The sequence below is a fragment of the Bubalus bubalis genome, chromosome 4 (genome assembly GCF_019923935.1).
Source record: "Bubalus bubalis isolate 160015118507 breed Murrah chromosome 4, NDDB_SH_1, whole genome shotgun sequence".
NCBI classification, from domain to species: domain Eukaryota; kingdom Metazoa; phylum Chordata; class Mammalia; order Artiodactyla; family Bovidae; genus Bubalus; species Bubalus bubalis.
Genome location: NC_059160.1, coordinates 51,579,883 through 52,140,997, shown reverse-complemented (window position 1 = coordinate 52,140,997; position 561,115 = coordinate 51,579,883). Strand labels below are relative to the sequence as shown.

At 43.6% G+C, this 561,115-nt stretch overlaps 2 protein-coding genes and 2 long non-coding RNA genes across 25 annotated transcripts; 2 read left to right on the top strand and 2 right to left on the bottom strand.

Moving 5' to 3' along the window:
- The first annotated feature begins 77,986 nt into the window (after positions 1–77,986).
- On the top strand, positions 77,987–340,797 carry CHST11 (carbohydrate sulfotransferase 11). Of its 6 annotated transcripts, none has more exons than XM_006077215.4 (4): positions 77,987–78,508; positions 204,024–204,109; positions 285,788–285,817; positions 339,390–340,797. In XM_006077215.4, the coding sequence occupies exons 1-4, from the start codon at positions 78,406–78,408 to the stop codon at positions 340,242–340,244; spliced, it is 1,074 nt and encodes a 357-aa protein (XP_006077277.1). In that variant the 5' UTR covers positions 77,987–78,405; the 3' UTR covers positions 340,245–340,797. The 6 variants fall into 6 exon arrangements, with proteins under 6 accessions (XP_006077277.1, XP_006077276.1, XP_006077279.1 ...); XM_006077214.4 differs by having other exon boundaries at positions 77,987–78,523; XM_025283607.3 differs by lacking the exon at positions 77,987–78,508 and adding an exon at positions 124,687–124,850.
- LOC123333236 lies at positions 132,166–134,708 on the top strand. The gene is made up of 2 exons (XR_006550456.2): positions 132,166–132,227; positions 134,170–134,708. It is a non-coding gene; the product is annotated as an uncharacterized LOC123333236 (long non-coding RNA).
- Positions 322,131–381,369, bottom strand: LOC123333235. Of its 4 annotated transcripts, none has more exons than XR_006550454.1 (3): positions 380,337–381,368; positions 332,074–332,159; positions 322,131–322,314 (listed from the first exon to the last, which is right to left on the bottom strand). It is a non-coding gene; the product is annotated as an uncharacterized LOC123333235 (long non-coding RNA). The 4 variants fall into 4 exon arrangements; XR_006550455.1 differs by lacking the exon at positions 322,131–322,314 and adding an exon at positions 325,992–326,098 and having other exon boundaries at positions 380,337–381,369; XR_006550452.1 differs by lacking the exon at positions 322,131–322,314 and adding an exon at positions 326,242–326,362 and having other exon boundaries at positions 380,337–381,367.
- A 9,198-nt stretch (positions 381,370–390,567) lies between these two features.
- SLC41A2 (solute carrier family 41 member 2) lies at positions 390,568–539,767 on the bottom strand. 14 transcript variants are annotated; one of them, XM_044941408.2, is made up of 13 exons: positions 539,557–539,767; positions 520,870–520,937; positions 513,365–513,439; positions 509,264–509,988; positions 479,165–479,272; positions 459,421–459,492; positions 453,647–453,791; positions 450,893–451,039; positions 437,269–437,416; positions 434,703–434,782; positions 421,006–421,137; positions 419,471–419,619; positions 390,568–393,761 (listed from the first exon to the last, which is right to left on the bottom strand). In XM_044941408.2, exons 4-13 carry the CDS (start codon positions 509,816–509,818, stop codon positions 393,576–393,578), a joined length of 1,722 nt encoding a protein of 573 aa, XP_044797343.1. In that variant the 5' UTR covers positions 509,819–509,988; positions 513,365–513,439; positions 520,870–520,937; positions 539,557–539,767; the 3' UTR covers positions 390,568–393,575. The 14 variants fall into 14 exon arrangements, with proteins under 14 accessions (XP_044797343.1, XP_025139386.1, XP_025139382.1 ...); XM_025283601.3 differs by lacking the exon at positions 539,557–539,767 and adding an exon at positions 539,354–539,507; XM_025283597.3 differs by lacking the exon at positions 539,557–539,767 and adding an exon at positions 539,208–539,505.
- Between the last annotated feature and the right edge of the window lie 21,348 nt (positions 539,768–561,115).

Below are 561,115 nucleotides of genomic sequence, written 5' to 3'. Positions count from 1 at the left end.
AGGGATGGACTGGTGGGCCAGGAGGAGGCAGGATGATGAAATAGTATTATGAGATGTACCATGCTATGTGTGGGAAAAAACAATAGGGAAGAGGATGAACCCGACAGCCACTTGTGTACATTGTAAAGATGCTCGAACACCCACCAAGGACCCCTGCACACTTTGAGCAGATCAGAGCAGCTGAGTGTGGAGCATGGAGTAGGAAACCATGGCAGTAAAGGGAAGTTGAAGAAAGAGGACATCGCCCTGATGCTGGTAGGCGGGAGTCCCTGGCAGGTGAGTCTTAGCTTCTCAGTGGCCTTCTTTTCTTCCCCTTTAAACAGAGGTAATAACAGTGCTCATCTCCCAGAGTTGCCAGAGGATTAAGTTGTTTATGCACATGGTCAAACGCTTAGAATAGCAGTGGGCACAAAGAGGGTGCTGGGTGAGTGGCTGCTGTTATTATTATTTGAATACGAGTAATGCAGTTCTCAGCATATGCGATCTGAAAATGTGAACGGGCAGCATTGTCAAGTTCAAGACAATTCCCTGTCTCTACTCCAGTCTGGCTCCCTCCTGCCTACAACAGCCTCCAAATGTCATTCCAGGGCCCCAAGCCAGGGAGTCCTTTGGGAATTGGGGAGCATACTCCACATTTTAAAATACCTCCCAGGGGACCCTGAGCCCAGCTGGTGAGGAGTGTGTCTCAGAGCCTCAGCTGATGCTCAAGGATGTGAGGGTGACCCCGGGGAGAATGCGGGGTCAGCCGGAAGGAGAGGCAGAAGGAAAGGCCCACCTCTGCCTCAGAGCCAAGTGCGGAGAACAGGAAGAAAGGCCCCTCCATGCGCTGGGCCCATCTCACCAGGAACCCTCACAGGCCTCATCTGAGTGTGTGTGGGCTGTGTGTTCAGTCGTGCCGACTCTTTGCAATCCCACAGACTGTAGCCCACCAGGCTCCTCTGTCCATGGAATTCTGCAGGCAAGAATACTGGAGGGGGTTGCCATTTCCTTCTCCACCTCATTTGAGAGTAGTTACAAAATTAAACAAAGGAAAACAGCCTTGCATTGTGTCTTTCCCTTTAGGAGCCCTATAAAGTGACGGGGTGTTGTCAGGAGCTAATACTCCCCACTCTCCCCCAAAACCCTAGTGTGGGAAGGGGATTTTGTGCAGGTGCTCTAGGGTGTGTGTATGTGGCGGGGTGGTTGGTTCTGTCATAGGCACCTCCCTTCCCAGCCCCTTTCCTGCTGTAGTGAATTTGAGCCTAATTGTTGGTGAAATGAATTTCTCATGGTGAAAATGAGGAGACAGGAACATGATTTGGAATGCAATTACCTTGCCTCCTGTGTGGCTCACACAGCTCAACAATTGCCTTCTTCTAAATTTCTTTTTATGATTCTTGTGGCATTCTGCCGGAGTCCACACTGAGGGCCATTAAGCAAAGGAAGGGAAGAAAAGATCAGGGCTGGGCCTGCCTGGGGTCACTTCTGGTATGTGTGGGCTGCCCCCCGCCACCCCATGCGAATTTCAAGAGCCGTGCTTCACAGGGGCTTAGCTCGCTATCACTGTTATAAACTCTGCTCCTTCCCTGAGCCTCTGAAATAAGGATATTCTAATAAAAACACCGCCTCTGCCTCACACGATGAGGTGCTTACATGCACTGTTTCATTTGGCTCCCAGATGGACCAAAGAGCTGGGCATTATTGTCCCATTTTCCAGAAGAACCTCTGGGTGGTAACATATGCACAGAAAGGGGACAATCTGGTTTTAGCCAGATTGAAACAAGAAGGAAGGACCAAGGCAGGGTCCCTGGATGGCCAGCCCCAGAGAGCCCTGCCCACCTCCATCTGCTGAATGAGAGAGAAAGACACGTGTGTCTTATCTGGACCACTCTTTGAAGATACAGCACTTTGGGGCCTCTGATACAGCAGCTTAGCTGTCTGTACTTTAACTAATAGAGATATTCATTTTTTGTTTTCCAGAAAAGATTTAATGATATGAGAAAAAGCTTATAGGTTATAGCTCAGGGGGTAAAAATCAGTACATGAAACGAGGATTCTTAAAGAAGATTCTTAGGGCAGTGAAACTATATGATACTGTTATGGTGGATACATGTTGTTATACGTTTGTCTAACTAAACCCTAGAATGTACAAAACCAAGAGTGAACCCTAAGGGAATCCATGGGCTTTCCGTGATAATGATGTGTCAGTGTGGACTGTAATGCACATGCCATTTTGGTGGAGGTGCTGATGGTGGGTTGGCTGTGTGTGTGTGTGTTTGTGTGTGTGTGTGTAGGGGCAGGGAATATGTGGGGAATTTCTGTAAGTTTTGTTCAGTTTTGCTGTGAACTTAAGACTGCTCTAGGCTTCCCTTGTAGCTCAGCTGGTAAAGAATCTGCCTGCAATGCGGGAGACCTGGGTTCAATCCCTGGGTTGAGAAGATCCCCTGGAGAAGGGAAAGATCCCACTCCAGTATTCTGGTCTGGAGAATCCCATGGACTGTGCACAAAGAGTCGGACATGACTGAGTGACTTTCATGTCACTAAATCTGCTATAAAAAATAAAATCTTTTTTTTTAAAAACCCCAGCTACGTAGGTATACACCAAATGTGGGAGACCCACATGTTTTTCTGGGGTGTTAACTTGGCCTTCTCACAGCTCACTGAGAGACACACATGTTTATTGAAGGCAATGCTGGACTTGGAGCTTTGTGTCCCAGGGAATAACTCTCTATGTAAGATGCTCAGATAGGTTCCCCAAGGTTCAGCTGGCCCTGAGGACCTCAGCATCCTTCCAGCCAATGAGAGAGCAAGAATCCAGGGATCACAAGAAAATCAAGCCTGTTACTATGTAAGCAAGCATCACATGACACATGGTATATCACAGAGTGAGAGTTTTATGACAGCGGTAGGCATTTCTGTGAATGTTTTTGAAATTAAGCTTAGCATCCTGTGCAATGGTAAGCATGCCCCCCCCCCTTTTTTTAATTCAACACGGCTCCTAAAGCTATTTATAAGAAATACATGCTTCGAGTTATAAGGGCTGATTTTTAGGGTCTGTGGATATCTCCTAGAATCTTGAGTTTAGTTATGGATAATGACAGGATGTGACTCTCTTGAAACTTTGTTCATTAGATTCATGAGGTGTTGTGTCTGAGACGAGTAAGAGCGTTAATTGTATTTATAATGAAATTCATTAGAGCATAAATAAAATGCATTAATATTTTATTCATTATGATGAAGGGCTGCAGGGCAGGCCAGTGCCATGCTGGGAACAGGGAGTTTGAGCTATTGCTCCATTTTGACACCTTCCCTGCTCCTTTGTTCAGATACACTGGGGCGCAGGGGCACTCACACAGGCACGCTTGTGCTACACATCTACACCGAGGCCCCTCGTGCAGCAGGAGGAAGAATAGTGTCCACGTGACACATCCTTTCTGGAAGCAAACACATGTCAGGCGTGATCTAATGGAACCTCCATTCCTTGGGTATAACAATAGAAACAGAGAGACCCCAAGTGGTCTGACATTCTGTGGGAAACAGGAGGCCCAGGTCCTACTGAGAGATGCCCTGTGTAGCTGGGAGCCTTCTCGGTAGGTTCTGTGCCCTCTGCCTGGGCTCCCCTTCCTTCAGGAGAGAAGGGGTCCTGGGAAGGGGCTGCTCTTGAAGCTCAACAAAGCACCTTCCAGCCTTCCTCATGGGAGGAGGAGGAGCAGGTGAAGACCCTGCTCCCACCCCCCGTCCTGCAGAGATCCCTGTGGACTTCCTGTGTGTGTCATCCCAACCCCGATGCACCTTTTGGTCACCTCTGTGTATTTGCTTGGGCTCCTCTCGTGGCTCAGTCAGTAAAGAATCTGCCTGCAGTGCAGGAGACCTGGGTTCGATCCCTGGGTTGGGAAGATCCCCTGGAGGAAGGCATGGCAACCCACTCCAGTATTTTTGCCTGGAGAATCCCCATGGACTTTACCCTGCCAGGCTCCTCTGTCCATGGGGTTGCAAAGAGTTGGGCATGACTGAGCGACTAAGCACAGCACAGCGTACCTTAGAGTGGGCTTCCCTGGTGGCTTCCTGGTAAACACATTTATTTGAAAACAAAAACACATATGTCAAAATCATAAACGGGAACCCACCTCATTTGCCATAAATAGAGAGCAAGTTTTTAAATAAATGCTTCACTTGAATATCCGAGCTGCCAGGAGGACAAGTGAAACTACCCATCCTAACACAGTCTCCTTTCCCTCTTTCCCTTGTTGAAAGGCTTGGATACTAGTTAAACCATCATTAGGCAGTCTCAGCATCTGCTTGAAAACCTCTTCTCTTGGGATCCTCCTTGTTATGTTCTTTTTTTTTTTGTTCTCATTGCGTCCGGGACCAGTCAGTTCTGTCTGTGAATAAAACCAGCGAGAAAACTTCTGTGTACATTTCAAAGCATACAGGGCACAGAGAATGCTGGCTGGGCTGAGGTGTGTTAATTCATCAACAGGGAGGAAAAAAACCTCTTGTCAATATTTGCAGAGAAGAGAAGTCTCCACAAAGTAGAAAGGCCACATTATGGAAATGGAATGTTTTGTGCAGAGAGAAGTTTTAGAATCAGAGGTCAGTGCAGAGGCTCAGAGGGCGAAGTACTTGTACATAAGAATACAGCAAAGGCCAGTCTACTGACCGAGAAATAAAATGAGACTTTGTAACCTAGCCCTCCCCATGGCCCCAGAGTCCCATGTGAGGAAACAACAGGCATTTCCCAGGGATGGTTTTGTGGAAAAATCTAGATGTTTATGCCAGAAGGAGCTCGGGGAGAACCACCGCTATGAATCACCACAGTGTCCTGTGTTCTGAAATGGATGGGCTGCTTTGTTCCTCTTCAGTCAAAAAGGATTTAAGGGAGGGTGGCTGAACCAATAGCTTCTATTTTTTAAAATGGAGTTTAAAAATATTTATTTGTTTGCTTGTTTGGCTGTGCTGGGTCTTAGTTGTTACACACGGGATTTTTAGTTGAGGCATGCAAACTCTTAGTGGCAGCTTGTGGAACCTAGTTCCCTGACCAGGGATCAAACCTGGGCCCCCTGCTTTGGGAGTATGGAGTCTGAGCCACTGGAACCACCAGGGAAGTCCCAAAAGCTTCTTAAATTTTGGACAAGCTGTGTTCAAATCCTAGCTTACTGTTTGCTGTGTGACTTTGGGCTTGTCATTTAACCTCTCTGGGCCTCAATCACCTCAGCTGTGAAACGAGGTGGAAACATCAGTACCTCCCTCATGTGGCTGTTTCGAGGACTAGATCAGTTAACCTGTCGGTAGGGTACTGACAGGGCTTCCCTGGTGGCTCAGACAGTAAAGCATCTGTCTGCAGTGTGGGAGACCTGGGTTCAATCCCTGGGTGGGGAAGATCCCCTGGAGAAGGAAATGGCAACCCACTCAGGTATTCTTGCCCGGAAAATCCCATGGACGGAGGAGCCTGGTAGGCTATTGTCCATGGGGTCACAAAGAGTTGGACACGACTGAGCAACTTCAATTTTCTTTCAGGGTACTGACAGGGGCTTCCCAGATGGCTCTAGTGGTAAAGAACCTACCTGCCAATGCAGGAGATACAAGAGATGTGGGTTCAATCCTTGGATCAGGAAGATCCCTTGAAGAAGGAAATGGCACCCCATTCCGGTATCCTTGCCTGGAATAAATTGCATAGACAGAGGAGCCTGGTGGGCTATGGTCCACAGGGTCTCATAGAGTTGCACATGACTGACCGCACACAGAGAGGGTACTGGCATCAGAGCTGGCCTTAGAAAGTACTCCATTGATGATGTTGTTCAGTCTGTCAGTCATGACTGACTCTGCAGCCCCATGAACCCCATGAACTGCAGGACGCCAGGCTTCCCTGTCCTTCACCATCTCTTGGAGTTTGCTCAAACTCATGTCCATTTTCAATGATGCCATCCGACTAGCTCATCCTCTGTCTCCCCCTCCTCCTGTACTCAATCTTTCCCAATGTCAGGGGCTTTTCTGATGAGTCGGGTCTTCACATTAGGTGGCCGTTGGCATTAGTGATCGTTATTGTTCTTGAACCATCAGCAGGCTCAGATCTGGCTGTCAGGAGACACTGGCCTTTTCCCAGCCATGCTCGAGAATGTCTTGTGTAATCAGTCAAATGAAACATTTTCTCTTTGGTAACCGGAGCAGTGATTTTGCAAGCAATTGTGCATCCTCAAGAAGGAGGGCATGAGAGACGTGAGTGACCATGTGCTGATACATGGCATAGCACAGGGGCTAGGAATTCGCACTTTGCCCTCAGACACGTTGTGGTTTGAACTTGGTCACTGCTACTCACCAGGGCGATCCTGGAGAAGTTATCTACACTCAAGTGTAAAGGAAAGTTGGTAAATGCTCCTGGCTCAGAGGGCTGCTCAGAGACTCAACAGGACAATGATGAAGAAAAGTTCTTGGTACACGGTAAAGCTTGAGTTAAGTGAATTTTCTGCTGCTGCTGCTGCTAAGTCGCTTCAGTCGTGTCCGACTCTGTGCGACCCCATAGACTGCAGCCCACCAGACTTTCCCATCCCTGGGATTCTCCAGGCAAGAACACCGGAGTGAATTTAGTGATGATAATTCAGTCAAAAGCAGCCTGTGGCTGAGGGATTTGCCTCCTGATTATTGGCCCTGTAATCCGTCATCCCATCAAACAGCAGACTCAGACCAACTGCAGGGTCAATGTTTTACTCCGATCCTGACTTTGGGTGACATCCTGCCATTTTCCCACCCCAACCACTTCCAGTCACCCCTCAGCCTGCTGACAGGGTCCCAGAGCCCTGGAGAGCCAGTCCCAGTGGCCGGGCTTTGAGAGGAGCTGGGTGTCAGGAGCGGGTCTTGGGTGGAGATGGGGGCTGTAAGCAGGAGACTGGACCACCTGCCCCCTGCCGCTGGAGCCCCGATTCCTGTTTCCATGCCGCGTGGGGGTGGGCAAGGGCCCCAGCTGCAGCTGCAGCCTTCCCTCTGTTAGGAGAGGAGTGAGTTGCCCGACCCGGAGGGCTGGAGAGAGGCGCTGAGCACGCTCAGCATGTCCTTTCCCCTTTGAGAGCAGCCTGTCCCAGGAAGAATACTTCCCGCCCACACTGTAGCCCACTCCCAGCGGTTTAGAGAGGTGGGCCCCTGGTGGGAGTGGTGGCAGGGAGAGGCCTGCAGAGGCCCAGACCCACCCTGTGACGGGCTGCAAGTTCATGCCCCAGTGGCCTCTCAGGCGCCTTGCACGTGGTCCCTGATCTCCTGCCCCATGGCTCCTGTAGGGATGAGCCGCTGTGCGTGGAATATTATTCAGACAGAAAAAGGAACACAAATCAGAAAATTATTACAGAATAGACTGTTTGGCTTTTGGGGCAGAGACTGTATCTGTTTTGTCCACTTACCCCCTGGGCCTAATGTAATAGGTATCCAATAAACCTATATTGAATATAACAGAAAAGTATGTAGTTGGTCTGTGAATATACCACCTGTACAAAGACGTTTGTTGCAGCATTATTTATCAATGTAATAGTGAAAAATGATTTTTTATAGTCTGGTGAGAAGTTTGTGGTATTGAATATGATGCTGCTGCTGCTGCTGCTGCTAAGTCGCTTCAATCGTGTCCGACTCTGTGTGACCCCATAGATGGCAGCCCACCAGCCTCTACCATCCCTGGGATTCTCCAGGCAAGAACACTGGAGTGGGTTGCCATTGCCCTCTCCAATGCATGAAAGTGAAAAATGAAAGTGAAGTCGCTCAGTCGTGTCTGACTCTTAGTGACCCCATGGACTGCAGCCCACCAGGCTCCTCCATCCATGGGATTTTCCAGGCAAGAGTACTGGAGTGGGGTGCCATTGCCTTCTCCGGAATATGATGAAATGGATGCTATTATTAGAATCAAGGTGAGGACTATAAAAAACCATTAGAAACTTATGGAATATATAGAAAAAGGGTATAAATGAAATCTAATAATACTGTGATTAAAACAATATAAACATGGAAATTTGTATGGATTAAGATTGGAAGGCATGCTTAGAAATAAAGCTATTATTGTGTAAACTCAGTGGGCTTATGAGCAATGAAGAAACACATTTGATAAAGTTTTATAGTGGATTCTAGAATATTTTCTAAAAATCTTTTAAAGAAATCCTGGCAGTACTTTCTAAACAGATGAGCCAGTTGTTTGCTGTTTTCCAGGGTCTGTTTGGTGAGCTGTGAAAGGTCCCTTTGGATGGGGGGGCTTCTGAAAATTTCCATCTCTGCACGTCCTGGTGCAGAGCAGTTAGGACGTGACAAAGTTATTCTTGGCAAACGTGATCTGTCTGAGTTCTCAGCACAAAGAGCCTCCAGCAGCTGAGGTGCTAGAATCTGTGCTGGTAAAACCTGGTCCAGAGTGGGGATCTAACAGAGGGCTTTTCAGGCTTTTATTTCCAAGTCTGTTCCTTCTCCTCTTCTTCTCTCTTTTCGATTTTGGTAAACAACCCAGGGGTGTATCCTGCACTCTTCCAGGTCCATGTGGTTGGAACACGGGGAAGGATGGCTTCTCCTGATTCCTCCCCTACCCTGCTCTGTCCCAGCCCAGCCCAGACCTGTGCCCTCCCCCCACCCCAGCCACGGGGCTGCCCTCATCCGCCCCTCCCACCCTGGCACCCGCCTGTGGTCTCCCAGAGGACCCCAGCCCTCTGCGCCTGCTCTCACACCTCCTCCCGGTGGGCCACCCATGTCCTTAATGCCACAGCTCGATTCTGTGGGACCTGCTGGTGTCTTGCCCGAGCACTTGGGGAAACTTACTTCTGTAACTGCAGCTTCGCACTATGCTGGGCTTCGTTTGCAGCAACCACAGCCTGGGACACCGAGATAGGTCTCTGAGGAGGTCCAGGTGGGGCCGGCCTGGGCACTGCCCCACACAGCCAGGGCGCCAGGGCACAGAGGGCCCCAGCGTCACCAGGTCGGGCAGAAGCCAAGCGGGGCCACTGGGAGCAATTCCACCATGGCTCCTGGTGGGCCCTTCCTTCTCCCCTAATTTCTGGGCCTTCCACTTAGGTAAGTTAGAGTAGACTCCTGCAGGTCAGCTTTGGGGGCAGACAGATGAGAAGGAACTTAGTCTTTATCTGACCCCCTTTTATTTCCCAGTGTTGCCGTTTACTTGGGCAAGTTTGTATGTGTGATTTTTTTTTTTTTTTGGCTGCGCGGCATGTGGAACTTTCCCAACCAACCAGGTATCAAACCCACAACCCCTGCATCGGAAGCATGGAGTTTTGAGCACTGGACCACCCGAGAAGTCTACCTAGGCAAGTTTAATAACTGCTCTCACCTATTCAGTGCTAGCTGGGTATATGCTAAGAGTTTTGTATGCTCCATTCTCTGCAGTCTTCTCCACAGCTCTGTACTCTTCAAAGATGAGGCCCAGAAAGGGCAAGCTACTGGCCCAGGGATACCCAGCTTGCAGTTGGTGAAGCCAGGATCCAAACACAGATGGCTTTTCCTCCCAAGCTGCCGACTTCATCCTTACCCTGCCTTCCCTCCTCTTGTCCCACTAAGCCAGTTTCCCTCACAAAGCAGCAAAAAGACTACAGACCATGGTTCTTTCTCCAAAAATCTGAGCTACAAAAATTCTGGCCTCTGAAAGTTGTTTTTTTCTTTTTTTAAACATACTTCTAGCTCCAAAACGTATCTAGTGGCAAAACCTGACCTGAGCTGCCACGAGGCTGTTTGTGGTCTTGAATTGTCTCACTTACTGTCAATCTTCATGTGTTTTACTGAGGAAATCGTAATGAGTTGGATTGTGGGTCTGCCCTGGAATCTTCTGGAGGTACAAGATGGTGCATAGAATATACACTGTGGTGTTTCTCTAGAATCCAGAAAACTCTGAATTCTGAAGTACATCTGGTCCCAAGGGATTCAGATAAGAGCCATGAATCTGTATTAAACTGCCCACTAACCTCACAGGGGCCCGGTGCTCACCCACCCCCTGCAGGAACTCGACAGATGTAGGCAATTTGGTCATAAAGGTCAAAAGTTGATGTGTACGTGCTCTTTGACTCAGCAATTCCTCTTCTAGGAATTTCTTCTAAGGATTTAGGAATAAGGATATTCATCCCAGCAAAAATCTAGGGACAGCCTACACATCCCAAACTAGAGAAACAGTTAAAATAAGAGCTGGTACACTCATACAGGGGAACGTGATGTAACCATTAAAACCACTTCTTGCCTTATAAATTTAGTACTGTGGAAAAATACTCAGTGGCCAGGGCGTGGGGAACCCAAATTACAAAATGGTCCGTACTACATGGTCCCATTTTTGTGAAAGGGGGAGAGAAAACGACAAGAAAGAACAGTGTCAGCGCATTTCCACTCCTGGAAGAACCGTCGCCTGCTTTGCATCTCTCTCCTAGACAAAGGGCAGCCCCGCGCTGTCAGAGCGCTGAGCTGGCTGAACTGGCTTCTGATCTGTGATAATGAAGGACACCGTCTGTCCATCCTTATGTCACTAGGACCCTTCCTGTCCTCATCCCTGCTCTCCCAGAGTGAGGGGCCCGGGCTCAGGTGGCCAAAGCCCCCAAACAGATTTTAGTTGGGCAGTTTCCACAACCTGATGTGGGGTCATTCAGGGATTCTTTTCACCCATTCCTTCAACAAAGGTCTTTTATTTGCGGAGCACCGCCCTTGATGCCAAGGGTGCGGAAATGAACAAGACGAGAGGCTGTGGCTGCATCTATTCATCTCTGTCTGCCATGTTTAGCACGGGACCTGGCACCTCCTAGGTGGGGCTGGCCAGACGAGTGATGGATGAACAGGGTCCCTGTCATGGTCTAAGGAGGGAAAGAGATGAAGAAATAAGCTTGAGAAAGTGTTGTTGGTGGCATGTCCCAGGGCGGGGGGCTCGGGGCACGGGAGGGAAAATTTATTCTGGGGGGAGGGGGAGGGGACGCCTGGTGCTAACTCAGCCTTTATTGGTTTCACAAGCACACTCTCTGGAAGGATGATCTCATCACACCGAACTGTGCGGTTAAGTCCAGCGCAAAGAACAAGCTTATTCAGTGCCTCAGAGCAAATAGGGTGAATGAATGCCTGTGAGGAGCTGGGACAAAGGGCCCCTCCTGTACATCCCTAGTAAAGGCTAGTGACAAAAAAAAGACAATTTAGTCTCTTGCCTACTCAACCCAGCTGGGTCTCTTCTGCTTCGCTCTATCAAGTCAAGAGGACAGTGGGGAGGGGCGGAATCCTGGGGAATTCACAGGTGGAACCAATTTACTTTTCAGAATCCTTTCCCTGCCCTAAAAATTCCTTGCAATCTGTTTATCCCTCCCTCCCCAAAACCCCTGACAACCAGTGATCTTTGTGCCATCTCCATAGTTTTGCCTTTTCCAGAATATCATCCAATTGGAGGGGCATCCCTGGTGGTCCAATGGCTAGGACTCGCCCTCCCAATCCAGGGAGTTCGATTCCTGGTCAGGGAACTAGATCCCACATGTCGCAACTAGGAGTTCAAATACTGCAACTGCAAAAAGATATCCTGCATGCCACAACAAAGACTGAAGATCCCAGTATAGGATCTTTTCACATGGGCTTCCTTCACTTAGTAATATTATGCATTTAATGTCCCTGTGTGTCTTTTCATGGCTTTATGGCTTGTGCCTTTTTACTACTGAATAGTATCCCATTCAAAGAAGGCAATGGCACCCCACTCCAGTGTTCTTGCTTGGAAAATCCCATGGACGGAGGAGCCTGGTGGGCTGCCGTCTATGGGGTCGCACAGAGTCGGACATGACTGAAGTGACTTAGCAGCAGCAGCAGCAGTATTCCATTGTCTGAACGTACCACCATTTATGAGTTCCTCCACCTGCTGAAGGACATCTTGATTGCTTTCAGGTTTTGGCAGTTATGAACAAAGCCTCCATAGACACCAGGGTGCATGTTTTTTGTGGACGTAAGTTTTCAACTCCTTTGGGTAAATCCTGATGGAATAACTTGGTTCATGGCCATTCTGCTTCCTGGTTCATGACCCAGCAGGAAGGACCTGGAGAGGAGACGCGCAGTCAAGGGCAGGACCAGAGGTGATGTGGATCTGGGCACCAACAGACAACTGCGATTTTAAAAGGTTTGTAAATCAAAGATAATATCTTCATTGCCTGCTTCATAGAACTGTGGGGGGTGGGTGTGTCAAGTGAGATAACGGATTCGAGAATGCCCAGTTAAATGTAAAGTGTGAACCTGTGAGGTTTGAGGTTTTATATTTGTGCAGTACCCATTTTGCCACTGTATGGAGGCACTTGATAAATATTATCTGCTTAATTTTATTTTCATTTCAACCAGTTTTTAAACTTTGTTGAATTTTTTAATTTTATTTTTTATTGAAGTGTGGTGAATTTACAGTGTTGTGCCAATCCCTGCTATGTAGCAAAGTGACTCAGTTATACACATATACTTAATTTAAAAAATATTTATGCTTATTAAAATTAGTCTCTTAACAAGTAGTTCCAGAGTGCCTGCTCTGTGCCGGAAACCAGGTTCTGGGGTTTCAGTGATAAACTGAAGGATTCACTCACCTAGATCTGACTTTCCATTGAGAGCCCCTTGCCCACTTCAAATGACAATACACGTGGAGGTGCAGATGTAGGCTAGACGCTCTGAGGACACCAGAGGCACTGGGGTACCTGGCCTTCGTGGCACAATGAGTAGCGGACACATGCAGGGGGACGTGGGCAAGGGAAGCCACATGTCAGCCTGGAGCCTTCCTGCATCGCCCTCCCAAACCTGAAGAGCTTCCTCTTGACCTTTTGGAGGTAGTCAGACAGCTGTCTATCCACCAACCAGAAAATACAGCCACCTGTAGATTCCTGATCACCATGAGGTCACTTCAGTTCTTTAAATGGGGTTTGTGGGTTCCCTTCGCTTAATAACAATTCTAACTATGGCACTGAATGCTCTAGATATTATTCCAGACACCATTCTAAACTGTTTACATGCAGTAACTCGTGTAAAATTCTCACAACTCCATGAGGGTAGGGCCTGTATTATTCTTTTCATATTCAGTTTTTCAGATGAGGATGCTGAGGTAGAGAAAGGTGAAACAGCTTGTCAAAGGTCCCAGCTGATAATCCACAGGGTTAGGATATGAACCCAGGCAGACTGAACTCAGCATTCGTTCTCCTAACCTCTAGGCTTTGGCATCTTTGATGATACCACAGTGTATAGAATACGGGCCACGTACAGGAGGGGTTCAGGCCTAATTGAGGGAGGCAGGCCTATAAACAAGTACCTATATTGTGATGCAGTCAGAACTGCGATCTGGTGTGTGTCTGATGGTGGAGGAATGTTGAGGGGGAGGCTGCCCAGCAAATGTCTGTCTGCCTTCCTCTCTCCCCTTCCTTCCCTCTTTGGCTCTGTTCCTGCCTTTCTGTCTTCCATCTCCAAATACTGATTGAGCATTTATGATATACAAAGATACGGACCAGGCTATAAGATACACAGGGTCCTGCCCCTGTGGATCTCTGTCTAATGGGGAAAGCAGAGAGTAAGCAGTAATTATACGGATCCCATGAGGCTTGTGTAGATTTATCAAATTGTCTTGACGTAGTACATAAAGTCCTCAGTTCTGAGAATGCCCTTAGTCCTGGGCAAATGGGACAATTGGTTATCCTACCTGTGTGAAAGGGGAAGCATGAATTATTAACTTCTGTTTGATTTACTTGTAAATTTGGTCATTTGACTTTTTTTTTGGCTGTGCCACGTGGTACTCGAGATCTCAGCTCCCTGACCAGGGATTGAACCCAGGCCATGGCAGTGAAAGCCCAGAATCCTAACCACTAGGGCCCCAGGGAACTCCTTTAATTACTGTTTTTACGTGGACTTTCTTTTGATCATTTGAGAGGTTAAATGATGCTTTTGATAGTTTTTAGCCAGATGTATCTACTTGTTTGTGAATCAGTGGCTTCTGTCTATTGGCAGAATTTGTCTACTGAGGCAGAAGAGTGGACATTAGAATTACCTGGAGGAAAAAAAAAAAAAGAATTACCTGGAGGGAGGAGGGCTCTTAAATTAGCCTAAAAATCCCAAAGATTTTCTCCTGTCTTTTCCTGAAAGTTTTATGTTTTGCATTTAAGTCCATGACCCATTTTAGAGTTAATTTTTGTATTAAGTGTACAGTTTAGGTTGAGAGGGAGCTTTTTATTTTCAATTTCCTTAACAGTTGTGAAAGTGAAAGTCTCTCAGTTGTGTCTGACTCTTTGTGACTCCATGGACTATACAGTCCATGGAATTCTCTAGGCCAGAATACTGGAGTGGGCGTTCCCTTCTCCAGGGGATCTTCCCAGCCCACGGATCAAACCCCAGTCTCGCACATTGCAGGTGGATTCTTTACCAGCTTAGCCACAAGGGAAGCCCTACCAGTTGTAGGCATATTCAAATTATCTAGTTCATATTGAGTGAGTTGTAGTTATTTGTGTTTTTCAAGGAATTGGCCCATTTTTATCTAAGTTGTCAGGTAATCTGTATTCTCAATAGCTTTTTAAAATTCACTTTCCTTTATTAGTTCCTTTCACACTGAAAAGAGATGCCAATTCCTACCCCAACAGATACCTTCCCCACCCTCTTTCAGGCCATGGAGCTGAGAAATGACAAAAAGCATTATTCTGTATCTCAACCCAGAGCCAGCATCTGGGCTGCCGGGCAGAGCCTGGGATGCGGCAGTCCCAATGTGAGCTGACAGGTTTTCAGGGAAGCAGCTGGCTTTGGGGGCTTCCCAGGTGGCACAGTGGTAAGAATCCCCCTGCTAATGCAGGAGATGCAAGAGACATGGGTTCAACCCCTGGGTCAGGAAGATCCCCTGGAAGAGGGCATGGCAACCCACTCCAGTATTCTTGCCTAGAAAATTCTATGGATAGAGGAGACTGGCAGGCTACAGTCCAGGGGGTCCCAAAGAATCAGACATGACTGAGCACACACACTACAACACACAGCAGGCTTTGAGCTTCTCTAAAGTGTCCTGGAATCTGAGAGGAATGAAGACCCTCTAAGTCTGGGGTCCCCAACCTCTGGGATCTAATGCCTGATGATCTCAGGTGGAGCTGATTTAATAATAATAGAAATAAAGTGCACAGTAAATATAATGCATGTGAATTACTCTGAAACCACCCCGCCCCCATTTCATGGAAAAACTGACTTCCAAATTTTTGGCTCATGCCAAAAAGTTTTTGGGAACCACTACTCTAAGTCACCCAAGCCTCCCTGGAATGACCTCAGAGGAAGAGAGATACTCCAGGCCCCTTCCTCTCGACCAAGTTTGAGAAGAAATGATGGGGACCCTGGACACCACTAGGTGGCGCCCTAAACACACAGTTGCTTGCAGTGGCCAATGGTGGCTCCAGGCAGCTGAGCTCAGTGAGAGGTACTCTAGAGTTCAGAGCCTGCAGAGACCCCCCCACCCACCCCTCCAAGAGCACTGGGCTGATGGAGTTTGCAGCGTTTCTCAGACTTCCCTTGCAGACAATGGTGCTAAAAGCTTGAGAGGGTGGAGCTGGCTTTGAGATGTCAGAATCACCAAAGAGGAGCTGCGGAGACAGGACGTCCACTGGGAACCTCTGTCTGATTAGGAAAAAGTGACGCCCAGCAAGTCCTGGAGCAGAATCTGGAAGAATCTGCCCGTCTTCATCCAGGTCTGGGTCCCCCACACCACCCTCTTGCCCCACTACCATCTGGCCAATCTAGCCCCCTTATTAAGGAAAGAGTCCTCTGGAGTCCATGGGGAGGCTGAGATTGGTTGTTTTTGCATCTGTCTGTAACCGAGCACCTTGGCCAAGTGTTATGCGTGCATCAGCGTTGCTAGATTCTGGACTAAGTCTCAATCCTGACTCCACCGCTCGCAGGCTGTGCAACCTTGTAAAGTTCCTTAACCTCTGTGAGCCTCAGGTTCATGTCTATCGCATGGGGATGACGGCACCCATCTCATAGTGTCGTGACACTCTAGGTTGATGTGCAGGACAAGTTAGTAAGTAAGCAGAGTAAGTAAGCCCTCGATGGATGACGGCACTTTTATTATCACTCTTGTTACTAGTTTCTGTGCCTGTCCGGCTCCAGCCCCAAGAGTACATGTATCTGTTTCCTCCTGCTGCTATAACAAATGTAGTGGCTTAAAACAGTGCAGATCTATTCTCTTAAAAGTTCTAGTGACCAGAAGTCTATGATAAAGGTGTTGGCAGACTGAGTTCTTTCTGGATCCTTCCCAGAAGCATTTGTTTCCCCAGCTTCCACAAGTCACCCACATTCCTCAGCTCAGGACCCTGTTCTCACATCCCTCCAACCTCTTGCTTCTGTTGTCACATCTCCTCCACCTAACTCCCATCCTGTATCCTCTCTTTAAAAATAAAAGTCTTCACTGAATTTGTTACAATATTGCCACTGTTTCATGTTCTGGTTTTTGGCCACATGTGAGATTTTAGCTCCTTGGCAGGGATTGAACTGGCACCTCCTGCATTGGAAGCCGAAGTCTTAGACACCAGACTGCCGGCGAAATCACCTTCCCTCCCTCTTTTAAGGATGTTTTTTTACCTCAGACCCATTCAGATAATCCAGGATAATGTTGCCATCTCAAGCTCTGTACTTTAATGATGTTACCCAGTGAGCAAGGGAGCAGTTTGTGAGAGGCTCCAGGGAAAGTTCTCTCTTCCACAGGGCAGAAATGAAAATGACAATCACTCAAGCAGTAGGTGTGTAGAATATGACACATGCAAAAGATTTTCATCACAACTTTGCCTGTAACAGTGAACAACTTGAAGAAACTGTAGAATTTGGTTAAGTACCTGTTGGCCTATCGATAAAAGATGACCTGCTATTACTTGAAATTATATGGTGTCTATAAGACATGAAGGCAAGTTTACAGAATAATATTGAGAGCAAAAAAGATGCTCAAAACTGTGTGTGTGTGTGTGCGTGTGCTGTGATTATGACTATGTAAACATTATGTGGGTTTATCAGAATTAAATGAGAAGGCCTTTATTAATAAATGGAAATAATTACTTTGTAAGGCTGCTGGGATTTTGAGTAGTTAAAAATACACTTTAAACTATTCTACAGTGGACTCTATATTTTATTTTCCTTAAAGACATTCCCCCCACCACCATTTATTAAAAAATGGAAATAATTACTTTGTAAGGCTGCTGGGATTTTCAGTAGCTAAAAATACACTTTAAACCACTCTACAGTGGACTCTATATTTTCCTTAAAGACATCCCCCCACCATTACTGCAGTAATTTCTGAACAGGCGGACCAATTGGTTGCCATTTTCCAGGCCATGCTTGGTGGTCACAGTATCCTGATTTCCCTGGCAGTCGCACTCCACTCTCGTGGATTCCAGGCTTCAGAGGGACGCTGCGTGTGGCAGAGTGGAGGGGCAGGAAGGGGCCAGGTGTCCCAGGACCTCAGTGAGCTGCTGGCCCGTGCTCCTGCCCTCCTCCCGGGGGGCCTGTGTACTTCCCAGTTGTTCAGCACAGCTGGGATTGGACCTTGGGTGGAGGCAGAAAGCACCTAAAGCTCAACCCTTTCCATGATTTCTCCTCGGCTTTCATCTCATTTTAACAGCACTATAAAGTCAACATATTACCTTTAAAAGGTGTTGAAAAGAGCCACTTTTGGAAACTGTGCTCCGTAGAAACAACTTTTTCTTATGCTCCCCTCCCCTGGCCTTTTCCCCATCTCTTGCCCATTTTTTCCTACCATGATTTTTTCTAGAGGTGTGACCCTCAAATTTAGGCCGTGTTGGATTCATGGGGAGGGACCAGTTTTGTTTTGTTTTTTTTAATGCAGGTTCTTGAGTTTCACTTCCAGAGGCTGCTTTAGTCCAATTCCTGAGTGGGTCTTTGTATCTACATTTTTACCAAGCTCTCCAGGTGACTGTATAGCCACTGGATTTGAGAACCACGGGCTGCATTTTAGGGCTGCTCTGGGCAAACCCAGAGAAGATACAGAGATGAGACCATCTGAAGAGAATCAACACTGCTTGTTTCCTTTTCTTTCAAATGCATAATCAAACACCTGAACAACAAATGAAAACAGTATTTGCAAGTTATGTATCCAATGCAGGGGTAATCTCCAAAATATATAAAGAACCCAAACAACTCAATAACAAAAAAGCAAACACTCTGATTAAAAAACTGGCAGAGGATTTGAATAAACACTTCTCCAAAGAAGACATACAAATGGCCAACAGGTATATGAAGAGATATTCAACATCACTAGTCATCAGGGAAATCAAGTAAAATCCACAATCAGGGACTTTGCTGGTGGTCTGGGGCCTAGGTTCAATCCCTGATCAGGGAGCTGGATCCCACATGCTGCAACTAAGACCCGAAATAGCCAAATAAATAAAAACCATGTATGGAGTATGGAGGTCCTTCAAAAAATTAAAACTAGAACTACCATATGATCTAACAATTCCACTTTTGAGTATTTATCTGAAAGAATTAAAAATACTAATTCAAAAAGATATATGCACCCCACATTCATTATAGCACTGTTTACAAGAGCTAAGACATGGAAGCAGCCTAAGTGATGGATGAATGGATAAAGAATTTTGTTGTATATTTATACAATGGAATATTATTCAGCCATAAAAAAGAATGAAATCTTTCCCATTTGCAATAACATAGATGGATCTTGAGATCATTATGCCAAGTCAAATAAGTTAGACAGAGAAAGACAAATACAAATAAGGATGATATCACTTATATGTGAAATCTAAAAAAAAAAAACAATAACAAAAAGCAGCTCAGAAGCAGAGGAAGTGGAGGAATGAATGGGTGAAGTGGATCAAAAGATTCAAATTCCAGTTACAAACTAAGTAAGTCATGGGGATATTATGTACTGTATATTTGAAAGCTGCTGTGAGAGTAATTTTTAAAGTTCTCATCATAAGAAAAAATTTATATATTAACTAGACTTATTGTGATTATTTCATAATATATACACAGTATTGTGAAATACAATGTATTTAACAAATATTGAATCATTTTGTACACCTGAAACTGATATGTTACATGTCAATTACATCTCAATTTAAACAATGACTTGTGACTTGCCCATCCAGAGGAACTTTGGTAAAGGTTTATATGCATCTGATTTGGGTCAAAATTAAGTAGCCAAGCTGAAAACTGCCCTCGTGGAATGACAAATTGCTTGTGCTCAAAAGATGCTTTTACACAAGTGCTTGAAATCTTGACCAAGGTTCACAGTTCTTTACAATTAGATGAAGGCATAGACTTTGATGATTCAATCATTTTTAGAATGTTTTGGTTTTTTTTATAATGAGAATGTAATACTATTTACATGTTTTCACTGATTCTAAGATGCTGCACCTGCCCCCTCTACACACACTTTAGCAGCTGTGTGATTGGAATGCCTTATGATCAATGTCTTATTGACACAAAGTCAGAACTTGGTTGTCATTGTCATTACCTCTGATCACATTCAGAGAGTGGCACCCTTGAAAGAAACACTCTCTCACTGATGCCATTGATCACCTGCAGGGCAACTTCAGGTTGAAAATATGAACCCTGACAGCACTGAGTTGAAAATCACTAAGATTTGGATTCTGTGAAGAATTTTTGAGGATAACTTAACCAATTTCTTTCCGTTATACTTTCCTCTTTAGGTGCGCCCAAGGGCCACATGTGATATGTCTGAATAAGCACTTTTGATAAGGCTAAAATAAAAATGTTAAGAGCTAAAGCACTGGGTCATATTTTAGTTGGCAGCATTTTTTTTCTTTCTTAGTTGTACGTGAAACAGTGGTGCTTCTTATAACTGATGGCGTCTTAGATACAATGAAATGAAGGAACAGCTCACACACAGCACTCCTTGCTTGCCAGGCATGAGCATTCTGTACGCATGAACTTATTCAAATCCTCATGATTGTTAGCCCATTTCACAGATAAGGAAACTGAGGCACAGAGCTAAGGTCACACATCAGAGACTGGTAGAGCTGGGTGGGGTTCCCATTCAGGCAGTCAACTCCAGGGTTCAGACTTAGAAGTTGCACTGCAGGACCTGACGTAGAAGGGTGTAAATTTACAATGTGTCAGGTAGTAACTAGTGAAGTGTTTTCAATCCAACTGGTATTTTAGCATTTGAGCCAGCATAGAATTAATTAGGGGGAAAGGTGCAAATGTGTTGCAAAGACAAGGTCAAATCTGTGAGGAGCAAAAAAGATAGTAGCCTGCCTCCAGGTTATTTCTCACCCTGAACTCCCCAGCAAGTCCTGCCTCATTCTCTATGAGCATCTCACATTGGAAAGTTTCTCTCGGTTTCTCTTTGCATTCAGTGGAATACTGAAAAGAGCAGAAACAAAAACTGTTTGGCTACTCATCTTTTTCCATCTGACATGGAAATGGGGAGTGGCTTTAATTGACTTTTGCACAGAGGTTTGCTGCCTTTGTCAGGGGAACAGACAGTCCCAGTCTGCAGGGACAGGATTTGGGGTTGACTTATTCTTCTTTGTGAAAGATTAAGTTGACATGAAGGCAAAAGGGTAAAAATGTCTTTTCAGTGTTGGACCCAAGGTAAAGGCTACTGCCCCTCCCAAGTTTCCTTTACTTAGCAGATATTTTTAAAAGCCTGAATTAGTGCAGATTTTATATTATCTTACTGCTCTTACCAGCCATGATAAGATTGATTCCATGACAATGAAATTTGAGATATGGGTGACTGCAGTTGATCAGGAAGACTGAATCTTTGAAGGTGAAGACTGAATCATTTACAGGTGACAAAAGTTATAGTCTCCGTGATAAAACAAGAACAAAAGAATCAGTCTTTGTTCATGGAAAATTTCTTTTGAAAACTGTCTTTCTTCCAAGGTAAAAACGGCCGTCAAAAACAGAGACTGGGATCAGAGACCTTAGAGCTATCGTTTGACCCAAGCTTCCGGCCCTCTCAGCCGGAGGATGTTCACAGACTGCCCTGGGACAGGAGCCCCAGAGAGGTGCAGGAGGCCTCACCCCCTCCCCACCCTGCTACAGAAGCACTGTCCCTGTGACTTCCCTGCCACCATCTGCCGTAACTTCTGCAACCCACATCTTTATGTGCATCTGAACTCTCAAAAGCCATGCAAAGATATTGCCTGGGTTCCGAATCTGCTATGCAGCATATACTCCGTCAATTCAGCCCCAACTTTTCGGAACTTTAGCCTTGGTACTTTAGCACTGACTGAAAAAAAAGGCAGAAATTTTTAGGAAACGAATAATTTAAGGCATTAGTTTTGTATTAAGAATCAGATGCAGCTGTATTACTGAGGAAAATGTGAAATGTAGGTGACTTTTAAAGAGAAAATTAAAATTAGCAGATTGCTTTTTGTCTTCCTGGTAAGCTTCAGATGAGATACCCCCCCAAAAAACACCCCCCTACCATGCCCCTCCCTTCCCGAAGCCCCCAAGATTGAGTATTCATTTTTAGTTGCCCTGAGGGATACTGTTGTGGAAAAGTTTGAGAAGTTCTGCTTTACAAAGACTCCCTTGAGCCTCATAGCCATTGGTCATTAGGCAAGAAAATACAGCCAGTTCCTTCTGTCCTGGGCTGCCTTCCATTGCTGTCCACCCATGACCATGGTCTGTGCGTTGATGGGCAGGGTCTTCGAAGTTGAGGTCTCCCTTGGCAGAACGTCCCCTGTAGTTTTAGCCCAGGAGCCCATGTTGTGTGGTTTTTCATGGCTAAATTAGAGACCACCCTAGAATTTGGGGGCTGAAATGAGGCCTTTTCCTCTCTCTGTCTCATCTGCTTTGGGGGTAGTGGGGAGTCAGAGCTCTGACAGGCTCAGTTTGGGAGCCCAATGAAGCAACCAACAGAATCCACACCTCTGTGCATAGGCAGAATGGAATCTTTGCAAATCTTTGAATAAAATTTTTCTTATTGTACTGGGGTTTTAAAAGGAGAGAACACATTTCCATCGTCCCTCCCCTGTCCTTCACTATCTCCCAGAGTTTGCTCAAACTCATGTCCATTGAGTCTGTGATGCCATCCAACCATCTCATCCTCTGCTGCCCACTTCTCCTCCTGCCCTCAATCTTTCCCAGCATCAGTGTCTTTTCCAATGAGTCAGCTCACTGCATCAGGTAGCCAAAGTATTGGAGCTTCAGCTTCAGCATCAGTCCTTCCAGTGAATATTCAGGGTTGATTTCCTTTAGGATTGACTGGTTTGATCTCCTTACTGTCCAAGGGACTCTCAGGAGTCTTCTCCAGCAAGGGTGTGAGAGAAGGAGAGAAACTGGGGAGAATTCCAAGGGGAGACAGCCAGCTTCTGACATGGCTCCTAAAGACCCCCGTCTCCTGGCTGTCACCTCTCTGTATAACTCCACTCCTCTTGAGTCGAGGCTGGACCAGGTGACTTGCTTCTGATGACTAGGATATGGCAAAGTTGATGGAATGGCACTTCTGTGATTAGGTTACAAAAGACTGTCACTTCCTCTAGTGGGCAGATTCTCACTACTGCCCTCTCAGCTTGCACCCTTCAATGAAGCAAGATGCCTTACTTGTGAGGTCCACATGTCAAGGATCCAAGGGTAGCCCCTGGCCGACAACCAGTGAGGAACTGAAGCCCTCAGTCCAACAGCCCATGAAGAACTAGATCCTGTTAACAACCACATGAGCTCAGGGTGAGTCCTTCCCCAGTTGAGGTTTGACTTAAGATTGGAGTGCCTGCTGATACTGTGATTACAACCTGTGAGAGACCCTGAAGCCGAGGGCCCAGCTAAGCCATGTCCAGATTGCTCACCCACAGAAATGGAGAGATAATACATATATGTTTCAAACTGTTATGTTTGGGGATAATTGGTTATGCCATGATGTATAACTAATACACAAGGGTTTTTGGTAGGGCAAACTGGAAGAAATAGTGATCATTAATCATATCATAATGTCAGTGTAGATAAAGGCACTTTCTGATTGGAAAATAGTCAACTTGGTTTTGGATATGTACAATACACACATATTTCTGTTTCTGTGATCATGTTTCAAATGGTAGTTAGCTAGGATCTAAATGCTCTCCCATGAACCACTTTAAAAAATGTTAATTAATGCATCTTCAGAAATCAGAGTCTATAATGATTTTAGTCACAATTATTTCTAGAAACAGAGAACATCAAATCCAGTACCAACCTATTAATTCTGGTGTCTCATTTTCGGAGGTTTTTTTTTAAACTTATGCAAAAACTGGTATAATTCATCTTTTTTATCTCTTTAAGGAAAAGATTTGCTGGAACAAATTGACAGTACAAACCATTTAACAGAAAGAATCTTTAATTTTTAGCATTTAAGAAGTGTTTATTTATACGTTAACAAAATTATTCACTGTTAGTAGAAATTGCCAGAGGCTCTGAATTATGATAGCCTAGATGGAGACCAGAAGTCAGGCACGGAACCAAGAGAAATGAAGGAGGTAAAATTGGCAGGCTGGTGGTGATCGGCTGGGTGTTGGGGTAAGGAAGAAGGAACTGTGCAGACATTGTATGCTGCTTAGCCACTGCCTCATCTTTCTTGCCCCCAAAGAGCACCATCTTGGTTCTGGTATTAGGTGGCCAGTGTGACGAGAGAGAGGGTCTCTACAGGACCCCAGAAGGTGAGTCATTGTTAATCTCAGCTGTTGTGATGATTCCATTCCCTTTGCCCATGACTGGCTTAGGGATGGATATATGACAAAATCCTGGCCAGTGGGATGTGAAGGAGATCACATCCTTCACAGGTGTGGGGCACCTCTGTGGAGGGTTTCTTTGCTCTTTAGAAGAGAATGGTGAGGGGAAGCTTTGCTTTCCCGCTTCCAGACATTGCTGTCCGCTTGTGTGACTTGGAACCAGGGAACACATCTTGGGAGAATGAGGGGAGTTGGGCTAAGAGACTGAGTCAAGAGACTGAGGGTGGCCCAGTGGAAAGACAGAGGAACCTGGGCCCTCAGCACTGTGTTTGCTCCACCACATTAACCAGTCCTGGAGCTGCTGCATTTGCGGGCCTTGTTTTTATATGAAATGGAACATTTCCTAGTGGTTTAATGTACTTGGAGTTAGGTATTCTGTTACTTGCAGCTGAAAGCATTCTGCGGTGGGAGAATTCTAGGCTAGATGTAGTTTTCTGGCTTGATTGATGGACTCATTTACTGACATGGGGGATTCAGGAAGAGAAGGTGCCAGGGTTGGGGGTGGAAAGGAATGACGGCCTGGGTTCAGAACCCATTTGTTAGAGGTGTCTGTGGGACAGCCAAGTGAGGACATCTGTGGAAGTTCTGCTGTGCAGTCCTGCAGCTCAGGACTGAATTCTGAGCAGAGAGAGCTGTGAGAATCCTCATTCAGCACACAGGAGATGGCTTTATCACAGCCTTGACTTGGGCTGGAGTCCAGGCTTTACCACTTGATACCTATATAAGCTAAGGCAGTTAACTTAGAGTGTAAAGTGGAAATGTGTATCTTAGTGCTTCCCAAGGAGGAATTTTACTGCAGTATAGCAGTGTGTGTGTGTGTGTGTGTGTGCGCGCACGCGCGCGCGTGCATGTGCTGTGCTCAGTTCAATCATGTCTGACTCTTAACAGCTCCAGGGACTGTAACCCACCAGGATCCTCTGTCCATGAAATTCTTCAGACAAGAATACTGGAGTGGGTTGCCATGGTCTTCTCCAGGGGATCTTCCCAACCCAGGGATTGAACCTGTGTCTCTGGCGTCTCCTGTGTTGGCAGGCGGATTCTTTACCACTGTGCCACCTGTGTAGCAGAGACTATGCTAGATCTTCACTATACCTGTTTTCCTTCACCTCCCGGATCCATGGGTAAGCCTCCCATCCCAGCGTCCCATGCTGTTAGGTGGGGTCGTGTGGATGAATTCTGATCAGTGAGATACGATGCTCTCCCTTCCCTTATCTGCCAGCTGGATGCAGAGAATCCAAGGGAGGCCCTGAGGCTCCAGGAAATGATGGAACCTTTCCATGGAAAAAGCCTGGGTCCTGGAATGACTTTGTGGAGAATCCCCACCTGCCCATCACCTACATAAAATTGTGACATGACAATGAATAAGCCTAGACCATGTTGTTTCTGCAGTAATTAGCATTCCCTGCCTTGACTCACCTACCCAGCATTCCCTGCTTTGACTCACCTACCCAGCATTCCATGCTCTGTCTTACCTACCCAGTATTCCATGGCACCCCACTCCAGTACTCTTGCCTGGAAAATCCCATGGATGGAGGAGCCTGGAAGGCTGCAGTCCATGGGGTCGCTAAGAGTCCGGCACAACTGAGCGACTTCCCTTTCAGTTTTCACTTTCATGCATTGGAGAAGCAAATGGCAACCCACTCCAGTGTTCTTGCCTGGAGAGTCCCAGGGATGGGGGAGCTTGGTGGGCTGCCGTCTATGGGGTTGCACAGAGCTGGACATGACTGAAGTGACTTAGCAGCAGCAGCGTTCCTTGCCCTGACCTGCATACCCAATATTTCCCAACGTCTGATAACCAAGATGATTTAGATGGTATCCAATTACAAACTTTAAATTGTAACACACTTATTTTATAGGTATTAGAAAAAATATAGACATACACAGAAAACTAGATCACCAGTCTTATGATTTCAGAGATATCATTACTCGGGACAAGGACTGATTTAATGAATTGAGTCAGTTAAAAACGCTGAGTAAATACAGAACAGGTGTTAAGTGAAAATGGTAACAGTGCACACACATGCTGGCTTACTTTGTGAAGTGGTTGTGAGACTAAAAAGACATGATGCAAGCAAAGTAACTCTCCTAGGCCTGACACATAGGGAGTGAATGATAAATGGTAGCTCTTATCATGTAGCTCACGAACCTGTAACACAGGATTTATCACACTGCATCCTGTGGCTGGCTTATTGTTTACTTGTTCATCACCCCTGCTCACACTGAATGCCTTAGGAGTAGGGGTCTATCTTATCTCTCACAGAATCTCTAGTACTATCTCAGTGACGGCCACCTAATGGGAAGCCAATAGATGGAGATTGAATGTTGATAATCTGGGAGTGTAACATCCTTTCTAGGGCTGCAGATTTGAATACGCTGGACTATGAACCTCACACAGACAAGACCCATGTCTGGCTCAGTGCTGGGTCCAAGCACACAACCCAGTAGTTGATATAGTGTTGGTGCTCAAGAAAGACGTGTTGTGAATAAACATGTTTATTTTCATCATTATCACAGAGTATACCATCCACACAGTCCTGGACCAAGAGAACAATACTTCTCAGCTCTAGATGAGGGAAGTGAAATCTGGAGAAGCAAAGTCAAGAGATCACATAGACACAGGAATATACAGTGGGGCCTTTGAAAGTTCCACAGGATGGGGAATAATTCTTCATTGTAAAAGACTGTTCTGAGCATGGCAGGACATCTAGTATGCTTGCCAATGCCTGCTCCTATCAATGATGTCCCCAGTTATTGCGCTCGTCAAATATGTTCTCACAGATCTTGAAATGCTCCATAGGAAGCAGTACCCTATCTGGGAACTACTGGTCCAACCTACCCTCTGAAATAGTTGAAGAAACTAAGACCTAGACAGGGAGAGAGACTTGCCCAAATGACAGAGCCAGGATTTAGACCCAAGTCTCGATATTACACCAATAATCTTTCTCCAATCATTGATAGTATGAAAGTTTAGATTAAAAAAACTGAGTTTTGGGAGGGAGCAGGGGTTTGGGGTTGGTAATGACTTAGCACCCCAAGATGGTCTCAGGGCTTCTCCCACCAGCTGATGAAGTGTGGAGTCCATGGGATTCCCCTCCCCTTTCCCCTGTCCCTTCTTTTGTCTCCCAGCAGCTCAGTCTGCCTTGGGGGAGGAGGCAGCATGCAGGAAGGGGCAGAGAGTGGCTGATGAATCTCCCTCCCAGGTAAGAGCTGGCTCTGCCTCCTAATAGAACTGAGATGAGTGTGTGTATTTTAAAACAAATAAATGTTTCAGGCCCCGAAAGGGAGATGTTAATGGCTCCATTCGAATCCAGTGGAATTTATTTTCCATCAGGTCCAGACTTTCTGAGAAGCATGGTTCAATCAAGGTTAGACATGAAGGAAGCACTTGTGGACTGAATGGACACAAAGTCAACCCCAAAACATTCATCCACTGCACATTTCTTAATTAAATCTCCGAAGCTGCAGCTGCCTCTGGCTGGTACACAGAGAGACATACTAGCTTTTGCTTGCTCTTTTTGGCTTTTTCCATGGTGGAAAAGGTAATCTTTTCAAACTTGTTTTCACAATCAGCTTTGAGACAACCAGCTAAGTAACTATCCAGGCTAATCCATGTGTCTCCATCCGAGAGGGTGCTTGTCAGCCAGTAATGAGAAGTTTGGCCAGCCCTTTCAAAATGATTATTTTAAACAATGAATGGTGTTTACAGAAGTGAGACTGGGAATAGAGATTCATAATGAATAGCTCGAGCAATAATTACTTATTTTCTATATTTATCGAAAATGACTACATACAGTATTGCTGTTTTCTCCAAAGAGAAAAATGTGGTAATTATCACAACTATTTATCTGCTTTCCTATTTTAATGAATCGCAATTGGTATTTTTTAATTACTAGGGCAAAAAAGGAAAATAGCAACCCTTAGGTGAGATGGCTGTAGTGTCGTTAAGAACGTGTTTGTACATTAATATCAGTGATGGTGTGCAGAGAAAAAAATACATATGTCAGGCTTTGGGGCTTTGCAACATAGCACCCAGCTGTTAGGCCTATGACAGAAAAGCAATTTGGCATTGAAACTGTCCCTTGGATTCCTCAAATGAATTGTTTTCCTTGGAATTGTATGGAAATGACCTCTTTTAACCAAGGAGACATATTCTGATAGCACATGTTCATTTTTGTTTAATGATATACTGGCAAATGTTCAACAACCAGCTTTCCAAGGAGAAAAAGTCCTGATACAGTGTTGGCCAATTTCTGTGGTGTAAATGGTCCCTTCATAGCAGATTTTGAGATACCCTCATGATATCATTGAACATGCATTTGGGTCACGATGTGTGTAGTTGACTCTCACAAGCCATTGTGAGCTGCCTCCAGCACATCACTGGATATAAGTTACATCTGGTACATATTTATTGAGACCCTACTGTGTGTGAGTCACTGTCCTAGGTGCTGAAGTCACCACAGTGAACCAAACAGGCAAAGCTCCTGCCCTAAGAAAGTGTAGAGTAGGAGAGACAGATGATAAACAAACAAGCTGGTCAGTAAACATGTAACATACCTTCAAAGAGCTATGAGTGGAAAATGAGGCAGAGTAAGAGGGTGAGTTGTGACAAGGTGGGGGCAGTAGTGTTTTTCTGTACAGCAGACAGAGAGGCCCACTCTGAGGGGTGTCATGAGAGGACAGGTTCAGTGAAGGAATGAGTCCAAAGGAGAAAACAAGCATAGAGTTGGTGAGGTGGGAGTGAGAAGGTTGCATGGGGGTTTTATTTGGTCTATTTCCAAAGGGCCAAGATGTGGGAAGCCTTGGGTTATCATCTAAGACCCAGACATATTTCTGGTGATTCATGCTCCAATGAAGCATTCTGGCCCTAAATTTAGGCAAGGGTCAAGCCTGGGTGGGTGACCCACAACTCTCTCTCTCATCCAAGTACAAAGGCTCTCTTTTGAGATGTGTGATATCCTAGTTTTTATTCATGTGTGTCTACCATGCCTCCAGCTCCCTGTTTCTTCATGGAGATCAGCTCCTGATTGCCACATCCCTCTTACATTCAGACTTATGCCCCCTGCCTGGGATGGTACTCTATGGGGAAGGATTTGCTCATTGCTGATTTCCCATCTCCCAGGAAACTGCCTGGTCCCCTGCCCCTCTGTCAACATTCAGTAAATATTGAATTAATTAACACAAGAAGATGCAAGCATCTAATTAGTTCATTAAGATTTCCAGTGAGGTCTGGCCTAAGCTGTTAGCTAACACCCTAAACATTTCAATGGAGAAGGAAATGGCAACCCACTCCAGTATTCTTGCCTGGAGAATTCCATGGACAGAGGAGACTGGCAGGCTATAGTCCATGGTGTCACAAAGAGTCTGACACTACTGAGAGACTAACACACTATCTACATTTAAAAACCCTCTTCCTGCCAGTCTTGCTCACTGTTTGGCACCTACAGAATTGCCTGGGAACAGGTTCTCATAAACCATTCAGCCATTTATTGAATGCTTGAAAGCATGGATCTTGTTTTATTCTTATTGACTTTAATTTTTATTCTAAATTACTTTTCTTTTATTCCTCCTTCTTTCATTATAGATAGGGCATTCTATTGATTTTTTTATTCAATTGTGTGTGCAGGGAGGTAAAATTATCTATGAGTTTTATTTCAACACAGCGAAAGAGGCATTACAATCTGTTGTTCTATGAAGGGGTTGCTGGATCTGACAGGTGTGAGAATTCCTGGGCTGGACAGAATGAGTCTTGGCTACTTTCCAGTTACTAACAGGCCTTGAGGGGTCACCTTGAGCATCTCTGAGGCTGTAAGAGAACATGGGCAGCCTGAGGGCAGCTTGCAGGACCTTCGGAAATGCCACTGAGTCTTCAAGGAGACCCACGCCTGGAACAAAGGCAGGCGTTCCTTTCTGGGCGTCCCCAGTGAGCATGAGTTGAAATCAAGAGCAAGAACTGTTTCATTTCTGGTGCTTATAGAACCTGTGCAATGATTCAGAGTGTGGGGGTTTAAAGTGTGTTTCTCACTTGACGCCACATTTGATGTTCAGCACACAAAGAAAGTACAAAGTCAGGGAGGTGATCCGAGAAGTGAGGGTCCCTTCCTGGTGGGAGAAAGTCTTGCTGGGTTTAAACACAAATCAGTGTGCTCTATGCTAATAATGAGATTGGGAAATGTATTGACAGTGGAGGTGTTTTAAGTGTGAAGATAAAACAGACAGTTCTTTTCATCTATTTATTGGTGACAAGTCTCCCAGCTCGAGATTTTGTTGCTCTGTTTTTTTTTTTTTTTCCACGCTGGTTTCTAAGGTAAAGAATTTCACAGCAGGACTTAATCTTCAAAAACAGGTAACTGGCAGCTCAGGTGTGAGAAAAGGACACGAGGACTGTCACCGCAGTAATCACTGGCTCTAGCCCTCGCAGCCTGCCGTCGAGACTGCAGTGGTCATTTCTGTTGAACTAGGAAACCAGGCTCGTGGAGGTCAATGGATTTGCCTGAGACCAGCCTTCTGGTAAGGGCAGCCCAGGGCTCAAACATATGCTTTCTGGCTCTACGATTTTTTGACAGGGATTTAATAATGAAAGGCAAGAACCAAACTGTACAAATCAGAGCTCTACGGAGAAACAAAACCGATATATGTTTATCAAGAGAGAACATATTCTAAGGAATTAGCTCACATGATTATGGAGGTTTGGCAAATCCCAAACCTGTAGCTTAGGCTGACACACTCGAAACTCAAGGAAGGGTTGCAAGTTTGAGTCCAGAGGTTGTGTACTGGCAGAACTTCGTCTCACTCAGGGGAGGTCAGTCTTTGTTCCAGTCAGGCCTTCAGCTGATTGGATGAGGCAAATCCACATTATGGAAAGTAATGTGCTTTAATCGAAGTCCACCGATTTCAGTGTTGACCTCATTCAACCACCTTCACAGAAACATCCATAAAAATGTTTGACCAAATATCTGGGCACTGAGGCCCAGCCAAGTTGACACTCTAAATCAACCATCACAGATACATTCATTTAAAAATATATTTCTTAATGATGGCAAGTGCAGTCCAAATCCAATATATAAATATGAAAATTGCAAAAAATATATAAAAAAGAAAGAAATGTTAATCCTACCAGGGCCTACTGGGATGGATCCTCCTTATTGTCTTCATTCTAGGCATACGAACAGTACAAAAATGTATTTTCATACCCACAAATGATGTCATTTCACAATAATGTTTGGCAGTGTACTGGTTTGTTTTTTTTTTTAATTTAGCAAGACTCTATGAATTTTTCCCCAGGTTAATAAATATTTTTCTCCATCCTGATTTTTAAAGACAGCACAGGAGTTCTGTCTCACGATGGCTGTAGTGAATGGCTTCTCCTTCTGCTCACCATCTTTTCTCCTTTTTGTCTGATGACAGTATTTGGTTCAGGTGGTGCTAAGTCTTACCTCTTGACCCAAAGGATAGACAAGAGTTGTAAATATCAAGAAAGAGCATTTTCTTCTCTTTAGGTTTATAGGCTGGCACAAGATGGGTCCAGGACTGCTGGTGGTCATTTTTATCAATACTTGGACTTGATCCTAAGAGCAAAGCTAGTCTAGAGGAGAGCAGAGAAATGAAGAGAAACAAAGAGTACATTTTTTGAACACCTGGATCCAACCGTGCCTGAAGCTACTCTCCTTTATTTTTCAGCTCTGGGAGCTCATAAATTCCTCCTTTTTTTGCTTAAGTCAGTAGTTAGATTCTATTACTTTCCCAGAAAGAGTTCAGAGGCCTGTCTGATATGGTATCACTCAACTTACGTGCACCAGTAGATGACTGTGTGATGTTTTTTTCTGATAATTTACCCATGATGGGCAAGGTGTTGCAGAGAGGTTTGGAGATTGCAAGATGATTTATATATAATCTCTCATCTCAAGGAGCCTGCGATCCAGCAATTGAGCCCAAGTGCATTTTTGTCATCTACAGGGATATAATCCCAATGGCTTGTGGAAATCAGGACAACTTGCCAAAGGGATAAACATTTGATATTGATCTTGAGAGAGAGGGAGAAAGGGTTTAAGACTCCTTTTCAGGATCTGAAAGGTCCTACATGGCCTAGTTTTGAACCACATATACATGTACATATGGATGGCCTGGGATCTTATTAAAATGCAAATTATAATTCAGTAGGTCTGGACAAGTTCCTGCATTTATAATGAGTTAGAAGGTGAGGTCCTCAGGCTGCCCTCTGAGGAGGGAAGGTATGTCTCTCACCCATTCCTCCAGCTCATCTCACACCAGCCTGTACGTGACCCCTCTGCCCAGCTCCTTTGTGTCCTAGGAGTACACCCAGCTCTGACCAGCCTCAAGGCCTGCCACCCACTGGACCCTTTGCCTGGATTGCTCTTTCCTTCAGTGTAGGGCTCCTTTCCAATCTCTGCTCACATGTCCGATCTCCGCTCACATGGCCACACAGTGCTTCCCCAGCACTCCTTATTTTTGAGCTTGTCTCCCATCATGGTGAAGGCAGAAAATGATACTCACCAGACTAAAGGATGAGGGAAACATCAAGGAGCTCTGTATCTCTCACATCTGTGATCTGTTCTTGGCACATGGCCTGGAAGCTTTCTTAGCAGCTACCAGAATCTGCAATTATCAAGTTGATTTGTTCACTATCTGCCTTTTCCAATAGAAGGTAAGCCCTGGAAGGCAGAACCTCGTTCATCTCGATCACTGCTCCTTCCTTCATGGTGCTGGACATGTGGCAGGTGCTCAGCGAATATTCCCCGAATGAATTGAATGCAAGTGCAGAGTGAAACAGGAAGCAGGAAGGACATTTCTGGCAAAAGGAAGATCATGAGCAAAGATGGGGGATAAAATGAGTAGCTCAGTTTAGCTGGAGCCTGAGCAGAGTCTGTACAAGAGGCAAGAGGTGGTAAGGAAGGCTGGGAAAGGGCCCGGTGAGGAGCCAATAGGTGGTGGGCACCAGAATCAGATCTGATCCCAGTTCTGCTTTAGGAGCATCCCTCTGGCTGGTAGGGAGGAAGAGAGAGAGAAGAGGGGCTGGGAATGGGACATAGAAAATTGCCAGAAAGCTCCTAAGGCAATTCAGGTGAAAGTGGAGGTGGTGGGGGGAAGGGAGGAATGAAATAGACAGATGTGAAGGCAGCTGAGGACTGGGCGTGGGAGGCTGATGAGAGACCCAGCACTTGGTGATCGAGTTGGGGCAAGGGATCAGGGGTGCGCAACTGGCAAGGGTGATCAGAAATGGAGAGGTTAAAGTGAGCAAAATTAGAGTCATTCCTTGGTTCACTGATTCTAGTTTGGAGGACAGATGGAGTTATATAACCTGAAGTTCCACACTTAATGAGGGTGTCAGCCTGCGGTACCGACAGCAATAGCAGGAGATGCGTCACCGCCTTGTTCTGAACGTCAGTGTCTACCATCTAGAATGGGGGTGATGTGCACACCTTCTATAGAAGTTGCGAGGTTTGGAGACAGCACACGTGGGTGAGTGTTCATGGGAGGATGCAGGGGAGTGAGAGTCGTGCTGTGCCGGCCGGAACCCCTCCAGGACAGAAGCATTTATTTCCCCAGTTACTGGGCACCTTGGAGGCTTATGGGTGACAGAGAGCCCTGACTCACCCAAGCTCAGCCACATCCAGGGACGGGTTGATGTCGGGGTACAAAGGCCCAGCTCCCCGCCAAGTGGGGACAAGTCTGAAGCACCAGCCTAGCACCAGAGTGCTCAGTGGGGTGAGCTAAGGCTATGTTGTGATGGCACCGAAGCCCTACCTCTCCCTCCATCTAATCCTGCATCCTTGCATGCACCAACAGGACACGTTTTGTTCCTGAAGACACTTCCCAGTAAATTTCCTGTACGTAAATCTCCATCTCTGAGTCTGCTTCCTGGGGAACCCAGCGCGCAACAGAGGGTATTATCTCGGCACAATGATCTTAAGCCACCTGAGTATCAGGTGTTACTAGCTAGCCAGAATCTTAGGCACTATTCTGTTAAGTTTCAGACACTGAGCGGGAAAGCGATGTTCTGAAGGCCTGACCTGTCAAGCTGCTTCTCAGGCAGGTCAGAACTTCTTTCCTGTGCTGTGGACCTTTTCTTAATGTTTAGAAATGCATAAAACAAATGCATCATATTGCAAAGTAAACCAATTTTATGGAAACACAGTTATCAAACTGTTATCAAAATAGACTATGACTATCGATATATGGCATAGCAGTATAGAAGGCATTGTGATAGAGTAATATAGTTGACAAAAAACCTATCAGTACGTTTAATAATCTAAAAAAACAGGGAGTGTTGATATCTCAAGATGTAGCAGCTGCCATGTGATATGGAAAGATCTGACTTCTGTTGGTGAGACGTTACAGGGCTTGCAAATACCGAGGTCAACAAAAATCAAGACGTCATTCCCCCCACCCACAACCATGGGCCTCCTGAATTCTATTCATGGAAGCCCAGGGTGTTTATGGATCTCAGGTTTAAAAAAAAGCCTTGGTATTCTGTAATCTACTTAAAGATGCTTAGGTCTAGATGGCGCAGGCAGGTAGGGATTCATACTCCTAGGGAGACATAACATTTGATCAGAAGGGTCACACCTCAAGACACTTGCTACCATCTCCTCTGTTTTCAGTATCTCTGGTCAACCTCAGGTGTCTTACTAATTAGCACAGAGAATAGCAAAAGAGGGGTTTTACTAGTGAAATTTGTGGCCAACAACCTAACAGATGTTAGAACTGGGCTTTCGTTAGTAAAATTAGAGGTATTCAAGATGAGGGGATTGGCTGAAGTGACACTCTCCCTGCTTGGGTGATTGAGGTAGAGGAGTCAAACAAGGCTCACCCTACACCTTCAGAGATGGTGCCTGTGCCCAGCCATGGGGTTGCAGGTATGTGGTTGCTAACCATAGGATAGCAGGATCCTGCCTCTGAAACCTTGTCATCTAATTCTTAAGAAAATGTACCCTGTAACATGCGAGCAGATCAGTTAAAAAGTTGGAGAGCTGGAACTTTACCAAGTTTATAATTACATGGTATAAGCCATTTGTTAACTGCATGCCTGTTAAAGGTAAAGTCTGTGAAATATGATAGAATTTGATCTGAAGTTCACTTTCAATGTAACTATAGTAAGGTTGTAAGAGAAGAAGTTAACCCTTGCCCACTTCAAACATTCTGGAAATTCTTACAGCTATCAAAAAGAACCCAAAAGATTGTGCATAATTATATGGGCTTGGGTAGGTTTCCAACAATGACACTTAAATTTTCAGGAGTTCTGTCTGTCTAAAATCAGGGTAGAATACCAACCTGCCAAGGCAGGTAAATGTAAGAGATGTGGGTTTGATCCCTGGATTGGGAAGATCCCTTGGAGGAGGGCACGGCAACTCATTCCAGTATTCTTGCCTGGAGAATCCCACGGACAGAGAAGCCTGGCAGACTACTGTCCATAGAGTCACAAAGAGTTGGACACAACTGAAGCGACTTTGCTTGCATGCAAAATCTACACCACCACCAGTACTTTACAAGAGACAGGTTTAGGACGCAGATGGAAGACCAATCAGAACAAAGTGGGTGGAGCTTTGAGTTAATTACCCAATGGATGTTTAGATAATTAGCCTGGAGGGGATGAGAGTAGGTCAGAGCTTTACCTAATGGCCCCAGAGAGAGGGTCTATTTGACTTGGCTGCTTCCCTATGCAGCTAATGTGAACAATTCTTGCTTTGTTGGGATGATTCCAGTCTTAGCAAACAGCCAGCAGGGCTCCCCTAAATGCCCCTCCAGAGAGAAATGAATCCTGAAAAGGGAGGGTCGGGGAGAGCTGAATGAGAGAGTGCTGTGTCTGCTCTCCTTGCTGTGTCGGGCTTCACTGGGGATGAAGAAAAATCTCTGAGTCTCTTACTTGAAAAGGACTCAAGGTTTTATCAGGAATGGTTTGTAATCCAAACTAACCCTTTCTTTTTACCAATAATACTTTTGTATAAAATCAAGTCGGAGAAGGCAATGGCACCCCACTCCAGTACTCTTGCCTGGAAAATCCCATGGATGGAGGAGCCTGGTAGGCTGCAGTCCATGGGGTCGCTAAGAGTCGGGCACGACTGAGCGACTTCACTTTCACTTTTCACTTTCCTGCATTGGAGAAGGAAATGGCAACCCACTCCAGTGTTCTTGCCTGGAGAATCCCAGGGATGAGGGACCCTGGTGGCTGCCATCTATGGGGTCACACAGAGTCGGACACGACTGAAGTGACTTAGCAGTAGCAGCAGCATAAAATCAAGTAGCAATCACAAGACCGGGTGAAAGACAGCAATATGCTAAAGCACCTGTAAGTTATAAGGAAAGGGAAACAGGAGGGAGATGAGTAGGACTTCAGCCCACATCACCTCAATAAACATTCTGCTGCTGCTGCTAAGTCGCTTCAGTCGTGTCCAACTCTGTGTGACCCCATAGACGGCAGCCCGCCAGGCTCAGCCATCCCTGGGATTCTCCAGGCAAGAACACTAGAGTGGGTTGCCATTTCCTTCTCCAATGCATGAAAGTGAAAGGTGAAAGTGAAGTCGCTCAGTCGTGTCCGACTCTTAGCGACCCCATGGACTGCAGCCTACCAGGCTCCTCTGTCCGTGGGATTTTCCAAGCAAGAGTACTGGAGTGGGGTGCCATTGCCTTCTCCACAATAAACGTTCTGCTCATCTTCAAACATAAACTGTAGACCAACAAACTCACTCATTCAATGCATGATTTTTACCACCTACAGCACCCTGGTTCCTGTGCTAGGTGCTGGGGGCATATAAAGAGCAGGAGAATCAAGGTCTCATAGATCTTAGACTGGGGGGAGAGACGAACAACAGACACATATTAGCAAGCGTGCGTGCATGCGTTTGTGCTCAGTCATGTTTGACTCTTTGCAACCCCATGGACTGTAGCGCTAGAATGCAGTTATACATCATAGGCTAATACAGAAATTAGCCTGTAATTCTAATCATAATAAATGTTAAGGAGGAGAATCAAGGATAACATGAGAATATAAAATAAGAGGAGAGGTGGCATCTAACTAAGCTTAGAAGATCAGGGAAGACCTCCCTGAGGAGGTGACATTTAAGCTGAGGCCTGAAGATTGAATCAAACTCCAGGATTGGCTCCTAGCAGGTGAAGGGTGTCTGTGTGTGTGTGTGTTGAGCATTCTTTGTAGAACTCATGCAAAAGCCTTAAAGCAGGTGGTAGCCTGGCCAAGCTGAAGAAGTAGAGAGTAGGCAGAGTGACTGAAGTGGGACATAAGGCAGAATGGTAGGGGAAGAGGCAGGGAGTGTGCTGCTATATAGATTAGAATTAGATACAGCTGTCCTTGGGGCTCACCATTAAGTGGGAAGGATGTGTGTGATTGGGTGAGTCATAGCAAAGTAGAGATATCTACCAGGGGACTGAAGGACTTCAGAAAATAGTAAGACTGGTACTGCCTAGAGGAGTCAGGGAAGGCTGCCCGGAGGAGGTGATATTTGACTTGGGTCTCAATGGTTGCATAGGATTTGTTAAGCCAAGAGAAAGGCAGAGAGGAAAGCATGTTGAAAGGCCAGGTGAGCAGTCAGAGTGACCAGAGTATAGACTGTGGTACAGGAAATAAAAGGAAATAACCTAAGACTTACAATAAAAGCTGAGGGCCAAGGATATTTACTATTTTTCTTTTAATTTCAGTTCAAATGTGAATTTATTCTGCCTTGTAGACACATTCAGCTACGTTTCTCTAATTTTAAACACTGAACATATTGCCATCATTTTTGTTTTCTGAGCTCATAAGTGGATTCAATTCTTGTTCTTGGTTGGGCAGAATCTTTTCAATGACCCCAAGCTAAGGCCTTTGCAAATATCTTTAAAGTAGTTATATTCTTGCAAATTTATTCTACACTATCCAGCCCTGGAGTTGGTGATATTTACATAACTCAGATGTCTGAGCTGGGGGCCATGACACTTATTAAGCTTTGAGGAATTTACATTTTTCTATTTGGAAACTTACTGAAGCACAGAGATGACTCTTCTGTATTCTTAGAATTCTCTCATTACACATATACACTTCATTGCCTAGATCTATCTGGGGGCTTCTTATTTCTGGAATAGTCACTAATCCTACCCATTTTCCAGTCCATCAACAACATACCTGGTCTACCATTTCTCATCAATATAATCCTGTATTTGTTTTGGTTGACTATTAATAGTGAAACTATACCCATAATTCAATGGACATGAGTTTGAGCAAACTCTGGGAGATAGTGAAGGACAGGGAAGCCTGGCATCCTGCAGTCCATGGGATCTCAAAGAGTTGGACACGACTGAACAACTGAACAAAAACAAACACCCATAATTAACTAGTAGTGTACTAGTTAATGGGGAGGAGGATTTGTAGTGTTCCAAATTCTGTGGTGTTAATACTCCCATCATACTAGTTCCAAGCTACCTATTTTTAATGACTGGCTCACAAAATTCCTGAAAATTTAACGATTGGCACACCACTGGAACTGTGCAACCTTTGTTAGTTTACTTAAGGTCTTCAGATTTGTTTTCTAGTCTACAGAGTGAAATAATATCGATAATAGTAACTATGGCCTTGGGTGGGTATGAATATTAAATAAGTTGATGCATTGAGAGCACTGGCCAAAGTACCCGTATATGTAATAGAATGTGAATTCAACAAATACTTGTTGTGACTATTGTTTTAGTTTACAAGTACTTGATTATTATTTAATGAGTTAAGCCCAAATAAACAAAGTGTGCTCTCCAGAGCTTCTCTTAAGTTGAGGATTTCTACAGATTGCCAGAGAGGTGGGTCATGTATTGCTGTTTTGCTGCATGTGAGTCTTTTGTTAATAGGTCAAGTTTTATTCACTTCTGTTTAGCAAAATATAGTTCTGCAATTGCTTCAACAATGTCTTGCTAGTGTATTGTTGGACTTTCATGACTCTGTCTCTTAAAAAACAAAGCTTTTGGCTCTTCATGATTCAAAAAAATGTCCTTTATGATTTTCTCTTTAATACCCATAAAGGACTGAATTATACCCTATTCCTTCGTGTATTTCAGAGGGAACGGAAATTAACTTGCCTGCTTTGTGCCACTAATAATATAGTACACAGCGCTGTCAAAACAGCTTTATAGATTAGCAACACTACCTGCGAATGCCCTGCCGACTTCCAGAAGTTATATTAATGGGCAGCTGCAGAAAATCTAGCAGAAGCAGCATCTGAGATAATGGTTTTGGTGAGAGCTTCTGGAAAGGCTTTTGTGATCCTTAAAGAAAAACAGATTTAGAGGGTGTAATAATCTTTCATTTTATAATAAAGCGTCAGGATGTGTCTGGCTACACATTACAGAATACCTAACGATGGCTGTAGCAGTAAAGACATTTAATTATCTCGTAACAAGATGTCTAGCAATAGGCAGTTCCAGGTTTGTGCAATAGCTCCGGATGACTTCCTGACTCCCCTCTGTCACCCTCAGTATGCTGTCTTTGTTCTTAGGCTTGGTGCCTCATGGTTGCAAGATGGCTGCTGCAGCTCCAAGCATCTTGTCTTAACACCAGCATGTTCAAGGCAAGAAGAGGGGAGTGGCTGGTGTTAAGGAACTTTCCTCTCAGCCTTTCTCAGAAGCCCCCAAGCTGACTTCTCCTTGAAGCTCATTGGCCAGAACTCAGGTATGTGGCCATGCCTAACAGTACAGGAGGATGGAAAGGCAATATCTGGCAAAGTGCAACGGGTCACCGTATTGGTTTAGCCCAATCGTGGTTAATTGCTTGGGGCTTGGGGAGGAGTCCTCAGTCCCTGAATTCAACAGCTCTTTACCATCTACCAGAGCAAAATTTAAGTTCCGGGTTCTGTTAGCAAGAGATGGGGGTGGGGAGGGAGTAGAGCAGTATATGCCACCCATAATAAATAAATGTCACCTGTGTGACCCTCATACGTTACATGTGACTGTGTGAGGAAGTTGAGGTTGAGCAGTGGGTACCTGATTCTGTCTGCCTGATGTTGCTTCCTCTTTCTTCTGATGACCAAGCCTTGATTTGCCTTTGGCGAACTGCCTCTTTCCAGCTCCTGGAATATTTTTTTCTAATTAAAGTTGATGTACACTATTGTGTTAATTTCTGCTGTGCAGCAAAGTGATTTAGTTATATATATATACACACACACTCTTTTTTAAGACATTCTTTTCTATTATGGTTTGCCATTGGATATTGAATATAGGGGCTTCCCAGGTGGCACTAGTAGTAAAGAACCTGCCTGCCAATGCAGGAAACGTAAGAGACGTGGGTTCAGTCCCTGCGTTGGGAAGATCCCCTGGTGGAGGGCATGGCAACCCACTCCAGTATTCTCGCCTGCAGAATCCTATGGGCAGAGGAGCCTTTCTGGCTACAGTCCATGGGGTCACAAAGAGTCAGACACAACTGAAGTGATTTAGCACACACACACACATTGAATATAGATCTCTGTGCTACACAGTAGGGCTTTGTTGTTTATCCATTCTATATGTATGAAAGCTTATATCTGTTACCCCCCAATTCCACCCCATCCTCCCCCCACTCACCTCCCCCTTGGCAATCACCAGTCTGCTGTCTATGTCCCTGATTCTGTTCCTGTTTCATATATAGGTTCATTTGTGTCATATTTTAGAATCCACATGAAAGTGATACCATATGGTACTTGTCTTTCTCTTTCTGACTTACTTCATTCAGTATGATTGTCTGTAGCTGCATCCATGGTGCTACAAATGGCATTATTACGTTCATAAGACAGCATGGGCATTCCAAGGAGGTCCAGTGGTTAGAATTCTGTGCTTTCCCTGCCCTGGCCTGGGTTCAGTCTCTGGGAACAAAAGATCCTATAAACCCTACACTTCTGTAGGTTAGAAGTCGGACATGAGACCTGCGTCCCACTGAGCAGAATCAAGATGTGAGCAGAGCTGTGTTCCTTATGGAACCTCTAAAGAAGAGTCAGTTCCTTTGCCTTTTCCAGCTGCTAGAGGCAGCCCACATTCCTCGGTTTGTGATTTCCTTCTTCCAAGGGAGCAATGGCAGGTCAAGCTCTTCTCACGTCTCATCACTCTCATCTTGATTCCATCATCAGTCTCCTTCTCTGACACCAACTCTTTGGCCTTCCTCCTCCCAATGTAAAGGGTTCCATTCAGCCTCCCTGAATAATCCCCCTATTTCAAGCTCAGCCAATTAACCTTAATTTCATCGGCAACTTCAACTTTAATGCCCCTTGTCATGTAACATAACGTAGTCACAAGTGATGGAACATATGCACAGGTTCTGGGCACCTTTGGGAATCTATTATTCCATGCCATGTCATCAAGGCTTTTTTTGTTTTAATGTTTAAATGAGATAGTACATGTATATGGTATCCAGTAAGTGCTCAATAAATGTTGGTTATCATTTCTGTTTCTCCAGTGCCTAGCACATAGCAGATTTTTTAAAAATTTTAATTGCTTTACAATGTTGTGTTGGTTTCTGCCACACAACAGTGTGAATCAGCCATACGCAGACATATGTCCCCTCGCTCTTGAACCTCCCTCCCACCCCCCACCTAATCCCACCCCACTAGGTTGTACAGAGCACTGAGTCATGGCAGGTTCTTGTCAGAGCCTGAACTCCTCTTACTGAGACATGGGATCTATGTCCCCTCTCTGGAATCTGGGCTGCAAGATTGTTCAACCAGTAGAATATGGTGGAAGTGACCCTGTGCCAATTTGGAGGCCTAGGTCTTAAGAAACTAGCAGCTTCTGCTTCCTGTCTCTTGGGGCTGTGCTGTGCTTAGTCGCTCAGTCATGTCTGACTCTTTGCAGCCCCATGGATTGTAGCCTGCCAGGTTCCTCTGTCTATGGGATTCTGCAGGCAAGAATACTGGAGTGGGTTGCCATGCCCTCCTCCAGGGGATCTTCCCTACCTGGGATCGAACCTAGGTCTCCCGCATTGCAGGCGGAGACTTTACTGTCTGAGCCACCAGGGAAGCCTGTCTCTCGGGACACTGGTTCTCAAACCCCAGCCACCAGGCCATGAGGACGCACAGGGAGAGGACCTGACAGCCAGCACCAAGCCAAGAACCATGGGAGGCAGCCGGCTTAGAAGTGGACAGTCCAGCCCTAGTGGAGCCACCCCGGTGACCCTGAGTGGATGCTGTGACGTGCTGCCCAACAGAGTCCCGCTCAGATTGCATCTTTGTGAACAAATGAAAGGATCATTGCTGTTTAAGCCACTAAGTTGGGGGTGATTGGTTATGTAGCAACAGAATAAAATATAAGGCTCAAAAATGATTCAGGGAATAACTCAGTAAATAAGCCATCAAGATTCAAGGAGAAGAAGCAATCTGCTCTCTTTAGAATTCTTACACGTTTCACCCACAGATCACTTTAAAGCTTATGAAGCATCTTCACAAAGGGGTGAGGGATGACGTCTTGACAAATGACTAACGCCCTGGCTGCATTTGTACCTTGTAACAATCAATTGAAAAGTAAAAACATTCAAGAAAGGCCACTTCATTCTGAATGGTTGAACCGGATGGAGGTATTGACACAGACTTTGTGAGCTGAAGCTATTCAAAAAGGAATATCTCTGAGTTCGCTCTGCTGTAGTATCTATCCCCACCCCCGCCTCCACCCCAAGGCCAAATCTTGAACTGGGAGCTGGAATTGGGTTCCCAGGATGGGAGGATCATTTCCCACCCAGTTCGGGCATCACACAGGGTGACATTCTCATTCAGGTGCAAGCCAAGGTTCGATTACATCCCTGACAACTCGACTGAGGGGAGAGCACAGAAGCGCTTTCAGAGGAAAAAGGCATTAAGAATGCAACATCAAGATCTTGATTTATAACATTCGCAGCTACCTGTCAGTCTCCTTGGATACGCCTCTCAATTACCGGGTACGGTTTCAGTTAGGAATTCTGCTCACATACTGGGGTTGGTATAGCTGCATAATTAAACGAGAAACAGCCACCCGAGGAAGCTGGAGAAAGATGATTGCCTTCAGATGGATGGCCAGGGAGGAAGCCTAGGACCTCCAAGCACACTGCGGCTCTTTGCCACTTCATTCCACCAGAGTGGAAGCTGTTTTGCTGCCTGCAGAAGGCAGGGGTTTATCAGAGCTTCCTCTGACCTTTATTTATTTTAAACTTTTTCGTTTGTGTTGGGGTATAGCCGATTAATAAACAGTATTGTGGTAGTTTCAGGTGAACAGCGAAGGGACTCAGTCATACACATACATGTATCCATTCTCCCCCAACTCCCCTCCCATCCAGGCTGCCTCATAACATTGAGCAGACTTCCCTGTGCTACACAGTAGGTCCTTGTTGATTATGTGTGTGCCCAGTCGCTTTAGTTGTGTCCAACTCTGTGTGACCCTATGGACTGTAGCCTGCCAGGCTCCTTCTGTCCATGGGATTCTCCAGGCAAGAATGCTGGAGTGGGTTGCTGTGCCCTCCTCCAGGGACTCTTCCCAACCCAGGGACTGAACCTGCGTCTCCTGCATCTCCTGCCTAGCAGGCAGATTCTTTATTACTGAGCCACTGGAGAAGCCGTCCTTGTTGGTTATCCATTTTAAATATAGCAATGTGTACCTGTCCATCCCAAACTCCCTAACTGTTAATAACCTTCCCACTCATCCTTCCCCTCGGCAACTGTAAGTTCGTTCTCTAAGTCTGTGAGTCTCTTTCTGTTTTGTAAGTTCATTGGTATCATTTCTTTTTAGATTCCACATATAAGGGAGGTCATATGACATTTTTCTTTCTCTGTCTTACTTACTGATTGCGTGTCCTAGGTCCCATGCAATAGCTTACTGATCCATACATGCCCACCCTCAGTCTGCATTAGGCTGACTCAACTGCTTACACCTGCCAAATGCACGGCTTGATCACTGTAGTAGGTTGAATAGTGTCCCCCAAAATTCAAGTTCACCCGGGACCTCAAATTGTGTTCTTCTTAGACGTGGGATCTTTGCAGATATAACTGGAGAAGATGAGATCTTATTGGATCAGGGTGGGCTCCAAATCCAATGACTGGCATCCTAATAAGAGGAGAGGATACAGAGAGAAGACCCTGTGAAGACAGAGGCTGCAATTAGAGGGGGGCAGCTGCAAGTCAAGGACACTCAGGACTGCTGGCAGCCACCTGAAGTTAAGAGAGAGGCTGGGAACAGCCTCCCCCCGGAGCCTCTGGAAGGGACCAGCCCTGACCACACCTGGATTTCAGACTTCCAGCCTCGTGAACTGAGAGAGAATGAATTTCTGTTGTTTTTAGCCACCCAATTTGTGGCACTTTACTGCGGCAGCCCTAGCAAATTAACACAACGGTCAAGGACAGTAAGGTACTTGGCAGGATCCAGGGCAAGAGATGCATGAGAGACAGAGCCAGGAATGCCTTGGTCCTTTCCCTACTCGCCAGAAAAACGAGTCACTTTTGGGATTGGAGGAGGAGCCAGAAACACGACCCCAGTGGAGCTCATTTACTCAGAGATAAGCAAGATGAGACAAGTCCCCCCCAACACTACCACCAATAGCCATCACCCCAGTGGAGCGAAGCCTTAATGCAATCTTTCGCTCTGACTCAACTAGAGTCCTTACCTAGTGAACTCTCATTGTTTGCTCTCTCTCTACTCCTCAGAAAAATAAGCAAGCTTATCTCAAGTACTTAATCAAAACATAACCATGGCCTGGGGGCAGGGTGGTGATCATAACCACACACAGGATGCTTTTATTCACAGATTCACATGTACACTGCTGGTCTCAAGAACAGTGACCACAGCTGTTCAAAATGGCATGGGTTCCAGGGGCTCAAATTACTCAGGCAGGAAAAACCACTAATAAATGCTGTATTTTCAACTTCTGGTCTGGGTATGACTTTGCAAATAAGAACATGCAATCAAGCAGAACATATATATATTTGCCTTGAAAATTGTAATTGATCAAATTTCACTTCTGACCAAGCCAGTCTGGGGATGGAACCCAGCCCAGATGACACAAAGCAGAGAGGAGGATCCTGGTAACATTGCCTGAGGCCTGGATCAAGCTATGCCTGAATCTGTCACTGCCTAATGCCATTAAAAAAAAAAAAATTGGACAGGAGTAAAGAAGACTGAGTTAATCACAATCCTCAGATCATGGCACTTGATGCAAAATCTCCTAATATTTCTTTATTTCCAGTAACTTACTGTGTATTCCTTTTCCCCATCCCTTCCCATGGGCAACCATTATGATGTATCTAACATGTAACTTTGTGTTTGTATGCTTTATTGCATGTATTTAAAAAAAAATTTTTTTTTTTTGGCTGTTCTGGGTCTTTGTTGCTGCAAAGGTTTTTCTCCAGTTGTGGCAAGTGGGGACTGCTCTCCAGTTGTGGTGCTTGGGCTTCTCACTGTGGTGGCTGCTCTTGTTGTAGAGCACAGGCCCTAGGGGCTTCAGTACTTGCGGCTCCCAGGCTCTAGAGAAAGGCCCCGTAGTTGTGGTGCACAAACTTAATTGCTCCTTGGCAATGTGGAATTTTCCTGGATCAGGGATCAAACCTGGGTCTCCTCCCCTGGCAGGCAGATTGTCTACCACTGAGCCACCAGGGCATATTACTATATTTTATATATCCGTTCCCCTGCCACAATACACTGCATGAACATGCAGTATGTTTCCCTTGATAGAGCCAAATAAGAATTTCCATGGGTCGTAACACTTGCATTGGGATTGCTGGTTGTGGGAGCACTTCATTTGACTAAGTTGCTGATTTCTCTGGGTAATATCCCAGCCTACACTCCCAACAACAATGCCTAAGGGTTCCTCCAGATGTTTGACTCTTTGTGACACCTGGACTGTACCCCACCAGGCTCCTCTGTCCATGGGATTTCCCAGGCAAGAATACTGGAGTGTTGCCATTTTCTTCTCCAGGGGATCTTCCTGACCCAAGGACTGAATCTGAGTCTCCTACACTGGCAGGCGTGTTCTTTACCACTGAGTTCTGCCAGCACTTGGCATTTTCCAGCGTTCTAGTTTCTGCCAGTCCAGTAATTATAAGATAATGGTAAATGTTATTAAAATCAGCATTTCTCTGATTACTAGTGATTTTGAGCATCTCTTCATATAGCTGTAAGTATTTTGAGTCATCCCTTCTACAAACTACCTTCCATAAACTCGTTCAACTGCCTGTTCGTGTTCTTGCTCAGTTCCTCTTGTTGATTTGCAAGGATTTCTTCTATCTTATAATGAGCAACACTTGGTGATTTTAGAAATTGGAATATTTCCCTCTGCCTTTTGCCCATAGTGTCCTTTGTGGACCAGAAATCCTTCATTTGAAGATCATTGTGGTAGGCAGACATCTAAAGATGTCCCCGGAAGATGTCCAGTCCCTGATTATCCAATCAAGCACTAACTGAGATACTGTAGTGCAGGGAATTTGCAGATGTAATTAAGGTTTTGGGGCTGCCATAGTCTATTCTGGCTGCTCCAACAAAAACCAGAGACTGGATGGCTTATAAAGTTCTGCTTTGTTTAAAACAAAAATGTATTTCTCACAGTTCTGAAGATCAAGGTGTGGGCAGATTCAGTGTCTGATTCAGAGATGGCACCTTCTAGCTGTAACCTCACGCGGAAGAGAAGCAAGGGAGCTCTGTGGGGCCTCTTCCTTAAGGACACTCATCCCATCCATGAGGCCCTGACCTCATGGCTGACTCATCCTGTGATAGCCCTGCCTCCTAACACCTTCACCTTGGGGCTTAGGTTTCCGCATATGAATTTTAAAGGACACAAACATTCAGAACTCAAAATAAGGAGATTATCCTAGATTATATGGATGTGCGCAAGCTAAATACCCAAGTCCTTAAAAGCAGACAATTCTCTGGCTGACATCAGTGAGATGCAGGCGGAGAAATCAAGGAAAAAGGAGGTCAGAAAGATTGGAATTGGAGAAGAACTTGATTGCATCTTACTGGCTTGAGAAACAGAAGGAAGCCAGGAACCCAGGAATGGGTGTGGCCCCAGGAAGCTGAGCAGGCCCCCTGGGCTGATGGCTAGCAGGCAAACAGGGTTGAGGTAGGGGGGAGCTCAGACCCACAGTTACATGGGACTCAGCTCTGCCCACATCCTGAATGAGCCAGCCCGTGGCTTCTCTTCCAGAGCTTCTGGGAAAGAGTCCAGGCCGGCCTGTGGGGCCAAGTTCCCAGCTGAGCCCACTGCACCAGGGACCTAGAGAACCATGAGATAATAAGTGAATGTTGTTTGAAGTAAAAAAAAAAAATTGTAGGAATTCATTATGGTGGCAATAGAAAACTAGTATAGTAATCTTAGGGCTTCCCCTATGATCAGTTGGTAAAGAATCCACCAGCAATGCAGGAGACCCCGGTTCGATTTTTGAGTCGGGAAGATCCCCTGGGAGGGCATGGCAACCCAGTACAGTAGTCTTACCTGGAGAATTCCCATGGACAGAGGAGCCTGGCGGGCTACAGTCCATGGGATCGCAAAGCGTCCGACATAACTGAACGACTAACCCAGCACTGCATAGTAGTCATATATATGTCTTCTGCTTTAAGATATGTGCCTGCTTTTATTTATTTTAAAATGTTAATTTATTTTTACTTATGTATTAGGCTCTGCCAGGTCTTAGTTTTGGCATGTGAACTCTTGGTTACCACATGTGGGATCTATTTCCCCGACTAGAGATAGAATCTGGGCCCCCTGCATTGAGCGTGCAGGGTCTTAGCCACTGGACTGCCATGGACGTCTCCTGTGCCTGTTTTTCAATGCATGAAACAGGGCATGCAAAGCTGGGGTATTGGGACAACCCAGAGGGATGGGATGAGGAGGGAGATGGGAAGGGGATTCGGGATGGGGGACACATGTACACCTGTGGCTGATTCATGTCAATGTATGGCAAAAAATACCACAATATTGTAAAATAATTAGCCTCCATTGAAAATAAATAAATTAATTTAAAAAAAGTTTATTCTAAACTATATGTGTGCAGCATTTTCAGTGGGTGGGGTGAAGTGGAGGTTGATCACCTCCAAAAGGGTGAAAGCTAGTTTTTGGGGTGGGGAAGGATAAAAGGAATTTAAACTCCTTTTATATATAAGGTGACTAAACTACCACCACCATATATATATAGCACAGAGATACGTACAATATATAAACAGAAAATCAGTATAATTTTGGTATTAAAATTTCCCTGGGGTGAGGGTGTGGGGTTCCATTTGGGGGCGGGATTGTCTAAAAAGACTCCTTGAGAGGTGAAAATAGAAAAAGGTTGAAAAACATTGACCCATGTCACAATGATATTCTATAGTTTAAAACATTAACTTTACAGTTCTATCTTATATATCGAAGTCTTTATGTAAAATCTTACTGAGTTCCTCTACGAAAAATCCATATGGGATTTTTATTGCATTGAATTGATAGGTTAATTTGGGCAGAATTGACAATTTTATACTATTAAATCATCTCACCAAGAACATATTAAATACAAAGTCACTTCACTTATTTAGATCATCTTCTGTATTCTTTACCAGAGTTTGAAAGTTTTCTCCAGAGAAGCCTTGTGTATTCCTTGGTAAATTGTTCTGAAGACACTTTAAAATATCTGTGACTATTATGAATAGTGTTATATTTTCACTTCTGTATTTATTCAAATATAAAATGCCATAAATGTAAGATGCATTCCAATTTCAAAGGCATTAAAATGTGGAAAAAATATGTCTTAAATTTACTTTTTCCTACTGATGTATTGCTGGTGTAGAGAACTGCTATTGATTTTTATGAGCTAATCTTGTACCTGGCAATACTGCTTATAAATTCTAATATTTTGTCTGTTGATCCTGTTGGTGTTTCTTGGTAAATGATGACACTTTTAGCTCTTACCTTCCAATTTCTACACCATTTCCTTCTTTCTTTATTGACTTGGCTATGACCTGTAGTACTGTGTAATCATTAGTGGCAATAGTCAACTGAGAATTTTCAGTTTATGGGATGGTCAGTTATTTTTCTTAAGTCAGTACACCTGGGTTTTCTGAAATTTACAATCCAGTAATCCTAACTAATATGAACTAACTTCTTCAAGGATATCGAGTGTGGAACTATATAGCCAGTTCTTCAAGGAATCCACATTTTTTAGTCATCTATCTTCTCTACTGCACCTGGGAGAAATGTAGTGGCTTAATCCCACCTTGGTTTGTGGATAAAGGCAACTTCTCTTAGAAAGGGATGTGTGCAGGAAGAGAATAATTGGTGGGCTTAGTAGAGTGATAATAATAATTAGGATAATTACAAAGATGACTTTCAGTTTTCAAAGTAATCCTTTATCATATTTGATGCTCATAATAGTCCTATGAAGTTGGGTAGGAAAAGTATCATTATCTTCCTTTTCCATGAAGAAAGGAGAGCTTTCTTTTCTGTCTTTTTTTGGCTGCATTGGGTCTTTGTTGCAGCACACAGCAGCTGGTGTGGTGCGCCGGCTTAGTTGCCCTGCGACATATGGGATCTTAGTTCCCCTACCAGGGATCGAACCCATGTCCTCTACATTGGAAGGCAGATTTTTATTTTCTTCTTGGGTCCATGAGTAGCTTCTTGGGAACTGGCTTACAAGAAGTGGGGGAGTGGGGGGTGGAGGGCAATGAGGTAGAAGGGTCCCTAGATCAAGTAGAGCTGGGGTGCTGGAGCTGCTTATCTAAGACAGCCTGCAAAGCATGGCTCAGATAAAGAACTAGAAGAAAATTCACAGTGTCAGAAAGAGTATTGATGTGAATGGAAAAGGCGGTCTAGTGTGGTCATTCAGAACTAAGACTTTGAACCCAGATTGGTGAGAGACCATGACTGGAAAAAAGCCCACATCATATTTAAAATTTTGTGTCTGCATTGTGCTAGCATTTGCAATAAAGGAGTTGGAGGGGGTAACTTTATTTGAAAAATTTTAAAGGTGTTTCAGCCCCTCTGTCAGTGAGGATTCCACCAGAGAAGCTGAATCAGTAAAATTCATTTATATATATATATATATATAAATACACACATATATATTCTATATGATATATTAATATTATACTATGTAATACCTATTATATGTGAATTACATATGACATATCTTTGTATATGTCTAAAATCTTTCCTACTGATTATAAATAAATGGAGAGAGATTGATTGCAAGTAATTGGTCTAGGCAGTTGTCGGAACTGTCTAGGTGAGTCTGAAATCCATGTGGAAGGCCACGATGAAGGGCAGGCAGAATTCTTGGCCATGAGCTGAAGCTGCTGTTCGCAGGCAAAATTTGAGGCTCAAAAAAGCCTCAGTTCTGCTCTGAAAGCTTTTCAACTGATTGAATCTGGCTCATTCAGCTTATCTAGGATAATCTTCCTCTCTTAAAGTAAACAGATTATAGACTCTAATCACATTTATAAAATACTTTCACAGCAACACCAAGATGAGTGTAGGATTGAATAACTGGAAACAGTAACCTAACCAAGTCAGCCTGTGAAGCTCACCACCCGAGCCCCTATGGAAATACACAACAGAGCCATGTTCATCCACTGAGTCCATTCTCACTGGAATCCATTGGTTCCAGATAGGGAAGGTTATAGAAAGCTAAAGAGTTCTGCCTTGCATGAAAGGGAGGTAGTAGCAGCTTGATGGCATCAGTTTCTTCCTCCCAAACGACCTCTCCCAATCTTCCTTACTTGCTGCTGACTGGCTGACAGGAGCAAACAAGCTGTACAGGCAGAAGAGTAATCTGAGAGAAATATTAAAACTAAAAAGAGGAGTATCTGATTCATTTGGCTGTGTTCCAGAAACTAACACAACGTTGTGAAGCAACTATATGCCAATAAGAAATAAATAAAAAATTTCAAATAACAAAATAGATCACCGCCACCAACAACAAAAGAAAAAATATATTTGCTTCAAAATAAAGGAGTGTCCACCCCCTGTCCTCAGCTCCCCACTCTGTCTCTTTGGTGTCCTTGTCAACCCTGGAAAACAGATTGTGTAGATCAGAAGAGAAGTGTATTGTGAAGTTCTTGCACTTGTTCACTCTTCTTGCTTAGGTATTTATGATGCCCTTGTATTTTCTTTTTTAAAAAAATGTATCATTTACTTTTGGCTGTGCTGGGTCTTCGTTGCACTTTTCTCTAGTTGTGCTGAGCAGAGGCTACTCTAGCTGCAATGCACAGGCTTCTCATTGTGGTGACTTCGTTTGTTGTGGAGCACAAGCTCCAGGGCATGTGGGCTTCAGTAGATGCGGCGCTCAGGCTGAGTAGGTGCGGCACTCAGGCTGAGTAGATGCGGCGCTCAGGCTGAGTAGGTGCGGCACTCAGGCTGAGTAGGTGCGGCGCTCAGGCTGAGTAGGTGCGGCCCTCAGGCTGAGTAGACGCAGCGCTCAGGCTGAGTAGTTGTGGCTCCAGGACTCTAGAGCACAGGCTCAGTAGCTGTGGCACAGGCTTAGTTGCTTCATGGCATCTGGGATTTTCCCGAATCAGGGATCAAAGCTGTGTCTCCTGCATCGGCAGGCGTATTCTGTACCACTGAGCCACCAGGGGACCTCTGCCCTTCTGTTTTTTTGTTTGTGTTTTACAAACTCTTCTGAGGGCTATATTGTGAGTTTCAAAAGGTAAGGTATGAAGCAGAAGAGGAGAGTGCTAGGGCCAGGTTGATGGGCAGTCCTGATGCAGTGAATGATGGAGGGTGACAGGTGGGCCCTGACACCGGAAGTCAGTGATGAGAAATTGCAATCTTCTGAGACATCGTGCAGTGCTACTCAATTAAGGGACACAAGTGATGCTATTCTTCACAATGAAAATCAGTCATGAATTGGTTTCCACAAGCTGGTGACTCCCGAGGTCATGTTCCACCATGTCAGTGTGACAGACAACTCGCAAGAGCAGGAATGGCCTGGTCCACTGAAAAGACGCTGAACTACAGGCCACACCGTTGGATAAGGAAAGAACTGGTCATTTTTAATGGCAATTGGAATCTCAAACAGTGTAAAGTTTTGGAGAAAGAGTCACATTCAGGCACAGAAATCAAATTATCTAGCAGCAAAACTTAGTGCCCAGAAGAGGAAAGGCCACACAGTTGGTGAAAACCTAATAATAACAGTAAAGTTTTAGTGAGTAAAATGCCAGGACGAGACACAGGATGAGGAACTAGAATGGTTCTTCTCTCAAAGAGCATGATAAATCAACACACTGATGTCATGTCACAGGATGCTGAAGAAGTTTATGTAATAAACTGAAAAATAATAGCTTCTCTATCCAAAGAAAATGACAATAGATTTCACCAATACATGTCATGGTGTAGCATTGGTAAAATTTATAAATGAGGACATGTAAGAATACTTTTTATGGTGGAAGCTGCTACCGCTAAGTTGCTTCAGTCGTGTCCGACTCTGTGCGACCCCATAGACGGCAGCCCACCAGGCTCCCCCGTCCCTGGGATTCTCCAGGCAAGAACACTGGAGTGGGTTGCCATTTCCTTCTCCAATGCAGGAAAATGAAAAGTGAAAGTGAAGTCGCTCAGTCGTGTCCGACTCTTAGTGACCCCATGGACTGCAGCCTACCAGGCTCCTCGGTCCATGGGATTTTCCAGCCAAAAGTACTGGAGTGGGGTGCCATTGCCTTCTCCGTATGGTGGAAGGAGTTGCTCCAAATAAGTAAAGGCCAACAGGTTTTTTTTTGCATTACTTTAATGTTTCATTATTATTGTGCAATTGTCATACACTAAATTGCATAATTTGATGAGTTTTGACATATTTGTTCATCTGTGAAACCATTAGTGCAATCAAGATAATGAATATACTCATCAACCCCAAAGTTTCCTCATGCCTCTGTGTAATCCATTTCTCTCTACTCCTGTGTCCAGGTAAAATATTGGTCTTCCTGCTACTGTAGTTTGTATTTTCAGAATTTAGTATAACGCGATCAATGCAGTATGTATTTTCGGTGTCTGGCTTCTTTCACTTGACAGAATTATTTTAAGATACCACAGAATCGTCCTGTTGTGTGTATCTGTAATTTGTTTCTTTTTATTGTTGACTTGTGTTTCATGGTGTGGATATGCCATAGTTTATCCGTTCACCTGTTGATAGACATTTGATTTTGTTTCTTTTGACAAAGCTGATAACATGCATGTAATTGTTTATGTAAACATATACTTTCATTTCTTCTGAGTAAACACTTAGAAGTGGAATGACTGGGTCATATGATTGGTATATGTATACTTTTATAAGAAACTACCAAACCGTTTTATAAAGTGGTTGTACCATAGTATATGTATCACCTGTAGACTATAGGAGTTCCAGTTGCTCTGTATCTTCATCAATATTTGATATGGCCATTCTTTTTTTGTTGTTGTTGTTAATTAATTAATTAATTTTAATTAAAAGATAATTCCTTTACAATATTGTGATGGTTTTTTGCCATACATTGACATGAATCAGCCATGGGTGCACATGTGTCCCCCCATCCTGAACCCCATTTTTACATCAATTCCTGGATCCCAGTTCCCAGCAGGTGATATGAAGAGAACCAGATGACACTGGCACACGCAGCAACGTGCTACAAAAGGACTCGGGGCCTAAAGATCTGAGTCTTTTATCCTTTTTTTAATATATAAATTCATTTATTTTAATTGGAGGCTAATTAGTTTACAATATTGTATTGGTTTTGCCATACACTGACATGAATCCGCTGAGTCTTTTATCCTTCCTAGCAAATCTTCCCTTTGCTCATGAGGGAGATACTGTATCTTCCAAGGGTGTTTGCTCTACAACCTTGAAAAGACAGTTCAGAACAATGGACAGTGAATGCTTTGCTCAGAATTTGTGCAGGCACATGATGAAGCCATAGAGGATTACTTCCCAGCAGAGTGCCCCTTGAGAACGATTTATTGCACCAGCCTCAATCAGATGACCAATTAATGATTTCTGACACTGACCCTGGAGAAAGGAGTTGCAGCATTTATGCCACATATTGTGTATTACATAATTAGTTACCAAAAAGATATAAAACTTTAAGAACTATAAAAGAATTTAGTGGAAATATACAAAATAAGTATATATGAAAGCATAATGTAGACCACATCTTATAATCCTAAATTTTATCCTGTTTGAGATTTGAATGGCTTCTTGAATCTGTAGCTTGACATTTTGGAAAGTTTCAGAAAATTGTCAACCATTATTTCTTCAGATATTGCTTTTGCCTCATTCATTCTTTCCTCTCTTCCTGAATTTTAAGTACACATATGTTGCATCTTCTTTCTGTCTTCTCTGTCTCTTAATCACTCTTAATTTTTTCACTCTTTCGTGACTCTGGCATTTTTAAAAATTAATTAATTTTTTAAATTGAAGGATAATTGCTTTACAGAATTTTATTGTTTTCTGTCAAATGTCAGCATGAATCAGCCATAGGTATACATATATCCCTTCCCTTTTGAACCTCTTTCCCATCTCCCTCCCCATCCTACCCCTCTAGGTTAATACAGAGCCCCTGTTTGAGTTTCCTGAGCCATACAGCAAATTCCCAAATTCCCATTGGCTATCTATTTTACATACGGTAATGTAAGTTTCCATGTTACTCTTTCCATACATCTCACCCTTTCCTCCCCTCTCCCCATGTCCATAATTCTTTTCTCTATTGCTGTGATATGGCCAGTCTTTTTAATTTTAGCCACTCTGGTGGGAGATATTGTTATCTCATTGTGCTTTTAATTTTTAGTTCTTTAATTAGCAATATGTTGAGCATCTTTCCATGTGTCTATCTGCCACCTGTATCACTTCTTTGGTGAAGTGTTTATTCAAATGTTTTGTCCATTTTTTTTATTAGGTTGTTTATCTTCTTATTGAATTGTTAGTACTATTTATATTCAAAGGATATGCGTCCTTTGTCAACTATATGTTTTGCAAATATTTTCCTTCCAGCTGGGTTTGCATTTTAATTTTCAAAGCTGTCTTTCTAAGAACAAAAGTTTTAAGTTTGGATGAAGTCCAATTCATTGTTATTTTTTTTCCTTTCACAGTTCATGATTTTTTATGTTCTACTTAATAAATCACTGCTAAACCCAAGGTCATTAAGATTTTTTCTAATGCTTTTGTTTAGAAATGTAATATATTTAACATTTTTTTCACATCTGAAAGCAAATAGCCTGTCTTGAAGGAATTATTTGGCCTCTGTGAGGATGGTACTCCATTCATGGTTGACTCCAGGAAAGGTTTTTTTCTCTCTTATAAAACAGAAAATCTGGATGTTGTCAAAACATTCTGCTTTCTTCCTTGACACATAATGGTATGAAAAACTAGTGTATATTAATTGAAAAAATTCTAGTTGATGCTATAATGGTTAACTTTATTAAGCAAAGACAGGGCTTCCCAATTGGCACTAGTGGTAAAGAAACCTGCATGCCAATACAGGAGAATTAAGAGACACAGGTTTGATCCCTGGATTGGGAAGATCCTCTGAAGGAGGGCACGGCAACCCACTCCAGTATTCTTGCCTGGAGAATCCCCATGCACAGAGAAGCCTGGTGGGCTACAGTTCATAGGGTCACAAAGAGTTAGCCCTGAAGTTAAGTCATGACTGAAGTGACTTAACATAACACGCACAGCACAAGCAAAGACACATTCATTCATGATTGTTTCAAGATGGTGTGAAAACCAGGGGAGAGGAAGGACTTCTTTTCTCCTAGAATGCTCACTCTTGCAATCCAGCTGCCGTGTGAAGAAGCCCAAGCTAGCTATGTGACCATGGGAGAGAAAAGAGAGAGAGGTCCAGCCTTCCACTGCTATGATGCCAGATGTGTGAGCAAAGCCATTTGGAAAGTTCCAGCCCCAGCTGCCATCTTACTGAAGCCACAGAAGAGACCCCAAGGGAGGCCAGCAGACATTGTTATGGTGCAAAGGGCTCAATGCCCAACACACACGGAAGCCAATGTTACAGTACTGGTTTTGGGGAAAAGAAAGAGGTGTATTGTGAGGTGGACAGCAAGGAGACAGGAGGCAAGGCTCAAATCTACCTCCCTAGTCTGGGGTTCAGTCAAACTTCTATGAGTTAGAGGAGGAAGGCTGGAGTGTGGTGGTGCTGGTGGGCAGGCTTGACTGGAGGGCCCTGGGGCTTGGCCTTTTATGGTAAGGTGTGCTAGAGGGGCTTCAGCATCAGGTTTTCCTGGACAACGGACCCTGTGCTTCTAAAAGGGCTCCAGCCTTCAGGTTCTGGTCATGCCCCTGTCCTTGGGTTCCAGGCGTGGTCTGAGGTCAAAATGTCCTCTGTGCATGGCAGCTGCCCGACTTAGAGTTTTGTTCTTTGTCTCTGGAAAACAACTCAGTATCTTGTTCAAAACAAGATAGGGCCAGTTTGGGGGTTGGTTCTGCGGTTACGAAAATGAACCAGCTGGTCAACCCACAGAATTTTTGTGAGATAATAAAATGGTTGTTGTTTTAGCCGTTAAAAGCTAGGATAGTATATTACCTGTCAATTGATAGTCAAGCAACCTAGTATAAAAGTCCCCATCCAAAGCTTCCAGGGTTGAGAAAATAACCCTGCTGTAGAGTGTGACATCTGCTCTCTTCCAGCCTTTGGAATATGCTTCCATTACTGCTGAAGCGCAAAACCCAACCTCTGCCTCCCTCTTGTCCCGCAGCGGGTCCCAGCCTCCTCCGAGTTCAACCAGACCCAGAGCAGCGGGTCTGGGGTCAGAGGTGTGGACTCGCATTGCCCTGTGCACGCCTGTCTCAGAAGTGTTTTCCTTTGTCCCCAAGCATCCCTCTGTCTTTCTAGAAAGATCTCTGGCTCTCAGGTTTGCGGTAAGAAAAAACACACCTGTGTGACTTGTTAAAATGCAACCCCCTGGGCCAGGATGCTGTAGTTTCGCCTTCAGGATGCATGTTTTTACACAGCAGGTGATTGTGTAGAGGGATTTATGGGGACCATGGTTTGAGAAACTGTGCCCAGGGTTCAGGTTCTCCTAGTGGACAAACGGCGTTCTTTGTCCTGAGTGGTTCTTGATGTGAGATGGCGTGAATGCGCATGTGTACGTGTGTGTGAGCGCATGACTGTCAGCACATGAGCCTGTGTGAGTGAGAATGTACGTGTGATACATGTGTGTCAACTCAGCCCCATGAGCATGCACGGGGCGCACTAGACCCAGGGTATCATGCAGGCTTGGGTGGCCGTGGGAGCAAAGTGCAAGGTGGGGAAGAGGTGTAGGTAGCCTTGGAGAAGAGAAGACTTTGGGGTGGTACACAGTTAACTAGGTGGCAGTAGCAGCTGGCCCTGGTGGCCGCCCTTGTCCAGCATCTGCTTTGCTTTTCCTACAAGTACATGCGCCTGTGCTCAGGCTGAGTCCAGAAGCTCACGTTATAAAAAGGTGTCCTGTGCCGGTAATGGAAAAAGGGCAAAGAAAACCATATGGACCCGGGAGGGGATCTGGAGGTTGGCAGACAGCCTGGGCCCTCCCGGGACCCCCACTGTCCCCTGCCAGCCCTCCATGGCCCGTGGCCATGCTTGTAAAGGTCCTAGATGGCGGGGGGATTATACTTTGGTACCACCCCTTGGCCCCCTTTAAGTGAACTCCTGGCAGTCAAGCTGGGAATTAGTTGTGGTGTACTTTTCAAAAGTTCTCCACTGCCGTTTGGAAAGTCAAAGACATAATAAGAGTAATAATAACACTTGCTAGAATTTATATGGTGTAGCTCTCCTTTCCAGACGCTCTGTTGAGTGCTTTTGGGGCCTTTGTGCATTTAATTTCAACTTGGAAGATCACAGACATCTTCTGGAATAGCAATCCTGAAATGAACATTTGAAACAAAATATAAATATCTCTGCTTAAAAGAAAAGTTTTAAGTAAAAATATATAGGAAAATTCACAGTCCTTCAGTGTGATCCTCAATGAGTTAGCACAGGTGAGCACAGCTGTGTGACCACTCTCCAAGTAAAGAGATAAAGAAATAGAGCTTTGCCTCCTTCCCAGACACCCGCCCTGCCCCGCAGGCTTCTCTACCGCTTATCTCTGCCTCCTCCCCAAAGGAATTTCTGTCCTTTCCTCTAACCAATGGGTTCTGAGTTGAACCACACAGTAGGTGGTTTCTCGTGTCCAACTTCTTTCCCTTGACGTGTGCCTGTGAGATGCATCCATGTTGGGACAGGTGACAGCGTCCCCTTCATTTTCTTCTTTGTATTCCATTGTGTGACTCCACTTTGCTGTCGAGTATTCCATTTATCCACTCTGTTGTTGACAGATTTCTTTTTTCTGGATTGGGCTATTACAAATACTGCTTAGATAGCTCCACTTTTCCTCATTTGGTTTAAGGAAGTATTATGATGTATTCATATTCAACTCACAGTCAAAAGTGCTCAGAATTTCCCTGGTGGTCCAGTGGTTAAGACTTCACCTTCCAATTCAGGGGGTGAGGGGTCAATCCTTAACTGGGGAGCTCAGATCAGATGTGTTTTGGGGCCAAAAAAAGCAAAATGTAGAACAGCAGCAATATTGTAACAAATTCAATAAAGACTTAAAAAGTTGTCCACATCAAATTAAAAAATCTTTTTTAAAAATGCTAGATTCACATTCTCAATCCACTACTGACTAGCTCTGTGAGCTTCTGGCAAAATCTTTAACTTCTCTGGGTCTCAATTTTTCCCCTCTAGAATGAATAATAATGCCTGCTGACTTCAGTCTCATCTTTCCAGTTCTTGTTCAGTTGCTCAGTCATGTCCGACTCTTTGTGACCCCATGGACTGTAGAAAACCAGGCTTTCCTATCCTTCACCATCTCCCAGAGCTTGCTCAAACTCATGTCCATAGAGTCAGTGATGCCCTCCAACCATCTCATCCTCTGTCATCCCCTTCTCCTCCTGTCTTCAATCTTACCAGCATCAGGGTCTTTTCTAATGAGGTCTTTTCACTGCATCAGGTGGCCAAAGTATTGGACTTTCAGCTTCAGTATCAGTCCTTCCAATGAATATTCAGGGTTGGTTTCCATTAGGATTGACTGGTTTGATCTCTTCGCAGTCCAGGGAACTCTCAAGAGCCTTCTCCAACACCACAGTTCAAAAGCATCAATTCTTTGGCGCTCAGCCTTCTTTATGGGCCAACTCTCACATCCATACATGACTACTGGAAAAAACCATAGCTTTGACTATACAAACCTTTTGTCAGCAAAGTAATGTCTCTGCTTTTTAATATGCTGTTTAGGTTGGTCATAGCTTTTCTTCCAAGGAGCAAGTGTCTTTTAATTTCATGGCTGCAGTCACCATATGCAGTGATTTTGGAGCCAAAGAAAATAAAGTCTTGTCAGTGTTTCCATTGTTTCCCCATCTATTTGCCATGCAGTGATAGGACTGGATGCCTTGATCTTAGTTTTTTGAATGTTGAGTTTTAAGCCAGTTTTTTCACTCTCCTCTTTCACTTTCATCAAGAGGCTCTTCAGTTCCTCTTTGCTTTCTGCCATAAGGGTGGTGGTATCTGCATATCTGAGGTTATTGATATTGCTACATCTTTCAAGTAGCAATGAATAAAATCTACTTCCAAGGACCTCAGGGAAGGATGGCTAAGATAAGTCTTCCTGGGACTGTTGTGGAATTAAATAAGGTCATTCTGTTGACATGCTTGATGACATCCTCAGAACTGAGTGAACACACATCTCTGTCCTTGTGTTAATACTAGGAAAAGAAAAAAATATTTATTCCTGGAATATATTAAAGAGAAAAGCCACAGACCCCAAATGGTGTCACTTCTGCTAAAGTGATAAAGCCCGTGATACCAAACCTAGATTTAAGACCTAACCTAATTGTAGTTTCAGTATTCACCAGAAATGTAACCTTAATCAACCAGCCTGAAAATTTCTAGTCAGCACAAATGAGGTGATTTTCAAGGGGACTACATCTATTCCTGCCTGTCCCGACCTCCAGAAGAAGAGGAAGCAATGTGTATGTAAAACCTTTGTAGTTCTCTCTGCCACAAAAGATGTCCTGGCCTAAAAATAATCCTTTTGTGTCTTTTGCTAATAGCTCCCTTGACGCATCCTTCGTCTACATAAACCTTCCAGTTTGTTCAACCCCCTCAGAGCACTGTGGATGCTGCCCCATTCGTAAATTTCCTAGTAAAGCCAATTAGACCTTCAAATTTACTTGCTTGAATTTTGTCTTAACAAATATAAGAATGTAAGCCAACTCAAATAGTTTGCTTGTCAAGACTAACAGCTTTGTAATGAAGAATCCCACCCCTTGACTGATACCAGATCAAAAGCTATTTTTATCATTGTCTATGCCCCAAATTGCAACAATCCCCAGCTATGCAAGACACACTTTGAAACCAACTATCTCCAGCCCTAAACCCTTTAACTGTCCTCTGAGACATCCTTCTTCTGAGACATCCTTCAGATGTCATGGTGACATTCTCTCTTAACTGCAATCAGTCCGATGAACTTAGCTTTGCTTGATCTATGGGTTTTTCTCTCTTTTGAGAGGTCGGTGGGCAACACTCCCCTTTCTGCCCTCTTCCTCCTTTCACAGGCATCATCTCATTTGACCTTTCTAAAAGCCCCAGAAAGTGGGTTTTATTTATTCCTATTTTGCAGATGAGAAAACTGAGGGTCAAAAAGAAGTAGCTTGCTCAAGGCTGTACAGCTGGCGGGTAGAGGGTTTGAACTCTGGTTCCCTCTAAGCCTTTGCTTGTCTTTTGCTTTGTCCTAAGCACATGGGAGGCATTGTTTACGTTATTATTACCTAGTCAAACTGAGCCACAGGGAGTGTAGACTTGGCCCATCAGGATTCCTGCAGGCTTGGAGGCCAGGGTGATCTGCCCACTACCTCCTGCAATGAGCCATCTGCTCTAGACTCTATTTGGTAGGAGAGAGGGGACTTCTTCCCTTCTAGGTTCTACTCTCTGAAAAGGCGGAAGTCCTCACTTTAAATACCATCTTCTGAACTTCCCTGGTGGTCCAGTGGTAAAGAATCTGTTGCCAGTGCAGGGGACATGGGTTTGATCCCTGCTGAGCCTGCGCTCCAGAGCCCTCAAGCCACTCCTGATCCTGTGTGCCACAACTGCTGAAGCCCGAGCCCCGGAGCCTGTGCTCCGTAACAAGAGAAGCCACCGCAATGAGAAGCCCGCGCACCACACCTAGAGAGTACCCCTGCTCCCCACAGCTAGAGAAAGCCCACATGCAGCAAGGAAGACCCACCACAGCCATATTTATATAAATAAATAAATACAATAAGTCAATCTTTAAAAAAAGAAGCCTGAATGAAGAAAACAGAAATGTTTTTTAAAAAATAAATACCATCTTCAGCTGAAAACAAAATAAGATGTTTGGGATGGGGAGTCAGTGATGGGAGGTTCACCAGGAAAAGGGGCAGTGGACAGGGGTGAGGTTGTGCTACAGATGTAAGTCCTTGTCATCCACCAGTAAGAGTTTCTAGAAACTGAGCCATCTCCCTCTTCTTGGTACAGCAGGGAGACACCCTTACAAATGGAGATTTCCATATACACGGAAACATCTCTTATGAAGGGTAACTTCTACTGTATTTTCAGAGCCTCTCCCACGTCTGCTGTGTTTTTTTAAAAATAACCATGCTTATGCCGAAAAGACACACTTTGGGATGGGGAATTCGGCTCCCCTACATTTTATATTCTAAACTAAAATAGTCTGCTCATCAACACTAACAGATGAGTAGTGAAGACTCCCACCCTTTGGCTCATCTCAAACCAAAAGCTATTGTATCACATTCTATTCACCCAATCCCATACACATGTTACTATTCTGTACTCGGCTCATAGTGGAAAGTGCTGGATTCAGGTTCTAGATACAGGGCTTCCTAGCTCTGTGAAGCTTGAGAAAAGTGCTCAACCTCTCTGGGCCTCATCATTCTCCTCTAGAAGGAGTAATGCTTAATTTGCCTCAGTTTCCTATTCAATCAACATGTATTTACTGAGCATTTACCGCATGCCAGGCACTGTTCTAGGAGATTGAGGCGCCAATGGCACAAAGATCCCAGTGCTGTTTTGTGCCTTTGTCCTTTCTGTTCCCCATTTTTCCTTCTAGTTCTATTGAGACATAATTGACATGCATTCAGCACTGTATAAGCTTAAGGTATACAACATAATGGTTAGATAGCATCACCGACTCAATGGACATGAACTTGAGCACACTCTGGGAGATAGTGAAGGAACAGGGAAGCCTGGCATGAGGCCGTCCATGGGTCACAAAGACTAGGACGTGACTAAAAGACTGAACAAGAACTTGAAAGAGTCAGGCAGGACTTAGTGACTAAACAGCAACAGCTTGTACGGGAAGATGCAAGAATTTAGGCTCATTCAAATTATTCTTTATTGTGTGCATCTTAGCTGTCTAGGGCCAGTATCCTGTTTTGATCCACCCTGAATTCCCCTCAGGACACACTGCAGGGGCAGCTGCAGGGGCTGTTAGCTTGATGGCAGGCAACATTCATTGTTTACTGATTTGGCAGACAACACTTTTTGGTCCACACTAGCTTGAAAAGTGCTTTATATAATCTTTTCTGGTGGTCCAGAGGCGAAGACTCTTTGCTCCCGATGCGGGGGACCTGGATTTGATCCCTGATCAGGGAACTAGATCCCACATGCTGCAACTGAAAAAAAAAAAAAAAAAAAAAAAATCCCGCATGTCGCATCTAACACCTGGCACAGCCAAATAAATAAATATATATGTATAAAGTACTTTATGTATTTTAACTCATTTAATCATCTCAACACCCTTCAGGGAGGAGCTGTCATTATCGTCAATTCATAGATGTGGAAACCAGGGCACCAAGAATTTGGGGAATTTGCCTAAGGCTACCCGGACCCAGCCCAGAAATAGCAACCTGGAAAGGAGGCTGCGATCTTGACCACCATAGATTACATGCCACCCTTGAGACTCATTCTAGAAACTTCCATAGAGCATGGTCGCACAAGCTCTTCACCTGTTTACTTAGGGCCACTTCCTGGCAAGTCAAAGGGGCCAAACACATCTTCCTTTAAAAGTACAGACTCCCTTTGCCTGTCTTGTTGAGGCCTCAGAAAGGCTGAATTGTTGCCTCTGTGCCTCCATAGCAAAAAAAAAAAAAAAAAACTGCCGTAAGAGAGCAGCGACCTGTATATATGGGAAGCACAGGAAATTCTAACGATAGTGTATAGATAAATTCAACTCCAAATGTATTGATGATAAAATGAATTGATAAATTCATTAATTTAACAAATACTTATTGAGCACCTACTTCAGGCCAGTGTGAAGAACTGATTCTAAACAAGGTAGTTAAGGCCCTGGCCTAGACGGAATTTACGTTTTTGAGATGGGAAGCACACAGAAAAAACAGTTTCCACCCCCCCCCCCCCCCGTCACTTTTCTTTCTTTTACTTGCTTAATTTATCCAAATTTTAGTATTTTGGCTTTCCTTCAAGCATTTCAGTCTTGCATTTTCCCCTAAAATATGAAAGAAGAATTTAAAAGCATTTAAATTTAAAAGCGTATATATATGAAAGTAAAAATGAAAGTGTTAAAGAGGGATTTATACAATCTAAAAAACATGAAATTATAGTGTTGGAAAGGCACTTTCTGATCCAAACACCTGTCTTGAGTGAATTCCATATGAAAAATCACAGCCCATTAGAGCTGGCAAGGACTTCTAAAGTCTACTAGGTCAGTATTCCTCAGGCACTGATTTATGGAATGGCCTTGGATTTTGGGAAATTTTCCCATTTACAAAACTTTAAAATCTGAAGGTGTTTACTTTTGACTCACCTGGACACAGATAGACAAAAACAAACCTGACTCTCGATGGTCAAGCCAAAACAGTGATTTTTTTAATGGATCTATCTGTAATTATAATTTCTCTATAAGGATCTGTGGGGGTTTATTAAGGATAATGAATAAAAAAGGAAAGCTTAGTAAGAAATTCCTACCTCTACTGAGGAATGTAGTAGACGTACTATGGGCTGCATGACTGTGTCTCTTCACCATTCATTGGCTGAAACCCTAATCCCCAATATGACAGTATTTGGAGGCAGGGCCTTGGGAGATAATCAAGTCTTGAGGGTAAAGCCCTCATGATGGGTTCACAGTCCTCTCTCTCCTCTTTGTCAGGACTAGGCAAGAAGGGATCTCTCTATAGCTGCGAGGTGGGCTCTCCTCCCCTCACTGTCAGCCTCCAGAACTACGAAACGCTTGTGGTTTAAGCCACCCAGTGGATGGTAATTTTGTCATAGCAACCTGAACTCAGACAATATGCTCAGACACATACACACACTTATATATAACTATGCAATTTTAATGAGCAATGGTCAAGAATTTAGATATTGTAGCATTCCAAGTCTCACTGAAAGATAAGGAGGGACTTCCCTAGTGGTCCAGTGGCTAAGACTCCGTGCTCCCAATGCAGGGGCCAGGGTTCGATCCCTGGTCAGGGAACTAGATCCCACGTGCCACAACTAAGAGTTTGCATGCCTCAACAAAGATTGAAGATCCTGCATGCTGCAACTAGGATCCAGCACAGCCAAATAAAATAAAAATAAATATTAAAAAAAGAAAGATATAAGAAACTGAGGCCACCAAACAGCTACATTCTCTCAGCGCATCTAGTCTTCTGATCTGGGTGTGTGGAGGAGGACTCAAGCAACACCAAGAGGCATGGGGGAAAGGGCCTGGGTCAGGGGTCCCTAAGACCACCCCAACCTTGAAGACTCACTAGGAGGGCTTACAGGAGTCATCATGTATTATATTCATGGCTGTGACTTATTACAGTGAATGGGTACAAAGCAAAGTCAGCAAAGGGCACAGGCATAAAAGAACAAAGTCAGCAAAGGAGGCTGGAGGAAACCAGGTGCAAGAGTCCAGAGCCTCCTCCCCGTGGAGTCACGCAGGATGCTCTCAATCACTTTAGCAGGGAGGTGACAACACGTGTGAATCAGTGTCTATCAAGGAAGTTCCCTGAGCCTAGGAGTTCTGGGACCTTACTGGGGCCAGTCATGTAGGGATCCTTTGTAGCAAAACTCCAGACTTCCAGAAGCAAGGCAGGGGTTCTGCGTAAACTGCATTGTGAATACAAAGAGTTTCAGAGAACCACTGTTGTCCATTCTGGGGATGTTGAGAGCCCTCTACGGATCCAAGTTCCCAGATGCCAGCCAAGGGCTACCCTTGCAAACAGTCTCAGGTCGGCTACGTTAACTCTTCTGCACAGGGCCTCCGATCCATGTGTCTTCTCTGGATCAGTGACCGCTGCATCATTATAGATTCTAGGTTCTGCTGGAGCTACCTATCTTTCTTTCTTTTTAAATTTTTGGCTGCACCTTAAGGCATGTGGAACCTTAGCTCTTTGACCAGGGATTGAACCTGCACCTCCTGCATTGGAAGGTGGAGTCTTAACTACTGGACCACCTGGGAAGTCTGTGAATTGCTTGCTGAAGCCATGCATATCTCACACAGGCCACCTTGCCAGCCAGACATGTCCTTCCACCAATGCCACGACCCTGTGCTGAATGTGGCTGCAGGGAAACTTCTTGCTGCCTCCCCTCCGAGTTAATTACGGAAAGAATGGCATGACCCCCTCCCTCTGCTCAGAGTCTGATATGCCCCTTGGGTCTGATCATTCTTCTCTGGCTGGGTCCCAAGGTGGAGGTGGGAACGGGTGGCTCCTCTTGTCTTCAAGGTCACAACATCCTATGAGGAGTAAACTCTAGATTCGGGGTGACCAGGCCCGGTGGTTGTTAATGGTTAATGGAAGCTAAAGAAATACAGTCTTTTTCTCCCTTGGAAATCCTGGCTCCCAATAGTGCTTCATGCCTCAGAGCTGACGAGTGATCTTTTTGCTTTAGATGAGACCTTTCCTTCTTTGAGGAGACCCTGTGGCGTTATTGTTGCTATTGTTCAGTCGCTAAGTCATGTCCAATTCATTGTGACCCCATGGGCTATAGTCCGCCAGGCTCCCCTGTCCTTCACTATCTCCCAGAGTTTGCTCAAATTCATGTCCATTGAGTTAGTGATGTTATCTAACTATCTCATCCTCTGCCACCCTTCTCTTGCCCTCAAACTTTCCTAGCATCAGGATCTTTTCCGATGAGTTGGCTCTTCACATTAGGTGGTCAAAGTATTGGGAGCTTCAGCTTCAGCATCAGTCCTTCCAATGAATATTCAGGACTGCTTTCCTTTAGGATGGACTGGTTTGATCTCCTTGCTGTCTCAAGAGTCTTCTCTAGCACCCCAATTAGAAAGCATTAATTCTTCAATGCTCAGCCTTCATTATGGACCAACTCTCACATCCGTACATGACTATAGCTTTGACTATATGGACTTTTGTCGGCAAAATGATGTCTCTGCTTTTCAATGTGCTGTTTAGGTTTGTCACAGCTTTCCTTCCAAGGAGCAAGCGTCTTTTAATTTCATGGCTGCAGCTACTGTCCAAGTTATTTTGGAGCCCAAGAAAATAAGATCTGTCTCTGCTTCCACATTTTCCTCTAAATCCTCACATTTCATTGCTGAAAGGATCATCTGCATACGATGTTCACAATGTAAATATGCTTTTATGAATATTGTGTCATAACTCAGCCACTGAGGTAAGCCTATTCATTACACAGGTAAACTGAGACTGAAAGAAGGCTAGTTCATGGGCAGAGCTTGAATTTGAACTTTTGTCTTTAGACTTGATGTTCAGTAAACTTCCTTTTTAAAAATTTTTTATTATTTATTTGGCTGCACTGGGACTTAGTTATGACATGCAGGATCTTCAGTTGCAACATGCAGACTCTTTGTTATGGCATGTGGGATCTAGTTCCCAGCCAGAAATTGAACCTGGACTCTCTGCATTGGGAGCTTGGAATCTTCTCCATTGGACCACCAGTGAAGTCCCTAGAAAACTTCTGACCTTCCTTGCTGGCCAGAGACAACTTTACTGACGTTTGTACGCTGTGGACAGGTACAGATGTAGTTAAAAAAAAAAAAGTAATCTTTTCTTTCCTGTCCACAATGATAGTCTGAGTAATGGTCCACAAAGATGTCCAATCCTAATCTCTGGAACCCATAAATATGTGACCTTATATAGCAACAGGAACTTTGCAAATGTGACTAAGTTAATGATTTTGAGATGGGAAGATCATTCTGATTATCTGGGTGGACTCAGATAATAAGGCCTTATTAAGAAGGAGACAAAAGCATCAGAGTCAGAGAGAGAGAGATTGGAAGATGTCATGCAGTGGCTTTGAAGGTGGAAGACAAGGCTACAAGCTAAGGAATGCAAGTGGCTTCCAAAAGTTAGAGAAGGCAAAGAAACACATTCTTCCTAGAGCTTCCAGAACCGACACAGCCCTGATGACACTTTGATTTTAGCCCACTGAGACTGACTTCCCACTTCTGACCTCCAGAGCTGTACGATGATAAATCTGTGTTATTTTAAGCCACTAAATTTTTGGAAATTTATTACAGAAGCAGAGGGAAATGAATACATCTGGCATCCTGTCTTATAGCAGAATCCATCTTGGCCTTTTGGGGTGGTGGCCTCTGGGGAGCCCCCTGCCGCCACTCTTGCTTCTTGTGGTGTGGGTGGGACTGATCTCATATCTGGCTCCAGGATGAACATACTGTCCAGGGCTGGCTGAGGAGAACACCATGATCTCTGTCCCAGTGACAGGTGACCATAGCCAGGTCCAGCCAAATGAAGCACTGGACACTTGCTGGAGCTGTTCAGAAGGAGGCAGGCACTTCTCACAGGGGATGCAGTGCTAAAGAAGGTAAGCCTGGAGCTTACCTGGTGGCCACCTGGAAATGAGAACGACACACAGGTGAGCAGGCGGAATGCCGCAAAGAGACACTGTCCTTAAGACGTGCCTTCAAACCTTGAATCCACTCATGCCTAAAGCTGGCTTTGCCCCTGGAAGTTCCCTTTTGGTTCCCTGGTTGGAATTGGATTTCTGACTCCCAGTGTCTCTAATAGTTGCTTGGTCAGGAGTCACTTTAACGGTATCATTGGATGATTGATTTTGGTGAAGATCAACTCTATTCAGCGTAATCTAGTACTACTCAAGAGGAAGCGTGTTCTTATCTAAATGGTATTGACGTTGCCGTTAAAACCAGGGAGAAGAGATGGCTCCTTCCCCACCCCGCCAGAGATTGTTACCAGTGAGAGTTACTACCCAAGTCCTTTTACTGGTGTGTGTGTTAGTCGTTCAGTCATGTTGGACTCTTTTTGCGACCCCACAGACTGTAGCCCACCAGGCTCCTCTGTCCATGAGATTCTCCAGGCGAGAATACTGGAGTGGGTAGCCATTCCCTTCTCTGGGGGCTCTTCCCAACCCAGGGATTGAACCTGGGTCTCCTACACTGGCAGGCAGATTCTTTACCACCTCAGCCACCAGGGAAGCCCTTTTACTCAACATATCCTAACAAACACTTAGGTATCTGGATATTGAATTCCTCTGGCTTTCTCTCAGGTGCCTATTGAGTCCCAGGGAAGGAGAATGACTTAAGCCACACAATCAGTTGGTGGCTGATCTCGGATATCAGAACTCCTGCCTCTGAGACACGGTAGGTACTGCACTCTCTCTGAGGCATAATCCTTCTGCTCCCTTGGCTCTGAAAATCCACACCCTGCTATGCGCAATTAGTCCTTGCTGCTCTCCCTTGCTGATCAGCATTCTTAGTTTCATTTTCAGAGCCCTGGTTTATGATTATTATAATGAGATTATTTAACGTCTTGAATATTAAAAATTTGACTCCACAGAATAAGATTTGTGTTCCAAGATGCTTGTTGTTTGCCAGCGCCCAACATTCAACCTGCTCTTTTTGGAGAAACATCATTTTGAGGGCGATACACCCCGCTCCAACTCCTGGTAGAGGTCATGTATAAAAGGATCTCTGTTTGAGTCCCAATTATTAATGGCACTGACCTGATCCAACTACAGGAATCTGGAAATATCAGGTTTCAATTCAACCCACCCCAGAATCTTAAAGGTTGCTTAGTCCCATCTTTAAATTTAAATTCTTTAAATCATAAATTTTTCCTATAATTTAAAGATGTCTTTTTAGGGAGTTCCCTAGTAGCCTAGTGGTTAGGATTCTGGGCTTTCATGGGTGTGGCCTGAGTTCAATTCCTGGTCAGGGAACTGAGATCCCGCAAGCTGAGGTGTGGCCAAGAAATAAACTAATTAATTAAAAAAAATACTTGAAGATGTCCTTTTAAAATTAAGACAATTTCGTAGAGCAATTCAAGGTTCACAGCAAAAGTGAGGGAAAGTAGAGATTTCTCATATGCCTGCCCCAACTCATGCACAACCTGCCTGATGGAATATTTATCACAGCTGAAGTTGTATTGACACATTATAATCACCCAAAGTCCATAGTTTCCATGAGGGTTTGCTCACCATTATGGTATCATACAGAGTGTTTCACTGCCCTAAAAATCCTCTATGCTCCAACTATTCATTCCCCCTTCCCCCTAATCCCTGGCAACCACTGATCATTTTTTTCTTTCCATAGTTTTGCCTTTTCCAGAATGTCATATAGTTGGACTCATACAGTGATTTGGTTTTTTTTTTTTTCACTTAGAAATACACATAATTCCTTGCATTTTCCCATGGAGAAAGTGAGCTTGGAAAAGTCAAGTGTGTGTCAATCAGAGTTCTTGGTTAAAGGCAACTACTCTGCTAGCTAAGAAGATCATGAATATTTTAAAGACTGTTCAGTAGCTCACAGGGATCAGGGAGGTCAGAGAAGTGGAGAGCTGTCTGACTAGAACCAAGTCCTTAGGGGCCGCTCCAGTAAAGTCATCGCTATCACTGTCTGTAGTGGGTTGTAGCGGGGCTGGTGGCTGTCATACTTCGTGCGTTATACATAACTGCACTTGGTATCTCGCCCCTCTGCTAGGATAAGGGACACCTGTGCTCCCGAGGGGCTTGTTCAAAGGGAAACGTATCATTTCATACAAACCTTTGCTACTCTGATACACGAATATGGCATCTTTTTGTTTTGGTTTGCTTCTCTTATTGAGTTTGTATCTTTCCTAGTTCTATTACCAAGTTATAATTCCTTTCTGTATGTGTGAAGACTCCTGTCCATGGTTTTTGTCCATATGTCTACTGAGACTTGATGGCATTATTAGTTTTTATATGAGCTCATTATATATCATAGTTTCACCCTTCATTTTTCTCTTTTTCTCTCTTTCCCTCTCTCTCCCTTCCTCCTTTATTCAACTTCCTTCCTCTCTCCCTCCCCCTTTCTTCCTCCTTCCTCTCTGTCTCCCTCAATGAATGTTTCCATCATGATTTTGCTTGCTGTTTAACTTTGCTCCTTTTCTTTTGATATACAGGAGTTTAGTATTTTGAAGACAAATATGTAACAAATATTTCTCAGGCTGCCCACATAATGCAAGAGATCGTTTTAGGAAAAAACATCTTTCACCCTAAATCTGTAGATAATTCCTCTTTTTGTGTGTCCTGACACCTCACACTACTTTTGAGTCAGTAGGTTTATAGAGAGTCCTTTCATCTCCAGCGAGGGTCATAAACAACTCTGAGAGGCATGGCTTTTCACTACACCCCAGGGCAAAAAGGAAAAAACAAAGGTGAATATTGATTGAACCAATCTTTTATGCAGACTCAACTTATCCTCCCATCTAAATGACTGTTGTAGGGTGAGAGAAGGGATGTTAAACCATGATTTAAAAGTCACTGAGATTTGACCTGCACTAGGAAAGGCTGTGAAAGTGAGCATGTCTGTGAGTGCAAAGGCCAGAATCTAGAGGACTAGTGGAAAATCTCTCCATTAACTCCTGATTGGCGGACCCCTAATTCCCCTGCATTTATATGACCTCTGCCCCCAAGCTCCTTGGAGGGTTGATCTTGATGAGATTGATCTTGATGAGAAGTCTAGGAGAGGTGCTGTTCTATGTTTGTGGTATGGAGACATGGTTGATTCACTCTGAAGTGTGGGTCTTGGTGCCACGTAATTGTGGTTCAAATCCACGTCCTACAAGCATATGATAGCGGTACCAATGTAAGCAAGTCCCTTAATCTTTCTGAGGCTCAGATTTGTCATCTGCGTAATGGGATGTGGGGATTTCCAGGTGGTTCGGTGGTCAAGAATTCGCCTGCCAATGCAGGAGATGGGCAGATGCAGTTTGATCCCTGGGTTGGAAAGATCCCCTGGAGGAGGGCATGGCAACCCACTCCAGTATTCTTGCCTAGAAAATTCCTTGGACAGAGGAGCCTGGTGGGCTACAGTCCCTGGGGTTGCAAAGGTCTGGACACAACTGAGTGGCTGAGCATGCACACACAACACACGTAACGGGATGCTCATGCTGTCTTTGTGTGATTGAGATGAGGATTAATGGTGGTGTGTGTCACATATTAGCAGTGTCTGGCCCGGGGTAGGTAGCAACAGGAGACCATTGTAACATATCAGGAAATTAACTGGCAAGTCCTCATGGGTCATCTGCTGCGTATTTAGCAGATGTCTGTGGCAACAGGTCCCAGTGTCGCTCTGCCTCAGCTTATGCAGTGTGGCCCAGGAGATGTGGTACAGCTCACCAAATGACTCGCAAATATATGGCAGTGCTGAATTATACTGTACTCGTGAGAGCTCAGTCGTGTCTGACTCTTTGTGACCTTATGGGCTGTAGTCCACCAGGCTTCTCTGTCCATCGAATACTCCAGGCAAGAATACTGGAGTGGGTTGCCCAGAGGATCCGCCCAACCCAAGGATCAAACCCATGTCTCCTGTGTCTCCTGCATTGGCAGGCAGATTCTTGACCACTGAGCCACCTGGGAAGCCTGCTGAATTATAGAGGAGGGGTCTAACACAAGCAGGAAGAGAGCTCCATAGGCTGAAGTAAGTAAAGAAAACATCATGGAGGAAGTAGGGGTTTCATTGGGGTTTGGTGATTGAAGAAACATATTCTCCTTTTATTAGAATAGTTTTCCTTCTGAAAATAGTTGTATAGTTTTCCTTTTAAAAAAATAATATGTACTCTTTAAAAAACACTCAGAGAATACAGTAAATCAATTTAAAACAACTCAATACCCAGGAATACCTACTATTAATACTTTCTTGTATAATATATACCTTTGTTGTTGTTGTTTAGTTGCTAACGTGTGTCCACTCTTTGAGACCCCCATGGACTGCAGGCTGCCAGGCTCCTCTGTCCATGGGCTTTGCAGGCTATAGTCCATGGGATTTCCTAGGCAAGAGTACTGGAGTGGGCTATTTCCTTTTCCAATAATATATACATATGCTGCTGCTGCTGCTGCTAAGTCGCTTCAGTTGTGTCTGACTCTGTGCGACCCCATAGACGGCAGCCCACCAGGCTCCCCCGTCCTTGGGATTCTCCAGGCAAGAACACTGGAGTGGGTTGCCATTTCCTTCTCCAATGCATGAAAGTGAAAAGTGAAAGTGAAGTTGCTCAGTCGTGTCTGACTCCTAGCGACCCCATGGACTGCAGCCTACCAGGCTCCTCCGTCCATGGGATTTGCCAGGCAAGAGTACCGGAGTGGGTTGCCATATGTATATAAATTTATTTATATCTGTTTATCCAAAAACAGGAGCAAATATACACACTGTGTTTTAACATTGTTAACTGATTTAGTCACTTTACTTTTTAGTAACTGTAGAGTATTCCATCATATGGAGGTTTTACAGTTTGTTTAGCCAAACCCTAATTATTAGGCACTTTGGTGGTTTTAGCACAAAGTACATGAATGCTCTGACTCTCTCAACAATTATTTGGTGATATTAGACAAATTATTGCTGGATCACTTTTCAGAAATGTTATAAAATTTGTATCAATTTATAATCACTTCCACCATAAGTATGTATGGCTTCTCTTTTCTCCATACCCTTCCCAGCACTGGGTTTCATCAATATTTTATAATCTTTGCAGGCTGCTAGGTAAAAATCATATCATTCATTTCATATGTATTTCTAGACTGCCTTGTGTCTACACTGTCATATTAGGTGTGATACGGACATGGTCACAGTGGTTCCCAGAGCTCAGAGACCACTGGAAAAAGACACATTAAATAAGCGCCCCATGAGATTTTTCAGTAATGTAACCTCATGTTTATCTGAGGACCAAGGAAGTGGCTATTCTTTTAGCCTCTGTTAACTCATGGAAAGATACAGTGATGGGGTGATTCAGGAAAGATGAACTCAGTCATGCTCTTCCGACCTCATTTCTACAGCATCCTTGGAATCCTGTTATTAATGTCTCGAGGACTGCACCATGCCTATGGGGATTTATATCCTGGTGTGGCATCCTTTGAGTGTACAACATTACTTGGGGACTCGTCCAAGGGTCTGAGGAGCTGACAGGGTTCTTTCCTCAGTCAGGGAGGGAGAGGAGTCTCGGGCCTAAACTTGGAGGAAGCGCAAAGGCAGCATCAGAAAGCAAAACAATAATAGTGCCTCTCTCTTCTCTTCTTCCTCTACTCCCTCCCTTCTGTTTTCCCTCCTTCTCTATTTCCTCTTCTGTCCTTTCTCTCTTCCCCACCTTGTTCTGAAAGGCCAGGGAAGAAGAGCCTCGCTCAGCGCCATGTCATGAGTGACCCACTTGCGTCCTCGCGGTTTACCTACCTGGAGCAGGGCTGCACCCTCAGACCTCCACATGCTGTGGGCGCACGGTTTCTTATTCAACTCCACAAATATTTACTGTGCTCTGGTTAACTGAGCGTGCTTTGTGCTGGAAGTGCCAGAAAGATGCAAAAAGGCAAAGCCCCTCCTGGGAGGGGCTAGTCTGGGGCCCCTGCCTGAGGTTGGCCTAAGACATGCCCCCCTTCCTCAAGGATGCAAAAGAACTCTCTGTCTTCCAGTGCCCTGGGCCCAGGTCTCTCTCCAGAAACTGGCAGCCAGTTCTGCCAGATCTGAACAAGACGGTACATTGAAGGTGTCACCTACAGGAACAGGATAGAATTCAGCTTACAGGTACTGGTGGGCTTGGCAAGTGTCTGTGTTCACTGTGGATGGCACACACAAGTCAGAATTCTGATTTTGTATCCATTCCTTCCTCGCCTCTGAATTTCCCAAGATCATCCACACACAGAGACCTTTCTCCTCAACAGTTTCTAGGGGCCATGCCAGGTTTTGAAATAGACAGACCCCAATTTCATTTGTATGTTGTTTTACCTGGAGAGTGGGCTTCCCTGGTGGCTCAGATGGTAAAGCATCTGCCTGCAATGCAGGGAGACCCAAGTTCGATCCCTGGGTTGGGAAGGTCCCCTGGAGAAGGAAATGGCAACCCACTCTAGTACTTTAGCCTGGAAAATTCCATGGATAGAGGAGCCTGGTAGGCTATAGCCCATGGGGTCACAAAGAGTTGGATACGACTGAACGACTTCTCTTTCCCTTTCACCTGGAGAGTAAGAGTCATGCCTTACAATCAACTGAGGCTTAGCCAGGCCTCACCCTGAGGCGGTGCCGATGGGCAGAAGCTCTTGGGGTGAAAGGGAATTTAGAAAAATGATTAAATGAGGTCTGAAGAGGGATGGGAGGATTGCAGCTAGGAGGACTATTTCACAAATGCTTTGGGCTCTCTGACTTCCTAGTCTGGGTGGGATGGGGTTCTGGCTGATAAATGGTGAGTAGAAGTGACATGTGCCTCTTCTGGGTGGGAATCACTGAATTGTGGGGGCCGGAACTTCAAGAGATCCTCTTTTCTTGGGCATTGCCAGGTTCTAGGTAGGGCTACTTCGGCTTCATCCTGTATGTGGTATTCCATGAGTTCAGCCCCTTTCACCTGATTTCAGGTGAGAAATCAGGAAAGGCTTCTTGGAAGCGGTGGTAGTTTCACTTGTCAGAACCTTATTCTTCACTGTACGTTTGGGCCTGTGTGCCTGTGTGCTCAGCTGTGTCCGACTCTTTGCGATCCCTTTACCTCTGTGCCACCTGGGAAGCCCATGTTTGGGTCTGTGACCCACAGTAGACACGTGGGGAGTTAAGACCTAAGCCCTAGTTGTTCTGAGCCAGTGAAGTTAGGGCTCATTTGTTATTATAGCATAACCTTGCCTGTTCTGAAGGCTATACTGGGAAAACAAAAAGCTTGATTTCAGAGGCAGCCTTCCACTGACCTCTCTGCAAAATTCAAAATATCAGGACTTCCCTGGTGGTATAGTAGATTGGAATCTGCCTGCCAATGCAGGGAACATGGGTTTGACCCCTGGTCTGGGAAGATTCCACATGCCACGGAGCAACTAAGCCTGTGTGCCACAACTCCTGAAGCCCAAGGGCCCTAGAGCCTGTGTTCCTCAACAAGAGAAGCCAAGGCAATGATAAGCCTGTGCACCGCAACTAGAGAGTAGCCCCTGCTTGTCGCAACTAGAGAAAAGTCTGAGCAGCAACAAAGACCCACCACAGACAAAAACAAAATAAGTAATTAAAAGACAAACAGAGTATCAAATCTCCTTTCTCCTCTGTTTTATCAGTCAGCATTTTCCTTTATCTGGTCAATATTTATCATGTAGCATGCATAAAAAATACAACAAAGCTTTGTAAGGAGAGGGATGGAAAGAAAGCAATGACTGTAGTTATGCTTGGGAAGTTTATTGCAGTGTGATGAAGAGACAAGAAATTAGAACTTTTCTCTCACCTCTAACGTGCATAGAACAACAGAATTGCAGACCATTACCACTGACCATGACCACAGACTTTAGAGGGGATCTAATTTAACTTCCTAGTCCAAGAAAGTATCACTTCTCCATCTCAGACTTATTTGTACTTACCAGGTGCCAGTTGCTCTGCTGAGTACTGCAGAGAAACAAAGATGAATAAAACTCAGCTTAGTAGGTACAGCGACCCAAGAGGGGTTTGGACTTACTGCTCAGAACATAGAGGGGGAAAGAGGCTATTCCAGGGAAGAAATCAGGAGAGGCTTCTTGGAAGAGGTGGTAGTTTCACCTGTCAGAACCTTATTTTTCACCGTTATGTTTGGGCCTGTGTGCCTGTATGCTCAGTTGTGTCCGACTCTTTGCAATCCCATGGACTGTAACCCACCAGGCTCCTCTGTCCATGAGATTATCCAGGCAAGAATACTGGAGTGGGTTGCCATTTTCTCCTCTAGGGGATCTTTTCTACCTAGGGATTGAAACTTCGTCTCCTGCATCTCCTCTGTCTTCACAGGCAGATTCTTTACTGCTGTGCCACCTGGGAAGCCAATGTTTGGGTCTGTGAGAATGCAGAAATGGATTCAGGGCATGGTTCCTCATTCTTCCTCACCACATGGGCTAACTCAACCCCCCATGACCCATCAGGGATTCTGCTTCTGACCTCCCTGTGACTTCCCAGACAGTCTTATGCGTGTCCAGGCTTTTGTATTGGTACAGTGTGGTCTCTGCCCTGGGAGATGAGTGACCAATTGGGTAACCTGGAAGCAAAGCCCAGCCTGCTCTGTAAAACTAGGAGTTAAATGAGAGCCTGCTATTCCAGGCCAAGCACTGCAAATGCCCATCTAGTCATGCTAACTGCAGGGATTCCCTGTCCTGATCAAGGATGGGCGGGTGGATGGGTAAGTCAGTTCCCATCCCTGGGCTCCTGGGGTGGAAATCACTGGGGAATGTACTGGATCTTGTTCAGCTCGACTGCCTTTATTATGCAGCTCATTTACAAGTGAGCACAAATTAATACAGTACAAACTGGCTACATAAATATTGTGCTGTAATTGATTGTCTTCTTGTAATCAAAGGCGAGACTGCTGACTTTGTTAGTTTCTCTGCTTTGCAACTGCTGGAGGAAGACTTTGTGGGGAAGGGAACCCAGGTTGTTGAGGTGGTTTTCGCTGCATGTATCTGTTTGCATGTTGTGTCTCTGATGTATTGAGAGAAGGATAAGGCCCATTACATTCAGATTCAATAAGTATCAAATGCTTGCTACATGAGAGGCAGTCAAAGACCCATTATCTTATTATTAATTGTGTTCATAGTAGTAAAGCTTTGATGAAAAAAGTGAAAGCGTTAATTGTGTCCGACTCTTTGCCACCCCATAGACTGTAGCCTGCCAGGCTCCTCTGTCTATGGGATTCTCCAGGCAAGAATATCAGAGTGGGTAGCCATTCCCTTTTCCAGGGGATCTTCCAGAGCCAGAAATCAAAGGCAGATTCTTTACCTACTGAGCCACCAGGGAAGCCTAAAGATTTGATAATGTGTGCAAAACTTAGTCTTTACAGTAACTTTTTTCCTGGTATATGTTATTGTTAGAGTTTAAATAATCCTTTAACTTTTAAAAACATGCTGTAAATTTATAAGGAAAATAAAAGGCTATAACAGTCTTTTCTCTTTGCTTAGGGAATTCCCAAAGGGCAGAACAACAAGATCTTCCATTCTAGGTAGTTAGATGAGCCGACTACAGTAACCGATTTTCTCCAGCTAGTACTAGGTAGGTGACACAGTGATCCCTGCATTGTTACCTGCAGACACCTTGACTGCTAAACAACCTAAACGCAGGGAACTGGAATTTTAAAATCACTTCACACAACACAAGAAAGCAACGCCATCTTTCCATTTACCTGCCAGTGCTAAGGCGGGCTGGTTTTTTTCCAGCAGTCAGTTGTCCTGGGAGGAGTGACTCCGTGGGGGCTTCCGCTCCCATCCACCCTTCTAAGACTCGCACTTTGAGGATGTGGAGGGAGCTCTGTTTTTTGGAAAATCAAACTTCGAAAATCCACAAAACCTCCTTTGCCCTGATTGGGGATATGTGTGTGTATGTGTGTCACACACAGAGAGACAGAGAGAGAGATAGACTGCATAAACCCCCAGGAAAGCTCAGCTGTCGCCTGACCCCTGCGAGTTATGCAGTTTTCCTAACCTTGACCTGAAGCCAGACGTCTTTAACCCCTTTCCAAAACGTCGCTTGCGCTGGGCTGCCATTGGAAAGGGGGAAAAAAGGAAAAACAAAAGCGAAACCTCCCTATTCCGAGACTCTGGTAAAGAGCACTCGCTCCCAGGGGGCTTGGGACAACTTGCCGGCTACCCTGCCCAGGGCTTTGAAATCAGCACAAACCGCCGGACCCCTTCGCGCTTCGCTTGCCCGACCCGCATCCCGCCACTTCCCTCTTCACACGCCGGCAGGAGGGGGTGGCGGCACCGAGGCGATTTTATTCGTGTGTTTTTCCTCCGGGTTTTGTCATGGAAACGCTGACACACAAGCTCCAGACGGCGGCCGGCCGGACTCGGGACTGAGGGCCTTTGGGACCCTGCGGAGCGCGGCGCGCACTCCCCGGGAAACAGCTGGACGCGACCAAATCCCGGGTAGGGGCGGGGGGAGCGAGACGCTCCGCCCCCGCGCTCCGGTCCCGCCCTCCGCCCGGCTCTCCGCAGGCGCCCTCCCCTCGCCGGGGGCTGCGAGTTGCATTTGGTAAAACCCAGCCCCGGAATATATAGATCATTGGAGAGCAATGAAGTAGCCTTTGGAGAGGAGGGAGGGGGCCGGTCCGACAGCCACAGCGGCCAGCGTAGCGGCAGCGGCGGCGGCACCACCACCAGCATCACCGCTCGCACTCCAGTCTCCCGGCCCGCGAGGAGGCAGCGGCGGCCGCCGGCGGGAGCGGAGGCGGCGGCGGCGGAGAGGCGAGGAGGAGCCGCGGGAGGAGCAAGAGCGCGCAGCCGGCGGGTCCACGCATCTCCGCACTTCCAGAGCAACTCCGGCGCCTTCCAACACCCCTGCCCGGGGCTGGGGGCTCCGAGAGCAGCCGCGAAGCCAACCCCTATCCTCCCAGCGATCCTTGCCCAGCCCTGTCCTGCGCCTCCCGGGCTCCGCGCCGCGCCGCGGGGTCCCCGCTCCTGCGCTCCGGGAGCGCCTCCCGGACACCCGGGTTCCCGTAGCCAGGACAAAGCCATGAAGCCGGCGCTATTGGAAGTGATGAGGATGAACAGAATTTGCCGGATGGTGCTGGCCACTTGCTTGGGATCCTTTATCCTGGTCATCTTCTATTTCCAAAGTATGTTGCACCCAGGTAGGGGGCGCGTTAGCGTGGTTTTGTTGGATATTTTCTTCTTTCTCGTGCTCTCGCTCCCTCGCTCACCGTGGCTGGTTTCTGACTCTTCCAACCTTACCTCTTCTCTCTGGGCCACCTCGGGGTTCCTTGCTGCCCGGATCTGCCCGGATCCCCGAGTCGGGCTGGGGAGAAAAGATATACTCCTTTCTCTTCTTCCTGCCAACTCCAGGCTGGAGGATGGGACCAGAGGGGCGGTAGATTTTTTTTTTTCTTTGTGTCTCTTGTCTGTGTGCGAGGTAGCAGAACAAGATAGAGGTTGTGGGAAGCTCCTGGGGGTGGAGGATCAGTTTGAAGAGAACGAAACTCCCTGCCCGCTTCTGCCGAGGTCCGAGGATGAAAGAGGTGCCGGGAGCCAGTCACCCCGCTCCCCAGAGAGCTGCCTCTTCCTGGTGGGGGGCCGGGGACGAAGGGTGAGCGCCGGGCGAGGTTGCCCGTCTGGCCGCTAGCTTGGGAGCCTGAGGCTAGGCTCCCACATGTGCGGGTTTCGGCGCCGCGCCGAGCAGGTGGAGGGAGAGATTGGGGGTGCCCGATACTGCCCCCCGCACCAGCTGGGGTTAGGTCCCGGCACCGGCTGCTTGCCCCCGGGGTTCGGCTCCGCATTGACCTTGCGGCTGGTGGCACGGGGCCTGCTCCCTCCCTCACAGAGCGGCTCGCGACCCTGTGCTCGGGAGTACTCAGAGCCCCGGGATCGCGCCGCTTTAGTTTGGGAGGAAACTTTGGTGGGTTCTGGGCTGACCGTCAGTTGCACCACCCACCCCCCGCCCCCCCCACACACCCCGCCCCCCACTCGCGGGTTCTGAGCATCCGGAATCCCCCGGCGCTCGCCGGGCCGTGTGGGAAGGAAACCCGCCCCCATCCCCACCACGCGCCTCCCCACAGTCCCGAGTGGCTTAGACAAGTTCCACACCTGAAATCTGGACTCGGAGAGGGACGAGGCTGCCCCTTCCGAGGGGCGGGAAGGAAAGTTTGGGAGGGACGGGCGGCCTCGAGCGTGGTGGCCCTGGGATTGCAGCTCCACTCCGAAGCCCAACAGGTAAAACCTTCCTGAGAAGCTTCCGGGGAAACGGGCATCTCCCGGTGGAGTCGTGATCTTCCATGCCCTGGCCCCCAGCAGGCCCCCTCTGGACCAGATAGGCTCCCACATCTACCAATCACGTCTCCCAGTTGCCTTTCTTAGTATAGTCATGGCAATAATTTGCTTTTATAATTGCAAGGAGGGAGCTGGAAGCCCATTTCCTTCCAGGGCTATAGGGTTATGTAGGTTATACACACTGAAAGCAGTGTGTATCTGACCCAGAGGCAACACCGAATTCATCTAGCCTGCTTTGGGTGGTGGCACAGGACCAAACTTTGGGATATCTTGACAGCTCCGACAGAACGGCCCCTCTGGCAGGCTGGGCCTGGAGGAGTTGTTAAGGCGGCCCCTTGGCCAAGAATAAGGTCTCAGTCTGGTGTGGCCTGACACTACCACATGTAACCTCAGGACGTCGGAGCCAGCCTGGTAAAGGGTGGCTTTTGTTTGCAGCTGGGTATTTTTAGTTTCATGTCAGCAAACTGCAGCGGTGTTTGTCTCCTCACCCAAACCAGTGGTTGTGAAACTTGTTAGGGAATTTAAAAATGGACCTGGCTTGCCTGCCGGCAGCCAGGCAGTGGTTACAATGGGCAGGACCAGACAGACTGCTGTGTCCTGGGCCAGGCTCCGCCCGGAGGGCTGGAGGACTGGGTGGTGTGCAAATACACTGGGGGCCCAACGGCGCAAACAAAGAGCTGAAAGATTTGGTCTAGACACTACAGATGTGTTTAGGCCACTTCAGTTTTGCCTGGACCGAACGTGCCGGGTAGTTCTCTGCAGAAATGCCTGGAACAGTGAGGTGTGTTAGTCTCCAGCAGGAATGTGCCATCACTTCTCTGTACCTGTTAGTTGTCCAGGGAGATACTAACTAGTAAGACTATTGCTGCCCATGATTTTCAAGCATCGTATGTTTCTCTTACCCTGTGTGAGATTTAGGAAATAACTTTCCAGCCAGGGATACCAGGAAGAAATTTCCAACTTGTAACTGACAGTTTGTGAAAATTTCCAGCCCTAGTTGGAATATTAAGTTGGCTTGAAAGTGGTGTTACCTGCCTTCAGTCAGGCTTTTCGGTACCAGGGACAGAAGCTTTGCCGAGGCTTTTCCAGATAAGGGTTTGCCATCCTTGACCCTCTGCTCTCAACCTTGGCTTCCCTTCCTGGTCCCACTTCCAACCCCCAAATGGCATTTGTGGATTATTTGCTTATATGAGTATGCTCATCTGTTATTTTCCGCCAGTCTATATAGCAAAGACTACTTTCAATACGTTCTATTGAATGTAGAACTGTATTGGTCTACATTCAACTGAAAGGTCTTCCTTATTTTGAATTATATATAATTGTCTCACTGTTCCATGAAAACTTCATGTCAATAGTTTATTATGATACGGGATATAAAAATATACTTTGAAATTAATATTAAACATTTACACCCCCCCACACACGCATTTTATTAAACTATGCTCTTGATGACAACTGGTGCTATTTCTTTTTCCTACTGCTTGGAATTTCCTTAAAAGTTAGTTGCTCTTTGCTTCTCTGAAGGATTTCGGGTTGTGACAGCTGATCTTTTAGCCTGGCACTGCAGTTTCCATTTCTCCAGATCACCCTGGGAGAGGCAGAAGGGACCACAGCATGGCACAGATTGTGTTGCTAAAAATTAGGAGCCCTCTGGCAGAGAGGCTATTTCTATTCCTATCTGAAATAGAAATGTAGTATTCCAAAAAGAAATGGATCTCTGGCCTCATTGATGGCTAGAGAATACCTGGAGTGTGTGAGGAGGAAGGGAAAGAATAAACAGAGACAGGCTGGCAAGGGGCTGGCTGGCTGTTCCTCTGATTCTAATCTGGGGTTCATTGTCTTTTGTACTTTTCTAATACAGCAACTTGAGTAACTGATCTTTAATTTGGTTGTTGGGTTCAGCAGAAGTGGGCTCCTTGTCAGTACAGGCTGTTTTCTTTAGGTCTTTGACACTCTAAGTTAATAGTCTTAGGGCAGGGTCTGGGTTTTAGGCCCTATTCTAATCCCAGTGTCCGGCACAATGCCCAGCCCGTAGAAGTTTCTCAATAAAGTATTTGCTGGATGAGTGAATGAAGTGACTAGATTCTAGGAGACCTGCTTCTCCCGTTTTTGGGAAGTTGTATCAAACCTTGCCAAGAATACCTCGTCAGTAAGTCTGGCTCTCTTGAGGGGGGTGTGGGACACTGGAGACAAGATCTGGACACTTCTCTATCCTCCTGGTCTCTGAGATCCCTCAAGTCATGGGTCAGGTTTAAGCTCATCACACCCCAGACAGAACACTCCTCTTGGCCTAGAGTTGCTGCCCCAAAGTGTGAGACAGTGAGGCTGGGTGTCTTGGGTAGGGGGAAGCTTGGTCTCTTTTAGCCACTGACCTGTAGAAACCCATCTGCAGGAGAGATACCCTCTGTGGGCGTGAACTGCTCCTGATCTCAGTGAGAATGGAGCTCCGTGCATGTGCTTTCTGCACAGGTTTGCGCCCATCAGCGATCGCCTCCTGAACATTGACTTGTCTCAGGTACCTGCCCCAGACAGGCGGCCTTTGATGGAGCTGTGTCTTGGGGCGGGCTAGGCAGAGCTGAAAGGCCCCCAGGCTACATTTGTGCTGAGTGTGTGAAGGTGGCTCCCCTGAACCTTCCTTTTGTGTTACTCTGTAGGGTTGTGATTTTGTTTGAAAGCTCCTGTTCATAGGAGAGAAGCCTGGGGAGAAAGCCTTTCTTCTCTCTTTCTCTTCCTCTGTTTTTTTTTTTTTTTTTTTAATGTTTACTTTCACTGTCGCCTGGGATTTCTTTGCCTTGGTCAAATGTATTGGAAGATTATACCGTTTATTTAAAGGCTTCCTCGGTTACCCCTTTGTAGTTCACTTGATTAGATTGGATGTAAAACACTTGCATTATAATTTTAACCTAATTATAAAAGTAATATGTGCCCATTTTAGAAAATTTAGGAGGTACAGAAGACAAGCAATCATCCATTAATCTAACCACCAGAGGCAAGGGGTCCTTTGTTCCTATCTATTATAGAATATATATATTAAAAAAATAATTGAGATCCTATCCTGGGTTTTGTACCTTGTTTGATAGATAATATGTATTTTAGACAAATACATCATTATGGTCATTATGGTGACCAGTAATTAAGTTGAAAAACAGAAAACTTAGCCACAAACTTTTAAATTTATAGGGTTGCCTGTACCTCTAACCTCCAGTCCCCACTACTTTGCAGAGTGCCAGTCTGGTATCGTGTTTTGTTTTTTTTTTTTCTTTCTGCACGTATTTAATTTTAAAGAATCTTTTTGCTGATACATGAAATGAATTTGGAGTTAGACTAGGTTGTAGGGCTGTTCTCTTATATATCTGAAACTTCTTTTGAAAAGAAGTCAGGAAGTTCTCAAATATGACAGTGTTATAAATCCTGGAAACTGCATCAAATAGCTGAAAGATAAGATGTTTCCAGCATCTGGTCTCCCCTTGGCATTTTAAATGTTTGCACCTCCATGGGGAGTTTCATAGCTGCTCAAAGATGAGACAGATACACTTAGGCAATTTACTTCGACAGTTAGATCTGCTGTCCAGGAGTCCTCATTTTGTTGCCTCTGAAATAAAAGTGGTGACCGGGCACCAGAGGACGAGTGGTTGGGGGTTTTCTGATGGACGAGGGGTGGGAGAATCAACTCGCCAGCAGAAGGGGCTGCTGTTTATGTTTATCTGGATGAAAAGCCATTTTGCTTATGAACTGTATCGGCCACAACCATTTAAAAACAGTAAATCAAAGGCTTACAAGTGAGCACTGCCCTTTCCCTTCTTAAATCTACCAAGAGGACAAAGCTCTTCTTAATCTGGGGACAGTGAATGGAAAGACTTTCATGAAAGTCACAGCCACTGGGAAGGGGAGATTCTGAAAAAAACCAAAAGTAGTTTTACGTATTCATTTTCTCTTTTTTATTTTTCTTCTCTTGAATTTTGAGACCCCCATCTTTATCACAAATGAAGAGTGAGGCAGTCCCTCCCCTGAGATCATTGAATAGTCTGATCTGTCCATTAAAAATTCCTAGAACTTGTAATTTGATGCATCTTACATCAGATGTGATTCAACACAATTTGAGATCAGAGTTGCTCTTTCTTTCTCTGTCTCTTTCTCTCCTCTACTCTGTGCCTGGTATTGTTCTGGGCACTGGGGATACCATAAAAATTTCTGCCCTCATGGAACTTACCTTCTAGTGAGGTATAGGCAGACTTTAAGGAAGTGCAGAAGTCACATACATAGGTGATGTGTCAGATGGTGTGAAGAGAGAACAAAGCAAGAGATATGAATGAGGGATGTGAGAGGCCAGGGTTGCAGTTTAATACAGAGGTCATTACAGGATGTCGCTGACAAGTTGATATTGGAGAGCAGAGATGGGAAGAAGTGAAGGAGCTGGCCACATGTCAACCCAGTCCCGGATAGGATATTCCAGGTCTGTTCCCTGAGGCACGACCTCGCATGGCAGGCAGCTCTGAGTGTCTGGAGCAGAGGGAGGAAGCAGCTAAGACCAGAAGGTGCAGAGAGATTGTGTGGATCTTGGCCTTGACTGGCGACAGGATGGGAAGCTCTGGAGGAGTGTGGGCTGAGGACTCTTGGGGGAGGGGTTGTGGAATGGGTGGACAAGCCCAAAGCCTCTTCCTTGCACTTCTGTGTTCGTCGTCAAGCAGCACCACAGTGCAGTTGGGTGATGTGTTTACCGTGTAAATCCCACTTCTCTCCATCAACCTCTGCCTCCCCCTCCCCTCCAAACTAGACCACTCCCTTTTTTCAGTTTTTTAAAGCAGTAATGTATAACTCAGAACAAAATAAAACAAAACCAATTTGACAGGAATTTTAACTGAGTTTGTGTTGGGAAATTCTTGAAATGTCTAAGGCGTGATCCACAGCATTCATAGATGGAAACCAACAGCCCCTGCCTTCTGGAGGCACTCAAGAAAAATAGAGAAGGAATGGATCAATGATTTGGGAGTGAAAGACCCAGGTCCTAGTTGGACATACCCCCTCTGCCTGCTCCTGTGAATTACTATATTTTATCAATTGTAAACACTCATTCTTTTCACCTTTCTGACATTTGACTTGTAACTGATGGTATCTTAGTGCTGTGCTGACCTTTAGTGCATAGCCTTTATGTTCTTAGTGGAACATAAAGTAACAGTCATTCTTATAGTTGATGCCCTTGGACCCACCTCTGTAAATTGTGAAAGTACTTTCTGTACACCGTGGCGGACCTCAGAATCTCAGTAAGGTGATCAAAATGGCACTCAGGCTCCAGCTGAGGGCCCGGGGGGTACCTGATTAATCCTGATCGCCTGCTTCATAAAGGCTTTGCTGGTCGGCGGGCCTTTCAGTCTTTTCTGCTGTCCCTGGGAAATTTGCACCTATTTTCAGAGCCACAGGGCTTGTATCTCTTTCTGATTAACTGATGAGGTTGGTAAGAGTCAGAATAGGAATGTGGGGAAGTGAGTTATTTAATATGGGGCTCAACTCTGGAACATCACAGAGAAATAGACTTCGTGACATTGTTTGGGGAAAATGTCACCAGTGTGGGTTTTGCTTTCTTTCAAGGCTGCTGCACTCCCATGGCCTTGGTCATTTCCCTTTTCTGTTGTTGTTGAGTCGCAAAGTCATATCTGACTCTTTGCGATCCCATCAACTGCAGCACACCAGGCTTCCCTGTCCATCACCAACTCCCGGAGTGTACTCAAACTCATGTCCATTGAGTCTGTGATGCCATCCAACCATCTTATCCTCTATCGTCCCCTTCTCCTCCTGCCCTCAGTCTTTCCCAGCATCAGGGTCTTCTTCAACGAGTTGGCTCTTCGCATCAGGTGGCCAAAGTATTGGAGCTTCAGCTTCAACATCAGACCTTCCAGTGGATATTCAGGGTTGATTTCCTTTAGGGTTGACTAGTTTGACTTCCTTGCTGTCCGGGGCACTCTCAAGAATCTTCTTCAGAAATGCGTGGTAATTGTTTGTTTACTTGTATTCAGTACATGTTCCTCTTTTGAGGCACCTCTGCCAAGTTCCTCTTTATAGCCTCTAAGCTTGGCCCAGAGGTACTTGGGAAACATTTAAAGAGTAAATAAGTGACTGGCAAAGATGCCTCTTCCGCCCCTGTGCCCACCTCACCAATATGCATAAGCCCACGGGGAAGAGCAGGGTGGCTTGCTGTGACCAAATAGCTTCTGGTATGGTGTGCTTTGGTTCTCAGACCCTTGCTTCTGGCTTGCTGGGGTTCAGCCAGGCTTCAGGGTGTGAACTGGGAAGGGGTCTAGGTATTTAAGCAGAAAGGTATTTAATGGAGGGAATCTGGTCCTTAAAAAGGTTGGGAATGCTGGTGGTCAAGAATCCACCTGCCAATGCAGGAGATGCAGGACATGCAGGTTTGATCCCTGGGTTGGGAAGATCCCCTGGAGGAGGAAATGGCAACCCACTCCAGTAGTCTTGACTGAAAAATCCCGTGGACAGAGGAGCCTGGTGGGCTACAGTCCATGGGATTGCTCAGTCATGTCTGAGTGTGCACACACATAGACGCATAGGGCTCTCAGCTGGGCCAATTAGCCTCGGGTAATAGCAGTAGCATATGTAACACCAGAGAAGCAGACGCATACAGGCCTGGCTACTCAGAAAAACCGGCCCACTCAGTGTGCTGCTCCCTCTGAGACCATCCTTGAAACTACCAAATCCAAGACAAACAAATGACACTGGGACCCTGGGATCAGAATCCTGGTTCCAGAATCGGGACGCTCCTACAGCCGCCTCTCAACACCCAGCAAGCCAGAGAGTGGTCCCAGAGAGTGTTGCCAAAACCCCAAATCGTTCTCACATCATCAGGAGCCTGAAGAAAACCTGGAAGGCGGGGAGGTGGCCTCTCACCTATGGGCTCTTTCTAAATCTGAAGTCAGTGTCTGTCTAGGGGAGCCAAACTCACATTCAGAACCTTAGCTTCAGAACCAGGATGGCTCGGAAGCATAGCTTTTAAATCAACAGCCCTTACTGTATAGAAAGGCTTTCTAGAAGGGAGTAGAATGGGTGATGAGCAGACATCCAGAGTGCTCACCACTCCCTATTGGTAACACATATGTGAGCAGCCATCTCCCATCTATTTTGCTTATAGTAAGTGTATTCATATTATTCCCATTATCTAAATATGTAGGATAAGGATGTTTCTGTTTCTAACAATAGTCATTGTAATCCCACATGTTCATTACCATCTGGGAAATTCTGTTAGTGAACTCCCAGTCAGCTCTGATTCTCTTACCCTTTTTACCTTGTAATGTGGCATACAAGGGGCTTCCCAGGTGGCACTAGTGATGCCCAGGTTCCCACTTGCTAATGCAGGAGACGTAAGAGACACAGGTTCGATCCCCAGGTCAGGAAGATGCCCTGGAGGAGGGCATGCCACCCCACTCCAGTCCTCCTACTTAGAGGATCCCATGGATAGAGGAGCCTGGAGGGTTGCAGTCCACAGGTCACAAAGTGTCGGACACGACTGAAGTGACTTAGCATGCAGCACGTGACATACAAGACTCAGGGAGAGAGAGGAATTTTCTTCTGTGCATTTTTTTGTGCACATAATATGTGCATGCATTATGAGTATTCTCTCCAAGCTGCAGTGTGTTTTTATTTTTAATTTTTGCAGCTTGCGGGATCTTAGTTCCTCTGTGGGTGTGTGCTTAGTCGCTCACTCATGTCCGACTCTTTGCGACCCTATGGACTGTAGCCTGCCAGACTCCTCTGTCCATGGGGATTCTCCAGGCAAGAATACTGGAGTGGGTTGCCATGCCCTCCTCCAGGGGATCTTCCCAATCCAGGGATAGAACCCAGGTCTCCCACATTGCAGACAGATTTCTTTACTGACTGAACCACCAGGGAAGCCCAACCAAGGCTTCGGCAGTGAAAGGGCTGAGACCTGTCCATTGGACCACCTGGGAATCCCTCCAAGCTGTAGTTTCTTGACTGGAATCTCTTTAAGCCTCTATTCCACTTTGTGAGGACTAGTTTAGGTAAAAGGAGATGATGTAATCTGTAAATCTACCTGTGATTCAGTTGTAAATGGTGATCTGAGAGCAGTGCATTGACTGATTTCCTTGGTCCCTCTCTGTCTCCCTCCTCAGGATGCCTGAATTTCATAAATGCATGTAACTTGGTACAACGGGTTAGATGAGGGTGTTTGTTCCAATTCGTATTTTACATTAATTCATGTTTTTAACATTAAATTTCTTTTTCTAAATTCAATGAAAATGGAAGGCCTGATGTTTCCTTCCCAGGTGCCTTTGTGATAGTTGGAGTGTGTCGGCTAGACTTTGGAACCCGGGGTGGAGACTGGTCTTGAGTGCAGTTGGTGATTCAGCCCCACCACAGTCAAGTCAGCCACCCAGGGGGCGCAGTGGTAAAGAATCTACCTGCCCACGCAGGGGACGCAGGAGACGTGGGTTTGATTCTTGGGTCGGGAAGACCCCCTGGAGTAGGAAATGACAACCTGCTCCGGTATCCTTGCCTGGAGAATCCCATGAACAGAGGAGCCTGGCTGACTACAGCCCATGGGGTCACAAAGACTCAAACATAACTGTGTGACTGAGCACATACACAGTTAGTGCTGCTTAGTTCTAAAGATAGTTCTGGCAGTGGTGAGTCAGAGTGTGGCGTTAGACATGTGGTGTGGCTAGGACTGATATTTCCAGTATCACTGGAGTTCAGGTCTCACTCAGGTATGGCTAGAAAAAAAGAGGGCTTTCCTGGTAGCTCAGATGGTAAAGAATCCACCTGCAGTGCAGGAGACCCAGGTTCAATCCTTGAGTCAGGAAGATCCCTGGAGGAGGAAATGGCAACCCTCTCCAGTATTCTTGCCTGGCCATGAGGTTGCAAAGAGCTGGACATGACTGAGCGAGTTTCAAGCCCAGCAATGTAAATGTTGAAATCCATATCAGTCTTCGGCTTAAGTGGTTATCTTAAAGGCCTTGTGAAAAAGACCCACAAAGGCAACACCAATTCAACAGGCTGGTAGTTGGGTTTCTGTTAGAAACTGCTCATTTCAAAGAATCCCAGAAGAGGGAAAACACAAAGACTCCTCTAAGGTAGTGTTGTAACACTTTACATTTCTTAACGGTTGACATATCTTACCTTCAGGGCCATTGTTCATGGTCATTCACTATGGTGAAAAAAAAGCACACAATTTGCAGCCCAGGATCAGCTTTCAGGCTCTGACTGTCTACTGTGTCCATTCGACATCACTCAGGATGGTTTGGTTGAATGCTGTTGAGAGTTAGACTCTGTGCTGGGTGCTGGAGATACAGCAGGGACCAAAGTGGACAAGACTTGAGCAGGGGAGATATAATATAAACAAATGCATGTTTGAAACATTGAGTCTGTTGGATGGTGACAAGTGCTGCAGAGAAAAAAAAAATAAAGCCAGGAAGGAAGATGTGAAATGGAAGCAGTGAGTGATCACTTCTAAATAGAGTGATCAGGAAAGGTTCCCTGAGAAGAGGGCTTTAGGATCAAAGGACGTGAGGGTTCAAGGGGGTGCATTGACAAATGCACATCTGTGCATACAGCTATTTATTGGGTATTATTTCCTGGAGGCTGACATAGGTCAGGTGTTTAATACGTATTACATATTCCTTATAGGGATCTTACAGGGTTCATCTCTTGTAATCACCATTTTACAAGGAGGGTAGGAGACTAGGGTGGACTTGCCAGGTGGCGTTAGTAGTAAAGAACCCGCCTGCCAGGGGCGGGGGAGCCTGGTGGGCTGACGTCTATGGGGTTGCACAGAGTCGGACACAACTGAAGTGACTTAGCAGCAGCAGCAGCCAATGCGGGAGACACAAGAGATGTGGGTTTGATCCCTGGGTCGATCCCCTGGAGGGGAGGAGGGCGTGGCAATCCAGTCCAGTATTCTTACCTGGAGAATCTCATAGATAGAGGAACCTGGCCGGATACAGTCCATAGGCTTGCAGAGAGTCAGGCATGACTAAAGTGACGTAACACAGCAGCACACAGGAGACTAGGGCACAGAGAATGTGACTTGTCTGAGGTCACACAAGGACTGATGACTCTAGAATTAAACCAGGCTGTCTGACTCTTTCTCTAAATGTCTGGTTGGGGCTCTCAGTTTGGGGACTCTCCCTGGCCTCTGTATTTGGAAATGTGTCATGATGTGCTTGTTTGTCCCAAAGATTGAGGACATCAGTTTATTGGGCAGAGCCAAGGATGCTAGACATCTCGCACGGGGTGGGACTTTCCTCCCATCAGATCATCATCCTAGCCATCGGCCAACGACTCTTCTTTTGGAGCAATCCCTTAAGACTCTCTACGCTTCACTGGTGTCTGGCATAGTACCTGGCCACACTCAATGACTTGGGAAAGTGCCTGGCACATTGTAGGGGCTTAATAATTGATTGATTACAGGTCACCAACTCAGAGATTTGGTCTCCTCATTTGCCAAGGGAAGGTAGTAGTATTACTTCTTTCCCTTGGTAGTGGGGAAGATTAAATGAGAAATGAGATGTGAAAATACGTTGAAGATGGGTGCAAAAACAGTACGCATCTATTTTTAAAATAGGTACACTGTGGTTCCTCGTTCTAAGCTTTTATTCTTCGTGTTGGTGACAGTGCTCTCGTATTGCATCTCTCTGGAATCTTGAGCAAATGTTTATCTGTTTTGTAGGCGTGACCTACCTGTAAGGTTTGCCGAAAGGGCCCTGCTTTTCGGCCCCAGTGACACCATCTTTCTGGATGTCCTGACCCCCCATCTGCTGCGCTGTCACACCTCCCCTGCCAAGGCCAACATGTAGCACGGCCTCCGTGGAGCTTGGAGTGTTTTGCAAAAGCTGAGTTTATCTGGTAAAAAGTCAGCTTTGAGGTTTCACACCAAATGCAGAGACCATAGCTCCCCCCCTCCCCATTATGCACAGTTACCTCTCAGGTTCCCACAAACTTTAAAAAAGAGCACTTGAAAAATACAGCACAGGCCACCCGTCAGTGCCGTTTCTGCAGCTGAACTCTGAGGAGGCTGGAAGTCATTTCAGAAGAGGAGACTCTCGTTGTGGAATGTCAGGGTGCATTACACGGGACAGAACTGATTATCCTTGGTCTCCACATTCGAGCCCGAGGTGTGCACCCGGAGAACTTTCTGGGTTCTTCTCACACAGGGGCCAGTCCTCCCAGCCCTTATCTGCAGGGGTGGAGCCTCCTTGGCAGGCTGGCTCTCAGAGCACGGGCAGAGACCCATTTCTGCCCACCGTCACCAGAGCAGGTACTGAGATGCAGTCGAAAGACTGTGATTCTGAGTTGGGCGAGGCGCTGGGTTCTTTAGGATTCCTGGGTGGCTCAGTGGTAAAGAATTCACCTGCCAGTGTAGGAGACTTGGATTTGATCCCTGGGTCAGGAAGAACCCCTAGAGAAGGAAGTGGCAACCTACTCCAGTATTCTTGCCTGGAAAATCCCATGGACCAGAGGGGCCTGTCAGGGTATGGTCCATGGGGTTGCAAAGAGTCCATGCATGCACACACATGGGGTTCTTCGGCCTGAGACCAAGGACTTATCTGATGCTCTTCTCTCCACCTCTGGCCCCTCAGACAGTCCCTGCTGGGCATGATACTTAACAGAGGATGGAAGAGTCTGTCAGTGCTCGGAGTTCTTTTTCTTCAGGCAGGGCTTTATTGGTGCCCCTGTTGCAGCAGGTGGAAACCAGGAACAAACAAGTCCCCTTGCTTGCTTACTCCCCAAGGTTGGGGCAAGCTTGTTCCTTATATGGGGTGAGGGTTGGGGTCCAAATTGAAAAAGTATCTTTAAGCATGTGGTCCTCTGGATGAACTTTCTGCCTCATCTAATTGATTTAGAGCTGGGGTTCTCAACGGGTGACAGTTTTGCTCCCTTCTCTTCCACATGGCAGGGGACCTGTGTCAAAGTCTGGAGACGATTTGGTTGGCACAGCTGGGCAGGTGGGTCCTACTGGCCTCTAATGAACAGAGGTCAGGGATGCTGGTAAACATGCTACAATACACAGGACAGCCTCCTACAATGAAGAATACTCCAGCCCAGAACATCAGTAGCTAGGAAATCCGTACTTAGATTCCCTGTTTTTCTGGTACTTTACTGAAAATAGCAGTAATGAGATGATCAGTTAGTGATACTATGTATCAGACAGCATGCCAGCTGCTGTACTTAGATAATCACATTGACTCTTTACCACAGCCTGGTGAGGTGGGCATTTACCAATCCCATTGTACAGATGAGGAAACTGAGGCTTTGGGAGGCTGAAGAGCTTGCCTGAGGTCACAGAGCTGAAAAGTTGGAACAGGATTCCTGCTCAGGTCTGACACCAGAGACTGTACTCTTCATCTCACCGGTGTATCCCACCTACATGTGCTTGGTTTTAGCTAATTAGGTCAAGAGGTAATTATTCTATAAGGGCCTTCAGCGCAGCTGTGGGCTTTGTGTGGGACAGGAGTGGCAGTGCCTTCTCTTCCTCCCGTGCAGTCCAGCCTGGGCGAGCGCATCCCCTCTTGGGGCCCGTGCTGCCACCTGTGTTTGGATGACACTCACCGCTCTTCAGTTTGGATTTGTCTTAAGGTAAAAGTCCAGTTAATATGTTACCTCCTGTGCAAAACCAAGATCCATCTCAAAACCAAGATCCGTCTCCTTTCGGTCAGAGGAAGGGGCATGTCCCATGGCACTCGGCACGTGCACCGCTCTGCTATTACGTGTTGGTGCGCTGGCTCGTCAGGAGCAGGCCGGTTCTGGGGATAGTAGTGACTTACCTTGTTCGAGCTCCTGCAACAAAACCCCACTGACTGGGTGGATTATAAAGGACAGATGTTTGACTTCTCATTGTATATCCACAGGGTAGAAAGGCTGAGGGACCTCTCTGGGGCCTCTTTTTGAAGGGCACTCGTCCCATTCATGAGAGCTCTGCCCTCACGCCCTAACTGCCTCCTGATGGCCCTGCCTCCTGATGTTACCACTTTGGGCATTAGGTTTTCAGCATATGAATTTTAGGGGGGACAGAAATGTACAGACCATGGCAGCAGGCAGGAAATATTGAGTGAAAGAATGAGTACATTGGGACTTCCCTGGTGGTCCGGTGGCTAAGACTCTGACCTCCCAATGCAGGGGGCTTGGGTTCGATCCCTGGTCGGGGAACTAGATCCCACATGCCACAGCTAAGAGTTAGTATGCTGCAACTAAGGATCCTGCATGCCGAAACGAAGCTCGAAGATCCCACATGCCACAACTGAGACTTGGTGCAGCCAAATAAATAAAGAATAAATATGTTTTTTTTAAAAGGAAAAAACGAGTATATTCTTCCCTGGGCTTCCTTGGTGCCTCAGATGGTAAAGAATGATTCTGCGGTGAGCTGCACGTAAGACAGCAAAGAGCAATTCATTTAACACCATGGCTAGATGCAGACGCAACAAAAAAAAGTGAGCATCTCTCAAAGATAGCGCTGTATAGCGCTGTAACCGGTGTGTGTCAGGAGGGGGCCTGCAGATTAGCTCTGGGTGCCGTGCTGGGGCAGTGCCACCCAAGAGAAGATGCTGTCAGCAGTGCGTGTGTGCTAAGTCACTTCGTTGTATCTGACTCTTCGTGACCCCATGGACTGTAGCCCACCAGGCTCCTCTGTCCATGGGATTCTCCAGGCGTGAATACTGAAGTGGGTTGCCGTGCCCTCCTCCAGGGGATCTTCCTGGCCCAGGGATCAAACCTTTGTTTCCTGAGACTCCTGCATTGCAGGCGGATTCTTTACCACTGAACCACCAGGGAAGCCCCAGCTGCACATGGCACTCTAAACTTTCTAGTAGCCACATTAAAAAGGTATAAACCAACAGGTGAAATTAATATCTACAGTAGTATCATTTTAAGAGGCAGTACTTTTTTTTTTGGCCGTGTCACAGGGCATGTGGGATCTTAGTTTCCCCTGCTGCTGCTGCTGCTGCTAAGTCACTTCAGTCATGTCCGACTCTGTGCAACCCCAGAGACAGCAGCCCACCAGGCTCCCCCGTCCCTGGGATTCTCCAGGCAAGAACACTGGAGTGGGTTCCCATTTCCTTCTCCAGTGCATGAAAGTGAAAAGTGAAAGTGAAGTCGCTCAGTCATGTCCAACTCTTAGCGACCCTATGGACTGCAGCCTACCAGGCTCCTCCGTCCATGGGATTTTCCAGGCAAGAGTACTGGAGTGGGGTGCCATCGCTTTCTCCATAGTTTTCCCTGCTGCTGCTGCTGCTAAGTTGCTTCAGTCATGTCCGACTCCTAGCGACCCCATGGACTGCAGCCTACCAGGCTCCTCCGTCCATGGGATTTTCCAGGCAGGAGTACTGGAGTGGGGTGCCATTGCCTTCTGTAGTTTCCCCTACCAGGGATCAAACCCTTACCCTCTGCATTGGAAGTGCAGAATCTTAACCATTGGATTACCAGACCCAAGAGGCAATAGATATGAACAATTATTGAGATATTTTGAATTTATTTTTTTATATTAAATCTTCAGAAATTCAATGTATAGTTTACATTTAAGCACATCTTAATTCAGACTTGCCACATTTCAAGTGCCCCATAACTGCATGTGGCTCAGGGCTACCTTGCTGGAGAATACAGCTCAGAAGTGTTGGAGAACTTTCTGTGCAATGGATTATAGTTTTTTTTTGTTTACTTTTCAATCTCTCTCTCTCTCTCTTTTTTCTCCCCTTCTCCTTTTTTCAGTTCAGTTCAGTCACTCAGTCGTGTCCGACTCTTTGCGACCCCATGGACTGCAGCATGCCAGGCTTCCCTGTCCATCACCAACTCTCAGAGCTTGGTCAAATTCATGTCCGTCGAGTCGGTGAAGCCATCCAACCATCTCATCCTTTGTCGTCCCCTTCTCCTTTTTAAGGGGACATTTTCCTTCCGGGCTTTAAGCAATACCCTTTGGAAGGAATGTTGACTCTCTTAGGACTCTAGGTATTAAATAACAGTTCTTGGTAGTGGAGTCACATATGTATAGCTAAAGTAATGTCAGTCCTCTGAGGCATCTTCACAGTCTTCTGGCGAATCAAGGCCATCTGAAACTTAACCCTTTTTGTTGTTGTTCAGTCGCTCAGTCGTGTCTGACTCTTTGCGACCCCATGGACTGCTGCACGCCAGGCTTCCCTATCCTTCACTATCTTCCAGAGTTTGCTCAAACTCGTGTCCACTGAATCAGTGAGATCCAACCATCTCGTCCTCTGTCACCCCTTCTCCCCCTGCCATCAGTCTTTCCCAGCATCAGGTGACCCTCCTAATTCTCATACAGCGTAACAAACTCTGTAATGTAGAGAGAGACTTATCAACTTCATTCTACAGACGAGGCAGTGGAAACTCAAAGAGGCTTGGGGAGAAGCTTAAATTTGGTTTAAAGTGAGGTCTAGGAACTTTCCTGGTGGTTCAGTGGTGGTTCTTACTCTCAGTTTATGGGACCTGGGTGCAACTAAGAGCTGGCATGGCCAAATTAAAAAAAAGGGGGTTCTAAAGTAAACGTTTACATGCAAAGACTGGTCCAAGAAAGATTTGTTCTATCAAGGTGGACAGAAGCACACGTGACTGAACTGTCTGTGGGGCCAAGTGTGATTGGGGTTACAAAGGGAGATAAAGAACTCAGGAAGGGGGCTGATTGATTCAGAGAGGGGTGTTGAGGAAGACTTCACAGGAGAGGTGGTGTTTGCACTGGGCCCTGAAGGGTGAGTAGAGATTTGCTGGGGGGATTTAGAAGGAGAGGGCAGGCACTCCAGGTGAGGGTACCTGCCAGGACCAGGGTGAGGCAGGAAGGAGAGTGACGTCTGCGGGCAGAAGTTCCAGGGTGGAGAGGTGGATCAGCCACCAACTTGGAGAGCTCGGAAGGCTTTGAAGTTTAAATTTTATTCTGGGGGCCCAGGAGCCATAAAAGGTTTAGGGTAGTATCTTCTGTTTTTCAGATGATGAAATGTAAGTTCAGTTGAATGAAACACTCATGTTTCTTTAGAAGGGTAAAGGTTTTCAACTCACTTTCTTCAAAGTGAACTTGGAGTCATTTTGAAATAGTTTCTATTATGATCATTTAATGGTGGGGGAAGAAGGTTATTCACGAATGTCTAAAGTGCAAACTAAGAAACAGCTTGAAAGCACTCTGGGATGGGATTGAAAACTCCGCTGTTTGCATTGCTCCTGCCAACATCTGAGGCCATGGAGGTCGCCTTTCAGGCTCTCAGTTGCTAATGGTGCCCTCCTTTCACCCTGGGAGGGCCCTGGGAGAAGTGGCAGGAGAAAGGGAAAGTATGTAAATAGTTGCCCGGTGGAGAATTTCTTGCTTCGGTGTAAACTCTTGGGTCTGTCTGGGGTCAGGTTGAGGCTGTTGACTGCTCTGGAGATGAGCAGTGCAGGCTGGACGAAAAGTCAGCCTCTTCCTCCTGGGAACTGAGACCCCAGGCCTTCATTCCACTCCCCTCGCCCCCCAACTCACCCCACTCATCCTGTGTACTGTGTGTGGGGTCTGATCTCATTGTCCCCCTGAAAGATGCTGCCCTGTGTAATCTTCATATCAAAAGGCTGCCTCTTTTGAGTCCCCACTCCTGGGCTGTGGGAGAGAGGATGGGTTAATTGTAGAGCTCTTATGCTATAGAGAAAGCCATCTCTGGCTTTCAGAATCACTTCTGGGGGGCACTGGGCTTGATTCAAAACTGAGGGCCCCCTTCCTTTTCTCTGGTGGCCTGTGGTGCTTGACATTCATTGATAAATGAATGTCATCTGGAGCTGGTTTCCTCATGGGATATCTCACCACCCTTGATCTCTGTTTTTTTTTTTTTTTCCTCATTAAAATAACAATACACAAGGAGAACTCTCTCAAAGTCTTAACTTAAAAAAAAAAAAAGAGAGAAAGTAATGTCATCACACTGCAGCATTTTTTCAGGGGACGTGTGGCTGTGCAGGCTACAGTGGTTTTGGGATTTACACTTGCCCACTTGTATGGATCTAGGGATTAGAGATTGGAAGGCCTAATTAAGGCAATGCTTGTTATTGGGAGTCTGTGCCAAAATATCGGAATGGAGATTGTTCTGAAAATGCGAAAGTTAGGTCATGAATCCTTTAGGAGCCAGTTTTTTATGGTACATAGGGCTCTCTGTATAATTTTGCTATTCAAAAATGGAAGTACAGGTTTGAAATCAGAAACTGAAGGGGTAATTTTTTAGTCACTTGTAATAAAACAACTTTTATTGGGAGAGTGCGAGCCATTATGTGAAAGACAATTATGTGCTTAAAAACATTAACAGTAGCTTTGCTCCTTTTAGGATAATCCGTTTAATTCAGGAGGGGAGTGGCTCAGGGCTTTTTCCTGTAGGATTCCACAGAGAATTCTTTTGAGGCTTGTGCAGACTTTGTTTCCTGTGTCTGTAAAAGCAAATTGAGAATTTAAAAATAAATATAGGTCTGATAGCAAGTACCTTCCTGCAAATGGGATTCGAGCGATGTGAACGATGTTGTCATTGGAAAGTCACAGTGACATTCCTCCTTTATTTTCATAGGAAATAAAAGAGCCATGGATTCAGAGTAATGAGTTCTCAGCCTTGTAAACCTTGGCTGCCAGAACTGAGTGTTTGGTTTGTTCTGAAACATGGGTAGCCCCTACCGGAAGAGGAGGTACAGTTAAGTAGAAAGGGCATTGGGTGGGGAGGTCAGGAAATGAGCGTTCTGGTCCTGGTTCTTTTGCTGCCTTTTGGAAACCCTCTCGCATGGCTCAGATGGTAAAGAATCCACCTGCAGTGCAGGAGACCCAGGTTCAATCCCCAAGTCGGGAAGATCCCCCGGAGAAGGGAATGGCAACCCATTCTAGTATTCTTGCCTGGGGAATTCCATGGACAGAGGAGCCTGGTGGACTACAGTCCATGGGGTCCCAAAAAGCTGGACACAACTGAGCGACCAACACTTTCACTTTTCACTTCACCTGTTACTAACGAATGTCAGTGTTTGTTCGCAGTTTTCAAACTGTTCCTCCAATCCCGAAGGGTCCAGAGCAGATGATTTCAAGGAGAGTTCTGGCACCCCACCCTCCTCAGGGTGGCTCTGTGCCTATTTTATATTTTGGGGTTCTGAGTAAAATTTTGTTAGGAGAAAGTGTCTCGGGGCTAAAACCATGAACAACTTTGTAGTTAGTTGACTGCTGAGACTATTTCTAAAACTTTTCCCCAACTCAGGTCTTATTCTGTTAGCAGCTCGCAAAACTGATGCACATTTACAGTTAGAGTGAAATCTCAGTTCAAGTGAATAATTACTACGAATCCAGTGTGAACAGGCTGACATCTCTCCACCTCTCCATCCATCACTCAAACGTTTATTGACCAAACATTCATCTGACTACAGAGACAAATCTAAATAAGACTTAGTTCCTGCATTCAAATAACTTGCAATTTAGCGAGTGGCAGCAGACCCATAATTGTGAGCTGTAAAGCTTTGTAATAACAGCTCTGGGTCTCTAGAAAAAGAAGAGTAATTAGTTTAGGGGAGTTCAAGGAACTTCACAGAGAGGAAGAACGTTTGAGCTGGACTGCAGTCATTTATTCAGTTACTCAACATGCATTTACTGAATACCTTCTGTGTGTGCCAGGACCCTTCCGAGAGCTAAGGAAACAGCAGGGGACAAAACAGACAAGATCTTTGTCTCAATGGAGCTGACATTTCTTAGCATGTGATTTATCAAATGGCAAGGGTGGTGACACCCCTGGCCTTGTTCCACTGTTGCCCCATCACCTGCCCTTCAGTATCAAAGTAAAGCAATGGTTTGTGTATATATGTATATATATTTTTTCTTTTTTTAAGATTATAAACTTAATTCAGGCATGTTACAGAGAATTTTGAAAGAATGAAACCCACTTCCAAAAATGTGACCCCTTATTCTGCCATCCAGGAGGAATCTCTGTTAACCTCTAGTCTGTTTTTCTATGCATCTGTGGGCTTCCCAGGTGGCTTGGTGGTAAAGAATCCACCTGCCAATGCAGGAGACTTGGGTTCGATTCCTGGGTTGAGAAGATCCCTTGGAGAAGGAAATGGCTACCCACTCCAGTATTCTTGTCTGGAAAATCCCATGGACAGAGGAGCCTTGCTGGCTATAGTCCGTGGGGTCACAAAAGAGTTGGACATGACTTAGTGACTAAAAGTAAAAATCCCATATATATATACATAATTTATTTTTTACAAAGGTGAAATTATCATTCATATTATTATATTGTGTCCTGCTTTCTTTGCTTTATACTGAACTATAGGCATTTTTCTCATGTCATCCAATTTTCTTTGAAAACACTGTAATATTCAGTCATATGGATGTCATAATGTTCCATCATATGGATATGTCATCATATGAATGTAATTTAGTCGTGGTCTTTTGTAGAACATCTTTGAAAGTGATTTTCCCTTAAAAAAATGACACAATACACCTTTCTGTACATAAACCATTGCATTTTAATGTCTCTCTGAAACAAATTTTCAGAAGGGGAATGCACAGGTCATAAACTATTGAAGGCTCTTGATAGGTGTGGCCAGAGTGTTTTCTAGAATGTTGCATCTATTTATGCTCCAGCTGTAGCCTATGAGAGTGTTGGTTGTACCGAAAGCAGCCAGTTTGACTTGGCTGCTATCCAGATTCCTAACGGAGCCTTTCTCAGACTCAGTGTGGATGCTCTTGTTTAGTTTCCAGGCCACACTAGATAACAGGCTTCCGGAGAGCACAGAGTAAGTCCCCGGTGCCTGTCCTGTTGCAGACTTGCAGTAACATGCAGGTTTGTTGAATACACGCTTGTGTGTCTGAATACGTGAGCCACAAAGGGTAGGAGGGAAGTCTCCCTTGACAACTGGAAAGAGAGTAGACCTCCTGTCAGTGTCCCAGAGCACCTTATCACTGTACTTTCAGGAAGAGGGAAACCCAACAATACAGAAGTGCTTGTCTGAAAGCCAGCTCCACAGTCTCCATGTGAGCCTGAGAGCTTGTAGATCATCCACAGGGTTGAAATTCACCCTGAATTTCAAAGATAAGTCTTAGCTACTGACTCCCTGGCTACCTTTATCTGTGTCTCAGCAGCCTCTTTAAAAAAATTTTTATTTATTTATTTTTTGGCTGTGCTGGGTCTTCATTGCTGTGCAGGCTTTTTCTCTAGCTGTGGCAAGCAGGGAACTTATCATTGCTGTGACTTTTCTTGTTTCAGAGCATGGACTTAAGGGTTTGCTGGCTTCAGTAATTGGGGCTCCTGGGCTCTGGAGCACAGGCTCAGTAGTTGTGGCACATGGGTTTAGTTGCCCTGAGGCATGTGGGATCTTCCTGGACCAGGGGTTGAACCTGTGACTCCCGCATTGGCAAGTGGGTTCTTTACCACTGAGCCACCAGGGAAGTCCTGTAACTAACCTAAGGTAACAGAGCACTGTGGTCTAAATACTTGTGTCCTCTCAAAATTTGTGTGTTGAAATCCTAACTTCCAAAGATGGTGGTATCAGGAGGAGAGAATTTGGGAGGGGCTTTGGTCTTGAGGATGTAGCCCTCGTGAATGGGATTCGTGCCCTAATAAATGAGAGTCCAGGGAGCTCCCAGCCCCTTCCACCATGTGAGGGCATAGAGTGAAGGTGCCAGCTGTGAGGCAGGGAGGACCATGCTGGCACCCTGATCTTGGATTCTCAGGCTTCAGACCTCGGAGACACCAATTTCTGCCATTTATAAGCCACCGACCCTGTGGGGTTTTGTTGTAGGAGCCTGAAGACACACAGCTGGCTAGTGGTAGAGCTGGGATTCCTACTAAGGACCTAACTTCTGGGTGCAAAGCAGGGGTTAGTGTCTGTATGAAAACCTCCTTTCTGTGACTGAGGAGAAGAAATGGACAGCAGGGTGATTCCTGAACTGGAAGGAAAATGGCCAGCTGCTGAACATTGATAAGACATAACATATAGCCCTGTGAGGCACTGTGCACTCAGGGGTCCTAACCAATGTGAGGAGGGAATTCAGATATGAGGATGTTTGGGTAGTGACCAGGCCTGAGATGCTGTGGCACCGTGGAGTGATTCTCTACACATTCTCTACATATTCCCTGCACCATTCCCAGGAGGGAGATGGTTTGCAGTACCTAGAGAGGGAAGCCTTTTCCTGGGAAGCTGTGCCTTGATCATGCTCTCAGTGTTATGGGAACAGGCCCCCTCCTAAACAGGAAGCAGGAGTGGAGGGGGTGGGGAGAGAAAACCAAAACCAAACCTGACTCATGACTATGTCTTTCCTTTTGCAAAAGTGAAAGACCTTGCTGTTGGACACATACACACACCCACACATACCCCTCACCCCACCCTCTGCCCCCCCAGATGGGGGTTTCCTGTGCGTTCTCTGCATTGCCTCTGCCTTCAAAGGGGAGGCCTGGATGTGTTTAATCCCTCTTTTCTTGGATATTTAATGATGAGGTTTTCCATTTTAAGAAAAACCACGGTAAACATTTTTATACATGTATCTTTGAGCTTTATAGTCTTCCTTTGAAACAAGAATGGAAAGTAACTTACTCTTGATATTAGAGTGAAACTGGGTATAAGCCACTCTACTGGCAGCACTAACAGGTGTCTTGGGGCAAACGTAGCCCCATGATAATTTCCACTAGTCTGCACTGGATCACCCCAAAATACACGTGAAGGAAAAATGCAACATCTGCCATGCAGATGCGGTGCTCAGCACCTCTCTTCTTCCAGAGAGTCTCCTCAAAGCCTTTTCATCTCTGAGCTCTGGAGTTGTCACTGTCCCCCTCCCCATATTTTTGTAACACACACTCTGACTTTCCATCAGCCTAGTGTTGTGGTAGAAGTGGACGAGGGGGAAGTGACATGAATCTAAAATAGCTGGCTATCGGGTTTCCTGTTAAGTAGGATGTGGTCAATTAATTTCGGTTGTCTGTGGGCCTAATTCAGGCCCTCTTGCAACAGTGGGTGTGCAGAGGACCCCAGAGCATGGTGGTCTCTGCCTGGGCTGAAAGCAATTTAAGAAGCACAGGGACCCAGCAGCCACCTTGAGAAAAGCCAGTGTGACTTAGCTCTTTAGGAAATAAAGGTGATGTTCCCTGTAGCCCTCAGTGGTGGCAGGCAATCTCAAGAGCTCCAGGTCCAGGCAGTGGCTGGAATCATCTAGTCTCTGGTTGTTTGTGGCCTAATGCACAGTGGTTTGGTTCCTAATGCACAGTGGGAACAGCTGTGACCCAGTCCCTCCTTTCCAGGATTTTATTAGAGGGGTTCTTTTCAAACCAGAAATGACAACATGGAAGGTGGAGGGTGAGTGCCTGGGGGGTGAGGAAATGTTCAAGGGCCAGTTTCAGAAAAGTTACCTGTCTTTGCAGCATTTCCAGATGTGCCTCGGATGTCTGAGGAAGTCTTAACATATTGGTCAAATTTTTTTTTTTTGGACCATGTTGCATCGCTTGCAGGATCTTAGTTCCCTGATCAGAGATTAAACCTGTCCCCAAGTGAAAACACTGAGTCTTAACCATTGGACTGCCAGGGAATTCTCAGGAGTCTTTTTTTTTTTTTTTAATTATGTTGAAATATAATTAATTTGCAGTGTTGTGTTAGTTTCAAGTATATAGCAAAGTGATTCAGTTATATATGTGCTCAGTTGCTCAGTCATGTTCTACTCTTTGTGCTCCATGGACTGTAGCCCGCCAGGCTCCTCTGTCCATGGAATTTTTCAGCCAAGAATACTGGAGTGGGTTGTCACTTCCTCTTCCAGGGGATCTTCCCCACTCAGGGATTAAACCCATATCTTTTGCATCTCCTGCATTGTCAGGTGGATGCTTTACCACTGTGCCACCTGGGAAGCCCCATATATGTGTGTGTGTATATATATATATTCTTTTTAGATTCTTTTCTTGTTTTAGGTTATTGTGAGATAATTGCAAGGAAGGCTGGGCAAGGTAGTCTTTATTCTGTGTGGTCATGTGCTCAGCTAAAATGTTGACCTTTTAGCTTTAAAGAGTAGAGAGAGAGAGGGAGAGAGAGGGAGGGAGGGAGTGAGGGAGGGAGACAGAGAGAAAGTATATTGAGGGATAACCAGTAGATCCACTGCATTAAGGTTCTATACTTCAGACTGTTAAGTGCTCAACCTTTGTTAAAGGCAAGTATATTTCATAACCTTCTGCCTGGTCAGTGTGCTACGCTGGATGGTGCCCCTCCAAAATTCATGTCCTTCCTTGAACCTCAGATTGTGACCTGATTTGGAAATAGAGTTGTTGCGGATGTTATTAGTTAAGAGGTCATACTGGAATAAGTGCAATGGTGGCGGGGGGGGGGGGTCCCTAATTCAATATGACTGGTGAACTTAGAAGAGATGCAGAGACACAGGAGTACTCACGGGAGGAAGGTCGTGTGACAACAGAGGTAAAGATTGGAGTGATGCTGCCACAGGCCAAGGAATGCCAAGAGCCACCAGAAGCTGGAAGGACAAGGAAGGATCCTCCCTTAGAGGCCTTGGAGGGTGCCTAGCCCTGCCAGCACCCTGATTTTGGACGTCTAACCTCCAAAACTGTGAGGGGATAAATTTCTGTTGTTTTGAACTATGGAGCTTGTGTACTTTGTTACAGTAGCCTGAAGAATTGAATACAGTGAGGAAGAATGCATTTCTGGCCTTGACCCAGTGGGAATTGTTTCCAGCTGGAGTCAGTGGTGGCTTCTCAGCTTTGCGCTGTGTCCAGGTGTGACTCAACTGAGGTCATAGTCCAGGGACATTGTAGGTTGTCAATGACATATAGCTATGATAATTGTCAGTCTGATGGAAGATCAGACATTAAACAGATACATGAAAAGGTGAAGGTGTTAGTCGCTTTGCAACCCCATGGACTGTAGCCCGCCAGGTTCCTCTGTCCACGGAATTCTCCTGGCAAGAATACTGGAGTTGGTAGCCATTTCCTCCTCCAGGGGTTCTTCCTGCCCCAGGGATGGAACCCAGGTCTCCTGCATTGCAGGCAAGATCCTTTACTGTCTGAGCCACCAGGGGTATATTTAATAGCAATTAATTTTCATACAAAAGAAAAGGATATCTCTTTTGTTATACAGAAGGAAAGGGTATCAAGAAAGGCCATAGCAAGGAAACCTAGTCTTGTGTTGGCTGATGGGGTTGGGGGCAGTGGTGGTGGTCACTGAAGGTTTTCTCTCCTAAGAAAGCTGCACTGGAGCTAAGACACGGATGAGTGAGAGTTAGGACAAAGATCGAAGGGAGTGGGGACCACTTTCTTTGGGAAACATGGCTTGGATGTCAGGAGCTCACAAACATGGGTGCCCTTTGGGGAGTTACATTTCCAGGCACTGGCCCAGACCTTCTCTGTCAGGCTTTGGGGAGGGCGCTCTCTGAGACTGTGGGGTCCAAAAGTGGGTGTTTCTTTTAACTTGCCCTTGGGCATTGTGGGGGCAGGGACTGTTGCACTGGGGCAGTCGGTCTCAAACATTCATGTGCTTGTGCATCAGCTGCAGAGCTTGCTCAAAATGCAGACTTGGGGTTGGATTCAGTAGATTTGAGGTGGAATTTAGGAATCTGGGCTTCCCTGGTGGCTTAGAGGGTAAAGAATCTGCTTGCAATGGAGGAGACCCGGGTTCAATCCCTGGGTCAGGAAGATCCCCTGGAGAAGGGAATGGCAACCCACTCCAGAATTCTTGCCTGGAGAATTCAAAGGACAGAGGAGCCTGGCGAGCTACAGTCCTTGGGGTCGCAGAGAGTCGGACATGACTGAGTAACTAACACTTTCACTTTCAGTTAGAAATCTATTTACCAAACAAACCCTACCACCCCGCCTCCCCTCGTGGTTCTGATATAGGAGTTCCCTGACATCATTTTGAGAAACACATCCCTGGAAGGTTGGGTGACTCTGAAAAATCTGCAGTTGATCTTTGCAACAGCAAATGATTCCAGTGGAGAATAAAAGGGGTCACCGCAGGAACACCTGTGTTTGATGTTAGAAAGTTGGGAGGGGGCGGGTCAGACATGCAGCAGCAAGGGGGAGCCTGGGATGGCAGGTCGCAAGAAGGGTCCATGGACACTGGGGACTGTCCCAGGCCTTCACCTTACCCCGGAGGGTGAACGCAGCACCTCTGACATCCAGTCCTGACTCGGGGCCAATTGGTTCCTGTCCAGTTGTGTCAGCAGTAAAATACTATCTGTTGTCAGACTTGGGAGCCGGGTCGTGGGGAGCCTTAAATTCAGATTCAGAGCTTGGTCTTGTTCACAGCGCTTTTCTGATCAGTGGGGCTCATCGTAGCACTTGAGCTGGAAATGGAAGCAGTGGGAAAATGAAAAGGCCTCTGACCATAGACTTCCTGCTGACCCGCCTTCCTGCTGGCCCGCCTTCCTCCTCCACTCGGGGTACACCTCTGGTTGTAATTACCTACATGCCATTTTTAGGTGGCAGGGCGATCTAAGGTGAACTGGGGCTTTGCACAGCTTGGCTTGGTTTGAAGCTGGAGCATAAATCATCACGCAGCTCCATGTGTGTGTGTATCCATGTGTGTGTGTCCCCGTGTGTGTGTGTCCCTGTGTGTGTCCCTGTGTGTCTGTGCCTCCCCCTACCACTCACCTCCTTCTCTTCTCTGCTGGGGATTCAGTGCTTCCTGCCCCGTGAGCCTCACTTTGCTGGATGGCTTCCATCCTGTGAGACTGCAGCTAGTCATTCCTGCTTGACCTTTAGATTTTTCTCTTTAGGGAAAATATGATTGTTAGTCTGTATTCTCGAGCAGATATATTTGACTCACAGGCCACTTTCCTACCTTACTTCACATCCATGGAAGAAAAGGTTTTTAAAATCCATGTACATATCTTCCTAATTTTTATTTTATATTGGAATATTGTTGATGAATAATGTGTTAGTTTCAGGTGTACAGCAAAGGGATTTAGTTGTACAGATACATGTATCTATTCTTTTTCAAATTCTTTTCCCATTTAGGTTATTACAGAATACTGAGCAGAGTTACAGAAATAAGTATTAGGTCAGAGGACCTGCTGTATGGCCATCGGCTGTTCAGGTGGGCGTCCTTGCTTTTGGAAATGATGACTTCAGCTTCTGGGGGTCTGACTTTTTGGCCTGTGGGCCATATGTTGTGGCTGGACAGTGGGGTGGATTAGCCAGAGTCTGATCCTGGGCCTCACAGACGTGTGTGCTGGGGAATTGGAGAGAGCCAGGCCGAGTTCTTGGGCTGCCTGTTCCGCTTCATTCCTCTGGATGGTGAGATTGTCTCGAGGGTGTGTTCCTGGAACTTTGCAGTCAGGCTTCACCGTGATGTGTATTTAATGACCACACATGGAAGGCTTGACTGCCAGGGCCGCTCCCTAGGACAACCCTAATCATGGAATCTCAGAGCTGGAAAGAGCCCCCTGGGCAAATCTGAGGGAGGAGACCTTCCCTGGGATGAGGGAGACCCCCAACTTGGGGTTCCAGTTCCAAAACCAGGACTTCTGATGGAGAAGCCTGTTTAAAAGCACTGGAGGACTTGCCAGCTTTCTACTTCTGTTATACAAATTAATAATGGTCCAGTGTAGCAGTCTGGGAGAGCTAGGTTTTTATAAAGAGACAAACCCAGATAAGAGTTAAGACTAAACAGCCAACCACATTTCCGGTCTGAGCTATTTTAAGTCTCACCTTGTTTTTGGTGCATCCATTGGTGGATGCTGGGTAAATGAAGAACCCAGCCTCGGGTGATTTTCATTTCTCTTTGCCTAAAAATAGCCTTCTTCCCCTCCCATGACTGTCAAAAATTCTTGCGTGTAATGACCCATTGTTCCCAAGAATTGCTATAGACTTCTCTCAGTGGCGCCTCTTCTTGCGCTGCCCAGTGTACTTCAGAAGCAATGCTGTGTTTTATATTAATTCAGCTTTAGAGGGGTTCTCATTGTCCTTATTTTATAGATGAGGATGTTGGGCTTGGAGAGGCAGGGAAATTTCTTTCAGGATCACTAATGGAACTTAATTCACTGGTTCCTTTTGCCTTGAGAAACCTGTTAAAAAGGCACTTGGAATAGTATGTATCTGTTTTAGTTTAAAAAGAAAAAAAGTGAATCTTCCTGGGTGGGAGGTAGAGTTATAGGCCATTTTATTGTTGCTATTTCCTTGTGTGTATTCTTTGCATACTGGCAAACTTTTCAGAGGGGTATTATCTGACAGCTAAACTTTTGATGTGGATGGGGACTTTTTTCTTTGGTTAGATTAGCTGGTGAGGGCCACTTCTGGGAGTCAGGCTATGCACATGGGACTAGTGTTTGAGAGGAGGAGGAAGAAGAGGCTCCTCTGCCCCAAGAGGGAAGTTCAGGTCAAGGCCCCAGGGAGACTGAGGATTTGCTCCATCAGCTAGAGCAGCCTCAGAGTGGGGCAGTGTGTGCTTGTGTGTGTGAGTGTGTGTGTGTGTGTGTGTACACACTTAAGCCTGCTTGGTTTTCACTGTTATATCTGCTTGGGCTTTCACTAAAATAAACAACCTCAGACCAGGTGGCTTTAACAACAGAAGTTTTCTCACCATTCTGGAGGCTGGAAGCCCAAGATCAAGGTGTGGGCAGGTTTGATTTCCTCTGAGGCCTCTCTTCCTTGGCGTGTGTAGGTGGCTGTCTTTCCCTGTATTTTTACATCATCTTTCCTTTTTGTGCATGCATCCCTGGAACCTCTTTTTGTGTCCAGGTTTCCTTTTCTCATAGCTATACCAGTCAGATTGGATTAGTACCTACCCTGAGTATGTGCTTAGTCATTCAGTCATGTCCAACTCTTTGCGACCCCATGGACTGTATGTAGCTCACCAGGCTCCTCTGTCCATGGAATTCTGTAGGCAAGAATATTGGAGTGGGTTGTCATGCCCTCCTTCAGGGGATCTTCCTGACCCAGGGATCGAACTGGGCCTCCTGCGTTGCAGGCGGATTCTTTACCGTCTGAACCACCAGGGAAGCCCAGTACCCACCCTAATGACCTTCCTAAAACTTCAGTTACCTCTTGAAAGACTCAGTCTCTAAATACAGTCACATTCTGAGGTCCTGGGGGTTAGGACTTCTCGGAATTTTGGAGAGATGCAGTTCAGCCCTTCACAACCATCATTGGCATATCTGGGCAGAGACCTGTGCCTCCAGCATTTCAAGGGAGCAAAGGGCCGTTGGGCCTCCCACGTAGTCTATTTCAGGAGTGTGAGGGTGAAAGCAAGTCTTCAACCAGGTTCTGCCTCATGTGCGTTTCCAGAAGGCAGCCACATAAATGTTCCTGTGCGGCTCGTCCTTGGAATCTGGCCAAGTGCAGTTGTCTATACTTTCAGGCCCTCTGACTGCATCATGCGTGGAGGTTTCCCTCCCTGTAGAAGAGAAAGTTCTGGAGTCCATTCAGCTCACTTTTTAACTGAAGCAGGCATCAGCATCCTCTGCAGACATCGGCTTACAGAGCAAGCAATGCTCTGGGTCAGAGTGTGCTCTGAAAGATGAGGGTCTTGGCCTACAGTTTGTTGAGGAAAAGTGGAGAAGTTTAGCCTAGCCATCTTGAACACCACTCACTTCACGAATGCAAGATTATTTCTAACATTCGCTAAGCTGAATTTCCCACCTTCTGGTCCCTGTGGGAGATAAAGATTGTGAATGTGCTATTAGATGGCCAACGGGGATTGGGCTTCTGATGGTCATCTCTCACATACTGACCACCCCCAGCAGTGTGTGTTTCCTGTTTAGGGACCTTCGAGGTTACCTGACTGCCCCTAGCTTGAGACAGACGTACACCATATCACGCAGCTGGTGCCAACGTGTAAATTGCAGACAACGTAAGAGTTTGTCAGAAAACTTCACCATATCAACATTGTGTCCTGAGCCTGTACTGTTCCCAGATCAAGATAGAAGCACACTGATTTATTTCTTTTTTTGAAAAGTTCAACAAAAATCAAGAGGGAGATTGGATTTGAAGCTGCATTTTTATTATATGTTAGGTCTTAAAAATGTTTTTGCTGAACATTGCTTAGGGGAATTGACAAGTAGAAGGGGGCCTTCTTTCAGCCTTTGAAAAGAGAGAATAGATTCATCTCAAGAACTGACATCTCAAAAAAAAAAGCTTTAGTGTGTGTGATGTGTCTGAGGAGATAACAGTTACATCTCAGGAGTGCCTATTTTTGAACTCTTTTTCAAAATTCTAGAACCAGATTTGAGAAATAATAAAATATTGACCATCGTTCAAAGAGAAACATACAGGGTGATCTTTGGCAAAGCTTGTCATTTTGCTTACATTTTACTCAGTTCTCTGACTTGCTGGGAGTCCCTGCTGGGGACCAGGCCCTCTGCTGCATGCCAGGGGTAGTCTCTGACTTTTTTGATCTCCGTCTTTGCATCAGGTTTAGTGGAAACGGTATATTGAATCATTTATCCACCAAGCATTTCTGAGAGCCTGGTGTGTTCAGACATGGTTCCAAGCTTTCACGTATTCTCTCATTGGGTACATAGCAAACGCACATCCTGTTAGCTTGTCTCCGGATGTCTCCTTTCGTGACCATTGGAGAGAACCCTGTCATTGCCAGTCCCATTGACTATACCCACTTCATTTGATCCAAACTTTTCTGAGAGTGATCTGGGGTAAGACAGACAGGAGAGTTTAGCCACAGCATCTAAGTAAAATCCACAAGGATTTCCCTGGCAGTCCAGTGGTTAAGACTTTGCCTTCCAATGCAGGGGTCATGGGTTCGATCCCTGGTTGGGGAGTTAAGATTCCCACCTGCCTTGTGGCCAAAAAAACCAAAACATAAAACAGAAGAAATATTGTTAATGAATTCAATAAAGACTTTAAACATGCTCCACATCAAAAAAATCTTTAAAATAGATAAATACTCAAAAAAAAAAAAAAAAAAAAAACCATACACAAAAAAACCCCAGCTAAAACACTACATCCATGTACCCACCATCCAACTAGAGAAATATAACATTACAGATGTAACTGAAGCCCAGTACATACTACCTTTGTCCCCCAGAAAGATATGCCCAAGTCCAGGTCCCTGGTACCTGTGAATGTGGCCTTATTTGGAAATAGGGTCTTCATCATTGCAGTTACCTTAGGGTCTAATTTAATGGAATCACCCTGGATTTGGGAGGGCCCTAAATGGACTGAGCACTGTCCTTATCAGAGAAAGAGGAGTGAGGTTTGAGACACAGACACAGGGAAGAAGGTCGTGTGAAAACAGAGGCAGAGACTGGAATCGTGCCACAAGCCACGGAGGGCCGAGGACTGGAAGCTGGAGGTAGCAAGGAGAGTTCTCCCATAGAGTGTCTTGCTTTCAGACTTCTGGCCCCTAGACCTGTGACAGAATAACTTTTATGTTATTTTTTCTAAACAACAAGACATAAACAATTTTATGCTGTTTTAAGTCCAAATAAATAAACAGGTGAATAGAATCCACATTATGAAGAGTTGCTGCTCATCCCCATGATCTGTGCTTTATGCAGTAGTTTGAAAGAGATTTTTAAAGACAAAAATCCAGAGATTCCCACTGTGCTTAGGATGGATTTCTGACCATTACTTCCTAGAGTCTATAAGATGCTTCAAGACCAGGCCCTTGCTTACCTTTCTGACTGTTTCCTCCCGCCCTTGGCCTCCCTGGCCGTACTTCAGTCACATGGATCTTCTTTCTGTCTCAAAAATGGCCCCAGGGACTTTGCACTTGCTAGTCTCTCTACGGAAAATGCTGTTGTTCCTAAAGAGTGCCTGATGTCCGTGAATTAGTCTCTGCTTACATGTTACCCCCACTTGGAGACACCATCACTGACCATCTGTTCTAAAGAATTCCCTCTTATTACATCACCCTCTTTTATTTTCTTCAAAGCACATATCACTCTTTGAAATTCATTTTTTCTTTTTCCTTTTTACCTTCCCCCCACCCCCCAATCAACATAGAGGCTGCCTGCGGGCAGAACCTTTGTCTGTTCATCCCTCCCTGGGTATCCCTGGCATGTACCTGACTGCCAGCTCCAAAGAAGGAGCTCAATAAATATTATTGTTGACTCACTGAATGAATAAATTCCTGTTAATGCACTTTGGAAGTCATGAATAAAGAATGAAATTCCTGTTTGAAATTACACTTTTGGCTGTTGAACGGTCCTTCTGGAACAAGATTCAGCTTGGAGATACCACCATGGGGTATGACATCAGTTGTGCTGATGAAGGTTTTATTAATAAGCATCCAGGACGTAGCTGAGGAAAATTGTGGTGTCGAAATCCTGTGCCACACTTCCCCATCACTCTCTTTCCTGCTTTCAGCCGAGTTGGATTTTCTTGAGCCGAAAGAAGAAGCTCAGAAAGTGAAACAAGACAGTAATCGAATGGTGTGTTACAGCTCAGCAGTTTGCTGGCAGCAGGGTAGCCTCACCTGGGGAACCTCATCAGGGGAACCTCTGATCTGTGTGTACTTGGGAACCGGGGTCTGTCGACAGCACAAGGTCTTATTGCGTTCTCATTAAATGATGGATGTGGAAAAGAACATTTTTACCTGGAACCAGGTAGGCTTCCTTAGGACATTTAATTGACTTTATTTTAATAGACACTGATGTTTTCAGAGGGACCCGGGTATTCCCTCAACAGATACTGAGTATCTCCTTTCAGGTGTGAGGGGCTGTGTGTACACTGCTACGTAATCTAGACATGCTGGTTTGTAAAGCTAGTGGATTGGCCCTGTCCTGGGTGTGTGCTAGTCGCTCAGTCGTGTCCAGCTCTTTGCAACCCCAAGGACTGTAGCTGCCAGGCTCCTCTGTCCATGGGATTCTCCAGGCAAGAATACTGGAGTGGGTTGCCATTTCTTTCTCCAGGGGATCTTCCCAACTCAGGGATGGAGCCCAGGTCTCCGTCTCCTGCATTGCAGGCAGCTTCCTTACCTTCTGAGCCACCAGGGAAGCCCCTGACCTGTGTGAGAGAGATGGAAATAATATATGCAAATACGTCAAATGCTTCATAAATAGCAACCTCATTTCTTACGTATGTGGGAGGCGTGCTGTGGAAGTAAACTTAAGGTTGGCAGTGGATGGACCGTTTGAAAGCCTGAGGATGAGAGCAGCAAAGCTTCCCTCCCTCCATCCTTTTCCCTACCCCAACTCTGGCTCAGACTCATGCTGGCAGTGACTCACCCTGAGAGCAAGGGAAGGAGGAGAGGAACTTGTATATATGAACACAGGTTTAAGGTCTGTGGAGGGCAGTCCCTTCTGAAGCATCTTATCACTTGGTGTGATGCTCCCTGGGGTCTGACATGCACAGAAATGTGCTTTTCATTATCTGTGACCCAGTCACTCTATAAGGACTGGAGTCCAGGGGCTGATGGATAGAACTGGGCTCATTCCCCCAACACTCCACAGGATCCTCTCTAAAGGGATGCCCTGGAGGTAGAAGATAGAGCCCGCACCTCTCAGCAGAGCCTGGGACTTGGCAGCTTGCTGGTGGGCCCCTCCGGCCTCACTGGTATCTCTAAGCCCTCACTGCCTTGGAGCCATCACATCACATGTTAAATGTTCCTTATCAAGGCTCTTATTTGAAAAGCTCGGTGATAACATCTCTGAAATGAAAAGTAGGGTCTCCACTTCTGAGGATGCGATGAGTGAGTTGGAGGCAGTTTCCCAGGGGAGGGATTTTGTCTCCAAGCTCTGAAATAGAATCCATTTTCAATCAGAAGGTTTCTTTTAATTTCCTCAAAACCCCTCCTATCCCGATCCTCTCCCTAAGGGGAGGACTTCAGGCAGTGAGCGCCACAACTTCTCGAGCAATCTTTAGGTAAACACAGTGTATGTGTTAGTTGCTTTAGTTGTGTCTGGCTCTTTGCAACCCCATGGTATAGCCCACCAGGCTCCTCTGTCCAAAGAATTCTGCAGGCAAGAATACTAGAGTGAGTGGCTATTTGCTTCTCCAGGGGATAAAAAAAATCCCCAAATTTACCATTTTAAACATTTTCAAGTGTACAGTTCAGTAATGTTAGGTATATTCCCATCATTGTGCAACACATATCCAGGACTCTTTGTTTGCTTGCAAAACTGTATCCATTAAACAATTCCCCATTGCTCCCTACTCCCAACCTCTGGCAAGCACCATTCTACTTCTTGTTTCTTTGAACTTTGACTCTTGGTATGTGTCTTGTGACTGACTTATTTCACTTAGCACAGTGTCCTCAAGGTTCATCCATGCTGCAGCATGTGTCAGGATTTCCTTCCCTTTTAAGGGCTGAATAATATTCCCCTGCATGTGTGTACCACATTGGCTTTATCCATTATCCATCAGTGGGTGTGTGGATTGCTTCCGCCTCATGGCTGTTGTGAACAGCGGTGTTGTGAACATGGGTTTGCAAATATCTGTTTGAGATCCTACTTTCACTTCTTTCAGACATATGTCCAGAAGCGGGATTGCTGTGTCATATAATAATTCTGTTTTTAATTTTTTGAGGAATCTTTGTACTGTTTTCTGTTGCAGCTACACCATTTAATCGTCTTACAGTGTATGAGGGGTTCGATTTCATTACATCCTCGCTGGCACTTGTTATTTTCTGTGTTCTTGATAGTAGCCATCCTTGTGGGTATGAAGCAGTATCTCATTATGGTTAAACAATGCAGTTTTATTACTTTATATTGTAATCAATATATAGATTGGTACTAATCCAAACTAATGGGCTTCCCAGGTGGCTCTGTGGTAAAGGACCTGCCTGTCAATGCAGGAGATACAAGAGATGCAGGTTGGATCCCTGGGTCGGGAGGATCCCCTGCAGCAGGAAATGGCAACCCACTCCAGTATTCTTGCTTGGAGAATCCCCATGGACAGAGGAGCCTCGTGGGCTACAGTCCATGGGGTCGCAAAGAGTCAGACATGACTGAGCGACTGAGCGTGCAGTCCAAACTAATAGCAGCTGTTTATTGAGTGTTCACTAAATCTTCCAAATACCTTGTGTGACTTAACTCTCACTATGACTCTGAGGAAGGTTCCAATTTTTACTCCATTTTACAGATGAGGAAATTGAGGCTCAGAGACTTTGAGTAACTAACCCAAGATCATCCAACTAGCAAAGGGTTATGTCTGGATTTGAACCTGGCTGTCTGGCTTCCAGAGAATTCTCTGCCTCCTTCTTCCTAACTAACTAAGCTGTTTAAAATTCATATCCCGAGCTGACCCATATCACAGAAGGTTTAATGGACAATGAGATCCTTTCCCAAGAACAGACTTCCTTCGTGGGCTCAGGAGTGGAAGATTCCAGAATAAGGCCCATGCCACAGTCGTCATGAAAGCGTCCTGTAGCACGTGGACGTCACAAATAGTGGCCAAGTCGCTTAAGCCCTTGGCTTATAAAAGACTGTTTTTTTTGGCCTGAGTTCCCCTAAGTCTTGAATAAATAATAGAAAAAAGTGAGGAAAGAGACACATAATTTTGAATATTTTTTTCTTGGCACTATTCAGCTCCTGAATTTGGTTTGTATTCTGTATGTGTATGTGTTGGGGGGTGGGGGAGGTTGCATTAATGAGTTATTATTGCATTAGAAGGTTTATTTCTTAGAGTCCCTGGATTTTCTAGAAAGCTGTGGGAGCACTGAAATGCCTGCCAGTTTAAAAATAGCTGTCAAATACAGCTTTCCGTTGATATTCTCAGGGGCTTGATTCTAGAATCTCCTGAAGATACAGAATCCTCGGGTGTTCAAATTCCTTATATAAAATGGTGTAGTCTTTGCATATAATCTATGCCTATCCTCCTCTGCACTTTAAAATCACCTCTAGATTACTTGAGAAACCTAATACAATGTAAATCATGTGTAAATAGTAAATACAATGTGAATGCTGTGCCCGTGCATGTTAAATTCAAGTTTTGGTTATGGAACTTTCTGGACATGTTTTTTTAAGTGGAAGCAAGTTTTTTCTATAGAAAGAATGTTGTCCCTCTCAGAAGGTGAGAGCCTAGAAAATTTAAAAAGTATATTTTTGTTCCTTGTTTGGTTGAATCCACGGATGTGGAACCTGCAGATATGGCTGACTATATTTGGTTTATTTTTTGTTAATCTTTATATTATCTGATTGTGTGTGTGTGTGTGTGTTTCAATAACACTTTAAAATATTGTGTGTGCTTCACTGCACGTCATGTGGAATCTTAGTTCCCAGACCAGGGATTGAACCCGTGCATGCTACAGTGGAAGTGGGGAGTTTTAACCAATGGACCACCAGGGAAGTGCCCTAATTTTTGATTAGGCCTAATATTAGTCAAGTTTCCTTTAGGGTGTTACCGAAGTGACTGCTGGCCGCAATTCCCCGTATCATTTCTAAAGTTTGCATTGGCTTATTGTATTAACAGACTCTTCAAATTACATTAGGAAAAATACATTGCATTATTTCAAGCCAGGGGAGCAATTCCACACTCACGTCTGCTAATCCTATTAGTAAATAATGGCCCAGAGCCCATGAAATCTGCAGGCCCCTCCTCACTCTTGGAAATGCCCTGTTTACAGTTGCCTTGTTTTGACACTGTAAAATCAAATCTCCGTTAAGAACTCAATTCACAGATTAATCCCCTGAAACTTTTTTTTTTTTTAAATGAGATCGGAAAACCCCTATGATGTGTCATTTCCTGTCACAACATCCTGGACAGAGTTTGAAGGATGCGTTTTCTGGTGTTCTGAGGATCATTGAACTGAGGAGTCTGAAAGAATTTGCCATCTAGAAACAGTCTTTCCACTGGAGCTGGGGAAGGGAGGCCTTGCTCTTCCGCATCCTGGGCTCAGACCTGCCTCTGTTCTTAAGCTTGTGGGTTATTTAGCCACCTTCTAACTGGGTGACTTGTAAAGGAGAATATCTGCCTCATGGGAACTCTGCAAAGATTTAACAAACTGAGGTGCATCAAGGACCTGGCATAATCTGATTATCAGATGCCTTAAGTGCAGTGATTCCCAACCTTTTTGGTACCTGGAACTGGTTTTGCAGAAGACAATTTTTCCACAGACCAGGGGGTGGCGGGGATGGTTTCAGGGTGAATCAAGGACATTATATTTGTTGTGCCCTTTGTTTCTATTGTTATTCCGTCAGCTCCACCTCAGATCATCAGGTATTAGATCCCGGAGGTTGCAGAGCCCTGCTTTAAAGGACAGTAACTGTCATTGTCATTTGTTTGGGGCTGAATTGCTTCCCCTCCTACTTTCATACATTGAAGTCTTAACCCCTGTGACCTCAGAATGTGACTGGAGACAGGGTCATTAAAGAGGTGACTGAGTTAAAATGAAGTCACATGGGTGGACCCTAATCCAGTCTGATAAGTGTCTTTGTAAGAGGAAATTTGGACATACAAAGGGTCAGCAGAGATCCACGCTCACAGAGGAAAGACCGCGTGAACATGGGGAGAAGGTGGCCGTCTGCAAGCTGAAGAGGGAGCCCGCAGAAGAAATCAGCCCTTCCCTGCCTCCTTGATCTTGGACTTCTAGCCTCCAGAACAGTGAGACAGTAAATGACTATTTCTTCAGCCCCCCTAGTTGGTGGTATTTTTTATGGCAGCCCTAGCAAACTCATACATGATTTCATTCCTCTGATGCTGTCACAACTTCTTGAGTACCTTGTGAATGAAAAAAAAAAATTAACATTCTGTTTTTTCTAAAAATAGTTTTCTTCTTTAGCTGTTTTCTGGGAGGGGCCGAAATTCTTGGCCCCCACTGACCTCTCTCCCGTATGTTGATTTCTATATGTCTGCTTTGTCCCATCCTTTCTGAGGTCCTGGGCCAGTGACGGGGGTGAGACAGTGGATGGAGAGGAGGAGGGCCATGTGACAGCAAGCCTGCTGAAGGCACCTGTTCCTTGACAAGGCCACTCTGCTCTGCAGGAGCTGCTGGTGGGCATTTCCTAAGTACTTCTTTCTGCCCCCTACTTTGCTCCATCCTGTGATTTCAGGGATGTTGTACATCACGTTTCACCTTAATAATGTCACCATCTTTGAGGGAGCTCTTCTCTCCCTCCTGGGCTGTGTGTGAGTTAGATGTAAGATGCTTCCCTAAGCAGATGGGTCCATTTTATTTCAAAGGCTTTACTGACAGCCATTACTGGGAGTTGGGCAGATAGAATAAGGAGTGACTAGATTTTAGGGGAATCTTCAGCTGCCAGGGTAAGCTTCACTTCAACCCACTAAAAAGCTAGAAGAACAAAGGGATGTGCACACGAAGAAAAGGGATAGTGTTAATGTCTCGTGACCGCAGTAATCCACCATGCAGTTCACAGAAGGGTCAGGCCTTCAAAGATGCTTTTGTTGGAAACTGCCCTTAGAGATTCTTTTCATTGAAGATTTCAGCAAGTTTCACTTCTGGGTTATCTGACTTGTCGGGAAGGGGTCTTGGTTATTTGTGCAGCTCTTAATGATTTCCGAGAGCCCATTCAAGTGGAAGTGGGGAGGATTCAGTTCAAAGAGCTGGGATGCTTGAGTTAGCTATTGATTTTAATAGTCTTTTGCAGCTGATAGCATTGTGCATGCAAGGTTTCTTTGAGAAAACTTCGAATACTTTTTAGGTGGCCGGAGGAAGGAATTATTTCTGTTAGTGTTCTTTTCCAGCAGTAAGAAGGGAGAAAGAAGTGATTTGGTTGTGAATTTCTTTTCATTGTGTCTTTATCTTTTTAACTCTTTTTCAGCAGGGCCACCACCCTATTGCTTCACAACATTCAATGACCCACTATGGCCAGTCCTCATCCTCTTTTTCTCCCCAGGATTAGTTTCATTTAGGTCTCTCTGTCTGGTCCATGGTTCTTGTTTTTCAGTTCACGTGGATTCCGAAAAATAGAGCAGTCACTTAGCAAATATTTATTGGTGAATCTTTTTTTGGGGGAAGGAAGTGTTTGGTTTTTCATCCTTTTCTTTTTTTTTTTCATCCTTTTCTTAAAGCCTGTTAGAGAAGCAAGTTTTTTCCTCATTTTTTTTTTAAATTGAAGTGCAGTTGATTTACTATTTTGTGTTAGTTTCATATGTACAGTGAAGTTCTGTTATATATATTTTTTCAGATTATTTTTCATTATGGGTTATTGCAAGATGTTTAATATAATTCCCTGTGCTGCAGTAAGTCCTTCTTGCTTATCTGTTCTTTGTGTGTGGATGAAACCATAAAGTATTTGCTTATCTATTTCATGTACAGTAGTCTTTACCAATTTTTCCCAAACTTAGAATTTTAATCCTTCCCCCCTCCTTTCCTCTTTTGGTGACCATAAGTTTGTTTCCTATGGAGAAGCAGACAGTTTTGATTTACTTCTCTGTCCCTGGGCTTTCTGTAGAGGCCATTGGGGTGGGAATGAGAGTGATGGGTAGGGTGGGTATCTTTGAGCCTGGATTGAAATTGGGGTGAAGTCTGTAACCAGCCATCGGAGCTGCAACAGCTGAGGTAGAAATGCCTGTGGCCTGCTTCTGGTTTCTCACCTGGATGTGGAGGGGAGGGAGGACTTGGGGGACTCCCGTGTCCAGGTTGGCTAGACTGTCCTTTGACCTTCCCACCCAAGCCTGGAACAGCAATTGGTTACTGGATCATCGATTTTATGCTCTTCTGGGGCCAGACTCTGCATTCTTTAACCTTGGCTTCAGCAAGAAAACATCAAGAGCGAAGACTTGGAGAAAATGTGCCCCGAGCCATGCTAGTGGGTCATGAGAGCTTTGTGAGTATAAAGTAGTCATTATTATATAAATCATATAGATACTTAAGTCTGGACAGCAGGTAGCTCAAGACTGAACAGTTCAGGAACCGCCCCCCATGGGCCGCCCCCCCCCACACCCCGCTCCCTCCCCGCCGCCCCGAAAACAAAAGACAGAAAGAGGAATCATCAAAAATAGGTGTTGGTTCTTTGGGGCCTCAGACTGCCTCCTGCAGTGGTCTAGTTCCTCAGCACCCCCCTCTCATTGTGACCCACCTTTCCCTTGTTGCCCTCCTCTAGGCATCCCAGCTGGCCACGAGACTGCCACAGTAGAGTCTAGGGCATTCTCTGAGCCCCATGTGTCTGGTACAGGCAGCCCGTGCTCCATCAACATTTTTTGGAACTTTTTTTCTTTTAGATTTTTTATTTTGAATGTGGACCATTTTAAAGTCTTTATTGGATATTTTTATGTTTTGGTGTTTTGGCTGCAAGGCATGTGGGAGCTTAGCTCCCTGATCAGGGATTGAACTGCACCCCTGTGTTGGAAGGTGACTTTTTTTTTTTTAATGTAATTTTATTTATTTATATTTGGGATCTTTCTCAGACCAGGGATGGAACCCATGTCTCCTGCATTGGCAGGAAGATTCTTTACCACTGGGCCACCAGGGAAGCCCTGGAAGGTGAAGTCTTAACCATTGGACTGCCAGGGAAGCCTCACCATCAGTCTCTTTGGAGAGAACTAAATAAGATTCGTATGGCATTGTAGGATTTGATTGTGGACTTTTAATCCAGCACCCCTGGTGATCCTTAAGCTCTGTCTGTTTTTCCCTGGAGCTGTCTTCTGAGATACACTTGCCAGGCCTTGTTAATAGTCCGTTTTTTCCGCTTTGATTTATTAGATTAGAAGCTCTGTTCTTGGCCTCCCCTGCCCTTGGGAGAAGTTCTTGCTTTGTCTCCATAAAACGTTGCTATTGGGCCTTTCCCTGGTTTATTACTTTGCATTAATACCTGGCAGTTTATATTTCAGCTCTCCTCTTATTTCCTTCGCATATAATATTGCCTCTCTTTCAGAGGGCCTGGAAGAGTTTGCTAAGAGTTTGTCGGCCTCTCATTTTTTATGTTTGTAGGTAAGGATTTGCCTTGATCAGTCCCAGCTTAGTGATAAGCAGCACAGAGAATTTGAAATGTTGGTTTTAAGCCACATGATTAGCAGAGGCAAAATGAAACGAGGGTCCAGAAATGGATGAAAAAGGGAGAAGGCGAATGACCTTCTGGTGTCTTCTGCCCTTTGGTGTCTTACAGATATAAAACTGATTTATGTTTGACTCAGTGTTTCTCGGATTATGTGAGCTGAGAGAGGAGCATTCAACAGGAAAGGGGTAGAGGAATAAAATGCCATGATGATTATGGTGCTGGATCTATTGAAATTAGAGATACACTTTCTTCCACAAAACATATTTTGGTAGAAGAATTATAGATCCTTTGCATTGCCAGGTTTCAGTTGGGTGACAAAGCTGAATAGTCATTTTTTGGTGCTGGGCTGGTGGGGGACTCATTCATCCAAAGGGTTTTAGCTTTCAGTGCCTCTGATTCCCTGTGATAAGGAAGGAGAGGAACTGAATTGTTGCAGCAGGCTGGCCAGTTAGTCTGGGATGTTAGGAAATGAAATGGGGGGGAGAGCGAGTTCCCTGGTGGTTCAGTGGCTAAGACTCCGAGCTTCCAATGCAGGGAGCCTGGATTTGATCCCTGGTCTAATGGCAACCCACTCCAGTACTCTTGCCTGGAAAATCCCAGGGGTGGAGGAGCCTGATAGGCTGCAGTCCATGGGGTCTCGGAGAGTCGGACACAACTGAGTGACTTCACTCTCAATCTTCATTTTCATACATTGGATAAGGAAATGGCAACCACTCCAGTGTTCTTGCCTGGAGAATCCCAGGGACGGGGGAGCCTGGTGGGCTGCCGTCTATGGGGTCGCACAGAGTCGGACACAACTGAAGCGACTTAGCAGCAGCAGCAGCAGCAGCAGGGAACTAGATCCTATATGCTGCAACTAAGTGTCTGCATGCTGCAACTAAAGATTCTGCATGCTGCAACCTGGCACAGCCAAATAAGTAAATCTAAAAATTAAAAAATGCGGGGAGGTTCCTCAGGTTCTGGTCTCTGGAGGGTCCCAGGGGGGAAGGTAGGTTTGATTGAGGGGTTGAATAGAGTCCTTGGATTCTATCCCTAGCGCAGGACTGACATTCAGTGTAGACAGGGCCTGTTGATCAGGATGCTTCATTCCTCTCTGAGTCCTTGAGGATCAGAAAGGCTCTGAGCTTCTCAGACTTAGGGAGAGAGGGGCAGAAAAGTGGAGCAGCTTTTCAGAGCATTCTGAAAGAAGAGATGAGACCACGGTCTGGAAATGGAGTAGAAAGATGCTCGAGACAGTACTCTCCCTTCTTGCCTTCATAGCTGGACCGTGAGTCCGTCTGTCTTCTGCAGGTTTTCTGGCCTTGATTGTAAAGCCGGCACCTAGGAGTTACCAGGGAAGGACAGGTGTTACCGCACACCTTGGGTGGATACATACTGGGGCCTGGGACCCAGGAAGTAGCAGGAGGGCACTTCCAAGTCCCTGGAGGCAATAACTTTGCTAGGTGGTCTTGTGGAGGCACCGAGCGGAAGGTACTGGACTCAAGTGCTTTTCTCCTTCTTGGGGAATGTGGTCGAGCGTTGGATGGTCACATACTCAGTTCCAGTCTTCGCCTGACCACAACTAGATTCTTGACATTGAGTGAGTCACTTAAGCGTGCAGGTACTCAGCTGACTTGTTAAATGGGCTCAGGTTGGGACAGGAAGTGCCCTCCTGGGTATTTTTGAGAATTCAGATCATCTCAGACGGGAAAAGTGCTTAGTCCCTGGACTGGCCAGTCACGTTGGCCTGGAGGGAGTGAACTTGTAGTTACAGTCTGCACTTGTTGAGGTCCTTCAGGTGTCCCCAGATGCGGGAGGAAGGAGCCAGCCTCCCGCTTGGAACACAGGCTGAGTCTTAAATGCCTTCTACCAAACCCTGGGTCGGGAAGATCCCCTGGAGAAGGAAATGGCAATCCACTCCAGTTTTCTTGCCTGGGAAACCCCATGCATAGAGGAACCTGGTGGGCTACAGTCCATGGAATCACAGAGAGTCAGACATGACTCAGAGACTGAAGAACAGCAACAAGCCACTTCGGTGTCAGTCACTGGGGATGGTGTTACTCAGACCCTCAGCTCCTGCCAAACTCCTGCCCTTCCCCTCTTCCCCTGACGGCACTTCTAGGACCTCAGCTGCTCTTTCCTCTTCCTTCTAAGTGCATGGTTTTTACAATACACTGGAATGACCAGGTGACTCAGTTGATGGAGATACACTTGTCAGAGTACCTGTCAGTTGCTATGGGGCAAAAATACCCCCCAAACAGAACTCACGTCTTCTCCCCAGATTGCTGTGTCATTCAATTGGATGGAGATCATTTGATTAGTGAGTGATAATTTCCATCTGCCCAGCAATCAGTCTTTGGACTTTTGAGCTCCACCCTCTGCATGTGCGAGACAATTAACATAGGAGCTCCCTGGGAGGCAGCATGGTGCTAAGTCAGGCAGCTGGCAGACTGTACAGTTCAGACTCTCACGTGCCTGTGAGATGAGGTGGAGAAAGGAGAGAGCAAGGATGCTCATCACGAAAGAGTTCATGAAGGGAGTACAACAATGGAAATGGAAAAATCTTGTGTTAGACTCCCCAACCTCCTGAGGCCCAGACCCCAGGAAGGGGGAAGTGGGAGGCAACTCCTTATATTGAATCAGGAAAGTAAGGATCTTATTAGCACTTCTCAAACTGGGTGCAAGAGATTGGGGCAGGACTGAGGATTCTGCATTTCTGACAAGCTCCCTGGTGATGCTCCTGGTCTGAGGACCACCTTTGGTGTAGTCAGGTCTTAGATCAGGGGTCCCCAACCTCCAGGATCTGATGCCTGATGATCCGAGGTGGAGCTGATGTAATAATAATAGAAATAGAGTGTACAGTTAATGTAATCATCTCCCCCAGTCCTGGCCCGTGGAAAAACTGTCTTCCACAACCGGTCCCTGGTGCCAAAAAGGTTGGGGACCACTGTCTTAGATGGTAGATTAGGCATTACCTGCAGGTCTGTATCATGTGATTAGAGGTATAGGTACACAAGGGAAAAGGAACCATTGGCACATGAGATCAATACAAATGTTTGCCAAACACACCCCGTGGTGGTGAGTAGCATTGCACGGCCTCTGTTCAGACTCCACCTCTGTCACTTCCTAGGTGTGGAACTTTGGTGTCTTAGTCTGTTCCTGCTGCTCTCACAATACACCGCAAACTGGTTAGCTTATATACAACCAATGGATGTCTCCCAGTTCTGGAGTCTGGAAGTCTGAGATCAGGGTATCAGCATGGTCAGGTGAGGGCCGTCTCCTTGGTTCATAGCTGGTGCCTCCTAGCTGTGTCTTCCTCTGGCAGAAGGGACTGGGGATCTTTCTGGAGCCTCTTTTATGAGGGCACTAATCTTATTACTAAGAATTCCACTGTTATGATCTAAGCATCTCTTCAAGGCCCTGGCTCCTAATGCCATTATCTGTAGGAGTTACAATTTCAACCTTTGAATTTGGAGGGACATAGACCTTCAGACCGTACAACCTGGACAAGTCTTTAACCATCTCAGAACATCATTGTTGTTGTTCAGTCGCTAAGTCGTGTCCGACTCTCTTGCAATCCCACAGACTGTAGCCCGCCAGGCTCCTCTGTCCCTGGGATTCTTCAGGCAAGAATACTGGAATAGGTTGTCATTTCCTTCTCCAGGGGATCTTCTCAACCTAGGGATTGAACCTTCGTCTCCTGCATTGGCAGGCAGATTCTTTACCGCTAAGCCACCAGGAAAGCCCTCAGAGTCTCAGTCATTGCCCACCTGCAAATTGGGGGTATTAATTAATACCCACCTTTAGAAGTGTGTATGGGATTAGGAGTACAAAGACAAATCTGGGTAAATGCTTACAACAGCTCCTGGCCCACATGAAGCAGCCAACTAGGTTCTTCCATCGTCTTGTCTGGGAGCACCTCTGCTTAATCGGACTTGACCAGGGAGACTCTTGTCCTGTGGCCCTCTGTCCCCAGCACGAACTCCAGAACTTCGAAGCTGGTCTCCTCTCACCTGGTTCATGGCAGGGCTACCTTGATCCTCCCCTGGAATTCTGGCACCTGGGACCTACTTAGACCTCTAACCCCTTTCTCTGTTTCAGAAACTGGTAGGAAAAGTCAAAAGGAAGGGCAGTGACTGAATGGATAAGGATTTATGGGAAGAAAAAGAAAATCTTTGTAAAGAAAGAAAACACTGTTGGTTAGATTCATGAATTAAAAGTGGTAAAACACTTTTGGGCTCAACCTACTGTTTTTGAGCTCAGAAAGCCCACGAGTTGCTTTTCTGTAGCACAGAGTCTGCGTCCAGTAACTTGGTGTTTAACTCTAGGAAATTGCAGGTCTGTTTCTGGGACCAGGGGGCATGGCGGTCCTGGCTTCTGTTTACACCTTTGGGGGTGTTGACTGAATATTAAAGTTGGTTCACGAAGGTTTCCTTCAGAGGGCTGTTGTTATTTAGTTGCTAAGTTGTGTCCAATTATTTGCCACCCAGTGGACTGTAGCCCACCAGACTCCTCTGTCCATGGGATTTTCCAGGTAAGAATACTGGAGTGGGTTGACATTTCCTTCTCCAGGGGATCTTCCCGACCCAGGGATTGAACTCAAGTCTCCTTCATTGGCAGGTGGATTCTTTACTGCCAAGACACCTGGGAAGGCTTCCCTTCAGATCCAGGAAATAAAAAAGCAACAAGATGGGGCCTCTAGGTTTTTTAGAAATGAACCCAGTTCCCTTTCCTCTGTAAGTGCTGAGTGTCCAGGGCTCTGAACCCCAGTTCCCTCACCTGTAAGATAGAGGTGCTCAGGCTGCCTTGGAGCCTGGCTGAGCTGGGGTGAAGGAGACAGTGCACGTAAATGCACGTGTGTGCATTTATGGTGTCCTCCATAAATGTCAGCTGTGTCTTTTTGACTCTGCCTAGAATCTTTGACTGAGCCTGCTCTTGCTTAGGATGTGTTTCTGGCTCCCTGGCATCTTCCCTGGGCTGCCCTGTATACCCAGGGGCATCCTCTGCAATCAGCATCTCCCTGCCTGGATAATCTTTGCTGTCCTGTGCAGTGTAAGATGTCAGCACCTAGGAAGAGTTAGTAGAGAGAAGTTACTAGGGAAAGTCAGTAACTAGGCAGGACCCGCTCCCCCGGGCCTGCGTTAGCACCGAGTGCAGCTCTGGGAAACAGTCTCACATGTGTGTCTCCTTTCCCAAGATTGCCCGTGGCTGGAGCAGCCCCGCCTCACCTGACTCCCTCTGACTGTGTTAATGAAATTAGCTGCAGGTTCCACCGCACTCAAGATAGTCCAGCCCCTCAGGCTGCCTTCAGTCCGGCCGAGCACCATGCTGGAGGTGGGAGGCCGCGGAGGTGTGCCCACAGTACCTGCTGGGGCCCGGAGTGTGGTTCCTGCTGCTCGGATCTCAGTTGGGGCAACCTGAGGATTTCCGGACTCCCGGTAGGTAACATGGGTGGGTGGGGAGGAGGCCTGAGTCATTGACCATGAAGGTAAAATCTTAGAATTCAGGGCCTCTTGAAATGTTCTGGTCTAGCGCTTCCTAAAAACCAGTTCAGGGATGGGGTGCCTTAGAGCATCTTGAGGAACTTGTTCGAAAAGCAAATCCCATGGGGTGGGGTGGGGAGGGCACCCCTTAATCTGTATTTTAAAAAATATTTATTTGGCTCTGCCAGGTGTTAGTTGTAGCATGTTGGATCTTTAATTACAGCATGTGAGATCCAGTTCCCTGACCAGGGATTGAACCCAGGCCCCCTCCACTGGAAGCTTGAGGTCTTAGCCACTGGACCACTAGGGATGTCCTGTAATCTGTATTTTTAATAAACAACTCCTGGGTGATTCTGGTATGCAATGAGGTTTGGAGGAACCCTGCCCTAGGAACCCTGCTTTATTGGTGGTGAGGCTGGATTCAGGGGCACAGACCTGATTCTGTCACTCCCAGCTCCACCGGCCAGGCAGTGACAGACCTGGAACCCAGTCCTCAGAACTTAGAAGTTCTTTTTTGGTGAACACATCCTGAGACACAGGCCTCCACTTTGTGCACACAAACCTCTGCTCTATGCCAGAAATTTAGCCCAGCAGAAAAGCACTCTCATCTAGCCAGTGGATCTCAGCTGGGGGCTATTTTACTCTCGGAGGGAACATTGGATACGGCTGTAGATCATTTCAGTCATCATGACTTGGGTGGGGAAAGAGGAGTTACTACTGGCATCTAGTAGGTATACTAGGGTGAGAGGTGCTGCTGAACACCTTATACTGCACAGGACTGCAAAGAATTATCCAGCCCCAAATGTCAGCAGTGCTTGGGCTGAGAAACCCTGGTTTAGATGAATGCTTCTCAGACTTAACTGTGCACTTGGTCCTGATTTCATAGATCTTGGGTGCGGCCTGAGAGTCTGCATTTCTAACACGCTCCTGGTGGATGTTGCTGCTGCCTTTCTGGGACCACTCTGTATAACAAGTGTTTTTACTGCAGTTGATTTCAGGGTGACTCCAATGTGGGTTGGAATCACAGCTCTGCTACTTAATTAGCTGTGTGACCTTGGGCAAGTTAACCTCTCTACATTTAAGTTTTTTTTATCTGTAAATTGCTTCCCAGGTAGCTCAGTGGTAAAGAATCTGCCTGCAAGTGTGGGAGATGCAGGTTCAATCCCTGGGTTGGAAAGATCTTCTGGAGGAGGAAATGACAACCCACTCCAGGGTTCTTACTTGGAGAATCCCTTGGACAGAGGAGCCTGGCAGGCTACAGTCCACGGGGTCACAAAGATCTGGACATGACTTAGTGTCTGAGCACAACACACACAGTCTGTAAATTGGCGATAATATTACTTAGGCTCAAATGAGATAATATCTGTAAAGAGCTTGGCTGTGGCAAGCAGTCAATAAATGTAGCTGTTATTTTCATTCTTACCATTATTATTTGCTTAGCAATTCAGCTCTGTTTCTATAGTGTCTTATTATTTACCTACTTTATGCTTAATGCTTTGCTAAAATAGGATTAGTTGGAAGGAGATACAAAAGATTGTGACAGTGAACTATAAAGACAACTAATGTCAATTTTCCGTGTAAGTCGCCCTACCTCTGGCACTGGTGAGAACTGAGGCTAGAATAGACGTAAAATCAACAGTGTTCTTCACGTCCATGGAACACAGTTATACTACACTTACTCATCAAAAATAAGTATGGTGAGAACTTCTTAAAAATAAGGTGCCTGTTTTCTGAGTTTTCATTCTAACAGTGGCTTTATGGGTAATAGAGAAACATGACAAGTGAACATAGGTGCCCAGTTTTATCAGCTTTTGAAAATACATGAATTCATCCTGCTTATGAGAATTTCAGAGCAGGTTTAGAGCTTGGGGTTGATCTTTGTTCAAAGCCCCACATTGCCAGGTATTGGCCATGTGACCTGGGAATTATTTAAGATCTCAAAGGCTCAGTTTCCTCACCTCTAAAATGGGAGAAAAATTGTACCCACTTGTAGAGTTGAAATGAGACTGATGTGAGATGATGCATACATTGCCTGCTGACTGTGGACCAGGTTGTTCTAGGCCTGCCTTGGAAGGTCATCTCTTGGAAGACTGTTTTCAAGAGTGAGTGCGTTAGAACCATGTGGGAACCTTACTGTGATGAACTTAAAACTAACCTTCTAAGGCTTCCTCGGGTAGTCTGATTCACTAGGGCCAGGCGCAGGAACCTGCCTGGCAAAGCAGCAGCCCAGGGGGCTCTGTACTGTGTGCCACTTTGAGAAACGCAGTCCTAGTGCTGATGTTAGAGTGGTCACATTGAGTACCCTGGTGCCCAGCAGAGATGGAAAACGCACAGGACACCTGGCCAGGCAGAGGGGTAAGAGGACACAGTAACTCCGGAGAGCTGTTCTGACAGACCTTTTGTTTTGGCAGAGGCTTCTGCTTTCTTTGCCAAGCCATCATTCATTACTTGGAAAGAGGAGGGAGAATGGGGAGGGGAGAGGGGACAAATACAGCTGGCTGTCAGAACAGTTGACCTCCAAATGGGATGACCTCGAAGTCAGGCTCGAGCAATCTGGAAGCAAGAAGTGGAGGTGAGGGAGGTGAGAGCAGAGGCACGTGCTGGAGGCATTTCTGCAGATTGCCTGGTAATTGTGGGAAGATGATGGAAAGCTTGGCAGTGGGTGAGCCTGGGGGGTGGGGGTGGGTGGACAGGAAGCAGTTCTCGGCTCCAGCTGCAGTTGTTATCAAATCAAACTCGAGTCTCCTTGCCTAACACACAACAAAGCCAATCTACTGATGCCCGTGGTGGAGAAGGAATGCACCGTGTTTATGGCAGGGCTGGTGCCAAGCAAGGAGAACGGGCAGCTCGTGCTCTGAAGACTTGAATTCCCCGATGGTTTTCAGGGAAGGGTTTTTAAAGGCAACATTTAAGCTGAGGATTGTGGCTCCTGGATTTTCTTTTGATTGATTGGTGGTGTGGTAACAGGATGGTGTTTTTTTGAAATCTCCATCATCAACCTTCTGGTTCCAGCCTATTTGGGGTCTCGTGCTTGTGGTCAGCATGTAGTCATCATCTTCCACTGGGTTGTGGGGGAGGTCTTAGTTTATGCAGAACTCAAAGATACGCATCAGATTATTATCTGTAGCCCTTCAGGTGAAACTAGGACTCCTGGGACTCTCTTAACTGCTTGTCTGCTTTTTGGAACTCAGGCCAAAACAAAGAGGAGGGGACATGGAGGGACTTTTGTACCCAGGAAGGCCCAGCAGGGTCTTGCTTGGTTTCATCTCCATCTTTTTGCTAATCCTCCTTAATCCAGAGGGTAACAGGGACAGAAAGGAAAGGGAATAAAGTTTTGGATAGAGGGGTTAATCATAAACTCAGCAGGGGAATTTGGTTTTAGGGGGACCTGGTTTCACTGGCTCCAAGGAGGCCTCTTTGGAGGACCAGGATGTGAGTTGTGACAGGGCAGTGCAGGGGGAGGCAGGGAGAGCTCAGGTGGAGAGCAGATGGTCCCCATCACGGCCAGCAGTAAAGCATGACTAGAGGAAGGTGAATGGTGGCAGTTAGCAGGATACCCAGGATCCCTTCTCCCAGCCTGGAGGCCCCACCTGGAGCCCAGGCAGAACACTTTGCCTCTTTAGATAAAGAGTCAACTCTTACTGCTTTATAGCAAGAAGTTATGGTGAACGGAATGGATAGGAGCAGAGATTATAGAGTCACTGCCTGCTTTCAAATTCCAGCTTTGCCACGTATAAGCTGTGAAATCTTTTTTTTTTAATTTATTTTTGGCTGCACTGGGTCTTCGTTGCTGTGCATGGAGTTTTAGTTTTGGGCTTCAGTGGTTGTGGCACATACTAAGAGTCGCATTCACAACTGACACAGGACAATGGGCTCCAGGGATGAGCACATTTCAGGAAGCCCCACAGCTAGTAGGGGCTCTTAGAGGCTTACAAATGAATTCTTCATGACTTACTGTATTACATAAGGTAACCCTAGCTTCTGTAACAAATCTCCAGATCATAGTAAATGAAAGCAAGAAGAGCTTCTTACTTACGTACCAGTCTAGAGGAGGAGTTCCTGCTGGGGCAGCCCTCTTTCATTTGGTGTTTCAGGGACCCAGGCTCCTTCCGTCTTGTTGATTGGCCATTTTTCAACACGAGGTACCCAAGGTCACTCTGAAGGTCATCTCCTTTTTTTTTTTTTTTTTTTTTTTAAGACAACCAGCTAGAGATTAAGGACATTGAGTTGACTGAACCAGGCCTGGAATTGGCTCCCATCACTTCTGCTCTTATTCTGCTGGCCAGAGCTTAGTCTCCATGGGGGCAGATAAATGTAGTTAGCTATATGTTCATTGTCTATTTATCAAGACCTCCCATGATGGTTTTTATGCAGCATCTTTTTTTTTTTTTTTTTTTTTTAAATACCTTTATCTGATTTTCTGCTGTGAAGCCAATCTTAACCAAAATCCTACTTCATTTCATGCAACACTGGGTCTTGATCTGCAAGCTCTGTGACAAAATGAGCATCCTGAACCGGGAAGGAGGGGTTGGAGAATGTGAGCTGCAGTTTGTGATTTATGCTTTTCACTCTACTCTTTCCTAGAACACAGTGAATTTTTAGGGTACATGTTTGCATATGTGGTGTTGCTGGCTGGCGGCTACAGGGACCCAGTGCTCATTTTGCTTGGTTTAAAGCCTTTGAGATCAAGGATGGTGAAGTGTGCTTTTGGGAGCAGGTTTTAACGTGCAGGGAGCTGGTGACTACTGAATTGAGTGACTGCAGCAAAACTTTGTTTCTCCTCATCCTGGAAACATTGTACAGTGTGTCTTCCATAATCAATACAAATGAGGCGTTAATAAAGAGACTCTTGTTTGGCGGACAAAACTTTTCTCTTTGTGGGGATTGAGACGCTCAGCCTATTTCCTGGGAGTGTTTATGAGAAGGCAGTTTGTGATTCCTGCAAGTGTGTATGTAAGGTTCCTGAATTGTTTTTTTGTTTTTTTTTTTAATGAAGAAGTCAACAACCCATTGAGTTCGTGGAAAGTATTTTGGAAGCTTGTCATTTGAGGAATGTACCCATGAGAGTCCCTAGTTTTATGGTTTTGGGACATTTGTACATTAAAGTAGGTGGGGTGGAGGCTGGACGTTGAACACAAGCGTCTCACTTTAAAGAAAACCTCTTGTGTGTGTTGCGCTGCTGCCATCAGTCAAAGCATTATGGGATATGGATTTTCCAGGCTTTCTGTGTGGAGTTTCATGGCCAAGAAGTTGGACAGGAACTTCCCTGGTGGTCCAGTGGTTAAGAAAGCTGCCTGCAATGCAGGGGATGTGGGTTCAGTCCTTGGTCAGAGAGCTAAGTTCCCACATGTCACGGAAGAGTTAAACCCAGGTGCCGCAGCTCCTGAGTCCTGGCGCTCTTGAGCATGCGTGCCACAACTAGAGTCTGTGCAAGGAAAGATCTGTGTGCTTCAACTAAGACCTGATGCAGCCAAATAAATACATGAATAAATATTTGAAATTAAAAAAAAAAAGTTGGACCAAGTGCCAGAGAACGCTTGATTCAGTCATTCTCTACTCTCATGGAGTTTGCAGCGTAAATTCCCTCCTCTCCAAAAAACCAATTTCCGCTGGTTCTGTTTAGAAGTGGAATCTCTTTCCCCTCCTCCCACTGTTTCCCTCACCTCCCTTCAGAAAAGCAGGTGCTCACTTCTTTTCATTGATTAAGAAATTCTGTTTGTGAGTTCCATCTGGTCAGGAAAGCTGATTTGGTACTTAGACATCAAGATGCCAGTTTCTGCTTCAGGTTTTTTTTTTTTTTTTTTACCAGTTTTTGCTTTTTCTCAGAGAGGGGCTGTGCTGTATGTTATCACAGAGTTTTGCCAATGTTCTTCTAGGTCTCCTCTATTTCAGTGAGTCTGAATCCACATTATGTTAGAGTAAGTATCAGTATAGTAGACAGTGGTATAGTTGGACCGTGCATTGTCAATTTCATGACTTTGTATAGTTCGCGGAATGTTATGCCACCTTGTCTCAATGGTAACATGTTTTTGAAAAATTAACACCCTGGAACCGAGATATTAAGGTTGGTAAGTTTCCTAGTCAATGGAAGGGAATAAGCTTGGCCAGAGTCTGTGATCTTATGGGCATTATTTATCCTTGCTGAGCTTCTGTTTCTTCACTTAGAGACTTAAGTCTACACATACATTCCTTGTCGGGGTTGTTGGGAGAATGTATCTAAGGTTCTTCAACTGTGATTCGGAGAAGGCACTGGCGACCCACTCCAGTCCTCTTGCCTGGAAAACCCCAAGGACGGAGGAGCCTGGTGGGCTGCAGTCCACGAGGTCGCGAAGAGTTGGACACGACTGAGCGACTTCACTTTCACTTTTCACTTTCATGCATTGGAGAAGGAAATGGCAACTACTCCAGTGTTCTTGCCTGGAGAATCCCAGGGACGGGGGAGCCTGGTGGGCTGCCGTCTGTGGGGTCGCACAGAGTCAGACACGACTGACGCGACTTAGCAGCAGCAGCAGCAACTGTGATTAATGTTCAAGGATTCAGTAAGTGATAACTATTTATTATTATTAATATAAAATCACAATCAGTGAGAGATTAAAAAATAGCCATGGTGGAAATAAGATGAAATAGAATATCAGAAGCAGGGATGTTTCTGGTATGATTGTATTTTATAATGATCTACAGCATCCTTTATGGAGACAGATCTGTAGTAACTGGTACTTGTGGTATCATTTTAAAGTGCCTGTTGTTTCAATTCCACAAATGTTTACTTAGCACCTATGGTGTTTCAGTGCTCTGTGGGACTGTTTGGTTGAAAAGGTGGGATGGAGTTAAGGTAAGACAAGTGCTCTCCCTCTAAGACCTTATCAGAGTGACCTGTGCCCCAGTTTGGGACAGTCCTGGTTTATTGTGGTTGTTGAGGCATAATGTTTTATAGTGCCCCTTTCATTTCAAAAGTGTCCTGTTTGGGGAAACCAATTATATGGTCACTAATGACAAACCAAGACAACATATTAAAAAGCAGATACATTACTTTGTTGACAAAGGTCTGTCTAGTCAAGGCTATGGTTTTTCCAGTAGTCATGTATGGATGTGAGAGTTGGAGCATTAAGAAAGCTGAGCACTGAAGAATTGATGCTTTTGAACCGTGGTGTTGGAGAAGACTCTTGAGAGTCCCTTGGACTGCAAGGAGATCCAGCCAGTCCATCTTAAAGGAAATCAGTCCTGAATATTCATTGGAAGGACTGATGCTGAAGCTGAAGCTCCAATACTTTGGCCACCTAATGCGAAGAACTGACTCATTGGAAAAGACCCTGATGCTGGGAAAGATTGAAGGTAGGAAGAGAAGGGGATGACAGAAGATGAGATGGTAGGATGGCATCACTGATTTGATGGACATGAGTTTGAGCAAGCCCCGTGGTTGGTGATCGACAGGGAGACCTGACGTGCTGCAGTCCATGGGGTTACAAGGAGTTGGACATGACTGAGCAACTGAACTAACTGATAATCTGTTAATGAGACAGAGGGAGTTCATGGAGAGGAGGACTGCTGAAGCACTGACTGAACAGGAAGGAGCAAGATGAAAGCTGTTCTTCAGTGAGTTGAGTCTAGGCTAGGGTTAGGACCACAGGGAGGAGGTAGAGGCGAAGGCATTTTGGAGCCAGAATAAGTGCTTCCATGGGATCAATAGAAACCCAATCGGAAATGCCATGTTGAAGTCCAGAGTATGAAGAACCAGACTCAGATGCCCAGGCTTTTTTTGTTTAGGTTTGATCCATCCGCTGGTACCTGCATTTTTGTGGAGGCCCTAACTATTAGGTTTAGCTTTTGCCTAAAGAATTCCCTAGCAAGATGAGGGAAGGACGCCTGCTGCCTGCATGCCGAGTTATTGCCCTGGTTTTTATGACCATTTCCCTTTTCCTTCCTTTTTCTTTTTTAATTCTGGGTGCTCAGGTCCTCAGGGATGAAGCTCAGGGTTACTTTTCCATTTCCACCAGGGGTTCAAAATGACCTGATTCCTGAGTGGAGGTGGGGCAGGGTAGTTAACTCTTGCTTGACAGAGTGTTTGAAATTGGAGGGCTTTTTTGTGTGTGTGCACGCGCCACGTCGCACATACATCGAGAGAACATTGGTTACAGTAGATTTGAGAAATATTATAAAATGATATGTCCATGTGTCCAGAGGTAATAACCTTAGAAATAATGCAGAATGCAGTTCAGACTTTTTAGATGTGAATTTTTTTCCCCCAAGTATTTACCTTTGGTTTGAATGTCTTAATTACCATTCAGGGAACCTTTAGGAAATTAAGGTGGAAAAAGTCATGCCTGGCTTAGGTATTAAAATATAATACTAAGTGTTTATTGTGGAGGCTTCACCTTTAGAATTCCTATTTGCAGTTCTGGGCAGCACAGCCAATTTTCTGTGTCGTTAACTTTTTCCTGTAACGCCAAAGGGCAGGCAGGAGGCTGCTGGTATCCACATTTTCTTTCTCCAAGGTGAGTTGAACAACCATCTGTGCTGTCAAATGGATGATGTACAGTTGCCCTCTTGATTTGGCATTTGTGTGTGGGGTGTTTTTTTTTTTTTTTTTGGCTGCACTACAGGGCACGTGGGATCTTAGTTTCCTGATCAGGGATTGAACCCGTACCCCCTGCAGTGGAATCACGGAGTCGTAACTGCTGGACAGCCGGGGAAGTCCCTGGTATTTGTGTTTTAATACACAAATCTTTGCTGATGCTCACTTCACCAGAATGTTACCTGCTAATTCTCTGAAACCAAAAATGGCAGCCAGTATGGAAAATAGTATGGAGATTCCTTAAAGACTAAAAATAGAGTGACCATATGAGCCAGCAATCTCCTTACTAGGTATATACCTGGAAAAGATGAAAACTATCATTTGAAAAGATATATGCACACCAATGTTCATAGCAATACAACTTACAAGAGTCAAAACATGGAAGCAACCTAAATGTCCATCTACAGATGAATGGACAAAGATGTGGTATATATATGTACTTTGGAATATTGCTTAGGCATAAAGGAGAATGAAATAATGCCAGAAACAGACTTACAGACATGGAACAAACTTATGGTTACCAAAGGGGAAAGGGTGGGGAGGGAGGGATAAATTAGGAGTTTGGAATTAACAGATACTATATATAAAATAACCAAACAGCAAGGACCTACTGTATAGCACAGGGAACTATATTCAATACCTTTAATAACCTGTAATGGAAAAGAATCTGGAAAAGGATCTCTCTTATCTATCTCTCTATAGTGTATAATGGAATCACTTTGCGTGTACCTGAAACTAACACAACATTGCGAAAAAATGAAGACCAATAATGGATTAATCGAGGTCTTTGTATCCATACTGGTGAAGATTTGTGACAGTCTGTTAGGTGCGGAAAGAATTCTGGCAGTGGAGTGAAAAGGCCAAGCTCAGTGACTTCAGATACGTCCTGCCAGGCCTCAGTGTGCTCAGAGGTAACCTGAGATGGAGAAAGAGTGAAGCGTTGTCCTGAGGATGAATGAGGTGACGATCGAGAAAGGACTCTGGGCCACCCCCACGGTGCAGTGTTTATTTTTTTAATGAATCACCCAAATTCACAAAGACCTAGAGCAAGGAAGAGCAAACCATGGCCCACGTGCCATGTCTAGCCCATCTCCTCTTTTCTCTTGACCTCTCGAGCCAAGAATCACTTCACATTTTAAAAAATAGTTGGGGGAAAAATTATAGAAGAATAATATTTCCTGCCACATGAAAATTCCATGCAATTCCAATTACCAGTGTTCTTAAAGTATCGTTGGAACCTAGCCCTGCGCGTTCGTGTATGGATCTTCTATGGCTGCTTTTGTGTGACTGTGGCGGAGTCGAATCGTTGATCCAGAGACAGCAGGGCTGAAAATGTTAGCCTGACCCTTTACAGGAAGAGGTGCACCAACCCCAGTCTAGAGCAGTGATTGTTGTAGCAAGGTGAAGCAGGTTCTGCACAGAGGTCCTTGGCCTGATGCGGCTACAGCCTGGGGAAAGCTGAAACCCTCAGCTTCCTCAGGAAGAACCCTAAGCTAGTTTATTTGTTCGTTCATTCATTCTTTCACCAAATATTTTGAGTTCCGGCCATGTACCAGACACACTGATAGATGGTGCGGAGAAAACAGCTAAGGGGCACAGAAAAAAGATCCCTGCCCTCAAGGAGCTTCCAATCTGGTGGGAGAAATTAGATCAATACTACACAGGTCAAGGTACTTGTCATGTCAGGGCGGGAGCAGTGCTCTGAGGAGAGGTGGGGGTGGTTAGGAAATGAGGTGATCTGTGAGCCCTGAGCACACGCAATGGGATGGAGGCAATGAGGCAGAACTGCCTAGCTGAGGGAAAAGCAAGTTGCAAGAGCTTGGGAGGGAAGCACTGGAGAAAGTGGAACTATGCAAAATGTGCACAGTGGGGGTTATTTATTTTCAGCACTGATCGCAGAGCTCGGTCATCTGATCTATGGTTATGTTCAAATAGTATCTATTGTCCTCTTCGGGCACATTAGAAAACAAGAAGGGGGCTGATGTAGTGCAATGGATAAAAGAGGAAGTTCTAGAGTGGGACTTTTCAGCGTCTGTGCTATTGACATTGAGGTCTGAACAATTCTTTGCTGTCCTGTGCAGTGTGGGATGGTTGGGTGGTATTCCAGGCCTCTCCCCACTGGATCCCGGTAATCCCCCAGGTGTGGCAACCAAAAGTATCTCAAAACATTACACATCCACTGGGGGCAAAATCACCCCCACTGAGAACCAGTGCTTTGGGGTTAGGTTGCTTGCTGGCTGTGTGACTTTCAACGAGTTACGTACCTTCTCTGGGCCTCCGTTGTGTTATCTGTACAGTGAAAGCATGACCTCCACCTGGCATCCCAGGGCTGTTGAGAAGTTTAAAGGGGGAGTGCACCCGGTGGAGCTTGGTGCTTGGTGTGGCCCAGGCCCTTGCCAGGCGTTAGCTGGGGAGCAGAGACCTCAGCTCTCGTTTTCCCCTCATTTACCTTATTCTGCAGCTGAGAGCACAGTGTCTGTTCTTGTCTTGGTGAGGGAATTGTGTTTATGAGATTGGCTCAGATCCTTTTGTTAAAGTACAAGCCACCAAAATGTCATTTTTTGGTTTTATTTTCCCATTTAATGATCACCATCCTTCATGTGTGGCTGCTGTTTGACAGCTTTCAAATTGACCTGCGTTGTGCAGAGGTGGACATCATTTCTTCCACTTTCAGGGGTGGTGGGAAATGCAGGGCCTCTGAGCTAAGGAACATGCCTGAGGTCTTCCTGAGTTGAAGGGTGGAGGCTCTAGCTCCCGGCGGTTGGCTCTGGGCAGCCCGGCTGATGGGGTGTGAAAGGGGAGGAGGCTGTACTGTTAGGAAGAGGGAGAAGTCTTTGTACCTTTCTCTGTGGCTCTGCTGGTAACACATTTGTTTAAAACTGGCTTCTTTAGTGATACGAGTGAACTTATTTACAAAACAAAAATGGACTCGCTGACTTAGATAATGAATTTGTGGTTGGGTTGGGGAAAGAATGAGGCAAGGGATAGTTAGGGAGTTTGGGATGGACATGTACACACTGCTATATTTAAAATGGGTAACCAGCAAGGTACTACTGTGTAGCACATGCAACTCTGCTCAATGCTGTGTGGCAGCTCGGATGGGAGAGGAGTTTGGGGGAGAATGGATACAGGTATATGTATGGCTGAGTCTCTCTGCTGTCCACCTGAAACTGTCACTACATTGTTAATCAGCTGTACTCCAATATAAAATAAAAGATTTTAAAAAAATAAATAAAAATAAAAGGAGTTCTTTGCCCCAGGGAGCCCCCAGGACACCCTGGCTGACTAATGTCACCCCTGGCCCTGTAGAATGAAAGGGATGCCTGCTGTAAAGAGGAATGGCCACTGGAAGGAATTGCAGACACTTGGCAAACTAGCGTTTTCATCTCCCAGTCCGCTCAGGGCACTTGGAAGGCGCACATGGGGAGAGCCTGGAGGAAGTACCTCTGTGGTTCTGTGTCATGGTGGACTCATCTGGACTCATTTCCTCCCCAGTACCCCCTCACCCGTGCCTGAACTGGTTGCGGGACAGAGTTCCTATTGGCGCTTCTTTCTAGACTGTTGGATGGCCATGTTTCGAGCCCTTAGGGTGTCCTGGAAAGCACTCTCTTGTGTCATCTTCTTTCACCCTCTTCCTTCTCCACGTCAGGGCTGTTATCTCCACTCAAAGACTGAAAAGAGAGTTCCAGAAGGTTAAGTAACTTTCCTAGGCTCAGCAGTTAAGTAATTTGGAGAAAGTGGAATTTCCTTACAGTTTTTTTTCTTTCATAAAATCTTGGATGCAGCAGAAAAGAAGGCTGATGACTCTCCAAAGAAGTTAAAATTGTACCCCAAAGCTCAGTGCCTGGTGGGATTCCTGGGCTCGACCCTCAAGGCCTTTCACCTGTCACTGAATGTGGATGAGTCCCTAGAAGTCTGTCTCAGTAATGGACCACAATGGATTGACATCTTTCTGGGGGATTATTTTTAGTAGTCTTATAGTGTCTTCTTCCTTCTGCCCATCCTCTTCTGAAGCTCATCAGAGTTAGGGTTATTTTGGAGAACCGGGGTGTATGAGGGAGCCCTCCTGACCACCCCCCCGTCCCTGCAGTCATCCTTTATAGAGCATACCCTGTAGTGGGGAACCCCCTGCAATGAGCATGCTTATGCATGCTCAGTTATATCTGGCTCTTTGTGAACCCATGGACTGTAGCCCACCAGGCTCTTCTGTCCATGGGATTTCCTAGGCAAGAATACTGGAGTGGGCTGCCATTTCCTTCTCCAATGCATGAAAGTGAAAAGTGAAAGTGAAGTCGCTCAGTCATGTCCAACTCCCAGCGACCCCATGGACTGCAGCCTTCCAGGCTCCTCCGTCCATGGGATTTTCCAGGCAAGAGTACTGGAGTGCGGTGCCATTGCCTTCTCCTAGAGGATCTTCCTTACCGAAGGATCAAACCAAAGGTTGGCAACCAACCTGCGTTGGCAGGTGGATTCTTTACCACTGAGCCACTGGGAAGCAGCCCCTCCGCCCCCAACCCCACAAGTCCCTAGATCTGGTTAAAAAGCAGATTGTGGTTCCTCTGTAGATCTTGGCCTGGGCCTTGATTCTGCATTTTAGAAAAACTCCAGGGTGATGCTGAGGCTGCTGTCCACTGATCACACTGGGTAGCCAGATATATCAATAGCTGATGATTCTCTTGCCCTCACTTCAGGTTAGGTTAAGTCACTTCAGTCGTGTTCAACTCTGTGCGACCCCACAGACGGCAGCCCATCAGGCTCCCCCGTCCCTGGGATTCTCCAGGCAAGAACACTGCAGTGGGTTGCCATTTCCTTCTCCCTCACTCCCTCACTTCAGAGACTGAACCAAATATTAGGTTCCAGCAAGAATTCTGTCTTTTAGCAGCACATGGAGTCACTCACAGTGAAGTGGTATTACCTAAACTGACTGCTGATGAGCCTGGTGAACTTAAGCCAGATATTTTATGATTGGTTCCTTCTCTTAAGAGTAGCTAGCATTTTCTACATACCTACTGTGTGGATTTACATTTTCCCACTGGGTAGTAGCACACTGGATCACTTTGGATCTAAGGTCACTCTGGCAGTGAGAAATGCAATTCATTTCTAATAAGCTCCAGTTTTGAGTCAAGCCTGACGTCAATTTGCATGCCAGGAGCCCGTGGGTAAGAGGTGAGATTCAGATTTTACACACATTGTCATGCTGTATTTCCTTTATTAGTTAGATGGGTTCTGAGGCAGCTGGCTTTTTGGAGGCCTGGTGAGGGATGTTAGGGAGTTTTGTAGACTGCCTCTGTGCCAGGCTCACTTAGACTCTTGTAAATCCCCTGGAAAGGCCTTCACTCTCAGACCCCGTAACGCCTGTGCCTGGTGACCTGGACGGCACTCAGCAGAGCCTGGGCAGATACACTGTCACAGTTGCCGAGCCCCGGGCTTCCCCCTCGCTCTGCACACAGTGGCTTACGTGAAGGACAGGTTGACGAGAAAAGCACTCGTGTCACTTGCAGGAAAACACCTCCGGTAATGAGACAGGATTTGAGGACTTGAGGATCTGAGTGGGCAGGTGATTATAACCAACCCTTCATTCCTTCTCTCCAAAACAGTCAACATGCCATCTCCTGAGCTGCGTCATGAATGTAACATCCAGCTAGGGATGTTGGGAGGGTTTATAATTTTTTGTAATCCATGACCTGTTATTAATTTGCCTTAACCAAAAGAAGTAATTTACCGCGTACTTCTTAGGCTTATGGTGTTTCTCTGAAGTCCTTTTATCTTGCAAAAGGTGGTGTTATGCATTTTAATAGAAACTATTGTTTTCTTAAAAAGAAAACAATAGCTTTCTTTTAAAAAATGCTTTCTTCTCTCTTCAATCAAATCATAGAGCTAATCCTGTAGAGCAGCAGTCCCCAGCCTTTTTGGCACCAGGGGCTGGTTTCATGGAAGACAGTTTTTCCATGGACTGGGGGAGGAGGGTGATTTCAGGATGATTTAAGCACGTTACATTTGCTGTGCACTTTATTTCTATTACTATTGCATCAGCTCTGCCTCAGAGAATCAGGCATTAGATCCTAGGGGCTGGGGACCCCTACTGTATAGAGAGCTTTGAGACTCAGAACTGCAAATCTGTTCTTCCTAACAGTACCAGCCGTACATAGAAGTATGGTATACTTTTGTGGACAAAAGTGCTGTTTCTCTATCGGGATCTGAGCGTTCAGTTGTACTCTGTGGATTGTCGTGCCTGTGTATGACGTTTCGCCAGTCTGTCAATTACAGACTTCCTTTAAGGAGTTTTCAGGAAACCCTCTTAGCATGAAGTTACAAATTGATGTTTTTCTAGTTTAATTACAGCAGTTTAGAAAGGAAGCACCTTTCTCACAATTATCTAAAGCCAGCTTCCTCTAAAATTAGAGGAGGGCATAGCATAATATAGATGGAAATCTGCCCTGGCATGCTCAAAAGCACGTGTGTCTTGGGGCACTCATGTGATGTATTTTTGACCTTGCAGGAGAGGTTTGTTTTTTGGAGATCTGGCTGGAGATTATCTGTGGAACAGTGAGTGGATTGCCTTACTCTTAAGGCTGTCATCATACTTGTCCAATTCCTACTCTATCTTTAGTGACCATCCCCCTGCCCTCCAAGGAGCAGGTGAGGTGACCCCCAAGGAGCCCGTTATTACAGTCCTGACTTGATGGATAATTGCTGGTTATGAGGTCTGAGTTGACACCAGCGCTTTGTGTGATAGTGTTGGACTTGCCTGGCTCAAGTTGGTATTTCCATTCATGTGAGGCTACAGCGTGGAAGCATGCTTGCAATGGGATTTGCCAAAACGTGAAGATTTTCTGTGTGGTAGCTGGACCAGGAGAGCTGTCCTGAGAACTGTTTCAGCAAAACTTTCCCAGTTGGTTCCGTGAAGGTTCTTCTAAGGGTGTGGGGTTGAACTCTGGAGGATGATAGCCTGGCTTTCCTGGGAGACTGCTGGCAGCATGTGTACACGTGTGTGTATATGCGTGTGTGCATGTACGTGTGTGTGTGTACACATGTGTGTGTCTAGTGTAAGAGGCCCAGCTGTAGAAGAGAAGGAGACTCTGTTGGAGCATAGGAGCCCCTTCTGCTGGCCTTCTCACCTGCTGGCATCAGCACAGGACAAGGGTACAGGGCTGTCATCAGAGTCGCTTGTCTTTCTTCACAGCCGTGCTGCAGGCAGTGAGTGGGATGCAGTAGGTAAAATAACAACCACAAAAACTTACTGCTTTATCAGCTGTAAGCTCTTAAAGGAGTTTCTGAAACTGCTTAGCATCAATTTTTAAAATCTGTTAAATGGGTCTAATGTGCTCTGCATATCTCATATGGTTTCAAATATGCTGTAAGATGGGCTTCGCTGATGGCTTAGCAGGTAAAAAATACGCCTGCAATGCAGGAGGCACAGGAGATGCCGGTTTGATCCCTGAGTTGGGAGGAGCCCCTGGAGAAGGGAGGTGGCAACCCACTCTGGTATTCTTGCCTGAAAAATCTCATAGATGGAGGAGCCTGGCGGGCTACAATCCAAAGAGCTGGACATGACTGAATGACTAAGCACACACACATGCTGTAAGATCCCCACAAGTAAATGCTTTATAAACCAAGAAGGAATAGACGTGGGTCTGTTCAGTGAGAGGCAGTATGGCCTCATAGTTAGTAGTGATACGCCAGCAGAGTGGTTATAGCCGTCGTTAGTAGTAAGAAGATCTAGTTAGATCATGGGTAGTGGTTAGGAGGAGTACAACCACTGCTACTACTGAGCCAGTTGTTGGGGTTGCTTTTTTAATTTGTTTGGCTTTTTCTTTTTCCAAAGCACTTGTTGAAGGGGATTCTTAGGGTGTACTAGTTTTGTTCTGAGATAGGATCTCTTACCCGGGGCATGGCCCTGGCAGTGGAGAGGACAGACTCTGAACTGAACCAGTGAAATGTCTTCTGTGGCTTAAACCGAGTCTGTTCTGAGCATCGGAGGGGGGAGCTTTTGAATTCCCTTGAGAGCCCGTGACCTTGGCATGACTCTGCTCAGGAAGTCAGACAATCTACCGCCCTGATGCCTGCATCTCCCCATGTGTTTTGTGGCCTTGGAGGCCGTGGGCCTTTTGTTCTGAAGTCAACTGTCTGATATTCCTTTGGAATATATGAGTCAGGGGGGAAAGAATTGGACGTGTTCCCAGTCTTACTCATGAACTTTTTTCATCTATTAAAGGAATCTCAGTATCACTTAATTAGATGTCTTTTTTTCCTTCAGTTGATTTGATTAAATATTAGTAATCATAATAATTAATGATAATAATCATAATTGATCTCAGTGTCCCCCCACCCCCAGTGCAGTTGCGTGTATGTGTTAGTCGCTCAGTGGTGTCCGACTCTTTGCGACCCTATGGACTGTAGCCTGCCAGGCTCCTCTGTCCGTAGGATGTCCCGGACAAGAATACTGGAGTGGGTTGTCATTCCTTCTCCAGGAGATCTTCCCAACTCAGGGATCAAACCCAGGTCTCCTACGTTGTAGGTGATTTCTTTACCATCTGAGCCACCAGGGAAGCCCTCCAGTGCAACCAGTTGCTCTTGTATATTGACTCAGTGAGTAGTTGGATTTGGAGGGCTACAGAGGAAGATTTAGAGATTTATTATTAACTTCAAGTCTAGGGACTATTGAGGCAAACGTTTCTTTTTTAATTGAAGTATAGTTGATTTACAATGGTGTGTTAATTTCTGCTGTACAGCAAAGTGATTCAGTTATACATACGGGTACATTCTTTTTTAAAATTCTTTTCCATTATGGTTTATTACAGGATATTGAATATAGTTCCCTGTGCTGTACAGCAGGACTTTGTTGTTTATCCATCCTAAACATAATAGTTTGCATCTGCGAATCTGAAACTCCCAGTCCATCCCTCCTCCACCCTCCTCCCCCTTGGCAACCACAAGTGTGTTCTCTCTATCCGTGAGTCTGTTTCTGTTTTGGAGGATAGGTTCATTTGTGTCATATTTTAGATTTCCCATGAAAGTGAGGACCATATGGTGTTTGTCTCTTTCTGACTCACTTAGTCCGATAATCTCTAGGTCTGTTCACGGTGATGCAAGTGGCATTATGTCCTTCTTTTTTACGGCCAAGTAATAGTCCGCTGTGTATTTTATATATATACACCACATCTTTATTCATTCGTCTGTTGATGGAAGTCTAGATCGTTTCCATGTCTTGGCTGTTGTGAATAGTGCAGCTATGAACACAGAAGTGTATGTATCTTTTTGAATTTTAGCTTTGCTGGATATATGCTTAAGAGTGGGATTACTGGATCATATGGTAGTTCTATTTTTAGTTTTTTGAGGAACCTCCATACTGTTTTCCACAGTGACTGTACCAACTTACATTCCCACCAGCAGCGTAGGAGGGTTCCCTTTCTCCCCATCCTTTGCAGCTGTTATTTGTAGACTTTTTAATGATGGCCATTCTGAGCAGTGTCAGGTGGTACTTGATTGTAGTTTAGATTTCAGTGTTTTTTCACGCTTTGGCCATCTGTAAGACAAATTTGAGGGTAGGAGAAGGGGGCAACAGAGGATGAGATGGTTGGATGGTATCATGGATTCAATGGACATGAGTTTGAGCAAACTCCAGAAGATGGTGAAGGACAGGGAAGCCTGGCATGCTGCAATCCATGGGGTCACAAAGAGTCGGACACGACTGAGCAACTGAATAACCACAACTCGTAGTCTTTTTCTCTGGGTCCCTACCCTTTGCTTATCTTATGTAACCACTTTCTTATCTGCCTACATATGGCCGTGTGTGTGTCCCATAGATGAATCTCCATTACAATTACAGGCAGGGTGGTTTTCTCCCTCCTACAGCTTCTCCCCCACACCCTGCCACTGCATAGACTACCCTGCCAGCCCAGTGGCTACTGTAGTCTGGGTTTCATGTGTTGTCGGAGCTGGTGGGAAATTCAAAGAGGATCTTGTACTACCTTTGCATTCTGGAAATGCAGGCACAAGGGGAACTGACTTGGCCAAGAACACACTGAGTTAGTGAGGTGGCCAGGTATGAACCTTGTGCTCCTGGCTCCTCCTAGCCCTGACCCAATTCCCAGAGAGCAGACCATTCTTCAGCCTGAAGAGTCCAACATAGATGGTATCCTGGAGGAAGGTGTCCTGCATGGGGGTGTTCAGGGTACCCCACTCTGCCCGTGGGTGACTGATTCTTTAGACACTAAGGAGAGATGGGCTTGGGTCTTCTCTACTGTCTGAAGATGAGACTGTGCCTCCCCCAGCCTGAGAAATGGTATCCTCTTTCCCTGCCAGTGGGAGTTTTCTGCCTTTATCCCTTTCCTGGCTGCTGAGTGCAGTGCCCAGGCTGTGGCCGTCAGAACTGCCCTGCAGATGAATGGATTTGGACTTGTTAGGTCCAGTTCTGCTTGCTGGTGAAATCCCAACAGGATCCTCACACCCTACCCACACCCAGGAAATTCTGGAGTCTGCTGGAGCTGATAAAATCGGGATGTCTGTCTCCTCTGGTATTGCTTTCTCAGTTTTATTAATCAATAATAGGAAATGAAGTCAAGACATTCTTGAATCCGTGCCGGCCTTTTCAGTACTTTTATGGTCTCTGTGTCCTAACACTCGCTCTCTTTTTCTTAGAAGGTTTTTCTCAGTATTGTAGGAGCACAGGACTGGCTTTCTTGGGGAAGCCTGGGAATTCATACATGCTGTGCAAATCAGTATATATTGATGGATTCAGGATTGAGTTTGCAAGTGGGTGAATTCGCAGCCCTGTGGATAAATAAGGCTGACTCTAAGGCTGTCGAACACTGGGGACTTTGATATCTACGGGTGTGGGAGAGGTGCTCTGGAACCAATTTCCCATGGAAACTGAGGGATGACTGTATTACACTGAGGCCCAGTTTTCCTCTCTGTTGTTGTTGTTTTAGTTGCTAAGTTGTGTCCGACTCTTTAGCTACCCCATGAACTGCAGCCCACCAGGACCCTCTGCCTATGGGATTTTCCAGGCAAGAATACTGGAATGGGTTCCCATTTCCTACTCCAGGGGATCTTCCCCTAAATGGGTGTAATTGTGCCAGTCTTGAAGATATTGTAAAGATGGCTTGACGTTATACTTTGTGTGGAATAGGTCTCCCTCATTACTTGGTGGATCTGTACATTAAGGTGTGTGCTGTCCAGACAGCCTTCCTCCAGAGTGATCTGTGTAGGTGCATTTTTGCAGGGGTTTTCAAGCCGGCTGGTCATCAAAATTGTCTGGGTGCTTTCCAACACTAGCACCCCCTGCACTAGACGTCTGGGCCCTTCAAGACCACCCACTCATTCAAATCTCCAGAGGTGGACCCAGCATTCCATCACATAAAAAGTCTCCCTAGGGAATTCCCTGGCGGTCCAGTGGTTAGGACTCCCCTTCTGTTGGCCGAGGGCCCCTGTTTGATCCTTGGTCAGGAAACTAAGATCTCACAAGCCTAGTGGTGCTTCCAAAATAATGATGATAGTAATAATAATAAAATGAAGAGGTTTCCTGGTGCTTCTTTTGATCCCCAGCCATGTTTGGGAACCTCTGCAGGGTAGGTTTTATTCTAATCCTCTTTGATCAAGGCAATATGGCCGTGTGGTGTAAATGATTTGAGAGTTTAAATATTCTGGCTATGTACTGGTGTTAGATTTGGGCTCTGTTTTTCATAGCACATTATTTTCATGTATTGGGATGGGTTGGGTGAGAAATAAGAAAATTATAAGAAATTGCCTAGTAAGAGAAGGTGTGATGCTTGACTAATTATAAATGGACAATTTGCTCCTTAAAAGGCCTTTTCATAGCATGAAAGTCCAGTTGGATTGTCTCTATTTGGGTGCCCCTGTGTTCATTTCCTAGACACAGGTTTGTCTGTGAGATGAAAGCTTTGAGATGGAGTCGGTCAGCCTGCAGTTTGCTCTCTGTGTTCAGATGTGTGGGTTGAGTTTCTTCTGTCTCCCCCACCCCGACTCCGTCCCTCACTCCTCCTCTGGCTGGCTTGGTGCGGGGAGAACTCGTATCACCTCATGCAGGACTCGGTGCTTGTGGAGCCAGGGAAGCCAGTTTAAATTTTGGCTCTAACTGTTAGATGTCTGGAAACCTCATAAAGATGGGAACTGTTCCCAGCTTGGAACTTACCTGAGTATGGCCTGGCACTCATCATGAAGCCTTGAAGTGTTTCTGTTGAGCAAATAGAAATATATCAGAGTGGGATGTGAAACGTGCTTCTTTCCCTTTCCTGGTTCTATGACCTGAGACAAGAAATTGATCTCATCAAGTGAGCTGTGTTTCCCTTCCTGGTTAAATGGAGTGTTCACATCCCTCTCCTTAGCTTTCCCAAATGAAATATTAAGATGCTTTGTAATACCAGAGAGCAGTGTCAGGTTCTTATATGAGGAATGTTTCATTGCTTGTTAGAACACTGGCATTTGATCAGAATTCTTTCTGATTTGTTTGCCTGTTATTTCTGCATTATGGGGCTTCCCAGGTGGCACAGTGGTAAAGAATCTGCCTACCAGTGCAGAAGATACAGGAGACACAGGTTCGATCCCTGGGTTGGAAAGATCCCCTGGAGTAGGAAATGGCAACCCACTTCAACATTCTTGCCTGGAAAATTCCATGGACAGAGGAACCTGGTAAGCTACAGTCCATGGGGTTGCAAAGAGTCAGACACGACTGAGCATGCAAGCACAGCACACTACAACAGGGCAAATGATTTGTAAGTTTCTTTTTTGCTTTCTAATGCCTTGGGCGCTGAAGAATTGATGCTTGGAACTGTGGTGTTGGAGAAGACTCTTGAGAGTCCCTTGGACTGCAAGGAGATCCAACCAGTCCATCCTAAAGGAAAATCAGGCCTGAATATTCATCGGAAGGATTGATGCTGAAGCTGAAACTCCAGTACTTTGGCCACCTGATGGGAAGAATTGACTCCTTGGAAAAGACCCTGATGCTGGGAAAGATTGAAGGAGGGAGGAGAAGGGGACAACAGAGGGTGGGATGGTTGGATAGCATCACTGATGCAATTCACATGAGTTTGAGTAGGCTCTGGGAATTGGTGATGGACAGGGAAGCCTGGCATGCTGCAGTCCATGGGGTCTCAAAGAGTCAGACACAACTGAGTAACTGAACTGAATGCCTTGGGAACCCTGCTGCACACAGGCATTTTGAAGAAGGGTGCTCTGGGAATCTCACGTGGGTTTGCCACACCCCACCTCTGAGTTTATCTTGAAAAGTCCATCTCATGCGCTGTGTTGCTGGGGAAGGGAGATAGATGCATGTGAGTTGTGGCTCTGACCGGCGGCCTTGGAGCTGCAGTGCTCACAGAAGCCAGAGAACTGTTTTTTTCTCTTTGCCTCTCATTGGAATCGAGTGGCACTGCAGGACTTGTTTTCTAGAGTGGTTACTAACTCAAAGTGACTGATTATTGCCTCCCACTGTGGTGACGGACAAATGGGAAGGACGCAGGGAGAAGATGACAAACGTGCTTTGGTGCCGACAAATGGGGCTGCCTTTTGGAAGAGTTACTTGCATTCAGTATGTGTTTAGTAAACGGGCAGTTACAGAGTGCAGTTGCTGGTATCCACCTGCCTGTCCTTGGGGGAAGGTCATGGATCAGAAGCAGCTAACATTTGGCCCTACTGTCATTGAGTTAGTGGGCTCTGAAGCTGGGTCATTTGTTTATCTGAGTCCAGGATGGACTGTTGAAAATTACATATCTGGCCAGAAAACAATCTTAAACATAGAAATAGAGCAAGAACAAGTTCCTTAGAGATAACTTTAGTATTTAAGCATTGGTTTAAGCATCCCTTCACCCATCCATCTATGTCGCCATCCATCCACCTTCCATTTTGGGAAACAGTTATTAAGCATCTTTGGTTCAGTCGCTCAGTTGTGTCTGACTCTCTGTGACCCCGTGGACTGCAGCATGCCGGGATTCCTTGTCCTTCACTATCTCCCCTAGTTTGCTCAAACTCATGTCTATTAAGCATCTACTGTGTGCCAGCTGACTCATTGGAAAAGACTCTGATGCTGGGAGGGATTGGGGGCAGGAGGAGAAGGGGACAACAGAGGATGAGATGGCTGGATGGCATTACTGACTCGATGGATGTGAGTCTGAGTGAACTCTGGGAGTTGGTGATGGACAGGGAGGCCTGGCGTGCTGCGATTCATGGGGTCGCAAAGAGTTGGACACGACTGAGTGAGTGAACTGCCTGCCTGACTGATGTGCCAGTTTGTGCTAGGCTCTGGGGATAAAAAAATAACATAAGACATGATTGCTGTCCTCAAGGAAATGGCAGTCTAGGGTGGAAAATGTTTCCCTAAATTTCAAGTCAAATTCTTACTTGACACATACCTATTTTTATTTTGTTTTGGGTCTCATCTCTTTGAACAAAGCACAGCATGTAACCGTTGTGACATTCTCACTTGTTTTTATAAACCCAAGTTGTGGAGTTGGATTTCATGTTTTGTATAACTCTAAGCACAGTGTAAGTGCTTGTATTATTGAACAGAAGAAGAGGGAAGAAATCGTAATCCAGAAAAAAAGACCAAATCTTAGAACAGCAAAAAAGTCTTAAGGTACCCAATGGAATTCTTAAAAGCTTTTTAAAAAGCCTTATCGTGTATAATATTCAAAATTGCTTTTTGAGCCATGGGTAAATTTAAGTGTAAAACGTCTTCTAAATGTATTAAACTAGAAGGCCAGTTGGAAGGCATAGAGTTCCGTCTTAGCACAGGGACATGCCATTAAAATGAGTGATTCAGAGCATAGGTTTGAGACTGGACCAACTGGGATTTGGTCTTCTGTTTTACTGCTCTTTACCTGTGTGACCTTGGGCAAATTTCTTAACCTCTCTGAACTTCAGTTTCCCTTCTTGTAAAATGGGAGTAGCGATGGTATTATTTACCTGAGAGAATTATTATGAGGGTGAAGTGAGGGCAAAGGTTTGCCAAGTGCTTAACAGACCTGGTTTGTAGTACATGCTCTGGAAAATCTAGCTATTTTGATGATTATTAGGAGAAAAGGGATCAGGTTTATTCCAAATATGTGTATATGTAAATCTGGGTGACTAGAGGTTTTTAGTAGTGGAAATGAGACACATGATGCCTTTTGGTTTTACACAACCAACAATACCTTGAGAAATATTCATGCAATGTTTCTCTTCCCTGGTGGCTCAGACAGCAAAGAATCTGCCTGCAATGCAGGAGATGTGGGTTTGATCCCTGAATTGGGAAGATCCCCTGGAGGAGGGCATGGCAACCCATTCCAGTATACTTGCCTGGAATATTCCAATGGACAGAGGGGCCTGGCGAGCTACAGTCCACGGGGTCGCAAAGCATCGGACACGACTGAGCGAGTAAGCACACAGTGTTTCTCCTGTAGCCCTTTTCTGCATCTTTGCTGTGCTGGGCATGAATGATGAACTAGCTCTTTCTGCAACTAAAGGATTGGTGTTTGTGTGTGTGTAGAGAGCGGGGAGAAGAAAAACTGCTGTAAGCCTCTGAGCAGTGTCATGGCCTGTCAGCTAACAGGCCTGAGCTGTTAGGCTATCATTCAGGGGGGTGACCTACTCAGGAGAAAATCCAATTCTGAAATTAATTTCAACAGATCAAAAGGCAATTGGTAATTGTAGCTGAAATTATATATTTTTAAAGGGCCGACTAGCAAGTTGGACTTTTCAGTAACACTTGAAGCAATGGGTTTGGTGCAGTGGAAATTTCACAAAAGGATCGTTTTCTTAAAAAGAGAGAGGGGAGGGGGCTTTCTCTTGATGTTTTTTTTCCATGGAAGGTAGTTCTGTATACTGTTTATAGAAGCCTTGATCCTTTTTAAACTTTAAGGAGCACAGTTGGCCTCTGTGGTAATAAATCGAGAGGCATATGGGGGCTCAGGGACACTTAATTTATGTGTTCGACTCCTTCCCCCAGTTCAGCCGGCTACTTCCTGGGATGGTGTACTTGATTGATGAGTTTCTGGTGTTCTGTGCTGCTGGGATGTCTTTTGAAGTTTCTCCTACAAGGCTTGAGGTTTGCCCCTGTGAGGTGTTAATGGGCTTCCTGCTGGGGCGTTATTTGTAAGGGGCGCTTGTTAGAGGGGCCTCAAAGGGCAGCTGGGGACACCAGAGTTCTTGTTCTCCTGAAGGGTTGACTCTCCGGCCTTGGGTCCCCAGGCTCCCAACTTATGTTTGGAAGACACTGCAGCGTTGTTTTTATTCCTGTTCCCCAGGCTGCTATTTGTTTAGCTTTAGGGGGCCCCTAGACCATGGCAGGTATTGGTGGTAAGGGATCAGACCAGCCTGGGAACAGGCAGAAACAGTGAGTCTGAGAAGAGACTCAAATCCACATGGACGGGAAGACTCCTATCTGAGGACCCTGGGTAACAAGAGATTGTGTCTTGAGCCAAACAATCAAGTTCCAACTAAACCCATGCCCAAGACTGGCCCCTGTATTGTCTTCTCCGTGGCCTGCCTGCCTCTAGGTTCTCCTTTGCCCAATTCCGTTCTCCTCATCACCACCAGAGCGCTCTTCATAAAGTGAAAACCTGTTTATGTCACTCTCCTCTTGCAGCTGTGTTCATGGTGTGTGTGCATGCTCAGTCCCTCGGTCATGTCCGACTCTTTGCTACCCTGTGGGCTGCAGCCTGCCAGGCTCCTCTGCCCATGGAATTCTCCAGATAAGACTATCGGAGTGGGTAGCCATTCCCTTTTCCAGGGGATCTTCCTGACCCAGGGATCAAACCCAGGTTTCCTGCATTGTAGGCAGCTTTTTTACCATCGGAGCCACTGTTTGGATGGCCCCCCGAGGCCCTCCTCGCCCACCCGTCCTTGTCGCCACAGGCTTGGATCTTCTCACGGATACGCCTGCAGCACCAACACTGGCCTCAGCCACAGCTCTATCAGTCCTTCTGTACTTGTGTGTTCTTTTGTCTCTTTCCTACATTAGATTCTGAGAAGGTTGAGGCTAAGGATTTTGTTTATCTTTTCTCCCTAACACGCAGCTCTGAGTCTGATAATTAATCAACATTTACTGAATCAGTGAAAGCACCGTTTACTGTTCTGTTGCCTTAGGATGCCCTTGTTCCCCCATTTTGTACTGTATTAGAAGAGGACAGAATCGACCTCGATTCTCTGGGGTGTTCCTAGCTCCCCACAGGTGTGTCCCCAGGTGACAGTGATACAACCAGTAATTTTAGCTAGTGTTGATTGAGCACATTCTATATGTCGAGTGAGCATATACTCATCTAACCATTACGATACCCTTTCAAGGAAGGTTATCTTTGGATAAGCTTGAGCCAACTTTCCCTAGAGGGTGTGAGCAAGAAGATCTGAATGTTAAGGGCTTCCACATCCTTTCTGGCAGGTCTTGATACCCAAAGCAGAATCTTCTGAAAATACTCATTAGCATAGCAAAATTTCAGCGAAACTGGCGAAATGAAACCTCCTTTAACTCACTCTTCCTTTGAAAACATAGAGGGGAGCTGCTTATGACAGCTGTATTCACTACAACTGCTGGGGATTCCCTGGGCGCCCTGCTGCTAGAGAGCTGGGTCACTAGCGGCTCTTCTTTCCGCTGCTTTGGGAAATTGCTGAGACTTTGTCAGGTCCTAAGATAAGTTAGTGAGTGAACCAGCCTCTATGCTGCTTTTTCTTTGGTGTCCAGACAGAGAGAATTTTAAATTCACTCCTCACTCTTGGTGCTCTTGGGACTTTTTAGTTGTACTTGACTTTGAAAACTTGTGAAAGAAGAATGACGACTTGGCTGTTTTTCGAGTCAATGCACTTGACAGCATTTCCGTCTGCTGCTGTGTCCCCAGGACTGACTTTGCAATTCTTTCTGAATTGTACCATGAAGAGGGGGCTGTACTTTTTGGAAGGGAAGTGAGAAGATTAAAAAAGTGTCGAAATGCAATAAGCCCCTTGTCGGACTTAGAGGATCTCAGTCTCGTGTTGAGAGACCCAACTGATGTCAAGAAAATCTCAGTCTAGTGTTGAGAGACCCAACTGATGTCAAGAAACAGCTGTGTCTGCAGGCTTCAGCAGCATGCCTGTTTCACCACAGTGCTCAGATCTACCCTGCGGAGGACATGAGATTTAGCTGGAGAAGTGACAGAGTCTCTAGCTGAGCTTCCCCAAATCTGAGAGAAAGGAGAGGAAGGGCAAGCTAATCCTCCAGAGACTGCAATGGCCAAGGGCAGCCAAGTGATTCAGCCCACTCACCTTTGGCTAGAGAGGTTGTTAAGCCTAGCCTCAATCTTTGGAAATTGGTCAGATTCCTTCCTTGGTTCAGATTGACTGTGTGGTGGGGAGGTGCTATATACATATATATAAATACATGGTATATATAGTGTATATATAAAATGAGTGTGTGTGTGTGTATATACACACACATGATTTACAATGTTGTGTTAGTTTCAGGTGTATAGCAAAGTGATTCTGTTATATATATATATATATATATATATATTCTTTTTCAAATTCTTTTCCTTTATAGGTTATTTTAGCAATAAGCTATTGAATATAGTTGTATGGACATCTCATAGTCTAACTCCCAGAATCTGGCTCTGGGGCCCTCAACCAGGCCCCAGTTTGCTTAACAAGTGACTTGCCTTGCTGGGCCCCAGTATCCTCCATGGTAAAATGAAGATAACCATGGTACCTACTTTGGATACCATAGGTAGAGGGCCCAGGAAGCTTGGAAGTCCCACAGTGATTAGGGACTCAGCTTCTTTTTCCTTGTATCATTACTACCCTTAATATGTGCCTTCTGTCTCATGGTCCAAGATGGTTTCTTTAGTTCCTGCCATCATTTCTACATTCCAGCCAGGACGGGGAAAAGGGAAATGGAGGGTGTGGCCTGAAAGTTGCCCACTGCCTCATCCCATTGGTGAGAAGTTAGCCATATGACCATGTTATTCAAAAGTAAGTTAGGGAAATTTTAGTCTTTAACTGACACACAACTAAAAAATCTATTATTATGTAAAACAGAGAGATTGGCTATTAGGGAACAAACTGGTGGTTTCTGTTCAAGTGTTAGGTGTTTAATAAATGTTATTACCACCACCACCACCGTCATTACCATAATCAACGATCATCATCATTTCTGATCTTAGCCTATATGATCATCCTCCACGAACTTGCTTCCTAAGTTGCCCCTTATTTTCCATTTTAGAGCATCTTAGCTTGCACTTTGTTCCGTTGCACAATTTGTTCAATATCCATGTACCTCTGACACCTTTTTGTAGCTTTGAGTTGTCAACATAACCATACCCCTTAATGTCCCATGTGACAGAAATGGATATTAAAGCTGGTGGGATATTGACAACTTAGAAATAGGGGAGACTCGAGCCTGAAGTCTTAATAACCCATTTAGCAGCTTAATTAAAATATTGTAGGAAAAGTTGATGAAAAGAAGAAAAAAGCCTAACTACCTTTAAATGTAGGTTAAGACTTTATTTTTAATCCCTTCCACTTGCACGTTTGTGGGCCTGTGTTGAAGACGCCTGAATCTCCACGGAATTCTTCTCAAGGCTTTAGTCTGGCTGTCCAGATTCCTGACAGTCCTTTGAGGTTTTCAAAATCCTTGTCCCTGGAAGGATGTGAAAACCAAGTTTCTTCTAATTCCGAAGCAGTTGAAATAAATGAAGGGATTTGTTCTCTGGATCTTTATTCATGATTTAAATGCTCTGCAGGAGTGTTTTCTGGTAGAGATGGTTCATTGAGAAATCACATGGACTTTGGACTCATTAAAACCTTGAGGAAGACAAATGCCACTTTTCTGCTACAAATCCCACTGAAGCTAATTTAATGGAGTTCTGGCTAGCCTTTATGGTTTCCATCAGCCACATCTCACCTCCATCATTTGTCTCCTTTCTCCTTTGAAAAATACTGTGTCAGAAAGTGACATTTTTCTCCTAGAAGAATTATGACATGTTTATAACCTTTCTTCTTTCTACCAAGTCACTTATCTTTAAGGATGAAGCCATGGAGACAAAGAACTGGGAAATCCCTGGGCAGAAGCATTGAAGTCATCATCATTTCCCCCACCCCTGTTGCATCCTTTTCTCCTCCCTGTTGATGTTCTCTGAGAAATTTCTTGGCAGTTCCTCTTCCTTCTGTTCCTTTTGTTACTGTTCTAGCCAGGCCTTCAGCACTCCTTACTAGGACAGTAGTCTCCTTGTTGTCCTGCCTTTTGTGTCTCCCCCATCCACTGCACGTTCTCTCAGCACAGGTCTGGCCGGGACACATTTTTGGTTACAGATAGTCACGTCTTTCTGTTGCAGTCAGTGGTATGGAGTCAGCTTTCCTTGACATGAGGTCTGAGGCCAGACCATTACTATGGTTGCCTGCTAACACATCAGTAAAAGGTAGAATGGATAGCATGGTGGTAGGTATCATTTACAATCCGCTTTTACGGCTGAAGAAATGGAGGCTGGAAGATTAAGTAACCTACCTCATGACACCTGCTAAAAAGTAGTGAGATCAGAATTGATCTTTGAACTGTCACTCAAGTGTCACATCATATGTTAGGCTCATTTCTTGCCTTTCTCTGGCCACCTTCCCTTGTGCCCTGGCTTCTAGCCCCACTGATTGCCTTTCATGCCTTATTGTCTGGAACGTCAAGACCTGGACACTGCCCATGTCACTGTGTGTGCCTTTGCAGTTCCCTCTGCCAAGAGTGCCCTCCTTTGCCTTTTTGACTGGCAGAGCATTCCTTCGATGTCTAGTTCCCAGCATCCTCTATGAGGATCGCCCCTGTCCCTGTGTTATGTAAATGAGCCAAAGATGGCCACTGTGTCTTGGCTGCAAGGTATGTATTTCTGCACTGCAGCCTGAGTGAGACCCACAAGCTCAAAGACCCGAAGGCACCAAATGCAAATTTTTACACATGCAATTGCTTTAAAAATAGCCCAAACAAGTAGATTTTTAGCCATTTAGGATCTGTCTGCTTTGCATACCCTGTGAAATAGCACCCAGCATCTGCTGGTCATTGATAAGATGGAGCCTTGTGGTTCTAAACCCCAAGCTGCTACTTTCCTTGGAGCTCTGTGACTCAAAGCCCCCACCACCCTCCCCGCCGCTGAGAGACAGCACTTAGACAAGTAAGTCTCCTCTCCGGTTCCCCTCCCCCAGGAGTTCTCTGATCCTTCTTCCCTTCTGAATGGTGAACCTTGAGCCAAGCCTCTGGGTGGTCTCTTGCCCCAAAGGATATCCCTTCCCAATAAAGCTTTCCTTGGGTCTCTCATGCTCATATCTTTTCCCTTGACCAGCCCCCAAGTCACTTGAACCCCTACACGCCCAACGGATTGGATCACTGTTTTATGAGTTTCCATCATGTTTCTTGAACCTGCTTCCTTTACTGTACTCATTGCATCATTGCATTACCCCAGTTGGCCGTGCATCACAGAACACTAATCGAGGAAGCCGAGGAGCCCTGGGTTCAGCACTGGAAGAAGTTTCACCCATGAGCATGATCCTGTTTTCCTATTGTTATGAATTTATTGTTTTGCACTTAATTGCACTTTATCTTGGCATCCAGTATAAAACTGTCAGTATTTTGTGAAATACTCAGGGTTGATCTCCCAAAGTTTAATTTCCCCTGATTTAGGGGAAAAAAAAAAACCATCAGAAATACACTGGGTAGGAAGATGGCTAAAATTTAGAGCACTTTTCCTCAAGTCTTATTTTGATAGTTGTGCCTGTCCCGGCCCCTCCTTTATCTGGTTTGCCAACAAAAACAGAATAAATAGAATAAATAAATGAGGGGAGGCTTATTGGCATTATGAAAGGATTCTGCTCAACATGGTTCTTTCCCAGCTGTGCTCCCCTAAGACAGTGGTGGTTTGTGGATCGGTAAGGCTTGGTGGGGAGAATGGAAATGCAGGAGCTGGCAGCAAATGTCGATCAATACTCTGTGAAAAGGAAGTGCTCTGAAATGGCCTGTGAGTCATGTGCAGCTTTTCTAGAATAAGTCTTTTTAGGGTCTTGCTTGCACCCTGTTTATATAAGCCTCCTAGATTGCCCTAAGGCTAGCAATATGAAGACATTTCTTTTTACTTTCTTTCTTGTTTTTTTTTATTTTTAAAAATTTAATTATGCAGCAGTTTTTCCCTTGGTTTTATTGAGAGATCACTGATATCCATTACTGATGTATGTTTAAAGAGTCCAGCAGGATGGTTTGATTTATAAATATTGTGAGATAATTACCACGACAGGTTTAGTTCATATCCATCATCTCATAGAGATACAGGAAAAGAAAAAAAAAATTTTCCTTGTGATGAGAACTCTGTTCTTCTCTTAACACCTTTCCTATATATCCTACAGCAGTGTTAACTATAGATATCCTATCAGCCCCTGGTACTTAAAACTGCAAGTTTGTAACTGTTGACCACCTTCCTCTAATCTCCCTCCAAGACATTTATTTAGAATGAAACTAAGATGTTAGCTCCCCCCAATTCTTTAAATGAGGTTAAAGTTACCCCATACTAAAATGAATGTCAGGGATTAATAGAGATGCTTTTTAAAAAAACAAAACAAATACACCCCCCCAACTCTAAAATATGGGTTTCTTGGCATTTGGCAGGGTTCAGCTTGAAGTAACTGAGTTCTTTTTTTCCTTCAAAATTATTATCAGAGTGATGTAATATTTTAAGGACAAAAAAACTTATTGAGCCAACCGACTGATTTAAAATGTCTGTGACTTGTTTGGTTTTTTAGTTGAGAATATGAAGGAGGCAGAGCGGCAGAACGCGTGTCAGGGCTGTTCCTTTCGTTCCTATGTTCTTTGGTGGTGTAACAGACACCACACACGGAGACATTGGCCCTGAAACAGTCTGTGGTTTTCCTAGCGAGTCTCAAGATTGAGCTTCTTAACTCTTTTCCCCTCAGAGCCAGCGAAATCGAGCAGGAACACGATTTCCGACAATATTTTTCCAAGCTGCAGTTAGCCACTTGCTGCTCACGGCTCCTCTTCAGCAATTTCCACTTCACTGAACTTTTTGCTGAGTGTGGAGTGACTTTTAAATTTGTTTTGATCCTATTAGAAACACATGTCTGAGGGTTGCCGGGTGGATGGATTTCAGCTGATCGTGTGGAGGACAGGAGAGAAACTTGTCATTTTTGTGTCTCCTTTTGGGAAGGAAGGAAGCTCGGAGGGAGGAGGTAATCCTGTATTGGCTCCGGGTGGTTATGCCGAGCTCATCTCCAATCTGCCAGATTAAAGAACAGAATGGATGTGTCGATTGATTTCATGGGAGCTTTCATTTTGATTATTTGCATACTAGTTTATTAAGCGGCAGCATAGAAGGGCTAAGATTTTTTAAAAATTTTTATTATATCAGGAACTCAATTATTCTTTGTTCGCAGAAGCCAAGTTTGTGATGAAGCTGTACGACCCCATCTTCATTAGGCAATTTAAGATGTGAATTATACATGTTTTAGAAAGTAGCTAATTAGGGTACAACCTGACACATTTGCATTTCCGTGAAACATCTTTCTGCAGCAAAGAGTCTGGCGAGAAGACTACACCATACTGAGCTGTAAAATCTCTCCTGGTGGGAGCTATTTCTTCTTGTAAGGAAACTGGTAAATGTGGAAAGACAGCACGTTATGCCTTCTGAGCCTCTTTTCAGAGGCTTCACCGCCCGTTGGAGTCTGTGGGCTGTTACAGTCCAGGGGCTCTGTCCTTGACATCCCTGTGGAGATGCCCTCATCCTCCTGGGCTTCAGGGTGGTGGGGGTGGGATGACAGAGGAGTCCAGAGATGGCAGAGTCGGACACTGTCTCCTGTTGAGTGTCAGCTTGTCTTTGGGTGTGTCTGTCCTTGGTGCTCCGCAGGGCACCATGCACCAGGTCTGAACTGCACGCTGTCTCAGCACCATGGGGTCTCCGTGTCTGGGTGTTCTGATCTGCCCATCCCAGCGAGGTTTGTGTGTCCTTAAACCTCAGGGCCAGATTTCACACTGCCTCTGACCGTGCTGCATTCCAGAAGCTGTGTGGAATGTTGCTTACCTCGAGGAACATAAACCTTACATTGTGGGGCGAAGGCATTTGAAAATATCTTCTCCTCTCCTATTGCCAAGGTGGCTCAATGTGCACTAAAATTAAATCCATATGTGTGCACTGAGCAGATGGGGAGCTTTGGCGGGGGTTGGAAAGTACACTGCCTTATGTGACTGATGACACTCACCCGGAGGGAGCCTCAGAGTTATAAACCAGGGCAGTATTGCGTAAACAGGATCATGTCCTCATTTATGGTGCTCTAGAAAATTTCATGTATTCCTATGAAAAAGATCCTAGCTCTGGACTCACTGTTAATAATCAGATTCATCCTCGGATTCCACATACAGTTAGATGGTGAAGGACAATTCTTTTTATTACATTAACTTTCCTTTATGACATCTAATAGTTCAGCTGGCAGGTCAATTTCATGGGAGCTCCACCCGGAGCCAATACAGGATTACCTCCTCCCTCCGAGCTTCCTTCCTTCCCAAAAGGAGACACAAAAATTTTCAGTGGCAGGTCAGCAATATTTAGAGGGGATGTGCATTAGAAATGGGAGAGACTATAATTTGATAAAGCATATCAATTCAATTATTTATGTGTGTGTGTGTGCATATGTGTGTATACACACACACATGGGTTTCCCTGGTGGCTCAGGCAGGAAAGAATCTGCCTACAATGAAGGAGATCTGGGTTTGATCCCCAGGTGGGGAAGATACCCTGGAGAAGGAAATGGTTACCCAGTCCAGTATTCTTGCTTGGAGAATCCCATGGACAGAGGAGCCTGGTGGGCTACAGTCCATAGGGTTGCATAGAGTCGGACACGACTTGGCAACTAACACTTTCAGTTCACTTTACAGACACACACACAGTAAAGCTGCACAGTCTTCTGGTCTAGTAAGGGCCAGATGGACTGAGAAGGCATGTTAGGGACATAGGTTCCAAAGGCTGAGAAACGATTCCTTGGGGCTCATGAGAAACGATACTGGGTACTTTCTCAACATCCTTTTGGGCCAGGTAAGACCATTTACTTTAAGTCTGGTGTTGGTGTCCATAAACCCAAGCTGTAAATCTAACGAGGCCAGTCTCTCCTTCATATAGAACGGCCCGTGAGTTCGTGGCCTTTGTTTGGTGAGGGCTTGTACTCGGACGTGTGGTCTGAGGACCCTCAGCACCAGCATCACTCTTGTCAGATGTTAGGACCTCCAGCCTTGCCTGCCTGTGTGTGTCCTTGTATAAACTGCCTGTTATCCATGGTAGCCTGTGACACTGTATATCACCTTCTTCCTTGGATGGCAAGGAGTCCAGATTTTGGATTGTGCCAACAGGTCTTATCTTGGTTTTGCTGCTCAAATGTTGTCTGTGTCTCTGCCTCATTTTCCTCATCTATGAAGTAGCTGCTGCTGCTGCTAAGTCGCTTCAGTTGTGTCTGACTCTCTGTGACCCCATAGACAGCAGCCCACCAGGCTCCCCCATCCCTGGGATTCTCCAGGCAAGAACAGCAATACCCTCATAGGGATTTTTCAAGCATGAAGAAGAGAATATTTGTAAAATACTCATCCAGGAGCCAGATGATAGTACACAGTGGTTATTAGTGCAGTAATGGTGATCCTCATGTCATATTTCCCTTTCTGATAGGACCTGCCTTTGAAAAAGGGTTCCCGCCTGCTTCATCTTTGTTATCCTCCAGGCCCCTTCTCTGTGTCTGGAGCTTGTTTGATGGGTGATGGGGTTGTTGCTTAGCACTAGCATTAGAATCCTTGGTCTTTGGAAAACTTGATTTGAGTCAGAGATAGCAGTCCTGATAACTTTAGCTCCATGGGGAGCATTCTAGGAGCCTGTTACTGGACAGCTTCTTTGCTAGCAGGTTTGGGCAAGTCTACAACTGCTGTTTGGGGTGTACCACATTACACACAGGTGTATGGAACGAGAAGGCATAGTTGCTGAGCAAAGGTCAGCTCACAGTTTCCATCATCATGTCACTTTGGAATGAGATGGAAAATGAAGAGCCTGAAAAAATTTTCAGTTGTCGTACATTGCCCATCAGCTTGGGAAGATGTCATCTTGGATGGGGGGGTGGTTGTGAGAGACAGAAGCTCGAAAACAACAAATCCTAGGGCAGTGGGCTGGGGTTGACCATGGACACAGCCAGTTAGGTGGGACTTGTAATCACAAGCTTCCTGAACGGCCACTATTGAATTAGCATTGGTCTTGCAGTAGTCATAAGGGCTTTCCGTCATATTAGGGGGTAATGAGGTCACGTATTACCTAGGTTAGCCCTGAGGTCTGATGTCCCAGGTTAAAATCTTAGCCCTGTTTTCTAGCAACCAGATCACTTTCTATATCCTGTGCATGCTAAGTCGCTTCAGTCATATCTGACTGTTTGCAAACCTATGGACTGTAGCCCGCCAGGCTCCTCTGTCCATGGAATTCTCCAGGCAAGAATACTGGGGTGGGTTACCATTTCCTTCTCCAGGGGATCTTCTTGACTCAGGGATTGAACCCTCATCTCCTGTGTTGTAGGTGAATTCTTTAAAATCCATCCTGTTTCTTTCCACCACTAGATCGTAATTTCTTTTACGGAAAGAACCATGGCTTATTTGTATAAACATTATACATCATTTGGTCAAATTACTTGACATTTGGGATCAGCTACCGGATTTCCAGTCCATACCCTGGCTCAGTATTATAGTGTCCATCATTGGGAAACATTACTGTCTGTATTTTGGGATGTGCTGATTTTTGAGTAGTTGAGGCCTACAAAGTTCACAGTATTAACAATGGAAGTTCACACCCACAGACTCGTCTTGTGTGCTGGACACAGTGTTAGCCTTAAACACTTGTTAACTTTTTTAACACTGTAAGGCAGCTACTGTCATTATCATTTTACAGATGAAGAAAGTGAGGCACGGAGAATTGAAGTGCTCAGAGAAATATTGCCTAAGGTTGCATAGCTTGTAAACAGCAGAGCTGGGCAATGGGATTTGGGAAGCAAAAAAGGTTATCTGTGTGTTTGCTCACTCTTTTCCCCTGCTACCCAAACTAGCTGATAACTCCAGTATCCTCTTCCTCCTGTGAGAGCACAGAGTCCAGGCTTTGGAGCAGGATGGCTCTGCATTGATTCCGAGCTCCAGCACCTACCTGCGTGTCACCTTGGGCAGTGTGTGACCTTGGACAAGTTACTTCCCTTCTCTGTCTCTGTATCCGTAAGATGCAGATAATAATATAGGTACCTTCCTGAGAGGCTTTGATAAGATAATGGAAGTAAAGCACCAAACTAACGTAGATTACAAATACAATGGCCATGTTTTCTGAATTAGAAGTAGGGAGACAGAGATGAAAAACTGTCAGTTTAGGGATAATAAAATGGACTATCTATTTATTTATATAGGATCAGTCAGTTCAGTTGCTCAGTTGTGTCCGACTCTTTGCGACCCCATGGACTGCAGCACGCCAGGCTTCCCTGTCTGTCATCAACTCCCGGAGCCTACTCAAACTCATGTCCATCGAGTTGATGATGCCATCCAACCATCTCATCCTCTGCTGTCCCCTTCTCTTCTCACCTTCAATCTTTTCCATCATCAGGATCTTTTCAAATGAGTCAGTTCTTGGCATCAGGTGGCCAAAATATTGGAGTTTCAGCTTCAGTATCAGTCCTTCCAATGAATATTCAGGACTGATTTCCTTTAGGATGAACTGGTTGGATCTCCTCGCTGTCCAAGGGACTCTCAAGAGTCTTCTCCAACACCACAGTTCAAAAGCATCAATTCTTTGGTGCTTAGCTTTCTTTATAGTCCAACTCTCACATCCATACATGACTACTGGAAAAACCATAGCCTTGACTAGATGGACCTTTGTTGGCAAAGTAATGTCTCTGCTTTTTAATATGCTGTCTAGCTTTTCTTTCAAGGAGCAAGCATCTTTTAATTTCATGGCTGCAGTCACCATCTGCAGTGATTTTGGAGCTCCCAAAAATAAAGTCTGTCACTGTTTCCATTTTTCCCTATCTATTTGCCACAAATTGATAGGTCTATATGCCATGATCTTAGTTTTCTGAATGTTGAATTTTAAACCAACTTTTTCACTCTTCTCTTTCACTTTCATCAAGAGGCTTTTTAGTTCTTCACTTTCTGCCATAAGGGTGATGTCATCTGCATATCTGAGGTTATTGAGATTTCTGCCGACAATCTTGATTCCAGCTTGTGCTTCATCCAGTTGTTTGGGATAACTTCTCTTTATTTTCTTTCTTTATTTTGGCTGTGCCATTTGTCATGTGAGATCTTAGTTCCCTGACCAGGGATTGTACCGGTGTCCCCTGCATTGGGAGCATGGAATCCTAACCACTGGATCTCCAGGCAAGTCCCAGATGATCTATTTTAACTAGGGATCATCTCCTAAAAGTAGGACAGCTGCCCAGAAGAATTATAAGATGCTCACAAAGAAGGTGGAGAAGCTCAATGGTGGAAGAGACTGAGAGGCCAGGGCCACTCAGGACCGTGTTGTTTGGGAGGGGTGTATCTCAGGACATTCTCATATACCCTCAAATTGTCAGCTATAATAGCATAATACCTAATAAAATATAAACTGAAAAATTTCAGTTATCTTTTCAGACTGTTAATAGTTATCTTAATACAGGAGTAAAGGTTAAATATTAATAAGTAAAGCTTGCTATTAAAGCTACCTCTGTCTTAAAATTGTTACTGCAATTTAAAATCCATGAGAGGAATATAGGTAGCATGTCAGATTTAGGGGAAGTTACCATCTTTAAGACCCTGATGCTGGGAAAGATTGAGGGCATGAAGAGAAGGAAATGACCGAGGATGAGATGATTGGATGGCATTGTTGGCTAAATGGACATGAGTTTGAGCAAGCTCTGGGAGATAGAGAAGGACAGGGGAGCCTGGTGGACTGCAGTCCATGGGGTTGTAAAGAGTAGGACACAACCGAGTGACTAAATAACAACAACCATATTTCTGTTCAGTTCAGTTCAGTCGCTCAGTCGTGTCCAACTCTTTGTGACCCCATGAATCCATATTTATGAACCATCAGTTCCTAGACTTTTAAATTTCAACTTTGCCTCTGTCGGTAGGTCTGGCAGACAGCTTTTTGGGGAGAGCTATACTTTTGCAAAGAAAGAATGAAAGGAAAAGAGAGTGTGTAAGAGATGAGAAACCCCATGCCACTGGGCCATAAGGGCGGGTCTCTGATGACCCAAGGCCAGGCTCCTGGCCTTTTCCACTGTCACCTGGATGCTCTTGACTCAGATTTATGCCTCGGCAAAATTGGAAACAATTGACCACACATCAGCATGTCAGGTTGGGGAAAGTTGCAGATGGGTAAAACGACACTGTTTGGTCTGGGAATGCCAAGGCTCCGTCCTCTCTGATTACAAAGCTAATGAGGACGGGAGGCAGGGCTGCAGATGGCCTCTATGAGCCAGGAAGAATTTTGATGCCCTAAAATGGCACATATTTTTATCCTGGAAACATGCTGTTATCTAATCTTGAGCATGTTGGCTTGAAGCAGTGGAATGGCAATTGAACTTTGCTTCTAAGATTTTGCTTCCTGAGTTACGGTTGAAGTCAGGTCAGAAAAATACTGTTTCATCTGCCGTGTTTTGAGAGCAAAAGCAAAGAGCCCGTGACAGAGCTTCTGAACGATTTTTAGAAGATGACCTAGCATCCCTGAAGTATCCAACACACCAGCTTGTAAGATCAAGGATCAAAATGAGATTTTTGTTCCCCAGAATGTTTTCAAAGTAAGAAAAGTCTCTGGGATTACACTCAGCAGCCCTGTTTGGTTTTGTTTTGTTTTAAACACACACACACACAGTTAAAAAAGTTTTCATCTGCCCTGGTCATGCTGTCCTCTTTTGGTGATTAATTGGCAGTCTTGGCTTAGCTCTATAGATGCCAGAGCCCTTGAAGGTGACCTCCATGGAGTGGTGTCAGCCTACAGAGTGACTTATCACAATGTTGAAAAGTTAACATCTTAAATGACAGTCTGCCTTAGCATCCCTTTTGGGGGTTTCTTCTCAGTGTCCACAAGACCCTTTCCATTCAGAGTGTTGCTTTTTTTCAGCTTGCATGTGAACTCTGTGCGGTCACTTCTTTTCACTGAAGCAAAAATAATGGTAATGTTCTCTTTTTGATTTCTTAAACCTCCTTGCCTGATGTTTATGAAGCGATTCTCTTTAACTTTTTTTTTTTTTTTAAATTTTGGCTGTACTGGGTCTTTGTTGTAGCATGTGGGCTTCTCTCTAGTTGCCCCGAGGCATGTGGGTGCATGACTAGTTCCCCAACCAGGGATTGAACCCATGCTGCCTGCATTGGAAGGCGAATTCTTAACCACTGGATCACTAGGGAAGTCTCTAACATTTTGAAAATTTCCATGGTGGTCCAGTGGATGTTTTTGAAAGAGAATTTTGGCCATTGCCTCTTCCTTTCCACTCTCTCTGTTGAGGGTGGGATATTTACTCACAATGCATGTGCTCAACATTTTAGAGACAACCTTGCTCTTTGCTCCTTTTCCTGGGGAAACTGGGAAAACAGCTGAGGAAAGGGCAGTGAAATTTCTTTCAGGACAGCTAATCTGGAGGGAATATCTTAGGAGTAAAGACCATTAGACAACTTGTTGTTAGACCACAAATAATCATTGGATTTTCATTTCTGACAATTCTCATGCCTGTTATTCGAGATCTTCTTTGTGAAGGATCAAGTAGTGATTAATAAGTAATTTCATTTTTCCTTAACTGGGAAAAGTGAGGAATGCATTTTAAAATGTAGTATAGAATGTTATGGAGAATATGTTAGCATTTGTCTTAGAAATAATACACAGGCAGCCATAAAAGGGAAATGAAAAAGGATCAGCTGTAAAGATATGGATGGACCTAGAGTCTGTCCTACAGAGTGAAGTAAGTCAAAAAGAGAAAAACAAGTCAATATTTGTTGTATTAATGTATATATGTGGAATCTAGAAAAATCATACAGATGAACCTATTTGCAGGGCAGGAATAGAGGTGCAGATGCAGAGAAGGGACATGTGGACACAGGGTAGGGGAAAGGGGGGGATGGGACAAATTGAGAGAGTAGCATTGACGTATACACACTGCCAAGTGTAAAGCAGATAGCCGGTGCGAACTTGCTGTGCAACATAGGGAGCTCAGCTTGGTGCACTCTTGACGACTAGATGCGGGGTGGGGGGATGGGAGAGGGGTCTAAGAGATAGGGGATATATGTGTGCATATAGCTGATTCACTTTGTTGCACAGCAGAGACTAACACAACATTGTAATTATATCCTAATTTTATTTTTTTTTATTTATTTTTTTATATTTTATTTTATTTTTAAACTTTACATAATTGTATTAGTTTTGCCAAACATCAAAATGAATCCGCCACAGGTATACATGTGTTCCCCATCCTAAAAGCAATCCGCATGTGGTTGTGAAGAAAAATAGTATGGCAGAGCCTGAAACCTTTGATGTAGAACTATCAGTGGAATTCACTTATGGGTGCATATTCAAAAGAATTGAAAGCAGGGACTCAAACAGATATTTGTACACCAACATTTATAGCTGCATTATATATAACAGCCAAATCTTGAAGACAACCCAACTGTCCATTGACGAATGGATAAGCAAAATGTGGTGTATCTGGGTGTAATGGAATAGTATTTACCCTTTAAGAGGGAGGAAGTTCTGGCATGTGCTAAGCATGGATGAATCTTGAAGGCATTACGATAAATGAAATGTCGGTTACAAAAGGGTAGACACTGTTTAATTCCCCTGCTATGAAGTACTTGGAGTAGTCAGATTCGTACAGACAGTACATAGAGTGTTGGTTGCCAGGGGCTGGTGAGGGAAGGAGGAGGAAATCGGGAGTTAGTGTCTAATAGACTTCCCAAGTTTCAGCTTGGGAAGGTGAGAAAATTCTGCAGATGGATCATGGTGAAGGTTGCACAACAATGTGGGTGTGCTTAGATGCCTTGGACTGTGTTCTTAAAAACGATTAAAATGGTCAATTTTATATTAGGTCTCCTTTACCAGAATAGGAGGAAATGACAACCCTCTCCAACAGTCTTGTCTGGAAAATCTCATGGACAGAGGAGCCTGGCAGGCTACAGTCCTGGGGGAGGCAAAAGAGGTATGACTTAGTGACTAAACACAGCAACTTCACCAGAATATTTAAAAAAAAACCCCACACATACTAGCACGTGGACCCACCCGCCAATGTAAGCACAGACCTTTTGGAGGAAGATGCACAGAAAACTGGTACCAGTAATTATATAAAATTATATACAGCAGCCCAGGGCCCGGAAGCATGGTGTTCCAGCACGCAGTGTATGTTCCCTGAATACTTTTGAATAGCCGAGCGTGGGTGGAGGGGAGGAGGGAGGGTGTACTTTCATCCTTGGTATCTTTTCACGCCTTTTGGGATTTTCAGGTACTGTGTGGCTTCATTATTCATTCAAAAAATAAATTCACTCCTCAGATCCAGTGGCAATGAAAATGGTCCGGGGTGATGTAAGCTCCCCTGAGAAAGTTTTAGGGTTGTAGAAGGGTCGTTGCCTTATAGAACAGTTGACCAGAGCCCCCAGCCTCTGAGGGAGCCCCTCAGGGACAAAGATGGGGGCGGGGGGGTGGGCTGGGCAGGGGATTGTGACTCTAGGAGTGTTTCCAGTTTTTACCTGAGCCAGACAGGTGTTCTTGTCAATACGTCATAGCTCATGTATTTTCCTTTGTTCCTGGATGGGGGCAGGGGCATGGTGCTCTCTTCTCACCTTCAAGGGCTTTAAAATTTTTCTGTAGCAGAATGTGGTCTTTTCCCCCCACCCGCCTCCTCCCTACCTTGGAATTGGTCTAATCTTGCAGGAGTCCCAAAGTGTAAATTGAGGGAAATTTAATGCATCTGGTTGAATCCTGCCTGATGTCCTTTCTGTCTGTGGCCACATGGAAATGCACAGTGACCGTCAGTGAAGTCACCTGATAACTTTCCTCACTGCCACACACACCCCCCCACCCCCCGCCGCCCCCCACCAGTGACCATCATATTCCACTCACCTGGGCCGTAATTGATCTTCTTCTCGCTTAACTATGGGTGTCAGTTGAGAGGTATGATAAGAGCTTATTCGTGCCCATATGTAGGATTTCTGAAGAGAACACTCCTGACTCTGAAGAAGGTGCTGGCCAGTTAGCCTCTCTGGGTTAGTTTCTCAGATGGTAATGAGCAGAGTTAAAGATATTGGAGAGAAGTGTAAACTGTTGGGCATGTGCCCTGTGTCAGCATAGAGAAATGGACAGTTTGGGGTGGTGGTGGGGAGAGGAGAAAATTTGTTCTGCTGTTGTAGGAATCAGGAGTCTGAGCTGAAGTGATGGACTGCGGTGGTCAGAGCCCTTCCCTGGAGATAACAAATGAGGTACTTCCTTTTGGTTTCTCAAAATAATAACACAGGCCTTTGTAACCCTCTCTGAATCATCACAGTAAGTTCATACGGGATAGATGCTGGCCTTTTCACAGCAGCCAGGCCGTATAGAAGTGTGCCATCGTTTTGCCCTGTGGCCAGAGGCTGGGGAAGTGCTGATTTTTAGATTCCGACGAAGAGTCCTTGTTTTGAGAAGTGGGAGGGGGTGGCAGTGGTACACGGTCCTTCTTGTTTGGATGGTCTCTGGGGAAATTGGGACTCCCTGGCGCAGGACACAAATCCTGGCTGAGCATCCTTGCTGTTACCCTGCAGGGTGAAAGAGGAAAAGGACCGAGGTGAGTTTTGTTAGAGACTGGACAAAGAAATCAGCTTCTTGCCACCGTAACTTCTCTGCCGTGTTGTGCATGAGAGGTTTACGGACTGTGAGCCGCTGGCCCCTTGAGGGAAGGGGGCCGTCTCCCGACTCTGCAGAGCTCTGGTGTTGTGACCTTTGGAACAGATCCATCATCTCAGCGTTCCTTTGCGGAGCTGGTCCAGGTTTCCTTCGCTGAATGAATGTGGACTGTGTTCTGATGAAGGCTGGAGGAAGAAAAACCACCTTGAGTCAGGCTTTGGAGAATAGCAGTCCTTGTCTCTCTGCTGGGCACATGCTTGTTGATTGATTGAAAATCTAGAAACCTGTGCTTAAATATAGAACAAATAGATATTAATATACTCTTTTTTGGGGAGAAGAGGGAAACTACTATTTATTGAATGGAAACTCTGTGTTCTATGTAGAATTTTTTTCATAGTTCTCCCAAGAATCTAGGGAGGCAGATAATAATGAGTAACCTTAATTACAAACAAAACTGTGTGTCAGGTCTCTTGTGAGTATTTGGTGTGTAAAATTACGATTTACTCCTTTCAAGAGTGTTCTGAGGGTAGATGCAAGAACTCAAGATGGTGAAACCCAGTTAAGTAACTAGTTCAAGAGTATATTTGGTAAGTGACAGAGCCAGGATTCGAACCCAGATATTCTGGCTCCAGAGCCCAAGCTTGCACTTACCCATTTTCTTCATGAGAAGAAGCCACATATGATATACCCAAGGTCATGGGACTGTATGTGCTCAGTTTTAGTTTCTTATTCGTTCCAATCGATCAAGGGTAGTGAAAAGTTTAGCCTTGCTTCCCAAGGTCTTCTTGGCTGGAATAGTGGAGATGCTCTGAGCCACCCAGGGTGCCCATTTAGAAAGCTTGGGTTTTGCGTCAGTGCGTATTGAAAAAAGCAATTGAAAGGCCATCACAGAAAGAGGTGGGTGCAGCACATGGAGACCTTTCTTTCCAGGATGGGGAGCAGTTCCATCATGTGAAGCTCTTGCAGCTGCTTCGGTCTAACCGCTTCTTTTCTCTCCTGAAAAAAACCCAAAACAAAGCAAAACAAAAAGTCCAGAGAGGAGTGGTGGTCAGATCAGCTATGTTCCCTTTGGGTAGCTGGCACTTGCTCTGGCATTGAGGCCAAATTTGCCATGACAAATACAGCCCCAGGTGGTACCTTTACTAAGAGCATCATCCTTTAAAGCGCTAGGTAACTGGTGCTTTGATTTCCAAACCAGATAGAGGCCTTTCTCTGCAGATCAGGATTTCCGAAGCTGGCATATGTCATAAAGACACCAGAGCAACCAAGTAGAGAACTTACTTTTTCTGCTGAAAACTTTGTTACTAATGAAGGACTGAAGTCTTCTGTCCACTGTAGCACAAATACTGATTTTGTTTTTTCTCCTGCTGCGTCTAAGGAGTATAGTTTGTGGTGGGGATGCCATTGGAGTTGGGATTTTCTGTGATGGGGAATAAATTGAAACAGTACAAACTGTAAAATCTTCCTAAGTGGCGGTTACCGTGAAAAAAATGTGGCCCCAGCAAAGGGGGTGTGCAGTTACAGGCAGATGGGCCAGGGAGATGGTCTAATTGCCAAGTGGATGGGAGCCCGAGTCTTCAGGTTTTCAAGTAGGTAATTAGCACAGGAAGGAGCCAAACGCAGGCCTGCTGGCGCCTGGAACAGCAAGTTTTTCCGTTCAGGTTGGATAGTGTTAGAGCTGAGATGGGTGCATATCAGTTAACAAATGGAAGCACCTGATATTATGCCTATGATTGGAGTTGGGGGTCATAGAAGAATGAGCAAACAGGATTTCCATTCCTGAGCAACAGAAAATCATTGGATTGAAAGAGAAATGCAGGCAGCAGTGGAGAACCATCGAAAGCAGATAGTTAAGCGGTAGATCGTGTGCTTTTGCTCCCAACTGCTGGCTTCTCTAGTTAGTGGTATATGTGAATGCACACCAGAAGTCAGAATGTTTGGGTTTGTGTTCTGGCTGCTCAGTCTGTGTGGCTTTGAGCAAGTTAATTCATCTTTAGGGGCTTCAGTTTGCCTATCTGTAAAATGAGATTAGTAACTACCTCATGAAGTTGTTTTGATGATGAAATGATTATGTTCCTGGATAAAAAGAACAAAGCCATTTGCCTCTGTTTCTTGCTTTTGAACACAGGCTTGATACCTGGAACTGCAGCAGCTCTCCTGTACACATGCAACAATGAACAGGAGGGGGAAAGTTGATAATGTTGGGATCATTAATGACCCTGCTGGTCAGCTAGACGTGTGTCCCCGCAGACTCTAGATTCCCTCCATTTAAGAATGAACCATTGCCGGTTGAGATTTCTGCTGTGTGTAGCCAAATGTATCTTAATTCATACAATTTATTGTATAATTTTAAATTCACTGAAAGCAGGGCAATGATGTAATTACCTTTGAGAGTTCTCAAGGAGAACCTAACATAATGCCCCACATACAGCAGGTACCAGTGGTTTATGAGGAAGTACATTGTTGGAAGGAGGAGGAAAAGGAGGTTGGTTTAAGTGGTATGCTGGTAAATGTTTAACTGTTAGCTCTCTGGGGGAAAGAGGTCCTGATCTGTAGCTTGTGTCAATTTCCACAGTGCAAGTATTCCCAAAGTGGCCGATTTCAAGCTACAAACTCAGTGATGGGTAGAGACACACATGATCAGCTCTTGTGATCTGGTACAAACCAGCCCCAGCTCACTACTGGAGGGACAGAGGGTAAAGGAGGGAGAGAGAAAAGGGAGGGAGAGGTTTTTATTAAAATTAAAATAGTAATAATGATGAAAATAATAACCCCTAAAATTGATTGACGATTTACGGTACCAGGTTCTGCTCTGAGTGCCTCCCAGGGGTCTTCTCTCTCCTCCTTGTCCTGAATAGGGTCACATGATCTTTTCCAGCTACAGGAGAGGCAGACAAGAGAGAACATGGGGGTGTGGGCATGCTGTAAATGACCATTGTTGTGTCATTCCGTGGAGCCGGGTCCCGTGCCTCTCTGAACACAGGTAGCCATCTGTCAGTGATAAGGGATAGCTCTCGGATGGGCAGCCAGGAGTATCCATAAGGGCAAGACTTTTTAAGCAGAATGAGTTATTTCTCAAACTTCAGAGCAAAATGAACTAGTCCCTTTATCATCAAATTATAAAGTTCTCCCCTGCCTTCTTCCATCTCTGGATACCACTCCAGACATCATAAACTGACCTTGTCCTTCACAGTAGAACAGTTGGTTTTCTCGACCAAACAGATCTCAACCCGAGTGATAAATGAGGTGGGAAGAAAGGAGATATGTGCAGATCGTCAAAACACAACTGTAATAAAACACATCCAGAAGAAAAAACAAGTGCTTCTACTGCACTTGATTTGCACTGAAGTCCTACGTGGGTTTGGGGTGGGAACCAGCTATGGCTGGAGTGAAGTGGAGAGAATGAGATGTGGGGTGCCTGTGGGCAAATTCCTTCCGTAGGGGACCAGCTTCCTCCTTTACATATTCTCCCAGCGGATTGCTCCCATCAGAGTCCAGAGTCGTCACTGTCCTCTGGCAGGTAGAAAATATAAAGGAAAATGCCAACACTGGAGTTACTCTTGTGGGGGCGGGGGGTGGTGGCGGAGAAAGGCAGGAACTAAGGGATATTCCTGTATCATCTTCAGGATTTTTGCAGATTTTATATCCAGGTGTCAGTTCCTTTAAAAAACAAAAGATTACAAGTGATATATTGGTTCTAACTCGTTAGAAGCCCCAAGAGAGTAAGCAAAGTCAGAGAGAGAAGAGACAGGAGAAGATGAGTCTGCTCAAGAGGACTGCACATGAGCCTGGGCTCTGCTGTGTATCCACTGAACGTGAGAATGCTGAAGGGCTTGGAGACCAGGCAGTGCTTTGCAGTGAAGACTCATTTTAACTGGAGGAAACGTCTAGAAGAACGGAGGTTCATAGAAGCTGTGATTTCTCAGCAGATTGCAAAGTTGATCTGGAGTCAAGAGTTGATCCCTACTTTACCTCTTTGTTCCAGGCCAACATTGGTGGAGCTATCAGCCTTTTGGGGCTTTTCCAGGGTGGAACCTATAACCACAGTCAAGGAGCAGTATTGATTCTTTGTTATTTATGGTGCTTTTCCTGGGTTGGCTGGCATCCTCTCAGTAGGTCCATCCTGTTGTTATAAAGGCAGAATTGCTTTAAGTTAGGGATCAGCATCTGGGGAATCTGTCATCAGCCAACTATTTTGACCTTTCTTTATGGAGAATGGAAAATACCTTGTCCTTTCACTCTGCTATGAGCATTGCCTAATTCTTCTAAAGCAGGATCTGGCACACTTCTTAAAGGGTCAGGTAGTAAACATCTTAGGCTTTGTAAGCCGTATGTTGTCTGACACAGCTTCTCAGCTGTGCAGTTGTAGAGTGAAATCATCGATGGGTGATAAGTCAATGAATGGGCATGGCTGTCTTTCAATAAAACTACATATTTACCAAAGTAGGCAGCAGGAAGGGTTTGGTCTGTGGGCCATTGTTTGCTGATCCTTGCTCTATGGGACGGAGAAGGCACTGGTGACCCACTCCAGTCCTCTTGCCTGGAAAATCCATGGGCGGAGGAGCCTGGTAGGCTGCAGTCCATGGGGTTGTGAAGAGTTGGGCACAACTGAGAGACTTCACTTTCACTTTCTACTTTCATGCATTGGAGAAGGAAATGGCAACCCACTCCAGTGTTCTTGCCTGGAGAATCCCATGGACGAGAGCCTTGTAGGCTGCTGTCTGTGGGGTCGCACAGAGTCGGACATGACTGAAGTGACTTAGCAGCAGCTCTATGGAAGTCTTGGATGGAATGGCCTCTGTCTTGCCAGTGTGGCTGATAGTACATTGCAAACATCGATGCGTTGCTATGGTCAAAGACTCTTCCCCACTTGAGTTCAGAGTGGGGAACAAAAATGGGCTAACAGACCCCTTCTTGTTCTGGTGATGGTGATATGGCCAGTCACAGGGTGGGGCTGGCAGACAGCTTCAGGCTACTTAAATAATGTCACTGCCCTCGTCTGGATGACCAGCCACTGCAATTCCCATGAGATGGTGGTAGTGTGTTTCATGTTGGCCGGCCGGCCACCATTTAACTTTCTGCCTAGGACTTTTCTAAGGCCTGCTCTTACTTCCTTCATCCTTCTAATAGTCAGGATAAAGAGGAAAATAAGGTGAGTGCTGACAATTCCCATCTGACGCACATGGTAGGTTATACCTCAGCAATTTTCAGGCTCTTAACTTATTTCAAAGGTGACTTACTCTACCATCTTAAAGTGAGGATTGGGATTCACTAGCTTTTCCTTCCAGATGGAGGATGACTCTATGAAGTGAGGAAAGCAGTTTCCAGTTTTACGCACATGGTTTCCCTAATAGGCTTTCAACAGGAAAAACTAACACACAGTTGCATGCTGCACAAATCTATTTTCACTTGAAGACCCAGAGGAGGTGTGCTGGGATTAGGCTGACACCGCATAGACCCGCACATTCAGTATTAAAATGTTCAGATGCTGACAGCACAGTTCCATAGGGTGGGATGCAAGGAGGTTGGCCGGTCTTATATGTTGTATCTACTTGCTTTTGTACACCTCCACTGGTTATAGATTGTTAGGAATAGTTCAACTTCTTCACTTGACGAAAGCCTGGCTCATGTTGCTGGAACCATCCAATTTCAATCACTTTGAGGTCTTGCAAGAAGAAATGACACAACCTCACCCCCTCTTTTCTGGCTTGCACTGTGCCATCTTAACTTAGATGGGCACCCTCTCTGTGAAAAGGCTGGGTTTACGTGTTTTGCTCATTATAGCTGTCACATTCCTTCAGGTGATTTAATGGTGGGGAGGCTTACCAAGTGTGAAGAGTATTTTTAACCCTGCCGTGTGGGTTTGATAGCCATTTGCAGACTAGTAATAGAGTCTATAGCTTCATGTGAGGCTGTGGGAAAGAAAGGGGGAGGTGGCGGGGGACTGAAGCTGTCGAAGATTTGGGTGTGGACAGCACTTGGGTGTTTTGATTCTCAAGTGGGCTGGTGGTCTCCTTCCATGCTCTGCTGACAGTTGTCAGTCGGTGGCTTGCTTTATAATGTATGAAACTGACACTCTCCCGGCTGTCCGGGGTAGGGAGGCTGTCTGGGTGCTGTGAGGGGTACAGGGGGAGCTGGAAACTTGATCAGCTGGGCATTCGTTCATTCATTCAACAGTCACTTTTGAATGCCTTGCAGATATAGCACCCAGACAGCCTCCCGATCCTAGACACCAGGGAGGGACCATGTCTGTTGAGGAAGTGCCTGTCTTGGTGGATGTGGCTGGCCAGTGGTAGGTGGAGTGACTAGGGATGAGAATGGACTGTGAGCAAGGATGCATGGACTCTGGTGTTGCCACCATTGCTTCCGGCAATGACTGAGGGTATGTCCCTTGCTCTAGCCTTCCGTTGTGTCTGCAGCATGAGACGAGAGGAGACATTTCCATGCAGGTGTCAGGGAAGTTGGACTCCACAGAGGCATCTCAGGGGCTGGGAAGGATGGAGGAGGGGGAGGTGAGCAGTTTCTCCTCATCACAACAGCTTGGCTTTAATATGTGTTTGACACTGGCGCTTCTGGCCAAGGTTTTCTTTGAAGAGAGACTGCCATGACTTACAGTCCAGTTGGAACCAGCTGCCATTGGAGGACCCTCCTCTGCTGGCCCCACAGAGCTCTCTCTTCGAGTTCACAGGGGCTTGAGCCGAGACCCGACCGGTAGACCCTGAGCCGGTTAATTATACTGGCGTTGTTTTCTCATCCAGAGGTAGGAGAAAAAGGGACCTGAGACTGCCCAGGTTGGATGGGGAGGTGGGTTACTGAGCTATTGGAAAACCAGTTTCTAAGCTTGTGAAGTCATTGGCCCCTCTCAGGCATCAGTTCCTTTGTTCATTCAGCCCTGTGTCAGGCGTATGTGTTCAGTGTCACCGTGGGGCCTTCTCAGGTTCACCCCCAGTGAATTTTGTTAATGCCAACCACATGGCATAGGAGACTCCAGTCCCAGCCATGACAGGGAGGTGGGTAACAACCGAGGTTCTGCTCACCTTGTGGTTTGCTCCATGGGGGAGGCCAGGAGACCCTGTTCCTTTGATCTCATTATGTCAGGATTATCCCCCTCCCTTTTCTTTGGACCCTATGAAAGGAGTGAGTGTGGAAAGAATGGGCAGTGCAGATTAGTGGGGTAAGGTGGACTTGACCCCTAGGAGTGGGAAATATATTTTGATAATAGAGTTTTCACTGTTCAGACTCATGGGTTAAATTCCACGAGTCTAGAATAACCCAGGGAAAAGTCGCACTGGTTTTCTAGACTAAAGGCACACACACCTTTCCCCTTTCCTCTTTCCCCCTCACTTCCTGTCTTCCTTTGCATATTTTTAACTTTTATAAAAGACCCTGCTCAGAGACTCAGGACTGAGAGCCATAGCGGGTGCTGGTTTAGGCACTTACTGCTACTAACCAGCCATGGGACCTGAGACCAGTCTCCCAGCCGCCCCGTGCTCAGGTGACGAGGTGGGGGTTGGGCCACAAGATTTTGAAGCCCCTACTGGCCTTGCCTGGAAGGTAGGCTTCTGTCTGATTGCTGTGTCCGGAAGCATTAAAATTCATTGTCTTCCCTGGAGCCAACTCTCGCTCCATTAAACAGCTTGTCCCCAAGGCAGACGGAGTTGGCAAGGGGCCTGTCCTTAAAAGCAACAGGTTGGGTGCTGGCAGGCTCACAAAGGAAGTCTCCTGGGAGGTCCAGCCTCCCTGCTGCTCTTGGGGGAATGGAGGGGGCTCTGGACCCTCTTCCAGCCCATGGTGTGGGAGAGAAGCCCTGTCCTCTGGGAGAAGGGATTACTGAGTCTGGGGATGAGGGAAGCGCTCCCAGAGGCAGACCCTGAAACACTTGATAGGGGTGGAGGATGATCCTGGAGTGAGCTCTGGACGGACAGAAACGAACTCTCAGAAACAGGAGTTGTAGTAGCATCAGCCCATTGCTTTTCTGTATCTTCTGTCTGCGCAAGTGAGTTACGTATGTTATCAATAGTACCCAGGAGGACACGGTGCCCCATTTTACAGAAGGGAAATAGAGGCTCCGAGAGATCAAGGGACCTGGCCCAGGTGATTCAGCTGGGAAGCGACGGAGCCGAGGTTGGAAGCCAGGTCTGGCCTCAAAGCTCCCATCTTTCCGTTGTCCCCAGTGAAGAGACTATAAGAGGAATGGAAGACAGGGCTCTGAGTGGTCCTGGAGTTCAGATGGCTTGGTTTCCAAGACCTGCTATAACAAATTACTACAAATGAGGTGGCTTAATGTGAACTTGCTGTATGACTCAGAACTCAAATTGGGGTTCTGTAACAAAATCAATCCTGGGTGTTCTTTGGAAGGACTGATGCTAAAGCTGAAACTCCAATACTTTGGCCACCTCACGCAAAGAGTTGACTCATTGGAAAGGACTCTGATGCTGGGAGGGATTGGGGGCAGGAGGAGAAGGGGACGACAGAGGATGACATGGCTGGATGGCAACACTGACTCGATGGATGTGAGTCTGAGTGAACTCTGGGAGTTGGTGATGGAACAGGGAGGCCTGGCGTGCTGCGATTCATGGGGTCGCAAAGAGTCGGACACGACTGAGCGACTGAACTGAACAACCTAGAGGGGTGGCATGGGGAGGGAGGTTCAAGAGGGAGGAGACATAAGTATACCTATGGCTGATTCATGTTGATGTTTGGCAGAAACCAACACGATACTGTAAAGCAATTATCCTTCAATTAAAAATAAATTTGCAGATTAAAAAATCAAAAACAAAAAAAAAAAAACAAGGTGGCTCAACATAACTGCAGTTTATTCCCCCACAGTTCTGGAGGCTGGAAGTCTGAAATTCTGGAGGTTCTAAAGGGGAATCTTCTGGCCTCTTTCCTGGCTTCTGCTGGGCGCTGCAGTCGTTGGTGTCCTCGGCTTGTAGACGCATCTCCTTGTCTGCCTCTCTCGTCACATGAGCTCACCCTATGTGTTCTATCTTCCCATCATCTCCTTCTCTTCATGTCCCTGTGTCCAGATTTCCCTTTTCTTTTAAGGACACCAGCCATCTGAGTAGGAGGGACCTGGGCTGTAATCTCCAAGCTTCCTTTCGCCTCTAACATTCCTGGGTGTCTGTGATTCTGAATCTGCGCAGGCTGTGGCAATCAGAGGAGGCTTCCTGGGGGAGACGGTCTTGACAGGGCCCAGAGCTGAGCTGAGTGCTTTGATGCTCCCGGAGAACCTTTCCCGGCATCAGCAGGGCCTGTCCTCCTGTCACGGGACATGCAATTACTGTCCCTTATTAATATTTCAGTCTCCAACTTCAAAGGCGCCTCCCTCTGCTTCTCGCCTTTGTCAGCGGCCTCTGTAAATAGAGGGAAGAAGTGCTGCCGGCCCAGCTGGTGGGCCTGACAGAGGGGCTTCCTGGGCCCTTTGAAGCCTCTGCTTCTGTTTGTGACTGGAGACAAATGCGACTTCTGGAAATGGAGGCCCCGGTCCCTTCACCTGCACAGCGGGGCTGTCATGCCTGTCCCCCAGCTCCCCTCCCCAAGAGTGCACAGTTAATTCTGTTGTGCTGTCATCCTTCTCTCCCTTCGCACACACGCTTCCTCCCAAGTGCTCAGGGACCAGGGTCTCTCATGGAGACTCTTCAGAAATGGTCTTAACTAGTTGTCAGAGGCGGGGGTGGGAGGCGGGCAGAATGAGTGAAGCGGGGGCCAAGGCTACAGCCTTCTAGTTAGAAAACAAGTCATGGGAGTGTCATGTGCAGCACGGGAACAATAGTTAACAATACTCTAGTGCGTAACTGACAGTTGCTGAGAGTCGATTTTCAAAGACCTCATCAAGGAAAAAAAATATCTGTACCTGTGTGTGGTGATGAATGTTGACTTATTAGGGTGATCATTTTGCAATATAGAAAAATAGCGAATCCTTAATGTTGTACACCTGAGACTAATGTTATATCTCAGCTTAAAATATAGGAACTTGGGGCTTCCCTGGTGGTCTAGTGGTTAAGACTCTGTACTTTCAATGCAGCGGGGCGGGCAGGTTCAATCTCTGAACTGGGAACTAAGATCCCACATGCCATGTGGTATGGCATAAATAAATAAATAAACTATGTGTCCATTTAAAAAAATGGAAAAAATTTAAAAATAGTTTTAAGCTTCTGTGTAGGTGACTACGTTTAAAGCAGAACCCTCGCCTACCCAGTATGAAGAAACAGTGTGGTTAGAGTCTCCAGGTGGGGTTGGTGTGGAACCCTTCTCTCCTATAAGTGGACACGGCTATGTATCTGAAGGCAGAGCTTATGTCATTATAGGTTTGGGTCCCCCACAGGGAGTCAGGGGCTTGTGGTTCTTCAGTATCACGCAGTGGGGTGGGGGTGGGGGTGCTCCGGGAACACAGTGGGCGCACTTTCCGCTAGCACCGACCGGCCGAGACAGCTCCCTCTAGGCACCTCCCTCTCTCAGCTGTGAGTACAGGGGTAGGAGCATTGCCTTGTTTGCTTTAAAATCTCTGTATCCTTAGAGCCTCATGCAGTCATAGTAAATGTTGGGGGAGAGTAAATGTTCAACAAATGAATGGATTCACTCATTTTGCAAATACTTACTGAGCACCTGCTATGTGCCAGGCTCCCCTCCTGGCTCCAGAGGTAGAGCAGCGAACCCAGTAGGGACAGTCTGCCCTCATAGAGCTTCCAATCCAGTGGGGGAGACAGATTGTCTATAAATGAACTCGTGTCTGGTAAATAATATGATTTGGGGTAATGAAGAATGCCATTTATGCAGGGTTTGGGAACAGAATGAGAAAGCTATCTGGGGAGGGATGGTTGAGGAAGGCCTCTCTGAAGAGCCGACTTTGGAGCAGACACTTAACGGATGTGAAGGGGTGAGATGGGTGAAATATTAAGGAGGAGTGTTTGTGGCAGAGGGAACACCGAGGATGAAGGCCCAGAGGTGGGGATGAACTTGGCGGATTAGGGGAATGGTGGCTGGAATGGAGTGGAGAGGTAGGCAAGGGCTAGATCAAGCAAGGTCTCACAGATCAAGGTTGGCCTCATTTCCAGGAAGTGCGTTGGTGCAGAGGATGATCTTGGGGGTTTCCTGGAAGGCTTCCATGTTGTCTACATGGAATAGAATCCATTGGTAGAAACGGTTTTGTGGGTTGGCTCCTTGGGTGCAGTATGTTCTCAGAACAGTTACTTGAGGTCCTACTATGTGGAGACACTGAGGCGGCATCAGGGTCAAGGCCGATTCAGAGGAAGGAGTCTCTGCCTTCCAGAAACTCTCTCCAACAAGACTCAGGCTCCCTCCAGCCTCCCCTCGTCCCTACAGCTCCAATGACTGGCACACACCAAGGTGGATTGAGGCCTAGATTTCCCCTGGTAGGTCTCCTGCGTGAGTCTGCATGGTTCAGCATCACAGGGCTCCCTTTTGCGGACTGAGGTATTACATCTAGCATCCAGACGCTGAAACTCGCATCCCAGCCCAACCACTCCATGGCTCCCAGTTTGGTGCAGTGCATGGAGCCATGTGTGAAACACATCTATGCCGAAGAAATGACTAACCAGCGTGTTGCCTTGGGTAAGTCACTGAATCTCTCTGGGTGTCTCAGTTTCTTACCTACAAAGCAAGGATGACAGAGGATTAGATGAGAGAGTGCTTCTGATAGTAGTCCAAGTGGCTGTGCCCAGTGTGTGGCAGCTGCGCAGAGAACATAACTGCTATTTTTATGACGTTGTTCTGCTTGCACCTGACTGCTCAAGGCTTTTAAAGCCTAGTTTCCTTTCCACATTCACTCCCCATCAAGTCTCTTCCTTTTCCTGCCAGGTCTGTCCAGAATGGGAACCAATGATTGTTTGGCAATGTATTATTTTTCTCCCAGTAAGACATTTGTCTTTTACTTCCAGGGGCCCCCAATGGTGCCACTTGAGGCACTTGTTTGCACATGGTGGTGAGAGTCAGAACCAGCTGCAAGTGCCTCTCAACTGCCAAGCTGGAATAGTCTCTGGAGACCACTGTGTGCAGCCCTCATTGTTTTTAGGACATCAGTAATTGCTTCCTGTATATTGTCCAGTGGCTCAGAATGCCCCCAGGCCACAAGACTCTCTGCCATGGGTATTCCAGGAGTTTGCGGGCAGCGGACTGGGGGTGGGGAGCTGTTAATGCATGAGGATGCCAGTGCCCAGGGGAGAAGCTGTGCGGTCCTGATGTCACCCGCCCACCTGGGGGTTAGAAGCCTGGCTGCTGCTGCTAAGTCGCTTCAGTCGTGTCCGACTCTGTGCGACCCCAGAGACGGTAGCCCACCAGGCTCCCCCGTCCCTGGGATTCTCCAGGCAAGAACACTGGAGTGGGTTGCCATTTCCTTCTCCAATGCATGAAAGTGAAAAGTGAAAGTGAAGTCGCTCAGTCGTGCCCGACTCTTAGCGACCCCATGGACTGCAGCCTACCAGGCTCCTTTGTCTGTGGGATTTTCCAGGCAAGAGTACTGGAGTGGGGTGCCATTGCCTTCTCCAGAAGCCTGGCTAATGAGGGCATCCTGCGCTTGGTGATTTCTTGTTCTTCTTGGTGGTCTCTTGAGATTATGCTGGTCCCCAGTAGTGTTCTTTCTTCAGCAGCTGTAGCATCTCCCCTCGGCTGGGCAGCTGGAGGGAAGTGGAAATGGAGACCAAGACGTTGGGATGGAAACACTCAGATGGTGTGTGCTGAGTTTCTCTGAGCTGTGGGACGGGGCGTGTTTAAACTGTTCTTCCTTTGCTCATCCTCTTCTGTCTCCACTTTCTAGGGCCTGTCGATGTTCCATGCCCTCCAGCCCTGCCCCACTGCAGCCCCAGAGGTGTGTCTAGTTTGGTGTTCCTTTATAGAGGAAAGGACAAGGCTTAGAAGCCAGTCACTGACTATGTGATCTTCCCATGGAGTTAACATCATGACCCTGGGCCTCGGTGTCACTACTGTATGGGAATCTAGAATGTCAGGTCATGAGGCTTCAGAGTCCTCATGAATCAGTGGTCCCCAACCTTTTTGGGACAGATTTCATGGAAGACGGTTTTTCCATGGGTTGGGGTGGGAGTGTGGGTGGAGGGAATGATTTCAGGGTTATTCAAGCACATTACATTTATCATGTACTTTATTTCCATTATTATGACATCAGCTCCACCTCAGGTCATCAGGCATTAGATCCCAGAGGTTGGGGACCCCTTCACTCCCTCTCTTCAGTTCTATCTCAAAATCCATAGAAATTCCCCTTTCTCTTTTTTCCTTAGTTGCATTGGGGGAAGTGGGGGCTGCTGTTGTTGCTGCTAAGTCGCTTCAGTTGTGTCCAACTCTGTGCGATCCCATAGACGGCAGCCCAACAGGCTCCTCTGTCCCTGGGATTCTCCAGGCAAGAACACTGGAGTGGGTTGCCATTTCCTTCTCCAATGCATGAAAGTGAAAAGTGAAAGTGAAGTCGCTCAGTCGTGTCCGACTCTAGTGACCCCATGGACTGTAGCCTGCCAGCCTCCTCCGTCCGTGGGATTCTCCAGGCAAGAGTACTGGAGTGGGGTGCCATTGCCTTCTCCATATATAAAGTGAAAGCTGCTCATAATGGAAAAATCACTTTGGACCCTTATGGAAGGGTTCTTAATGGACAGAAGTAACCTTATTGTTATTGTGACTCAACCACTGTGCAGAAATGCTGGCAAACCATTCCCTTGTCCCACCAGGTCCCAGAGGAGGAGAGACTCGACTGTACCTTGGGGGCCTCTGCTCACAGGGAGCTTGTAGGAGTGGGTCTAGGAGGGATCGTCCCAACACAAACAGCATTTTTTTTTCTCTGCAGTGCAATGTTAGCTTTGAACCCATTAATGTGGCTTTTATCATTCAATGCTCAGAGTGTTTGAACTAATCAGCCTTAGGAGAGTGTTCTAGAATCTCTTCTCTTTAGGATTCAGATGATTATTCAGAATCCTAGGTCTATCTGGAGGATTCTTTGAGCTGATTCAGGTACCAGCAAACACACTTTCCTTCGCTCCTCAGTGTGACCGGGGCAGACATCACTAGTGGATTGCAGTACCTTTCTCCATGCAGAACCAGAGTGGAGCCCTGGGATCCTTGCCCCACAGTGTCCAAACCTGAGAAACTTGGGGGGGGGGGGGGTGTGTGTGCGCGCGCGCGCATGCGCGCGCACACTCAGTTGCTCAGTCATGTCTGACTCTTTGTGGCCCCATGGACTGCAGCCTGCCAGGCTCCTCTGTCCATGGGATTCTCCAGGCAAGAATACTGGAGTGGATTGCCATGCCCTCCTCCAGGGGATCTTCCTGACCCAGGGATCAAACCCGTGTCTCTTATGACTCCTGCATTGGCAGGTGGGTTCTTTACCACTAGCTCCACCTGGGGACCCCTCCTTGTGCCTTTGCAGTTATAGAAATTGAGCCTGAGAGCCTTATGTGTCCAGCTGAAGGCAGATCTTTTTGTTAGGTGGGCTAAAGCACAGACACATTCATACATATAAAGTTTATACACATATAAAGTTTATATGAGCAGCTTTCATAATGTATAAATACACTTGTGTGCATATATGATAATATATATAAAAATTTCTCCCCCTATTTCTTTAAATCTGAGGTTCTCCATCAGGACCAATCCACCAAAGGCAAAATTTGCTGACGTCTCTAAAGAATGAAGTGTACTGTCACTCCAATAAAATATCATAGCCACTTAAGCCAGCCACATTAGAGCTGCAAGTATCTTTTGGAAATTGAACCTCGTGGGTCAGATGGACCACATCTTGTGGAACAGGCAAGATGCATCTGACATGAGGATGGCTGATAAGTTTGGACATCTTTAGATGGGCAGGGGAGTGCAGCTACAAAATATCTTTGAGTTGCAATCAGATCTGGCAGAAATTGACTCCTTCCTTAGAAGGCAGAAGAAGGTTTGTTTTAAATGGTGAGTTTCTCTTCAGATAGACAGTGTCCCTGGGTGCGTAGGGCTGTTTCACTGCCCTTCTTTCCCCGCCTCCTCTTCCCTTTCCTCTTGTCTCTTAGGATCCAGCTCCCTCCTCAGGAAAGCTTCCCCTCTCCTGAGAGCCTGAGCCCTTCTTGTTAAGCTCCTGTTGAAACACACTTGTGTCTTGTGTTGTGTCTTGTGTTGTTGCCATGTCTCCCCAGTGAGACATTCTCAAGCTCCAGTTGGGCCCGTGCTGTCCTGTGGATGTCCTGCCTCCCTCTCTGAGGCACAGAGTGGGGTTCCAGGCCCACCTCGAGCTATGTGGAAGGTATAGAGGCGAAGCTGGTCCATGCACCTGTGGCTTCCCAGGTAACTGGTGGGGAATGACCAGTGTGTCTGTTCCTTTCCACACCAGGATTCAGGGGCTTGGGCTGCACCCTGTCACCAGGGCTGCTGTTTAGGGCCTCCTGGCCTTTCAGCCTCGTGGATGCTCTGATGTTTATTGCGTGGAGAAGCCAGGTTCTCGTCTCTTGTTGCAGTCTGTTGCTGCTCTGCTGTCTTGGCAGCTCTCGTTGCCATGCAACAGTCAAAGGTACCACGCCAGTGGGCCCCTTCCACTGTTTGTGCATCAACCCTGCTGTCCGTCTCCCTTACCTTTTAGCCCTGCTGTAGGATGGGGACCGAAGGGACTGGAGCTGCAGGCTGGGCCAGTTTTAATTGAATTCTGCCTGCTGCACCTTCACTGAGGATCTGTATGTTAGCAACTTTGAACAGAAGCTAAGATGGGACGAGAGTGACTCATGACTGGTTTGCCTGGTTGCTTCCTGGGTCTTTGAAGTTCATCTTGAGATTTTACAAATGTGATCCTATTTGTTGCTGGTGGGACCTCCCCTGGAAATACAGTGACAATGGCGAACTGTTTTGCTTTGATACTATTTACCGCGTCCTTGGGGGCTTGCTAAGCATCTGCCTGCAATGCAGGAGATGTGGATTTGATCAATGTGGGAGACGCAGGTTTGATCCCTGGGTTGGGAGGATCCCCTGGAGGAGGAAATGGCAACCCACTCCAGCATTCTTGACTGGAAAATCCCATGTTCAGAGGAGCCTGGCGGACTACAGTCCATGGAGTTGCAAAGAGTCCTCCATGACTTAGGGACTAAACACACACACACACTCTTTGTACTCACACAATTGGGAAGGCAGTGTTATTTCCATTTTACAGAAACTAAATCTCAGAGAGGTTCAGTAAGCTGGCCAAGTAAAAGTAACACAACAAGTAAGACAACTGGGATTCAGTGCTAGGCAATGCGGTTTTATAGTTTGTGTTCTTAGCCAGTATTATATACTTCCTTTCTGCTTATAAAAGTTGAAACTTACCCTGCTGCTGCTGCTAAGTTGCTTCAGTTGTGTCTGTCTTTGCGACCTTACGGACCAGGGTCATCTGTCTGTGGAGATTTTCCAGGCAAGAATACTGGAGTGAGTTGCAATGCCCTCCTCCAGGGGATCTTCCTGACCCAGGGATTGAACCTGCATCTCTTACTTCTCCTGCACTGGCAGGCAGGTTCTTTACCACTAGTGCCACCTGGGAAGCCTGAAACTTAGTTCAGTTCAGTCACTCAGTCGTGTCCGACTCTTTGTGACCCCATGAATCGCGGCATGCCAGGCCTCCCTGTCCATCACCAACTCCCGGAGTTTACCCAAACTCAATGTCCATCAAGTCGGTGATGCCATCCAGCCATCTCATCCTCTATCGTCCCCATCTCCACCTGCCCCCAATCCCTCCTAACATCAGGGTCTTTTCCAATGAGTCAACTCTTCGCATGAGGTGGCCAAAGTATTGGAGTTTCAGCTTCAGCATCAGTCCTTCCAATGAACATCCAGGACTGATCTCCTTTAGGATGGACTGGTTGGATCTCCTTGCAGTCCAAGGGACTCTCAAGAGTCTTCCAACACCACAGTTCAAAAGCATCAATTCTTCGGTGCTCAGCCTTCTTCAAAGTCCAGCTCTCACATCCATACATGACCACTGGAAAAACCATAGCCTTGACTAGACGAACCTTTGTTGGCAAAGTAATGTCTCTGCTTTTCAATATGCTGTCTAGGTTGGTCATAACTTTCCTTCCAAGGAGTAAGCGTCTTTGAATTTCTTGGCTGCAATCACCATCTGCAGTAATTTGGGAGCCCCCCAAAATAAAGTCTGACACTGTTTCCACTGTTTCCCCATTTATTTGCCATGAAGTGATGGGATCAGATGCCATGATCTTCGTTTTCTGAATGTTGAGCTTTAAGCCAGCTTTTTCACTCTCCTCTTGCACTTTCATCAAGAGGCTTTTTAGTTCCTTTTCACTTTCTGCCATAAGAGTGGTGTCATCTGCATATCTGAGGTTATTGATATTTCTCCGGGCAACTTACTCTAGGAGAGTTTAAAAAGCTGACCTTTTCAAGGCACTGCTGCCTTATGTATATAGCTACATTTATTAAGTACTTACTTAATAAAGGAAATACTTAAAAGTGTGCTAGTCACTCTTAAGTGCTTTTATAATAGTGCATTAATCCCCACAGCAGTCCTGAGAACTGTTCTGACTTTCCCATTTTAGAGATGAGAAAACTGAGGCAGGTAGAGATTCAGTAGCCAGTCCAAGGTCATAGAGCCAGGAAGTGACAGAGCTGAAACTGGAACCCAGTGGTTTGATTCCATATTCCACACACATAAGTAAAACAACTAGTTTATTAAACAAAACAAGACATACTTCTCAGTTTGGTTATTCTGAAGGAAGAAATTCCAGGAACAGAAAACCTGGAGTTACCATAGTAGTTACCAGAGCTCAGCCTATGAGATGCCTCACTTTTCAGAATGTTTTATATGCTGAATAAAAAAAAGTACATGACAAATGCAACCTGTCAGATTTACTTGAAGAAACAATCATTAGGGTTTGTGGGCAGTTTACCTAAGAACTAGTTTCCCTTATGTTCTTAATACTCTGTTCTGAGCATTTGCCTTTAAAATCTAGAGAAGAGCTCTGAAGATGTCTGATTGCATTTCAGAATCTTCCTAACATGTAGCTTCATAGCTCAGTACATCATAGGCACTTGGGAGCAGAGTATAAACATGTTACATTGATTGAAAATTGAAGTGTTATATGTGGGATAAGAAGACACTGAAGTGGGAAGAGTCCAGGGTAGGTATTTAGGGACCACATTTTTTGGGGGTACCTCCAGGGTACATATTTTCTATCTCTTCCCCCACTCATGGATCCCTGGAGACAAACCACAGCCTTGTTGGCAACGGTGGTACAGGTAGGGTGGTCCATTGACCACGTGGTGCCAAGAGCCCCTAGTGCCTGGTTTCTCTCCTGAAGGCCGACACTCCACGTGGCCCTCTAGATTCTGCTTCATAATCTTAGTTTACGGTTGGCAGAAGAGGACAGGATTGCGAAAGAAACTCTTTGCAGTCACAATGCTTGGCCCTCTGAACAGCTCTGGTCCACTTTCTGCCAAATTGCTAAACTCGAACAGTTAACGGTCGGTCTTGATGTATCTGACCACCTACAAAACTGACATGTCCTGCCTTTGATATTTCCATTTGTGTCAGAGGAGCATGAAATGAGTATGTGAGCCAGCCTGTGACACAGCTCCTAGGGGAAGATCTAAATGAGATCGGGGGCTCCCCTGTCCTCCCCCACTGGACTGCTTTCCAGTCTCCTGTGCCCCCCACGTGCCTCTTCCTCCCAAAGGGTTAAGTTGCATAAAAGCTGGGCCCAGGTGCCTGTGTCTCTCCTCCTCCCCCTGTGTTTGTGTGTTTCCCTCCCCATCACCCTCTTCCTGGTTGATCTTGTTGTCTAAGAGAAAGTTGACTCATTTGTAACATTTAACCAGCCTCCCCCTCCCAGTAGTAGGTGTGTAAGCAGCTGGGGACTTGACCATCTGTGAACCCTCCACACTTCCAGCAAATTCTCTTCCTACCTTTGTGGCAACCTCCACCAGCTCCGTGCCTTCTCTGTGCCCCATCTGCCCCCTCTCTCATATCAGGAATCAAGCTGAGGACGGGGATGGTCATGGGATGACTTAGAAAATACCCACTCATTTCCTTCCTGATAGAAAGTGTGCTGGGCATTTAGTGTTAGGGATAGAGAAGTAAATGCACAGGATTCCTGCCCTGAAGGAGCTCATGCTTTTAGGAGGAAAGGCAACATCATAGTATTACTAGTTGCTACAGGTTAGTGAGTACTCAGGGTGTAAGAGGCACCGTGCTTTACCCAGATGATCTCATCTGAGCTTCACAACAACCTCGTGAGCTCAGGAAGTCTTCTCATTTTAGAGATGAGAAGCGGCAAGGATGGTAGGTCAGTTGGCCAAGGTCACATGGCTAGTAGGTGAAGGGCTCTTGGTCATCTGTCTTCAGAGGAGAAACGATGTTATTATTCATAATAACATTTATTGAAGGTCTACCATGTGCCGTATATCAAGTGCCTACATGGATGCTGACTTTCAGTCTCTCTGAAATACGCTGAGGATGGTTTTGTTAAGACAGTCGTGATTTGCTGAGGACCATACAGTAGGACGGAGAAGGCAATGGCACCCCATTCCAGTACTCTTGCCTGGAAAATCCCATGGATGGAGGAGCCTGGTAGGCTGCAGTCCATGGGGTTGCAAAGAGTCGGACACAACTGAGTGACTTCACTTTCACTTTTCACTTTCATGCATTGGAGAAGGAAATGGCAACCCACTCCAGTGTTCTTGCCTGGAGAATCCCAGGGACGGGGGAGCCTGGTGGGCTGCCGTCTATGGGGTTGCATAGAGTCGGACATGACTGAAGCGACTTAGCAGCAGCAGCAGCACACAGTAGGAAGTGGCAGCTTGGGATGACACCAAAGTTGGTCTGGTTCTAGAACTTCCAGGCTCCTAACCCCTGGGCTGTGTCACCTCTTGTTAGAGCTGTTTAAGATTCACCATTGAACCAGCCACTTGTTAGAGTGAAAGGAAGAGCTGTTAAATGTGATTCCCGGACCACAGTTACAAATGGGACCCATCTCAGGGTATCTGGGTTCCATGTTCACCCTGGAAGGATGTACGATTCAGGCATAAAGTATTTTCTGATGTGCCAAGCACTGTTGTCATGGTGAGCAGTGCAGGGGAGCCTCTTAGAGCTAGACGTTCAAGGGGGAGGGGGCGGTAATGAGGTTCCTTCAGGTGGGAGGGGAGGTCAGTGCTCTAAAGAAGACACGCAGGATAATGAGATAAAAAGGGGTGCAGGATAAGCCCTCTCTTAGGTGGGGCAACTGAGCTGCAGCCTGAGGGACTGTCTGGGTGAAGAGGGCCTTGGCTGAGCATAGAAAGTTCTGGAAGCAGGAATAGCTTGACCATAGGAGGGAACAGAAATTCCTGGGTGTGTTCTGAGACCTGTGAGTGATTCTGTGTGTCTGGAAGTTGACACCAGTGGGTGAGGTGAAATGCAGCTGCAGACTGTCCTGCCTGAGACACGGAGCTCCCATGTGGCCCCCTTCTGAGGGAGGTGGTTCTGGGAGCAGTAGGTTGGGGGCCTTCCTGATAAAGGAGTCCTCTCGCCTGAAGAGAGGACAAACTCTCGTTTGAGATAGGAGGGTTGGCTTCTCAAAGTCATGCTTGTCACCTCTGAGCCCAAGGGCCATGATTTGTAATCACAGGGTGGATGGCTCACACAAGCTTTGGTCTTTTCTTAAATAATAAAAGTGTGAACGCTGTCATCACATTTGTTCCCTACCAAGCACCTCCACGTGTAGTATATGAATAAACATGATAACAGTTAACATTCCTGGTGTGTTCTTGTCTGTGTCCCAGTGGGTTGAGAGCTTTTCTTGCATTCGTCTGTTTGGTCCTTGTGAGAGCTCTGTGAGCTTAAAACTCTTGTTAGAACCATTTTAATGATGCAAAAGCTTAGGTCTAGAGAGGTGAAATGTAAAGAGCCCAAGGCCACACAGTTGGGAGAACAGGCCTGGAATTCCTGATGCAACAGGCCGAGGAGGCAGCCGGGGCAGGTGCTGTCAGGCCCATTTGACAGAGGGAGAAGACTGAGGCATGATTATGAAAAGGGTATGGAAGAGAGTTGGGCCTGGCTGCGGTTTTTCCAGCCCTGCCTGTAACTCAGTGATAAGTTTATTCTGGGGAACGGTGTAAGCAAGCCTAATTGCCCTCGCCCCTAAGCCATATCAGTAATAAAGCTGAGCATTGGATCTCCAAAAGAAAAAAAATGCATTGGACCTGGAATCCAGGTGTTCTGGTTCTGGTGGCCGGTCCTCTAGCCATAGGGAGGGTGGCGGAACCGCACACTCTGTGCTTTGCTCTGACTTGTTCAAAGCCGAGGGCCTCCTTAAAATTGGGAGAACGCCCTGGGCGGCCTTTGCCAGGAGTCAGAGTTGGCGGCAGTCGCACGGCCACACCCCTTTGGCTGACTCGAGAGCCCATGTAAGGGCTGCATCTGGTCCATCCACCCCCCTGCTCGACTCTCTAATACACTCCAAGTTTCCCCACATCACCTGGGACACGAAGCCCAGAGAGAGGCCTGCTGAATCAGGACCTTGATCATGGGGTGCTGGAATCTGCATTGACCTCCCCCCAGGCGGGGCGGTGAGGGGTGTTCAGGTTGGAGAACCCACTTGTCCAGGTCTCGGCACTGAGCACCCTGGGAGGGGTGGAAATGGCCGTGGATTTCCTCTAAGGCCCGAGGCGTGATGTTTAAACAAATTCCGTGGTTGCTTTGGCCAGGGCAGAGGCTATTATCATCGGCCCTAGACGTTTTGGGGACGTGCTGGAAATAGCTCGCTGGCAGGGCGCTTCTATTTTGCATCAGTATGATTAGGTGTGTCTGCAGCCTCTCTTTTTTTTTTTTTGGTATCTTTGAAAAAACTGTGGTAAAATATACATATAAAAGCAGCCATTTGAACCATTTTAGGTGTACAGTTCAGTGGTATGAAGGATATTCACATTGTCAGGCACACAGCCCAGTCCAGGGGGCTCCTTTTGGAACTGTCTAGGACGGAAGGGCTGTGGACACTTTTGGTGCTTAATAATTGCTTTCAGATGACAGTGGACTATAGCCTGCCAGTCTCCTCTATCCGTGGGAGTCTCTGGGCAAGAATACTGGAGTGGGTTGCCATGTCCTCCTCTAGGGGATCTTCCCAACCCAGGGATCAAACCCGTGTCTCCTGAATCTCCTGCATTGCAGGCAGATTCTTTCCAACTGAACCACCTACTGGAAGATGACGGTGGAGCAGCAGGTGTTATTGGGATGCTGGGGTAAATTCTTACGCATTAAGTAAGCATCCCCATTTCTGACTTTCTTATGAGCAACTTAACTTCAGTCTGAGAGGCTGATGGAGGAGACGCTGGTGAGCTGTGTTTAATGCTCAATTTCTATTTCTGGGCCAGGAAGGAGGATGAGTTCATTGTCTGGTTAATGCCAAAGGCTGGTCAATGCCAAAGGCAACTTCCCCTGCCTCCCCCAGCTCCCCAGCAGAATAGAGGCTATCTCTGTAAAGAACCGGTTTCCCCCCTGTGTATGTGTGCCGGTAAGAGGCAACCCACGGTCATGACTGAGACTAGGGTTTCAAACGCTGCCGACGCAAGACCGATTGAGTTGAGAACTGAACAAATGGGTCTTTTTATATGTAAGAGGAGATTATTTTACCCCGTGTCAACAAAAGATCTGTAGACAGTCTTGTTCTACATTTCACACTGCTGACTTCATACATGTGAGAGGACTCACGACCCATTTACATTTTTTGGTGCATTTGGGTTCATTTCTGTGGTTACCACTCGGAGGATGCCTACAAAAGCTGGCCTGTTCCGTGCTGGAGTGTGTTGCCAGTGGAATTCAGTGAGCCTCACAGCGGTGCAGGGGAGGGCCTTGAATCAGCGAGTGGACTGAGTTACAGCAGGATTGAATATTGCAGCTGAAAGGGATCTCAAATAGAGTAACCCCCCCCTTATTTAAAGATGAGGAAATCGAGACCAATAAAAGGGGGTGTGGGTCCTTACCCAAGGTCACCCTGCTAGCTAGGAACCCAGCCCAACATTGGCTTCTTGGTCTCTAGCCCACTGACATTCCACTGCATCAGACCTTCCTAGTCCTTGAACTCCGGCTCCCATTGACCAGATTGCTTGCAATAGAAAAAAAATCTTAAGATGAATTTTCCTGAATCGAGAAAGTGCAGCGTTAGTTGCTCAGTTGTGTCTGACTCTTTGGGACCCCGTGGGCCAGGCTCCTCGGTCCGTGGGATTCTCTAGGCAAGAATACTGGAGTGAGTAGCCATTCCCTTCTCCAGGGGATCTTCCTGATGCAGGGATTGAACCTGGGTCTCCTGCATTGCAGGCAGATTCTTTACCATCTGAGCTACCAGGGACAGCCCAAATCATTTATATGTTTTGTGCCGTCTCCATTTGCCTAATTCTGCTGCTGGGCTCACAAAATGCAAGATAGTTTGAGTAATTTTTGAGGCCAGATATATCTGGAGATACGAGCTAAATGTCCAAGGAGCCTGTTTAGCAGTCCCAGCTGACCAGAAGGGATATTTTAGCTGCTTGTGAGAAGCCATTCATACCCTTTACCAGCATTGATAATTGAGAGACACATGGAATGCTATTTGTAATTGAAGACCACAGATAATGGTCACATAAGGTCATCCCTAAGTTATCAGTCCCTTTTATTTCTGATAGACATTTGAAGAAAAGGGCCTGAACTTTGAAGAACAGATTCTCATTTTTGCTTTCATGGCCCTTCAGTTATTTCATTAGGAGACTGAAGCCAGAAATCATTTGTGACTTATCTCCCATACGTTATAAATTTGGGGGATAAAATATCTTTGGGGGTTTATTTAAACGAGAAGGAAGAGTCTAGGCTTAAGCAAGAGTATAAAAGAAAATTGAAACTAAAAATTGGTTTCTCGATTTGGCTAAAGTTTCAGTACAGTTCAGCCACAGAGAAGCCAGCTTTGACTACTACATGCATGGGCTAGTAAAGGTCAGGATGTTAAAACAAAAAGGTTTAATTATGTCAATTAGGTTTGATGTTAGGCTGCAGGTTTCCAGATACCCTCAGGCTCAATTATGCTCACCGTGAAAAGCAAGCATTGACATTTATTGCTATCAGAAGGAAGTGAAAGGCCAAAGTGCTTTTCCTCTGTCTCTGTGGCCCTGCTCCTTCTGTCCTGATTTCTTTCTCGGTGAAGTCATTCACCCTTGACCTTGGACAACCAGGAGCTTGCTTCTCTCTTCAGAACCTCTTAGAAGCAGGTGCATCCTGCTCGTGGACTTACTTACGAACCTCACTCTTCTGGTCTTGGGTCCTGCTTCCAGGATTCCAACCTCCTTGACCTCCTGCTGGTCAGATGGAGAATCGCCGGGAAGTCACAATGATCTAGTAATGTTTTTGCGGTATTAGTTTTCTATCCATATATGTATATATCTGTTCACATATATATCAAGCATAATGATGTCAGCTGTTTAACAAAGTTTATGGGAGAAAGGGTTGATAACTGAGAAAACTCAACCCCTATTTCCTGGTTGGTTTTTTTTTTTAAGTTGAAGTATAGTTACTTTACCATGTTGTGGTAGTTTCTGCTGTACAACAAAGTGAATCAGCTGTATGTATACATATATCCTCTCCCTCCCTCATGAGCCTCCCTCCCACCCCGCTATTTGTTTGCTTTTGATGTTGTGGTTTTTCAAACTTATAGAAAGCTGGTTATTTGATTTAGTGGTGAAACATTGGTGATGCTGTCTGGGATTTCTGGCCTTAGGAATTCTGTCACCCTTAGGATGAACATCTTTAGCCACTTTGTTCTACCCGCCGGTATTGAAGTCTGGGCAGTTATTTGGAGGATGGTTGGGTCTTATATTAATAACAGAGGCTCTTTCTTGATAATACTAAAGACCCACTTCCCCGCTCTGCCTTGACATTCACAGGGTGTGGTGGCTTCCAGTATTGTTCAAGACACGGGGGGTGGGGGCCTTGGCATGGTGATGAATGGCTTGGGCACTGGGCTGTCTCAGGGGGCTGGTTATCCTGAAGCTCCCTGCCTGTACCTGAGCGAACCCTCTCTTTGGGATCACCCTCAAGGGTACAGGACATTCTGATGCTGTGGCACTGTGTCATTTGGACTTGAGGATATTTGTCTTGGGTTGGAAAAGCATTAAGTTTGCAGCCAAAGGAGAGAGAGGAGGAGGGAAAAAGAGCAGAGGACACATTCTTTTCAGGGGTTTGGACTTAAATTGAGGCATGGAGATGGAGATAGGGATGTGGGGAGGCCCACAGATCTGTAGAGGGAGTCAGGGATCACCACCACCACCACCATCATCATCATCATCTTATCCTTTCCTGTTTTATTCAATCTAAAAAGACTCCAATTGTAAGAGGCACCTCAATTTCAGAGATGTTTAAAAAAAAAATGGAAATGACACGAATCATGACCAGCAATGTATTCGATGCTTTCATCTCATGTAATCCTCTTAATAACCTTGAAAGGCAAGTTCTCTCATTCCCATCTTCTTGGGAGGAAAACTAGGACACAGAGGGGTCAAGAACTTGAAGATCACTCAGCTGGCTAGTGGAGGAGCTGGGCTTGAAGCAGGAATTCTACCATCGTTGGGGCTAATATCTTTAGCCACTTTGCTCTGTCCTTTGGCAATGAAGTCCGTGATGTTTGAACACTTTGATGTCAGCATTTTGACCCAGCTGTGTCACACAGATATGTTAACTCCACGCCAGTACTTTGAGCAAGCAGTTTAAATATCACTGACATATTTTCACAGTATTATTCTGGATAAAGGCAGGACCCGGGGTTGTAAAATGCTGCTTTGGTGTGTTTCATGTCTTTCACATCAGTAGATCTCTACTGATAACACTTAGGGATACTAAACACTTAACCTGCTCTATTAGTAGAGAATGTTAGTTACTGGCTGTGTGTGTGTGTGTGTGTGTGTGTGTGCGCATGTGCATGTGCACACGTGTGCACTCATTTGTGACCAACGCTTTGCAACCCCATGGACTGTAGCCCACCAGGCTCCTCTGTCCATGGGATTTTCCAGGCAAGAATACTGGAGTGGGTTGCCATTTTTTTCTTCAGGAAATCTTCACACCCGGGGATCGAACCTGCATCTCTTATGTCTCCTGCATTGGCAGGCAGATTCTTTAGCACTAGTGCCATCTGGGAAGCCCTATTAGTAGGGAATCTGTTAGTTTTTGGCTGTGTGACTTTGCAAATACCTCTTTGCCCTTGTTTCCTCGTCTGTAAATTGGGAATGATAACACGTTTCAGAATGGTATCGAAGAAAGGAAGTTAAATAACATTTACTAAAGTGCCTGGCATTTGGCATGGTTTATGATAGGAACTCAAAATATGTCCTGCTTGTTCCTGTCCCTCTCGTCCCTGGGTCACCAGGTAGCAGGTGGCCACAAGTCCTGAATCAGAACTGCTTCTAACACACCTGGCTGCGTCTCATATAGAAAGCATGTGGCTCTCATATCTTCTTGCAGCTGGGACCATTTGCAAACACTGTCTTATTGTTTTACAGCTTTTTAATTTGCCTGCACAAATAGAGCCTGCCTGGCTGACTTTGAAGGAATTTTAATAGCTAAACCCAGTCTGGACATGCGTGCTGCACCAAAAGACCATGCCTTCCTGCTGATCATGGCAGCGAGGATATTGCGCATGGCTTCCTTCCTTTTTGGAGAAAGATGGAACTCTGTCCCTTTGTATTGTTACAAAGGCTTGCCTTTTTTTTTTTTTTTTTTTTTTTTTTAAAGAAAAGCCTAAAAATGGGAAACATTTTTCTGAGGAAGATCACTAAAGTAGCTCAAGTCCTTTCTTGCACCTCCTGGGTTCATTCCCATCCCACTGCATGTCTTCAGAGGAACTGTGGTGTGAGGTTCAGCCTGCATCTTGGATATTCCCTAAGAGGGAGGGAGGGAGAGGCGAGAGCATGGGCACTGGTAACAGGAGGCAGCTACAGTGGTCTTTCCCCTCTGACCATATTTCAAGAAGAATAACATTCTAAGTGCAGCCTAGCTTCCCCCCAAACCCCCGTGTGCCTTCTCTGTGCCCATCCTGAGCCTCCCCCTCACTCATTTTTTGGATCATCTCCAGCACCTGCCTCATCCTTATACCATTTGATGGTGGCAACGTAAGTTACACTTCAGTGAATTAGGGTCCTGAGACAGGCAAAAACAAAGTGATCTCATTTTTCAAAGATCTGTTGGATTTATCGAAGAATATCCACATGAGGGGCTGCAGAAAATTTTGGTGTCTTCCTCGGGAAAATTCCAGCTTTTTGTTTAGAACTTCTCTGGGCTTTCCAGTAGCACCTTTAACACCAAGAGTTGATTTGTATCTAGTATTATGTTGAAGTATTATGTTGAAGCCATCATTTTTGAAATGGGAAAAATGATATATAGAAGAAGGCAAGAGGCACTCTGACAATTGGTTTCGTTTTTATGTCTGTGTACTTACCTAGCCAAGCTCCTGATCCTCATGATATTATGAATTCTGCTGCTTTTACTTAAATCCCTTTTCCATGTCTCCACATTATTTTAATAACAGTATCATTTTTTTAAGTTGTGAATGTACTGCAGTTTGTTCACGACATACCTAAGTGAACTGTGATTTACGAAATTATTCCTCTCATCTTGGACATCTTAGAGTGTTTACAGTGTTTGGCCATGGGACAGGAAATATTATAGTAAACATCTTTGTGCATAAATCTTTTGACTTCTGTTGAATTATTCCCTTGGTGTAATTTCCCAAGGGTGATTGTTGGCGTTGAAGGCAGTAAACACCTACACAGCTCTAGTGGTGTAGTGCATATGGGGATTTATTTTTTTTTAAATCAGCATTCTCTCTACTAATGTCTTGTGCCAGAAACATGTCAGGAGAAAATAATACAAATGAACAATTTTTAAAAAGACAATTTCCATCTTTAACTCATCTGCTGCTGCTACTAAGTCGCTTCAGTCATGTCCGACTCGGTGTGACCCCATAGATGGCAGCCCACCAGGCTCCCCCGTCCCTGGGATTCTCCAGGCAAGAACACTGGAGTGGGTTGCCATTTCCTTCTCCAATGTATGAAAGTGAAAAGTGAAAGTGAAGTCGCTCAGTCGTGTCCGACTCTTTGCGACCCCATGGACTGCAGCCTACCAGGCTCCTCCGTCCATGCGATTTTCCAAGCAAGAGTACTGGAGTGGGTTGCCATTGCCTTCTCCGTTAACTCATCCAGACATACAGAAATGAAAATGTGGGTTTGTGTAGATGGGTGACTGGCTGCCTTGGAAGCCTCCAGCTCTTTATTACCGGGAGTAAGTCTTTCATTGTGGGAGACAGTCTCTAGCTCTTGCTTTTGGGGAAAAGGTATGTACAATGTCTGATCATCTCTGCTTCAGCATCAAGCTTCTGCCTCATGCTCATTTTGAGCAGAATGGTTAGACCTCCATCGTACACCACCAGCTGTAACCAGACTTCCTCTCCCATTCATGAAATAACCTAGTGTTCCTGGATGGTGTGTATATCGTGTGCGCAGCCTTGAGATTTGGGGTTGGAATAAAAGAGGATTTTGAGGTGCTCTTTGGGAAGATCGAGGAAAGAATGCACTGGATATCAGGAATTATAGTGTACTATGCATTTACCTTGGACAGATGCTGTTCTAAACACTTGACATAGATGAATTTATTTAGTCCTCACAACATCCCTAACTTAGTAGGCATATAATTATCCCCATTTTACAGATGGGGTCACTGAGGCTGAGAGACTGACTCTCTTGTCACGGTCACGTAGGACGTGAACCCATGTGTATTCATTTCCTAGAGCTGCCATAACAAAGTACCCATGTGTGTGCGGGTGTGTATGTGTAGATGTCTCTGTCCTCTCCTCTTCTCATAAGGACACCAGTCATTGAATTTAGAACCTGCTCTAATCCTGGACTACATCTCTTAATAACATCTGCCAAGACCCGGTTTTCAAATAAGGTTCCATTCTGAGGTTCTGAGAGGACGTGAATTGAGGGCGGAGAAATGGGAAAGAAACCAGCAGCAGAGGCAAGAGCAAGTTTTAACCTGATGGTATTTAGAGAGGATGGGTCCTTAGAAGAGGATGTGTGGCGGGGAGTGAGTGGAGGAACCCGGTGCAAGAGATAGGGGTACCCAGTGCAGCTTGACTGTGTCGGCATGAAATGACCCGGCCCGGAGCCAGCTAGCTTTGTGTACTCGACGGGAGAGACCTAGTCTCCCGTCTGGGGTTAATGCTCTGCCGTGCTTGAGTAGCTTAAGGAAAGGTACCTAGAATATTTGCTTCCTCAAGCAGCCCTGTTATTTCTTATACCGTGAGTCTGAAGCTGTGGGGGAACCCCAGAGGCAGACATAAACGTCTCCAGGTCGTAAAATCAAACTTGGAGCACCAGCCACAGGGAAGAAAGTATTTTGGCATATTATCTGCATCACTGCAAAATAGATTTATAAAACATGCCAAGGAAACTGCAGGGGAGAGTGTAGAAATTCTCCAGCAGGCAAGGAAAGGTAAATGAAAATTAACTGTACCGTGCCCATAATTACTCCTTCAAGGTGTGGAGAATGTAATTAATATGATCTGGACTGCCATGTTGTCTCTTGTTTTATTTAAGTGAACATAAAAGGCAATTTATAAGGGTTTTCCTAGGTTAACTGCCAATTTAATTCCTTGAACTGTGTTTTTCCACAGGCTCTTAGGTTTCTCAACAATAAAAGGCATCCACCGCTTAGGGGCTTTCAGGAATTTGTGCTGAGGTCTCGGGGTGGGGGCCGCTTTGCCTTCATCTGAGATGCTCAACCTCTCCACCCTTGGCCTAACCCAAAGGTGTCAATGCCTGTTAATTCTCTGTTAATGTGAGTGTTTTCGTGTCACTGAGTGTGACAGTTGTGTACAACTGGCAGAAGCTTTTAAAAAAACTTTTAAGTTGCAAATCTAGCAAGCTATCCTTTAAGTTAAGAATTTTACTCTTCAACTCATAAATCTAGTAAATTTTTAACAGTTACATTTAAGGTAGTCTTTGATTAATAATTGACCCTTGAAGAAACTTCACCTTCCTTTAACATTTTAAATTGCTCTTTAAAATTTCATATATTTAAATCAGACTTCAGATGTCTGATTAACAAACATACTTAAATAATGTAAATCCAATACCTCAATGACAGACATTAAGTTTCTTAAATGTTCTAATATTATATGTAAACTTAGAAGGTTTCAATTTAAAATCTCAAGTCGAATAAATTGTTCAATTAAATCCTTCATATGGGTGAAAGTGTTAGTTGCTCGGTTGTGTCTGACTCTTTGCAACCCCATGGACTGTAGCCCGCATGGCAAGGTAAATCCTCCTACTCGAGTAGGCCAACATCTTAAAAATGTGAATCTTAGTGGGTTTTCTTCTTAAACATGTCTGTCCGTATTTTAAAAAATAGCCTTATTGAGATATCATTTACATAAAAATTCACTTATTTTAAGTGTAGAAGTCAATGAATTTTAGTGTTTGCAGAGTTACACAGCCTTCAGCACAGTCTGATTTTACTACATTTCCATCACCATAAAAAGAACTTTTGTGTCTATTTACTATCCCTCTTCTCTGTCCCCATCCTCGGCCTTAGGCAACCACTAGCTGACTTTCTGTGTCTTTGTACTTGCCAATTTTGGACTTTTTTGGGTACTTACCTTGAGATCATGCTGGGTTTTTAAGGAAGCAATTTTGACATCTCAAACAATTTTGGGGGCACCTTCTCCAGCAGTTTTTGGGGTTACTGCCTCTGTGGCTGGAAGTGTCTTTGTGAGCTGACCTCTAACAGAGGAGCTGAGCTCTGCCTCTAAATGGGGGCTCTTATAGCCCATGACCCAGACTCAAGACACTTACTATTGAATTCAAATGGCTTCCCATGGAAGACCAAACCCCGCCTGGTGGCTTCATTCCATTCTGATTGCCTGTCCACCTGCTGGGCTCACTGCCCTGAAGTGTTAGTCACTCAGTGTGTCTTGACTCTCTGTGACCCCATGGACTGTAGCCTGCCAGGCTTCTCTGTCCATGGGATTTCCCAGGCAAGAATACTGGAATGGGTTGCCATTTCCTCCTCCAGGGGATCTTCACCACCTCGAGACTGAACCTACATCTCCTGCTTGGCAGGCAGATTCTTTACCACTGAGCAACAAGGCCAAGCTGGAAGCAGAGGCAGGTTGAGAGGATTTGGTCCTAGCCCCAGAGGAGGTGGTGGTGGCTCGGGCAAGGTGTGAGGGGCCAAGATGAGCTGATGGAGAAGAGGGGTGATGGTGAGTGAGAGCGGGGAATGAAGAATGACTCCTGGCTGTTATGTCCACCCAGACAGGTGCACAGTGGTGGTGTTTACTACGGTGGGGGACACCAGGGAGGGACATTTCAGGGGTGGAAGTCCTGAGTTCCCCTCATCCGTATTTACTGTGTTCAGCAAGCTCAGGGTGAACCTCAGTGAGCCCTCTTGTCCCTGACCTGACTCTTCTAAGATGTCTAAGTCGGGGAGTTTTGAATGATATGTCATGACCCGTCAGTTGGTTGTAAAATCAATTCAATAAGTTTGACTAGTATTAAATAAAACAGAGCAGGGAAATAGTGCATCACGTGTAGTGAAAGTGAAAGTCGCTCAGTCATGTCCAACTCTTTGCAACCCCATAGATTATAGAGTCCATGGAATTTTCCAGGCCAGAACTGGAGTGGGTAGCCTTTCCCTTCTCCAGGAGATCTTCCCAAACCAGGAATCAAACCCAGGTCTCCCGCATTGCAGGTGGATTCTTTACCAGCTGAGCCACAAGGGAAGCCCAAGAAAACATGTAAACTGGGTACAAAAGGAGAAAAGGATGAGAGCAGGAGTCAGGAGCCCCTTTTTCTAGTCACAGCTGTGCTTCTGACAATCTGTGGGCCTCAAGCGAGTCCCTTATGCTCCTGTGTCCAGGGCCCACTCTGTAAAATGGGGCAGGGGGCAAGGAAGGCTCCCCTGGGTTCTCCCCATCCTCCCCCTTTTCTTGCCTTCACCTCTTCCACACTGCCTCTGTGGGCAGATAGCAAACAGCAGTCAGGAAGGTCATTACTGAGCTTTGCATCCTGCCATTTCTCTTGTTCAATCAAAACCAATTCAGAGGGCACTTTTCCCCAGCTGTACACGCCCAGTCCCTTTGCTCATCTCTAAAAGCTCTTCTTGTGGTCAGTGTGCCTCTGCCAGCACTAACCTATCTGACCGACAGCTGGTTTGCACTTGGACAGGGATCTTGGGCTTCTTGAAAGTCAGCACAACCCTCTGCTTGGGGCACATTTTCACAGATGTCCCAGGATCATCTAAAAGACGGAATGCCATTGATTGCCATTGGTTTTGGTGAGCATATTTGATAGCCGAGTTCTTCTCACAACAGGGAAATATACTGTATACAAGTATATTCTTCAAAGCTGAGAATCAGAGTCCTTTGGTGGAAGGTTTCTATGCAGTAAATCTCCTGGCTGTTAGATGAAGCTGTGTTCTTTCTCTTCTTGAGTTACACCGAGCGCATCTACCTAATTCTTAGATTTATACCCTTGACCGTCATCTGCCAAAAGTTTAATTCATTTTAGTTCTGCAGCCACAGGCTAGGCATCAGGAGCTTTGAGGAGCTTACAGTAGGAGCGGAGATTGACATGAGAACTAGCTACAGGAAGGGTTCAGATTAGCCCCAAATCAGAACCCAAGGTGCCTCAATATTCTGGCTGGTTGTAGGGTCTCCACTAAGGAGAAGTGGATCCAGGGATCGTTTTGAATGGCTCTGGGCTGTCCCTGTTGAAGGGACTGTGAGAAGGAAGGAATAGAAAGTTGGAAAATGGAAGTTTGTTAATTAAATATTAGCGACAACCTAGGCTGAACCCAGCTCCTACTTCAGTGTTTGGGGTTCCTGAAAAGTCCCCTGTGAACACAAGTGTGCAGAGTGTCTGCAACACACCTGAAGGCTCTGGCTGGCTGGAGAACACTGCCTCAGTATTCAGGGCTGCCTTTTTTTTTTTTCTTTGCCTGGCCTTATCCAGTTGTGCGTGTCCATGACCTGTAATGTCAGGGACCTGTAATGTGTCTCGTTTCAGAGGAGTAGGGGGAGCATGCAGGGTTTGGACTCCAGCTCTGCCACTCACTAGCTCTCGTCAGCGGGTAAATTCCTCAACCTCTCTGAGCCTCAGTGTCCTGGTCTTTAAAATGGATGTGAGTCCACCTGCCTTCAGGGTGCTCATGAGGAGTAGAGGAGAGACAGTATGGCAGGCTAATATTTACGGAGTGCTTGTCAGACTCATTGAAGGTGCCTCCCAGATCCATGAGAACACACCATTACTTTTGCTTTTTGTTTGTTTAATTCCTTTGACTAAGAAAGCCAATAAAAGAATTTTGAGGAAGTTTGCTAGGAAAGAACATGTTAACTTCTCTTCTTTGCTGTTAGTAAATGGTTTGGCCTGATACCTTTTAGCTGAAAAAATATCTTTGAAACTCTCAGATGACCTGTTGTTTTACTTTCATTCATTTGACACACATGTGTGAGTATCTACTATGCACAAAGCACTCCCTTAGAGGGCAGGAGACCAGGCAGATGAGGCCTGCGTGGGGCTTGGCTGCCAGGGCCTGGGGTTGGGGAGGACCAGTTAGCCTGGGGAGGTGGGGTAGGCCTGTTCCGGCTCTCCCAGCCCTGCCATGGGGCTTTTGGCCATTCCGTGCCCTCCTGGGGCCCGTTTTCTTCTCTGAAAATGGGCTGGGATGGTTTTTCCAGTAGTCATGGACAGATGTGAGACTTGGACCATGAAGACTGAGTGGCGAAGAATTGATGCTTTTGAACTGTGGTGCTGTAGAACTCTTGAGAGTCCCTTGGACAGTAAGGAGATCAATCAATCCAAAAAGAAATCAACCCAGAATATTCATTGGAAGGACTGATGCTAAAGCTGAAATTCCAATACTTTGCCCACCTGATGTGAAGAGCTGACTTATTTGAAAAGACCCTGATGTTGGGAAAGACTAAAGGCAAAAGAAAAGGGTGGCAGAGGATAAGATGGTTAGATAGCATCACCGACTCAATGAACATGAGTTTGAACAAACTCCAGGAGATAGTGGGAGTCAGTGGAGCCTGGCATGCTGCATGCAATCTATGGGGCCGCAAGGAGTCAGATACAACTTAGGAACTGAACAGCAGCAACCATATTCAACAAATTACATGAGATATTCAACACTTGATTATAAAATAGGCTTTGTGTTAGATAACTTTGCCCAACCGTGGCTAACTGAAATGTTCTGAGCATGTTTTAGGTAGGCTAAGCCATGATGTTTGGGAGGTTAGGTGTATTAAATGCATTTTTAAACTTATATTTTCAACTTAGGATGAGATTATATCCTGATAAACCCATCATGCTGCTGCTAAGTCACTTCAGTTGTGTCTGACTCTGTGCGACCCCAGAGATGGCAGCCCACCAGGCTCCCCCGTCCCTGGGATTCTCCAGGCAAGAACACTGGAGTGGGTTGCCATTTCCTTCTCCAGTGCATGAAAGTGAAAAGTGAAAGTGAAGTCGCTCACTCATGTCCAACTCCTAGCGACCCCATGGACTGCAGCCTACCAGGCTCCTCCATCCATGGGATTCGCCAGGCAAGAGTACTGGAGTGGGTTGCCATTGCCCTCTCTGTAAACCTATCAGAAGTCAAGGCATATCTGTAAACACAAGTGTTTTCTGGGTCCAAGAAATCATACTGTGAATTGAACCAGTTAGATTCTTACAAAATGGTCTTGCATTTCGTTCATGTTTAGAAAGGAGAAAACAAGTCCTGTAGCTAAAGAAAACTCGTGGTGGGTGGGCAGCGGAAGGCCACAGTTAAATGTCCTTCGGGATTCCTTTCTTAGGGCTTTTGATCATCAGACCTTTCATTTTCAAAGGAAAAAAATAACAGCAGCCTGTTGCCAATGGCAGTTTCCTTTCTACCTAGCAGGAAACAATGTCTGATGGGTGTAAAGGAAGCCTTGAATCCTAAATCATTCATGAACCTCTTTGAGTGCCTACTGGGCGCCAAGCACCAGAGAAACAGCATGAATACGATGGAGAGGGTCTCTGCCCCCCATATCTGATGTCTGGCATATCCAAGGTGCTTAATAAAAATTTGTGGAGTAAGAAAATGAATACAGATAATAACTGTTAATAGTTTTTCTGTCCTGTCACATCATTTTGATGGCTCCTGTAACACTGGGTTACATTCTAAATCACCTGTCCTAGAGGTGGCCAGCCAACCTGGTCTGGGGCCAGCAGGAACTGTTGAGATGCGTGGTGGACTTGACACTTGATGTTGGTCCTGCATGGCAGTTGAGGGCATGGGCTGCATGTGTTGGAATCCTTTCTTCGCCTCTTCCCAGTCATGAGACCTGGGTGGGTTCCCTGACCTTGCTGTGCCTCAGTGTTCCCATCTGTAAAGTGGGGACAGTAGTGTTGCCCACCCCCTAGGGTTGTGGTGTGGCCTACATGTGTGTGCCGCTTGGCGCACTTTGACGGCCCTCTAAATGTTAGCTGCTACCCTCTGTGTGTGCTGTTCCCTTGACCTCCTCTGAGGTATTAGACACACAGGATAAATACACCCAGGTGCTATCATTTGGGTATGAAGGAGCCCAGTAATGAGTTTGAGTGTCTCAGCTTGGCAGCTCTCTCCCCACATGGCCTCCGCCTTGGTCAAATTCCTGAGGTTAAGGGCGGCTCAGAGAGGTTAAGGTCCTTCCTTCACTGTGTGAAGGATTATATGGAACCCAAGTGCCCAGCACATGAGGCACCCTCCATAAATGGCAGGATTGTTGTCAACCCCATAAAAAGCACACCAGGCCCCTTGGCTTTTGTGGCCTGGAGTGCCATAGCTGGTTCACGGGGCGCCCAGGGAAGTCGTGGGCAGGCCTGGAGGAGGCCCTGAGGGCGGCCGGCCTTGGGAAAGGGCCCACGTCACAGGCCCCACACGGTCAAAGCATTTTAAAGGCCTTGTATTAGAAAAATAAACCAATTAAATAATACTGCCCCCCATAAAAGCTGACTTTTAATGGGTTCCATGGTGGGGTTTTGCTCTGTGGCGGTCTCGTAGCCATTGGTCTTGGGGCGACTGTCTGCCGCCACGGGGAGAGTTTAATCTTGCACGGGGTGGGCAGAATTTTACAAGTTTTACAGCTGTTTTTCCTCCTCCAAAGTGTTGCTATGTCATTGTGCGCTGAGGGCAACCTGCATGCATTTAACAGTTTACCTCGTTTGGGGTGGAAATGAAAAATGAAGTAATAAATTAAAGAAAAACACAACGTGGATTTTTCCCTGTTTCTCGAGGCAACCGTGGAAGAACAAAGAACCAGTGTTTCCCCGGACCGACTGCTTAATCAAATTCTAATGGCTTTTATGTATGGACCCTTGCCCACGGGACCCGCCTCCTCCCCAGCAAGGGCTCCAGGGCACAGAGGGTGTGTTTAGGGCTTGTCCTACCTACACCAGGGTAGGGGGTCAACAAATGGCAGCCCAGGGGCCACATCCGACCCACTGCCTGTTTTGGTGAAATGATTGGGGGAAAAAAATCAAAAGAAGATTTCCTGACATGTGAGAATTACATGGTGTGGACACGCCTGCAAGCTGGGGGAGACCCAGGGGACCCCGTGGCACCGGGCAAAGGACTAGCTCAGCCAGAAGCTGGTTCTCACTCTTCCTTTCCCACCTGTTTCTTCTTCCCTCTGTGCCTTTTTCTTCGTCAGACAGCAAATGTTTGTTGCCTATTTCTGATGAGCCTTCGCTTTCTCTCCTCAGTCATGCGGAGGAACCCCTTTGGTGTGGACATCTGCTGCCGGAAGGGGTCCCGAAGCCCCCTGCAGGAGCTCTACAACCCTACCCAGGTAAGCCCTGGAAACTTCTTTGCTTCTCCACTCAGAGTCCATGTGTCAGTTTTTGGGGAAGGCAGGGGGATTGAAAAACTCCAAAATTCTGGTCTTTGGGGATTTGAAATTTCTTTCCACTGCCTGGGTTTTTACCTTCAGCTGGTTGCTTTCTTGGTGACCCTTTCTCTATAGAGTGGCTCTGCAATTCTAGCAAGAGGTATTTCGAATGAGAGGAATGGCTTGGTGGAGTGCTGGACTGAGCTTTGAACCTGCTCAGGTTTGGGGTCCCTGAGAACCACATAGCTGCAGGTGCCAGCAAGGGGACTCTGAAATTGCAGAGCCTGCCAGGCTGTGCAGTCTCCCCGTGGATGTCCCCAAAGAAGGCCCACGTGGGGGATGAACTCACCACCCAGATCTCACGTCCAATTATTAGAGCCCAATGATGCACCCAAGAGGTTCATCTCACTGTGCCAGTCTGACAAGACCCTTGTGTGGGGAGACTTTTTGCCAAGTGACTGTCATTGTAAGTTGAACTTGATTATGGAGAGTTCCTCTCTGAGCAAAATAAGCTCCAACCAAAACACAGTGCCCTCCATGGAAAGCTAGGAGCAAAGGGAGGAGGCCTCGTTGCCATGGTGATGGCAGCGTTGGTGTGTGTGTGGGTCTTGATGAGAAGACTCCAAGGCTGGCCCTTTTGGGAGAACATTAATTAGCTTGTGATGCCAAGAACTGGTGAATGAACAACTAGTGACCCATTAGCTGACCTTTGATAGCTTGTGGGAAAGAGGGGGAAATGAACTGCTTTGGCTATAATCTCTGAGAATGATTTTGTATCAAATTCTTAAGTTAGCATTTCTGTGGACCAAGGTACTTGCAGAGGAAGAAACTCTTTGCTTCCCTAGAAGTGCTGAATTCCTGAAAGTCTTGCCAAGGGATGAGCCTGAGAACTTTCTGATTCCACATCTCTTTCTTGTCTTTCACCCTTTGGAAAAGTGGACTCTTGAGTTTGAGCAAAATGAGTGGCCTAACCATGTTAATTCACACCCCTCTTTCAGCCCCATCACTTTGGAACTCAGTGTGGTGGGGCCAGATTAACCAGGTCATTGCAAACTCAGATTGCCTGATGTTTCCTTTACTGGGCTTTCTGGTAACTCAGCAGTGAATTGGCCTTTTTAAAAAATGGTTATTGAAGTACAGTTGATTTACAATGTTGTGTTAGTTTCAGGTGTACAGCAAAGTGAATCAGTTATATATATATGTATATATATGAATACTTTTTTAAAAAATGCTCTCTTCCACTATAGGTTATTACAAGATACTGAGTATAGTTCCTTATGCTATACGGTAGGTCCTTGTTGGTTATCTTGATTTGGGTTTTTGTTTGGTGTCCCGATAATCTGATTACTATAGGCCAGTCTCCCGCCTGTTCACATATTGGTCCTAGGAAGAGACTTCAATAGAAAGGATTTCTGGTTGGTGAAAGTCTAAGTGTTAGTCGCTCAGTCGTGCCCAACTCTCTGTGATCCCAAGGACCATAGCCCACCAGGCTCCTCTGTCCATGGATTTCTCTAGGCAAGAATACTGGAGTGCATTGCCATTCCCTTCTCCAAGGGATCTTTCTCACCCAGGGATCGAACCTGGGTCTCCTGCATTGCAGGCAGATTCTTTACCTTCTGAGCCACCAGGCTCAGCACCCCTCTTCCAGTAAGCCATGTTGAAAACATGTGCTATCAAGACACAAACCATACCTGTCTCTTTCAGTTGACCTCCTCTGTTCTCAGATTATTTTCTCTTTTGAAACAAGACTGCTGAAGGGCTCCTGCTTTCCTGAGCAAATTTTATGAGCAGCAGATGGTGTCATGGGAAAAGCTATTTCTGAAGTAGATATTTCTCTGGACAGGTAGTCTATGGACTGTGTCGGCACCAGTCATCATTGCGTCCCCAACCCTGGCCTATAGTGGGTGCCCCCTGAGTGTCTGATTGAAAGAGTGAAAGTCCAGGTTTAAATTTCCTCCTTCACTCACAGCTGGTTGTGCAACCTTGAATACTTGATGAGTTCTCTTTAGGGTCAGCTTTCCCATCTCTCTGGAGTGTTGGGACGATAAAATAATTCTGATGTGTCAGGGGCAGGATAAGCATGGCTCATCATCATCATGATTGTGAGAATGGCTTCACAATTGGAAGCCTTGACTCAAGGGTCAGACCTGGGTTCAAAGTTTGTTTTCTTCATGTACCAGCTATGTGAGTGTGGGCAAGACACTTAACCCATCTGAGATTGCCTCCCTCCTTTATAACATGGTGCTAACAATTCTGCCTTGCAGGCTTCCATGAGAAGATGTGCCTTGCTCAATGCCTCCTATGGAGTTTGCTCCTTCCCAGATTCATTCATTCATTTACTCTTTCATTTCTTCCTCCGCTGTTGTGAATGCCCACTATATGTAGCACAGTGCCAGGCACTGGGCACAGAAGGCTGAGCAGGGCTCGTGTGGTTAGCCTTCTGTGTCTGCTTCTCCTTGTTATTCCAAGGTTGACTTGAGTGGGTTACCTGGTGAGGGAGACCCTGCTTGTTCTATTTGTTAACCAATCAAAGAAGAGAGAACGTTCCATCTCTTCCATCTGGCAGTGTTGGATGAGATGCTCACTTAGAAGCCTAGGACCTGGGAGGGAAGATGGGGCTGAGGAGGCGTCTCTGGGAGCCGTTTGGGAGGGAGTAGGTGGGTGAGTCACCAGCCTCCATCAAGAATGTTGTGGGCAAGCTGTCTGTCCCCTTTTGCTGGTAACCAGGAAAATGTCCCTGCAGGAAGATCTCCGCGTTTCCTCGGGATGTTGTCCCGGAATGTTTTTTCTTAGGCTGGTTTCCTTTACAAGCTGCAATTATGTTCTCTTCCCACACACGTTCCGTTGGTGGCGCTTCTCCGAGAAACTGTCTTCGTGATCTTTGGGATGGCTGTAGGCTGGAGAGTTCAGAGAAGAGAAGAGAGCAGGAGCTCCTGTGGAGCCAAGTCTGGCTTTGTGTCCATAAGACATTCACAAACGCTGCACCCAGTGGGGCTTGGTTTTGGTTTCTCGTGTTCCCCTACCAGCCGAGCTCTGGAAGCTGCTAAGTCTGGACCGATGTTATCACAGAGGCAGATGACAAACACTGTAATTGCTAGAAACCAAACTGCTCCCGGAGATGCCATTTCCCCTTTTTATGCTGACTGGTTGTTTGGGTTTGATATATGATGGTGAAAACAGGAACTGTGTATTTTAGACAGTAAGGAAACCAACATTATGGCAAGTAGAGCCATCTTAGTTACCAGGTACTGGGAATGTAGGCCAAATGCTCTCTGCATGCATGAGTGCTAAGTTGCCTCCGTCCTGTCTGACTCTCTGCGACCCTGTGGACTGCAGCCCATCAGGGTCTTCTGTGTGTGGGATTCTCCAGGCAAGAGTACTGGAGTGGGTTGCTGTGGCCTCCTGCAGGGGATCTTCCGGACCCAAGGATGCTCATAAACTTGTCATGGAATGTTTGTGTCAAGCCCTAAAGTAGGTGGTACACCCCCATTTTACAGACAGGACAACTGAGGCCAAGGAAGTTGTCACACAGCTTGTAAGAAGCAAAGTAAAAATTCAAATCCAGGACAAGCTACAAATCCATTTATCTCTGTGCTGTATTCACTGCTGCCAGCAAAGTTCTCTTGGCAAGAATTACCCCATCCAAAAAAGAAAAAAAAAAAAAAAAATCACATCCAGATTTTTACTGGACAAAAATCTTAAAAGCTCCCTTAGGAAAATTGGCTATAATCTGCTTTTAGTGTCCAAGGTTTTCTTATTTTAGTGCCTCGCACACCCCTAACCATTAAAACAACAGTGGGTGGAAAAAAAGTTTGTAGGTGATATTCTTAGAAAAACTGTACTCTGATGTCTTATAATTTTCCTGGTTCTCTGCTGTCTTCCTGGCCCCAAAATAAAGCGTAATTGCTGATCATATCAGCTGGCGTCAAGTCACCGAAAGTTCAAGAGTTGCCAACTGCATATTTGCGGGCCGAGCACATGTGCGGGCTGCCCCACTCAGCCCAGACAGCAGGGCAGAGCTCTGCTGTCAGCCATTAATAGGGCATAATTGCCCCAAAAATGCCAGCGAGGGGCGGGACAGCCTGTCTTGCCTCACCCACCTCCCGGTCCTCTCGTGGGTTCCCTGAAGTCTTCCCGGCATCACTCATGTGGTTCAGCCCTGCCCTGCCTGCTTCTTTCTTTAGCGTTTGCACTTGCTCTGTGATTACTATGTTCCGAGAAGACAGATGCTCAGTCCAGGGGCTGACCAGGAACTTCTAAGTCCAGGAGGCCTCCATGCATGCTCCAGTGGCCTGCAGACCTTCCTAGGGGCCCCTGGGGACCAGAAAATACAATATTTTGACCAGTCAATATTTTATTGTAATAATAATTTAAACAATTGGACATTTATTGGTGCAGTCTTCTATGTGTTAAAGTATATTTACTTCTCCATAAGATGGGCTCCAAGAAGAAGGATAGAGAGAAGGAGAGAAGGGAAGGAGGAAGGGAAAGGAGGAATAAAGTTACTGTTCATTGAATGTCAGTGACTTTCCACACGTATCTCATGGAATCTTCACAACAGTCCTAGAAGGAAGGTTATCTATAACTCCATCCTTCAGATAAGTTAGCTGAGGCTCAGAACTGCTAAGCAATTTGCCAAGATCCCATAGCTCCTTAATGGTTGTGCTGGGTCCACCTGACCTGGAGAGAAAGTAGGAGGAAGAACTTCTATCCCATTATCTTGCCTGGGTGGAAAAATGCTTTCTTGAGGTTCCGTTTCATGGTGACTGAAGCTGAGCTCAGGATAGTTGTAGAATTCCTGAAGGCAGGGGCCAAGGTTCATGGAATGCATGGTAGATGTCCAATAAACAATTGTAGATTTGTTTTTTCTCATGGAACATGATATTTGGAGCAGTCTTTCTTTCCTGGCTGGAGCCAGGCTAAGGGGGGGTCCCTTCCTTCTGCTTCCCCAAGAACTCTGCTATAGGATAGTACAGCTTGGTCACATTTGGAAGTCGGGGTCTTCGATTAAGTTTTAGATTGAAAAAAGCTTGAGTTGTCCAAGGGAAGGTGGGAAACTTCCAGCTCCAACCTAAATAGTTTTCTGAGCAAGGCTTGCCAAGGTTTATTTCGTCTACAGATGTTTATCAGATAAACAGAGGGAAAAGACATGGGGAAGAGAGGCATGTAGGTAACAGAACATGAGAAGTGCTGTGCGATGAAACTGGAAGCGTCTTAAAAGTTTATGGGAGGGTCAGGAGTGAGCAGTTAACCCTTTGAGGGGCAGGGCACAATGGGAAGCTTTCTAGAGGAGGCAGCTTTTGGGCCAGGCTTCTGAAAACATACCAGTCTTCATTGGACAGAGCAGAGGGAATGGCATTACAGAGGGATGAAACAGCAGGAGTGAGGCATACAGGTGGGACAGTACATGGCACGTTCAGAGAATGGTGAGGGGTTTGTAGCAGGCGTGAAAGAGCATGTTGGAAGCTGACTGGAGAGGATATGGAAGAGGGGCAGGTTGGTACCAGCTTCATAAGGCTTGTTCACCCTTCCAGAGGGGTTAGTGGTCCCTAGAGACCCCCAGAGATGGTGTGCAACTTACAAAGCAGCTTCTGCTTCTGGCTCGGCTGCTTGTTAACTTCTTTTAGGAGGTCTGGCCCCTCCTGACTGCAGTCTCCTCCTCTGTAGCACGAAGAGGTTGAATTGTACCCATGCTTCCCCACACCTCGTGCATTCGTGAGCTTTGAAAAATCACCAGTGCCCAGATCCCCAGGGATTCTGATTTTTTTTTTTGGTTGATCTGGGATAGGGCTGGGGTGGAACCAATGTTCCCTAGTTGGTTCTGATGGGCAGCCTGAGTTCCGAAGCACTGGGTTGGAGATTCTGGAAGGACCCTCCAGTTTTCAAACCTTCAAGGGGACGTCCCTGGCAGTCCAAGGCAGGGGTGTGGGTTTGATTCCTGGTCGGGGAACTAAGATCCCATATGCTGTGCAGCATGGATAAAAAATAAAACTAAAAAATAAAATCTTTGATTCTTTGGTTCTTACATCACCTGTTAGATGAAAAGGAGCTCAGAGCATGTGCACTGAAGTGAAGTAGGGTGAAATTAGCACAGCTGTGTCTGACTCTTTGAGACCCCATACAGTCCATGGAATTCTCCAGGCCAGAATACTGGAATGGGTAGCATTTCCTTTCTACAGGGGATCCTCCTGACCCAGGAATCAAACCCAGGTCTCCCCCCCTTGCAGGCGGATTCTTTACCAGCTGAGCCACAAGGGAAGCCCATGTGCACTGAGGTTGCTCCCTGTCTTTTCTATGGTCTTTCTATATGAAGGACTATGTTACCTATTGGCACTCAGCCTCATTCACCAATACGAGGTGACCACATTCCTTCCTGTGCTCCATGGGAGGTTGGTTGATGCCCTGAGCTTTGGAGAGTCATCATGTGAACAAACCTAAGAAGTCGAGCCCTTGGGCAGTGAATTGGGCAGATCCCCATGTAAAGGACACTTGAGCTACTTGGCTCTTGATCCCATAAAAAGGAGAACCCCAGAGTGGTTCCAAGCCAGACATCAGGTGGGCGCTTCTGAAGGATCAGCTTCAGTCTCACAAATGAGCATGAAAGGGCTCTCTTCCTTGAAAATCATTCTTCGGGAAGAAAGATACTGAATGGCTGTATCCACTGGGGAAGGCAAGAGAGCAGACATTGGACAGTCCCCAACTCTGGTCAATTAATCCCTTCATTACCAACCACCTGGTAAATGACGAGTCCATCTAATTATCTTGCTTTGACCCAACAGCTGTCTACTTAATTGATTTAGTTGTGGATCGTCTCCTTATTCAAAGATATTACTTACTGTCAGCCCAGCAGAATGGCAGCTGGCCGGCAAAGATGAAATATTACATCAACTTGATCTTACACACAGCACTTGGGAGCATGCTTCATTATTCATTGCAAATCACAATGGATGAGCAGAGCCCATTGCAGAAACCAGGGGCAGCAGGTTGCCTTTTTCACTATGACCAGCAGCTTCTTTATTCTTGAACCAGAGAAGCTGTCCCTGGTCAGATTTCCAATCCAGCCAGGACAGCTGGGGGATCTGGTGTCAGACATAATTTGGGTTGGCGGAGATGACTGGATGCTGGAAGAAAGGGGAGGATCCCAGCCCAGGTGTATGACCTGGGGCAGTTACTTAACCTCTTTGAGCCCTTGATTTCCTTATCTGTAAAATAGGAGTGTGATACCAGAGTTGCAGGTTTTTGAGGTTTACTAATAACATAGTGTATAAAAAGCACCTAGGACATGCCCAGAGCAGACTGGGTGATCTTCACTAGTCATTAGTGATCTGGGTTGAGTTAGGTAACCTGGGACTTTTCTTAGGGGGTCTGGGATCATGCTTGGTCCCTGTCCTGTAGGCTCAGATGTTTGGCAGATGCATACTTGGACTTGTGTTGAATAATAATAAGATAGATGATTTCCTCTTGCCTGAAAGCTACTAGCTATTCATCATGAGCACTACCTAAAAATTTTGACTGATATTATGTGTCTGGTAGACTCAGTTGTTGGGAAGCTTGCTGTGCTGATTTTTAAGGCCATGAGTACCTCTGGATGGAGTGTGTGTGTGCATGTCTACATTCAACCCACATCCTGGAAAATGGGCAAATTCAGCTGTTTTAAAGGTCTCCTGTGGTTGCTTGTGTCTGTTTTACCTTCAGCACGTAGGTAAGTATGTCAGTGATAGTTGTTATAAAGTAAGACCATCTCTGGCCCATGTTAATGCGAGGCCATTGATTTCATGGATTGGTTCACATTTCACTCAGGCTGTTTTTATAGGCAGTTGTTCTGTTTCTGGAAGCCTAATTTGACCCAATATATTCAAATCTCGGTAGCTGAGCTTTCTAATGGGGTCCTTCTGTATCAGGCTGTGTGGATATAGTCTGGTAGATTTCAACGAGAGGAAGGCTTTCAAGTGACAGAATGACCTCAGCAATTTCCAAATGGTAACACAGCTGTAAAAGCTGCCATTTTTGGAAAGTTATTTCCTAAATTGCCCTCAATTATAAGAGGCCTCTACATAATTCGATTTTTCTGTAAACTATACAATTCAAGGAGCTTCACAGTCAACTGGATTTTAACCTTGTTGAGGTAGATAGAACTGAGACAAAGCCCTGGCTTGTTCTTAAAATCTCTGTAAGAAAGACATGGGAGTGGGATGGGGGTGGGGTGGGCGTCAGCCTGCTCCCCATCCTGCTTCCCTCTTGATGGCCAAGTTGGCCTGTGGGTCTTGTGGGGAGCAGAGTTTACACCCTGCCTCCAGCACTAATTACTGTGAATTCTGGGGCAAATAGCTAAACTTTTTCAAGCCCTGGAGACCTTGTTTATAAAGTAGGAGTAAAATACCAACTATTCAGTTATTAAGAATTAAATTAGGATTTATACTGCAAGTTCTGGGCACATGGCAAGCCGCTCAATCAGTGCTGTTTTTTAAACATTTATATTAGCTCAGATGAAGCCTTCTCCAAGAAGAAGAAGATTCCCTGATTTTTCTCCCTTCAAACTCAGGTTAAATGTCCTAGAACGGTACTGCCTGCTTACAACATAATATGATTTGTATATGTCATTTGAAATTTTCTAGCAGTCACATTTTGAAAAGTAGAATGAAAAACAGGTTAAATTCATTTTAATAACATTTTATTTAATCCAGTATAACCAATATATGATCATTGCTACCTTCAATCAATAAAAATACTAAGATATTTTACACTCTTGTTTTTGTATGGACTTTCTGAAGTCTCATGTATATTTGACACAGCACATCTCATTTTGGGTTGGCCATGCATCACATGCTTAGTGGCCATGTCTGGCTGGTGACTGCCATACTGGACAGTGCAGGTCAGTGAAATGCCTCACTCTCCTCATTCTCCCTGTCATTCGTGATGCTTACCTTATGTGTTTGAAATGATCTCACTAGACTTTGAGCCTTTTGAGAGCAGGGGCTGATCATTCATCTTGGTACCTGGAGGCTACTCCAGCAAGCCACAGAAAAGGAGCTCAGTAGGTGCTTGGCACTGAGTGAATTGCTTGTCCTGGGCTGTGAGCAAGCCCGGTGTGTGGAGATCACGCTGAGGAGGTGACCAGGGCTTTGTGCCTCCGGAGGCACTGACGCAGCTGACCATTAAGCCCAAAGATTTGCTGGGGCCCGGTAGGTCCCATGGTCTGAAGAGGGCATCTGCACTCCAGGCTGATGCCTGTTGTTGTTGTCCGTCACTCAGTCATGTCTGACTCTTCGCGACCCCATGGACTGCGCAGCACGTCAGGTTTCCCTGCCCTTCACTACCTCCTGGAGTTTGCTCAAACTCGTGTCCATTGAGTTGATGATGCCATCCAACCATCTCATCCTCTGTTGCCCCCTTCTCCTCTTGCCCTCAATCTTTCCCAGCATCAGGCTCTTTTCCAGTAAGTTGGCTCTTTGCATCAGGTGGCCAAAATATTGGAGCTTCAGCTTCAGCATCAGTCCTTTCAGTGAATATTCAGGGTTGACTTCTTTTCGAATTGACTGGTTGGATCTCCTTGGTGTCCAAGGGACTCTCAAAAGTCTTCTCCAGCACCACTGTTCAAAAGCATCAACTCTTTGGCACTCAGCCTTCTTTATGGTCCAGCTCTCACATTCGTACATGACTACTGGAAAAACCATAGCTTTAACTTTGCGGACCTTTGTCGGCATCGAAATTTATTTCCTCCCAGTTCTGGAGGCTGCAAGTCCAAGATTGAGGTGTTAGCTGAGTTGGTTCCTCTGAGAGCCTAGGGAGGAATCCGGTCCCTGCTCCTTACCTGACTTCTAGCAGGTTCTTGCCGATCCCTGGCTTTTCTTTATAGAAGCATCACCCCAGTCTCTGCCTTCATTTTCACACAATGTTCTCCCTGTGTGTGTGCCTGTGTCCAAACCTCTCTTTTTTAATAAGGACTCCAAATGTATCGGATGGGACCCACCTATTCTACTAGGACTTTGTCCTAACTAATTACATCTACAGCGACCTGCTTTCCAAATAAGGTCGCATTCTGAGGTATCCGTGTTAGGATCTCAATACACGGATAGGGGTAGGGGTGTGTGCAGTGCAATCCATGACACGTGCTGTGTGCATAGCCCTGTGCTAGATGCTCGGGCATTTAAGAAAAGGAAGCCCTTGCCCTCTATTAGTTCATAGTCTAATGGGTGAGTCAGGCCAGTAAACTGACCATCACAAAAAGAAGTTCTATTTGAATTCAGTGTATAAAGCTGGAGGAGCTTAGAGAGGGACCAGAAAGTTAGAGGAGGCCCATGCATGTGTGAGTGTGTGCAGTTCAGGGTGCATGTGTATATGCGTGGCCTTTGTCGCCCCGATTGAGCACAGGCACAGACGTGGTGGCACACAGAGGGTGTGTGGTTCCAGCCTCCCTGAACAAACACCAGCCGCGGAGAGAGGATGCCCTGACACGCGAGCCACTGGAGCTCCGTCTTTCCTGGGGTGCGCCCCGTCGACACCCCTCCGGTGAGGACCGGCAGCCCAGGGATGTGAGAAAACCAATTTCACTGTCGTTCCTGACTTGTAGAGAAGTCTGCAGCTCCGGTGTCTCCAGCTGATACTCTGCTATTCGGTATCTGCATGACCACTCCGGGGGACGCTGCCAGGTTGGCCCTGCCTCAGCCTTGGCAGGTGCAGAGCCGCTCTGGAAGGAAGCTGGTCTTTCTGGAACATGCCCCAGGGGTGGGACGCCCAGGCAGACTCTGCTGCTGCCTAAAACGGCCTGGTGCAACGTTTCCTTCCCTTTGTCTTCCATCAGGGGTTTAAAGCCACAAAATGGCCAGCATAGAGCTCTGGCTGTCGTTTGGACTGCTGGAGGAACCACTCCGCCTGTGTGTTCCTCTCCAGCCTGTGCCCTACGGGGTACCCACAGATAGGTCCACAGCTGTAGCGGCGTCTTGCCAGGGCAGGGCTTGGCTGCAGAGGGCCTGCCAGCTCACTGCTTGCTTGAATCCGGGTCTCACATCCTGTCCCAGTGTTTGGGGGAAAGTTCTGAGAAAAAAAGGGGGACTGTCTGAGGCTTTAGCAGGGGTTAAGAGCACATGCCTTAGGACCAGCTGGGACTCCAGAGCCACCCGTGCCAGCTGTGTGGCTTGGGGCAGCTTCTTACTGTCTCTGTCCTCAGTTTCCTCACCTGTAAAATGAAGATAATCATACTAGCCCTGACCTCATGGGATTCTTCTGAGGATTGTGTGAACCCACAGAATGAGGCCGGCAGAGGTGTTTGCTGTTTGCTATTTGCTGTGACTATCATTCAGGAACAAAAGCCAGGAAGGAGGAAATGATCCTGGGGACAGATGACAAAGTTGACATCTAGATCACTGGGAAGGCAGGGCTCCATGTAGCCAGCTCATCTTCCATTTGTTTAAAGGGAACTCCATCTTCTAGAGCAAGAAGGTCTCTGTTTTGGCTGCCCTTCAGAATCAAAAAAGGACATTTAAAACACCCTCACTATCAACCCCTAAATCAGAATTTTGGGGAAGCTGCTACTTTTTTCAAAGCTCCCAGTTGATCCCAGGGTGCAGCTACAGTTTGAGCACCACTTGCTCTGGGTTTTTCCTAACTCAGAGACAGTTCCGGAGACCAGCAGCCTGGGAATCACCTGGGAGCTTGTTAGAAATGCAGAACTTGGCCTCTACCCCAGTCTGCAGAATGGAAACCTGCATCCTTCCAGGGTCCCAGGTGGTCTACACCGGTGATAGCTGGAGAGGGCTCCTGAGACAACAGCTTGCTCTCTGAGGGCTCCCAGAAGGAGCAGCTGTCCCTGCATTTGACAACCAAGGACAGATGGCACAGAGTTTGCATGGGTTTTGGTGATGGAGACCAAGAAAGTATCCTTGCCTTTCCTGGAGCCTGGCTTGCTCTGCTTTTCTGAAAACTTAGAAAGTGGATGTTGCATGGGGTTCTTGTCAGAGGCAGGGAGCTGACATTCCGTAGCAGGTTAGATGGATGGGCAGCCTTTCGGATTCTTTGGATATATTAAATGTTTATTAATTGTCTCAACTCAGGGAAAAGAGGGTTTCCTTGGTGGCTCAGATGGTAAAGAATCCGCCTGCAATGCAGGAGACCTGGGTTCGATCCCTGGGTTGGGAAGATCCCTTGGAGGAGGGTATGGCAACCCATTCCAGTATTCTTGCCTGGAGAATCCCCATGAACAGAGGAGCCTGGCAGGCTATAGTCCATGGGGTTGCAAAGAGTCAGACACGACTGAGTGACTAAGCACAGGGAGAAAGAAGTGTGGCTTTGAATAGGGACCAGGGAACCAAAGGCCACGTGATGCCTTTGAAAGATAGCTTCATCCTTCATGGGTGCTGTGCCCCTGGGGTAAAGGGGATTATCAGGGTGAGGAACTGAGCTGGGCTTCCTCCGGTGGCCACAGTTTGAGTGTATTCTCTTCATGGTTTGGGCTGTTCCTGACCTCACTTTGTCAGGAAATAGGAAGGAGGTACCCAAGAATTGGAAGATTGCTTGCTTTGAGTCTGCCCTGGTTAGGCACGGTAACCGCCTGTAATTGTCCCCTCAGTTCATTCTTCTGTTGAATGAAAACAGGAGGGGCCCGTTTTCATTAGTCCCCCTGGGTCTGTGTTATGAACTTACTGGAGACACTGCTTGGTCGCCATCTTTTCTCCTCTTGCCAGAACCCCAACCAAAAATCTGCGTTCAAACAGTAATCAGGATGATTCCAGGTCTCTTTCCTAAATAGCAGGAAGCACAGAGCCAGTGAAGGCAACCAGGCAGCTTGGTAAGGCCAGGGTAGGGGCTGCCCATGTTGGGGAAGGGTTTACCATACCAAGTGGTAAATCCACTGGGCTTCTGTTGGGTCAGTGTTGGTTCCACAGTCGGGCATGGACCACAGCAGTAGCTGGCAGAGGAGATTATAGGAAAGGGTTCACTCACCCCAAACCCCCCTGATCACTAAGAGTAAAGAATTAAATATGCCCTTGGTTTTCACAACCCAGACGATACATTCTGAGTTCCACTTTTTTTCAAGGACAACCTGGAAACCCATTATCAGGGGGGTATTTATCATCTTTCAGAGGGACACATTTGAATCCGAACAAGCCAGTCCCTTAGCTCATCCTCAGCTCGCCCAACCGTCCCCTCAGCACAGCTGCTGTGTAATTCTGTAACTGTTATTCCTGAAGACCCTTCATTCTAGAACTGCTGGAGCCTCTTGAAAATTTCATCTCATTTTACGGGGAAGTTGCATGCTAGCTTGACCTTCAGAAATGAGGAGGCTGTCTTGGGACCTGTCCCTCCATGGTATTTTATCACCACATAGACTGGCTCACAAATGGTACCCCCACTTCTTCCCACGTGCTGCCCTGGGTCACTCTCATTCACGATCTTTAATCTCAGCTGAGGGCCTTGGCTCTCAGTAGGTTTTCTTCATTTTATAGGATAGACGAGCTGGTGCCTGAAAAGAAATGTAACTTTTGAAAGGAATTGGCAGACACCAGGGGAGTTCAGAGGCGGCTGATAATCCAGTTATTCATGGTCATGAGGGAAAGGGTTGAATGAGAAATAGAAATGCACATGTAATCTCCAGGCCTCATGTTAATCAATCGCCTTCTCTTCCAAGATGGCTTTAACCAAGGCCAACAAACAGGCTGATTCATCACTTTCTTCAGAACTGACCTGAGTGTTTGGTACAAAAGAGATAATTTGCCAAGCCCTTTTTTAACGAGTATCTAGAAGAACTGCAGGTTTTTTTTAACTGTATTATTATTGCTGTTTTTGTTATTCATGCAGAGTAGTGTCATTTTCCTTGAGAAAGTGACAAAATGAGCTGCTTCTGTGGGTTGGTTTGTTCACTGTTGTCTTATCAGATAACAACATATAGGATGGTGATTTTCTTTTTTTTTAATTGGGAAAACGAAAAAAAACTATTGAGATTCAGACTTAGATCATGTTGAAATAAGGATCAGGAGCCAGGAGAATGAGGCTCAATTATAATTTGGGGGTGTAACTCAATCAGAGGGGAAGGAGTGATTAGCATCTTGAAGAGAGAAAGCCTGGTTAAAAGCAGCCCATGGCAAATTGCTGCCTTTGGCTATCTGATTAATGTCCGAGGTACAGTCTTTCTTGAGCCTAAGAACCCCCTGCTTATCTTATCAGTTGCTCAAATTGAACTTGATAAATAGCAATGCCTAAATCCAGTGCAAACTTTGGGAGATGGTGGTGCTTCTGACCTCAAGTTTTATACAGTGGGGTCCTGGGGAGCCCTGCAGACCACTGCCACCAGTTGAGGGGCATCTTAAGCAAGCAAACAAGCAAGCAAGCTCAGTTGCTTCAGTCGTGTCCAACTCTTTGACCCTATGGACTGTGGCCCGCCAGGCTCCTCTGTCCATGGAATTCTCCAGGGAAAGGATCTGATTGGGGAATAAAAGCCAAGCTGGACTCAGAGGTGAAGTGTGTGGCTCTCTAACTCTGTGTGAGTGCTCATTTGTGTCCAACTCTTTGTAAACCCATGGATGGTAGCCCACCTGGCTCCTCTGTCCTTGGAATTTTCCAGGCAAGAATACTGGAGCGGGTTGGCATTTCCTTCTCTAGGGGATTTTCCAGACCTGGGGATTGAACTGTGTCTCCTGTGTATCCTACAATGGCAGGTAGATTCGTTACCACTGAGCCACGAGTGAAGCCCACTGATGCCTTAAGTTGGTGCCTTAAGCTCTAGACCAGAGGTCCACAAGCATTTTCTACAGACAGAACTTTAGATGTCTGTTACAATGACTCAGAGGAGGCAATGGTAACCCACTCCAGTATTCTTGCCTGGAGAATCCCATAGACAGAGGAGCCTGGTGGGCTACAGTCCATGGGATTGCAGAGTCTGCCACGACTGAAGTGACTTAGCACAGCACAGCACAACGACTCAGCTCTGCTGCTGTAGTCTGAAAGCAGCTGTCAACAGTATATATAAATGAGTGGACATGGCTAGATTTGGTCCACAGGCAACCTCTGCTTTAGACAGTGCTGAGAGCCAGAAGCCTCCGGTTCAAGTCCCAGCCTCTCTACCCTACAAGGGCATTCTTGGGCAAGACATGCAGACTCCCAGGACTCAGGTCCTTTACTTCTAAAAATAGGAATCACAGGGCTCCTCTCAAGAGATGGTGAGATGGTGAGAGCATTTGTAAGCTGTAGAGAACTGAACCTAATTTGGTTATTAGCATTTTGTTGCTGATGTGCAGTCATGGTCCAGGTCGCCAATGGTAGATGAAGCATGCATGTATATTTGGTAGAAAACGTTAGGTGCTGGCCAACCAGCTCGCCTGTCTGTAATTGCATGATGAAATTAGGAAAGTGCTATTTAATTTCAATTACATTCATTTTCTTCGGGGATATGAGAGGAGTACCAGCCTCTCAAAGCTTCCCTTTCCCGCCATGAGAAATTTCTCAAGCAGCAATGCTTTCAGTCTAACCTGAATTGATTTCCATTCTGGAAATTGCAAATGAGCAAAATGACCATGATGAATGGGGGCTCTGGAGAAACACAATGCTTGGGCTCAGTGTCTCAGACTGGAGAAGGGAAACCTGGAGCCTCTATCGGGGAAGATGGGTGGTAAATGAATTGCCAAGTGGGAACTGGAGGATGGTTAGTGAATAAACCCATTGTGCTGAGCAATTATGCATCTCATTAAGATGCACTCGATTTTGGCCTTGATACTATGAGAATTGTCAGAGCAAATATGTGCAGACCTCAATTTTGAGGTTTGAAAAGGGGTCAGTGCATAATTGGCAGGAGAAGTAAAAGAAGGGAGATGGTTCAAACAATAGGTATTAAATGGCTATTGCAGCAAAGAAGACAGAGATGTAAAGAGTCAGACACCCTAATCACTCAAGACACAGTGCGTGTGGTCTCAGAGTCACATTTGGGCCACGTGGACAGTGCCTTTGGTGCTCTTAATAAGCCTTCTTGGGATCAAACGGTTTGCTCTATAGAAAGTTTCAAGAATGCTTGGGATGTGTTTGTTGAATGAATGAATGACTGGTGCTGGCCCCATGATTATCAAATAAGTGAATGAAGGCGGGAGGGAATGAATGAGCAAATTAATAAACCAACAATTTGTGTAAAATGAAGATGATAATAGTACCTGCCCGTATTGTAGGATGGGAGGATTAAATGGGAGAATGCGTCTAAACCCCAGGCACAGTGCCTGACAGCAGCAGGCGCTCAATTCCAGTTGGTTCTGTTCCTACTTTCACCAGGTGTGTTGGTCTGCTTGGACAGCCATAACAAGATACCTCAGACTGGGTGACTTAAACAACAGATACTCATTTCTCAGTTCTGGAGGCTAGAAGTCCATCGTTAAGGTGCAGGCAAGTTTGGTATCTGGTGAGGTCTCTCTTCCTGCCATGCAGATAGCCACCTACTTGCCATATGGTCTTTTCAGATCTCTGGTGTGTCGTCTTCTAAGGTCATCAGTCCTGTCGGATTAGGGCCTCACCCTTACCTGATTTAAACTAATTATGCCCTTAAAACGGGAGTAGGAAAAGGCAACCCACTCTAGTGTTCTTGCCTGGAGAATCCTGTGAACAGAGGAGCCTGGCGGGCTACAGTCCATGGGGACGCAGAGAGTTGGATCCGACAGAGTGACTGAGCACATTTCCTTGAAAGCCCTGTCTCCAGGAAAGCCCTGTCACACTGGGGAGCTGGATGGTTAGGCCCTCAATATATGAATTTGGGGAGGACACGATTCCGTATATTACATTCAGTAAAGAATCAAACCTTGCTTTTGCATTTAGAAGGCCTAACCTTGTCATTGAGCAGCTACACTGGAATAATCTTTTCCTGGGAAGAGAAGTTGGAGGTGCCCCAATGTTCCGGAAAATTGGGTGAATTTCCGACAGCATACATCCTTCCCCATGGGGGTGTCTGTCTTGCATTCTTTGAAGACCTTAGCAGTCAGCTTTTTACTTTCCACTGTTAGACAAACAGGCAACTCACTCAAGCTTTTTTTCTTTAAAAAAAAAAAAAAAAAAAGCAAAATACCTGAACTCTGTCTCTAAGGCTTCCATAAAACAGATGCCCTAGGAGAGGAGGTCAGCCTCATTGAAGCTGATATTCTGTGTTAGCATGAGCACTAATAGGATCTCATTTCTTTCTCTATTTTCATTTTCATCTCCAAATCTGCCTGGAAGACAGTGCGAGCTCATTAATTTGAACTTGCTCGTTTGAAATATGTAACATTTCCTGCAAGTTCCCCAGGAAGTGGGATTCATGAAGCACATTAATTGTGTGAACATAATTAGCAAAGATGAGTGGTGCAGAGCAGGGAGGTACCTGGAGGTGATCCAGTCCTTTTCCCTTGGTGACTTTTTCTTTTCAAATGTAGGAATGGAGACCCAGTCCATGGACCTGGCCCCTCCAAGCTCACCCAATGGTACCCTTCCCCCTTTCTTCAGGACCCCAGCCTATTCAAGGAGTCTTGTTTGTTTGTGAAAGACACAGGCACTTTACTATTGTGGGTTCCTTTTACTATGTGGACTTCACGTATTAAAAGTACATTAAAAAAAAAAAATTCTGCATTTCAGGCTTTTCCACTAATTATGACTGGCCTTCTCCCAAGCTAGTTCGAGCTATTTTGGTGAGGTTTTATAGTTATTTAATAAGAAAAAGTTTTTTTCAAAACCTCATAAAACCTTCTGTACAATTCATTCTAACCAACACTCCCTCTTACAATTATGTCACTAACAGCTTCTCTTTAAAAGGCCAGAACTTTTGTCTATTCATGTTAACCTTAAAAGCGGCATTCACCGAACTCCTGAGAAACAAGAAGTGTAATACTTTATAGGATTGGGGCAGAGCGAATGAAATAATGCACGTGAAGGGATTCTGTACATTAGGGAAGCACAGTCAAATGCTTTATGTTTTCCTTAATTGCCATTTCTGCACTGGGCAGCCCCCCAAAGAATGGTCAAAATGTGTCGGTGGATGTAAAGGCAGCGTTTCTGTGGGGATTCCCCAAGGAATGGGCTGTTTTTTCATGGGATTTGAAAAAAATAAATGAGACGCCTATTTATTCATCCACATCAAACTATAACTGCCACAAGGCCTTGAATGTTCTAGCCAGAACATCACCCTGTCCTCTGTCTGGAGTCAGACCTATTAAGGCACCAGACAGATTATTACGTGAACCCAGTTCAGAGCACTGGTGAGATGGACACAAATGTGTTCCTTAGCCTTGGGACTTGAGGAAATCTTTGCACGGCCATGGCCAACAAGAGTGGAACACTCCCAGTATTTGGGTGGGGGGGACTTCTGAATCTCTCCTTCTTGGGTATTTAAGGTTTCTTTAACTCCATTTTGGGATTGTGGAAGATGAAGGGTTATTTTCTTATTCATAACACCAGCTCTATACTTGGTAGGATGCTAAGGATGATGGTGCTGGTGCTGATGGTATAGCAGTGGCAGTGGTAATAGCAGGATTCAGTTCAATTCAGTTCAGTCGCTCAGTCGTGTCCGACTCTTTGTGACCCCATGAATCGCAGCACGCCAGGCCTCCCTGTCCATCACCAACTCCCGGAGTTCACTGAGACTCATGTCCATCGAGTCAGTGATGCCATCCAGCTATCTCATCCTCTGTCATCCCCTTCTCCTCCTGCCCCCAATCCCTCCCAGCATCAGAGTCTTTTCCAATGAGTCAACTCTTCGCATGAGGTGGCTAAAGTATTGGAGTTTCAGCTTCAGCATCAGTGCTTCCAATGAACATCCAGGACTGATCTCCTTTAGGATGGACTGGTTGGATCTCCTTGCAGTCCAAGGGACTCTCAAGAGTCTTCTCCAACACCACAGTTCAAAAGCATCAATTCTTCAGTGCTCAGCTTTCTTCACAGTCCAACTCTCACATCCATATATGACCACTGGAAAAACCATAGCCTTGACTAGATGGACCTTTGTTGGCAAAGTAATGTCTCTGCTTTTCAATATGCTGTCTAGGTTGGTCATAACTTTCCTTCCAAGGAGTAAGTGTCTTTTAATTTCATGGCTGCAGTCACCATCTGCAGTGATTTTGGAGCCCCCCAAAATAAAGTCTGACACTGTTTCCACTGTTTTCCCATCTATTTGCCATGAAGTGGTGGGACCAGATGCCATGATCTTCGTTTTCTGAATGTTGAGCTTTAAGCCAACGTTTTCACTCTCCTCTTTCACTTTCATCAAGAGGCTTTTTAGTTCCTCTTCACTTTCTGCCATAAGGGTGGTGTCATCTGCATATCTGAGGTTATTGATATTTCTCCCGGCAGTCTTGATTCCAGCTATTGTTTCTTCCAGCCTGGCGTTTCTCATGGTGTATTCTGCATATAAGTTAAATAAGCAGGGTGACAATATACAGCCTTGACGTACTCCTTTTCCTACTTGGAACCAGTCTGTTGTTCCATGTCCAGTTCTAACTGTTGCTTCCTGACCTGCATACAGGTTTCTCAAGAGGCAGGTCAGGTGGTCTGGTATTCCCATCTCTTTCAGAATTTTCCACAGTTTATTGTGATCCACACAGTCAAAGGCTTTGGCGTAGTCAATAAAGCAGATTAATAATGTTCCTTGCACATTCACTGTGTACTAGGCACTCTTCTGGCACTTCACACATGTTATTTGAATCATCTCAACCCTATAGTGTAGAAACTCCACTTGACAGATGATGATGCCAAGGCTCAAAGAGGTTAACAGATTCACCTTAGGTCACACAGGTGGCAAGTGACAGCCATGAGAAGTTAACCGGTGCCCTTTCACTGCTGCCTGGCACAGTGCTCTGTCTCCATCTGCCAAGGCTCTTACAAGTCCCAGGACACATGCCACTCCCATTATGATAACTCAGAGGACTGGAAGCAGTGTGTATCAGGGCCCCAGCATTAAGCCTGAAGTCAGGAGAGAGGAGACGGTCTTTATCTTGCTTAATCCCAAATGTCCCATCTCTCCTGCATTTCCTTTGGGGGCCTTACCTTCAGTTGACACGTGCTGACAGTGGCCCCTCACCTCACAGAGCCCACTGACCACATGTGCCCAGACTGTCTCTTTAGGGTTCAGTTTTTTGCATTCAAGAAAAGACAGAGGGCAAAAGATTTGTTTGCAGCTGCCAGGGTCACAATGTGAGCCTCTCCAAGCTTGCCGAGTTTGGAAGCATTTCCGTTTTCCTTCTCAGAAAGCAGTAATTTGACTTTGGGCCACTGGTGCTCAGTGAAGTAAGTTTCTGTTACCGAGGATAACGTGGTGTTGAATTCCTCTGATAGAAGAGAATCAGCACCAGCTGTTGTGAGTAGCATCGTTTCAGTTGAGTTGGCCCCTCTCTCCCTCTTCAGTCTCGTGCCTGGCCCTTCTTTCCCTTCCTCAGCTGTATGTGCTTTTTTTCCTGCCACTGGGCCTTTGCACATGCTGTCCCCATTGCCTAGAAAGCTTTCTGCTCTCCTCACCTCTACTTGGTTGATTCTTGCTCAGCCCTGCTACTGCTGCTGCTAAGTCGCTTCAGTCATGTCCGACTCTGTGCGACCCCATAGATGGCAGCCCACCAGGCTCCCCCATCCCTGGGATTCTCCAGGGAAGAACATTGGAGTGGGTTGCCATTTCCTTCTCCAATGCATTGCCTTCTAGGACCTGTTATATGTGCCCTTAGCTCCTTTACTTCTCCTTTAAGCCCTTTATCTATTGTGTGTATGTTAATCACTCAGTTGTGTCTGACTCTTTGGAACCCCATGGACTGTAGCCCACCAGGCTCCTATGTCTGTGGAATTCTCCAGGCAAGAATACTGGAGTGGGTTGCCATTCCCTTCTCCAGGGGATCTTCCTCAACCAGGGATTGAACCCAGGTCTCCTACATTGCAGGCAGATTCTTTACCATCTGAGCCACCTTTGTGATTAGTTTATTTTACTTTTGTTTTTTATGTGCCATCTTCCCTGTTGGATGCTAAGGTCCCTGCTGGCTGCCTCTGTGCCTGCTTTCTGACTAGTGTAGTTCCTGAAACATGGTGGGTACTGGGTAGATGTGGTGAGGATGGGGCTCCTCAAGCTTAATAAGACTTGGGTCTTCCAATCAGTCTACCCAGCAACCCTTTTTCTATCCACCTCAAATCCCAGATCTGGAGTGGCACAAGGATAAGTGGCTAAGGTGAGAACCCTAGACTTAGGCTGTCCCGGTTTGTATCCGAGCCTTGCCTCTTGCTAGCTGTATTTTTCTGTTGCTGTGTGACAGATTACCACAAAGGTAGTGGTTTACAGCGCATACATTTATTATCCCAGTTTCCATGGTTCAGGAGTCTGGGCAGCGTTGGCTGGGTCCTCTGTGCTCAGGGTCTTACCAGGTTGCAGCCTAGTGTGGGCCAGGGCAATGGGCCATGGGAGGCTTGGATCCGTGTCCAAACTCTCGTGGTTATTGGCAGAATCCAGTTTCTCTTAGCTGTAGAAATCACAGCAGCTTGGGTTTTCCAGACCAGCAGGAGAGTCGTGCTGAGTTTAGACAGAAATCTAAGCCCTCTTTAGAACGCTTCCCTGATGAGATCAGGCCCATCCAGGATCCTTTCCATTTAGATATGCACACCTGAACATCTGCAAAATCCCTTTGCCTTATAATGTAACATAATCACAGAATTGATATCATATTCCCAGGTCCTTTCTACAGTCAAGGGGAGAGGATTATACAGGGCAGGTATACACATTAGAATTCTGACTCCTGCTCTAGCTGTGTGGCCTTGAGTAAGTTGCTTAACCTCTCTGTGCCACTGTTGCCTTATCTATAAAGAATAATAGCAGTACCCACTTCACAGGGCTTGTTGTGAAGGTTAAATGAGCTAATTTATATTAAATGCTTAAAACAGTTCCTGGCAGGTGGTGAGTATTCAGTCAATGTTAGTTGTTACAACCATAAAGACGCTGCTAATCCTCAACCAAGCCAGTGGGATCTAAGTTTAGAAACACAACCCACCAACTGGCTGGAAAATGAAACCTGAGAAGCCAGGCTTGGGGGAAGGAAGGAAGAGCCTGGAGACTGTCAACAAGCTCGGTCAGTTGGCCATGTTGAAAGGGTTGACAGCTTCCACCCCACAGGGCAGACATGGGTGAAGCAGATGGAAAGCTTTATCAAGTTACTGAAGCAAATTGGATATACGTGGGTACATGCATCCCCCATTTTAGTTCCTTTTATTAAAACATCTCCTCTCAAGGCAAAAAGGAATGCTATCTCTCCAGAAAGATTAAAATCCCTCATGTCAGGAGTTTTAGTTAAGACAGACATCCAAAATATGAAGAAATGAACATCATTGAATGTTTGGGCAACTTTTGTAAGCAGCTGCACCCCCAAATTTAGGCCTGACCTAAAGGAAGGCTTTCTCCTAAAACAAGATCCCACTTGGTTCAGTTTAAACATCAGGGTCCCCCGTCACCCTGGTGAGACTCTCCGTTACCTGATGTGGTATTGTGCGATGTGGCTGGCAGGAGGCCGGTGTGGAAACCTGCTCTGTGATGCATGCATTTTGCTGGGTCGTGTTAAGCATTGATTTGTTGCTCCGTCTGGGATGCTGTTAACCAAATGTGGGCAGATGCAGCGAGGTGAGTCAATGAAGCAAGTTCACGGTGGCATATTTATGCATAGTGGCTGGCAGGGGGAGAAAGATGACGCAGCTCCTGTCTTCGGAAGGAAGTTGCTTCATTGAAATCCCTTTCAGTCAGGTCACCCAGGGCAAGTCATTCACTCTTCTTTAGATCGTGTGCTTTACATCTGATAATACAACTCAAGTACTATCGATGGTGGTGGACACTGTTGGCTCTCTGCCCAGACCCCCTCGCATCCCCTATGGTTTCTGGGCACCCATCCTCCAGCTTCTACGTGCTTTGTTTCCAATGGCTGCACCTGCAACTTGCTTCTGAGGCTGCATGTGGGCTCCTGGAGTTGCTTCCTCCCATGCACAGAGATGGAGCACAGTCCAGAATCAGCCTCTTCCTGGGCAGCCCTTAGCCTGGCTCCATCACCTCATGTTGGGACAAAATCAGAAGAGTGAAGTTACACTCCCAAGCTCTGCATGGGATCCAGGTTAAGACTGGCATTAAACCTGAAATTACATCCTTGCTGGGCTTCTTTGACAGAGGATGAGATGGTTGGATAGCATCACTGATTCAACGGGCATGAACTTGGGCAAACGCCAGGAGATGGTGAGGGACAGAGAGGCCTTTTGTGCTGCAGCCCATGGGGTTGTAAAGAGTCAGACACAACTTAGCAACTGAACAGCAATGAACATCCTACTCCCAAGACCAGTGACATAATTTGCAAGTCCCCTTGTTAAAATGTTATTAAAAATTTAGGATCTCAAGGTGGTGATAGCAGAGTGGTACATCCAGCATGAGACCCTTGTGATTGGCAGGTCTTGTGTGACTTCACAGGTAACATACCTGCAAAGCTGGCCCCTCCAGTTCCCTCTACTTTCCTAGGAGCATCCCTTATTAAGTCACTTGCATGTGAATTCTTATCTTATGCTCTGCTCAGGATGGATTTTAAGATGAACCCAGCACCAAGCTTTCACTTGAGGAGCCTAGGGAAGACAGATCATTGTATCATGCATCAGACCATGAGGCAAAGCCTGATCCTGGAGGTACCCACAGTGAGCAGTGTGGGGAAGAAAATGCTGTCTGTGAGCTAATGAGGACTCCTGGGCTCAGGCCAGGATTTTTTTATCTGTCCCAGGAACATACTGTGTGCCTGAAATGCTGGACAGACAGATCTGGGGTTGATGGTCTGAGAGAGGGAGGGCAGATGACTTTAGAAAGGAAGGCCCAGCATGAGCAAAGGCGTAGAAGTGGGCCCTCTGTTTATTTAGCAGGTGCCTACTGTGTCTGTGTGCTCAGCGTAGAAGGTTTGAATTTTAAACAACCCAGTCCCTACCCCCAGGTTGCTTCTGAGAACTGCTTACAGCCAGCTCAGATTGAATTCTGTACAAGGGAAATGCTAAGCTGAAGTGAGCAAGAAGTACTAGATTTGAGAAGGAGTCTGATCTAAGAAATTACCATTGGGCAATTCGAGTCCTAGAGATTCACATCAAGGAAAATATTCTCTAGCTGTGGAACTTCAGAAATTGACAAGCTGTCGGGATTCCTTTCAGGGGAGGAAAGGGGAAACTTCTGGATACCACTCCAGGTGATTGGTTCTCTAGTCTGTTAATCTGGTTCCCTCAGTCTGACTCATCAGTTGGGTAAGGTGTCAGTGTTAAATCCTTTTCAAGTTTGTTGGATTCTTATTTGAAACGACTCTAGGTCCCTCAGTTGCCCTCACCTGCATCCCAACCTGGCCTGGTGATGGTGCTCTGCAGACAACACCCAGGGAGCCTACAAACACCCGCTGGTTTCCCAGAACACTGAAGCCACTTGTGGACATTAAGGAGATTCCCACCCCCGCCACCTCTGCTCCCTCAAAGCCGGGAAATGCAGGCCCTGGCTGTGGTCCTCCCAGGGAGGGTGGGAAGGGGAGGTGGTGTTGAAATGCATGCGGTTCTGGGGGGCCCTGGGAAACTCTTCTTTATCATCGACTTTGTCAGGCGGAGGCCATCCCTCATTTTTCACCGCATGCCAATGGGCAGGCAGATGATAGCTCTTCCACTGGGAAAAAGGGCATAAATGCCATAGAAGCTGCTGGGCTTTGTCAGGAAGCAGGAGGAGGGAACCGTCTTCTGCTTTATGTTGTGCTGTCTTTCTGATGCTTGAAATATCTAGCTGTTCCAGTGTGAACACCCAATGATCAAGGCTCATAATTCTTCCTTGGCAGTTGTCCCATTTGGGACAGTAACTCACAATTTCTTCACTGCCTTCTCTTAAGCAATTAAAAGAAGGCAGACATTGTTCTTATGGATATATAATCAAATGATTTTTAATTACTTAGTGTGTTGGAAGAGGGAGAGAACAGTGAGGGGAAGAACCTTATGGTTTCTTCTCTTCTTCTGCGGTCTTAGATTTTTTTCTCCCCACTGAGTCTTCAAAAGCATCCTTGAACAGGGCTCTGCACGACAGGGCCCCTGCCAGTTTCAGGCCATATCTAGGGTCCTATTTCTCAGGAGGTTTCTTCTAGCCCTTTGACACTCCAGCTGCTCCACACACCTGACTGTTCCTGCTGCCTGTAGCCTCCTCCACACTCTCAGATCCGTCATTAACACGGCTTCCTCAGAAAAGCCTTCTCTGGTTCCCTTATCATAGGCTGTCTCTGTGCCTTTTGCTTTTCTTTTTAGCACTTCATTCATTCAACAGATTTTTACTAAACACCTACTGTGTGTCAGGCTCTGTTCTAGGCACTAGTGACAGGTCATGAACAAAACAGACACAAACCCCTGTCCTCATGGAGCTTGTATATTCTACACTCACTGAGGTTGTGATGACAAGGAGTTATTCAGCAATTGGTTTGGTGACGTGTCTTCCCCATGAGCCTGGAAATTCCATGAGGACAGAGCTACAGCTGTCTTGACCAAAGTCTCCGTCCCACCAAGTGCCGTGGATCTCATGGAACGCGGGGCAGCTTGTGATCGGAGGCTGCCATTCAATCATCTCGGCTCCCCAGGGTGGTGATGTCTTCCTTTGGCCTCCAGGCATCTTGGTGTGAAATTAGCTTCTCAGGACCATGAGAGGGAATGGTGAGGGAGGAGGAGTTGGCTTAGTCACAGTCTTCCAGGACCCTGGGGGGGGGGGATCTCCTCTGTCCATTCTCTGTGATGTGCCCCACAAATCTTGCACCATTTCAAAATCTCTCTTCTGTCCAGCTTCTGTGTAGTTTTACAGCTTCATGGGGTCATTTTGTTTTATTTTAAGTTTTATTTATGTATGTATTTTTGGCTTCTTTGGGCCTTGGTTGCAGCACGGGCTTTTCTCTACTTGCGGAGAGCGGGGTCTAGTCTTTGTTGCGGTGCGCAGGCTTCTCATTGCCGTGGCTTCTCTGATTGTGGAGCACAGGCCTTCGGGTGCATGGGCTTCAGTAGTGGCAGCTCTCAGGCTCTGAGCACAGGCTCAACATTTGTGGCTCATGGATTAGTAGCTCTGTGGAATGTGGGATTTTTCCGGGCTCGAATCTGTGTCTCCTGCACTGGCCAGTGGATTCTTTCCCACTGAGCCACTAGGGAAGCCCCAGGTCATTTTATTTTATGGTAGATCTTTATTTGCTGGGTAATTGTGATGGGGGTGGTGGTTTAGTCGCTAAGTCGTGTCCTACTCTTTTGCACCCCATGGACTGTAGCCTGCCAGGCTCCTCTGTCCATGGGATTCTCCAGGCAAGAATACTGGAGTGGGTTGCCATTTCCTTTTCCAGGGGATCTTCCCAACCTAGGAATCAAACCCAGGACTCCTGCATTGCAGGCAGATTCTTTACTGACTAAGCTATGAAGGAAGCCCTGGGTGACTGTGAGAGACCCTTTACTTGCCCCGAGGCCACCTCATTCAGGTGTCACGAGGGTTCTCCTTGTTTTTTAGAGTTGGTCAGCAATGACTGTTTTAGCACCTTAATTTGGAAATGCCCGTCCGCTTCCTTCTAATCTGTCTTCAGTTCAGGCATTAACCTCTTAAAAGCCCTCTTGGAAATTTCAGTTGAAAAAATGGATCATTGCCTTCCTCAACAAGATGTATTTGCTCCATTTATCTCACGGGGTGATTCATGTGACCACTTGTCCATTATGCAGTCATTCATAAAGTGAGGGAAGAGCGGAGGAAGGGAGGGAGCAGGGCCAGGACTGGCAGGAGACAGGCAAGGATCTCAGATTGTGAAGGGAAGGCAGCACTGACTGTCAGGACTGGGCAAGGGCAGAGCAAGTGCCAGTGGGCAGATCTGGTCCTGGGAGGGAGGGAGGGAGAGGGGAAAGGAGGGTATGTAGGTGTATGTGAATGAAGGCATGAAGGCCCTTCTCTAGGGAGCAGCTGCTGCTGCTGCTAAGTCACTTCAGTCGTGTCCGACTCTGTGCGACCCCATAGACGGCAGCCCACCAGGCTCCCCCGTCCCTGGGATTCTCCAGGCAAGAACACTGGAGTGGGTCTAGGGAGCAGCAGTAGATGTGAAATCCTGCCCTGTCTCTATCGCCAGCTCCACCCCCTTGTAAATTTCATTGATCACAAAAGCCTTTCATTAGGTGATCCCCACACCAGATGTGAGCCCAGGGTAACATGCTGAGGGGCCTTAACACAGCCTTCCCTGATCCCCTCACTATGTCTGTACTTTGTATGTAGCCAAAGCCTGCGAAAGACAAGGTGGAGAGGGGAGAGGGCCAGAATCTCCTCTTTTTCAGAAATAAAAAGTATAATACATATTTCCATTTAAATTATCATTTCCAGATGGCAGATGCTACCTGGTCATCTAGTGGCACATGTGCAAGGCTTCTAATCTTTTAATATATGCCCAGGCTCTTAGAAGGACCGTAATTGCCAGTTGTCTTACAAGCAATCATCTCATCATAGAGGGAACTGGGAAGAGAGTTCAGGAGCCAAACATCAGCATGAACACCTGGCAAATCCAATTCAGCTGGATAATGTCTTCGAACCAGACCAAAAATGACCTTGTGGACAGCTCCGCGTTTCCAGACATTTGGTGGGTTGATAGTCACAGGACCGTCTGCGGCCACATCTGCTGTCACAGCCCTCATTGAGTGTTGTGAATCCCCATTTCTCACTTCTAATCGGGGAAGAGTGCATCGGCGCTGGCTTCCTCTGAAGAAGTGAATCAGGGAGCCCAGTGGTTGCAGATGTGGGGCATGGCCCAGGAGTCACTGGTGGAGAAGCAGCTGCTGCTGATCAAGTCCTCTGTGTTCATCAGCTCCCTGGGCAGCACATGACACAGCCTGGGTGACCATCATTCCCATTTGGCCCTGTGGTGGCTTTCTTTCCAGGCAGGATGGGCTGGACCAAGCACAGTTTCATAACAGTAATAATAATACAGCTGACACTTACTGTGGATTATGTGCTAAGAGCCTTATATCAAGTTCTATGGGTTGTAACCACGATCACTCCCATTTTACAGATGTAGTCACTGAGGTCAAGGGAGCTTTGTGACTGATCTGGGGTTGCAGTATAGATTTGTCAGCATGCAAATCCAGGTCGTTGGCCCTCCTATATCCTCATTTTTGTGTTCAATGTTCTCAATGTTGACTTCTCCACCCAATCCTGCAACCTTGTACTTTGACCAGACTGAGTTAATCTCTGACTCCCAGAAACATCACGGGGCACCTGTTCCTTTCTGGAGGACAGTGGAGGTCTGGAGAGGAGAGGCTGAACCAGCGGAACATCCTGGGTCTCAGCCCTTTGCACAATTCTGTACTTTTGTTCTCTGTGTTTTCTCTGCCACCTTAAGGTGCTTCTCTAAAAGTCCTTGGCCCCTTGAGCATGCTCCAGAATTCTTCATCTCTGTGTTATCTTTTATGGCCAATTCAGTTAAAGAGATAAGAAGGAACATCCTGTTTCCTTCCCTAACACTTGTTCTTTATGTGCTATCTATTCATTAGTGGCATGGTATAGTGCAGAAGAATCTTATGAATATGAATCTTGGCTCTGCTATTTACCAACTGTTTGACCTTGAGCAAATCACTTAACCTCTCTGTGCTTCAGTTTCTTCATCTGTAAAATGATGGTGATGTTAGCAACAGATGTGGAATGAGGATCAACTACATGCCTAGATTTGAACTACCATGCTCCCTAATATGGAGAAGGCAATGGCACCTCACTCCAGTACTCTTGCCTGGAAAATCCCATGGATGGAGAAGCCTGGTGGGCTGCTAAGTCCACTAAGAGTCCGACACGACTGAGCGACTTCACTTTCACTTTTCACTTTCATGCATTGGAGAAGGAAATGGCAACCCACTCCAGTGTTCTTGCCTGGAGAATCCCAGGGACAGGGGAGCCTGGTGGGCTGCTGTCTATGGGGTCGCACAGAGTCGGACACGACTGAAGCGACTTAGCAGCAGCAGCAGCAGCTCCCTAATAAAGGTGGGATGGGAAAGGATGATCAGCACCCAACTGCTGCTCAAATTACCAGCACCTACCATGCTCACAATAAAGGGAACTCTCTGGGCACAGGGTGGTTGAGATGGGATGGAGCGTGGGGCAAAGGTAGGGTTGTGGTAACACAGAAAACCAGCTGACATGTCTGCCTGGAATCGCCTTCTATCAACCTGGTCAGGGAAAGAGCGGTGGGAATTTCTCTCCAGTGCCTCTTCCTGTGTCGCTTTGGTGAAAATCTCCAGTGAATATGTGAGAGAAGAGTTTCTTTATCTGCACAGGTCCAGGTCCTACAATTCTTCTTGTTTGTGACATTATTTTCTTTAGGTTTCATCTTTTTTCCTCCCTTCCTTCTAAAACCAGAAAGATATCAGCAGCAGTCTTCAAAGAGTGGTGACTTTGAGTTTAGCAAATCCCAAATATCAACGGTAGGCACAGATCCAAAGAGCTGTGCACAAGCCTCTTCTCCTGGCACTCAAGCTGAGCATGTCTTTTCTAGAAATGTCAGTCTAGGAGTGGAAAGCTTGAAAATGTCAGTGTAAAGTGCATTTCCTGGTCTTGTTACTCTAGATTCACCTTGCTTTGTGACTTTTAGGGACTGGGGTTTGCAGAGTTACATTTGGCTTCCCATGACCTTTGTTAAAATTTTATGCCATCCTGAGACCACTGGGATGTGTGGCAATAACTTCTGATTAATGCACGTTGAGATATAGGTTTGGAGTCTCATATCCTATATTGCCATTTTTGGTATCAGTTGACATGGTTTGAACTATAATCGGACGTACTTGTGTATTACAGGTTGAAAATTAATATGACAATATTTTAAAGCAGTTGGTCATAGCATAGAGATGGTCCATGAATGTTCATAGCATTATTGATAAAGTCTATAGACTGGATACAACACAAATGTCCACAGACTTGTGAATGGATATATAAAATATGGTATATCCATGCAATGGAGTACTACTCTGCAATGTAAAAGCAGCAACTACTAATATGTGCAATAAGAAGGATGAATCTCAATAACATGCCAAGTGAAGGAAGCCAGACTCAAAAGATTGTGAACTAATTCTATTTCTATGAAATTCTAGAAGAAGGAAAGCAATGGTGATAACAGATCAGTTATTGCCTAGAGCTGAGGTGGGGCAATGATTGACTGCAAGGGGCAGGAGGGAAACTTCTGGGGATTGATGGGGTGATTTTAAAATTTGGATATGCAGTTTAAAATTTGTAGTTGCAGTTATTGTACTTTACATTCACTGAAACATCAATCTGTATACTTTAAATGAGCAAGATTTATTGTGTGTAAATTATAGCTCAATAAATTGGTCAAGATTTTTAAATGGCAAGACAGTATAGTTGGAATAAGCAGCATGACCTGAAAATTAACAGAGGACACACAGTACACAAAAAGTGAGCCCTGATGCGAACTAGATATTAGTTAATAATAATGTATCAATACTGGCTTCTTAATCATAACACATGTACCACACCCATGAAAGATATTGATAGTAGGAAAAGCTAGGGGTGTAGAGAGAAGGGGTAGTTGAGAACTTTCTGTACCTTGTATTCCACTTTTTTCTACAAATCCACAATGGCTCAAAACCTCCCCATCTGTTAATTTAATAAAAACCAAAACAAAACAGTGGGTTGAGTCTACTCACCTTCACACTGGCAAAAATGAAAAGATGGATGCATTCTCTTTGGTGTTGGCCAGGGCATTCAACTGCTGGAGGGCATGTTAGCAATAGGTGACAAAAAAGTTTATAATCCCCTAAGCTGGCTTATTCTACTTGTAGAAGTTTGTTTTAAAGCAGTGGTTCTCAGCTGCCTAATGTCTGGACACATTTTCAGTTGTCACTGGGGAGATGCCACTGGCATCTAACAAGTAGAGGCGCCTAAAAGGTACAGGTGGAGCTGCTAAACATCCTGCCCTGTACAGAACAACCCCCACAACAGAGGGTTATCTTGTCCCAGATATCATTAGCGCTGCTGCTGAGAAACTCAGTTGGGAAAGTGGACAGGAACATAGGTACTCATCTCAGCGGTGTTCATAGTAGTGAAAAATTAGAAATAACCAAAACATCACTTGGGAGAGATTAGTTAAATAAAAGATCATGTATTCATACTGTGGAAATCTGTGCAGCCTTAAGAACAACAGTGTAGACCTATGATTTTAATATGACATAAGTGTTCATGAGACATTGTAAATGAGAAGAGATTACAAAGCAACATACAGAGAATAATTCTGTTATTGTTAAGATGGAGAACGTATCTGTGCTTTTCTTAAGACATGTGGGAAGATACCTACCAAAATCTCAAACCTGTGTCTGGGTGGTTGGAATATAGGTGCTTTTGACCTTTGGAAATTATTTTTGATATTTAGAATTTTAAAAAAATGAACAGTAGATTATTTTTGTAATTAAAACAATAAAACAAAAGTACATTTTTAATTAAAAAATTGTGCAGCTGGAAATGTAGTCAAGTAAATTTTCAATGTTGTTGGAGCAAATGTCATTGCTCCTCAGCCCTGTTGCAGAAATAAGGAAGCAAGAGGGTTCCCTGAGTCAGTAGTGGAGACGAGGTTATGCCCTATGGTTTCTAAATCCAAGTCCTTCTCCTGCTCGACCATAGTAGGGTCTCAGCCATAGTGCATGGTAATGTAGGATTGTCAGTAATACATTAGATTTTCTTCATTATGTCTTTTAAAGAACCCTAACACATGCAGGTGATTTCCATTTTGAGAATTTAGAGAACATTCCAAGAATTTCTACTGATACACACAAAAAAGTTTTCAGTATTTGCTAATGACACGTGGAGAGTTTTTTCTTATTTGGAAAATTCTGTTGTCTGGAATAGCCCATTCTAGGTCAGGGATGGCATTGTGAGTTGTGCTGAAGAGTCGGGTTTGAGTCTCTTAAATGTGTTTACTGGCTCCCAAGAAGCAAAGGCTTTGCTGTTCCAACCTGGGACAAGCAAGGAGCACATCACAACATGTCCTGGCTGTCATCTTACAATCTGATAGTCATACCTTGTTCCTCGGGTACCAAGGGAAGCAGTTGGGTTTCCTTATTTCCCCTGGAGTTTGTGAATGCAGTTAGCAAGGAAGGGGACCCCTTAGGTGTCCTCAGCTTTGCCACCTGCTAGTAGACTAGTAGGATCTGGTGTTTTGAAGGGTTTCTGCATGGGGACTGTCTGGTGTAATTTGGAATGACCCACAGAGTGGAGAACTGCTTTGTCTGAAGGGGGAGGCTTCCTCTCCCTGATCATAGCCCTTCGATGCAGGGAGGCTGGTGGGAAATGAGTCCTGCAGCTTCCACCTGACACTCACCAGAACAAATACTTCTGAGCATCTGTTCAGAGAAGTTTCCAGACATCCCCAGCATGGCGTGTGCACGCGCGCGCGCACACACACACACACACACCCACCCCCAATACACCTGGGCACTTCCTGCATCCTCCTGCTGCATTTCATCTCAGACTGACTTTTGACTCTCCACCTCTTAATTGCATACTACAGCGTCCCCAAATATCACCCTCCCACCGAGTCTTCCCTCCATTACCTTTTAAATGCTTTTTTCTTGCTTCCATCCTTCATCAAGTGCAGATTCTATTCCCGCCTCCAGTGTCTAATGGGTAGCCAGTCATCTCCCTTCAAAGGCAGAGCGACTTCACGTACCTGCCAAAAAGGCACACCTGTATCCCAGCCAGCATCCGGGCATCTGGCAAGTCAGTCTGTCTTCCTTCTGGAGGAGTGTTCCTGCTTCCTATTTTAAAGACCCCCGGGGCAGCTTTGGGGAACAGAGGAAAGGGCCCCAGGCTTGGGGTCTGGGTTCAAGTCCTGGTTCAAGTCTGGCAGCAAACAACTTAACCTTGCTTTTGTCACTGTGGTACCCCAACAGGGTGACTCTGTCTCCAGGGGAGGCTGTAGGACTGGCCAGTTTGGGTAGGGGAAAAACATAGGGGATTCCTAACTCAGGACCTTGTCTTGAAAGTGGGATTCAGGCTAGACCCCCTGCGCACCTGAGTCAGGGAGACAGGAGTCAGAGCTGGGAGGAGTTTATGGCAGAGGCTGGGCTGGGTACTGGAGTAGCCCTTGGCTTATCTGCGTGATGGCAGGTTTATCATATTCAGTACTTCCCAGTGAATAACAGTAGTTAACTGCAGTTTGAGTGCACTCACAGTGTGTCCGGTATTTGCCACAATCCTCTGAGACAGCTGCTCTGATTATCGTCCCCATCATACAGGTGGGGAAACTGAGGCTCATAGAAGTGAAAGAACTTGCCCAGCACAGAGCCAGGGGCCAGGCCAGGACTTGAGCTCAGGGCCTCCCGGGCTTCTGCTTTGGGAGAGGTGTTAGTGTTGGAAACTTGGCCCGAGTTGGCAGAGGAGTGACCACAGGTGGGGGTGGGCATCATGCGTGTCTTTGCTTTGGCCTCTCCCAAGTTTGCTGTCTGTCTTCCTGACTTCTGGAGGGTACCCCAAACCCTGCTTTCCCCCAACTGGGCCTGACCACCGAGGTCCCCCAGCCCTCCACTCTCTCCTCCTCCGGGCTTTGCTGAGGACTAGTCCTTCGTCCCATTAGACGAGCCAAGACAAGATTAGGGCTTTATTAAAAGGAAATTAAACTAGGAAATGAAAGGATAAACAAATCCCCAAGCAGAAGGAGCAGCAGCAGAGCAGATGAGTCTCCAGGCCCGGCTCTTTATCCTCAGGGGTGGACACCTACACACACACACACAGGTGTGGCTTCCATCAGGCGTCGTTCCCTCCTGTCCCCCCGGCCCTTGCCCACTCTGCAGGTCGGCCGTGGTCAAGCTGGTTGTGGCGCTTGCAGCAGACGTGATTCTCCATGGACCTCAGCGTGGGGCCATGGTCTCCAGTACCTTGCTCACAGTGATATCTCTTTCGGCCTGTTCCGGACTCTCATGTAGAGAGCTGCCAGGTCAGCCAGCTGCTCCCTGGGGAATGGTCCCAACTGATGGCTTCTGTATGTCTTATGGCCTCTGTGGGGAGAAGCTGCATTTTATACTCCTTTATCCCGCTTCCCAGGGCCTTCGGTGGCCCACTGTGCTCATCTCTTTAGCATCACTGCCCTTCCTCTCTTCTGCCCCACTGTAGTTTCCCTGTTGGCCCAACTTCTAAAGGCCCCCACCTGTGCTCTCCTCTGCCGGCCTCTTCCCCCTCGCCTGCTCTTTTTTTGGCTGGTGTGTGAGTGCTCAGTTGTGTCTGACTCTTTGGGACCCCATGGACTGCAGCCTGCCAGGCTCCTCTGTCCATGGGATTTTTCAGGCAAGATGACTAGAGTGGGTTGTCACTACTTTTTCTTTAGACCTGGTCTTAAATGTCTGTCTTTCAAGAAGGCTTTCTTCGCTGACCTCCCTGAGCTAGTTTCCCCTTGAGATCCTTCATTACATTCATCGTAGTGCCAATTAGGGATTTCTTTAATGCTTGTCTCTTCTTCAGAGCTCCTTGAAGGACCCATCCAGCCTTGGCCCACTCCCATCCACTGATTCCCTGAGTCTTAAGTTCCTGGCAAATGCTATTTAGCCATTCATCTATTTACCACTGCTAGAATATATTTCTTGAGTATCTACTATGTGCTGGTTACCGTGCTAGAGGCAAGAATATAGCAATGAACATGGCAGAGTGCCCACTGTCACATGGAGTGCTGCTTATGTTTAGAAACCTCTGTTTATTCTCACTGAGGCATTTCGAACAAGGAGAGTTCAACTAGTGGACCAGATGTCTCGGGTAGAGGTGAGCTCCCCATCACAGGAAGCATTCAAGGAGAACCTGAGTGACCCTTTGTCATGCTGCTGCAAGTAGAGCTGCTTGAAGATCCCTTTCACCTCCAAACTTCTTTGAAGGACACCACAGGCTGGCTGCTGTTGGGTAGATGTCAAACCACAGCTAGGCTAGACCTACAGGGAGGAAGAAAAATGGAATGGATCAGGAAAAGTGCCCAGGCAGCCTGTAAGGTACACATTGTCTTCGTGTTTTCCCGGTGGCAGTAAACAGACTCCTCTTGAAAGCTGGAGCCGTGCATTATCAGTTTATGTAAAATAAATTTCCATTAAAAAATACACTGGGAAAGCTATATTTTGAAAGTACACTTTTTGAAAAGCAGAGTATCAAAAGCGAGCATTTCAGAAAACACAAAAAGACTTGAAGAAAATTGAAAGGACTCTAATTCATCTACCCAAAGATAGCAGACATTTACAGTATCTTCTTCCAGTCTTTTTTTGATGAATATATAAACAAACATATTTTAAAACATGGGATGACAACTTATATCTTGTTGTTTTCATTTAGTAGATTGTGAACATTTTTTGAAGTGAAGTCGCTCAGTCATGTCCGACTCTTTGCGACCCCGTGGACTGTAGCCCACCAGGCTCCCCCATCCATGGGATTCTCCAGGCAAGAACACTGGAGTGGGTTGCCATTTCCTTCTCCAGGGGATCTTTCTGACCCAGGGATCGAACCCAGGTCTCCTGCATTGCAGGCAGACATGTTAACCTCTGAGCCTCCAGGGAAGCCCACTAAATATTGTTCCAAAATAAGATTTTTACCTAATATGTGATGTTTCCATTGATCTGCTATCTACTGAAATCACCCCCAAAGTTTAGCAGCTTAAAAAACAATAATGACCATTATCTCTTACAGTTTCTGTGGGTCAGAAACTTGAGAGTGGCTTGGCTGGGGAGTTCTGGTTTGGGGTCTCTGGTGTGGTTGCGGTCAGGCGTTGTCTGGGCCTACAGTTATCTGAGGGCTGGGCTGGAGCACCTGCTGCCGAGGTGGTTCACTCTCATGCTGGCAGGTGTGGTTTTCTCACGGCCTTTCCACTGGACTGCTTGTTGCTGTTGTTCAGTCACTCAGTCATGTCTTACTCCCTCTGACCGTATGGACTTCAGCACGCCAGGCTTCCCTGTCCTTCACTATCTCCTGGAGTTTACTCCAACTCGTGTCCATTGAGTCGGTGATGCCATCCAACCATCTCATCCTCTGTCGTCCCTTTCTCCTCCTGCCTTCAGTCTTTCCTAGCATCAGGGTCCTCTCCAAAGAGTCGGCTCTTTTCATCAGGTGGCCAAAGTATTGGAGCTTCAGCTTCAGGATTAGTCCTTCCAATGAATATTCAGGGTTGATTTCCATTAGGATTGGCTGGTTGGATCTCCTTTCAGTCCAAGGGACCTTCAAGGGTCTTCTCCAGCATCACAGTTCAAAAGCATCAGTTCTTCAGTGCTCAGACTTCTTTATGGTTCAACTCTCACATCTGTACATGGGTACTGGAAAAACCATAGCTTTAAATATACGGATTTTTGCCGGCAAAGTGATGTCTCTGCTTTTTAATATGCTGTCTAGGTTTGTCATAGCTTTTCTTCCAAGGAGCAAGCGTCTTTTAATTTCATGGCTACAGTCAGCATCTGCAGTGATTCAGGAGCCCAATAGAAAAAAGTCTGTCAGTGTTTCCATTTTTCCCCATCTGTTTGCCATGAAGTGGTTGGGTGTCCTCAAAGCATGGCACTTGCCTTTCCCCAGAGTGAGAATGAGCCAGGCAGAAGCTGTGTCTTGTCTGTGACCCACCTTGGAGGTCACACAGTGTCATTTGGGCAGTATTCCCTTTGTCCTACAGGTCAGCCCTGTTGTGTTGACGAATCTTTGGGGACACCAGCAGGCTAACTACCGCATCATCCTATTTCTCTAACCTCCACTTACTTGACCAGTCCCTATTGCCAGACATCTACATTGCTTCCACTCTTGCTATTGTATGGAACAAGCTTCAGGTGCCTGCTGTTACACAAGTGTCCCATCTGTATTTGGTTTCACTTTGTCAGGATCTCAAAGTCATTTGAAGCCATACTCAAAGTTGGGCCCCCTTTGGACCACTCCCTTTAAGCACTGACAAGATGATGGTCCTCTGAGGGGACTGCCAAGATAATTCAGTGAATTATCAGGGTCTGGCAGGAAACCGAATTCAGCTCAGACTCTAATAAAGAAAGTACTTCTAGAGATGTGAGTTGGGGCGGAAGCTGATAAGATTTGAGGCACCCTGAGACAGGCCACTAGCGATAAGCCACTGTCACCCTGAGCCCTGAAGGGACGGGGCCACACAACTGCTGGAACTGCAGGGCAAGCTGGGAGAATGTACCCTAATCTCTCCTCTCTGTCCCTTCTCCAGACTTGGTCTGTCTCTGTGTCTCTCTTTCTCCTTCTGCTGGTTCCTCCTATTGGCCAAATGAAAACAGAGGTCAACCGATAGCCAGTATGGGGCCCGGTTGATGCGGTCCACAGGGTCAGCCTCTGTTGAGGAGAGAAGCATGGGGAATGGATGGGAGGGTGGAGAGAACAGGGAACAAAGAATAACCAACACCGTTAGTGTTTTTGAAACATCAATGAGTACAGAACCATGTATCAGAACAGAGGTAACTAACCCTGCCATAGTGTAGATGTGGGGCAATTTTATTATTATTCATAATCATAACAGCAGTTTAGCCATAATGTGTTAAGTATTTTCCATGTCCAGGGTAGTGTGTTACATTACAGGGCATTTTACACATACTATTTCAAATCTTTATAGCCAATCTGTTGGGCACATGTTATTATGAGCCTTTTTCAGGCAAGGAAAAATGGGCTTGGAAAGGCTCAAGATCCTGCCTGAGGTTGCAAAATTAGTAACAGAGCTAGGATTGGGCTCCAGTCTGTTTTATTCTAAACTCCAAATGCCTTCTTCTAAGGCAGCCTACACCAGCCTCATGGGGTGGACCGATGTGGTTTCTGCAAAAAGCCTTCAGTGGCTTCTTCTAAAACAGAGTGATACTTTTTTTTTTTTTTTTAAAGAGTAAATCTTTTAACACACCATCTCATCTGGACAGCTGCCCAGGAGTTAGAGAGTATCGTGTGTTTGTCAAATTATGAGTTCTGTGCCAGCGCATATAAAGTAGTCAGGAAGGAAAAAAGGAAAGATCCCCCTTGGAATAATGGAATGAGGAACACAGTGCTCAGTGTGGGGAGCTGACATTCTAGAAGTCACCTTCCAGATCTTAGTAAATTATTGTACCGAGTCTGCTGCTCATGGGCCAGGCACGCCAGCATCCTCTGAAAACAGCGTCCTGGCAGCCTTGGGCACCCAGGAGGCACTTGGTCAATTACTTGATTCTAGAAGGAAATTTCCGCAATGCTTCAGATGGATGGGTGTGAAGAGGGTTGGAAGGAAAAGGAGTGGAGGTAAGGGGAGAGAGATACAATGTCAAGGCATTAATTTTGCACTCAGCATTTTGCAATGAAAGTTCCCCACTCTGTTTTCTGGATATGTGATCCAAAAAATTCAGGAACTTCCTTGGTGTGTTTTCATCTATGTCCTTTGGATTCTTCCCACGAGGGGAGGATGGCTGTGGTGATGTGGTGATTGGGAGGTCACCTAGGTGAAAGTGCTATCCAGCATCACATCATCAGACTCATTTCTAAATTAACTTAAAGCTCTGTGCCTGTTGCTTATTTGCATAAAAAAATTAATACTGAATGTAAGAGCCCTGGTTTACAACTTGGTGTCCATTCATGGGAAAATGATCTGTGAGTTCATGCTGAAAAAGTTCAACGTCAGCCAAGAATGTGACACCCTGGTTAGTTTGGTTTGAACTGGAGGATGTTCGGGTGCATATAATTTAATTAACACTGATTGAACATTTCCTCTGTTCAAGGCCCTGTGCTTTTCATCATCACAGCTCAACAGTGCTGCCTCCCACCCCCACCAGTATTTTTGAGAAGGGAAACACTTTCAACAAAAATTTGAACTTGGAATCTCAGATAAAGAGAATGGATGGTTCCAGTTTGGGGTGGAATGGGAGAAGCCTGGGCCCCTCACCCTAACCCCAGCCTTTTTGCTGTGAACCGGTCCTGTGCAGGCTTCCCTGGCCTCGCCTCCTCTCTGGTCCCTGCTTTGTGTAGGTGGGAGAACTGACCAGGAGCCCCAACCCAAAGCCCTTCTGGGGGGTTTTAATAAGATAAATCCAGAGGCCATGACTGCCAGCCCAGTGGCCTTAGGTCTTTTATTGTTCTCTGCTCTGTATTTAAAAAACAAAAACAAACAAAAAACTTGTTCTCTCTATTGCCTTTGACTCCTCCCAATTCCAGTTCTTACTAACTTGACCTAGTTTCTTAGGCATTGGTTTCTTGCTTCCAGAATAGTTGTTTTGGGGGTTGGGGTGGGGGTGGTATTTCCACTCTTCCTTTATCTAATACAAAACTGATCTCTGTCTTTCTCTTTCTCTCTGTCTCCCCACCCTGTATCCTTCATCCCTGTATCTCTTACAACCCCTGTTTTCTGGATTTAATGATTAGATGACCTTAGACAAGGGTGCTAATTTCCCTAAGCCTCCATTTCTTTTTAAAATTTTTATTGGAGTTTAGTTGCTTTACAGTGTTATGTTAGTTTCTACTGTACAGCAAAGTGAATCAGTGTAGGGATAAGCATGCCCACTTAGCTGGGCTGTGAAGCATAAAGGAAGTGTGGCTGAGCCCAGCACAATGTCCGGTCTCCTCCTTCCTACCTGTCCAACTCTGAGAGATGCATGAAAAATGCAGAGGTTGCTGTGTTTTGGGATTTGTGTGTGTGTATGTTTTTTAAACAGTTGTTTACATTTTTGGTGCAATCAAACTTGCAGTTTGATTGACAGGAGAAAAATAACCTAAATCAGCTCAAACTGGCACTGGGCAATGACAGTAATTGTCGACAGCAGGATAATTGATCTAATTAGATAAACGAAACAGCCTGCTGGGGAGCCATGCCTGTCTGCCCCTGCAGGCAGCAGCTGACGCCGGGTCCCATGTCCCGGGTGACTGCAAGAGGACTAGAATGCTCAGACAGGTGAGGGGGCTGCACGGAGGGTAGCATGCCTGACCACAGTAGGAAACAGTGCCAGCAGCCAGCAGACCATCACTTCTGTGCATCCTGCTGCGTTGTCTCTGGAGAACAGAGCGACCATTCAGAATAATTTACAAAATACTTTACGACTGCCCGTTCACTGTTAACTCACTCAGTCCTGGTGAGGAAACTGTTAAATTCCTGAGACCTGAGACAGAGGCATCATTTACAAACCCAGTCTGGGAAGAGCCACCCTCTCCATCTTGGGAGCCTTGATATGGCTCCCGGGTGAAAGTGAGGCTGCGAGTTGGTGAGTCTTGTTGGTTTTGATCCAGAACTGTATTCCTCTCCAGAAGCAGGTACAGAGGGCCAGAGGGTGCTCCTCTGTACTGGGGGGTGCAAAGGTGAGCTAGAAGACAAAGTTTCTGGCTTCGTGCAGGGAGTTTTTTAAAGACCATGGCCAGAAATGTAAAGGGAGGATGCTCTCTGGCTGCCCGCAGCACCGGACAAATTATTGGACAAATAACCACCCTCAGAATCCTCCAGGCTTATCCTAACACTTGGTGGGACCCAAAGACTTTTCCTCTAGCTCCTCCCTGAAGAGAGTAGTGTTGAGAGAAGCTGCTTGGTTGTCAGAACAGGGTGGTGAGACTAACAGCAAGGAGCCCGTAGGCTCAGTGGGAAATGGCCCAGGACATGTTGCTGAAGCTGAGTGAGTGGCACAGGGTCCCTTCTAGAATGCTGGTGAACTTGATAACCATACAGACCCTCCATTCTTGCTTTCTATTCATCTCCACTGCCAACTACCCCCAGATATGGACCTCATCATCAGATCACCAGGCCCTCCTTCCCAGTGGAAATGGTCATAGCACGTTCCTCTACCCCACCCCTGCCCCGCCATGAGGACTGAGTGAAATCAACGTGAAATATTTGGCACAATGGCAAATAAGGAACATGCCGTTAGCTGTCATTTCTCTCTTGGCGTTTGCCTACTAACGTGTGTTTTGGGTGTTTTCTCTCTCAGTCCTTCATGAAATTCTGGGAAGTGCTCAGAAACTGAGGTGAGAGGCCTGCATTCATGCCCAGTAACAGTTGATGGACATGGCAGGGGGCTTTGTGGAGTCAACAGGGAAGGTTTCTGCCTACAACTTTGGGTGATGGAGGGGTGAGTGTCTTTGTATAGCTCAGAGCAGACTTCCAGCTGCTCAACACAAATCCCCCCAACCTTGGAGCAGACAGCAAGCAGGTATTGCCAATTGGTAGCAAGTTAGTACAAAAATTTCAGTGTTTCTGATACATGAGAATTCTTTGCAAAAAGACCGCATACTGGGAAAGACCCATGGATATTGCCTGATTGAACTTTATCTTTTTTTTTTCTTAATTGATGAAGAAAGGAAGCAAGTATGGTTCAGGAAAATTAAATGAGTTTACGTAGGGCCACAAAGCTTGTAAAGCAGCGATCCCCTGGTCCCTTTTTGGCACCAGGGACCGGTTTCATGGAAGATAATTTTTCCATGGACTGGGGCTGGGTGGGGGGTTTACTTTCAGAATGATTCGAGCACATCACATTTATTATACATTTTATTTCAATTATTATTAGATCAGCTCCACCTCAGATCATCAGGCATTAGATCCCGGAGGTTGGGGACCCCTGTTGTAACGCTTATGGAGCCCAGTCTCAGCTCTGGGTCTCTGCTCAGTCACTCAGGCCCTGAGCTACCTCGCTGATTTGTTTTGCCAGTTACATAACCGTCTAGTGGGATCACATTCCCTGTGCTAGGAAGCATCCATAATTCACAATGTGCAAGTCTTTCTCATCTCTGGGAGAAAAAACAAAAAGAATAAACTTTGAAGGTTTCACATCCTTCACCTTACATGACCGTTTGCATTTTATGCTATATGTTCAGTTATCTGCATTTTCTAACAAGGCTCACTACGTTTAGCTAAGTCTCGTGGGTGAAAGGCGTGATTGATTAGGACCTAAGAGGCTGTTCACAGCGAGGAACGTGAGGTCTTTTAGGAACATGTCTCTGAAGCAGCAGTTTTCAGGGTGCAGAATTGATCTGGGAGTCATGGAGCCTTCTTTCCTCCATAGTAGATGAGAAAAACCCCTCGAAATCATCTACAGTCCATTCCTGCCCTCCCCCATGTTCTGTCTGCAAGCAGCATGTGAGAAATAATGCATGTCACAGCTTGGAAAATTAGCAATAATTGTCTCAAGTGGCTGGGCTTGGGGAAGGAAAAGAAGATAAAATTCCAAATGCCCCATGTGTCTGAATGAACAGGGCATCGTGGCGCTAGCTGCCTGAGCAGCTTCTGCCACCTTCTGCCTCGGTCACTGCAGCCTCAGGTCTAGGAAGAACGTCGGTGCATTTTTGAGGGTCCAAGGGCCCCGGTGGCGTGTGCTGGGAACACGCGGAGGGAGAACCTCACTCAATGAGCCACTGTGTCTGCCTTGGCTCAGGCTGGAGCGTGGTGTCCAAGGGAGCCTGGGCCCGAATAAAGACACGCTTTATTTCCTTCTCCGTTGACAGAGGGGGATTTTGAAGGTAGCAGGGGAAACAGAGTGAGCAGTGTTCAGGGACGCAGCCCACCTTCCTGGGTAGTTTTCCGCTGCGACAGCCCCACTGAAGTGAGCTGGCCAAGGAGAGGGAGGTTTTACAAGCGAGCTGTGTGGACTGGGGCCGCGTGCCGACCTGGAGGCCTTCTGGCAGGCCCCCATGGGCAGCGTTACTTGGTCAGGGGGGATGTGGAAGGTGCATGTCCGTGTGTGTGTGTGTGTTTCCTACAGCTGTCGTGACAAAGTTCTAGAGCAGGGTACTGGAACTCCCAGTGCTGGGGGACACTAAAGTGAAGTGAAAGCCGCTCAGTTGTGTCCAACTCTTTGCGACCCCATGGGCTATACAATCCATGTAATTCTCCAGGCCAGAATAATGGGGTGGGCAGCCATTCCCTTCTCCAGGAGATCTTCCTGACCAAGGGATCGAACCCAGGTCTCCCACATTGCAGGCAGATGCTTTACTGTCTGAGCTACCAGGGAAGCCTGAAAATACTGGAGTGGGTAGCCTATCCCTTCTCCAGTGGATCTTCCCAATCCAGGAATCGAACCCAGGTCTCCTGCATTGCAGCGGATTTTTTTTACCAGCTGAGCTAGCATGGAAGCCTGATAGGACACTGTCATCTCCCAGTTCCGGAGGCCAAAAGTCCAAGTCCAAGATGTGAGTAGGGCTGGTTCCTTGTCAGGGCTGTAAGAGCAGGCACTGTTCCAGGCTCTGTCCTTGGCTGGTAAAGGGCCATCTTCATGTTCATATGGCCTTCTCCCTGTGCAGATGTCTGTGTGCAGATTTCCTCTTCTCCTGCAGACACCCACCATATTGGATTAGGGCCCTTCCTAATGACCTCAGTCTAACTTAATTGCCTCTATAGAGACCCTACCTCCAAATAAGATTACTTTCCAAGATTACTGGGGGTTAGGACTCCAAACTATGAATTTTGGAAATACACAGTTGGACCCAGAGGAGCATGTGCCTTATATTCCATCTTGTGTATCTGGAGATTAACAAAGCAGCTGTGGAGCCCATAACTCTGCCACTTCATAGTTGATTGATGATTGGCCCTTTGTCTCTGCTGCCTTCTTCCATCTTCCCCCTTCCAGGCATACCTTTCACAAATCCCCAGCATCTGAACTCTGTTTATACTGTAATAGTTAGAGCTACTCCTTACTGATTGCTTCTTAAAGTACCAAGCAAGGTGCTGGGTACTTTATTTGTATTAATTCGTGTAATCTTCATGATGGCCCCTGAGGTAGGCTCTGTTATTCCCGTTATACATATAAGGGAACTAAAGTGTGGGAAGGCCAAGTAACTTGCCCCAGGTCACACAGCTAACTCAGTGGTAGAGCCATTTGAACCCAGGCCATTTATCAAAGCAGGTACATTATAAACTACGTTCACTTTACTTAATAGACTCAATATTTAACAGGTATCCCTCTATAGCTTCCATGTGCAAAAATTGGAGTGGTACAATGGGTCAGAGCACAGGTTTGGGTTCTGCATCTGTTTGTCATGGTTTACCAGCATTGTGACTTTTGCAAGTGATGGACTCTCTCTGTACCTTACTTTTGTCATCTGTAAAGTGAGGATGACATTCTCATAGGTCTTCCCTGTAGCTCAAATGGTAAAGAGTTTGCCTGCAATGCAAGAGACCCAGATTCGACCCCTGGGTCAGGAATATCCTCTGGGGAAGGAAATGGGAATCCACTCCAGTATTCTTGCCTGGAGAATCCCATGGACAGAGGAGCCTGGTGGGCTACAAAGGGGTTGCAAAGAGTCAGACACGACTGGGCTACTAACACTACTAAAGTGGGGATAACATTCTCTTAGAGATGTTTGGGCATGATCATGTGAATGACTGGCACGTGGTAGCTGATTAATAAATATTATTATTAATGATAACATTTTCCCACCTCATTCTCTATTTTTACTGTGTCCAGTGTGGTAGCTGCAAGCCCCAGGTGGTTTTTGAGCCCTTGAAATATGGCTAATGGGAATCAAGATGTGCTGTAAGCATTAAATACACCACATAATTTGAAGGTTTAGCATCTCCCCCACCAAATGTAAGCTATCTCATTAATAATTCTATATTGATGATACATTGAAGTCATGTTTTAGATACATTGGGTTAACTAAAATAAATTATTAAAAAAATTTGTTTTATTTTACTGTTTAAAAAATATGACTATTAGAAATTCTAAAATGCCATATGTCCCTCACATGATACTTCTGTTGGACAGTATTGGCCTAGACTTGGGTCAGATGCTCAGTCACATCTGACTTTGCGACCCCATTGACTGTAGCCTGCCAGGCTACAGAATCTCTGTCCATGAGATTCTTCAGGCAAGATTGCTGGAGTGGGTTGCCATTACCACCTCCAGGGGATTTTCCCAACCCAGGGATTGAACTCATATTTATTACATCTCCTGCATTGGCAGGTGGATTCTTTACCATTAGTGCTACCTGGGACGCCTCATTGGGCTAGACTGTAGACTCTAATCTCTAGAGGCCACATTTGTTGTATTTACTCTTGTATCCTGGCATTTTGCTCAGATCCTAGCCTTATAGGAGATGCTCAAAAATATGGTTGTTGGGACTTCCCTGATGGTCCAATGGTTGAGACTTTGCACTCCCACTGCAGGGTTGCAAGTTCGATCCCTGGTCAAGGAACTAAGATCCTGCATGCTGTGTGGCATGACCCCCCCCCCCCCCCCCCCCCCCCCCGCCAAAATGCAGTTCTGATTATACAAATGTTCTGTTCTTAGCCCAAGATAAATCTCTAGGGTACAGACTCAAGAAGGGGGAAGCCCAGTTCCCAAAACTTGGGGAAGCCCCACAGACTGGAGTTTCCAGCTCACCCTTGAACTTGGCCCAGGCTGGCCTCCCACTGAATGGCTGGGTTTGATGGCCAGGCCTCCACCTCTCTTGAGGTAGCCTTGCTGTTCAGCCCTAGGGAAAACACGGCTGTGGAAGTGTCTTCTATTTTCAGAGAAAGCAGTTTTGCACAGGGGACATGAAAGCTCACTTCATCAGCCGAAGGAGGCCCCTGAAAGAGGTCACTATGTGCAGCGAATGGGAGGGAAGGGCCTGGAGGAAATTTCCACCAGGTTTGAGGTCCTTGTCTATACTTGGTGTGTCAGGTTGAGCTTTATAAAGATAGAAGATTGACTCTTTCTGCCTCTGTCCCTCCACCACATCCCCTTCTTCCCAAAGAGAACCCCAAAGCCAGCCCTTGTCAGGGGGCATGTATCTGACATTCCCATCAGACCTCACATCTCTGGAAACCGGGGCCAGCTCCACCCACAGTCCTGACAGATCTCAAGATTTGTGATCACTGATTGGAATGAGGGATTTCAGAAGAAGGCTGGAGCTGGATGGGAGGTCTGAGGAACTGGTCTGGTCTCTTCTGTGGTTGGATTTCTGTGTTTCTCGTCCTTCCAGTAACATCTCTGCTGCTGGGGAGGGCTTGGCATGCAGGAGATGTGAACCCAGATGACCTCGTCTAGAGTTTAAATGGGTCCACTTTCTCCTTGTGCCCTGAGCCTGGGCTTTTCTCAGTCACTCTTCTGAGGGCCATGTCACAGAGTGTCTATGCACGTTAGTTCACCTGTCCCCAAATCCTGATGTAGTTTTGCTTGAGTCATGTGTCTTAGAGCATCTGACAGCTTCTCTGAGACTCAGTTTCTTCTATTCACATGGAAATAGTAGCACCTGCCCAGCTTGTCATTGGGGTTAAATGAGATAATACATCAACAGCGGCAGGCAGTGCCCTGCATGTTCTCCCATGCAGAACATGGTAGACACTTCAGAAGCATGAGCGACCCTCCTCTACTGATTCTTAAGTATTTTCTTCTCCATCTCGCCCTGCTCTGCCTCCCGGTTCATGGCAGCTTCCTCTAACCAAGGCAGGTGAGAGCAGATGAGGGCTGGTTTCTATTGCGTGCTGCATTTTCACCCCAACTTAATGGCCCCCAATTTAGAGTTCTCTTCCATGGCACAGAGGAAATTTGTAGAAAGTATCCTGGACATTGAAGATCACGAGTATTGCTACCTCCTTGCTTTCTATTTGTGTCAGGATTAGAACAAGGAATCTTGACAAAGAGGAGATGTTACTTTTGATTAAACATCTTGAGCCTCATTTCCCACTTTGGGGATGACTCAGCTCCATCTGGGTGAAGGAGAAGGGGAGCAGGAAGTCATTTTTACATGAAACATAAACTCAGATGGTCCTAGAGGTTATTACCTAAAGTGAAGTCTTCACGTTGCCTGGACGGCACCTGGCACCTAGTAGGATCTCAGTGTGTGTGTTGATTTCTTGTCTTTGGTGTGGCACCTGAAGAAAGTCATCAGGAAAGGAGAAAGATTGGAGTCCTTGACCTCGTTCAGGTGGCAGCACAGACTCTCATTAGCTGTGTACCCTCGAGCAAGCCGCTTTTCATATTGTGAGCCCCAGAGAATTTTCACCTTCAAAACTGGAGGTGAAAACAACTCGGCCCGCTTCATGCAGTGGCTCTGGAGATTGAATAACTAAGTGAAAGTATCCTGTATTGGCAAAACAGGCAGTATTAGTTGCCCATCCTTAATTATCATGAGTAATGATAATATCCACGATAATACCCACTCACAGAGGTACAAGTATCTCTTTGATTTGTCAATTCCCAGTCGTGACTCAGATTTTTTTTCTGAATAATATGGTTTTTAGACCATTTTCCAACCAATTATCAATCATGTTTGCTTTGGGGAGGCAGAAACTTAGGTGTCTTTCATCTTTTATTCTTCACTCCCTGATCCATAAGCAATCCTCCACTCACCAAGGTACCAAATGGGAGATTAGGAGCACTTTTAAAAGAAAAAAAAAAAAAAAAAAGCCCTTGGAAAAAAATGCTGATATAGCATGTTTAACTTCAGAGAAGGAGGTGGCTGTTTTTGTTTTTTAGGTGCGATTCAAGTAGAGTTTATTGCTACTTGAGCTTTTAATTGGTTTATTAATATTTTTATAGCTTCTTATTTTAATGTTTGCAGGTCCCCAGATGCTGAGGTTTACTGACATCCATGAAGGGATTGATAAATGATTTAGATGAAATAGCAAAACTGGAGGCATTGTATGAATTAGAAATTGCGCCACAGAACCCACTCCGGAGTCACTGATTTGTTTAACGTGATCTGTGTTCTGCATCTGTTCCTCACCAAGTCACAGGAAAAACAAATATCCACTGTTCCCCAAGCCAAGCTGGGGTCGGAGGGCACCCAAGGGATTGGGGCAAGGCCTCTCAAGAGTGTCAGATGGGGGCTGGCAGGTTTGACTGGCTCAGGTCAGCAGGAGTGGGCTTCGCTTGCTGGGTCCACTCCGCCATCACTTCTCTGTGAGTCTGATGAGGTTTGTCCACATAGATGGAGGGGAGGACGGATACGTGATTCATATATCACTTCAGAGCAGCTCTGAGGTTTCTACAAGCAGAGTGACCCTCCTCCATCAGCTGGGCTAGAGCCCTTCTCATTTCTTCCTACCTCACAATTCTCTGTGGAATCTGTGATTTTGTTGAAGCTGATTTCTGTGGCTTTGTTTTACTGTTACTTCTTCTATGGCACAGTTATAGATTTCTTGTAATTTTAAGCGATTTTTTAATGATATGAAAGAAATATTTATAACAGAAAATTTAGAAAATACATACAAGTTAGAATGAATAAACTAAAAATTGCCAGCAAATGCATCATCTGGAGATAATCATTGTTTTCTCCCCTTCCAGTTATACATGAACATGTATCCATTTTTTCTACAATTCTTTTCCCAGTTAGGTTGTTACATAATATTGATCAGAGTTCACTGTGCCATATAGTAGGTCCTTATTGGTTATCCATTTTAAATATAGCAGTGTGTACATGTCCATCCCAGATTCCCTAATTATCCCTTCCCTCCCATTCTCCTCAGTAACCATCAGTTTGTTAGAAATAATCATTGTTTATCAATAAATAACTATCCTTCCACACTTTTCTCTGACATACATCTTTGTGTTTTGTTTTTTTTTTTTAATAGACACATGTAGACTTTATTGCTTGGTAACCTGTTTTATCCACTGGTCTTTTTGAGCAGTTTTTCTCCATAATAGTGAACAGCCTCTCTTAGACTACTGTTCAAAGGGGCTTATTCAGACTGACCCTAATAAACAAATACCTTGCTGGGACTGGTTTGCCCCAGTGCTTTGTGCCCTTGCAGAAACATGAGATTGGCTACAGCTATGCATTTCTGTTTGGGTTGCTTCAGCGTCATATGGGCTTCTGACATATAATGCAGAAGCCCATTCCCCTTTCTTTAGCCTATTTAAGGTACCATTCTTAGCAAGTTCATAAGGGTGACTTATTTTGTTCCTTTTCTTTCTTCCTTCTATCCATTCACCCATCCTGCCGGCCATCTGTCTGTCCTTCTTTCCCTTCCATCCATCCATGCATGCATCCATCCAATGTATTGAGCACGTAGACTGTGCCAGTCATCGTGTTTGGTACTGAAGAAGCAGAGATATATGATGTCGGCCTCCACCCACCAGGAGGTACTAGTATCCACCCAGAACTAATGTCTGCCCTGTACATGAGATGGCAGTCCCCATCTGATGTCTCCATCGTGAAACTGATCAATTGTAGTAGCTATCAGGCAGATGACTAGGGATAAAACGGGTAATTCCTGCTTTACAATGGAAGCATCTTGAAGCTAGAACCTCTGTATTGCTTCTTTTCTGTAAACCCCTAGATGCCAACTAGGCCTCTAGCCCCATACACGGTGAGACCACAAGATGAATTGAATACTAGAGCAGACTAAAGTGGCAGCAACATTTTTAGAAAGCTGTTTCTCACCACATCTAGTATGTATCTCATAAATCAAAGAAGAAAGGATTTTGATTCTTCTTTTTTTTTTTTTAAATTTTATTTTATTTTTAAACTTTACATAACTGTATTAGTTTTGCCAAATTACTTTAAAAAAAAAAAAGTGTCCTTCTTAAGTCTTGGAGAGACAGCGAGTCTATTCTATTTAGCTTTAAACGATATTCCCCTCCCTCATGGTGTGTTCCAGAGAAGCATGGCTTTGTGTAAAAAGGTAAGATTTATTTTTGCCAGTAAAATATAACTCAGAGCACAGCCCAGCAACGGCATACAGCAGGAGGAAGTACCTCACTGGATGCCAGCGGGAGTTACAGTAAAATGTTAAAGTGTGAACAGCCCCCACCCCCCACCCCCCGTCAGACAGAGTAGGCTGCGTTTTTTTCCCCAGAGAAGTGGGGGTTTTTTTGTTTGTTTGTTTTTTTATGGTGCCATTTTGACTTCCTAAGACCACCATAGATTTATAAGGAAATAATTCTTCCAATGGGCCTTAGTGACATCTTAAATTTTACATATGCCATTTATGAAATTGCTAAAACTGTTCCATGCAAACATTTCCATGTCACCAACTTAGGCCCATTTATTACATTTATGCAACTATGCTATATGTGGTTTTTTTAAAGATACCAAAATATTTTTAATAACCCCAACCCTGAGGCAAACCTTGGAGGTTAATGGTAATAACGAATGTAGTCCTTACCCTTGCCGTCCAGAAAGAGACAGTGGCTCCTGGCTGTGTCAGAGTGCTACAGACACCTCTTCCATTAGCATAGAACAGAGGGTTCCTCCACGAGCCCCCTCGTCATCTTCCCTCCCTGCTGTCACATCTCTTGCTGTGGTCTGGCCACTCTTTGTTGATTACAGATGTATGGGAACAAGCTGAATCTGGGGTCTGGCTCTGTCTACCTAATTTATTGTTACCTCCGTGGCTTTGACTAAGTTTTTCTCCTCCTCTGGGCTTATTTTTACACCTGTGAAAGGCTGTAATAACAACACTTATCTCAGGATTTGGGGGAAAATAGAGCTTTGGAAGGGGAGCAAGAGGCAACATAGGAAGAAAAGTGCAAGTGTTAGTTGCTCAGTCGTGTCCAATTCTTTGCGACCCAATGGACTGTAGTACACGCCAGGCTCCTTTCTCCATAGGATTCTCCAGGCAAGAATACTGGAGTGGGTAGCTATTCCCTTCTCCAGGGGAATCTTCCTGACCTAGCGATCATTCTGTACCCTCTGAGCCACCAGGGTCTTTTACTTTTGCTTTCATTGTCTGGGGGGTGGAGGGGGGAAAGTCTCATTTCGAACTGTGCTGTCTCTGTGGAGGTAGTTGCATGTAGAGGTTACAAGTGCAGGTTCTGAGGTCACATTGCCTGGGTGTTGGGCAAGTGTATTAGTGTGTGCTTTGGGCAAGCTGTGCATCTTCTCTGTGCCTCCATCTCCTGTCTGTAAATTTGGGATAGTGATAGTAACTCCTTGTGGGGTTGTTCTGACCATTGGCTTAGGTGATCAGTCTGCAGTGCTGTGCATAGTGTTTGGCACATGTATGTTCAGTAGATATAAGTAGTAGCATTCCTAATTTTTAACTTTTTTCTGTCTATTGAAAATTCCACATGTAAATCTGATACAAATTTATAATTTTTCCCTGGATACAGAGCTAATACCCACTTTATGTGTTTTTCCCCTCTTTCTTTCCTTCCATCCTTCCTTCTTCCCTTCTCTTTTAGCATATTTGTTGTTGTTTGGTTGCTCAGTCGTGTCTGACTCTTTCTGTGACCCCATGGACTCTAGGCCACCAAACTCCTCTGTCCATGGGATTTTCCAGTCAAGAATATTGGAGGGGGTTGCCATTTCTTTCTCCAGGGCATCTTCTCAACCCAGGGATTGAACCCACATCTCCTGAATTGGCAGGCAGATTCTTTACTATGGAGCTACCAGGGAAGAAGCCCTAGCATACTGAGACCAACATAGATAGAATTGACATTGGGTTACTTTATTTAAATAACCACCAGTTTCAAGTTCTATTTAAGTTAGAAATTTACTTTGCATTATGAAATTGTGGCAAGTATACCTTCTGTCTCACTGAAAAACACCTGAACTATTTTCCTCAAACTTCCCAAAACAAAGAACCTGGAGGCAAGAATAGAGAGATTTAATAAAGGAAGTTTCTTTTTCCAAATGCAATACAGAAGACCAGGGGCTATTGTGAAACACGGGCAGCCTCCTGCAGCTCCCTCTGCCTTGAATTCCGCCTTACCAAAGCATGATTTTATTAAGATGAGGCCATCCAATTTCCTTCTGTTGTTCTTGGGACTCTGCATTTTTGGTAGCCCATTTGCATCTGTCTGCATATTGAATTCTAGAGGGTGTGATTACTGACAAATAAAATGGGATGAAGTAATCTGGGTATTCTTCCTACATTGATATTCAAATTCAGTATTCAAGGCTCAACATGCCTGAAATACAGATTTTGCTCTGAAATACAATGGATGGCCAACAAATGTTTCTTGATTAAACAAAGAAGGAGAGAAAGGAAAAGGAGGAGGGAGAGGGGAGAGAGAGAAGGAGAGGCAGATAGGGGCATCCAATGTGTAGAGGTAGGTTGGGGTCAGAGAAGTGGGGAGCAGTGTGATAACTCCATGTCCACGGTTCAACAGCACTGTGTGTGTGGGTCTGATGAGAGCCAGAATGACAAGTTGCTGCTCCATCCTGTTTTCCAAAACTTTGCCAAGGGTACCTGACAAGGACTCTTGGTTATATTCCTCTTGCTTGGCAAATAGTAGATGCCTTGAAAATACTTGCTGAATGAAACATTCCATTAACCTGACTTCCATTAACCTAACTTAATGAATATAGCCATTTCCATCTACAGTGAGTGAAGTGCAACGCTCAGTCGTGTCCGACTCTCTGTGACCCCATGGACTATACAGTTCATGGAATTCTCCAGGCCAGAATACTGGAGGGGGTAGCCGTTCCCTTCTCCAGGGATTTTCCCAACCTCTGGGCTTGAACCCATGTCTCCTACATTGCAGGCGGATTCTTGACCAGGTGAGCCACCAGGGAAGCCAAATGATGTAACCGTAAATGCACTAAATGATACAACTGTTTTGAGATGTAAGTGGCCCTGACTCATCGGGAGGAAAAAGTTTGGTGAATTTGGTTCAGTGGAGACTCTGGTTCTTAATAGCCATTTGACTAACTGTTGGCTGCCAACAGTAAGTTTCTTTTAGCCTCTCTCATAGATGTGGATAGCATCTTGGTGCCATGGAGGTCTGCAGGTGTCCCCCTCCCTGGCCGCTGTTTTTGAAATAAGATGTGAAAGTCATGCAGTCTCCACTCCTGTGACTAGGTGCTCTGTCTCCCATGTGTCCTCCAGCTCTCAGATTGCACAGAAAGGCTGTGTCTTCCATGGGGTTTGCAAGAACGTGGGCTCTAGATAAATGCTTATGGAAATAAAACATATGCTCTCAAAAACTCTGACCCTTGGAGTTTCCTGCCAGTCCTTTGCTTGCATCTCAGTCAGTGACAGAATTTTGCCCTTTGGGAAGGGGCCTAGTGGAAACAGAGGGGCCCTTACCTCTCCATCCAGGATGTTAAAGCTGGAAGGGTCTCCAGCATTCATCCAGGCTCTGCTTCCTACTCATTTATGACCATGGGTGTCCATGAACTCCCCTGGGCTTCAGTTTCCTCATCTGTAAAGCAGGCATAGCAGTGGTCATATCCTTAAAGGCTGTGCGGATTGAAGGAGGTTAGTTTCTCTGCACTGCCCGATGGCCCAGGTGATATTGGTTATTGTTGTCACACATCACATCACCTGGAGGGTCTTTCCATGGCCTGAGATGCCCAGACCTACTGAATCGGAATCTCTAGAGGTGAGGGCCCAGTAGTTCATGTTTTTTAAAATTCCCAGAGATAATTTTCATGTTTAGCCAGGAGTGAAAGTACTGATTCTAAAAGAGCTGGATTCATGGGGTCTTCTCTTTGGAGTCAGTATAGCCATTATTTGTTGTTGTTGTTCAGTCTCAAAGCCATGTCCGACTGTGACCTCATGGACTGTAGCATGCCAGGCTCCCCCGCCCTCCACTATCTCCCGGGGTTTGCTCAAGTTTATGTCCATTGAGTCAGTGGACCTATCTAACCATTCTCATTCTCTGCCACCCTCTTTTCCTTTTGCCTTCAGGGTTTCCCAGCATCCAGGTCTTCTCCAATGAATTGGCTCTTGGCTTCAGGTGGCCAAAGTATTGGAGCTTCAGCATCAGCCCTTCCAATGAATATTCAGGGTTGCTTTCCTTTCAGATTGACTGGTTTGACCTCCTTCTGCCCCCACCCCAAGCCATTTGCCCTTGACCTTGAGCCACAGACTTAACATCTCTGAAAGTCAGTTGGTGCAACAAGAAAATGAGGACAATATTAGTATCCCTCACAGGGTCATATAGGGATTAAATGAGATAATATTTATCAGTCTTATAAGTACCCCATTAAATAATAAGCACTTTATACATATTAGCTCATTTAATCTTCATAACAACGCTATGTGGGTAGGTACTATTAAATACCCACATTTTACATATGTGGAGACAAAGATATGTGCTTGTGTGCATGCGTGCTCAGTCATTCACTCATGTCCAACTCTTTGTGATTATGGACTGTAGCCCACCAGGCTCCTCTTTCCATGGCGTTTTCCAGGCAAGAACACTGGAGCGGGTTGCCATTCCATGGGGTTATGTATGTAACTGCCCTAAGGTCACAGGTGTTGGAACCTGCTTCTGAAATGCTGTGCTCATGACAGCACAGAACAAGCCATGATGAGCTGGTAAGCGAGCCAGTGGGTTCTACTACATGGCCTGTGATTGCCTGGTCCAGGAGCAGTTGCTGACCACAAAAGTAGGCACAGAAAATATTCTCCATAATGATGTTTATCTCAGCTGGAGCTTGAGATCAGCTGCATGGTGCAGAAGGAAAGAGGTTTTCCAAGTCTTTACAGCTGTCTTGCCTGTGAACATTTACTGTGTGCCGGGGTGGACAGCAGTAATTCATACCAGTCTGATGGCAGCAGCCCCCGGAAATGTTGGGGTCCCAGCAGAAGAGGGAGACTCATGCCTCAAACCTGTGCTTTTCAGAGGGAGTCGGATTCTGGGAGTTTCTAGCCCTCCATAAACTGTCCTCCTTTTTGGAATCAATACAGTTGTCTTCCTGTAAGAACAGAAGGGCCCCAGGCAATGCTGGGTACCAGCAATGAAGGTGTCCTCAAGCAGCCATGGCAGCCCTACTGTTCCCTCTCCCATTTTCATAAGCAGGGAAGACTGCCTCCAGGAACCAGGGGGTCCCCAGCGTGCCTTAGGTACACAGCCCTCTGAGAGCAACAAACCCACACAATTGCCGGCTGTCTCCTGCCAGCCAGCTGGGCTGAGTGTTCCTGGGCACCCGAGCCTTTACTCCCCTCTCACCCCTCCCCACTCCTCCTGCCCCCTGGCTCCACACCCTCCTGAATGTTCCTTTCTAAACAGCCACAATCAGGAGCCTGTTCCTGTGCTGGGAAAAAAGAGCAGCATGAAGGCTTTTAAACTTGCTGGGTAATTTAAGGTATTTATCGCTATTTGGAGAGCTTTGCTTGTTTTGAATCCTTTCACCCTCCAGCTTTCAAAAATGGTGCAAGTGATTTTTTTTTTTTTCCTGTAAAGGATGCTTCTGGGTCCTTCCGCTGCCCCCCGAGGCTGGAGTCTGAATGCAACCTCCAGACCTGGGTCCATTAGCTGAGGTTTTGTTCATTCTTCAAACAGGCTGGCCATAAACATTCATTAGGCGCCTCCCTGGTCCAGGCCAGGCTCCTGTTTGTAGACTGCTCCCTGTTTTCATGCAGGATGGTGAGTGTTTACAATACAGCAGCAGCAGCCTTGGAGGTCGGGAGCCCGTCGTGGTCTTTATGTCCAGGTTGACCCTGAGGTCAAGCCATGTTTTGCCAAAGGGCTATGTGACCCCTGGGCACAGTTCTCAGCTTCTCAGGAACTTTGATTTTTCATTTGAAAAATGAGTGTGATAACAGCTCCTACCTTATTGCTTTAGAAGTCGGATGACCTGGGTTCAAATCCCAACTCTGCTGCCACCTCATGATGTGGTCTTAGCTTCTCTATTATCTGATTTAACTTACCTTTAAGTTCATAATAACAGGAAGTCCTTAAAAGGGAGTGAGAACTGAGCTAATGCACACGAAGATCTAGTGCCTGGCACTTAGAAAGGGCTTGATGAAACCATGGGTGGTTGAGAGAAAACATACACACATACACCCTGCCATGGCAAGAGGCACTTGATAAATCTAACTTACTCCCCGTCCCTCCTTACCTCGAACCTGAGCAAGCCAATAGCTGGACAGCAGCAGAAGCTTGCCAAGAAAGTGGAAGAGTATGGATTTTCCACTTGGCTTCCTGAAGGTCTTACTGACCTGATAAGAAACGGAAGGAGAAAGGTGTCCTTCCCCCAGTGTACTCTGGTCAGAACAGTCCACCGAAGGTCCTGTGGTCTGCTGACTCCCTTCCGTCTTTGAGATGCTAAGGGAGGTCCTCTCTAGGGGACCCCCAGGGTCCTTCCTCCTTCCTCCCTTTTCCAGTCATGTCCCTCTACAAACTGTTTCTACCCTCCTGGTGTCCCCAAGTCAGCCCTCTTCGTCTCTCTCTCTCTCTCTCTCTTGCTCACTCTCTCTCGCTCTTTTCCCCATCCCCCCAGCCCCGGCTTAATGTTTCTGCTTCTGCCTTGCCAGTTACTTTGATTTTCCATGTGTGGGTTACCTGAAAAACAAAACTGGTTTTCCTGTCCTGCCTTCTGAAAATGATGGGCTAATCAGAAGGCCCTAAGACCATGTATGGAGATGAAAAGATGATTACCAGGTTGGAAGATTTGAATTAAAACAGGCAAATGGCAAGTCTTATCTTTTCTCCCTAACATGGGATGAGGTAGGTGATCTTTCCCCTTTAGCTTCATGACATCCGGTCTATTGTTCCATGTCCCCTCCTCCTGGAAGCCTCCTGTGATCTCCACTCCTATTGGATTACTAGTTTTGTGCTGCCTGGACCCAAACCAAGGGATGGGGATGTGGGACGGACCAGTTGGAGCCGGGCTGCTTGATTGAAAATCTTGACCCTGCAAGTGATTTGCTGTGCCTTGGTTTCCTCCTTTGCAGAATGGAGCCCTTATTTAACCCCTGTTTCATAGGCTGTTCGGAATATTTAGTGAGATGATCCATATAAAGTACTTAGAATGTCTGGCCACCTCTCATTACTATTACTAGTTTCTTCACGATGTTCATCACAGAAGCACTTATTGGAGTGTAATCAATGATTCACTTGTCTCCTTCCTTCCCTCAAGGGTCTAGAAGCAAATTAAGAGCCAGAACAGTATCCTATTTAACTCCAGGGAAAATGATGATGCAGAAAAGGCCACTGTTACAAAAGGTGGTAATTTGTTTGCAGAAGACGCCTTTACTTCCAGAAAGGCTGCCTTTAACTGATACTTTGATATTTCACACAGTTTTTTTTTTTCTCTTCTCACTTTCTTCCATATTACATAAAGTAAGCAGAGTCATTTTGACAGCACAGAGGAAGCCCCTGTGCCCTTTATAGGAGTGTGGCAGCAGGAACACTGAAGCTGGCCAACTGGGCAGTGACTCAGCAATTTTCTCCCCGTAACTGGGGTCACTGCCAGCATCTCTTCTGACTGGGGGACCATGTCATACAATAGTATTTTAATTATCAACAATGGAGGAAATATGCTAAGATTTATGCTCTGATTTGAGATATTTTGATATTCAGGGTTTTTGAGCCTTGATGATGAGAATGCCTGAGAATGCCAGGGGCGGTACAAGGGCAGTTGTTTCCAGAAGCATGATGAACAAGGGGCATGCATGGTGCCTATGGGTTCACCGAGGTCCATTTGGTCTACATAGTGGAATAGAAGCTGCAGGAATAAGGGGGCCATGGGACAGTTTCCGAGGTTGGCTCTAGCACACGAATGACAGCTTGTAGGAGTGACATGTTCTACTCTGCCCCGAGTTGTCCGGCTATCTTATTGCAGGTGTGCATGTGGAGTAAGGCAGGAGGAGCAGCCAGCTCCACAAATGGAGAGTGAAGAAGCTGATGCTTTCTGCTTCCTGGTACATTCTACTGAGGTACCATAATGAATGAGAGACTTGAAAGGAAAATCGCTTTTATGAGATATCATGCGACTTGTGTCCATGATGGATTTTGTGAACAAGTGTTTCTTTGTGGTCCTGGCTTCCTTCAGCAGGAGAAGTTGGCTTCAGATCCTAGTCCCACCTCCAAAAACACCTGGGAAGGAATAACCTCCCAATCGAGCAAGACATCCCCTGGGATGGGCAGCTCCATACATGACAGGGAGTGCACACATTGCTGGCAGCTCTCCTGGCTGGAAAAATGGTTCTTTCTATTGATTTTGAGTCTTCCTCCTGCAGCAGCCAGACAGTGAGCCTCCCCCGGGGCTGCCATACCACTCAGGCGGCACCCTGTCCTCCCACTCTGTCCGCCCTGATACACAGACCTGAATATGAGTCTCAACTGCTGGTGCCGGCTCTTACCTTTCCTGTTGCTTGCCTCAGTCTGCCTTGACAAACCACCACAGACCAGCTAGTTTAAAACAACAGAGATGTTTTCTGTCCCGGTTCTAGGGGCCAGAAAGGCATTCCTTCAGGAGGCACTCGGGGAGAATTCGTTCTTGGCCTCTCCCAACTGCTGGTGGTTCCTGGCTTCCAGGGCCTAGGGCTTCATCTCTGTTCAGCCTCCTCTTCTTCCTCTTACAAAGACACTTATTGGATTTAGGGTCCACCCTGATGATCACCTAATTCCCAGGTGGCTCAGACAGTGAAGAATCCACCTACAATGCAAGAGACCTGGTTTCGATCCCGGGGTTGGGAAGATCCCCTGGAGAAGGGCATGGCAACCCACTCCAGTATTCTTGCCTGGAGAATCCCATGGATAGAGACTGGTGGGCTACAGTCCATGGGATCGCAGAATCAGACACGACTGAGTGACCTAGTAGAACATAGAACTGGTGATCATGGATGGTCTGATTTCAAGAGCCTTAACTTAATTTCATCACAAACACCCTTTTTCCAAATAAAGTATCATTCAGAGGTTCCAGGGATTCAAATGTGGATATATTACAGAGCAGGGCACATTCAACCCAGGTCAAACCTCTTAATGGAAAATTACTTACATGAATTAACACTGACTTGAGGAGGTTTTCTGTGGTGAGCCTAAAGCATTTTCCCAAGAGCAAACATCTGGTGATGCCTCTTTCCAGCTGTTTGTTTGACAGATTACTTAACCTCTTTGGACCTGTATATTCACCTGTATTATGGGAATAGTAATCATGTGTTGTTGTTCAGTCACTAAGTCATGTCTGACTTTTTGCAGCCCCATGGATTGCAGCACGCCAGGCTTCCTTGTCCTTCACCATCTCCTGGAGTTGGATCAAACTCATGTTCACTGAGTCAGTGATGCCGCTCAACCATCCCATACTCTGTCGTCCCCTTCTCCTCCTGCCTTCAATCTTTCCCAGCATCAGGGTCTTTTCTAAGGAGTTGGCTCTTCACATCAGGTGGCCAAAGTACTGGAGCTTCAGCATCAGTCCTTCCAATGAATATTCAGGGTTTATTTCCTTTAGGATTGACTGGTTTGATCCCCTTGCTGTCCAAGGGACTCTAAAGAGCCTTCTCAAGCACAGTTCGAAAGCATCATAGTCCCTACCCACAGGCTTGTTGTGAGGATTAAATGAATTCACACAAGTGCAATGCTTCAAGTGCCACGTGGCACATAGCAAGCACTGTCTAAATATTAGCCATTTGTATGGTAATCATTCTCCTGGCATTGTAATCACCCTTGGAACTTCCCTCACATACTGAGACTTTCTTAGATCACTCATTTTACATAGAGTGTATTCTTCTAATGTGCTGGCCCCTTATGTCTCAACTTCTTGGAACTTGCTGTGTGACTTTGGACAAGTTCCTTAATCCCTCTGAGTCTGGTAGAACTTTCCCCTTGGCACAGCTGCTAAGGGATTAAAAGCGGGTCAGTCATGTGACACGCGGTTTACATCAGTCCACGTTGGCTAGACAGCAAGAAGACAGCTTGTGCACAGTTTGTGGCCACGCCGTAAACATGGGTGGCATCGCCCCCGCCTCTGTCTTCACTGCCCTTTGGAAGTGAGACTCTGCAGTCAGGTCTCCCCAGCCTGTAGTAACAACTTGCAGTTAGGTTTAGTGAGTTTCCTTCTCTGAGCCTAATTTTTCTGCAGTCCAGCACAGGTGAGGCCCTGGGATTGAACCAGGGCCCCCTGCTTTGGGAGCATGGAGTCTTAGCCACTGGACCAATAGACAAGGCCCAGGAGCTAATGTTTCTGTAATATTACTCTTCCTTCACCCTGACTTTGCCAGCCACTGTCCTGATCACTCTACATTCCGTCTTCCCATCCTAGTGAGGAAGGTCCTGTTACAATCCCCATTTTACAAATGAGGAAAGAAATGAGGCCCAGAGTTTCAGTAACTTCAGTGAATTCTGGACTTCAGACCCAGGCACTTGAGCAACTGGATTTGATCCCCTCATTTAATGTCTGCAACAATTTCTAGGAGGCCCAGAGTTCCATAAGTGTTTTATAGAATTGAATATTGAACGGCTTTTCCTATTAACTGAGGAACCTTGGTCTTTGCTAGCAAACTAGAACATTTTCTTTGCCCCCTAGGCTTGAGAGTAGTGCAAATTTTTCTCTTATTGGTTTTCCAATTGGTTGGAAATTTGTTCCCGTGTGACCTTGGATGAATTCCTTAACCTCTCTGAGTCTAGTAGAACTTCACCCTCCCCTCCCCCAGGAAAGCTGCTAAAAGATTAAAAGCAATCTGTCATGTGACACATGGTTTATTTACATCGATTCATATGAGCTGAACAGTAAGCATGCATGGTTCTTTAATCCCAAATGTTGTGTGACCTGCCCAAGCCACATTACCTCTCTGAGCCTTTGTTTTCTGAGGTTAATAGCATTTAACATATTAAATATGCTAATGTATAGAAAGTACAGGCCCAATAACAAGTCTCAATATACAGTAACTTGAAAAGGAAAATAATAAATACTTTGCAGTTTTCTCAAGAAAAGTGTATTTTTAACTATATTTTGCTTAGATAAATTTCATACAGATATCTCTTATAATAGCATGTGTTTTTAGTAGAGATCACGCTAATGTTATGTATATTGGGCTATTCTGGCCAAATGAAAAGTTTGCAAAGAAATACTTTTAAAATTGAATGAGAAATGAATGGCGATAATCATCATTATGTATGAAACAGAATCATTTACCATTGAAAAGGATCTAATTAAGAAACGATAATAGACATTAATTACTTCAGCTTCTTGATGAGAGTTGTGAACATTCCCAGGCTTCTTCTGTAACCACAAAGCATGGTCTAAAATTGCCCTGCATGGATCCTGGCCCTTTTCCATCTGGATGATAAGAGGTTTTGGTTCTCCATCTTTGTTTTTCTTCTCTTTTTCTCTTAGCTATGTAGTGTCAGTAGGATGCATTACCAACTTCAGGATCCAGAAAGTTGACTGGGACTGGGAGTTATAATAGCAGTAATAATAATAAATAATATTATTAATAAAAATAATAAATAAGTTCTTTCAGGTTTTTCTGTAACATCTCACCGAAAAACCCAAACAAAATTTTTAACCGCCCAATACAAATAATAACTGCCATTCTGAGCTGAGCACACACTCAGTGTCAGACATCCATGTTAGCGATTGAAAACCCATCAGCTCTGACATCAGATTCCTGGTCCTCAGCCCCACAATTGACTAAGCAAGCTACTGCTCTGTGCCTCGGCTTCCTTTCCTGTGGAAATGGCATTCATACATTACTCTTCTTATAGGGTTGTCTTGAGGTTTAAATGAAATGGAATGTATTTAGTAGGTAGCATGCTCTCTGGCAAGCCGTAAGCACTTGGTCACATTAATAGCTGTTAATATCTTGAAGAACTTTCTGGTGGAGATGGATGAGGAACTCAGGCTCAGCGAGGCTTGGGGGCTGGCTCAGGGTCACAGTGCTTTGGTCGGTGTGGTTGGGGGACATGGGCTCAAGCCTAGCTCTGACTCCAGGTGGGGTCATAGGTGGGGCTCACACCCTAACCCTATGTCAACCTTGTCGTCATGGGTAGTGTTGTCTGAACGAGAGGGAAACTGCTCAGTGATGGCCTTTTTCATATCAGTTCGATTTTTGAGCCATTATCTACAGCCTGGCTTTCACCTTATGGATGATGTATTAGTTTCCTGTTGTTGCTGTACCAAATTATCGCAAGTTAGGAACTTAATACAAATATATTATTGTATTAGCTAAAAAGTTCATTCGAGGTGGTCTGTAACCCAAACAAACTTTTTGGCCAACTCAATATTTTAACTTTCTGAAGGTAAGACGTCTGAAATGGGTGTTATGAGGCTAAAATCAAGTTGTCAGCAAGTCTGAGTTCCTCCTGAAGAATTTGGAGGAGCATTTGTCTCTTGCCTTTTCCAGCTTCTCAAGACTGCCTGCATCCCTTGGCTGGTGGCCCCATCATTCCAGCCTCTGCTTCCACTGTCACATCTCCTCTGATGCTGACCCTTCTGTCTGTCTCGTATAAGGACCAGTGTGATTATCCCCTGAATAATTCAGGATATCTTTTTATCTCCAGATCATTAATCACACTGGCAGTCTCTTTTGGCCACATGAGGTCACGCATTCACAGGTCCCAAGATGAAGACATGACCTCTCTGGGGTCCATCCTGTTGCCTACCACCAACGGTCCTCATCTTGCCTGGAAGCGGACCCTGTTCTCCTTTCTTGATCTGCTGTGTGGTGCTGGCTTCGGGGCATTGCAGATTTAGTCCTAATCCCCAGCCCCTCTCTTCACTGACATGCAAGCCCAGGTAAAAGTTTCACTTCTTTGTGCCCCATTTTCTCCCTTCTTCATCTGAAAAAATAAAGACTGCACCCATTGTGCGAGGCTAGTAAGAGCACAAAATGAAGTAATGTGTATAAAATGCCTGGTCCTAATTGGTTCTCAAAAATGGGAGCCTTTATTCTCACGATGATTACTTTCAAATCATTTTTAATTCTCCTGTAAGAACAAACAGAGCCCAGTGTCTTGGTTTAAAAAATGAACAAGGGTTTTAGCATGTAGGTCAAGGGGTCCCTGATCATGGCCTGCAGAAAAGCAGGAAAAGAAAACCCCAGCATGGTTCCAAGTTACCAGAACTGTATTCAGTTGGGAACAAAAGGGTTATTCAGGTGACCAGATGATGGGTGTGAACCAGAAGGGGACAGGGGACAGGGAGTGGGATTAGCTTGGCCAACAGTATTTGACTGTGAAGACTGGGCAGTCTTCTGTAACCACGTTTATACTAAAAGAGGCACAAGATATTTTATGACTCCTATTGAGGTCCAAAGACTAAATAGCAACCCTGTTTGATCGCCTTTCATGGGTTATATTATGTTTCCAGGAGGAATTGGGTATAAATCTCTCAAGGTGTCTATTTGAAAGTGGGAGGAACCACTGGGAATTTTACGGGAGTAGAACAGAGAAGGTGAAATGCAAGTCTAGCGTCTCTGAGCTGTCACAGAATTTCAGACACAGGACGAAGCTGCCTTGGGCACCATGTTGCCAAGATGGGTAATTGGAGCCTGCGCGGCAAGGGAAAAGTGAATCTTTGTCTTCTGAGGAACCTTCTCGCTCTACCAACCTCATCTCATATCACTCTGCCTGCTAACCACATCCTTCAAACTTATTCCCACTGTGAGACTTGGGTGGTGGTCACTCCTCCCTGGGAGCCCACATCCCTGTAGATGCCCACATGGTTGGCTCCTTCTTGTCAAGTCTCAGATGAAATATCACCTCTTCCAAGAGGCCTTCCATGCTGCAGTCACTCCTGGTTGCATCGCCATGTTGTATTGTCTTCACCATCAGCAGTGATTTGCTCATTTGTTTGTTTGTCTGGTGCCTCTCTCACCACCTCTGAAATATAATCTCTGCGGGAACAGGGACCTTAACTGTTACCTGCCGTTGTCACCCAGTGCTGGAACATTGCCTCCCACACAGAGGGTGTTTGTGATAGTAATCGCTAACACTTATTTTGTGCTGCATCCTCTCTTTCTAAACTAATTCCTTTAATTGCTCTCATCTATTTCACAGGTGAGGAAACTTGAGATATAGTTTGATAAATTTTGTTGTTCATTGTTCAGTCGCTCAGTTGTGTCCGACTCTTTGCAACCCCATGGACTGCAGCACACCAGGCTTCCCTGTCCTTCACCATCTCCCAAAGCTTGCTCAACCTCATGTGCATTGAATCAGTTGATGCTATCCAACCATCTTGTCTCTCGGCTGTTGTCCCCTTCTCCTCCTGCCTTCAATCTTTGCCAGCATCAGGGTCTTTTCTAATGAGTCTGCTCTTTGCATCAGGTGGCCAAAGAACTGGAGCTTCAGCTTCAGCATCAGTCCTTTCAGTGAATATTCAGGATTGATCTCCTTTAGGATGGACTGTTTGGATCTCCTTGCAGTCCAAGGGACTCTCAAGAGTCTTCTCCAGCACCACAGTTGAAAAGCATCAACTCTTCAGTGCTCAGCCTTCTTTATGGTCCAACTCTCACCTCCAAACATGACTACTGGAAAAACCATAGCTTTGACTATATGGACCTTTGTTGGCAAAGTAATCTCTCTGCTTTTTAATATGCTATCTAAGTGTGTCATAGCTTTTCTTCCAAGGATCAAACATCTTTTAATTTCATGGCTGCAGTCACCATCTGCAGTGATTTTGGAGCCCAAGAAAATAAAGTCTGTCACTGTTTCCATTGTTTCACCATCTATTTGCCATGAAGTGATGGGACCGGATGTCATGATCCTAGTTTTTTGAATATTGAGTTTTAAGCCAGCTTCTTCACTTGCCTCTTTCATCTTCATCAAGAGGCTCTTTAGTTCCTCTTCGCTTTCTACCTTAACAGTGGTGGCATCTGCATATCTGAGGTTATTGATATTTCTCCTAGTAATCTTGATTCCGCCTGGTGTTTCATCCAGCCTGGCATTTTGCATGATGCATTCGACATATAAGTTAAATAAGCAGGGTGACAATATACAACCTTGACGTACTTCTTTTCCAATTTTGAACCAGTTCATTGTTCCATGTCCAGTTTTAACTGTTGCTTCTTGACCCTCATAGAATTTCACAGGAGGCAGGTGAGATGGTCTAGTATTCCCATCTGTTTAAGACTTTTCCACAGTTTGTTATGATGCACACAGTCTAAGGCTTTAGTGTAGTCAGTGAAGCAGAAGTAGATGTTCTTCTGGAATTCTTTTGCTTTTTCTATGATCCAACAGATTTTGGCAATTTAATCTCTGGTTCCTCTGCCTTTCCATAAGTCAAATTAATAGACTACTAAGCCATATTCCACATATGACTGAATTGACTTAGTATCAGTTATTGCTGTCATCATTCCTTGTAACAAAACACCCCCTTTCTTCATGATAATTGTCAAGGGCTTCAAGGCACAGAAAGAACAAGGTTCCTTTTGTTTTTCTACTGGGTGGGAAGTAGATTGCATTTTATATTTTCAGAGAATTGCTGCACAGATTAATTGAGCATCTACCTGGTGTCAAGCATTCTGCTGAATTCTATTTTATTTATTCACTGATTCAGTCTCCATTGTTGGGTGCACTTTATTTTTAAATACACGAAGCAGCCCTGAGAAGTACAGCATTGCCCTGTTTTGTCCAGTTTGGAAAACAGAGACCAAGAGCGGTAGAAAACCTCCCGCCCGCATAGTAGTTTCTATTCTACCTTTATTTCTCCCGAGATTCTCCAGATACATGCTCTGCCCCAGACCAGAGCTCCTCGGTCATGGTAGATACTCTGTAAATGTTGGCTGAGTGAGTGGAGGGGGGACAGGAAGTCAGCCAACCTGTGAGGGCATGTTTATTTTCTTCTTCTTCCAGAGAGAAACATTCAGGTCAAGGTCACCCAGCTAGTCAATGAGTCGAGAATCCATCCCAGGTATTTCCAACTCCTCCAACCAGTAGAGTTCAGGACCCACAACATCTCTGCAGTTTAGAGGCAAGGGGAATGAGGGTATACACGAAGCTTGTGACCCCTGGGCAGCTGCCTATTCAGGACCAGAATTACCCAAAAGCACTGCAGGGTCCCTTTGAGTAGAATTGTGTTCTGCATTGGCCTCTGCCTGGGATGTGGTTCAAGGAGGAGGGATTGGGAATAGAGAGAGCCCTCAAAACAAAACCATTCTGCCTGGAGGTGTTCCATCATTGGTGAGGCCAGGCCTGTGTGGACTGTGAGTAGGATTCGGGGCTTGGCCAGAGTGTGGCAGACAACCAGCATGGATACCTGCTGAGGTGGGAGTGGGCGGCTTTCATCTCTCTGGAGGCCGCCCTTGCATCATTCACCACAGAACGAGGGAAAAGGTGAAACAGAGCTCTGCCCTGTGGAAAATCTTAGCTTCTAGAAGTGCTGCCAGTAAAGTGGCTTTAAAAAAGGTGTAGTTTTATGACTTTCAGGCATAGCGCATAGCCTAAAAATAAGACCTGTTAAGTGTTAATACAAAAATTATCTGAGAAGATTACCATTTATGGTTTGCCTCTGTTAGGTTGTTAGTAGAAGCTCATAGGTTCCCGCCTCATAGGTTGTTAGTAGAAGCTTGGTAGCTATTATCTGGATGAATGAATGAAGTAGTGAGGGAATGAATGAATGTGTGAGTGAACACACGCATTGACATCTGTGGGACAATTCATTCCTATAGGATATTCACCCCTGGATTCAGTTCCATCATGCTGGTGTTTCTTAGCTATAGAACCCAAGCTGGAGAGGCCTGGAGTCTTACCAACCTGGTGGATGAGCAGAAGGGCAGAGAAGAGAAAGAATGTTCCCATAATTGTTGGCACTTGACTGTAAATGCACACGGCTGGCAGAAGACCAGTCAGCAGTGGAAATGAAGGAGAAGCCAGGAGACACAGCAGAAATAGGGGGAGGGCAGGGCTGCAGATCCCTAAGCTGATGGCAGTTTTGGCAAGAAAGGAGTCTTTCTGCAAAACTGTGTCCAGACACATGGGTGTGCCTCCCTTCCAAAGGAGCACTTTTCTTTCTTTCTTTCTTGAAGGATTACAGGGTAAATAGGAATTGATAGGAAATACAAATGGACAGGTGGATGGATGGGTGGATAGATGGATTGGTGGGGATCAACATGGGCTTTATAAAGAGCATTGGTCTTAGGCAGCAAAGCTAACAGCCTGATTCTTTCATCTGTAAAAAGAGAACAATCAGCCCTGGTCCTCCCTAGCTCCAAGGGCCATCAGAAAGCTCAAAATAAAAGCCAGACACCTTTGTTCAGTCCTGGTGTTCAGCAGCTGTAAGGAATTATTATCTGGGTCACCTCTTCCCCTCCAGAGACTATCTATCGTCCCCTGCATTGCAAGTATATTATGATTAAAATGCAAAACATAAGTCAGAATCTTAGTAAACTCTGTGATCACATTGGAATTCCTCCAGTGGACTCTACATAGATTTTTCTTTCCTCCTCTCAGCTCCCAAGCTATTTTTCTTATGTTGGAGGTTGCCAAGATTTTATGGCTATTTGGTTATCTTACCCAGGCATATGGTTAGCATTAATTTATGCTGAAATAAATCTGTAAACCTTCATCTGTCTTATTGCTCTAGAAGCATTAGTTGTAAGGCCTAAAAAAAAAATCTTAATATATGATCTCTGAAAGAGCTGAGGTGCAATCTGCCTGCTTGTTATTCCATTTAGCTTGAAATTCTTCTTTTCTACCCTTTGATATTTTTATATAAGCAAATTAGGCTGTTTGGTATTAAAAAAAAAAGAAACCAACTTATGCCCCTTAATACGTATGCTTGTCTCAAGTTACTTAGAGTTGCTTTGTAATGAGAAAAATTAAGCTGTGATTTATCATCCAGTGATAAATTCTGAGTGCCCCCTTTTCCATTGTTAAACATTTCTCGTTAAGGCATGATATACTGAATCAGTGACCAGGGATTCAAACGCTAATTAACTGTGTGATATCAGACAAGTCTCTTAGCCTAGCTGAGCTCCATTTCACCTGTAGATAACCAGCTTGGAGGACTGCTGTGAAGATTAAATATAAAAATGTATGTGGTGTGCTTGGCATATAATAATACTTAGTATCAATAGATGCTGTGAGGTCATACTACCGTTGCGGTTGTGCTGATGAAGGATTTGGGGTGAGAGGTTGGACTCGGACTTTGCTTTAGAGCAAGTTAGATAGAAGTAACAGCTCCTGGCACTGCCGGCGTTCAGCCCCTGCTCTCTGTCTGTGTGTTCATCCCCTGATACCCGAGTTGATTTGCACCCTTACTCTCATGTTGGGAATTTCTCAGGCTTATGCTCTGATGTTTTCTGATGGCTGCAGAAATTCATTCAGAGCATTTCTATATATGATGCTGTGATTGTGTGACTCTTTGTAAGAAAAGTCCAATGAACACCAGTTCAACCTGTCTTACCATGCTCCAGGGTTAGGCTGGCTTGTCTGCCCCTACCAGGTGCTAACCTGGGAGGACAGCCATTCTGTAAGAGACCGTCCTCTGCATTTCCCAGCTCAACCAGGTGCAGAAGCCCTGATGACCAGGTAACTGGCAGATGATTGTGGTTATAAGTAATAGGTTACTTGATTCTGGTGCATACTGCTGCTGCTGCTAAGTCACTTCAGTTGTGTCCGACTCTGTGTGACCCCATAGACGGCAGCCCACCGGGCTGCCCTGTCCCTGGGATTCTCCAGGCAAGAACACTGGAGTGGGTTGCCATTTCCTTCTCCAGTGCATGAAAGTGAAAAGTGAAAGGGAAGTCGCTGGTGCATACTAGGCCCCCACAAATTCAGTTCCTATGTGCTACTCTCTATGGGCTCCTCTTTAAAAATTTATTTTTATTGGAGTATAGTTGATATTCAGTGTTGTGTTAGTTTCTGCTATACAGCAAAATGAATCAACTGTACATATAGCCACTCTTTTCCCATATAGGTCATTACAGAGTATTGAGTAGAATTTCCTGTGCTATGCAGTAGATGCTTATTGACTATTTTATATTTAGTAGTATGTATATGTCAATCCCAATCTCCCAATTATGAGTTTGCTTTCTATATCTGTGTAACCATGTTTGTTTTCTATATCTGTGTCTCTGTTTCTGTTTTATAAATAATTTCATTTGTAGCTTTTTTTTTTTTTAGATTCCACATATAAGCAGCAGCATATATTTGTCTTTGTCTGCCTGACTCTATGGGCTCTTGGTTTAGAATTTTAGGTTCTGGACAAGTCTTGAAGTTGTGGCGATCTTTTTAAGACTTTCTGTTGTGTATTGGTTTCCCTGTGTTTGTCTGTAGGGGTTGGGTTGAGACTTGTTTGTGTGGGTCCCAACTTAAAGACACAGGGTCCTTCTCGTGTACGGATGCCGCAAATTCACAGTTCATGCAGCTCTCTCTGGACGTTGCCAGGTACCAGGAGGGGCTGTGATGGAGCCCAGGGTTGCCTGCACTGGGAAGCCAGCAGGGCCCAGGCCAGTCATCACCACTTCTGGGTCATCATTTTCGTACCGAGTGCTTTATGACTTGCTATCTTCTCACTTGAGTGTTCATTCCGATGGTTGTTGACTGAATTCTCAAAAGCACCTTGCACATTAGAGGTACCAAGTGAAAGTGTATAAATCCTGGCCAGCACAGCAGTGATCATGACTTATAATAATGACTCGTATTTCCTGGGCACTTGCTATGTACCACCCACCATTCCAGGTGCTTTACTTGGATTATGTCATTTCACCCTCCCACCACCCTATTAAGTAGATGCTCTGAGATCTCCATTTTACAGATGAAGCCGAGGCCAAAGAGCTTACAAACTCACCCACAGTCACAGCTGGAAAGCAGGGGCAAGGACTGGATCCTAGGGTGGTCTTTAGAAACTTCTAGAAGTGGACAGATGTTATGAGGTAAGATGGGAGAATGGAGGCCAAAATCAATTTCACTCATATTTTTTTTTTTCAAGGAGATGAACTTTTCTACCCAGAACTGTCATATTCCAGAGAGCACCCAGGAAAATTTTCTTTCGTAACTTTAGGTTTTAGATTGAGAAATGACCTAGATTCAGTCTTCTGGTCCACAAGCCACGAATCATCACATGACAATCACATTTCCTCTTGTTTAATGCGGGAGGGCGGGGGGTTATCGTTCTGTATTTCCTGCCTGCAGCCGGTGTGTGGAGGGGTAGGAGTTCACACATAAATTTGGCAACAGTGTGGTCATGTTTTCTGTGCATCACTTCCCAGCACAGCATCTGATGGGCCTTAAATTCTCAGAAAACACAAAGGCATGCGGTTATTTCTGTGTCTGTAAACCGGGGACCCCGTGTGTGCTCTACGGCTGTCGCAGCAGAGAAGGACCTTAGACACCAGTGCCTCCCATCCTTCCATTTTGCAAATGAGATGCAAGCCTTCAGGTGACTCATCCTGCTGGGTTTTAACTGTGGATGAAACATGTGCTGTTAGAAAAGTGGGTTCAGAGAAATTCCTGGAGCTCTCGTCCTGGTCCATGATTTGGCCTCAGCCAGACTTCCTTCCTTCCCAACCTGCTGCCTTGGGACCATCAATCAGCAGTTGCTTCCTACAGCAAACACGCTTCCTTCTGCTCGAACCACATTGGAAGCTTCGTCTGCTTCCAAGGGTGGGGCCAGTGAGTGCCTTAAAGAGCCTCATTTGTCTGTTGTGTTCTGGTTAAGATTGGGGCAGGACTCACCCCCCACCATCCAGGAAGCTAAGTGCGCCCAGTCCGTTCATGAGTCATTTAACAACCTTTTCTAGAGCACTTGCTATAATTATATGATGAATAATAGTAACTATATTTATATAATGCTTCTCTGTACTTGGCTCTGTGATAAGTGCTGTCTTACATCAGCACCCAAGACTTGATCCCAAGGCTGGAGTGGGCAGGAGAGGCACCTGGCCTTTAACATGAGGGAGAGGTTGGGGCCGCCCTGCAGGGAGGGAAAGCCCCAGGAAGACCATCACGGGGAAGACACAGGCCAGAACAGGCACCATCTGTGTCCGCTTGTGTCCCTGCCCCCAGCTCTGCCACCTGCACAGGCTTTGCTGGCCCCATCTCACAAGAAGATCCCTTTCCACCTCTCTTTACTACCCCCGCCCACCCCTCATCCATACCACTTTCGTAAAATTCTACTATATATTCGTTTTTTTATTGTTGTTTATAAATTTTTTAATTGAAGCGTAATTGCTTTACAGAATTGTGTTGTTTTCTGCCAAACATCAACATGGTTCAGCCATCCCCATCCCACCCCTCCAGGTTGTTATAGAGCCCCGGTTTGAGTTCCCTGAGTCATACAGCAAATTCCCATTGGTTATCTATTTTATATGTGGTAATATCTATTTACCATAGATTTTTGATTTAATACCAATGTGTAGAAATCACAAATTAGGTCACAACTAGGTTGATTCCATGTGGGAAGCTAATGAGACTGCTGGAAGTTCTCAAGAGTCTTTTTGTCTAAGAGCGATTATCTCCCTTCAGGTGGGCTCATACTCTTGGGACTCTGGGTGAAGATTTAAATATAAATGATTCCCATGTAGTCATAGGAACTCGACTGAGCAGAGAAAGGTTTGGAAAGAAAGAGCAAGAACGAGCAAGATTTAGTTTTCATTAAAATAACATGGTGCCTATAAATAAGGTGAGACTCAGTTAATAGCTTTCTATTCAAGGGGACTTGGCACTCTGGAGACTATGTATGGGGGTCGTTGAAAATTGAGACATTCCTTTCTAGTCACAGCTTTTGTTCATTCTGAGGGTTGAATTAACTCATTGGTAGTTTTCAATTAGCTAAAACTATTGTTACTTTCGGAGAAGGCAATGGCACCCCACTCCAGGACTCTTGCCTGGAAAATCCCATGGATGGAGGAGCCTGGTAGGCTGCAATCCATGGGGTCGCTAAGAGTCAGATACGACTGAGCAACTTCAGTTTCACTTTTCACTTTCCTGCATTGGAGAAGGAAATGGCAACCCACTCCAGTGTTCTTGCCTGGAGAATCCCAGGGACGGGGGAGCCTGGTGGGCTGCCGTCTATGGGGTCACACAGAGTTGGACACGACTGAAGTGACTTAGCAGCAGCAGCAGCATTGTTACTTTTAAAAAAAGTTATCTTCACTATTGTTTCCTCTTGAGTAAGAATAAAAGTTGACTTCTGACTTGTGAAAAATGGAAGCATTAAAACCAACATCTGAGGTCGTCTTCTGGCCAGTCATGGAGCAAACAGTGTGAAACAGCCTGCTTTCAAAGAGAGAGGAATATCTTAGAAAATTTCCCCGAGCATAGAGAGCTCCCACAAAGATATTCATTGTGGCACTGTTTATAATAGCGGATTGTTCAGAGAGTCAAAAAAACTATGTTCATCAAACTATGAACTACGATGTTCTAATTAGGAAGAACAAGGTAGATCTAAGTCTAATAAAATAAAGTCATAGTCTACCGTTGAAGGAAAAAAGCTAAAAAATACTTTCAGTCTAATACCATATATCCTAAGACAATTGCCATATATTTTCTGTGGATGCATTTATACTAGAGGCATATGAATGTACAGAAAATAGTCTGGGAGGATTTTAGTCAAACCAAAAGCAATACCTATATCTAAAAAGGAAAGAGGGGACCAGGAATGACCCAGGGAGTTCCACCCTCCTTGGTCCTTAGAGTGGGAAGCCAGAGGTTGAAGCTGTTGGCCTGAGTGCTCCCTAACCAGCCGTGTGAAGCTGGACTTTGGAATTGGCTCTGCCCACCCCTGAGGTCAGGTATCATTCATCCAGGCAGTGTGTGTGCCAATCTAACAGAACACGACATTGTAATAAGCGTCAGGGATCCAGCATCTTACGTAGCCCCTGCAGTTTGTCGAGTAGCATTCTAAGTGTTTATGTATGTTAACTCATTGAATCCTCACAACCAACCTATGATATTAACACTATTATTATTTCCATTTTACAGAGGAGGAAATTGAGACACAGAGAAGTCATGTCATTTATCTATTGTCACACTGCTAGAAAATGGAAGGACTAAGTCAGAGCTGTACACTTAAGCTGCTGTTCAGACATAGTATGATAATATGTACTGAATAGCATCTTACATGTCCGGGGATGCTTTTGAGAATGAAGTTGTTGTTGTTTAGTCACTAAGTCATTTCTGCCTCTTTGCGACCCCTTGGACTTGAGCCCGCCAGGCTCCTCTGTCCATGGGATTTTCCAGGCAAGTATACTGGAGTGGGTTGCCATGTCCTTTCTAAGGGATCTTCCTAACCCAAGGATCAAACCCTCATCCCCTGTTGGCAGAAGGATTTATTTTTTTTAACCACTGAGCCACCAGGGAAGTCCTTTTGAGGATGAAGAGGGCCATCGTTAATACTTTCTCAGATCACTAGGCCTGAGCTGAAGCATCCTGGTCACTAAATTGTTTCTCGCCCCTGACAGAATGGCACCTGCCTTTGTAGAGCTGGCTGCTCAGGGGATGGGAGATGAGCAAGTGGCAGCACCAACACAGTGTTTCATGTGCCAGCATGTGGAGGCCACAGTGGCTGGGAGAGAAACAGCAGCACAGAGAAGGGCCCCTGATTTGGTCTCTGGGAATCAGGGAGGGCTTCCTGGAGGAAGGGACAGATAAGTTGACGCTCTTGGAGGAGTTAGGCAGGCAGAGCCGAGTGTGTTGTGGCGAGAGCCGACCTTGGAGGGACACCAAGGCTTGGGTCTAGAGGGAACATCTCTGGCCTCGGGCACATCCTTCCCCTCTGGAACCTCAAGTCAAATAAGGTACGGTTTATATCAGGGGTCTGCAAACCTTTTCTTAGGGCTAGATAGTAAGCGTTGTAGGTTTTGTGGACAAAGAGGCAAAACTGAGGCTGTTGTGTGGAAACCTACATAACTGTGTCAATGTAATCATTTAAAGTATAAGAATCACTCTTAGCCCTAGGACCGCAAACGGGGCAACTGATTGGATTTGTCCCTGGGTGGTTATGCCACATTTACCGTCTTGCCCAGGTTTAACTGGCATATCTATTTGTCAAGAAGCTTTGCCAAGTTATTACATAGACGATGGTATAGAGTCAGGTACATGACACGGTGCAAAACCCAGAGACCCGGCAGCCCTGAGTTCAAAATCATCTTTGCCACCCACCAGCCGGAGGGCTCCCACACGCCTTGAAACCTCCCGGAATCTTGGCTTCCTCAACTTGTAAGATGCAGATGACACCACCCCACCCCACCCCCACCCCGCCACTTCCTGGGGCTGCTGGATGACCCAGTGAGCATCCACTGGTTATGTCCCCTTTCTTCTTGTTCAACATCCACCACACACTTATTCTGTGCCAGGCACTGCACCAGGCTCTGAGAGGTCAGAGCTATACCTGGCAGCCAGGACAGCCTTCACAGTTTCTTTACCACGTATTTTTGGTGGTCATTTCTGTGCAATACCCGGACCTGTGGTCAGGCACACAAGCCCTTGTTCCACCACCACCCTGGTGGAAGGAATGAGTGTGACGTAGGATGTGCCTTCCCCTGGTCTCCGGCCAGGATTCTACCTGGGATCGTGTTTGCCTCAGTAAAATGAAGCCTGAATGTGACGGAATGGGTGTGAGGTTCTTTGAACACCCGGGATAAAAAAAAAACCGAGATGTCACCAAAGCCTTCATCTCTGGCATGAGTCCTGGGGGTGAGTGGAGAGTGATTAAAGCCCATTGGTAGCTTCCTTTTGCCTCAGAACTTTCTGCCCTCCCTGTGTGCTTAGTCAGAGTGACTTTCAGTTCTCAGCTTTGATGTGGGAATGAGAGTTCCTCAAACCTAAGTCAGATTCCCGGCCCCGACACTGCAGAAGTTGGGAGTTTCCACTGGTGTAGAGAGCTCCCTCCAGACCCTTTGCTGGCCAGAGAAGAGTCTGGAAGTTATTGGTCTGTGAATCAGCTCTTGGGATGTTGCAGCAGCTAGGGGCCTGGGGAGTTCTTTAGAGATAGATGAATTGCCCTCAAATCCTGGCATTGTCATTTACCAGTAAATTGTGTGACTTGAGCACGTCACAGGACCTCTGTGAACCTCATCTTTGCCCATCTGTAAATGGACATAGTATAGCCCATTTACTTGGTTTGCCATGAGGACCAACTAGTGACCATTCTTAGCGGTTAATGAGCACTTCCTGTGTGCCAGCTACTGTGCTGAGAGCTCGGCTCTTGAAGATGCTATGAGGTGAAGGTACTGATCATAGAAAGGTTTCGTGTCTGTTCCAAGAACTTAGGCAGTTTGGTTCCAGAATCAAACATCCTTAATCATTAGTTCACATTGCCCCATTAAGAGAGAGAAAACTTGCAAACAGAAACATAGTCCTCAAAAACGTGTGTGTGTGTGTGTGTGTGTGTGTGTGGCAGAGGGGAGGTCATGCAGTTCTACTTCATGAGCAAGCATTTCTTCAACACCCACTCTGCAAAGCCCTGGACACATAAAGACACAGAGGCACTGTTCCTGGCAACAAGGAGGGTGCTCCATGCAGATACTTCTGTCTTGTCTTGTAACTAGTGATATGAATGCTTCCTTGCCCTCAGTTCTACCCTCCCTGTGCTTTAACTTACTGTTAAATCATTTTGAAAATTCTGCGTCCCAGAGTGTTTGGCCAGAAGTGGGGGAGGCATCCTTGTGTAGAAGCAGCCCTCATGTGCCCTGTCACACTTCTTTCTAGGGCATGTCCGGTCCTTGCCACATACAGGCGTGACTTGGATGTGAGATGGCTGTGCAGTCATGTTCTAGAGTGCCGGGAACAGTGGGACAGCCTGGGAGGGGTAACACTGGTGGAAGTGAACGTGTATAGAGGACCTTGTGTAAATGAACGATGTGACCCCCCACCCCCATTTGGCGGCACTGCTGGGCTGAGAAGCGGACGCACAGGAAAGGAGTTTATTTTGCCCTCACCAGAGGAGTCATTCTGAGTGTACCAAATATGGTGTTAGACCCCAGGGGGACCCCTAGGTATGTTAAATCACCATCTGCACCCCCTTTGCTGTGTGAGGCCCTCAGTTGGTAGGGGACTTGGTGAACAGTTTCTAAGCCTTCTGCTTCGTTCCCACCCACTCCATTTCTTTTTCTTTCTCCTCCCACCTCCTTACCCCTCCCTTCCTCCCCACCTCTCCCCTCCCTTCCTCCCCACCTCCCCCCTCCCTTCTTCCCCACTTCCTCCCTTCCTTTCTCAATTTCGGAAATTTTTGGAGATAAAGGGAAGTCTGCACGTGCATACTAGCTTGCTAAGTCATGTCTGACTCTTTGTGACCCCCTGGACTGACTGTCATCTGCCAGGCTCCTCTGTCCATGGGATTCTCCAGGCAAGAATATTGGAGTGTGTTACCATTTCATTCTCCAGGGGATCTTCCCAACCCAGGGATCAAACCAGTGTCTCTTACGTCTCCTGCATTGGCAGGCAGATTCTTCACCACTAAGCCACCTGGGAAGCCCAAAGGGAAACATGGCAAATGATATATTGATAATAAACACTCTTTTATTCACCATCCCACATTAACGAATATAACATCTTGGCATCTTTGCTTCAGTTCTTTTATAGGTCTGCCATATAATCGAAATAAATTGTCACCAACATAGAAATGCCTTTTGAACCTCTTCTTTGTCCCTCTCCTCTCAACCTTGTATTATGAATTTACTACAAATCTCAGTCTGTGTTTTTACACTTTAACTTCCACTACGTGTAGTCATGTATATTATATAGTTCAGGTGTGTGTGTCCACAATTCATATAGATGCCATCATCCTGAATATGTTTTTCTTCAATTTGCCTGTTCCACTCCACCTTGTGTTTTGAGGGTCAGCCCCATGGATCTCTTGGTTTAATTGCTGTATTGTCTTCCTTCATATGACCATACCACATTTTATTTATCCATCTCTCTATAGATGGAAACATAGGTTGCTTCCAACTTTGCATCATTAGAAACAGCGCTGATTTGAACATTCTGGTGCATGTCCACCTCCAGATACAAGAGTTCCTCTACAATCTGTGTGTCAAGACACCCACGAGCAGTGGGAGAGGGCTTCTATTTCCCTGTATCCTCCCAGCCACTTGATTTGGCAGATGTTTTGCACTTTTTATGACCTCTCTGTTGAAAAAATTGTAAACTAAGGGGAAAATGAGGAGCTGGTACAGAAATGTCATCAGCCCACAAAAAGGAATACCTTGTAAATCCCAATATTCGGCATCCTCCTTCCACAGGCTCTTAAGAGATCCTGGCTTCATGAGCCTCTTCCCTTTTTCCTGGAACTTTTCAGCCTTTAGCACAACATTGTTTACTGGCCTTAGCCAAGTGAAGGGTGACTCCCTACAGCAATTTCACCAAGTCTTGACTTTCTTCCTCTGGGTCGTTTGAAAACCATCTGTGCTTCATCTCCCATCTGCTGTCAGCACTTGGTCCAAGTCTCATTACCTGCCTCTCACCAGCTGACCCTCAACCTTACTGGCTTCCTGGCTTCAGTTTCCCCTCCCCCACTTTAAGACTTCCATTCATTTCATATAACCATTTATCAACCAATTTATCCATCCATCATTGACCAAAGCTGTGCTGCGTGCATCTGGGTAACTACAGCTGTTGCCCCTGTGACCTGCTGGACTGAATCCACATGCCCTTTCCCCCAGCAAGCTCTCCGCCTTCTCCACCCCAGCCATCCAAACTCCTTGCCCACAGTTCTCCAAACGCTCAAAACACGGTCCTCACTCTCGCTGCCAAAGTTCCCAGTCTCTACCTATTAAACACTTCGTAGGGGCTGGAGGGTCAGCTCGGTTCCTATCAGAGCGGTTTCTCCCATGCTCCAAGGCAGACCTGAGTTTTTCCTTCCTGTGTTCCCACAGGGCTTTGCACATTGTTACCCATCTTGCAGCAACTGTGCAAACTCTTCAAGAGCAAGACCCACCCTCATTCACCTCTGTAACCTCAGGGCCGAGGGGTGTGTCTGGCATACGGAAGGTGCTTAATTAAAGCTTTTAATGAATATCTCCTTCATCGCTGAATTTACCAGTTCAGCATAGGTATCACTGCCACCCAACTGTCCATTGTTTGTTAAGGAAGTTTTCTGTTGAGCAAATTAGTGCTGGAGGCATGTCAGGAGGTTTGTTTGTTTAATCTTAAGATAATTGACTAGTTCTTAAAGAGTTTAATGAGTGCCAATGACTCTATTTTTAATCAGGAAATCTTATCTAAGGCAAGCACTCTCTACTTGAAAACTCTTTTTCAAAGTAATTCAACTGAATGTTATCAGATGTCTTTAATGCAGATCAAACTTTTCTTAGTCCATAGGAATTTGAGAAGGGGCTTTACTAGCTATCTGGTTGATATTTATTAGGCTGCATTTTAGGAGCTCACTGGTTCCATAATGATGAGCTACATCAGAATCCCTGGAATACTGGTTAAACTAGAGTCCTAGGCCTCACCCCAGATCTACTGAACTGAATCTCTGAGTAAGACCTAGAAATCAGTAATTTTAACAAATTCTGCACATGATCCCAATACACAGTGAGATGGTAAACTGTGGTTCTAGATCTATGCTCTCCAATGTGGTAGCCACTGGTCACATGTGGCCATTGAGCCCTTGAAATGTAGTCAGTTCAACGTGAGATGTGCTATTAGTGTTAAATACACACTGAATTTGAAAGACTTCGGTCAGTTCAGTTCAGTTGCTCAATCGTGTCCAAGTCTTTGTGACCCCATGAATTGCAGCACACCAGGCCTCCCTGTCCATCACCAACTCCCGGAGTTCACTCAGACTCACGTCCATTGAGTCGGTGATGCCATCCAGCCATCTCATCCTCGGTCGTCCCCTTTTCCTCCTTCCCCCAATCCCTCCCAGCATCAGAGTCTTTTCCAATGAGTCAGCTCTTCGCATGAGGTGGCCAAAGTACTGGAGTTTCAACTTTAGCATCATTCCTTCCAAAGAACACCCAGGACTGATCTCTTTTAGAATGGACTGGTTGGACCTCCTTGCAGTCCATGGGACTCTCAAAGAGTCTTCTCCAACACCACAGTTCAAAAGCATCAATTCTTTGATACTCAGCTTTCTTCACAGTCCAACTCTCACATCCATACATGACCACTGGGAAAACCATAGCCTTGACTAGACGGACCTTTGTTGGCAAAGTAATGTCTCTGCTTTTTAATATGTTGTCTAGGTTGGTCATAACTTTCCTTCCAAGGAGTAAGCATCTTTTTAATGTCATGGCTGCAGTCACCATCTGCAGTGATTTTGGAGCCCCCAAAAATAAAGTCTGACACTGTTTCCACTGTTTCCCCATCTATTTCCCATGAAGTGATGGTACCCTCACAAAAGAGACTACATCATTAATATTTGTTACATATTGATGACATATTAAAACAGTAATATTTTGGATCTTTTGAGATAAGTTATTGATATCACCCATTTCTTTTTACTCTCTTCATGTGGCTGCTAGAACACTCTAAAGTACCAGTGTGGCCTGCATTGCGTCTTTATGGGATGGCTCTGGTCTGGATTGTCACTAGGAACATGGTCCTTGCTGCTGCTGCTGCTAAGTCACTTCAGTTGTGTCCGACTCTGTGCCACCCCATAGACGGCAGCCCGCCAGCCTCTCCCATCCCTGAGATTTTCCAGGCAAGAACACTGGAGTGGGTTGCCATTTCCTTCCCCAGTACATGAAAGTGAAAAGTGAAGGTGAAGTCGCTCAGTCGTGTCCGACTCTGTGCGACCCCATGGTCCTTACCTCCTGGTAAATTTCAGACAGTAAATTTCATCACGTGTCTGTTAGATGAATGAATGAGTGGATGAATGAATGAATAAATGAATGAATGAAGTTGATCGGTAACACATGGCTTCCTCTTACCTACTGTGGGACCTCAGACAAGCTGTTTCACTTCCCTGGGCCTCCATTTTCTCATCTGTAAAATAAGCAGAGTAACCAGAGCCCCCATTTTCTGCCTTCAGATAGATCTCTTCAGTGATTTGGAGAAGGAATTTTAGTCTTCTGCTTCCAGGGACTGCAAAGTATTGCTCACTGGGGGCAGGGGATAATGGTGTCCCCAGCTTACCGAGTGGTAAGGTCAGAGCCTCACTGGAACCCTCGATGATTTCATATTCCGTTGCAGCCCTTCCCAGATCGCCTCTGGGTTTCGCTTAGAACCGAGAATAGTCTTGCTGCAGTGCTCATCTTTCTTACAGCTGTCCCCACATAACTTCTGGAATTTATTATTCATTTTTATCCCCTCACTCATAATTTATGACTCAACTCTAGAAATATCAGGTTACACATCAGTGTTTTTTTTTTTCCGCCTCCTACATTTTCTTTGAAAATTATGTATTTGTGAGGCTCTGTGGTGGTCAAATGAACCATTTCCAAAATCAGATCATCTGGGTTCAAGTTCCACCCCCCCAACATCTTACTATTAGAGTTATATGACTTTGGGCAAGTTACCTCAGTGCCTCATTTTTCTCATCTGTAAAGTGGGGAAAAAATGCTAATAATTAATTCATGTAAGATAGAGAGGGTTACATGAACATAATGTATGCAAAGCAATTAGCATGGTTCCTGGGACCTGGTAATATATTATTGTATATAATTATATCATAATTCATATATATGTGCTGTGCTAAGTTGCTTCAGTCATGTCCGACTCTTTGCCACCCTGTGGAACTGTAGCCCGCCAGGCTCCTCTGTCCATGGGACTTTTCAGGCAAGAATACTGGAGTGGGTTGCCATGCCCTCCTCCAGGGGATCTTCCTAACCTAATGATCGAATCCACATCTCTTAGGTCTCCTGCATTGGCAGGTGAGTTCTTTACCACTAGTGCCACCTGAGAAGCCCAATTCATATGTATATTTTATATATATATATATGATTATGCTGTGCTTAGTCGCTCAGTCGTGTCTGCCTCTTTGTGACCCCAGGCTCCTCTGTCCATGGCAATTCTCTAGGCAAGAATACTAGAGTGGGTTCCCATGCCCTCCTCTAGGGGATCTTCCCAACCTAGAGATCAAACCCAGGTCTCCTGCATTGTGAGTGGATTTTTTACCATCTGAGCCACCAGGGAAGCCCATATATGATTATGGTATTGATTATATTTTCAAAGCATATATTCCCTACCCACTCTACACCAGATATTGTTAGGATATTGCCCAGTATTTGAGAGAGAGAAAGTTTTACCCCCATTACAGTAGCTTTTGGGGAAAATAGCATAGCAAAAAGATCAAGGGTGTGAGTACCCATAAGATTCACAAAGAAAAAGTCAGAGGAGCTGGCCAGGCAAAAAATGTAACAACAACAAAAATAATAATAATAATGCTAAATGCCTGCCATAGTCTAGTCTGATTATACTTTGGCTACATACATGCTCTCGTTTTATCTTTATAATTGTTCCATTTGACACATGAGAAAGCTGAGTTTCAAAGGCTGAGCCCAAGGTTGACTTACTACCAAGTGGCGGAGCTGAATCTAAACTCAAGGCTCCGCCCACAAGCCCACTGTTCTTTCTCCCACCTCTAGGTCTCTCCATTCAAGTGATGGGGTCATTTCTTCTGATGCGTCTGAAAATTTTCTTTTCCTATAATAAGACACTTTCCTCCCCAACATTAGTGAAGACCAGGTAAAAACAAATCACTGAGGTTAAAACCAGTAGGCCCCTCTTTCTGTGAAGTGTACCCCTCAGGCACATTGTGGGTAGGCTGTTCTTTTAGTGTCAGGGGTCTGGTGATGGTTAAAGCTGGGCTATCAGGGTAGGTGGAGCGCCTTGTCATGCATGAGGCTAGGAGAGGCTAAAGGTGCAGCATTCAGAAACAGTCCCCATTTTGAGAAACTGGTGAGGTCCTTCCAGGTGAGACTTTAGGAAAAAGTCAGAGATGGAGCCGGAAATCAGACAGGAAGCTGGAACCTAGGCTGCTCAAAGTCCAGTTAGCATGTTCGGTTCTGCTCGGACTGGGCAGGGAAAATGGATCCTGGTGTCCCCGTGGGGGCTGGGGCATGGCAGGGGCACAGGGTGGCCCTGGCCACAGACCATCCTGTGTTTCCCTCCCCAAGTCCTGGGCTCCACTGTTTCTCTGAGCCGACCTCTCTTGGGGTTGGGGTCGGGGTCAGGGTGGGCTCAGCAGGCAGTTGCTCCTGATAGCCAGGCTGGACTAGAGTGGGCAGGACTCACAGATCCACGTGCTGTTCCAAGCACGTGGTCATCACACTCACCTTGGATTCTGAAAGTCCATCTTTTATTCGTTCAACAAGCAGCCTGAGAAATTCTTCTCTCTTCCGTTTTCAGAGATCCTTGGAGAGAGTTTCTCCACCTTGGGTAAGTCTCCTTCACCTTGCTGTTTACAGGTTATCTATGGCCCACTTCAAAGTCAACCTAATATTCCAGGTGCTTGGTAAACAATAAATGCTAACAATTAGGGAGTGCTTACTGCGTGACAGATAGCATTTTAGGTCGTGCTCTACTATTTAATTGAATCCTCTCAGCAATTCTGTAAGAGTTCACAGAAGCCCTAATATAGAGATAATGGAAATGGCACAGAGAGGTTGAGTCCTTTGCCCAGAGTACCACAGCCAGTGAGGTCAGAAACCCTGGTGGCCCCAAACCTGAGCTCTGAACATGGCCACAAAGATGCAGACCTCTGGGATGGATGTTGGAGGACTGAGCCCAGGTGATGCCTCAGGGTCCGTCAGGAAGCTTCAGAAGGGCTGAGGCAGCCTTTCTTCCCAGGAGATTGAATGACCTCCAGCCTGCTGCAGTGGATCCTCTCTCTCCCCTGCTCCCTCAGCTCCTGCCCAGATCCCTCCCTGCCCCCAGCAGTGTCTGAAAGCATGGTGGAGACATTAACTGGTCCCCTGTTATTCGTCTTAGCTGGTGTTGGCTCAGGCAGTGCAGTTTAGACATGTTTCCAGGAGCAGACAGCGGGTCAGCGAGAGTCGATAATGGATTCCAGCAGATTGGACTCCGTTCAGGTTGGATGCGAGCCTGGCGTCCAGGTCCTCCTCATGCACTAGCAGCTGCTGGGTGCTGCCCCCAGGGAGGGGCCTGGGCCCCCGGGCACCTGGGGGCTCAGCAGGCAGGTGGTCAGGGCTGATCCCGGGTCTCTGATCTCCAGGTTCTCCCAGGTCTTCCCTTGTCATCATGCCCTCCCATGCCTGCTGGCTTTCACAGAGCCGAGACTTTTTGTTTCTGGCTACATTTGCTGCAGCTGTGTCAGCTCATAGTAGGCACACAATCGGGTATTTGTTGAATGAAGCACCGGCAGTTCCTGTTCAGAGTATTATTTGGCTGACACAGGGGCCCCCTGGACTTCAGTCTTCTCTTCCATCTGCTTCTTGGATGTCTTCATTGGACACTACATGTTTAACATGCCAGAAACTGCAGAAAGCTGTTCAGCGCACATCTCCCACCTCAGGTCATGGCAGCCCCCTCCTTCCAGCTGCTCCGGGCAGAATCCTCAGAGCCCACGTGGACACTTCCATTTTCATGGCACATGTTCAACCCGTATGCAGTTCCTCTCAGCTCTGTCTTCAGTATAGTCCAGGAATGCAATGGCTTCTTCCCCCACCCCACCCAACCGCTGTCTCTTTCCTCCAGTCTCACCTGGACCCTCCTAGCTTCCATCCTTTCCCACCAGAGAACATTCAACTGCTTCAGCCAGAGTGTTCTAGAGTATAAGTGGGATCCTGCCATCCTTGCACTCACATCTCCACCTCCCTGTGAAGGCCTGGGTCCTCCCCAAAGCCTGGGGTGCCTGGCGTTCCCTACCCCACTGCAGGCTCACTGTGGTTCTTTGAACATGCCAGGCACGCACCTGATCGGCCTTGGTCTTGCTTCCGCAGATATACTCCTGGTCAGCTTCCTCACTTTCTTCAGGCCTCTGCTGAGGAATCACTTGTGATGCTGTGAGGATTAATGAGCTAACATGGGGAAAGCATTCAAGACAGTACCTGGCTCATTAGCTGTTAGTTACTGCTCCATTCTTATAACGGATCCTTAGGGCCTCATTCATAGCAGACACTCAGGTTGGTCACTGGGCTACACGTCCAGGGCCTGGCCCAATTGGCCTGTCACCAAATGGGAACGCAAACGTTTGTTGAACTGAAAATATAGAGATGACCAGAGTGAAGCAGTGTACACCCTGCCTGGCACAGACTATGAGAACTTAACAGTTTTGGGAAAAGTTGGAAACCCATCGTTTCTGTGTCCTCTGGAGGCAAAATTTTGTGCCTGTCCCCACTGCCCCGACAGCCTGGGGAGCTACCTTGGCTTGGGTCTTCCCCAGGGCCTCACCCTTACTTCCTGGCTCCAGCTCAGAGACATCAGGGAAGTCTTTGATGTCTCAAAGACTCCCATCAAAGCTGAGGAGTGCTGGCAGGGACTGAACCCCTGAGCAGGCTTGTGGGGTGGCCGAGGCTGTGGGGAGAGGGAGTGGGTGATGGGATGGAGACAGCTGTCCCTGCAGAGGGGACCCCTTGTGCTGGGCCTGAGCCCCCTCATCTCGCACACTTCCGGTTCTGGGAATTGTTGCTGGTCAGGTAGGGTTCGAGAGCTGGGACCTTTTGCCTCAGCTGTCGGCACTTCTGGCCTTTCTTTTCTTGGCCCCTCCCCTAGAAGCTTTTGCCCTAAAGAGTCCAAAGATCAAGACTGTGGCTCGAGTCCCTTGGTCTCTTTCCAGGGCAGAAAAGCCTCGTGAATCTGCTCTCTGTTTAGAGTAGCTTCTAATTTGAAGCAGCTGCTGTCCCCAAGCAAAACCACTCTGTGGGTGTCCCAGAACCCCAGCCCTCAGAGGTCTGCCCTGGTTAATTTGACCTCGGCTGTTTGTCCCTGAGGTACAGAGGGAAATGGGAGGTTGTTGTGTCCCCTCCCTGGGCCCCCTTGACCCCTCGGACCGCCCCTAGGGGCAGCTTTGCACACCCAGCTTTCACTGCAGGGCACCCAGTAGGGGGTACTCAGTGCATGGTTTCTGCCTGTTTATGTTCCATGAGCCCCAGTGTGTTGGAAAACAAAATGCATGGAAACTGCTTATGAATAAAACTACACCGTGAAACTGCCCTCCTCAGAGCGGGTGATCTGGTTGTTTGTCATAGAAGCATCTTTGGTGCTATTAGCAACACCCCCTTTTTAGGCAAAACGAAGAGCAGCGCTCTGTGCCCACGGAGCTTGCTCTTGGATGGATCTTGGTTTGGGTCATCTGCTTTATGCAACAATTAATTTTTTAAAAAATTCAATTGAAGTGCAGTTGATTTGCAGTGTTACATTAATTTCTGCTGTACAGCAAGGTATTCGGTTATATGTATATATATTATTTTTCGTTATGGTTTATCACAAGATGTTGACTAGCGCTCCCTGTGCCATGCAGTAGGACCTCAGTGTCTGTCCATCCTGTAGATGAGAGTTTGCCTCTGTTAATCCCAAACTCCCAGTCCTTCCCTCCTCCATCTACTTCCCCCTTGGCAACCACACATCTGTTCTCTACATCTGTAAGTCTGTCTTTGTTTCATAGATATCTTCATTTTTACAGTATTTCAGATTCCACGTGTAAGTGATATCATATGGTGTTTTTCTGTTTCTGACTTACTACACTTAGCGTGCAGCATTCCTGTTTTGTGGGTAGAAGTGTCAGGCCTTGTGGGTTTGGAGTCAGGGAGACCCAGATTTCAGCCCCCAATCCATCGCTTATTCACTGTGTGTGTTTCACTTCTCTGAGCCTTTATCTTACCATCTCTAAAATGGGAATCATAGTACACACCTGGCAGGATTTCTGTGAGCACTGGAGAGCACGTTGGTACAGAGCCCAGCACCTAGTAGGTGCTCAGGAAATAGCAACGTTATTCATTGACTCATGCAACAGCCATGTATTGAGCACCAGCTGGGGAATGACAGTGACAAAAATCCCTGTCCTTGTGGAGTTACTGTTCTAGACAGGGAGTTGGATAACCAGATAAAGAGGTCTAATAGGCAAGTCAGGAAAGTCAGGAGGAAGGGCTGCAGTTTAACTAGTGTGGGCAGGGGAGACTTGCTGAATAGATGATATGTAAGCAAGAACCTAAGGCAGAGAGGGAGCTGGCCACGCAGATGCCCTGGAGAAGCAGTGCTGGCCTTGAGAGGGGGGAGCTTGCCCACCATCTCTGGCACTTTTGACCTGAGCTTTCCTACATGTGGTCTCTGAGCCCCATTGCCTGGTCTCTGCCTCTTCATTTCTGAGCCTTATTGACCAGTCGAATTACCCTCCATGAGATTGACTATGTCTTCCAGGAGTTTGTCCTAATAACAGAATTAATCAGACCAAATGTTATTTTCAAATGTTCCAGGGAAAGAATGAATATGTGCCCATGTAGGGCTGCCAAATTTTGATGTGAAGTATTTGGGCAACATGTAGCTGAAAGGAGAGAAGGGAGCGAGGCCAGAGAAAGATGGATAGAATCATGGCCAGTATCTGAGTCAAGGTTCATTTCTAAACTTTGATAGCAGAGACTGCAGAGAAAATATTGGCCAGCCCTTCTCCCCTGCCTCTTGCCATGGCCAGCTCCTTCTCATCATTTGGGTCACCTCCTCCAGGAAGTCCTCCCTGACCAAGCACTGAATTACCTTCAGAGATTTTGTCACCACATAAAATTGTCTTCAGTGTTTTGGGGTTTGTGGTTTATTTTCTCCTTTAGAATGCAAGTGCCAGGAGCACAGGAAACTTGTTTCCCAAGAACCTAGACTAGTAGTTGGCACATAGTAACTGCTTTATGTGTACTTGGTAAATGGATGGATGAAGTCACTTTATATAGAGCTGGGGGAAGAGTTGCTATAGACCAGTGTTTTTCAAACTGCAAGTTATATCCCATTAGTGAGTTGTGACATCAGTTTAGTTGGCATTTGAAAAAATGAAATAGAAAAGAATTTAACATCAGAGTGTATCACACATGGTAAGGATAAGTATTGTTTTAAGAAAAATATATACATGTACATGCATATATGCTGTACGTATATATGCAACGACATACTTTATTTTCCACTGTGGAGTAGTCAGAGAAGTTTGAAACAGCAGTGAATTCTTAGTTTCCTCAGACTTGATCTTCAAAAGGCACATTCTTCCCTCAGAGACTGTAAACCTGGTCACATAAAGTTTACATTCTGGGGCCCTGAAGTAGAACTTTAAGAAAAGATTCCTTTGTTTCATATTAGCTGAAAGAAATGAATAACTTTCTACTGCAAAGGCGACGTAGTCTTCTAAGTCTGCTGACATGCGAGGGCTTGTTTACACACTCGCCAATCCACACCCACCATCATACAAGCACACACCAACACATATACATGGGTACCCAGACACATCCACACCCCGTACACACACAAACACACACGTATGTACCCACAGACAGGAACACACAGACACACAGTAATACAAACATATATCTATAAATACAAGCACACATGCATACAATGGCACGTTGGCAGATACAGACACAAACATTCGTGTATACACAGACACAGAAACAACACACAGTTATGGACAGGCACGTGTGTGCACACACACACTTATATCCACACAGGGACGTTCTTACTCCTTCCACTTTGTGTGTGTCTCACTCCCTCCACCTCGGAGACTCCCAGACCATTTTCAGAGGGGCACCCAGGAAGGGGCACCCAGGCAAGGGTGCCTGCAGAGCCCAGGCTGCCCCTGACCAGCACTCGGTCCAGGAGAGTCGGCAGACTTGCATTTGAACTCCCCCTGACTGGCTGAGTGACCTGGGTCAGGTTACTCCATCTCATGGAGCCTGATCCCTCACCTGGGAACTGGGGTGGGTAACGCCTGCTTCCCAGGGCTCATGAGGCAGTGGGACAGGCTGAGAAGGGGCATGGCTCCCTCGCCAGCTGCCCCCACAGGAGCATCAGGACCCACTGTGCCACTCTCTCTAGGCGATGTTGGACCAGCGCCATGGCCCTCCACGCTTCTGTTGTACCAAGAGGATCCTCTGGCAGGATCCTGAGAGGAGAACTAAGATCTGCAGGGGGATGTGGGCATAGTGGCTGGTGACGCTTGTCACACACTCCATATCCCAAGGCTGCAGTTCCCTCATGTGGCCCCACCCAGCCCACACGACCCCATGCTGTCCTTCTCTCAATTTATGGAGTAATGCCAGTCTGAATTCTTGAGGAGCTAGCCAGGCTCTCCCTAGAAAACCACCCTCTCTGCCATTGAAAGATCTCCCTTTGAAATGACACCTGTGAGTTCTCGGATGGATCCACTCTCCCTCAGGCTTTAGAAGCAGCTTCACTGTGTCCAGAAGGCTCTGGTGTGGGGAATCCCATGTTACCTGCAATGGGGTCCCCTGAGGTCTCCCCAGGGTTCACTGATGCACATCAGCTGCAAAGATTGTGTCAGTTTCACCTTCGGCGAGGAGATAACAAGAGTTGTGAATGTAGGGAAAGAGAAGGGGTCACCAGGATGGAGTGGGGGTGGCGGTCCTGAGCCAAAGACATGGCACGTCCAAACAGAGCGGCCGAGATGGGGAGAAACCGTGTATCCCCCGAGTATTTTCTGTTTTACATTTTGCCTCCAGAGCAACACAGAGCAGCAGATGTCAGTGACAAAGAAACTGAAAAACAAAGAAACGCATAAAACGTAACCAGAGAGCAGCAGAGTTGGTCTGCCATCTGGCGCTGCCTCCTGGCCATCCCGAGCCTGCATCCATCCACATGTGGAGACCTGTGAGCTGCCCACAGACCTGCCAGAGGCCCTCCGTGGGCACGGCCCCCCTCTCCTCTCTGCTTCCTGTCTGTCATCAGCCAGCAATGAATGCTTATCGACCCTCTGATATGTGCCTGGCTCGTGCCAGGTGCCCTTGGGGACAAGCAAGAGGAGGAGACCGACACAGAGGTTTTCATCAGAGGGATGGACAGACATTACTCGAATCCTGACAGCCCTGCCGCTGGGCATGCTGGGAGATTTGTTTCTCTTCCAGTTCAGGGCAGAGCCACGAAGCGGTTAACTGGGGACATCTCCTTTTGTCCTGACCACTTCCCTTTTAGGGAAGGACTCTAGTGGCCCACCGAAAGAGCCCAGAAAGTTGCAGGCCCGGGGAATCAGGTCAGCACATGTACTTCTTTCACTTAGAAGCCAGTCACAGAGAACCACATTCTATATGATTCCATAGGCAAATCCATAGACACAGACCATAGATTAATGATTGCTCAGGGCTGAGGGGACCAGGGGCTGGGAGGTGATAGCTACGGAGAGCCTGAGAGGAACGGGGTTTCAAGTAATGAAAATGTCTTTCAAGAATGAAAATGTCATTTCAAGAAAATGAAAATGAAACCCATTGAACAGGACGCTTTAAATGGGCGAATTGTAAGGCATGTGGATTTTATCTCAAAAAAGAGGGTTTTCGATTTCACATTTAAAGTCGAGCCCTCTTCCACACACACCCCCGCCCCATTCAGCAGGCCTTTCCTGCAGCTGGAGCAGGTTCTTCTTGTGCTTTTAAGTGGTGGTGGGGGGTGGAGGAGGGGCAGGAGAAGTGGAAAAGATGCAGGAAGGTTCTTGCATGAGTGACACAGTCTTGAGTCGGCCTTGGCTCCCTCTAGACCCGGCAGGCTCTCTCTTTCGTGGGTTGTTTGGAGACTTCTCAATCCCCAAGGATTTCTCACCTTCATTTTCCGTAATAAGGCTCTTTTTCTGCTTGTTGCTGCCACTTTGTTCCTCAGGACTGAGAATTCCATAGTTACCCTGTGGGCAGCCCAGGGATGAGCCTTGCTGGAGATATCCTTGAGCTGGTGGGGGTGGGTATCTGGTCCTGAGGAAGCCACATTCAACCCTTCCCTAATGAAGCTGAGCAGGCTGGCTGATCTCCAGTTCAGCACATGTTCTTACTTGCTGTCAAAGCGGCTCGGAAGTTACAGATTTGAGCCTCTGACACCGGATAGATGTGGCCTCTCACATGGTGTGGTCAGGGGCACATATATTAAATTCTTCAGTGATTTCAAAGGCCCCCTCCCTCAATTCAAGACAAAGGGCAAAGCCTCCCAGCCTCTCAACTGGGGTGTGTTTGCAGGTGGGATTTTGGCTCTTCAATACCTCTGTCTAGTAAACTACTGTAAAACCTCTTTCCCATCTCCTAAAACTCAACCTGTTCTTGTGGATGTGGGCCAGGCTGGGTGGGATTGTGGGTCTGGGTTAAGAGTTGGGCCACTCAGCTCTTGGTGTCTCCTTTGTAAAGTCTGCCTATAGTCCAGTACCTGCGTTGTAGTGAGCTGTTTCATGTATAATGTAGCTTCGTGCTGCATTGGAAACTTCCATTTCAATATCCTGACACAATTATAAAATATTTGCAGCAGACGGAGATCGTGTTCTCACATCTTCCCTGGAGCAGCCGTGTCGTGTTCAGTAAAATCATATTCATGCCAAGATGGGCTTGTCCACTGCATACATTTCCTGAGATGCCCCACAAATGCTTTCTAAACATTTCCCTTGTCAAACGGTGCCTGAACTTTCCAGAGGATTTGATTTTTTTCACTCGCTTACGGATGAGCTTGCTTTCGTAGGAGGTCACAGTATTTTCTTGCCCGGCTGAAACACCATTTGAATAGGTTATATAGATCCAAATAAATAACAAACACTTAAAAAAAAAAAAACTAAGAAAGTTGACACTGCAGAATTACCCTGGCGTTTTGATGTGTTTGCTGGCACATTTATCCTGAAGCCTCTGACGAAGATGTCACAAGAAGAGGCTAGAAAATAGTATTAGAAACTATCCCCCTTTCCTTCCTCTGTGAATAAACAGCCAGGCTCATTCTTTTTAATGCTCTTGGTGTTGACTTTGCAATTATTCTTAGGAAGGACCAAAGGACAACATCAGCCAGTTTATAATTGAATCCAAATTTGTGGGGGAGGGGTGGAGGCCGAAGTAGGAGGGGAGAGGTTTACTGTCTTCTCAGCCATGTGCAGTGTCATTTTTTAAGCAGTGCCTTCAAGGGTGAATGTAAAAGGGACTTCAAAGGGCAAAGTCGAGTTGCCAGCCAGACTCTTTGAAGATGAAGGATGCTTTTGGAAAGAGCTTTGAAAGGAAACAACTAAGACACAGAACCTTGATGAAAACCTCACATCGCTTGGTTCTGAGTTCACCTTTGGCTCAGGTTCTGACCCGTATACCCTGTCTCTCTCCAACAAGGAAAAATGAGAAGCCACCATAGACGGGAAAATCTTCCTTGACACTTCAGTGTAGTACATCTGGTGCTTTCTCTGACCCCAAAGAGTTAACTTTATGAGAGGGACAGAATGATGGACATCAGACGTAGTTTAGGAAAGCGGAGTCATGTTAGAAATGTGTTGATTGGTACATGCGTACTAAGTCGCTTCAGTCATGTCCGACTCTGCGACCCTATGGACTAGAGCCTGCCGGGCTCTTCTGTCCATGGGATTCTCCAGGCAAGAATATTGGTGTGGACTGCCATGCCCTCTACCAGGGAATCTTTTGGGTGTGAGGGTAAATGAAGATTGGGCTGAGTGGGGTCAGGAATGAGTTGTTAGGATGAAAAGTCACACTGAGACCTCCCATTTTTTTAAGTGTTTGTTCTGTACAAGGCACTGCATGAGCATTATTTATTTTTTTTTTACTGTTTTGAATATTTACTTATTTATCTGACTGTGTCAGGTCTTAGTCGCGGGCTCTCTAATGGTGGAGGTCAGTCTTAGTTGCCCTGTGGCATGTGGGATCTCAGTTTCCCGACCAGGGATCAGATCCACATTTTCTGCATTGGAAGACAGATTCTTAACCACTGGACTGCCAGGGAGTCCCCAAGCATTTTATACAAATGGTGTCCTTTGATTTCTGTGAAGTCGGTGCTGTTATCATGACTCTCATTTTACACCTGAGGGACCTGAGACACAGAGGAGCCCAGCTTTCCCCAAGGTCCACACCAGCTGAGAGACAAAACCAGGATTGGGGTCTGCCTTCAGAGCCCCTCTTTTATTTACTCATCTTCCCTGGTGAGGGAAGAGGCAAAGGGAACAGATGATACCTTTTGGTTGTACGTTGATTGTGTGCCCAGTATAAAGCTCACAGCTGCCTGACTGAGTATGATCATCTCTGGGTTCTCTGGAGAGTCCAGTTGGAGCTGGACAGTAGACACATTGCATGCATTTTTGCCAGCCCACCCTGAGCGTGCCCTTTGTGGCCCTTCCAGCAGCAGGATCTCTTTGAGAGTCAGGACGCTGTGCTTTTTAAGGAAACTGGGCAGAAAGAGCTGCTTCCAAGTCTCCCTGACCTGACGTGTGCCATCAAGATGCCTAACGGGCAGCACCATGGCCCCCTGCCTCCCCCAAGGATGTCTTGGAACTTTGCGGTTTGGTCATCTCAAGTGCAGTACCCCAGGGCTGTGCACGTGCACTGATGTTTATGTCACATTCTGAAAGGCCAGACCAAGCACACGGTGAAGGAGCACCAAGAGGGACTCCTCAGGACTCCGTGTGGGCAAACTGACCCAAGTCCCCATCAGGAGGCAGTCCCCTGTGTAGAGGGGCTTCCTCTTGCCTCTCCCACAAATGCCAGAGGACGAGTGGTTTGGGGTGCCAGGAAAAAGGCCCCAGCGTGGGAGGTGACAGAGCTGAGTGCAAAGCCCCGTCTGCTCCCTGATGACTCGGGCTTGGCTGGTTTTACCTCCTGCATGCTGTGTGCCTTCTCTCTCTGTCCGGGTGGGCTGAGGTCTGAGGGGCCGAGGGATGGATGGGGAAGGGCATGAAGTAAAAGGTGCTCGATAAACGGTAGGAATCGAATTTGCCTTGATGCTGCTGCTGATAATGCTGCTCATGGCGACAACAGTCCTGAGCTCTGCCAGACACAGCGCTGTTTGACATTTGACTTGGCTCAGCCTCTGAAAGCTTCTCTTCAAAGTGAGCTTCGATGGTGGTGAGGAGCCCTCAGTACATGGTCTGTGTGATAGGGGAGCATACAGTTTACGTACAGCCTCATAGGTGACAAGGAGACTGCCGGGATTCCACATCTGACTCCACTGCCACCCAGCTCTGTGACCTTAGACGCATCACTCAGATTCTTTGTGCCTGAGTTTATTTATCTGTAAAATGGGCGTGATAGCAGTGCCTCCCTTATAGAGTTTTTGGTTTCAAAGACCTTGAGCCAAAATCGGAGACGTGGTGTTCAAATCCAGACCATGTATAAACAGTGCATCTGAGCTAGAGGCAGAGCTGTGGGAGGAACCCAGTCTTGAGTCCTGGGTGCGAATCTTGCCCGGGCCCTTGACTTGCTAGGAGTCCACAGGTAAGTTCTAGCCCATCTGGGCACCTTAGGGTCCTCATCTGTAAAATAGAGACAGTACCGGTGTTCTCTTCTCTCTGAGCCATGATGAGGGATTAAATAAGACTCTGCGTGACATAAACATAGCTTACGCTGTCTGTGGTCATTAGATGCCAGCCGCCCAGCAAAACACCTCACATTGTCTCATTTAAGCCTCCCTGACCCCTTCAGGCAGGTAAGATGTTTTTTTGAATCCACAAAACATGTTTTTATTTTTATTTCATATTTTTATTGTAGTATAGTTGATTTACAGTGTGTTATTTTCTGCTGTACAGCAGAGTGAATCAGTTACACATATACATGTATCCACTCTGTTTTTAGATTCTTTTCCCCTATAGGTCATTACAGAGTATTGAGTAGAATTCCCTGCACTACACAATAGGTCCTTTTTAGTTATCTATTTTCTACATAGTGGTGTGTGTCAATCCCAGTCTCCCAATTTATCCCCCACCACTCCTGTGGCAGGTGCTATTATTGTTCCTTACTTTATGGATATGGGAGCTCAGGTCCCAAGAGGTAAAGGGGCAGCGTGTTGGGGGAGCAAATTGAAGGATGCTGGTGCTCCGTGAGGCTCCCAGCGCAGCCTCCACACGCTGCAGCCCCCTCCTCCCTGCTCTCACACATCAGCTGCCATGGCTCCCCCTCCCCCTCCCCCAGTGGGAAGCCTTTCTATCTCGCTGCCCCCACCCTCCTCGGGGAATATTGCTCTGGGATGAATGGGTCTGGGATTGCAGGCTGTGGCTGGGATAAATGAGCTCATGTGTGTCCTGCCTGTCTCTTGTTGAGTGAGCATCAGCCTAGGAATTCTCGATGAGCTTACCCAACGGACAGCCGTATTGGATCGGCGTTTAAATGGACAGCCTTGTGCTCGAAGAAAATGAACAGTCAATAGAGGCCTGTTGACTGCCGGCTGGCTTGCCCTGCTCAGGCTCAGGCGTGGGGTCTCTGCCAAGACAGGAGAAAGGTGCAGCCCCCAGCTCCTGGGGATCTGGTGGTGCTTATTTTTGCATGGGGAGTGCCAAGGGCTCTGGGAACCTATTTAGCATTCACTTTCACACCCATATGCTCCAAATCACAGACACTTGCTCTAAATGGGGGCTTGTCATTCTCTAGGCCAGAGGGACATCTTGGGGGCCACAGTCATGCCTGCATCTTCTCTGGGATGATCCCTGTTCCTTGTTATTTTAGATGCAACTCAGCAGAGTGTACAAAAGTGCCTGGATTCCGAATCTGGTCCACCACCATCCAGCTCTGTGCTTCAGTTCCCCCATCTGTAAAATGGGGGTGGTAACCTGTGCCTCGGTACTTTCCTCATGAGGGCTTGTGAGGATTGGATGAGTTAATATATGGCACGGTGCCATGCATGTAGTAGGCTCCATAAAAGGGTTCCTAAGATCGTCTCCTGTAAATTATCAGTTCAAGGTCAGTGTCCACTCTTGTCTCTGAGCTCCACAAGAGCAGGGGGCCTGTCTGTCCTGTTCACTGCTGGGTCCCGAGGACCTAGTGCCGGGTCTGACATATGGCAGGTTCTCAGAAAGTATCTGCCAAAAGGATGAGTGAGTACGTGTAAATAATACTGCTCCAAATGTGGGATGGAAGAGCAGTCTCTGTGTGCTCCTGAGCTCCTTAGGGGTTCACAGGCCAGGAAGGAAACATTGGGGACTGTATTAATTTCCTATGGCTGCTATAACACATTACTCCTAATTTAGTGGTTTCAAACAACACAGATATACATCTTACAGTTTGGGAGGTCAGAAGTCTGATGTGGGTCTCACTTGGCTAAAATGAGGGGCTTTTAGTTTGTAAGGGGCCCTGAATTCCTTGGCTTATGGTCCCCTGCCATCTTCAGAGCCAGCAATAGTCTTTCTCGTATCGCATAACTCTGATATCGACTCTTAACTCTTCCCCATTTAAAGAACCCTTGTGATTATATTGGGCCTACTTATATAATCCAGGATACTCTCCTTAAAATCAGATGATTAACAACTTGAATTCTATCAGTTACCCTAATTCCTTCCCCCTTTGCCAGGTAACAAAACATATTCACAGGATCCAGGGATTATGGAGTGGACATTTAGGGGACAACTATTCTACCTACCGTAACAACTTTCACTTATTCAGGAAGATGGGAAAGCTACGGCAGAGACTCTCTAACTTCCCCAAACCATATTTGGAAGATTAAGGTCTTCAATCAGCACCTCTTCTACAGTAGCTCTTCCTGAAATGCTCAACCCCAGCCTGTGCTATGGTGATTCTCTGCAGCTGGTGGCAGGTGCCAGGAAAACCAGCCTTAATAAAGGATAATAGCCCAGAATCACAATCAGGAAATGTTTAGGGAGCCCTCCCATGTGCCCCAGCGTTAGCTGCACTGAGCAGCATTCCTGCTGCTCCAGGTCAGTCTTTTCGAGCACTCACTGCGGGAAAGGCACTCACTGAATTCTCGTCTTGGCCCCTTAAGGTAGGTACATTTGTCACCCCTCTTGGCAGATGAGGAAACTGGCACAGAGAGGTTCAGTGACTTGCCCAAGGTCACACAGCCCATCAGTGGCAGAACTAGGATTTGAACCCAGGGAGTTGGACTCTAGACCACAACTCTCCCCTGGTTTGCTCTCCTGCTTCTCTGCTGTTCATGCACTTTACCTCATTTCCGGTGCACATCTACCTGTAAGAGTAGGGTTTCTTTTTAATACCCATTGCTCAGATTAGGAAACTGAGGCCAGGAATGTTACCATGGCAAACCCAGCCTTACCTGGCTGCTTAGTGCCCTGCTTAGGCTATTTCTCTGTATCAAACTGCCTCACTGTGTGTTACTGGTGAAGAATTAATTTAGAAAAATGAACGTTTTCACAACATACCTGGCCCCCCAGTCCCTTTCAGGAGTGTTGGCTGTTTTCAGTCCCACGCCTCCTCCTTACAGGTAAGTAATCACTGCTATTTAGAAGGAGAACTGGATGGCATTTTCCCGCCTGCCACCAAGACTCATTTAGGGCCAGCCTGAAGACTGCAAGAGGCAAGCAGGTGTGACGCTTGAAAGAGGATACACGGCTGGTCTCCCAGGATCTCCTTAATGAGAAATTTCAATCTTATGGATGAGAGTGGAGCAGACACGGCCCTCATTACTACCTGTGTCTAAATTAAATAAGACAAGGGAGGCTCTTGAGAAAAAAGGCAGAAGTTACTACAAGCTGAAAGGACAAGGTGCAGGAGAAGTGTTCCTGTCAGCAAAGGTTCTCTGACTTTCTGGGGTGTATGGAACCCCAACATATTTCTCCTTTGGAGCATCAACAGCCACTGAGGTCGAGGGTATAGAACAGACACAGCTATGACTCTGGCCTCCTCCTCTGCTGTCCTCTGGCTCAGCCAGGCCTGGGCTGCAGGCCTGGCCCCAGGACTCTTGACCTGACTGCCATGGTTCCAGAATGGGGGGGACCCCAGTGCCAAAATACCTCCCTGATGCCCTGTCTTCTAGATGACAGCCCTGGATGGCCCTCCAGATGACAACCTGAGATACAAAGTGGTCCAGTGCGTTTGTTCTAGGAGTCACCATGCTTGCTTCAATTTTACTCATTCATCCAATCCACTGTCCCCTTGCCATTCATTCATTCTCTTTCTATCTCTCTGTCCCTCTCTCACACAGACATACACACACACACACACACACACACACACACACACAGACATACACAGACACACACACACACAGACACACACAGACACACACACACAGACATACACACACACAGACATACACACACACAGACACACACACACACACACACACAAACACACACACACACTCACTCACTCATTCACTCACTCACTCACTCTGCTAGCTGCGGTCCAGCAGGAATATAGGCTTCCTGCCATTAATTGGAAGCTCCTGACTGCAGACACAGCATTACAGTCCATTCACAGTCCTTTTTTAATTCCAAGAAATGCTGCTGTAGTTAATACCTACTTCAGGGCAAATGACTGGTTGGCGTATCAGCACTTTTCGAGTTATAAGCACCCCCTTTTAGCTGGGACTCCTTGTTTCTTTTAAGAGTTCTTCGGAATGAAGCATTACTGAGTGGCCAGCAGGCCTGGGGAGGTGGTACAGAAGATGAGCTGCCCAGAGAAGTGGCTCACAATGCTCAGGATGGTGGGTGACCAAGTGACCCATGGGTTCCACTCCCTTCAGAAGTTGCAGGAACCAGGGGGCCCAAGCCACTTCCTACACGGCAATCCTGGTCACAGCTTTCTTTGATAGGCACCCGTTTCTGGAGGAAAAGTACAAATACTTTAGAAATTGATCCCTGCCCTATAGCCTCTCAAAAGGAGTCCCTCTCTCCAGACCTTCTCTGCCTTCCAGGCTCTTCTACACTTTGGGGTCTGAAGCTGTTGTGGTTTTTTTTTTTTTTTTATAAACATGTTGCTTTTTGTAAATTGAGTGGACTTTTCTGGTTCCGTTAACCTGGGCTGGAGGCATCCAGGGCCCCAGGAAACATGCTTCCCCATGAAACACACCTCCAGAGCAGGCAGATGGCGCCCAGAATATCGTATCCACTCTCATTTCTTGAGGACCTAAAATGCCAAGCATTTTACCCATACAATCTGTTTCTCTCCTATGTGACGGATAACCTGACTCTCCTTTTCATGGCCAAGAAAGATGAAACCAAGGAAGAGGTGATAAACTCATTCACAGCCTCGGGATCGTGAGAGGCAGGGCCAGGACTGATGATGTCAGAGTAGGACAAGCACGTGACCTGAGTTTCTGAGGACTTGGGCACTCATCACTGCCCTGTTTTTGAGATGTTTGTCTTTGGTTCTTTGCCCATCACCCCCTGAGGGCTGTGACTCAGCCTCCCCATCCAGACTCTGGTCCTCTCGCCAGACATGCTGCCATTTACGCAGCAAGATGCGGGTACCCCGGGGCTGAGCTGCAGACACTGTCACCCCGTTAGCTGGGTGAGTCTGCCCTTGGTCTCCCCAGGACCCATTTCCTCTGAAGATGAATTGTTGCAGCTCCTAATTTTGAACAGTGAGAAACACCGAGGTCAGTGCCAAGACTGAACAAAGCCAACAGATGCTTGGCCTTTGAGGGAGGAGAACACTGTGAGCTCTCCTTCGCCTTCCTTTTGATTTGCTATTCAATTAAGAAAGAAAAAACATTGGAGAGGATCAGTGAGTAGAAATCTAATTGGAAAAAAAACAGAACCAGTTCACACAAACAGGAAGTGTGGTGTGCTGTGAGCTGGTCGGGTGCTGCTTCGTGGCTTTTTAAAACGGCAGTGCATGTTCTAGACCCAGTGTGCATCTCCTCTTGCCTCCCTTCTTCAGCCTGGGTTCTTAGGCTTAGCTTCCCAGGGGTCAGAAGAACAGGGCTGAGCACAAAGGATGCGGGGATAACATCTGCCTTCTTTGCTTTTATGACCTCTTTCGTATCATGTCTTCCTTGGGAAACGTTTGCTTGCAAAGGATAAAAATCCACCCAGAGGTGCTAAAACAAAAGGGAAATTTATTACAGCAGCAAATTCTGGGGCAGGAAGGGCATTTAGGTTTGTGCCTGGCCCCCACCCCATCAGCATCACGGGATCAAGGATTCAGTTGTGACTCTCCAGCACTCTCTCTGGCCCTTGAGTCTCTGCCACTGATGATTTCTTCTGGTCTCTCTCCGCCACCTCCCTCTCTCCTTCTGTGTCTCACATACAGAACGCATAGCCCCCTTGAAAGAGTACCTTCAGCCTAGAGCCTTCATTTCCATGTGGTCTACTGCCCACCACCAGCTCATCCTGCCTCTCAGATCTTCAGTGCCATATTCGTGGGAATGAGCAGAGGATTGGTCTAGTCTCTCCCTCCATTTCTGTAAAGAAAGGGCACTAATAGTGCCCTTGTCTAGAATTTCTGTGAAGACTGAAATCGGTTAGTGTTGCTTAACTCAAACAACTCTGCCTGTACATAATCAGTGCTCAAAACTTGTGGTTATTACCACTGTCCTTTTTATTATTCAGTGGTCCTTGTGCAAAGAGTAGTGTGATCAGATATTTTCCAGACGACCTCAAAGTGAAAGCAACAGGCATAGAAAAAACTTTTTTTTTCCTTCTCTTGAAGAACTAATATGAGTACTTGATAAGTAAGATCTTTGTAAGATATTTTGTAATGTTCAAAGTGTTGCCACACACACATTTCATTTGATTCCCCTAATATCCTGCGGTATTGTTAAGACTGTTTAATAAGGGCTCAAAACTGAGGTATTGAGAGGTTAAATATTGCCTGTGGGTACATGGTCTGCGAGTGATGGAGCCTAAATTCACGTCTGGTCTCAAGCCTAATTCCTGTGTGTTTTCAACTTCATCAGAGGTGGAAGGTTTCATAATTTATTATGTTTCCCTTTATACCTTGGCTGCTAGGAAACTCAAGCTAAGTATGATGCCCACATTCAGCACTCTCCTAACCGTGGTTATTAGTATGTTTCTTATATCCCATGGATGGAGGAGCCTGGTAGGCTACAGTCCATGGGGTTGCAAAGAGTCAGACACGACTGAGCGACTTCACTTCACTTATATCATCATTAAATGAAGTTCTTAGATATGGTAGATTTACTTTTGCATACATGCCTCTATTCCAGGTAGGTGAATCATGCCCTCCCAATGCAGAAGTGATGAGGATGAGTTTGGCTTGTAGAATATAGTGGTTTCTGTTCGTAGGAGACGGCAGGCTCTGGTGGATGCAACCTGGACTGTCTGCCTTTCTGAAATCTGGGTCTCCTTTCCAGACTCCATGTCAGGGGTCTCTGCACATCTCTTTCCAAAGAGAAGAGGTTCCCCTCTTCCTCCCTAGGCTCTCTCTGCTTCCGTCTGATAGCCTGTGGTGAGGGGGGAGGCTTTTCTCAAAGACCCTGGCAGTGACACATGATCAAAGAAAAATTAGTTGAGACCTTTCTGAGGCTGAGATGGGGGGATGGCGTCTTTCCAGAACTCTTATTCAGGCTCAACCCTTTGAGGGTTTTAAACTTGCCACCAACAAACCGAATTACGGGAAGGGCTGATATGTGTCTGGGTGGAGTCTGATGATTTTCTTGGTTTTTGTCTCTCAGTTCTCAGCAGGGGTGTTGCTCAGGGTACCCAGTCAAACATCTCACATAAGATTCTAGATTCTTCCAGAGTTCCCCTTTCCATAGACAAGAGGCAGACTTACCTGGCCTGAGTCCTGACTCCAGCCCTCTGCATGGTGCCCCCTCCGAGCCTCTGTTTGCTGATCTGTGACCTAGGGGTGGTGTCACCTCCCACAAGAACTGTGATTAACAGTTGGCAGTACTAATAATACTGATAACAAGGGCAGTGACACTTGGAGAAGACTCTTCTTGGGGTGTGAGAATACAAGCTAATGCTTCTTGACTGCTCGCCATATCTCAGATGCAGTGGTTAGCACTTGGTGTGTTTTATTTAACTCACAAATGTCTCACAACAGCAGACGAGAAAACAGAGAGGTTAACAACTTGCCCAGAGTCACATCGCAAGTACGTGGCAGAGGCAGGACCCAAAGATGAGTGGAAGGCACTAGCTCAGACCATGGCGTGCGGTGGGTCTCTCTGCCCTTCCCTAGGGACCTTGCAGCCAGCAGCCCGTCTTTGTGGGCTAACGCTTTGTCAGCAGGGCGGCCAGTGCCTCCCCTTGTTCCTCTTTCTCTGACCCTCTTCCACTCGTTGCTCTTTTTTTTTTTTCCTTCAGTAAAAACCCAGCCTTGACCTTCACAGGCTGCGTGAGGGGCTGGTTTTCCATTAGAGGTGAGCTGGTGATCACTTCCCCTCCCTCCAGACCAGACCAGGGGGCTGGTCTTTCTGAGGGAGCCAGTTTACAGTTGGTTGAGACATAAACGGTCTGTTTACAAAACCCAAAGTTGTTAGCAGATGAAATGTTCACTGTGCGCCCCCCACACCGCCCCTCTGCCCCGCCAGACAAGGTGGCATTCAGACCCTTTGAGCCTGGGGGCAGTTTCCACCTTAGAGCACCTGCTCTGGCCCCAGTCCCCCTCCCTCCAGGGACGGGGACACCCCACTGGTTCAGCAGGTGGCCTGAGGGCATCTGACCAGAGAAAGCAAAGGCGCTTGTCTGGCGCTCGCTTTCCATCTCCTTTGGTTTTGCCAGATCAGTCCTGTTTGTAATCTAGATGAATCCTGTCCCCCATGCCCCACTGACAGACTTCCGACACACCCATCCAGTGGGGCTGTCTCCTGAGCGCTGCCTCAGTACCCCACCTTATGGAAAGCAACAGCCCCTCCTGAGTGCCGGCCTATACCAGGCCCTGCAGCACGGTTGACCGAGCCTCACCCCCAACCCGGGGAACCACCCCGTCAGCCCCGTTACGGACAGTGCGGCCTGTGACCTCCCTGCCAAGGGGCCTGTGGGTCCCCTCTGGGATTCTGTCTGAGCCCCACTGATGCCAAGAGGCTCGCTCAGCCTGTGGCCTGCAGCCAAATGGGAATTGACTCTTCTCCCTCCCCTGATGCTCACCCTTGATAAATCACTCCCTGTTTTAGTGGTATTGTTAGAGCCAAAATAAAGCCTCCTTGGAGGGCTCCATATATCTGCCTTTGGCTTATTGCTGGGACCTCGGGTATGGAGAGAAGTGCCCCCAGGAGGTGATGAATCCTATAAAATCGTCAGGGGTCCAAATTGGGCTCTGGGGAGAGGGTTGTCTCAGCTTCTCTGCCCCCTGACCAGTGTCCCCAGCTGCAGTGACCTCAGCCAGCCCTCCTTGGAAAGGGGCTCCCTTCTGTCCCATTAGAGCCCAGAATACTGAGTGAGTGTATCTGGGTGGTTTTCTGCATCTCTTTCTAGAGAGAAAATGTTATATGAAGTGAACTCTGTTCAACCTTTAGAAAGAAAGGAAATTCTACATGCTCCATGCTACGAAGTGGATGAACCTCAGTGTGCTACGTGCAATAAGTAGCTGCAAATACTGCATGATTCTACCATATGCTGGACCTGGAGGGGGCAGATTCATAGAGACAGACAGCAATGTGGTGGCTGCCAGGGGCTGGAGCAGGGGATGAGGAGTTAGTGTTTAATGGGGACCGAGTGTCAGTTCGAGATGATGAAAAAATGTCTGGAAATGGGTGGTGGGGATATGACTGTCCCTAATGCCACTGACCTGTACACTTAAAAGTGGTTAAAATGGTCAATTTTGTGTATATTGCACCATAGTTTAAAAAAAAAAAAACCCAGGTGGTTTTCCACCTATGTCACTTCCCAGGGAACTTGTGCCACGTGGAGACGTTTGTTCTGCAGAGTGAGGGGTGTAGGAGCCGTCAGGGGACCTCCTCGGGCCTCCTTCCTGCACCTTCAAGGCCTTGTGTCAATCTCCCAGGCTGGTCTTTGCTCAGAACCATCGCTGGAGAGCTCACCTGGTCGTTCTCTCCTCCAGTGGAGCTGAGGTACAGAGCCTTAGAATGAGTAGCTACGCTCAGTCTTGTCATTTTCACAGATTTCTGGAGACCCAGAGAAGCTTGTCTGGATCAACACAGCATGTTAGGGAGGAGCTGACAATGAAATCCAGAATGCCCAGTTAGCGTTGAATTTCATAAACAATGAATAATGTCTTAGTATAAGTATGTCCCATGCAGTATTGAGGACATGCACTAATTATCTGAAATTCCAGCTTCACCAACTGTATGTATTTTCTTTGCTAAATCTGGCAAACTGACCTGAGAGGCAACCCCGATCTCATTCTCCCCAAGTCAGAGCTTCATAGCTGGCAGCTGGGGGCGTGCAGAGGGGGAGGGCATGGGGAACACAGGCTTGTGTCAGACTCCCCCGATAACCTGTGTGACCTTGGGCAAGATACTCAGCTCCTGAGCCTCAGTTCCATGTCTTAAAATGTGGATAATAACAGCAGCCTCCTTATGAAGCAGTAAAGGATTAAATGATCATACCTATGAAGCCCTTAGCACAGTCAGCATTCAGTTAGTGGTAATGCTTCAGTTATTCTTGATATTTTCCTTCCTTTGTGAATGAAAGATAACCATTTACTCGATGAGCGTTCGTCTGTGGAGCCGAAACTGGAAAACACTGGTGTGAAGATCCGGCTCCTGTCCCAGCCTTGCTGTCATATGCTGTGTGACCTTGGGGAAATCAGGGAACCTCTCTGGGTCTCAGTTTCCTCAGCTCTAGATTGGATTAGATCGTTCTAAGGTGCCTTTCAAATTTAGAAGTATAAATTCTACCTCAGCAAAGCTGTTAATAATAACCTTCTAAAATTCCTAAGTGGTCCTCCGCGTGTCTGCACAGGCACACATCGGGTTTTCTCACATAATGCTTGAAACCAGGTGCAATAGTGGGGGTCTTTTCCCTACGTGGCTAATGAGTCTCAGGACTCAGAAAAGCTAAGTAACTTACTCAGGGTCACAAAGCTATTATGTGACAGAGCGTGGCTTCCAACCTTGGCCTCCTCGCCCTCCCATTCTTACCATCCTGATCCCTTACCCTCAGGGATCAACTTCTTTGGAGGTGGTGGAGAGCAGGCAGGGCCCCAGAGCTGCAGTTTCGGGTCATGTCTCCCTGGATGGATTATTCTTGGGCAGGTTCACCACTCACCAGACTGCAGCAGATTTGGTTGGGTAAGTCTGTATGGTGCCCATGGGACCATAGAAGTGGTGTATGGATTATCTTCCCTATTGCTTTGCTGCTGCCATCTTGAATAATTAGAATGGAACTGGAAAACAGAGATCTCTTAGCCTTTAAGTCACTGATGCCTTTTTTGCTGCTGCTGCTGCTAAGTCACTTCAGTCGTGTCCGACTCTGTGCGACCCCATAGACGGCAGCCCACCAGGCTCCCCCGTCCCTGGGATTCTCCAGGCAAGAACACTGGAGTGGGTTGCCATTTCCTTCTCCAATGCGTGAAAGTGAAGTTGCTCAGTCGTGTCCGACCCTCAGCGACCCCATGGACTGCAGCCTTCCAGGCTCCTCCATCCATGGGATTTTCCAGGCAAGAGTACTGGAGTGGGGTGCCATTGCCTTCTCTGGATGCCTTTTTTATCTATCCCTTAAGCCAGTGAAGTAGGATTGGCAGAAACAGTGCCTACAATAAAGGCATTGCTCACGAGGCCTCTGTCAACCAGAGGACAGGACAGAAAACAAATATGCCCCTTTCCCGCATGGCATTGCAAGTAATTGCATACTTCATAAGGGGTTCTTAGTGTCTCATCTAGAATCCTTAGCAAAATATGTAACCAGACACTGTTTAATCCTTTGCTTTAGGCCCAGCTGCAAAGTTCAAAGGAGTTTTTGTCCTTTTCATTATCTAGACAGACCATTCAGAAGTTCAGTTTTGGGTGGTCTCTGCTGACCCACAAAGACCATACAGTACATCCCTTTGGGTGCAGAGTCCAAGGTTAAAGTAGACGAGGGACCTGCCCCTCTGAGTGTTCTAAGAGAAAACCAGGGCAGCTGGATTAAAATGGAAACCTAAGGGGCTTTTAATTAAAAGTCTGTGGTACAGACCAGAGGCCAGGGAGGTACCTGCTATGAAACTAAAAATGGACCCCTTTCCACAAAGCAAAAGGGAGAATCCCAGAGATGTTGGGACAGTGGGGGCTGGAAAACAAGAGAGACCGCACTAGTCTGCCTTCCGTCTCCACATGCCACACCCAGCCCTCCAAACAAAGGAGTTCAGCAGCCCTGCTCCAGAAGGGGTTTTTCTGGAAAGGGCACTCCAGGTGTACTGGTGCCATAGGCTAGGATGGGTGGGGTGTGCTAGGGTTTGAGAAGCCTCAAAGTTTACTTGTAAACCTGCCATAGGGCTGAGACATTAGAGTGTAATTTCTCAAGATGTTTCCAGATACATGTGTTTTAACTGGATTTAGATATGCATGATCTGAATCCACTGCCTAATGAACCCCTGAGCCAGGTTTAAGATTTCTGAATCTGAGCCTTGACGTAAGCAGCTGCTGGCAGTCCTGTCATGTTTCACAGGAGATATCTGGAGACCCAGAGAAGAACTGGGTCTAGCAGAACGGAGGGCCCTGAAAGACTAGGATGTGGGGACAGATAAATTTGGATAATGGATTAAAGAAGATACTAGGGACAAGTCTAGAACATGTCAAATAGTGTAATTCAGAAGGATGGTTTTGTCCACTTGGCAGTTTTGTCTGGTTCACCAAGCTGCCTTAGGTCACCAGTGTTATTTTGAACTGGTGGGTCTCTAGGGATCTAGAAGGAAACAGGTATTTATTTTGCCTCCCCCCAAGGGATGATGTAGTCATGGAAATAAATTACATTATTAGTACCTTCTAGAAGGGGTGGTACCTACTCCCTATCACTGGGGGTTCCTAAGATCTTGATGGATGAAATTTTGTGTTACAGTCCTCAGGATCTGACATTCCAGACCCTTTAAGGTCAATCTTGTTCCTGGCTCATCCCATTCAACCTTTTGAGGAGCAATAGATGGGTTAATCTAACTGGGAGCTGACATCAAGGCTGGGGAAGTGGTCTTTCTGCCCAGGTGACTGAAACTTGTTCCTCCAAGCCCAACAAAGCAGGGCTGTGGAGCCCACAAGAGGGTCAATGGGAGTGTGTGGGGCTCAGAACCTCAGAGTTCTCAGGAAGCCAGTTGCCCACTCCTTGGCGTGGTGTCTTGGATGGTGGTGGAGTGGAGGTGATGAGACTGGACCAGTCAGCCCACGTCTCAACATGCTGCCGATGTTCCTCGATGCTGGTTTTTCTTTTTCTCAAATTTTTATTTATTTATTTTTGGTGGTGCTGGGTCTTCGTTGCTGCACGGACTCTACTCTAGTTGCAGAGAGGGGGGCTACTCTCCAGTTGCAGCGTGTGGGCTTCTCATCGTGTGGCTTCTCTTGTGGAGCACGGGCTCTAGGGTGCTCAGGCTTCAGTAGTTGTAGTGAGTGGCTGCAGTTCCCAGGCTCTAGAGCACAGGCTTAGTAGCTGTGGCACATGGGTCTAGTTGCTCCTCAGCATGTGGACCAGGGATCAAATCTGTGTCTTCTGCATCAGCAGGCGGATTCTTTACCACTGAGCCACCAGGAAAACCCCTCAGTGCTTGCTGAATGAATGAAGTCAAGGTGCTTTCATAATCATGTTTAGACAGAAATCTACACTCAGGACCCAAGGAGGAAATCTTTTGTCCTCCAGTCGTCTTCTTTCAGTCTCATTCAGTAGGCATTTATTGAGCATCTGTTACGTGCCAGGCAGGATTCTAGGTATAGCAGTGAACACGCAAACAAGCCCTTGGACCGCACAGAGCTTGTGGAGGACGAGCAGATGGCCACAGGATCATAAGTGCTGGGATGGAGGAGGAGCACAGGGGGCCCTAACCTGCTCAGGAAAGCTGTCCCAGAAAGCAACATCTTAGCCTCTGCCTGACAGGTGAGTTAGGGGTGGGCAGGCAAAGAGGGGAGGGAGGAGTAGATCCAGGCAGAAAGCCAAGCCTTCTGGCAGGTGTTGGGGGAAAATCTAGTATTAAAAGAGCTGATGGCCTGTAGACATAGCATGATTTTAGAAAACCATGACAACAACAATAATGGCTGCAGTTTCTCACTGCTCTCTGTCAGGAGCATCTCCACCACCCTTTCACGGGCTGTGGGTTTAATTAGTAGGGTGTTTCCTTTAGAAACAGAGATTGTCATCAGTCACTGTTCTGAAGGAGGTCTTCGCAGGAACTCATTTGCAAGTCTCTTCAGACTTGGCCTTAAAACTTTCCCAGAGCTGTGAGGACGTGTCTGTCAAAGCCCCGAGGAACTGTGCTGGATTTCAGACTGAACGATAAGAGGAAGTCAGACGTGCCTGCAGTCAGGAGACACGCCAGCTCATAGCACTTCTCAGTCTCTGTTCAAAATCTGAAATAATCAAACGGTCTTCAACTCCAAACTCCTTAAAAAAAAAAAAAAAAAAAGAAGAAGCAGCAAAGAAAAGGAAGAGTCCTGAGGTTAGTTTGCATCAGCTCTGAGTTTGTTGTCTTTTAAAAGCAAGGAATTGGAGTAGGAATCTCAGATACAAGCCACCTATCCCTCTGAGGTTAGCGTGATTTCAGCGTCCCTGGACTTGTGTCTTAAAACTGGTGTCCTTCATAGTCCTTCTAACGCATAGTCCTTCTGCGTTTTGCAGTGTCCCTGTGGAGAGTGCTAGCTACAGTGTGCTATTTTCGCCCTGGTTCAATTCAACATGGGTGGTGGTGATTTAGTCACTTACGTGCTGTCTGACTCTTTGAGACCCCATGAACTATAGCTCGTCAGGCTCTTCTGTCCATGGGATTTTCCAGGAGAAATACTGGTTTGGGTTACCATTTCCTTCTCCAAGGAATCTTTCCAAGCCTGGATCTTCTGCTTGGCAGGCAGATTCTTTACCACTGAGCCACTCTCAGCTCTACATTAGAGACCCCTGAAGTCCTCTCCCCAATGACTTGAACATCCAGAGGTCCCATCCCTGCCCAGGAAAGCTTGCTCCCCTCTCTCTCCTCCTGGGGAGGGGGTGATCACTCTTACACTTGCTGGAGGGGATGAGGAAGAGGATGAAGGGACAATGGCCATTAAGGAAGGCAGTGGACAGAAAAGGACAAGGTAGACAGCCAGCATCTTTCTCCCTCCTCAAGGTCCAGTTAAAGCAATACTGTCCTTGCTTTTGGGTAACTGTTGGAAGAGACAGTGTGGCTTAAAAAACAGTGGAATCACAATTAAAACATAAGAATAAAGCTGGAAAAATACACCAAATGTGAATAATACACCAAAACATGAATAATTATCATCTCTGGTAAATGGAAGTTTGGGGGATTCTTGTTTTTCTCTTATTGTTGACCTCTTTTAGTTTTTAGGATTGTTTTAAATATTATAGCAGGAAAGAAAAAAAGACTAAAACAGAGTTATAGAGGCCGGGATAAGGTGGCAGAGGCACCAGACACATGGCTGAAATGACCACTAGACCAGGGCAGTCTAAACTTTCCTTCTTTTCAACTTGCTGTCACCTTGAGTAACGACTCTTTGAGCTTCAGCTTTCTCTTCTGTGCAGTCATGCTTGTGACTTCTGTCTGGACCATCGTATCAGTTGTTGTGATGCTCAAGGGTTATAAGGGGGTCCTGGTAAATTATGAGAAATTGTATATATGAAAAGATCATTTTGATCCAGTAATTAGGTACTGAGGATTTAAACTGTTTCTTCAGTGATTTCCTGGAATCATTTGTTAAGAATGCAGCTTCCTGGGCACAGAGTGGATCTCCGGCACAGATTGAATCTCTGGGAGAATGACCCTGGCATGTGCATTTTTAACAATCATGTACATGCCCCCTTTGCCTGCCCTGTGGATTCTTGTGTTCATTAAAGTTTTAGATTTTAAGGAATTCTGGCCTTTTAAAGAAAACAGCGTCATAGCAGGAACATGAGACATGGAGATTCAAAACCATACGGTCTACACGATAAGATAACACGTGCATTTGTGTGTCCAGAGGATGCTCATAAAACTGGGGAAGGGAAATCTACAAAGAGTAGATTGGATGTAGAAGGACTGAGAAGACTGGAGCTGTGGGGCATCTGGCTGGGGGGTTCCTGGGGGAAGCAGAGGCCCAGAGGTGGGGGATGCCCTCCCCTCTCCTGGCCTTCCTCTCTGGCTCTGTGTGTCAGGCTGCTGGGGTGAATTTTCACTCTCTGGTGCCTGATTTCCACCTCCCCCATGGCTGGGTGCTCTAGGTAGCACTAGGCTGGCAGTACAAAGTGGCACCTGGTTCCCTAACCTGCTGGGCTGGCTGTTGTCAGGTGACAGCAGAGCCACTCCAGAAACAAAGGCAACACCACGGCCTGCCTTGAGGGCCTTGGACGCACTGGTCTGCTCCCAGTAGACTCTGAAAGCTCCTCTGCTTCCCCACTTTCTTCACTCATTTGAGAGGCAGCATGGCACCATGGGCAGCGCACTCAGGAGCCACCTGCCTGAGTTGGGGTCCGGGTCTCTGCTACTCACTTACTCATTTTGTGACCCGAGACCAGCTCCTTAACCTCTCTGTCCATGTGGCCTCTCGTCACAGAGGGTTGTCATAAGGATTTTCACTGAGATAACCTCACAAAAGCCTTGTCACAGGGCTTGGCACATAGGGAGGGCTCCATGACTGCTGTTGTTTAGTCGCTCAGTCGTGTCCAACTCTTTGCGACCCCATGGACTGCAGCATGCCAGGCTTCACTGTCTTTCACTGTCTCCCAAAGTTTGCTCAAACTCATGTCTGCTGAGTTGGTGCCATCCAACTGTTTCATCCTGTTAGCTGCTGATAACAGTTATCAGCTGTTCTTCCAATAACCATTTATAGAATAGCTACCACACTAGGTATGACTGCTGCTGCTGCTGCTAAATCGTTTCAGTCGTGTCTGACTCTGTGCAACCCCAGAGACGGCAGCCCACAAGGCTCCCCCGTCCCTGAGATCCTCCAGGCAAGAACACTGGAGTGGGTTGCCATTTCCTTCTCCAATGCATGAAAGTGAGAAGTGAAAGTGAAGTCGCTCAGTCATGTCTAATTCTTAGGGACCCCATGGACCGCAGCCTACCAGGCTCCTCCGTCCATGAGGTTTTCTAGGCAAGAGTACTGGAGTGGTGTGCCATTGCCTTCTCTGTCACTAGGTATGGAGGAGGGGCTAGAAGCATGACATGATTGAGCACATACACACACTAGAAGCATGAGGAGCTCGTGGTCTGGGGCCTGAACAGGTGTGAGACAACTTCCTGTGACATGGTGTGATGTAGTGTGTCAGGACACAGGTAGCACAAAGCGTGGAGCAGCTGCCTCATCAATTGGTCCAGAGGAGGAGACCCTTGGGTTGGGCCTTGAAACAGGTCGGAGCAGAATGGTGTGTGTTGAAGGGGGCATGTATCCCAAGCAGAGGGAAGAGCTGTGAAAAACCCACCTCGGGTGTGACATCCTCACTCATTGTCTGCTCTGCTTGCAAAGAAATAGGAGGGCCTCTTTTGGGGGGGAGGCTGCACTGGATTTTAGTTGCAGCATGCAGGATCTTTGTTGCATTGTGCAGATCTGTTGTGACATACAGGTTCCAGAGTGTGAGGGCTCAGTAGTTGGGGCACTTGGGCTTAGTTGCTCCAAAGCATGTGGGATCTTAGTGCCCTGACCAGGGATCGAACCAGCGTCCCCTGCATAGCAAAGTGGATTCTCAACTGCTGGACCGCCAGGGAAGTCCCAGGACAGGAGAGCCTCTTGATCGCTTGTTTTCTGTCTCACTGGAGGCCACCAGTTGAATCCAAGGCCACCTTGGATCAGACAGAGGGTGCAACAGTTCCCTGGAAGGACTCTCCTGGCTCCGGGGTTACAGCTTCCAGCAGAGTCCTAGCCTGCAGGCACCCTGTCTCAGGTGTGGGATGGTCAGCCTTGCAGAAGCACCTTAGCAGCCCCAATGTCAATGCTGGTACAGGGTTGAGCATCTTCTCTCTGACCCACAGCAGCTGTTCAGCATCCTTCTGTGTATGGCCCTCTGCTCTCCGTTTACAAGCTGTCTTTCTGGGGCCAGTCTTTGCTGCCTCTCTCCCCAATCCCTTCATTCCTGTTCGTACTGTGACTCTGACTGTCTCCTCTAGCATTCCAAGCCAAAGAGCACAAACTAACCAGAACCTTCTTTGGAGGGTTGGTTTGCTGCTTGCATGGGCTTTGGAGAAGTGGAGGGCGGACATACCTATCACTCAGACTTGGCCGACCTCGGCCTTAAAGACAAGTACAGCCCAAACAGTTACTCCCCACTGCCAGCAAACCAAACAGGAAGTCCAATCTATAAGCAAACCAAAGCCAAAAGGAGTGTGCCAAAGAGATTTCATTATTTTCCCAGGGTGTGTGGGCCAGTGGCGCTCTTTTACACTTCGACTTTAGAGGGGGAGCCCTGCTTGGGTTGGAAGTGTCGAAAAGACAGACCTTAAAGAGAGGCTTTTCCAAGTTTTGTTTGGGGGGAATGCAGAGAAGGAAGGAATCTGGTACCTCCTGTCCAGTACATGGGGGTTCAAATTATCACTCAGAAGGCCCATTTTATTATAGAAGAGTGAGCAAGCTGGTATGAACCCCTGCACCCCCTCCCTGCCAGCCCCAAGACTTGGGCCAGAACTGGACTCTCTCAGTGTTCTTGTCTGTCAATCAGAGATGAGCTTACCCTCCTCTCAGGGTTGAAGAAGGGACAGGGGAAATACCCCAGGTTTCTAGCCCTAAGAAAAGGTTCCCAAACATTGGTTCACTCCCTACCTTTCCCCTCGGTGATGTCTGCGCCCAGTAATGATTCCAGAATGTGGTTTTAAATGAAACAGTGGCTTTCTCCCATGGAGTGTTCATTCACCAAATAGTTTAGAGTGAAGCCTGCCCATGGAGGGTTCAGTTGTGGAGACAGCTGTGGAGCCTGCCCCCGGGGTCTGGCAGCTGGGCCATGACTCCAGCCTTTGCTAGACTGTTTGGTGATGGCAGATCTGTCCCCATTTGACTCTGGCCTAGGGCAGGAGAGAACAGAGCCAGCTCCCGAGCTCTGCTCCTTTCCTCCAAGGAGATAATGGAACCGCTGGTGGCCAGAAGTTCTGTTCTGATGGCACCTCCTGTATTGGGTCAGGGAGTGTTGGGTCATGTCCATGCTATGTAAGGCCTCCCGGGGTCAGTGACTTCCTGACGATCCAGACAGTGCTCATAACATGCTCTGTATTGGCCCACATGCTGGAAGCCAGCAGGGCTTTTCCTGCACACTTGCAAACCGTGGAAAGATGAACCTTAAAGACCTTCCACCCTTGGACTGGGTCCTGACAGGAAATCTAGACTACAGCATGCTTTCACAGCTGTTTTAACCCCAGGAGCATCTGTATGTGGCCTGATAACCAAATCACTGGACTTTTGCTTACTTTTAAAAAATTCATCTTTCTCATTTGAAATCAACCTTCTTCCCCTCATCTCTTTTCCCTTCTCCAAACCCACCCTCCAAGGGGTCAGGGATGGGAGAGACACCAGGATGGGGGCTGGGCGAGAATATCTGTCACCTGCGTTACCAGATAATAAAACACCTCTTGCTGTTTCACCGGCTGAAATCACCTGGTTCCACTGCCCCTCAAGTCAAAGCGTTCGGATCAATCCTGACCCCTTCGTTATCAGTGTTGCGGCGTCCCTGGGGCATTTGCTGAATCCGGGCAGTTGACGTCATCTATCAATAAATAACCCTCTGTCTCTAGCGTCTCTCTGGCTTCCTCCATCCCCACTTGCTACTCACTTACAAGACCAGATGGCAAAACAAATGGTGATTTATTTTGCAGGGACATGAAGAATTGGAAGCTAATTTTCCTTCTAGAATTAAGTATTTGTTAAGCATTTTTAAAGCCCTTATTTCCAGACACATTAGAAAAGGTATTAGCCCTGTACTCTGAACTTGACATGTACCATCTTGTTTAATCCTCTCTGTGTACTCTTTGTGTGGCAGATGTTACCAGCCCCATGAGAGGTGGGGAAACTGAGGAGGCCCAGACTGGGATTTCCCCCAACCCCTGCCAACCCGCCCCTCGACTCTAAAGTGTGTGCCCCTTCCACAATGCTGTGCTGACCTCAGGCTCTTTAACTAGGTGATGTAGGTGAGAAGTATCTTGCACATAAGTATAGAGGGCACAAGGCCAGACTTTGATTTTTGCTTGATGTAAGCTGTCCAGATCACACAGGGAAACAATCTCCAAATCGATTCAAGATTGCTGAGTGGAACAGAAGAAAGAGAAAAAGGGGGATGTCCATAAGGCCTCTGTGGGAGGGAGTAACACGGACTGTGGACGTCAAGAAATGGCCCTGCCTGCTGTGGGGGCACCTTCAAATTCAAAAGGTGCCCCTCCTGCACCCCGAGCCTGCCCACCTAGCAGGATTGAGCCCGAGCCTGGGTCACATGGCAGTAACAGCAGCTAATGCTTTAGCACATGCTGGGTTTCAGGCATTCTTCTGAGTGCTTTACCTATTCTGTGAGGTTGGTTCAATCGACTGCTATTCCCACATAACAGATGAGGAAATTAGGCTTAGAGAGGTAAAGTAACTTGCCCACAGTCACACAGCTAGCCAAGTGACAAAGTTGTGACTCAAACCCTGAGAGATTGGCTCTTATCTCCATTGGCTCTGAGAGGAGGAACTCTGCATTTGAGACTTGAAGTTAGGAAAGGTGGGCTTGGTGGTGGAATGGGGACAGGATTTCTTTGAAAAGCCAGCTGGAGGTGATCTGAGCTGGAGATGCTGCGATGTCTGCTCTCCAGGGCCACCCCTAGTGAGGTGAAGGCCTTGGTAAGTGTTCGTGGGGCTGCCCGGGATGCAGGCTCAGGCCCATCCCCACCTCTCCAGCTGTTTCTGCAGCCCTGGCTGGGCCCAGCTCCTCCGAAAAATGCAGCAGGGCTTCCAGGGCATGCACCAGCAGCTCGCAAGACAAAGGGAGTGGAGGGCTGGGAGGGCCTGATTGCACAGTGGCACCTGACTAGTGCTGCTGCCAGGAGGAGCCTAGGGCATGCTTGTTCAGACCCGGCTTGGAGAGGGACCAATGACTTCACACCTGTTTATAGAAGTGGACCTGCCTTTTCTGTTATTTTTATTAACTCTTTTAGTTTCAAAGCAGTTAGAAATACTTAACCGCTGGAGGAAAACCCAATCCCCCAAACTAGAACCAGGTCAGTTGATCTCAGGATCTGGTGTCGGGCCCGCTCTGCCCAGGAGAGAGGTCCCTCCTGAGGAGCTAGTAATTCCAGGCCCTATGTAGGTAGGGGATGGATGGTGTCCATTTACCTCTCAACGCCAGGCCCATTTTACAGAAATGGAAACTAGGCTGGGCTGTGGGCAGTGGATGACCCGGAGTCTGCCAGACCCTGGGCACACCGCAGTGCTGTTCCCAGAGGCGAAGACATGGAAGAGGCGGGTGACAACTCACCTTCAGATATTTGGAGGTGGAGGTTCCTGCAGGACGTTCCAGGGGCAATGACCAGTGGGTGAGAACATGTTTCTTGCTTCGCATGAATCCCACCCTCTCCAAAGGCCTCCCTGCAACATTGCCACCCAGGTGGCCCTGAAAGCCTGCATGGAAGGAGCTTTCCATGTGGAAGGAACAGGAAGTTCAGCCACCCTGAAATGAGTTCAGAGGAAGGAGGAAGTTAGAGGGGTGAATGATGGAGGGCAGGCAGAAGGGAAGCCATCTTGCAAAGGAGGATGCTGGGAAAGAGGCCGGAGACTCGCAAGTTTGCTCAGTGAAAGCCGGGCCTGGCAGAGCCGGAGCTGCGCCCTGAAGGCGTCCAGCTTAGCCCCTTGTATTTCCAGATGTTTCTGGTTAGACGTTCCTATAAAACTTGGAGAAAATGCCCCACCCTTCTGGATTCTGGCCTGTTCACAGAGCACCCAGACTGACTGTTCTGTAGCAGAGACCGGAGCCGCAGCGGGGTTGGCAGGGGGCTGGGCCCCCACATCGAGGGCGTCCCTGGAAGCCGCATGGACGGCTGTGCGCCTGCGCGAGACCCCGGCGCCGTGGCCGTGACCCCTCGCCCTGAGCTGGCCGCGGGGGCACGCTTTGTAGAGACTGGCTCTGCTCTGATCCGCTCCTCACATGACTGCTCGTGGAAGCCGGGGTCTCCTTTAGCTCCCCGAACAGAGCTGTAGATATGCTAAAAGTCGTGTGTAAACCACCCTGAAAATCTCGTTTACGAACTCCAAGGAGAAAGGCGGCCGTCCCTATGCTGTGCGAGGCTTCCGGATTGCCCCGCTTGATTGAAACAAAATGTGGCTTCAGGGAACAAGGCACAAACCACACCCTGTGGCCTCCAGAACTGAAACTGGTATTGTCCTTGGGAAGAAAATCTGATTTCTCACACCAGTTATAGATGGTCTTTATTGAACATGCTGACTAGAGGATAAATTATGAGAATGGTTGAAACTGCTTAGTAACTTCAGGAAGAGAATTTCATCAGTGCTTCCTTCCTTAGAGCTTGGTTCATTAATTATTGCCCTGGTGTTTTCCATGCACCCAGAAGTCATGCCTGCCCCTCCGAGGTAGATCTGGGCTGTGGATTAGCCTGTGTGCTTCAGGCTCTTCCTGATGGGAATGGCTTAGGGTCATAAATAAAGTGAACCAGCCACAGGTCAGCGTGGGGGTGACTAGCTCAAGGCTGAAGACCCTGCTCCAGAACTGGGCCACCAGGGTTGAATCACAAAGTGTGGGCCTTGAGATAAGTGTTGGAGCACCCTGAGCCTAAGTGTACCAGTCAGTAAAGTGGGGATGACACTTCTAGGTTGTCCTGGGGACTCAGTGAGATGGTGGCTGTCCATTGCTTAGCAGGATACCTGGCACATGGCAGGTGCCTAGCCTTCCCATCCCACTACTGGTCAGGGACTGCCACTCTATCCCTGTGGCACCTGGGCACATTTTCCACAGAGCAGACCATGCTCCAGACACAAAGGTCCAGGTCACAGTGGAGAGGGCTTTTTTGTGTCAAAAAAGCAAAGACAGACTGACAACCTTGGAAAATTGCTTAACTCTCTGAGCCTGTTTCCTTATCTATCAAACAGAGGTGTTAGTTTGCATCTCACAGGGTTATCAGAATCAGAGGTAAAATTAGGTACAGCCCCAGCATAGTGGGTCTCAGTCTGCCTTTGTTATCAACGGTGACTCCATATTTGACAAACGGGCCTCCTGCTGTCAGTCTGGTTCTGGTAATCCATGACCTCGTTAATGCATGCAGAGGTTCCCATGGTCGTAAAGAGGCAGCAATCCCCACATTTCCATTTATGTCTCAGTATTCTGGGTCCCAGGCAAGGGTCCATCACCACACAGAGCCTGGATCCCTATCCATGGTCTTCCTGGTCTACCCCTGTCCACATATCTGATCCCCCGACTGGACCCAGCTCCTCTCCTACCCCATGACAAGTGCACTAAATGTTGACCTCAGTAAATGCAACATCTGGTTTTCTTCCTTTTCCACCTGAGCCTGCAGGTGAATTTGTAGCTTTCTGTTTGGGGTCATGGACTTGTTAACAAATGGTCAGTTGACCTAGAATTGTCTAGCTCATTCTGTTTCACTCCAGACCTCATCTGGAACCTTTGCCCAGCGCCTTCCTCAGGGCAGTCCGGGAGACACAGAGTGGAGGTATTCCTGTCTCTCTTAAGTCACTGTAGTTTTTATGGTTTTTCAAAAGAAAACAGAAATAGGGGAGGAAGAATCCTCCTCGCAGGTGGTTTTGCACCCTGGGCCCAGCCTGGAGAGTGCGCAGAGCAGGGGGAAGTGAAAGCTGAGGCCTGGGGGAGGGCAGTACCAAGGCCTTGTCCCCTGGGGAGGCTGTGGTGGCCTGTCCCTGGCTGTCATCAGGTTTTTGGTCCCTGGTGCTCAAGGGCCTCCCCTGGAGGCTTCAGTCACCACAGGAAGGAGATTCATTCATGAAAATCAGTCCCCCCAGGCCCTGATCCCACTTGCTTTTCTGAACCTCTGTTGCTTTGGCCCAGAGAATGCCACTTAGTGTATAAAAAAAGATTCCCAGAAGGCTGCCTCTCTCCACCAGTGTAATTATGTCTGTGAAGCTTCCTTTCTGGAAGGCTGGGGGGGGGAGGGGTGGCGGGGTGCCTAGCCTCCCCTGGGCTCCGTAGGCTCATTTAGCCTGGGCAGATCACCCTGGCCCTGTCACTGGGGGCTCACGGCCTGTGCAGGGACAGCCCTGCTCCCTGCTCCTTCTGAGTCTCTGTGCTTCCAGTTCCCACCCCTGCTCCGGTTCACGTGTCCTTTTAGCCCAGCTCACAACTTCTTCTCTCTCCAGCTTCCCAGGAACACTCCTTTCTCGGGGAAATCATTTCCTCCCAAAGAAAGGGCATTGCCTGTGCTATCCTGTCCTCCTCCATCCTCATGCTGACCTTGTGAGGCAGTGAGCTCTCAAGCATTGAGTCATATGTCAGGGCATATGTCATTCTTCTCAGCTGATCTTTTCCACTACCTTTGAGAGAGGGGCTATTGCTTTGCCCATTTTACAGTTGGGAAAATAAAGGCTCAGAGAGGTTAAGAGAGCCCCATGCTTCTAAGCTAGTAGGTGCTAGGTCTGGGAATCTAAGCCCTGGGTGAGCGCTTGTCAGCTGCCACATTGCATCACCATGTTTTCCTTTGCTCTTCTGTGTCCATCATTAGACTGCGAGATTTCTCCCTGAAGACAAACCTTATCTGGCTCTAAAGTGGACACCTGCCAGCGCCTGAGCCTTGGTTGCTTAGCCTGTGCCAGCTGAGGGATTGAGGTGGAGTATGAAGCATCTGCCAGGTGTTAGGTGTCCCTCGTGGGCTTGGAGAACACGGCCAGGAGGTCGGTGACCTGCCGGGCAGTGGGGGAGAGGCGAGCTGACCGATCTGAAGCCCTCTGAGGGATAAAGTGGGACCTCCAGGTGATGGGCTAGGTCAGCTGAGAGGCTCCCGTACCACGGTGTGCTGTGCCTGCCAGAGGTCAGGAATCAGCGCCTCCCCCACCCACTCAGGAGTGCAGGTGTATGCAGCTCAAGCTTTCTCTCCCACTTCTCTCTGGACTCACCACTGTTTGGCCTCCACCCGAGAGACAGGGGAAGTGAAAGGACAAATGACATCAGCCACTCTCCCTCCTTGTCAGCACTTTATGGCAGAGGTTTAGGGGGAAAGTAATGTGGGGAACTTCCTCATCTCTTCATTATCGCACTGGTCTTAACAGAAGACAAATGATGCCTCCAGGCCAGCCCGCTGTGCACCCCTCGTGTTTTGGGCATACAGCGAGCCATTATCACCACCACGTCAAACCTTAGATGGTCAGTGGTGGTCTCAGCCCCATTTTACAGGTGAAAATATTGAGCCACATGTCAAGTAACTTGCCCAATCTCCATAGCCAGTAAGTTGCTGCTGCTAAGTCGCTTCAGTCGTGTCCGACTCTGTGTGACCCCATAGACGGCAGCCCACCAGGCTCCCCCATCCCTGGGATTCTCCAGGCAAGAACACTGGAGTGGGTTGCCATTTCCTTCTCCAATGCATGAAAGTGAAAAGTGAAAGAAGTCGCTCAGTCGTGTCCGACTCTTAGCGACCCCATGGACTGCAGCCTACCAGGCTCTTCCATCCATGGGATTTTCCAGGCAAGAGTACTGGAGTGGGGTGCCATTGCCTTCTCTGAGCCAGTAAGTGGTGGAGCCAAATTTTAACCCCCGGCTGTCTAGCTGCAGTGTCTGTGTTCTGCTTCTTGATGAAAACAGCTAGAAAATAAGACCTCTTTTTCCCTCCCTCCATGGGAAAGAATTTTTAACTCTGGATAATACTTGCATGTACATTAAGAGCAGCTATGGGCCAGATGATATGCTTAGTTCTTTGCAGATTTTACCCCAATAAACCTCATGACAGCCTGTAAAGTATGAGTTGATATCAGCTTCCACTTTACAGATACAGAAACCGAGGCTGGGAGGGTGGAAATGACAATCCTGGATCATGTGGTTCTTCAGGGGTATTGCCTGGATTCAGGTCCAGATGTGTCTGCCTGACTTCAGAGTCTGACCTCCGATCTCTGTGTCAGGCTGGCTGAGCAGCATCCTAGGTGTCCTAGGCAGGGTAAGAAACCAAATACTCTCAATATTTGTTGAGTATTCATTTTATGGGATCAGGGAGACACTGATTTTCTGTAAAAATTCTATCCTGAAATTGAGTTACTTATTTTCTTATTCCACTGGCCCAGTCACTGTTCTTTTTTTTTAGTTTTATGCATTCTTAATTTTTTTTTAATTTTTATTTGATTAAATGGGTATGGTTGATTTACAAGGTTGTATTTTCAGGTATACAGCAAAGTGATTCAATTATATGTATACATATATGTACATTCTTACTCCGATTCTTTCCCCATATTTTTAATTACAGAATATTGAATACTGTGCTATGCAGTAGGTCCTTGTTGATTATCTATTTTACATATAGCAATGTGTATCTGTTAAGTGCAAACTCCTAATTTATCTCCGCCCCCCACCTTTCCCCTTTGGTAACCATAAATTTGTTTACAAAGTCTGTGAGTCTTTTTCTGTTTTGTAAATAAGTTCATTTGTATCCTTTTAGATTCCACATATAATTGATATGTGATTTTTGTCTTTGACTTACTTCGCTTAGTATGATCATCTCTAGTTTCACCCATGTTGCTGCAAACAACTTCCATTGTATATATGTACCACATTCTTCTTTATCCATCCATCTGCCAATGGATATTTAGGTTGCATTATAAACTGTGCTGTAGTTAACTTTAGGGTGCATGTATCTGTTCAGATTATGGTTTTCTCTTGATACATGCCCAGGAGTGGGATTGCTAGATCATATGGTATTTCTACTTTTAGTTTTTAAGGAACCTCCATACAGTCCTCCACAGTGGCTGTACCACCTCACATTCCCACTAACAGGGTTCCCTTTACTCCACACCCTCTCCAGCACTTGCTAGTTGTCAACTTTTTGATGATGACCATTCTGACGGGTGTGAGGTGATACCTCATTGTAGTTTTGATTTGCCTTTCTCTAATACTTAGTGATGATCAGCATCTTTTCATGTGCTTTTTGGACATCTGTATGTCTTGGAGAAATGTCTGCTTAGGTCTTCTCATTTTTTGATTGGGCTGTTTTTTTTTTTTTTTTAATTGAGCTATATGAGCTGTTTATATAGACATTAATCCCTCATCAGTGATATAGATTGCAAATATTTTCTCTCATTCTGTAGGTTGTCTTTATATTTTGTTTATAGTTTGCAGTGCAAAAGCTTTTAATTAGGTCCCATTTATTTTTGTGTTTATTTTCATTACTGTAGGAGGTGAATTAAAAAAGATATTACTATGATTTATGTCAGAGAGTGTTCTGCCTATGTTTTCCTTGAAGAGTTTCATAGTATCCGGTCTTACATTTAGGTCTTTAATCCATTTCAAGTTTACTTTTGTGTATGATGCTAGAGACTGTTTTAGTTTCATTCTTTTACATGCAGCTGTCCAGTTTTTCTTCCTCAGAATTTCTTTGGCTATTTGGAGCCTTCTGTGTTTCCATACAATTTGTAAAACTTTTTGTTCTAGTTCTGTGAAAAAAATGCCATTGGTAATTTAACAGGGATTAGATTGATTGAATCTGTAGGTTGCCTTGGATGGTACAGTCATTTTGATGATAATGATTCTTCCAATCCAAGAACATGATGTACCATGTTTGTGTCCTCTTCAATTTCTTTCATCAGTGTCTTATAGTTTTCAGAATACAAGTCTTTTGCTTCCTGAGGTAGGTTTATTCCTGGGTATTTTCTTTTTGATGTGAGAGTAAAAGGGATTGTTCCCTTAATTTCTCTTTCTGATTTTTTGTTGTTAATGGATAGAAATGCAAGAGATTTCTGTGTGATAATTTTGTATCCGGAAACGTTACTAGAACTCATCAATGAATTTGGTAGTTTTCTCGTTGCATTGTTACGATTTTATTTGTGTAAGATCATGTTATCTGCAAACAGCAGTCACTGTTCTTTAAAAAAAAAAAAAAAAATCAGACCTTTCCTAGTTCTTCAGTTTTCTTCAGTGGGTTCTTCAATCAAGCCAGCCCAGGGGAATCTATGCCATGGTCCCTATTCGTTGTTTAGTCACTCAGTGGTGTCCGGCTCTTTGTGACCCCATGGACTGTAGACTGCCAGGCTCCTCTGTCCATGGGATTTTCCAGACAAGAATACTGGAGTGAGATGCCATTTCCTACTCCAGGGAATCTTCCTGACCTAAGAAATGAACACATGTCTCCTGCAAGAATTCTGCATTGCAGGCAGATTCTTTACTGCTGAGCCACTTGGGAAGCCCCATGGTCCCTATAGTGTATAGTAAAACAGGTCACTGGCTCCTGTTCAGCTTTAGGAATTCCACCAACCATGACTCTACATGTGTTACCAAAAGACTTCCTAAGTTGGTGGAAGCAGGATTGTTTTCTAACCTCACAGAGATGTTTTAGCACCATGGAGATGGCACTTGGGCTGGCTGTCCCTTCACTCTGTTCCTGGATCCATCCCTGGGCCGTGCATGCACTGCTGGGAGGATGGGATAAGAAACTTCCTCTTTTCGCTGTACAGTCCAGCAGCACAAAGGGGCAGCAGATTCAGGTTCCAGCCCCAGCTTCCCCACTTCCTGGGAGTGAGTGGAGGGATTAGCATCTTTGGGCCTCAGTTTTTCTATCTGAAAATCAGCATGTGATCTCAGGTGATTACAAAGTATTCTCTGACTCTGAAGCTGTGTTTCAAGGGCTCTGTTGTTTAGTCCCTCAGTCATATCCGGCTCTTTGTGACCCTATGGACTGTAGCCCACCAGACTCCTCTGTCCATGGGATTCTCCAGGCAAGAATACTAGATTGCCATTCCCTTCTCCATCCAAGGTCTAGGGATGGGAAAGTACTCTGAAGATCTACAGAAAGATAATGCCATTAACTTGAGGATCTTACTCATCTGTGAGCCCCTGGTTGAAGTCCATGCCATGATATCATGTACAGCTGTGTTATGGGTATGTCCCCAGAAAAAGCCCACGTTCTTAAGTTCCTCCATAAGCAACTGGTAAATGGTCTTTCTATGGCACTTTCATTAGCATCTCAAATGGACCATCCTTGAGGGAGGGGAAAGGCATTCATGTGTTGTTCAGTTGCTCAGTCATGTCTGACTCTTTGTGACCCCATGAACCGCAGCACGCCAGGCCTCCCTGTCCATCACCAACTCCCGGAGATCCACCCAAACCTATGTCCATTGAGTCAGTGATGCATCCAACCGTCTCATCCTCTGTCGTCCCCTTCTCCTCCTAATTACTCTTTTCTAAGTCCTGCACATATTGGGTATTGAGCACTTCATAAAAGATACCTAGGTCCTATCCTAAAAGCCTTGGGAAGTCAGTTGAACCTACATCACTCGTGGTGCTCTATGATCAGGATGGAGGAGCTTGACACACAAGAGCCTGGGTGAAGGTGGTGCAAATGGCTCCTTTGGGGCCCCCTCTCAGAGCTGCCTCTGCCTCTCCTAGTGAAAGACTAGCCTTGCCCTCACCAGGAAACACACAACATGCAGACATGAAAACCCAAGAATGTCCCCTTTGAACAATAGGGAAATGGGATACTGTTGAAACATGCTTGTCTCTCAATCCACAGTTCACTGACTCTGAAATTCCATGCATACTATACAGTCTGTTAATGCATATTAATAGCTAATCTCTCTATAGCTAGAAAATTGCTCTTCAGATTTCCAATTTGCTTAACAGCTGCCAATCCAAGTTGCCTCCAATTTTTTCCATCCATCACCAATGTCAGTGAGATATTGAATCGCCCCGAGCCAGATGAAAAATGTGTTGGATGTTCACTGCAGATCCTGTTCATGTAAAAATAATGTCTGGTCAGCAGTTTTCAAATGGAACACAGGACCATCAACCTTGGAACTGACATGGTAGAATCACCCTGGGGCAGCCATCCAGAGCAGGCAACCAGACCCACTGAGTCAGAGTTTCTTCGGGAGGTGTCTAGGAATCCACATCGCACCAAAGACGCACTGTGCTTCTGACATACACTGCTGACTGAGAAGCACCATTAGGCTGAGCAGGGCAGGGTGATATGCTCGCAGTACCGCCAGCCACCTCTGTAATATTTAAAATGATACAGAGAGATACTGTTTACTGAGTGCCTGCTGTGTGCACAGTGCTAAGTGCTTTCCTGGTAGGTTCTCACTGAATTCTCTAAACAGTCTCGAGAAGGAGATACTATTGTTGCCCCCATTTTACAGATGGGATAACTAAGACCTGAGGGGCTCAAGTGATCCGGGCAAAATATGAGTAGTAGAACATCCTGGTGAGTCTAGAAAGAGAACTGATGAAGCCAGTTCATCCCAAGGAGGGAGAGATGAGGAGGAGAAGCTGGGGGCAGGAGTTGCTACCCTCTGCCTCAGAAGAGTGTCGCCCTCTGGGAGCCCTTATCTGGATGGGGTGCTGTCAGCCCCCAGAAGTCACTGTTGGCTGGGGTGAGCCCTTTGAGGCTGCGCAGTGGAGCCCGCCCCTTCCAGCCCACAGTGATTTCTGAGGGTCCCAAAGTGCCAGTCAGCAGGTGCACATTCTTCCTGCCCTCTGACTGCTGCTTTCCCAGGAAACCCAGGGCTGCACCCCCTGCCCTGAGCAGCGTGGGAGCCACATCCCTTCCCCACCATTGTCCCAGTTCTGGGCCCCCATTCATCGGATGCCTGTCCAGCTTGGCAAGAGCCGCATCCTCAACTCTCTGCCCCTCCCGTACCCTGCCCAGGCCTCCGGAAGCCCGAACAGCTGATGTGAGATGGAAATAAACCCCCTCCAGCCACATCTGGTCAGGCTGAAAGGGGCCCCTTGGCACTGGCACTCTCTTGAGTAATTCTGCCGCACCTCCTGCTTCCTGGCCTCACCATTCAGGTGGAAAGTGCCAGATTCCCTCCCCCCTTCTCCCGCATCAAAGTCCACTGCAGGCACCCTGAGCCCATTTCCACCCAGCACCAAGCACCCCAGCTGCCAGTCTCTTGGCCTCAGGGCTGATTCTAAGCTCTTATGTTGCAGCTGCAGGATCTTTGTCAGAAATCCTCCGTGGGAAGATGGGCCAGGCTGCAGGTTGAGGCATCAGGAGGCCCATGCAGCCTCAGCAGCCACTTGTGGCCTTTAAAATCCCTGTCACCCCAAGTCATTCATTCATGCATCTGTTCGCTCCTTCAACAGAACTCTGAGTGTCTACCATGTGCCAGGGACCGAGGATACAAGAAAGAACAAAAAGTGAGAAGTACCTGCCCTCCTGGAGTTTACATTCTAGAAGGGAGACACACACAAAATGGACAGTGATCAGAACGTTAGAAGGAGGCATTACAAAGAAGAGTAGGGTGGGGAGCGCTGAGGTTCCAGGGGTGTCTCTTAATAACCACCAATCCTGAGCTTTCCTAATTGCATTCTGGAACTTGTGCAGTCTGGCCCATTCCACCTGAGGTTTTTTGCCCCCACCCCCACCTGCCTACAGCTCCTAAGCTGAGCAGGGCAGCTGGACGAGAGGCAACTGTGGTGGGCCCAGCTCAGAACAGCCCTTTCAGAGAGGGCTCTTCCTTACGAGCCTCACTGTCCTCAAAAGCCTGGGTGAGGGCGCCGACTGCTGGCCCTCAGGCAAACCCAGCCCAAACAAGTTAAAAAATCTTTTAAACACCATTTAAAAAGTGGGTTTTTTTTAAAATAAGTGATAGTTAACATTTGAGAATGCAGATTATGCATAAAATTGGGCTTTCTGATTTTCTTGAGAATTCAAAAGGCTAGGTCCCCATTCCCTCATGACTACATGACCAAGATTTAAGTGGTATCTCCCACACCTTCAGTGGGCCAGGGACTCCCTGCTGGCTTGGAAGGGCATTTGAGTAGGCACTGACCCTAATCCAGATCACCAAATTTAAACCCAGCATAGAAGAGACGTACCTTAACCACCAGCCTAGGTGGAAAAAAAACAAAACAAAACAACAAACTGCTTGCTTGTTTCTGCCCTCCAAGTGCCCAAGGTTAAAATGCAGCTCAGCACCTTAGCTCACATGTGGCTCAGCTGAGCCCGGCTGGGAGGCTGCATCCAGAGGCCCTCTATCACCCAGGGCCGCCTGCACCCCCGCCTCACCCTTTCCAGGGCTCAAAAGCCCTCCCATCCATTGCACGTTTTCCTTCTTTTTGCTTTGGAAAGGTCGGGTGAGCTCCTGTAGCGATTCAGTCCTTGTAATTAAACAGGTGACAAGTTGAAATCCTAAGAAACCAATTTCCTGAGGCAAGAGTAGACAATGGGAAAAAGACAGTCTGTTTAGCAAGTGGTGTGGGGAAAGTCAGCCGCATGTAAATCAGAGTGAAGTTAGAACACACACTCTTAGCATACACAAAAATAAACTCAAACTGACTTAAACATAAGACATGACACCATAAAACTCCAGAAGAGAACATAGGCAAAACATTCTCTGACATAAATTGCACCAATGTTTTCTTAGGTCAGTCTCCCAAGGCAAAAGAAAAGCAAAAATAAACAAATGGGACCTAAACAAACTTATAATCTTTTTGCAAAGGAAACCGTAAACAAAAAACATACAGAATGGAAGAAAATATTTGCAAACGATACAACTGACAAGTGCTTAATTTCCAAAAATATACAAAGAACTCATACAACTCAACCACAGAAAACCAATCCAAAAATGGGAAGAAGACCTAAATAGAGATTTCTCCAAAGAAAAAATGCAAATGGCCAATAAGCACATGAAAAGATGCTCAACACTGCTAATTATAAGAGAAAAGCAAATAAAAACTACAATTAGGTACCACCTCACACCAGTCAGAAAGGCCATCATTAAAAAGTCTACAATTAACAAATGCTGGAGAGGGTGTGAGGAAAAGGGAACCCTCCTACACCGTTGATGGAAATGTAAGTTTGATACAGCCACTGTGGAAAACAGTGTGGAGGTTCCTCAGAAAACTAAAAATAGAACTACCATATGATCCTGCAGTCCCACTCCTGGGCATATACCCAGAGAAAACTATAATTCAAAAAGATACATGAACCTTTATGTTCAGAGCAGCACTATTCACAACAGCTAGGACATGGAAACACCCTAAATGTCCATCAACAGCTGAATGGATAAACAAAGTGGTGTACGTAGTGGAATATTCAATTCAGTCACCCAATCGTGTCCGACTCCTTGAGACCCCATGGACTGCAGCACGCCAGGTTTCCCTGTCCATCACCAACTCCTGGAAGCTCATGTCCATTGAGTCGGTGATGCCATCCAACCATCTCATCCTCTAGTCATCCCCTTCTCCTCCTGCCTTCAGTCTTTCCCAGCATCAGGGTCTTTCCCAGTGAGTCAGTTCTTCTCATCAGGTGGCCAGAGTACTGGAGTTTCAGCTTCAGCATCAGCCCTTCCAGTGAATATTCAGGACTGATTTCCTTTAGGATGGACTGGTTGGATCTCCTTGCAATTCAAGGGACTCTGAAGAGTCTTCTCCAACACCACAGTTCAAAAGCATCAATTCTTCAGCGCTCAGCTTTCTTTATAGTCCAACTCTCATATCCACACGTGACTACTGGAAAAACCATAGCTTTGACTAGACAGACCTCTATTGGCAAAGTAATGTCTCTGCTTTTTAATATGCTGTCTAGTGGAGTACTACTTAGTCATAGAAGAGAACAAAATAATGCCTTTTGCAGCACCATGGACACAACTGGAAATTATCATACCAAGTGAAGTAAGTCACAAAGAGAAAGACAAATACTATCTGATATCACTTATATGTGGAATCTAAAATATGAAACAAATGAACCTATCTATGAAAACAGAAACAATGGACATAGAGAACAGACGTGGTTGCCAAGGCGGAGGGGGCTAAAGGAGGGATGGAGTGGGAGATTGGGGTTAACAGATGCAAACCTTTATATACAGAATGAGTAAACAACATGGTCCCCCTGTCTAGCACAGAGAACTATATTCAATATCCTATGATAAATCATAATGGAAAAGAATATTTTAAAAGAATGTATATATGTATAATGAATCATTTTGCCGTATGTGCTGTGTTTAGTCGCTCAGTCGTGTCTGACTCTTTGTGACCCTATGGACTGTAGCCCGCCTGGCTTCTCTTGCCTGGGGATTCTCCAGGCAAGAATACTGGAGTGGGTTGCCATGCCCTCCTGCAGGGGATCTTCCCAACCCAGGGATGGAACCCAGGTATCTCGCATTGCAGGCAGATTTCTTTACCATCTGAGCCACCAGGGAAGCCTGATTAATACAACATTGTAAATCAGCTATAATTAAACTTCTCAGGCAATGTTAATGTCCATTAATGTGAAATCACTGCTTTCCTAAACCCTTTAAGTTTTGCAACAGGTTCAGACTAGATTCTTTCTTTAAAGACTCAAAGGCTTTTTCTTCTTTCTTTTCTAAACATAAAGGTTTTTAAGCATTATAGAACTCCTAGCAGTTCACTAAGCAGTTCGCTAAGGATATAGCCAAAGACATCAGCATTATGGCTTTCTAGACCTTTGATCTCTGGCCCTACAGGATGGAAAACCCCCAATTTCAAATCTGAAGACTAGGAAGGTGAAACTTGCCCAAGATCACACACAGATCATCGCTCAAGTCCACTCTGTGCTTTAGTTAACAGCTGCCAGCACTGGAGCCTCTAAGACAGTGACCCCCACCTGGGCAGCTTTTGAATCCCCAGGGAGCTGGCCACACCCAAAGCAATGGCATCAGATCTCTAGGGTGGGGCCCCCAAGCTTCAGTGGCATTGAAGTCTCCCCTGTGAGCTGCCAGCACAGAGACTCATGGCTCCAGCAGCTTCCCTGGAGATGGTAACTTCCTGGGAGCCTGCACAGTGCAGAGGCTCAGAGCATGGGCTACATGGATTCGAGCCCCAGCTCCTAGCTCCCTGATCTTAAGTAAGTTACCTGTTCTCCCTGTGCCTCAGTTTTCTCATCCATAAGTTGGGAATACTAACAATACCTGTGCCCTAGAGCGCAAGGATTAACAGTGGCTCAAAGAGTGGTAGCCAGTATAAACTCGGGCCTCTTTTCTGCTATGGATGTGGTTTCTTTGCGGATTCCTCCGTGACTAGCCTTTTAGGTGAGAGTTTAGGAATTTCTGTAATGAAGGAAAGAGAACAGAATCACAGCAAATCAGATCACTGATTTTCCTCTCCTTCTCCACAATTCCAAAATTCAACAGAGGAGCTTCCCTGGTAGTCGACTAGCTGAGACTCCGTGCTCTCAATGCAGAGGGACCAGGTTCAATCCCTGTTCAGGGAACTAGATCCCACATGCCAAAACTTAAGAGCTCGAATGCTGTAATGAAAAGATCCTACAAACCGCAGTTAAGGATCCCCCATGTTGCCATGAAGATCAAATACCCCACGTGCCCCAGCTAACACCCGGCACAGCCAAATAAAAAGAAAATCAACAGGATGATGGCAGTGCCGCCAGGACGCGTGGGTCCAAGCAGACAGTTGTTAATGACAGGTTCTCCCGGTCCACACTCGCTGCTGCTGCTGCTGCTAAGTCGCTTCAGTCGTGTCCGACTCTGTGCGACCCCATAGACGGCAGCCCACCAGGCTCCGCCGTCCCTGGGATTCTCCAGGCAAGAATACTGGAGTGGGTTGCCATTTCCTTCTCCAATGCATGAAAGTGAAAAGTGAAAGTAAAGTCGCTCAGTCATGTCCGACTCTTCGCGACTCCATGGACTGCAGCCCACCAGGCTCCTCCGTCCATGGGATTTTCCAGGCAAAAGTACTGGAGTGGGGTGCCATTGCCACACTCTCTGGATGCCTTTAAATTTACCTTTTTCTCTGGGTTTCCACTCCTCTGCATCTCCTCCACTCAGTAAAAGGGACCAGCTGTTCCTCCTTCCATTTGGGTTCTTGTGTCTGAAAGAAATTGTAACCACCACAAAAGATGTTTTAATTTAAGGGAAACCAGCCTCCCTTCCTTTTTAAGATGAAACGTAGTAAAGTTTTAAAGACTTTTTTCAAAAAGTCCCTAAATTTGGTACTTCAACTAATTATACTTGCCTTTTTTAACTGTCCAAATTAAAAATAGACAGCTAAATGAGAACGCAAGATACAGCTCAGAGCCTGTAGCCATGTCCATGGTTTCCTAGAATCAGCCTTTCTCTGACCTAATTGATACTTTTGGGAGATCAAAGGGAGGTGAGGGGAGTGGGGGCTGGAGCTGGAAGTAGACCTGGGAGTTGCCTGGCAGCAGATGACGAACTTGATTCAGGGTTCTATAATTAAGACTAGCTCTGGCACAACATTATAAAGTAATTTTCCTCCAATTGAAAAAAAAAAGACTAGCTATGAATTGGTGAAAGATGTTAGATTACAGTCCTTTCTTCATAGTATAAAGATGTGGCTCTCAAAGTGTGGTCCTCAGACCATCAGCGTCACCTGGTGGAATGGGCTGAATTGTGCCCACCCCCAATATTCATATGTGGAAGTCCCAACCTCCAGTACCTCAAAATGTACCCCTGTTTGGAGACAGTCTTTAAAGAGGACTGTGTGTATGAGCTCAGTTGGGTCTGACTCTTTGTGACCCCATGGACTGCAGCCCGCCAGGCTCTTCTGTCCATGGGATTTTATAGGCAAGAATACTGGAGTGGTTGCCATTTCCTCCTCCAGGGGATCTTCCCAATCCAGGGATCAAACCCACATCCCCTGCATTGGCAGGCAAACTGTTACCGCTGAGCCACCTGAAAAGCTCTTTAAAGAGATAACTGAATTCAATAGGGGCCATTAGGGTGGGCCCTAACCCAGTAGGACTAGTGTCCTTATAAGAGGTGAAGAGACAGCAAAGGGTAAAGATGCACAGAGGGACGGGCAGGTGGAAAGGCAGCAAGAAGGCAGACATACACAAGCCAAAGAGAGAGGCCTCAGAGGAAACCAGCCCTGCCTGTACCTCCAGGACTCAGAAAATCCATTTCTGCTGCTTAAGCAGAAATGATATTTTGTTACAGCAGCCCCAGCAAACTGACAACCTGGGAACTTTAATGCGAATTCTCAGGCCCAGTCCCAGACCTGCTGACTTGGCAACTCGGGGTGCGAACCAGCAAACTGTGTTTCAACGAGCCCTCTGACTGACTACCATGCATACTCGGGGTTGAGAACCATTCATGTGCAGTATTGTTAATACCTGGCAGGAGCCAGCCCAGAAAAACATGATACATGGCTGGAAGCTTGGGTTGGTCTGCTAAATATAAACTTCCTAAAAGGAAGGCTCTGGAAGAGTCCCAGTGGGACCTTTACATGGGACGGTGTGTGAACATGCTCTGTGAATGCTGAAACACCCTGTAGACACAGGTGTAGTGAGGCATGATACTAGTGTCTGGTGAAGAAAGTGACCCTCTGAATGTGCCAACATGGGCAGACTGAATCCAACAATCTCCCTCCTCGACTCAAATTTCTGAGTCCCTTAAGGTTGTGTACATTTTCTGGGTCCTCCCTGGTGGTCTGGTGCAGGACTTCACTCTGCCAATGCAAGGGGCCCAGGTTCCATCCCTGGTCAGGGAACTAGTTCCTACATGCTGATTGTGGACTTCCCATTGGAAAAGACTCTGATGCTGGGAGGGATTGGGGGCAGGAGGAGAAAGGGACGACAGAGGATGAGATGGCTGGATGGCATCACTAACTCTATGGACGTGAGTCTGGGTGAACTCCGGGAGTTGGTGATGGACAGGGAGGCCTGGCGTGCTGCCATTCATGGGGTGTCAAAGAGTCGGACACGACTGAGCAACTGAACTGAACTGAAGGCTCAGTGGTAAAGCGTCTGCCTGCCAATGCAGGAGGTGCACGTTCAATCCCTGGTCGAGGAAGATCCCACAGGCTGCAGAGAACTAAACCCATGAGCCACAACCATTAAGCTTGTGCTCTAGAGCCCAGGAGCTTCAACTGCTGAGCCCACATGCTACAACTACTGAAGCCTTTGTGCCCTAGAGCCCATACTCCACAATAAGAGAAGCTGCTGCAGTGAGATGCCCGAGCAGCTAAAGCATAGTCCCTGCTCCCTGCAACTAGAGAAAAGCCTGAGCAGCAATGAAGACCCAGCATAGCCCAAAACAAATTAATTAAGACTGTGTACATTTTTGCCCTAAACAGCTGGAATGGTTCTCCTTTCTGAGAATAAAAGCAATGAGATTTAATCACATTTCCAATTTCATCCCTGCTACTAGGAAGCCCACCACCAAAGGAGATCCTTAATCACAGCCCTCTTTTTTTCCTATTTCAGTTTTATACCACACATCTGTCTTTTGTACAAATACTTTTGAGAAAACAAAATCAAAGAGGGGAGATAAAGGGAGTTAGAGAACGAGAGATTGATCTCGCAGCTCAGATAATTATCAGCACAACAAACCCTCTTTGTAAAATTGATAAAACATGGTTGGAGAAGACACATGTTTTCTGTCTGTGACAAGGGAGTGAACTGTTCCCACAAAGAACGCTCTTTACTCCCTTGTTTTCCTGATGTCCCAGAGCTGTAGGTCCCTTGACCAGATCCCAAACTGATACTCAGAGAATGTTATTAGTTGCTGAAGAGTTGGGACCATTACAAAAGCTCTTGTGAAACTGCTTACGATACAAGTGTGGAAATGACATAACCAGATCTGCGTTTTCTTTAAGGTTAGAAACAGTGGTTTATCTGATTACAACTTCTAACCTGCTGTTGATCCTGCTAACAAGTCTGGAGATAACTGCAACAGCCCAGGCCACCATCCAAAATCTCTCCTGCTCCATCCTGACCGTGATGGCAAAGCATTCCTCTACTCCCTCTGACCCATCCAGGGCTCTCCTTAATCCAGGTTTCTTAAACGAAGGTTCAGGGGGGTCCACAGATAGAGCTCCCAGGGATCCAAGTTCTAAGAATTAATTTAAATTTTCATTTTGTACTCTTATTTGTGTTTTTGAAAAAGTTAAAGCATTTCTGGATTATCCCTGGGCCAACCCTGCTTACCTAGTCCTACCATGTGAAATTATGGTACGTGTGTTTATTGATGGCCTTGGTGGTACTGTGTAGCTCCATTTTTATTGTCTTGGGCTCATTAGAAATGGGCAGAGACAGAAAATATATAAATGATGTATTTGAACCATGTAAAGGTCAAGTGATATTACAGGGTGCTGGAATTGATAGTAACTAGAAATGAGAAAGTGCTAGGAGAATTGAGTGGCATATAGAGGAGGAATGCCACACTGCAAAGATGCTGTCCCAGCACAGACAGCAAGTACCTTGTATGGGTTTTTTTTATATAAATTTATTTATTTTAATTGGAGGCTAATTACAATATTGAATTGGTTTTGCCATACATCAACATGAGTCTGCCACGGGTGTACATGTGTTCCCCATCCTGAACCCCTCTCCCACCTCCCTCCCCGTACCATCCCTCTGGGTCATCCCAGTGCACCAGCCCCGAGCAGACCTTGTATGTTTCAAGCAGGGCCTTGGTTCCAGTAAAACATCATTATCCATCATTTGAACGTTTGGTCTCGTCTATCTACTTTTATATATGTGCATACTTTAGTACCATTATACTTTTAATAAATTATACATTATACTCTTAATAAATCTACACTAGCCTGAAATCATTTTCAAATAAGAAGTTAAGAACCTCTTGGGTGGTCTAGTGGTAGAGAATCTGCCACTAATGCAGGGGACACAGGTTTGATCCCTGGTCCGGGAAGATCCCACGTGCCACAGGGCGACTAAGCCTGTGTGCCCCAGCTACCGGGTCCGTGCTCTGCAACAGGAGCAACCACTGCGGTGAGACGCCTGCACGCCACAGCTACAGAGCAGCCCCCACCACGAGTGAAAACCCGAGCGCAGCAACAACGACCGAGCGCAGCCATACATTTTCAAGTTTAAATAAAAACAAAATATTTTATTTTAAAAATTCAACACTAAAGGCCTGGGTGAGTTTTTTCCTCTGAGAAGCAATTGCGAATGTGTCTCAGGATTGAGCGTATACTTATTCTCTTGATCTGCGCCCCCAAGTCCTCCTGAGGGGAACCGTGCTGCCTCATTGCAGCAGGTGCGCCATTGGCCACCTAGACTCGGTGAAGAAGGAGGAAATGGAAAAGAAAGAAACCACAAATACCACATTTCAAAGCCCTTCTGAGTTATTTTCTGTCTCTGCAACTGGACGTAAAACGACGCCATGGTATAGTTTCCATTTTTCATGGCTTTGTGGTCCTGGGTGCAGTATTAACTGACACGCTGCCTCCCTGGGGAGTCAGACAGCCATAAAATTGTCTCCAGCTGAAAACAACTGAGGGGAAAGTAGGAAGTCCCCCCGTTTCTCTGCTTATTTGGCCATTGACAGCCTTTAAACCTGTCCAATAGTGATTTAAATGGACAAAATTGATGCACCCTTTCCCCCTCCTTTTCCTTCTATTTCTTTTAGAACAGTTCTATTTGTTTTTTCAAGTGGCATGAATGTTCTTCTTAAGGTGATGAATACATCTGTTCAGAAGTCAGGATGTGCAAAAGTCAGAGTTTTAGTGTTCAAAATAAATATGAATTGAACTTCATGACCTAGGGTTGACCTGCAACAAAAATCATAGAGCTGGTGAAATTTGTATGTGAAATTTCTGGCCTCATATTTTTAATTTTTTTCTTCTTTCATAAAGAATGAATTGCCCCTGGGTACCATACCTTGTACCTGAACTAGACCTGATCTTATTTGCTAAATGCTGAACCATACTTTGTTTGATTTAATCAACGTCCCAGCAGGGTAGGTGGCACTGTTCCAATTTTGCAAATAATAGAACGGAGGCTTAAAAAGTTAAGGGTCTTGCATAGGTCTTCTGATTTCAGGTCTCACCCACTTCCTACTTAGTGCTCTAATACTCTCTTCTTACTCTTCTGTGTAAAAATATGATCATGTATAACATTACCCACTCTTATACACTTATATTTTATATCCATTTGCTCAAAGTCATAGGCTGAAGGCTTGGCTCCTGTATTAATTCCCTAAGACTGCCATAACAAAGTAGCACAAATTCACTGGCTTACAGTAACAGGAATTTATTCTGTTACAGCTCTGGAGGCTAGAATTTTAAAATCAAGGTGTCAGCAGGGCCGTCCTCTCTGATGGCTCTAGGGTACACGCTTCCTTTCCCTCACCCACTTCTGGTTGTGGCTGCCAATCCTGAGCATCTCTTAGCTAGTAGACGCATCACTCCAGCCTCTGCCTCTGCCATCACATGGCCTTCTCTCTGTGTCTGAGTCTCTGCATTCTCTCCTTGTAAGGATACTAGTCATTGGACTAGAAACCACCTTAACTCAGTATGACTTCAGTTGAATTGCATCTAAAAAAAAAAAAAAACCGCCTATTTCCAGGAACTCCCCTGGTGATGCAGTGGTTAAGACTACACACTCCCAATGCAGGGGCCTCAGGTTCAATCCCCAGTCAGGGAACTAGATCCCACATGCTGCACCTATGAATTTTTATGCCACAACTGGGCTTCCCAGGTGGCGCTAGTGGTAAAGAACCCTCCTGCCTATGCAGGAGACATAAGAGATGTGGGTTCAATCCCTGGGTTGGGAATATCCCCTGGAGAAGGGAATGGCAGCCCACCCCAGCATTCTTGCCTGAAGAATCCCATGGACAGAGGAGCCTGGTGGGCTACAGTCCATAGGGTCGCAGAGAGTCAGACACAACTGAAGTGACTTAGCACACACGCCTACCACAACTAAAGATCCTGGAAGTGAAGCGATCCCAAGTGCCACAACTAAGACCTGACGCAGCCAAATAAGTATTTTTAAAAAAACTTATTTCCAAATAAGGTCACATTCTTAGGTCCCTAATATAAGCCCTTCCCAATTGCCCCATGCATGTTCTAAAATGAATTGTACAGACTGTGGTTCAGAGTTGGAAATGCAAGGTCAGCTTCCTGTATGCCACTCAGGCCCTTGGCTCTACTGATTCGGTTTAGAGGAGGGAGTTTCCTGATCCCTCGGCATTCCCAACTCTAGACCACCCCCAGTCCAGCCTGGAGGGGGCAGACCTCACAACATACATTTGAGTGGATGAATCGGTGGCTCAGTAGATGAATGTGGCAGAGAGGAAAAGATCAAAGGTAATACATGTAAATACTCACAGATTTTGCTTCCGAATGATATAACCCAGACAGACTGCCTTATGCACCAAAGCAAATATACTGACTAATGTAACCCCAAAGCCCAGAATTTGGGGGTCTGGTTTCAACAACATATGGACCCGGGTATTCAGATGATGTCCCTGGAAATACATCCCCCCGTCTTTCTGCTCATCTTTCCTCAGTCCCCTTCATTTCCAGTCTAGTGCTCCCTGCATGGTAGCCCTCCTCTCTGTCCCCAAGCTCCAGGCTGCATTCTCTCAGCTCAGCAGCTTGAGAGGGCAGGGAACAGAGAATAAAGGAAAGCAGATTCCCAGAGGAGAATCAAGACACTGGTACTGAGGAAGCAAAAAACGATAGGTGTGCACAGTGATAGGCTTGCATAAAAAGGGGATCCCCTTGCTTTAAGATAGATCAATCCAATTCCAGAACTCTAGGCTTCTGTCCTGCTTTAGTCAAGAATATGGGAGGACTGGACATCAGATTAGAGTGGAAAGTGGGTAGCTTTGGTTGTCAAGCAGACCTGAGTTTGAATAGTGACTCTCTTACTGTGTGGTCTCAAGCTAGTAACAATCTCTTTGAACCTCAGTTTCCTTTTCTTTCCAGCTGGACTTTCAGCTCCATAAGGGCAGTTACCTTGTACTTTTTCATTACTGCAACCCTATTTGGTGGCAAGCTATTTGATGTTGTTCAATAAATCAATAATGGTTCAAGCTTTTCAAGAAGAGAAAAACTCTTTATATGAAGCTCTGGTACAATGCCTGGGATGTAGAGGGTGATGGACAAGTTATATGTTGATCATTATTATTACTCTCCAGAGGAAGTACAGTGGAAAGGAGAACCAGAACAGTCCTGACAGCTGATAGAGAACTGGAAATGGAGACAGGCCATCTAGGCTGGCAGTGCCAGCCTTGGTGGCCCACGTTGGCCATCGTGGTTGTGGACGGTGGTCCCGTATCAACATCCCACACCAAGTACTGATCTCTTATCCCTCTTTTGTCTCCCCTGCAGTTGGAGCTCTCCAACACGGCGGTCCTGCATCAGATGCGGCGGGACCAGGTCACCGACACCTGCCGGGCCAACAGCGCCATGAGCCGCAAGCGGCGGGTGCTGACCCCCAACGACCTGAAGCACCTGGTGGTGGATGAGGACCACGAGCTCATCTACTGCTACGTACCCAAGGTGGCGTGCACCAACTGGAAGCGGCTCATGATGGTCCTGACCGGCCGGGGCAAGTACAGCGACCCCATGGAGATCCCGGCCAACGAGGCGCACGTCTCGGCCAACCTGAAGACCCTCAACCAGTACAGCATCCCGGAGATCAACCACCGCTTGAAAAGCTACATGAAGTTCCTGTTCGTGCGGGAGCCCTTTGAGAGGCTGGTGTCCGCCTACCGGAACAAGTTCACGCAGAAGTACAACACCTCCTTCCACAAGCGCTACGGCACCAAGATCATCAAGCGGCAGCGCAAGAACGCCACGCAGGAGGCCTTGCGCAAGGGCGACGACGTCAAGTTCGAGGAGTTCGTGGCGTATCTCATCGACCCTCACACGCAGCGCGAGGAGCCCTTCAACGAACACTGGCAGACGGTCTACTCCCTGTGCCACCCGTGCCACATCCACTACGACCTCGTGGGCAAGTACGAGACGCTGGAGGAGGATTCCAATTACGTCCTGCAGCTGGCGGGCGTGGGCAGCTACCTGAAGTTCCCCACCTACGCCAAGTCCACGAGAACTACTGATGAAATGACCACAGAGTTCTTCCAGAACATCAGCTCGGAGCACCAGACGCAGCTGTACGAAGTCTACAAACTCGATTTTTTAATGTTCAATTACTCAGTGCCAAGCTACCTGAAATTGGAATGAAAGTGGGGGGAGGGCGTGGGCGGGGAGAGGGGAGAGAGAATCGTGCTTTTTTTAATTTAAGATTTTTATTTGTCAAAAAGAATTATATGGATATTGGGTTATTTTGTAAATTAATATTTCTTTGGGGATTGATGCTGCGAGCAGCATGGTGAGAATTATTTAAATCCTTACTAGGGAAGGACGGCTGTCTTGGCAGGGGACTAGGATGGGTGTCCTTGTTTTTTTTAGACGTGAATCCCATGACATTGTCTCAGAGGTTTCTTTGTGTTCTGGTGAATTCCATGAATTGTGCATTCCATAAATGCTAATTAAGTTATTTATAGTTATTTAAACATGGTCTCTGTATAGATTTCTTTGGGGGGGGCAACAAGATTTTAATGTCTTTTCCGAAGAAATCTATGTTTTCATTCTGTGCTTGCAAACAGCTCCTGCAGGGGCATGAATGTTCTCCTTACTAACCGCTCAGAGTCGCTGTGATAACCTTTGTGCTGTCCATTGATGCCACCATTCTTAAAATTCTGCTGGAAATAAATAGAGCCACCTTTGCAAGGGACTGATTCCAAAACTGATTTCAGTCATGTCATGCTAAAGAAAAGTGATTTTTTTTTTTTTATCCCAAGGAGAAAGCTGATTGTGGCTTTCCCCCCCACTCCCCACCAGAATTAGCAATCTGGTAAAATAGGCTTTTGTACAGAAATGTTTAACTGGCAGTGCCAGTTGTGATGAAGGTGAAGTGGCTGTTGCTTTACATTCAACACGTATTTACTGAGCAACTACTATGTGCTAGGCCTAATTCTAAACCCTGTGGGTAGAGCGTTGAACAAAACCAATAGTCTCAGCCCTCAAGAAGCTTTACATAGACACAGAGTATCCAGCTCGACAATTAGCAAACCCCTGGTATCCACAGACTTAATGTGAGGTTTGGACTCTTCATGGACGACCCCAGGAGTATCGGATCCCTACAAATTCACATTTTTTATGGTCCAATTTGAAAACCACATGCTTGAAGCAGGCCACTTGAGTAGTCCAAGCTCTTTGCCTAACACAAGAGGTGACCATTTCCCTGTCATGTGCCCATTCCAGTTTATTGGTAATATTTGCCTTTAAGCCCCAGAAGAGATTTGCCAGGCACGGCATAGAAGAATGCTGTAACTGATTAGTGATGTCTGCCTTGTTGAGGGAAAGGGAGATATTTGCCAACTGCCTCCTCCTGTCATTTCCAGCCGAGCATTCAGGTCTCCGCCTAGAAGTGTTGTTTTCTACTCTTTGCTGTGTAAAACAGATTGAAATTTTGTGGCAGGACTCTGACATCGGAAGATTTGCAATGGCCTGGCGTTTCTACTCCTGGTGAGGGTCAGAGGCAGACTGTACACACAGGCACAGGCATACCCTCTCCCATGTCCTCCAGAGGCCACGAGACCATCAGCGCCTTCGAGACCACCAGCAGTGAGCAGCAAGGACCGCCTTCTGGGATGGTAATCCACGCCCCTTTCCTCTGGAAGGCTGGAAACATTCCATTTCCTGTTCCTGGCTAATTAACGCCTACACATGCTTCTCATTTCCGAGGCCATGGTTGAAGTTTGAGCCACCTCCCTCTTACAGCCAGTGAATGAGTTGGTAGCAGAGACTGTATATAATAATGATGATGATGATAATAGTGCTAATAATAGGGGGTGGGGTGGGGGTAATTTTGCTTTTTGTTGTTTTGATTCAGTGTATAGCACAGAGGTGAGAGTATTCTAAACAAACAAAAAATGAATAATTTATTCACAGAAACTATTAAAACTGTATCAGCAAGCTCACAGCCAGCTCAGTGAGCAACAGCTGCCATGTCTCACTGAGAAAATTATTTTACTGAAAGTGAGTGAGGCACGCACTGGAGAGGGTGGCCGAAGCTCTTTATAAAATGTCGTATACCTTCTTCCAAGCTCTCTCCCCCCTTTGCAAAGGGCACAGTGACCATAGCCTTGATAGATAGAGATGTATGCAAGTCGAGTGAAACTTCAGCTCTCTCTGGTATTATTATTCCTGGACCCTATGACCAGGCAGGGGAAACTGTCCTCAGAGACAAAGCTTCTACTAATGAAAGAGGTTTCTGGCATTTCCTGATAACGTGCTTCAGAGAACACAGGTTCTCCCCAGACACGAGTTGGTGTGATGCAAAATAAGGGTTTTGTGGTCAAGTGTCTTTGGGAAACAAAGCTAAGTCCATTTCCTTTCTGCAGGACTTTTCAGAGCCTTGATTGTGTGCTGTGTCTTGTGAATCCTCAGGAGCATCACTGATTGAGTCCGTGGCATTCCCTGACCTTCCATGAGCAGGATGCTGTATTTTACAGACTATCTCACAGAGCTAGCATTGCACTGTGTAGGATTTGGTTAGGTTGTTTTAGCACATCTGAGGTCTTCTAGGATAAAAACTGCTTCCCTCACCCCTCCCCTCCAAAAATATCCAAAACACAGCAACAATAAAGCAATACCACTGCCCACCTGATTTATTATAGCAGTGAAGGTACTTTACCAAATGAATTCAATTTTTGCTTAAGTGCAATGGTTCTAATTCTGGATATTATATGGGCCACAGTTCCCTCCCTGCTGCAGGGAGCAGAGAAATCTTGAGTGGTGTGGACAGAAAGGAGGGAGGGGACACAAAGCCTTGGCTAGACCCCCAGCACTCTAGCTTAAGATTGCTCAATGAAAGCTGACTATTCAACCCTTAATGAGTGCTTCTTCAATTCTGTAGTTTGGAATTGTTCACTATGTCCTTTTTGTTTTTTTAAGTGGAAATTCACGTAGATTTCCCAAGCTTTGTGTTTCTGCGTCTCGTCCATTTTTTGATCAGCTATGATGCCTTCTTTCCTCTGTCTTCTCCCTCTAGTGAGGAAGAGTGTCCTTCAGGACCATAAGGCAGTGTGGTTCAACCACGAAGGGCTCTTTCTCCTCCTGGTTTGTGTTCATAGTTTATTTTCTAATGCCATAAAAAACTTAAAAAAAAAAAATAGATTCAACCGTTTTTGCAGAATGTAGAAAGAACTCTGCATCCTTGGTTAAAAAGAATCCATAGGTGAAAACGTGCCTGGAAAATAAAAGTTCTTGGTTCTTTTGTTCCTTTTTTTTTAAAGAAAACTGAACATGCTTTCTGTTGCATGCTTAGCTGGAGAAAAGTACAAGCAGGTGTCCCATCTCCCAGCGACTTTTCAAAGGTGCTGCCTTGTCTTCAAAACCAGGTACAGAGTAGCATTTACAAGGACTTTCCTGCTTAACCTGTCCCTTTGGTTGGACAACTCTATTAGCCACAGGGTTTGAATTCCTGCAGCTGCTCCAGACCCTCTCCCATCTCTGCCTCCCCAGCTGCTCTGGGAAAAAGGACAGTCTGCTGACCTGCGGTGTCTCAGAGGGAAACCTTCCTTCCCACCTGTCCACCAGGTGAGTTTCACTGTCCTGCCTGTTCACGTGGATGGCATAGGATGGCAGTGGACAGTGGAAACTTCATCAGACCAGAGTCCTGGTGGCGAAGGTGTAGAAACACCAGGGTCCAATCCCTGCTGGTAGAAAATTCCCAAAACAAAAGCTTAGCTGGTGGGGTCTGGACCAGTGCTGAGCTAGTGATTGCAAAAGTCCTGATTCTAAGCTAGCCAGATGCTGAGGGACCGTGTCCCTGGTGAGTGGGGCTCAGAGCAGATGTCTCACAGCCCAGCCCTCCCTTCCACATACACACAACGTGATCTGAGCTGCCCTGCTCTGTGCTATCCTGGGGACCAGAGTCCCTTTCCCCTTCGTGTCAGCAGGACTGACATCACTCCCGCAAAGTCCCCACAGCCAGTATTTCCTCCAGCTTTTTTCCATCACAGCCAACTGGACCCTACAAACAGGCGGCAGGATCTTCTTCAACCAGCTTGACTCTCGGCCGTTAACAGGCGAATTTCAGTCTGTTACACTTTGTCAGGCACAGAAGGGGCGGCCCGTACTGTTTTCTTATGAGCAAGCTCAGTATGGCGTATGGACCTATAATTTAACATCTTTGTGGATGGAGTGTGATTTTTTTTTTTTACATAGTTGTATGCAGTAGAGGGCTTATAGAAAACTCTCCCTGTATCTTACTGTACTGTTCAAGAAAGCTGAATTCCACATTGCCAACAAAAGCGTGAAAATGTTCATGAACCTTCTTCCAGGAAAAGCCATTCAAGCCTGATTATTTTTCTAAGTAACTTCAATTAAATTGAAGAAAAAAAGAAGCTTCTCTCTGTGTATGGTTTGTTCATGGCTCATCGACAGAAGACTATAGGGGTGCGGTGGGCTGTGTTCCTTAGCATGTGGGGGGCCCTGCTCGTGTGTATCAGAGGATAGAAAGGGAGAGACGGAGACGCTGACCCTGCTGGCAGCCTTGGCCATGGTAAAGACCTCCACAGACCCAAACCCTGTCTGTTTAGTGGATGAACAGAAGCTTCATTCCTGTAGAGGAATGCACTAGAAGGCCCACCCTGATCGTATAGACTACCATCCCCATGAAAAATAAGGAAACAGGCCCTGGAGGGCTAAAGGGTGTTGATGGCAGAGCCGATATTCCAACGTGGGTTAACACATGCCTTCAGAGTTGTGGTACTTGGGACTTCCCTGGTGGTCCATGGGCTATAACTGCACTTCCAATGCAGAGGTCCCGGTTCAGTCCCTAGTTGGGAACTATATCCCACATGCCACTGCTAAAGATCCCCCATGGCCAAATAAATAATAAATCATTTTAAAAGAGTTGTGGCACTCAGTGACACGACTGTCCTCACTTCAGAAGTTGTAGACCTTTCCTTCAAAGCCCTATTTTCCCTTTCCAAATCTGCTGCTTTTCTGACATCCTACACAGTTTCTTTCAGTCCCGTTAATGGCTATTTTTAGCTTTACTGATAAAAATTATTTATATGCCAAAGAAGAAATCATCTCAAAGTTGCAACTTTATTGTACCCTAATTTTAAAAAATGTATCATGTAAACATTTTAACATGAGAATACTGGATTAGAAAATATACCCCATTTTTCCAATCATGCCAGATATGGGGTCTACTATGTCCATTTACCAGCGGGTTGTTAACACCGGTGGCCTGGCTGCCTCCCATTCCTGGTGGCACTGCTATCGTTGCTCCGGTTGAATCTGGTTGGGAAATGTCCCCATGGAGCTTAGTTTTCTTAAACAAATGGGAAACGTGCTTGCTCTTTAACGTGGTGAGTGAATATGACTGTTTTGGCCTGTCCCTGTCTCATTTGGAACAACGTAAATGTCAGTGGGAAGCAAGGCTGAGTAAGGACACCCCCAGTCTTAGCTTACCCACCTTATAGTAAGACTAAAATGCCCTCTAATGCTTATTTCTGATGGTGCCACAGGTGTCTTCTGGGTGATGAGGCAGAAGCTACAGAAACCAAGCAGCCTGTGGCCCAGGACACTGCCAAGGCCAGAGGTTATTGCCAATCCCCCGCCAAGTGAGCAAAAATAACCTCAGGCAGAATCATGAGTGTCTGATGCCAAAGTGTCCTTTCTTGGCAACAGCTCTCCTTTCTCAAGTGACAACTTCCCTACAATTTTTGGTATATAAATCACTTTCATAATGGTAGGTGTTAATTGACATTGTGCTTAGTCCCTCAGTTGTGTCTGACTCTTTGTAACCCCATGGACTGTAGCCCACCAGGCTCCTCTGTACATGGGATTCTCCAGGCAAGAATACTGGAGTGGGCTGCCATGCCATCCTCCACGGGATGTAACTGACATTAGAAAATACAATTTCATTTCAGCACCCAAAGCCATTTCAAATATTTTCTCAGAAAGTCCAAAAAGACGAGGAACCATTAACCAAGAATGCATATGGGGGTGGGGGTAGGTAGAAACCCGAGAGAGTTGGATGGAAAACAGCCTCTGGGGGAATCCCCTCAAGGGACAATTCTGATCCCTGCTGGCACTGCGGGTCCTTGGGACCCTGGGATGACTTACAAGATGGTAAAGACTGATCTGGTCTACATTTACCATAAGGAGTTTATCACACATCTTGTTTCTGGGCTGATGGACATTTCCACTATAAAACTTTTTTTTTTTAAGCAACATTCTAGCAAGACTGACATGAGAAAAAAAAAAAAAAAACAACCTTCCCGCTGGCCCACAATCCTCTCCTAGCGGCAGCCTCATCCTCACATCTTAACAATCCATAGACAGAACAGTCAGAATGGAAGAGCCTGCTGATTGCAAACACTTGGCTGCCTGTGAACGGTTCACAGACACAGTGCCTCAGTCTCTTCCCCTTTGAAACAAGAAAATCAGCAACATCTGAATTATGCCAGAGTTGAGGTTAACAAGAACCCCTCGTGGAAGCATATACATTACCATATGTAAAATAGATACCCAGTGGAAATTCTCTCTATGACTCAGGGAGCTCAAACTGATTCTGTGTGACAACCTAGAGGGGTGGGATGGGGCGAGAGGTGGGAGGGAGGGGACATATGTGTACCTATGGCTGATGCATGTTGATGTATAGCAGAAACCAACACAGTATTATAAAGTGATTATCCTCCAATTAAAAATAAATTTAAAAAAAGAAACAAGAACCCCTGAGGTCACTAGCCCCAGTTCATCCACCAAGGAGTTGTTTGCAAGCTAGAGGTAATCACATTCAGTTTGGACCTAAGTTTTCTTATCAGTAAAATTACAAAATTGAGCTCTGTGGTTTTTCAGTTTTAGGGGGAAAAAATGAGCCTCAAAAATTTGTTGTGTGCTAACCACTCATGTAAAAATAGATGAAATGGAGATACTGTGAGGCCCAGCTGAGCCTCTTCTGTAAAATGCCTGTGGACCTCCAGGGAACCCTGGGGTTCTAAGAAGCACCCTTTGAGAAGTCAGATGACCTCATTCCTTCCAGCATTGACATTCTCTAATGATCTAATCCTAATCCCACTAATCCTAATGATCTGATCCAAATCCTACTCTGTGACTCTCTGTGGCTTTACACCAAAGAGGTCAATTAGCAATTAGATGGTACCATGAAAGTAAAAACTTTCAAAAACATAGTTAAGGCAACAGCATTAGAATGAGATTAAGATGGAAGACATAAGGAGGGGAAAAAAAGGTAGAAGCAGCTACAGGAAAGAAATAGCTCACACCCAGATTTAAGACTGGAGACCAGTTAACCCTTCTCTTTTTCAATGGTCTACCAAGGAAACACAGGCTCCAAGTTTTCCTACAAATCCCCATTAATTTGAAATACAAGAGACTGGAATGAAAAACAGTCTCTGTATTAATCTGCTTTTTATTTTTCAATGTTTGTTTTTAAAAATAATAGAGCATCTCGTTATGGGAGAATAACAAGGGCTTTGAATTTCACATTGGTTTGGACAAGCCCGCAGCTAGAGAAGACCTTTTGTGGCTGCATCCAGCCTTGGAGCTTTACCTGATAGATCAAGCCAGAAACAACTTTGTGCTTGGAACCAAACTGGCAACAGGATGGAAGAAAAATGCCTAAAGAAGAAATGAAGGAAGAAGGGGCTCTGTCTACCGGAATGATACCTGTACACTGAGCTTCTCTGTACAATGAGCATAGATTCAACTGCAGGTGCCTTGAAATTGTTGGCTTTTCATGTAGTCTTTTCCAAAAATAATTAGCTTCTTAAACAAAGTTGACCATAAAAGTGACTAACTTCTATTAATTTACATAGTTTACTATATGACTTGTAACGCATTAAATGTTTTCCATTTAATCCTCACAGCAACCAACAAGGTAGATACTTTAAGATAGGTTTTTTTTTCCGTTTTTAAAAAGCTGAAGTATGGTTGATTTGCAAATGTTGTGTAAATTTCTGGTGTACACAGATAGACACTTTCCCTCTTTTTACAGATAAGGAAGCAGATGGTTAGAATGCTTAGACAACTTGCCCCAAATTACTCATTTTATAAGTGACAGAGACAGGATTCAAATCCAGGTCTGGTTGATTCCCTAGCTCATTGGAATCAGTATCACTGATGGGCCAACAGGGGAGAGGGCCAGAAGTGTGAATTCTGGGAATGATGATGTTAATGAAAAGACTTTAAAACTTTGGCTGAAGTGGCAAAAACCTGATTAAATACAAGCAAAGAGAGGATACAACAAAAGAGCTGGAAGACTAAAAGGGTAAATTTCAGACTAAAATAGTCACAGAAAGCTAGATGATTCGTCCAAATAAATTAAATTCTCCCTGTGTTGTCATAGGAACAACTCAGTTCCCCTCCTGTTTCTCCTTCCCTCTCACACCACTAATCACTCTCTGACACCAGATGTGGGGAAGTTTTTCCCCACAACAAGCAATTCTCTGTGACACCAGGTGAAAAACTGAAAGTTGCTCAGTCATATCCAACTCTTTGCAACCCCATGGACTATACAGTCCATGGAATTCTCCAGGTCATCATACTGGAGTGGGTAGCCATTCCCTTCTCCAGGGAATCTTCTCAACCCAGGGATCGAACCCAGGTCTCCCGCACTGCAGGCAGATTCTTTACCAGCTGAGGCACCTGGGAAGTCCATACCAGGGAAGACACCAAATGAGTGCCCTACAATTTAACTCAATTCTGACACTATCTACCTAGAGATAACATCAGACCCCACAGGTTAAGGGCTCAGTCCTACAAGACAACTCATCCCTCACCCCAAGTCCAGGTTGTCACTTGTCCTCCTGACCAATTGGCTATAAATCAAAGGTTCCCACCACCCCTTCCTCAGGTTCAATTAATTTGCAAAAGTGGCTCACAGAACTCAAGAAAACAGTTTCTGTATTGTTTATAAATTTCTTATGAAAGGATATGATAAAAGACACAGGTGAACATTGAGATGGAAGAGATGCATGGGCAAAGTGTGGAAAGGGGCTCAGAGCCTCCGTGCCCCACTTTTGAGTCCCACCTCCACGGGTTCACCAACCCAGAAGCTCTCTACATCCCACGCTGTGGGAATTTTTAAGGAAGCTTCATCTCATAGGCAATGATCAATCATTAGTTCCATTTCCAGCTCTTTTCCCCTTTCTGGAGAACAAAGGATGGGGCTGAAAATTCCAACCTTCTAATCATGACCTGGTCTTTCTGGTGACCAGAGCCTCCACCAAGAGTTACCTCATTAGAACAAAAAAGACATTGCTATTACCCAGGAAATTCCAAGGGATTGAGGAGCTCTGTGTCAGGAACTGGGGTCAATAACTATTAAAATAAAATATGCTCTGATTACTTAGAAAATTACAAAGGTTTCAGGACCTCTGCATCAGAAACTGGGGCAGAGACCAATACTTTCATTCTCCATCATCTCACAGTTGTCTATTTCGGTGTCTTACCAAAACAGCTGTGGATAAATTATTCAGAAAGGCTGGGCTTCAACTAAAAGCCAAATGGCAAAATTGAAATTCAAATTGGGATCTCAGAGGAGCCTGCAAGTCTAACGAATGGAACACATAAGCCATAAGCACTCTGATGGTCTGGACAGACAAGTTAACCTGGGCTTCAATGATATGCCCCAAATCCAGCGTCAAGGGTAGCCATTAAGGACAAAGATGTTGTATTCAAACAGCTGTTCACATAGCATCGCTGCATGGTGCACCCTGGGTGAGCAGTAGTAAGATGAATGACCTTTCTGAGCAGTGTACAAAGACCAGACAAAAACAGGTCAAGACAAAGGCTGAAGGGCAGGTGGGAGTGTCTGGGAGCAGAAACAGCTTTGGATGTCTGCGACGTCAGGCTCCCAGCAGACATGGCTAGGTGTTACTCTAGCCCTGGGCAGAGCTCCTGCAAGCTGAGTTCTGAGCATCCTCACCCTTTTAAGGAGCCTGCAGCTGTCAGGGAATACTTTCATTCATTCATTCATTCACTTATTTAAATATGTTAAGCATCTATCTGTGTTAGACCCTGAGCAGGATGCTAAGAATATGGAGATTCTTAGAACTTATAACCAAGTGAGAACACAGGAATGTTAGTAGTTACAACATAGTCAAAACACGTTTGATAATGAAACATCAAACCATCCCCAGGAAAGAAGGGATCCAAGTGCATTGCTGGAGAAAGGAAGGTGAGGGATTGGAACATTGGTAATTTTGCCCTCCAATGGACAGACATCCACAACAAAGAACTGTCTGGCTAAAGCATGCCAAGGTTGGGAAACCTTGAATAGGAGAAATACTGAGGGGTGGGGAGAGGATACAATCTGTGGTTTTTAGTAGCTAAATGAATGTGTAGTGAGAAAGAGAAAAATGAGGTGAGAAGAGTGGCATGTTACCAGCTTGGGATACAGTCACTGGAGACTGGAGCCATTAATGGAGATCACATGAGGAGGAGCAGGTTTCTGGGAAAGCTGAATGTTACATGCGAACTTGCTAGAAACACAGTTTCAGGCCCCAAACCGGCCCTCCTACATTTTAAGAGGCCATGTGATTCATTAGCACATTCACATTTGAGAAGCAATGGTCTAGACAATGGTCTGAGACAGAGCCATAGCTCTGGGGGAGGGGGTCTTCTTACTTTACTGTGTATTTTTCCAGCAAGTCTGAGGCATGAGGATAATCAGAGCCGCCATGTCTGGTTGCACAGGTTGTGTACTGCACAAAGGCGCCTGGTTCAGGGTGGGGTTGACATTTGACATTTACCCTTCCCAGGTGATGCTAGTGGTAAAGAATCCACCTGCCAAAGGAGACATGGGTTCAATTCCTGGGTCAGGAAGATCCTCTGGAGAAGCCAATGGCAACCTGCTCCTGTATTCTTGCTTGGGAAATTCCATGGGCAGAGGAGCCTGGCAGGCTACAGTCCATGGAGCCCCAAAGGACTGGACACGACTGAGCACATATATTCTGAAAAAGAGATGCATTTTATTTTTCACCACAAGTGCCGAGTTATCTGCACAGGGGCCGTGACCACCCAGAAGATGTATTGTTCTAATTTGCACAAAAGCCCTATGGCTGAGCAGTGGCCCTAGAATAGTACAGATCCACATCTCCTTCTCTGCAGTTTTTAAATCTACAAAATCCTGAAAGTCAAAAGGTTTTTTAATAGATTTGCAACAAGCTCACTTGGCAGCAAAACCTGACCTTAACTAACATGAAACTAATTATAGTCTCTATTTTTCTCATTCACTGTGAGTATTCCTACATTTTCCTGCAGAAATATTAATATAAATGAATTTTCTATGTAGTACAGCTCCACACACAGCCAGCACATGAGGTAATACTCAGAATGCACAGCATTAGTTTTTAAAAATTTGAAAAAATTTGGAATTCTAAAGTACATCTGATGGACAGGGAAGCCTGGTGTGTTGCAGACCATAGGGTCGCAAAGAGTTGGACATAACTGAGTGACTGAACTGAACTGAAGCGTTTTAGACAAGAACTTGTACTAACCCAGTTTTATAGATGGGGAAACTGAGACACAGGTTAAGTACCTGACGGATTCAAGGCTCAAACCCTACCTCTCTGTGCATCACACTAGTTATAAGAAGCTTACTGAGTAAGATAAGTCTGTGTATAGTCCAGGCCCCTCCCTCACAGGTACTCACGGTATATTTTCAGACACAAAAAATGGGAAGAGGCACCAGAATCTGCCTTTTGTGGGGGTCTCCCGTAACAGAATGTCAGTCCCCATGCTTGAGCAGCATGTTTCCAAACCAACCTCTGGATGTTCTGACAACCCTTAGCCCAAAGCTAGGCACCCCAGAGTCATCCATCAACCTCAGGCTTGCTAGCAGACACAGAGAACCCCAGGAAGACTGAAAAAGGATGAAAGCAAGTGAATTCTCATTTGATCTGTGATTGAGACAATGCAGACCAGAGCAAAACAGCATGGGATGGTCTTCTGTTGTGCTATTCTTATTCTGCAGATGGAGGTCTCCAACAGCTGCAGTGAGATCCAAATGTCTGTTCCTTCTTGAAAAGACATGGGTGTGATGCGGAGAGCAAAGCGCCTGTCATCTCTACAGAACCACAGGTTGCTCTGCTCCTTCAACAAAGAATAGACTCTATTCCAACAGAAATCAGCCTGGAGCTGTAAGTTATCAGCCAGATAAGAGTCAGTGTACCATCTTCTCTGAAATTCTGCAGATTCTAAAATTATATTCGTGTGATGTACCCACAGCTGTATTCTTCACCTTTGAGCTTATATATGACCAACCTAGACAGCTATTAAAAAGCAGAGACATTACTTTGCTGACAAAAGTCCATCTAGTCAAAGCTATGGTTTTTCCAGTAGTCATATGTGGATTTTCTATACAGAAAGCTGAGTGCCGAAGAATTGATGCTTTTAAACTATGGTATTGGAGAAGACTCTTGAGAGTTCCTTGAACTACAAGGAGATCAAACCAGTCAATCCTGAAGGAAATCAGTCCTGAATATTCATTGGAAGGACTGATGCTGAAACTCCAACACTTTGGCCACCTGATGTGAAGAGCTGACACATTGGAAAAGACCCTGATGCTGGGAAAGACTGAAGGCAGGAGGAGAAGGGGACGACAGGATAGGATGGTTGGATGGCATTATCGGCTTGATAGACATGAGTTTGAGTGAGCTCCAGGAGTTGGTGATGGACAGGGAAGTCTGGCATGCTGCAGTCTATGGGATCAGAGAAAGTCAGACACAACTGAGCGACTGAACTGAACTGAGCTTATGTATTTGGGTGCTGCCACAAGGTAGACGCTTGGAGGACACAAACACCTTGTATGTACCAGGACCCAGGGAAAGGAGCAGTGATGACCAAAAGAGAGAGAGCCAGACCTCCCTGTGAGTGTTTGAGGGTCTTCTGCGGAGGCGTAGGTCAGAAGTGACCTGCCATGGGGACGGGGTCTCTGGAGCAGCAGTCTTAGGAGGTGCAGCATGTGGCATAAGTCCTCGTGAAGGAGGTTGCCATTAGCCCCACTATAGGGCTTCCACAGTGGCTCAGATGGTAAAGAACCCGCCTGCAATGTGGGAGACCTGGGTTCAATCCCCAGGTTGGGAAGATCCCCTGAAGGAGGGCATGACAATCCACTCCACTATTCTTGCCTGGAGAATCCCCATGGACAAGAGGAGCCTGGCAGGCTACAGTCCATGGGACTGCAAAGTCAGACACGACTGAGCAACTAAGCACAGCATGGCACACACAGAGCCACCAGCTGGGCGATCTACAAATTGGAGAACAATTACACCAAAGAAGTTCTCACACTGCTGTGAAAATTCTAGGCCCCACAACAGACTTCCCAACCTGGGGATCCAGCGAAGGGACTGAGAATCCCCAGGGAATCTGACTTTGAAGGTCAGAAGGATTTGATGACAGAACTTCCACAGGACTGGGGAAACAGAGACTCTTGGAGGGCACAAACAAAACCCTATGCAGACCAGGACCGAAGAGAAAGGAGCACTGACTCCAAAAGAGACTCAGCCAGACTTGGCTGTAAGTATTTGGGAGTCTTCGGTGGAGGCGTGAGTCAACAGTGGCCTGCCATGGGGTCAGGGGCACTGACAACAGCGGTCCTGAGAGCCGGGACTAAGGTTCAGGATGGGGAGCACATGTATACCTCTGGCGGATTCGTTTTGATGTCTGGCAAAACTAACACAGTGTTTGAGGTTTTAAAAATAAAATAAAATTTAAAAAAAAAAAGTCCTTCTAGAGTAGGTCACCATTACCCTACCACGGTTGGCCTCAGGCCAAACTACAGGGAGGGAACACAGCCCCACCCATCAACAGAAAATTGGATTAGAGATCTACTGAGCATGGCCTTGCCCACCAGAGCAAGACCCAGTTTTCCCCACAGCCAGTCCCTTCCAGCAGGAACCTAACACAAGCCTCTTATACTTATCCATCAGAGGGCAGACAGAATGAAAATCACAATCACAAAAAACTAACCAAACTGATCATGTGGATTACAGCCTTGTTTGACTCAAGGAAACTTTGACCATGACATGTAGAGCCACCCAAGAAGATGGGTCATGGTGGACAGTTATGACAAAACTTGGTCCACTGGACAAGCGAATGGCAAACCATTTCAGCATTCTTGCCTTGAGAACCCCATGAACAGTATGAAAATGCAAAAAGATAAGACACTGAAAGGTGAACCTGCCCCCAACCAGGTCAGTAGGTATCCAATATGCTACTGGAAAACAGAGGAGAAATAGCTCCAGAAGGAATGAAGAGGCTGAGCCAAAGCAGAAATGAGGCCCAGTTGTGCATGTGTCTAGTGGTTAAAGTCCAACACAGTAAAGAACAATATTGCATAGGAACCTAGAATATTAGGTCTATGAATCAAGGTAAATTGGAAGTGGTCAAATAGAAGAGGGCAAGAGTGCACACCAACGATTTAGGAATCAGTTATCTAAAATGGACAAGAATGGGCGAATTTAATTCAGATGACCATTATATCTACTACTGTGGGCAAGAATCCCTTAGAAGAAATGGAGTAGACCTCATAGTCAACAAAAGAGTCTGAAATGCAGTTCAGTTCAGTTGCTCAGTCCTGTACAACTCTTTGTGACCTCATGGACTGCAGCACGTCAGGCCTCCCTGTTCATCACCAACTTGCAGAGTTTACTCAAACTCATGTCCATTGAGTCGGTGATGCCATCCAACCATCTCATCCTCTGTCATCCCCTTCTCCTCCAGCCTTCAATCTTTCTCAGCATCAGGGTCTTTTCCAATGAGTCAGCTCTTTGCATCAGGTGGCCAAAGTATTGGAGTTTCAGCTTCAGCATCAGTCTTTCCAATGAATATTCAGGACTGATCTCCTTTAGGTTGGACTGGTTGGATCTCCTTGCAGTCCAAGGGACTTTCAAGAGGCTTCTCCAATACCACAGTTCAAAAGCATCAATTCTTTGGCACTCAGCTTTCTTTATAGTCCAATTCTCACATCCCTACATGACTACTACAAAAACCATAGCCTTGATGAGATGGACCTTTGTTGGCAAAGTAATGTCTCTGCTTTTTAATATGTTGTCTAGGTTGGTCATAACTTTGCTTCCAATGAGTAAGTGTCTTTTAATTTCATGACTGCAGTCACCATCTGCAGTGACTTTGGAGCCCCAAAAAACAAAGTCTGCCACTGTTTCCACTGTTTCCCCATCTATTTGCCATGAAGTGATGGGACCAGATGCTATGATCTTAGTTTTCTGAATGTTGAGCTTTAAGCCAACTTTTTCACTCTCCTCTTTCACTTTCATTAAGAGGCTCTTTAGTTCCTCTTCACTTTCTGCCATAAGGGTGGTGCCATCTGCACATCCAAGGTTATTAACATTTTTCCCAGCAATCTTGATTCCAGCTTGTGTTTTATCCAGCCCAGCATTTTGCATGATGTACTCTGCATATAAGTTAAATAATCAGGGTGACAATATACAGCCTTGATGTACTCCTTTCCCTATTTGGAACCAGTCCGTTGTTCCATGTTCAGTCAGCTCTAACTATTGCTTTCTGACATGCATACAGATTTCTCAAGAGGCAGGTCAGGTAGCTTGGTATTCCCATCTCTTTCAGAATTTTCCACAGTTTATTGTGATCCACACAGTCAAAGGTTTTGGTATAGTCAATAAAGCAGAAATAGATATTTTCTGAAATTTTCTTGCTTTTTTGATGATCCAGCAGAGGTTGGCAATTTGATCTCTGGTTCCTATGCCTTTTCTAAAACCAGCTTGAATATCTGGAAGTTCACGGCTCACGTATTGCTGAAGCCTGGCTTGGAGAATTTTGAGCATTACTTTACTAGCGTGTGAGATGAGTGCAGAGTACATCATCAGAAATGCTGGGCTGGATGAAGCACAAGCTGGAGAAATATAAATAACCATAGATATGCAGATGACACCACCCTTATGGCAGACAGTGGAGAAGAACTAAAGAGCCTCTTGATGAAAGTGAAAGAAGAGAGTGAAAAAGTTGGCTTAAAGTTCAACATTCAGAAAACATAGATCATGGCATCCGGTCCCATCACTTCATGGCAAGTAGATGGGGAAATAGTTGAAACAGTAACAGACTTTATTTTTCTGGGCTCCAAAATCACTGCAGATGGTGACTGCAGCCATGAAATTAAAAGACGCTTACTCCTTGGAAGGAAAGTTATGACCAACCTAGACAGCATATTAAACAGAAGAGACATTACTTTGCCAACAAAGGTCCGTCTAGTCAAAGCTATGGTTTTTCCAGTGGTCATGTATGGATGTGAGAGTCGGACTATAAAGAAAGCTGAGTGCCAAAGAATTGATGCTTTTGAACTGTGGTGTTGGAGAAGACTCTTGAGAGTCCCTTGGACTGCAAGGAGATCCAACCAGTCCATCCTAAAGGAGATCAGTGTTCACTGGAAGGACTGATGTTGAAGCTGAAACTCCAATACTTTGGCCACCTGATGCAAAGAGTTAACTCATTGGAAAAGACCCTGATGCTGAGAAAGATTGAAGGCTGGAGGAGAAGGGGATGACAGAGGATGAGATGGTTGGATAGGATCACTGACTCAATGGAGATGAATTTGAGTAAATTCTGGGAGTTGATGATGGACAGGTAGGCCTGATGTGCTTTGGTCCATGGGGTTGCAAAGAGTTGGACATGACTGAATGACTGAACTGAACTGAGATGAATGCAATTGTGCAGTAATTTGAGCCTTCTTTGGCATTGCCTTTTTTTTGGATTGGAATGAAAACTGATCTTTTCCAGTCCTGGGGCCACTGCTGAGTTTTCCAAATTTGCTGGCATATTGAGTGCCACACTTTCACAGCATCATCTTTTAGGATTTGAAATAGCTCAACTGGAATTCCATCACCTCCACTAGCCTTGTTCGTAGTGATGCTTCCTACGGCCCACTTGACTTCGCATTCCAGGATGTCTGGCTCTAGGTCAGTGATCACACCATCGTGATTATCTGGATCATGAAGATCTTTTTTGTATGGTTCTTTTGTGTATTCTTGCCACCTCTTCTTAATATCTTCTGCTTCTGTTAGGTTCATACCATTTCTGTCTTTTACTGAGCCCATCTTTGCATGAAATGTTCCCTTGGTATCTCTAATTTTCTTGAAGAGATTTCTAGTCTTTCCCGTTCTATTATTTTCCTCTATTTCTTTAAACCGAATACTGAGGAATGCTTTCTTATCTCTCCTTGCTATTCTTTGGAACTCTGCATTCAGATGCTTATATCTTTCCTTTTCTTCTTTGCTTTTCACTTCTCTTTTCACTGCTATTTGTAAGGCCTCCTCAGACAGCCATTTTGCCTTTTTGCATTTCTTTTTCTTGGGGATGGTCTTGATCCCTGTCTCCTGTCCAGTGTCACGAACCTCCGTCCATAGTTCATCAGCACTATCAGATCTAGTCCCTTAAATCTATTTCTCACTTCCACTGTATAATCACAAGGGATTTGATTTAGGTCATACCTGAATGGTCTAGTGGTTTTCCCCACTTTCTTCAATTTAAGTCTGAATTTGGCAATAAGGAGTTCATGATCTGAGCCACAGTCAGCTCCTGGTCTTGTTTTTGCTGACTGTATAAAGCTTCTCCATCTTTGGCTGCAAAGAATATAATGAATCTGATTTTGGTGCTGGCCATCTGGTGATGTCCATGTGTAGTCTTCTCTTGTGTTGTTGAAAGTAGGTGTTTGCTATGACCAGTGCATTCTCTTGGCAAAACTCGATTAGCTTTTGCCCTGCTTCAATTTGTACACCAAGACCAAATTTGCCTGTTACTCCAGGTGTTTCTTGACTTCCTACTTTTGCATTCCAGTCCTGTATAATGAAAAGGACATCTGTTTTGGGTGTTAGTTCTAAAAGGTCTTGTACTTGGGTGCAATCTCAAAAATGACAGAATGATCTTGGTTCGTTTCCAAAGTAAACCATTCAATATCACAGTAATCCGAGTCTATGCCCAAAGCACTAATGCCGAAGATTAAGTTGAACAGTTCTGTGTTCTAAGACCTACAAGACCTTATAGAACTAACACTAAAAAAAGATGTCCTTTTGGGCTTCCGTAGTGGCTCAGTGGTAAAGAATCCACCAGGCAATGCATGAGACTTGGGTTTGATCCCTGGTTCAGGAAAATCACACATGCCATGGAGCAACTAAGCCCATGTGCCACACTATTTAGCCTGTGCTCTAGAAGCCAGGAGCACAACTACTGAAGGCCGCATGCCCTAAAACCTGTGCTCAGCAACAACACCAGAAGAAGCAGCCACACACAATGAGAAGCCCACACGCCACAACTAGAAAGGAACCCTCCCTTCTCCACAACTAGAGAAAAAGCTGCATAGCAATGAAGACCCAGCACATCCAAAAATAAATAAATAAGTAAATTAACTTTAGAAATGATGTCCTTTTCATCACAGGGGGTTGGAATGCAAAAGTAGGAATCAAGAGATATCTAGAGCAACAGGCAAGTTTGGCCTTGGAGTGCAAAATGAAGCAGGGCAAGGGCTAAGAGTTTTGTCAAGAGAACGCACTGGTCATAGCAAACACCATCTTCCAACAGCACAAGAGACGACTCTACACATGGACATCACCAGATGTCTGGTCTATAACCAAATCAAATTTATTATATTCTTTGCAGCCAAAGATGGAGAAGCTGTATATAGTCAGCAAAAATAAGACCAGGAATTGACTGTGTTTCAGATCATCAACTTCTTATTGTTGCTGAATTCAGACGTAAATTGAAGAAGGTAGGGAAAACCACTAGGGCAGTCATTTACTACTACTACTATTACTAAGTCACTTCAGTCGTGTCCGACTCTGTGCGACCCCAGAGATGGCAGCCCACCAGGCTCCCCTGTCCCTGGGATTCTCCAGGCAAGAACACTGGAGTGGGTTGCCATTTCCTTCTCCAATGCATGAAGGTGAAAAGTGAAAGTGAAGTCGCTCAGTCGTGTCCGACTCTTAGCAACCCCATGGACTGCAGCCTACCAGGCTCCTCCGTCCATGGGATTTTCCAGGCAAGAGTACTGGAGTGGGGTGCCATTGCCTTCTCCAAGGGCAGTCATTTAGTATGACCTAAATCAAATCCCTTATGATTATACACTGAAAGTGACAAATAGATTCAAGGGATTCGATCTGATAGACAGACTGCCTGAAAATCTATGGATGGAGGTTCATAACAATGTACAGGAGGTGGTGATCAAAATCATCCCAAAGAAAAAGAAATGCAAAAAGGCAAATGGTTGTCTGAGGATGCCTTACAAATAGCAGATAAAAGAAGAGAGGTGAAAGGCAAAGGAGAAAAGGAAAGATATACCCATTTGAATGCAGAGTTCCAAAGAATAGCAAGGGGAGATAAGAAACCCTTCTTAAGTGGACAAAGTAAAGAAACAGAGGGAAACAATAGAATGGGAAGAACTAGAGATCTCTTCAAGAAAATTAGAGATACAAGGGAAAATTTCATATAAAGATGGGCACAATAGAGAACAGAAATGGTATGGACATAACAAAAGAAGATACTAAGATACTAAGAAGAGGTGGCAAGAATACACAGAAGAACTGTATGAAAAAGGTCTTAATGACCTGGATAACCACAATGGTATGGTCATACACCTAAAGCCAGACATCCTGGAGTGTGAAGTCAAGGGGGCCTTAGGAAGCATTACTATGAACAAAGCTAGTGGAGGTGATAGAATGCCAGCTAAGCTATTTCAAATCCTAAAAGATGATGCTGTGAAAGTGTGGCACTCAATATGCCAGCAAATTTGGAAAACTCAGCAGTGGCCACAGGACTGGAAAAGGTCAGTTTTCATTACAATCCCAAAGAAGGGCAATGCCAAAGAATGTTCAAACTACCGCACAATTGTACTCATTTCACATGCTATCAAAGTAATGCTCAAAATCCTTCAAACTAGGCTTCAACATTACATGAACCTAGAAATTCCAGATGTACAAGCTGGATTTAGAAAAAGCATAGGAACCAGAGGTCAAATTGCCAACATCCACTGGATCATTGAAAAAACAAGAGAATTCCAGAAAAACCTCTGTTTCTGCTTCATTGACTATGCTAAAGCCTTCGACAGTGTGGTCACAGCAAACTGTGAAAAATTCTGAAAGAGATGGGAATACCAGACCACCTGACCTGTTGCCTGAGAAACCCATATGCAGATCAAGAAACAAGTTAGAACCGGACATGGAATAACGAACTGGTTCAAAACTGGGAAAGGAGTATGTCAAAGCTGTATATTGTCACCCTGCTATTTAACTTATATGCAGAGTACATCATGCGAAATGCTGGGCTGGATGAAGCACAAGCTGGAATCAAGATTGCGGGAGAAATGTCAATAACCTTGGATATGCAGATGACACCACCCTAATGGCAGAAAGCAAAGAGGAACAAAGGAGCCTCTTGATGAAGGTGAAAGAGGAGAGTGAAAAAGCTGGCTTAAAACTTAACATTTACAAAACAAAGACCATGGCATCCAGTCCCATGACTTCATGGCAAATAGCTGAGTAAAACATGGAAACAGTGACAGACTTTATTTTCTTGGGCTCCAAAATCACTGTGGATGGTGACTGTAGCCATGAAATTAAAAGATGCTTGCTCCTTGGAAGAAAAGCTATGAGAAACCTAGACAGTTATTAAAAAGCAGAGACATCACTTTGCTGACAAAGGTCCATATAGCCAAAGCTATGAATTTCCCAGTAGTCATGTATAGATATGAGACTTGGACCATAAAAAAAGGCTGAGCTGAAGAATTGATGCTTTTGAATTGTGGTGCTGGAGAAGACCCTTGAGAGTCCATTGGAAAGCAAGGAGGTCAAACCAGTCAATCCTAAAAGAAATCAACCCTGAATATACATTGGAAGGACTGTTGCTGAAGCTCCAATACTTGGGCCTGATGCAAAGAACTGACTCATTGGAAAAGATCCTGATGCTGAGAAGGTTGAGAGCAGGAGGAGAAGGGGGCCAAGGGGATGAGATAGTTGGATGGCATTATTAACTCAATGGACAAGAGTTTGAGCAAACTCCAGGAGACAGTGTACGACAAGGAAGCTTGGCATGCTGCAGTCAATGGGATCACCAAGAGTCAGACATGACTAAACATAATAACAACAGCAACAAGATGATAATTGGAAATTTGGTATCTTGTCACCCAAATCAATGATGATCCACTCTTTAAATGAACTTAAACTTTTATAAGAATATTTGTTTTTTAAAAAACCTTTTAAAATATTTCAGTGAACACTGGATTCAAAATTGTTTTCTGATTCATTTCTAATTCTTTCGATTGTGTATATATCAATTACATATGAATGTGTATTTATCACTTTATTATTTTATATACACATTTACATCCCTTCTGGGAGATGGTGAAGGACAGAGAAGCCTGGTGTGCCACAGTGCATGGGGTCACAAAGACTTGGACACAACTGAGTGACTGAACAAGAACAGAAATCCCATCTCTGGAAAAGTGCTTATTCAACTCTCTTGGCCATTTAAAAAGTAGTTTATTATTGAGTTGTAAATATTCTTTATAAATTTTACATCAAAGTCAATCAGAAATATATTTTGCAAATATTTTCTCCAAGTCTGTGGCTTGCCTTTTCTTTCTTGAAAACGTGTCTTTCAAAGAGAGTTTTAAATTTTGTTGAAGCCCTACTTACTAATTCTTATCTTATGATAGGTTATAGGTCAAGTAAGACATCTTTGTTCAACCTCAAGTCTCCAAGATTTTCTCCAGTGTTTTCTCATAGAGTTATTATAATTTTAGCTCTTATATTTAAATCTATATTTATTTAGAGATAATTTTGTACATGATACGAGTTAAGGGTCATAGTTAAGATCATATGTATATCCCATTTTTCGAGCTGTTTTTTGAAGGAACTATATTCTTCTCACCTTGGTACTTTTGTCAAAAACCAAGTGACCATATATGTATGGGTAACTTTCTGGCCTCTCTCTTCCTTTCCCCCGACCTATATGAATTTCTTCATGCTGATACCACAACATCTTAATTACTGTAGTTTCATAATAAGCCTTGAAATAATATAAGTATAATTTCCTCCAGTTTTTTTGTTTTTTAATTGCCCTGGCTATGACCTCCAATACAAGGTTTATGGTTAAGTGGAAAGCGGGCTTCCCTGGTGGCTCAGCTGGTAAAGAATCTGCCTGCAATGCAAGAGACCTGGGTTTGATCCCTGAGTTAGGAAGATCCCCTGGAGAAGGGAAAGGCAACCCATTCCAGTATTCTGGCCTGGAGAATTCCATGGACCACAGGATTGCAAAGTGTTGGAAATGATTGAGCGACTTTCACTGTATATATCACTGTAGGAAGAAAGTATTCTGTTTTGACTATAAAGTATGATGTCAGATGTAGGTGTTTTGTAGGTGTCCATTATGAGCAAATTGAGGTGGCCAGTTAGTTGTTTTATTAGAGATTTTGCATTTACAGTCATGGGAAATACTGTTCTGTAGTTTTGTTGTTTTTTTTTTCTCTCATAATCTCTTCATATGCTTTGGTGTCAGGGTAATGCTAACCTCATAACATGACTTCTTTTATTTTCTGGAAGAATCTGTATATAAATTGTATTATTTCTTCCTCAAATGTTAAGTACTCTTCACCCATGAAGCCATCTGAACCTTGATTTTTCATTGCAGGGAAGACCTTTAATTACAAATCCATTTTACTTAATAGATATATGGATGGGCTTCCCAGGCGGCACTGTTGGTAAAGAATCTGCCTGCCAAAGCAGGAGACACAAGAGACCACGGTTCATTCCCTGGGTCAGGAAGATCCCCTGGAGAAGGAAATGGCAACTTGCTCCAGTATTCTTATCTAGAGAATTTCATAGACAGAGGAGCCTGGCAGGCCCCAGTCCATGGGGCCACAAAGTGTCAGAGACGACTAAGAGCACACACACACAACAGATACATGAATCCTTAAAATATCTAATTTTTCTGGACTGAGTTTTGGTGGTTTATATCCTTTAAGGAGTACATCCATTTGCTCTAAATTGCTGGATTTATTGGCGTGAAGTTGATAATATTCCTTTATCACTTGAGTGTTTGTTTTCTGTCATTAAATCCCCTTCTATGTTGGTTGGTTGGTATCTTCTCTTTTTGCTTCACCAATCTATTGGTGAAATTTATCTGTCTCACTGATTCTTTCTAAAATAAGCTTTAGTTTCATCAATGTCTCTTTGCTTTTCTTTTGTTTTCAATTTCATTGATTTATGCTTTCATCTTTTTAATTTTCTTCTTGCCTTGGGATTAATTTGTTCTTTTTCTAGTTTACACTGGAACCTAAAAATATTAGTTTGCATCCATTCTTCTTTTACTAATATAAGCATTGAAACCTAAAATATTCCTTCTAGGCACTATTTCTAGCCACATTCCATATATTTTGGTAAGTTGTGTTTCCACTTTTATTCAATTCAAAGTACTTTCTAGTTTTCCTTCTTTGACTCATAGGTTACCTAGGCATATGATAGGAATTTCTCATATATTTTTCAGTCTTTTATTTCTAGTTAATTCCACTGTGGCCAGAAAATATAATTGTATGATTTCCACTCAAATTTATTGAGACTTATTTTATGGCTCTGCTGCTGCTGCTAAGTCGCTTCAGTCGTGTCCGACTCTGTGTGACCCAGTGGACGGCAGCCCACCAGGCTCCCCCGTGCCTGGGATTCTCCAGGCAAGAACACTGGAGTGGGTTGCCATTTCCTTCTCCAATGCATGAAAGTGAAAAGTGAAAAGTGAAAGTGAAGTCGCTCAGTCGTATCCGACTCTTCGCGACCCTATGGACTGCAGCCCACCCAGGCTCCTCCATCCATGGAGTTTTCCAGGCAAGAGTACTGGAGTGGGGTGCCATTGCCTTCTCTGATTTTATGGCCCTAAATAGCGTCAATCCTGATGTTTGTTCTCTGTGCAACTGAGAAGAATATGTATCCTGCTGTTACTGGGTGGAACATTCTATAACCAGCTAGGTCAGGTTGACTGATAATGTTGTTCAAGTTTTATATATCTTCATTGTTTCATCAACTGAGAAAAATGGTGACATTGTCTATTATAATTGTGGGTTTATCTTTTTCTCCTTGAGGCTCTATCAATTTTTGTATTGATGTATTTTGAGGCTTTCAAAATTAGGTGCATGCACATTTAGTAATATCATGTTCTCTTGAGGAATTAACCTTTCGCTATTACGAAAAGTCCTATTCGTCCCCATTAATGTGCCTTGTGCTGAAGTCTACTTTTTCTGATACTAATACAGCTACTCCATTTTTCTGTTTTCAGATTTTGCATTGTAATCTTTTCCTGTTCTTTCACTTTTACCTGTGTCTTTATAGTGTTCTTTGTTGACTACGTAAAAATGGATGCTTTTAATCTAACAATGCTTGCCTTTTAATGATAGTATTTAATGTAATCTAATCTGACAACTCCTGCCTTTTATTTAGACAATTTACATTTAATCTAGATGGGGAGGGGGGTGGTTGAGGGGAGGATGGGATGAACTGAGAGAGTAGCACCGATATATATACACTGTGTTTAGTTGCTTAGTCGTGTCCGACTCTACAACCCCATGGACAACCCAATGGATTGTAGCCCACCACGCTCCTCTCTCCATGGGGATTCTCCAGGCAAGAATACTGGAGTGGGTTGCCATGCCCTCCTCCAGAGGATCTTCCCAACCCAGGGATCAAACCTAGGTCTCCCGCATTACAGCAGGATTCTTTACCCTCTGAGCCACCAGGGAAGCCCAAAGAGATCACCCAATGTGGGGCTCGAACTCATGACCCTGAGATTAAGTGTCTCATGCTATATTGACTAAACTAGCCCAGCAGTATGTATAAAATAGATAACTAGTGGGAAGCTACGGTATAGCAAGCACAGGGAGCTTTACTCAGTGCTCTGAGATGACCTAGAGGGGTGGGAAGGAAGCTCAGCAAGGAGGGGATATATGTATACATATAGCTGATTCACCTGTTGTACAGCAGAAACAACATTGTGAATAAATTACACTGCAATTTAAAAAAAAAAGAGTGGTGGACTGAGTCTGGGATTTTTCTGTGGGCTACAGTATGAGGATTATCTCTAGGCAGAAAACCCTGGCAATAGCAGACCTCACCTCATTGTTCTCCTTTCTCAAGGATCACAATTTGTTTCTGCCTATTGTCCCCAAATTCCAAAGCTAATTATTTCCTATATTTTGCCCATTTTACTATTTTTTTTTTTTAATCATGGGAAGGTAATTCTAGACTGGGTTAATCCCCCATGGTCCCATGCAAATGTCTGCTTATTGTTTTAATTGTTGTTCAGTTGCTCAGTCCTTTCCAGCTCTTGCAACCGCATGGAGACTGCAGCATGCCAGGCTTCCCTGTCCTTCATTATCTCCCGGAGTTTGCTCAAACTCATGTCCATTGAGTCGGTGATGCCATCCTACCATCTCATCCTCTGTTGTCCTTTTAATAGCTATAGCAAAATTTACACCCCCTGGCTTAGTTATTCCTTTAACACTGAGAATTTGGATTACATCTTTAATTAAAAAAAAAAAAAAGTCAATATGAACACTGTTTTTTTAAAAAACTTGGATTTTCTTCAGAATGTATTTTCTTGATACTTAGTTAAGTTAGCAGAACAAAGGGTGTGAACAATTTTACAGTTCTTGTTGCAATATCCTAAGTGTTCCAAAAAAGATAAAATCCACTTACAGTGCTGCTAGGCACTGTAATATGAATATATATTTCTCCTGATTGCCAACATTGGACTTTATCACTTTATTTTTGTAAATTGAAACCATGAGTAATGGCACCTAGAAGATGGTTTATTTTTTCTTATATTGCTATGAAAATTGTGCACTTCCCATCAAATAATTAAATGTCTGGGGTCTGTTGTGCAGAAACTGTTTATCAACCTTGACAACCTATCAGGAAAAAGTGAAGTATTCATTCTGTAAGAACTCATCACATCTGTATGATAGTAAGCTACACAGTTTAACCTTTTTTACTTTACATACAACTTTCATTTTTTAAGTGCCTCTCTTTAAGCCGATTGTTTACTTTTGTTTTTAATTCTGGCAGTGGCTCTTTATCCAGATGATTCCATCTTTTTAACTTACATATTAATGATACATTTTTTTTTTTTTGAGAGAGAAGAATAAAGTTTATTAGAGTGGGAGATGCTGTTAGAACAGCAGGCTGGTTCAAGGGAAAGCTGAATGCTTTTGCAGGCTAGTAGCCAATTTTTATAACCTCAAGACAGAGAATTCCTGTAAGAATTTATAGGAATGGTGGCATTAGGTGATTGGTTAGGATGCTACAGGGTGGATGATAGGGTGAGTATTTCACATACTATGGGGTCAGGGAACTGGCCAGTTTAGGTCCAAAGGCTCATGGCAACAGTGGCTGTGGGGCTTGGTCAGTTCCAGAGATTTTTATCCTGTGACCTTGGTATCAGTTCAGTTCACTCAGTCATGTCCGACTCTTTGCAACCCCATGGACCACAGCATGCCAGGCCTCCCTGTCCATCACCAACTCCTGGAGTTTACCCAAACTCATGTCCATTGAGTTGGTGATGCCATCCAACCATCTCATCCTCTGTCAGTCCCTTCTCCTCCTGCCCTCAATCTTTCCCAGCAACAAGGTCTTTTCAAATGAGTAAGCTCTTTGCATCAGGTGGCCAAAGTATTGGAGTTTCAGCTTCAATCAGTCCCTCCAATGAACACTCAGGACCGATCTCCTTTAGGATGGACTGGTTGGATCCCCTAGCAGTCCAAGGGACTCTCAAGAGTCTTCTCCAACACCACAGTTCAAAAGCATCAATTCTTCTGCACTCAGCTTTCTTTATAGTCCAACTCTCACATCCATACATGACCACTGGAAAAACCATAGCCTTGATGAGAAAGACCTTCGTTGACAAAGTAATGTCTCTGCTTTTTAATATGCTGTCTAGGTTGGTCATAACTTTGCTTCCAAGGAGTAAGCATCTTTTAATTTCATGGCTGCAATCATCATCTGCAGTGATTTTGGAGCCCCTCAAAATAAAGTCAGCCATTGTTTCCACTGTTTCCCCATCTATTTACCATGAAGTGATAGGACCGGATGCCATGATCTTAGTTTTCTGAATGTTGACCTTGGTATAGGCCTCAACATTCCCCCCTCTTTTTATTTATGGGCCAAATCTTTGGCTCCTTAACAACCTGCTCATAACTAACTGTCTACCTATCCTTGTCTTGGGGCATGTGGACCAAGTCATTGGGGAAAGGGGCGATGACTGCTCTGGCTTCTTCAAGCTGGGCAGGGGCATCATATCCATTCTCTGGTTCCCAATGTCCGCTCTCTGTATGAGTGCATTTACAGAGGGAGGTGAGAGTCCATGGAATGATATGGCAGCTTGTTCCAGCATTGTCTGGGTTTTGGCTGGGGGATATTCTTGTCATACTATCTAAGTGATACATTTATATGAATATTTGTCACCACCTTCCATGTACATTTTTAATTGCTACAATGGCTTGGTTTTTCATCACACAGCTGCCACAGTAAAATGTAATGTCTTGATTTCTCTTCATTCTGTACTCTCAATCTTGTTGTTTAGTTGGAAGTCATGTTAGACTCTTTTGCGACCCCCTGGACTGTACCCTGCCAGGATCCTCTGTCCATGGGGATTCCCAGGCAAGAATACTGAAATGGGTTGCCATTTCCTTCTCCAGGGGATCTTCTTGACTCAGGACTGACCCCATGTTCTGCACTGGCAGGCAGATTCTTTACCTCTGAGCCACTAGGAAAGCCCCACCCTCAAGCCACGAACTTTAAATTTCACAAACCATGTCTGTGCTCTTACCACTGTATATCTAATGTCTAGAATTCTGATTTATTTAAAAACAATTATTGCAATCTTATAATGAAAGCTATGGAGACCAAGTGTGTGTGTTAACTCAGAAATCTGACATTTCTTTTTAAAGAATCAAGTTTGTACCTCGTGCTTCTCATATTTTTTGGTCTGACAGATATGAACATTCCTTCATTCACCATGCATCCTGGGAGGCACTAGGCAACTTCTCTTTCAGAAAAGCCTCATCCATTTCAAATCTTCAGGGCCCCTCATAAAAGTTCTTGCAGCTATGGGATTTGTTTCAGAACCTCTTAGAAAAGCCACTTTGGCTTCTAAAAAAGGTCAACATTGTGTCTACTAAAGGTCAAGGTAAAGGCCAACCTAGCAAACCCTGCGAGAATACTGACAATCCAATTTCTCTTAGCTTTGTGCAAAATATTCCCAGAGCCTTCCTCTTCTATTCTCTAAGGTTATAAAGGGTAAACTCCAAATTTGTTTTATTTTTATATCTCCCAGTATTTCTTTTATTCTTAAAGACTTAGAAGATCCTGTCTTTAAATATGATGTTTAAAGCCTTGACCAGCATCTGTCTTTCCTTGAGCTTTACTCCTATGTGGATCTCCATATTGTTTCCTCACCATGACTGAGCTGAGGTTGCCACTCAGGTCAGAATATTGATCTTGAATGATTTCCATTCATCCTGGCCTTTCCTGTGGAATCCTAGACACTGTTGGGATCTGCTTTTTTTTCAACTTAGTTTATTGAGTACCTGCCAGGATTTCCAATGTCTGACCCTTTTGCTTGCATTTTACCGCCTGCCTTTGTGATTTGGTCTTGACTCCGAGAGCCACACAGATACAACTTCCACTTTTCTGATTGGCTCTCTATGCCAGCGCAGCAACCTTCATTTAAACTTTGCATAAACTTCCAAACGATGGGTTCAAATGAAATCTTGGAGCCTATTATACCGAGTGAAGTAAGTCAGAAAGAGAAACACAAATACTGTATATTAACACATATATATATGGAATTCAGAAAGATGGTAATGATGATCCTATATGCAAGGCAGCAAAAGAGACACAGATGTAAAGAACAGACTTTTGGACTCTGTGGGAGAAGGCGAGGGCGGGATGATTTGAGAGACTAGCATTGAAACATGTATATTACCATATACAAAACAGATGACCAGTGCAAGTTTGATGCATGAGGCAGGGCCCTCAAAGCTGGTGTTCTGGGACAACCCAGAGGGATAGGGTGGGGAGGGAAGTAGGAGGGGAATTCAGGATGGGGGAACACATGTGCACCCATGACTGATACATGTTGATGTATGGCAAAAACCAGCACTGTAAAGTAGTTATCCTCCAATTAAAATAAATTAATTTTTTTAAAAAAGAAGTCCAACCTTGTAATAGGGATGAACGTATCTGACCCCATATTGGATCTGTTTCTTTTATTTTAACCTGTGTATTCTATTGGGCTTCTCAGGTGGTGCTAGTGGTAAAGAACCTGCCTGGCAATGCAGGAAATGTAAGAGATGCAGGTTCAATCCCTGGGTCAAGAAGATGCCCTAGAGAAGGGCATGGCAACCCACTCAAGTATTCTTGCCTAGAGAATCCCATGGACAGAGGAGCCTGGTGGGCTACAGTCCATAGCGTCACACAGAGTCAGACACGACTGAATAGACTTAGCACACACGCACGAGTTAAGGATGTTGCCTATAATCTGAAATATATAGGACAGTCCATTCTCAAGGTTCTGACCTTCAAGGGTATACCACTTTTCCATTCATAAAGCAATTAAAAGTTGCAGAGAACATAGAATAACATTTGTCTTGTTGAGGTCCATAGGAATATCCAGCCTATGTGGATGGCTATAAGAACAAAGGATTTGGCTTGCAGCAACCAATCCTAGCCCCTCCTCTTTAAGTATAAAAGAATCCTGAATTCGAACCTGGGTGAGAAGGTATTTTGGGACACTAGTCCCCTATCTTCTCAGTCTGCCGACTTTTCTAATAAAGTTGCTATTCGTTGCCCCGGCAACTGGTCTCTTGATTGGCCTGTTGTGTGGTGAACAGTATGAACTTTGACTCACTCAGCTGGAAAAATAGACACATGCAGAGCTGCTTTGGTCTTTGGTGGTGGTGGGAGAAGGAGACTGAGGTCTGGAGCCTTCTCAGCCTCGTCATTTCCCAAGCAAACACAGAATCCAAGGGCTCCTCTGAGCAGCTGGACTCAAGCCACTCTTGTTTGTCTTACCCTCACCCCCACCTCAGTTTCACTTCCTGGCCACATTCATGAGCCTTGGTTCTGTCTTTCATGCTCCACTCTCCTTTTTCAACAACCATCATTTCTTAAGCTTTCACATTAACTCCTTTCTTATCCTTGAGGGTCTTTGCGAATCTGGGCTGATTTGGTTAATTTTTTTAAAAATCTATTTACATTTAGGAATTGCAAGGAAGCCAGAAAAGAAGTGTTGGATTTTTAAAAAATACACATATGGGCTTCTTTTTATTTATTAACAGCTTTTATGCATTTTCAATATTATTCCTTAAAGCAGCTGTTTCTTTGGGTTCTCTTTCACACCTGCCTGTCACTTGAAACTTCCATTTGTTAATTTATGAATCCAAACTGGAAGTGATAAAAGCAAAGCACAAGGTAATTTTACTAATTTAAACTTTTACTTATATGTCTGAGAGTCATTTAGAAGCTCTGTGTAAAGCCAGCTAGGATCACAGAAAGACCACTGGCTTATTCTCCATCCCTTAAATACTATTTCTGAGGTGTTAGTACTACTACAATATTTGCCAAACTTGTATTAGTTATGTTTGTGTATTCTTCCTTCACTAGATTGTAAAACTCTGAAGGGAACATTTCTTCTCTTATCCATTATTGTACTTGGTATGATGCAAATAAATAATAGATGCTTCAGTGGGAAAAAAGTGAAGATGATAAAGAATCTGCCTGCACTGTAGGAGACCTGGATTTGATCCCTGGGTTGGGAAGAACCCATTGAGAAGGGAATGGCTACCCACTCCCGTATTCTTGCCTGGAGAATTTCACGGACAAGAGGAGACTGGCAGGCTACAGTCCGTGGGGTTGCAAAGAGTCGGACATGATGGAGCGACTAACACTTTCACTTTCATGATGCGAATGAATAATAGATGCTTCAGTGGGAAAGACATCATCTCTTTGTATTTCCAAAAGGTATTAAGAAGCCTATTAAAAATGTTAATTATCTTGATGTTGGAGAAAATATAATAAACTGTCTTAAAAGGGGAAAAAATAATAGGGATAATGTTCCTTTTCCTAGATGGAAAATAATATAGTGTTCACCATTGGTCTCAAAGAAGGCACATTTTCAGATAAGTGGTTATTCAGGTTAGTGAGATGGCAAAACAACAGAGCTGCCACAATACTGATAGCACTTTAATGTGGAAAATACAAGATAGAAAAATATCCAAATCAAATACACACAAGGGATCGCCATACACAGTCATCCCTTGATAGTCCCAGGAAACTTGTTCTAAGAGCCCCTGCAGATACCAAAATATACAGATGCCCAAGTCCCATGTATAAAATGGCATAGTCCAGCAGCCCTCTGTATACCCGATTTTGCATCTGCAAATTCAACCAACCAGGGATGGAAATTTCCATCTGCAGTTGGTTGAATCTGCAGACAGACATAAAACCCAGAAATAGAAAAGGCTGACTGTTTATGGAAAAAAAAAAACAACCCTCTATAAATGGACCCACACAATTCAAACACCATGTTGTTCAAGAGCTAATTGTAGTTAGAAGCCATTATCTCCATGTTCAGTTTTGACAAAAAGGACCCAAGAATGAATTTGGCCTCATTGCTAAGCATAAGCAGCAACACAGCACAGTGGAGAGGACGGCCATTCTGACAGGTGCTAAGCACCTGCAGACCCTTGTTTCCATACATTCAATCTGAGTTGCCTCACCTGGGGTGGATCACTAAGGGCCTGGGGTGGGGGACCTCTGACACAGCAGTTAGTTAGCCAATATTATTAGGTTGGTGTTATTTGAGTTTCTGGGCAAGGCTCTAAATAAATTTAGCTTATCCATTTATTCATTCCACAAGCATTTATTGAGACATTGAGGAATATCCAGATGAATAAATGACAGTCCTTGTCCTCAGCTGGTCACAAGTTATAGTACAATAATAAAATATGGTAAGCGCATAGTTCAGTGTGTTGCCGAGAAGTCATGTGTAGACAAGAATACTCTGGTACTCATGTCTGGCACTCTATGGTTGGCTATTATTCCTTGCCTTCCAATGTGGGAATAAGCCTTTTGCAATATACATGTTAGTTGAGATTCTGGAGAAATGTCCTCCAAAGAAATGCCCAATTGCCCTAATGATTCTAAAGTAAAAATCCATGTCAGCAAATGAAACCGTATGTGATCTTACTCTTAACTATAAGCTGTTAGAATAATTAAACAAGGAGACTGCTTATGTAAGCCATACAGCATCAGTCACCAGAATCTAAGCCTGTAAATGCTTTAAGGTTATGAAATGAACACAGTAAGGACAACCAATCACAAACAGCAAACTAGGCTTTAAACTATAGCCAATCAAATAATTTCCTTTCTTTGCTTCCACATTTCTCTATATAAGTCTTTCCCTGGTTGCTGGGGGTACATTTCTAACCACTTTCCATTCGGCACTGCTTTGAATGTACTTTTGCTCAAATGAACTCTTAAAAATTTTAATATGACTCAGTTTAATCCTTTAACAAAGCAAATAGCAAAGAATCTCCAAATATTTGGGGAAGCCATCAAAAACAAAAGAACACAAAGCAGAGGGAAAAAAAATAAATCCAGAGGAAATAGAGAAGATGAAAACAAGCAAAACCCACCAAGTGGAGCTGGTATCTTTCAAGAGGTAACAGAGGATATTGTATTCATAAAACAAGAAATGCCAAGAACAAGGAACAGATAGAGAATAAAAAGAACTTTTGGAAATTAAAAATAGGAGAGCCAAAATAAATTCAATTGAAGGATAGGGAGATGAAACCTCACAGAAAGGAGATTAAAAAAAGAGAGAGATTCAAAGATAAAAAACAAGAAAGATTAGAGAGTGGTTAATCTACTCGGAAGGCACAATTTCCAACCTAGGAGTTCCAGACAGATAAGACAGTGAATAGAAAATTATCTAAATATAGTGGGAAATTTTCCAGAAGTAAAGGAGAGACTCTGCTTACCACAATGAACAAAAAAAATATCCAAGAGGCATATCATTATAAAATTTCATAATACCAGGCACAAAGACTTCTGGTAAAAAGGTAACAAACACAAGTAGAAAAATAAAGGCATTATCATATAGTGGGGACAATAAGAAATATAATAGGCTATCTCCTGGTGGAAGATGACATATTGAGCAATTGAGTTTACCCCCTTTATCATTTCAATGAGTTTCTGGGAACAAGAAGTCATCCAGGGTGGTAGTGAAGATGAAAAAAGAGTCAGATTTTAGAAATATTTTGAAGATAGAGCTAGTAGGATTTGCTGATGGTTTGGCTATTAGTTGTGAGAGAAAAAGAGAAGTCAATGATAATTCCAACTTTTTGGTCTGAAAGGATAGAGTAGGCTTTTATTGAGATGGGGAAAACTGTGGGAGGAGGAGCATGTTGGGGGCTTAGTTTTAGACAAGTTAAACCTGTGATATATTTATTAGTGAGCTATTGCAGCATAACAAATTACCCCACCACATAGTGGCCGAGAAACAAATATGTACTATCTCACAGATAACAATTCAGAAGTTAGATGGATTAGCTGGGTGCCTCTGGCTCAAGATGTCTCAAGAGGTTGCACTCAAGCTCAGTTGAGAGTCTGGGGCCCTGCTTCCCAGCTCACTCATATAATATGTCGTGGGTCCTGCTCTCTGACCACATAGGCCTCTCTGCAGGGCTGCATTATGATATGGCAGTTGGCTTTCTCTAGGGTGAATGACCCAAGGGAGAGCTAGAAAGACTGAGGGTCCAAGCTGGAAACCACAGTCTTCTATTTACATAATCTTAGACTTAGACATCCTAGCATGTCTGCCAGGTCAGACGACCATTATATCTACTACTGTAGGCAATAATCCCTTAGAAGAAATGGAGTAGCCCTCATAGTCAACAAGAGTTGGAAATGCAGTACTTGGGTGCAATCTCAAACGCAACAAATGATCTCGGTTTGTTTCCAAGGCAAACCATTCAACATCACAGAAATCCAAGTCTATGCCTCAACCACCAATGCCAAAGAAGCTGAAGTTAACTGGTTCTATGAAGAGCTACAAGACCTTCTAGAACTAACACCAAAAAAAGATGTCCTTTTTATTATAGGGGACTGGAATGCAAAAGTAGGAAATAAAGAGATACCTAGAGTAACAGGCCAGTTTGGCCTTGATGTACAAATTGAAGCACGGCAAAGGCTAAGAGTTTTGCCAAGAGAATGCACTGGTCATAGCAAACACCCTCTTCCAACAACACAAGAGACGACTCTACATGTGAACATCACCAGATGGTCAAACTGAAATCAGATGGATTATGTTCTTTGCAGCTGAAAATGGAGAAGCTCTATACAGTCAGCAAAAACAAGATCTGGAGCTGTCTGTGACTCAGATCATGAACTCCTTATTGCAAAATTCAGGCTTAAATTGAAGAAAGTAGGAAAACCACTAGACCACTCAGGTATAACCTAAATCAAATCCCTTACGATTATACAGTGGAAGTGACAAATAGATTCCAGGGATTAGATCTGATAGAGTGCCCGAAGAACTATGGATGGAGGTTAGTAACCTTGTACAGATGGCAGTGACCAAAATCATCCTCAAGAAAAAGAAATGCAAGAAGGCACATTGGTTGTCTGAGTAGGCCTTACATATAGCTTAGAAAAGAAGATAAATGAATGGTAAAGGAGAAAAGGAAGGATATACCCATCTAATGTCCAGACAATAGCAAGGAGAGATAAAAAAAGCCTTCTAGAGTGAACAAAGCAAAGAAATAGAGGAAAACAATAGAATGGGAAAGATTAGAGATTTCTTCAAGAAAATTAGAGATACCAAGGAAATATTTCATGCAAAGATGGGCACAATATAGGACAAAAACAGCAAGAACCTAACAGAAACAGAAGAGGTTAAGAAGAATATACAGAAAAACTATGCAAGAAACGTCTTAATGACCCAGATAACTACGATGGTGTGGTCACTCACCGAGAGTCAGACATCCTGGAGTGTGAAGTCAAGCAGGCCTTAGGAAGCATTACTATGAACAAAGCTAGTGGAGGTGATGGATTCCAGCTGAAGTATTTCAAATCCTAAAAGATGATGTTGTTAAAGTGCTGTACTCAATATGCCAGCAGATTTGAAAAACTCAGCAGTGCCCACAGGACTGGAAAAGGTCAGTTTTCATTCCAGTCCCCAAAAAAGGCAATGCCAAAGAATCAAACTACTCTACAATTGCACTCATTTCACATAGACTGCAAGGAGATCAAACCAGTCAATCTTAAAGGAAGTCAACCCTGAATACTCATTGGAAGGACTGATGCTAAAGCTGAAGCTCCAATATTTTGGTCACCTGATTCGAAGAACTGACTCACTGGAAAAGACCCTGATGCTGGGAAAGATTGAAGGCAGAAGAGAAGGGGACGACAGAGTATGAGATGGTTGGATGGCATCACCGACTCAATGCACATGAATCTGAGCAAGCTCCGGGAGATGGTGAAGGACAGGGAAGCCTGGCATGCTGCCATCCACGGGGTCACAAAGAGTTGGACACGACTGAGTGACCGAACAACAGAACATGCAAGCAAAAGTAATGCTCAAAATCCTTCAAGATAGGCTTCAACAATACATGATCTGAGAAATTCTAGATGTACAAGCTGGATTTAGAAAAGACAGAGGAACCAGAGATCAAATTGCCAAAAATCCACTGGATCTTAGAAAAAGCAAGGAAATTCCAGAAAAAGATCTACTTCTGCTTCATTGACAACACAAAGGCTTTTGACTATGTGGATCACAGCACACTGGAAAATTCTTAAAAAGATGGGAATATCAGACCACCTTACCTAAGAAACCTGTTTGTAGGACAGGACTATTGACAGTTAGACCTGCACATGGAACAAGGGACTGCTTCCACATTGGGAAAGGAGTACATCAAGGCTGTATATTATCACTCTGCTTATTTAACTTACAAGCAGAGTATGTCATGTGAAATGCCAGACCTGATGAATCACAAGCTGGAATCAAGATTGCTGGGAGAAATATCAACAACCTCAGATATACAGATGACACCATCTTAATGGCAGAAAGCGAAGAGGAACTAAAGAGCCTCTTGAAGGTGAAAAAGGAGAGTGAAAAAGCTGGTTTAAAACTCAACATTTAAAAAATGAAGATCATGGCATCCAGACCCATCACTTCATGACAAATAGATGGCAAAAAAAGTGGAAACAGTGACAGATTTTATTTTCTTGGGCTCCAAAATCATTGTGGACAGTGATACTGGTCAGGAAATTAGAAGATGATTGCTTCTTGGAAGAAAAGCTATGACAAACCTAGACAGCTATTAAAAAAACAGAGACATCACTCTACTGATGAAGGTCTGTATAGTCAAAGCTATGGTTTTCCCAGTAGTCATGTATGCATGTGACAGTTGGACCGTAAAGCAGGCTGAGTGCTGAAGAATTGATGTTTTTTAACTGTGGTGCTGGAGAAGACCCTTGAGAGTCCCTTGGACTGCAAGGAGATCAAACATGTCAATCCTAAAGGAAATCAATCCTGAATATTCAGTGGGAGGACTGATGCTGAAGCTCCAATACTTTGGCCACCTGATGCAAAGAGCTGACTCACTGGAAAAGACCCTGATGCTGACAAAGATTGAAAGCAGGAGGAAAAGAGGGTGACAGGATGAGATGGTTGGATGGTATCACTGACCAAATGGACACGAGTTTGAGCAAGTTCTGGGAGATGGTGAAGGACAGAGTTGCAAAGAGTCAGACATGACTGAGTGACTGAACAACAAGAACACGTTTGCCATATTCTATTCATTAGAAGTGAGGCAATATGCTCATCCTGTCCACACTCAAAGGGAGGATTATACCAAGGCATGAATACCAGGAAGTGGGGCTCAATGAGTGTCCATATGGCAAGTTAATGTGTGCAGTTTGAAAAAATCTGGAATTTGGGGGATAAATTCAGCTAGAGAGTCATCATCAAGAAAGCATGGTATTGGGTATTTGGCATCTTAGACGATCTTGAAAGAATAGGAGGAATCAACCTGGAGTCTCCAGGAACATCTTCCAAAACATATTACAAAACTAGTCTGGTGGAGGGTGAGCTGTGGTCCCTGCTGCTACAGATCTCAGAGAAATTTTGCCTTTGCCTCCCCTCAGCGCAAAATAGATGTCATGTGACCTAGCAATTCCCTCATACAACCAACTTTAGAATCAAAGTTCTCTTAGAAACATATTTTGGCTGACAGAACCAAAGTCTAGTTACTGGGAGTTGCAAATTTGATTTTTAAAATACATCTATTGTGAGTAGAAGAAACTAGTATCATAGAGAAGTATTAAAACAGAGAGTATTCAAAAGATGTGAGGCCTCTATAAAGGACCATTGTCATCACATTCTGAAGGACCCGAGATAATTTAGCAGAAACTGGAGATCATAAATCTAACTAAAGCCACAAAGAGATGTGGATAGGTATTAATTATGTCCATTAAAAACTCCAAAAGGAACAAAGAACAAGAAATTGTTTGTGATCAAGATATGGGTGCAGAAAATTTAAATGTAATATTTAAATTAGGTGGAAGAAATAGAAGAGATCTTCCAGCATATAGAAAGAAATGGAAAATCTGAAGAAAGAAGATAAGAAACACACAATCTCAATCCAACACAGCCTACATTTAACTAAGATGCTCTAGAAAGAAGAGAGAAAATGGAAGTCATGAAAGTATTTTTTAGAATTCCAGAGTTTAAGGAAGATACTTGGAAGGGTGTTCTAAGTACCAAGTTTATTGAGTGCAAAAGGACCTACAGAGCTTTAGTATCACGAAATTTCAAAATACCCAGGATAAATATAAAGATAATGATAAAATTGATTCCAAAAAAAGAGCCAACACTTTTATAGGGCTATCTGTGTGTGAGTAGCTGTTTTAACTTGATATATATTAGGTAATTCAATTCTCAAAATAGACCTATGAGTTAGCTGCCGCTGCTACTACCACTACTGTTGTTATTATTACCATTTTTTACATGAAAACTCGGAAGAATTTACCCTTGGATATAAAACCAGCAGCTAGCAAACTAGGATTCAAAATGTAACTGAGTAGAACCCTATGGGGTCTTCCCAGGACAGATGCCCACCCCACCCCTATGTTCTCTGCCTAATTCTTATCTGTAGAAAAACTTTATCTAAAAAATAAATTTAGTCTGAGCAGTGAGAAAATGCTGCAAGAAAAACAGTCAAGCAAGACAAAACAATAATTGTTTGGCCATTAAACAAAGTCAAGGACTTCAGTTCCTCCTCAAGGGCTATAGATAATACTTGGAGCCATATCTTTGAGCTGTTTGGCAGATGCTGGAACTACCACCAGGTGGAAGAAGTTAACCATATGCTGCCCACAGCACGTAGACCCCAGATCATGTGGAATCAGAAGGACTAACCGATCAGAGATCTGTGGCTCAGATAATCTAACCACAAGTGAGATATGACCACTATTTGGAATTGTGTGATTGAGACAATCATCTCTGAAAATAGCCTACCCCCTCCCCAGGATGTAGCCTTTTCTTCTTTTCCCCAAAATCTCCAAACAAAACCTGAGGAGTTGGTTCTTTGAAATCTTGGATTTATGGAAATTTCTCCCCAGAATCACCAACGTCTTTAATAAACCTATTTTTCCTTTTGCCCAACACTTGACTCTTAGTATTGGCTACTGAGCAACAAACAAACCTCAATTTGGTAACAAAAACCAGCACTTTGGGGACTTCCCTGTTTGTCCGGTGGTTGGGAGTCTGCCTGCCAATTCATGGGGCACAGGTTCAGTCCCTGGTCCAGGAAGATCCTACATGCCGAGGAGCAACTAAGCCAGCACACTGCAACTGCTGAGCCCACACCCTCTAGAGCCCACGAACCATAACCAGAGCCACAACGCGAGAGCCACATAATGCAATGAATAATCTGCATGCCGCAACTAAGACCCGGCAGAACCAAACAAACAAAAACAAAAAAACTAAACAAATCCCAGCAGTTTGGCTTAGTACTCTTAACCACTACTTTTCAGTGACACTAAATTCTAGAAGGCAGTTGAGAAATACCTTCAAAGTGGTTCTGAATGAAAGTGATTTTGATTGTAAAATTAACCAAGCCATTAATCATATTATTACAGGCGTATAATACATATTCACATATGCAAAAATTCAGCTATCCCAAAACCAATTTTCAGACATGCAAAAACTCAGATAAGCAAAAATTTATTTTTAGATATGCAAACACCTATGTTTTCTGTGAAAGGAACTTGAAGCTCTACTTTGGCAAAAGGAAAAATAAATCAAAGAAAGACAGTGATGTGACCTATAAGAACAGTGAAACTCAAGAGTGTAACAAAAAGTACTCTCAGGATAAGGTCTACACACATGGCCTAGAAGAGGCCCGTGCATATTCCTGGCTTCAAAATGTATCAAACAGCTGGAAGATATTAGTGATTGGGGGTGGGTGGGAAATTATCTTATCAACAAGAACGAACAAATTTTAAAACACCAGGGGGTACAAAACAGTACAAAAGTATGCGTTCCAAAAGCAAAACAAACTATACACAGCAGGATTGAAACTGTTTGATGGAGTTTAGAGGAAGAGAAATGGATTTGACTTTGACTCTTGGAATATCCCCATTGATATGAAATTAGATTTTCTATCTTGCATGGCCAGTCAACCTGCCCCACTTCTTTATCAAACAATATTTTAACATAACTTTTAAAACTGTTTTCCATTTAGATGAACAAAGGAACCAAACAGCTAACTGGACTTGGAAAGAAAAGAGAGGAGTTGAGGAATATGTAGGCATGTATATTCCTTTATCTTACACAAAAGTAAAAGCACAATATCTAAAGAGTATGAGCCAAGAAACAAGTCTAAGCATGTTACTTAAAATTATAAAAGTAACCAAAGTAAGAACCAGTCATTAAAAAATACAACCAACAAAAATCAGGAGGAGGATGTCAGAAAAGAAGATGGTACCAGTGAATTAAATTTCACATTTTTCACCTTGGAAATTCATAGACATTGCTTAAAACCAAGAAATCACGAAGCAGAAGTATAACCATACATTTTCGCATGGGAGGTAGCCATGATAAGACTTTGAAATAAAAAAAAAAAAACAAAAGACTGAAATAGTCAATGGGGCTTACCTGTGAGCAGTAGGGCTGGGCATGGGCAGGAAGATTTTATCTTCATATTATTGCAATTTCAATTTCCACATGCATCTTGAAAGAAATTTCCAAAGGGTGATAACTCCCCACTCAAAAAAACTGCGGAAATGGAGAACTGCTGGCCGACAGCATTCACAAGTACTGGCCATCCCACAGATGAGAAACTCAGTTCCAGGTGGCAGATTTTTTGGTTTGAGGCCAATTCATATTTTTCCTCTTGGAACAAGGCAGATATAATGTCTGTGTTTTGGCCAGTGCGCGGACTTGGGCCTGGAGACGGGGTGCAGCTAGCATCCGACGCCATGTCTGAACAGACTCTGACTGACACAGCAGGAGGCAAGCAGGGCTGACCCCCTCACTGAATGCATCTGGGGAGTAAAGGCGTAACTGCCACTGCTGCGTGAGTCATGCACAGCGCAGGCCCTGGAAGGGCACCCTGCTCTGGACTTCCACGGTTCTGCAGCTTTGGGACCCCTGGGAGATTTGACAGGCAACACCAGGTTCTGAGGGTGGGCACTCCCTCCCCAGGTGGTATCTTGAGCTTTTAGCATGAGCTAGGAGATACTGGGCTGAAGAACCGGAGAGAATTATTGTTGGAATGAACCGAGAGAAGACCCTCCCCGCCCAGGAGCACCTAGAATTCACTGGGTGAGACACAGAGAGGGAGCTGGGGTTTCTGTGATGTACAAACTGAGTGTAAGGAGACGTTTGAGTAAGTACCACAAACAGATTGTAACCATGAGACCTTACCTGTACTCAGACTGGTGAGGTCGGGGGAAACTTTAATATGTTTACCCAGCTTTCAAATTAGCATTACCACCATCATCCTATTTGGTTGAAACGCAGTATAACAGCAAGTGTGCTTTATCTTGGGCTTCCCAGGTGGTATTAATGCAGGAGAGTTAAGAGATGGAGTTCATCGCTGGGTCGGGAAGATCCCCTGGAGGAGGCCATGGCAACCCAATCCAGTATTTTTGCCTGGAGAATCCCCATGGACAGAGGAGCCTGGAGGGCTACAGTCCATAGGGTCACACAGACACGATGGAAGCAATGTAGCACACACATGCTTTATTTCACTTTCTTTTTGGATGCACAGTGTATGTTGGTGCCCTATTCCAGCTTTGCCATTCTGAGCTTGCTATCCACAGTGTAGTCCACAAACACACACAAGCACACCTGGGAATCTTTCACTAACGCAAACTATCGAGCCTCACCCTAAGCCCGCTGAACCAGGATCATCACTGTAACAAAAGCTCCCCCACCCCCACTCCCGTGATTGACAAAAACATTAAAGTCTGCGGAGCCCTGCTCTGAAGGGGTAGTTCTTAACCTGGCTACACTTTAGAATCTTCTGGAACACTGAAAACCTTTGAAAGTCCAGGCCCCACCTCAAGCAATTAAATCAGAATCTGTGAGTGTGGAACCAGGTGGCCGTATTTTAGAACAGCTTCCCAGGTGATCCTAATGGTCAGCTAGTGTTGAAAACCTTTGCTCAAAGAATCAGTCTGCTTAGATTTCATGAAAGCTTTTACTATGACTGCCCCCTTACAAATTCAAATATGCATCCCTCTCCTTCTCTTTGCCATGGGTTTACCTACCTCTGGCTCCCTCTTTCTCCAGAAATGATTCCTTATCGAGTGCTAGACAGGAGTCAGACACGCAAGAAAATACAGACAAGTAGCACGGGTGATGAGGGGTCATCCCTCATGGGGGATGAGGAGGCCAGCCCTGACGCCAGCGGAAGCTTGTGTCAAAGGGAAGGGGGCTTCCCTGGTGGTCCACCAGGGTTGACGTTGTCCACCCTGGTTGGGTGTCCACCGGCCAAGGCAGGGGACATGAGTTCTGTCCCTGGTGTGGGAGGATCCCACGTGCCTGGGAGCAACTAAGCCCATGTGCCACAACCATTGAGCCCATGTGCTCTAGCGTCGGTGCTCCACAACAAGAGTAGCCACTGTGTGCACTGCCCACACTCACGGCAATTAGAGAAAGCCCGCACGCAGCAATGAAGACCAAGCATAGCCAAAATAAATAATGTTTTAAAATGTGAGATGAAGGAGGGAGCACCATGAAGGACTTTGATGGTTGGGCAGAAAAGTCTGTCTAATGTGGCGGAGGAAGAGGAAGCCATTGACGATGGGAGAGAGGTGGGGAGGAAGGTGTGATGAGAATTTAGCTTGGTGAAGGTGATAGTTGCTCAGTTGTGTCCTACTCTTTGCGACCCCATGGGACACTGAATCTGTATCTGAAAATACATCTTTATCCACTTCAAACATTGAAGTGATGCTCACTTAGTTATTGGTCTGAAAATATCTGTCAAGGCGTTCCCCATACCAGTCTGCTCTGAAGCCCATAATGAAATCCAATAAACGCTTGCTAATTACATTCCCTAATGAACTGTGAGACTGCCTAATCCACAGGTCAGAGCTTTGTATAGTCAATAACTGTGTTAAATAGCCTCAGTGACTTATGTATGATGTCTAATTTTGATGTTATTTATACCCATGAGCCTACACAGAATAGTTTTAAATTCCTGCAGGATGGTTAATCCCCTGGAGTAGGAAATGGCAACCCACTCCAGTATTCTTGCCTGGAAAATTCCATGGACAGAGGAGTCTGGCAGGGTACGTTCCATGGAGTTGCAAAGAGTAGGACACAATTGAGCATACACACACCATTAATGTGCTGATTCCTCTGAGGACTTAACCACATTTTTCTTGTCCTGAATTTATTTGACCTTCTGGATTAAGTGACCAAAAACTTGAAATCTCTTGATGTGAAATGCTTCAGAATCTTTGAATTAAAACTCAAACTCAACCCTACTGGTGTTTCCTGCTCACAAAGGTGACAGATGAAGGAAAAGTGACTAGACGTCTATCCTTCAGAACCACTTGAGGAAGAACTTTTGTAACTCGAGTTAGCAGTTTTATAAGTCAAGATCTTCTCCAGCTAATCAAATCAGCTCCATTTACCAAATTAAGTGGGCCCAGAATGTCCCTTTACTTTCATGGGCATGTATCCCTGATGCTGGGAAAGATAGAAGGCAGGAGGAAAAGGGAATGACAGAAGATGAGATGGTTGGATGGCATCACCAACTCAATGGATATGAGTTTGAGCAAACTCCGGGAGATGGTGAAGGACAGGAAAGCCTGGTGTGCTGCAGTCCATGGGGTCGCAAAGAGTTGGACACATCTGAGGGACTGAACAACAGCACATGCTAGCTAAGTAATGTTCAAAATCCTGAGCAACTGAACAACACTTAATAGACTTGAGGGCACCATCTTACTTCTGATGGCACATTTCAATGGATGTGGTTGAGATGGTTGGCTCCAAAGGACAGCTTACTCCAATAATCTGATTGAGAGCAGGGTGGAACAGAGTAACTAAAGTTTTAGTTAATATATTTTATTGCACACTAGAGCTTAAGGAGATATCATGGTGTGTAATTCTCGATAGAACAAGTTATATTTTGCCCAATACATGTTTGATAGAGGTTTTGGAAGCCTAGGAAATGCAATTAAGAGCTCTTGTCCTGTATGATCCTGGCAACTGCACACAGAAGGCGTCAGTTGCTCACCTTAAAAGAATGCAAGAAGTCCTTTAATCACTATCCTGTGAAAATGTCAATCAACTTAGTATTAACTGATAGTGATGACAGTAAGCTGAGGAGGAGGACACTACAAACATATATGACACCCTCTGTCATAATCACTAGAGTCAAGTGAATACTCCAAACACAAATTTCACTTGAAAACCCCATTTAAAACATACTTTTGGAAGTCCAGGATTGCTTTTTTTGTAGGACATATAACTTTCTAAAAATACAGTAATAGTCATACATGTTCCCTATAGAAAATTTTAGAAATATAGAGAAGCACACAGAGAAAAGAAAAGCATCGGAAATTTCACTATAATCAATGTTATTTTGATGTTTCTTTCCAGTTTTATAAAAATGCATTAGGTACACATCACACGTGGGTTGATCTTTCTCCCACCCCCTGACCGCCACCCCCATCCTCTTGCTCAAAGTCACTGTGAGTCCTGTGGCAGGCCCCTACTCATTCTGTCCCCAGAGCATGTCTGGTGAAAGTTGGGGCCTTCACTTGATGCCCCCCAATATTCAGCAATCTACAACAAGGGGGGTGTTGTGGGTCACACAAGGTAAGACAGGAGACCAGCCTCTCCAATGACCTTTTCCCGGAAGCAAGTCCTTTGATAACTGACTCAATGGCTGCGGCAAAATCATACTCAATTCGGGAGAGCAGGAGTTGACTAGTTGCATACTGGTTTATTGGATTGGTACTGGCCCACTCGTGCCTTCTGTACCAGGGCTGAGGTGCCCAGGCCCCACAGCTGACTCAGTTAGTTAGGTAGAGGTATCCATGCTTTTTCAGGCACTCAAGTGACTCATGCAGCAGTGAGAAACACTGGCTAGGCCTACAGGGCTGTGCCACACGGACCTCACATCCGAATTCTCTCCATTTCTCTCTTCTCCCAGTGGCCTCCCCAGCCTGCTCATTTTCCCCCAGAGCACAAGCCTGCCACTCATCCCTGTAGAAACAAGCTCACTAAGACTTGCTCCTGTCTTGCAAGTTTCACCTTCTAAGACTACCGGCTGTACTCCCTGCAGTTTCTTTTGACTCCACCAGGGGCAGCAGTGAGCCTGGATCTCAGTGGCCAGTACTCCAGTTCATTGGGGTTGACATGGAGACCCTGCTGCTGCTAAGTCACTTCAGTCGTGTCCGACTCTGTGCAACCCCATAGACAGCAGCCCACCAGGCTCCTCCGTCCATGGGATTTTCCAGGCAAGAGTACTGGAGTGGGTTGCCATTTCCTTCTCATGGAGACCCTAAGGATATGGATAAATGTGAGTACTGATGCTGTTTTCCTAGAACAAGCTCTGAAATCATAGGCCTGACCTTTGTAAGGATTCATTTCCTTCCTGCAGTATTTATTCCTTCCTGCCTGGGCTGTTATAGTTTCCTTGCCTTAATTTACCAGGAAAATTGGTAAACCCAAGTTGGTTCTTTGTTTCTCCTTAACTCTAGGTGAGGGTTGGTAGAAGACAATCCACAATAAGATCAAACTGCATATATCCTGAGTTTTCACTTATATTGTGAAAATTTCCCCCATGTCATTAAATGGGGAAAATATGATCATACATGATGATGTATATTTTACATATATTTAGCAAATTGGGTACCATAATTTTTAAACCATTCCTCTATTGTTGGACATCTAGTTTGTTTACAGTTTTTACTCTTATCAACAACTGCTGTGAATTTTCTTATATATACATCTTTGACCCCTTCAGAGATTATTTACTAAGAATGGCAAGTACCTTGTTTCATCCTTGGAAATCTCAGCACTAAACAGCAGGAGTGGCTTCACATATGGTGTATAGTGAAAACTCATTAACTCCACTCATAGTCTAGATCAGCTTGCATTGCAGCCCTATAAAAACTGTCTCTTTACTATTAAGCTATACGAAATCACAAGATTGTGCCAAATCCAATTAGCATCTATCATGAGCTAGGCATCTCACATTTTGTTATATTCAATTTCCGAAATGCTATTAGCAGAAACCATTAAGGCATTAGGGAATCAAAGCACAAGTAATAATTTTTAAAAAACACGCACTTTCCAATGAATGTATATATCATGTATTATCTATTCATCTGCTACAGCAACAAAATCCCCTGTCCAAATGATGACCTTTTGAGAGGAACTATTTAACTAGGTAATACTAGGGCTTCCCTGGTGGCTCAGATGGTAAAGAATCTTCTGCAATGCAGGAGACTCAAGTTGGATCCCTGGGTTGGGAAGATTCCCTGGAGGAGGCATGGCAACACACTCCAGTATTCTTGCCTGGAGAATTCCATGGACATAGGAGCCTGATGGGCTACAGTCCATGGGGTCGCAAAGAGTTGGACACAACTGAGCCACTTTCACTTTAAGCAGTTTAAGCTACTTTCTTGGTGCCTTATATGATGTATATCATCATATATGATGTATACCATCCTGTGCAAATCATAGCATCAAGTCCAGATTTGACAGTTACAAACAATACACACACCCACACTCACATCAGTGCACACATTCACACTGTGTATGACACTAACACCCCAGCACTGATAGAACAATCAACTGTTGATTCACCAAGAGGAGGAGAAAGGCAAGACAGAGGAAATCTACATCCCAAAGCTACTTGACTACTGCCTTTGTGGAAAAACAGAATAACAAAAAGCAAAACATTTCCGGAAATCACCTTTCAAGCCTTTAGTTTTACCATCACCACAAAATAGTGCATACATGCCAAGTCGCTTCAGTTGTGTCTGACTATTTGTGACCCCGTGGACTGTAGCCTGCCAGGCTCCTCTGTCCAGGGCGAGTATACTGGAGTTGCCATTTCCTCCTCCAGGGGATCTTCCCGACCCAGGGATCGAAGCTGTCTCTCTTAAGTCTCTTGCATTGGCAGACAGGTTCTTTACCACTAGCACCACCTGGGAAGCCCACCACGAAGTAGACTGAACTCAAATGCTATTTTAATATCAGCACAGCCCTGGGCCCAGAGTTTCTCAAGGAATACAGGTTAACTTGACCAAGATTTAGACTGAATCCTTTTACTTCTCATTCCTGCAGCTGTTTCCATTCTCTGTGGTTTTACCTGATAGAAACTTCTTTTGATATGAGGGGAAAAGAAATTTGCTGTATTCAATCTAAGAATATCCTACTTCCTAGGGACACCTGGAGATTTACCATTTAAAAAAAGTCCAAGTGTTTTCTATGCATATTCTGTGTGTAGCAGGCTATTTTTAGGCTCTTAGATCTCTATGTTATATAACTTTACCTTGCAACTTTTACTTCCTAAAGTACCAAGTTATAGTAACACACAGTATAAGGAAAAGGTTGTTTCCTGATCTATTCTTAGCAGTTGATAAAATAATTTTTCAGGTCACCTTACCTGGGATGTGAAGATTGGCTTGGTGTATACCCTAGAGATGCCAGTCCCCTCCTCTGCCCTCTAAGAGGGCTTATACAGGCAACCAATTACCTGGGACCCCTGACTTTATTGGCCTCGGCTGACTGGACGCCAGATCCAAGATGACTCAGTTAGGTCTTCTGCCCTGTGCTGCTGTGCTTAGTCACTCTCTTTGCAACCCCAGGGACTGCAGCCCTCCAGGCTCCTCTGTCCATGGGGATTCTACAGGCAAGAACACTGGCGTGTGTTAACAATTCTGATACCCCAACACATGTGTATTGGAACTGAACAATTAAGTAAATACATAGCAGATGGTGAGCCAGGCTTCTCATTGTTGGAATTTATGGATAAGCAAGAGGAAGAGGCTAGAATAATCCTCGCAATAACAGTTGGAGACATCAGTATGAGCTCGTTTATCTTAATATATAGATGGCTACATATAGAAATATTTACATGTGTATGTAGATGCATAGGTTAGCATACATACATGTTTCCTTGCTTTCTTAGCTGAGAGGGCCTGGAAGCAACCACTTCCCAGTACCCAGTAGCAATGAATACATCTAGTGCCCAGAGAGTGGTTTCTAATACCATTTTCCAATAAAAGGAATGAGGGCTCCTTGGAGAAATTGCTAATTCTAAGACTGGGCAGGAAATGAACAAGATGAGCCTTAAAAGTTCTAGTCATCAGGAGAAAAAATCGTAATTAAGTGTGGGTACAGATAATAACTAGACTTATTGGGGTGATCATTTTTATAATATATACATATATGGAATTATTGTGCTGTATAACAACCAGAAACTAATAGAATGTCATGTTAAATATATCTCAATAAAAGTTTAAAATTTAGATTAAAAAATAAAATAGGCAATTTCTCCAATATTTGCTAAGCTCATATCTCACAGAAAATTTATATATGAAGAACTACTACTCAAAAGACAGCCCCATGAGTTGAAGATGTTTGTGCTATAGTACTTAGGAAACATGATGTAGCCTTGGGACTAGGAAGACATTCTAACATCTCTTATGACACACAAAATCAATGTGTTTATTCCATCACAGCAAAATGCTTCTTTGCTAAGACCAAGATGAAATAATATGAGGTTTCTTCTATGCCCACCTTCTGGCAAGTCTTTATCATAAATGGGTGTTGAATTTTGTCAAAAGCTTTTCCTCCATCTATTGAGATGATGATATGATTTCTATTCTTCAGTTTGTTAATGTGGCATATCACATTGATTTGCAGGCATTGAAGCATCCTTTCATCCCTGGGATGAATCCCTCTTGCTCATTGTGTGTGATCCTTTTGATGTATTGTTAGATTCAGTCTGCTGTATTTTGGTGAAGATTTTTTGCGTCTATGTTCATCAATGATACTAGCCTATTTTTTTTTTTGGTGGTATCTTTGTCTGATTTTGGTATCAGGGTGATGGTGGCCTCATTGAGTTTGGGAGTGTTCCTTCCTCTGCAATTTTTTGGAGAGGATAGGTATTTCAGAAGTTTCAGAAGGACAGGTGTTAACTTTTCTCTAAATGTTTGATTTAGAGAAGCTGTCAAGTCCTAGACTTTTGCTTGTTGGTAGTTTTCAATTTCAGTTCTTCTGATTGATCTGTTCATATTTTGTATTTCTTCCTGTTTCAGTTTGAGCAATTATATCTTTCTAAGTATTTGTCTATTTCTTCTAGGTTGTCCATTTTATTGGCATATAGTTGCTTATAGTAGTCTCTCAGGATCCTTTGTATTTCTGTGGTATCCATGGTAACTTCTCCTTATTCATTTTTATTGAGTCCTTTCCTTTTTTTTCTTGACGAGTCTCTGCCTAAGGGTTTATCAATCTTGTTTACCTTTTCAAAGAACCAGCTTTTAGTTTCATTGATCATTTTCATTATTTTCTTCATCTCTATTTATTCTGCTCTGATATTTATGATTTCCTTCCTTCTATGAACTTTCGATTTTGTTTGTTCTTCTTTCTCTACTTTGCTTTGTGTTTGGTGAGGTGGTTTACTTGAGATTTTTCTTGTATCCTGAGGTAAGACTGTATTGCTATAAACTTTCCTCTTAGAGCTGCTTTTGCTACATCCAATAGGTTTTGGATTGTGATGTTTTAATTTTCATTTGTCTGTAGGCATTTTTAAAATTTCTTTAGGAATAATAGGTACAGATGTCATTTGAAACAATCAGATGAGGTCACCTAGGGATAAAAAATAGAGAAATGGTAATAAAAACCGAGTTGCAGGGCATTCCAACGCTTAGAGGTTAAGAGGTGGAGGAACCACCAGCAAGATGAAGACGAGGCTTCCAGCAATGCAGAAAGGAAAGCAAAAGCAGATTTTTTTTTTTTTTTTTAATAAGTGAAGAAAGTATTTCAAGGAAGGAGGAGACTCTGTCAAATACCTTTAGAAACTAAGATGAGGATAAGGAAATCAACTCTGAATATTCACCGGAAGGACTGATGGTGTAGCTGAAGCTCCAATAATTTGGCCACCTGATATGAAGAACCAACTCATTGGAAAAGACCTTGATGCTGGGAAAGATCGAAGGCAACAGGAGAAGGGGGTGGCAGAGGATGAGACGGTTAGATAGCATTACCAACTCAATGGACGTTGAGTTTCAGCAAGCTCTGGGAGATAGTGAAGGACAGGGGAGCCCGATGATAGGGTCAGTCCACGGGGTCACAAAGAGTTAGACACGACTTAACGACTGAACAACAACAAGACGAGGATTCTTACTGAGAACTAAGCACTAGATTTGCAACATGGAGATCATTGGTGACCTCAACAGGTATACTTTCAGTAGAGTGGTAGGGACAAAAGCCTGATCTCTCAAAGAGTGAAGTGGTTAGAGAAATAGAGGAGGCTGCTGGACCGCTGAGGGTTAGCTTGATGTCTGAGGTTATGAATTTACAGATTTGTCGTGTGTTCTTCATGAACCATGCTCAGCTGTTCAAGTGTAGGCAAAGCATCGGCAGAGAGCTGTATTTAACCAGAGCTGTCCAACAGGAATGAAGGAGATAGTTGAGGATATACAAATTGATGGGCCAAGAAATGTAAACTGAATAGTGAAAACAGTACTTAAGAGTGAAAAAGTGGTAAAGCAGTAAAGTGGAGGTCTACGTATGGTCAGAGCCCAATTTATTATGCTCATAAACAACATATATACATTCTCTTCTGGGTGAGTTCCACAAGGCTTAATGTTCATCTAGTTTATCAAGAAGTAAGTACAACAAGGCTGGGTAAATATGTCTTAAATTTTATTATTTGAGTTTACAACAATTCAAAGATGGCAGATGCCCATTATAAAGGGGTATGCTATACAAGAGCTGTATTAAAAGGCAAGGAAACCCAATTACTGAAAGACCCCTAAAAACGTACTTCATTTGGCTACATCATTGATAGTCTATGCCATAGAATTTTCAGTGTCTCCCAGAAGATACATTACTAACAGTTTATATTTTATTAGGTTCTAAGAAACTTTATTTCTTAAAGAATAAAAAGCAATTGGTGGGCAAAAATAAAGTCTTTGAAAAGATTATTCATGTTTAAATAAAGTGCCTGATAAATTAGTGAGGGGAGGAAGTTCAGAAAGCAAACTTACGTGGTGTAAAAATAAACTTTGTTAATTTGTTTTACATACAACTGATAATAAATGCATTTTGTGGGCAGGCAAAGTTATCTTATTCATTCTATACTTATGTAAAGGCTTTCAAAAAACAGTAAAAAATTTTTTTAAAGTATTTAAATCTGTTTTATAAATTAATTCAGCTAATTGGTGACTGATTTTTCCAAGTCTTTAGTTTTTTCCCCGTTACATGTCTTTTAGACATTTTGTTGCTGTAACAAAGATTGGGTAGCAAAAAAGAAAGAGGACAGAACTCAAATCAGTTATTCTAGTTATTTATTAGCATTTATGGAAAATCGGCTAGATTTGGGAAGGCAATTAAATATTCTATGAAATAAGGCATTGTTCTTTCTTCTAAAGTTTTCATTTATCTTTGATTTCCTTGGTCTTAGGAACATGAATAATTTTAGAGTTAGCTATATTTACCAGTAAGATACATTAAATGAAGATTTCCCTGTCTGAAGTTGCAAAGACGTAGCAATACTCTATTCTACTTTAGAAGATCTTGTTTCTGTGGTTGATTTCCTCATAGTTGACAAGTTGTATACACTTGGTACATTTGGAGGGTCACAGAAAAAGAACTGGCTTAGGAGATTGATGATCTAGACTAGATCACAATTTGGGGCCCTTTGTAGCTGTGCAACATTAAAAATGCAACTTGGCTGATTTTCGTTTCCTTCTGCTGTAAAATAGAGATAGGAATATCTATCTGACCTATTTCACATGTACTGTTGTGAGAACTAAATAACATGATGTATTTGAATGTGCTTTGGAATATGTAATGAACTAAAGTTGTTGGTAAATACTTTAAAAATGTGATTTGCTGTGCATTTTATAGGTAAAAAAATGAAAACAGAAATCGTTGGGAAGTATAAATGCTTATGAATTATATAGCCCAAATATAAATAATTTACAAGTGCTTTACAACAAAATCAAAGAAATTATTTACGGATTTTTTAAATAAAAAATTTTGCAGAATGTTCACTACATGATATTATAACTCTCCAAAGGAGAAATCCTATAATTAGTTCAGTTCTCTGCCTTACAATTTCTTTATACGGCAGAAGAATGGAATAATTAATGTTTTAAAATAAGCAAAATATATAGCTCTAAACCACAGTCCCTTTATTTTAAAGAGCTTAATAAGAACACTTCCCTCAATATATATACAAACAACATACTGTTTATATAATGTTAACACTAACTCACAATTTAACCATGATGATCAAAGTCAGTGTTCATTTCTTCTTCCCTTTATCAGTTAGATTATTAAATATCTGACAATCTTGAGAGATTCCACTGTATTTTTCAAAATGTATGTAATATAAAAAATGCTTACCTATTGAATAACTAAGATGTTGGTCAAGTGTTTGGAATACAGATCAGAGTTTTAGAAAAATATCTGAGAAACACAGCAGTGTACCTGATACTGTCCCATGCAGACGTGAGCCTGTGCAGAGACGATGTGCACGGGCAGGAACAACACTGAAGCAACCCACCAACTCCTCCCTTAAAATGGTAAGCCTGCAAGTTTCAACAGACCTCTTAAGAAGAACAAATGAACCATTTGCTCATTCTAAATCTGATGATATCTTGATTATATTAAATGGTACCTTTTTAAAAAAATTATGAAGGAAGTATTAATTATAACATAGCTAACAAATACTATATTCTGGGCAAGAGGAAAATTTTTACACCACATGACAAAAGCATGTCAATAAAATGTGCTAAAAGAATAACTACAGAATGCTAATATCCCACTATGATCTTTTCTATCAACAAGCCAAGATTCAGCACTCCATCAACAGCTTCTGTCTCTCTCTTTCACATACCGCACACACACACACACAATTTCTCACACCATCTTGATCTACAAATGCAGCGCAGGTCATCTCATTTTGGACTAGTAAGTCTTCTAAAAAAGATCAACCTTCTTTCAATAAATCAATCATCAAAAATGACCCATTGCTTTCACTAAAGGCAATTCTGTGTTTAAAGGGTAGCCTGCAGAGAACTTGCAGGGTTGAAATAAAATTAGCATTGGCACAGAGAAATTCATACAAGCAGATAAAAGTGAGTTTATCTCATACTCAGTAGAACATACTGAGGTCAGGTTAGGAGCAAACAAATTGGTAAATGGATCCTCAGCTGGCAGAGAGGTGGGCATAATTAAAACAAGCTTGCTTGGGCCCCTTTCATTTTAAAGTCTGCTTTGCAGAACAAACACATCTGTGAGACAAGAAAGATGAAACCAGAACTCTTGGCATTATAAGTTAAACAGTAAGACAGTACATTTCTGCTATGTCTGTGGTTCTAAAATTATTCATTGTAAACATCTTATATTCCTTTCTAGTTAATCAATTTCAGAGCTTGAGCTTGTGTCTATGTCTATGTCAAATTATCATTTATTCTATGAAAAGCAGCACAAATAGTGTTCATTCTCATTTCAACACAGATTCCTTAAAAAAAAAAAAAAGTGTTAAGGCCATTTAATGGAATCAGGGCCAACTGAAGATTACCCTGGCAGAAGTCAAACTACCGAATTAAAAATTGTGAAAAAGAGTCATAAGTGGTTGTTTTGTATTTTCCTTCTTGGTTACTTGAGAGTAGCTTGTAGGATTTATTAGTCTCCAACATCTCCATCTCGATCTCCAATAAGCCAGAGAAAATGAAAACTTAAGGCCAACAAGGCTGTCCCAAGCAGATCACCCAGTGCCGTCAGATAGGGGATGGAGAAGCTATCAGGGTCCTTTCCTTTCCTCCAGAAATGATGCACCATCCAGTCAGCGATCCACAGCAAGGTAAACACCTAAAAAAGAACATCAAAGATTATTCCTGTCACCTGGACAGTCCCAGCCCAGTAAATACGGCCATTAGCCTAGGTCACAGCTCTCTGAAAGGAACAATATGTGTCTAGGAGAAAGAGTTAATTGACAAGAAGGTTTTCTTTTCACCAGGAAAAAATACTATATGTCTCTGCAATCAGTGAAGTTTTTCAGGCTTCCCTGGTGGTTCAATGGTAAAGAATCTGCCCACCAATGCAAGAGACATGGGTTCAATCCCTGGTCCAGGAAGATGCCACATGCTGCAGAGCAAATAAGCCTAGGCACCACAACTATTGAGCCTGTTCTAGAGCCCAGGAGCCACAAATAGTGAGCCCAGAAGCTGTGAAGCCCACACACCTAGAGCCTGTGCTCTGCAACAAGAAAAGCCACTAATATGAGAAGCCCGTGCACCGCAACTAGAGAAAAGCCCATGCACAAGGAGACCCAGAACAGCCAAAAAAACAAATAAATAAATTTGAGCTTTTCTTCAACTTGTCACATGTATCTTCTCATTTTCTCTAGCCTCCCCCAAACTACCATGAGCCTTAACTTTAGCAGTACTGTACATTTTGCCAAACCACTATCATGTCAACTCACTGCATCACTGCTGTAAAGGTCAAAAATTGGAAATAACCTAAAATGTTTAATGCCTCAAGAATGGCTAAATTAACACTTAGGTCATACAACCGAAGGGCTTCCCAGGTGGCACTAGTGGTAAAGAACCTGCCTGCCAATGCAGGGGACTTAAGAAAGTGGGTTTGATCCCTGGGTCAGGAAGATCCCCTGGAAGAGGGAATGGCAACCCACTCCGGTATTCTTGCCTGGAGAATCGCATGGACAGAGGGGCCTGGCGGGCTATAGTCCATGGGGTTGAAAAGAGTCGGACACGACTGAAGCAACTTAGCATGCATGCACAGTTAACAGTGGGATTCCTTCAGACCTTCATTTTGTTCCAAGGGACAGGCAGGAGTCTAACTCCCCAGAGAGGAGGTTAGATGTTCAGAATTGGAGGGCTGCCCTGAAATGGCCAACCACCCCTGCCCCAATCCTCCAATAGTAAAGTGCCCAGTCAACCACCCTCTCCCACCGCCAAGCTACTTAGCCTCTCCATGCTTCAGTTGCCTTTCTGTAAAATACAGAAAACAATCCCTCTCTCACAGAGATGATAACACGAGCATTAAATAATGCAGAGCACTTAGAACAGTGCTGGACACACAGAAAGAACATAACAACTATTTGCTATGATTTAAAAGAAACTAGGTCATGTATGACGGAGAAGGCAACAGCAACCCATTCCAGTACTCTTGCCTGGAAAATCCCATGGACGGAGGAGTCTGGTGGGCTGCAGTCCATGGGGTTGTGAAGAGTTGGACACGACTGAGCAACTTCACTTTTCACTTTCATGCATTGGAGAAGGAAATGGCAACTCACTCCTGTGTTCTTGCCTGGAGAATCCCAGGGATAGGGGAGCCTGGTGGGCTGCCGTCTATGGGGTCGCACAGAGTTGGACACGACTGAGGTGACTTAGCAGCTTAGCAGCAGCAGGTCATATATGACGGAGAAGGCAATGGCAACCCACTCCAGTACTCTTGCCTGGAAAATCCCATGGACAGAGGAGTCTGGTGGGCTGCAGTCCATGGGGTCGTGAAGAGTCGGACACGACTGAGTGACTTCACTTTACTTTTCACTTTCATGCACTGGAGAAGGGAATGGCAACCCACTCCAGTGTTCTTGCCTGGAGAATCCCAGGGATGGCAGAGCCTGGTGGGCTGCCGTCTCTGGGGTCACACAGAGTTGGACACGACTGAAGCGACTTAGCAGCAGCAGCAGGTCATATATGAAGAAACAAGAATCTGACTTTTCAACAACTGCAGTAGGAAAAAAGCTAGTGATACCTTCAAAATCGTGAGAGAATATTTCTGACTGTAAACCTGAACCCAATTTATCAACCAAGGGTTGAGGGTAAACTAGAGGTATCATAAGACATGCTGGCATTCAGGAAAATTCTCCCCTGTTCTCTTTGGAACTTTCTTGAAAATGTGTTGATGCAAAATGAAGGAGAGAACCAAGAAAGAGAAAGACCCAAGGGGCTTCCCTGGAGGTCCAGTGGCTGAGACTCCATGCTCTCAGGCCAGGGAGCCTGGGCTTGGTACCTGGTCAGGGAACCAGATGTCACATGCCACACTAAAGATCCTGTATGCTGCAAATAAGACCTGGAGCAGCCAAATAAGTAAATATATATATTTTTTAATAGAGAGAAAAACCTGAGAGCCAAATAATAGCAGTGCCAACCTAAGAGAGAGTGAGGGAAAGCTCCAGAGAGAGACAGACACAGTAGGCTGGGAACAGAGTCCAGACAGAGCTGAAGGTTTGGAGGCCTCTGGAAGTGAAGTCTCCAGGAAAAAGGCAAGCTGGTAAATTATCTGATATAACAGAGTTTTGGGGAAGGGACTAATTATAGGTAGGTGATAGATATGATGGAACATTTGGGAAAAAATTAAAGGTAGGTATACAGAAAGCTGAGGAGGGCATGGCAACCCACTCTAGTATCCTTGCCTGGAGAATCCCTTGGACAGAGGAGCCTGGTGGGCTATGGTCCACAGGGTTGCACAGAGTTGTACATGACTGAAGCAACCGAGCAAACACGCATACAGAAAGCTATGAAAGTGAAAAAACAGGGCAATTATCTCCAGAAAAAATTAGAGAGAGATAAAAAGAAAGGAAATGTATTGTAATACACAATGTGGCTTTGTGATCAATGATATTTCCAGCCATAGAATATAAACAGTATTTATTATATAAAAATAAAAATTGGGCATTACTGCATTAGGAGGTTGAAAGTTGGGGAAATAAAGCATGGAGTTAGCGAGCTAATTCCTTACTACCATAAGTGCGGGTCCATAAATACTTTTTTAAATTGATAGAGCAAAATTAGCAATGCGAGTACAATACAGAGATAAATAACAGAAGAAACAGCTACATGAGCTCTGGAGGACTATCAGTATTGAGCACTTTATCCCCCCTAACACATAAAATATCTTTTGTTAATATACATAAAATATCCTGTTTCAATAGGTAATGCATGCATGGGCTATGAAGCAAATTTAATGTAACTGGTCTTAAAACAGTAAATAGAATAAAATGAATATAATGAAACAGAATAGAAAGTATCAGCATGTAAAAAAAAAGTACTAGCATGTACAGCACACAGTAAGGATATTTCATAAAACTTTAATTTCAGTTATGAAATTATATGTTTAAAAAACATATAAATATGTGTGTGTGCGTGCGTGTGTGCTCAGTCGCTTCAGTCATGTCCAACTCACTGCGACACCATGGACCATAGCCCTCCAGGCTCCTCTGCCCATGGGATTCTCCAGGCAAGAATACTGGAGTGGGTTGCCATGCCCTTCTCCAGGATAAATATGTGTGCATTTATTGAAATACAAACATATTTCTTACTGAGGTCAAAAACATTTGAAAGCTACTGATCTAATACGTACATCTTGCTGTTACATTCCAGGGGTCTAATACATAACTCCCCAGAGGGGGAAAACCACATCTTCTTTCTATTTGATCTCTTGGTTTCCAGCAAAACGCTTGTACATGATAAGCCTGAAACCAATGGCTGGTATTGAAGAGGCTCTACCACTGAGTAACTGTGTTGCTATCAACAAGTGAAAAAGCCTCTAAGTATTAGTTTCCTCATCTCTGAAACCAGACTCACAGGCTAGTTGCAGAAATTAAGTGAGATGTAAAGAGTTAAGCAAATGTTTGGTACATAATAAGCACTCAATAAATATTAATGCCACCATCTCTGATCGTGAATTGTTACACTGTCTCAGAATTTACCACCTTTATTTAAAAGGTAATTTGGCAAAGAAGCATGATTTCTCACCTTTCTAAGCCTTAGTTTGGACTTCTTTAAAATGAAAGAATTGATGTCTCCATGGTCTGTTTTAGTTCTAAAGTACAAAGGTAAGAAATCTGTGGTCATAAACCACATACTGATTGCGCTCCTTAACTTAGCATTTCTTCCTCCATCTCTCCCACATTCTTAGTCTCATAATTGAATTTAAGTTCTCTTCCCATGCAATTTCTTTTTTTTCAATGCATAATTTGTTTGAAATTTATTTATTGGTTTGTTCGTTAACAAATATTTATTGAGCATCTACTATGGGTCAGGTACTACATACAAATAAACAAATATTCTTGGCCTTTCACAGCTAACATTCCAGTGGGAAGAAACAAATAAAAAAATTTTAAATACAAATAAATAACACAGTATATTAAAAGATGATAGATACCATGGGGAAAATAGAGCACAGTAACGAAGATGGCAATGGAGAGAAGGAATGAAATTTTAAATTTTCTGTATTTTAACTAAAAGTTATTACAAATGAAGCTGAAGTCTCTGTTTAAAAAAGAAAAAAAAGTATTGTTTCACATTAAGTTCCTTTCTCTGGGAACGTACTCTCTACCATGCCTAATTTTATTAATGCTCTGCTAAAGCTGGAGAGAAATTTCCTTCTAAAGCAAATAAATAATTAATAATTAAGGTAAATAAAAATCAATACCACATAATTGAATACCTAAAGAAACTATTATTAAATAATGGTAACAGTGCTCCATAAAGTTTCTTTTAAAAGGTATTGTGATGATTTAAAGTTCAAGCAGGTTTAAACTTATTGTTTTTGGCAAGTTAACAAAGGATATCAGTGTTTCTTGGAACACTGTGTATAAATGAATCATTAAAATCACAGTAAGTATCAGATACTTCTTAATGCAACATGTTTTATTTTCAAACTAAATGATAAGGAATGTATGCTTTTTTACTGTGAAAACACATCAAAAACCTAACCAAGCGTTGACTGTATTTTTACATGGTCTGTTTGTTTTTATGAAATATGCATAACTTCTTTGGGTAAATATACCTCCTGAAAAGGCAAATCTGTAGCCCCAGCTGGTTATGCATGTTCTAGGTGTATTATATGGAATCTAAATAAATATATAAAGCACAAGAATATATATTTGCTTTGGACAATTGATTTCCTTGGCCAGTTCCTTTTCTGAGCTAGAATCAACATTCTCATCCATGAGCATCCCCTCAATGCCCCATTGCCAGTAACAGCCTTGTGTATCATGTGAAGAAAGATGATTTCTTTGGGAGAGGAATGCTTAGAAATATGATATAAATAAACACAAGGAATAGCAAATTAGTATATTTCTTCCTAAGCCTTAACTTACAAAGGCAGAATTCATTTTTCCTATAAAAATGTACTTCCTTAATCCAGTTCCAGACTGAAAATGCTACTCATTAAAATATAATATTTTAATGTCTGCTAAGAATAATTTAGGATTTTTAGTCAACAGGAATTCAATCTACTCCTGATATACAGATAAAAGCATCTTTTCTTTGGCCTAAATTATTTTTGTGAGGTGGGAGGTGAGGGAAGGCAGGAAATGAAGGAAACTTATTTTAAGAAGGAGCCCATAATAGTCACCAAACTTCTCAAGAAGTCCATGGCACAAAAACGGTTAAGATCTTCTTAGAATGGAAGGACCTTTCTTCTATCCAAAAGAAACCCTTAGAATGTGTTCAGGACACAAGATAACAATATTCACAGCCTTGATTTTTAATAGCAAAAAATTACAATCTAAGGCTTCCCAGGTGGCTCAGTGGTAAAGAATCTGCTTGCTAACGCAAGAGGCGTGAGAGACGTGGGTTTGATCCAACTAAAATTAGTGAATAATAGGTACACATATGAATGAATCTCAAATACAATGCTGAGCAAAAGAAGAAAATCATTTAGCACAAATTCACTATGATTCTATTTTTTACAAGTTTCAAAACCATGTAAAACTAAAAACATATATTTTTAGGTTTTCAAATAAATGCATTAAATCATAGGGAAGAGCAAACATTCATTAGCTATGCAATTCTGAATGAACAGTTTGCTTTGAAGAGGAGGAAGGAACACAGAGGTAACTTTAAAAGGTGTAGGTACTAGGTTACTGGTAGTTCCTAATTCTTAAGCTGACTAGTGAGTGTCCTGGTGGTCACTGTATTATTATTTTTTATATCATGTGCATGTCATTGTTGTTTATCTGTTCAATAATTAATACACAGTTGAACTTTTTTTTTTTTAATACAGTAATTTTTGCTGAAGCATCAGGCTTCCCTGGTGGCTCAGATGGTAAAGAATTCGCCTGCAGTGCAGAGACCTGGGCTCGATCCCTGGGATGGGAAGATCCCTTGGAGGAGGGCATGGCAACCCACTCCAGTATTCTTGTCTGGAGAATCCCCATGAACAGAGGAGCTGGGTGGGCTACAGTCCATGGGATTGCAAAGAGTCGGATACGACTGAGCGACTAAGAACCGCACACAGCACATTAACCTTAGCCCAGTGATTCTTGCCACTGGTCATGTGACCATGTTATTCCGTTCCAATCATGCAAAGACCAGTGATAGCCAAGGTCACTTAATATTATGAAATGATAACTTGAAAATCCAGCAGAAATTCCAACTAAATAAGATGTTTCTTAGTTTAATAATAATAATAATAAAAGATAGAAATAAATCATACAAACTGCTAGAGGAAATTAACAGTTATTGACTGCCTACTACATGCTTCCTCCTGAGAAACCTGTATGCAGGTCAAGAAGCAACAGTCAGAACCAGACATGGAACAATGGATGGGTTCCAAATTGGGAAAAGAGTACGTCAAGGCTGTATATTGCCACCCTGCTTATTTAACTTCTATGCAGAGTACATCATGTGAAATGCCGGGCTGGATGAATTGCAAGCTGGAATCAAGATTGCCAGGAAAACCATCAACAGCCTCAGATATGCAGATGATAGCACCACTGTAATGGCAGAAAGCAAAGAGACACTAAAGAGCCTCTTGATGAGGGTAAGAGAGGAGAGTGACAAAGTTGGCTTAAAACTCAACATTCAAAAATCTAAGATCACGGCATCCAGTCCCATCACTTCATGGCAAATAGATGAGTAAACAATGGAAACTGACAGAATTTATTTTCCTGGGCTCCAAAATCACTGTAGATGGTGACTACAGCCACAAAATTAAGACGCTTGCTCCTTGGAAGAAAAGCAATAACAAACGTAGACAGCATATTAAAAAGCAGAGACATCACTTTGACAACAAAGGTCTGTATAGTCAAAGCTATGGTTTTTCTAGTAGTCATGTATGGATGTAACAGTTGGACCATAAAGAAGTCTAAGTGCTGAAGAATTGATACTTTTGAACTGTGGTGCTAGAGAAGATTCTTTAAGAGCCCCCTGGACAGCAAGGAGATCAAACCAGTCAATCCTAAAGGAAATCAACCTAGAATATTCATTGGAAGGACTGACACTGAAGCTCCAGTACTTTGGACACCTGATGCAAAGAGCTGACTCATTGGAAAAGATGCTGATGTCAGGAATAATTGAAAGCAGGAAGAGAAGGGGACGGCAGAGGATGAGATGGTTGGATGGCATCATCGACTCAATGGACATGAACTTGAGCAAACTCCGGGAGATGGTGAGGGAGAGGGAAGCCTGGCATGCTGCAGTCCATGGGGTCGCAGACTCAGACACAACTCAGCGACTAAACTGAACTGAACTACATGTTAAATGAAATTATTTTAAAGATGCTAATATCCATAGAATATTAGGAAAATATGCAATCAGCAGAGATTAAGTCCTGAACACCTCAAGTGTTCCTTCCTCACCCTCTGCCTGTAGCCTGAAGATGGCTCTGCTTCTATACCTTCCCTTTTCAAATAGGAAGACTTTGTTGCCCACAGAAACATTTCAGTGGAAAAAAGAATATTCAATCACTTAAAACTATTAATATTTACTGAATGCCTTTCTAATACATTACTCAAGTCTGGGAAATAATTTTTTAAAATAGCACACGAAAATATTTATGGTGGTGATCTAAGAGTATGGGGATTTTGGACTGTCAGACTCCCCGAGTCCAAACTATATGACAAAGACACAGTAATCAAAACATTATGGTACTGGCACAAAAACAGATATATAGATCAGTGAAACAGGACAGAGAGCCCAGAAACAAACCTATGTACCCATGCTCACTTAATCTACAGCACAGAAGGCAAGAATATACAATGGAAACAAGACAGTCTCTCCAATAAAGTGGTGCTGTGAAAAGTGGACAGCTACATGTAAAAGAATGAACAGTCTGCAGCACCATACACAAAGATAAACTGAAAATGGATTAAAGACCTAAATGTAAGACCAAATATAAATCTCCTAAGGAAAACACAGGCAGAACACTCTTTGATATGAATTGCAGCAATATTTTTTGTATCTGTCTCCTACAGTAATGGAAATAAAAACAAAAATAAACAAATGGGACCTAATTAAATGTTTTTGCACTGCAAAGGAAACCATAAACAAAATAAAAAGACAACCCATGGAATGGAAGAAAATACTTGCAAATGATGCAACTGATAAGGGGTTAATCTCCAAAATATACAAACAGCTTATACACCTCAGAAAAAAAAAAATGGACAGAAGATCTAAATAGACATTTCTCCAAAGAGGACATACAGATGACCAAGAAGCACCTGAAAGATGCTCAACACTGCTAATTATTAGAGAAATGCAAATCAAAACTACAATGAGGTTTCACCTTACACCAGTCAGAATGGTCATCATCAACAAATATAGAAACAATAAGTGCTGGAGAGGATCTGTGAAAAGGAAACCCTCCCACACTGTTGGTGGGAATGTAAACTGGTACAACCACTATGGAGAACAGTATGGAGACTCCTTAAAAACAAAAAAATAGAGCTACTATATGACCTTGCAACCCCATTCCTGGATATGTACCTGTAGAAAACCATAACTGAACAGATTACATGCACCCCAATATTCACATCAGCACTATTTACAATAGCCAAGACATGAGAGCAACCTAAATGTCCACTGACAGATGAACAGATAAAGAAGATGTAGTACCTATAAACGATAGAATACTACTCAGCCATAAAAATAATGAAATAATGCCATTTGCAGCAACATGGATACAACTAGAGATTATCATACTAAGTGAAGTAAGTCAGAGAAAGACAAATATATCACTTATATGTGGATTCGAAAAGATGATACAAATGAACTTATTTACAAAACAGAAACAGACTCACAGAATTAGAAAACAAACATCATACCAAAGGGGAAGAGGGGGGAGGGGATAAATTAGGAGGTTGGGATTAACATATACACACTGCTATATATAAAAAAGATAACCAACAAGGACCTACTGTATAGCACAGCAAACTCAACTCAGTACTCTAATAACCTATATGAGAAAAGAATCTGAAAAAGAATAGATATATGTATAACTGAATCACTTTGCTGTACACCAGAAACTAACATAATATTGTAAATCAACTATACTCCAATATAAAATAAAATTTAAAAATCCGTTAAAAGCAATAAAGTTTAGCATTCTATTTAAGTGGTTAAGCTGTTTCCAAAAAACCTAGTTATAATACTTAAGCAGTCAATTACAGAATATTTTATTTGTATTTGTTAAACATTTAATACTTCTTTTAAAAAAGCATCATCTTCAAATAATTTTATGTATATATTTCACCACTCCAACGGATTTATTCTCTCTTTTAGATGAGGAATCTTGTCAAGTATTTGCCTTATTACCCAAATAAAGTACACTCAATACATCCTGAATCCAATTTAACAAATATTTATCTATCTCTAACACAGAAAACACTGTGATGAGCTTTCTGGAGCAGCAGGAGAAGAATAAGACATGGTTATTGCTTTCAGTGAGATCAGACTCTAAATGAAGAAACATAACTGAAATGCCAAAAATAATCCAAGAATAATATAAAGCTGAATATTCATTTTATAAATATTTACTGTACCAGGCAGGGACTGGATGCTGAGTCTATGATGATGAATAATGCATAATCTCTGAATAAGCCTGAACTAGCAACATACTCTTCTGTTCTCTGGGGGGAAAAATGGAATAGACCTTTACACAGAGCTGGAAAGTAACACAATAGGGAACCTCAACTGAAGTTCTCCAGAGCACTTCCCAAAGCAGATGACTCACAGAGGCTGATTATTAACTCAAGATTCTCAGAGCAAAGAGATGAGCACACAAACAGCTTCCAACCAAGTCCAGCAAAGTAACAGCTATTGTTACAGATAAAAGAATGGTGTTGGACTTTCTTTTGGCCAAGCAGATTGATGGCTGACACTTCATATTATACCCAAATTAATGTTACAGGTGAAATCAAACAATCTGTATCTGAGCTAAAAGAAAAGGCGGTCTGGAGACCAAGGAAATCCCTGGGACGTGTTTTCTTGGTCAGGTCTGAAAAATCTCAGGTTGTGGTAGTGAAATACATTCTAGTTCCTTCTTGTTGTGTAGTTGCTAAGTCAAGTCTGACTCTTTTGTGACCCCATGGATTATAACCCGCCAGGCTCTTCTGTCCATGGAATTTTCCAGGCAAGAATACTGGAGCAGCTTGCCATTTCCTTCTCCAGGGGATCTTTCCAACTTATGGGACCTTTCCGAAATATGGGACTGAACCCATATCTCCTGCATCTCTGCACTGGCAGGTGGATTCTTTACCACTGATTCACCAGGGAAGTTCCTTCTTACAGTTAGAAGTTCCTTCTAATTAGTCTTGTTTATCTCATATTTAATGTTTATTATCCAATGTCTGAAATGTTTCAACCCAGCCCATCAGATGTTTCAATAAATAATTCAAAGACCCCTCCTCCCATACTGACGGAGTCAAATTGAAAATCAGATATGCTACTCTCAGGAAGAATTGACAACAAAAGTGAAGTTCTGGATAATCCTTAATGATACCCTGCAGCTTTGACTGAGTGAGGAACAAAGTGGAGACTGAGAAAGTAAAAAGTTCCCACACTCCCAGGAAAAGACTGTTCTTTGGCTATGGTAACAAGAAGCCACCAGAACTGGTTTCATGTTCATTCAATCAATAAACAACTTGCCTTATTGAAAGCATTTAGAAGGAAGTCAATCAATGATAGTCCTTGCTCCTGAAGTAGGCAATTAGGAATACATTGGGTCCAATAAATACACCTCTGAGGACCAACTAACAATAGTAGTCACAACCAAGTATCCAGACCTTGACAGAGGACATCCGTCTACTCAAGCTTCTGCGCATCCCTGAACTCCATGCATCCCTGAAACCCTATAAAAGACCAGTAGTTGCTCTGCTTGTAGAGGTTGTGCCTGCTCCCAGCTTAGCTTCTTCACAATGATGAGCAATAAAATCAAGTTTGTCTTTTTACTTCAAATACTGAATGATAGTCTCATCATTTTTTGACTTCCTTTAAACACCCCTTCTAAAAAATGCAAAAATCTTTACTTTCTGCTTTTACATATTTCCCTATATGGTACAAAAATCACAAGTTTGATTAGCTTTGTTATGCAGAACTAACACAGACACTTATTTTTAAGATAAAAAACAAGAAGAGTGCTAAACATCTATTTTTTTAAATAGGAAAAAAATTTTAATGATTGAATCACTCAGGTCAATATTGTCTGGCTGAATATCCTAGGGTCACAACCAAGATTTTATTCTCACAAATTTCTTGAAAGATAGTTTTTATGCTTTTCAAGTCAGTGCTTTCACATCAGATCAGATCAGATCAGATCAGTCGCTCAGTCGTGTCCGACTCTTTGCGACCCCATGGATCGCAGCACGCCAGGCCTCCCTGTCCATCACAAACTCCCGGAGTTCACTCAGACTCACATCCATCGAGTCAGTGATGCCATCCAGCCATCTTATCCTCTGTCGTCCCCTTCTCCTCTTGCCCCCAATCCCTCCCAGCATCAGAGTCTTTTCCAATGAGTCAACTCTTCGCATGAGGTGGCCAAAGTACTGGAGTTTCAGCTTTAGCATCAGTCCTTCCAAAGAAATCCCAGGGCTGATCTCCTTCAGAATGGACTGGTTGGATCTCCTCGCAGTCCAAGGGACTCTCAAGAGTCTTCTCCAACACCACAGTTCAAAAGCATCCATTCTTCGGCACTCAGCCTTCTTCACAGTCCAACTCTCACATCCATACATGACCACAGGAAAAACCAAAGCCTTGACTAGACGGACCTTTGTTGGCAAAGTAATGTCTCTGCTTTTGAATATGCTATCTAGGTTGGTCATAACTTTCCTTCCAAGGAGTAAGTGTCTTTTAATTTCATTGCTGCAGTCACCATCTGCAGTGATTTTGGAGCCCAGAAAAATAAAGTCTGACACTGTTTTCCACTGTTTCCCCATCTATTTCCCATGAAGTGATGGGACCAGATGCCATGATCTTAGTTTTCTGAATGTTGAGCTTTAAGCCAACTTTTTCACTCTCCTTTCACTTTCATCAAGAGGCTTTTTAGTGTGTTATAAGATTTTTTTTTAAGCAGATGTTGTGAAAATTCCTCTAAGTCACGTCTGCAATTGCAGCAGAACTCAGAGCACTGGAGTAATATTCTTAACCAGAACACCAGAAAAACAAGGCTCAGCTTCTCTGGTCCTAACAGTGTCAGGCTTGACAGGATGGAAAAGAGCTCTCCTTCTGAATGTCTTGCTCCATGGGGCTCTGCCATGCTGTGCCTCTGATGAGGCAGGCCATTGTTTCACCTCTCCAGAGAATGAATCATAAATATGGATTTAGGAAAGTGTCTCAATTTTAAGATCCTGTAATCTAAGCTGTGAAGAAAGCTGAGTGCCGAAGAATTGATGCTTTTGAACTGTGGTGTTGGAGAAGACTCTTGAGACTCCCTTGGACTGCAAGGAGATCCAACCAGTCCATCCTAAAGGAGATCAGTCCTGGGTGTTCATTGGAAGTAATGATGCTAAAGCTGAGACTCCAGTACTTTGCCACCTCATGCAAAGAGTTGACTCACTGGAAAAGATTCTGATGCTGGGAGGGATTGGGGGCAAGAGGAAAAGGGGACGACAGAGAATGAGATGGCTGGATGGCATCACCGACTCGATGGACATGAGTTTGAGTGAACTCCGGGAGATGGTGATGGACAGGGAGGCCTGGCATGTTGCGATTCATGGGGTCACAAAGAGTCGGACATGACTGAGCGACTGAACTGAACTGAACTGAATCTAAGCTATAATAGCATAATACAGTATGGTATCACAAAAAAGGTAATCCCAGGACTAAAGTCCCAGGTTTGATCCCTGGGTCAGGAAGATCCCCTGGAGTAGGCAATGGTAACCCACTCCAATATTCTTGCCTGGAAAATTCCACAGAGAGAGGAGGCTAGAGGGATACAGTTCATGGGGTCGGTCACAAAGAGTCAGACACTACTGGGTGACTGAGCACACAGGGCTAAAAAGGAATCTCAAAAAATACTTGTTTCAACTTCCTTCTTTCACTATATTAATCAACTCCTAAAGTTAAACTAGATTTTTACAACTAGAAAAAATAACTCCATGGAACTATAGGTCTCCCTTTACACTTCCTTTATCATTCTCTTCACAGTTTCCACTCAACCCAAGCTGACAGACAGAAACCCACCAACAGACAGGGGCAGAAGAGTCACACAGAAAGAATTCAGGGACCCTTACTTCCCCGTTGGAACCTGGTGGATTTAAATCCTGATAAAGGAGGAAAAATGTACATGAAATCAGACAATCTGTTAAAATCTCTTCATTGCTTAGCTCTTTCCTTTGAGATGACATCTGGGAATAGGATTTGACTTAATGTCATAATTAAAGGCTTCCCTGATAGCTCAGTTGGTAAAGAATCCACTTGCAATGCAGGAGACCCTGCTATGATTCTTGGGTCAGGAAGATCCCCTGGAGAAGGGATAGGCTACGCACTCCAGTATTCTTGGGCTTCCCTTGTGGCTCAGCCAATAAAGAATCCGCCTGCAATGCAGGAGATCTGGGTTTGATCCCGGGGTTGGGAAAAATCCCCTGGAAAAGGGAAAGGCTTCCCATTCCAGTATTCTGGCCTAGAGAATTCCAAGGACTATACACTACATGGGGTTGCAGAGAGTCGGACACAACTGAGCGACTTTCACTTTCATAATTAAAAAAAGACATAACCACACCATATAATAGGGGCCTACTATGTGCCAGGTATTTAAACATTATAACTACTGTGAAAAGAAGAAAGATTATCCTCATTTTACAGGCAAGAACAATAAGACTCCCCCAAGGAATTAAGTAACTTGCTCAAGGCTAAGTCAATTAACTTGCTCAGCTATTTAGAGTCCTTTGGACTGCAAGGAGATCCAACCAGTCCATCCTAAAGGAGATCAGTCCTGGGTGTTCATTGGAAGGACTGATGTTGAAGCTGAAACTCCAATACTTTGGCTACCTGATGTGAAGAGCTGACTCATTTGAAAAGACCCTGATGCTGGGAAAGATTGAGGGCAGGAGGAGAAGGGGATGACAGAGGATGAGATGGTTGGATGGCATCACCAACTCAGTGGACATGAGTTAGGATGGACTCTGGGAGTTGGTGATGGACAGGGAGGCCTGGTGTGCTGCAGTTCATGGGGTTGCAGAGTCGGACACGACTGAGCCACTGAACTGAACTGATTGGGTGGTTATCTTGGGATTTCAATTATGGCCACATTGTCACCATATGGCTACATTGTCCTTACTTAGAAGAATGAGCGCAAGGAAGGAGTTGGGTATTAGAATCATGAAAGAGATTCAGCACTAGATTCCACCAAGTTCCGATCCTCTCATTGATAACCTGATACTTACTGTCCCAGTAGTCCACAGCCATAAGAGATGATGATATTATAATAATAAGACACTACTGGGGACAGGGAAGGGTAGAGGTCTATCCTTAGCCTCTTTTTACAGATGAGAAATTACCTTGATCAAACTAATACAGGCAGTGAGTGGGGAAAGTAAAGCTCAAGCCCTTCCACGTTATATGATGCTGCATCTGAGGAATGTATCAGATCTCTCAAGTTTGTTAGGAATGGGAAAAATGTTGAAAATCTTCATTCTGTAGAATAAACTGAACTCTTCAGTCTGTACTTCAAGACCCTTTTATGATCTTATCATAATCTGAAATTTTCAACCTTATTTTCCATTATTCTCGTCCATAAACTCTTTGCTCCAGAAACATTCTTACTCTTTCTGTAAATTTTCTTACTATTTCTGACAACTATTACTATCACCTTATCCTGAGTTTTCTCATTTATTCAGTGAAGGACAGGGAAGCCTAGCAAACTGCAGTCCATGCAGTTGCAAAGAGTTGGATACAATTTAGCAACTGAACAATAACAACTCCCTTTTGCTGAAATGGCATTTTCTGTGGATTGCAAGAAACAAAATTTTATCCATTATAAAACTTCCCTGGAACTTCCATAGCAGTCCAGCGGTTAACACTTGGAGTTTCCAACACAGGGGACATGGGTTTGATCTCTGGTTGGGGAACTAAGACCACATATGCCTCATGGCATGGCCATAAAAAAAAAAATTAAAAATAAAATAAAGGTTCCCTCCCCACCTAGAAAAATAACCTCCCAGTACTGAAATTCCATAGCACTGAGTCCTTCTCTCGGGATATATTTATGTCCTTGCCTGGATTCCTACTTAACTTCAGTAGGCACAGATCCTAAGTAAACTCTGTGGAATGAATGCCCTTTAGAGGCAGAACACTGGACTAGAAGAAGTATGAAGAGCTAACAAAACCAGAGAGAAGAGGCAGCTGTAAATCTTCAAAAACTGCATCCTAAAAACTATGGCCCTCACTAAGAGCAAAACAGTGTCAAACGTATTCTTGTAAAATACAGTGGTTAGCAGTGTTCATTGGATCCAGACTCCATCTTGCTGTGTGGACTTGGACCAGTCGCTCAAATTCTCCACATCAACTGCCTCATCTGTAAATGGAAACTAGTTATGACTTACCTCACTGGGTTGTGGTGAGTATTCAGTGAGCTCATGTACCTGAAGTGCCTCGTAGAGAGCATGGCTCGGAATATATGTTATATAAGTATTTGCTATTACCACTTTGTAAACATATATATATATATGAAGTAGCTAGAGCACCAAACCTCATGAAGGGAATTGTCAGAGAAGGAAAATTTTCAGAATGAACAACTTAGGTGATAAGGAGATACACAGGCTTATATACAAGAGAATCGGTACTCTTTTCCTCTCAAAAGTCACAGATCAGGAGGAGATAAAGCTGAACAGTGTAAAATAACAAGTCACACTGTGGCAGAAATAGGTAAATACAGACTTTTAGGTAAAATACAGAGATATTAGAATACAGAATGCACCTGGGAACCTGAAGGAGATTGTTTTAGGCTGAACAAATGCAAAAACAGATACTTTCTAACATAAAAACAGACTAATTCAAAATTAGCTATTTGGACTTAGAACACAGTTTTTTTAGGAAAATAACACTTTATGTGTTGCCTGGGTTCTCTGGCTAACCCATAAAAGCCAAGTGAACTTAATATTACCTTAGTAGCAATTATGGATGTTAATATCAAATACTGTCTTAGTTGCCAGATAATTTTAATATTAGAATATACATTACTAACTATGCACAACAATGCTTTGTAACAAATCATCTTTATCGGAGGACTGGGAATTCACAAAATCAACTACTGGAAATGCAAGAAGGGATCTGAGTGGTCACTGCAGTCACTCTACTTCTGGTTTGCCCAGGACAGTCAGGGTTTATGCTTGTCTCTCTAATCACAATTTGGATTGGAAATGGCAACCTGCTCCAGCATTCTTGCCTGGAAAATTCTATGGACAGAGGAACCTGGTGGGCTATAATCCACAGGGCTGCAAAGAGTCGGACACGACTGAACGCGCGCTAATTCTACCAAGCACTGAATACTATTAGCTTAGTCCTCCTTACTATCCTTTGAGGGAGGGAAAAAAATAAGGCCAGAAATGTTACAGAACTTGACTAAAGTCACTAAATAAGCAGCAGAGCAGAAGTTCAGACTCTGCTCTGACGATGAAGAGCTCTGTGATGTTTCTACAATGTTCTGCACATTGATCTTTTCTTCCTTTGTCCTTCGTATGTGACATATGTGGTGATTTAAAAGGTTTATAAATATTTTCCTTCTGTGAAAACATTTATTCATTTATCTTTGTAGTTAAAATAATGACAATGAATCATGTGAATGTGACTTCAGAACTAAGACACTGCCAATTAAGATGCTGTTTCTGTTAGGACGTCCATGGACCATATTTCTGCCCTGAGCATGTTTTACTAGATGAAAAATGGAAGATGTTTACTCTTAATCTGTATTTGTGCTGTGACCACGTTCATGTTACCAACACAGATCTCAAAACAAATGAACTATTATTTATGAAACAGAAACACTTCTTAGGAAATTCATTATTCAATATTCAGATTATTAATTTTATTATGAGAGTCATTCATTTGCTCATGTAAGTTGGGCTTGGGCTTTGTTGAGAATATTTTTTCTTGAAAAAATGAACATGTTTCTAGAAAACATGAACATCCTTGGAAATATAAGACGGTGCAATTGGCATGTAAGTATAAAATGGCTTCCCTGGTGGAATCTGCCTTCAGTGTGGGAGACCCAAGTTTGATCCCTGGGTTGGGAAGACTCCCTGGAGAAGGGAATGGCTACCCACTCCAGTATTCTTGCCCGGAGAATTACATTGACAAAGGAGCCTGGCAGACCACAGTCCATGGGGTCACAAAGAGTTGGACACTACTGAGTGGCTTTCACTTTTACTTTTCACTTTCATAAAATGAAAAGACAAAACAAAACACTGCCTACTGAAAAGGCAGCAATAAAAACTAAAGAGACTTCTGCTTTCAAAATTATATTAATAAGAAGTATATGGGACTTCCCTGGTGGTCCAGTGGCTAACACTCTGTGCTCCCAATGAAGGGTGGGACCTGGGTTTGATCCCTGGTCAGGGAACTAGATCCCAAATGCCACAACTAAGACCTGGTGCAGCCAAATAAATAAATATTTTTAAAGAAACAAGTGTAAGTACTACTGTTTTGCTAAGGGAAGTTTCATATTTACTGATATTAATTCAAGCTTCTCATGAGATATAGTGTATACTCTGATCTTCCCTTTTAAACCACCCCCCCACCCCAAACCTACTAAAGCACTTTTAAATAATGAAATCCATGCATAAGTGTAGAGTTTGATTCTGAAGGTACATGGGAAGATGCTTATAACTTACTGTTATAAGGAGGTTATGGAGAAGGCAATGGCACCCCACGCCAGTACTCTTGCCTGGAAAATCCCATGGACGGAGGAGCCTGATAGGCTGCAGTCCATGGGGTCGCGAAGAGTCGGACACAACTGGGAGACATCACTTTCACTTTTCACTTTCATGCATTGGAGAAGGAAATGGCAACCCACTCCAGTGTTCTTGCCTGGAGAATCCCAGGGACGGGGGAGCCTGGTGGGCTGCCGTCTATGGGGTCACACAGAGTCAGACACGACTGAAGCAACTTAGCAGCATAAGGAGGTTAAGTCTTCAGTTCCTCTCTAATTATTTTATGCATTTAAATCTCATTTCCCACAGCTAAGAGAAGACTGTGCAGGGCAGGGACAATATCTTCTATTTCTTTTGTACAGTGACTAGCACCATGCTTGGAAGATTATGAGCATTATACAGTGGGTAAAATCCTGATATTTATATTTTCACCTTCATTCCACCACTGAAGGGAAACATTTTGCCTCTCCCACGTTAAAGAACAGACACAGTCAGGTTTTCCACAAATGTTCACAAGAATTTCCCATGGTATTTGGTACTGCTAGGAGTTTAGAAACGTTCTTAGCAAACTAATTTTGAATATGAAACAATCGGTGCCTAAAAGAGGGAATTAAAATTTTCATTTAGAAATGGTTTTGCTTCATTCTTCCTGAATTATATTAACAAACACTTTGTTGGAATTTAATAGGCCTCTCGGGCTAGAAAAGTCTCATTTTTCTTTCCCACTGAACTATTTTATAGCAGAACAAATATTAATATACTCCATATGGGCCTATCTTTTTGCCTTTTGTAGGTTATGTCATCCAAAGTTTAAGCTTTTATCTCTTCACAGACAAAGGAAGCATATTTAGGATTTCAAACACTAAAGTGAACTAGTAGAGGTTTTAAATTAAATAGGGAAATGAGCTGCAATGAATGCTGTTCTTTCTTTGATGAAGAGATCATCAGTCTGCTTATTTGTTTGATAGTTATCTTTGTACCTTCTCAGGTTTATTATGCTGTCCAGGTACCACATCCTTGAAAAGGACTGCAGGGAATGAGGCAAATAAGTGAAATAGAAAACCCTGAGGAGATATCAAAATTCCCTTTTGCACATCTTAGAAGGAAGGCCAACAAGGTCTGTCATAGCCTGAAATACTGTATTATGCCTTTGATTTAACAAATTAACAGGTTCTGAGCAGTCAATGGAGCATGTGAATAAATAAGATGTGAAGGCAGAGGAAATGACTGCTTGGTGAGAAAGAATTCAATCATCTCTAAGTCTGCAGAAGAAAGTATACACTCTGGTTCTACGAAATCAAAGTTGTGGGTTCCATGAGCTAATTTGATGCAGATAAAAATTCTCGTTTAAAGCCAGCAACTGTACTCTTAGCCATAGCCAGCAGTCTCATAAATGCTGACTGATGGCATAAAAGGTAGAATGGGTGATCAGCATGGTCAGCTTGGTGCCGATCCATTCTTAATGTTGAGAAAACAAAAAAACCCTCAAAATGCATTGTTGCTGGTGGTGAACTAAACTGAATGCCTTCAGCACATTACTCCAGCCTTGACATATTCCAATTACTCTGGCTGCTCCTGGGCTCTGGGCAGGAACAAGAGTAAGAGCACAATCCATCATACCTACTGACTCTATGCGGACTAAACATCACATCACAAAAGCACATTCATTAGGGTCCTTCTAATTTCAAGACACAGGATAAATACCTAAACAAGGAAATTTGTGACAAGTATGTAGATTTTTAAATTTAAAAAACAGTTTCAAAAAATGGACAATGTGCACCTGGGGCAAAAAAAGACACAAACTCAACCATTCTAAGTCCCAAACAATTTCAATTTCAAGTTTACTTTTTACTTTAAGAAATAATCAGCTATAGGACCAAAATTACTAAGTCAATATTCTCTGAAAAACCTTAAGTTTAAAAACTCCTTACTGGACTTCCTGGTGATCCAGTGGCTAAGAATCCATCAGGAGACACAGGTTCGATCCCTAGTCTAGGAAGATCCCATATGCTGAGTGGCAACTAAGCCCATGAACCTTAAGTACTAAAGCCTCAGCGCCCTAGAGCTTGTGCTCTGCAACAAGAGAAGCCACCGCGATGAGAAGCCCACGCACCACAACTAGGGAGAGACTGCATGCAGTAATGAAGGCCCAGCACAGCCAAAAACAAGTAAATAAATAACATTTTAAAATTCCTTACTATGTAAAAATTCAAACATATACAAAAGTAGAATACAAACTGTCCCCACACCACTCTCATGTCCTATTCCCTCAGGTGCATCCATTTCCAACTCATTCCCAATTCTGCTTTAGCTGAAGTCAACCCTGCACGCTCCCTTAAAGTGACAGTGCACCATATTTCATCTCGAAGCATTTAAGTTATTTCATTGCTAAACATTTCAGTAAATCCTTACAATTCTAACTGAGTGCCAACAGAATCTGTGGTATTTGTGTTTTATTTTTCATTGCCTTTTATTTTAAATACCTAGGTCCGTGAAAGAGGAAATTTGGAGCAAGGAGAAAATTTAGATTTCTCAGTTTTTCTGGAATTTCTGGTACCTAAATACAGTTATAAACTTTTCTCTTCCCGAAGAGGGAAACAGAGCTACCAAGATATAGTCATTTAGTTTAACAAACATTAATTGAGCACTAGAGATGGGGCAAGATGCCAGAGACAAAAAAAAAGAGTAAAACAAAGACCTTTTCTGTAGAATGGGTGAGACAGATACATGAACAGACAATGTCAATATAATGTGGAAAAGCTAGGGTAATGGCATTCACAGGGTACCATGGGAACAGAGAATAAAGGCACTTAGACCAAATTAGGTATTCAAGAAAGACTTCCAGAAGATGACATCTGAGTAAGTGCAAAAATACTGCAAAGAACTGTCACTATGTCATTATAATAAGTTCGATATCAAGTTTCTTTCAAGTGGATTTACTTCATATTGTTGGGTGAGGAATTAGGTGGTGGGGGGAAGTTTCCTTAAAGAATATTAGTCTGAGAAGAGAGTGAAATATCAAGAATTGAATTGAGAGAGTAACAGGGACATATATACACTACCATGCGCAAAACAAGTAGCCAGTGGGAAACTGTTCGAGCACAGGGAGCTCAGCCGGGTGCTGTGATGACCTGGAGGGGTGGGGTGGCGCTGAGGATATATGTTATGTCTTGTTCACTTTGTTGTACAGCAGAAACTAACACAACGTTGTAAAGCAATTATACCCCCCAAAACAAAACAAAACCATTCTATCATGTCTTGAGAGAATACCAAAAGGCCTGGTCTCTACCCTCAAGGAGGTAGGAATCTATATAGAGAAAAATTAAGCATGCATTAGAAAATTTTACTATGGAATAACTAATCAAAATACAGATTTTAGTGACGGGAAGACAGGTATGGACTGAAATATTTAAGTAAGAGCTGGGACTTCAACCAAGATTTTGAATGTAAGTTTCAGTTCAGTTCAGTTCAGTCGCTCAGTCGTGTCCGACTCTTTGCGACCCCATGAATCGCTTAAACCTAGATCAAAAAAGGAAGCCAGCTGAGTAAAGAATATTAAAATATATGTCTTAAGTGGTAAAGAATTCTTCATCTTTAAAAAGTTTTTATTTATTCTTCCATATTTGGATTAAGTGAAGTAGGCAGGGAAAGGTCAAGATTTTTAATCTAAACCTCAAGCCTCCACAGAGATATGTGAATGTGTGTGCTCATGTATGTGTTAGATATGTTAGTGCTGGAGCATGAAGATTTGAATTGAGAATTTACAAGCAGATTCTAAACTATTCCATTGGAATAATACAATGTCAGGTACAAAAACAAAGATCTTCTCTGGAAGGTATCTAATTCTTGGGGAGGACTAAAAACACAAACTCATAAAAATGAAAGTTGTAAAAGACACATAAGAAAATTCAATCAATACTACAAGATTAAAAAAAATTTCAACTGTCACTCAGAGATTAATGATTCACCATTTATAATTCTATGTTTAATAACAGTAACAATAACAATAGCATCAGCCAACATTCATATAGCATGTACTATGAAGCCAAGTAATTAAATCATTTAATCCTCCAAAGTGCCTATGAGGCAGGTACTACTACAGATCTTCCTTACCTTATCATGAGGATACATCCAAAAAAACCATGGTAAGTTGAAAACACTGTAAATGCATTTAATACAACTACCCTACTGAACATCATAGCTTAGCCTAGCCTGCCTTAAATGTGCTCAGAACACTAACATTATTCTACAGCTGGGCAAAATCATCTAACACAAAGCCTATTTTACACTAAAGTACTGAATAGTTGATATAATTCATTCACTACTGTACTGAAAGTGAAAAACAGAATGGTTGTCTGGGTACAGAATGGTCTTAAGTGGATCGGTTTATTGGTTGGTTGCCCTCATGATCGTACAGCTGACTGGGAACTGTGGCTGACTGTCACTGCCCAGATCTTAAGTCAGGATTATACTGAGTATCACTAGCCTGGGAAATATCAAAATTCAAAAACTGAAGTATGGTTTCCACTGAATGCATTATTGCTTTTGCACATCATGAAGTTGAAAAATCATTTAAGTTGTACTGTCTATATCCCTCCCACTTTACAGAGGAGGTTTGAATACACAGTGAGATTAGTAATTACTCTTTCCTTAATTCTAGTTTTTCAAACTTTATTCATCAGAATTTGGGCTTTCCAGGTGGTTCAGTGGTAAAAAACACATCCGCCAATGCTGGAGATAGGGGGTCGATCCCTGGGTCAGGTAAATCCCCAGGAGAAGGAAATGGCAACCCACTCGAGTATTTAAGCCTGGAGAATTCCATGGACAGAGGAACCTGGAGGGCCCCAGTCCCTGGGGTCACAGAGTCGGACACGACTGGGGCATGTACCCACAATCAGAATTTACATCAGAGGCTAACAAAAGACATATAGGTGTACTGTGAGAATAAGGTTGAAATCTAATATTTGTATAAATTCAGATAAATGTCTTATATCCTTCATTAACTTAAGTGAAATGGTGCATGACACTATCTTGGCAAAGAACCATAAAGATAAATGTCAAATCCATCCATGAGGTAAAGAGGTAAAGTTACAAATAGGAACTTACTCTAAAAATGGTGTGTTTAATAGACCAAAGAATGGTCTCTTAAACATTTCCCATCAGATTGAGGAAAGCATCTTTTTCATAATACTTACATACATGGAGAAAATAAATTATAATGAATGACCATAGCATATACAGCAATAAAGGTAGCCAGTAGTAAAAACGCATTTGAAATAACTTCTGTCCCTACTGAACAGTAGAAAAATATTACTCCCCAGACAGGATTAGTTGCTTTTTTTTCCAACCTCTGACAGCAAATTATGCATAGCTATTTCCAGCATTTATTTATATTACGTGACATTATAGTACAGTTATTTGTTCAGTAGTCTTCTCTTCAGGCTGTGAGTCTTTGAGTATAGGGCCTGAATTTATGCATCCTGGGATTTAAAGCCCATACCTGCATCTAGTATCATGAATAGAATGAAGGCTTACTGAAGGAATAAATGAATGAATGATTTGATAGGTGACATCTAATAAAATCTCGAGCACTATAAATCATTATAGAAAAGTTAAAACATCAATAAGGTCACAAGGGTTTTGTTACTTTATGAGTAGATTCTTGTCTCCCTTGTTGAGCATTTAAGGCCTTTTTACATTGGTCCTAATCTACCCTTTTAATCTTTTCTCATCTTCTCTTCTTCTAGTTAGATCCACTGTATGAATTACTTCCATTTTCTGGCTTGAGTTCTGTGCTCTATCATCTCTATACTTTTACTCAGTAATCTCCAAAAGTTTTAGCTTATGCAGTCCTTCAGTATAAATAAGTATACTTTACTTAACACTGTGATAATATGCTTATTGTAAAGCAATCATAAAAACAGAAGAAATATTTTAAACAAATGAGGTAGACATACATAAACAGAAGTTTTAATCTTTCCTTTATGTAAACAATGCATTGTTTTGCATGTACTTCACTTTTAAAATCACTGATTTATATCAGAAAAACAAATCCCATAGAGTACTTGTGAGAATAAAATGAGTCTCTACATGTAAAGCATTTAGAACAACACTGGTCATATAGGTAACACAGTAGATGTCAGTTAATTCGGTTAACATTATTACTGTCAATGCAGTTTCTTTCGACTGGAAAATTAATAATTCCACATACTTATCCTCCAGTCCCACTCCTACAAACCCCCTTGAAGGCCAAATTCATATGATATTTTTTCAAAGAATTGTTTGAATGCATCTCTTAAGTTAGGATTTCTCAAAGTAGGAGGTACTAAATCCTACAGAGCTTAGCAAGAAGCCATGGCTAAAAAGCCAAAATAAAGATGGAACAGTTGGAAAAAATTAAGGATGGGTTTCTAGAAAATGAGGCAAATGAAAAAAGAAGTGATTATTAACCCTAAGAAAAATAAAATACACAAAAAGGAAATATAGTACATTATCTGGCTCTGTAGTAAACAACGCTTGTGTGTGTTAGTCGCTTGGTCATGTCCGACTCTTTGCAACCTCATGGACCGTAGCTAAGCCAGGCTCCTCTATCCATGGGGATTCTCCAGGCAAGAACACTGGAGAACACTATAGGGTTGCCATGCCTTTCTCCAGGGGATCTTCCCAACTCAGTCATCTCCCAGGTCTTCTACACTGCAGGCAGATTCTTTACCATCTGAGCCACCAAGGAAGCCCAAACAATGTTTAGATAGACCCAATGACAGAAACATTGACTACTAATTTAACCCCAAACTGTGATATAACCATATGGGAAAGATACAGCATTATGCCAGCCCCCAAATCCTCAACTTTTGTTAGCAAAAGTCTAAAGGGAATTAAACATGAACTAGAAACTTAGGTATATTACTTTAAAACTCATAGATAAGTACCAGAAGAAATTTAAAAACAATACAGAAAAGGAAAAGATTTTCTTTCTAGAAACTTCTACCATGAGATCAGCAGTGAGAATGGCATCTGCTCTTCTTTTCAATAGTAACAGGAGAAGTTAAAAGGCAAGGAAGCTTTCTCCTTGCTTTCAAAAATTTAAAAGAAAATTTAAAAGAAACAGAATTTTATATCCAGTCAACCTATTCAAAGCATTTTACAACATGCAAAGACTCAAAATTTTTTCTCCTATGCAGCACTCTTCCTCAGGAATTTATCTGCCAAGACATATTCATACTAAAGAAGAGAATAAAAAAAAAAAAGAGGAGAGTGAGAGGACACAGAATCCAGAAAATAGGAAATCCAATAGGTCTATTGATCAAATCATATTAAAAGTTATTGGTTTTAAGAAGATCAATATGAAGGCATTCAGCTGATTTTTAAAATGTTAAAATATTTCTTGTGCTTTTAGACTTAGTTATACTTTAACATTAATCTGAACATAAAAAAAATTACAAGAGGTTTTCTCTCTTACCTGTAACACAGCAGCAAATAAGTATACTACTACAAAGATCACAGTTAAAGAAGTGTGACCACTTTTCATCAAATGAATAGTGTAGAGGAAAATTAAATGTCCAGGTATCACTAAAAGCAGCAGAACTTGAGCAGACTTATTATTTACTCCTGTAACATAAAATATAAAAGTTGTTAAAACAAAATCATGTATTGGTGAATAATAGATCATAGTTATTAAAATTTGAGGATTACTTCTAGTTATTACTACTATAGTGCACAGAATCACATAAAATTCAATTGCTAAAAATGAATTTTAACTATTTATAATTTTCTTAATTTTTAGAAATTTTCCCTATATGTTATATATTAATTAAATGAAAGGTGGTTGATGAAAGCTTGCTGTGAAGAACACTGATCAAACTATAACATTAGAAAAATGGAGGGAAGACAAAAGAAAAAATATGAAGTTCTTAAAGTACTGGAATGTATTTTTTTCCTACATCATTTAATTCCTTATTATTGATCATTTTAATAACTAAATGATACCTAATCATCTTCTAATAGAGGTTTTTTGGTCATTAAATGTTTTAATTTTATTTTTCCTTTAGAAGTCTTTCACTGCTATTAAAAGACTGGGTATTTCTGAACCTCATTCAAAAGTTACACTTATTACAATACATTTATTTTCATCAGAAAAAAAAAAGTTTTAAAGAATTGTGAGGTTTAAAATTGTGGTTTCGAGGTTTCCCTGGTGGTCCAGTGGTTAAGACTCTGAGCTTCCACGGCAAGGAGCACAGGTTTGATCCCTGGTGGCATAAGTTCTGCATGCCCGCCACACGTGCAGTCAAAAATAAAATAAAATTGTGGTTTAGTTTTTTGGATATCATATGCCTGGGACATAACAATGTCCTTGTAACTGAGGTTACCCCTCTCATTCTGCTTGCTGGGAATCAAAGGCCTACATTTAGAAAGGTCAAAAGATTAATGTACGAAAGAGTGTGTGCTATGTGGTTAGCTGCTCAGTTGTGTCCGACTTTTTGCAACCCGAAGGACTGTGGCCCGCCAGGCATCTCTGTCCACGGGGATTGTCCAGGCAACAGTACTGGAGTGGGTTGCCATGCCCTTCTCCAGGGGATCTTCCCAACTCAGGATCGAACCCAGGTCTCCTGCATTGCAGGTGGATTCTTTACCAGCTGAACCATTAGGGAAGCCCATAAAAGAGTATGCTTCCCTAAATCACCTAACAATGTTTTCTTATATGCACAAGGTTCTTCTTTCCTAACTTATAAACAAGATATCCAAGAGAAAGATAAAAAAGAAAAACTATACAAGGTTCTTTAACAATTGCAAAATTGATCCACAGTCTTTGGTTGTTGCTGTTCACTGAGATTTAGTGAACAAAATCCACTCTATTTAAAATCTATCTGGCTCTCAGAAACAGAAAATTGGGCAACATTCATAAACAAAATATGTATTCAACAAATGTTGCCTGCCTGTACTCATAGAGAGGAAGAGTTCCAGGAATAAAATATGCAAAAATCCACAAGCACCTACCTGGACCAAAAAAAGTTCTAAAAGGGTAGTAACAACCTTTGGGTTCATCAGGCAATTCTCCTGGAATGCTGTGTAAATGAAGGTAGGTAGAAATCCTACTGGCCTGAATGGCCACCAAATTACCACCAATACCTGAAACAGAAGAAAAAACAAATAAGATAGTTAGCTTTGTATTTTCAATAATGTGCACAAAGTCAACTGAATTTATGTCTCTATGTCACCCTCTGGGCCAATAAAACAGAACAAAGAGTTCTTCTGAAATGTTGATTTATTTGATGTTGATGTAGATATTCCAAAGGCATAAAATTCCTGCTATGAATGACTCATTCATTGTTTTTTCAAATCTAACTCACTGTTTGGTCTGAAAGCAGAGTAAGTAATTTTTAAAAATTACTATCGCAATCAAGATGTAAAACTAGGTAACAATATGTTTCACATTTATCATCTTAATACATTTATTCAAATAGATAAGGCATGATACATGTCTTCTCAGATTTTGTTGGGGTCCTTTAATGGACTGGGACCTGGTGGTCCGGAGTCGACGATAAGAAAGTGAAAGATAGAAAGAGGCTGATATTCCCTGGTTTATGCAGAGAACCAATAAAGCCCTTGACACAGGGCTTGCATCGCTCACGAAGGCACAGGGAGCCCTCTCAAGGGGATGAAGGCACAGGGTGCCTTCTTGAGGCGGTCTTGGAAGCCCAGGCAGTAGAGTGAGCATGACGGGTTTCTACACTCCAGAGAATTAGCCGGAGAGAGAGAGAGAGAGAAACAAAAAAGACATGGGGACCTAAGCTCTGATGGAGCAAAGGTGCTTTAATGATCTTTCTGTGAGTATATATAGGCTGTTTCTTTCTTGTACAAGAAAAAATTTATTTCTTGTACAAGAAGATCAGAGAACCAAATGTAGAGCAACCGTTACCAAGGGAACAAGGGATTAATAATGGTCACAAGGTCAGGAGACAATCCATATCTCAAGAAAGAGGATTGAGACTAAGCAGTTTTGTCATAAGGAGAGTGTTTACCGAAGGAGACCCAAGCCTGTCTCATACAGTGACCTCAGTCCCGGGAACAGCTTGCTGCTCCACTTGATAAGGAACACAGGATTTATGAGAAACAGCACGTAGGAATCTTCCTGTTAAACATCCCTTGACAAGATTACTAAAGAAATTGGTATAAGACACTGAAAAAAAATACTCAAGAAAGTGATCTTTTAACCTAGATTATCCTCTCATGTACTCTGAGGAAGAGGAGTTAATGCCAACAAGCAAAATTAATTCCAAAGGGTGGTAAGTACACCCAGGGTGAATTAGGACAACCCAAACTCTTCCTACTTTGACAGATTATGAGAGAAGGAGATAGTAGCCATAAAAACAAGTAGGAAGAAAACAACTGAAAATTTCAAATTGTTGAATGCTGAGCATGAGCTAAAATAATCATTAAGAATACCTGTGAGCCCTGGACACAAGGGGAGTCTACACCCACTGTCAACTGTTTCTGCAAGTGTGCCATGAGTGCTTGTGAGACAGACTCAGGCAGGACAGGACACTTGAGAGAGCCAACCTTGGTGGCACACAGCAAGGAATCACATCCAGGACTTCCCTGGTGGTCCAGTGGTTAAGAATCGGCCTGCCAATGCAGGGAGCACAGGTTCCATTCCCGGTCTGAGAAGATCCTACATGCCACAGAGCAACTAAAGCCTGTGAGTCACAACTACGGAGCCCTCATGCTCTAGAGCCCACGCTCTGCAAGAGAAGCCACTACAATTGGAAGCCTGCACACTGCAATTAGAGAGTAGCTTCTGCTCACCACAGTTAGAGAAAGCCTGCACCCAGCAATGAACACCCAGCACAGCCAAAAATTAAATGCATAAATAAATAAGTTTTTAAAAAAGAGAAAGAAACTGCATCCATTTCTGACTCCCCGTCTCATATGAGGGCTTCCCTGGTGGCTCAGATGGTAAAGAATCTGCCTGCGATGCAGGGGACCTGGGTTGGTAAGATCCCCTGGAGAAGGAAATGGCAACCTACCCCAATGTTCTTGCCTGAATCCCCATGGACAGAGGAGGCTGGCAGGCTGTAGTCCAGAGAGTTGGACATGGCTGAGCGACTGAACAACAACAACAACAACAACAAAATTGGGATCATCTAAACTGAGTCCAGCCGGCTGATTCTAAATATAAAAGTTTTCACTATAAAAAATAAAAGCCTGTGAATGAATGGAGTGAGCAAATGTCTGCAATCTCTCATCATTCTTAAAACTGTTCTGCTCAAGAGGGAGAATAAAAGAATGTTTTCTATAGAAACTGAACAAGAGAGACTCAGGCCTCAAGGATACCAGACACTATGTGGTACTGATGGAAAATAAGGATGAACTGGAAGTCTGCATAATTAACAGTGGGATTCCTTCAGACCTTCATTTTGCTCCAAGGGGCAGGCAGGAGTCTAACATGCCAGAGAGGAAGTTCGATGTTCAAACTTGGAGGGCTCCCCATGACATGGCCAACCAACCCCACCCCAATCTTCCAATAGTAAAGTGCCCAGTCAACCACCCTCTCCCACCTCCAAGCTCCTTAGCTTCTCAATGCCTCAGGTGCCTTCCTGCAAAACAGAGAAAACAATCCCGCTTTCATAGAGATGATGACATGAGCAAGTTTGTGTTTATACTTGGCGACTTTACCACTCTTTTTTCATCAACTGATAGACCACACTGATAAAAAATCAGAACTATGAAGAAGTTTTTTTAACAATATTATCAATCAACTTGATCTAAAGGACATTTACAGGACACATCACCCAACAATAGCAGAATACATAATTTTTACAAGTGTACACAGATGGACCACACTGTGAGCCATAAAACAAGGTTCAATAAATTTGAAATAATTGCAACATATAAAGTATGTTTTCTGGCCACAATGGAAAAGATAGATATCTGAAAATTTCCCCAAATGCTGGAAAGTAAATAATACCCTTCCAAATAACCCACAAATCAAAGAAAAAAAATCACATAGGAAATTTTAAAATATTCTGGATTTAATGAAAATGAAAACACAACATATTGAGATTTGTGGGAGGTACCTAGAGTAGTACTTATAAATTCACAGGATTAAATCTTACATTAGAAGAGAAGAGTACTACTCTATATAAAATAACTAATAAGAAACTGCTGTATAGCACAGGGAATTCTGCTGAGTACTCTATAATGGCCTATTTGGGAAAAGACTCTAGAATGCTAAAAAAAAAAAGAGTGGATGTATGTATAACTGATTCACTTTGCTGTACACCTGAAACTAACACAACATTGTAAATCAACTATACTCCAATAAAACATTTTTAAAAACTCACATAATGAGACTAGCATAACTCTGCATTCAAAATCCAACAATGACAATATAAAAAAGGAAAATTATAAGCCAATCTTGTGAATCAAAATAAATGTAAAAAGATATCAATCTGCTGGCAAACCAAATCCAGCAAAATGTTAAATGTGTAAAATACATCACCAAAAAATCAGATTTATCTTAGGAATATAAGACTGACTTAATAATTGAAAATAATACATATAGCACATTAACAAATAAATGAAGGAAAAAGATGATTATATTATATGAATAAACAGAAAAGTTGATAAAATTCAGCATTTTATTATTTATTATTAAAAATGCTTAGCAAACCAGGAATTGAGGGGGACTTCTTTAAACTGATAACCACATACACTCACCCCCCAACACACATCCACACACGAAATCTGTCATATACAAAAGAGGTACTGCAGATCAATAAAGACTGACATAGATTTTTCAATAAATAGTGTTTTTTAATTGCATATTTTTAATTCAAAAATTAATATTAAATGGAAGTCTTTTAATTACTCTATCGTAAAAGCTCTAAGTAAAACAGTTCATTTTAACTTGGGTAAACAGTTTTCATGGCAGCCACAGCATTATACTTCATATATGTTGTTCTCCTGTCAGGTAACATCCAACAGATAAGGTACCAAGAGCTCAGAACAGTTACTAATTGTTTGCTCTTTACATTCTGTAACATAAATAGCCACTATCTCAATCAAGCTACAGGCATCATGATAACAGAGGGAATTTGTCTTACTGCTAGCTGTACATAGCAGACACTGATCTAATTTGTTGGATAGCTATTTCATATTTTAAAATATAATTTTAATTAATTTATTTATTATAATTGGAGGCTAATTACTTTTCAATATTGTGGTGGTTTTTGCCATACATGGACATGAATCAGCCACAGGTGTATAAGATAGTTATTAAACACCAAAAAAAAATACCAGTGGGGGTGTAATGGAATTGTGAATTAGTAAAGATTCCCTGGTGCTTCAGATGGTAAAGTGTCTGCCCGCAATGCGGGAGACCCGGGTTTGATCCCTGGGTTGGGAAGATCCCCTGGAGAAGGAAATGGCAACCCACTCCAGTACTCTTGCCTAGAAAATTCCATGGATGGAGGAGCCTAGTGGGCTACAGTCTATGCGGTTGCAAAGAGTCGGACACGACTGAGCAACTTGACTTCAAAGGTGAAGTGGCCAGTCTTAGATGAAAGAGTCCACTCTTCTTCTGGGATACAAGTAGAAAAGGTTAAGAGTAGAGGTTAAGGTTAAGAGGTTAAGAAGAGGGGTAAAAGAGGAGGAAGGAGAAGGAAGCTGGGAGGTACTGGCCTAAAGCCTCTGTCTTCTCTGCACAGCTGCCCTACAGCAGACATTAAAGGAACTTCTGGCAGGTGGAAAACAAAGCTAGATGGAAATCTGAATCTACAGAAAGGAAACAAGAGTGCTGAAAATGTTAAATATATCAGATCAGATCAGATCAGTCGCTCAGTCGTGTCCGACTCTTTGCAACCCCATGGATCGCAGCACGCCAGGCCTCCCTGTCCATCACCAACTCCCGGAGTTCACTCAGACTCACGTCCATCGAGTTAGTGATGCCATCCAGCCATATCATCCTCTGTCGTCCCTTTGTCCTCTTGCCCCCAATCCCTCCCAGCATCAGAGTCTTTTCCAATGAGTCAACTCTTCGCATGAGGTGGCCAAAGTACTGGAGTTTCAGCTTTAGCATCAGTCCTTCCAAAGAAATCCCAGGGCTGATCTCCTTCAGAATGGACTGGTTGGATCTCCTTGCAGTCCAAGGGACTCTCAAGAGTCTTCTTCAACACCACAGTTCAAAAGCATCAATTCTTCGGCACTCAGCCTTCTTCACAGTCCAACTCTCACATCCATACATGACCACAGGAAAAACCATAGCCTTGACTAGACGAACTCTCTGCTTTTCAATATGCTATCTAGGTTGGTCATAACTTTCCTTCCAAGGAGTAAGCGTCTTTTAATTTCATGGCTGCAGTCACCATTTGCAGTGATTTTGGAGCCCAGAAAAATAAAGTCTGACACTGTTTGCACTGTTTTCCCATCTATTTCCCATGAAGTGATGGGACTGGATGCCATGATCTTCGTTTTCTTTTTTTTTTTTTTATTTTATTTTACTTTTAAATTTTACATAATTGTATTAGTTTTGCCAAATATCAAAATGAATCCACCACGGGTATACATGTGTTCCCCATCCTGTACCCTCCTCCCTCCTCCCTCCCCATACCATCCCTCTGGGTCGTCCCAGTGCACCAGCCCCAAGCATCCAGTATCGTGCATCGAACCTGGACTGGCAACTCGTTTCATACATGATATTTTACATGTTTCAATGCCATTCTCCCAAATCTTCCCACCCTTTCCCTCTCTCACAGAGTCCATAAGACTGTTCTATACATCAGTGTCTCTTTTGCTGTCTCGTACACAGGGTTATTGTTACCATCTTTCTAAATTCCATATATATGCGTTAGTATACTGTATTGGTGTTTTTCTTTCTGGCTTACTTCACTCTGTATAATAGGCTCCAGTTTCATCCACCTCATTAGAACTGATTCAAATGTGTTCTTTTTAATGGCTGAGTAGTACTCCATTGTGTATATGTACCATAGCTTTCTTATCCATTCATCTGCTGATGGACATCTAGGTTGCTTCCATGTCCTGGCTATTATAAACAGTGCTGCGATGAACATTGGGGTACACGTGTCTCTTTCCCTTCTGGTTTCCTCAGTGTGTATGCCCAGCAGTGGGATTGCTGGATCATAAGGCAGTTCTATTTTCAGTTTTTTAAGGAATTTCCACACGGTTCTCCATAGTGGCTGTACTAGTTTGCATTCCCACCAACAGTGTAAGAGGGTTCCCTTTCCTCCACACCCTCTCCAGCATTTATTGCTTGTAGACTTTTGGATCGCAGCCATTCTGACTGGTGTGAAATGGCACCTCATAGTGGTTTTGATTTGCATTTCTCTGATAATGAGTGATGTTGAGCATCTTTTCATGTGTTTGTTAGCCATCTGTATGTCTTCTTTGGAGAAATGTCTATTTAGTTCTTTGGCCCATTTTTTGATTGGGTCATTTATTTTTCTGGAATTGAGCTGTAGGAGGTGCTTGTATATTCTCGAGATTAGTTGTTTGTCAGTTGCTTCATTTGCTATTATCTTCTCCCATTCTGAAGGCTGTCTTTTCACCTTGCTAATAGTTTCCTTTGATGTGCAGAAGCTTTTAAGGTTAATTAGGTCCCATTTGTTTATTTTTGCTTTTATTTCCAATATTCTGGGAGGTGGGTCATAGAGGATCCTGCTGTGATGTATGTCAGAGAGTGTTTTGCCTATGTTCTCCTCTAGGAGTTTTATGGTTTCTGGTCTTACGTTTAGATCTTTAATCCATTTTGAGTTTATTTTTGTGTATGGTGTTAGAAAGTGTTCTAGTTTCAGTCTCTTACAAGTGGTTGACCAGATTTCCCAGCACCACTTGTTAAAGAGATTGTCTTTAATCCATTGTATATTCTTGCCTCCTTTGTCGAAGATAAGGTGACCATAGGTGCGTGGATTTATCTCTGGGCTTTCTATTTTGTTCCATTGATCTATATTTCTGTCTTTGTGCCAGTACCATACTGTCTTGATAACTGTGGCTTTGTAGTAGAGCCTGAAGTCAGGTAGGTTGATTTCTCCAGTTCCATTCTTCTTTCTCAAGATCGCTTTGGCTATTCGAGGTTTTTTGTATTTCCATACAAATTGTGAAATTATTTGTTCTAGCTCTGTGAAGAATACTGTTGGTAGCTTGATAGGGATAGCATTGAGTCTATAAATTGCTTTGGGTAGTATACTCATTTTCACTATATTGATTCTTCCAATCCATGAACATGGTATATTTCTCCATCTGTTACTGTCCTCTTTGATTTCTTTCACCAGTGTTTTATAGTTTTCTATATATAGGTCTTTAGTTTCTTTAGGTAGATATATTCCTAAGTATTTTATTCTTTCCATTGCAATGGTGAATGGAATTGTTTCCTTAATTTCTCTTTCTGTTTTCTCATTATTAGTGTATAGGAATGCAAGGGATTTCTGTGTGTTGATTCTATATCCTGCAACTTTACTATAGTCATTGATTAGTTCTGGTAATTTTCTGGTGGAGTCTTTAGGGTTTTCTATGTAGAGGATCATGTCATCTGCAAACAGTGAGAGCTTTACTTCTTCTTTTCCAATTTGGATTCCTTTTGTTTCTTTTTCTGCTCTGATTGCTGTGGCCAAAACTTCCAAAACTATGTTGAATAGTAATGGTGAAAGTGGGCACCCTTGTCTTGTTCCTGACTTTAGAGGAAATGCTTTCAATTTTTCCCCATTGAGGATAATGTTTGCTGTGGGTTTGTCATATATAGCTTTTATTATGTTGAGGTATGTTCCCTCTATTCCTGCTTTCTGGAGAGTTTTTATCATAAATGGATGTTGAATTTTGTCAAAGGCTTTCTCTGCATCTATTGAGATAATCACATGGTTTTTATTTTTCAATTTGTTAATGTGGTGTATTACACTGATTGATTTGCGGATGATCTTCATTTTCTGAATGTTGAGTTTTAAGCCAACTTTTTCACTCTCCACTTTCACTTTCATCAAGAGGCTTTTTAGTTCCTCTTCACTTTCTGCCATAAGGGTGGTGTCATCTGCATATCTGAGGTTATTGGTATTTCTCCTGGAAATCTTGATTCCAGCTTGTGTTTCTTCCAGTCCAGCATTTCTCATGATGTACTCTGCATATAAGTTAAATAAACAGGGTGACAGTATACAGCCTTGACGTACTCCTTTTCCTGTTTGGAACCCGTCTGTTGTTCCATGTCCAGTTTGAACTGTTGCTTCCTGACCTGCATACAAATTTCTCAAGAGGCAGGTCAGGTGGTCTGGTATTCCCATCTCTTTCAGAATTGTCCACAGTTTATTGTGATCCACACAGTCAAAGGCTTTGGCATAGTTGATAAAGCAGAAATAGATGTTTTTCTGGAACTCTCTTGCTTTTTCCATGATCCAGCAGATGTTGGCAATTTGATCTCTGGTTCCTCTGCCTTTTCTAAAACCAACTTGAACATCAGGAAGTTCACGGTTCACATATTGCTGAAGCCTGGCTTGGAGAATTTTGAGCATTACTTTACTAGCGTGTGAGATGAGTGCAATTGTGCAGTAGTTTGAGCATTCTTTGGCATTGCCTTTCTTTGGGATTGGAATGAAAACTGACCTTTTCCAGTCCTGTGGCCACTGCTGAGTTTTCCAAATTTGCTGGCATATTGAATGCAGCACTTTCACAGCATCATCTTTCAGGATTTGGAATAGCTCAACTGGAATTCTATCACCTCCACTAGCTTTGTTCGTAGTGATGCTTTCTAAGGCCCACTTGACTTCACATTCCAGGATGTCTGGCTCTAGGTCAGTGATCACACCATTGTGATTATCTTGGTCGTGAAGATCTTTTTTGTACAGTTCTTCTGTGTATTCTTGCCACCTCTTCTTACTATCTTCTGCTTCTGTTAGGTCCATACCATTTCTGTCCTTTATTGAGCCCATCTTTCCATGAAATGTTCCCTTGGTATCTCTGATTTTCTTGAAGAGATCTCTAGTCTTTCCCATTCTGTTGTTTTCCTCTATTTCTTTGCATTGATGGCTGAAGAAGGCTTTCTTATCTCTTCTTGCTATTCTTTGGAACTCTGCATTCAGATGTTTATCTTTCCTTTTCTCCTTTGCTTTTCACTTCTCTTCTTTTCACAGCTATTTGTAAGGCCTCTCCAGACAGCCATTTTGCTTTTTTGCATTTCTTTTCCATGGGGATGGTCTTGATCCCTGTCTCCTGTACAATGTCACGAACCTCATTCCATAGTTCATCAGGCACTCTATCTATCAGATCTAGGCCCTTAAATCTGTTTCTCACTTCCACTGTATAATCATAAGGGATTTGATTTAGGTCATACCTGAATGGTCTAGTGGTTTTCCCTACTTTCTTCAATTTAAGTCTGAATTTGGCAATAAGGAGTTCATGGTCTGAGCCACAGTCAGCTCCTGGTCTTGTTTTTGCTGACTGTATACAGCTTCTCCATCTGCAAAGAATATAATCAATCTGATTTTGGTGTTGACCATCTGGTGATGTCCATGTATAGAGTCTTCTCTTGTGTTGTTGGAAGAGGGTGTTTGCTATGACCAGTACATTTTCTTGGCAAAACTCTATTAGTCTTTGCCCTGCTTCATTCTGTATTCCAAGGCCAAATTTGCCTGTTACTCCAGGTGTTTCTTGACTTCCTACTTTTGCATTCCAGTCCCCTATAATGAAAAGGACATCTTTTTTGGGTGTTAGTTCTAAAAGGTCTTGTAGGTCTTCATAGAACCAGTTAACTTCAGCTTCTTCAGTGTTACTGGTTGGGGCATAGACTTGGATTACTGTGATACTGAATGGTTTGCCTTGGAAACGAACAGAGATCATTCTGTCATTTTTGAGATTGCATCCAAGTACTGCATTTCGGACTCTTTTGTTGACCATGATGGCTACTACATTTCTTCTGCGGGATTCCTGCCCGCAATAGTAGATATAATGATCATCTGAGTTAAATTCACCCATTCCAGTCCATTTCAGTTCGCTGATTCCTAGAATGTTGACATTCACTCTTGCCATCTCTTGTTTGACCACTTCCAATTTGCCTTGATTCATGGACCTGACATTCCAGGTTCCTATGCAATATTGCTCTTTACAGCATTGGACCTTGCTTCTATCACCAGTCACATCCACAGCTGGGTATTCTTTTTGCTTTGGCTCCATCCCTTCATTCTTTCTGGAGTTATTTCTCCTCTGATCTCCAGTAGCATATTGGGCACCTACTGACCTGGGGAGTTTCTCTTTCAGTATCCTATCATTTTGCCTTTTCATACTGTTCATGGGGTTCTCAAGGCAAGAATACTGAAGTGGTTTGCCATTCCCTTCTCCAGTGGACCACATTCTGTCAGATCTCTCTACCATGACCTGCCCATCTTGGGTTGCCCCACAGGTGTGGCTTAGTTTCATTGAGTTAGACAAGGCTGTGGTCCTAGTGTGATTAGATTGACTAGTTTTCTGTGAGTATGGTTTCAGTGTGTCTGCCCTCTGATGCCCTCTTGCAACACCTACCGTCTTACTTGGGTTTCTCTTACCTTGGCCTTGGTTAAATATATAGGGAAATATAAAAAGATACCAACCCCTCAGTTTTAATCTTTTAAAAAAATAACTGTGGAAAGCAAAAATGTTACACGGTTTATAACAAAGTAGAATGTATGACAAAAAGAGCTCAGAAGAAAGAGTGAAATTGCAAAAGGATAAGACATAAGGTTCTTATACATAAAGGATAAGAGATAAGGTTCTTATCCTTTATGTAAAGTGGTATATTGCTGTTTGAAAGAGACTGTGATAAAGATATAATAAGCCCTAGATTAGTAGTTCTCAAAGTATGGTCTGGAAAGAAGGTTAGAAGGAAGGTTAGATTCAGAAATTCTAACTCCTGGACAACATACGTACCAGAAGGGGAGGTTCACATCATATATTAGCATGGAAAAAGCTTTATGAAATTCTGTGGAAAAGAAATCTTTTTAACCTAATGTTTCCCAAACTTAGCTGACCACAGAACTCACTTATCAAATTATACTTATTAACATATCGAGAACTATTGTTACAGGAAATATATTTTAGAAAATGTTATTGGTTTTGAGAGTTGTTAATAAAATTTAAGATACCCTAGATATGAGTCCTTATCTTTATTTGAGGATTAAATAGTATGCATAGAGACCTAAAAGTCATTTGCCACATAGTAGGGGCTTACTAAATAGCAAATGATGATGATAATGATATGATAAAGACTATGACAAAACAGGGATCTTTTAAATAGTACATGCCTTAGCACATTTCAAATGAAATTCATTTCTCAGAAGTTCCACTTTTTCTGAGGAATGTGGAATGACTCTTCTCTATCAATGTTTTGAATGAACAGCATTTAACACTAGAAAGAGTTTACAGTGATATCCAACTAAGAGGTTTACTTACTGAGATAAAAAAAAGATTTACCACCATGCCAAACCATACACAGACTTCCCAAGATAGTACTTCAGCAAACTGTTTCTTATGGAAGGTGAAATCACAGAGAAACTAAAACCTTACTGCTAAAGGGGTTGTAATTTAAGTTAAATTTCTCATTAAAATGCTGGGCAACAAACACGGTTCTAGCTGGGCAACACAGTTCTAACAGTCATTGTTGGATAATATTTATCCTAGTAAACTCATCAAATAATAGTCATTGAAAAGGATTTGAACAGGGGGAAAGAAAGTAGTAGCTATTCCAGGCAGTGAAAATTACATCTCTGTACGGCCACAATACAAGAATCAAATCATGATGAAGGGCATAGTTGTATGCATATAGGGAGAGTCTTGATAGCTAGGGAGAAAAATTCTAATTTGATTGGACAGGCAGGAGAAAATCACTGTTAAATCCCATTATCTTAAAACTAATGTAATAAAAACAATGCTTAAGGTAGACCAGTCTTCTAGTGACATTCAATTTGTATTGAATAGGGAGTGAGTCAAGAAGGCTACTTTATTACTTGACTGATGGCTGGACTGAGATATTAGTGGACTAAAGTGGTAAGACATACTTGTTATATAAATCAATGAACAGATAAATTATGTTAATGTACAAATAGACAAGTTTGGGTCATTATCTATTCAAAGAGGATGAAGAGCCAGGTAGAATCAAATAGTTTTGTGATTTTACGGGCAGGGAGAATGTTGGTATCAGGAAAACTGGAAGGGGCATCTCTGCTGCTGCTGCTGCTAAGTCGCTTCAGTCATGTCCAACTCTGTGCGACCCCAGAGATGGCAGCCCACCAGGCTCCCCCATCCCTGGGATTCTCCAGGCAAGAAGACTGGAGTGGGTTGCCATTTCCTTCTCCAATGCATGAAAGTGAAAACTGAAAGTGAAGTCACTCAGTCGTGTCCGACTCCTAGTGACCCCATGGACTGCAGCCTGCCAGGCTCCTCCATCCATGGGATTTTCCAGGCAAGAGTACTGGAGTGGGGTGCCATTGCCTTCTTTGCAATTTATTCATTTACTGAAAAATTAAAATGTTAAGTAAAAATTTTAGGTATGGGGACTTCTCTAGTGGCTGAGCAGTTAAGAATCCATCTTGCAATTCAGGGGACATGGGTTCCATCCCTGGTTGGGGAACTAATATTCCACATGATTCAGAGCAACTAAGAACCCACATACAACTAGAGAACTGGTGTGTAGCAATGGAGATCTCATGTGCCACAGCTAAGACTGGAAGCAGGAAAATAAATAATTAAAAAAAAATTTTTAGATATGAAATTAGATTTTAGAGAATTTGCCTCTGTAGAACATATTTTCTTATCTATAAATATATAAAGTGATTTATATTAAATGTTATATCTTCTGATATAGTTTCCTCCAGGTAGAATTATTTTAAATTATATTGGCTTAGGTTATCATGAAATCCAGTTTAATGACAGCCAGCCCTAAAGCCAGTGGGACTGGATTAAAATTATCTTTTTTAAATGGTATTTTAAATGGAATTTATAAAAAAATCCCTGTGAATTTAACTATTATAATTCCCATTTTATAGATAAGAAAAAACATAAAGCAGATCTGAGAAGGATCAGCAGAGGAATGATAGATTTTAATGGGCTGAATTGACTTCAGCAATGCTTAAATCTAGCTAAATCTAATTTAGCCACAAAGATTGATGAGGGCAGCAACAAAACAATGTAAGACAGCATATAAGATAAGCCCAAAGTAAATAATAATAGACTATGGAAATACCCTATGTGGCTCAGATGGTAAAGCATCTGCCTGCAGTGCAGGAGACCCAGGTTCAATCCCTGGGTCGGGAGATCCCCTGGAAAAGGGAGTGGCTACCGGCTCCAATATTCTTGGCTAGAGAACTCCATAGACAGAGGAGCTACAGTCCATGGGGTCAGAGAGTCAAACATAAGTGAGTGACTAACACTTTTTTTTTTTCATTCTGCACAGTAACTTTAAAAATCAAGTATGTTTGACTCTTAAATTAATATCTAGAGATAAGATTAAGAGTTTTTTTCAAAAATATGTTTTGTATACTGAGAACATGGAATGTAATTTCTACCACAAGCAACAACCTGGTACTGAAAACAAAATAGATACAACATTTATTTATTTACTAAATGGTTAGAAATAAAATGAAAGAGAGACCTCTGAATTCAAAGATTCCTGTTCATACCTAAGAATACCGAGAGATACTACATCGTTATGAAACAGTAATTCTTACCATTAATAACTGGTGTGTAAACAACAATCCCAACCAAGTTTGGATCAGATACAGTTGTGTCCAGAATAAGGCCTCCAATGCTGAAAGATATAAAATCATGTAATTTAGGGAAGAGGAAAGGAAATGGACTAATTTGAAATTGTTTTTTTATATATAAACACTTCTAGTTTTAAAAATAAATATTTAGCTATTTTAAAAACTGAATAAAAAGAAAAGATATTAACAGTAAAAATCAATGTCAAAAGTAAAATGTTGATAATAAAACATGGCATAAGATGTAGCCCCACATTTCAGGGCTCTCCTTCTGGTCTGTGTATTTACATATGCTATTTGTAAAAAGAAAAAAAAAAACATACTTTCAGTGCACTAAAACGTCTGGAAGAGCATAGAAGAAATTACTAACAATGTCTATCCCTAGGGCTGAGACTGACAGGAGACTCACGGTTACTTAATATCCTTCTTTGCTTATTCGTTTTTTTTAAAATCATGTGCATTTTATTATCTTTATAATTTAAAATTTTTTAAAGAGTATTTTTTTACATTTGAAGTAAGCAAGCCACTAAGGGATGACTTTTATTCTGTTCACATTAGATATAGTACATGACAGCATCTTATCATTGCTAAGTTAAAGTAATGAGGTGTAGCCAGAGGAGGAGCTGACCTGGAGAACAGAGGTCCAGAAAAGTAACATACTTTTTTCTTTTTATATAGTGGCAAGACATACTATCAACATCTCAATGGAGCTTGGAGATTTTTTTTGTTGTTTCCAAGACCATTATCAATTGGTTAACTTCAGTCTGTTAGTCTACCTAGTATTATATAAAACAGTGTTGGTCCCAATATTTCATGGGATCCTGTTGTTTAAATCCACATTACAGAAAAATGAACTATATGTTGTCATGGAACAGGGTTGATGGTCAAAGTATCAGATCCAATGTACTTACCACTACCAGATAATACTAGGAAATTATTTTTTAAAATTTATTATTAAATCTTTATTATTTTAGTTCTTGAATAATTGAAAGGCTTAATATGCTTATTCTTCTAGGAGTTCCCATAAAACGGTATACTATAAAGTCTAAAAATAGTTATCCTTAGAAATATTTTACTATTTTATGCCCTAATTAAAAAAAATACATATTTCCTAGAATAAAGTAGTTAAGTGTCAAAGAATAAATCTCCCTGCCAAAACACATAGATAATGCTGTGCAGAAAAAAGGAACACTTGCTAAAATACATTTTTAAATAGTTGTATTACCCAGGCAATAAAACTTATAGAAAAGATAGAAAATACAAACAAAAAGAATAAAATAAAAATCAACCATAGTTACATCATTCAGAGTTATACTGTTACCATGTTGATATACAGACTTCGAAACATTTTTAAACATGTATATTTTTAAAAAATGAAAACTCAAATTGTAAAAGTGCTTCTGCTGCTACTGCTAGGTCACTTCAGTCGTGTCTGACTCTGTGTGACTCCATAGAAGGCAGCCCACCAGGCTCCCCCGTCCCTGGGATTCTCCAGGCAAGAACACTGGAGTGGGTTGCCATTTCCCTCTCCAATGCAGGAAAGTGAAAAGTGAAAGTGCAGTCACTCAGTTGTGTCTGACTCTTTGCGACCCCATGGACTGCAGCCTATCAGGCTCCTCCGTCCATGGGATTTTCCAGGCAAGACTGCTTCACTTTTATTAAATTGTATTTTTATCAAACAAACATATATGCATCATTTAAAAGGTGAAAGTACCACAGAGCATATAACATAGTCCCTAGCCCTAACCCCACGTCCTGCTCTCCACTAGCAATTCTTTGTAACTTCTTTAACTGTTTCTTCTGACATTTACTCCTCTATTTCTAAACGGTATGTTTATACTGCTATTCTTTGATTTTTAATTTCAGACATTTACCTAATGACGTCCAACAGCGGGATGAGCATTTAGTCTCTCTTTCTCTTCCCTCTCCGCTGAAGTCCCTTCTTAATTCCCTTCCTTGCCCTCTCCTGCCAATCTGGTGATAGCATTCCAACTTTTGGTGAAATATTTAGGTTTCACTTTATTAGAACAGTGAAATCATTATTCACAATTATTCTCCTTCTCTTTTTGTTATTAAAAATTCCACTGTGATGAATATTCTTACAATTCAATCATTTGCATATATCCATAAGTATATCTTTAAGTCCTGTCAGAGTCCTAGAAGTGGAGTAATCCAACAGTATGTACATTTCTAAGGTTTTCTGATATTTACTTGAGCAACTTACTGTTCAAAATAAGCAATGTCCTTGTCAGGTTAAAACTCACACAAATACAAAAACACCACTAGATTTCAATCATCAATCTCGTTAGGATTTGGTTGGGGAAAGGTATGAAACTGGTAGCACAGGAGGTTCTATGCATCTACTGATTTCAATAATCCTTGTCACTTATATCTCAATCACCTGGGATAATAAAGAGTTGGCTACACAAAATGACAGACCTGAGAAATAAAAATAGGCAATTGGTTTGCTTTAATATATACACAGATATATGCATATATAATAACCCACAAACACACACACTTTAATACTAACCTACTTATAACCATAGCAGTTATGACAGGCTCCCAGCCTGAGTGGAGAACTGTCCTTGTGGCTGGATGTTTGGCAGCTATTATAATCCAGATAGGAGTTAGAGCCAAGAAAACGACACCAACTAATGGAGGAATGTAGTAGTATGTCTCTAAAATTAAAAAAGACAACATTTCAATCTCTCTTCTAACCATGTAGCACATGTAAATATTAAAAGTTTACCAGAAGATATATTATCAAACATACTCATGCTATATATATATACTTTATATAAATTTCAAGCAAACTGAAAACTATAGATAAGGTAAAAATGTTACATAACGTAACTGAAAACTAATATATTAATTCAACATTTATTGAAATAGATATGTGACCTAGAAGTGAACAAGAAGAAAAACAACAGTTAAAGACTTACTTGGCTCCTACCATTTACCAAAGTACTGTGCTAAAAGTTTTGTGTTTGTTATCTCACTTAATTTGCCCTTAAACGTATGAGGTAGAAACTCATTCCTACCTTATAAAGAAACTGAGGCTTAGGAGTTTAAGAGGACATGCGTGTGTGCATGCTCAGTTGCTTAGTCATGTCCAGCTCTTTTCAACTGCATAGACTGCGTAGCCCACCAGGCTCCTCAGTCCATGGAATTTCCCAGGCAAGAATACTGGCGTGGGTTACCATTCCCTTCTCCAGGGGATCTTCCTGACCCAGGGATTGAACCCTCATCTCCTGCATCTCCTGTATTGGTAGGTGGATTCTTAACCAATGAGCCACCTGGGAAGCCCCCAAGAAATAGCAAAAATTGGGAGAAAAGGACATTTGTTTGACACCAAAGTTAGCACTCTAATCTCCAAACTATGCAGACCAATAGGATATTGTTTTTACCCATCAGCAACTTATAGCATATGCATTCCATAGAACACTGGCCAATCAATTGATAACAGATATCCTCCCCATCCTGAAAAGTGTTACAAGCTCCAAAATAAAAATGAAATACTAGGTCTAATAAAGATAAACAGATTTCTTCACTGCAAAATTCGTCAGAACCTTCATTATGTCAAGACAGAATATAGTATACTATATTAACCACAGTTTGGCCAGATTTCCTCATTTCATATCTGGATGTTACAACTTAACTTGGACAAGAAATTTAACTTCTATACACTTCTATTTCCTTATCTATAAAATGGCAAAATTTATAACTATTTCATGAGGTTATTATGAGTCTTTAGAGAATTAACTCATGTAATTTAACTACAATAGTGCCCTGGCACATAGCTGACATTTACTGAACACTTACTATCAACATAATCATCATTGCCATTAACATACTTTTATTTGTGACATACTTAGGTAACAGACTACCATGATTTTTTTAATACCTCTCATGGTAGACTGTCTTACTTGATCACAATTATCCTCTCCTCATTCTTGTTATGCTTTCCTATAGAGTTCAGCAAAGCTTACTGACTTTGGCTTGGCTTGTCTTGCTTCATAGATGTGACGTATGCTATCTCTGAGCAAAATCTAAAATGTGTTTTCAGAAATCACTATAAGATTTACATATATATGGATAGATAATAAGCTGCTTTCAGGACACTGACGACTATTATTAGAGTTCTGTGATCCCTGAGACAGGGGAAAGAAATGAGATAAGCCCTACAATAGCCTGAAGCACTGTACTGTGAAGTAGTGAACTGTCGCTCAGTCATGTCTGACTCTTCTGCGACCCCATGGACTGTCACCTGCCAGGCTCCTCTGTCCACGGGATTTCCCAGGCAAGAATACCGGAGTGGGTTGCCATTTTCTTCTCCAAGGGATCTTCCTGACCCAGAGATTGAACCTACATTTCCTGCATTGCAGGTGGATTCTGTACTGTTGAGCCACTTTCTAACTAAAGACACATTTCAGACCACAGCTCAGAAAGAGAATTCTCTAGCTGAGTGGGTCTAAGGCAGCAGGAATTCACAGGGCAGAACACTGGAGAAGAGGAAGCTACTGGAGAAAGAGCTTGCACACTGAACACCAAGCCTTGCACGCATAGGGCGAACTCCACAAGGCTAGACTAAGAATAACGGGAGAGCTGTAAACTGAAAAATTCCCAGAGTTTACAAAGGGGTAGAAGTCATTTGAGATCTAACCCCTAGAGAAGAGAGCCTATTTGAACCCTGAAAACATTTAGTGAAGACCAGAGAAGGTCACTTCTTAGCAGTAGCACTAGTAGCACTAAAAAGGGAAGTCGCTCAGTCGTGTCCAACTCTTCGCGACCCCATGGGCTGCAGCCCACCAGGCTCCTCCGTCCATGGCATTTTCCAGGCAAGAGTACTGGAGTGGGCTGCCACTTCCTTCTCCAGGGGATCTTCCCAATCCAGGGGTCAAACCTAGGTCTCCCGCACTGCAGGCAGACGCTTTACCATCTGAGCCACCAGGGAAGCCCATTTGTTTATTTTTGTTCTTATTTCATCACACAATAGTGTAATGCCTATTATAAATCTATTCCAATGAAGCTTAAAGCCAAGCCTTGTAAGGCTCAAACTAATCCACAAATAGTTGCTGACAAGAATAAAGTCCATTAAAACTATAAGATGCTGATGAAAGAAATTGAAGGCAACATAAAACAGATGGAAAGATGCACTGTGTTCTTGGACTGGAAGAATCAATATTGTTAAAAGGACCATACTACCCAAGGCAATCTACAGATTCAAAGTAATCCCTATCAAATTACCAATAGCATTTTCCACAAAACTAGAACAAAAAATTTTATTTGTATGGAAACACAAAAGACCTCGAATAGCCAAAGCAATCCTGATAGCAGAACGAAGCTGAAAGAATCACATTCCCAGACTTCAGACTATACTACAATGTTACAGTAATCAAAAAAGTATGTTACTGGCACAAAAACAGACATATAGATCAATAGAACAGAATAGAAAGCCCAGAAATAAGCTCCGCATTTATGGCCAATTAATTTACAAGAAAGGAGGCAAGAATAAATAATGGAGAACAGTCTCTCCAATAAAGTGGTGCTTGGAAAACTGGACAGCTACATGTAAAAGAATGAAATTAGAACATTCTCTAACATCATGCACAAAAAAAAACTCAAAATGAATAAAGACCTAAATGTAAGACTGGATACCATAAAACTCCTAGAAGAAAACAGGCAGAACACTCTTTGACATATACTGCAGCAATATTTTTTTGGATCTGTCTCCCAGAGTAATGAAATAAAAACAAAAATAAACAAATGGGCCCTATTTTAAACTTAAAAGCTTTTACACAACAAAGGAAATCATAAAGAAAATGAAAAGACAATCCTCAGAATAGAAGAAAATATTTGAAACTGATGCAACTGACAAGGGATTAATTTCTAAAATATACAAACAGCTCATACAGCTTAATATCCAAAACACACACAATGTAATCAAAAAATGGACAAAAGACCTAATAGACATTTCTTCAAAGAGATGACATACAGATGCTGCTGCTGCTAAGTCACTTCAGTCGTGTCTGACTCTGTGAGACCCCATGGACCGCAGCCCACCAGGCTCCTCTGTCCATGGGATTCTCCAGGCAAGAGTGCTGGAGTGGGTTGCCATTTCCTTCTCCCATACACATACTGCTGTGCATAAAACAGGAAAACAACAAAGACCTACTATATAGCACAGGGAACTATATTCAGCATCTTGTAATAACCTCTAATGGAGAAGAATCTGGAAAAGAACATGTGTATACATATATATGTATGACTGAATTGCTTTGCTGTACACTTAAAACTAACATAACATTGTAAATTAACTACAGTTTTTTTAAAGCAAAAAAAAAAAGAACAAAGTCTAACACTTGGTAGGAGAAAAGTCAAGCACTTAACATTACATTAATAATGTCTAACATCCAACCAAAGATTATTTTTAAGAGTTTGAAATTATATTTGGTTACATTTACAAACTTAGTTAAATACCCTGAGATATTCTACTTAGGCATTTCATTTATTTCACAAAAGATTCCTAGTACTTAAAGTAATCTTGCTAAATCGAACAAATGTATAAATATGCTGAGTCTTATGTTTTCATAAATATTCATACAATGTATATAAACTTGGTAAGATTCCTATTTGACAATTATAAGGATAAATTAATAACATACATTTTAAAATGGAATCAAAAGACTGACATGTTACTGTAATGGCTTAAGAAACAAGTATATTTAAAAATAAGTACTGCTTTGTTAGCATAAAATCATTCATACCATAATTTTGATTCTCAAATATTTTTAAACTGAGTTCTAAATCTCCTTAGGGTTAAAAGTTTGCCTACCCATTCTTGAAACAGTTGCATCATCTCAAGACATTCTTGGTAATATCATTCTAGCTGATAAAGCTTTTATTATTATCAGAGATTTTAGCTAAGACATTCCTGGATTTTTCTCAAGGATTCTAATGCTTATTTTATATAGTAGAGATTTCATAATTAAAGACAGAGTTGATCTCATGGTCTTTGTAGCCTACCAACCCTTTTCTGGCATTCTTCAACTGTTATTCATGCTCTTATCTTGGATTAAATCTTATATTTTATCATCTTCTTAAGATATTTAAAGATCTCCTCACCTATGATTAAGTGTTTGAATTAGAAATTCATTTTTTTCCAATCAGGTAGGAACAATTGAGAGAAGGCAATGGCATCCCACTCCAGTAGTCTTGCCTGGAAAATCCCATGGATGGAGGAGCCTGGTGGACTGCAATCCATGGGGTCGCTAAGAGTCGGACACGACTGAGCGACTTCCCTTTCACTTTTCACTTTCATGCATCGGAGAAGGAAATGGCAACCCACTCCAGTGTTCTTGCCTGGAGAGTTCCAGGGATGGGGAAGGCTGGTGGGCTGCCGTCTCTGGGGTCGCACAGAGTCAGACACGACTGAAGTGACTTAGCAGTAGCAGTAGGAACAATTACTATAAATATTAAAATAAAGCCCAAACAAATTTTATACCCATGGTTTTAGCTGGATTTGCCATCACATCTTCAAAATAATTATGCTAACAAAATTTATTAAATATTAAATATTTTCTTTCACTTGAAAGGATATGACTAATGCTACATATAGAGCAATTTTCTCCATAGTTTTTTAAAAGATGAAAAACCTTTATTGGATGCATTCCCAGTTCTCCTTGCTAAGCCATTAGAAGAGATAAATAACATTCAAATTAAGAAGCATTGTTACTTCCTAAAACAACTAAGGTTGCCAACAATCTCTTTATAGACTTAAACAGAAAACTAAAAGCATTAAAACCCACTAACTACAAATGAAAAGAACTATCCAGCTAGGTCAGATCATCTTCATATTTCATTTTCAGGTCAAGAGAGGAGCACCATGCCAGGCTTTCAATTTATTCTCAATAACAGATCTCTGGAAGGACATCTGAAGTTGAAAAAAACACTCACCATCCTAACCCCAAAATCACTGCCCTGAATTTTCAAAGAGGGGAAATAATTTTTCAGGAAAGAAATAAAAAATGAGTGAGCAGTTTCTCAAAAAGTTAAAGACCTATCATATGACCTAGAACTTCCACTCCTAGGTATATATCAATAGAACAGCAAACATATGTTCACACAAAAATGTGTACAACAATGTTCAAAGTAGCATTATTCATAATAGCCAAAACGTGGATGCAACCCAAATGTTCATCTAATGGTAAATGGATAAACAAAATGTGATATATCCATACAATGGAGTATTATTCAGCCATATTACTAGTCCATATAATGAAATATTATCTAGTACTATTTGGTATTCAGTACTGCTTCATGATAAAGCATGAACCTTAGAAACATACTAACAGAAGGAAATAGAATATAAAAGGTCACATATTGTATGATTCCATTTTTCGAAATGTCTAGAATAGGCAAATCCATAGAGACTAAAACTATATTAGTGGTTGCCAGTGCTGGGGGGCGGGTGGGGTGGAATAGGAAGTGACTGCTAAAGGTATTTTTGGGGGGAGGGTGATGAAAATGTTCCAGAATGAGATAATAGGTTTCATAATCTTATAAATATGACAAAAACTACTGAACTGTATACTTTTAAAGATGAATTGTATGACATGATTGAATTATATCTCAAGTTTTTAAAATTCCAACAATGAAAAAAAAAAAGGTGAAGGCTATATTCTTTAAAAATGTCAATGTTATAAAAGACAAAGAACATACACATAGTCATAGAGGAAGATTGACAGAATAAAAGATAAAGTAACATAGCTAAAGTAGTCCAAATTGCTATAATTCCACTTAACTGTCACAGATAACTGCCATCTTTTTTTTTCTGGCCATGTCACATGATATGTGGGATCTTAGTTCCCCAACCAGGGATCAAACCCGTGCCCCTACAGTGGAAGCTCAGAGTCTCAACCATTGCACCATCAAGGAAGCCCCAAAATTGCCATCTTTTTTTTCACAGCTTTACTGTTTCTAGAGATTAGCATGTGGACGTCTTTGAGTACAATCATTATTCAGCCTACCACAGTACCCATTTATGATATACCCAGAAATGAAGGCAAAATATTATTTTTGAGCAGGATCATTTAGATGTATTTGATTTTGAAAGCTAGACACTTTTAGATTTTGATATTAATGCAGAAGTTCCTGTTTGGCTTTTAATCAGTTTCTCTTGCTGCTTGTGTCATTAGTGAAGTCGTTAAGTCGTGTCTGACTCTTTGCGACCCCATAGACTGTAGCCTACCAGGCTCCTCTGTCCATGGGATTTTCCAGGCAATAGTACTGGAGTGGATTGCCATGTCCTTCTCCAGGGGATCTTCCCAACCCAGGGCTCGAACCTCCGTCTCCCGCACTGTAGGACTTAACCGTCTCAGCCACCAGTAATTCTTAATATTATGACATTTGTAAAACACCAAATAAATCCGGATGTCATAATATTAAAGAATTATTTTTAGAAACAGTAAATGTTACCACATAAGGCAAAGGGGGCTTTGCAGATGTGACTAAATCAAGCATTTTGAAATAGAGAGCCCTAATGTAATCACAGGTGTCCTTTGAGGCAGGAAGCAGAGAGGAATTTGACTGCAGAAGACACAATGTGACCACAGAAGCAGAGATCAGTAACATGGCTGCAAGCCAAGGAATGCTAGTAGCTACCAGAAGATGGAATATTTAAGGGACAGATTTCCCTTTGAAACTTTCAGAAGGAACAAGCCCTGCTGATGCCTTGATTTTAGCCCTGAAAAACAAGTATCTTGAACTTTGGCCTCCAGAGTGGTAAGAAAATTAATTTCTATTGTTTTACGCCACTGCTGCTGCTGCTAAGTCGCTTCAGTCGTGTCCGACTCTGTACGACCCCATAGATGGTAGCCCACCAGGCTCCCCCGTCCCTGGGATTCTCCAGGCAAGAACACTGGAGTGGGTTGCCATTTCCTTCTCCAATGCATGAAAGTGAAAACTGAAAGTGAAATTGCTCAGTCATGTCTGACTCTTAGCGACCCCATGGACTGCAGTCCACCAGGCTCCGCCATCCATGGGATTTTCCAGCAAGAGTACTGGAGTGGGGTGCCATTGCCTTCTCCATTTTAAGCCACAGGTTGTGGTAATTTGTTACAGCAACAATGGAACTGAACACAGGCCTATAGAAAAAATGTGAAAATTTAAGCCTAAAAAGTATCTGTATACATTAATACTGATCCCATGATAAACTACAGAAAGGTAATGATTAACATAGCTAAAGTAGTCCAAATTGCTATAATTCCACTTAACTGTCACACATAACTGCCACCTTTTTTTTTTTTTTCTGGCCATGTCACATGACATGTGGGATCTTAGTTCCCCAACCAGGGATAAAACCCGTGCCCCCTACAATGGAAGTTCAGAGTCTCAACCATTGCACCACCAAGGAAGCCCCAAAATTGCCATCTTTTTTATTCACAGCTTTCATCTTTTATTAGATTGTTGGTAGTGTTTGCTGGGAGAAATATCAATAACCTCGGATATGCAGATGACACCACCCTTATGGCAGAAAGTGAAGAAGAACTAAAGAGCCTCTTGATGAAAGTGAAAGAGGAGAGTGAAAAAGTTGGCTTAAAACTCAACATTCAGAAAACTAAGATCATGGCATCTGGTCCCATCACTTCATGGCAAATAGATGGGGAAACAGTGGAAACAGTGACAGACTTTATTTTCTTGGGCTCCAAAATCACTGCAGATGGTGACTGCAGCCATGAAATTAAAAGACACTTACTCCTTGGAAGAAAAGTTACGATCAACCTAGACAGCATTTTAAAAAGCAGAAACATAACTTTGCCAACAAAGGTCCGTCTAGTCAAAGCTATGGTTCTTCCAGCAGTCATGTATGGATGTGAGAGTTGGATTATAAGGAAAGCTGAGCACTGAAGAATTGATGCTTTTGAACTGTGGTGTTGGAGAAGACTCTTGAGAGTCCCTTGGACTGCAAGGAGATCCAACCATTTAATCCTAAAGGGAATCAGTCCTGAATATTCATTGGAAGGACTGATGCTGAAGCTGAAACTCCAATACATTGGCCACCTGATGTGAAGAATTGACTCATTTGAAAAGACCCTGATGCTGGGAAAGATTGAAGGCAGGAGGAGAAGGGGACAACTGAGGATTAGATGGTTGGATGGCATTACCGACTCAATGGACATGAGTTTGAGTAAACTCTTGGGAGTTGGTGATGGACAGGGATACCTGACGTGCTGCAGTCCATGGGGTCGCAAAGAGTTGGACATGACGGAGTGACTGAACTGAACTGGTGGTGTTTTGCAACTATTATTACATAGTTTCATTAATGAAGTGAAGTTAAAGTTACTCAGTCATGTCTGACTCTTTGCAACCCCATGGACAATACAGTCCATGGAATTCTCCAGGCCAAAATACCGAGTGGGTAGCCTTTCCCTTCTCCAGGGGATCTTTCCAACCCAGGGATCGAACCCAGGTCTCTTGCATTGCAGGCGAATTCCTTACCAGCAGAGCCACAAGGGAAGCCCAGTTTCATTAACAGCATTCCTTATTTTCACCCTAAATCCTTCCTAAATATGTAGTTGCTATGAATGAGATTTTTATATGTTAGCTGTTTGTGTGTGAACAACAAAGAAATGGGCATGAAAAGTTGGAAACGATTTTTAAAATGCCCTTTATAATAGTCATCAGAATTTTCTCACTAAACGGACCTTATAGGAGTCACTCTAAACTGGGGATGTTCAGGACTAAAGAACTCTGTATAAGAGTGACATGCACAATGATATTAGATTCTACTCACATCACCACATCAATGCAGTGATACTCTAGAATGTTTTGTAAATACATTACAGGTGGCCTCCCTGTTAGTCTCCACAGGACCCAAGTAACAACCTGAGGCTATTACTGTTCTTAGAGCTTATTTCTTCTTAAGCCATCTTTCTAAAGTTAAAATGAGCCAACATTTTGCTGCTCAGATCTTGCCTGAAAAGAGAAAAGCTGATAATTTTTCCAATCAGTATACACATTGTGCATACTAGAATTATATAACCACATAGTTATAAATAATTGAAAAAAAGAGGGTTTAAAATCCTTTAAAAATTATGCAGGCAACAATCATTGTGTACAGCTATTTCTGTTACTGGCCCAACTTTAGACCCTTTTAATAGCTTTTTAAAGGATGAAGTAACTTAGCACACAATAGCTTTTAAAGATTGCTACATATTTTTATACACACTGAAAGTGTTAGCCTCTCAATCATGTCCAACTCTGTGACCCCATGGATTATAGCCTGCCAGGCTCCTCTGTCCATGGGATTCTCCAGGCAAGAATACTGCAGTGGTTTGCCATCCCCTTCTCCAGGGGATCTTTCCAACCCAGGGATCAAATCCATGTTTCTTATATTTCCTGCACTGGCAGATAGGTTCTTTACACTAGTGCCATCTGGGAAGCCCCTGATATATATACTACCAGGTATAAAATAGATAGCTAGTGGGAAGCTGCTGTATAGCAGAGGGAGCTCAGCTCAGTGCTCTCTGATGACCTAGAGGAATGGGATGGGGGCTCAAGAGGGAGAGGATATATGTATGTTAGTTGCTCAGTCATGTCCAACTCTTTGCAACCCCATGGACTGTAGCCCGCCAGACTCCTCTGTCCATAGAATTCTCCAGGCAAAATACTGGTGTGCATAGCCATTCTCTTCTCTAGGAGATCTTCCCAACCCAGGGATTGAACCCGGGTCTCCTGCATTGCAGGCAGATTCTTTACCGTCTGAGTCAGGAGGGAAGACCAGCTATATATACATACAGATACATATAGCTGATCCACTTTGTTGTACAGCAGAAACTAACACAACTTTGTAAAGCAATTATATTCCAATAAAAAGGTTACTATATGTTTAAACATTACTGTATGAATGAATAAATGCCTGCAAGTCAAATCTAAGCATATCATAATCTAGAGCTTAGATTACACTGTAAACTGACTTTCTATTTCCTATTCTATTTTCATTTGAAATAGGTCTTTTCCAGCCACAGGTTGCCCTTTTTATTTTTCTATGGTGATACTAGATACTTTCTGCTAAGGCAGTATACCCTTCCAATAACTTCCTTATACTATGTCTTCTCTAAAAGGATCATTTTTTTTTTTCATTACAATCTATTCTGTTATTGGGTAGGTACTGTGGCAAAGTCATTTAGAGGGATATCTGTCCTCCGTTTTCCATATATACACCAATTCCTTAATAATTTCTACACACATTAACTGGATAGCTTTCAAAAAGAATAAAGCATGTGAAGAAGTGCTATTTATTTAACACTCATTATGTATACAGTATATGGGGTCTACGGAACAAATACATAAAATAAAGACAGTTTTGTCCTTCCTCTATACCTTTATAAGGGAAGGCACATTTACTTTAAAAGCTATAATGACTGGCCAAATGTAAAGAATGTCTTAAGAGAAATGTCAATAACATGCTATAGGAATTCAGGGGAGAAAAAGTTTACCTAAGATTAGGGAAATGTATTAATTTAGTACTGCAAAATGACGATCCTGATTGACCTTCAGGGAGAGGAGGGGGATAACATAAGAAAGAAAAGACAAAAAACACCAGCATGTATGAGAATCAGTAAATGTTGGAGTTTGGCTGGAATTTAAGAAAGGGAGGGGCAGCTGGGAGCTTGAGAAGGTTAAGTCTCCAAGAGGCCTGAACACCAGGCTTCAACTCCAACTCTGTTCACTAAGCAATGGAGGCTTCCCCAGGGCTGTGACAAAATAAAGTCAGGAAGAGTAAACAAAGCTTAGTTTCTTTTGTCTTGTTTGTTTTGGAGGACTGGATAGGCGGGAAGGGGGGAAATTCCATATTTACTTCAGGCATCAGAAATCAGCACATTTTATTGGGAGTGAAAGAAAGGTAGCGCATTGAATGACTGTGGAGTGAGCCTTCATACAAATGCCGAAGCCCACAGGACACCAGGGGAGCTAGTCAAAGTCATTTCCGAATATCCAAAACTCTTAAGTGGGGAGTTAAGTGAGACTTCTCGGTGTTCGGTTCTTTCAGAGCCACACAATTCATGGCCTCTATTTACAACCAAAGCCTATGGTTGCCATGAAATCCTCTTTTTATCTCTAAAGACTGCTAAGTGTTTCCAATATATAATAGTTCAGGAATTAAACCTTTGTTTCCTAGAGCTAGGCATCCCACTCGGTAGCATGAGGGGATCTTGAAATTTTTTTTTAATTTATTTATTTTAAATGGAGGCTAGTTACTTTACAATATTGTGGTGGGTTTTGCCATACACTGACATGCATCAGCCACGGGTGTACATGTGTCCCGACTGTCTGGGCCCATTTCTAACCTCTGTTCAGAACATCCTCAGTACTAGGATTCCAACTCCTGGTGCTACGAGGCCCCCTAGTGCTCATAATGCAAACAGTGACTTCAGAAATACCTTCAAATGAACTGGAATCAATCAGCAGCCCATTAAAACAATATCATTTTAAGGAACCAAAATGATACTGACGAAGCATAAAAGATTCTGTTTTAATGAATTCATCTTGAATTATGATGCGTCAACTTTCAGAACACAGGCCTGGAAAAGTCTAAGCAGTATTTGATAATAAAACTATTTTTCAAAATTATGATCTATACTATTATCATTATATTTCACTTTTTATTTCCTGACTTAAACACTACTGTATCATCTATAACACTCAAAATATTAAAACTTTTAGAGAATAACACATTTTGATTAAGTTTTTTGTCAGGAGAGTTTACCACTTGTATAATTTTTAGAAATAAATTTTAAAAGTGAGATTTTCCTCAAAAACCGATTTATCATATGAAATATCATAATATTTAGTCTGTTTCATTATAACAACTGTCATATTTATAGTAACATTTTTCAATGGCTTTAACTGGGGAGACACCCTGGTATTTAGCAGGCAGCTGAGAAATGTGTTACAAATTACTTCACAGTAATTTGAGTACTCAAGTGTGCAAATACTATACCTTTATCTATTATGGGAACAAGATCTTATATTTGGGTGCTTGATCATTTATTGTCTTCCACCTTACCACACGTAGGCACATCTTATCTTCCAAAAGAGAATTTTCCTTGAATATATACATCGTCTTAATGAGTATTGCTTTTTATATCACTCATTAAATAATGTAAGGTAATTTTATATACTAAATGAAGCTTCTCTTGATATCTCCAAAGGTAGAAGAAAATCACTGCCTTGGTTAGGTTAAAGCTCTTTCTTTAGTTCAAAAACATTTATCTGAGATTCTGACTTCTTCAAACCAAATGTACTTTTAGACTTATTCTAAAGTATACCATAAATCTGTCTAGAATCCATGAAAATATATGAGGATATGTGAATATATGTTTGCTTCTGGCTTGGCTGATAAACTACCTTTCTCTCTTTGTATTACTGTGGTTTTATATTTTCCTTTAATTTTTTAAAAAATTTGGCATCTAAAAAAATGAAACTACAATCAACTTTTAGCACTAAATGTATGTTCACAAATCATATACATTTACATTGACAATAGCTCCGGAGTATAAATTTGCATTAAAACAATTCATTAGATTCTATAAATACCCAATAACTATTATCAGGAATTGCATATATAAGATAACTTCAAATTCCCACAACACTCAGGCTACTTTTCATGGTGATTTTTCAGCTGCTATTATTAATTGCCACACTGGTTTCTGATATGAGGGGAAATCACTAAATTTCAAGCACAACCTTATGCTCTGAGACAACAGTGCAACATGTTTCAGAATCCTGTGGGCTGACGCCTCAGCGCTACATATTCAGAGGTGAGAACTCAAAGACTATGATAGACTTGCATTCAACCTTCCTACGAACAGTGGGTAATACACATAACCTCTATGACCCTCAGTTTTCTCATCTGAAATCAGAGATGATATTCCTTATCTTTTAGAGTGTTAGATTCTTTATGAAGAGAAGAAGTATGTGAGAACCTTAACATACAGTAGGTGTACAGCAAGTGGCAGTGATTGTTCTAATCAGCCTCAACCACAGTTCCAACACAGATGAAGGCCACCGTGAGTCATGATATTGCTGCAACAATATTTATTTAAAGAGACTCTGAATAACACATTGTATTTAATTTCAGGTCAACTTACCAAGACAGGAGTACAAACCCTGACTTATCCAAGCTAATATGGCAAGAGTTATAAGGTCGCCAAAACTAGCAGCAATGGGTGTAGCAACATTATCAGGGTTTATACCGGTCTTCTTTGAGCCAACAATAACCCCAACCATTATTATTCCTAGGAAAAAAAAAAAAGTTAATTACTTTTTGTGCTATGGTTTAAAGAAAATCCATTCCCCTAAATACTGAAGTACACACACTAGACAAACAGCACATCAGTTCCCGTTAGGCTGCTTAGATAAGCTGACTAAAGCAAACAAAACATTTTACTTGAATGTTTTGGTCAAGTGTCTTTCAACAAATTCCAAGTAGGGATCACAAAAGATGTGAGAAGTTCAGTGTTGCATTTAGAAACCTGAAAGGCTACTGTAAAATAACATTAAAGTTTCCAATTTAGTAACATGCATGTCTTAGATGTAATGTATTCATGTGTACAAAACCAAAATTTTATTTTAAACCTCAAATAAAGTATGAAAATGTCAAAGAAAGGTGAGTTATATTTACACATATAGCAACTGAGAAGGAGGCCAACAAAACCAGATTTGTTTACACAGAGGTAGCCAGAAATGCTTGCCCCATTTTTTATTAAAAAGTGTTGAAGTATTAGGAAGAGAAGAGTAATTAAATTTTGAACACTGGAGGTCAGAATACAAGAAGCAGTCTTTGTAAAGGATATTCTTAAACCCCAAAGTTTCTGTCTATAAACCTACAACAACAGAAGATGAAAATGTGACTGGGTTCTTGTACATTTAAATCCTCATATTTTTGAATATAGAAATGGGAGAAAAATGGTAACATCATATCTACACCATACTGGACAGATTTTCTCATGCCAACATATTAAGAGGATGCAGTACAGAGAAAATTTAAGATTAGTTAATTTACATGCTAAGCATAAATTAAATCCTTGCTTAAGGTCACACAGCTTGTAACAGTGTTTTTCCTACTACCCGTAAGGCCAAAATTATTAAAAGTATAAATTTTGTCTTGGTTCAATGCCTCACATCTTATATTCTGGAGGCTTTTTCAATCTATGGACCTACCTTTCCCATAATATCATTGTAAATAGGAAAAAAAAAACCATAGCAGGAAAAACATTTAAATACATATTACAATAATCATTCAAGATGTGATCATATAAATTTTTTTCAAAATTAGTACATTTAAAAATCAATGTGGAAAGTTCTCCTATGACAGAATGCTATTTAACTTTTCAGCTGAAAACAAGTTATTTTGCCATCATGGACCAGTGAAAAGAGTTGGGAGACAAGAAACAGGTTTTAAATCTGATTTTTCTGTGAATAAGCTGATGAAATTATACAAGCCTACTTACCTAAGTCAGTTTTCTCACCTACAAAAGGTGGTTCAATACCATCTGCTCTACATATATAAAGGTCAAGTTACTATAAAAGTGGAATACACATTATTCAAAATAAAGGTGTAGACATATATTTTTTAAATCTGAATTTTAAAGCTTTAAAAATCCCAGGCAATACAGATACTTGTTAGTCTGAAATTTTTCAAACAATTCTTTCTAAATGAAACTAGATAGAAAACAGAAGCAATTGAGTCTAAAGTAATAGTGTTAATGCTTTAACACTTTTTCTTACCAGAAATCAATTTTCCAAAAGCATAACTTCACTCTGCTTTACCCGTGTTAATATCAGTCAATTCCAGTAATTCTATATAAAGACAAGATACTACCCTTGGTATAATTTGAGTACTAAAACAAAATGCTTGAAAATATTTTTGAAGTCAGGTCTTAATTTTAATAAGAGCTTCTAAATTATTAGAAAAGAAAGAAAGTGAAGTCGCTCAGTTGTGTCTGACTCTTTCCAACCCCATGGACTGTAGCCTGCCAGGCTCCTCCACCCAGTATTTTGTAGGCAAGAATACTGCAGTGGGTTGCCATTTCCTTCTCCAGGGGAATCTTCCCAACCCAGGGATCGAACCCGGGTCTCCTGCATTGCAGGCAGACTCTTTACAGTCTCAGCCACCAAATGATCAGAATCTAGCCCCGAAAGTTACCTTCATTATATGAGATCACCTGATATGAGAGTATTCCATTTTTAACCTTGCTGGTGATATAAAATGATGGCAATTATAAATAAAAATTAACAAGTCTTTATGATTATGATTCCATAATCTAGTTCTCTAGTGTGATGTTCATATAAATAAATCAATATAAAAATGGTATCCCAACTAAAAAACCTTCTGGCTCTTTAACATTCTATAGCCAACAATGTGCTATGTTAAGCATATGGTTATACTTCTACTGCCACAGAAACAGTAAAGGAATTTTTTTTGAAACCTGAAACTTCAAAAAATTTTAACGGAGGGACAGCTTTTGAAATCTAGAATTCCTGGAATACTTGTTACTCAAATGACAAGCTAGCAAATCTTCTGCATGATTTCCAGAAAGGAGCTTCTCAATTAATTTCACTTACAGAGACAAATAAAATCTCTAGGCTATTTTCCTGGTCTTGTTTGGGAGCTGTACCAGGGGACCTAAAGCCTGGACACAACCTTAGGAAGCTTGCTCTGTATGCTAAGGTTTACATGTGATACATATAAATATAACTGAAATAAGCTATTTGAAAAGTTGTAGATAACTTTTCTGTTTTTTTAAAATAATGAAAAAATATCAGTTAAGGAAAAATAGCTAACATGGAAAATGAATAACTAGAAAGTAGAGATTGCAGAGTAGACACTGAAATTTACTTACCCTGCAGGAGCGATGCAATGAAGGCAGTTGCTACACTGCTAGAGCACAGAAGTATGGAATGATCAAGATAGTATTTTCCCTCTGGAATCCAGCCCAATATAATTGCTGCCACAGCTGCTAGGAAGCCAACTACTGTTGCTTGAACCTTAAAAAAATATTTAATAAAACCCAACTGAATTATTCATTGAGAAAACGCATTTTTTTTTATTTGATGATGTCAATAGGCATATAAGGAGTCAAAAGAAAGTATTATATATGGTTACTGAGCTGCCTTACCTTTTGAATAAGCTACTACATTTTAGTTTTACTATTCCTTAAGCTAGTGGGTTCTCAAAATGCCCTGATCTGGTAGCAGTAGGCATGGAATGGGGTTTAGGAATGTATTTTTAACAAGCATCTTAAGTGACTTTGGTGGTGAAATTCATAGATCATCTAAGAAAATACCAACCTTAAGACTGAAAAGTACCCAATCCACATAGCTTAAGTCTGACTCTTGAGGCAGTACTGGCAGGAGACTGAATTCTATAATCAAATGATAAGGGTTTCATTCCTAGCTATACACTTAATCTTGTGGTAAGTTATTCAACAAGCATTAATTTAGGGTCTACTATATACAAGGTGCTATGCCTGGTGTTAGGCTACCGCAGTGGTCAAAACAAATTTATTCCCTGCTCTCACAGAGCTCCTGGTCAATGGGAGAGGCAGACATTAAAAAATAACCTCACAAACAGCTATTAAAAACTTCAGCTCCGAATCTGAAAAATGGTAATATTGAACATGGAATGCTTATTTTGTATTTAAATGAATTACATGAATATATAAAGTACTTTCCACAGCGAAAGTGGAAAGCACAAAGCAACCCTCAAAAAACAAAACAAAACAAAAGCAACTATAAAAAGTCACACTGTGAACTCTTAGAATCACATTAGACAAATGCTAGAACCAAAAGAAACCCTAAAGGCACCTCTAGTTCACTTATTCTTATTGTGTTTGTGTCATGGACTCCTTTGACAATCTGGTGAAAGTTTTATAGATTCTTCTCTTCATGAAAACACCAATGCAGTCAAAATTTTGAGCAGAATTTCTGTGTGCTCAGAGACTCTCTGAAGCTAATCCATGTACTGAAATCCAGGGCTCCAGATGAAAAACCCAAGTATTCTGATTTTTCCATAGAGTAAATTAATGGAAAAGCCAGGCTAGCAAGTTCAGATAGTCTAGATTCTAGCCACAGATCTTTCATTGCAGCAGATTTAGTGCTGAGCTGCAAGCATCACTATGCTAGTACCAGTTGTTAAGATACTTCGGCATTCTGATCCTGGTTCAGTTCAGTTCAGTTGCTCAGTCATATCCAATTCTTTGTGACCCCATGAACTGCAGCACGGCAGGCCTCCCTGTCCATCTCCAACTCCCAGAGTCCACCCAAACCCATGTCCATTGAGTTGGTGATGCCATCCAATCATCTCATCCTCTGTCGTCCCCTTCTCCTCCTGCCCTCAATCTTTCCCAGCATCAGGGTCTTTTCAAATGAGTCAGCTCTTCCCATCAGGTGGCCAAAGTATTGGAGTTTCAGCTCCAACATCAGTCCTTCCAATGAACACCCAGGACTGATCTGCTTTAGGATGGACTGGCTGGATCTCCTTGCAGTCCAAGGGACTCTCAAGAGTCTTCTCCAACACCACAGTTCAAAAGCATCAATTCTTCGGCGCTCCGCTTTCTTTATAGTCCAACCCTCACATCCATACATGACTACTGGAAAAACCATAGCCTTGACTAGACAGACCTTTGTGGACAAAGTAATGTCTGATCCTGGTTCAGTTCAGTTCAGTTGCTCAGTCGTGTCCGACTCTTCGCGACCCCATGCAGCACGCCAGGCCTCCCTGTCCATCACCAACTCCTAGAGTTCACTCAGACTCACATCCATCGAGTCAGTGATGCCATCCAGCCATCTCATTCTCTGTCGTCCCCTTCTCCTCCTGCCCCCAATCCCTCCCAGCATCAGAGTCTTTTCCAATGAGTCAACTCTTCGCATGAGGTGGCCAAAGTACTGGAGTTTCAGCTTTAGCATCATTCCTTCCAAAGAAATCCCAGGGCTGATCTCCTTCAGAATGGACTGGTTGGATCTCCTTGCAGTCCAAGGGACTCTCAAGAGTCTTCTCCAACACCACAGTTCAAAAGCATCAATTCTTCGGTGCTCCGCTTTCTTTATAGTCCAACCCTCACATCCATACATGACTACTGGAAAAACCATAGCCTTGACTAGACAGACCTTTGTGGACAAAGTAATGTCTGATCCTGGTTCAGTTCAGTTCAGTTGCTCAGTTGTGTCCGACTCTTCGTGACCCCATGCAGCACGCCAGGCCTCCCTGTCCATCACCAACTCCCAGAGTTCACTCAGACTCACGTCCATCGAGTCAGTGATGCCATCCAGCCATTTCATCCTCTGTCGTCCCCTTCTCCTCCTTGCCCCCAATCCCTCCCAGCATCAGAGTCTTTTCCAATGAGTCAACTCTTCGCATGAGGTGGCCAAAGTACTGGAGTTTCAGCTTTAGCATCATTCCTTCCAAAGAAATCCCAGGGCTGATCTCCTTCAGAATGGACTGGTTGGAATCTCCTTACAGTCCAAGGGACTCTCAAGAGTCTTCTCCAACACCACAGTTCAAAAGCACCAATTCTTCGGCGCTCAGCCTTCTTCATAGTCCAACCCTCACATCCATACATGACCACAGGAAAAACCATAGCCTTGACTAGACTGGACCTTTGTTGGCAAAGTAATGTCTCTGCTTTTGAATATGCTGTCTAAGTTGGTCATAACTTCCTTCCAAGGAGTAAGCGTCTTTTAATTTCATGGCTGCAGTCACCATCTGTAGTGATTTTGGAGCCCCAAAAAAATAAAGTCTGACACTTTTCCCACTGTTTTCCCATCTATTTCCCATGAAGTGATGGGACCGGATGCCATGATCTTCGTTTTCTGAATGTTGAGCTTTAAGCCAACTTTTTCACTCTCCACTTTCACCTTCATCAAGAGGCTTTTTAGTTCCTCTTCACTTTCTGCCATAAGGGTGGTGTCATCTGCATATCTGAGGTTATTGATATTTCTCCCGGCAATCTTGATTCCAGCTTATGTTTCTTCCAGTCCAGCGTTTCTCATGATGTACTCTGCATATAAGTTAAATAAGCAGGGTGACAATATGCAGCCTTGACGTACTCCTTTTCCTATCTGGAACCAGTCTGTTGTTCCCTGTACAGTTCTAACTGTTGCTTCCTGACCTGCATTCCTGATCCTGGTTAGTAAATAATATATGTACAAGTGATAAAATTAATAATTTAAATTCTAATACTGTGACTCCAAGGTTTTTCTTGGAAATAAAATGCAGAGTTTTTGTTTCTTGGAAATGAAATACAGAACTAGGGAGCCTATGGAAGACATTGTAACACACACACAGCTGAGATAAAGAAGTCCTATTGTGTAAACCTGCAAAGGAAAGACCCAATTGTACCCAAGAGAAGAGCAAACTCCAGGTTAAGGAGGAGCTGTGGAGGTTAACAGGAGGCACGGGCCTAAATAGACGTGAACACAGGATACATCTATCCTGGCGAGGGAATGACTCTTCAATGAGATTGGGAACTCTGGGGTTCCCAAAAATAAGTAAATAAATACCTACTTATTTGACAATTTATGGACAGGTTGAGATGGCCACTGTGTACAACTGTGAAGAAATTCTGTGATGGTCATCTGCTTGGGATCCCATTTAATAGTCAGAAGAACACGCACGCCAGCTAATGCCAGCATGAGGTGCCTCTGTCCTTCTCATCCCTCCCCACCCATCCCCTCCACAGCCAGCCTCAAGTCAGAGGAGCTCTGCCAGCCCGCCCTACTCCCCCAGCCAGCCATCTACTCCCTCACAAGCTGCAGCAGATAAAGCTTCAGAGACGGCACCACTGTCACCCCCCACCTGACCTTATTTTCTTCTCCCCTCTGCTTTTGTCTATAGGTAACTAGACTCCAACCAGTTGCTGCCTCACTGGCTTATACCAACTGGGTCCTGATGAGCCTGTGTGGGGTTCCCCGTTTCTCATGCATCCTTGGTGGAGTGAGACACAGACACAGACTTCAGGCTGTGGCACCTATTATGATAGGATCAGTGAAACCCCAGCCATCTCTAGCTCTCATCCTGACCAACAGTTATGGAAAGAGAGGATGGCAAGGGAAGGGTGGAGACTAAGAGTGAAAGGAAAAGTTAAAAGCAGAGATGGGGACTTCCCTGGTGGTCCAGTGGTTAAGAATCTGCCTGCCAATGCAGGGGACAGGGGCTCCATTCCTGGTCTGGGAAGATCCCACATGCTGACGAGCGACTAAGCCCATGAGTCACGACTACTGACGTCTGCACACCTAGAGCCTGTGCTCTGCAACAAAAGAAGCCACTGCAATGCAAAGCCCATGCACTACAACTAGAGAGGAGCCCCCGCTTGCTGTAAATAAAGAAAGCCCACCCAGCAGTGAGGACCCAGCACAGCCATAAATAAATAAAAACCTTTTAAAAAGGATAAGCGCTTTATTTGGCAAAACTAATACAATTATGTAAAGTTTAAAAATAAAATAAAATTAAAAAAATAAAAAAAAAAAAAAAAACAAAAAAACAAAAGCAGAGGTGGAAAATTATTAGAATAATTTATAGTCTAACTCATATTACTCAGTAAGAGTTTACAGTATTTAAAGAATAAAATAGGATATATTTTCAAATTTTCATTTATTAATTTATAAGTAGCCTACTGGTTGTTGGATATATTGGTTATTACTCCAGCATAGATTCCTACAGTTTCAAGCTGAAAAGGATCTTGGGTATCTCTAGTGCAACACTATGGAAATGAAGAGGAAAATGAAACATAGAAGAAAGGCTAAATTAACAAACATTATATAGCTGGTGATTGCTAGAGCTGAGACTAGATTTCAAATTTTCTTGTTTCTAACCCTGTGATCTTAGAAACACAGATAACTTTTAAAAGCCTATATCCCAAAATTGCCTTTCTTTCTTTGTCTTTGAACATAACATGAAATTTCTTTTCTGCAACCATGTTCTCAACATTACGTCTGAGTTGACCTAACATTAAAATTAGTTGAGCCAGACTTCTCCAATGGTCTAGTGGTTAAAACTCTGTACTTCCAATGCAGGGGGCATAGGTTTGATTCCCTAGCAGGGGAACTAAGAACCCACATGTTGCACAGCGCAGCCAAATTAAAAAAAAAATTTTTTTTTTAATTAGCGAGCACTTTATAAACTCAGATTTGCTAAAGAGGTGCTGGGAGCTGCAGTCTTGTGTCTTGGGGATAGCAGCAGGTAGTGGGAGAGAAAGAGATAGTCCCCTGAGATTAGAAAGACCTGTAGATAATCTATATATAATTGACAATTTAATGTGCTCATTTGTATTAACACTGATAATATTAACAAATTAAGGAAAATTCAGCTTACACATCCTATCATATAAAAATGAGCAAAGTTTAATTAGAAGATTTACTTTTAAAAAGTCAAAGAAAAACAGCATCTAAGCAATGAAGTGCTACATATTTATTTGTACACATATTAACTCAAATTCTGCCTCTATTACATATGGGAGAAAATATTTTTTATATTTACTCTATATTTTGTATGTTATACATTTTCCATATTTAGAAAAATATGATGTTTCTAGAAAAGAAAACTTTCAGAAGTTATCCATTTATTGTATCATTTGTTCATAAATATATGTGTGTGTATACCCATATACATATCACTTACCTGTTTTAAAGCCAAGTTGCCAATTATTAGGTTCCACTTTTCAATGGGTGAATCCATCTTCCCAATGTTTACCTGTTAAAATGAATATTTTCATGTATCACTGAGTAAGCTATATGCCCTCTATTCTGCTTAAATAGCATATTAAGTATTAAAGCCAAAAACAATCCTTTAGTATATTTGATGAGCTTATACTGCATATTAACTATAATTCTAAATTCACTACAAGTCTTGCATCTCATATTTAGCTTGCCTGAGATTTTTAGAAAAAAAATTTTTTTAACTTAATCACTAGCTCAAAAGAACCAGTGGACTAGTTAGTATTGTCCACCTGCCCTCCGTTATCTTACAACTAACATCAAGTATCATCCTAATATGTTAAATTTTGTCTACTGAGGCCCAACATAAATAATTACATAATTTTGAGATGCTAGCATTTAATTCCACATCATAAAACTTATGCATTGACCAAAAAACCAGATGTAAATAAATAATTCATATTACATAATTTATATTTGAGTCATAACTGAGTCAAAATTATCAATAAAAAATTCATATTGTTCACATATGAATGTTGATAATGTATCTCACTATTAAAAGGTATATATCTGTTGGCTAAATGGAAGAATATTCTTCAAAAATTAATATTTTATTCACACATTCAACTGCTCTGTAAGCTAAATCATACTTTTCAACAACTTAGGATTCAAAAAACATATATCCAAACCTGACAGTTTTTCTAATGCAGTCATTTGGAAAGCAATAAGCAATCATTATTAAAATTCACTGAGCCAAGTTTCAATTATTCATTATATGGTTGGTTACCGAAGACAGATGAATGGGTAAAGTAGCAGATACATAAGGGTAATTATTTATGGGTAGTTAACCATGGACAAACCATAGGTTAGCTCACTGGTTTCAAACCAACAGGTTAAGTGCCACATCAACATTCCCTGTTTCAATCTGGAAAACAGATTCTGTTCTCTAACTTTACTCTTGACTGTTGTCTCAAAGTATCAAGCAAATGCACATATTAAGATTTTTCAGTGTTTCAGAATAATTATTCTTGCTCTCTTTACTTGTATTATTTGCTTCCTAAGCCCAGAAGTCTGAATTATTCATAAAACTTGTGTTTGTAGCTCTGAGTCTCTGCTCTACTGAATAAAGTATAAGTGAAGTGAAAGTGAAGTCGCTCCGTCGCGTCTGACTCTTTGCGACCCCATGGACTGTAGCCCACCAGACTCCTCAGTCCATGGAATTTTCCAGGCAAGAGTACTGGAGTGGGTTGCCATTTCCTTCTCCAGGGGATCTTCCCAACCTAAGGATTGAACCCGGGGCTCCCACACTGCAGGCAGACGCTTTACTGTCTGAGCCACCAGAGAAGCCTTATCAAGTATAAGCCATGTTTAAAGAGTGGACCTATCTCAGGTTTAGTGTTTAAGAAACAGGTATAAGGGAAACTCATGTTATTTGTAATACTTTTAGAAAGATGTCTACAGGTATAGGAAGCAATCTAAAATGATTCCATGAAAAAGTACAAGATGTGTCAAGACTTCAGAACCCCTTGATGATCAATGGAGACACATTCATTACAGTCTAGGAAAACAAAATAAGTAAACAAATAAGAAAAACTGGTTTGAGAAGCTTCATTTATATTCTTTGCTTCCCCTCAATGGGTCTTACAGATGCTAACAAGAGTATTAGAGTAATCAGTGTTAACAAAAAACTTGTAAGGAAAGTCTAGCTATTACTTTCTACAAGGTAAATTTTAAAAGGAGTTAAGAAATATTTAGATGGTTATTTAAAATGGGAGAAATAAAATGGACACTTATGTGATGAAAACAAGATTTGATATTACTACACTGTGCTGTGCTGTGCTCAGTCCCTTCAGTCGTATCTGACTCTTGGTGATCCTATGGATTGTAGCCCACCAGGCTCCGCTGTCCATGGGACTTTTCAGGCAAGAATACTGGAGTGGGTGGCCATGCTCTACTCCAGAGGATCTTCCCAACCCAGGGATCGAACCCATGTCTTCCTGCATCTCCTGCATTGCAGGTAGATTCTTTACTGCTGAGCCACTGGGGAAGCCCCTTATTATACTACCCTCAGGTTAAATTAGCCAAAAGGGACCCCTCCCACTAGTCCCTAATATTAAAAGCCAAACAAGTCTTTTCTATACCCCAGTTTTAAAATATATATATTTAAGGGGCTAAAAAAATTTACCCTGAGATATATGACTAGCAATTATTTGCAGCACCAGTTAGGCCAAAGAGCATGACCTCCTCGGCTTAACCCCACTCTGGGGATTCCAGAACTCTTAAGTAGGTAAAATGGACAAGAAACAAAAGAAAAACTTTTAAACTCCTCCTCTAAGATCAAAGATTGTTGACTGGATCCCAGTGAAAACTAAAGTTAAGGGTGGACTTCCCAGGTGACGATAGTGATATAACCCACCTGCCAATACAGGGGATGTAAGAGACACAAGTTCGATCCTTGGGATGGAAAGATACTCTGGAGTAGGAAATGGCACCCCACTCCAGTATTCTTCCATACACAGAGGAGCCTGGTGGGCTACAGTCCATGTAGCTGCTAAGACATGACTGAGCAACTGAGCACAGGAAAAGATCGGGAGGTGAGAGTTCTCACACTGGTCAGAATGGCCATCACTACAAAGTCAACCAATAACAAATGCTGGAGAGGGTGTGGAGAAAAGGGAACCCTCTTACACTGTTGGTGAGAATGTAAACTGGTACAGTCACTATGGAGAATAGCATGGAGGTACCTCAAAAAACTAAATATACTTACCATATGATCTAGCAATCCCATTCCTGAGCATATATCCAGGAAAAATCATAATTTGAAAAGATACATGCACCATTATGTTTATAGCAGCACTATTCACAATAGCCAAGACAGGGAAACAACCTAAATATACGTCTACTGACAGATGAATGGATAAAGAAGATCTAATGGAACACTACTCAGCCATGAAAAAGAATGAACTAATGCCATTTGCAGCAGCAAGGATGCAACTGGAGATTATCATACTAAGTGAAGTAAGTCAGAGAAAGATAAATACTAGAATACCACTTATATGTTGAATCCAAAATACAATACAAATGAACATATCTACGAAACAGAGACTCATAGACCTAGAGAACAGACTTGCAGTTGCCAAGGGGAAAGGAGTACAGGGTGGCGGATGGATTTGGAGATTGGAACTAACAGTTACAAACTATTACATATAGAATGGATAAACAACAAGAGAACTATATTCAATATCCTATAATAAACCATAATGGAAAAGAATATGAATAAACAATGAGAAAAATTATGATTCTATTTATATGAAATTCTAAAAAAGTAACTGAAAGAGCAGAGATTACTTGAGGTCAGAGGGATTACCTGGCAGCTGAATTAACAGCAAAAGCACATCAGGGTGAGAAAAATGTTCTGTACCTTGTTGATGGTGGTAGATACACATTTAATATATTTGTCAAAACTCATCAAATTATATAGTTAATAGGTACATGTATTATTGAATATAAACTATACTTCAATGAATTTAACTTTTATAAAAATAATTTCATGCACCAGCAATTGCTTTTATGCTCTTCAATAACATTTATATTCCCACTACCTGGTTTGGTCAAGTATTAAAACTTTTACCATATGTAGTATACGAATATATCACACATATGTTTAACAAAAGAGATCTTAATGACTCAGATAACCATGATGGTGTGATCACTCACCTAGAGCCAGACATCCTAGAATGTGAAGTCAAGTGGGCATTAGGAAGCATCACTATGAGCAAAGCTACTGAAGGTGATGGAATTCCAGCTGAGTTATTTCAAATTCTAAAAGATGATGCTATGAAAGTGCTGTGCTCAATATACCAGCAAATTTGGAAAACTCAGCAGTGGCCACAGAACTGGAAAAGGTCAGCTTTCATTCCAATCCCAAAGAAAGGCAGTGCCAAAGAATGTTCAAACCACACAACTGAACTCATTTCACATGCTAACAAAGTAATGCTCAAAATTCTCCAAGCTAGGCTTCAATAGTAGGTGAACCAAGAACTTCCAGATATTCAAGCTGGATTTAGAAAAGGCACAGGAACCAGAGCTCAAATTGCCAACATCTGTTGGATCATGGAAAAAGCAAGAAAATTCCAGAAAAACATCCACTACTGCCTCATTGACTACACTAAAGCCTTTGACTATGTGGAGCACAAACTGTGGAAAACTGTGGAAAATTCTTAAAGAGACAGGAATACCAGACCATCTCACCTGCCTCCTGAGAAACCTGTATGCAGGTCAAGAAGGAACAATTAGAAATTGACATGAAACAACGGACTGCTTCCAAACTGGGAAAGGAGTACATCAAGGCTGTATATTGTCACCCTGCTTATTTAACTTATATGCAGAATACATCATGTGGAATGCCAGGCTGGATGAAGCACAAGCTGGAATCAAGATTGCTGGGAGAAATATCAATAACCTCAGATGTGCAAAAGACACCATCCTAATGGCAGAAAGCAAAGAGGAACTAAAGAGCCTCTTGATGAAGGTGAAAGAGGAGAGTGAAAAAGCTGGTTTAAAACTCAATATTCCAAAAAACAAAGATCATGGCATCTGGTATCATCATTCCATGGCAAATAGATGGGGAAACAATGAAAACAGTGACAGATTTTATTTTCTTGGGCTCCAAAATCACTGCAGATGGTGACTGCAGCCATGAAATTAAAAGACGCTTGCTCCTTGGAAGAAAAGCTATGACAAACCTAGACAGCATATTAAAAAGCAGGGATATTACTTTGCCAAGAAAGGTCTGTCTAGTCAAAGCTATGGTTTTCCCAGTAGTCATGTATGGATGTGAGTTGCATCACAAAGAAGGCTGAGCACCAAAGAATTGATGCTTCTGAACTGTGGTGTTAGAGAAGACTCTTGAGAATCCTGTGGACTGTAAGATCAAACCAGTCAATCCTAAAGGAAATCAACCTTGAATATTCATTGGAAGGACTGATGCTGAAGCTGAAACTCTAATACTTTGGCCACCTGATGCAAAGAACTGACTCATTGGAAAAGACCCTGATGCTGGGAAAGATTGAAGGCGGGAGGAGAAGGGGACGACAGAAGACGAGATGGATGGATGGCCTCATCGACTTAAGGGACATGAGTTTGAGCAAGCTCTGGGAGATGGTGAAGGACAGGGAAGCTTGGCATGCTTCAGTTCATGGGGTCGCAAAGAGTCAGACATGACTGAGCAACTGAACAATGACAACAACGTTTAACATCATTATACAGTCAGATATCCAAGACTCAATTTATGATGTCTTCAACCTTTTCCTCTTATTTTTTCCGATTGAATAATTTCTACTGATTTATCTTCAAGTTCATGAATTCTTTCTTCTGCTCTCACCAATCTGATACATTCACTCATTAAGACACATTTGTTTAATTCTTTGAACATTTTTTCCTTTAGTTCTTTGAACACATTTATATTAGCTGCTTTGGAAGATTTTGTTAAATCCAACATCTGGGCCCACTTTGAGTCACTTCCTGTTGACTGAATATGAATCACACTTTTGGGTTTGGTTCCTTTCCACTAGTGATTTCAGTCAAAAACTAGACAGTATAATAATGTGTTATAATAACTCTGGATAATGTTATGTTCTGCTGAGGATAACTGGATTTTCCTTCTAATAGGCAGTTATTGGTCTAGACTCAAACTGCAAACCACTGTCTCTCCCACAAGGTGCAGCAGTTCATATCTCTGCTTGGTTCTTTCAGCTACCAAATACTGCTTTTCAGCTCAGCTTTTGGGGAGGCTCTCTCCTCACCTATGTAGTTTAATGGTCAGCCAAAGATTTGGACAGAATTAATGCTCAGATTTTGGGGCTTATCCTCTTTGCAGTTCTCTTGTGGCTGGGATTTCCCCATAAATTTCTACCTGCTCTGTCACCTTAAAGCTCTGTCATCTGATCATTCATGCCACCAAAACTTCAATTTTCTGCCACTATGGGTATGCATAATAACAGAAGGCACTTAGTCAAAAAATGCAAAAATTCAAATTTTAGCCAGTGTATTTGTCTTTCAAGTACAGGATGCTTCACATTTTTGCCTGCTTTTGTTCTTTTTTTTCTTTTGCCAGACTCCTTGAACTTTGCCACCTCAAGTTGGGAAGACTATGGGTTTTCTACCACATGAGATTGGGGAATTCCATCAAGAAAAAGAAGCCACAAATTTTGCCATTCTTACCCACTGCAGTTAATGGTCTCTTAAGGGAGATACCAAGGGAACATTTCATGCAAAGATGGGCTCAATAAAGGACAGAAATGGTAGGGACCTAACAGAAGCAGAAGATATTAAGAAGAGGTGGCAAGAATACACAGAAGAAAGAACTGTACAAAAAAGATCTTCACGACCCAGATAATCACAAAGGTGTGATCACTGACCTAGAGCCAGACATCCTGGAATGTGACCTCAGGTGGGCCTTAGGAAGCATCACTAGGAAAAAGCTAGTGGAGGTGATGGAATGCCAGTTGAGCTCTTTCAAATCTTGAAAGATGATGCTGTGAAAGTGCTGCCTCAATATGTCAGCAAATTTGGAAAACTCAGCAGTGGCCACAGGACTGGAAAAGGTCAGTTTTCATTCCAATCCCAAAGAAAGGTAATGCCAAAGAATGCTCGAACAACTGCACAATTGCACTCATCTCACATGCTAGTAAAGTAATGCTCAAAATTCTCCAAGCCAGGCTTCAGCAATACGTGAACCGTGAACTTCCTGATGTTCAAGCTGGTTTTAGAAAAGGCAGAGGAACCAGAGATCAAATTGCCAACATCTGCTGAATCATCAAAAAAGCAAGAGAGTTCCAGAAAAACATCTATTTCTGCTTTATTGACTATGCCAAAGCCTTTGACTGTGTGGATCACAATAAACTGTGGACAATTCTGAAAGAGATGGGAATACCAGACCACCTGACCTGCCTCTTGAGAAACCTGTATGCAGGTCAGGAAGCAACAGTTCGAACTGGACATGGAACAACAGACTGGTTCCAAATAGGAAAAGGAGTATGTCAAGGCTGCATATTGTCACCCTGCTTATTTAACTTATATGCAGAGTACATCATGAGAAGCTCTGGGCTGGAGGAAACACAAGCTGGAATCAAGATTGCTGGGAGAAATATCAATAATGTCAGATATGCAGATGACACCACCCTTATGGCAGAAAGTGAAGAAGAACTAAAGAGCCTTTTGATGAAAGTGAAAGAAGAGAGTGAAAAAGTTGGCTTAAAGCTCAACATTCAGAAAATGAAGATCATGGCATCCAGTCCCATCACTTCTTGGCAAATAGATGGGGAAACAGTGGGAACAGTGGCTGATTTTATTTTTATGGGCTCCAAAATCACTGTGGATGATGACTGCAGCCATGAAATTAAAAAAGACACTTGCTCCTTGGAAGGAAAGTCATGACCAACCTAGACAGCATATTCAAAAGCAGAGACATTACTTTGCTAACAAAGGTCCGTCTAGTCAAGGCTATGGTTTTTCCAGTGGTCATGTATGGATGTGAGAGTTGGACTATAAAGAAAGCTGAACGCTGAAGAATTGATGCTTTTGAACTGTGGTGTTGGAGAAGACTCTTGAGAGTCCCTTGAACTGCAAGGAGATCCAACCAGTCCATCCTAAAGGAGATTAGTCCTGGGTGTTCATTGGAGGGACTGATGTTGAAGCTGAAACTCCATACTTTGGCCACCTGATGGGAAGAGCTGACTCATTTGAAAAGACCCTGATGCTCGGAAAGATTGAGGGCAGGAGGAGAAGGGGACGACAGAGGATGAGATTGTTGGATGTCATCACTGACACAATGGACATGGGTTTGGGTGAACTCTGGGAGTTGGTGTTGGACAGGGAGGCCTGGTGTACTGTGGTTCATGGGGTCGCAAAGAGTCGGACACGACTGAGAGACTGAACTGGACTGAACTGAAGGGTAAACTCTAGTTTCTAGTTGGTTTTATAGGCTTTCAATAATCTACAAATAATCTATTATCCTGATTTTATAACTGTTATTCTCTGAGAAGGTTCACAACTGAATTGGGAACACTATTAAAATGTTACATGCTTGAAATATTTGATAATAAAACTTAATATGCTAAAATACACACACACCCTAATATCTTGCTGAATTGTCAGGGGTGAAGCATATGCTTATAATCCTGATTGTGATGATGGTTTCACAGGTACTTACTATGTATTGAAACTCATCAAACTGAAGACTGAATTTGTCTGGTTTCTTGTAGATTGATTATATCTCAAAAAAGCAATAAAGAAGAGGAGAGAGCTAAAAATCTAGTTGATTAAAACAGTTCTTGATTAAACTTAAGCAGTTCCACTCCACAAAATTATGACTATGGGTTAGTAGTTATAACTTAAGAAACATATCTTAAAATTAAGAACTATTAATAATAGGAATTTGCACTCTTACTTGTATCTAACAGTGAGGGTATGACAATAACACATAAAATTTAGAATTATGCCAAATTTAGGAAAAAATACTGAGACTGTAACAGTACCTACATTATATCAGAGTTATTAATGTCATCAATGGGGACTTTCTTTTTTTAATTTAGAAGTTTTATAGTTTGAATGGAAAGTCTAATGTAAAATTATTATGGAAAGAGGTTTTTTCCAACTTCATATGCCTCCATTGGAATGTAAGCTCAAAGAAGGCAGGAACATTTTCCAGTTTGTTTATTACAGATTCCCTAGCACACAGGGCACTGCTTGGCATATAGAAAAGGCTCAAAAATATTTTTTCAATTAATGAATTTAAAAGGTAGAATGTTTCAACATAACTTCAGAGAACCAAGGTTTGAGGCAACAAAAATAGCAATTTGCTCCCAGAAAATAGTTTTAAAAGCTTAAAAAAAAAAAATCCTACTATCATTAGGACAGTGAATATCATTCCTGACTCTTTAGCATTCAGAAGCGGAAAATTTTAGACTTCAGATAACAGAACTTAAACTCAGCAATTTATAGAATCACTGTATTTGGTTTATTTTTCAATTATAGACTACTGTTACATATTTATAAGAATATCTACTCTAACATATATCTACTGTTGAAAAGATAAAAATCTAGGAAAATTTTTTCAAGTTAATCATTATACCTTTAGAGATAAATTTTGACTAAAGTAAGGAAGGTGAGATAAAGTCGATTTGGATTCACTGTTATGAAATCTCCCTTGTTGAAACAGGAAATCTATTTTATTGGAATATCTTTTTTATCTGTGAACACTGAATCTTTAGCTTTATAAAACAACAAATTTTATATACAACTGACCTTCAACAGATGGGGTGAGGAGGCTATATCTGATATCTTGTGTTTTAAATTCTCTACCTTTATAGGCCTTTCTTAAAATCCTATAAGTTCATTTAACCTATTTCTATTGCAGACAATCATAAAAATGAGAAAAGACTATTTCATGGAGCAAAAGATTAAAGTAATCATGGACTAGCCTTCTACAGCTATAATGATTTTTACTCCTACTTTCACAAATGAAAATAAATAGATCATCGAAAAATTATAAAATGTATAGAAGAATTATATTTTGACCACAGATGGAAGAGGTGACTTTCAAATAGTGCTTGTTTTAAGTTAAAAAAAATTATATTCATCCAACCTTCTTCCTGGAACCAGGGAGTACAGTCAGCAGTCTGCTACAGCATCCCAATTATAAACAGGCAACCAAATTAAGGTGGTGACAGGTCAGGCATAAGAGAAAATGATGAGGATTTCATAGGTGGAACTGACAGACTAGTCAATAACTAGATAGAGGGAGGGTAAGTGATTGTAACGAAAATAAACTGACAAGACAGACAGAAAGCTGTCTTACTTGTTAGAGCAAGAGAAGACGATGAGTTTAGCTTTGAAACTACACTGCAGTGAGTGGTGCAGATAGTTGAAAATTTCAGCTTGGGAGTCAGCAGAGACTGGAGATGCAAATCTGAGAATCAGTAATGTGTTAGCGGTGGTGGACTACAATTATTGATGGAGAACATGGAAGACAAGGTACTGAAACTTCAAGAAAATCTCACATGCAGAGAACGAGCAAAGAAGAAGAAGCGGCGAAAGAGGTGAGAGGGTAGCACAGTGTGGGGTCTCAAAGTCAAGAGTAATAAAAATTTCAGGTAGGCTGTTTCAGAACAGTCAGTGAAGAGTCTCTAGAAGGTGAGGCTTTGCGGGTTTTGTTGTTAAGAAGTGATTAACTTAGAACTGCTTTAACAGCAAATAGGGCTTCCCTGGTGGCTCAGATGGTAAAACAATCCGCCTGCAATGCAGGAGACCCAGGTTCGATCCCTGGGTTGGGAGGATCCCCTGGAGAAGACCATGGCAACCCACTCCAGTATTCTTGTCTGAAGAATTTCATGGACAGAGGAGCCTGGTGGGCTATAGTCCATGGGGTCACAAAGAGTCAGACACAACTGAGGGACTAACACACACACACAGAGCTTTGGAGCTGGACTACAAGTTGATAAAGATTCTCCAGTACTCTACCAGAATGGCAGTATTCTACCTAGAAAACCTGAAGTCAGATTCTCTAAGCAATTAAAATATCACAAGCTAGATGAATATCTTCTAGTCATGTCAGCCATGTCATCTAAGCTTGATGCCACAAGTGACTACTTTTCTCTCTTCTAATTTGGCTATTCTTACCCCTCTCAAATTTAGAGAATATTTCAAGTCTTTAATTTAGCTAATCCATCAGCCAATTCTGTCAACTCCCCCTAGAAAATGAGTTTTGGACTCCAACTATGTCTCACTACATCCTCTGCTTGCACTCACCCTGATCCAAGCCAACCTCATTTCTAGTCTGCAGTATTATTGCAATGGACTCTCAACTTGTCTCCCTGCTTTAATTCTTGGCTTCCTACTGCTCTGTCGCAACACAAGTCAAAATAATCTGTTAAAAATATCTATCAGATCACACCACTCAACTGCTCAAAATCTTCCAAAGGCTTCCCATTCACACAATAGCCAAAGTCCCCACAATGACCCACCAGGTGATCTCGCATCCTGTGATTTCCCCCTTCTCTCACTTGGTCCCAACCCTATTGGCCTCCGTGCCATTCATTTAACAGGGTGGTTCTCAAACTCCGATGTGTCTCAGAATCATCTGGAAAGACTGTTCAAATACAGATAGTAAGCCACACCCTAGAATTTCTGACTCAGTAGCTTTGGAGTGGGGCTGAGAACTTGCTATTCTAACAAGATGCTAACACAAATGTTCAGAAGACCACATTTTGAGAACTACTGATCCAACAGTGGCCTTGCCTCGGGCCCTGGCAATACGTGGGACATGTCATCTTACCTCTAATAGCCTCAAAAAATAAAACTAAACAAATTAGTAGATGGAAAAGTAGTAATTCATGACATCAAGCTTTAATAACATGGTTTATTCATCTCTTTATGGTATTTTAATTGCTTAGAGAACTGAATAATTTCTTTAGTTTATGACTCAGATATCTTATAATCAGTGACACAATTCTTGACCTATGGAAGACAGCAACTCCACCCCAATCTTCCCAATGAAAGGCCCAGCTAAATGACCCTGCAGTAACGACCTTGTGCTGAGCTTCTATTCAGCTTTGGAGTTCTCCTGTCTTAAATATGAACAGAAAAATAAATATAACTAGACGTATGATAAAACGTTCTAATATAAAATATAGTCACAACAAATAAAGTTCAAATAAAAAGATGAAATTCAGCTTTAATGGTAATGGGTGTATGTGTGCTAAGTCGCTTCACTTAGTTGTGTCCGACTCTTTGTGACCCCATGGGCTGCAGCCTGCCAGGCTCCTCTGTCCATGGGACTCTCCAGGCAAGAATACTGGAGTGGGTTGCCATGCCCTCCTTCAGGGGATCTTCCTTCCCCTTCCTTCCAGGTATCAAACCCACGTCTCTTATGTCTCGTACATTGGCAGGTGGGTTCTTTACCACTAGCACCACCTGGGAAGCCCCTTAATGGTAATACATGATCAAATTAAACAATTCAACTTGCAGCATATTCTTTTTTAATCAGATTCCCTACAGCATGGCCTATTTTAAAATGGATTGGTATGTTTAATCTATTATTTGAATCTAAACAAATGCTGGGTAATGCTCAATAATGTCACTTTTAGAAATATTTTCTTTGCAGTAAGTTAGTTAAAATTTCAATTTTCCTGGCAAACTTATCAAGCTGCTTAAATGTTTGTATGCCTAACTATATTAATCAGAACAAAGTTCATTTTCTAGCAAAATGAAACTAAAGCCACCTTTTAACTCTCATTCTAATAACTTTCTTTTCCCTTAAATGTTGTCACTCTTGTTTTTCAAGACCTCTCTTCTTTATTCACGTCTCCTGCCAAAAAGCCTTTTGGAATGAGTTCTATCTAGGTAACCTACCAGCTCTTGAGACAGTTACACGTGTGGATCACTGGGAAAAGATGGAAGATTAAACACATGTAATTTCACTAACTCGGAAAACTACATAAACTAGTAAAACTACATAACTAGTAAAACTACATAAACATACTGTTGTTTTTTAAGACAAAAGTTCAAGGTATAGTAGCTTTTACACACAGCCACACATGCCAGCTGGATGCCAAATGTTAAAAAACAATATTCAGCTGACAGCAATGTCACCATTACATGATGAACTTCTGGAATATTAGAACAAATGTGAAATTTAATGAAATTTTAAAAATCTTATTGCTGCTGTTGTTGTTTAGTCACTCAGCTGTGTCCTACTCTTTTGCACCCCATGGACTGTAGCCCATCAGACTCCTCTGTCCATGGGATTTTCCAGGCAAGAATACTGGAGTGGGTTGCCATTTCCTTCTCCAGAGGATCTTCCCAGCCCAGAGACTGAACCTGTGTCTCTTACACTGCAGGCAGATTCTTTACCACTGAGCCACCAACTGGGGAGCCCAAAAATCTTATTACCATTTTATTTCTAAATTTTTTAGAAATAATTTCTTAGTACTGAGGCCTGCTAGACTGATCTTGTGGCCATTATACTTCATAGCTGTAATACTATGCAGATGCCCACTTTTAAATGAAGTCATTAGAGAATCAAGATTGTTTTTGGCTAGTTTTGCCAGTCTAGATACTGCTGAGAATGATGGTGTTATCAAATTATTGGGCTTTCTCTCCTAAACAGGAAAGAAATATAATTGATAAAGGACTTCTATACTCTTTAATTTCCAGGTTTGATGTTTTGGTTAATAGTAATGATGTATTTTCATTGAAATAATTCCATAAACTGAAATTTTGTATATTGCTTCATGATGATGCTTTCTAAATATTTTCAGAGTCAAAGGAATGTTGCCTTAACACATTTTAAAATTTTAATATTTTACACATACTTACTGCTTCACATGATCACTTGAGAAAAATCTGTGTTTAAATTTTGGATCTTTTCAAAGTGTAACAATGGAGTGATGTGTCTGGCTTCCAAGACATCAAAAAAGTAATGAAATTTCATTGGTATCTCAGCTTTTATTGAATTCATGACAATTTTAGTCCCTTCTCAAGAGTAGGATAGTAGGATAGAGATCATGTAAGAATAATTTGTATACTCAAGGTGCATCCATTTGGGTACTTAAGATGTTTCCAATAAAAGAACTGCTTTTCTGTAAGCAATCACTGATTATTAGTAAGTCCTGAGACTGTTGCCTTCAGTGTGTACTAGTAAGGCTATTTTATCCAAGCAATCCTTCTTAATATATAACTTTCCCCCCTTGTTTTTTTATCTTACTGAAGTACATCACAAGGCAGCTTTGAAATCCCTTCTATGTCATGTAATTTTCCTTAGGCCAGAAGTTTTGAATCTGTAAGAGGGACTCCAGCTTTGAGAACCATGGCTTAGAAGGCCCCACTTTGGTCCTCCATTAGCCGTGCCCCTTTCAACAGGGGGAAGCGTGCATGGGACCTAAGCAGTGTGCCCCCTCAACACCTGTGCCTCATCCCCTTCTAAGCCACACTTCAGATACCTAGGACCATAGAAGTCCATGACCAAATGGCCTTGAGTCCAATTCCAGGGCCTCTTCCTGAAGCCAATCCTCCTGAAGACAGGCCATGCCACCTCTGGTGCATGCCTAAACCCAGGAGTGCTCAGAGGCTGGCTGGCTGTTGAGGGTGTAGATGGATGTGAGGTCTGAGGAATGTGTGAGGTCTTCCACAGTGCAGACCATAGAGCCAAGGGTGGGGAATGAAGTGGGGCAGGGCTCAGACCAGGAACTGGCTCCTTCCACAACACTGTGTTCCAAAACAGAACCCAAGGAGTCCAAGAAGTATAAATTTTATGTTGGACTTTCAGATTGTCAGAGGAAATATTTGCAAAGGTGGAAAGATGGAGATTTTTTTTAATGTGTAAGCTTGTTGTATAATTTTAAACTAAGTACACATATGGCTACATGGGCCTCTGTTTTTATTCCTGCCCCAGGCTCAACTGTGAAAGTGAATCTGTACAGAATGCTTTTAAATATCTGATACTATTACGCTGACATCATTATACTGATCAGATACAATAGTAAATTGGAATGGTCTTTTCCCAGATTTTGATATGCCTGACTCACTTTTATCATTCAGGTTCCTTGGTAGCTCAGCTGGTAAAGAATCCGCCTGCAATGCAGGAGACCCCGGTTCGATTCCTGGGTCGGGAAGATCCCTGGAGAAGGGATTGACTACCCACTCCAGTATTCTTGGGCTTCCCTGGTGGCTCAACTGGTAAAGAATCCACCCACAATGTGTGAGACCTGCATTTGATCCCTGGGGTGGGAAGATCCCCTGGAGAAGGGAAAGGCTACCCACTTCAGTATTCTGGCCTGGAGAATTCCATGGACTGTATAGTCCATTGGGTCGCAAAGAGTCAGACATGACCGAGTGACTTTCACTTTCCATTTTCCAGCTTACACACCACCTCAGAGAATTTGTCCCTAACCACCTAATATAAAACAGCTCTTGTGAATCACCCTTCATCACATTACCCTGTTTTATGTTCTTTAATGCCTCTACCAATATCTGAAATTATTTATGTAAATTCTACCATAGCAGAGACCATGCCTGCCTTGTTATTCATCTGCAAACTCATGGATTCTTATCTAGTGCTATGAGTTATAATTTGGAAATATCATTATTTATTTTGTTGCTCGAATTGTCCCAGATCTGGTTTGTATGTTACCCTTTCATCATTACCTATCATTCTTTGTTTCTTCGAGCATTTCTTTACTTTATGGCACAAGATGTTCCAGGGTCATTTTGAACTTTTATGTTCAAATCTAAGGAACTCCAGCTTCTATTATTCTCCAGTTCTTTTAATACTCAATAATGTAAAATTAAAGACTAGACTAAAGTGAATTTACAAAGTAATTCTATGTGGTTTGGTTCCAACTGATACCTCTGTATATTAACTCCAACTAACTACAGAGATAAGCCACAGGGTTATATATACAAATAATATTTTTTATTATAAAAAGTTAAGTTTTAAAACATACATACCCCAGATATAGTATAGTGGTACTAAGACCAAGACCATAGGAGAGCATTTTTACAATGTAGAGGAGGAGATTATTCAGTTCAGTTAAGTTCAGTTGCTCAGTCATGTCCGACTCTCTGCGACCCCATAAATGGCAGCACGCCAGGCCTCCCTGTCCATCTCCAACTCCCAGAGTCCACCCAAACCCATGTCCATTGAGTTGGTGATGCCATCCAACCATCTCATCCTCTGTCATCCCTTCTCCTCCTGCCCTCAATCTTTCCCAGCGTCAGGGTCTTTTCAAATGAGTCAGCTCTTCCATCAGGTGGCCAAAGTATTGGAGTTTCAGCTTCAACATCAGTCCTTCCAATGAACACCCAGGACTGATCCGCTTTAGGATGGACTGGTTGGATCTCCTTTAGGATGGACTGGTTGGATCTCCTTGCAGTCCAAGGGACTCTCAAGAGTCTCCTCCAATACCACAGTTCAAAAGCATCAATTCTTTGGCGCTCAGCTTTCTTTTTAGTCCAACTCTCACATCCAAACATGACTACTGGAAAAACCATAGCCTTGACTAGATGCCAGTACTTTCGCCACCTCATGAGAAGAGTTGACTCACTGGAAAAGACTCTGATGCTGGGAGGGATTGGGGGCAAGAGGAGAAGGGGACGACAGAGGATGAGATGGCTGGACGGCATCACTGACTCGATGGACGTGAGTCTCAGTGAACTCCGGGAGTTGGTGATGGACAGGGAGGCCTGGTATGCTGTGATTCATGGGGTCACAAAGAGTCAGACACGACTGAGCAACTGATCTAATCTGATCTGACTAGATGGACCTTTGTTGGCAAAGTAATGTCTCTGCTTTTTAATATGCTGTCTAGGTTGGTCATAACTTTCCTTCCAAGGAGTAAGCATCTTTTAATTTCATGGCTGCAATCACCATCCGCAGTGATTTTTGGAGCCCATAAAAATAAAGTCAGCCACTGTTTCCACTCTTTCCCCATCTATTTGCCATGAAGTGATGGGACCGGATGCCATGATCTTAGTTTTCTGAATGTTGAACTTTAAGCCAACTTTTTCACTCTCCTCTTTCACTTTCATCAAGAGGCTCTTTAGTTCTTCTTCACTTTCTGCCATAAGGGTGGTGTCATCTGCATATCTGACATTATTGATATTTCTCCCAGCAATCTTGATTCCAGCTTGTGTTTCCTCCAGCCCAGAGCTTCTCATGATGTACTCTGCATATAAGTTAAATAAGCAGGGTGACAATATGCAGCCTTGACATACTCTTTTTCCTATTTGGAACCAGTCTGTTGTTCCATGTCCAGTTCTAACTGTTGCATCCTTACCTGCATACAGGTTTCTCAAGAGGCAGGTCAGGTGGTCTGGTATTCCCATCTCTTTTAGAATTTTCCACAGTTTATTGTGATCCACACAGTCAAAGGCTTTGGCATAGTCAATAAAGCTGAAACAGATGTTTTTCTGGTGTGGCTGAGAAGAGCTACCCCAGGCCCGAGGCCAGGGGTGGTGGCTGAGAGGAGCTACCCCAGGCCTGAGGTAAGGAGCAGCGGCTGAGCTTTGCTGGAGCAGCCGTTAAGAGATACCCCACATCCAAGGTAGGAGAAACCCAAGTAAGATGGTAGGCACTGAGAGAGGGCATCAGAGGGCAGACACACTGAAACCATAATCACAGACAGCAGGCCAATCTGATCACACAGACCACAGTCTTGTCTAACTCAATGAAACTAAGCCATGCCATATGGAGCCACCCAAGATGGACGGGTCATGGTGGAGAGGTCTGACAAAATGTGGTCCACTGGAGAAGGAGATTATTAGGGTTTTGCTATTGTGTTTATTTACTGGTTTTATAAACTCAGACACAGTTATCCTGTACAAGTAAAAGGAAAAGTTCTGGAATGACTTATTTCACCACATACTACCTCTGTGTCTTCAGGAAAGTTACTCAACTGTTCAAAGCCTCAGTTCCTCCTCTGTAAAACAGGAATAGTGTTTATCTCATAGGGTTTGTTATAAGACATCCTAAAGCAGTTAGCACAGTGCTGGCACATTATGCGTACGTGTTAAGTCCCTTTAGTCATGCCGACTCTTTCCAACTCTATAAGCCTGCCAGGCTCCTCAGTCCATGGGAGTCTCTAGGCAAGAACACTGGACTGGGTTGCCACTTTTTTCTCCAGGGGATATTTCCGACCCAGGGATTGAACTCATATCTCCTGTCTCCTGCATTGTCAGGTGGGTTCTTTATCACTAGTGCCACCTGGGAAGCCTGGCACATTATGAGAACCCAGTACTTCATTATTGCCTGGAAGGAGTATGGCTATATGACCTTTTATATATAAGCAAACGGCTTAGAAGTTTCCATTGGGTATATGTAGCAGTTCTTGAAAAAGCAAATAATAATGTTAATAAAACATTACTTAATGCATTTCCTTTCTAAGCATCTATTTCACTCAAGAAAACTTAGGGACCTCACAGCTGCCTGGAAAAAAATGAGGAGAGGGGAGAAGGAGGAAAAGGGGGCTTCTAGCAAAACACAGCTGTTCAGCTTCCACATCTTCATTACCTTTAGATACACAAATGTTTTTTCCTAGTTCACATACAGATTCATAGGCTGCATCTTCTTTAAAGGAAAAAACAAACCTCATATACTAACAGCACTGCAATCAGTAATGACAGCTTAGTTAATTTGGGGCTAACATTCTATGTGGTGCTGGAAAAGACTCTTGAGAGTCCCTTGGACTGCATGGAGATCAAACCAGTCAATCCTAAAGGAAATCAACCCTGAATATTCACTGGAAGGACTGATGCTGAAGCTGAAGCTCCAATACTCTGGCCACCTGATGCAAAGAGCCAACTCATTAGAAAAGACCCTGATGCTAGGGAAAGACTGAAGGCAAAGGAGAAGAGGGTGTCAGAGGATGAGATGGTTAGACAGCATCACCAACTCAATGGACATGTATTTTAGCAAACTCCATGATACAGGGGAGGACAGAGGAGCCCAGGGTCCTACAGTCTACAGGGTGGCAGAGTTAGACATGAGTTAGCAACTGAACAACAACAGTAGCGTTCAATGGGCTGATGGTTCCTTGAAGTGAGCCTCACTAGCTACATGGATTAATGATGATTTGGTTCCACGATGGTGGAATCCCCAAAGAATATTATACTGAGAAAACAAAATCCTTTTTGACTACTAAAAAAAAAACTCAGAACCCTGCTAGTGGCAGTATTTTTAAAAGTGTTTAATGTTTCTGGATGACCGTTTTCTAGTATGTGGCTAAAGCCATAAAAGTATGCTTTTTTTCTCCCCTGAACAATAATTTCATCTTAGAATTTGCCCAAAAGAAATTAGAGTATATAATTGTATATACAAGAATAGTCATAACAGCAAAACATTAAAAAGAAGCTACATATTCAATAACAGATTAAATCCCAGTAGAGCTATACAACAGAAAAACACACAGCCAATAAAAATGGCATAGGTCCACATTTCTTGATATGGAAAGATGATCATGATGTCTCTTTAAATGGATATCAAAGATTATAAATGAGAATATGTATGATTCCAGTTCTTCTTTTTTAAGAATATAGTGTGTGTGTGTGTGTGTATCACATTATGCCATACCTATGCGTAAGTAGAGTTATCCAAGTATAGAAGGATCTGTAACAAAATAGTAATAGAGATTGTGTCTAGGTAAAGAATTGAGGGTAGTTTTAAATTTTCTTCTTTATACGTTTTCCCTTTCCTTCAGTTTTTACAATAAGCATGTATTACTTTTACAATCACAGAAAGTCTAAATGCCAATCAACCAACCATCAAACCATAAAGAATCTCAGTGTCTGACTTGCCCATGTCTTAAGCACTGATGATGATTGCCAGAATCCCCTGAAGTGAAAGGAGGCAAGAATGTTACTTCTTCTCAGGGTAAAGGAGGGCCTATAATTCCCAAAGCAGACAGCCCAGGGAACTTTCAGGACATGATAACAGGCATAACTACTTAGCATAGCCCTGAGGTTCAGAAACTTATCAGTAGAGAGAGGAGAAAATTTTTTTTCCTCATAAAAGTTCTCCTCAATAGAGAGGAACAGCATATGTGATATATATACACACAAAGAGACACAGACACAGACACACACACACATATATATCCGTGTGTGTGTGCACATGTGTAGAAAATATACATACTTAGAGGTAGGAATGAACTTACTGCAGTGGATAATCTGGATGCCAATGTCATTTCCAAGTTCCCTTTGAGACCAAGAAGTGCAGGAACTAAAATGAAAACTTCTGTTACTTTTTTGAACACCTCCCAGTGCTGTAAGGAAAAAAAAAATAATTTTCAACACTCTTTAAAAACACTTTAGAATAAAGATTTCCAAAATTTTCAGCTTTTTTTCCCCAATGTTGCATCTACATTTTATGTAACTACATAGGTCATTTAATCATTGAATATTCAGCTTAACCCATCCCCATAGATGGGGGAAATGTGGAAACAGTGACAGATTTTGCTTTCTTGGGCTCCAAAATCACTACAAATGGTGACTGCAGCCATGAAATAAAAAGATGCTTGCTCCTTAGAAGAAAAGCTATGACAAGCCTAGATGGCATATTAAAAAGCAGATATTACTTTGCTGACAAAAGTCTGTATAGTCAAAACTATGGTTTTTCCAGTAGTTATGTATGGATGTGAGAGTTGGATCATAAAGAGGGCTGAGTGCCAAAGAACTGATGCTTTCAAACTGTGGTACTAGAGAAGACTCTTGAGAGTCCCTTGGACTGCAAGGAGATCCAGCCAGTCAATCCTAAGGGAAGTCAATCCTGAATATTCACTGGAAGGACTGATGCTAAAGCTGAAGCTACAATAGTTTGGCCACCTGATGTGAAGAGCAGACTCACTGGAAAAGACCCTGATGCTGGGAAAGATTGAGGGCAGGAAAAGAAGAGGGCGTTAGAGGACGAGATGGCTAGATGGCATCATTGACTCAGGACATGAATTTGAGCAAACTCAAGGATGTAGGGAAGGACAGGGAAGCTTGGCGTGCTGCAGTCCGTGGGGTCGCAAACAGTTAGACACAACTTAGCAACTGAACAACAACTTCCAGAGTTCTGAAGCCTTGAGTTACTTTAGAAGACTCAGTTAGAGTTGGGAGTAATAGCTGATAAAGTCAGTATATCTCATAGTATATTTAGCTTGTCACACAATCTTTTTTTTTTTTTTTGGCTGCCCTAGGTCTTCGTTGTGGCACACAGACTTTCTCCAGCTCTGGTACGTGAGCTGAATTGCCCAGCATCATGTGGGACGTTAGTTCCTGCATCAGGAACTGAATTCCACATTCCTGTAAAGCAGATTCTTAACCACTGGACCACCAAGTTAAGTCCAACTCTGTTACTCTTAAAGGCTACTTTATCTCTTAATGATGCCAAGTCAGTGTAACTAGTGATTAGTTACACTGACTAGTAACAACTGATTAGTTGATTAGGAGCACAGATTCAAGAACCAGATAAACTGTATTTGAATCTTGGTTCCAACACTGATTATAACCAACCTACAGAAAAATTACAGTAATATTATTAGCTAGTTTCACAAACGAAGAAATAGAGATTCAGATAAAGTGATTTTCCCAAGACCAAAAGATGGGACCTAAAATTGATCCCAGAAGTTCTGAGTTGTCCCACGTTCTGCTCCCCATTTCAGGATGTGAGGCAAGAGGCTGTAGAGCAGAGGATCATAAAGAGCACGAAACTGGAAATCAGAAAATTCGTTATCAAGGCATGGATCTGTCACAAACTGGCTGTGTGATCTTTGATGAGTTATGTACTTTTGTGATTTCAACTTCTTCAACCATGAAATGAAGATAATATCTGTCCTGTTGAGCCTATGGAGAAATACCATAATAATGAAAACAATAGACATTAGAGCACTTTATAAACTGGAAATGCCATACAAATAACACAAAATGCTACTTCACAAGTGCTATTAAGAGGTGATTGTCCTAGTATGAGACTTTAGTAACTAAGCATCTTAATTTATGCCAAAACATATCAAGAATACAGTCCTGTCACTAATACCAATACAGTTGAGAAAAGACTTAAATCTATCAGATAAGTGAAAGGAAATTTTAATTTGTCTCCAAAGTTTCCCTAGAGGCTGTTCCAAACAGATGTAGAACTAGGGACGAAAGAGAGTTCAGGAAATATTTGTCAGACCAGTCTCTGGTAAAAACCTGGTTCAAAGGATTCACAAGTGAATCCATCCAGGGATTCAATTAAGGATGGAGCTAAAAGAGGCACTGGGGGTCCAGAAACCTCTCAGATTCCTTAACCTATCAAAGAAACTCCCAAACAATTTTGCCTGTGTTTTATGTTGGGGAAGAATTCTGCTGTCCTAGTGGGATATGCATCCTTCCGAGATGATGGTGATGATGATGACGAACAACAACAGACAATAATAATAATAAATACGAACAGCAGTCAACATTCACTGATTGCTGGTTATGTGCCAGTCACCGTTCTAGCCTTCATCATTTAATTTTCACAACAAACTTATGAGATAGCATTTTTATCAGATTAGACATAATTCAGGAATATGTTTTACCTAGGTCATAATTTTAAGACACCTATCTATACAATGATTTTAAATTTCTCTATCAGTCACATACAATCCCTCCGTGGATCTGTTGGGATGCAGTCCATTGGGTTACTAACATCCTTTCCTAGTGTAATTAAAATCAAATGCTCCTGTGAGAATTCCTATGAAAACACTTACACCTTAGCATTGATATAACAATAAGAACTTTCACATACTGCTTTCCTACCTTGTGCCCAATAGATTCTGCGTTCTTCTCTCTATAACCTGCACACATGTGCTTATTGAAGTTCTCAAACTTTCTCAGCTCACAGCACCTGTAGCATCTCAGAAATGTTTCCATGGCTTCCTTTGGTCAAAAGAAATACCTAACAGTCCTGCCAAGCAGCTAGGTCCAAACAATTTAATAGGTATTTATTCCCTAACAATTCTATAGCCTTCTAAAGAAATAACACAAACACTGGAAGGAAAATATTGTATTTTTATGTCCTCTAACAACATTAATTCCTAATGGGATGTGTGTATCTCTTGGGCACTGCATAACTTCTCAAACCTTGTAACCAGAAACCACTGCCTTCGTTTCTTGTTCCATGTTGACTTTTGTGTGACACTTGCTTTTTTCCCCAGCACTGTTGAAAATCTAGCTTTGCAGAGGTATGTCATCAAGAGAAATGCAGTATGATCTAATGCTGAATGCTGAACCGCCTCGAGCCAGTGGTCTGCAGCGATGTCCAAGAGATGTCACTGTGTTTCCCTCAAAAATTTAATATATACCACAGCGCCTCTAAGGTCCAGCCACACAGATTAGGAAATATGAGAATAGTGAGAAACACTATGGTACAGTAGCCAAAGGGAAGGATTCTGCAATCAGATTATCTGGGTTAAATTCTGATACTAATTCCCAGGCAGGAAGGCCAGAGGTCTCCTAACAGAGGAAATGGGCTGCAAGTGTCAGACATTTTTTATCTCTCTCTTTAGCGGCAAGAGGAAACAAGCTACTAGTGTTATATTTTTTCCCCTTCTCTATAAAAATTTAAAAAGAGGTTTCTTTTAAAATTCTGTGTTGCCATGACAACACCTGGTTCCACCTGAACTTAGTTAATGATTTCAGTCACTCAGTCGTGTCCGACTCTTTGCAACCCCACGGACTGTAGCATGCCAGGCCGCCCTGTCCATCACCAACTCCTGGAGCCTCCTCAAACTCATCTCCACTGAGTCGGTGATGCCATCCAACCATCTCATCCTCTGTCATCCCCTTCTCCTCCTGCCTTCAGTCTTTCCCAGCATCAGGGTCTTTTCCAATGAGTCAGTTCTTCACATCAGGTGGCCAAAGTATTGGAGTTTCAGCTTCAACATCAGTCCTTCCAATGAACACCCAGGACTGATCTGCCTTAGGATGGATTGGTTGGATCTCCTTGCAGTCCAAGGGACTCTCAAGAGTCTTCTCCAACACCACAGTTCAAAGGCATCGATTCTTCAGCGCTCAGCTTTCTTTATAGTCCAACTTTCACATCCATACATGACCACTGGAAAAACCATAGCTTTGACTAGATGGACCTTTGTTGGCAAAGTAATGTCTCTGCTTTTAAATAAGCTGTCTAGGTTGGTCATAACTTTTCTTCCAAGGAGTAAACATCTTTTAATTTCATGGCTGGTCACCATCTGCAGTGATTTTGGAGCCCAAGAAAATAAAGTCTCTCACTGTTTCCACTGTTTCCCCATCTATTTGCCATACTGATGGGACCAGATGCCATGATCTTCATTTTTTGAATGTTGAGTTTGAAGCCAGCTTTTCCACTTTCTTTCACTTTCATCAGGAAGCTCTTTAGTTCTTCTTCTTCACTTTCTGCCATAAGGGTGGTGTTATCTGCATATTTGAAGTTATTGATATTTCTCCTGGCAATCTTGATTCCAGCTTGTGCTTCATCCAGCCTGGCATTTTGCATGATGCATTGCAGAAGGAAATGGCAACCCACTCCAGTGTTCTTGCCTGGAGAATCCCAGGGATGGGGGAGCCTGGTGGGTTGCCGTCTATGGGGTCACACAGAGTTGGACACAACTGAAGCGACTTAGCAGCAGCAGCAGCTCTGCATAGAAGTTAAATAAGTGGGGTGACAATATACAGCCTTGACGTACTCCTATCCCAGTTTGGAACCAGTCCATTGTTTCATGTCCAGTTCTAACTGTTGTTTCCTGACCTGCATACAGAATTCTCAAGAGGCAGGTCAGGTGGTCTGCTATTTCCATTTCTGTATGAATTTTCCACAGTTTGTTGTGATCGACACAGTCAAAGGCTTGGGCATAGTCAATGAAGCAGAAATAGATGCTGTTCTGGAACTCTCTTGCTTTTTCGATGATCCAACAGATGTTGGCAATTTGGTCTCTGGTTCCTCTGCCTTTTCTAAATCCAGCTTGAACATCTGGAAGTTCCCAGTTCAAGTTCCCAGTACTGTTGAAGCCTGGCTTGGAGAATTTTGAACATTACTTTACTAGCGTGTGAGATGAGAGCAATTGTGTGGTAGTTTGAGCATTCTTTGTATTGCCCACCTGAACTGAACTTTTCTCAAACCTTACCAATGCATTTTTCTTATGGAAATGTTAGTCTTAAGCTATGTCAATGAACTATGTATTTACCCTAGACTCTGTCTTCAAGTGGGTTCTGCCTAAGACTCAGAACTGACTTGACAAGACAGTATATTTCACTCATGCAAATATTCTCTTAAACTATGTTAATGAGACTGTATTTGCTTGGAAACCTGCCTTTCTTGTCATGTCAATCATTTTATGGCCCGAGACAACTCACTTTGTGCCAATTTTATCTCAAAATGCATGTTGTGGGTAAGGCGCCTGGTGCCAGTCTCTGAGTTTTGAGACATTTCCTTTCCTCTAATTAGCAGGCTGCCCACTCCAGTATTCTGGCCTGGCAAGTCCCATGGATGGAGGAGCCTGGTAGGCTGCAGTCCATGGGGTTGCAAAGAGTCGGACATAACTGAGCAACTTCACTTTCTCTTTTCACTTTCATGCATTGGAGAAGGAAATGGCAACCCACTCCAGTATTCTTGCCTGTAGAATCCCAGGGACGGGGGAGCCTGGTGGGCTGCCGTCTATGGGGTCGCACAGAGTCAGACACGATTGAAGTGACTTAGCAGCAGCAGCAGTAGCTATATAACATCCAGCTAAAGACTAGCAGGGGGGCACTCTTTCTGTTCTCTTCTGATGTCTATGTCAGAAGCTTTCTATATCTCTTTTATACTTTATACTTTAGTAAAACTTTATTACACAAAAGCTCTGAGCGATCAAGCCTCGTCACTGGTCCCAAATTGAATTCTTCTCGTCTGGAGGCCAAGAATGCTGGTGTCTTTAGTGGCTCAGCAACAACCTTTCACTATTTTTACTGTATGCCTTGAGTATGCTATGTAAAACTATGCTTTACTTTCTTCACCTAAAATAGGGTCATAATTGTACCTACCTCATACAATTGTGTTCAGGACCATTTCTGTACATTGTAATAAATAACAATATTGAGAGTTTATTAGTTCTAACACCAAAACATATTATCAGTAAATCTTCCTGTAAGGAGGAAGTAATGAAAAAAAAAATCCAGACACGGAATGCTGATACAGCTAGTGACCCTGTCAGGGGAAGCACACTGACTGAAACCGCCCACCCTGGCCAGGCACCATAGTAACCATTTGCATGAGTTGTTTTCTGACAGGAGGTCTTGGTAAGGAATACGGAATTAATAAGCCACCACCAACTGGAAGAGTTCAGGAAAGGTCAAAAGGAGACACCACATGTCCGACAACCTCCCAGAATCCTTCTCTCTGGCATGCATCTTGGCTGAACAAGGCATGCACCACCAGGAAGGACTCTTGAGTCAGATGATTGGCTAAAGACAACCCGGAAACTAATCCCATCACCATAAAACCTGAGACTGCAAGCCATGTGACACAGCTGTTCTCTTGGGTTCCCTTACCCTACTGCTCTCCATCCGAGTGCCCTTTCCCAATAAACTCTCTTGCTTTGTCAGCACATATGTCTCCTCGGACAATTCGTTTCCGAGTGTTAGACAAGAGCCCAGGTTTGGGCCCTGGAAGGGGTCCCCCTTCCTGCAACACCCCCAGTAAATTTCACCTACTTACAAATTTTGCCATGATACAGACATGTCCTCCGAGGCAGATTATTATGCAGCACAATCTTCCACAAGAATCTGCCCTACAGGAAATCGATTTTTAATCTTACCTAATTTTGGACACCTGTCAATAACCAGAATCTTGGGCAAGAACCCACTTCTCAAATGTAATGTCGGATTGCTTACAAATGTACTACATTTGAAATCTATCCATTAGTGCCCCAAAGGACAAACAAATATGAAACTTGAGAAAAAAAAAAAACAACAAATAATATAAGCTGCTGCTGCTGCTGGAGAATACATAAATAGAGTCTTAAATAGAAAAAGTTAAAAAGTATCTGACTGGTAAAACATGCTTATGTAATTTTAAAACATATAACAGAGAAGAATTGTTTCTCATTTTAACTTAGTTTTAAAAAGTTAAACCCATTCACTTTTAAACATATGACTCAATGACCAACCTCATTCATAATTATAAAATGCAAATTAAAAGATGATCAACTTTCTTCTGTGAGACTGGTACAGGTCAAAAAGTTGGATAAAGTTCGAGAGTTTGGAATGGACATTTATGCACTGCTATATTTAAAATGGATAACCAACAAGGACCTACTGTATAGCACATGAAACTCTGCTCAATGTTATGTGCCAGCCTGGATGACAGGGGAGTCTGGGGGAGAATGGATACATGTACATGTAAGTCCCTCAGCTATCCACCTGAAACTATTACAACACTGTTAATCAGCTCTATTCCAATACAAAATAAAAAGTTTTAAAAAATAAAAATTTAAATTTTTAACAACTTGAATAATACTCTGTTGGTAAGAGTATTAATATAAGGAAATAGGCACTCTATTATACTTTTGGTGAGAACATAAATGTAAAGGTTTAACTTTGGAGGGGGGAATTCAGTAATATGTATCAAATGTAAAATGCACATAATTGTCGACTAAAAACTCTACTTCAAGGAAAGTTACCTTACGAATAAACTTGAACATGAGTTCAAACACATACATATAATGAGTCAACTTCATCATTGTTCAGAATCACAAAAGATCTGAGGCACTTTAAATCTCCTTCATTACGTAACTTGGTAGAAAAACAATGAGACATCTTTGCATAGCTGGAGAAGAATCTGGTAAATCTGTGTGTATCTATAAGGAAGCTCCAAGATAAATTAAGAAGAGCAAGGTAAAGGGCAGCATTATAGGGTGTTTTTTGCTTCTGTTTTTTAGTGAATACACACACATATTAACATGTATGTATGCATCTTCATGCATTTAACTTCAGTTGAAGGAGACAAAAAAAAACTATACCACTAAATTCTAAAGAAGAGAATAGGGCAAGGGCATGCAGAAGACTCTTTTCTCCATTACATATTCTTTCATACAGCTTAGATATGCTCAACCAGATACACGTTTTTCATTAAACTTTTTGAAATAATTATAGATTCACATGCAATTATAAAAAATAATACAGAGAGATTCCCATGTACCCTGTATCAAATTTACCCCAATGCTAACATATCTCAAAACTCTAGGACAATCTCACAACCAGGATAATGACATTGATAGTCAAAATACAGCACGTTTCTATCACCACAAGGATTCCCTATTGCCCTTTTATAGCCATGTCCACTTTTCTTCACTTCCAGTCCCTTCTTAGTCCCTGGCAAACACTAATCAGCTCTTTATGTCTATAAAATGTCAAGCTGTGGTACATATACACAATGGAGTACTACTCAGCCATTAAAAAGAATACATTTGAATCAGTTCTAATGAGGTGGATGAAACTGGAGCCTATTATACAGAGTGAAGTAAGCCAGAAGGAAAAACACCAATACAGTATACTAACGCATATATATGGAATTTAGAAAGATGGTAACAATAACCCTGTGTACGAGACAGCAAAAGAGACACTGATGTATAGAACAGTCTTATGGACTCTGTGGGAGAGGGAGAGGGTGGGAAGATTTGGGAGAATGGCATTGAAACATGTAAAATATCATGTATGAAACGAGTTGCCAGTCCAGGTTCGATGCACGATGCTGGATGCTTGGGGCTGGTGCACTGGGACGACCCAGAGGGATGGAATGGGGAGGGAGGAGGGAGGAGGGTTCAGGATGGGGAACACATGTATACCTGTGGTGGATTCATTCTGATATTTGGAAAAACTAATACAATTATGTAAAGTTTAAAAATAAAATAAAATTAAAAAAAAAAGAATTTTTATAAATGAATATAGTTTGTATAACCTTTTGAGATTTGCTTTTTCCGCTCACCATAATTCTCTGGAGATTCATCTAGATTGCTGCATGTGTCAATAGCCCTTTCCTTTTTGTTGCTGAGCAGTATTCCAGCATATGGATTTACCAAAGTTTAACCATTCAGTTATTGAAAGACATCTGGTGTGTATCCAGTTCTTGGCTATTATAAGTAAAGCAGCTGTAAACATTCACATACAGGAGCTGTATAAGCATAAGTCCTCATTCTCTGCAATAAATGCCCAGGAATGCAATATCTAGGTTGCAAGACAGTTAATATCTAGGTTTTTGTTTTGTTTTTAAAGAAACTATTGAAGTGTTTTCCAGAGTGACTGTATCATTTTAAATTCCCACCAGCAATATATGAGTGATGCCATTTCTCTGCATTCTCAATGGTATTTGATACTACTACTGTTTTTTATTATAACCATGCTGATAGATACGTAGTGATAGCTCATTGTGGTTTTCATGTGTATTCTCTAACGGCGAAAGATACTGAGTATCTTTTCAAGCTTATTTACAATCCCTACACATTCTTCAGCAAAATGCCTTTATGGTTTTTTGCCAATTTTCTAACTGGGCTGTTTTTGTTTTTATTGTTGAGTTTTTGAGAGTTCTTTATTCTAGTCTTTTGTCAGATGTGTGGTTTGCAAATATTTTATTCCACTTGGTAGCTTGGTGTTTTCCTCCCTTTAATGAAGTCATTCACACAACAAAAATTTTATTTGATGAAGTCCAATTTATCCATTTTTCCTTTTGTGGATCATCCTCTTGGTGTCAAGTCTAGGCATGTTCACCCCTCCACCAATACCACAGTCTTGATTACTGTGGTCATTTTAATAAACTTGGAATCAAGGAGACAGATCCTTTCCACTTTATTCTTATTTTCAAAAAAGAAAATTCTACATTCTGTCCCTTTGTGTGTAAATTTTAAAATATTATTTATTCTATAAAGAAATCTTATGGAGATTTTACAAGTTCTGTTATACACTACATCAATTTGGGGAGAACTGACATCTTTACTATGTCAAATCTTCTAAGCCATGAATACCAGTCTCTCCATTTATTTCGATGTTCCTTGATTCTTTCATTGGTGTTTTATAGCTTGCAGCATATAAGTCCTGTACACATTTTGTAAGATTTACATCCAGGTATTTATTTTTTGAGTAAATGTTATTGTCATCAACCACAAACTGGAACTTGCCATGGGTAATTGCCATCTACAAGGATTAAATCAGGTGTTGCTGCAGCCGTTGACCTCCAACACCCCCTGAAGGACGTCAGGCTGGAGAGCAGAAATGAGGTACTCTGTGCTCCAGGAAAACTGGCGGGACAGGTCTTCAGATAGTCAGATATTCTCAGGAGCTGATTTTATGAGCCCAATTCTTCTATCTCCTCATATCTAGAAAAACACTAAAATCCTTCATGGTGATGACTGTTTCTCATGACTAGCAGAAGCTTCATGAGACCAGCAGAAACTTTCTACAAAAAAATATATGCTTGATTGCATGTGCACCCCCTTTACCAAAATCACATATATACTATCCTTTCCCCCTGCTTCTCGAGCAGTCTCTCAAAACTTAATTCACAACTTTCACATTGTGCATTTTTTTTCAGTTGACAGTTATTTTTTAATTTCAACATACTCATTGCTAGAATCTGAATTTCTTTTTTTGTACATATTGGGTATCCATGGCCTTACTGAGCTCATTTATCAGTTCTCAGAGTTTTTGTTTTGATTTTGGTAGATTCCTTGGGATTTTCTAAGTAGACCATCATGTCATCTGCAAATAGGAAGTTTTATTTCCTCCTTTCCAACCTGTATGTCTTTTATTTCCTTTTCTTAAATTATTGCATTATGCTGAATTAAGGTAATGAGTGTGGACATCCTTGCTTTGAACCTGTTCTTAGGAGAAAAGCAAAAGCAATCAGTATTTCACCATTAAGTACAAGGTTGAGGAAGTTCTACTCTATTCCTATTTAAGTTTGTTGTTATGTTTTTTTTTTTTTTTTATCATGAATGCATGTTGAATTTTGTCAACTGCTTTTTCTGTATCAGTTGATACAGTCATCTTCTTTAGCCCATTTATATGGTGAATTACAGTGATTTTCAAATTGTGAACAAGACTTTCATCCCTGGAATAAACCTCATTTTCCATGGTGTATAATTCATTTAATATGTTGCTAAATTCTATTTGCCAATGTTTTGTTAAGGATTTTTTTGTCTACATTTATGGCAACCCACTCCAGTGTTCTTGCCTGGAGAACCCCAGGGACGGTGGAGCCTGGTGGGCTGCCGTCTGTGGGGTCACACAAGATCGGACACGACTGAAGTGACTTAGCAGCAGCAGCAGCAGCAGCAGCAGGAGAACTATTGGTCTGTGGGTTTTGGGAGACGGGGTTGGGTTGGTTGGTTTGTGTTTTGCATTGTCTTTGGTTTGATATCTGGGTAATACTAGCTTCTTAAAATGAATTGGTAAGTGTTCCTTCCTTATCAATTTTCCAGAAAAGCTTGTGTAGAATTAGTGTTGATTCTGCTTTAAACATTTGGTAGAATTTTTGGGTGAAACTATCTGTGTCTGAAGATTTCTTTTTGGGGAGTTTCTAAAAGTATGAATTCAAATTCCTTAGTGAATAAGAGCTATTCAAACTACCCACTTCATTTTGGGTGAAATGTGGTAACTGCGTTTACACTTTAAGTTGTAAAATTTATGTGTGCAGAGTCATTTATAGCATTTATTTACTATCCTTTTGATGTCTGCAGAATCTGTAGTGATATCCCCTATGTTGTTCTGATACTGGTAATGTCTTCTCTCTTTTTTTTCATTGTCAGTCTGCTACAAATTGTCAGTTTTACTGCTCTTTTCAAAGAATCAAATGCTTGTTTCACTGATTTTTTTCTATTATCTTCCTGCTTTCAATGTCATTGAGTTTTGCTTTTATATTTATTATTTCCTTTCTTCTGCTTGCTTTTGGTATATTCTATTCATTTTTTCTAAGTCTGAGATGGGAGCTTAGATGATGGATTTGAGATTTTTTTCATTCTAAGGTATGCATTTAGTTCTATATACTTTTTTTTGGAATTTCTTTTTTTTTTTAATTTTATTTTTAAACTTTACATAATTGTATTAGTTTTGCCAAATATCAAAATGAATCTGCCACAGGTATACATGTGTTCCCCTTCCTGAACCCTCCTCCCTCCCCATACCATCCCTCTGGGTCGTCCCAGTGCACTAGCCCCAAGCATCCAGTATCGTGCATCGAACCTGGACTGGCAACTCGTTTCATACATGATATTTTACATGTTTCAATGCCATTCTCCCAAATCGTCCCACCCTCTCCCTCTCCCACAGAGTCCATAAGATTGTTCTATAAATTTCTATCTCTGGACCACTGCACCTGGGACTCACAAATTTTGATATTGTACTTTCATTTTCACCCAGTTCAATGTTTTGTTTTGTTTTTTATTTTTCTTGAGACTTCCTCTTTCACCAACAGATTCTCTGAAAGTATGCTGTTTCATCTCTGAAGATTTTGCTGTTACTGCTTTCCAGTTTGATTACACTGTGGTCGAAGAACATACTCTGATTTCAGTATTTTGAATTTGTTGAGGTTTCTGTGATGGCTCAGGATATGGACTATCTCTAAATATGATCAGTAAGAGCTTGAGCAGAATGGCATTCTGCTGTTTTTTGGGTGGAGTGTTCTGTAAGCGTCAGTTAGATCTTGTTGGTTGGTGCTGTTGTCAGATTCTTCTACATCCCTACTATCTAGTTGTTCTATCGGTTACCGAAAGAAGAGTGTTGAAGTCTTCAACTGTAACCGGATTTTTCTAGTTCTCTTTCCAGGTCTCTCGGGGCCCTCTCATTATCAGTGGACAAGATGAAATTCCCAGCACTCGACTTGCCCTTTTCTGATACCATCTTGGCTAAAGTACTACAGCACCTCATTTCAGCCTCCTTCACCCCACCCCAGCCCCCAGCTTTACTGAGGTCTAACTGACAAACAGAACTGTAATATATTAAAGGGTAAAGCAGGATGACTTAAAATACATACACATTACAAAAGCAATTCCACCAAAAAGTTAATTAATATATTCATCACCTCACAGTTACTTTTTCTTTTTTCAGTGTGAATGCTTAAGACCTATTCTCTTAGCAAATATTGAGTATGCAATTCAGTATTATCAAGTACAGTCAACGTGCTGTACAGTAGATCCTCAGAACACACTTAGCTTATAAGCGAAAGTCTGTACCCTTCTACCAACTTCTCCCTGTTTCCTTCACCCCCGCAGGCCCTGGCAATTACCGGTCTACTCTCAGTTTTTATGACTTTGACTTTTCTTTGATGAGAGATACCATGCATTCTTTGTCTTTCTCTATTTTATTTTACTTAGCAGAATGCCCTCCAGGCGCCCCACTGGGGCTCTGCTGAGGTGGCTGTGATTGGGGTCACAGTTTTCTCTGTAGTGTTTGGCTAGAGTAGAGCAGTTATTGTCTAAAACTTTTCTGGCTTGTTAGGGCGTTCCTCTCCTAGTCCTGCAGCTACAAAGACCAGACTTAGGTTGGTTTGGCTTTGTTTGCGGTTGTTTGCATATCTCTGCTGCCGGCTTTTTTAGCTCCAAATCTGGGATAAATGTGGGCTTCCCTGGTGGTTCAGACAGTAAAGAATCTGCCCACAATGCAGGTGACCCAGGTTTGATTCCTGGATCGAGAAGCTCCCCTTGAGAAGGGAATGGCTACCCACTTCAGTATTCTTGCCTGGAGAATTCCATGGACAGAGGAGCCTGGAGGGCTACCATCTGTGGGGTCACAAAAAGTCAAACATGACTTGAGCAACTAACACTTTCACTTTCTGGGATATATGAAGCAAAAGAAAACCTCGGGAACTCATTAATGTTTTGCTCCTTGAGCCCTAAGGGGCCTCGCCAGCCTCTTTCTTCTTTCTTTCAGAGTCTTCTTATGTGTGTTTTATATAAAGTTTCTGGGGTTTGGGGGGTACTTAATGGGAAGGAAAAGTGAAAGTATATTTACTGCAGCTTCCCAGAAGTAGAATTAATTATTTTTGAAGTAAAAACCAGAAACATTACATCAGAGTGTTAGTGCCTTCCTCAGGTCACGCTTATGTTAAAAGAGGAATTTTATCTTTAATACAAACTCTTAAAACTACAGCTATACCTTGTAAGGAGGGACAAACGTGATGTCCCTAGCTTTGCGAAACGAGAAACTGATGACAAAAAATTAATTAACACTGATATTGTCCTCTTACCTTCTCTTGGCACTTTTCAAAACACACTGGTATTTAACCCACAAAACTTCAACACACTATCCCTTTCCTCTCTGATCTCTCTACTTTATACATCAGAAAAACAGTGTTACTCAGAATTCCAGGGTCAGTGCATCATTCTATCTGAATTCTGAAACATACACAAACTGCCTTAGCAGCATAGTAATTAAGGAATACTTGAAAGTTATACTATGGTTGATTTCAAAAGAAGATTTTTCAGCATTCCAATAATACCGTCTTCATAAAATACAAAAGATGGGGTTTTGTAGCCATCAGCTTCCAATAATATTCTAAGTATAAATTTACCCAGGAACTACTGGAAAGTCCAAAGGTATTAGCTCAGTTTACTTGATTTCTTTTAGATGGATGGGTGGCTATCACTAATCCTACATGATAGATTAAGTCTATAGACAATCTGAGATACATATATAGCATGTTATGCAGGGAACAGGATTTAGCCACATACAGGGCTCTGTCATTTACTAGCTGTATATTCATATATTCTTGGGTAAATCACTTACAACTCTGTTCATTTTTAGTAAGGGAAGAAAAATCAAGGAGCTTGGATCAGGTGATTTCTAAGGATTTCCAAATCTGACATTCTATGACTTAAAACTCTTAAATTTGATTATCAAAATTCAGGGATCTTTATAACAGAGGTAGAGTTTAATTTTATTTCATTCATTATATTATCAAGGAATCACCGAACATCTGCTCTGTGTAAGGCATTAGGCTGGTTTTTTGGTCTGGGCCCTACTTAAATGGGACCAAAAACTATGTGGCCTAACTATTCTACCTGACCCCATTTATTAGCAAGAAAGGAACCTGGATTACTTTAGATGATTAGTTCTCAAACTTTTACCCATAAGACTCTTTGCGACCCCATGGACTGTATAGTCCATGGGATCCTCTAGGCCAGAATACTGGAGTGGGTAGCCTTTCCCTTCTCCAGGGGATCTTCCCAACCCAGGGATCGAAACCAGGTCTCCCGCATTGAAGACGGATTCTTCACCAGCTGAGCCACAAGGGAAGCCCGTCAAGACACCAGGAATGCTTATATAGATTGCTGGGCCCCACCCTGATGGTTTCTGATTCAGAGGAACTGGAATGGAGCTTGAGAATCTGTGTATCTAACAAGCTCCTGGATGTGCTGGTTCAAGGAGCACACATGGAGAACCACTGATTCAGATAAAGTCCCACATGTCGGGGGTCTCTGCTGTAAAGCTGGTGCTCTTGCCTCTTCACACTCTTTCATCTCCATTTTCCTTGCAACAATATTCATTCCCTCTCTACTGAGAAGCAGTTACATTCCTTTTTTGTGTGTGTAGTTCTGATAAAATTACTGATCCAAATGCCCCTCTCTTCCAGGGATAAAAATGTAAATTTAAATGGGCTAATCATCACCCACTGATCCTGGGGGTAAGCATGTGACCAAAGACAGGCCAACTACTGAGCTCTGCCCTAGAATTTGCCAACTTACAGAAGGCCAGCTCATTTTTTCCTTCTGTAAAACAAACTAAAAGGACATGGCCTCACAACTGTCAGCAGCTACATAACAGGAGTGAATGAGGGCCACAAACAAAAGTTGAAGTGAAAGACAGAGAGAAGGTAATCACGAATTTAATCATAAATGTAAGCCCCAGATCTACTTATATCTGCAGTAGATATATATATATCTGAACAGACTCACTGGAAAAGACCCTGATGCTGGGCAAGATTAAACGCAGGAGGAGAAGGGGACGACAGAGGATGAGATGGCAGGATGGCATCACCGACTCAATGGACATGAGTTTGAGCAAGCTCCAGGAGTTGGTGATGGACAGGGAAGCAGGGTGTGCTACAGTCCATGGGGTCACAAAGAGTCAGACATGACTGAGCAACTGAACTGAACTGAACTGATCCAAAAATTCGCTATGTTCCCTATAAATAAGGAGATGGTGTAGTTGAAAGCATGAGTTTTAGAGTAACAAACTTGGGTTTAATCCATCCACTTACCACTTGTGTGACCTTAGGCAAATCTCTAAGCTTCATAAAATAAGAATAACATCACCTACCTCAGAGTCTTTCTTATAGGCATCAAATGAGATAACTCATGCAGAGTCCTGACAGGGAACATTCACGCAAAGAATGATACTTGTTAGTATTACACCACTCATGCAACGTTTATCTCCCAGGTAGTATAACTGGTGCTTTATATGTTCTTTTAGTAATCTGGGACCAAAAATGAATATAAAGGATGTTCAAGGTATAAGCACAAAGAGGTGTTTAGACTGGCACGAAAGCTTACTCCTTTGGAAAATCTTGAATATGTAGAAGCAGACATTCTCTACTCCTACAGGTCTTGTTGTTACCTCTACAGAATTCCTACACCACTCACTTTTTACCTCTATAGGTACATAAACATACCTGCAACACGTAGAAAATAATTTTTTTACAACTGTATCACTTAGAATAGTATTGTGCTGTGTGATTAGTCGCTTAGTTGTGTCCAGCTCTTTGTGACAACATGGACTGTAGCCCACCAGGTTCCTCTGTCCATGGAATTCTCCAGGCAAGAATACTGGCTTAGGTTGCCATTTTCTCCTCCAGGGGCTCTTCCCCACCCAGGGATCAAATCTGTGTCTCCTCTGTCTCCTGCATTAGCAGGCTGATTCTTTATCCACTGAGCAATCCAGGAAGCCCTTACAATAGCATTAAAAAGTACCAAATAACTAGAAATGAACCTAACTAAAAATGTAAAAGACTTTTGTTCAGAAATTGTAAAACATCAGTGAGGGGAATTAAAGATGACCTAAACAAATGGAGGACTATTATTCCACATACATGGAACAACAGGGTCAGTTCTCCCCCTAATTATCTCTGAATCACAACTGCAACAACTTTTTTTTGAAAACTGACATGTTTTTACACTAAAACATACATGGAAATGCAAAGGTAAAGAATAACCAAAGCACTCTCCTGGAAGACTAAGGAGAGAAAATTCTCTACTAGATAGCAAGACTTATAGAATAAATAATGACAGTGTGGCTTTCATGACAAGAGACATAAATACACCGAAGGAACAGAATTGAGAGCCCAGAAGTAGCCCTACTCACAAATGGGCACTTGACTTATAACAAATATTTTAGTTATACAATAGTGAGGACACAAATGAAAATCCATGTGGAAAGGAAAAAATAGAACTGCTACCTCATACTCTATATAGAATGGATTCCAGGGAGGGAAAGGTCAAAGTGTAAAAGACAAAACAAGGACACTTCAAGGAAGTATTATATGAGAATATCTAAATTCACAGGTGTAGAAAGATTTCTTAAACAGCAGACAAAAAGCACAGACCACAGAAAAGCAGGGAAAAGAGGACTGTATAAAAATTAAGAACTTCTGCTCATCAAAAAATACCACTGAGAGAGTAAAAAAGTAAGCCACGATGAGGGGGTGGGGGTGGAAATATCTGTATCACATATAACTAAAGGGCTTGGGGGCTTCCCTGGTGGCTAGACAGTAAAGAATCTGCCTGCAGTGTAGGAGATCTGGGTTTGATCCCTGGGTTGGAAAGATCCCCTGGAGAAGGGGATGGCTACCCACTCCAGTATTCTTGCCTGGAGAATCCCCAGGGACAGAGGAGCCACAGTCCATGAAGTCAAAAAGAGTCAGACAGACATGACTGAGAACTAACACTTCCACTTTTTACTTTCACTAAAGGGCTTACATCTATAATATAAAAATAACTCCTATAAATCAATTTAAAAAAAGACAAACAACTATATACAAAAATGGGCAAAGAAAATTCAGCAATGATATACAAATGATCAGCAAACATCATCATAGGAAAATCCCACTTAAAACCTCAATGAGATACCACCCCACATATGCCAGAATTTCTAAAATTAAAATGACTGCTAGGGCATCCCTGATGGTTCAGTGGTAAAAAATCCACCTGACAATGAAGGAGACATGGGTTCAATCGCTGATCTGGGAAGATGCCACATGCCACGGAGCAACAAAGCCTGTGCATCACAACTGCTGAGCCTGTGCTCTAGAGCCCATTGAGCCGCAGCTACTGACCCACGTGCTGCAGCTACTGAAGCCTGGGCGCCTAGAGCCTGTGCGCTACAAGAGAAGCCACTGCAATGAGAAGCCCACATACCACAACTAGAGAGGAGCCCCTACTCACCGCAACTAAAGCAAAAGCCAGCCCAGCAACAAAGACCAAGAACAGCCAAAAATAAATAAATAAGTAAATTAAAATCATTTTGGGCTTCCCTCATAGCTCAGTTGGTAACGAATCTGCCTGCAATGCAGGAGACCCGAGTTCAATTCCTGGGTCGGGAAGATCCCCTGGAGAAGGAAATGGCAACCCACTCTAGTATTCTTGCCTGGAGAATCTCATGGAGAGAGGAGCCCGGCAGGCTACAGTCCATGGCACTGCAAGAGTCGAACACAACTTAGAGACTACACCACAAAATCATTTTAAAAAAGACTGCTGATACCTTGTATAAATTAATAATATAGGACAGTGGAAATGCTCATATATGGCTACATTTGTCTGTAAATTGGTACAACCACTTTGGAAAACCATTTGACAAACATTACATTTAAATACTTGCATATTCTAAGACCTAGAGATTCCATTTCTACTTATATATACCCAAGAGAAACGTATGCATATGTACACCAAGAGCCTGGAAACACCATTCAGCCCAAAGTCCATCAACAGTAGAATGCACTGAAGAAAAGAATAGAACGGGTAAATTGTGATGTATTTATACACTGGTTTACAACACAGCAACAAAAATAAATGACCAACAGCTTTCTAAAATTTACATAATGTTGACCAAAAAAACCCAAACATAAAGGTATACTCCATACTTCCATTGCATAAATTTTAAAAAGAATTAAGTAAACCCAAGCAATGGTGTTTAATAATACACAGTTATAAAGACAAAAAGTACTGAGAAATATCAGGTTATTGATTATCTTTGGTGATGGAGAAAAAAGAAAAGGTTTTGGAAGGGAGCACCAATGAAAACTAATGAAATACAAGTAAGATTCTATTTGTTGACCCAAGTGACCGTTATATGGTTATTTGTGTCATGAAAGTTCACTGAGCTGTATATTTCTGTTTCTTACACTCTATATATTTTAAACTTCACAATCTAATAAGTTTTTAAAACCCCATCAAATTAAATCTTTCAAAATATTTATATTATACCTTCATGGTTTTTAACACCAAAGTTTAACACTATAAAGTTCTTAGGGCTAGCAGTGTTAAAGTTCATACAACCATAAAAGCAAGGGCTTCCATGGTGGCTCGGTGGTGAAGAGTCCGCCTGCCAATGCAGGAGACATGGGTTTGATTTCTGATCCGGGAAGATCCCACATGCTGTGGAGCAACTAAGCCTGTGCACCACAACTACTGAGCACGTGCTCTGGACAACCCAGGACCCGAAACTACTGAAGCCCTTGCACCCTGGAGTCCATGCTCTGAGGCAAGAGAAGCTACTGCATTGAGAAGCCGGTGCATTGCAACTAGAGAGGAGCCCCTGCTCTCTGCAACTACAGTAAAACCCACATGCAGCAATGAAGACCCAGCACAAGCCAAAAAGAAACAAATAAGGAAGAAATTTTTATAAATCATAAAAGCAACTTTTCCCAATTACACACATGCTCTTCTCTCAAATATCAAGAAATCAGTGAGCATACACCAGGGGAAGGGACACAATAAGTTATGTAACTATTCTACCTAACAATCTATATACACTAACATATTTTTCCTACAGATGTTATCATACTGCTGCTACTGCTGCTAAGTCACTTCAGTTGTGTCCGACTCTGTGCGACCCCATAGATGGCAGCCCACCGGGCTCCCCTGTCCCTGTAGCTAACTGTTGAGTGTTTCTTCAGAATAACTGTCACCAAAAAGTCAGAAAAAAAAAGTCAACCCAAAACATTATATTCATTTTAGCAGTTATGATGCTATGGTAATAACTTAAAACAATCATATTTCAAGTGGACAGATGATAGGTTTGGTCCCCCTTTCGTATTACAGTCTATTCAAAAATTCAATATACTTAACAGTTCTCTTCATATCTTTTTTCCACCTGATGGTATAAAAATTATGTTTCTATTTAGATAAAATGTACATTTTCCATTTAGATAAAAATTTTATGTGTTTAAAAGTGTCTTAGAGTCATAAACGACCTGAGATTTACTTTAGAGAGCAAACAATGAAAGAGAAAGGCGCATTAGGATAATGTATCTAACACGTTCCTAGACACAATCTTCTCCTGACTAATGAATGAAAATTGATAGTAACAGAATGCTACCTTTTTACAATGTACTATGTTAGAAAGATAATTATATAACAGGTAATTTTGTAACTTTATATAATACTACATTAAGAACTCCTACAAGTAAATAAGTAATGTACACATTTTAAAATGGATAAAAGAAAGAATGAGATGGCGGAGGAGTAGGTGGACGTGGAGTACATCTCTCTCCACAGATACATCAGGAACACACCTTCAGACATAGAAGTTCATGCAGAACACCAGCTGAGAGCAGACAGGAGTACCTGACCAGAGGAAAAGAATATATAGAAGCACTCAAAACTCAGTAGGACAAAGGAACTAGGGGGAAAACAGGAGTGTTAGAAGGACTGGACTTGCCCTCAGCGGGTGGGGGAACTGAAGCAGGGGTCCGATCCCCACATCCGGGCAATTGTCTGAGTCAGAGAAACATTTAAGGCTGTGAGTGAAACAGCTGATCTGTGGCAGCCTAAATGGAATGAGAATCAGACAGTCCTTGCCGCAGCCATACATACTCCGGACAGGGACATAGATTCCCTGGAAGGGGCAGCGGCTGGGAGCTGGAGTTTAGAGATTGTGGAGCAATTCCAGGGTGAGGGCTGCTGTTGACTGTGGAGAGACGGATTGAGGGGATGTGAGGGAGGAGACTGTAGTGGGAAATGCCTGTGGAGGAAAGCCAGGCAGCCATGGAAGCAAGGCGATACTGCTGAGTCATGCGTAGGGGATGGAGCCATAACCACAGCCTCTCTCTCCCCACATGCCAGCATCAGCAGCTGAACAATAGAGAGGCTGGCCCATCAAACACCTGCCTGATGCACTGAACTACAGAATAGGGTCCTGTCCAGGGTGCCCCTTTAAGTGCCTGATGCGCTGATCTACAGAGTAGGACCGCAGCCACAGGGGGGCCCTTTATGTGCCTGATGAACTGAACAACAGAAAAGGACCCCAGGCAAGGGAGCCCTCTAAGTGCCTGAACGGGGGGAGGTGGGGGGGAGCTACGGAGAAAGACTGGCCAAAGAGGCCTTCTGATCACCAGCTACGAGAGGCTCAGAAAAAGACTCTGATAGGGCCATAACTCCTGTGGCCGAGGCAGTCTGTGTCCCTGCACACTTGGCGCCACCAGGGTCCCTGCAAGCCAAGAAGCCATGCCACCTTCACACTCAACTCACTGGGGCTGAGCTGCCACAGGCAAAAAAGTCTTGCATCTGTGTGCACAAGGTCAGTTTGGTAGTGTCCGACTCTGCGAGCCTGTAGACTGTGGCCTGCCAGGCTTCTCTGTCAGAGAGGGTGGTTCTCCAGGCAAGAAAACTGGAGCATATTGGCCAATACTGGTTGCCATACCCTTCTAGAGCACTATATTTCCGGCTGCCCTAGCCGCCAACTCCCCTGAGTATCTGGTGCTGCCAGAACCCCTGCAACCCAAGCAGCTGCACCAGCTCCACACCTGGCCCTCAGAGGGGCAAACCCAAGTCTTCCAGGGCAGCCTCAGGAGCAAACCCCAGGGGACGACCCACATGCAGAGGTGGAAATAAAACCACCTCAGTTTCAATTTCAATAAAATTGAAACACAGGGGCAGTGTGACTAAGGAAGAAGACCCTAAACCTTCCCACCAGCTGTACAAGCTACAGATTAAATCCACACAATCAACTAGGCAGACTCTGTGTCTATGGAATATATAAAAGGTCATTAAGTGCTCCCATAAAAGAAAACGCACTAATTCTGATAGCTGTGGATATTGGAGGCAAGAACACAGAGTAGGACCAGAATAGAATCTGAGCGGCCCCCACAACAGGTCCAGAAATCAGCACAGTGTTGGAGGGCATCCTAGGGAGGTGAGGTGGACTGTGACTCCCAGCGAGGGAAAGGACTCGGACAGCAGTGACTCAAGAAAAACATTTATTAAATTCTTATGTTTTGACTTGTTCTTTAGATTCTTTTGGATTTTTTTTTTTCCTTTAACCCCCCTCTGTTGTAGCTGTCGATTTTATTGGCACTATGAAATCTAATTAAGCTTTTGAGCTTTTTTCTCTTTTTTGTTTTTCTCAGTCACATTTTTTATTGTTGTTATAAACCTCTGCCTCTACGTTGGGCTTTTGCACTTCTGGGGAGTTTTCCTTTTTTTTCTTTTCTCATTTTATTTTTAATTTTTAAACCTATTATTATTTTTCTACATTTATTCCTTTGTTTGCTTTTCCTACTGTTCTTTTCCCCTTGCAGTTAATCTTTAATGTATATAAATCTTCTTTTCTACCTCGATTTAACTTTACATGTCTATTTTTTCTTTCCTTTCCTCTCAACGTATTTGTTAGTTTTATTTTCATTGCTTTATTCCCCAATTGGCATCTTGCTTTAGTTTTGTTTTCCAGTTTCTGCTTTAGTTAGTTTTATTCTGGTAGACATAATTTTTGGTTTCCTTTGTTTGCTGGGTCAATCTATTGTACTTTATTTTTGTTGGACTGTGTTTGATTTTGTTTATGGGTGTATACGTATATGTGTATATTCAGTCACACTTTTTATTGCTGTTATAAACCTCTGCCTTTACATTGGGCTTTTGCAGATATCTTAAGTTTTCCTTTTTTCTTTTTCTTCCAGTATTTTTTTCTTTCTCTTTTTTATAATTTTAATTTTTTTTAACCTATTATATTTTTTCTACATTTATTCCTTTGTTTGCCTTCCCTACTGTTCTTTTCCCCTTGCAGTTCATCTTTAATGTATATAAATTTTTTTCTTCTACCTCTATTTAACTTTGCATATCTATTCTTTCTTTCTTTTCTTTCTTTCCTTTCCTCTCAACATATTTGTTAGTTTTGTTTTCATTACTTTAGCTTTGTTTTCTACTTGTGCTTTAGTTAGTTTTGTTCTTAACTGGTAAATATAACTTTTGATTTCCTTTGTTTGCTGGGTCAATCTATTGTACTTTATTTTTGTTGGACTGTTTTGAATTTGCTCATGGGTGTATATGTGTATGTTTATATTCCATTATTTTAGTTGTTATTTGCCTGATTTTGTAACTGCCATTTGTCTGGGGTTCATCTTTGGTTTCATGGTTTTGGATATTTGTTTTAATCTCACTTAATGCCATAACAAACCACTTGTGGAATCTTCATTCCTGATCAGAGATCAAGCTCTGAGCCATTGGAGTGGGAGCACTGACTCCAAGACCCTAGACTACCAGAGAACTAACCCTAGGGAGTATCAAATAGTGAGAACTCACACAAAGGAAACCACTTGAATACAAGACCTGGCATCACCCAACCACCAGTAGCACCCTGTGCACGATGCCTCATCTAAATGACAAACAAGACAAAAATAAAAATCCAATCATCATCGGATAGGATTACCACCTGACTCAGCCTTGCCCATCAGAGGAAAAACAAACAAAAAACTCAGCACAAATCTCAACCTATACAAAGCTAACAGAAATGACTGGACCAAACTTGGGAGGGCAGAAACCAAAAGGAAGAAAGAATTCAACCTTGAAGCCTGGGAAAAGGAGACCTCAAACACAATAAGTTAAAAAAAAAAAAAAAATGAAAGGCAAAGAAATACTACATAAATGAAGAAACAAACTAGAAACACAGAAGCAAATCAATTAAGAGGAAATAGGCAAACTACCTGAAAAAGAATGTGTTATACTGATAGTAAAGATGATCAGAAATCTTGAAAACAAAATGGAGAAAATGTGCAAGAATCAATTAACAAAGACCTAGAAGAATTAAAGAATAAACATGTAGAGACAACACAATTGCTGAAATTAAAAATACTCTAGAAGGACTCAATAGCAGAATATCTGAAGCAGAAGAACGAATCACTGAGCTGGAAGGTAAAATGGTGGAAATAACTTCTGAAGAGCAGAATAAAGTAAAAAGAATGAAAAGAACTGAGGATAGTCTCAGAGACCTCTGGGACAATATCAAACGCACCAACATTTGAATTATAGGGGTCCCAGAAGAAGAAGAGAAAAAGAAAGGGTATGAGAAATTTTTTGAAGAGATTATAGTTGAAAATTTCCCCAACATGGAAAAGGAAATAGTCAATCAAGTCCAACAGGCACAGAGTCCCATACAGGATAAACCCAAGGAGAAACATGCCAAGACACATACTAATCAAACTAACAAAGACTAAACACAAAGAAAGAATATTAAAAGCAGCAAGGGAAAAACAACAAGTAACATACAAGGGAAACCCCATATGCTTAACAGCTGATCTTTCAGCAGAAACTCTGCAGGCCAGAAGGGAATGGCAGGATATACTTAAAGTACTGAAAGGGAAAAATCTACAACCAAGATTACTGTGCCTGGCAAGAATCTCATTCAAAATTCATGGAGAAATAAAAAGCTTTTCAGACAAGCAAAAGTTAAGAGAATTCAGTACCACCAAACCAGCTTTATAACAAATGTTAAAGGGACTTATACAGTCAAGAAATACAAGAGAAGAAAAAGGAACTACAAAATCAACCCCAAACAATTAAGAAAATGACAATAGGAACATATATATCAATAATTACTTAGAATGTAAATGGATTAAATGCTCCAACCAAAAGACACAGACAGCCTGAATGAATAAAAAAAAAAAGACCCATATATACGCTGTCTACAAGAAACCCACTTCAGACCTAAGGATACATATACACTGAAAGTGAGAGGATGGAAAAATATATTCCATGCAAAAGGGAAGCAAAAGAAAGCTGGAGTAGCAATCCTCATATTAGACAAAATAGACCTTAAAATAAAGTAGATTATAAGAGATAAGGAAGGACACCACATAATGATCAAGGGATCAATCCAAGAGGAAGACATAACAATTGTAAATATCTATGCACCCAACATAGAAGCACCTCAATACATAAGACAAACACTAACAGACATAAAAGGAGAAATTGACAGTAACACAATAATAGTAGGAGACTTTAACATCCCACTCACAACATTGGACAGATCATCAAAACAGAAAATTAATAAGGAAACACAAGTCTTAAATGATACATTAGATGAGATGATCTCATTGATATCTTCAGGACATTCCATCCAAATACAGAAGAATACACCTTCTTCTCAAGTGCACATGGAACATTCTCCAGGATAGACCACATCTTGGGTCACAAATTAAATCTCAGTAAATTTAAGAAAACTGATATCATATCGAGCATCTTCTCTGGCCACAATGCTATGATACTAGATATTAATTACAAGAAAAAAACTGTAAGAAACACAAATACATGGAGATTAAACAATACATTTCTAAATAACCAAAAGGTTACTGAAGAAATCAAATCGGAAATAAAAAGATTTCTAGAAACAAATGACAATGAAAACATGACAACTCAAAACCTATGGGATGCAGCAAAAGCAGTTCTAAGCAGGAAGTTTATAGCAATACAATTCTACGTCAAGAAACAAGAAAAACATTGAATAGACAACCTAACTTTACACCCAAAATAACTGGAAAAAGAAGAACAAAAAACCCCCAACATTAGTAGAAGGAAAAAAATCCTAAAGATCTGAGCAGAAATTAATGAAAAAGAAATAAAAGAAACAATAGTAAAGATTAATAAAACTAAAAGCTGGTTCTTTGAGAAGATAAACAAAATTGACAAAATTTAGCCAGACTCATCAAGGAAAAAAAGAGAGAAGACTCAAATCATCAAAATCAGAAATGAAAAAGGAGAGGTTACAACAGACAATGCAGAAATACAAAGGATTATAAGAGACTATTATGAACAACTATATGGCAATAAAATGGATAACCTGGAAGAAATGGGCAGATTCTTAGAAAAGTTCAATCTTCCAAGATTGGACCAGGAAGAAATAGAAATTATGAACAACCCAATTACAAGCACTGAAATTGAGGCTGTGATCAAACATCTCCCAAAAAACAACAGCCCAGGACCAGATAGCTTCACAGGAGAATTCTATCAAACATTTAGAGAAGAGCTAACGCCTATCCCTTTAAAACTCTTTCAAAAAACTGCAGAGGAAGGAACACTTCCAAACTCATTCTACGAGGCCACCATCACCCTGATACCAAAACCAGACAAAGACAACACAAAAAAAGAAAACTATAGGCCAATATCACTGATGAACATAGATGCAAAAATTCTCAACAAAATTTTAGCAAACAGAATTCAGCAACACATCAAAAAGCTCACACACCATGATCAAGTTGGGCTTATTCCAGGAATGCAAGGATTCTTCAATATATGCAAATCAATCAATGTGATACACCATATTAACAAATTGAAAGATAAAAACCATATGATAATCTCAATAACTGCAGAAAAAGCCTTTGACAAAATTCAGCACCCATTTATGATTAAAACTCTTCAAAAAATGTGCATAGAAGGAACCTATCTCAACATAGTACAGGCCATATAAGATAAGCCTACAGTAAACATTATTCTCAATGGTGAAAAACTGAAAGCATTCCCCCTAAAATCAGAAACAAGACAAGGGTGTCCACTTTCACCACTATTATTCAACATGGTTCTGGAAGTCCTAGCCACAGCAATCAGAGAAGAAAAAGAAATAAAAGGAATCCAGGCTGGAAAAGAAGAAGTAAAGCTCTCACTGTTTGCAGATGACATGATACTGTACATAGAAAACCCTAAAGATAGTATCAGAAAATTACTAGAGCTAATCAGTGAATTTAGCAGAGTTGCAGGATACAAAATCAATACACAGAAATCACTTGCATTTCTATATACTAACAATGAAAAGTCAGAAAGAGAAATTAAGGAATCAATCCCATTCACCATTGCAACAAAAAAAATTAAATATCTAGGAATAAACTTACCTAAGGAGATAAAAGAACTGTACACAGAAAATTATAAGACACTGATGAAAGAAATCAAAGATGATATAAACAGATGGAGAGATATTCCATGTTCCTGGGTAGGAAGAATCAATATTGTGAAAATGACTATACTACCAAATGCAATCTACAGATTCAATGTGATCCCTATCAAATTACCAATGGCATTTTTCACAGAACTAGAACAAAAAATTTCACAATTCATATGAAAACACAAAAGACCCCAAATAGCCAAAGCAGTCTTGAGAAAGAAGAATGAAGCTGGAGGAATCAAGCTTCCTGACTTCAGATTATACTACAAGGCTACAGTCATCAAGACAGAATGGTACTGGCACAAAAACAGAAATATAGACCAATGGAACAAGATAGAAAGCCCAGAAGTAAACCCATGCACCTATGGGTACCTTATTTTTGACAAAGGAGGCAAGAATATACAATGGGGCAAAGACAGCCTCTTCAATAAATGGTGCTTGGAAAACTGGGCTGCTACAAGTAAAAGAATGAAATGAGAACACTTCCTAACACCATACCATACACAAAGATGAACTCAAAATGGACTAAAGACCTAAATGTAAGACCAGAAACTATAAAACTCTTAGAGGAAAACATAGGCAGAACACTCAATGACATAAATCAAAGCAAGATCCTCTATGACCCACCTCCTAGAGTAACAGAAATAAAAACAAAAGTAAACAAGTGGGACCTGATTAAACTTAAAAAGCTTTTTCACAGCAAAGGAAACTGTAAGCAAGGTGAAAAGACAACTCTTAGAATGGGAGAAAATAATAGCAGATGAAACAACTGATAAAGGATTAATTTCCAAAATACACAAGCAGCTCATACAACTCAATGCCAGAAAAACAAACAATCCAATTAAAAAATGGGAAAAAGACCTAAACAGACATTTCTCCAAAGAAGACATACAGAAGGCTAACAGACGCATGAAAAGATGATCAAAGTCACTCATTAGAGAAATGCAAATCAAAACCACAATGAGATCACCTCACACGGGTCAGAATGGCCATCATCAAAAAATCTACAAGCAATAAATGCTGGAGAGGATGTGGAGAAAAGGGAATGTTCTTGCACTGTTGGTGGGAATGTAAATTGATACAGCCACTATGGAAGACAGTATGGAGATTCCTTAAAAAACTAGGAATAAAACCACCATATGACCCAGCAATCCCACTCCTAGGCATATACCCTGAGGAAACCAAACCTGAAAAAGACACATGTATCCCATTGTTCACTGCAGCACTATTTACAATAGCCAGAACAGGGAAGCAACCTAGATGTCCATCGACAGATGAATGGATAAAGAAGTTGTGGTACCTATACACAATGGAATATTATTTGGCCATAAAAAGGAACGCATTTGAGTCAGTTCTGATGAGGTGAATGAACCTAGAACCTATTATACCGAGTGAAGTGAGGCAGAAAGAGAAAGATAAATATTGTATTCTAACGCACATATACAGAATCTAGAAAAATGAAGAATTTATTTACAGGGTGGCAATGGAGAAACCGACATAGAGAAAAGACTTATGGACGTGGGGAGAGAGGAGGAAAGGGTGAGATGTATGGAAAGAGTAATATGGAAACTTACATTACCATATGTAAAATAGATAGCCAATGGGAATTTGCGGTATGGCTCAGGAAACTCAAACAGGGGCTCTGTATCAACCTAGAGGGGTGGGATGGGGAGGGAGATGGAAGGCAGGTTCAAAAGGAAGGGGATATATGTATACCTATGGCTGATTCATGTTGAGGTTTGTCAGAAGACAACAAAACTCTGCAAAGCAATTATCCTTCAATAAAATATAAATTAAAAAGAAAAAAAACACCTTAAAAAATGGATAAGATACAAAAAAGTAATTCATATAAGCAACATTCACAGAAAAGGTAAGAATGGCCAATAAACATATGAAAAGAGGCTAAAACATTAATAGTAATTAATGTTAATTAAAATAGGACAACATTTTCCTATCAACTGGCAAAAATGAAAAAGATCAAGAACATCAAATGTTGATAAGGGTATGGAAAAATAAAAGTATTTACATATTTCTAGAAGGACTACAAATTGGTACAAACTTTTTGAAAGGCAATTTGACAATACCTATAAAATTTTAAACACACACACCTGCTCTAATACCCAATAATCCCATTTTTAAAATCTATCTTATGAAAAAATTAGTATGAGTGTATAAAAATAAATTTGTAAGGATGTTTGTTATAGCACCAGCATAGGAGAATGAATAAGTAAATTTTGGTATATATATACATACAATGAAAATATCAAGCACTCTTTTAAAAATGCTAAATATCCTTTTTACTAATTTAGAAACATGTCCAAGATATATTAATAAGCAGTGAAAATAAACTGAGAAAAATACACATGGAATTTAATGTTTATTAAAAAAAAAAAACAAAACACCTCTGCACATATGCTTGTATATAGCACAGAAAAATCACCTGCAAGTATATACAGCAAACTCTTAACAATGGTAACCTCCAGAGGGGAAGAGAGTTTTGATTTGGAGATGAAGAACAGGACTTTTTATCCTTTACTTAATACTCTGCATTGTTTGAGTTCATTTTAATGGACATATATTATTTTTTATTTTTAAAACAGGGACATATTTAAATATATTGAGTTATTCATTTAGCTGATTTACCCTATTTGGGATTACTTTATATTTAATATTTTATGATGAATTATTTTATGGTCAGAATCAGACAATTCTCTTAGAATATCGGAAAACAAACAAAAGATACCTAGAAAGAGCAGATCCTCCACCAGTCTGCATCAGTTCATTTTAACTAAGGGATAAATTAAAACTAAATATAATGTCTGAGATTAGTACCTGACACAAAGCACTTTAAACAACAAAGTCAGTGAAGTTAAACAAAGATGAGAACCTACCTGGACGATATCCAAAACCATGCCAGCTGAGACTGTTCCAAAGCCAGCTAACAAAAATGGCACAAGTATTTGCAGTGCCATGACACCACTGGATTCCTTTGGTAACTTCTGGCCTGTCTCCACAATGACATCTTCATCAGCATCACTAGACACATCGTCATCTTGTAACATGGCTGTAGTTTCTGAAGCCTCCCTCCCATCACAGTAATTGTAGTTGGCATAGTCATCATACTTTTGGCTACAGCTTGATGGCGCGTGCCCACTGTTGCCATGAAAAGACTGCTCCGAGAAATTGTGATATTCCATGTGCTGTTCGGATCGATTACTGAATGTCTGTGCTGCAGGTGATAACCCATCTTGCCAAATGCTATTTCCTTTTTTGTGCCTGTCTTCCTGGTTTTTCTGGTATATTACTGGAACCATACTCAGCAGTAAGTTTAAAAACTTATCAGACTGAATTGTATTTAAACTTAAAGTCCAGTCCACAAAACCTCCTCCACTGCTTCGACCACCACTTGATTTATTAATAATAGATCTTCCTTTACTATTAGTCATATTGTCATTGCAAAAGACCCTGTTTGCCTTAGATCTCAAGCTTCGTGAACCAGAGCAGATGAATCAGAACCACACGAATGCTGGTGTAAATTAAGATGTTGACTTCATTGTGCAGAAAACAGCACTTTCACTAATAGAAGATGTTTAGAAGCTCCACACAGGGACTGGATCTGGAAAAATAAAATAATTTTTAAAAGTCAGAATAACTCTCTTGATACCTCATAGTTACAGGTATAAAATACTGCTGCTGCTAAGTCACTTCAGTCGTGTCCAACTCTGAGACACCCCAGAGATGACAGCCCACCAGGCTCCCCCGTCCCTGGGATTCTCCAAGCAAGAACACTGAAGTGGGTTGCCATTTCCTTCTCCATAAAATACTACATGTTCTTAAATGAACCCTGAGGTACTGACATTATACTCTGTGGGCTTAAACATATAACTGGTTTGTGCCATGCAACTGCTTTGGATGCAGAAATGTAGCATACAGCTTTTTTTGGTGGCCTATTTTGGTTAAAAGTATTTATTTTTGCATACTTTATGTAATTAATACCCATATAATGTCTTCAAAGTGAAAGTTGTTCAGTCATGTCTGACTCTTTGTGACTCCATGGACTGTATAGTTCATGGAATTCTCCAGGCCAGAATACTGGAGTGAGTACCCTTTTCCATTCTCCAGGAGATGTTCCCAACCCAGGGATCGAACCCAGGTCTCCCACATTGCAGGAGGATTCTCTACCAGCTGAGCCACAAGGGAAGCCCAAGACTAGGAGGGGGTAGCCTATCCCTTCTCCAGGGAATCTTCCCAACCCAGGAATCGAACTAGGGTCTCCTGCATTGCAGGCGGATTCTTTACCAACTGAACTATCAGGGAAGCCCTTCAAATGTCTTCAATGTCTCTGCAATTCTACAAAAGAAAAATTTATTAAAGTAATGGCTTCCATTACTTATACTGAAGTCTCAGAATTAAACTGCTACCACCCTTTACATATATCAGCACAACAAGGTAAAGTATATGACATTATATTTTAAATATATTAAATAATATCTATTACTTTATCTCCAACTTAATACAGTATACATCTTGCTATTAAAATATGAAGAAACAATGATAATGTTTGCCATGAAATTACTTGATAAATATCCTAAATAGTGTATATGGTATTTATTTCACATGTAAAAGTATGCTGATGTTATATTTGTAGTTCCAACAACAATAAAAAATCATTATAGTTGATTTAGGGATATAATAATGTTACCTAAGAAACAACCGAAATGAAAAGGGATTACAAAAAATCACTTAATCCTATTTTGCAAGCCAACCAAAAGAAAGCTTTTAATGCCCTTCTCAAAGTTAGCTCTGACCTTCAACCTCAGAGTAGGCTCCTGATTGGCTAGTCAGTGATGAGATTCTCTCTCTGAAGATCTTAAACTAGAGACACATAGTATAAGCTTTCAATCCTAAAGGAAATCAGTCCTGAATATTCATTGAAAGGACTGATGCTGAAGCTGAAACTTCAATACTTTGGCCACCTGATGCAAAGATCTGACTCATTGGAAAAGACCCTGATGCTGAGAAAGACTGAAGGTGGGAGGAGAAGGGGATTATAGAGGATGAGATGGTTGGATGGCATCAGCGACTCGATGGACATGAGTTTGAGCAAGCTCTGGGAGCTGGTGATGGACAGTGAAGCCTGGCGTGCTGCAGTCCATGGGGTCACAAAGAGTCGGATGCTGTTGAACAACTGAACTAAAGTGTAAGCTAGTTTGAGAGTGACAGACACTGAAGTTGTGAGGTCATATATCACCTGCCCAGGTAGAGAGTCTCTTTGGACAGCTGCCACCAAGGTACAGAGGTTTTCAAAGTTATTAGAGTGGGCCTAAAGCTGCAGGTGTTTCTCAGAACACCCAGCCCTATCTTACACTTCCAAGAGCATTCAATATCAACTGATTAGCCCTGATTTGATAAGGGACAGATAGCCCCGCTGCCTAACTGGACTGTTCACCAACCAAACTAGACTAAGAACTCTTGCTGCTATACTGCTGCTTTTAATGAAAACCACTCTATTCTTCAATATTTGTTTTCAACTTCTTAGAATGCCAATCTCCTCTCCTTGGATAGGAAGATCAATGGCAAGAAATGGCAAAGGAAAAAAAGAGAAGGGGCTATGTCAGGGGAAAGTGGATGCTAGGGCCTGGGTTCATCTACTTCATCCTTCACTCGCTTTCTCTTGTGATTACAGACGGGTCTGGGAATTCCTGCCAGGGAAAAGTCTCAACATGTAGATTCTAGGACTCTAGACCTACTGGCTCAGAATATGTTTGAGGCATAGAAATCTTTTTTTTTTTTTACACTCCCCAAGAGATTACAGTACAGACATTCTGTGGACTCGCAGAGAATCCAATGAGATGAAGTACTAGTTGCCATTTTTGCCACTGGCAGGTGGATCAGTATACAAACTCAGTATTTAAAGAAAATCAAATAAACAGAAACAATGTCCAGAATGAAGCAAAGAAGAAACCAAGCAATCCAGAGAGGAGGACAGAATGGCTCCTTGAGGACCTTCCATGTAAGAAGAGGCTCAGCTGTATGTCTGAAACTTAGGAGACTGCCAGCAGCCTTACATGAGTCAGACTGAGTGGGTTTCTGTTCCTTAAACCAATTTGCCTCCTTTTAAATAGTGAACACTTGACTGCCCCAAAGAGATCTCTAATCAAACAAAAAACAGAACAAACTTTTAAGACAGTCTATTCCACTAAAGGGCCAGTGATGGACACAGGCAATTTCTTCTTCCTCTTGAAGCAGAATTATAAAGTAATCAAACTGGAAATGCAGAGAAATGTAGATGACAGTATGTATATTACTGTTCAGTCAGCATTCACCTCAAAATGCATGGTCAGGAAACTTGACCAACTAACCCTAAATAGAAAAATGGAGGGAAGAAAAAAGGGGGAGGGAGAAATTTTCCAGAAAGTTATCTCTCTTAGAATACCTGCAGGGCATGGCTAAACATAGAGTCTACACTGAGTTGGCCAGCGGGATCCAGATGCATTCAGCTCACACACTTTTGCCCCTGGTATTCTTTCTCCAGGGAAGCTATGAAGAAAGTGAGATGGCGACACAGATATTCAACCGGGCCCAGTGGGCACAGACCAGGCAGAACTTAGGGGTAAATTTAAAGCAATGCCTTCTGGAAAAAGGAAGCCACAGGTATGGAGTCTCGTGCTGGATTTCAACCCCTCTCCCTCCCCTCAGCCAAGCACCCTCATGCACTGCAGAACCTGCACAACTTTACACAACACACTGGGCAGCTGAGTGAAACAGTAAACCACACTTAAAGGGCATAAAAAACACGTGCTTTTGTTGTTGTTTCCTTGGCATCTTTTCCCAATTTTTCAGCTTATAGTAGCTCCATTTCCCATATGAAATCCCACTTGCCTCGTCTATGAGGCTCTGGTGTGCCCAGTAATCAAACTTCCCTGACCTCCAGACCACATAATGACAACTGCCTGGGGCAGGCCTGAGTCCTACCCTGGAATTTCACATACCTGTTGCCTTACTATTTCCTGAATGGCTGACGGATGCCGACAAAAGAGGCACTACTCCTTCTTCAACGATTTTACCTTGTGGTGGAGAGGAAAACAATCAGGTGAGCCAATAAGTAAAGGAGATAATTTGTGATAAAGGTAATGAAGGAAACAGTTGATAGAGCAAAGAGTGAATGACGTACAGGGCCACTTCAGAGGGAGTGGCCTCTGGAAGAGTGTTTTCTCAGGACTTCCCTGGTGGTCCAGTGGCTAAAACTCTGCACTCTCAATGCAGGGGCCTGGGTTCAATCCCTCGTCAGGGAACTAGATCCCACATGCTGCAACCAAAGATCCCACATGCCAAAACTAAGACCCAGTGCAGCCAAATGAATAAATTAATTCTTTTAAAAAAGAGTGTTTTCTCACTTCCTTTTTGAATGAGAAAATTCTGAGGTTTGTCACTATATTTTTATCCTCCAAAAACTCCCTCCACCACCACCACCACCATTTACACTTGGAGGAAAGCTCATCCATCCACAGAAACAGAGAATCACAGCTAGGAGATGTTGAGAGGGTTCTGATAACACTACACGATTAGGATATCTCATTTATTTAAAGCCCATTCCATCCCGGTTCTCCCCAATATTATGGGCCACTAAATCTCCATTGCTTAAGCTAGGCTAAGTGGTGCTTCTGTCCTAACATCTGTTTGTAAAACAATGCAATTTGGAAGTACTAAGAATTATCTTGCTACAAGTGTATACCATAGACCACATACCACAATCTGGCACTGAGGAAAATGTGCTCTTTTTTATTTATCCTTCATTTTACCCAGCTAATGAGTGATCAGTTAGTCTAATGCTTGCATACTGACAAGGTCTATAAAGATCTATTATCTCCCTTAAAGATTTCTTGAATTTTCTTCCTTTAAAGAACTCACTTAGAAACTCGTTGAATAATGACTATAATCAAATTACTTTGAAGTTGATTTTAAATGGGTAATGTACACATATGGCACTAAATAAAAAATCAGTTGGGTTGCTCTATATTTCTCTTCATCCATAAATGAGTAAAAATCACTAAAAAGTTTAAAAATAAGTAAATAGAATTGGGCAAAATTTCTCTAGTTTTACGTGCTGTAAGTGAAAGAATATCAGTGGAGATATTTATGGGTCACAGGTTCAATCCCTGGGTTGGAAAGATCTCCTGGAGTAGGAAATGGCAACCCACTCCAGGATTCTTTCCCAGAAAACCCTATGAACAAAGAAGCCTATGGGACTGTAGCCCCCCAGTCCCCCATCACTCTTTGTGATGGAATCTCAAAGAGTCGGATACGACTGAGCAACTGGGCACAGGACACAGCAGCATCAGCATCACCTGGATGGTTATGAAAACGCAGGATCTCAGTTCCCAAGCATAACCCAACCTACTGAATCACAACTTGTGCTTATAGTATTAATACCATCTCCATGTGCTTTGCTTCCCTGGTAGTTCAGTCGGTAAAGGATCTGACAACAATTTGGAAGACCTGGGTTGGGAGGATCCCCTGGAGAAGGGCATGGCAACCCACTCACTCCAGTATTCTTGCCTGGAGAATGCCGTGGACAGAGGAGCCTGGCAGGCTACAGTCCATGGGTTCTCGGAGTCAGACATGACTAAACGACTAAAATACATACCATGTGCTGTATGTATACATGGAAGTTTAAGAAGCACCTCCCTGAACATCCAAGAGAATTTGATTCATACACATTAGACTAAAAATTAGATGTTGTCAGACTTTCAGATGTGACCGAAGACCTGAGTACTAGTAACACATACACCACAACTAGTGGGTGTGGAAACTGCACAACCACTTTGGAAAACAATGTGGTCTGATCTACTAAAACTGAAGACACGTACGTACCACATATCAACAATTCCACACCTAAATCCATACCCTGAAGCAACTCTTGCTTTGTACACAGAAGACACATAAAAAAATATCCTTAGCAACATTTTCACATTAGCAAAAAAAGGAAAGAAAAAACTAGAATTAACACAATAAAAGATAAATTGTGGGATATTCACACAATGCAATCTATGAAGGAGGGGATTATAAGCAAGCACAAATTTCAAGAGAATGGTTATATTTGTGAAAGTAGTACAAAAACCACACAGGGAGCTCCAAAGGTAGTGGTTATATTTTTAAGGCTGGGTAGTAGATACCTAAATGTTTATTATTGTTCTTTAGTTCAGTTCAGTCACTCAGTTGTATCTGACTCTTTGTGACCCCATGGACTGCAGCACGCCAGGCTTCCCTGTTCATTACCAACTCGCGGAGCTTGCTCAAACTCATGTCCATTGAGTCGCTGATGCTATCCAACCATCTCATCCTCTATCAATCCCTTCTCCTGCCTTCAATCTTTCCCAGCATCAGGGTCTTTTCCAATAAGGCAGTTTTTCACATCAGGTAGCCAAAGTACTGGAGTTTCAGCTTCAGCATCAGTCCTTCCAATGAATATTCAGGACTGATTTCCTTTAGGATTGACTGGTTTGATCTCCCTGCCATCCAAGGGACTCTCAAGAGTCTTCTCCAACACCACAGTTCAAAAGCATCAATTCTTCAGTGCTCAGCTTTCTTTATAGTCCAACTCTCACATCCATACCTGACTACTGTATGGATGTAGTACATAGCTACATCCAAAAACCATAGCTTTGACGAGACAGACCTTTGTTGGCAAGTAATGTCTCTACTTTTTGATATGCTGTCTAGGCTAGTCATAGCTTTTCTCCCAAGGAGCAAGCGTCTTTTAATTTCATGGCTACAGTCACCATCTGCAGTGATTTTGGAGCCACATAAAATAAAGTCTGTTACTGTTTCCACTGTTTCCCCATCTATTTGCCATAAAGTGATGGGACCAGATTTAATGATCTTAGTTTTCTGAATGTTGAGCTTTAAGCCAACTTTTTCACTCTCCTCTTTCACTTTCATCAAGAGGCTCTTTAGTTCTTCTTCACTTTCTGCCATAAGGGTAATGTCAATTGCATAACTAAGGTTATTGATATTTCTCCAAGCAATCTTGATTCCAGCTTGTGCTTCACCCAGCCTGGCATTTCTCATGATGTACTCTGCATATAAGTTAAATAAGCAGGGTGACAATATACAGCCTTGAATCCTCCTTTCCCGATTTGGAACCAGTCTGTTGTTCCATGTCCGGTTCTAACTGTTGCTTCTTGACCTGCATACAGGTTTCTCATCTCTTTTAAGAATTTTCCACAGTTTGTTGTGATCCACACAATCAAAGGCTTTGGCCTAGTCAGTAAAGCAGAAGTAGATGTTTTTCTGGAACTCTCTTGCTTTTTCGATGATCCAGTGGATGTTGGCAATTTGATCTCTGGTTCCTTTGCCTTTTCTAAAACCAGCTTGAACACCTAGAAGTTCACGGTTCACGTACTGTTGAAGCCTGGCTTGGAGAATTTTGACCATTTCTTTGCTAATGTGTGAGACTGGTGCAATAGTGCAGTAGTGCAGTAGTCTGAACATTCTTTGGCATTGCCCTTCTTGGGATTGGAAAGAAAACTGATCTTTTCCAGTACTGTGGCCTCTGAGTTTTCAAAATTTGCTGGCATATTGAGTGCAGCACTTTGACAGCATCATCTTTCAGGATTTGGAATAGCTCCACTGGAATTCCATCACCTCCACTAGCTTTGTTCGTAGTGATGCTTTCTAAGGCCCACTTGACTTCACATTCCAGGATGTCTGGTTCTAGGTGGGTGATCACACCATCATGGTTATCTGAGTCATGAAGGTCTTTTTTGTATAGTTCTTCTGTGTATTCTTGCCACCTCTTCTCAATATCTTCTGTTTCTGTTAGGTCCATACCATTTCTGTCCTTTATTGTGCCCATCTTTGCATGAAATGTTCCCTTGGTGTCTCTAATTTTCTTGAAGCGGTCTCTAGTCTTTCCCAGTCTATTGTTTTCCTCTATTTCTTTGCATTGATCACCGAGGAAGGCTTTCTTATCTCTCCTTGCTATTCTTTGGAACTCTGCATTCAAATGTAACATTTTGATTATTTGGCATGTGTGCTTCGGTCTGAATGATTCTGTGATGGATTTTATTACTCCCCATTATTGCTTCCCTCCTGTAAGAGGACTGTCATCTCTGCCTGTTGCCAAATTACCTACAGGGAGTATGTGAAGATTACACTGCCTCATCTCTACTGACATCAAGTGTGGGCAGACGACTCAGGAAGCAACAACATCTACAAACAGAAGCAGTTCAACTCTGCCTTCTTTTCCCTCCGACATGGGAACGACATGTCCAAGGTTCAGACTGGGTCCTGGGACAAAGATAACACCCAGAGCTGCAGGTACTGAAGCTCATCTGCAGCAACCTACGGGCAACATGTAGGAGGAGAGAAAGAAAGCTTTGCTGCTGAAAGCCACCGAGGGTTCAGGATTGTTTACTACCACAGCAAGATTTAATGAAAACTAAACTCAAAAGCAGGCATCTTAAAAAAGAATCTGACCCAAATATTCCCATCTATTTTAGTTTAATAGAGTCTCTCTGATATACTGAGCATGTAAGGATTCCATCTATGGTTAAAGAGCTTTAAAAGTGTTTTCCAAACATTTAGATCTCGTTAACCACATTTCCCCTCAAATTTTATCAAGTTAACAATGATTTTTCCTTTAAAATATAAATGCACATTTTAACACCAAACAAGTAGAAAGGACAGACTCTTAGACTAAAAGCCTTTCCATCGAATACATTTAGATTTATTAAGAACTCACTCCTTGCTTCCAGTGGAACCTCTGTCATGGGCCAACATTAATCAGAGAGTTGTGTTAGGGAATCACTGACTTAAAGGAAAACAAACTAATATCAGACAGTCCTGACTAATTCAACTGCAGTTACAAAAATAATAATAATGTTAAAATTGCTTGTTTTTAAAAGTTAAGAAAAAGAACTGTATGTGTGCTGATTTACTAAATCAGTATCTTGGAGAAAATCTGCCCATTGTGCTGGAGGAGGCAATCTGTTCCTTTGTAAAGGTTAAATAATACACTTGAAAAATTCATCAGAGCAGCTGAGTTAGCAGACTTATGTCACGCCTCATTACTAAGAAAGGCAATAAATGGAAGTTTAATACTTAATCTTCCCATTAGAACAAAAAGATGAAAGTAGACAAAAATCTCAAAACTTGTCACAGCACTGTCACACACATATATTCACACCAAATGACCTAGAAGTCAAGGCAGATTATGGTTATTATGTATTCTTAGTTTTGCCACTCTCCAAGTGTGCATTCTGCTTTTCACTTCCTCTGAATATATGTATTCTGCATCTCTGTTTGTTAGAAGATGCAGATAGTCACCAAACAGGATGTATTATGTGGTCAGTTAAGTCAGATTTCAGAAACATCATGCCAGACAAAATGAGACCTTAGCTGATGTTGTACAAATTATTTTCTTATTAAAAAAAATTTTTTGGCACATTTTTTTCAACGATACCCAGTAAGTACTGACTTGTTTCACTGGATAGCAGGTTCACAAAGAAGGATTATATCTATTTATAATAATTTGCTTTTTTGCAGCACCCAAACAGCAGGCTGCCTTCATGGCTGATCCGTTTTCTTTCACTATTTCCATTTAAAGAATAAAACCTATGTAAACATAAATCCTCATTGATTTCAATGATTACTATTTCCATTTAAGCAAAAACTATTTTTAAAACTCTCAATAGTCTTTTCGATACCCAGTTTGGTCACTTGAATTCCTTAGCTTCTCCATTTCTTATCCCCAAACTCCATTTTCCTGAAGAATTGACCATCAAATCACTTTTCTCAACACATATCCCAGACAGCTCTTAAACAATCCCGCCTTTGGTTTTCTCATGTTCACTCTGATGCCAGCTTTCTGCTGTCCTACCATAAACTCACTGTCAAACCCTTCTTCCTGGAGAACACATCAGAACCCACAGGTCACCCTAGTCCCAAGCATGGCTATCACAGCCTTGACTACTAAATCATACTGAAGAGCTCTATTCCTCATGTGAGCTAGTCCAACAGCTACTACTAAAATCAAATCTCATTAAAAAAAATTTTTTTGGGGGGCAGTGCTATCAGCATGCAGGATCTTGTTTCTGTACCAGGGATCGAATCCAGGCCCCCTGCATTAGGGGTGTGGAGTTTTAACCACTGGACTGCCAGGAAAGGCCCATCATTTCTCATTTTAAACCCTTTGATTTCACTATTCTCATCCACAGGGGTCCCTACATGCTGATTTGGGGTTCCTAATTGTTTCAAACTAATTTTTTCTACTCAATTTCCTAAATCAGCTAAATTATTATCTCTTATTCTTCTTTAAGCTTTCTCTATTCAACCAAATTTCTTTTATTCAGTTGTCCCTATACTTTCTACTAACTGTTCCTAATGTTCTGGAACTTTGGCCTCATTCGAAAGGTCACCATAAAAATTGACCACCTCAGAGAAATCTACCTAAATTAATGTAGAGTTCAGGGTAAAGACAGGAAAAAAAAAACACAGTCAAAATTAAATGTCCAAAACAGTAAACAATCTTCCTATCATGTACAGTTTTAAAAGAATTTTTTAAAAATAAAAGGTATCCATTTGGTTTCCCATTGCCAATTCCTACAGGGCAAAGAGAACATCTTCTTTTTCTGATGATACTTGCTATATCACTTGACCCTCAAAAGTTAAAAATAAATATGGCAATGAAAAAGAAGTCTCCAGAACACCAAATGTACCAATATTACTGCTGCTTGGCAGAGGTATATATAATTCATAGTATCCAGTTGGTTTTTCCAGTAGTCACGTATGGATGTGAGAGTTGGTTAATAAAAGAAGGCTAAGCACCAAAGAATCAATGCTTTCAAATTGTGGTGTTGGAGAAAAGTATTGAGATTCCCTTAGACAGCAAGGAGATCAAACCAGTCAGTCCTAAAGGAAATCAACCCTGAATGTTCACTGGAAGGACCGATGCTGAAGCTGAAGCTTCAATACTTTGTCCACCTGATACAAAGAACTGACTCACTGGAAAAGACCCAGATGCTGGGAAAGACTGAAGGCAAGACGAGAAGGGGATGACAGAGGATGAAATGTTTGGATGGCATCACTGACTCAATGGACAGAGTTTGAGCAAACTCTGGGACACAGTGAAGGACACTGAAGCCTGGCATGCTCCAGTCTATGGGGCTGCAAAAAGTCAGGCACAACCTACGGAGGGAACCACACGACTAGGAAAAAAACAAATGTATGGATCTGTTTTTTGCCCATTTCCTGCAGTTAACCAAGGAAAAGGAACAACCCCAAGGCAACGATTCTAAACAACAAAGGTGCGTCCAGTCAGTAACTATCCCATAAACTCCATGTGGTGTAAGTCTCAAACTGGTCCAAACAATAGCAATCCACATTATCTTATCTCACGATTTCTAACAATGTTCAGGGCATTTAAAGTACTTGGAAATTGAAATATAAAACATGCTACCTCACAAATACTGTCCTCCCTGATGAAAAGGCTCACCTCTAAAGTAGAATGAAGTATCTCTCCCCAACTCCTTTTTTGTTTTGGCTCAAATGCAGAGTTAGCTCCTAAAAAAAAAAAAAAAAAAAAAAGAGAGAGTTTTTTTATTTAAACTGAAAACTGTCTACTTAAAGTGAATTTAAGCATTCACACAGGTTTCATTTATGTAATAGGTAGTGATGTCAAACTTTATTGATTTGGCAGTCCTGAGAGTCGCTAACAAACACAAAAGCTTGAGAAATCATGGGAATGATTCAGCTCCTGCTATCCAAAAGCTAGCTGATTCCATAAAACAGTCAGTCATTCTAAGGCTACCCACAGATAGAAAAAAGTAACAAAGTTTCTACAGGCCTAAAAGACAGCTAAACATTTGTAAAGAATTTGAGTCCAGAGAAACAACCAGTGGGTATAATAAATCCTCTGTATAATAAATCCTCAATACACTTCAAATAATTTTTCAAAGGAAACCAGACCCAGACAAGTGATTTTGTTTTCAGAATCACAACCCTCAATCCTACTTAAAAAAAAAAAAGTCACTTTTAAAAGAATGCTTTTTTTGGAAGAAGGATACATCAAAGACAAGCCAATGAATCAACTAAAACAAAATCCACAGTGGAACCATTTCTGCTTATTGAGAAAATGTTGACAGAATAAATAGAGTGTGCATCCAAAGAACAAAGTGTATTGCATAAACAAAACAGTCTATTCTATCAACTGCCAACAGTTAGATTATATTTAGCCCTACCAAACCAACTGAAAAGTGAAAAACAAATCATTTTACTAGATATTTTGGTTAGATTAATAACAATACATAAATATTTTTATAATATGGTAACTGCAGCCATGAAATTAAAAGACTTGCTCTTTGGAAGAAAAGCTATGACAAACCTAGACAGTGTTTTAAAAAGCAGAAACATCACTTAACCAACAAATATCTATAGTCAAAGCTATGGTTTTTCCATTAGTCATGTATCGACTTGAGAGCTGGACCATAAACAAGGCTGAGTGCCAAAGAATTGATGCTTCCGAATTGTGGTGCTGGAAAAGACTCTTGAGAGTCCCTTGGACAGCAAGGAGATCAAACCAGTCAATCCTAAAGGAAATCAACCCCGAATATTCATTGGAAGAACTGATGCTGAAGCTGAAGCTCTAATTTGAAGCCAACTCAATGGAAAAGACCCTGATCCTGGGAAAGATTGAGGGGAGGATGAGAAGGGGACAGCAGAGGATGAGATGGTTGGATGGCATCACTGACTCAATGGACAAGAGTTTGAGCAAACTCTGAGAGATAGTGAAGGACAGGGAAGCCTGGCATGCTGTAGTCCAGGGGGGCCTCAAAGAGTCGGACTTAACAACAATAATACAGGTAGTAGACAATAATCAGAAATATCAGTACTACTGTTTGAAATAATTCAGTTAATGGTCAAATAACAAAGTTAAAGCACAGAATTCTGTTTTGAAGTAGAGAAACTGCTTTTAAGCAACAAAAAAAGTATATTTCTCCCACTTTAAAACATTTCTTACATGTATCTTATTAAAAAAAAAACTACCAATTAATGATGCTCTTGCAATTAACTTGCAATTGACATTCATTAATTTCCTGCACACTATGGCTAAGAACAGGCTTCAAAGGTAGCTCAGTGGTAAAGACTCCACCTGCCAAAGCAGGCAATGCAGGTTCAGTCCCTGGGTAGGAAGATCAACTACAGTAAGAAATGACAACTCGCTCCAGTATTCTTGCTTGGAAAATTCCATGGACAGAGGAGCTTGGTAGGCTACAGTTCATGGGGTCGCAGAGTTGGACATGACTGAGTAACTGAGCACACATTGCTAAGAGCGTCACCTTATCAATCATCCCTAGAGAAAATCACATAAAACTTTACTTAAAAATTATACTACAGAAAGCCTTGCTACTGAAAACTGGCATTGTTCTTTTTCTTTAATAAAGATTGAGCCACCCTTTAGACTTCCCTGGTGGGCCAGTGGTTAGGACTCCCAGCTCCCACTCCAGGCCACCCACGTTCAATCCTTGGTCTCCTGGTTGAAGAACTGGGATCCCACAAGCCACATGGCCAAAAAAACAAAACAAAACAAAGACTGAGCCACCCTTTTACCTTACTTCAGCAACAGGAAACTTAACAGCCACATCTGAAACTCAAATTTATGATCAATTTATTCACCTTAATACTTTGGCCACCTCATGCGAAGAGTTGACTCACTGGAAAAGACCCTGATGCTGGGAGGGATTGGGGGCAGGAGGAGAAGGGGACGACAGAGGATGAGATGGCTAGATGGCATCACCGACTCAATGGACATGAGTTTGAGTGAACTCCGGGAGTTGGTGATGGTCAGGGAGGCCTGGTGTGCTGCGATTCATGGGGTCGCAAAGAGTTGGACACCACTGAGTGACTGAACTGAACTGAACTGAATGTTACATTCTTAGTTTTATTTTCTCCTGTACTGCCTTCATCACTTTTTTTTAAAACCAGTACTTCTTGTAGCTGTTTTTATAAAGTGACTCAACACCTTTGTGTAAAAGGTAGTGTACATGAGAATGAAACATAAATAACACATTTCCTTACTGGTTTTCTCTGGCATTCATAAATCTGAAATACTTAAATATAGATACTAGGTAACATAATAGGATAAGATGAACTCCAGCATTTCAAATGAGGAGAAATTATTATTCAGAACTCTCTAGAGTATACTTCCATATTTTAGCCTTAATACATCCTTATACTCTTAAAGAGAATTCAGTTTGAAAAATCCGAACACAGTTCTGCAGACAACTTAAAGATATGTTTTATTCTTTGCATAATTAAACTCAAAGCTGAATATAAAATCTTCCAGAATTGTAAAGTACAGAAAAGATAATCACGTGTCAAACAAAAATCTTCTAAGAAAAGACAAAGGGAAACATGATATGCCACGGGTAAGGTTAACATTTTTCTTTCTTTGAAGACCAAGACTGCCCCATCATTTTCACGGTGATTCCATTCCCAGTATTTACTCAGAGCACTTCTGGTCCTCTAGGGACCCTGGTTCCTTCCCCCATCCCAGAGGTGAAGTGGCACATTACACCCAGACGAGCAGGCCACAGTAAATTATTCTACCTTCCACTAGGTGATGGAACAGGACAGCCCCCACATTGATCTAGCATCACCTTCCCTCCCTGGGACACCTTCACCATGGCATCACCCAGGGAGATGAGCCAATCTTCCATGTTCCCAAACTGGACTTTCGCTCAATACTGCTCCCTGGTACATGGTGATGTGAAGCTCACTCAAGCACACAAACTCACGGCAAGAGACTCTTCACAGAAAAGGTGAACCACAGGTACACGGTGTTACATTAGTCAACTATTTTGGCATCAACCTCAAAGAATGATCTAACTCTTTCAGTATCTGTACTCTCTGTAACCATGTCTCTACCCTTTGGTCAGGGCTGCATACTTTCTTGTTCAAATACCACTTAAAAAAAAAAAAAAAAGGAGCCCAAAGGCTTTAAGTCCAACTTGGAGTTCAAACTAAAACTATCCTCAGGTAGTTAAAATAACCTGACTACCTTTCTTTCTCAGCTCATTTGAAATGGTGTTTCTGATGTCCACTGGCACATATTCTGTTTTTCACAGAATATGTGTTAAATTAAAAAAAAAGGGGGGGGGGTGGAGAAGCCCAAAGGACAAACAAGAATTATTTTAGAAACCCACCATCCAGAGATAATCACTGATGATATAATAGTATATATGATAACTTTGCTATATTTTTTCTATATATACATATATGTTTAAATCAAAAATACACTCATATTATAACACTGTTTGGCATCCTGCTTTTGCATTTTGTAAAATATCAAAAGACTTTCTTATCAGTATTCTACAAAGTTATTTTTAACAGCTACTTATAATTTCCTCTTTCTAAAACTCTCAGGGGCTCTAAAATTTATTTTTCCTACTTTATCCCCCTCCACAGTTTCCCAACAGGAACACGACTAAAAGGCAATAGTCTTCATTCATTAACACATCCTTAACAGCTTCCACGAAATGAACATTCTGCTGTATTCGTAGAAGTGATTTCATTTATATTTTATATTGTTAGATGATCGTGGATACATAACTGCATCTACCCCACCAAGCTCCAAGGCAGGGCCAGGGTGCCACCAAGTCCATGGTGTGTCTCTCCCATGATCCATCACATATAATTCAAAATGGACTTTCCCTCAATAATTCAAAATGATAATAACTCCAAACAAAGTAAGAGTCATAACAAGCTGTGACTTTTCCTAGAAAGACCATCTCATTGTTTCTTTAAAGACTACAAAATATTAACAGATGGCCAACAGGCAACAACATATTCAGTTCAGTTCAGTTCAGTCGCTCAGTCGTGTCCGACTCTTTGCGACCCCATGAATCGCAGCACAGCAGGCCTCCCTGTCCATCACCAACTCCCAGAGTTCACTCAGACTCACGTCCATCGAGTCAGTGATGCCATCCAGCCATCTCATCCTCTGTTGTCCCCTTCTCCTCCTGCCCCCAATCCCTCCCAGCATCAGAGTCTTTTCCAATGAGTCAACTCTTCGCATGAGGTGGCCAAAGTACTGGAGTTTCAGCTTTATCATCATTCCCTCCAAAGAAATCCCAGGGCTGATCTCCTTCAGAATGGACTGGTTGGATCTCCTTGCAGTCCAAGGGACTCTCAAGAGTCTTCTCCAACACCACAGTTCAAAAGCATCAATTCTTCAGCACTCAGCTTTCTTCACAGTCCAACTCTCACATCCATACACGACCACAGGAAAAACCATAGCCTTGACTCGACGGACCTTTGTTGGCAAAGTAATGTCTCTACTTTTGAGTATGCTATCTAGGTTGGTCATAACTTTTCTTCCAAGGAGTAAGCGTCTTTTAATTTCATGGCTGCAGTCACCATCTGCAGTGATTCTGGAGCCCAAAAAAATAAAGTCTGACACTGTTTCCACTGTTTCCCCATCTGTTTGCCATGAAGTGATGGGACCAGATGCCATCTGGTCTTCGTTTTCTGAATGTTGAGCTTTAAGCCAACTTTTTCACTCTCCACTTTCACCTTCATCAAGAGCCTTTTTAGTTCCTCTTCACTTTCTGCCATAAGGGTGGTGTCATCTGCATATCTGAGGTTATTGATATTTCTCCCGGCAATCTTGATTCCAGCTTGTGCTTCTTCCAGCCCAGCATTTCTCATGATGTACTCTGCATAGAAGTTAAATAAGCAGGGGGAAAATACACAGGCTTGATGTACTCCTTTTCCTATTTGGAACCAATCTGTTGTTCCATGTCCAGTTCTAACTGTTGCTTCCTGACCTGCATACAAATTTCTCAAGAGGCAGGTCAGGTGGTCTGGTATTCCCCTCTCTTTCAGAATTTTCCACAGTTTATTGTGATCCACACAGTCAAAGGCTTTGGCATAATCAATAAAGCAGAAAAAATGTTTTTCTGGAACTCTCTTGCTTTTTCCATGATCCAGCGGATGTTGGCAATTTGGTCTCTGGTTCCTCTGCCTTTTCTAAAACCAGCTTGAACATCAGGAAGTTCAGGGTTCACATATTGCTGAAGCCTGGCTTGGAGCATTTTGAGCATTACTTTATAACATATTAGGGAGATGCAAATCAAAACCACAAGGAAGTATCATTTCACACTGGTCAGAATGGCCACCATCAAAAAGTCTAAAAATAATAAACGCTGAAGAGGGTGTGCAGAAAAGTGAAGCCTCCTACAGTGTTTTGTTGTTGTTGTTTTTTGTGGGAATGTAAATTGGTGCAGTCACTATGGAAAATAATATGGAGGTTCCTTAAAAAGAACTAAAAATAGAGTTACCATACGATCTAGCAGTCTCACTCCTGAGTATAATATCCAGACTATATGAAAATTCTAACTCACCTCAGTGTTCATAGCAGTACTATTTATAATAGCCAAGACATGGAAACAACCTAAATGTTCACTGACAGATTAATGGATATTATTCAATGATGAATGTAATAAAAAGAAAGAAAGAATGCCATTTGCAGCAACACGGATGGACCTAGAGATTATACTGAGTGAAGTAAGTCAGAGAAAAACAAACATATGATATCACTATATGTGGAATCTTAAAAAATAATACAAATGAATCTGTAAACAAAGCAGAAACAGACTCACAATCATAGAAAACAAGCACATGGTTACCAAAGGGGAAGGGAGGGAGGGGAAGTGATAAACTAGAAGTATGAGATTAACAGATACAAACCACTATACATAAAACAGATAAGCCACAAGGACCTACTATTTAGCACAGGAAACTATATTCAATATCTTGTAATAACCTATAATGGAAAATAATTGAGATATATATATACATATAAAAAATTACAAAACATTATTTAAATGTTTTTGTGTTTTTGGTGCCCCTCACTAATGCTCAACCACATGCTTGTGTGTGTGCTTAGTCGCTCAGTCGTGATCAGCTCTTTGCGACCCCATGTACTGCAGCCCGCCAGGCTCCTCTGTCCGTGGGGATTCTCCAGGCAAGAATACCGGAGTGGGTTGCCATGTCCTTCTCCAGAGGATCTTCCTGACCCAGGAATCAAACCCAGGTCTCCCGCATTACAGGCACATTCTTCACCATCTGAGTCACCAGGGAAGCAAGACTGTCTATTAAGCACTGCCCCCAGAGATTGAGGAAAGAATAGGCTTTTTTCCAAGGAACAATATGAGTTTAAATTCAGATGATAAAATCTATGCATAATCAAAATCTCAGACTTGAATACACAGATTTCAGTCTAACACATTTTGAAAGGGACAATATTAACTGCTTGTTCAAAGTTGTATTATTCACGTGGAATCACTGGCAAATGCTTTATGCCATGTTTGAAACTGTACAAAGCTTCCTGAGATATTTGGCATGCTTTCATTAGATGAATAAACTGATAACATGATTTGCATTGCATGGTTTTATGAGGAAATTTCAAGTGACTTATTCAGCAAATCTTCACACTTCAATTAAGAGAGATGATTTGCTTGCAAAAAATTAAATGTGAAGAAGTGTCAACACACTAAGGATACTGACAGTGGCTAAGAGGTTGGCCTCCAAAGTCAAACTTTGTTGTTGTTGTTTAGTCAGTAAGTGGTGTCTCTTTTTCAACCCCCTGGACTGCAGCCCACTAGGCTTCTCTGTCCATGGGATTTCCCAGGCAAGAATACTGAAGTGGGTTGCCATTTCTTCCTCCAGGGCATCTTCTCAACCCAGGCTGGCATTGAACCCACGTGTACTGCATTGCAGGAGGATTTTTTACAACTGAGCCACCAGGGAAACCCTGGTTTGGGTTAAATTCTGACTTTCACTAGCTATGGGACTTATGCCTCTATTCCTCAGTTTCTTCAAGGTAAAAATATCTCCTCCACACGTTACTGTGAAGATTAAGTACTTTACTACATGTAATATGCGTAGAACAGTGTATTGAGTCTTCAATAAATATTAGCTAGTTATCATCATCATTACTCATCATTGTTACTCTACACTTTTTATAAAGGACTCATAATCTAACTTTCTACCTCTTTCTCCCCATAATTAGGAATATACCACTTACACATTGTTATATTAAACCCCTGCCTTATAATTTTGAGATCAACTGTTTTGTTTCAACTTTCTCTAAAAAGTCAACTGAAGTTTAATATTTACATTTTGTACACTGTCCTCATCCTACTTTTTATTAAACTGCCAGCATGCTATAAAATATTATATATCTATAATGACTAGTATATACAGAGACCAGATGGTACATATTATAGATACTGAACAACACAGGTCTTCGGGAAACCACAATCTCCTAAAAGAAAAAAAGAAAATGAAACCTGGAATAGGAAGTAGCTCTAATCCTGTTGCTAAATTTAAATATCACATCTAATGTACATTTTTACTTCTAAAAAGATATCTAAGTAACATTTTTATAATTTACAAATAAAACAAACAACCTTAAACCATCACTGTAAGGTTCATTCTAGATTACAGGACTAAGCCTGCTCAACCAGAGCAAGAAATATTCCAAAGAATCCATCATGAGTTTGCCTGGGGTTATTCTGAAACCCACAATTCAGAAATAACAGACAAGAATTTTCCGACTTTTCTTTTTCCAAGAGTACTAGAATGTTACCATAAAAATTCTTTGTTTGTTATGTAAAAGATAGAGGAAAGCGGCACATAAAATGAAGCAAGGAGGCCAGGCTTTGGACTCCGGTTGCTGCTGCTGCTGCTAAGTCTGTTCAGTCGTGTCCGTCTCTGTGTGACCCCATAGACGGAAGCCCGCCAGGCTCCGCCATCCCTGGGATTCTCCAGGCAAGAACGCTGGAGTGGGTTGCCATTTCCTTCTCCAATGCATGAAAGTGAAAAGGGAAAGTGAAGTCGCTCAGTCGTGTCCGACTCTTCGCGACCCCATGGACTGCAGCCTACCAGGCTCCTCCGTCCATGGAATTTTCCAGGCAAGAGTACTGGAGTGGGGTGCCATCGCCTTCTCCATTGGACTCTGGTACTACCTGTTAATTTTGCTTTCTTGATCATAGATATGACAGTCTGCTTAAAATCCCAGGAGAATACACTGGCTAATAATGAAAAAGATTTTTCTCCACTAAATGTTGGCCTTATTACCTTCCTATACTGTTTATTTGTACCTTACCAGGAATATGAATAGCTTATCAAAAAGCCACTCTTGAACTAAAAAAAAAACAAACAAAAATACACTTCTTCAAAGAACTAGTCAGGGATTTCCCTGGCAGTTCAGTGGTTAGAACTTCATGCGTTCAGTGCAAGGGGCGCAGGTTCAATCCCTGGTCTGGGACCTAAGATCCTGAAAGACGTATGGCATGGCCAGAAAAAAAAAAAAAAGAACTAGAGTCTAATCCATACGTCCTACAAAATATTTCAAAACTTAAACCCAAAAGAAAGGAGAACAATCACTCATTCTTTAGAACAGGGGTTCCCAACCTCTGGGATCTAATACCTGATAATCTGAGTGGAGCTGATATAGTAATAATAGAAATAAAGTAAACAATAAATGTAATGCACTTGAATCATCCCAAAACCACCCCCACCCCATCCCCGATCTGTGGAAAAACTGTCTTCCACAAAACCAGTCCATGGTGCCAAAAAGGCTGGGGACCTTCTGCTAAGACAACAAAACCACTGAAAGCAAAAAGAGACTTCGTTGGTATGTACTTGTGTAATCTTTTCTGAAAACCTAGGAGATAGACATGTTCATACACCATAGCTCAGGAAACTGAGTCTCAGAGAGGTTAAGTAATATGCCCAAGTTATAAAGTAAAATAAAGAGCCTGGAAAATCCCATGGACGGAGGGGCCTGGTGGGCTGCAGTCCATGGGGTCGCGAAGAGTTGGACACGACTGAGCGACTTCACTTTCCCTTTTCACTTTCATGCACTGGAGAAGGAAATGGCAACCCACTCCAGTGTTCTTGCCTGGAGAATCCCAGGGATGGGGGAGCCTGGTGGGCTGCCGTCTATGGGGTCGCACAGAGTCGGACACGACTGAAGCGACTTAGCAGCAGCAACAGGCTTCCCTGCTGGCTCAGTGCTAAAGACTCTACCTGCCCATGCAGGAGACATGGGTTCAATCCCTGATTCGGGAAGATTCCACATTCTGAGAAGCAATTAAGCCCATGGGCGGCAACTACTGAGCCTGTGCTCTGGAGCCCGCATGACGCAACTACTGAACCCTGCGCACCGAGAGCCTGTGCTCTGCAACAAGGGAGTATCCTCGGCTCTCTGCAACTAGAGAAAGCCTGCGCAGCAATGAAGCCCCAGCATAGCCAAAAATAAACAAATACATAAATATTTTTAAAATAAATAAAGACACAGGACTCAAATTCACAACTTTCGAACCAGCTAACGATAAAGAAGAAATGACAGGCACCGCCCGTACAGCAGTGGGAGTGGTCAGAGATGAGGAATACAGAACCAAGGCCTGCTAGCGCTTCCTCCCAAGTCCACTCATGCCCAGCACTGGATGGATTAACTGGATTCAAGCTCTCTTTGAACACAATTGATGGCTCAGGAATGGAAACAGCTTCTTCCCATGTCTCACTCCCTAATTCACAAGTACATTATCTTGTCTTACTCAATAAACAAGCAGTTACTGAAGACCCAGAAATGTAATCATACCATAAATTGACCATTTTTAAGTGCCACACTCCAGTATTCTTGCCTGGAGAAATCCATGGACAGAGGAACCTGATTAGCTACAGTCCATAGGGTTGCAAAGAGTCAGACACTTAAAAGTGCTATAAAAGATAGTGTAAAAGAGGATATTTATATCTTTTAATATCTGCCCCTCAAATGCGCTTGGTTTACAGTAATTGCACTTACTTATATGAAGTTCAGTTGCCTTTTACTAGTCTGTGAACTCTTGATACAAAATTCTGTATATTCCCCACTTGTTTAGTCCCTAAGTCGTGTCTGACTCTTGTGCAACACCATGGACTGTAGCCCTCCAGGCTCTACTATCCATGGGATTTTTCAGGCAAGAATACTGGAGTGGGTGGCCATTTCCTCCTCCAGGGTATCTTTCCCAATCAACCTGTGTTGCCTGCATTGGCAGGCAGATTCTTTACCACTGAGCCACCAGGAAGCCCCATTCAGTATTACGTAGGTGGCGTCCACTAAAAATGTTAAAAGGAGCGAAAGAAACGATTATGAGTTGAACCTTAAATAACAAGTAAGAGTTAGAGAGATGGGAAAAAAGAGGGGAAAGTGCATTCTTACAAGGTGGCTGGTAACCAGGCAGACATCCTGGGGAAATGAACAGGCAGGTCAGAGCAGAAGATCCACATCATCAACAGCAAAAACGGTAAACCGAAGACGTGGAATTCCCTTCCAGGGGGTTAGGATTTCCTTTTCTGAATTAAGCTGATTTGTTTTTAAACATTTATTTTAATGCAGGAGAATTCTGTGTTTAAATTAAACCCGACGTGAAACCCCACTATATTGATAGAAAACAGGTACTCTGAAGCCCCACTCAGTCCCCACCTTATCTGACTTGAGAAGATTCCAAAGGACCTCCTTGGACCACAATCTGAAAAACCCTGGGTTAGAAAAATGTCTGGAAGCACAGATGCCAAAGGGCTCAGAGCACTGACCTCTGGGTTGGCCTAGGCTGGGGAACATAGTAAGGAGGGACTTGAAGTAATATTTTCACTTTTTAAATCTTGCATATTTTTATATTATTTGAACTGTTGTTTATATTGAGCACTTTTTACTTTCTAGACTTTAAAAATAAATAAGACACCACTGCTCTAAAAAAAGCATTTTTTAATGGTTCAATTTCTTCAAGTGGATTGCTACATTTTAATGAATCACTTACTTATAATTGCAGGATACTTTTTAAACTAAATTACATCGCAATGAAAATGAACATCTCTGTGCATAAGACTTTCCCATATTTAGAATGATTTGCTTAGGACAAATTTATACAAGTTAATGGTTTCCATCTAAGTTCTGTAATACATGGCTTAACATAAGACTCTCTAGAACATAAAAAAATATAAAATTCAATGAGTATTTTTTAAATGCCATTCTACAGTAGCAAAATTTTGATTCCAGCATTCATGATTAAGATACATAAAATCTAATCTATCAAACTAATCAGCAAAGTTTCCACATTTTGAAAAATGTATTAAAGAGAAATCTGAAACAGAACTTGAAAGCGCTCTACCTTTCATGAATTTTTCATAACTTCTCTTGCCACTTATCAAAACCATACACTGAAAGAATCTCTCTTCACAGTTGGGTTTCACAATCTAATTCTGTGAAGTCACAGTACTGTGACAGTATTCTCTGGCAACAAACTAACATCATTACATTCTTATTTGGAAGTTCTATGGGGTATAAGGATGTTCTATTTTTACTTCTAAGATCAAAATCTAATTTGTGTTGCCTCTCCATTAAGCTCCTATGATTGATACATCTTGACCTAATTTACTCTCTTGTTTCCAGCCATCTTTATAAAACTACCTTTTGGTGAGGGCTCAGAGAATGCCTGTCTCTGTTCAAACAAAATATAAAGGGTTGCTAGATTGCCCCTGCCTGTGAAGAATCGGTTAATGCTCTGTACTCCCTGGAAGGTGGAACCCCAAAGTCAGAAAGTGTGTGGTTCTTTTTCTTATCTCTATTACTGTTTTAATACAGCATAAGAGTACTTTTTACTAAATAATCTTTTAAATAAGTCAATGGGGTTCCATCACTAAGGTTTCCAACTGGGCAAAAAGAATTTCTAATAACCCCTTTTTCTTTTTTCCAAAAGCAAGGATTGCTAGACGTCAAGGTCATTCATACTAATATGTAAAAGTTCTAAAAGCAAGGATGGCTAGAAAAATCAAGGTCATTTCTACTACTATGTGACAGTTCTAATTTTAAGGGTATTCAGACTCTATCAGCAAAGATATGCTTAGTCCCTGCCGGGCACAGGGCACTATGTTTCTGTGTGAACAAGACAGAAAAAGATCTGCTCTCATGGGCCTCTCTCTCTTGCTGCAAAGGCATGTTTGTAAACCACAAATCTTTATGAAATGAGAAGTTCCAATTTCAAAAACAGAAATATGCTTTAGAAGAAAGAGACTGGAACCAGATTTTGGAATACCTGTCAAGTCCAAGGAAGGTGGCGTTTATGTTTGAATAAAGGAAACCTAGGTATTCATAGGGATCCTTAGAAAATATTAATTTATGCAGGCACTAAAACTTTTGGATGGCTTCTCATTTCCTTTAAGAGAAATCCAAAATCTTTAAAAGAAAATCTTGAAAAGGGTAACTAAATCTTGCGTCATCATCCCCACCTACCCAAGATCTTGGGTTGTGGTCACACTGCACTTGTTTCCTCTGTTGTACGGATTTTCAAACTTTTATACACTGTCGTTTACTAAAGTATCAATATATGACACATTTATTTTTTATTTTATTTCTTTTTAAAAACATGCAGGTCACAACCACTGAACTGATTTTATAATCTCCTGGTCAGTGCTTAGGTACTGCAGTTTGAAAAATAGCACTTTAGCATATACCACACTCTCTCTCGAGCTTCCCAGGTAGCACTAGTGGTAAAGAACACACCTGCCAATGCAGGAAATGCAGGAGACACGGGTTTGATCCCTGGGCCCCGAAGATCCCCTGGACGAGGGCATGGCAACCCACTCCAGTATTCTTGCCTGGAGAATCCCATGGACAGAGTAGTCTGCTGGGGTTTTATAGTCCATGGGGTCTATACATGGGGTCAGACACAACTGAAGCAACTTAGCACACATGCACACTCTCTCTCTCACTTCTAGGCCTTTCCATGCATTCTTTTCTGTCTGTAACATTCTTGGTCATCCTCACTGTTTCCTTTTTTCTGGCTACTTCCTATTCTACTTTGTGACCTGAGCTCATAAACATCACTTCCCTGACCCTCTGGGATTAGTTCTCTGTCTTCTGTGTTCCTAATACTCCATGCTTTCTAATGTTCATTAAGCTTTACTGTAATTGTACATGGCCTGTCTTTCTAAATGGCAACCCACTCCAGTACTCTTGCCTGGAAAATCCCATGGACGGAGAATTCCGGTAGGTTACAGTCCATGGGGTTGCAAAGAGTCGGACAAGACTGAGCAACGTCACTTTCACTTTGTCTTTCTAAGATGTAAATCCCATGAGCATCAGGACCCATTCTTGTTCATTGCCGAATCCTGAGAGCCACACCCAGTGCCTGCTACAGATTAGGCCCTCAATCAATGTTTGAGGAGTAAAACAAGTGAGGAAATGGACTTGAATAATCTATATGTTAATATTTAACCACATGATGAAATGAGCACCCACTTAAAAACTGTTAAAAGGTTTAGCTAGTTCCAAGGAAAATATATGCTCAGTTCCAACTGTATAAATGGTGATTAGGCTCCTAAGCTAGCCTGCAAAATACTATTACCCCCACACACACTTAACTGATGAGAGGACAGCTGCTTATTTCCCTCTCTGCCAGGACAACAGAACTTTCACTCCTCTAAGTAGGAGAAAACAGGATTAAAGGGGCACTTTGCTTTCTCCCTATTTTATCAGTTAGTTCCTTCTAGAGCAAAGTGGACTTCCCTGGTGGCTCAAACGGTAAAGAGTACGCCTACAATGCAGTAAACCCAGGTTCAATCCCTGGGTCAAGAAGATCCTCCAGAGAAGGAAATGGCAACCCACTCCAGTACTCTTGCCTGGAAAATCCCATGGACAGAGGAGCGTGGTAGGCTACAGTCCATGGGGTCTCAAAGAGTCAGACATGACTGAGAACTTCACTTCACTCCTTAGAGCAAAGTGACTTAGCTAATGGCTGAGATGAGATTAGACAGCTAGTGGGAAGCTGCAGTATAGCACATGGAGCTCAGATCTGTGATAACCTAGAGGGTTGGGATGGGGATGGGGGAGGAAGATTCAAGAGGGAGGTGATATATGTATTCGTATAGCTGATTCACTTTGTTGTACGGCAGAAACTAATACATCATTGTAAAGCAATTATACTCCAATAAAAAAATAATACATGAGAAATAAAAGAATAAAGGTCAATATTCCAGATAGGCCCCACCCCTGAGCTCTCACTGGTTCTTGAATCTATCTGTCTTCAAGAAGAGAAAGTTTTCCTTTACCTTCCAAATCCTATGAGGAAATGTTTCTGAGACAGGGCTTTCTGTACCTGCAGGAGAGACCTGCAGTTTTTTAGGTGCTAGACAATCATCCGGGCAGATAAAGCAAGAAGGAACACAGTAAATATGAGTCTAAGCTAAACTCTCCAAACCAGCTTTACCAGAAATGAAAATTGAACTGTATTTTTATAGTACTATAATTCTCACCTGGCTTCATGAATCTGACCTCAATCTGCAAAGTCGGGAGACAGAAGAGATGTAATCAGGAATAGTAACTACAGTCATCCCAGTCTGATTCCTGGGTCCCAGGAGAACAGCAACATACAGGAGCAGGGTGGGACAAAAGGGAAGGGAATGGCATGAAAGCTAAGGTTTCTTCCTTCCACTTCTCCTTTCGAATTTTTCTTGGGCAAAAATGACTAAACAAGTTGAATCTATCTTTGTATACTACAACCTTCCCTTCCAAATTTTCATTCTTGCTTCTCTTTTCTCATCTTCCAAATCCCCTTATGCTGCCCGAAGATCTTCATTTTCAACACCCACACTTCTAGAAACAAGCAAATTTTTCTCAAACCTCCAAAATGTTCCTTGAGCCCATACCACTAACCTCTCCCCTCCCTCTTCACACCAGAACTCCCACTTTCTCAGTGCAGCTGATCAGCAGGAAGGCAATCTGACTAAATCCATTCACATTAAGATAAAAGAACTGACAGTCCTAGCTTTTAAACCCTCCTAGAAATACATCTGGGCTTCCCCTGGGGGCTTAGCAGTAAAGAATCTGCCTCCAATGAAGGCTCAATCCCTGGGTCAGGAAGATTTCCTGGAGAAGGGAAGGGCAACCCACTCCAGTATTCTTGCCTGGGAAATCCCATGGACACAGGAGCCTGGCAGGCTACAGTCCATGGTGTCACAAGAGTCGAACATGAAGTACTGACTAAACCACCACCACCAGAGATACATATATGTTTTATTTTATACACACATACATTTTTAAGCTATAGACATCTAACCACAGTAATTTCAGAGAAAAGATGAGGGGTGTCTAAATTTGCCCTAAACGAGTCAGGTCTGCTCTGACCAGCTTTCCCAAAGATCATGTCCCCAAAGCTGTTCCCACATTTTCCCCAACTTTCAGTCCTTGCTGCTGCTGCTGCTAAGTCACTTCAGTCGCGTCCGACTCTGTGTGACCCCACAGACAGCAGCCCACCAGGCTCCCCCGTCCCTGGGATTCTCCAGGCAAGAACACTGGAGTGGGTTGCCATTTCCTTCTTTACTTCAGTCCTTAAGAGACACTAAAAACCCAAGAGGACAGAGAAAGCCAACTTGAGAAAGCATCTATAGCTACAGGATTCTTATTCATTGATTGGGCAAGTCAATGACAATCAACATTAGATTGGATAGGTTATACTTTAAGTATATTTGATAATCATTCCGTTAGGTAAAACAAAAACATTCACTCAGGTTATATATTGCAATTATTGCCTCATTCTACTAATGAGGTCAACGAGGCATAACGGGGTTAAATAACATTCCCATTGTTTAAAGTTCAGTAGTTGAAGAACAGGATGGATAGCTCTTCAAGCACTTCGAATAGGTTGTTTATACATTAATTCCACTTGAAAATCTTTAATTTTATTTTCCATAACGTTTCTGAAATTTGATAGTATACTTTAGAACAGTCATATTAGAGTAAAAGGAAAATGACTTGAATTCCTGGGAGGCAAAATCATGTCTTTTTCAGGGGTTTTTGTAAGAAAGACCTAAGCCTGAAATTAAACTTGTGTGCACTCAGAAAAAAAAAAAAAACACAAAAATAGGCAAAGTAGCGTTCATTCAGCTCTAAGTAGTTCTTAACTTCAGCGCCATGAAAAACACTTATTTGCCACCCAAATAAGAATAGAGCTATAATAAAGATTACACAAACTGAGGAGGATAATAAGATCTTTCACTTTGCCTGAGAGATATGTGAAATTTTAATTGAGGAATTAGTGTTTGCTGTTTTTTATTAGTTTGCTTAGCTAGCCACCAAAATAAATTACTTGAAATTAAAGTGATTAACAGGAACTTTTCAAACCGAGCATAGAATGTATGAAAATGCTAACTGGGTGTGGTCTCCCTTGCCTTTGGTCATGAACACACTTTTTGTGACTTTTCTCAAAATTCCAGAAAAGGTAAAAGGTCAGTAAGATTCCCAAGAAATGACAGGTTATTCAGAAAGACTGAAACAGCATTTATTTACCTCCCCCAAGTACGAGCATTATGTTGCTTGGTATGGAGTTGTTTGGTTTTTCAGGCAGTGCTAGCCCCCCAAACCTAGAATTTTTAACACATAATTCAACAATAAAAAGACAAATAACCCAATTAAGATATGGGCAAAAGATATGAACAGACATTTCTCCAAAGCATATATGTAAGTGGCCAATAAGCAAATGAAAAGACACACGACATATTTAGCCATAAAAAACGCAAATTAACACTACTTTATTCCCACTAGAATGTCTATAATAAAAACTAGTAAATAGTCAATAACAAGTGGTGAGAACGTGGAGGAATTGGAACCCTCATACACCGTTTGATGAGAAAGTAAAACGGTGCAGCTACTCTGGAAAAGTTTGACAGTTTCTTAAAAGTTAAATATATAGACCCAAAACAATGGAAGTCATATGTCCACCTAAAAACTTGTACACAAATGTTCACAGCAGCATTATTTACAATGACCAAAAACTAGAAACATCCTTAATGGCCATTAACTGAAAACCAGTAAACTGTGATAATGTGGTACACTCATCCAACGGACTATTATCCAGCCATAAACAAGAGTTAAGCACCGATGAATTCCACACGTGGATAAACCTTGAAAACATTATGCTATGTGAAGGAAGCCAGACACTAAAAGCCACATAAAGTATGATTCCATTTATATGAAATTTCCACAACAGTCAAATCCTTAGAGACAGAAAGATTAGTGGTTGCCAGGGGGTGGGATAAGAGGGAATGAGGAGTGACTGATAATGGTACAGGGTTTCATTCTGGGGTGATGAAAATATTCTGTACAGTGGTGACAGTTGCAAAACTTGGTGAAAATACTAAAGACCGTGCTTGAAAAGGATGGATTTTATGGTGTGTGAAGTATATCTCAATTTTTTTTAAAAAAATTGTTCATTTACGGAAAGAAATTACATACACATGTAAAGTACCTACAAGTGTATTACATACATATACGTAATCTCTAAAAATCAACGTTTGGGTTTTTTTTAATTGAGCTATATTTCACATATATAAAGAGAGAAATGAAAGAACACGGTGACACGGAGCAACTGTGAGCCCTGAAGCCGTGGATCTGGGGTGTGCCCCAGTCCGCCTCGCAGCGTCCCCATCCTGCTCGCCTTCACCCATCACTCAGCCCCCACCCGCCGTCTGGTCCAGTGTCAGGGCCGGGGACTACCCACCGCGGCTGCCCGGCTCCGCGGCGGGCGCCCAGGGCCGGCCAGCCCTCCCGCCCAAGGTGGGGCAGCCGCGGCGGGCCGGGCTCGGGCGCGGCGGGCCGGGCTCGGGCGCTGCCTGCGGGCCCGGAGGGGATACGGAGCTTCGGGCCGGCCCCGCCGCTCCCCCTGCCCGGCCTCCCCACGTCCTGGCCGCGAGTCTCAAGCCCGTCGCCGCCGCACCTCCCTCCAGTACCTGGGATGCGCCCGAACCCGGCGCCGCGGCCAAAGCCGAGACTTTCCCTCCATATCACCTGCCCGGGAGCGCGGTGCAAGGAGAGGGACCTCGCCTCCTCAGACGCGACCAAGGAACCGGCACCAGGGCACGGAAGGGGAATTCACCTAGTCCCCCGGGCGGCGGCTGAGGCAGCTGCCCAGCGCCCGCAGCTCCTTCCTCTCGCGCGCCTCCTCGCGCCGTCCCGGCCCGGAGCTGACAGCCCCGGAGCCGGCGCCCGCGGCCCGCTGGCTCCCGGCCGCCCACCCCGCCCCCGCGCGGCCGCCCCGCGCACGCGCAGCGGCGCCTGAGCCCGAGGGGAAGCGAGAACCTGGTGATGTGGCCGCGGGGGTGGCGACCTGCAGCGCCAGCGCCACCCAGTCCTAGACCCTTGGCTGCACCCTGACCGACGCGCTCCGGGAACCCGATCGAGCAGAGCAAAAGGGTAATCTTCATGGGAGCCTACTCAGCAGAGAAGGGCTGTGGCCTTCCTTGTTCGCCAGCCCACTCCATCCCCGTAGCCCTACTGCTCCCACCGCCCCACATCCACATCTCTGGCTGCTCCTTGGTCCTAACGCTCAAATTTATGACTCATGACTTCTATTCTCAAGCTGGGAGCCTCCTGGTTGGCTGGCTTCGTGTTTTCTTCTCTCGCGGAGACTGGGATTTAAACTGCGCAGAATGGTCCAAGTTTGATCCTAGGCAGGAAAGAAGGGGATTGACCCCCAAATGGGATAAGATTAGGGCAGGTCCCAGCAGTGGGAGAGTGGTGTTCAAAGCAAAGTGCATGGACCCAGTGGAGGTGGCTGGAATGCCAGACTTCAAATTTGCTCATGCTTGTTTTTAAATCTATGTAAAAAAGTAAGCTAGAGTTTGCAACGTAAAGCCAAGAATTCCTTTACATTATTTAACAACTATCATTCGAGCATCTTTTGCAGGTAATGGGTGAAGCCCTGGAGGTATTCCAGTGACCAGAACAAAGGTTTCTGTCCTCAGGCTCTGCTAAGAGAGAGACTGCCCTTTAAAAAATTACCCAGCACATGACACTTTCTCAAGTCAAAGCTTCCACCGAATCTTAAGTCACTCCAATGATTTGGTAGCAGATTTTCAGGTGCTAAGAGAGATCAGAGAGTATATTTATCCACTTTTTTTTTTTCTTGAGGCGTGCTCCTTTTTTTTTTTTTTTTTTTTTTTAGTTGCAGCATGCAAATTCTTAGTTGCAGCATGTAGGATCTAGTTTATGGACCACGGATGAAACCTGGCCTCCTGCATTGGGAGTGTGGAATCTTAGCCACCGGACCACCAGGGAAGTCTCTGCCATCAGAGTTTTGACCTTCACCTTCAGGATGAAGGGTGCTTCTGTATCAGTTTTGGTCATCTGAGGTAATGCTTTTTATAATGGCCCATGCAAGTTTAAGGACAGGGAAGCCTGGGGTGCTGCAGTCCATGGGGTCGCAAAGAGTCGGATACACTGAGTGACTGAACTGAACTGAACAAGCAAGTGTTCTTCACCCCTAAACATTGGCTAGGAATGAAAGTATAATTGCAAGGAAGTGGAAAAACAGTGTTTCCACTACATTTTCAAATGGTTTTTGTTATCAAGGTTTTGAATTGCATATCACCCCGAGGTAATTAACTGCTCTTGAAAGCTTTTGTCACTGTTGTTGTTGAAAGCTTGCTAGAAGTAAAAGTTCCAAAAAGATACATACCTCCTCTGGGTCCTGTAATCTCAAGATTTCTGCACAAACCATACATAGGATACACCACCCTCTGCCGGTTTAGAAAATCCTACCAACGTTTTTTTCCTGAGAGCTAATGGTTTCCATTGCCCTGAATTTCACTAGTCAGCATGTAGCAACTTTCTCCTCATGCAATGCCTCTCATTCTATATGCCACAACATGGAGTGTATGTGTGTGTGTGTATGTGTATATATATATATATATATATGTATATATATATATACATATATATATATTTAGTTATTTTAAGCTTCAAATTGGAACCCAAATTTAAATCTCAACCCTGAAAATAGCTCAAGGTGGAAGCTGGTGAAGGGATACCCCCTTCTGAAAAGTTAGTTCCCAATGTGTGCAGGCAACAGCATCATATTACGACTTCATCTTCTACCTGACAGCTGGCAACTCTAAATATGAAGCAAGTGACTTAGAATTGAGGATATGTAGTAATCACGGTTGTGATGATTGCTAGAGAGACGCCTGGGAGTTATGAAAGTGTGTAACAAAGAGACCTGTCTGTTCTAGAAGCTAAGAAAGAGCCCTTTGAAGAAGTGACATTTAATCTGAGCCTTGAAGAATAAGGAGTAGGAGGCCTGGCAACAAAGGGAAGGGGATGGGGTGGGGAGTGGAGATTGGAAACTGCAGGTTTGAAGGCCCTTTGGTAGGAAGGGGTTCCACCTGTGGAGGCCTTGAGAAGGGACCACTGTGGCTGGAGTGAGATGGCTAATACTGCAGGAGAGGACAGCAGGAGCCTTAAGTGCCACGACGAAGACTTTATTCCGAAAGACAAACGGAAGCCACTGAAGAGCTGGAAAAGGTCCATTTGGACGTGATCAAATTTGTATTTATGGAAGACATTTCTGGCTGCAGCGGGGAGCACGAATAAGAAAGGAGCCACGGAGGAGGTGTGAAGACCAGGTTGTGGGCAATGGGAACTAGGAGGCAGTGAATCAAACAAATAAGTGAGGGTTATAACTGCAAAGGCTTGATTTTTGACTGTGTGTGAAAGGTGAAGGCGAGAAAAGGATCCAAAAATCACTCCCCATTTTCTGGCTTGAGCTTATCCTTTTCCCGGAGAGGGGCAACCTGAAGTCTGAAGGAGATTATTTTGAGTTGCTTTGGCTATGATGGGTTTGCTGACTCTATGAGATATCCAAGTGAAGATGCTAAGAATATATTTGGAGAATAAATCTGGAACTCAGAGATCTGGACTGGAGATAAACTCAAAGCTAAACTTTAAGATAACATGAAATATAAATACAATAATTTGAAATGCTTTCTTGATGAAAAATAAACAATTTGTATATAAAAAAAAGATAACATGAAATATGATTTGTTTGTAAGAATTTAACCTCTAAACTGTAGAGAAAATGAGAGAAGCAAACGGAACCTAAATTGATTGTGAGACACTTCACAGAGGTTATTTTAATCCCCACCCCCTATGAAGGATTATAGTTATAATCCCGTTTTTCATATGAGGAAACTAAGGGTTAAATCCTCACTCAAAATTACTTAAAATCCCAATTAAATAAGAATATCTGCGGGTAGCTTTGATGATCACTGAGGTTCAAGAACTACCCTGTGGACTGTTTGAAAGTGGTCCTGCAGGGACTTCCTTGGTGGTCTAGAGCCTAAGTCTCTGCATCCCCAGTGAGGGAGCCTAGGTTTCAATCTCTGATCAGGGAACTTGATCCCACCTTGCTCAACTAAGAGGTCCCGCATGCTGCAACTAAGACCTGGAAAGGCTGAATAAATAAATGTTTTTTTAAAGTGGTCCTGCAAACCATATAAAATACTCATAAAGAAAAAGGATTAGAGAAAACCATGACTCAGAAGACAAGCAGCCCAGGCAGTACATGTTTCGAGGCATATGTTCCAGTTTCTTCATCCCCATCCCGTTATCAACACCCTTCTTGGGAATTTCTAGAACATTCACTTGTTCATTCAGCAAGTATTTATAGTGGACCTAGTAGTGTTAGTCGCTCAGTTGTGTCCGACTCTGTGCGACCCCATGGGCTGTAGCCTGCCAGGTTCCTCTGTCCATGGGATTCTCCCAGCAAGAATAGTGGAGTGGGCTGCCATTTCCTTCTCCAGGGATATTTACACTATCATGTGTAAAATGGATAACTAGTGGGAACCTGCTGTATAGCACAGGGAACTCAGCTCAGTGCTCTTTGGTGACCTAAAGGAGTGGGAAGTGGGTACGGAGTGGGAGGAAGGTCCAAAAGGGAAGGCATATTTGTATATATAGTTGATTAACTTTGTTGTACGGCAGAAACTAACACATCATTATAAAGCAACTATATCCCCAATTTAAAAAAAATGTTTTAATCTGTTCAGTTTAGTGGCTCAGTCATGTCCGACTCTTTGTGATCCTATGGACTCTAGCGTACCAGGCTTCCCTGTCTACCACCAACTCCTGGAACTAAAGTTTTAATTAAAAAAAAAAAAAAAGAGCCATGTCCTGTGTGACTGGAGTGACCTGATCAAGGGGACAGTGGTCACAGATGTGGTCAGGACAGTGGGTAGAGGCAGGTCACAGGATCATAGGTCACAGTAAAGTCTTTGGCTTTCACTCTGGGTGACACAGGAGCCACCAAATGTATCTGAGCAGAGAAATGGTTTAGGGAACAATGGTGTCACCATGGAGAACTGAGTGAGGGGAGGGAGGGCAAAAGCAGGAAGACCAGCAAGGAGGCTTTCACAATAACCCAGGTAAGAATGCTGGGGGGACAGGCCAGGGTGGTTGCAGAGAAAGTGGTGAGAAGGGCCTGGACTCTGAATATGTCTGACAGTGGAGCTGAGAGATAGGATTTGCTAATAGATTAAATGAGGAATATTCTAGAAAAGGGGGCTTCCCAGTGGCACTAGTGGTAAAGAACTCTCCTGCCAATGCAGGAGACATGAGAGACGTGGGTTTGATCCCTGGGTTGGGAGGATCCCCTAGAGAAGGGCATGTCAACCCACTCTAGTATTCTTACCTGGAGAATCCCCATGGAGAGAGGAGCCTGGCGGGTCCATGGTGTTGCAAAGAGTCGGGACACAACTGAAGCGACTTAGCATGCACACATGCAGGAGAAAAAGAGAAGTGTTCAGGAGGCCTCCAACGCTTTGGTGTCAATTGATGGAAGAATGGAACTGCCATTTGCTGAAAGGGGAAAGACTGCAAGAAGAAATTCAGGAGACTGGTGTGAGGTCACCTGGTGAGGGCTCACGGTTCTAAATGCCCATCTAGGTGAACTCATCCAGTCTTCATGACAACTCTGTACAGTAAATACTATTGTTATTACCATTCTGTGGATGAGGAACTGAGCCCTGACTGTGCCTCAGATGCCACAGCTGTAAAATGCAGAGACGACTCCTGAGTTTACCACTGAACTGTCTGTAAGGGAAGACAGACCACTCAGTAGACAACTACAGCAATATCTGGAGCTGTGGGAGAGGGAGTCTGAGGGGCTGCAGTTGTACAGAGCAAGAGCATCTCCCAAAGTTTCCAGGGAGGGAAGACAAGCAGAAGTCAGAGAAGCCTTACAAGAAGTGATGGTGGGCTGAAGGGTAAAGGATCAGTGGCTAAACTAAAAGGCATTTTAAGAGGTAAGACAGGATAGGAAGGAGAGAGTCTTCCAGGTAGAGGGAACTACTTGTGCAAAAAGGAGGGGGGATGGGGATTTTAAGGTACTAAAGAATTTCAGAGTGGTGCTTCTGCCTCTTTTAGAGCAACTTGTTGATTGATCCCTATAGAGAATTTTCCTCCACCAAGTCACGTTAATGGTTCAAGTGTTCCCTTTCCTGCTGTCTTAGACTGTATCGCTGAGAAAGCAGAGGTCAGCTGTCTTTGATCACTTATCAGGGCCCTGCTGTTCCTCAACTGTGCTCACCGGTTCCTGCCTCCCAGCTTCAGGGCTTGCTGTTCTCATTAACTAGGACACTCCATTCTCCCATAAGCCTTCCCAGGTCTGTACCCACCAGGTGAACCCAGAGTCTTCCCTCTTGGTTTCCATGACAGCCAGTGAAGGGCATGATCATAGCACTTAAAAATACCACGTTGTAATGTGTAATTATCTGTCCATCTTTCCTTTTTTCATTTTTTGAATCACCCACAGGTGCTTGTTTTAATTACAGACCTCCTGAATCCAAACTTTCCCGGAGAAAGGCCTTGGAATCTTTTTACTAGCACCTAGGTGATTTTTTAAAAACTTTTTTGACTGCACCTCACAGCATGTGGGATCTTAATCCTCCAACCAGGGATCGAACCAGTGCCTCCTGCACTGGAAGGCAGAGTTTTAGCCACAAGACTACCAGGGAAGTCCCCTATCTGTCCATCTTTCTACTAGGCTGGCAGCAGGGCCTTGTATCTCAGATTAGCACACCATTTTTAGCCTTAAACAGATACTCAATAATTTTTACCCTGAAATGAATGCATAAATACATTTTAATTGAACTTCCTTTGCATTTAGTGATGCTGCTACTGGCATTTTGATTTTCTGTTCTAGTTCCACTCCCAGCAGAATTATTAATAGATTTTAAAATGTAATTACGTATGGCATTGTTCTTGCTCCTTGAGCCTGACATTTTGGATGTTGTTGGGAGACAGGCTTTCTCTAACACTGGGATGCTGGTGGCTATTTTTCCAGCCTTTTCCAGCTTCTAGAGGTGGACCACATTCCTTGGCTTGTGGCCCCCCTTCTCTGTCTTCAAAGACAGCAGTGTACACAGCATCTCTGACCCTCTCATCATCACAACTCTGATTCTTTTTTTCTGTCTCCCTCTTCCACTTTTAAAGGCCCTTGTGAATACATTGGGCCTACCCAGACAATCCAGAATAATCTCTCTATTTTAAAGTTAGTTGATTAGCAACCTTAATTCCCTTTTGCCATGTAATGTATGATGAATAAATATATTGAGAATAATGAAAGTCAGACTTCCAGTGGCACTCTGCTAAACTGGTTCTCTATGGGAGGAGGGGGGAAGGGTAATAAGAAAATTTGTTTTGCAGCATTTGCCAATCGCAATGGTATAAATGGTCCCATGACTGATTTTCAGGCAACAATCAGCTCAAAAAATTACAAATAGCTAGTAATCAGCTTTCGTGAGCTGGTTCATACTGGTGCCAGCACACTGTGGCAAGCTTCTCATTCTTGAAGTTTTTAAATATAGATAAATATAGAAATAAATATAGATATATTGTGGATAAGGATATGTATGTGTGTGTTTCCTTGCCCTCTACAATGGAAAAGCCTAAGAGCTAGGGCACATCAGTAGCAATTAGCATGTGTGTTCGTGCTCACTCACTCAGTCGTATCCAACTCTTTGTGACCCCATTGACTGTAGATTGCCAGGCTCCTCTGTCCATGGGATTTTTCAGGCAGGAATACTGGAGTGGGTTACCATTTCCTCCTCCAGGGGATCTTCCCAATCCAGGGATTGAACCCACGTCTGCTGCATTAGCAGGCAAAGTCTTTACCAAGGAGCCACAATTAGCACACCTAGCTAACAATACATTCAGATCTTACTTTCCAAATACCACTCTCACCATTAAAAGGAACCTTGGAGAAAAGGTTAATTCCAGGGCTGGGGACAGGACAGTACAAAATGAGCCTGCAACAACTTGTATCAGAAATTAATGAAGTGTGCAAAAAAAGATGAGGATACATGAAAAGGAGAGATTTGCAAATAGAAAGAGCTCCCTCTGGGACAATTTTAGTATCAAATTATAATAGTAATGGCTTAAAGCCCTTTAAATAGAATAAAAATCCATGAGTTAAACAGACATAAATAAGTGAATAAATAAGTAAATGGAAGGACAGAAAGCTTTCTCACAATAGAATACCAACTAATACATAGAAAATCCGCCTGCAATGCAGGAGATTCCTAAGTCAATTCCCCAGTTCGATTCCTAGCTCGAGAAGATCTGCTGCAGAAGGGATAGGCTACCCACTACAGTCTTCTTGGGCTTCCCTTGTGGCTCAGCTGGTAAAGAATCTGCCCACAATGTGGGAAACCTGGGTTCGATCCCTGGGTTGGGAAGATCCCCTGGAGAAGGGAAAGGCTACCCACTCCAGTATTCTGGCCTGGAGAATTCCACGGACTATATAGTCCATGGGGTCGCAAAGAGTCAGACACGATTGAGAGACTTTCACTTTCACATAGAAAATCATCAGTAGATGAAAAACTGAGTGAAATTTTAATGAGACAATATGTTTACATCTCTCCCCACAAATACTTGTTAATTGAAAAGACATAACTAGTAATTTGACAGAGCAGAAATTTCACAAATACCACCTTAACCGAGTGATCAAAGTTAATATCACCAGTAGTAAGACAAAGCTACGTCATGTACATACATGATGGACTGAAAGAACCTAATATCAGCTCTGTGATTAATTTGCCAGAATATATGATTTGAGTCTAACCACAAGGAAACAGGAGAGAGACCCAAATTGAGGGATATTCTACGAAATCTCATCTATCCTCTTTAAAAATGTCAGTTATAAATGACAAACGATGACTGATGACTTAAAAACTATTTATCACAGATTGATAAAAAGGCTTGAATGCAGTGCATGACCTTGTGTTTGATACTGGCCTGGCCAAAAAAAAAAAAAGTCATAAATGACAGTACTAAGACAAAGTCTGAATACAAATAGTGGGTTCCATAGTGGAAATAAATTCATGGTAAACTGTCTGATTTTGTTTATTGTACTATGGTTATGTAAGAAAATATCCTTATCTTATACTTAGGATTTATACACTAAAATACAGACTAGGAAGTTTACAATTTGCTCTCAAGTTATTCAAAAAAAAGGATTGTGTTGTATGGTGTGGGGAGACAGAGAGAAATATGACAAAGGGTGGTTCAGTGGTAAACAATCTACCTGACAATGCAAGAGACATGGGTTCAATCTCTGGTCTGGAAAAATCCCATGTGCCATGGTAAGCCTGTGTGCCACAACTACTGAGCCACAACTATGGAGCCCATGGTCTAGAGCCACTGGACCACAACTACTGAGCCTGTGAGCTTCAGCTATCGAGGCCTATGTAGAAGCCTCTGTGCTTCACAACAAGAGAAGCCACCACAGTGAGCAGCCCAGGCACTGCAGCTGGAGAGCAGCCCCTATTCTCTCCAACTAGAGAAAAGACTGTGCAGCGTGGAAGATCCAGCACAGTCAAAAATAAATCAATAAATAAACAAATGGGGCAAAATAGATCCATGTTTGAATCTGGGTAAAAAGGTGTATGGGGCTTATACTATTGTTGCAACTTGTCTTCTTTTAAATCAGAAGTTATATCCCCCAAAAATGTGACCAAAAAATTGAGATGGGGAAGTGTGTGTTTACTTGCTCAGTCGTATCCGACTCTTTGCGACCCCATGGACCTTGGTCCATCAGGCTCCTCTGTCCATGGAATTCTCCAGGCAAGAATACTGGAGTCGGTTGCCAGAGATAGGGGAAGAGGGACATAAAAAGTTATTTTGGTAACATTCCACCAGTGCAGAGGGAAAAGCCATACAAAAATATGATGATTGTATCTGCTCCTGCTCTCTGTACCACCTCTCTGTTGATACCGTCTGTATTCTTGGCTAAAACAAAACAAAACAGGAGCTTCTAACCAGTGTGTAGGTGGTCTGTTTGGGTAGCTTCAAAGACAGCTTTTGTGAAAATGGAAGTATTCATTTTAAAATCATAGAGATCTCTCTGTCCTGCATAGCAATTTGGGAGCCCTGTCATAGTTTGTAATCAGAGTGTCTAATCTTGCAAAATACTCTTTTTTTCTTTCCTAAGTCAATTTCCTTTTTTCAAATTTTAAAAATATTTATTTTTAATTCATTGATGATTGCTTTACAATCTTGGTTTGATTTCTGTCATATATCAACATCAGTTAACCATAGGTATACATATGTCCCCTCCCTCTTGAATATCCTTCCCATCTCCTGCCCATTCCCACCTATCTAGGTTATTACAGAGCCCCAGTTTTGAGTTCTCTGAGTCATACGGTAAATTCCCATTGACTGTCTACTTACATATGTTAGTGTATATGCTTCCAGGCTCTCTTCATTTATCTCACCCTCTCCATCTTCTCCCCTACCCTTGCCCATAAGTCTGTTCTCTATATCTGTCTCTCCACTGCTGCTCTGCAAACAGACTCATCAGTACCATCCTTCTAGATTCCATATATATGCATCAATATACAATATTGTTTTTCTCTTTCTGACTTAAATTTCACTCTGCATAATAGGCTCTAGGTCCATCCATCTCATTAGAATACTGACTCAAATGTGTCAATTCTTGCAAAATATTCTTAACTTAAGATAAATGAAAGAGGTAGTATGTAGGATCAGAAAAAAAGGAACAGTAAAACCATACACAATTTATGGATTTTTTTTAATAAAAAGGTATTTCCTTCCAGTCCTCTCTTGGGATTTAACTCATGGGTATTATCGCTTCTGGTTCATTAATATTTAGCAGAATTTAACACAGATCTCATTTGTTCCTTTTGATGAAGAAGTGATGCCTTGCACTATATACAAAATTCAACTCTTAAAAAAATAACTTAAAGATTTCAGCACAAGAGGCAGAGAATCAAGGTTTAAGCCAGTTTAGCTTCAGGACGAAAAATAAAATCTTGTTCTGCATGCCTCCCTACTTCCTCCACTGGGTGAACATTTTATGTTGCTAGAAAATAAAGCATTTCTTTGACACAAATGTTTGATTTGATCCCTAGTGTTAAATAGATGAATTGAGAGGCTAACGAAAATCAATTATTTGCAATCTAATTACACCATAATTTTTAGCATTTAAGTATCCGTATCTCTAGAGATAAAATAGTTTTGATTTACAAAACTGGATAATTAAGCATATAGGCCTATAGGCCTGAGAGCCAGGTAATAGCAACTTGAAAAGTTAGCAATATAAATGGTCAGTTTGGTTAGTCTGCTGAAGATAAAAAAATGAGTAAAATTTACCCCTGAGGAGAAAACCTCAAAACAATCCCAAATATTATTGACTGCAGTTGAGATGTGAATGCTTCCCTAGTTTCCTTTGCACTCTCTCCTTATCACAGCAGCGCTGCCTTCTGGGTGATATTGACCCATCCACCACCAGCTGGAGGGGTAGGCCCTGATTGGCCTAAACCAATTAGGATCGTCCTGATTGTCTCAGCTAGTTCAATAGCAGGCCTTGACCCAAGTTGGTTAGTTTTACATTTAATTTCTGGAGAGCGCTCTTTTTTTCTTTTTTTGCCATACCACACAGCACATGGAATCTCAGTTCCTTTGACCAGGGATCAAACGCACATCTCCTGCATTGGAAGGGCAGTCTTAATCATTGGACCACCAGGGAAGTCCCTGGATAGCAATCTTAATTCCAGTTTATTGGGAAAGTTTTATGGTAACACCTAATCACCAACCAGGACCTGCCTCCCTTCTCCCATGATCAGAGCTTGCCCATGATCATAACTATATACGGTAGAAATGACAAATGGATTCAAGGGATTAGATCTGATAGACAGAGTGCCTGAAAAACTATGGACAGAAGTTTGTGACATTGTATGGGAGGCAGTGATCAAGACCATCCCCAAGAAAAAGAAATGCAAAAAGGCAAAATGGTGTCTGAGGAGGCCTTACAAATAGGAGAGAAGTGAAGAGAGGTGAAAAGCAAAGGAGAAAAGGAAAGATATATCCATCTGAATGCAGAGTTCCAGAGAATATCAAGGAGAGATAAGAAAGCCTTCCTCAGTGATCAATGCAAAGAAATAGAGGAAAACAATAGAATGGGAAAGACTAGAGATCTCTTCAAGAAAATTAGAGATACCAAGGGAACATTTCATGCAAAGATGGGCACATTAAAGGACAGAAATGGTATGGACCTAACAGAAGCAGAAGATATTAAGATGAGGTGGCAAGAATACACAGAAGAACTATACAGAAGAGATCTTCACAATCCAGATAATCACAATGGTGTGATCACTCACCTAGAGCCAGACATCCTGAAATGCAAACTCAAGTGGGCATTAGGAAGCATCATTACAAACAAAGCTAGTGGAGGTGATGGAATTCCAGTTGAGCTCTTTCAAATCCTGACAGATGATGCTGTGAAAGTGCTACACTCAATATGCCAGCAAATTTGGAAAACTCAGCAGTGGCCACAGGACTGGAAAAGGTCAGTTTTCATTCCAATCTTTAATAAAGGCAATGCCAAAAAATGTTCAAACTATTGCACAATTGTACTCATCTCACACATTAGCAAAGTAATGGTCAAAATTCTCCAAGCCAGGCTTCAACAGTACATGAACTGTGAACTTCCAGATGTTCAAGCTGGATTTAGAAAAGGCAGAGGAACCAGAGATCAAATTGCCAACATCCATTGGATCATTGAAAAAGCAAGAAAGTTCCAGAAAAACATCTATTTCTGCTTTATTGACTATGCCAAAGCCTTTGACTGTGTGGATCACAACAAATTGTGGAAAATTCTGAAAGAGATGGGGATACCAGACCCACCCGACCTGCCTCCTGAGAAATCTGTATGCAGATCAAGGAGTAACAGTTAGAACTGAACATGGAACAACAGACTGGTTCCAAATCAGAAAAGGAGGACATCAAGGCTGTATATTGTCACCCTGTTTATTTAACTTATGTTCAGAGTACATCATGTGAAATGCCAGGCTGGATGAAGCACAAGCTGAAATCAAGATTGCCAGGAAAAATATCAATAACCTCAGATATGAAGGTTGCTGCTAAGTCACTTCAGTCGTGTCCGATTCTGTGCCACCCCATAGATGGCAGCCTACCAGGCTCCCCAGTCCCTGGGATTCTCTAGGCAAGAACACTGGAGTGGGTTGCCATTTTATTGACCTTCATATAACCTCTGCCACCCTTACGGCAGAAAGCGAAGAAGAACTAAAGAGCCTCTTGATGAAAGTGAAAAAGGAGAGTGGAAAAAGTTGGCTTCAAACTCAACATTCAAAAAATGAAGATCATGGCATCTGGTCCCATCACTTCATGGCAAATAGACAGGGAAACAATGGAAACAGTAACAGACTTTATTTTATGTGGCTCCAAAATCACTGCAGATGGTGACTGTAGCCATGAAATTAAAAGACACTTGCTCCTTGGAAGAAAAGCTATGACCAATCTAAACAGCATATTAAAAAGCAGAGACAATACTTGCCAACAAAGGTCTGTCTAGTCAAGGCTATGGTTTTTCCAGTGGTCATGTATGGATGTGAGAGTTGGACCATAAAGAAAGCTGAGCACCAAAGAATTGATGCTTTTGAACTGTGGTGTTGGAGAAGACTCTTGAGAGTCCCTTGGACTGCAAGGAAATCAAACCAGACAATCCTAAAGGAAATCAGTGCTGAATATTCATTGGAAGGACTGATGCTGAAGCTGAAACTCCATACTTTGGCCAGCTGATGTGAAGAACTGACTCATTTGCGAAGACCCTGATGCTGGGAAAAGTTGAGGACAGGAACAGAGGATGAGATGGTTGGATGGTATCACTGACTCAATGGACATGAGTTTGAGTAAGCTCCGGGAGTTGGTGATGGACAGGGAAGCCGGGCGTGCTGCAGTCCCTGAGACGCTGAACTGAACTGATGATCATAACTGTAAGTTATAATATATGCTGGTCAACCAACAAGCTTCTTATATGCCTTTTAAGTATCTTAACATTTAAAACAGTTTATCTTCCTTTTCTATAATTTTTGTTTTGAATAAAACAGAAATTTATCCTGTAGAATTTCCCATATTCTAGATTTGATTGGTTGATTTCTAGTACAAACTACCATTTTATAGGAAAAATGAGAAACAATGGTTTCGCTAATCCCTGTTTCTCATTTTTCCTATAAAATGGTAGTTTGTACTAGGGGCTTGATTTAGAAATGTCATTGTTTTACAAAATGTATTAGGTGGCACTGTGCACTTCCTAACACATTAAAGTCAGAACCACACAAACTCGGGTTGGCCATAGTTTTAGTGATATCAGAATGGTTGGCAGAGTCAGATTTAGTTTATTTGAGCTAGTGGGAATTTCTGGAGTTAGTTCCAGATTCCTTTTGACATGACCCCAATAGTATTTGAGAGCCTCCTTGCTTTCTGGTTCCCCCAGTGTCCCAGGTTTATATTTCCTGATCCAGACATGAAATCAGCCATGTGTCTAAGAAGCTCTGTTCCTTTTCTTAGTGGGTAAAGTTGTTTAGTGGGCACCACCTGGGCTCAGGAATACTTGTAACAGTGGGTTGTTATTGTTTCTAGACCTGCCAGTGGGCCAAGCTAGGGAATAAGTAGTTTTTCAGAAAAAGAAAAGGAAATAATGAATTTATACAGATATTGCCAATTTAAATTTAAGATTATAGGAGAGCTTTACCTCTTATCTCTTACACAAAAAATCTGAGCTGCAAATCGTGTTTATATAACTTTATTTGCTTTATCTAAGAATGTTTAAGAATCTAACAGTATTTAAAAATCTAAGAATCTGAGCAAACTCCAGGAGATAGTTTACGGACAGGGAAGCCTGGCGTGCTGCAGTCTATGGGGTTGCAGAGTCAGACAAGACTTAGCAACTAAACAATTACAACAAGAATATTTATATAAGCAGTTTCAAAATAACCATCTCAATGCTGCTGCTGCTGCTGCTGCTGCTGCTGCTGCTGCGTCGCTTCAGTCGTGTCCGACCCTGTGCGACCCCATAGATGTCAGCCCACCAGGCTCCCCGGTCCCTGGGATTCTCCAGGCAAGAACACTGGAGTGGGTTGCCATTTCCTTCTCCAGTGCATGAAAGTGAAAAGTGAAAGGGAAGTCGCTCAGTCGTGTCTGACTCCCAGCGACCCCATGGACTGCAGCCTACCATATCAATAGGAGTACTAAAAATTAAGATGATAGAATGCATTTTAAGATTTGTTGAGGGTGTGTGGCTATTGTCTTTCTCCTTAAGATATATCTTATTAAGGATGTACTGTCCAAATATTAAGTTTTAGAGTTATCTAAAATAAGTCTTTTCTGTGTTGTGCCACAAACTTGATATACAGTTAAATTCAATTACTTCTGTCCATTTTTAGTTTTGGGAAGAGGGTTCTTTCTTTCTGTATTTAATTTTTTAAATATAGGTTATTTACAGGATTCCAAAATCAAAATGGTTAAACAGAACACATTCAGAAAAGTCTAATACCCTTCCTTGTTCCTTCCTTTCCCCTCTGTTAATGTTATGAAATGAAGTAACATTTTTATATGAAATGAATAATAACTATTTTATTTATTTTTGGCTTATCCTCCATTGCTTCTTTTTGAAAATATACATGCATATGTATCTGTATGTGTGTGTATATAAACATATATAGGTATTTTCCTCATTTTATTAAACAAATTTGCTTTATTTGCTTATAAATATATCCAGAAGATCCTCCATAGCAGGATATACATATTTACCTCATCTTTTTACAATGCATAGTATTCCATTTTGTGTTTATTCAAATAGACCCCCATTGATGGACATCTAGGTTATTTTCATTTTTACCATTACAAATAGTGCCACAGTGCCTACGTTATCTTGAATTTTTTCCCAGAATATTGATAGGAATTTCTGAGTATAAAGGTAAATGCATGTATGTAACTTACTGGATAATGTCAATTCCTTTCCATAAGAATTCTATTATTTTTCATTCCCAACTTTAATGTACGACACTGCCTGCTTCCCCACTACTTTGCCAATGGGTATGTTTTAATTTTTCATTCTTGCCATTCTGATAGATGAGAAGTAGCTCCCCAATTTTTTTTTTATGTGTGTGTTTTTTAATATGAGTGTGTTTCAGCATTTTTTTTTTTAAATATGAATGTGTTTGAGCAACTTTTGTATTTCTGTTTCTGTGAATTGTTGGTTCACTTTTCTAACCTGTTTTTCTGTGGAGTTGTTGGTCTTTTTCTTCTCAGTTTTTAGAAGCTTTTAATGTTATGGGTATTAACTCTGTGAGATAAATTGGAAGTCTTGTCTTCAGATGTGTCATTTGTCTTCTTACATCACTTATGCTGATTTTTCTTCTGTAAAAATTATTTTTGAATTTTTATATAGTCAAATTCATGAATCTTTTCTCTTATTGATTCTAGATTTTGAATGATAGTTAAGAAAGTTTTCCTCATCCATTTCAGTTATAAAGAAAACATTCTATCGCCCTCTCTCTTCCTAGCTCTCTTTTATTACTTTTAAAGTTTCATTTTTTAAGTTTGACTCTCTAATACATTTGGAATTTGTCTGGATGCATAGTGTGTGGAATGGATCCAAATTTACCTTTTTTCCTTTTTTCTCAAATGGCTATTCTTTTGTTCCAATACCATGTTTGTTTTGTTTTTGGCCATACCACATTACCTGTGGGAACTTAATTCCCCAACCAGGGATCAAACCCAGGACCCCTGCATTTAAAGCATGGAATCTTAACCACTGGACCACCAGGGCAGTCCCCTAGTAAGAGGCACTTATTTAAAAGTGCCTCTCTTCCTTACTGATTTGAGATGCTCCCTTTATCTACACTAAAATTCCCAAAGCGTGGGGATCTACTCCTGAATTTTATTTTTTGTCGTCTGTTTAGTTTGTGCATCAGGACTGTTTTTAATTATTAGGCAGACTTTACAGTATGTTTTACTAATAGAGGAAACACCCCCCTCTCATTGTAGCTCCTCTTTTTCAGTCTCCTTGCTGCTACTGTCATTTTGTATGAACTCTCTCATCATTCAAAGGGAAAAGATTACCTGATGGCATTTTTATTAGGATTATGGAAATTTCATGGTGGACTTTAGGAGACTGACAGTATTTTTGATATTGAGTCTTTCTATCCAAGGCAATGGATATATCTGTTACATCTTTCCTTTTATTCAAATCTATTTTTTATCTTTCAAGAATATTTTATGATTTTCTTTATATACTTTTTGAAGATTTCTTGTTAAGCTTATGCCTAGGTGTTTTAGTTTATCTTATAAACGGGTTTTCCCTTCCACTATATTTTCAAACTGGGTGGCGTTTCTCTACATTTATTTCCTACTATTTTACAAGATTCTCATTTGTAGCAGTTTTTCTGATTTTTTCCCCACTCCTATTCTCAGATATACTATTGTAACATTTGTATATAGAAATAGTCTTACCTCACACTTTCCAAGTCTTATGTTTCTGTTTCCTCTTGTGTAAATGTTTTGGCTAATATTGCCAATTCAATGCTTAAGTAATAGCAAAGACTGAACATCCTTGCATTTCCTCTAGAGGCTTTAGGAAGAAAGCCTTGCATTTACCCATTAAGTAAAATGCTGATTTGGGGGCAGAAGTATATATGATTTTATTATGCATAATGGGTATCAATTTTCATCTTATTGAATGCTCATCTGTAGATACGATTATATGATTTTTCTTTGTAACTGTTAAACCGATATATTAATGACAATACTACTATTAATATACTAAAGACTATACTAATCCCTCCTAGAATAAGCACCTCTTGTATGGCATCTAGTTTTTAATGTACTCTTGGATTCTCTTTCTAGTATTTAATTTGTTTCATCTTAAAGAGATGGGAATACCAGACCACCCTATCTGCCTCCTGAGAAACCTATGTGCAGGTCAAGAAGCAATAGTTAGAACTGAACATGGAAAAATGGACTGGTTCCGAACTGGGAAAGGAGTACATCAAGGCTGTAAATTGTCACCTTGCTTATTTAACTTACATGCAGAGTACATCATGTGAAATGCCAGGCTGGATGAGGCACAAGTTGGAATCAAGATTGCTGGGAAAAACATCAATAACCTCAGATATGCAGATGACACTACCCTCATGGCAGAAAGTGAAGAAGAACTAAAGAGCCTCTTGATGAAAGTAAAAGAGGAGAGTGGAAAAGCTGGCTTCAAACTCAATATTCAAAAAATGAAGATCATAGCATCCAGTGCCATCACTTCATGGCAAATAGATAGGGAAACAATGGAAACAGTGAGAGACTTATTTGGGGGGGCTCCAAAATCACTGTAGATGGTGACAGCAGCCATGAAATTAAAAGACACTTGCTCCTTGGAAGAAAAGCTATGACAAACCTAGACAGTGTATTAAAAAGCAGAGACATTACTTTGCCAAGAAAGTTCCATCTAGTCAAAGCTTATGGTTTTTCCAATAGTCATGTATGGATGTGAGAGTGGGACCATAAAGAAGGCTGAGCACTGAAGAATGATGCTTTTGAACTGTGGTGTTGGAGACGACTCTTCAGAGTCCTGTGGACTGAAAGGAGATCCAACCAGTCAATCCTAAAGGGAAACAATCCTGAGTATTCATTGGAAGGACTGATGCTGAAGCTCCAATACTTTGGCCACCTGATGCTAAGAGCCGACTCATTAGAAAAGACCCTGGATGCTGGGAAAGATTGAGGACGGGAGCAGAGGATGACAGAGGATGAGATAGTTGGATGGCATCACCAACTAAATGGACATGAGTTTGAGCAAGCTCCGGGAGATGGTGAAGGACACAGAAGCCTGGCGTGCTACTCCATGGGGTCGCAAAGAGTTGGACACGACTGAGCGACTGAACAACAACAAATCTCTTGCATAAATATTCATAATTAAGACTGGTCTTGTCGTAAAGGTTGTCAGCGCCTCACGCACATCCCATTGGTACTTACTGTTTATATACACTTCTGCCCAATTTTCTTTTTTCAAAAAATTGTTTTAATTAATTAATTTAATTTAATTTTTAGCTGCATTGGGTCTTCATTGCTGGCACGGGCTTTCTCATTGTTGCCATGAGCAGGGGCTACTCTCCAGGTGCCAAGCATGGGTTTCTCATTGCAGTGGCATCTCTTGTTGCAGAGCATGGGCTAGAGCTCATGGGCTCAGTAGTTGCAGCATGTGGGCTTCAGAGTTGTAGCCCACGGGCTTAATTGTCCTGAGGTATGTGGAATATACCTCAGACTAGGGATCGAATCTGTGTGCCCTGCTTTGGCAGGAGGCTTCTTAACCACTGGATCACCAGGAAAGCCCCTGCCCAATTTTCAATGACCAGCATTTGTAACTCTCTGCCTGAAGATTTTCTCTTGCCACTGGGGCCCACTTAACTAGAAAGCAAAGAACAGGCCGGAAATGCTGGGCAACTTGTACCACGTAGGAACAGCCCTCAACCAATAACTGACATGAGCTAGTAGACAAATACCTAGGCTCACTGAGGGTAACTGAGAATTCCCCAGCAGAATTAAGTTCCAGTTGCCCTTAGCCACAATTTGCTTGATAGTAACACATTATTGTGAATTCTCAGGTGGCGCTAGTGGTCAAAGAATCCGCCTGCCAATACAAGAGACTTCAGAGAAGCAGATTTGATTCCCTGGGTTGGGAAGATGCCCTTACCCTGCAGTACATTCTTGCCTGGGGAAATTCCGTGGACAGAGGAGCATGGACAGTCCATGGGGCCACAAAGAGTCGGACACAACTGAGCACATAACACAATACTGGTTCCTTTCCTTTTTTGTTTCTCTTCCCCCTTCTGGCTTCAAAGCTACTTGCACTTGAACCTCATCTCTAGGCTGGCTTCTAGGGAAACCAATTAAGCCAGTTCTATGATTTTCTTTTTTGTACAATCTTTCTGAAGTTTGGGTATCAATGCTATATTCATTTCTTAGAACTTGGGAATTTTACTTTTATTTCCCATGCTCTGAAATAGTTTAAGTAGCATTAGGTTTATCTGATCTTTGAAAGTTTGATAGAAATCCCCTTGTAAAACCAACTGGGCATGGTGTTTTTATGTGAGAGCTCTGACAACCCTCTCTGTAACGTCTATAAAAATTGCTCTATTTAGACTTGCTATTGAATTCTGGGGAAATTTTGTAAATTATATATTTCTGGAACATTAACCATTTCAAATGGTTTCATTTAGGCTTTCAATTTTCTTTGCATAGAGTTGTGCAAAGTAGCGTTTATACATTTTTATATATTTCCTCTGATTTTATGGTTATTGTTTCATTACCTTTTATTTCATATATTTATACCTTCAAACCTTCCTTCACCCCTGTATTTTGACTCACATTAAGCTAGTGGTTCATCATTTTCTTGACTTTTTCAAAATAGTTTTTTAAGGGCAAAGGTTCATTTCATTATTTTCTTTTAATGCAAGGATTGATTAGCAGTGTGTTTTTACATTTTTAGGTGGAAGAGATTTTTTTAAAAGTCATTATTTGCTAGTTATATAGAATTGTGATCACAGAAGGCCACTTATATCATTTATACTTTTGGAATGTATTGAAATTTTGTGGACTATAATACAGCAATTTTGTGAATTTTTCATGTGACTTAGAAGAAGGTTTAATCTCTGTTATCAGGATTCAGTGTTTACATTTATTATATCTGTGTGTGTGTGCTCAATTGAATATAACTCTTTGCAACCCCATGGACCGTAGCCTACCAAGCTCATCTGTATGTGGAATTTTCCAGGCCAGAAAACTGGAGCAGCTTGGCATTTCCTACTTCAGGGTATCTTCCTGACCCAGGGATCAAACCTGTGTCTCTTGAGTCTCCTGAATTGGTAAGGTGGATTCTTTACCTCTACTTTATTTATAATTTTGTTTAGGTCTTCTGTAACCACATAATTTTTTGTTCAATTAGATATAGTCTGTTCTGAAACAGTGTTAAAATTTCCAATTATTAGAGTTTTTGCTTAATTTTCTTTGCATTACTTTTTAGTTTCTGTTTTATAATACTTGCTGCTATTTTATTAGGCACGTGGATATTAATGATAGTTTCCTCTTTGTAGATTCTAGTATTTAGCATTATATTTATATTTAGCATTATAAAGTATCTTTATGTTTCCTTTTAGGGGAAAGAGGCTGAATTCTTTTCTTTCTATCTATCTTATTAATTTTTATATTTATTAATATTTTTATTTTGTTCTAATAACTGTACTCAATATCATTCAGTCCCCTTTTATTTTGATATTGTCTTCTTACCATGAACAACATTGTAACTTACAAGTAACCGCCTCTTTCTCTTCTCTCCATTACCCCCAACATCTAACTTAAAATATTATCCTTTTATTCCAAGTTTTTAAAAAGTCAGATTTCCTCTTACTATATAGTCTCTGCTTCTCCCCCTTTTTTGTCTTATATCCGCACTATCAAAACCTATAAAAATTAAAGACTATTCTTTCAACCTTATTCTCACTGTTTTCCCCCAATTCTGCTGTAAAATGCTCACTACCAAAACTTAAGTTGCATTTCTCCGATTATTTTCTGAATCATATTTTCTAGGAAATTCCTCAAGGAGGGTTTGGGAGCAATATTTCCTGAGTTCTTGTATGTTCATAATGGTCTATGTCTATTATCATATATCTGATAAGAAAATATAAATAATTCTTACAATTCAACACCAACAAAGCTACCTGAACTAAAACAGGCAGTGGATGTGAATACACATTTCTGCAAAGTAGATATACAAATGGCCAATGAACACATGAAAACATGCTCAACATCACTAATTGTTAGAGAAATGCAAATCTAAACTACAGTGAGTTATCACCTCACAACTAGAAAGAAAGAAAGAAAAAAAGTGAAGTCGCTTAGTTGTGACCAACTCTTTGGGACCCCATGGACTGTAGCCTACTAGCTCCTCTGTTCCTGGGATTTTCCAGGCAAGAGTACTGGAGTGGGTTGCCATTTCCTTCTCCAGGGGATCTTCCCAGTCCAGGGATCGAACCCAGGTCTCCGCATTGCAGGCAGATGCTTTACCATCTGAGCCACCAGGGAAGAACTCAACTAGGATGGATGGCCACTATTAAAAAAAAGAAAAAGAAAAAGAAAGAAAGAAAAAGCAAATAAACATTGATGAAGATATGGAAAAATTGGAGCCCTTATGCCCTAGTGGTAGGAATAAGATAATGCAATCACTATGGAAACACACTGAAGGGTCTTAAAAAGTTAAAAATAGAATTACCATATAGTCAGTAATCACACTTCTGGGTATAATATATCCAAACAAATTGAAAGCAGGGACTTCCCTGGTGGTCCAGTGGCTAAGATTCCATGCTTCCAGTGCAGGGGGCCCATGTTTGATCCCTAGTCAGGGAAGTAGATCCCATACGCTGCAATGAAGATGGAAGATCCTACATGCCACAACTAGGACCTGGCACAGCCAAATAGATAAATATTAAACAAAAAG

What these genes read in the sequence shown, in the direction of transcription:
- CHST11 (XM_006077214.4), top strand. Translation starts at nt 78,406, where the DNA reads ATGAAGCCGGCGCTATTGGAAGTGATGAGGATGAACAGAATTTGCCGG. An exon ending in CCAAAGTATGTTGCACCCAG is followed by an intron (nt 78,524 to 204,023) that starts GTAGGGGGCGCG and finishes TTCTCTCCTCAG; the next exon opens with TCATGCGGAGGAACCCCTTT. An exon ending in AGAGAGTTTCTCCACCTTGG is followed by an intron (nt 285,818 to 339,389) that starts GTAAGTCTCCTT and finishes TCTCCCCTGCAG; the next exon opens with TTGGAGCTCTCCAACACGGC.
- SLC41A2 (XM_044941408.2), bottom strand. Translation starts at nt 509,818, where the DNA reads ATGACTAATAGTAAAGGAAGATCTATTATTAATAAATCAAGTGGTGGT. An exon ending in ACTGCTATGGTTATAAGTAG is followed by an intron (nt 434,783 to 437,268) that starts GTTAGTATTAAA and finishes TATATCTTTCAG; the next exon opens with CATTGGAGGCCTTATTCTGG. An exon ending in TATTTGCTGCTGTGTTACAG is followed by an intron (nt 393,762 to 419,470) that starts GTAAGAGAGAAA and finishes GTTCTTTTTTAG; the next exon opens with GTGTTTACCTTGCTGTGGAT.